Source organism: Macaca fascicularis, chromosome 13 (assembly GCF_037993035.2).
Source record: "Macaca fascicularis isolate 582-1 chromosome 13, T2T-MFA8v1.1".
In the NCBI taxonomy this organism is placed as follows: domain Eukaryota; kingdom Metazoa; phylum Chordata; class Mammalia; order Primates; family Cercopithecidae; genus Macaca; species Macaca fascicularis.
In genome coordinates this window covers 78,421,338-78,998,053 of record NC_088387.1, presented here as the reverse complement: position 1 = coordinate 78,998,053, position 576,716 = coordinate 78,421,338, and the positions used below count along the sequence as shown (strand labels likewise).

The window sequence follows — 576,716 nt, the reverse complement described above, 5'->3', positions numbered from 1 at the left end:
CTTCCCACACACTCAACATGGCCTGAATACCTCCAGAAATGGGATTCCTGAGACTCCACCAGGGATCATGTGGCCAGGTGGTGCTGTGGCAAGCCTGCTTCACACATCTCCTCTCCCAGGTGAACTCCTGCCTCTCTCTCCTGCAATCAGCCCCCTCCTGCTTCCTGAGCAGCCCCCGTGTGCCCAGATCCTCTCAATCCTCCCTGCTTTCGGTCTCCTGTGAGGGGATGGAGGGAGGGATACGGTTCCAAATTCTATTCCTGCAAGTCAACAGCATCAGCGTGGCTTTCCCAGCATGAAGTGGTTCATTCTTCCAGGCCCACTGGGGGAATTGGAAGCAGCAGGGCAGGCTCAGGGAATCACTGGAGATGGTGTGGTGATCTTTAAGTAGCGCTGCAGGACCAGCAAGCTCCGGAACTCAGGCTGTCCTCACAGATGCCCCCCCAGGTCACCGTTCTCTGCTCCTCGTGGCTCCCCCTTTCAAAGATCCCTCTGCCCCAGGGGACTTTCAATCCCTTCCTCAGTGTCCACCTTGGTTTGAAAAGCTCTAATGAGGAGGCCGCTGTGTTCCTGCTGCAACAGAGAACCCCTGGAGCTAGTGAAATCTGAGTCCTGGGCACAGCCTGGATGCAAAGCATTTCTGAGTTCTCACAACCTGCACGAATACATATGTGGGAAAGTGCCTTAGAGCACGTTCATTTTTCTCTGGCAAAGCCTAATTAAGACACAACCCTAGCTTCCTTGGGAATCTGCCATGTGCCATCATGCAATTCCTAAGAAAGGTTTAGTGAAAATTCTCTGGCTTTCCACGGCAGGCCTTGCTCATATTGTGCGTGTGTTTCTCACCAGCCCCCCCACAACACACCCATCAGTGCACCACCCTCTATGGTGGGGGTCTCTACCTCCACCTCACCACTCTCTCTTTTTCTCCAACAGCCCAGCCAAAAGGAAGTCAGAATTACAGCAGTGCAGGGAGGGACCAGGGGGCAGAGCCAGAAGTGTCATGGGAATGAGTAAGGCTGGCCTCATGGGCAGAGCCTGGCACCAGCAGGAAGAGTGATAATCCGAGGAGGTAGAGGCTGGTGGCACCTGGGAAGTCTGGGGCCTCAAGTGGCCAGGTAGGGATCATCTCAAATGACGGAGGCCCCAGTGAGTCAGCACCCCAGAACACAGGAGGACTGGGGCCTTGGCTTGGCAGAATAATTGTGCACATATCAGGTGCTTTTCTATGTGCTTTGTGTTGCTTAGTTCATTTAATCTTCCCAAAAATTCTATACTATCTACTCTCACCCCCATTTTACAGACACGGTAACTGAGGCACAGAGAGACTACGTTGCTTGCTTAGAGTCATACAACTGATATGTGAGAGTCAGGATTTGAGCCCAGGTAGTGTGGCTTGGTGCCCACCTACTAAACCACCACACCACAACCCACATCACAACTCAAGCACATGGCGGAGAGGAAGAGGAGGAGGAGGAGGTGGAGGAATAGTAACAGTCCCAGACCCAGTTAGCAGATGTTCAGGTTACTACGGCTTCGTAACTCCAAAACTTAATGGCTTAAAATATCATCAATGATTAATTTCGCTCATGAATCTACAGTTTGGGCAGGGCATGGTGGGAAGGTTCATTTCTTCTCTGCAAGGCAGTAGTGGGGCAGCTCATCTGGGGACTCGAGGGCCCACTTGTAAGATGATTCAGGCAGTCAGCGAGAACTGGCTGCTCTCTGGGAGCTCAGCCAGGGCTAAGAGCTGGGGCCTCCGTTCCTCTCCACATGGGCCTTTCCACAGGCTGCTCAGCCTCCCTCTCAGTACTGCGGCTGGATTCCAAGAGTGAAAACCCCAAGAGACAGGAAGTAGAAGATGACAGTTTCTGAAAGCCTAGGCCCAGAGCTGGCAGCAGCATCACTTTTGCCATATTCTATTATGTGAAGCAGTTACATATTCCAGATTCAACAGGAGGGGATATAAAGTTGACCTCTAGGTCGGATGCGGTGGCTCATGCCTGTAATCCCAGCACTCTGGAAGGCTGAGTCGGGCGGATCACCCGAGGTTGGGAGTTCAAGACCAGCCTGACCAACATGGAGAAACCCCATCTCACTAAAAACACAAAAATTAGCCTGGTGTGGTGGTGCATGCCTGTAATCCCCGCTATTTGGGAGGCTGAGGCCGGAGAATCACTTGAACCCGGGAAGTGGAGGTTGCGGTGAGCAGAGATCACGCCATTGCACTCTGGCCTGGGCAACAAGAGCGAAATTCCGTCTCAGAAAAGCTGACCTCTAGATGCAAAGAGTGTTGGAACTTGGGGGCCAGGTTTTAAAACTGCCACATTGGGTCTGGGATCCAGAGGAAGGGCTGGATTCCAGGTATGAGGGCGAAGTGGCTGACTGTTTGATCTTGCTCAAACGTAGACTAAAGGGAAGATAAATTGACTGCAACACTCACCAAGTCCCCAGTGTGTATCAGGTGTTGGCCATCATGGGCATTATTTCAACTTACCTTTGCAACAACCCTCTGACACAGATTTTTCATCACTTTTTGTAGATGAGTATTCTGAGGCTGAGAGAGGGTGTGAGCCTTATCCAAGGTCACACACTGGTGACTGGCCAGCTTTTCCAATTCCAGAGTTGACCCTTTAACTCCTCTGATGGGTTGCCTCCAGATGAGGAGCAGGGCTGGCCCCAGAGGTGTGGCAGGGTGGGCCAGGATAAGGTAGGAGAGCAAAGAGCCAGGCCGTCACTCCCCACTCACTCACCTCCTCCTCCAGAAGCCCTCCCAGGTCAGGGAAGGGTCCCAAGACACCCTGTCCCAAGGATCCTTTCCCTGTGACACCTCCTCAGTCTGAGACATGCACCGAGCTTCCCCACAGCCCTGTCTCCCAAGCTGTATTTCTTACCCCTAAGCAATTCCCCAAATCTTCCCTTGCACTTCCTTGAAACCTTCCCAGGGCATTCTCCTAATTCCACCTGTCTTAGCCATAAGTTGTGAATAATTACCAATGTAAGGCTTTCCATTTTTGATATAAAATTTTATTTTAGAAAAGTTTTAGATTTAAAGAAAAATGGCAAAGATAATATAGAGTGTTCCCATATTCTCCACACCCAATTTCCCCATTATCATCATCTTACATTAGTATGGTACATTTACCACAATTAATAAACCACTATTGATATCAGCCCTACAAGATTAACATTATTATTAAAGTATAAGTTCATATTTTATTCAGATTTCCTTCTTTTTTTTTTTTTTAACCTAATATCCTTTTTCTGTTCTAGGATGCAGCATTACATCTGGCCATCATGTCTTCTCAGGCCTCCCTTGGCTGTGACAGTTTCTCAGACTTTTCTTGTTTTTGATGATCTTGACGATTTTGAGGAGTATTGGTCAGGTATTTTGTAGAATGTTCCTCAGCTGGGATTTGTCTGATGTTTTAGGTTAGGGGTTTGAGGGAGGAAAACCTCAGAGGTCAAGTGCAACTTTCATTACATCCTATAAAGGGTCTACACCACCACCATGACCTGTCACTGTCGATGTTAACTGTGTTCACAGTTAACAGAAGTAGTGTTTGTCAAGTTTCTCCACTATGAAGTTATTCTTTCTTCCCCTTCCCATGTATACTGTTTGAACTCATGGATATTTCTCTTTTTTTTTCCTTTTTTTTTTTTTGAGACAGAATCTTGCTCTATCACCCAGGCTGGAGCATGGTGACATGATCTTGGCTCATTACAAACTCTGCCTCCTGGGTTCAAGGGATTACCCTGCCTCAGCCTCCTGAGTAGCTGAGACTATGGGCACCCGCCACCACACCTGGCTAATTTTTTGTATTTTTAGTAGAGATCGGTTTCACCATGTTAGCCAGGACGGTCTTGATCTCCTGACCTTGTGATCTGCCCACGTTGGCCTCCCAAAGTGCTGGGATTACAGGTGAGAGCCAGGATATTTCTCCTATACTTTGAGTAATAATCCAATACTACTGTATTTATTTTATTGCTCAATTTGTTCCAGCTTTAGCCACTGGAGCTCTACCAGTTGTCTCCTGTGTCCCTTTGACATACTCCCATTATTTCTTCCTTGGATCTTCCTTACCTTCTGGCACTACAAGATGTTCCACGTTCATCTTGTACATTTCCTGTTCCAATCCTAGAATCAGCCATTTCTACAAGAAGCCCTGGTTTTTGTGGGTTTTTTTTTTTTCTAATTGGAGAATGATTTTAGAAACCGAAAACTGAGCACTAAGTGTGCTCATTGCAACTGGGCTGTCATTGCTTCTAGGCCCTCTTAGCTGACAGAGCATAGAAATACATGTGTGTCTACTAACCTGTATGTATATCACAAAAGATATACACAAACATATAAATATTTCTATATGTCACTATCCGTATCTATATTAAACTTGATTTCATACTAATATTACAACTCTAATAAATTATCACAAGGGTCATTCTAGCCTTCTCCCCTTGCCTGTCTGTAACCTTCCACTCCCACAGTGAGACACCTGTCTGTTACTATCCACTCTCCATTGACTTATTCAATTCCAATACACATGTATAGTGGTAATGCAATTGTTAAACACACTCCATGAGAAGCAACTTTATCAACTAGAGTACAGTGCTTAGGCACAATTTCTTTAGCCTTTAGCCTTATAGACTCCACTCATTTCCAAAGTTACTTAGATCAGAAACTCCTACCCCTCCCCGACTTCAGTGAAGTTGTTTTACATGTTTTTAATCCAGTTAAATAGTTTTGTCACATTTTGCATTCCATCTTAGGATCCTCTGATCTCCTAAATGATTATTTTATTTTGTGTAAAAATGTACTCTTAGTGCTATACATTTCTACAGGTCTTGACAAGTGCATAGTGTCAGTTATCCACCTGCAATATCATACAGAATAATTTCACCCACCTAAGAAAACCCCTATGCTTCACCTATTCAACCATACCCCAACTCTCAAGAACCCTTCCATTTTAAGCATATTTAAAAGGTTTTTCAAAACCTATTTGATGCACATTATCTCATTTAATTTACAAAGCAACCCTGTGTGTTACGAAGAGCAGAAAACATCATTCCCACTCTATAGAGAAGGAGACTGAGGCTTAGAAGTATTAACAGGCCTGCCTTTGGCCACGTGGTTAGTATGTACGGACTTTAGACTGGTCCTGCTGCTTTATTCCTGCTCTGCTCAGGCCAGGAGTGGTTCCCAAACCCAAGAGGTAAAGAGAAGGAGGGACTGGGTTTGCAATCAGGCAGATAACAAGGCCATAATGAAAACAAGCCTTGGGCTGACAGAGGGACATCTGAACTCTAGTTCTGGTTCTGCCACCCATTCATTGAATAAATCACTTTCCTTGGCTGGGCCTCAGTTTTCTCCTATATAAAGTGAGAGATGAGGTGACCCTTGAGGTCCCATCCAAGTCTGGCAGGCCATGTCTGGTCTTTGGCATGAAGCTGACTACAGTCAACAGGGAGGCTTGGCAGGCAGGCAGGGGAGATGGCTGGAGCAGTAAGGTTCAAGTCCACCACAGAGAAGCAGGCCCACATAAGGCCAGTGATGAGGGTCACTGGGGTCACTGTTGGTGTGCCTAGGGTGGCAGCTCCCAAGGCTACTCCAGGCAGCACTTCCAGCAAGCTCTCTAGGTGGTAAAACCATAAATGCTTTTATATCCCATTCCACAGTTTATGACAGTGTTTTTCAAACTGTAGTTCAAGACCAATGCATTATGATCTGTGATTTTTTTTTAATAGAAAGAAACAGAACAGGATAGACAAGATCAGTGCATTCAACAGAATATGACAGACGAGTATAAACTTTTGTTTCGATTATATGTGTGACTAATAGGTCAAAATTTTACATGTATTGGTCAAACAAGATGAGGTCACTGGCGGACAGAATGCCTTTTCCATCCCAGTCTCATTTATTCTTACTGTAACCCTGTGAAGAGGGATGATTATTAGTATCATTCCTTTTCTCCAAGTGCAGAAAGTGGGGCCCAGAGAGGGCGAATGGTGCACTTATGGCCCCCAGTTAGTGAGTGTCAGGACCGTGAAGGAACACACTGGCTTCCAGATCCAGCTGGGGATTCCTTCATTTAGCCCCACACAGAATTGTGGCACTTGTCTGCCTCTCAAAGTCCCAAGTAGGTCCAGGTTTGAAGGTGTCTGGGCCCCTAAACCTGACCAGCCCCACCTTGGCTTGGCAGGATGAGGGCTCACATAGGCTCAGTGGTAGTTCAGCCACTACCAGGCTCTGCCAGGTGGGGCAATGAGGGCAGGGGAGCGAGCTAGCGGGAGAGGTTGAGGAAGGTCACATGGGTCTACTCCATCCTCCCATATGCCACACACAAACCACATGTAGCCAACACACTCACGACAGCACCCCCTGGCTGGCTGTCAAACTCCCTCAGTGCCCTAAATCTCAGCCCCAGCACCTGTGGGTCCTACAGTGTTTCCATTAGTCCTGCCTTGGCTATGCCCCAGGTCCTCTTGCTTTGTCCGAGGCCAACATGACCCCAACAGAGTGTTTTTGTTTGTTTGTTTGTTTGTTTGTTTTTTGCCCTTTTCTGTCTTTCTCGCCCCCCCAATTTGGACACCCACAACACCACTGGGCTGTTTTGTGATTTATGAGCTCACAAAACTCACTAATCCTTCTCCCTCGGTTACCTTGATGTAAAGAAGTCCTCGCTTTCTCTGTAGACAGGAGGGCTCTACTTCTCCCTGGGACATAGACCACCAGGCCCTGGTCAGGACCCCTCCCATGAGGCTGTGGGGTTTATTTGTGGCCCATTCATTCAAAGGTTATCATTGTCAGAACCCCCCTGACAGTGATGAGGAAAAGGCAAAAGCAAAATGAGGGACAGGAGGAGTTTTCCTGCAGCACAAGTCTTTCAGCCAACCTCTTCCCGGCCATTGCTCCTCGGTGAGCTGGGGGCCACCACCGGGCCTCAGTGGGTCTTGGCGTCTCCCAGCAACTGGGACCTGAGGGCAGCTTTGGTGGGAACTTGCCTGCAAGCCCAGCCACTGCCCTGGAGGGAGGACACCCTGACATTACTTCAGGTCTTGCTTCAGTGTCACTGACCCAGATAGGCCACCTCTCACCCCCTTCCTCCTAGCTCCTGACACCTCCTTTTTATTTATTTATTTCTTTATTTCTTTCCCTTTTTTTTTTTGAGATAGAGTCTTGCTCTGTTGCCCAGGCTGGAGTGTGGTGGCACAATCTTGGCTCACTGCAAACTCTGCCTCCCGAGTTCAAGTCATCCTCCTGCCTCAGCCTCCCAAGTAGCTGGGATTACAAGCGTGCAACACCATGCCCAGCTAATTTTTGTATTTTTAGTAGAGATGGGGTTTCACCATGTTGGCCAGGCCAGTCTCAAACTCCTGACCTCAGGTGATCCACCAGTCTCGGCCTCCCAAAGTGCTGGAGTTACAGGTGTGAGCCACCACGACGACCAGCATCCTCTCGGTTTTGCATTTTTCCTTAGCCCTTCCCACCATCTGTCAATCTGCTTCTCCTACCTTTCACCCATGTGCCTTCTCTGCTAGAATGTAGCACAGGGATCTTAATTTTGTTCATGGTTTTCTCCTTGCTGCTTAGAACAATCTCTGGCACATAGTAAACATTCTACAAATACTTGCTGAGTGAATGAATGAATGAATGAATGTATTTCTTAGGCCCTAAAATGAATGAATGAATGAATTTCTTCTGCCAAAAAGACCCGTTCTGTGGCCTGTCCAGCACCCTTTAGACACATACTCACAGTGAATTCTGGAAAAGCAGTTGTCTGGACTCTATGGTGGCTGGTCTGGAACTAGTCAAGCACAAACCAGACTCTCTCCTTGGCTGTCCCCAAGGCTGAGATTACTTCAGAGTGGCACCCCTTTCTGACCTGGCCACAGCACACCAGCAGGAGCTGCTGCAGGAGCCCTCCCCGCCCCCTCCCCCAACAACTGGGCCAGCACTGGACATCTTGAGGCACTTCTCTGTTTTGGAGCTTCCCCCAAAACTGTTTAGGAGGCATGCCGGCCCCAGAGCTTCCTTGGTTTCCTTAGACGGGGCCAGGACCCTGGGGTCACCAGGAGGGAGAGAACAGAGACCCGCGGCTACTGGGCTAGGGAAGCTGATGCTTAGCTTAAGCTGGGACCCCACGTGGAGCCAGTGAGGGGCAGGCTGAACCCCGGCCATGGGAGAGGCCCAGGGGACAGAGAGACAGAGGCAGAAGGCCTCGGAGCAGAGGGGCAGAGAGAATGGGACAGACAGAGAACAGAACGCCTGGGAGAGACAAAGATAAAAACACAGAGGGAGAAAGATGGGGAGACACAGAGAGGGAGACCAAAAGAGAAACAGCCGGTGGGTGGAAGGCCCGGAGACAGACAGACAGAGGCAGAGGACAAGGGAACGGCAGAAGCTGCAGTGAAGGGTGGCCGCGGCGGCAGCAGGCCACAGGGCGCAGCTGAATCGCCGCTCTGTTCCCGGGGCGCACTGAGGGGCTTTCTTCGCGGCCGTGGGAAAGTGGTGGGCGAGCGCGCGCCCCGGCCGCCGTGTGGACGGTAATTAGCCGGATTAGGGCGGGAGCCGCGCGGGCCTGGCGGGCCCGGCCAGGGAACAAAAGGCCCCTCTTTGCCCGCGCAAACGGCGGGGTCGCGAGGTCACCGGGCAGGGTCCCCCCCGGAGCGAGTGAGGGGACGCACCCCCGGAGAATGGGGTCTCTGTGCACCTGGAGGGGGCTGGCGGGGGCCGCCTGCGGGCCTGGGACCCCAGGGAGGCCGCAGCCCGGCTTCAGGGTGCAGACTTGGGGGCGCTTGCGGAGAGCAGGGAGGAAGAAGAGGCACAGAAGCCGAGAATGGAGGCCAGAGACGGGGAGACACCAAGGGGGCAGGAAGCTGGCCCGTTCTTACTAGTAATAGTATCTGTGACATGGGCAACATTTATTGAGTGCTTGCTGTGTACCGGCTCCACGCCCAGCCTGGGAGACATATATCATCTCATGTAATCCTCATAACAACCTCCTAAATCAGATACTGTCATATCCAAGTTTTACAGATAAGAGAGGTAAGGCGCAAGGATTGTGGTTTGCCTGAGGTCACACAGTCAGAAGGGGTGCCTCACATCTTAGATGACACACAGTAAGCACCTAACAATTGTGTGATGAATGAATGACAAGGTTGGCAGTGTCTGGAAAAGGCAGAGACACAAAGAGCCCCTGGCCTCACCCCCTGGCCACCCACAGCCTGGAGATGTTTGGGAAGTGGGAGCTCCTGGCCTTCAGGGAAGCTGCCTGGGAGATCTGCAGAGGCGGGTGTCAGCGCTGACAGCTCACCCACTTGGGGCAGTGTGGGGGATGCCAGTCACCAGGGTCACGGGCTGAAGGGATGGGACATGTTTCTTTCCAGCAGCCCCAGCAGAACTGTAGCTCCCTCAGGGCTCTCTGCCCTGCAGCCCCAGGTGCCTCCAAAGCCCAGGGCAATGTGAAGGGCTGATGGTGTCCCATGGGAGTGGGAACAGGAGGCTCTGGGGCCTTCCCCCGCCACCAAGCTCTCACCAGCCATGCCTGAGGGTCAGAAAGGCTCTGACTTTCAAAGAGCATTCTCTGGGCTGTGGGTGTCATGCCCCAGCTGACCAAACATCTCTCCTCACGGGAGATGACATCAGAGACCACACACTCCAGCCCACAACCGCCAGCAGGTGATGGGAGTGGGAGAAGTGCACAGGGGGGCCTCGCGTGGGGCATTAGGGGCCGTGGGGCCTATGGTAAAGCCTGCTGTCGACAGGACAGTCACTGCATACTGTGGCTCATGAGTGCCATATGAGCCGAGCTGGTCAGGCCTGAATTTTTAAAGAGAAATACCAATTCCAGACCAGGCACGGTGGATCACCCTTCTAACCCCAGCACTTTGGGAGGCCGAAGTGGGCAGATCACTTGAGGTCAGGAGTACAATACCAACCTGGCCAACATGGCAAAACCCCGTCTCTACTAAAAATACAAAAATTAGCTGGGCATGGTGGTACATGCCTGTAATCCCAGCTACTCAGGAGGCTGAGGCAGGAGAGTTGCTTGAACCTCGGAGGTGGAGGTTGCTGTGAGCCAAGATTGCACCACTGCACGCCAGCCTGGGGGTTAGAGTCAGACTCCGTCAAAAATAAAGAAAAGAAATCCACCCTTTTGGGTGGGATTTCCATGTTGCAAAGTCTGATGTGGGCCAGGCTAACCTCATTACGGGCCAGGTTCAGCAGCAGGTTGGCAGCTCACAACCTTCTTCCGGATGCTCTGAGCCTCCAGAAGAAGGAATGCCCTGTTCCCTCCCCTCAAACCCTCTTCCCCCAGCTTCTCCAGGGCCAGTGAATGAAAGGAGCAGGTAGGATGGGTGCTTGGGGGTGCCCAGTCCCTGCCCACATACCTGTGCCCTGCCTCAGGGCTGTCCCCTGATAGAGATGCTGTACCTGCCCTGAGAGCCTCAGTCCGAAGAGGCTCAGGCAGGAAGTCTCCAGGCCACTGGGATCTGGGTGACTGGGCACATGGCCAAGAGCTGGAGATCATCACACCCCGCTCAGCTGGGGGAAGCCCAGTGACCCATTCAATGAAGGTTTCTTCTGGGGACACAGCACTGGGGTTTGCAAGCTGCAGGCCCAGGAGCAGGAAAGGCCTGCTTCCGCCTGGCTCCGTCCCACCCCACCTCCACCCAGCCCCACCAGCCTCTCCTCATGTGTGGAGTTAACACTGTTCCACTTCTCAGCTGAAGAAACTGAGGCACAGAGGGTTGCCGTATTTGAAGGGAGTGGAGAGTGAGCATCTGAGGGAGTAGCTTCAAGGGGCTCCAACAGTGAGATTTGTTGGAAAAGTGGTGCTTTCTTAAAAATTGACATGTGTTTTGCATTCTCCTTCATAATATACACATGGCTACTTCAGTATGAAAATGACAGTGGTTTTCTTCCTGTAGTCTGGTAAACTTGGTGCCCTCGAGGATGAGCCAAGCTTGTCCTACAGCATCTGGAACCCCTGGCACCACCCTGTGCACCCACACAGTCCACATCCACAAGAGAGAGAAGCCCAGGTGGGAGCCTGTCCCCCAGAGTCAGCTCGTGACAAAGTGGACCTGAACCCAGGTCCCCCACTTTCTTGGGGTGCATGATATGTATGAAGGGGGGTCTGCTACTGAGCATGCCTCTCCTTAGGTGCCCCATTTCTACCTCATGGAAAACCAGGCGTTGGGGGAGGCCGCTCCTCCTTCCCTTCCCCAAGGCAGACACAGCTGTGACTCAAAGCTGAACCCCTGAGGGGCGATTGTCTGGCTGCAGATCTGGACATGGGCAAAGATGGACACAGGCTTTGTTTTCTCCTCCTTCTGCAATCTTCATGTTCTCTCCTTTTTCCGATGGAAACTTCTATCATAGCAGCAGCTTCTTCCAGCTCCTGAGAGGGGCAGATGTGGGCGGCAAAGGGCTCCCAGCCCCAGGCATGGCCTGGGGTGTGAGGAGGGCCTCAGGCGCCAGGCTAATGACTAAGAGGTGGCAGTGAAAATCCAGGGGTCAGGCCTCTCTCTCCCATGGCGCCTGAAAGAGCAGGAGTCAGGGAGCAGAGGCCAAAGGGGTGGACAGCCAGGGGAGGGGCGAGCTGCGGGACAGCTGCCCTCGGAGGGCAGGAGGCAGTTCCACTCAGCTTGAACTCAGAGGAGGAGCTTTAGAACCAGGGCAGAGAGAGGAACATAAATCTCTGGACCTCAGCAGCCCAGCAGAGCGAGCTGGGGATGCTGGGTGGTTCTTGCACCTCTTCTGCAAAGCCTCCTCACTTTTCCCTTCTAGTGGCTGATGGTAATTTCAGAGACAAACAGCCCAGGATTGCTGAGGGTGTGGCAATGCTTGCTTCCCGCCCCAACTCCCACCCTGTCAGGGTGGGGGACAGATTTAGGGAGAAGTGTAATTCAAAAGAAAACCCATGTTCTGGTGAGAACGCCTCAATTTCCAAGAAATGTGGGAAACATTTGGAGTTATTTCAGTCCCCGATCAAATTTCTGAGCCCAGCATTCCCAGCCAGGCCCAGAACATTTTGGTTAGAGTCCCCTCTTCCCCTCTTTCCCCACTTTGCACACAATCAGCTGCAGGGCTCAAGTTCCAGCCTGGGATGTGCAAGGCAGCGGCTCAGCCCTTTCTGCCATTGGGAAAGGAGGAGTTTCATTCTAAGGCTTACAGCCAATTACATTGACCACTTATTCAAAACTCCAGCCTCAAGGAAAACCAGATTCCCACAAGTGTCTCACCTCTCCCCAACTCTCCACTCCTTGCCTACCTCCACCCTATCTTCTGGGTCACAAGTATATACATACATAGGTCTCCTGGCCTAGAGATTGCCAAACTGCAGTATAGTCACCAAGGAGGCCTGAGTCTCAGGAAGGGGTGTGGAGAGAAACCTGCTCTACCCATCTGTGAACTTGATATCACAGTTCTGGACATGCACTGAGAAAGGATGGGTTTGTCCATCCAAAATGCAGTAAGCCATGAAGGAGTTCAGCATCTGATCCAGGTAGCCTCCGTGTCCTGCTGATGGGCTGAGGGAGGACACTAGAATGGCCAGGCCCCTGTGGCTGGATTCCAGCAAGCCTTTCATAGCGTCCTCTGCCATGGAGGCCTGGAGGGTGGAGCAGTTCAGGTTGAAGGCTTTGTGACTCCTCAGGGGCTAGGCCTCGAGGCCTGCCTGTGGTGGTGTGGCGAGAGCTTCTTCAATAGCTTTGGTCCTGGCCCCTTCAACATGTTTATCAGGAACTTGAGTGGATATGTGGTTGGTAGAATTTGCAGACCATCCAAGCTGAGAAGAGTGAGAAATGTGCTGAATAATAAAATTGAGATCCAAAAAGGTTTGGTCAGGCTGGGTGGATAGGCCACATTTAAAGAGATGAGTCTGAAAGGGGTTCAGAGTAAGGATCTGCTTGTGGAATACAAGAAATCCACAGTGTCAGCACAGGTTAAAAGAAAAAAAAAAAAGACTGAAAGATTGTCGGTATTCAGATGAGTGCCAATCAACTGTGAGATGAATCTGCACAAGATACTGGTGTGACCTTCAGGTGCATTAATGGAAGTCTTGTTTCGTGTCAATTTCTTGTGAGTCCTCTGACAACCCACATCAACAGCCTTTGGGGCTTGTTAAAAATTCAGACTTCTGTACCCATCCCAGATTATTTAACTGAACTCTATAGGGAAGGGGCCCCAGAATATGCATTTACAGCAACCTCCCAGGTGATTTTTGAGAACAGTTGCAGCTCTTTCTGTCATGCTGGGCCCTCTTGCCAGGATTGTCCTCCCTCTTGGCAAAGTAAGAGGGTGCCTGCCCAAAAAAGCTTCCCTGTCTGCTAGAAATTCCACTGATGAACCTTTGCTCCTTGGGTTGGGAGCTTGCCCCTACAAATGGTCTTGTTAGCAAAGATGTTAGAGGATAAAGACAGCTGGCTGGTGGCCAAATTGTGGTTGGGGCCCCTGGGTGGAGACACAGGCTGAACTTCCCAGACAAGAAAAAGGCTTCATCATATTGCCCAAGGGCCATGATCTAGCTCAGCCTGAAGCCAGGGAGAGGCTGAGAAATAAGCCATTTGTTCTTCACTGGCGTGGGAAGAGCTCAGGCTTTGGAGAAGCAGCCTGGACATTGGACTGTGACCCTGAACATTGCCTTCAACTTCTCTGAGGCTCACTCTCCTCCTCTGAGATACGTTCCTCACACAGCTGTTGTGAGTAAATGAAATAATGTATGGAAAGCTCCACGGGGCTTTGGCATACAGTAGATGCTCAATGTTGCTTGTTGAATGCGTGAACAGGTAAGTACATAGTGAAATGGACAGATGGAAGAATGGACAGATGGATGGATAGACAACTTCTGTGGATTCCTCTTTCTTACTTGCAGACAATCAGCCTTTGCCTCTGACTCGATTATCCCCACAGTCCTCCACCCCAGCCCCCAGTGTAGTACCCTGACATCTCACAGATGTCTCGCTTTGAAGTCCAAGTCATACCTCCTAAGAAAAGCCCCTCTCCTTTCCCAATCCCTCTCTCCTTAGTGCCCTTTTCCAAGCCCCTACCCAAATCCAGGGCACTCCTGTCTGGCATTAGGTCTCAAATTCAGAGCAGGGGCATATCTCAAGTCACAACCTTGACTGGTTCCCCCCAGGTCCACCCACAGTTGCTACTCATTCCAGCTCCGTTCACCTTTCTGCCAGCTTGCAGGCGCAGCCCCATTTCCAGTCTGGCTAGGACTTGTGGAGGAAAATCAGCTGAGGGAGGCACAGATCCTGCCCTCTTGGAACTTGGAGTCCAGGAGGAAAAGAAAGACACTGTTACAAGGCGGTCACCACTGAATATGAGAAAGCATTCCTAGCTGGCAGAATTAGGGAAGACTGCGTGAAGGGGGTGACTTTGGATCTTCAAGACCTGATCCATTTGGGCATGCAGAGTTGGGGAAAAGCATTCCAAGAAGGAACAACCTAAGCAAAGGCAGAGAGGGCCAAGTAGAAGATGGTTGTGTCTGGCAGGAGCGTAGGCGAGAGGAGGTAGACCAGGAGAGCCCAGATCCGTTTGGGAAAGCCATTGTGCAAGACCATGAATGCCAAACTGAGGCATTAACTTAACTCCTTGAACATCGAGGAGACAGCAGGGGCTGTAGTCTGCCTGTGGCCTCTATCCCTCTCCCCTAGGGGATCTAGTCACAACCTCTCTCTGTACCCTGCTACTGTTCTCCCAGCAGGCACCCTGAGCTCTGGCCTGGGTGCCCAGGGAAAGGATCATTCACTGAACCTTCTGTGATTCATAGCAGCTCAGTGGGTCATCTCTTCTGGGGCCATCTGCATTCACAAAGCAGCACAGACTCTGTCCATCACTGGTTCCAACAGCCTTACACAGGCTGTTGGGGGTATAAGGCCTGAACTTACAGCTGAGTGTTGTCTGCTGATACCTGTGTAAGGGTGAAGGGCTACTCAGCTCCAGACACATGCTGCCATTCTTTTGGTTGTAGGCCACCCTCTCTTCCTCCACTCCCTACAGTCTGCAAGTGGCAGGTCTGGCCTCTGCACTTTCCCCAGCTAATCCAAGCCACACAGAGTGCAGCCAGCCCGCCAGCAAGTCTTGTTTCACTGGAATGTTGGCATCAAACTTGAGATCGGAAATGAACTCATTATCTGATTATTTTTATTTATGAAAATATAACTGCTCTGGGAGAGGCCTTTCTAAGTGGATGAGTAATTCTCTCCCCTTCACACACACATGCTCAGACTCATATGTTTAGACACACACATACTCAGAAACTCAGATATTCAGCCCTCTCTTCAGATGCACACACACACACACAGGCAGCCACATGTTCCTTTAGGTACACACGTACCACATGAAGATGTGTGCTCTGGGTCTAATAATACCTTCGAGGATAGGGACATTGTCTCTTTTATTTACTGTGGAATCTCCAGTGGCACATAATAGGCAACAGTAAATATTTGCAGAATGAATGAACGAATGAATGGCTAAGTCATAGATGCATGCACCCTCACACACATTATTACTCAGACATACACACTTACATGCATACATATATATCTGGGCTCTCTCCCCCTCCGGAACAAAGTCAGTGAATCCCTAATTCTGCAGCCTAAAGTCTTCACACCATGAACTTCATCATGAAGGTACCATCCAGGACCTTCCAGTGGAGATGCCTGTTGGCAGTTCCTAGGAGGCCAAAACAGCATTCCCCCTGACCCACTAAGCCCTCACCAGATGCTCACAGCCATCCCAGGCCTTGCCAACCTGAGACCAAATGTGTTGGTATGGCCAAGAAAGCCCGAGAGGGTTACTAAGGGCAAATTGTTTCCCAGGAATGTTCTCTGCGTGCTGCCCCCACTCATCCATGGCTGGCTCACTGGCAGCTCCTGGCATGGGGTCTTGGTTAATACCAGCCCCCAGGCTCTGTCTCTCTCTCCTCCAGCTCACAGCCATGATTCAGGCTATTCAAGGCCTGCAAATATCTCCCTGGGAGGGGACTAGGCCAGCGGCATGGCTAGTGGCCAGGCAGGGGTGAAGATCCCAAGAAAGAACTGCCTGAAGGATGATCGCAGGGCAGAGCACCCAGTGGGTCCATAATGCTGAGCCCTGACTATCTCTTCATTCCTCCCCACAGAGAGGGCAGTCTTTGTGTGGTCAGAAGAGCTCTGGGCTAGAGGAAGACTCACCTGAGTTGACATCCCTGCTGGCCACATAGTGATCATGTGGCTTTGGACAGGTCACTAACCTAGAGCTTCAGTTGCCTCCAGCACCTTGTGCAATTACATACTTCCTGCCTTGCTGCCCCAGGCCCCAGGCTCTCCTGACCTTCCTACCAGGCCTTGAAGAAGAGCTGCGACTCCCTCCATAGCATTTCAGGCCTCTTCAAGTGGCTCTTTATGTTTCTTTGTTTGTTTGTCTGTTTTGAGACAGGGTCTCACTCTGTCACTCAGGCTTGAGTGCAACGGTGTGAACATGGCTTACTGCAGCCTCCACCTCTGGGCTTAAGTGATCCTCCCACCTCAGCCTCCTGAGTAGCTAGGACTACAGGCACATGCCACTACACCCTGATAATTTTTGTATTTTTTGTAGAGATGGGATTTCACCATGTTGCCCAAGCTGGTCTTGAACTCTTGGACTCAAGCAATCTGCCTGCCTTGGCCTCTCAAAGTGCTGGGATTATAGGCGTGAGCCACCATGCTCGGTCTCAAGTGGCTCTTTAAAGGCATGAGCCCTCTAGGATGGGTCTTCCATTCCTCATAGCCAATAGTATGAAAGAGCGCCTGACCTTCCCAAGAAGCTGCACCTGGAACGGGGAGGGCACTGGGAGGTGGGGACAACTACTTCATTAACACTATTGTGTCCCAAAGCCTAGCCAGTGAGAAGGAAGGACTTGACCTCTTAAAACTCCAAGTCTCCTGGCCAGGCATGGTGGCTCACACCTGTAATCCCAGCACTTTGGGAGGCCGAGGTGAGTGGATCACCTGAGGTCAGGAGTTTGAGACCAGCCTGGCCAACATGGTGAAACTCCATCTCTACTAAAAATAGGAAAATTAGCCAGGTGTGGTGCTGTATGCCTGTAGTCCCAGCTACTTGGGAGGCTGAGCCAAGAGAAAGGCTTGAACCCTGGAGGCAGAGGTTGCAGTGAGCTGAGATCATGCCATTGCACTCCAGCCAGGGAGACAGAGAGAGATTCCGTCTCAAAAACAATTTTTTTAAGTTAAAAAAAAAAACTCAAGTCTCCCAGGAATTCCACTCCCAGTTGTCCACCCAAGAGAAACAAATGCACGTGTCAATGACTAGGTATGCACCTGAGTCCTTTATTCATAGTACCTCAAACTAGAACACCCAAATATCCATCAACAGGGGCGCTAAACAAATCATGGCATACTCATATAATGGAACACTACACAGTGATTAGAACACAACAACACAAAGCATCTGCTACACACAACTGCACGGGTGAATCTGCCATGCATTATATTGAGTACAATAAGCTGGACATAAAGAGAATGTTTGATACCATTTTTATGAAAGTCAAGAACAGGTGAAATGAATCTAGGCTGACAGAAATCAGACAAGCAGTCACCCCTAGGGATGGTATTGATTGGGAAAGGGCACAAGGGAACCAATTTTGGAGCTGGAAATGTTTCAAATATTTATCTGGTGGTTCCATAAGTCTAGACACACATGTGGCCATCCGTCAAGCTGTACACTTATGCTCTGTTAATGCTACTGTATGTAAGTTACAATGGGGAGGGACCAAGTCACAAAGGATCTAATCCATGCAGAAAGGCAGAAAGGAAGCTGTCTAAAGGGCAGTTGCAGGGTTTGGAGCAGAAGGGCCAGGGAACAAGAATAGAGTGGAGCTAATAGTGGAAGAGAAAGCTTAGAGCATTCTCCCCAGAGAGGCTGAGCACCCACCTAAGGAGGGGCTGTGGGGAAGGACGGGGCAGGGACTGGACCTCCAGCAGACTCCACACATGCCAGATCAGGTCAAGCTGCCTTCAGTGGGTTTCCTACACAGAACTGGTGCCTCGAGACTGGAACCCAAGATGGAAGCAGATCTCAGTTGTGTACTATCTGCCCCTCATACCTTCTTCCCTGCCCACAGCCGTAGGACCAAGAAGAGGCTGAGCCCCAAGTCCCTTTTAGCTCTAGTTAATAGGCAAACTCAGTCTGCCCAAATGTGCTTAAATAAAAAGTGTAAAGGAGAGGGCCTTGCTTTATCCTCAACTAGACTCCTGGATAGAGACTCTCATAAGAGAATATTCTAGAAACCTGCAGGCTGGCTCACTACTCTCTTGTTGATGGTCTGTGGGCCCATGAGTGCGAGAATGCATGTCCAGGTGTGTGTCTGCCTGTGAGTATAATGTTTCCCTATAATGGGGTCCTTAGAGTTACAGTCACATCCCCCAGCCCCTCCTCACTCTGCTATCTTACCTCTGTTTAGCATCCCCTGCCCCTCCTCCCTGGATACCCCTGGTCTTCCTGCTGCCCCTGACCCTCCTGCCTTGACAGTGGAGTCTGATGACCTTTTCCCAATGATGTGCAGAGGCCAAGCCCCCACCCATCTCAGCCTTTTTTAAAGGAACCCAGGGAAGGCAAAATTTAACCTTTAGTCTTGCTTTCAAGTGCCATATCGACAACTCAGAATTTCACCATGCCGTGGGTCTTGAAGGCTGACTGTGAACAACTGGTGGCATTCTGAGGGCAATCTTAAGGGCACAGCACCCACCCCCAGCCCTGAAGCTCCTAAGGATGGGCAGTCACAGCATCTCTATGAGGGACCAGATGAGGCCAGTGAGGAGAAGCTGCCAAGCCACAGACAGCTCTGGCCACATCGACCACATCTGCCTCTCTGGAATGATGGAAGGCACTGGGGCTCCCTTCCCCAGGCCCAGCCTTGTCCTGCTCTCCTCCCCTGGGTGGCCTCTGCTCCAGCCAGGCCAATTTCCTTACATGCCCTAAACGAGCCATTGTCAGACCTTCCCCATCGGTCCCCACCCAGCAGCAGACATGTATTGCACATTCACCACAGTGCCAAGTGAATCACGTTCCCATGAATAGGTGCCCTCGCTGCACTCACTCCACAGGTGAGGAAACCTTGGTGGAGAAATCAAGCAGCTTCCCTGAAGTCACACCACTGACAATCAGTGGAACCAGGATTTGAAAGACTCAGCTGATCAAACAGGATGCAATCAAGAAGCCAGCCAAAACCTGGCAGTGGGACTCCAGAGCCGGCCCCACCAACCCCTGATGGTCTGTTAACTCCTGCCCAGCATGTCCTTTGGTGGAAAACTATGGAGTATGGTGGCCTAAGGCACCGGCCAAAGAGCCTGGGTTCCTCTTCCGGTTCCTCTTCCAGTTCCTCTTCCTGTGTGGATGCTTGAGTGCATTACCCAGCCCTCTGTGCCTCGGTTCCCTCCTCTGTATCACTTGAAGGTGCATAGATGGGAGTAGGTGGGACAGGCACTCCCACCCACTCAGAGCTCCCAAGTCCGACTACCTCACCAAAGGCCGCCTTTGTCCTTGGCCCACACTGGGTCCAGTCTGTTGCGGTGGAGTGCAGGCCTGTGGTACAATGCAAGGCGACCACGTGTAGTTCCTGCACCAGAGAGAGCCATGGGACAGGGGTTTAGTTAAAAACTCACAGACTCCTCATCAACGCAGTGGCCAGCACATGTGCAGCCCTGTGCCAGGGACCCTGGAGCTTACCACCCATGCTCCTCCAGCCCATCTGGAGCTCCTGCCCCCAACCCCAGCATCCTATTCATCTATAACTACTGCATCCTGGAATGCACCCTAATTCTTTTTCCTGGATCTCATCTGTGAATTTCCCCAGTTAGGCTGTGAGTACCCTAAAAGCAAGGACTCTAGTTTCCTCATCCTCCGTCTCTGATAAAGGCTGGTCCAGACATCAGGCCCTCAAAACACACTTGAAATGGATGGAATTGGGTTTGGGGGCTTAGTTACTTTAACTTTGGAATGGCACGTTAAATATTCATTCTTACTAAAGGTGGAAAAAGGAACAGTATGGAGGGAGTGGATGTGGACTTGGATGCAAATGTATGCAAACCACTGTGCAATGATATGCAGATGTGTATCCTGGATCTGTGGGAAGGAGTCCTGTGACTTCAGAATCCTGGTTCTGGCGGGCTTTGCTCTCTGAGGGGCTCTGCCCCTGCTGGGGATCTTGCCATCTCTCATGGCAATGCTAAGAGCTGGCTGCTATGCAGCATTCTGGCGCCAGTGGAAACCATTTGGGGATCCATGTCATCTTCTGATCCTCTGTGAAGCTGTTCCCACCCACCAGGGCAGATGAGCCAACAGGAGGCTGTAAAGACAGAGGCCTGCATGAGGAAAGGCTGGTGTGTAGCCAGAGCTGGAGGCTCCTGGGTTCCAGGGACACAGCTCTGGGGGACCACGGAGCGTGGGACCAGGGAGGAAAGACCACACTTGGTCTCATTTCCAGCTCTCTGCTGTGGCCACCACTGGGGAGCCCATGGCTGCCTGCCACTCCCCACCACCACTCCCAGCCCTAGGCTGTGCTGCCCACCAGCCCTTAGTCAGTGCCCTGCATGGTAGGCAGGCCATGGTACCTGGGAGATCTAAGGGCTTCCCAGCACTGTAGCCACCATGTATGGAGCACCCTCTCTGGCCAGGCACCATGACCAAGCACTTTACCCATATTATATCACTTAATCTTTGACAGCCCCACCAGGTAGGCTGTACTGTTATGATCCTCATTTTATAGATGAAGAAACAGAGGCCAAGGTCATCCAACCTGCAAATGGTCGAGCTGGGATTCAAACCCAAAATTGTTACACTCCAAAAGTGACCCTCTTAACTGCCACTGCCTGCCTCCTCTCCCACACCACAATGGCCACTGTGTACCCAGTTCCCATAAGGGACATTTCGGGAGGGGGACAAGTCCAGGGTTGAGAGGGGGAAAGTTCCAGTGTAGCGGTTGGGGTTCCCCGCCCCATGCAAGGTAAGGTAAGCTGGCAGCCACCTAATTGAAACACACACTCCCTCCACACCCCCTGCCTCACCTAGAATGTCCCCCTCTCAACTACAGCAGCCCCTGGAGTCCCACCGGTAAAACCTCATGCTTTTTTTAGAGAATGCTTTTTCTGTGGGACAAGCGCTGCTTTCTTTAGTCTCCTATTTTAAAAGACAAATCCTCTTGGAAGGCAGGAGAGGCCGAGGCCGAGGTCAGCAGGGAGGTCCTAGAGAAATGTATACAAAAGCCAGGAGGGCCCAGAAGGCAAATTCTGTGGTCAAATTCAGGGATGTTATGGCCCTGGGATGAGGATAACAGTAAGGGTGACCCTGGGCACCCTACCTGGGGCACCTGGTACTCTTTCCCACCAGTTGCACATCATATTCCACACCCAGCAGACCCTCAATCAATGGCATTCTAGCTAGTCATAACAGGAGGGTAACCCTAAGAGATGTAGCAGAACTGCAATTTTCACCTCACTTTAGAGTCCGAGAAACTGAGGCCTAGAGAGGCTGTGAGTAGCTCCAACTTGACAGAGGGGTCAGAGCAGACCCAGATCAGTACTTAGGAGTCCAGAGTTGGTTGCGGGGTGCAATGAGAGGCTGGTGGGTGGGGTCACCCATGGCAGTGCAGCCCTGGAGGCCCCATCTCTTTCAGATAAGTCAAGGTGGTGAGGTCAAGGGGAAGGGGAGGGAGGACAAGAGCAGAGAGGTGATGTAAGGGGAGCAGCAGGGGCTGGCAGGGGCCGAGAACCCCAGTGCCTGGGAATCTTCAGGGGCTCTGCGAGGCAGCCCAAGGCCGGGGTTCCCACAGCGGCAGGTGGTCACCAAGCGGGCCAGGCCGGACAGGGCTGGCACCGACTCTAGCGGGGTGGAGGTGCCAGCTCTCACCCGCCAGCCGGCCTGCCAGCTGGGGAAGCTTAATTAGAATTCCTCAGCCCTCCAACCCATTTCCTTCCTGGTGAACAGGACAACTAATGGCCCCTGTCGCCTGCTGCCAGGGTGAGGTGGGTCGGGCTGGCAGCTTCAGGCCGGGCTGGGGGTAGGGGTGACCTCTAACAACCCAGGAAGCAGGCCTCTCCCCTGCCCTGGGGGAGGGAGCAGCCCACAATGTGACCCGAAATTTCCCCAAGTTAAAGACCATCTGCTTGTCTGTCTATCCATTCCCCCAGGGCCCAGGGGGCTGGTGAGTGTGGACAGACAGACACAGGCTGTGGGAAGCTGCAGTGATTAATGAGTGATGAAAACCAGACTCCGTCAGGATGGGGGTGGGGACGGAGAAGCAGAGAGAGGCTGTCTGTTTTATGCTTGGCTCAGCTCTAAGCCCACAGCTCAGGGGAGGAGGGTGGAGGCAGCTGAGGGCAGTACTGGGCCCTGGCCTCAAAATCCCAGTCCGAGCATAGGGCCCCAGTGCATGGACACCCCCCTCATATCCCAGTACCTCCTTCAGCCTCTGCCCTGGAAGGTTTCCCCAAGAGGCACTAGCTTTACTCCCAAATCCCTGGGACTTACACTGGCCCTCAAATACCATCCGTCCCAGAACACCCCAGAAGCCACGGGGAACAGCAGAGAAAACAGCCTCACCAACCCTCCAATCTTCTTGTCATGGGGCCAACTATTCTGAGGCCCAGACCCTGAAGCTCCTCTCACCCCTCACCCCGACAAACACATGACCACTCCCACATTCCCAAACTCTGCCCCCAGGACCTGCTCAGCCCAGGCTTCACCGTGGAAACTCTGAAAAGCTGAAGTCAAGCAGATTTTTCTCGTCTGTCAAAGACAGCAAAAGCCGCATCTAAGAGGATTCAGCTCAAACCTCCAAATCTGCAAATACACAGTCAGGAGAAACCCAAGCAGGAGAGAGGCTTGCACAACCACTGCTTTTGGTCTCCACCCGACAGACACCTGGAGGGACCTTGGCAATATCCTCGTCCCCTGCCCGAAAATATTCCCACACTGGCACATCTGCCCCAGGGCCTGGGATTCCACCATTCAACCCTGCCCTCCCTCTGCAACACTGAACTGAAAGAGTCTTGCCGAGGTTTCCAGTGCGTCCCCCCTCCCAGGGCCTAGGATCTGAGCAGGGAGGGCTGGAAAGAAGGAAATGCTACACAGACAGAGGAAGTAGCTTCGGGAAGGTGGAGCACAAAGGCAAACTTCGCTGACAGAAGATTCTTGCTGCTGGCCGACCAGGCCTGCCTGTCGTGAGAATCAAAATTGTTTTCTTTTGTCGGAAAAATATGTCCAAGGTAGTTCTTGTGTTGTGGTCAGGGACGCGGGTAAGGAAGCAATAGTGAGTGCCTCCTTTTTGCCTGCCAGGTACCTTGTGCATATCTGTTGGCTTATTGCATCTTAGAAACTCCTGAAGAAACTGAGGCTTGGGGAGGTTGCCTGCCCCCACGCACCCCTCAGGGACTAAGTGACAGAGCTGAGATCCCCAGTCGGCCAGACACAAAGCCCTCCTACTTTCTGAGGCCCCACCCTGCTGGGGAGGGAGAACTGGACACCATCTGGGAAGAATTAAGGAGGTTTTTAGAAAAGGCCTCTGCAGGAATGAGAAAACCTTTATTAGGGCTTTTTAATCAATAAAGCAGGAACAAAACCTCCCTCCCTGCAAACATTTCTGGACTCCCAGGAGATGCCCGACTGTGCCCAACAAATGATTCAGAAAGCAAGTATAAAATTTAAAAAATCCCCATCCCAACAAGTCAGAGAATGCTTTTTACTGGATGTGGAGGAGGGGAAGCTGAACCTCATGGCTCCTTGGATCTCAGTTCCTGTCTCTTGCCTTAACAGAGCCCAGACTTGTCATCTGAGAGGAAGGGGGAGGCTGAGGTCACTGCCCTTCTCTGGTTTCTGCCAAGAGCTCTGCTCTTCTCCAAGGAGGTGGCGGGGCTGGGATGGCTTTGCACCCCGCAGGCTCCAGCAGGATCACATCTGCTAGGGTGCGTCTTAGAAAGGGGAGTGTGAGAAGCGGGTCCCCCAACTCTGGTACTCCTGGCCAAGGCTGAGTGCCTGTGGTTCCTTTGTGGCCGTTCAGGTGGGAAAAGTGTTTGTGATGCCAAAAAATCAGCTAGGCTCAGCCCTGAGCCCCAGCCGGGTACCTGTAAACTGAGGGCCTTACTTAGCCTGTCCCATCTGCAAAGGGAGAGTCATCAGATGCTTCCCAAAGACCTTCTTAGGGTGAAATGAGAAAGTGGAGTATATTCATTTTCTATTGCTGAATCACAAATTATTACAAAGTTAGCAGCTTAAACACTACCCATTTCTTATTTCACACTTCAGGTCAGAAGTCCAGGTGGGCTCAGCTGTAGTCTCTGCTCAGGGTCTCACAAGCTAAAAATCAAAGTGTGAGCTGGCTGGCTCCTATTAGAAGCTCTTTTCCAGAAGCTCTGGGAGAGCATCTCCTTGCAAGCTCATTCGGGTTGTGATGGAATTCCACTCCTGCAGTTGCAGGACTGAGGTGGCAGTCAGCCAGGGATCCCTATCAGCTCCTCGAAGCTGCTCTCTCTCGGGTCCTTTCCACATGGTCCCCACCTTCTCAAGTCATCAAAGATGCATCGAACCCTCCCTCACACTTCACATCTGTGACCTCCTCTCCTGCCCCCAGCCAGAGAAAACCCTCTGCTTCTAAAGGGCTCGTGTGATTAGATTAGGCCCCTACCAGCTCATCTTTCTTTTCTTGGACTTAGAGTCAACTGATTTCTATCCTTAATGATGTTTTTGAAATCCCTTTGCCATATAATTTCACAGGATTGGGGGCTTGATGTCTCATCACGTTCAGGGGTTTGGATGGAAATCTTGGGGGCCATATTTAGAATTCTGCCTACATGGGAAGCAAAAGTGCTTTGTCACCTCTAAAGTGCCAGACGTAGGCTCTCATTAGAGTCTAATGAGGGTATAACCCTTAGGGAGGGTTCCCTTCCCTCTGCCCCAGGATTGCAAAGGAAAGGGTGGCACTGGATTAAGGATGGCTGCCTGTGGCCCCTGCCCCTTCTCCTCCTCCTCTTGAGCCTACCTCTGGGCTTTTCATGACTTAGAGAGGGAGCCCTGTCTCAGGACCCCAAGACTTAATCCTGTCCATCGCCTTCACCTTCCAGATCTTCAGCCATTCCACACCTGCTGCAAGTTCATTCCTGGGCTCTGCCCTTCCTTCACACTCTCTGGGTACCACCCCTTACCGGGATCTACGATAGCCGTCTACACTCACCTGCTCCCATCTCTGTCCACTGGAGCCTGGCCCCTACCAACCCCCACTGCCTTAATCTGTTCTCCCTCCCTTATCTCAGTGGACACCTTCCAGGCCATCTCTGCCAGGCTTTTCTGTGATGGCAGCCATGGAGTCTGTCTTGTACCTGTGGTATTATTCCCAACACCCAGCCTGGTGCTAGGAGCATAGCAGACACTCTAGCAAATGTTCGTCATTGTTTGTCTGGATCCATGTATCTATGTGGTCCATGTGCTAATGTACTCCCCTGCCTGCCCCAAACCTGAGCATACGTCACCCACTGTCCCCTCAGCAAGTGACACCTGTGTCACTCTCTCCCTCAGCCCAAGAGCAGTGACCACAGACAGAAGCTGCATGAGTGTGTCCATCAGGATAAAAGGCCAGCACTGACGCTGTTCTGTCTCACGCCCCCCTGCCCCCACCACACACACATACGTGCATGCACACACGAGAGGCTCTGCGTTCTCCTTGGCCTAAGGCTGGGGAGGGCAAGAGCCACCACCCACCACCTTTCTACCCCTCACCATACCTGGGCCTCAACTCAGCTGAACCCTCTAGGAGTTACTTGTGCTGGCCTTAATCTTTTTTTCTTTTTCTTTTTCTTTTTGAAATGGAGTCTTGCTCTGTCTGGAATACAGTGGTGCAATCTCAGTTCACTGCAACCTCCTCCTCCCAGGTTCAAGCGATTCTCCTGCCTCCGCCTCTCAAGCAGCTGGGATTACAGGTGCCCACTACCACATCTAGCTAATTTTTGTATTTTTAGTAGAGACAGGGTTTCACCATGTTGGCCAGTCTGATCTCGAACTCCTGACCTCAGGTGATCCGCCCACCTCAGTCTCCCAAAGTGCTGGGATTACAGGCGTGAGCCACCGCGCCTGGCCAATCTTTTTTTATTCCATCCCTGAATTTAGGCCTATGTTCTCTTTCCCCAGAGCCCCACCCACTTCCTCTTGGGAGTCCAGCCGAGGACAGTGTGGTTTGAAGAACATTCTAATCCCAGCCCGAGAGCTCTGAGAGAAAAAATGACTACAAACCCTGGAATGTAAAACCTGCTGCTTCCTGCAAAGCATTTTGAATGAAACACGTAACCAACAGCTGCAGCACAGAGAATGGAAACTCTGAGGGACGTCATGGCTCCAGGTTCCAAATAGCAGGGTTGTGAGCAGGACAAGCTCTTCATTTCAGCCCAGCCTGGACACCCTCAGCAGCACCCCTCCCTGCTCGCCTTCCAGGAACCAGGCCCGTCATGCCAAGGATGTGCCGCTGTTGTTTGCTTATTCCAAACACCCCTGGCCTCCAACACAGCCAGACACCCTGTGTATAGAGGTGAGACCTCCTTCCCACTCATCAGCCCCCAGAGGCATCGAGGACCCCCAGCCCAGCTACTCTGCCCTCTCAGGAGCAGCTTAATGCATCCCTCAACATGATCCCCAGGCCAGGCTGGGCAGGGCCAGCCAATTCATGCAATGTAGGAAGATATCACTGCCGAAGCTGCTCTAGGGCAGACTTGTGGTGAGGGGGCAGGACAGGCAGCCCACGAGGGGCAAGAGGCCCTAGAATTGGAGAATTCCTGAAGATCACTCCTGCATGAAGGGAAGACAGCAAACATTTTTCCAACTTCTTTTTTTTTTTTTTGAGGCGGAGTCTTCACTCTGTCGCCCAGGCTGGAGTGCAGTGGCACCATCTCGGCTCACTGCAAGCTCCGCCTCCCAGGTTCGCGCCATTCTCCTGCCTCAGCCTCCCGAGTAGCTGGGACTACAGGCGCCCGCCACCGCGCCCAGCTAATTTTTTGTATTTTAGTAGAGACGGGGTTTCACCGTGTTAGCCAGGATGGTCTCGATCTCCTGACCTCGTGATCCGCCCGCCTCGGCCTCCCAAAGTGCAGGGATTACAGGCGTGAGCCACCGCGCCCGGCCACATTTTTCCAACTTCTTTAGGGAGATATAACACACTCAATAAAACACACTCGTCTTAATGGTGTGACCTGATGAACTTTCATATATGCACACACCTGGATGAAATGTAGAACATTGCAAATACCCCAGAACATTCCCTGGATCCCCTTCCCAGTCAATATTCATCCCCCTCAGAGGTGACCATGATTTTGAACTTCTCTCACCATCAATTAATTTTGCCTCTTTTTGAACCTCATTGAAATGGAATCACCAACAGTATGTGCTTTCACAACCAGCTTACCTAGTTCATCCTGTCTATGAGATTCATCCACGTTGCAGACACACTAATGGCCCCATGGCACCTCCCACACTCCAGGTGCTGTACCAAGGACATCATGGTTACTTTTTTACACTAAGGCCTTGATATTGAACCCATTTTCCAGATAAGGAAGTTGGTTGAATCAGCAGTTCATTGCCACACAGTCAGGACTTGGAGAGGCTGGAATTCAAACCCCAGAGAGAGCCAGAACAGATTCTCTCTTCTCTTTTCTCTTAACAAACTTAAAGGGACCTGCCTCCATTATACCTAGAGATCTACAGCCTGGAATTTCCTCACAAGGGAGACCTGTTTCAGGGTTTTGTGCACTTGGGAGCCCAACAGGAGCACCCATTTTACTTTAGTCCCCTATTCCATGGGGAACATGGGCAAGGCAGAAGAGGAGGGGTGAGCAGCAGGTAAGGAGGGCGTCTCAGGAGGCCCAGACCTAGGCAGAAAAGGTTTGACAGCAAGAGAACGAAGAGGTTCATTCATTTAGTCAGTCAATATTTATTGAATGCCTGCTGTATGGCAGGCACTGTCCTAGGCACTTACTTTTTGGTTATCTACCTGTATGTATCAAACCACTCTAAAATGCAGTGGCTTAAAATGGACAACAAACATTTATTATCTCTCACAACTTTATAAGTTGGCTGGGCAGTTCTTCCACTGATCTCACTGAGGGACTTTTATGCTGCTGCAGCCAGATGGCAGCTGGAACTGAAGTCATCTGGGAGCTAGACTGGACTGGCTGAGTCAAGATGGTGGCCTTATATGTCGGGCACCCTGGAAAGGACCCGGAGGGCTGGGCTCGGCTGGGACTAGTGCATTGCTGGGATTCCTTCTCTCTTTCTGTCCTCTATGGGCCCCTCCTTCTCCATGTGGCTTTTCCACATCTCCTCTCCATGTGGATTTCTCCAAGAGGGTATCCAGACTTCTTACATCACAGCTCCTAGAAGTAATAAAGTGGAAGTCACCAAGTCTTATTAAAGCTTAGGCCTGGCAATGGCATGGCACCACTTTGGCCATATCTTCCTGCTTAAGGTGAGTTACAAGCCTGGACCAGATTCAGCATGGGAGCGAACCCTACAAGGGAATGAATATCCTCCAGGGCCATCTTTGGAGAGTAGCTACCACCCCGCAAAACAGAAAATCATTTTCTTTTTTCATTTATTCAACAGACACTCACTGTCAGGCACATAGTCGCTTCTTAAATAGAGTATAGTTAAAGTAAACACCACTTTTGTTTGACTCACTATCATTCAGGATACCAGCCACTGAGAAGCTCTGTAAAGGGTAAATAACATTCATTGAGAGTTTACTGCATACCAGACCCTGAGCTCAGTGCTTTATGACGTCTAACTCATTTACTCCTTATTCATTTTCCCTCCTTTGAAGTAGGTGTTATTGTTTGTCCTATTTTCTAGATCACTTAGAAAATAGGTTATCTATTGCTGAATAACAAACCACCCCCAAACTTAGTGGTTTAAAACAACAATAATCATTTATTATCATTCGTGGTTTATTTGGATCAGCTGGGAAGTTCTGGCTTGGGGTCTCATGATGTTGTAGTCAGACTGTGACTGAGGATAGGGTCACTTTCTTTTTTTTTTTTTTTTGAGACAGAGTTTCGCTCTTTTTGCCCAGGCTGGAGTGCAATGGCGCGATCTCGGCTCACCGCAACCTCCGCCTCCCGGGTTCAAGCGATTCTCCTGCCTCAGCCTCCCGAGTAGCTGGGATTACAGGCATGTGCCACCACCCCGGCTAATTTTGTATTTTTAGTAGAGACGGGGTTTCTCCATGTTGGTCAGGCTGGTCTTGAACTCCCGACCTCAGGTGATCCACCTGCCTCGGCCTCCCAAAGTGCTGGGATTACAAGCGTGAGCCACCGCGCCCGGCATGGATGGGGTCACTTTCAAGGCTTCTTCACTCACAGGTCTGGCGCCTGGGCTGGGAGGACACAAACAAGTGGAGGCTGCGAAAGCCAGGGTCTTTCAGGCATCTCTCTATCTATGTGGCTCTCCACATGAGCTCTCCAACATGGTAGCCCCAAGATAGCCGGACTTTTTTTTTTGAAACGGAGTTTCGCTCTTGTTGCCCAGGCTGGAGTGCAATGACGCAATCTCGGCTCACTGCAACCTCTGCCTCCTGGGTTCAAGCAATTCTCCTGCCTCAACCTTCTGAGTAGCTGGGATTACAGGCACCCACCACCACGCCTTTTTTTGTATTTTTAGTAGAGATAGGGTTTCTCCATGTTGGCCAGGCTGGTCTCGAACTCCTGACCTCAGGTGATCCACCCGCCTTGGCCTCCCAAAGTGCTGAAATTACAGGCGTAAGCCACCTTGCCCGGCTATTGCTGGAGTTTTTTACATGGTCACTTAGTGATCCAAAGGCACATATCCAGAGAGACAGAAACTGAGTCACTTTTCCTAACCCAGAACTTGGAAGCCATGCAGTGTCATTTATACCTCATTCTATTTGTTAAGGCAGTTAAAAAGGCCTGCCCAACACTATTCACAATAGCAAAGACTTGGAACCAACCCAAATGTCCATCAGTGATAGAGTGGATTAAGAAAATGTGGCACATATACACCATGGAATACTATGCAGCCATAAAAAAGGATGAGTTCATGTCCTTTGTAGGGACATGGATGAAGCTGGAAATCATCATTCTGAGCAAACTATCACAAGGACAGAAAACCAGACACTGCATGTTCTCACTCATAGGTGGGAACTGAACAATGAGAACACTCGGACACCGGGTGGGGAACATCACATACCAGGGCCTGTTGTGGGGTGGGGGGATAGAGGAGGGATAGCAGTAGGAGATATACCTAATGGACGAGTTAATGGGTGCATCACACCAACACGGCACATGTATACATATGTAACAAACCTGCACGTTGTGCACATGTACCCTAGAACTTAAAGTATTAAAAAAAAAAAACAAAAAAACAAAGACTCAGTGCAACAACAACAACAACAAAAAGACCTGCCCAGGTACAGCAGGAGGGAGAAACAGTTCCATTTCTTGATAGGAAATGTGTCAACAATCTGAGCCATATTTAAAACCACCATAGTCTATCACCTGGACATAAGTTATTTACATTCCTTTCACATACAAAATATACTCATTCTTTTCCAAAGATCCCCCAAACTCTCATCTATTATGGCATCAGATTTAGGCTAGAAAGGTCTAGGGTCCCATTATATAAACCATCCAGGTATGGAGGGAGTTCCTCAGATGCAATTTCTCAGGCACATTTCCTTAAGTACTATTCCTCTTTATTCAGAGACTTGTGAACTAAAGAGACAAGTTGTCTGCTACTGGACCAGGTGCAGTGACTCACATCTGTAATCCCAGCACTTTGGAAGGCCAAGGCAGTTGGATCACCTGAGGTCAGGAGTTCAAGACCAGCCTAAACAACATGGTTAAACTCTGTCTCTACTAAAAATATAAAAATTAGCTGGGCATGGTGGCAGGCACCTGTAATCCCAGCTACTCAGCAGGAGAAGAATCGCTTGAACCCAAGAGGCGGAGGTTGCAGTGAGCCAAGATCACACCATTGCACTCCAGCCTGGGCAAAAAGAGTGAAACGCTGTGTCAAAAAAAAAAAAGTTATCTGCTATTTACACACTGAACATCCAATGATGAGATAGGCATAGCGTAGCCACTATAAACACTCTTATTCAAGAGAGGGGAAAGGAGGCACACAGCCATGACTGGTCCATAGCAATTCTGAAATCCATTCAGGCTCATATTGTATTGCCAATTTCTTGATTAGGGTTCAGTCCTACTGCCTGGGAATGATTCTTTGTGGTTTTTGGCTCTGTTCTCTAGATTCTTGGTTCCACCTTCTGAATCATCCTTCTTTCTCTATAAAAAATGGCTGGTGATATGGTTTGGTTGTGTCCCCACCCAAATCTCATCTTAAATTCCCACATGTTGTGGGAGGGACCTGGTGGGAGGTAACTGAATCTTGGGGGCAAGTCTTTCCCATGCTGTTCTTGTGATAGTGAATAAGACTCACGAGATCTGATGGTTTTAAAAAGAGAAGTTTCCCTGCACAAGCTCATCATCTCTTTGCCTGCCACCATCCATGTAAGATGTGACTTGCTCCTCATTGCCTTCTGCCATGATTGGGAGGCTTCCCCAGCCATGTGGAACTGTAAGTCCAATTAAACCTCTTTCTTATGTAAATTGCCCAGTCTCAGGTATGTCTTTATCAGCAGTGTGAAAACAGACTAATACATCTGGTGTTTCCAACTGAGTAGTTTTCAGCCTGTTTCCTTCCTATAGAATTTTGGGGGTCCAAAAGCCTTTTTTCATTTCATACTATTCTGACCCTTTTTGCCCAAGCTGGTGGTGCTTCTGACAAAATAATTATATTAAAAACTGTGTGGGTTTCCCATGAATCTTACTGGGGCTCACCCTATTAGTCAAAAGCTATAACCACACATTTCATCAAGAAAACATTCTCTACATTCTTCTTGTGAGGCTGATGTAAAACAATTTACTTAGGATACTTAGAAGCCCTGTTGTTTAATGAAGAGGATCTGTGAGGCACACTCTTTTTTATTTTATTTTTAATTTGTTTTTATTTTAATAGGAAATGCTTCATGAATTTGCATGTCATCCTTGCACAGGGGCCATGCTAACCTTTTCTGTATTGTTCCAATTTTAGTATATGTGCTGCTGAAGCGAGCACTGAGGCACACTCTTGAAATACTTAGAGGGCCTTTGTGTATTCAAAATATTTTATGAAGCCTTAGATATTTCTGAGATTTTAACAAAGGTTCTTGTAGTCCCACTCTGGATTTTATCTTTGTCCTGAAGCCCTTTCATACTTTGAGAATATTTTGCCATCTGGGAGGCTGAGAATGAGAACCAGATTTATTTTCAAACCCAGCAAGCCCCTGACTCCTTTATATATTTTATAAATTTTGCTTGAAAGTTAAAGCTTCCTTTTAACTCATCTTTCTCTGTCTTTATCATATACAGCTAAAATAATCCAACTAGCATTGTCTTTTCTTCTTTTTTTTTGGAATGAAGTTTCACTCTTATTGCCCAGGCTGGAGCGCAATGGCATGATCTCGGCTCACTGCAACCTCTGCCTCCCGGGTTCAAGTGATTCTCCTGACTCAGCCTCCTGAGTAGCTGGGATTATAGGTGCCCGCCACCACGCCCAGCTAATTTTTGTATATTTAGTAGAGACGAGGTCTCACCATATTGACCAGGCTGGTCTTGAACTTCTGACCTCAGGTGATCTACGTGCCTCGGCCTCCCAAAGTGCTAGGATTACAGGTGTGAGCCACCACGCCCAGCCCAACTAGCATTTGCTAATCCAACTAGCATTTTCAACAGTCTGCTTAAAAATTGTTTTAGCCCAAACCATTAGTTCATTAGGCATATTTTCTTCTTCTTTTTTCTTTTTTTTTGAGACAGAGTCTCACTCTGTCACCCAGGCTGGAGGACAGTGGCACAGTCTCAGCCCACTGCAACCTCTGCCCCCTGGGCTCAAGCAATTCTGCAGCCTTAGCCTTCCAAGTAGTTGGGATTACAGGCATGAGCCACCAAGCCCAGCTAATTTTTGTATTTTTAGTAAAGAAGGCATTTCACCGTGTTGGCCAGGCTGGTCTCAAACTACTGACCTCATGTGATCTGCCCATCTCAGCCTCCCAAAGTGCTGGGATTACAGGTGTGAGCCACCATGTCTGGCCTTCATTAGGCACATTTTCTATTGCTCACATAGCTTCAAGTGACAATGTTGCTAACTTTCTTCCACTACATAATAAGGGTTTGTCCCCTTTCCTTCTGCTTCCAATAACATTTTCTTACTTTCCTTTAAGCCCTCATCAGCTACTTCCTTGAGAACTATCAGACTTCCATCGACAATATCCTCAAAGTCCTTACAATCTCTGCCCATCTCCCAGTCCTAAAGCCACATGACTTAGGTTCTGTGATGGCAGCATTCCATCTCCAGGTTGTAGAAAAGTCTGCATCAACTATCTATTGCATGATAAGAAACCATCCCCAAACAGTGGTCTTAAGACAACAACAATCATTTATTTTGTTCATGAAATGTGAGGGTTGACGGGGACTAAGCTAGGCACTTCTCACTCAGGGTGTCTCATGAGTTTGCAGTCAATTGGTGGCTGGGGCTGAGGTCAGCTCAAATGCTGGGGTCTAGACTAGAAGGTTCACACTGCTTGGGGCTGGATGACTGGGGCTTCTCAGGAATCTCTCACTTTAAATGCAGTCCCTCTACAAGGCAGCCTCAGGGTAGCTGAGTTTCTTTCACAGCAGCTGAAGCCTCCCCACACAAGTGTCCCTAAAGGAATCATCAGAAGCTGCAGGGTCTTTTCTAACCTAACCTTGGAAATTACACAGTGCCACTTTTGCCACATTCTATTTGTCTAGGCACTGCCACATTTCCACCCAGTTGCAAAGGGAGGGGACATAGGCTCCACTTCTTGATGGGAAGACAGTCAAAGGATTGTGTACATGTTTTAAAACACACAAGAGTTTAAGTAATATGTCCAAGGCCAAATAGCTGGAAAGTGATGGAGTTGAGGTTTGAACCCAGGCCTTCTGATTCTAGACTCACATTCTCAACTGCTAGTCTACACTGCCTCCTGTAAGTTGTGGACACAAATGGTCTACATGATGCAGAAGTTGGGGAGACAGGGGTTCCCTGACTTGGGAAAGTTACCATCTTGCTTTTCTTACCCAGCTTCCTTTCAGAAAGGTAGTAGGACTCATATTACTTTCTTTGGGGGTGGAGTGGCTTCCTGACTGTAAAATGAATGAACAAATCCGAGCTGGAGCAGCCTCCTCTCAAGGAATTATCTCTTCCTTGAGATCATTTTTTTCCCATGGCCATCAGTGCCTTGGCTGGTTTCCATGTCACTCTCACTGTGGCCTTCAGACACCTCCTTGTTATCTGTTCCTGTGCTCTTGGTCTTACGTTCTCACTACTAGTTTTTTTCACAGGGGGATGGAGGAGTATCCTTTGGCATTTCTTTCTTTCTTTCCTTCTTTCTTTCTTTTTTTTTTTGAAATGGAGTCTCACTCTGTCACCCAGGCTGGAATGCAGTGGTGCAATCTCGGCTCACAGCAACCTCCGCCTCCTGGGCTCAAGTGATTCTTTTGCCTCAGCCTCCCGAGTAGCTGGGACTATAGGCATGCACCATCATGCCCGGCTAATTTTTTGTATTTTAGCAGAGATGGGGTTCCACCACATCGTCCAGGCTGGTCTTGAGCTACTGAGCTCAGGCAATCAGCCCACCTTGGCCTCCCAAAGTGCTAGGATTACAGGTGTGAGCCACCACCCCTGGCCTATCCTTTGACATTTCAAGAATGTCTGCCAGCCTGTTTGGAGGAAGGCATCCTTTCAAGCCTGAAGATCATTCGTCAGAAGATGAGGCTTCTGTGGACTTTATCAGGCCAGAGAGTTTTCCTACATTTCCTTTAAGTCTTGACTTCGAGCAGGTTTGACTTTGAACATCTTTGTCATGAGCCTTAAAGTCCAGAATGGGACTTGCATGATAGACCATGTCCCGTGAATCTTGTCTGGAATATCCCTTCATATTCTGAATGACGCTTAGCTGCAGAAGATAGATCATCCTGAAAGCACATGGTGGACAGGTGTAAGACCGCCATAAATGGAGACGTCATCTGTGTGTTGCACAAAAGGGCTGGGCCAAGGAAGTGAGCAGAGTGTGGCCTGAAACCCAGCCTGCACTCCACCAGCCACACCTTCCACCCTGGTGAGGGACTGTGTCTGCCTGGAGGAAAGAAAAACTTTTTCTTGCTTGTCCACCCAGAGCCAGGCATCTTTTTCTAACTCAATAAAGATACCATATGTATTAACAGCAGCACCAGGGGAAGGTGAGAAGACAAAAATATAGTAACCTACTCCATAGGACAAGTCATAGAAATCAGCCCTGACAAATCACAATAATGGATTTATTACATTTCAAGAAAAGGTCGAACAATTGAGCCTCAGGAAAGGATGTAAGCATCTGGAGTCAATGCATCTCCTCACCAGAACATTCCCATTAAAGCAACCGCGTTCTCACAGCTCCCCATCTCCGCCCCAGTTCAGAATTCCAGAATCTCGAGAGAGATAATCTGACTGGCCCAGCTTTGACCCTCTATACCAATCAGCCATGGCCAGGGCCAGGAGGAGTCACAGAATGTAGCATCTATGCCATCGACAACTGCTCAGCCCCCTTGCCATGGGTGTCAGGTTGGTGCCCAGAGAAAAGGCCCTAATTGTGAGCCTTCCAGCCCTCCAAGAATTCCTACAGCAGTGCAGTACGATTGTCTAGCATTTGTGAGCTTCCCACAAAGTCCTGGGAAGTTGATCTGACCCAACCAGTGGGAACAAAATGTTCCTATAGCTGTTTAGCCATTTGATTTCACCCTACAAACAGCAGGCAGTGACATTTTCCATTTTCCACATTTTTTCAAAGCTCTTGTTTATTAATGCTTTTAGCATCAATAAAAAGTCAAATTCTTCATATTCTTCTCCTTATTAAGACTGTGTCATGGGGTGTGGTGGCTCATGCCTGTAATCCCAAGCACTTTGGGAGACTGAGGTGAGTGGATGACTTGAGGTCAGGAGTTCGAGACCAGCTTGGCCACATGATGAAACCCCATCTCTACTAAAACTACAAAAATTAGCCTGGCATGGTGGCACAGGCCTGTAGTCTCAGCTACTCGGGAGGCTGAGGCAGGAGAATTGCTTAAACCCAGGAGCTGGAGGTTGCAGTGAGTGGAGACTGCACCACTATACTCCAGCCTGGGTAAGAGAGCGAGGCTCTGTCTCAAAAAAAAAAAAAGAAAGAAAAGAAAAAAGACCGTGTCACAGAAGACTAGAGCATTCAGCTCTGTAAAACTGTTCAGAGGCCAACCTAACATCAGAAATGAATTCTACTTTGGGAGGCCAAGGCAGGAGGATTACATGAGGCCAGGAGTTCAAGATAGCCTGGGCAACATAGCAAAACCCTGTCACTACAAAAATAATAAAAAATTAAGCCAGGGCCAGGCACGGTGGCTCACGTCTGTAATCCCACTTTGGGAGGCCAAGGCGAGAGGATTATTTGAGTCCAGAAGTTTGAGACGAGCCTGGGCAACATAGCAAGACCCCATCTCTAGTCGATAATTAAAAAAAAAAAAAATTAGCTGAGCGTGGTGGCATGCATGACTATAGTCCCACCAACTTGGGAGGCTGAGGCAGAAGGATTGCTTGAATGATCCCTGTCTCAAAAAAAAAGAAAGAAGGAAATGAATTTTGGCCAAAGCCACAAAATTAGTTTGTAGTGTCTTGATTGGCAATCTCTTAAAATATTTTTTTTTAATTATGATATACAGTCATGAACCACATAATGATGTTTCAGTCAACAAAGCATCGCATATACAATAGTAGTCTCATAAGACTATGATACCACATTTCTACTGTACCTTTTCTATGTTTAGATACACAACTACTTGCCATTGTGTTACACTTGCCTTCATTATTCAGTACAGTAACATACAGTAAGGGTTTGCAGCCTTCGAGCAATAGGCTAGGCCATATAGTCTAAGTGTGTAGTCAGCTATTCCATTCTAAGTTTGTGTAAGTTCACTCGATAATGTTCACACAATAACAAAATTGCTTAACAATGTATCTGTAAGAACTTATTCCTCATAATTAACCCATGCATGACTATATTTAAAATGTACACAAAATGGTTTAACAGAAATCCTCATAGCCTCTCCCCAGATTCAACAGATATTAACATTTTGCTTCAGATTACCTTATATTTTTCAAAGGAATAAAACATTACAGCTACAGTCAAATCCCTGCCCCATATCCCTTCTCTCTCCCACTCACACAGATATGAGTGCCATCCTAAAGTTGGTGGCATCATTTCCAAGAGTGATTTTGGTTTTGACATTTTGTTTGGCCCTCAGGTGCAAAAGCTTGAGTTCATCATTCTCCTCGATGGCACGCTGTCATCACCGTTCTGTACAGAGACCCTCTCTTGTTTTATTTATTTATTTCTTTAATCCTCATTCACCAGCCCAGTCCCCCATCTATGAATGAGGCAACCACATTAGTGTGTTTGACATCACATCTTTGTCTGTGTCTCTATAAAACATATGTTGCCGACTGGGTGCAGTGGCTCATGCCTGTAATCTCAGCACTTTGGGAGGCCGAGGCAGGTGGATCACCTGAGGTCAGGAGTTCAAGACCAGCCTGGGCAACATAGTGAAACTCTGTCTCTACTAAAAATACAAAAACTAGCTGGCCATGGTGGCGGGCTCCTGTAATCCCAGCTACTCTAGAGACTGAGGCAGGACAATCGCTTGAACCCAGGAGGTGGACGTTGCAGTGAGCCGAGATCGTGCCATTGCACTCTAGACTGAACGACAAGTCGAAACTTTGTCTCAAAATAAAAAAAAAAGTTGCCTTTCTGTGCACATGTATTTTTAGTTTATATGAATGATGTGCTGCAGATTTCATTCTATTTCTTGCCTTCTTCAGGCAGCACTGTTTTAAGGTCCATCCACATTTTTGGGTGTACATCTAGTTGGTTCTGCATTCGCCCCATTGTATTATACTTATCCCATTCTTATTCCATTCCCCAGGTGAAGTGGGAGAGAGAGAGGCAAACTGAGGAGATGACGGGCCTGTCCTTGAGACTCCATCCTAGGAGAGGGATACTAATGTCCCCTTTCCAACCACATGTGTACATGTGTGCATGCATATGTGCACACACACACACACACACACACACCCCTTCAGCTGGGAACGTGGGAAGGTTGGGGTGTGGGAAAGAAATGGGGAGTTCAATCAGAGGAGGATCTATCCTGGAGCTCTGGTACTATGAAATCCAAGTCGTTGCCTCCTCCAGGAAGCCTGCCTTGACCACCCTGTTCCATGCAGATCTCTCCCTCTTCTGGGGATGGCAAATCTCATTTAATCATACACTAGTCTAATCTAGTCTTTCTGTTACTATCTCCCTGATCAGACTGAAATCCCATTAAAGGGAAAGACCATCTCTTGTTCTTTCTGTCTCTCTTGCTCAAGGCCTGTCCCAGAGGAAGTGAGAGCAGGGAGTGGGAAGTTGGATTTTGCTTTATTCAGGTTCCACTTCCTCTGTTTTAGGAACATGCCATCTTTCAGCAAACAATTATGTGCCAGGTTCGTAGAAGTCTGGAGAGGAAACGTGCACTGTGCCAGCTCTCAGGGGGCCTTTTTCATGGGGAATGTGAACATCCAAACACAAAGCTGGAGGACAAGGTGGAGGGTACACAGATCTGAGCATGTACCTGGGGCACAGAGGAGGAACCGCCAGCTCAGTGCACAGGGGGGCCAGGGAGGGCTTCCAGCAGAGGTCACAACCAAGCTGAACCTAAAAGAGAAGAGTTAAGCTTAGAGCTGGGCTTGGAACAAGGGGAATATGAATTAACATGGGGAGGAAGCAAGAAATCTTGTGTGTGTTCCAGTCATTATGGCTGTGTAACAAATTATCATAATATTGGCATAAAACAACCCTTAATTATGTTTGGTATCAAGTCAGGGTCAGGAATCCAGACAGGGCACAGCAGGAGGAGCTTGTCTCTGCTCTCTGTTGACTGGGGCCTCCACTGGAAGCACTGAAGGCTGGGGTTTGGAATCATCTAAAAGCTCATTCACTCACAAATCTAGTGGTTGAACCTGGTTGCAGGTTGGAGGCCTCAGATCTCCTCCACATGGGTCTCTCCATGTGGGCCAGTTTGGGCATTTCCATAGCACAGTGTTTAGATTCCTACAGCACACATCCCAAAGAAGAGAGAGAGAGCTAGGTGGCAGTTTTAGCTTTTATATGACTTAGCATCAAAAATCATCCCTTTTGCCATAGTCTGTTGGTTAGAGCGGTCTCAAGCCCCTATCCCAATTTGATTAAGGAAACAGAGACCCCCTTCCTCTCAGTGGGAGGAGTGTCAGTCACATTGCAAGAGCATGTGGGTTGTAAGATATATTGTGGTGCGGTCATCTTTGGAAAACACAATCCCCACCACCTGTGTTGATGGGGATGGGAGGGGGTGGGGGAACAACAATAGACCAGTGTCCACTATTACTGGAGCAGCACGTGTGAGGTGAAGGCAGGAAAAAACAAGGCAACAAGGATAGGGCAGGCCAGGTTCTGGAGGGTCTTAAAAAGCACACGTAGAGGTTAGGTGCGGTGACTCAGGCCTGTAATCCCAGCACTTTGGGAGGCTGAGGCGGGCTGATTGCGAGGTCAGGAGTTCCAGACCAGCCTGGCCAACATGGTGAAACCCCGTTTCTATTAAAAACACAAAAAATTAGCTGGGCATGGTGGTGTGTGCCTATAATCCCAGCTACTCGGGAGGCTGAGGTAGGAGAATTGCTTAAACCCAGGAGGCGGAAGTTGCAGTGAGCTGAGATCGCGCCATTGCACTCCAGCCTGGGTGACAGGGTGAGACTCCATCTCAAAAAAAAAAAAAAAAAAAAAAAAAAAAAGCACACATAGGACAATGTTTACCGATAAAGGAAGACTTTGGAAGCCCCAGGACTCCTGCTCTCTTTTTCCCATCCACCAAGCATCTTCTCTGTGTTTGATCAGAAAATATGCAAAGCCCCCCATGAGTACCTGAAGCAGAGGAACTCTCAGGGTTTAGGCTTTCACGTAAGTTGGCTCTTCAAATGTATGGCAAGGTGGTGGACAGCAGTAAAGCCAGGTCTGTGTCCTGGGAGTTAGAGTCAAGGGTAGCTAGCCAGCAGCTTCCTACCCCTGTTCCTACGTTCACGTGCACACCACATGTACCTGGCCAAGCCCAGTCTCTCAACCTGAGTCCCATGGATGCTGCTGCTTGGGTGGCAGGTGGAGACTCTTCAGAAGTGTCCTGCCAGGTCCACTTTGAATGGCCCTAGGCAGAGTACCATTCATGCTTCATACACACAAGCTCAGGAGGTATAGGCCAAAGGGGTAGCATGATACCAAGAAGAGAGCTTTAGCTTGGGACGGGAGTCCTGTGTCCTTATCCTGCCTCTGCTCAACCAGCTGTGGGCCTTGGAGAGGACATTACCTCTGCTGGATCTTGCAGGCAAATGCAAGGATTGGACTAGACAGGAGTTTTCTCCAAGTGTAATCCTTGGAGCTCATGCATTAAAATCACCCACCCAAAAAACTACAGTGAGATACCACCTCACACTCACTAGAATGTTAAAATCACAAAGACTGACAATATCAAGTGCTAATGAAAAGGTAGAACAACTGGAACCCTCATATATTGCTGGTGTGGATGCAAAATCATACAGCCACTTTAGAATCTACTAAAGCTAAATACCTTCCCTATGACCCAGCAATTTCACTCCTAGACATTTACCCAAAAGATAAAAACACATGTTCACATAAAAAAAGACTCATACAAAATGATCATAGCAGCTTTATTTATAACGGCCAAAAATTAGAAACAGTCCAGGTGTCTGTCCATCAATAGGTGAATGGATCAAAAAAACTGTTTAATCAAAAGAAAGAAACTAAACTATTAATACACACAACGTGAATGGATTTCAAAAACATGATTCCAAATGAGAATAGTCAGAAACAAAACAAATGTATACTGTATGGCTCCATTTATCATGAAGTCCAAAAACAGATGAAACTTTAGGAATGGTGCTAGAAATCAGAGCAGTAGTTACCTGGGAGGATGAGCAGTGGGGTCGAGAAACTGGAAAGAGGATCCATGGTACTTTCTGGAGTGATGGAATTGTTCTATATCTTGATGGGATGTGGGTGACATGGAATTGCACACTTAAAATCTGTGTATTTCATTTCCCTGTTATAGCTTATATTTTGTTACATATTATTAAAAGTAAAATATTTAGACTGGTAAAATGCAGTTTCCTGGGCGCCCCAGACTCACTGAGTCAGGGAGTCCTCTCTGGCAAGGCCCTGGAATCTGCATGCTGAACGGGCTCCAGCTTTGGAGAGAGCATTAGACTTGAGGCCCAGGTCCCCAGGGGCGATACCCACACGCCGCTCCCTGCCCCCCACCCCGGGACGCCCCCCACTGCACACGATCCCACTCGGCCCTTGGCGCTTCCCCCTCTCCCCAAGCCCCCAGCCCCTCTGCCCAGTCGCCCCTGGTAACCAAGAAAGGGCTTGAAAATCCTCAAAGTGCAGCCGCCCGGGGAGGGGCCGTCCACAGTGTCAGCAAGACAAGGGCACATACAAAATGCGGGGTAATTGCCGCTTCTCTAATTCGGGGCCCTTTGTGCGGCGGCGCGGAGCCGGCGGCCGCGCTCCCAAGCCCGGGCCTTTCAGCCGCCCAGGGGGGGCCCCGGCGGCCGCGCTCCCCGCGCTCCGCCGCGCATAATTAATCGGGCTTCACAGGGCCCGGGACAAAGGCGCCCATTCACCCCGCCGCTCCTCCCCCCGGGGATATTGTTATTTCTAAAAACTGCAGCCAGCTGGGCCGCAGAGAAACGTCAGCTCTGTGGGAGAATGAGCGCCCGGCCGGGCCGCGAGGAGACTGGGAGCTCTGTCTCTCGCGCCCCGCGCGGGATTAGAGCGGCCAGGGAGCTGGGGTGGGCAGGGGGCCCGGGGTCTTTTCTGAAGTCTGCACGACTCCTCAGAAAGCCTCGTGATTTCCATGGGGCCCTGGAGGAGGGAGCCATGGAAATGGTAATGCGGGGCATTGAAGCTGGCTCATAGGGAAGGAGGGGGGTTGCGTCCAGGCTGCCCAGGCCGTGGCACGGCTCCCGGGTGGGAGGGGCCGGTGGACGGCCCAGTGGCCAGGCCCGGGTGCCCCCACCTGTACCAGGCCCTCCCGGACACCGGGAAAAATGCATCCAGGAATAAAGGCCCGAGTCTGGGTCCGAGGAGCCTGCAGTTAATTTAGGGGCGGGGGATGTGGTGCCTCCACAGTAACCCAGCTCCGCTCCAAGGACCACCAGGAAAGCTGGTTGAAAGCATTGCCTACACACGCCTGGGCCTCACCACCGGGGATTCAGGCTCCCAACTTTCCAGGCATCTGCATTTTCCTAAGCTCTCCAAGCGCCTCTGAAGCCCGCCAACATTTGGTTACCACTCAGCACTGTCCTAGGAAGGTGGCTCCAGTGCTCCACGTCCCATTTCACAGGCGGGAAATGGGCCCAAGGAGATAAACAGACTTGTCCAAGATCACAGAACAGAGATGGAACTGGACCGTGGGCATGTTGGTTGTATACAAAAGCAGAACAGAAGAAGGGAGAGGGTGCTAGAAAGGGGGTCTCAGGCCTCACTTCCTCCCCTAAGCATTCCCTGGCAGCTCGGGGCGTCTGAGCTCTCCCTTCCCTGGCCTCTCCTTGCAGGAGACCTGTCTGCCTGGTTAAATGCCTCCAGCGTGTTCTTCTCTGCCTCGTGGATTTGCGGGGGGTTCTCCTACCTGCTCCATCAGAGGCACGGTTGAGTGCAGGCCCAGAGGCCCCACTGGTTTTATGCCAGGGTCAGTGCCCAGCAGAGCTCCAGCCAGGGCTTACTGGATGGGAGCAGCATCTCATGACTCCAGGGTCCAGGCCTTCTAGGCTGCATTCCTCTTCAAAGTCCAGTGTCCTCCCCAGGCCAAGGAGAGGCCCGGGTCCCAGGTCGGCAGTGCTGGGCTTCACCTTTGCCACTGAACCCAAGGAAACGAGCACCCGTCTATTCCTCCTCCCAAAGCTGGGAGCAGTTGTGAAGAGCCGCCATGAATTTCCAAAACCTCAGCATCCTGAACGCCTCCCAGAACAAGCAGAGGCCTTTCCAAAACCCTGCCCCTCCAAGCCCGTCTTACTGAGACATTCTGTCCCTCGGCTATACTCTGGAAAATGTTCTCTCAGCCTAAGACTGCCAGTCCCAAGCAGGGCCACAGGCCTCAGAGCCAGACCGCACCACAGGGCCTTGCTCCTCCAGGTGAGTCAGGGAAAGGAAGCTGCCTGTATTTTCAGAAGAGCCCAGGCTGTCCTCCAAGGCCCAGAGAGGGTGCCCAGCCAAGCTCATTTCTGCTGCTACCACGCCATGCAAGACACTGGAAAGCCAACATCACATGACATTCACATCTGTGGGTGGAAGAATGTGCAGAAAACTCGAGAACAAAGTAGAGGGAAGGAGAGCACAGAGTTCAGCCAAGCCTCTAAGGGGACAGACCAGCTGTCCAGTAACAAGCAGACTCAAGCACAGCCGCGGAAGTCAACAGATTTTCCCAGGGGGACCCTGTGACCTAGGCAGCCCCCAGCAGCCAGGCCACCAGCACAGCATCAAGCAGAAAACCAATCCAGCTCTGTCTCCCATTAAATCAGCTTTACTTAAGATATAGAATGACCCAATACTGTCTGAAAATGAGATGACCAAGGCTCAGCTAAGAGGAAGCCAGACTATGTAAAAGAATGTCCTTGAAATATAAACTGAAATATTTAAGGGTAAAGGGGCAATATGTCTCTAAATTTTTCTCAAATGATTTCATAAATGTAAATAATTGGTGAATCTGGGGAAAGGGTATATAGGAATTCCTTATATAGTCTTATAACCTTTCTGAAGTTTGAAATTTAAAAACCAAAACAGTAGGCAGCAGACACACCGAAACATCATGGCACCGATATTATAAATCCCATACCCAGGGAAGGGACTCAGCTCTCCGGTTACCTTCCCCCTGCAACACACAGTCACACTCACACTCAAAATGCTTGGAAATGCACACCTAAGATCTGTGAATTTCATATTATTAAAAACAAAATATTTGAACTGGTAAAATGCAGTCCAAAGATGCATGCCTCTTTCACTGTCTTCTGTCATAGCAATTTGTGAACCCAAGTCAGGCTCAGCGTCCTTAAGGGGAAGGCCAGTGTTGTTTACCTCTGAATCCTACTGCAGCTAGCAATGCACTTTGTAAATGGTAGGCATCTAATCAAACCTAGAATCCAATCATTTGCCATGTAAGGTTTCTAGCTCTAAGTGAGGTGGAAGGAGGAAGAGAAGGGGGTAGGTAGCCACATGGAAGAAGAAACCAAGAAAGATGGCAGAGTCCACATGGATTTTCCAGTCCAATACACTTATGTCAGAACTAATTTTTTTGTTTTGTTTGGGTTTTTTTTTTTTTTTTTTTTTTTCCAGACAGAGTCTCACTCTGTCACCCAGGCTGGAGTGCAGTGGCACAATCTTGGCTCACTGCAACCTCTGCATCCTGGGTTCAAGCTATTCTCCTGCCTCAGCCTCTCAAGTAACTGGGATTACAGGTGCACACCACCACACCTGGCTAATTTTTTGTATTTTTAGTAGAGACGTGGTTTCACCATGTTGGGCAGGCTGCTCTTGAACTCCTGACCTCAAGCGATCTGCCTGCCTTGGCCTCCCAAAATGCTGGGATTACAAGGGTGAGCAGCCGCGCCCAGCCAAAAGTTTTTTTTTCAAGGTTAGTTAGTGGTTAAGCACAGCTGGTGGTTACCGGAGTCAACAATGGACTTACTAAACATTGCCTTATTCTCTGAGTGTTTTGTGTATTTGAATATTGTCCCTCCACTGAGACCACAGGGGTAACGGCCTTTCCTCTCCCTACCCTCCCTTGGCCATCCTATAAGCTTAATAGAGACACAGACCTGTGATGTGCCCTTAAGTGTCTCTATCAGACTCGAAGCTCCATGAGGGCAGGGCTGTGTCTTATTTGCTCTCTTCAGCATCCCCAGCACTTAGCACAGTGGTTGACACATTGTTGGTGACTAGTACATACTAGTTAAATCATAGAGTGAATGAATGGGAGTTTTGTTGAGTTTAATTGAGTTTAGTTGAGTTGGGTTGAGTGGGGTTGAGTTGGGTTGGGTGGAGTTGAATTGGGTTCAGTTGGATTGGGTTGAGTTGAGTTGCCTTCTTCCCCAGGGTACATTGAGCAGGTTCTTTGGGAGTCATGCTTCTGACATCAGATGCTCAACCACAGACTCAGAATTAATGCAAGCCTCCCCTCTCTGCTTTAACTCCCACTCTTAGAGCAGATCTCTCTGGCTGCTGATTCTATCACCAAAGATGGTGGAGCTCTCTATGGCCAGTGTAATATGATCAAAGTTACGATAAGGTCCTCTTCTCATGGTCCTTTTGGGTGGGGCTACTTCGGGAAGAGGAGCTTTGGTAAAGCACCTTTCTGGTGAAGGCAGGATCTTCTGTAGGAAAGCTCTGGATTGAAGTTATGGTACCATCACCCCCGACCTCCACCACCCCATCACTCTATCCCCACATACACAATAGGAACAAGGCTAGGGCATGGGGGGCAGCAGAGAGCAGCACCCTGCAGGTGCCAGTGACTGAGGGAGAGCAGTAGGCCTGAGGGAAGCAGGGGGAGTGTGGCCCACGACCAGTAGGAGCTCCATGTTTCTCCCTGATGCTTGGGGCAGGGCACTTGTGATAGGGCAGGGGAGGTGCATCTCCCTGTCACTAACAGGAACAGGAACCTGAGGCCTGGGGATCTTCAATCAGGCCCTCTGAGGTCTTCCAGCCTCCAACCCCTGGGCTAGGAGCCTTGTGTAGCAATCTTCCTGTTGCTATCATGGAGACCTGAGCCCCAGCTCAGCCCTGGGAAGGGTTGGATGCATTCCTGGCCATATGGATGGTACGTTTCATTCAGGCTGTCCAGATGTTTATGTCCCCCCAAATTCATATGTTGAAATCCTCACCCCCAAAGTGATGGAGGTAGGAGGTGATTAGGTCCTGGGGGTGGAGCCCTCATGAAAAGGATTAGTGCCCTTATATTATGCCCTGAGACAGACCCCTCACCCCTTCTGCCACGTGAGGTTATGAGGAGATCGCCCTCACCAGACGCTGAATCTGCCAGCACCCTGATCTTGGACTTCCAGCCTCCAGAACTGTGAGAAACACATGTCTGCTGTTTACAAGCCATCCAGTCTATGATATTAAATGTCTGCTGTTTATAAGCCATCCAGTCCATGATATTTTGTTATCATGGCCTGAATGGACTCAGATATCAGAGATATTTCTGTATAGCCTGGGGGAAGGAAGAGTTCCTCCTCTCACATCGCCTACTGTGGGCTGGACTATGGTGAGAAAACCTCCCCTTTCCAGCACCTCTCACCATCTCCCTGCTCCCCTTTACAGGAAACCCCTTCCTGGGCCTTTGGGGCATGGGCATGGCTGGGCATGCTCCCAGCACACTTCATGTTTGCTTCCAACCTAAGAAAAGCCAGGCTTCGCAGCAGGGAGCTCTTTCTCCCTCCCGACCTCCCCCTTTCTTCTCTGTCTGCCTCCCCTTCACTCTCCCCTATCTCCATCCCCTCAAACCCAAGAGTTTCCAAAGTGACAACATGTGGGCCCCAAATCAAACCCCTGTCCACAGGTCCTGCCTGCGTCCCTCTTCCTCCCCAAGCTCCCCAGCCTGGCCACCCTTGTCAGCCCCACCCCCACTCCCACCCCCACCATTCCTCCTTGTGGACAACTTTCTAAATGCAGCCACACTTCCCCTTTTGAGCCACAGGGCCTATAAAACAGCTGCAGACAGTCAGCGGCACTGCGAAAGTCCCCTTGCCAAGTTTGGCTGAGACCAACACCCTCTAACTCTAGCCATTGCTCCCCCACTCCCAGGCACTGAGAGAACAGGCTCCTTTTCGAGTAAACAGTGGGGAGACATCATGTTCCCAACATTCTAATCTAAAGAGGACTCACTGAGGGGCCCAGCCAGGGGGAGGCGGCAGCCCAAAGCCTAGCCTGGCTTCCCACATCCCCAACCCTGCCAGTGCCCTGTGAGACCCTGGCTACTCCACCCCCTCCAGACACAGTCTTCTGTTTTGCAGGATAAGGGGATAGCTTGGTTGGTTTCCTGGTCCTTTCTGAGTCTAAAACTCCATAAATCGGTCATTTCTCCTTAAGGTGTGCCTGCGCAGTGCCTGGAGAGGGAAGGGGCTTTTCTGAGAGACATGCTGCCACCTGAGGGTTGTCCAGACGCGAACTCAGTCCCCCACCTGCCCTTCTGTGCTCTTTCTGCAACACTTTGGAGTAGCTCTCAGTCCTGGCCACATAGCAGAATCACTCAGGGAGATTTTACAACATCTCAATCCCCAGACACACTCCAGACCCATGAAATCTGAATCTCAGGTTGGGGCCTGGAAATCAGCCTGTTTGGAAAGTTACCCAGGTGATTCTGCTGAGCGTTCAGGGTTGAGAACCACGGTGGAAAAATCTTCCAGGAAGTAAAGATGAAGCTATAAGCCAGAGGTGATACATTTCCGTTCCACATTCTCTGCTGAGAACGATCTAGAGGCTGGTAGGAAGAGATCTGGGATGAACTAGGCATGTCTGTAAGGGATGGGTAGGGAGTGGCTGTGGCCTGAACTAGGTATTTGTTATCGGTTTTGGTGGTTCAGAGGCCCTGCCCTGAGGATGCAGGAGAGGACCAGCCTCCAGGCACTGCCTCACTGGCTGGCTTGCTTCCTCCCAAACCTCCCACCTCCCAAGTCTCACTATGGCCCTCGAAGGCAGACAGCCCCAGGGCTACAGTCCAGGAACTGGAAACCAACCTCAGCCAGAGCCAAGAGGCCCCAGGTCAGCCCCAGCCCTCCAAGGGCTTTGTGCAGATTGAAAAAAGGAAAATAGAGAAGGGAAACCAAAGCAGGGCAGAATGCAGTGAAGGAGAAAAAGACAAGAGAAAGGGGAAGGACCCTGAGGTCAGCAAGTCATGTGAATGCCATTTAGGGAACAAAACCTGGCTCCCTGCCAACCATCATCCCCTGGGCCTGGAGAGAAGCATCTTCTGCCAGGGTCCAGGGCACAGAGATCCAGGCCAGAAAATCCAAATCCAGAAATCTGCCCAACCATGAGTCTGTGAGCACCATGCAGAGCCAACAAAGGGGCCTCTCGCACAGACACCCTCAGATCCCCACCTCTTCTTCTCACCAGAGCCACAGCCTCCGGTTGGACATTTAAGCGAAATCACTTGGTCATTCCTCAACCAAAAAAAAAAAAAAAAAAAAAAAAAAAGTTGAATCCAATTCCCAAGACACTTGGCATCACATCAGGGTGGCCTGGGCGATGCTGCTGTCAAGCTGCATGACCTGGAGTGAGTCACCTCCCTTCCCTACCCAGGCCTCAGGGCCTGACCTTGCCTGCCTGCCTTCGAAGTCATATTTGAATGGAAGGGACACTGCTGTAGCCCAGGGGTCAAGAGCCTGGGCTCTGGAGACAGAGGCCTGGACCTGGCTCACCACTTACTAGCAGTGTGAGCATTGGCAGCTATGGCTGTGCACTTCTGCTTCCTCATCTGTAAGGCAAGGGTTAGCAGACTGATGACAGAAAAGGAGAAGAAAACACAGACCACACCAACATGGGACTCATATTTAGAAAACACAAGGACTGGCCAGGCATGGTGGCTGACGCCCTTGTAATCCAAGCACTTTGGGAGGCCGAGGCAGGTGGATCACCAGAAGTCAAGAGTTTGAGACCAGACTGACTAACATGGAGGAACCCCATCTCTACTGAAAATATAAAAATTAGCCAGGTGCGGTGGTGGGAGCCTGTAATCCCAGCTACTCGGGAGGCTGAGGCATGAGAATCACTTGAACCCAGCGGGTGGAGGTTGCAGTGAGCCGAGATCATACCACTGCACTCCAGCCTGGGTGACAGAGTGAAACTCCATCTCAAAAAAAAAAAAGAAAACAGAAAACACAAGGACTGCCCTTTGCAGATCCAAAGAAGATGGCAACTCCAATAGAAAGGTGGACAAAGGACACGAACAGGGCAGCGAACAGAGCTGCACGGATGTGTGCAAACAAGACGACACACAGCAGATGCATCAGAGAGGCTTCTATCAGGAGGGGAGGGGAGTGAGGAAGGGGACAAGGGGATGGTGGTTCTCAGCCTGAGATGATTCTGCTCCCTTTCCCCAGGGGTCACTTGGCAATGTCTAGAGACATTTTTGGCTGTCACAGTGGAGGTGTGGGGGTGGGTAATAGTGGCATGCAGTAGAGGCCAAGGATGCTGCCAAACATCCTACAATGTACAGGACAGCCTGCATAAAAGGAATGATCTGACCTGACATGTCAAAAGTGTGGCCAATGAGAAACTCTGGACAAGGTAGATGGACAAACAGACAAATGGGCCAGACGTGGTGGCTCATGCCTGTCATCCCAGCACTTTGGGAGACTGAGGAAGGAGGACTGCTGGAGCTCAGGAGTTAGAGACCAGCCTGGGTAACATAGTGAGACCCCATCTCTCTTTTTTTTTTTTCAGATGGAGTCTCGCTCTGTCGCCCAGTCTAGAGGACAATGGCGCAATCTCAGCTCACCACAATCTCCACCTCCCGGGTTCAAGTGACTCCTCTGCCTCAGCCTCCTGAGCAGCTGGGACCACAGGCACGAGCCACCATGCCTGGCTAATTTTTGTATTTTTAGTAGAGACAGGGTTTCACCATATTGGCCAGGCTGGAGTGAGACCCCATCTCTACAAAAATATTTAAAATTTAGCCAGGCATGGTGGCATGCTCCTGTGGTCCCAGCTACTTGGGAGTCTGAGGTAGGAGGATCGCTTGAGCCCAGGAGTTCAAGGCTGCAGTGAGCCATGTTCACACCACTACACTCCAGCCTGGGTGATAGAGCAGGACCCTGTCTCAAACAAACAAACAAATAGATGCAGGGGCCTTGCACAAACAAATAATGAACATGTACCATAGCTAAGGCATAGGGCAAACCTAAATAAGTAAAATTAAATGGCAATAATAATGGTTCCTAAGTGGCACACAGTTGAGTTTTCAAGTAGTATTTGCTGCTCTACTGCTACTGTTTTGTTGAGGATCTGAACTGCTTGACCCTCTTCTGTTTGTTCCAGCAGCAAATTGTGGGCCTTGGGCCAGAGGGACACCTGTCTTGCCCAGAGATGGAGGAGCAGTCACAGTGGGCAGCCCAGCTCACGCCCCTGCACCAGTGGCCACATGAAGGGAAGGAACAAAACATGATTTAAAAAAAAAAAAATGGGTAGGAGTGACTGGGTTGGGAGAGAAGAGGAAGAGAAAGGAGACACTGCAAGTTTCTATGTTTCACAACATTACAAAAATACCCGCCAAAGCCTGGGGGCCATGGGGAGAAGTGCAAATTGAGCAATGACTGCGGTTCTCTTTTCAAATTCATGGAAAATCCTCTTTTCACAACCCCTGGGTCAGTGAAGCCAGACCCTTCAGCATCACCACAGTGGCCTAGAAAGGACATTTGTCCTGTCACTACCGGCCCCGCACCATCTCTCCCCCTGGCTGCCTCCTCCTTCTCTCACTCACCCAGGCCAATTCTCCATTCCTCTTTTGTTTTCAGGGTGAGGATTATTTTATTTACTTACTCCCACTCTGGTCCCACTAAAGCCCTGAAGCAATTGACAAGATACATACAAAATAATAATTATAATCCCGTCTATTAGAAACCAGCACCTGGAAAGTAATCATCTCCTTTAAAAACAGCCCAAGAGAGCCTCTAAGATTCTTAAGGATGAGTGCCAAATTTGGCTCTGAGCTTCCCAGCAACCCAAGTAAAGTGGGAACTGGGATTAGTTTCATGAGTCACATTGCCCATAAGTCAGAAGCCCCCTAATTCCTCTGAGGATGCAGAATTTTGCTGGAAACTGGAGCCTAAAATATATTCATTCCACTCATAGGACTTACAGAGAATACTAGCTGAAGCAGTAACATCCCAAAATAAACATAATGGCCAGACTCCTTCAACCATTTTCCTTAAAGTCTCCATCATAAGGGAGGGATGCAGTAAAGATTCTGTGGAGACTAAATACTTTGCTCCAAGAATGACTCAGCTTCGTGAGAGTCCGACTTGGTTCAGGGATAAGTCCCATCTGGAAGAATGGATGGAATGCATGACCTTTAAATAACCCTCATGAACTTTATTTCTCTCAACTGAGCTTTTGATAAAACTCGGGCAGCAGGAGGCAGTTGGAAGTTGTAACCGCTGACAAGGGTCTGGCAGGCAGCACTCGCACTGGGTGAGGGTGGAGCCGTGGGTCCCTGGCACCTGCAGAGGCATCATTCATGGATTCAGCTATTCACAGACTCCCCCGAAGACCTAGAACAAGCAAGGCTTTCGTATTTTGCCCTGGCCTGAAGTGGACTGGGCTGAGAGGCTGGTGGAAGTAGGAACAAGCCTCAGAGCTGACTGGGGACATTGGCCTGCGCCCAACACTGAAAGTCCCCACAAGCAGTTTTGGGTTTTCTTTTTCTTTTTTTTGGGGGGGGGGTTCTTTTTTTTCTTTCTTCCTTTTTTTTTTTTTTTTTTTTTTTTTGAGACAGGGTCTCACTCTGTCACCCAGGCTGGAGTAGAGTGGGGCAATCTCCATTCACTGCAACCTCTGCCTCCTAGGCTTAAGCAATCCTCCCACCTCAGCCTCCCAAGTAGCTGGGACTACAAGTGTATACTACCACACCCAGCTAATTTTTGTATTTTTTTGTAGAGATAGAGTTTCACCATGTTGCCCAGGCTGGTCTCGAACTCCTGGGCTCAAGTCATCTGCCCTCCTCTGCCTCCCAAAGTGCTGGGATTATAGGCATGAGCCCCTGCACCTGGCGGGGTTTTCATTAAGGTTAATAATAGTTCTTATTTATTGGGGGTCCAGACATTATGTTACTACCTCAATGAAGCTTCACAACCAAGTACTAGGTAGACACTGCAATTGTCTTTGTTTTACAGATGAGTAAACTGAGACTCAGAGGACTTTGCCAGACACAACACAGACAGTAAGAGCAGAAGCTGCAATGCCCACTCAAATCTGTCCAATTCCAAAGTTCACACACTTCTTTTTCTTCTTGGGATGGAGTCTTGCTGTGTCACCCAGGCTGGAGTGCAGTGGCGCAATCTCAGCTCACTGCAACTCCACTTCCTGGGTTCAAGGAATTCTCCTTCCTCAGCCTCCCAAGTAGCTGAGATTACAGGTGCTCACCACCACACCTGGCTAATTTTTGTACTTTTAGTAGAGATGGGGTTTCGCCATGTTGGCCAGGCTGGTCTCGAACTCCTGACCTCTGGAGAGCTGCCCACCATGGCCTCTCAAAGTGCTGAGATTACACGCCTGGCCAGTTCACACACTTTTAACAACTACACTGTGAGATCCTGCCACACAGAAAGAGAGATAAAACCTGTGGGAAAAGTGAAAAGGCAGTTAATTTGTGGCATGAGAGCACAGGAAACATATAATTCTCAAGAAAACACCATTCGCAAGAAAGCCGGAAGCCCATACCAATATTTTGCATTCAAGACTGTGGGGCTTTTGGAAGGCCTGTGGACAGAGCCCTCCCAAACATCGAGAGCCTGCTGGATTGTAAATATCAGTTGCACCCAAGTTTCTGCAAAAGTCAGAGAGCAAGAGGTGTTGCAGGGAAGGGCCCAGGTTAAACAAAGGCTGCAGGTTGTGGGTGATGGACACTCCACAGCCAAGCTCAAGACGCTTCTCAGAAGCTCCTGTGGGTCGCTCCTGACATCGATGAGGGAGCAATGCAGAGCCCAGCACTCCCTGCCTGAGCATGGGCCAAGCTGATTTGGGCCAGGGATACCTGCTGGACGCAGCCGTATGTGCCCCCGTCACTTCCCCAGGAAACCAGCAAGCAGGCGTTATCAGGGACAAAACAGAACCCAGGAACTTGTCTACTGTTGAGCTCCTGAGCACTTCACAGCGGGGCCGGGAAGAAGGGATGGACTGTGACTCTCTGGTACTTAAGACACTGAAGCCTGGCCAGGCACAGTGGCTCATGCCTGTAATCCCAGCACTTTGGGAGACTGAGGTGGGTGGATCACTTGGGGTGAGGAGTTCGAGATCAGCCTGGCCAATATGGTGAAACCCTGTCTCTACTAAAAATACACAAATTAGCCGGATGTGGTGGTGTGTGCCTGTAATCCCAGCTACTTGGGAGGCTGAGGCAGGGGAATTGCTTGAACCCAGGAGGCAGAGGTTGCAGTGAGCCAAGATCACACCACTGCACTCTAGCCTGGGTGACAGAGAGAGAGAGAGAAAAAAAAAAGAAAGACATCTAAAAAAAAAAAAAAAACACTGAAGCTCCATCTCCTTTGATTGGGTACGCAGGACAGTTCCTTTAGAAGAGGGACAGGAGTGTCCAAGCCACAGGAAAGCTTTTCTCATCATAAGCAATATACCCAGGCTCAGCCCCGGGAAATCTGATGACTCAGGACACAGACATGTTTAACCAGGTGCTAGGGATAAGCTGTGCCTGAGCCCGCTGTAAGGGAAAGGCTCATTCCCTGTCCTCATGGGGCTTACAGTCTATAAAAGGGCACAGAGGTAGAAACACCTTCGTGTGTCTTCACAAGTCACCCCTAGAAAATCAAGAAAGGAAGAGGAGGAAGGAGGGAGGTACCTACCAAATAGACACAGAATCTAACCACTTCTCCTTCTCTCTTACCCACTGTTACCACCATCATCTCTGGCCTGGATGAAGGCAAGGGGTCCAGAACACAGCACCCCTGCTCCTACTACAAGGCTTTGGCACTTGTCGTTCCCTCTGCCCTGCCTGAAGTATCCTCATGTTTCAGCATCTTCATGTCTTTGCTCAAATATCCCTTCTCAATGAGGCCACCCAAGTAAAGTTCACAACAATGCCCCTCTCTCTGGCAGTCCACAAACATTTAATTATGTGCAATACAAGAGGCTTTGCTCACTGGCTCCGCACAGCCCACTCTCTTCAGAAACTTGGGACAAATTCCCCATTGGCCTTGGCCAGAGGCTATTTCTGCGGCACACAAAAGTGTACCCAGAAGCAGCCTTCCTGCCACCCATTCAGCCAGTGCATGGGATCGAGCCTGGTTCCTTCGGCTTGCTCACCCCAAGGCTGGTCCTCTCCCCTCCTGGAGAAATCCCAGGAGAGCCTGGACAGTCTTTCTGTCCCCTCTCCTCCACCTTGACCAAGAGGCTTATCCCCAGATGGACCCTGGGATCCTGGCCTGGAGCAGTTCAGGTTCCTGTCCAGTAAGATAGGTCTCTCTTTACCAGGCTCCAGAGTATAATATTTAGGATGTAGAAACAAGCTCTGACCTGTTACAGCAGGACTGAGAAGCTTATCACCAAAACTCCCTTTCCCTTCCCCCTAGGTGCCCATCTGGACTACAGTTCCAGCTCCCTTGCCATCCAGGGTGGCCAGTGGAGTGTGAGCAAAAGCAATGTGTCTCGTTTCTGGGCTGAAGATGTTAGGTAGATGTGCCTCATCCACCTCTCTTTCTCCTACTGCCTGACCTCATGGCCTAGAGACAGCAGAGCCATAAGATGGAAGGAGCCTGGGTGCCTGAATCTCCACTCAGAGGAAGGCTGGCAGCCAGTCACAGCATCTGAGCCTTTATGTGAGTGAAAAAAGAAACTTTGTGAGCAGCCCACATTTGGGAAATTGGCTACGATATGAATTTGGTGCTTAAAATTAAATTTCACCCTGCTCACTCCAACTCTGCTCTGTCCCCTCCCCTAATTTCATTTCTCACCTGAACTATGTTCCCTCCTCCTCACCCATACCAGACCTCCAGTGAAGGCTGAGTAACTTATGGATGAATAATTTCTGCTCTTAGGCTTTGTGAGCTGATGTTGAAAGCAGACCGGCAGGGAGGGTAGGCTCCTCCCACCACCTGCCTGTAAGCCTGGTTTCAAAGTATGCAAATTTGGGCAAGACTCCAGTCTTGCAGACTCAGCTTCCTCATCCTTGGAAATGGAACAATAGCAACTGCCCAGGCTACTTCACAGAGGAAAAGATCAGAAAGCTTGATATGCAGGAGCAGCTGCTCCCAGCAGATCCTCTACAAATATCATCTCACATCACTCATTTCAGATGGGGAAACTGAAGCATACAGGGGCTTAAAAGTAACCTGTCCAAGTTCATGCAGTTGGTAAGTAGCTGCCCCCAGCCCTAACTTGGTCTTCCCTATCTTCTCTCTCTAATCAGATGGCACCACCACCCACCTGGGTACTCAACCCAGAAACCTCAGATCATCCCTGCTCCTCTCTTGTCCTCACCTCCTATAGACAATTGGGCACCAAAGTCCTGTTTTTTTGCCTTAATAAATCATTCTCCAATCTTGCCCTTTCCTCCATCTCTGTTGCCACCACCCTGGTCCAAGGCCCCCACATGCCTCCCCTGACTCCTGCAGGAGCATCCTTGTCAGTCCCCACACAAGTCTTCTTCCACTCCACCATGCTCACCCCCAAGGCAGCCTCTAGCGCCTTTTTGGAAATGCAAATCTAGCCATGCCAACTCCCAGGTTAAGCCAGCTCAATGGCTTCCCACTGCTCTTATGACAAAGACATGCTGGGCATGGTCTGCCTGGCCTGTGCGATCCAGCCTCTTCTCGAGCCCTCCCCACTCTGCTCCCCCTCTCTCCATTTCAGTCATGGCAGCCTTCTTCCAGTCCCCTGAACACCCACCAGCCTCCTCCTCGGTAGAATCATTCTTTGCACATGCTGTTTCTTTTGCACGGAAAACCCTTCCTCCCTGTCTTCACCTGGCTGACTCCTAATCACCCTTTTTGTATCTCAGGTCTGGTGTCACTTCTTCAAAAACTTCCCTGACCTCCTTGACTAGGCGACATCCTCCTACAGCACTCATTGCTGTTATTATTTTATGCCTCTTTGAGTAATTATTTGATGAATATGTCTCCCTCACATGATTTTAAGCTCCTTGAGGACGAGAACCATGTCCGTTTTGCTCACTATTGAAACCCAGTGGGTGTAGAAATCAGTAGACAGTGTCCAGCACATAGCAGAACTTGAATATTGGCTGAATGAATGAATCAATGAAAGCTAGAATTCAGATCTAAATCTTCATGACTCCTCTGCAAATTGCTGTGGGGAGTTGTATTTGTCTGCTTGGGCTGCCATAACAAAATACCACAGATTGTGTGGCTTAAACAAGAATGTACTTTCTCACACTTCTGGAGACTGGAAGTCCAAGACCAAAATGCCAGCATGGGGCTGCATATGGTGGCTTATGCCTATAATCACAGCACTTTGGGAGACTGAGGCAGGTGGATCACTTGAGGTCAGGAGTTTAAGACCAGCCTGGGCAACAGGTGAAACCCCCATCTCTACCAAAAAACATGAAAAAAATTAGCCAGGTGTGGTGGGCGCCTATAATTCTAGCAACTCGGGAGGCTGACGAAGGAGAATCACTTGAACCCAGGAGGCAGAGTTTGCAGTGAGCCGAGTTCACGCCACTGAACTCCAAACCCAGCAACAGAGTGAGACTCTGTCAAAAAAAAAAGAAGGAAAGGAAGAAAGAAGGAAAGAAAGAAAGAAAGAGAGAGAGAGAGAAGGAGGGAGGGAGGGAGGGAGGGAAGGAGGAAAGAAGGAAGGAAGGAAGGAAGGAAGGAAGGAAGGAAGGAAGGAAGGAAGGAAGGAAGGAAGGAAGGAAGGAAGGAAGAAGAGAGAGAGAGAGAGGGAGGGGAGGGGAGGGGAAGGGAGGGGAAGGGAGGCGAGGGAGGGGAGGGGAAGGGAGGGGAGGGGAGGGGAGAGGAGGGGAGGGAAGGGAAGGGAAGGGAAGGGAAGGGAAGGGAAGGGAAGGGAAGGGAAGGGAAGGAAAGAAAGAAAGAAAAAGAAAAATGCCAGCAGGGTTGGTTTCTGATAAGGCCTCTCTCCTTGAATTGCTCCTTCTCACTGTGCCCTCTCACAGTCTCTTCTCTCGGTGCATGCATGCAGAGAGGAGAGCTGTGGCGCTTCCCCCTCTTCTATAAGGACACCAATTTATCAGATTAGGACCCCACACTTAGAACCTCATTTAACCGTTTTTGTTTGTTTGTTTTGTTTGTTTTTGAGATGAAGTCTCACTCTGTTACCCAGGCTGGAGTGCAGTGGCGCCATCTCAGCTCACTGCAAACTTTGCCTCCCAGGCTCAAGAGATTCTCCTAACTCAGCCTCTTGAGTAGCTGGGACCATGGGCAAGCCCCACCACACCTGGCTAACTTTTGTATTTTTAGTAGAGACAGGGTTTTGCCATGTTGGCCAGGCTGGTCTCGAACCCTTGACTTCAAATGATCTGCCCACTTCCTCCCAAAGTGCTGGGATTACAGGCGTGAGCCACCATGCTCAGCCTCATTGAACCTTAATTACTTCCTCAAAGATCTTATCACCAAATCGGGTCACATTGGGAGTCAGAGCTTTCACATGTGATCTGGTGGAGAGATACAATTCACTCCAAAACATTCCATTCTCTGGCCCCCTAAAATTCATATTCTTCCCTCATGCAAAATCCATTCACCCCATCCCAGCACCCCCAAACGTTTTAACCCATTCCAACATCAATTCCAAGTCCAAAGTCTCACTGAATATCTAAACCAGGTATGGATGAGACTTGAGGTATGATTCATCTTAAGGCAAAATTCTCTCCAGCTGTGAACCTATGAAACCAGACAAGCTTATGTGCTTCCAAAATGCAATGGTGGGACAGGCATAGAATACGCATCCCTATTCCAAAAGGGAGAAATTGGAAAGAAAGGGGCATTGGATCCCAAACAAATCCAAAACCTAGCAAGGAAAATTCCATTAGATCTGCAGTCCATTAGGCTGTAGTCCCAGCACTTTGGGAGGCCAAAGCAGAAGGATTACTTGAGCTCAGGAGTCCAAGACCATCCTGGGCAACATGGTGAAACTCTGTCTCTATAAAAAATACAAAAATTAGCCAGGCGTGGTGGTGCACACCTGTAGTCCCAGCTACTCAGGGGTAGGGGTGCTAAGGCAGGAGGATCGTTTGAGCCCAGAAGGTCAAGGTTGCCGTTAGCCATGATCACACCACTGCACCCTAGCCTGGGTGACAGAAGGAGACCCTGTCTCAAAAAAACAAAAAAGAATGAATAATCCTCTTTGGATCACCCCCACCACCCTAGGTGGTAGACCCCGTTCTGCAGCTCTGCTAGTCATCTTGCCCCTGAGGCACTGGGCAACATTTTGGCCCACTGAAACCAAGAAGGTGGCCATGCTCTCTAAAAATAGGAAAAAACAACCATGTCCCTGGGCCTGGGGTGTGAGTGGCAGCCCTGATAATCTCCAAATTGTCTTCAGGGGTCATTCTTCCCCTTTCTTGAAGGATAACACATGTTCAAAGCTGGATAACTCTATTGTCCTGTCCTGTAGAATCCCAGAAGTCCAACAGCCTTCTTTCATTCTGTTCTATTTTCTCTGTTTTCTTTAGTCCCAGCTGGAAGTGTTTCTGCTAGTATAATCCCATCTTTATTCCCGGCTTCAGTTGAGCTGGTTGAAGCTGAGATGGTTAAGTTCGTGGGAATCTTTTCATGGAGTGATTGTCCAGACAGGCCTTTGGTGTTCGTACCAAGCAGAGAAATGTGTTTTCTCTTTTTTTGAAATATGGACAGGCTGAGCATTTTCAAATCTTTAAATTCTGGTTCCTTTTTGCACAACAATGCCTTCAACTTATCTCTTTCCTCTTGCATTTTACTATGAGCAGTAAGGAGAAACCAGGCTACACTTTCACCACTCTGCTTAGAAATCTCCTGTGCTAAATATCCAAGGTCATCACTCCCAAGTTTTACCTTGGCTGAACACAATTCAGCCAAGTTCTTTACTAGTTTATAACAAGGATTGCCTTTTCACCAGTCTCCAACATTATGCTCCTCATTTCTGAGACCTTACCATAAGCACATTTAATGTTCATATTTCTACCAACGTTCTGTTTATGATGATGATATGTATTCTCTTAGATGATAGAAACTTTCTTTACAACTCTTTTCTTTCTGAGCCTTCACCAGAATTGCCTTTAATGTTTGTATTTCCACCAACAGTCTCTTCAAGGCAATCTAGGCTTTTTCTAACATGCACCTCAAAACTCTTCAGTCTTTGCCCATTATCTAATTCCAAAGCCACTTCCACATTTTTAGGTATTTGTTATAGTAGCATCCACTCTTGGTAGCAAAATCTATATTAGTCAGGGTTCTCTAGAGAAACAGAACCTATAGGAGATATGTATACATATGTCTCCTATGTATACATAGATGGTCCCCAACTTATGATGGTTCAGAATTATGATGTTTTTCACTTTATGATGGTGCAAAAGCAATATACATTCAGTAGAAACCATATTTCAAATTTTCAATTTGGATCTTTTCCTGGCTAGCAATATGCGGTATGATACTCTTTCATGATGCTGGGCAGCAGCAGTGAGCTGCAGCTCCCAATCAGTCATACAATTATGAGGGCAAACAACTTATATTCCACAGTTTACTATATTGCCAGATGATTTTTGCCCAACTGTAGGCTAATGTAAGTGTTCCGAGCACATTTAAATTAGCCCAGGCCAAGCTGTGCTGTTTGGTAGGTTAGGTGTATTCAGGGCATTTTTGACTTATGATATTTTCAACTTATGATGGGTTTACTGAGATATATCTCCATCATAAGTCAAGGAACGTGTGTGTGTGTGTGTGTGTGTGTGTGTGTGTGTGTGTGTGTGTGTGTGTGTGTGAGAGAGAGAGAGAGAGAGAGAGAATCAGGTATTGGTTCAAGCAATTATGGAGGGTGGCAAGTTCAAAATTGGCAGAGCCAATGTCTCAGTTTCCATCTGAAGGCCAGCAGACTACTGCAGAATCAGGAAGAGCCAATGTTCCAATTTTAGGTTTATCAGGCAGAATTCTCTTTTATTCAGGGCAGGGTCAACCTTTTGTTCTACTTAAACTTTCAACTGATTAGATGAGGCCCACCTGCGTTATGGAGGGCAATCTGCTTTACTTAGTCTACAGATTTAATTGTTAATCCCATTCAAAAACACCCTCATAAAACACCCAGAATAATGTTGGACCAAATATCTGGACACTTTGTGAACCAGTCAAGTTGACACATAAGATTAACCATCAGAGGAATCATACCAGAAAATAGATGTGATCAAGGCTTAATGAGTATCCAAGACCAATGTAAGAGATTAGCACCAGGGCTAGAATTGTGATTTGCCATTCAGTCATTTCATACACATTTATTACACACCTATTACAAGTATCTCAGTTATCTGTTGCTGTAAAACAAATCACTCCAAAATTTTGTGGCTTAAAACAGCAATATTTCTCATGATTTTGTGGGTCAGGAATTCGAGTAGGGCTCAGCTGGTTGGTTCTTCTGCTCCAGCTGGCATCTTAGTGCCACTCATTCAACTGAGTTAGCCTAGAAAGTCCAAAATGGCTGCACTAAAATATCTGGTGCCTTGGCTCCTCCACATGGCCTCTCTCTCTCCATGTGCTGTCTCATCATTCATGAATCTACCCAGGTGGGTAGCTAGGTGGCTAGATTCCTCAAGAGCGTTCCAGTAGGACAAGCTGCAAGATGTGAAGCAAGTGCTTATTAGATCTATACTTGCATCATGCTTATCAATGTTACATTGTCCAAAGCAAGTTACATGTTCAAGCCCACGAGGGGAAGACAATGATACAAGGGCATGAATGTCAAAAGGTATTATTCACTGGGGGCTACCAATATAACAGTTCACCCCAAGATATGAGGGGACACTAGTCCTGACTCTTGTCCTCAAGTATCTCACAGACCAGTATAGCACTTCTGAAATGTATTAGAGATCACAGAATTCTCAACATCATTCATGCATTGAGCAAGCCTTAATATGAATTCCTGACATCTGATAGTGTCCCATTTTGTAAAGGCAGATGATCATATGATGATAAGTGTAGTCACATATTTATAATTTTCATACATATATTAATGCATTTTTCAACATAAAATTTTTTTTTGAAACGGAGTCTCACTCTGTTGCCCAGGCTGGAGTGCAGTGGCATGATCTCAAGCTCACTGCAAGCTCTGCCTCCCAGGTTCACGCCATTCTCCTGCCTCAGCCTCCGGAGTAGCTGGGACTACAGGCAACCACCACCATGCTCGGCTAATTTTTTTGTATTTTTACAAATACAAAAAAGAGACAGGGTTTCACCATGTTAGCCAGGATGGTCTTGATCTCCTGACCTTGTGATCCACCCACCTCAGCCTCCCAAAGTGCTGGGATTACAGGTGTGAGCCCCTGCGCCCAGCCTCAACATAAATTTTAAACTAAAAATGTTACCAGTTTTGGCCAAGCACAGCGACTCACACCTGTAATCTCAGCACTTTGGGAGGCCAAGACAGTAGGATCACTTTTAGCTCAGGAGTTAGAGACCAGCCTGGGCAACATAACGAGACCCTGTCTCTACAAAAAAATATAAAAGTTAGCCAGGCATGGTGGCATGCACCTGTAGTCCTAACTACTCAGGAGGATGAGGTGGGAGGATCACTTGAGCCTGGGAGGTCAAGGTTGCAGTAAACCATGATTGGGCCACTACACTCCAGCCTGGGAGACAGAGCAAGACCCTGTCTCAAAAAGAAAAAAAAAATTACTAGTTTTGTGTGTTTGTGGGAGGAGACTTCTTACATTCCATGGTTTAGTAATGTTGCTCAAAAAGTTCTGGAAATACTGGCCTGGTAGGAATTTAAAGCTTAAAGAGAAGGGCTTTGGGTGTCTAGGACCATAAATGCAGGCTGCCCACAGTGGATCACAGTTTGTTCCAGAGGAATGGAAAGCCCTCCTTTCTGTGGGACTGCCTGTGTCCCTTGTGTCCTTTGTGTCCCTTGGCCTTGAGTGATGGGAAGTCAGGAGCATCATTGCCACACCACCTGAGAAGTGTCTCAGACAACCCCTGTCAGGCGACTCCAACACATTCTACTGTATCAGCGCTGACCCTCTGTCACCTGGCACCAAAGAATCCCACATCTCACACACTGGGCAACACCCACCCTACTCTACCCCACCCCATCTCACTGCACTTCAGAATGATTGTGGCTATCAACAGACAGTTTTCAAGAGCTTAAAAGTTCTGTCCTGAAGCCCCCTCTCTGACACACTGCATAAAGAAAGGCCCCCAACACAGACCACCTCCAGGAGCTCACTGAGCAAGCAGCCAGCCAGGGACAAGGCCTGCCCGGGGTGGACTTCACGCACCAGCTGCAGCAGAATCCCCAAAAGCTGCTAGGAGATTCCAATTCATTCGGTTGGAAGGGACCTGGGAATCTTCATGCTTAGCCTCTGCCGTGAGGATTATCACAGGTCACAGGGTGCTAGGCCCTTTCCAAATTTAGGGTTTCTAGGTGGTAATTTCTGAAAGGTCCCCATGGACTGGGACCACTTTAGGACAGGAAGGGGCAGGGGAGGGAAACTAACCCTGAGATGTGGCCCTAGCTGATGTCCAGGCAGGACACAGGTGACCAGCAGCCAGGGATTCAAGTCACTTCACGTGCCAAATGAGCTTTTTATTTTTCAGAGCTTTTTATTTTTATCTTACAACCTCAGCAACAACTTGCTTCCACAGGTCCTCACAGAACAATCCTCTGAGATTAAATCTGTTTTGAGTTGTATTTTGAAAAAAGAGGAAATTGGATCCTGATTCCAGGTGGGAGGAGGGGAGAGAGAGAGGAAGTTCAGGAAGGAGGCAAAAGGCATAGATTTCCAGAATCTTCCTCATGGTTTCCTCTCATGTGCATCTCATCCTGGGCACTCCTACCCGTGAAGACAAAACCCAGCTCTGGCTTGAATATGCCCCCCACCCTTCCTGCCTCCCTCCCCCTCATTCCAAAGCTGCCCACAGCACCTCTCCGAACCAGGGTCTCTGGTCTCACCTGGTCAGCAGCTCTGCCTGAGTCCTTCCCTCCAGGACCTTCTCCCCAGAACAGCCCAGATCCCCCAGTGTCAACCCGTGGCTGGTTGCTCAGGAAGGACAGGGTCTGCCCACACAGCAAGGACCTTGGAGAGCAATGCTTAACCCAAGGTCTGCAGCACTGGGTCAGGCAGTGCAGGTAGGAGCATACTTTGTGTCTTTCCTGGGTCCTGTGGGCAGCCACGGAGCCCCCTACACACTGGCCCATGTGTAGATTGCCTATCATGTTCCTGTCTGATTTCACCCCACTTCTGCACATGAGCGACTCTTGCCTGAACTCTTTTCTAATCCTCTTGTGGGTTTTCCTTGAGAGCACATGCTGTTAACCTGGGGTTTACAGATGCCCCTTCTCACCCAGAGGTCTGGGAATAGAATTCAGGGGTCCATGAATGTGGGGGTTGTTTTATTCCTTTTTTCTCTTTTCTACCTTTCCTATGATGCTGCCATTCATGAGTTCAGATGGTAAAAAAATGTATCTTTGTTTTCACTAGGCTCCAGCTGAAAGGTAGCCTTTCCTTTCAATATGGATGTAGGAAAAATCTCCAGTTGTATTTGCAGAACCTGAAGCTTTGTCACCAGTCCAGTCGAAATCACAGACATTTTTAAATCACATCAGAGTTGTTGCAGGTCTTTTCAAATATCATTTATATTCATTGCCACTTTAAAATGATCACCATTAAGGTGTCAATAAAGAAGCATGCATATTACTATATCAGAGCTGTTTTCTTAATGCTTTGGTAAGAGTATTTTAGTAGCATTGGTTTCTTCTGCAGCCCTGTGAATTTCATTTTACACATCTGAAAACATTATTCCAAGAAGGGGTCCATCCATAGGCTTCACCACATGCCCATGGGGTTTATGGTACATGAAAGGTCAAGTCCTAGAATTCTCACACTCTTCAGTAGAAAATCACACCCCTAAATGTGTCCCTCTCCACTAGTAATTATGCTTTTGGTATTCTCCGGATTGAGAAAAAGGTTCTTGTTTTTGTTTGTTTGTTTGTTTGTTTGAGATGGAGTCTCACTCCGTCTCCCAGGCTGGAGTGCAGTGGCTTGATCTCGGCTCACTGCAAGCTCCACCTCCTGGGTTCATGCCATTCTCCAGCCTCAGCCTCCCAAGTAGCTGGGACTACAGGCGCCCGCCACCGGGCCCGGCTAATTTTTTGTATTTTTAGTAGAGACGGGGTTTCACCGTGTTAGCCAGGATGGTCTCAATCTCCTGAACTCGTGATCTGCCCACCTCAGCCTCCCAAAATGCTGGGATTACAGGCATGAGCCACCACGCCCCGCCAAGAAAAAGTTTTAATAGCAACAGCCCTTATGCAATGCTTGCCTTGGAACAAATGTGCATTTTATTCATTACAATAGCATCTCCTAACATTTGAAACACAGCAGCCACATCGGTAGGAAAGCTATCCTAAGCCAGTCTGGTTCCCTGGCCCCACCATTTAGGTCCACTGAATTAGACCATGTGGATCTAGTAGGCAGAGGCATTGGGCCTCAGACTGAGTAAGCCCCATGCTCCCAGCACAAGGCTGAGCCCCAGGAATCACTCAACAGGCATGAGCTGATTGGAGCTGCCCTGAATTTGCTGGCCAGAGTGGAACATGGCTGGCTGGGTCTCCCTACTTCTCCCCCAGCCTCTTAGCCCATTTAGCGCTAAGTTGCCAGACTTTGCAAATAAAAATAAGAATGCCAGGTTAAATTTGAATTTCAAACAAATAATGAATAATTTTTAGTATAAATATGTTCCATGCAATATTTACAACATACTATACTAAAAAGTTATTCATTGTTTATCAGGAATGCTACGCTCTAGGAGCCCGTTCCCAGAGAAGTCCCTGCCATGCCCAGAACAATCTGTGCCAGATTCTCTGGTGAGAGAGAACCCAGATTCTCTGCTGAGACTTCTACCTCTGCACAGCGTCTGGCCCTGGAGGGACACTATTCAGGGTAGGGAGTAGGGCCAGCGAGGTTCCCAACAGCAGCCCATTCCCCCCATGCCCCATCCTGGCTAGGTCTCAGATCCCCAGCCATAAAATGAGAGAACTAGTCCAGGGTGGAACTCTAAACTCCATCGTGGCTCGGAATTAGTAACCCGAGAGTCTTTACTCCAGGAAAGAAGAATCTTTAACTTCTACTGGCATGAGAAGGATGTTTCCAGACCCAGAAGGCCTCCACATTCAGTCCTCCTGAAGCAGCAGGCCTGTGCGGCCTCCATTCACCTCAGCCCTGGAGCCCTCTCATGCAGCAGAAGCTCCCACAAATCAGCCCACCAGGGGCACTGTTAGAAAGGACCCAAGGGCCAGGTACCCACACACAGCAGCAGAAGCACAGATGCACTCAGTTGGGGAGCAGTGAGGCAGAGAAACCCAGAGGGGATCAATGCAGAGAAGCCCTGACACACACGGACTGAGAAGCATTCCTACATGGTGCACACCCAGCACACATGCCCCTCACCCAGAGCATGCATGCATGCCCCACACAGACACACACACAGACAGGGTGCAGACCACACTCATGCACCCTCACACACTCACCACACATGCTCTCACACACACTCCCCGAAGGCGACAGGAACACAGCCAATCTCAGTTCCATCCCCAGCCACCCCACATCTGTGGTCCTCATCCCATACCCCAAATGTCCAAGGTGTTCCTGGGCTAAAGCCTCTCCCACCTGCCTCTGCAAGCTGCTTGGAAGGCACTGGGGTGGTGGGGAAAGCGAGACAGTGCTTTGTTTTTCACATCGGGCTAAAGCAATAGATCACCTAAAAGTTGGATTCTGGAAATCAAGATGTTCATTCGAATGGTGGTGATGATGATGATGACAGCAGCAGCAAAAGCCCCTGCCAGCACTCACTGAGCACAATCTATGCCCCAGTGACCACACTAAATGCTTAACATACGTTCCCTCATTTGACCCTCACAACCATCTATAAGGTAGGAACTATTACTGTGCCCATACATAGACGAGAAAGCTGAGGCTCGGAGGAGTTCAATGTCTCTGTGGAGATTCCAGCACCTGGCCCAGGGCCAACTCCAAAATACAGCCTTACGTGCAGAGCCGCATGATAGGACCCAGGGACGTTCCAGCCCAGCCGCGGTGCAGCCTGTGTGCACAGGCACATGCCCATACACACACCCCACTTGCAGAAGGGGCTGCTTAGGCAACAATTTCCTTGTGGAAAGTGCTAAAAAGGCCTTGACTGGCAGAGAGGCTCCTGCTTATTCTCCTCCAAGGCCAATCACTTCCTGGTCAGGTGTGGACCCCGGATAGAGCTCGCCCCCATAAGGCAGGTCTGTGAGATCCGGACAGGGAGGTGCTCAGGTCCCCTCGATAACCAGAGACCAGGTTATCTCTGAGAGGCCTCAGAGGGGCTCTGTGGGCTCACTTTCCCCTGCCCTCTGTGTGGACCCCTGCCCCAGGGAGCCAGAGCTAGGCCCCTTGTGGCACAAGAGGTTTTCATACCAGGAGAGTGCCACCTCTGCTCTGCAGCCAAGCACCCTGCATCACCCGAGCCTACCCCAGGAGGGCACAGAGACGGCCCCTGAAGAGCCCTCAGAGAGGCCTGTCTCAGGGTGACTAGTCTCTGGGACATTCTTAACCCCAACTACAGTGGGGCCACCCGGCGAAGCCTCCACCTCTGCATAGGGCCTGGCCAACAGCTGCTCCCAGCTGGAAGCTCTTCATGCGCCCCCACCCCGTCAGTCCCCAGGAGACGTGAAGGAAGCTTTGATGGGACCTATCAAAGCATTCTTGTTCTCACAGCTGTTTCCCAAAGGGCAATTATAGCCACAATAACCCCACACATCTGGTGAAGGGGTCCAGAGACTGTACTCTACCCTCAGCTCTGCTGGAGGGGTCCTGCCCATCAGCAGAGGGAAAAATGAATTGTGCACATCTGAGACTCAGTTTAGAACCCTAAACCATTAGAACTGGAAGGGACCACCTATTCCCATTTTACAGATGACTAAACTGAGGCCAAGCCTGTTCCCAAAGACCTGCTCACACAGAGCCCACTTCCCCTACAGACTCTCTAGACAGACCCTGGCTCCTCCTCCTCTAGCTCAGGTGAGCCTCCACTTAGACACTACCAGCCCAGGAAAGGGCGTGGGAGGGGCCTGGGACTGTGATGGTCACATGGAGGGGAGGCTCCTTCTCTGTCTCCTTCAGAGGGATGATTTGCTCCTGCCTGAGCCATTGCCTCTTCTTGGACGCTATATTTATACCTCAATCCATGAATTTATTTCCATCAGGATTTCTAACCTGGGCACTGCTGACATATTGGGCTAGGCAGTTCTTTGTTGGGGTGGGGGCTTGCCTGTGCGTTGTGGGGTGTTACAGCATCCCTGACCTCCACCCATTGGATGCCAGTAGCACCGCCCCCTCCCCAAGTTGTGACAATCAAAATTATCTCTAGACATTGAGAAATGTCCCCTGGGGACAAAACTGTGCCCAGTTGAAAACCACTGATTTAAATGGGCTTAAGTGAGCATGTAGAGACTGTCTCCTGGGTCTTCCCAGGGGTGCCATAGATCTTCCTTCCTGAGGCGTGGAGCATCTACTATGGGCAGATAGGATAAAGCAGTGTGTGCCAAAAGATCCTGAAAAAGTCTAAAGCTGGGAAAAACCACAGAGGCTGAGATCCAGCCAGGGAGGCTTCCTGGAGGAGGTGAAATTCCACTGGGGACTTATGTAGGCAGTTGGGGGAGAAGAGATTTTGAGGGGAAAGTCTCAAAGACAGTAAGCAAAAGCCCAGGATGTGGGATGACTGGGAGAGCATCCTGGAAGGATGGCCACCGCTGGCTGGATTTTAATCTAGGGGGTGTCTGTTTGCCCCAGCTGCCTTCCTCCCAGAGCAGGTCCTGGAGCCCAGGGAGCAGGGAAGACACTGAAGAGGAAGGAGGGAAGGGGGATGGTAGGGTAGGGGATAAGGGCATGTCTGAGATCCCAGAGGGCCAGTTAGGGGCTTCTCCTCCCAGAATCCCCAGCACCCAGCACAGAACCAGGCTAAGGAAAAGCTGAGATGATGAAGCCACTGAGTTGGAGGAAAGGTCCGACAGGGGAGGAAGGCGCCTGGGCTCCGGAGGGCTGGGAGCGCCGCCACTGATGCCAACGGGGGCCCAGCCTGAGGGCGAGCCAGGGACCTGACCAGCCCCAGCCTGACTTGTCAGGGTCTGTCCTTGCCCGATGTCCCCCCTTCACAGTACATGTGGGATGGGAGCGGGTTGGGGGGCAGCCCTAATCAAGGCGTGGCTGCTGGACTTGGAGCTGACCACTGGCTCCCTGGCGGGCAGTAGACCTTCCGCAGAAGGATTTCAGCAGGTTCCTCAGAGCAGAATGGTACGCTCCTTGGCCTCGGGAGCTCCCTTCTCAGACAAAAGCCCTGGCTCCCCACGCCCCGTCTGGGCTCCCTGAGGTCTGGGTGCACGTCCTTCCTCCAATGGGGCTCCCTGAGGGCAGGGGCCGCTCCTTCCCCGTGGTCCCTGCGGGGAAACGCCGTGTGGGACTGGTGCTGCCCACAGGGAGCTTCTGGGCCGACTAGCCAGCAGGGGGCGCTGTGGACTCAGACACGCGGCCCTGGCCAACGATGGAAGGTGGCTGGATGGGTGGTGAGGTCTCCTTGCAGTTCCTCCTGTCATATCCCCCGCCCCAGCCAGGCTCGCCTGCCTTGCACACAGGGAGGTCTTCACTTTCTCACAACTTCCCAGCCCAGCCCCATTGTTCTCCCTGTCCTCTGGCTGAGGAAGCAAGAGAAGCAATTATTATGCCCATTTTGCAGATAAGGAGACTAAGGTCATTCAGATGCCAAAAGAAAGGCAGAAGGGGCAGCAGCAGGGCAGAGTGCATAGCATCTGGACTTTGGAGCTAGCAGCCACTGGCGTACTGTGTGTCACCTCAGTGGCTCAGTCCCTGTTTGGTTGCAGCAACCCTTGGGGCCTTATTGAGCAAAGCACTGCAGTTGCAGCCAGGGAGAGGAGTGTGGCAGCCCACACCGTCCCCGGCTGAGGAGAACGAGTCTGACACTGGACCCTGCCGCCGGTGTGGACAGCACTGGGTCCTGGGGAGGAAGTGCTGCAGAGGGGAAGAGGTGGCCTCGCCCAAGTCCTCTTCTGGGTGGAGAGAGCAGACAGCCAGAAAGGGGAAGAACAGGAGGACTGTGCTGGGGAGCCCTGGTCCCTCTGCACTTTCTCCCAGGTCCTAGCAATTCATCACAACAGCGGGTGCCGCATGGACCCCCTGTGCTGCCCCTCACAGTGTGCCAGGCCCAACCACCCATCCTGGGACACAGGTTATGTTATCCTCCCATTTGACAGATGAGGAAAGGAAGACCTAGAGAGAGAAAGTCACTTGTCTGAGGTCCCCAGTGGGAAGTGGGTAAAACGGGATACCCACTCCAGGTCTGCCTGGCACATAGCCACCACATAGGGTTGGTGGGGCTGCAGTCTAGGTAGAGAGAAGGCGGCCCTGTCTGCGGCCAGGGTAGGGACTGAGTCTGTAACTGGGAAGGCACCCGAGGGAGGAGCATGCTCAGCAGGAAGTGGACAGGGTAGGGGCACGGAGGAAGGAGCACTAGCCATGTGTCTTCAGTCAGGGAAGCCTCCTGGAGGAGGCAGCGGAGGGGGACAGGGAGGAGGGGAGGGCCTTGCCAGCAGCCTGAGCATAGCTAATGAAGCAGTTAGGCCCAGCTGTTTCCAGATGCACATGGTCTGCGCCCGGCAGGGTCAGAGCATGAAGCTAGAGGGGCAGGCAGGGAGCCACCAAGAGAGGAGGGCACCATGGCATCAGAAAAAAGCCCCTGGCAGCTGTGTGAGGATGGCCTCGGAGTTCTGATTGGTTCCACTGGTTGTTCTTAAGGAAAGAGATGAGGATCTAAATTACTATAGAAACTGAGAGGTGGAGAGGAATGAGGAAGAGGGGATGAAGCCTTAAGACACCAAAGCGTTAGAACCCACCAGATGAGAGAGCCAATAAGACGCACTGGACAGAAGGTGGTGGTCAAGGGTGGCTCAGCCTCTGGTGTGGATGATGGGGAGTGTGACTGTGAGCTAAGATGCAGCATTCAAGTGGAGGAATGCACTGGTAAGAGAAAGACAACTTTGGTTTCGGACAAATGAGTGTAAGGCATGTATGGGGCTCTGGAAGTGGACGGGAGCTTTGAGCTCAGAGTTAAAGAGGGATAAGCGGTCAGGACAGGAGTGGTAGTTCTTTGTGAGGCCGAGGCAGGAGGATCACCTGAGGGCTGGAGTTCAAGACTAGCCTGGCCAATATAGTGAAATCCCATCTCTACTAAAAATACAAAATTAGCCAGGCACATTGGTGCACACCTGTAATCCCAGTTACTCAGGAGGCTGAGGCAGGAGAATCGCTTGAACCCGGGAGGCGGAGGTTGCAGTGAGCTGAGATCATGCCACTGCACTCAAGCCTGGATGACAGAGTGAGACTCCATCTCAAAAAAAGAAAAAAAGAAAAAAAGAGAGGAATAAGGGCTCAAACTAGAGCTAAAGTCAGGCTGTACTCTTCAACTGAGGGAAGCAATCAGGATGGACTAGAATTTGAGCTTAGTCTGCAATCAACGAGGGAAGTACAACAGTAAGAACACCCATTAAATCTGGTTAGGTTGTGTTCTAGAACTTGGAGAAGGAGCCAAGGGTCTGAGCAGACCACAAGCCAAGTTCAGCAATGGTACCAATCACTCTCGAGGTGTGCACTTCACTAGAAGCATTCATAAGAACTCAGCTCAGGACTTAAAGGGAGCCTATCAGATTTGAGGCCAGATGTCATCAACTGACCTTAGATCATTGAGGTGGGATCTCTTCTCTGAAATGTTCCCTCTCCCCCTTCCCCTCTCTTCAGGGCCAGCCTCTTGGCTGGCCAGTGAACGCTTCCAAGTACCTTCACACTTAATACCTCAATCGCTCCTCCACTCAACAGGTGAGGAAACAGCAGTATAGTGAGAATGGCATGTGTCGGGAGGAGCCCAGGCTTGCTTTGACCTCTCTCTGGGCCCCCCCACTCCAGAAGGTTGGAACAGCATTCTGCAGCCTTCCAGGATGTGGAGGGGGCAGCAGTGTTTGTGTGCAGTGGCGAGGCCGACCTCCGATGCCCATGGGAAGGGTGCGGTGGCGGGTGCTCACCCTGCCCAGGGATGCTGTCTGCTCCCGGACTTGTTTATCAGCCTACGGGGTGATCAGCATGACCTCAATGGTGAGGTTTTTGGGGTTTTGTGGTTTTGTTTTTTTCTTTTTCCTTCTAAGGAACAATTCGTTTTGGTCAAACTAGAGCAAAAGTGACTGGTGTTCAGACACCTCTTTCCCCAGCCTCTGGCAGTGCCATTGGAGGAACTGTCCCCTGAGGGTCATAGAGGAAGCTGGCAGCTCAGAGGGTTGCCTCTTGTCCCTGCCCAGCCCCACCCGCTTCCCCTGACTGCCTCCCTCGCATGCCAGGCTTGGGCAGCTTCCCATCACAGACTGCGGTCTGGCTGGGGAGGCCTGCACTCAGCCCCTCCCTGGGGCCTCTCAGCCTCCCCCCTCTGCTGTCCAGCTCAAATGGTGGGGAGGACGTAGAGTAGGACAATTCAGGGAGAGGAACTAATCCCCTCCCTCATCCCACTGGGATGCAGGGGAGGAGGCCAGGCTGAAAGGGAACCACACACATCTCCGGTCACTTCTGTCACTGCTATACTGACCCTCCGGCACTTCCCATGTGCCACTGGGCCTGCAGGTCGGTATTGGGAATGGTGAAGGTGAGGGGATGCAGAAGGGAATGCTAGGCTGTGGCAGGGAAGGGCTGGCCTGGGCTCCCAGGAGGTGAGGGGCTAAGTCCCAGGGCATGGTGGCCGGACACAGAGGTGGATAGAAGGCCAGCAGGCTGCCCCATCTGAGCCTGGGAGAGCCTGGGAACCCAAAGGCCCATCACAGAGGCTAGGAGGCAGCTGTGTCCACGTGAGACAGAACTCAGGCTGGACTTGGGGGTGCAACCCCAGGATAAACTGGACACATTGAAGGGCGAGCAGCTTGGCCTCTGTCCAACAGGAAACTCCCTCTCCGCAAGGAGAGAGGGCATGAGCACAGAGTAGGGGCGCCATGCATTTCCCAGGGCTTCACTGCAGACAGCATCTCCTGGGAGGTAAACTGAGGCCCCTGTGTGCACAGCAAGAAACTAGGGCAAGCCTCTTGGGGCTAAAGGTCAAGGAACGGAAGGTTCCAATGTACCTGCCCTGGTAGTTTCTGGCAAGAGACCTCCACCGCCTTCCCTTCCAGGATATGCCAGGCTGCAGGCTACAGTGCCGAGAAGGAGAAGACGGAGGCGGTGGTGATGTCACCCGAGGAATTAAGTAAGCAGGGGAGCTGATAACATCGTCCAGCCAGGCTCGCTGTGGGCAGGGTGACTCACTGAAGACGGCCCGCGATTGCTGGGTGATTGTTGCTGTGCCCGGCCTGTGGGGCTGGGGAGGAGGAAGGGGGCCGGGCCCACAGAGCTGTGACAAGTTCCTCGCTGAGGCCCCTGCTCAGGGGAGAGACCTCAGTACACAGTGTCCTCCACCTCTGAGCCCAGGACTGGCTCAGGAAACAGCCCCCCTCTGCCTGTTGCGATTATCTTTGTCCACAGTGTTTGGTGTGTGTTTGTGGGGTGTGTCGGGTGATTTTCCTGCCCGCAGCCCGCTGGGTGCTCCAGGTACTAGCGATTGCTCACAGCAAAGCACTCGCCCCCTCCCTGGTTGGACAACTGTCTGTGGAGACAACACCGGATGGCAAACTGCTAACCGCAACCACGTGGCGTCCTTACAGAGGGAACAGCCTGTTCCTCCCGCTACAGGCACCTGCAGACCTGCCCCATTCCTGGCTCCCTTCTCCCTCATTCCCTGCTGAGGGGATGGTCCTTTCCCACCCGTAGGGGCACCATGGACTGTTGTCCAAGTTGAGAACTGTCCAACTGCAGGGGGCACCATTCACTTCGTAGTCTTCGTGCCAGAAGCTACGGCTGTCCACAGTGGCCCTGCCCCTTCCCTTTTGTAAATTACTTCTCAGTTCCCTCCTCCACCAGAATGATCACACCAAACTTTCCCCCATGCATGCTTGCTTCTTTATCGCCTGGCACTCTCATTCATTCATTCCACAAAAAATTGTTGAGTTTGTGCAAGGTACTATTCTAGGCAAGGGAACATGACAGATCCTCCTGGAGCTCATGGAGTTCACATTCTAGCATGGGGGAGAAACAATAAATAAATAATTGAATACATAACACTGCAAGTGACAATAAGTGCCACCAAGAAAACTGAAGCCAGCCCAGGGGGAGAGGGTAACAGTGCCCTACTTCAGTTAGGACTGCCAGAAAGGCTTCTCTCTGGGGAGGTGGCCTCTGAGTGGAGACCTGCAGGCAGCAAAGGAGGAAGCCTTCCCGGCAGAGCCCCTCCCATTGGCACCCAGTGCCAAAAGAAGTTTCTATAACCCATCCTGGTTCTGCCAGGAGCCTGCGGCATGGCCTGGGGCACTCAATTCCCAGTGCGGGCTGTCTATTTCCTCCCTGACAAACAAGTGGCCTAGTCGCACAGTCTCTTCCAGCACAAATTCACCCACCTGTCGGCTTGAGGAACATGACAGGAATCTGGGTTGGAAGGCCAACTCAGCCACCCACAAGCTGTGTCATCTTGAGCAGGTGACTCAGCCTCTCTGAGCCAGTTTTCTTTCCTATAAAATGTCAAGGAATTGTGGAGGATTAAATGAGGTTGTGGAACTGAAACCACCTGGCACACAGTGAGTGCTTCATGGATATTTTCTAGGGCTGCGCCTGGGCGAGGTGGGGCGAGGTGGGGCCTGGGTGTGCAGTGAGAAGGTGCCGGTAAACGGCTTCCACTGAAGGAGCCTGGAGAAGGCAATGCTGACCCCAAGACACAAAGCTCGGGTGGCTGTCCAGGTCTGCAGTGGCAGGGCCCAGGCAGCTGGCCCAGGCTGGGACCCTACCTCTACCCACCCCGGGCCGGTGCACTCCCCACTGACAGCAGCTGGTGGGGCAGGCAGGGAGCTGCAGTGGGGCCCCCAAGAACTGTCACTCCGCGGCCTAGCTTTCAACTTCCTTTGGGGCCCAAGCCACTCAGTTCAACACCTCTTCCTTCCTCCTTCACTCAGGCTGTTTGTAGTGAGGGCCAGCCACCCTCAGACTCCAGCCATGGTGCTCCCTCTCAGCTCCAAGAGCCCAAGGCAAGGAGGTGGAAGGTTAATCAGAGTCCACCCTGGTCAACACGTCTTTCCCAACGCCTGATGTGAGTTTAGGCACTTAGACCCTGCCAGGCACCCAGAGGAACATGCAGGTGCTCAGCAGGTGCAGGGTGCGGGCAATAATACCAACAGCAGTAATAATAACTAGCCTTGCTGCCACGGGCCAGGCACTTTCCATCTAAGACCTCGCTTGATGTTAATCCTGAGATGTGGGCGTTTTTTATCCCCTTTCATACTTGAGGAAACCGAGGCTCCAGGAAGTATGGGTTGTGGGGTGTTGGCGGCAGGGTTCCTGAGCCTACTTCCTGCAGGAAAGGAGCCTTGCAAGGCACAAGGGATCTGGAGAAGCAGAAGTGGAAAGACTTGGGTGGACGGACCAGTCTGAGACTGGGGAAGGGCCTTGCAGGGAATTCCTGTCCCACAGATGCCTGCAGGCCCCAGTGTGGGGCCCCTAGCCCCACCACCCCAGCCCAGCCCGCAGCTGCTGTGTCACAACCCCTAGAGTGGCTTGGGACTCTGAGTCTCCAACAAGCTCCCAGGTGACCTGGAAGCAGCTGGCTCAGTCTGGGAGGCCAGAGCTGGGCTGCAAAACCCTGACAAGGCCATTTCTCGGCCCTCCTGACTTTGAGGCAGGAAATGATCATCATGGCAGCTAATATTAATGGACAGCTTTCCTGCACAGTAGATGTTGTGCTAAGCACTTTGCATGTATGAACCTACTTAACTCTCACAACAGTTCTGCAAGGGAGAGAACCTGGGCACAGAGGCTAAGTGACTTGCCAGTCCTACAGAGCTGGCATTGAACCTGGACATCTGGCTCAAGGCCACACTCATCTCCTCACAAAGCAGGATGCCTGGGGTGGAGAAGGCCGCAGGGCAGGGTCTCGAGCACTGGGTCCGAGTGCGGGGCTGGAGCTGGCAGCAGCAGGTTTCTGAGCAGGGAACCAGCATGCTCCCCAGGACTGGCCACATGGTGTGTGCATGAGGGAGCCCTGGGCAGACAAGCTCGACACCACTAAGGGCTGAATGTGGAACCCGTCCCACAGGGATGTGGTTTTGACATGAGAAGGCAAAAGAAATAACGCTTCCCTCAAAGGAAAGAACTGACAAAGCTGGGCGCCCATGCGTCGGGCACAAATACTAAAGGTGGAAGTTCAGACACTAGGAAGGGTGCCTGCAGCCACTTCCTCTGCCCCCACCCCCACCCCGTTCCCCTGCAGCAAGGCCTAGTACAGATAGGTGCACAGCTCCTGGGCCTGAGGTCTAAGGACAGCCAGCCTGGGGGACCACCTGTCTGTTCACATGTGTGTGCAAGACGCTCAGGGAGGAAAGGCCTCTGTGTGCTTGCTTGCAGGGGGTGCCTGTCCCCACCCCAGCCTGCTGCTGCAGCCGAAGAGGACAGACACCCTGACGCTAATCTGTACCTCTGGGGCCTCAAAACCACAGCCACGTCAGCTGCGCGTGCAGATGGACTAGGTGGGAGGTGGGGCCACGTATGCAGCGAACGCAGGTGTGCGCCAACATGCGTGTGCAGGGCGGACATGCCCCCACGCCCCCGGGAGGAGGACAAGTGGGGTGGGTGGTCTAGAGATCCAGTGGCCGCCTGGACCCTCTCCTTCCCCTGCCCCCACCTCCCCTCTGAGGAGCAGCCATGGCTTTGAGGACCCCCCTTCTTCCCTCAAGCTTCTCTCTGCTGTCAGCTCCAGTGCCAGCGACAACCTAAGTAAATGTCTATAGAGCACCTAAAATGGCCTGGCAAGTTCTGGGCAGTGGGGAGACATCAGTGAGAAAAGTAAAGATTCCTGCCTTCCGCTGGGCGCGGTGGTTCATGCCTGTAATCCCAGAACTTTGGGAGACCGAGGCAGGCAGATTACCTGAGGTCAGGAGTTCGAGACCAGCCTGGCCAACATGGTGAAACTCCATCCCTACTAAAAATACAAAAATTAGCTGGGCGTCATGGCATCCGCCTGTAATCCCAGCTACTCAGGACGCTGCGGCAGAAGAATCCTTTGAACCTGGGAGGCGGAGCTTGCGGGGAGCCGAGATCGTGCCACTGCACTCCAGCCTGGGCGACAGAGCGAGACTCCGTCTCAAAAAAAAAAAAAAAAAGATTCCTGCCCTTGTGGGGTCCACATTTTGTTGGGGAGGCATAATAGACAGAATAAATACATTCCATTCTCTCTTTTTTTTTTTTTTTTTTTTTTTGAGATAGGGTATCCCTCTGTGACCCAGGCTAGAGTGCAGTGGCGGGATCACAGCTCACTGCAGCCTCAAACTCTTGGGCTCAAGTGAACCCCCTACCTCAACCTCCTGAGTAGCTGGGACTACAGGTGTGTGCCACCAAGCCTGGCTAATTTTCTATTTCTTTTTTGTAAGGACAGGTCTCGCTATGTTGCCCAGGCTGGCCTCAAGGGATCCTCCTGCCTCATCTTCCCAAAGTGCTGGGATTACAGGTGTGAGCCACTGCGCCCAGCCTCACATTCTATAATCCTTATGTAGGCAGTGGGTTCTATGGAAAGAAAGAGGGGAAGCAGACAGGGCTGGGAGATGAGGAGTGCCGGTGGGTGCAGGGGTGTGCCCTCACTCAGGTCACCATAGTAAGCTGGGTGCTCCAACGAGGCCCCATGAAGAGGCCAATATTTCAACAGGAGCTTGGAGAAGGAAGAGCCAAGCAGAGTCTGAGGGAGAACATTTCAGACAGAGGAAAGAGCTAGAACAAAAGCCCTGAGGCAGGAGCCTGGCCAGGACTGAGGGAAGGGCAGGCGGTGGGGTGGCAGACTAAACTGGCCATGTGCCTCCAGGATTTCCAGTGTGGTCCATGTGAGGATGACTTGGCTCATGGCTGAAATGATTCTCTAGTCTGTCAGGAAACTCAGGCTAACGGCAAAGGCCTGATTTCCAGTCGATTAAAGAGAAAGGACCCAGTAGTACCTGCAGGAGAGGCCACAGGGTTCACAGAGGAATTGGTGCTCTGGGAGGAAGAAGGGGAAAGAGAAGGAGAGGGGTTTACATCAGAAGGAGCCCTGCTTTGGGGCCCAGGCTGGGGGCCCCTAGAGGGTGCAGGGGAGGGAGCAAAGGATGGGACCAGCTACCCTGAGGCCCAAGGGTCTCTCTAGGGGGCCAAGTCTCTGTGTTCCCAGGACCCCCACGAGCCCACCCTGGGAGCTCAGTGTAGAGTTCCATCCTGCTGCCTGGAGACTCAGCTGCTCCCCGCAGGGAGGAAGGGAGCCCAGGACGCAGCCACCTCTGCGCACCTGCCTCTGCCTGCTGGAGGCCGCCAGTCCTGCTTACTAGACCCTACTGAGGCTGCTGCCCCTCCTTCTCCAAAGCACCATTAAACAACCCACGTGGGGGGCTGGGGGAGGTGACCCCAGGAGGTCTAGCCTGATGGTTGAACAGGGGCAGGGATGTGCGCCTGCATGCCCACCTTGCCCTGCCACATGTGGACAGCTGGCATTCTAGGAGGCAGATCCGCTGGAAAACAGTCAAAGCCGTGGAGTATGTGATTCTGATGGAGGGGGTGGTGGGATTCAGCAGGGGGAGCTTCTTATGGCCTAGAAAAGTGAGGGGGCTTCTTGGAGAAGTGGGCTTGACCTGGGCGTTTCAGAATGGGAGTAAATTTGAAGGAGTAGAGAGGAGAGAGGATACCTCCATGTGCTCACACATTTACACACACATTTACACTCATGCACACACCCAGTCCCTTAAGCCCCCCCATCCATAGGTGCTCACAGCCAGCAGTATGCACATACACCTCACACACAGCAAAGTAATGCGCACACTCAGAAACACACGCGCCGGGGCATTCACGCTCTTATGAGGCATGCCGATGCTACAAGGGTCGCCCACATACACTCTGGGCACCAGAAACATACAGGCCCCTTAGAAATGGGCTTGGGAGAAGACGAAGATGTGTCTGCAACGTGTAAGAAGAGCAGAAGCTGACAGGTGGCAGTGGGGGGTGGAGATGGGGCGACAACAGATATAGAGACCTAGAGAAAGGCAAGACCTACAAACACACCCACATGCAGACCACACATCCGTTACTGTCAGCTTCAGACAGACCCCGCAACCTTCCTGCCTTCGGAAAGACACCGCTTAGTAACTACGTGACACGATGCGCGTCATCTAGCCTCACCAAGGTTTGATGCTGTCTTCTATAACATGAGGATTTGATAACACCTGCTCGTCATGCCAAATTGATTTCCTGTGATTTGACAGGAAAGTCCTGTCTAACTCCAAAGCACTGTTCAGAATTCAGCCACTTCTCCCACCTCCAGAGGGATACCTCTGGCCAGGCCACCCTCCCACCAGTCTCCCTGCCTCTTCTTGCTCCCACTATAGTCTTTGGCCTACCCTGCAGCCACTGCTCTCCTCCTCCACGCCAGCCTCTGTGATTTCATCTTATTCATAGTAAAAGACAAAGTCCTTTGCCAGGGGTGGGGTGGGGTGCTTCCTGATCTGCCCTCCCTAGTTCCCTTATCTCTCCCCTTCTTCCCTCCTCCAGCCACCTGGGACCCCTCACTGCCCCTCACTCACCTCAGACATGCTCCCCTCTCGGCGCCCTTGCACTGGCCGTTTCTCTGCCTGGAACATCCCCAGGGCTCCTCCTTTAGGATTTACTCAGATGACTTCCTCTCAGGGAGACCTTCCCAGGTCACCCTAGCGAACACTGGGCCCTCACCACAGAACTCTCTAGCCCCTTACCATTTTTTTTTCCTTCTCCTTGGCCTCTTTACTTCCCAACACAATACATATTTTATTTGTTTGCCTCATTTATTGTCTGTCTCTCTTGTCAAAATGAACTCCATAGGGGCAAGGACTTTTGTCTATTCTATTCTCAGCTGTGATCTCCCGGCTCCCAGAACAGTGCCTGACTCATAGGACTCAATAAAGATTAAGTGAATGAATGACTGAAATGAGACAGCAAATCAGTAAGCATTTATAAAGCACGATTAAGAAATAGAAGCGGGGCTGGGCACAGTGGCTCATGCCTGTAATCCCTGCACTTTGGGAGGCCGAGGTGGGTGGATCACCTGAGATCAGGAGTTTGAGACCAGCCTGGCCAACATGGTGAAACCTTGTCTCTACTAAAAATACAAAATTAGTAGGGCATGGTGGCGCACGCCTGTAGTCCCAGCTACTCGGGAGGCTGAGGCAGGAGAATCGTTTGAACCCGGGGGGCAGAGGTTGCAGTGAGACCAGATCGTGCCACTGCACTCCGGCCTGGGCAACAGAGCGAGGCTCCATTCCCCACCCTCCCAAAAAAATAGAAGGGGAGGGACCAACCCTGAGTGAGGCATCACCATGTTCCAGGAATTGCAAACACAATATTCCCTTATTCTCCATCAACCCTGGGGAATCATTCCGATTTTATAGATGAGAAGATGAGATCAGAAAGAGGATGGCCCATGGATGGTCACCAACAATTCCTCTCCTCTCTGTATTAGAATGCTGTTCTTCCCTTCATAAGGTGGAGCCAGTTCCCCACCACACACACACACCTGCATACCCCTACCTCTGCCTTGGCTCTGGGCTGCCCTTGTGACTTGCTCTGACCAACAGAATGTGGCAAAAGTGATGCTGTGTCGGTTCTGGCATAGGCTTTAAGAGGCCTGGCCTCTGGGCCAGTTATACAATTTCTGGAATCCAAAGCAAAATGAAAAAGTGGAGCCCCTTATGCAAAAAGCAAGAAAAACATTGTTAGAGGCACTAAAATATAAAGCTTTCTCTTGCCTTTGATAGTATCTCTCCCTTAACTCACCACAGTGTTTTTAACTTGCTATTTAATGCTACCCTAATTAAAAAGTTAAAATTTGTAAATGGTAGTGTGAATTTTGCTATTCAACTTTATATGGGGCAAAGCCAGTTTTAAATGCAAATAAGAGCATTTAACTCATATGTACAATCATCAGAATTATGCAATTCATATTTCATAGGTCATATATGCATATATATTTCATTCCTACCAGAAGAGTGGGAACACCACACAAAACTAACAACTTTTATTTTTTTATTTTTTATTTTTTATTTTTTATTTTTTAGACAGAGGTTCATTCTTGTCACCCAGGCTGGAGTGCAGTGGCACAATCTCGGCTCACTGCAACCTCCACTTCCCGGGTTCAAACAATTCTCCTGCCTCAGCCTCCTGAGTAGCTGGGATTACAGGTGCGTGCCACCACACCTTACTAATCTTTTGTATTTTTAGTAGAGACAGGGTTTCACCATGTTGGCCAGGCTGGTGTCAAAATCCTGACCTCAGGTGATCCACCTACCTCGGCCCCCAAAGTGCTGGGATTACAGGCATGAGCCACCATGCCTGGTCAAAACTAACATCTTTTAATTTCTCTTCTTGCTGTGCATGTATTCTACCAACACTCTTTTCCTGTGGTTTACTGATGAGTAAGGACAGATGAAAGGAAAAGTAACGATCTATACAGAGATGGGAGGCAAGGAACAGGGCAGACATGCATTTTGCATGGCCCTCCTCTGCTCGTGCACACGCACCATTGTCTTAACTTACAAAACACAACACCATGGGCAGGGCACTATGGCTTGTGCCTGGAATCCCAGCACTTTGAGAGGCTGAAGAGGGAGGATTGTTTGAGCCCAGGAGTTCAAGACCAGCTTGGGCAGCATAGCAAGACCCTGACTCTACAGAAAATTTAAAAATTAGCCAGGCATGGTTATGTGTACCCATAGTCCTAACTACTTGGCAGACTGAGGCAGGAGGATCCCTTGAGCCCAAGAGCTTGAGGCTGCCATGAGTTATGATCACACTACTGCACTCCAGCCTGTGTGACAAAGTGAGACCGTGTCTCAAAACACACACACACACACACACACAATTCCCTGCAACACTATGTAGAGAAAAAGTGAGCTGTCCTGCCAAGCCCTGCCCAAATTTAAGAACCGTGAGAAATAAACAGTTGTTATTTTGAGCCACTAGGTTTTGTGGTGGCTTGTTACACAGAAGTTAATGACTGATGTAATGGTTGAGATCACAAAGCTAGTAAAAGACCAGGTTGTGGTTGAACCTACATTGGTCTGAATCTCAAGTTCACACTCCTCCCTACCCTACGAAGGTTTCCTTACAAAGCTTTCGTAGTGTTACTCCTTCTCTACTCCATGGTGAGTTGATAAGTTTAGGATTGAGCTAGCGGGTGAAGGTTGCTTTGCTGCAACAAATCAAAATTATTATTAGAACTTGGAAGAAGCCACATCTGGACTTGATGTGGGGGACAGGAGGTTGGTGGATGGGTCAGGGCTGAGAACAGGCCCAGCCTCTGTCCAGGGTGAATCTGGGACCAGCGGGGTACTGGGACATCTGTTTTCCATCCTGATTCAGAAAATAAAGCTGCTTTCCTCTGCCTACCCCATCCTCCACCTCTGCTGACCCTACAGGAAATGGGAGTTGGAAATCTGGCTGGCCGGGAGCGGCGCCTCCTCTGATGGGAGCTCTCTCTGCCTGCCACAAGATTCAGAGTGCAAGGGCCTCGGGCCGCCTGCACTTGTGCATACTCTCTCCCTCTTCCCCACTGAACCCGCAGGGAAAGGAATTCTCAGGCCCCTGCTTTGTCAAAAAATCAGGTTTTCCCCCTTTAACTGATGGCTGTTGTTCCTGCTGCAGCTATTAGCATACCAAATTAGTAAGGATGTTTTAGCGACAAGAAACAGAACTTCTATTCAATTGACTTAGACAAGAAGAAAAGTGTGTTATCTCAGTGATAAAATTTCTTTTTGAGATGGAGTCTCACTCTGTCTCCTAGGCTGGAGTGCAGTGGCAGGATCTCGGCTCACTGCAAACCTCCGCCTCCTGGCTTCACGCCATTCTCCTGCCTCAACCTCCCAAATAGCTGGGACTACAGGCACCCGCTACCACGCCCAGCTAATTTGTGTATTTTTAGTACTGATGGGATTTCACCATGTTGGCCAGGCTGGTCTTGAACTCCTGACCTCAGGTGATCCACCCGCCTCAGCATCCCAAAGTGTTGGGATTACAGGTATGAGCCACCACATCCAGCCCTTCCTCTATATTTTTTATCATCTTTAGATTACTTTAAATACCTAATATAATGGAAATAGTATGTACATAGGTGTTACAGTATATAAGTGTACATACTATATTGTTCAGGGAATAATGACAAGAAAAAAGTCTATGTATTCAGTACAGACACAACTTTTTTTCAAAAACTTTTTTTTTTTTTGAGACAGGGTCTCCTTCTGTCTCCCAGGGTGGAGTACAGTGGCGTGATCTTGGCTCACTGCAGCCTCTGCCTCCCTGACTCAAGTAATCCTTCCATCTCAGCCTACTACAGGTATGTGCCACCACACCCAGCTAATTTATTTTTGTATTTTTAGTAGAGATGGGGTTTCACCATGTTGCCCAGGCTGATCTTGAACTCCTGGGCTCGAGCGATCTGCCTGCCTCGGCCTCCTCATATTTTTTCAATTTTTTTTTTTTTTTTTTTTTTAGACAGTCTCACTCTGTCGCCCAGGCTGGAGTGCAGTGGCGCAATGTCAGCTCACTGCAACCTCTGCCTCCTGGGTTCAAGCGATTCTCCTGCCTCAGCCTCCCAAGTAGCTGGAATTACAGGCGAGCACCATCACATCCAGATAATTTTTGTAGTTTTAGTAGAGATGAGGTTTCACCATGTTGATCAGGCTGGTCTTGAACTCCTGGCCCCAAGCAATCTGCCTGCCTCAGCTTCCCAAAGTGCTGGGATTACAGGCATGAGCCACCACGCCCGGCCCTCAAATGTTTTTGATAGCAGTTGGTTGAATCCACAGATGAGGAACCCACAGACATTGAGGACCAATTATATAAAAACTCAGAGACTGAGGCAGAGATTTTGCTTCCTAATCTGAGCACCTGTTGAGGTTGTTAAGGTCATCAGTGTCAGGGTTAGGCAGACTCAGGTGTGAATTCTGACCCTGTCCCTTTCTGGTTTTCTGATCTTATTCAGGTTGTTTAATTCTTCTGTAACAATTTCTTTGTAGGCAAAATGAGGATAATACCCATCCCTGGACTGTTTTGTTAACCAATACATTGCCTGGCATATAGAAAAGGGTGAAAAAGGCCAGGCGCGGTGGCTTACACATGTAATCCCAGCACTTCGGGAGGCCAAGGCGGGTGGATCACCTGAGGTCAGGAGTTCAAGACCAGCCTGGCCAACATGATGAAATCCCATCTCTACTAAAAATACAAAAAAATTAGCTAGGTGTGGTGGTGCATGCTTGTAATCCCAGCTACTCAGGAGGCTGAGGCAGGAGAATCATTTGAACCTGGGAGGCAGAGGTTGCAGTGAGCCAAGATGGTGCAACTGCACTCTAGCCTGGTAACAGAGCAAGGCTCCCTCTCAAAAAAAAAAAAATTTTTAATTTAAAAAAAGAGAGAAAAGAAAAGGGTGAAAAAATATTTTAAGCATGTGGAACCATGTGACCCAACTTGGCTATCTCCTCCTGCAATGCCACCCTCCTCTTCTTCCTGAGTCCATCTCTCTCCTCCCAGTTCAATCCTCAGTCCCCAGCTCTAGGCTCTCCCCTCTTAGATCCCTCCTACCCCTTACCCACAGCACTCCTTGTCTGGGCTTCCCCACCTAGCAGCTAGACAGGGTGTCCCTTCCACATTTCAGACAAGGCAACGAGATTCCTCCATGGCTTCCCATGCCTCAGAATCACTGCTCATCAAGTCCAGATGTGTCCACACTCCAGGCCCCACTTCCTTGCCATCCCCATGAATACTGACTTCTTTGTACTTACTGGTCAGGGTTCTTGGTTGCAAGCAACAGAGAACTAACTCACGGACTTCTCGGGCGGGCTGGAGAGCCAGGCTCACAGCAACCAGGGAGGGCTGGATGGCAGCCAGAACCCCAGTCCAAATCACACCTTGAAGCCAGACCAGGGAGGACAACTGAGTAACCAACCTGAGGACTGGCCCTGTGGCCCCACTGCGCCTGACACCTCCCTCCTGCTGCCGCTGCTGCCTCCACTTGTGGCAAATGCACTCCATCTCCACTTGTTGGTATCCTCTGCTTAAGAGTCAGGGTTGCCAAATGTGTGTGTCTGATTGGCTGAGCCAGGTCACAAGCCTGCAGCAGCTGCAAGGGAGGCTGGGAAAGTGAGGCCTGGTGCCTAGAGTCTGCCTCCTAGGGAGACTTACAAGGCCAGGAAGGTTCCAGACAGAGGCCAGAGAGTCTGGAAAACATAAAGGTGGGCCAGGCACTCCCAGCACTTTGGGAGGCTGAGGCGAGAGTATCACCTGAGGTCAGGAGTTCGAGATCAGCCTGGCCAACATGGTGAAAACTGTCTCTACTAAAAATACAAAAAATAGCTGGGCGTGGTGGCGCACACCTGTAGTCCCAGCTACTCGGGAGGCTGAGGCAGGAGAATGACTTGAACCCAGGAGATGGAAGTTGCAGTGGGCCAAGGTCGTGCCACTACACTCCAGCCTGGGCCAAAGAGTGAGACGCCCTCCAAAAAAAAAAAGATAAAGGTACCCTCTGCTAGGTGAGAAACCATTTGTTCCTGGGGCAAGGCCTGTGTCTGCCTCTCCCAGCCCCCACCCCAGCGTTAGGAGTGGCTGCGCTCTCAACAGGGCACAGGAAACCCTCCTGAGGTGAGGGGTCCCACCCAGAATTAGAGACCACGGGAGCTGGAGGGGCCACGTCGGGGCATCTCCACACAGTTTTTATTTTGTCAAGTAAGAATATCAGAGAAATAATAAACCATTTTTTTTTTCTTTTTTGAGACAGGATCTCACTCCATTACCCGGGCTGGAGTGCAGTGGTGCAATCTCAGCTCACTGCAACCTCCGCCTCTTAAGGCTCAAGCAATCTTCCCACCTCAGCCTCCCAAGTAGCTGGGACTACAGGTGCACGACACCATGGCTGGCTAATTTATTTATTTATTTATTTTGTTGCCCAGGCTAGTCTCGAATTCCTGGCCTCAAGTGATCCTCCTCCCTCAGCCTGCCAAAGTGCTGGGACTGCAGGCATGAGCCTAGGCTAATAAATCACTTTCTCCTGGCACCATCATTTCATCAAAAAAGAGACAAGAGACATCGTAAACACCAATAAAAATAAAAGGAGAGGACAGCAGGTTTTAGAATAAAGCATCATCCTTTAAGCTAGATACATGTTAGCTTTAAGAAAAAACTCATTATATTGCTCTGAATTTCCAGGACTTTTCAGGACTTTCACTGGAAACCTGTGAAAAGATCATGACACAGCTGAACTTGCATATGGGCTGTGGATTAGATAATAGTATTGTATCAATGCTGAGTTTCCCGGTGTCTACCGTGCAGGAGTTATGTAAGTCTTGCACTGTAAAAGAGCATCCTTGTTCTTAGGAAATACACCCTGAAGTATTTAGAGGTAAAAGGGCACGATGTCTGCAACTTACTCTTAATTGGGAAATTTCGGGAAAAAATTACACATTCACACATACACATTCACACACATAAACATATGTAAAGAAAAATAAAGTAAAAGGGGTAAAATGAAAACAATTAGATATCTGCAAAAAAGTTATAGTAGAGTCTTTGTAGTATTGTTGCAAATTTTTGGTAAATTTGAAATTATGTCAGAATTAAGTTACCCAAAAAAAGTTAGCAGCGAGTTAACGATGAGTCTCAGGGTTGGTTTTCCCTTGGTACATTACCTATTTTGGAAGTGTTTGAATTTTTATGAGCATGTATGAGGTATGATGTTTGTAGTCACAAAGAAAGACAAAAATTACAAAAATTAAAGTGAAAAAGAAAAGGCCATGAAAGACTCAGTCTAGCTTTTTTTTTTTTTTTTTTTTTGAGAAGTAGTCTCACTCTGTTGCCCAGGCTGGAGTGCAATGGCATGGTCTCGGCTCACTGCAACCTCTGCCACCCAGGTTCAAGTGATTCTCCTGCTTCAAAGGCACCTGCCACCACACCTGGCTAATTTTTGTATTTTTAGTAGAGATGGGGTTTCACTATGTTGGCCAGGCTGGTCTCAAACTCCTGACCTCAGGTGATCCACCCGCCTCGGCCTCCTAAAGTTGTGGGATTACAGGCGTGAGCCCCCGCGCCCGGACCAGTCTAGCATTCGACCCTTGCTGATCTGGCCTAAGTTCCCATTCTACAGAAAATGAAACTGAGGCCCAGGCAGGGCTTGCGGCTTCCTCAATGGCACACAGTGAGTGTCGTCAGTGAGGAGTCGGCCAGGGCTGCTCCCAGCACAATTCCTTCCATGCTAGGATGCTGCCCATGAAGCAGAGTGTGGGTCTCAAGGGTAAGGAGGGCCAGGCAGGACTGGACAGGACGTTGAGACTTGTCCCCTCGAGAATGCCAGGTCCCATAGGGATGCATTTCTTTGACATTTTACCCCAACACATTCCCTTCAAGCCAAGGAGGATGATCAAGAATTGCTCCATACACGTTTACCTATTTCTCATATGGGGAAACTGAGGCCCTGAGAGGTTATGGGACTTTCCTGAGATCGTACTGTAAGCCAATTCCAGGCTGTAAAGTCGAGGGATAGCGTAATTGGCCAGATCTGGCTAAGTTGCCTCAAGTCCAAGTTAGAAAGGAACAAAGGAAAGGGCCGTAAGAACAGGAGGGAAAAGGGAGGGGAAAACCTACAGGGTCAGAGTTGGGAGATCCCGGTTCCCTGAGCCCTTTCACTCTTCATGTGGATTAAGTTCACTTAGTTTAGAAGAGGAAGAAACAGTGTTTTGCAGATGCATCATGTCCCACAGCTTCAGGAGGAATCGCTCCCATGACAGTCTAGGAAAATAGTGCCTCCTGGAGTTGTGCAGTGGACAGTCTGTACAGCTATCCATGGCAGCTCTGAGAAAGTCATCTGTTGTTGTTTCTGGGGGGATGTTCAGGTAGGAAAGGGGAGTAATTAATTCACTGTCGCCTAAATTAACCAGTGACTGATTCCATCAGTTCGATCAATCACTATTTATTGCCATAGATAGTATGCCAGGTACCACTCTAGGGACTGAGACTCCTCAGGCTTGACATACACTGAAGGGAAGAGCTGCAGATAGGGGCAGGGTAGAAAGGAAGGCCTCCCAGAACAAAAACCCACAAACCACCCCCTACCATTCCTCCTTCCCCTTGGCTCAGCCTTCTCCATTCTTCAGGCCTCCTAGGAAAAGCCCTCCCGACTCCTCCGGGCCCCTCCTCCCACAGTTGCATAGAACATCAGGTTCTCTGCCCTTTCTGTGTCTCCTCCACCAGGTGGTGGGAGCTTCTTGGGCTCCAGGATGCAGTGCAGTTCTTCTTCTTATTATTATTTTATTTGTATTATCATTATTATCATTATTTGAGACAAAGTCTCGCTCTGTCTCCCAGGCTGGAGTACAGTGCCTCCTGGGTTCAAGCAATTCTCCTGCCTCAGCCTCACAAGTAGCTGGGATTACAGGTGCCCACCACCACACCTGGCTAATTTTTGTACTTTTAGTAGAGATGGGGTTTTGCCCTATTGGCCAGGTTGGCCTTGAACTCCTGATCTTAGGTGATCTGCCCACCTTGGCCTCCCAAAGTGCTGGGATTACAGGCGTGAGCCACTGCACCCGGCCTTATTTTTTTTTTTAAGGACAGGGTCAAGGTCTGTCACCCATGCTGGAGTATAATGGCGTAATCATGGTTCACTGCAGCCTCAAACTTCTAGGCTTAAGCAATCCTCCTGTCAGCCTCCTGAGTAGCTGGGACTACAGGTATGTGACACCATACCTGACTAATTTTTTTATTTTTTGTAGAGATGGGGGTCTTGCTGCGTTGCCCAGGCTGGTCTCGAACTTCTGGCCTTGAGCGATCCTCCTGCCTCAGCTTCCCAAATTACTGGGATTGCAGGCATGAGCCACCACACCTGGCCTGCAGTGGAGTTCCTTCCCCAACCAAGCACCTAAAATTCATTCATTCATTCATTTAGTCATTCATTCATTCATCGTTTGTTTTACTTCTTTTATTCCACAGGCATTTGTCTATTTGTTTGCTAACTAGATTTTTTTAAATAAAAAAGAGATATGCACTTATAATTAAAAATAAAATTAGGCTGGGCGCAGTGGCTCACGCCTGTAATCCCAGCACTTTGGGAGGTGGAGGCTGGCAGATTTCCTGAGGGCAGGAGTTCAATACCAGCCTGGCCAATGTGGTGAAATCCCGTCTCTACTAAAAATACAAAAACTAGCTGGGCATGGTGGCGCACATCTATAATCCCAGCTACTCAGGAGGCTGAGGCAGGACAATCGCTTGAACCCAGGAGGCAGAGGTTACGGTGAGCCGAGATCACGCCACTGTACTCCAGACTGGGTGACAGAGCAAGACTCCATCTAAAAAAAATTTAAAAATTTAAAAATTAAATTAAACAGAGCAAGTAAACAGTTTCCCTCTCAGAAACAACTATTCTTCTCAATTTCCGAGTCTCCTTCCAAATATTTTGAGGCAGTTCCTAGTATATAACTATAAAGAAACATAAACATATGTGTGTGGTGTGTATTGTTTTCCTTTTTTCACAAAAGAAAGCATACATTACACATAGTTCTGCACCTTGAATTGTTTTCACTTAATTCTGTATTGAGGTATTTGTTCCGTATCAATACGTGCACACCTTCTTTCACGGTTGTGGACTCTTCCAGAGCGTGATGTCTTGCCATCTGTGTCAGTCGTCTGTCAGTTAATATCTAGTCTGTTTCCAGGTTTTCACAGCAATGAAAATCTTTCTATGTGCATCTTTGTACATCTGTGAATGTATCTGGAGCCCAGCTTCCTTGAAGTGTAATTGACGGTGCAAAGGAATGAGCAATTTGCATTTTGATAGATATCATCCAATAGTCCTCCAAAAAGTTGCACTCAATTGTACAAAAAATCACTATTTGATCTCTACCAATCTGAGATATGAAAAAAACAGTATCTCATTTTAATTTGCATTATTTATGATGAGCGATGTCAGGTTTTTTTTTTTTTCATGTTTCCAAATCATTTGTATTTCTCTCTCCCTCTCTTACTTCTCTTCAACAATATTCAAGGAGCCACTCTGGGCCAGGCTGTTCATTCTTTAAGTTGCATAGGCAGTGTCTGGGGCCTATGGAAATTTTATGGTCCTGCAAAAAGGTTTGAGATTTGAAGGGTGGGAGAGGATGCATTGGCTTTGATTTTTTTTTTTTTTTTTTTTTTTTTTTTTTTTTTTTTGAGACAGAGTCTCACTCTGTTGTCCAGGCTGGAGTTCAGTGGCGTTATCTCTGCTCACTGCAAACTCCACCTCCCAGGTTCAAGTGATTCTCCTGCCTCAGCCTCCTGAGTAGCTGGGATGACAGGTGCGCACCACCACGCCTGGCTAATTTTTGTATTTTTAGTAGAGACAGGTTTTCATGTTGGCCAGGCTGGTCTCGAACTCCTGACCTCAAGAGATCCACTCACCTCAGCCTCCTAAAATGCTGAGATTACAGACGTGACCACCGCACCTGGCCCAAAATATTTTTTATAAACCAGAAAATGAAAATGAAAATTATGTCATTTAATGTCTATAAACCATAATCATGTGATAACTTCATTAATTGGAAAGCCTAGAAATCATGAACATTTCATTACATTTTAAAGCTGTTGGTTGGTTTAGATGTTCTCATTTCAAAGAAGTCTCAAGTATGCATGATGCTTTTTAAGAAATTAGAATCAATCTTTTTTTTTTTTGGATGGAGTTTTGCTCTTGTTGCCCAGGCTGGAGTGCAATGGCACAATCTCAGCTCACTGCAACCTCCGCCTCCCGGGTTCGAGTGATTCTCCTGCCTCAGCCTCCCAAGTAGCTGGAATTACAGGTGTGTGCCACCATGCCCAGCTAATTTTTTGTGTTGTTAGTAGAGACGGGGTTTTTCCATGTTGGTCAGGCTGGTCTCGAACTCCTGACCTCAGGTGATCAGCCTGCCTTGGCCTCCCAAAGTGCTGGGATTACAGGTGTGAGCCACTATGCCTGGTCCAGAGAGCTTTCTGTCCACAAACAAGCCAACCTTTCAACAAAAGTAGGAGACAGTGAAGGAGATCAGCTCTAAGTCTCGTGCTAGCCAAGGACCCCTGACTTCCCTCCCAACCCCCAAGTGTCACAGAGAAGAAACCCTCTTGCGCGTCACCTCCCAGCCCCAGCCTAGTGGCTCAGCACTGGACATCGGCATTTGGGGAAAGCTGGTGCAGGGAAGGATGGGTGCACATGATGCTCTCTGTGGTCTTAGGACCAGTCTGGGTTGAAGGTGAGGGAGGAGGCAGATAGAGATAGGGAGGAAAAGGAACAAATTGCCCCCAAATGACAACTTGAAACTGCAGAACAAAACGTTTTTCTCTTTCATACCCTCTCCGTCTTTTAAAGGGAAGTAGAGCTCATTTCTTGAAAGGGACCATCTGGGGGTCTAAGTCACAAGTGTGAAGGTTTTAAGACTGGGAGGTGACTAATTCAGCACCTACCACCTCCTCCCTGTCTGCTTTCCCTCCCATCTGAAACTCAGAAGGGAAAGGGCAGAGAGGACCAAAGGTTATCCCACCACCTGCCAGCGGGAAATGGTATCAGAACCACGCGCGTGTGTGTGTATGTGTGTGTTTCCGTGTGTCTGTGTGTGTGTGTCTGTGCATGTGTGTCGGTGTGTGTGTATGTCTATATGTGTGTATCTGTGTGTGTGTGTGTGTGTCTGTGTATGTGTGTTGGTGTGTGTCTGTGTGTGTCTGTATGTGTGTATCTGTGTGTCTATGTGTGTATGTATGTGTGTCTGTGTGTCTGAGTGTGTCTGTGTCTGTCTGTGTGTGCATCTGTGTGTGTGTCTGTGTGTGTCCGTGTGTGTGTCTGTGTGTGTGTCTGTGTGTGTATGTGTATATGTGGGGGGACACGTGTGCACATGCATGCGTGTGCATATGCGTTATCCCTCTCCCCTAATAGTCTGTATCCCCAATCCTTAGCACAGGGCTTGGTACTGGGTTACATTCAGAAAAGATCTATGAAATGTGGCTGAACTGCATGCCACACTGCAGTCAGGTGAGCCTGCTTTGGAATCCCACTTGTGCTCTTTACTAGCTGTGTGACCTGGGGCAAGTTGCTGCCCTCTTCTGAGCTCAGTTTCTTTGTTTCTAAAAAACAAACAAACAAAAATGCATACGAAAACCTAGCCTGTGGGGACATTCTGCAGATTGAATGAAATGAAGTGGGTAAGGTGCCTCAACTTGGGGCAGTAGGGCAGTGAGAGTAGAGGCCACGGGCCACGGGCAGAGCAGGAGTAGTGTCTGCCTGAGTGAGAGGGTGCTTGTGGGGAGGAGGAGAGGGAGGCAGTGCAGGCAAGGCTGCCTGCTGGACAGAGGACTTGGAGCTGCCCTGGGAAGCGTCTGTAGGAAGCTGTTGTAGGATCTATAGCAGGGGAGGGACCAGAGGATGGGAGGTGGCTGGGATCCCCTGGTTGCCACCATCTTCCATGGCTACAGCCTGGACCCCACATGTACTTATTGCTCCCTCCTCCCTCTGTGCGCCCACACCTCAGTCCAGGGAGTGCACAGAAGGAAGAGGAACCAATAAAACACATTTTAAAAAATAAGTCACTATTATTACTTTAATTTGGCTTCTAGGTACCATCTTATTCAAGACACAGTTGTGGCTGGGCTCAGTGGCTCACACCTGTAATCCCAGCACTTTGGGAGGCTGAGGCAGGTGGATCACTTGAGGTCAGGAGTTTGAGACCAGCCTGGCCAACTTGGCGAAACCTTGTCTCTACTAAAAATACAAAAATTAGCTGGGTGTGGTGGCGTGGCCTATAGTCCTAGCTACTCCGGAGGCTGAGGCAGAAGAATCATTGGAACCCAGGAAGCGGAGGTTGCAGTGAGCTGAGATTGCACCACTGCTCTCCAACCTGGGCGACACAGCAAGACGGTCTTAAAAAAAAAAAAAAAAAAAAAAAGACAATTGCATTTCACAGTGAAAACCACAAAACCTCTCCAATGTATTCACACACATTTAGAGCAGAATTTGATTCCAACACTCTAATCAATGAACATCTAGCAAAGTGTGGCGAATATTACTGATGCATTCCCATTACTATGGGAAAATGCTAAAGTAACAGTCTGAATAGTTTCGTGTGTCCTAAGTTTTCTGAACCAATACTTTATTTAATTAAAAGCAAAACTTACATTTTCTTTTCCTTTTTTTTTTTGATACAGAGTCTCACTCTGTCATCCAGGCTAGGTGCAGTGGCAAGATCTTGGCTCACTGCAACCTCTGCCTCCTGGGTTCAAGCAATTCTCCTGCCACAGCCTCCCTAGTAGCTGGGATTACAGGCGCCTGCCATCATGCCCTGCTGATTTTTGTAGTTTTAGTAGAGACGGGGTTTCACCATGTTGGTCAGGCTGATCTCAAACTCCTGACCTCAGTTGACCCTCCCCGGCCTCCCAAAGTGCTGGAATTACAGGTGTGTGGCACCTCGCCCAGCCAAAACTTACATTTTCAAAAGAAGTTTGCCTCTCCAAAAAAAACAGATTGGATAGCTTCTAAACTATATTAAATAAGACCAAATAAAGATTTTAATTATTATAAAACAAAAGTCAGTAATCCAGGGAAACATCACCTCCACGAATGTCGAGCCCATTCAGGTGTTGCTGGTAGAATCCTAAAGAGTGAGGTCTCTGGTTCCTGTGAACAATGTTCACAGTCCACAACCTTCAAGGACACAGCTCAGCTCCCACCAAGGGACCACGGCTGGGAGGAGAGCAGCAGAGCATGATCCCAAGGCCGCAGGACAGCTAAGTGCTCTCCAGAACCTGGACAGGAAGCCGTGCTCTCTGCCCTCCTCACTGGGCGATGTGGATGCCTCTGAGCTGTGGCTTTCTCCCTTCTAGTGGAATAACAATTGCTGACCTCACAGGGTCGTTGTGAGGATTAAAGGAGAGCGTACACGCAAATCACTTAGCATCATGCCTGCTAACAGATCAACGCATGACTGTTATTAACTCGGAGTAGTGATGAGGGCGAGAGAAGATAAGGTAAATGGGACACACAGTAGAGAGAGTAAGGGAGTGTCAGAGGCGGTGGGGGTGACACCCAGGCAGCCCCAGCTTCTACCTACCCAGACTATCCACTTGCAGCCAGGGAAGAAGACCCCATGGAAGGAGGGGGTGATGGAGGGGCTCAGATGTTTGATAAGATGGGAGGTCATCCTTGATCTACTTCCCTCCTCCCCTCTCACCTCCAGCCCTGCCTGGCCCACTTCCCAGGGTGATCAGGTGGGGCACCGTGGGCCAGCAGAGCCCTGGAGGGTTCCAGAGCTGTGCCTCACACACAGGAGCTATGCTGGGAGGCAGGAGGTAGGGCTGCAGGTGTGAGGCAAGGGAGCTGGGATTCCTGATCGATCAGCAGGGCCCCAGGCACACCCCACCCTCGTTACCTGGGGGCCAGAGGCTGCTCCATTTGAAGTGTGGGCTCTCTCTGCAGATAGGCCAGCCGGGCCCTCCCCAGAGGCTAGGCACCTGAGCAGGTGTGGGGTAGGGATGGTGGGGGGCGGGGATTTGCAGGTTGTCACTTCTTAAAATAGAGCCCCGCAGCCTGGGAGTCAGCCAGGTGTGATTGCCACGCAGCCTCCCAAACTGACTGATAGGCACATTTCAACTCTGGGCCTGCACAGACACATAAACTCCTTGGCACAGACCCCAGGGGACACTCTTATCCACCAAAGACAGACACTTGAGTCTGTACACCCATGTCCTGACTTAGACCCGGCCCTATTCATGTACGGGCCCCTTCTCCACAGGGTCTCACCCCCCTCACACTCACTCACACTCCCTGACACTCACAGGCCCTGCAGCCTCCTAGGTCTCCCTGGCTGGGACATCTGCCTCCTGCGGGCGGAGGCCATTGGTTTTTTCACTGCTATCTCTCCAGTGCCTGTAACGGTGTCTGGCACATGCCAGTGCTCAGGAAATGTTTGTTCTGTAAATGAATACCACACACACTTGCACACACACACGGAGACACACATGCCATGATTAATTACACCACCCTCACCCCTCCCCACCCTGGTGCTCTGAGTTCTCTGAGGCCCTGGAGGGAGCGGCACCTGGTGGTCTGTCCCTCTCTGACCAGGTCAGCCCCTTGCACCCATTGTCCAGCCAAGGGAGGGTAGGAGGTGGCCCAGGGAAGCAGAGCTTTGGGAAGCAGCAGCTTTGAACCCATGTTTGGAAGGTGAGTGGGGATCCTGGTTTTCTACAGGAAGGACCTCCCGCGGGGGCCACAGCAACATGCTGGAACTCTGAGTGGGAAAATGTCTAGCTGGGTCCATGTCATGGGTAATCTCTTTTGGGAGAAAGGCCGGGTTTCCCACAGGCTGAACCCGGCTGTGACAGATTGAGACATATGAATAGAGCATGCGGTGGCCGCAGAGCCCATGGATGGGTGGTCAGGCAGTCCTCCCTGGAGGAGAGGAACCTTGTCCAGGTGAGAGACAAGAGGACCATCTGGGAACAGAGCTGGAAGGGGAAACTGAAGCTGTTGGTGTGATTATTCCAGGACTGGCAAGGCCGCGTCGGATCTGTTTTAGGAGTTCATGACACCCTCTGGAGTGAGGCGGAGGCTCGCCGGGCAGGCTCACTCACTAGGGATTGGGCAGGCCCAAGCTGCAGCCACAGGGGCTATTGAGGGGCCAGAGTGAAGCCCCTGATCATAGCCTGCATTGGACGACTCGAGAATGAGGTGCCTGCGGGAACAGGCAGGTGACAGAGAGGACCAGAGACAGACAGGTGGCCAATGGGAGACCAAATGGATAGACTAACATATGGACTGAAAGATGGAGGAGGATGGATGGACAAACAGATAGACTAACAGATGGACAGAAAGGCAGAGGAGGACAGACAGACAAATGGATAGACGGACAGACAAATGGACAGACTAACAGATGGACTGAAAGATGGATGAGGACAGATGGACAAATGAATAGACTAACAGACCGAAAGGCAGAGGAGGACTGATGGACAAACGAATAGACTAACAGACAGACCGAAAGGCGGAGGAGGACAGACGGACAAATGGATAGACTAACAGACAGGCTGAAAGGCAGAGGAGGACAGACGGACAAATGGATAGACTAACACATGGGCTGAAAGGCAGAGGAGGACGGACAGACAAATGGAAAGGCAGAAATGGGTGGATGAAGGAATGGACATTTGGAGTGGGGGTGGATGGGGGCTGGAGAGGCAGGGAAAGAGGGCTACTGGACCTCTATCCCCACAGTCACCCTCAGGAGCCTTAAGAACCAACTACTCCCACTCCAGACCTCCCACCCCTGCACATCCCCAGGCCAGGCTCCAGGGAAGCCAACGCCTGCTTGACCTGGTGCCCAGAGACGCACCTTCCAGCCAGGTATGATCCTGCTGCTGTTACTACTGCAAGCCCAGATGTGGAATCACCTCCAAGTGTTCTCACCAGAGCAGCTGTGCCTAGGATGGGATTGGGGCAGGCTGTATCTATGGACTAGCACTCGTCAGCCCTCCAGCACCTGGGGAGTGCCCCAATCACGGCAGACACTGCACCATGCACACACACACACACACACACACACAGTGGCTGAACCACAGCCCACAGACACTCGCTGACACACACAAATGGGCACGGTCACAAATGCCCAGATACCAGGCCCCAGATGCCACAGAGATGCAATGCTGCACAACTCCACAATGACCCAATCACGTGGTCTGCACTGTATAGGGTAACCTGGACCCTCAGACCCACCCAGCACTCATGCTGCCATTAACTAGCCAAGGTTCACTGAACAGCTCCTGGACCAGGCCTTGTGGGATGGCAGGAAAGCCACCTTCAATCTCTGGATATTTGAAGTTGCACTTTCAAGGGCTCCTTCCAGAAGATGCTGGACCCCTGAGCCTGCCTCGCAGGGCCCTTCCTCATCTCAGCCCCAGCCCTGACTCCTGCCCTGCCCTCCTCCCATCTGCCCTCCCTTCGGCCACATTTCCCACCTTGGGCAGGCTTTCCCTTTCCACTGTGCCTTGGCGCACACAATGCCTGTAGCCAGGAACCCCTTTCTCAGTGCAATGATCCAATCCTTCAAGACAGAGATCTCTGTGTACCTCCACTTTAATGGTGTGACATGCAATAGGGCCTCCAAAAATGTATGTTGACTGACTGACTGACTTTCTGGATGAAATCATTAGAAGTATAAGTTAGCTCAGAATTAGTGCCAGACGGACTGGCCTGGACTTGCTGCTATGGGTTCTAGTCAGAGCAGGAAAGTGCCCGTGGGCTGGAATATTTTGAGCCCCCATAAGCACACATATGTGACTATAGCCCCCCTGGAGTAAGTCCTGCACCCTCATACCCTCCATATGCCATGGAAAACACGTGCCACTGCCCCGTGCCAGGCCTGGCCACACAGCGAGGGCTGTGGGAGGGTCTCAACCACGGTTAGGGGCTCCCAATCTCCTGTTCCCTCTACCCACTGACACCTAAGGAAGCCCCAGTCTCCTTTCTAGGATGTTCTTTGGGGCTGGGGAGTGTCAGGGCAGGCCCTCTGCCAACTCAGCAGGCCGGGGGACTTTGGATGTGCTGACACTGGCTGCCCTGCCACACCCTGTGTGGGCCCAATAGGCCAGAGCTCTGACCAGCCTGGGCCTGGGCCTGGCAATAACCGATTGACTGACACGGAATTTCATTCCTTCAGCAAGGACCAATCATACCTGCATAGAGTTGACATGGAGTAAGGCCCATTTCTAAACACTTCATTCATATTTGCTCATTTCATTCTTGTAATGACCCTGTGACGTAGATACAGTACTGATGCCCATTTCACAGTTGTGGAAACTGAGGCACAGAGACAGATAAACTGACTTCCCACCATCAAAGCAGTTAGGAGTAGACAGTTATGGTCCACACCCAGGTTATTGGGCTCTGGAGTCTGCACTTACTTTCCTTTTTTTTTTTTTCCCTGAAATGGAGTCTCACTCTGTCACCCAGGCTGGGGTGCAATAGTGTGATCTTGGCTAACTGCAACCTCCGCCTCCCGGGTTCAAGTGATTCTTGGGCCTCAGCCTCCTGAGTAGCTGGGATTACAGGCACCCGCCATCATGCCTGGCTAATGTTTGTATTTTTCTAGAGACAGAGTTTCACTATGTTGGCCAGGCTAGTCTTGAACTCCTGACTTCAGGTGATCTGCCTGCCTCAGCCTCCCAAAGTGCTGGGATTACAGGTGTGAGCCACCACCCAGCCTGGAGTCTGCACTTTCAACCACTACACTCTACCATGTCTCTTCTTTAACATTTTTTTTACAAATAACAACAAAAAAAGTGAGGCTGGGCATGGTGGTTCTTGTTTATAATCCCAGCACTTTGGGAGGCCAAGGTGGGAGCATCATTTGAGGTGAAGAATTTGAGACCAGCCTGGGCAACATGGCGAGATTCCCGTCTCTACAGAAAATTCACAACTGTGATCCCAGCTGAGGTGGGAGAATCACTTGAGCCCAGGAGGTTGAGGCTGCAGTGAGCTGCATTCACGCCCCTGCACTCCAGCCTGGGTGACAGAGTGAGACCCTGTCTCAAAAAAGAAAAAGATCCTGGCTAACACGGTGAAACCCCGTATCTACTAAAAAATACAAAAACTAGCCAGGCGAGGTGGCAGACGCCTGTAGTCCCAGCTACTCGGGAGGCTGAGGCAGGAGAATGGCGTGAACCCGGGAGGCGGAGCTTGCAGTGAGCTGAGATCCGGCCACTGCACTCCAGTCTGGGCGACAAAGCGAGACTCTGTCTCAACAAAAAAAAAGAAAAAAGAAAAAAGAAAAAGAAAAAGTAATATTACTTGCACCAAGCAACCTTTGGCATTGGGGGCATGGACATGTGACATTCCAGGTCCCTTCCAGCCCTGTGTCTCACTTGCACACACACGCTACCTGCCTCATCCTGATGTTGCCAGGTGCACCCCTGTGACCTCCCGGTTCCTCCACAGCCAGGCATTGGCTCGTGGGAACTCGGTGCTCTCGGGTTTGGGTCCCAGTGGATTCTGGAACATCCCACCCCACGCCTGTCCTTCCCTGCCACCCCTGCTCCGCCCCAGGCCAGCATTCCTGGAAAGCTGAAAGGCACTTTGTTCAGGGCAGATGTTTCCACACTGCTTCTATAGCTGGAACTGGGCTAGGCAGAGAGGGGGTCCACCCACAGCCCCATGGGGACTGCATCTTGAGAACAGAAAACTTGGAGTGGCCCTGGGGGATCAGTGCTGTTCCCATTCTCTGTGGCAGGGGCCTTAGCAGGTGCAAGACCCAGAGTGTCCCCCCACAACCTGAGAGGGCTGCTTCTGGACACAGAGAGCTCAGGCCTCAAGTGCATCTTTTCATCGGCCTTCCGGTGTTCACTACGCTCCTAGTGACGGAGTTCACTACGCTCCTAGGCATGTGCTGGGTGCGGGGCGAGCCCCAGATGGCTCCCCGACAAGAGGTGCAGGCACAGCCTCTCCATGAGCCATCAGGGACTCGGGATTGCATCAAATCCCCAAAGACTTTCTTGGGCCCACACTGGCCATCAACCTGGGATTCACCTCCCAGGCCTCCACCAGCTGCTGAGCAGAGCGGAGGTGGGGAGGCAAGAGCATGTCCTATCCTGCCTCCTGGCCCCCAGCCCCAGTAACACAGACCTGGGGTGCCTATTGTCTCAATAGCAGAAATCGCCCTCCCCTCCAACCCCGGGCCCCCTGCAGCCCTGCTCCCCACCGCCGGGCTTAATGCATGACCCGCCACTCAGCAGGTGATGACCTGCTCCTCCTTGGCTGGCCCTTCCAGCTCCTCCTCCTCACCCATCCTGACTCAGAGGCCTATCAGCTGCCACTGCCCCTTGGGTGGGAAGGAGCTATCAGGATGCCAGGGCCTGAGGGGCTGGCCATGCCCTCACTCCTTACTGACCTGACCTTTAGCAGGTCCTCTGTGCATTCTCTGATCCAGAAACGCCACATGTACCCGCATGCATGTGCACACACACACAAACACCCACACACTCACACCCAGCTGCTCTATGACCTGATGAAACAGTCTGGGTGCAGGGTTAAGGCAGGCCAGGGAGGAGAATTAGACTGAGCAAAAACAGGGCATGTGCTGGGCAGCCTCCTGCTCTCCCACAGAGGCCCCTGTACCTCCTAGTACTGGAGGGCAATGCAGCCCGGCCTGGGAAATAGACCTGCACTGCTTGCTCCCTCCCCAGAACGGGCATGAATTCTGGCTGCCCCTTGGTACTGGCCTCCGACCTTCTAGTTCTCTCCCTTTCTTTCTCTCTCTCTCTCTTACACACACCCCTCTAGATTCCTCTCCTGCAACTCCTCAAAATTTCTCACCCACCCTCACCCCACAGAAGGAGCATCAAAGCCCCACACAGCCTCGGGCTCTCTCAACACCTAGGAGTTGAGATCAGGCCCTTGTGGCCCAGTCCTGGGGACTTCTCCCTACCAGGGTTGTCCCTGTTGGGTCCACGCCCCTTTGGCTAGACTTCTGATCACTCTGGCGTCCACCCCGCAGCTTCACCACGCCTGCTCTTGCCTGCAACACACAGAGGTTGGCAGTGGCTCTGCACTGCTCCCAGCACCCTGGATGGCTCAGGGCTGTGGCATTTCGTTTTCTTTCATTTTTCGCCTTCATGTCTGTGCTGTTCACTGTGCCTGAAATGCCTTCCCCACTAACCCTCCTGCCCATTGCATCAGTGGCCCACATGTCAGCACCTAGCACTTAGCACCAGTGAGGCTGTGTCCTATCCTCCTGATGAGGCCGATGAAAAAAGTCCCATTAATTATACCCACTGTTGGCCGGGCGCGATGGCTCTTACCTGTAATCCCAGCACTTTGGGAGGCCGAGGCAGGAGGATCGCTTGAGTTCAGGAGTTCAAGACCAGCCTGGGCAACATGGCGAATTCCATCTCTACAAACAATGCAAAAATTAGCTGGGTGTGGTGGTGTGCACCTGTAGTCCCAGCTACTTGGGGGGCTGAGGTGGGAGAACCGCTGGAGCCCTGAAGGTGGAGATTGCTGTGAGCTGAGATCATGCCCCTGCACTCCAGCCTGGGCAACTGAGGGACCCTGTCTCAAAAAAAAAAAAAGAAAAAAAGAAATGATACCATTGTTCAGAGGAGGAAGCTGAGCTGACAGAGGTCAAGGAAGATGCATTTCTACCCACCTTTCAAGATTCACTTCGGGCACCACCTTCCTCAGACTCTTCCCTCTTCCTCTTCACCACCCTACTATGCCTGCCCCCTGTCCCAGGCAGGAGAAACTGCTCCCAGCTTAGAGCCACTGCCCCTTGTAGTGACTTCTGTTTGAGGCTGAGACCTCAGCCCCCAGGTCCTGATTTGTGCCCTCCTCCCTCGGTCTCGGGGCCTGTGACAGCGGGCCCTGGGGCTGAGTCACTGCCTGGCCTTGCCTGCCCAGCCCTAAACCAGGCAAGCTTCGGTGCAGGTGACCCTGCTGCCCAGAGAAGTGGGTGGCAGGAAGGATGGTCAGGCCCTCCTCCCTTTTCTCCTCCCTCCTACTCACCCATCTCCTGGCCACTTTCCTCCCTGTCTTGTCTTTTCTTTTTTTTTTTTTTTTTTTTGAGATGGAGTCTCACTCTGTCACCCAGGCTGGAGTGCAGTGGCACAATCTCAGCTCACTGTAAGCTCTGCCTCCCGGGTTCAAAAGATTCTCCTGCCTCAGCCTCCCGAGTAGCTGGGACTGCAGGCATGTGCCACCATGCCCAGGTAATTTTTGTATTTTTAGTAGAGAAGGGGTTTCACCATATTAGCCAGGATGGTCTCGATCTCCTGACCTCGTGATCCACCTGCCTCAGCCTCCCAAAGTGCTGGGATTACATGGTTGAGTCACCGCGCCCGGCCCCTCCTTGTCTTTTCACGTCTACTTCTCTCTCTGCCCAACCCCGTCTACACCCTTCCTGCCAGTTCTCAGGAAAAGTGGCTTGGACTTTGCTGATGGGAAGCAGAATCTGGGCTAAAACCAGGACAGGAGCGGGACTGATGCCTCCAGCAACTCCCCCAGCTCGAAGGAGGCCCAGCCTGGACCACATCGCCAGGAGCCCTGGCTCAGCACTGGGGGTTACCTATGGGCGGCCATTTCAACGTGTGTGTGTGTGTGTGTGTGTGTGTGTGTGTGGTGGGCAGGACGGGGGAGGTGTATATTGATGAGGGAGGGGAAATGGACCACTGAGCCCCAGCCCCAACACCGCATTTATTTACTGGTCACCGAGTGAAAAATAGACCCTGAGTGCCCCTAGAGAGGTGCAGAAAGGGAGAGGGATTCCAGGACCCCTGGGAGCTAGCGGTGCCTCAGGGCCTCCACATGACCTCCCTCTCCCTGCGGGGTGGGCCTGTGATTCTGTCGAGTGTCACACACACCCCTGTGTTGCTGGGCGGCACCAGGGCAATGTTTTGTGCACTTCACAGATTGCAGTGTTGTGTCGCAGAAGAGCATGGACTTTAAACCTAGATGGGAATCCCAGCAAGGGATGACTGCACACCTGCCCCACTCTGGCCTCCATTTTACAGAGAGGGATACTGTGGCTCAGGGACAAATGACCAGCTCAAGGGCATGCAGAACCAGGCTGGACTCAGGTCCCTTGGCTCCCGACTCTTTTTTTTTTTTTTGAGATAGAGTCTTGCTCTGTCGCCCAGGCTGGAGTGCAATGGCCCAATGTTGGCTCACTGCAACCTCCGCCTTCCGGGTTCAAGCGATTCTCCTGCCTCAGCCTCCCGAGTAGCTGGGACTACAGGTTCCCACCACCACACCTGGCTAATTTTTGTATTTTTAGTAGAGACACGGTTTCTCCGTGTTAGTCAGGCTGGTCTCAAACTCCTGACCTCGGGAGATCCACCCGCCTTGACCTCCCAAAGTGTTGGGATTACAGGCATAAGCCACCACACCTGGCCCCAAGTCAGGATTCTTTCCACTGCATTATATGGCGCCCATCACATTGGATTCTGTTTTATTCCATCTTGTTTCATGTTATGTTATATAATGCAGGCAGAGGGGTGGGAGGTAGTGGTTGGAGGTGGAAAAGTGGCCAGAAGATGAAAAAACAAAAAAGCAGTAGGCTAAGGTCCAGGCAATGAGCCCACATCCTCCCCTACCTGAGAGTTCTCCCCCATCAGGTGTAGGGGGCGGGGCTCGCCCGGCACCCAGTGCCCTAATTAGCTCCTGTTGACAGTTTCTGGTTGATGTGTTATCACCTTGGGCCTGCTTATCTTTATCAGAGCCAAAGGTTGATTGGGGCATTCTGGCCAGAGCTCAAAGCAACTCCACTCCAATTTCACAGGGCATTTACGACTACTGTGAATAATAACCCTCTTTCCTCAAGATAGCAGCCTGATCCATTCAAGACCTTCCCCGCAGAGTCCTTGGTGTGATCCTCACCACACTCACCAGGAAGACAGCACAGAGTCCTTCTCCCACTGGCCGGGGAGAAGAGCGATGCCCAGCCCCAGGGTGAGCTGGCCCGGGACCCAGGTCTCCTGAGCCCTGTCCTCAGCACCCAGCCGCAATGCCCCAAGCTCTGGAACCTGACAAAGTGAGACTTCCCTACCAGGGCCATGGTCCCTGCTTCTCCAGCCTTGCTCGCTGGGACCAAGGTTCCCAGGCCTTATCAACCAAGGAGGTAGAATATTAATCTGGCCATCTATGCCCCAGCCCTGACCCGCATAGCCCAGCCGCCATCACCCAGGTGGTGGGAATATCTGTGCATCGGGACAGAATGAGGTGGGGCTATGTAAGGGGCCCCTGTGAGGGCAGGGCCCTGCACGTAGCCTTTGTGGCCGCTGGAGGGGCTCACCCTAGGTCTTTTCCCGACATCAGCCTCGGAGCCAGGTCTTTAGGTTCTCACCAGCTCCCCTCTGAGCCCCAGGGGAGATACCTTGTCTGAGAAGTGACACAAACCCTTCCTGACCCTGATATTCCTACCTGGACCCCCTTGGGGGCAGTGGCCAGAGGATTTGTCACTGTCCAAGCGGACCTGGGTCCTACTCCCAGCTCGGCCATCATCTCCATCCTTGGTACTCCAGGCAAGCCACTGCATGCACAGACCTCAACTGCATCTTCTGTAAAATGGGAGTAGACTTTGATCTGTCCCAGAATACCCTCCTTCCCTGGAGATGTGGCACCTGAGTCTGGGTGGCGACCCCTTCCCATCTGCATAGATACACCTCGAATAGGATCCAGGCCCCTGGATGTCACTCATTTGTGTTTTACACTTCACTGACCTCACTTATGGCCACCTAAACCCCTTAGCTCCTGGGCCAAGTCTTCAGGAACTCCAAGGGAGATGGAGATGCCTTGCAAGGATGTCTTCGGAGACCTCAATCGGGACAGTCCCTGCCTGGCAGTTGTGTGTGTGTGTGTGTGTGTGTGTGTGTGTATACGCCCACCCTCCCGAGGCATTGTCTACAGGGGACATTGTCCGGAGGGCTGGGCGGTTGCCTTTATGGCCAGGCATAAAAGGTAATCATTGACCACATCAATGCCGCCCTGCACGTCAGTGCCCGCCCAGGCTCGACCCTGCCAGGCCCTAGATTACTTTACAGTCACATAAAAGGAGCCTCCAGACTGGCCCCTGGGGACTTTGGCCCTCAAGGGGGAGTGGGAGGGGAGCCGTTCCCCGGAGACAGGCTTTTCTTCTAATATTTACTTGACCAGAGAAGAGCCCCTGCCTTTTATCAAACACCACTGGGATGTCTCAGCCCAGCCTGCCTAAGTCACAGAGTCCCTGTCACCTGGTGCAGCTCCTCTTCCCCTCTCTCCTCTGCCTCTCCTGTCAGGACCCTCCAGCAGCTTGGACGCACCAAACAAGGCTCTGCCCAGGCTGGAACTCAGACACATCTGAGAGGCACCGATGTGTCTGAGTTTTATCCAAGTTTTATCTTACCGAGGCCCCATAACCTCATGAGGTAGGCACCAAGATAATTCCCATTTTACAGGCAGGAAAACTTGAGCTCAGAGAGGCTGAGTGACTTGCACAAGTCACACAGCCGGTAAACAACCAACTTCAACAACTCGTGTGATCTGCACAGCAGTGGTTTCCAGACCTGTTTGATTATGTTCTGCTATCAGGAAGAAACAACTCTTGGCACACACCTTCAGGATAATTCTGCTTCCACAAATCATATACACGTGTGGCTGAAATCTGTGTATTAAATATTAGCAAATATCTGCACTCCTATTTTCATCCCATCATTCAAACCAGGTCATTCAAACAGAGCACACTCCCCAAGTCTCCTTTCTAGCCGGTCCATCTCAACAAAGAGACAAGGGGGGAATTGCGCTGAGCTCAGGAGGAAAAGTAGGCCTCAGGCAGGCGGATATATTTAGGAAAGGGCATTCCAAACACAAGGAACAACTTGAGCAAAACTAAAAAAGCAGGAAATGGGCTGGGCTGGACATGGTGGCTCACGCCTGTACTCCTGGCACTTTAGGAGGCTGAGGCAGGAGGATCACTTGGGCCCAGGAGTTTGAGATCAGCCTGGGCAATATAGTGAGACCCCATCACTACAAAAAAAATAAAAAAATTAGCCGAGTGGGCTGGCATATGCCTGTAGTCCCGGCTACTGGGGAAGCTGAGGTGGGAGGACGACTTGAGTCCAGGAGGCTGAGGCTGTAGTGAGAAGTAATCACGTGACTGTACTCCAGCCTGGGCAAAAGAGAGAGACACTCTCTTGGGAAAAAAAGAATTTGATGCAAACAACAGCAACAACAAAAACCAGTAATACACTCATCATAGATATTGTAGATCCGACAGGAGGGGAGAATTGGAGAACGACCTGATTCAATATCCGGCACACAGCAGGGGCCCAGTACATGGCAGTTGCTCTCATTATTAGAACGATCCATTCTCCCTGCTCTGCCTGAAGAAACCGAACTCACCCTTCGATATCTAGTATCTCTAGTTCGGACTTCACTTTTGAGGACCTCAATAAACATATTATCCCCTCCCCTGGGCTTGCCTAGCTCTGGACTCATAGTGGTAATATAGCACTGAGCACATCACACGATGGTTACTTGCATACATGTCTGTCCCCCGAACCACCCACCACTGCTGTGCTCCTATACTATTATACATACTTAGTGGACCTGGAAAACTTCCTGTGACCTGGTTCAAAATGGCAGAAAAAGAGAAATAACATTAGAAAAGAAAGGGAAAAAGGAGGAAGAAGCAACAGCGTATTTCCAGGCACTTTGCTCTTCACTTGTGTTATTTAGTGAATAATCTCATCACTAGATAATCTCTTCAACCCTATAAGGTAGGTGTATCAGGCAGGAGAGGCTAGTATATGCTGCAGTAACAAACACCCCAATGTTTGGGGGGTTTGGTTTGGTTTGGTTTTAGAGACAGGGTCTCCCTTGGTCATCCAGGCTGCAGTCTGGAACTCCTGGCCTCGAACAATTCTCCTGCCTCTCGAGCAGCTGGGACTACAGGCTTGCGCCACCAAACCAGTCTAATTTTTTTTAAATTTTTTGTAGAGACAGGGTTTTCTTATGTGGCCTGGAACACACAAATCCTAGGCTGCTCTCAAACTCCTGGGCTCAAGTAATCCACCTGCCTACGCCTCCCAAAGTGCTGGGATTACAGGCATGAGCCACTGGGCCTGGCCCATCCCAATGTTTTGGTGGCTTAAAACAGCAAAGATGTATTACTGTCATGGCAAATGAGCATTGCAGATGACTTGGAGGACCCTGAGCTGTGCTGTGCTAGCCCGGAGACCCGGGCTTAAGGAAGCTTCATATCAACGGCATTGTGGATGACCATATGGTGGCAAGAAGGGGCTATGGGGATTCACACATTTGCTCTTATTGCTGCTACCTGGAGGGGAGATGTGTCCATTCTACTCACATTTCTTTGGCCAAAGCAACTCACATGGCCACAATTACTTGAAGGGGGTAGTGAAGTTACCAGGCGAGTGAAGTTACCAGGTAGTGAATTTGCCAGGCCTGCACCCCCAACTCTGTGTCATGAAGGCCACCATCCCCAGGTGTGCCAGTAGCCACTCCCAACTGTGCCACCCAAAGCCTCCTTGTGGCAAAGAGTGGACCCCACCCCTCCAAAGGCTACCCATCTCATTTCCCTGGAATACTCCCCCCATAGTATCAACACACAAGAATCTGGGTCAGTCCTTATCTTCCAGCAAAACTGAACTCATCAAGGAATCCAGCCTTGACTTTGGTTCGGCATGAAAATCACAACCATATTTCACAGACACTGTGGGTTTGGCAACCAGCAAGGGGGAGTGGAAAAAAACCAAGGACAGCTGGCTTGGGGTTGGAATGCGATTTTTTATCAAATAATTACATGCTATGTGCAGGCTGGGATCACACGCTTGAGGTTGTGCCTCGAAGAGAGTCTGCCGCCTGCATTTCCCAGCACCCTTTACCTTTTTTCCCATCATTGCTTGCAAGGGAGATTCTGTTGTCTCTGAAGCCAAGTCAGCTATGGTACGTGTGCGTGCGAGGGACAGTCAACCAGAGAGGTGCAAACCCACAAGGAGAGCCTCTGGGAACACAGCCCCTGCTGGTCCCTGGAGAGGGAAGGACAGGTTTGTGTCTAGCTTCTGAGTCCAAGGTTCAGAAAAGCCTTGCACACTTTGGGAGGCCGAGGCGGATGGATCACCTGAGGTCAGGAGTTCGAGACCAGCCTGGCCAACAATGGCGAAACCCCGTCTCTACTAAAAAAATACAAAAATTAGCTGGGTGCATGCTTGTAATCCCAGCTACTTGGGCGGCTAAGGCAGGAGAATTGCTTGAACCCAGAAAGTGGAGGTTACAGTGAGCCAAGATCATGCCACCGCAGTCCAGCCTGGACAACACAGCGAGATTCTGTCTCAAAAAGAAAAAAGGAAACAAAGAAAGAAAAGCCTTGTAGCGGCTCACACTCACATCCGTAATCTCAGTACTTTGTAGGTGGATGGATCACTTGAGCCCAGGAATTTGAGAACAGCCTGGGTTACATGGTGAAACCCTGTCTCTATTTCTTTTTTTTAAAAAAAGCCACTGCATCTGGCCTACCTGTCATTATTATTATTATTATTATTATTATTATTATTATTATTTTGAGACAGAGTCTTGCTCTGTCACCCAGGCTGGAATGCAATGGCACGGTCTCAGCTCATTGCAACTTCTGTCTCCCGGGTTCAAATGATTCTCCTGCCTCAGCCTCCCAAGTAGCTGGGATTACAGGCATGCACCACCACACCTGGCTAATTTATGTACTTTTAGTAGAGATGGGGTTTTGCCATGTTGGTCAGACTGGTCCAGAACTCCTGACCTCAAGTGATTCGCCCTCCTCGGCCTCCCAAAGTGCTGGGATTACAGGCATGAGCCACCATGCTCAGCTCCTATTATATATTTTTTTAATTATATTTTTAAATGAAAAAAAAGAAAAGGTTTCCACATCCAGGAGTGTGTGCTAAGCCTCTGAGAAACAGTGCACAGAAATGCCCGCAGCCGTGGACCTTCTTCCTTCCTCTGCTCCAGGGGCGAGTCAAAGGAGGTGCAGTTAGGCAAAGGGGTGGAGGCTCAGGAGAGCGATGGGAAGAAATGAGCAAAGTTTCAGGAGATGAAACAAAGCAAAAGTTTGAGGTCTGAGACCAGTGAGATTCAGAGGCAGGGGCTGCTGGGAGCAGGGGCAGTGGGGAATGGAGGAAAGATCGTGGATCTGGGGCTCTGCTGCTTACCAGTTAGGTGACCTGGACAATCCCCAGGCCTCTCTAAGCCTCCGTTTCCTGAGCTAGTGGATCACCCAGGCCACAGGGCTATTGTAGGGGTGGGCGCGCTCCTGAGGAAAACTAGCATGAGCTTGGCACCAGGCAGGTGAGGTCACATGCTGCTCTCTGGGCCCCCAACTGCTGTCCCCCAGACCCTGGTGTCAGACAGGGCCTGGTGAAAAATCCTTGCTGACCTAGCCTGCCTAAGCTGTGGAATGGGGAGGGGTTTGTTCAGGAGAATCAAGTCCCAAGGGAACCAGCTACCTGCCAGGCAGAGGCTGCAGAAGGGCTCACCTGGCCTTTTCAGTCCCTCTCAGTCCCTTACTGTTCTGTCTCTCAAGAACATCCTGGCACTGCCGCTCCACGGCCCTGCTGGGGTCCCGGGTAGGACTTTCTGGGGGCAGAGGAAGCAATTCCAGGGCCTGCCCTTGGCAAGCTCATCGTCTAACTGGGAAGAGAGTAGTGGCTCACTATCCAGAAAACATGGGAAAGAGACTGTGGTATGGGGAGAGCAGGAAGCGTTCAGAGGCAGGAGGCAGAGCACGGGAAGGCGCTGGAGCCTGAAGGATGGAGAGGACCAAGAGTGGAGGGGATGGAGGGCTCTGCAGGCAGGAGGCACAGCAGGAAGAAAGGCCTGGAGGGTTGAATGGGGAGCAGCTGGGTGGGGAACCCGCAGTCCTAGAGATAGGAGCAGGGGCCAGGCTGTGAGTGGTGGGGCCGCCTCAGCTGGGGAGTTATGGTAAGGATGAACAGAAAGGCTCTGGGGCCGCCCAGAGTGCATACCCCCCAGGGCGCAGACAGGGGAACAGCAATTGTCTCTGGGGGGGATCCTCACCTCCCTATCTCATTGTCCTAGGAGACAGGACCTCACTTGACTGGCCCCCAGCCAGGCCTGGCTGTGTTGACAAATGGGCCCTTCCCCCTGACCTGGGGAGCTGAGATGTGGCATTGTTAAGCTGCAAGTGAGTCACAGAACTTTTCCTTCCCTCTCTTCCTCTCTGTTCTGCTTGCCCCACACCCTGCTCATTCTCTCTCTCTCTCTCTCTCTCAACACACACACACACACACACACACACACACACACGCACGCGCGCGCACGCGCACATACATACACACTCACCTTTCAGAACCTGTGAACTATAAATAAGTGGTTTATCAACATAAATGACTTGATTCAGGCTGGGGTGGTGAGGGGCTTGGCTCAGATTCCTGGGTGTGTGGATACCTGCAGAGTGGGTGCGTGAGTGTGTGAAGGCACAAGTGTGCAGTCTCGGACAAAGTGGCGTCTCAATGTGTGACCTTGCTGAGGCCAGGGCAGTGTCTGGGAAGGGAGTGGAGCCATCTTTGTGTCCGTGTGGTTGTGGTGGGAGGGAGGTTTCGGGGGCTGTGGGGCGGGCACAGGCATGTGTGCTGTCTATGCCCCCAAGGGGACAGGGCGTGGGTGGAGCACGTATTTGTGCCCGAGGTGTGTCGGCAGGGATATCCGTGTGGTGAGTGTGGGAGCTGGGGGTGCTGGGCATGAGGAAGTGTTTCTGTCTGTCTGTGTGTGTGTTGCGGGGGCGGCGGGGGTTGGCGGAGAGGCTGTGCCTGGCCAGCCAACCTTTGCCTCTGGTTCTGCAGGATGTGAAAGGATTTGTGACTGAGGCCAGTGTCACACCCTCCAGTTGGATCAGAGGGTTGGAGATAAACCCAAGTGAGCAAGCGTTGGTGGCTGTGGTCGGGGTGGTGTCCCATTCCTGGGGAGCTCCAGGAGATAGGGAAGCTCATCTGACTTCCTGAGGGCCTGGCAGCCCCTCCTGCCCTCCTCAAGGTGGCCCACCTCCCACGCCAAGCCCAGCCAGAGAGAAGGGGCACCAGGAGCACAGGAGCACAGGGCCTGTGACCCTGCAGGCAGGGCACAGCAGGGCACCCAGGGAGGACATGCTCGGTTCCCACTCACAAGCCCCTCCCACCTGATGTCGCCACAGCTAGACTGAGAATCCCAGGAGGTAGGGCTTGACTTCTCTTTCTTCTCCCAGCCTCAGTCTCCCCAGATGTCAAAGGAGGACAATGATCTCTACAGAGAGTAGCTAACTGCACGGAGGTGAGCTTGGCGTCGTGGCTGGCAGGGAACCGAGGCTCCCTTCCTTCACCTCCCAGCCTCCAAAGAAAACGTTCAGTTGAGGCCTCCTTGGGGGTGGGTGCGGGTCCTTGGCCCATCTCTAGGGGGCGCTGACAGGCAGCCAGCATGTGCCTGCACCTGTCCCTAGATTAAATGAGCAAAAGACAGCTGAAAAAAAAAACTGGGCAGGCCTTGGGGTTGGGGAGAGGGGCTTGAGGCTAAGTGTGAATGGGGGATGGAAGTTCAGTGGGGCCTGACTGGAGGGTTTGTCTGTGGCATGTGAGACTTCTGTCACCCACTGGCCTAAGAAAGAGCACCAAAGGCTCTTCTGAGAATCAACTCTCAGGCTAACGTGGGCTGGGCTTCATGGAAGGGATGGAAGGGAAGGTAGTCCCTGGATGCTTGGTTGAGGCCCCACTCCTTCTGGGATGGTGGAAGGAGGGCAATGAGGCATCACTGGGGTCTCCTTCTTTCCCTCTCCTTTGCGAGCCTCACCAAAGCAGGCCTGCCGCCTCAGGCCCCTCAAGGAGATGAAAATCCACAGTCCCTGTGCCAGGAGGTGGCAGCAGGCAGGGTGATGGGCCCTGGAGGGAGGGCTTACTCGGGGCACTCTCGCCTTTCAAAGGTGGCTGCTTTCTCCTGGGATTATCCCCATGCTTTGGGGTCCCTGGGGGCAATGCCATGGCCTCCATGCGACCAGGCCTCCTGAGTGGCTGCATCGTTGGCAGGGAGGCAGTTCCAAGGTCAATTCTGAATTCTGTGGGGTGGTTCCAGTCCCAGGAGGACCTGCCTCCCTCCAGCACTGCCCATCCATAAAGGGCATTTGTGCCCAGGCAACACCCAGCCACCTGGGGCTGGGGGAGCCGGGGCTGCTGCGAACACAGTGCCGCAGTGAAAGTGGGACAAACGCGCCTGTGTGCACCCTGGCCGAGGTGCCGGAGGAAGTGTGGTCGGGGCAGAAGTGTTAATGGGCCTCCTTCCTGCTGTGCCCTGCCCGTGCCAGCTCCTCGGTGCTCATCCCAGCTCCCTGAAATGCTCGCTTCTGCTCAGGGCCAGCGCACTCCCTCCACATCCCTGGCCGCAGATCTGTCCTGCTTTGACAAACATCCCGCTCAGCCTTCGGGTTTATGGTTTTTCCGTGTGCCTTCCTTCATGTGGTTGGGAACCAACCTCTGGTCCCCAGAACTGTGTGGGGCTGGGCATGGAGCCTGGACCTGCAGGGCTCCCCAAGCAACAGCACAGGGGGACTAGAATCCTGCTCTCAGGGAGACAGGGCCCATCAGGGAACCATGTAGGAGGGCATAGTTTGTAGGGCCAGTGCCGTGTGCCAAAGGGGCACAGGCAAGGGAAGGGGTCTGTGGGGACAGCCTGCAGGAGCCAGGAGTGCTTCCTGAAGAAGGCTGAGCTTGAAGGATAGAGGGGTCAGAGGAGACTGTTGCAAAAGCAGACAGCACCAGCCCACAGGATGGTGAGCAGCAACTGCAAGAAGAGAAGCTTGGGCACTCGTGGGTTTGTTTTTATTTTTGCTTTTAAATGTAATATTTGGGCCAGGTGCGGTGGCTCATGCCTGTAATCCTAGCACTTTGGGAGGCCAAGGTGGGTGGATCACCTGAGGTTAGGAGTTCGAGACCACCCTGACCAACATGGAGAAACCCTGTCTCTACTTTAAAAAGTACAAAATTAGCCAGGCGTGATGGCGCATGCCTGTAATCCCAGTTACTTGGGAGGCTGAGGCAGGAGAATCACTTGAACCCAGGAGGTGGAGGTTGCAGTGAGCTGAGATTGCACCATTGCACTCTAACCTGGGCAGCAAAAGTGAAACTCTGTCTCAAAAAAAAAGAAAAATAAAAGTAATATTTGTTAAGCAATAACTGTGCCCTGTGCTAAGTAAGTCTCATGAGTTCATTATCTCATTAATTTTCATAAAAACTCACAAGTACTATCAACCCCATTTTATAGGTGACAATGCTGGGGCCCACGAGATAAAGTGGCATACCTTGGCAGGAGAGCTGGTTAGTGGCAGAGCAAGGATGGAAGCCCTGGCAGGCATCCAAGGCAGGATCCACATGTTAAAGAGAAGCCACTACACTGTACATTCTGGTCAGTCACTGTTGAACTTTGAATTTGAGTCAGGGACTACCCATTTGGTGTCCCTGAGTCCCTCGGTCTGCCCCGGGAGGGCCAAGGAGAAATCAACTAATTCCAGGGCTATCCGTCCCCTCAAAGACACAAATTCACGCACGCCGGGAGCCTCAAGCCCCTTAGGAATCTGCATCATCCACAGGCTGATGCCTCCCACATAGGGAACACATTTTCTTTTTTCTTTTTTTTTTTTTTTTGGAGTCAGAGTCTCACTCTGTTGCACCACACCTAGTCAAGGGGACACATTTTCAAATGTATTTAGGGCTGTTGAATAAAATATACACTCATCTAAAAGCATTGCAGGCCGGGTGCAGTGGCTCATGCTTGTAATCCCAGCACTTTGGGAGGCCAAGGTGGGCAGATCACCTGAGGTTAGGAGTTTGAGAACAGCCTGACCAACATGGAAAAACTACTAAAATGCAAAAAGTTAGCAGGGTGTTGTGGTGCATGCCTGTAATCCCAAATACTCGGGAGGCTGAGGCAGGAGAATTGCTTGAACCCGGGAAGTGGAGGTTGTGGGGAGCCGCGATCACGTCATTGTACTCCAGCCTGGGCAACAAGAGTGAAACTCCGTCTCAAAAATAAATAAATAAAATTTTTTAAAAATTAAAGCATTGATGAAGGTATCCTTGCAGATGACCATTTGTCTTCTTTTTAATCAAAGGATTTTTAAAGTTCAACTACTGTCACAGAGTGCAGGTCTGCAAAGTGTTTCAACTCTACAAAAGAGTGTATTTTAAAGGTTCAAGAACCATTTTATGGACTAAAACACTGAGGCCCTAGGAGATAGGGTTTCTTGGCCAAGTTGTAGAGTCAGCTGGGGCCTGGGGAGTTTAATCCAAGTGGTGTGGGTCTCCCTCTCTCTCTGTTCAGGGAAGTGCCCCCTTCATCCCCTCAGAGAAGGGGCCCTGCCCCAGGACTGCAGGGCAGGCCCTGGGGGGTGCAACCTTGGGAGGCATGAAGCTGGAGGAACTGAAGGGCTAGGAGAAATTCAAGGGCTGGCACAGTGGCTCACACCTGTAATCCCAGCAATTTGGGAGATCGAGGCAGGTGGATCACCTGAAGTCAGGAGTTCAACACCAGCCTGGCCAACATGGTGAAACCCTGTCTCTACTAAAAGTACAAAAAAATAGCTGGGCGTGGTGGCGGGTGCCTGTAATCCCAGCTACTTGGGAGGCTGAGGCAGGAGAATCGCTTGATCCTGGGAGGCGGAGGTTTCAGTGAGCTGAGATCGTGCCATTGCACTCCAGTCTGGGCAACAAGAGGGAAACTCCATCTCAAAAAAAAAAAAGAAAGAAAAAGAAATTCAAAGGAAAGTTAGACTGCCTCTTAACAGACTGGGGACAACCCCAAGAAATTAGAAGGCACCCCCAGCCTCACCTGTTATTTACTTCTCAGAGCCTTCCGTGAGCCCAGCATTTGCAGGTCCTGTCATGGAAGAAGCCGGCTCTGTGTGGACAAGCAGGAAGACAGAAGGGTGGCCCTGGGTATACCATACCACTGGGCTCATGGTATAGACCCGCCAGTGGAAGGAAGCAAAGGAAAGACATTTCTGGGGCATTTAGTATAGGCCCAGCACTGTGTTTTTACAAGCGAGTATTTTTGTTTTTAATCTCAACAACCCTATGACTTCCATTTATACAGATACACCTCAGACCAGTGAAAAGCAGTTAAAAAGCAGAGCCAGCACTTAAACTTGACCCCACAATGCGGCCTGATCTGTGTTCTGGGGGTCTCCCCAGGCCCTGAGCTGCCAGGAGAAGGGTTGCCACAGGGAAAGAGGAGGAGGTGTTGGCCCAGCCCCCACAGCCCCAGCCCAGGCGAACATGCCCCAGCCAGGCGAACATCCTCTCAGCCTGCCTTTATTGTTCACAAAACCGAAAAAGTGATGATGGTTTTCCTTCCTCTCTTTAAGAAAACAACAGAATCAAAACAAACAGAGAAGGGGAACTCCCCTCCTGTAGCTTTTGCCAGAAATAAAAGGAAGAAATAGTCCCAGTCATGACCTGGGCCACCCCACTGCTGGAACAGGGTCTGGGAGGGGAAGAGAAAGACCCTCCCCACCATAAAACCAGAGTTTTTGCTTCCTGATACTGATCCAAGCTCAACCTCACCCCCAGCAAATCCCCCACTCTCCTTCTTTGTCCATCCCCTCACACTCAAGATCTGACACACACACACACATACACACACACACACAGCTGAAGCAACTGAAACTTCCCAAAGAGATTTAGTAAATCCTAAGGAAGGGCAAGGAGGAAATAAAAACATATAAGTCCAGGAAAAAAAAACAGCCCCCAAAATACATTCCAGTATGTTTGACCTCCCATAGTCGCTTCCCACTTGAGGCTCCCAGGTCCTACCCCATTTCTCACTCCGGAACTACCTGCACTGAGGCCCCCAAAGGACTAGAATAGCCTCACAGGGTCCCTTCCAAGCTCTAGATTTGGGCTTGCCTGTATCTTAGTTGCCTCAACAGTCAAAGTCTAGAGCAGTGTTGGGTTTATGGTAATACAGGACAACAGATCCCATCCTCACAGGAGCCCTCTCATTCATAATTTAATACAACTTTTAATTCCAGATAGCTTGTGCTGATTGGCTCACTTGGAGTGACTGGCAGCCTTCAGAGATCACTCTGTCCACAGTACACAGGGTTGTGGCCTTAAAGGCTCAACAAGGTCATCATTTCTGAGCCTATAGTAACAGCCCCGTGGTCTCACAGAATGGGCCCACTTGGTCAGCCTCATTCTTTGACAGGGACTCTAGGGCCAATAGCACCTTTTGAAAACTGTCTGGATAAATTAAGGAATTTGTCTGTGGTCTGGATTCAAGGTCAGTGGGAAAATAGTTTTTCTCCATTATTACTAATTAGCCTCAGCAAATACTAAATGACTACTTAGCAATGGACTCAGTACTATACTTGGTCCTGTGGGAAATGTACAGATGAAGACAGATGAGTCTCAAAGCCTCTCAGGGACAAGAGAGGGATGGTGGCAGGGAGAGGTTTCTGCCTAAACGATCAGAAAAGAGTCCATATGAAAACACCTCTAAGAGCTGTTGGAGGGTTGGAGGGGAGAAAGCAGCATGTGTGACATTGCTAATTGTTTGCGGATTATGGACTACAACGACCTGAGCTCCCTGAGGTCAGGGAATGTCTTGCCCCTGTTGGGTCTCAGGGCTGATAGGTCCTGCACTTAGAAGGGGCTCAATTGGCATCTGTTGGGTGAATGGCCATTGTCTGGCTTCACTGGCAGCAGATGGTCAGAGGAGGTCAAGCAGTGATTATTCTCCTGAAGAAGAGACCAGTCCAGGGCTGAAGCCAGATCTTCTACCTCTCTGAGCAATCCCTTTTCCTCACACCCCCAATGCCCTACTCAGCCTTCATCCTTTCTCAACTGAACAGCAAGATAGTTACCCTCCTCTGCATTGTGCTTTTTTTTTTTTTTTGAGATGGAGTCTAGCTCTATCACCAGGCTGGAGTACAGTGCTCGATCTCAGCTCACTGCAACCTCCACCTTCTGGGTTCAAGCAATTCTCCCACCTCAGCCTCCCAAATAGCTGGGATTACATTAAGATTCTGGCTCTACTCCCTACCAGGTATAACTTAGGACAAGTTACTGATATTTTCCGAGCCTCTGTTTCCTGTTTATAAAATGGAAATAATAAGAATGTCCACCTGTGAGGATTAAATAAGGTATGTTTTTTGGTTGGTTGTTTGCTTGTTTGTTTTTTGAGACAGGGTCTTGCTCAGTCACCCAGACTAGAGTGCAGTGGCTCAATCTCAGCTCACTGTAGCCTCCCAGGCCCAGGTGATCCTCCCACCTCAGCTTCTGGAGTAGCTGGGACTACAGGCATGAACCACCACATCCAGCTAATTTTTGTATTTTTTGTAGAGACTGTTTTTGGCCATGTTGCCCAGGCTGGTCTTGCACTTCTGGGATCAAGCAATCTGACTGCCTCAGCCTCCCAAATTGCTGGGATTATAGGCATGAGCCACCACGCCTGGTAAGCTCTGCATAGAGATACAGTAGGCCCTCCCTATCCTCAGGTTCCACATCAACGGATTCAACTAACCATGAATGGAAAGTATATTAAAAACATGATAAAAATAACAACACAATAAAAAATGATACAACATTTTAAAATACAGTATAATAAATATTTACATAGCACCCAGGCTGTGGCTCAGGCCTGTAATCCCAGCACTTTGGGAGGTTGAAGCAGGAGGACTGCTTAAGCCCAGAAGTTCAAGACCAGCCTGGGCAACATAGAGAGATCCCAGCTCTATAAAACTGTTTTTAAATTATCTGGGCATGGTGGTGTGTCCCTGTAGTCTCAGCTAAGCCAGAGGCTGAGGTAGGAGGATCATTTAAATCTGGGAGGTCAAGGCTGTAGTGAGCCATGATCGAGCCACTGCACTCCAGCCAGGGGCCACAAAGGAAGACCCTGTTTCTACAGGAAAACAAAACAAAACAAAACAAAATAGCATTTACATGTATTAGATATTATAAGTAATCTAGAGATAATTTAAAGTATACGTGAGTCATTCATGCCTGCTTAGCCAAAAATAAAATATGCAAGAAACTATGCATAGGTTATACGTAAATACTATGCCATTTTATATCAGGGACTTGACCATCTGTGGATTTTGGTATCCATGGGAGTCTTGGAACCAATCCCCCCAACACAGTACCCCCTAGGATACAGAAGGAGAGATGACTGTTCACAGAGGAGCTCCCAACACTTGTTGGCTTTCCTCAACATTGCAAGGATGATAGCTTTGTCTTTCCCAATGGCCCAGGAAGCTTCTCGACAGCAGGTACCATGTGATAGTTGCCTTGTGTCCACACCCATGCCACCCTCGTTGTGGACCACTGGGCCATTGTGGGAGCTCAGTACTACTGACTGAGTGGTTCTATAGACCCAACAGCAGGCAGAGCCAAGACAGGGGGACTGGGAGATTGTGGATATCATCACCCCCTGGCCTTGCTGCACTCATACTCAGTCTTAAGACCCAGCTCTTTCTGACTCCTCCAGCAAGACTTCTCTGTCCTTCAGGCTGGGTCAGGCCCTCAGCGTCCCACTGCACACGTGGCAGATAAGTCTTGATCGATGCGCTGTGATGGAGCAGTTATCTGTGTGTGCAGCTGGCTCCCCAAGAGACGGTGCCCTCCCTTCTCACTCTTCTCTAGAGTCAGGCTCTGTAGCAGCCCAACACGGTTTTGATGAATGAATTAATAAATTTGCTCTGTGATCATGAGCAAATTCCCTCTGTCCTATTCTCAACAACGGGAAGGCACTATCTTTACTAGATAAGTGAGAGGAAGGGGCCTGGAGGTGGGGGGGGCAGGGCCAGGGGAGGAACGGAGTGGCTTGTGACACCCACTGTGGGCAGATGGGATCTGTTAGGAGTGGCTACTTTGGCTCATTGGGGAGGGCCAGGGTAGAGAACTGTCACATACCCTGGTGTGCCTCTGGCAAGGAGCTCTGGTGCCATGTGGGAATAGAAGTGCAAGGCTAACGTTTTGTTTTTAAAGGAAGTCTGTGTTTCTAGCCTCTTCCTATCTAGGGACCTGATCCCTGAGACCTGCCCACCCTCCCGGGCCATAGCACCAGCCGTGTGACCTTGAACCGGTCACCACTCATTCCTGGACCTCCAAGTTCTCATTGATGGGGCTGCAGTGCCTTCATGGGCTGGTGCCTGCCTGGGAGGGAGCCCAGGGATAGAATCCTGGTTCACTGGCCACCTCCCGCTGGGGCGTTGGCCCAGGCTGCCAGGTTTCACATTTCAGCTTTCAGAGTGTTTTCCTGTCTAGGGCACTTTCTATTTTTCAATACTTTTCCTATCACAGCCAAACAACAAGAAAGGAAATTGGTCGAGCCTTCTGAAGACCAAGGGCTAGGAGGGTGGGGGTGGGCACAACCCACCATGGGAAAAGCTGGAGTCAGGGCTGGGGGAGGAGAGGCCTCTCCACCCGATTCCCCAGCACCCCCGCTCCCCTTCCTCCGGGGCTGACTCATTGTTTTGCAACAAACAGCCGGCAGCCAGGTCCCAGCAGTTTCTCAAGCCTGGCCCCCAAGCTGGCTGGGCTCAATCCCGGCCCTCCCAACTGCCTGGCCAGGCCCTGAACGATTGGGTTATCTCCACCCACATCCCCTTTGTTTGGGGCGGCTACTTGCTCACTCGAGGTAAACAAACTCTGGGCCTGTGTGAAAAGAAAGGAACGGTTATCTCTGAGGCCCTCAGTGGCCTGGCTGGGGAGCAGGACTGTCAGAGGTCTCTGTCTCCAAAGAGAGGAGGGATTTTGGAGCATGGCCTCCAGAGGCCAGCTGCCTGGGTTCAAGCTTCACCTCTGCCACTGACTGCTGATGACCTTGGGCAAGTCCCTGACCTTCTTCTGCTTCAACTTTTTTACCTGTAAAATTTGGGCACAATAATACATATATCATAAAGTTGTTCTGAGGATTGATGAGTTCATATTTATAAAAGGCTACATAAATGATGTGAGTTGTTTTTGTTTTTGTTTGAGATCAAGTCTCGCTCTGTCACCCAGGCTGGAGTGCAGTGGAGCAATCTCGGCTCACTGCAACCTCTGCCTCCTGGGTTCAAGCGATTCTTGCCTCAGACTCCTGAGTAGCTGGGACTACAGTCACACACCTCACACACCACCACGCCCGGCTAATTTTTGTATTTTTAGTAGAGACAGGTTTCACCATGTTGGCCAGGGTGGCCGCGAACTCCTGATCTCCAGTGATCCACCCACCTCAGCCTCCCAAAGTGCTGGGATTACAGGCGTGAGCCACTGCACCCGGCCTGATGTGAGTTTTTAAAAGAGCTAGGTACACGGGATGTTAAATGGGGAAAAAGGTGGGGCGGCTACAGGTAACATTAAATAAAATAAACTCAACACCCAAGGCCAGGCTCAGAGGGATTTTCCAGTGCCCCCTCCTCCACCCCACACCTGGTCCCACCCCCGCCCCCTCCCCAGCAGGCCAGGCTCCTCCACTCTGCATCCCTGAGCCAGGGCATCGATGGGCCCAGCGGGGTGGGTACCCAGGCCCTAAGCTCCTTTTCAAATGGAAGCCGTGCAGGGGAAATCCTCCAGGGAGGTAGGCGCCAGCCTGGGAGGATCTGGCCACCTGAGGGCTTACTCAGAGAGGCTTTGGGGTTTGCATCTAGAGCTTTTGGAATTTCAAAAAGATGTCCCCACAGACCATGGGCCTGCAGGGGTGAAATGCTGGAGGGAGGATGGCCATGTCACCACCTCTCACCCACAGTGGGCTTTATCCTACCATTTTCTTGTCTGGACTAATTTTTCCCAAATAGCTGATTTCTCAGGCTCCAGCTCCAGATTCCAATCTGGTCCTGACAGTTACTAGCTGGGAGACTTTGAGCAAGCTACTTTTTTCTCTCAAGCTCCATCTCCTTGTTTGTAACAGGACATATTAATCCCTGCCTTGCAAGGTGGGCAGGGTAGTAGATGAGGCAGCACAGGCCAAGCTCTTCATGTGGGGCCTGGATGTGAGGCCAGGGTTCCCTTTGTGGTGTCCTCTCCATCTCCCCCCACCCCACCCTTGTCTCCACCCCCAGCTCCATCCCTAAGCCACACTGTGGCCTTGAATAGCTCCTGTCTCAGCTTTTGTGCTGAGTGCCTGAGAATCTCCTTACCCCTAATCTGACTCCATTTGGTCGCCCCCACCCCACTCTACCTCCAGCATCCTCTCTGGTGAGACCTGGGGCCTGGCTCCTCAGCCTCTCCCTTCCTGGTTCTCCCAAGGGTGCCAATATTGCACAAAGCTAACAGAATGTACTTGAGAGCCCAAGAGATTGGGGTGACATCTAGGCTCCTCCAATCACTGGCAGCGTGACCCTGGCACAAGCCATGAGTCCTCCCCAAGCCTCTGTCACTCACTCATTTATTCAGCACATGTTTCTGAGCATCTGCTCTGCGCCTGACACTGTGCTGGGTGCCGCAGTTAGAATGGTGAATAACACAGACCCAATCCCTGCCCTGGGAGAGTGAATCATCTAGCAAGGGAGACAAATATTCAATACACACCCAACGCCTAGTGAGTACTGCAGAGTCAAGGGTGCGATGGGATCAGATTTCCCAGCGGGCCCAAGAGAAGGCATCCATAAAGCTTACACCAACAACTGAAGGATATCCAGGAATGATAGGAACCGGGGGAGTAGAGACGGGGAGAGCACTGGACAGACAGCAGAAACAGCATGTTCAAAGGCCCTGAGGTCAGAAGAGCTGGGTACTCCTCGTACTGAAAGGAGGCCACAGTGAAGGAGCAAAACACAGACCCAAGATGAGGTTGGAAAGTAGACAGGGCTGAATCTGGTGAGAACGCACAGGCCTTGGGAAGGACTCTGGATCAGAACCAGTGAGTGGTTTTCAGTGGTGGGGGACATGATTGCAGCTCTTGCTGTACTCCAGTAGCTGAAGGGGTAATGGCTTAGAGCGGGTTTCAGGAGACCAGGGACGAGGCTATCTTCCAGGGGAAGAGTGGTTGGACTGCGGGGCATAGTGGAGCCGGAGAGAAGAGGCAGAGCCAAGATGTGCACAGGGAGTGGGTACAATAGGACCCGGTGATAGGGCAGTTATGGAGGTCAAAGGAAAAGATGTCAAATATACCGCTCACGTTTCCCACTGGGGAACCTGGGTGGGGCCAGTTACTGAGGTGGGAAACCCCAGAGGAGGGGAAGATTTGTTGGGAGAAGGGAGAGCAGGAGTTTAGTTTTGGAGATCTATTTTCGAGATATCTCTAGCAAATAAGCAGCTGGATATATCAGTCTTTTTTTAAAAAAGAAGAAGAAGAAGAAGAAGAAGAAGAAGAAGAAGAAGAAGAAGAAGAAGAAGAAGAAGAAGAAGAAGAAGAAGAAGAAGAAGAAGAGGAAGAAAGAAAGAAGAAAGAAGAAAGAAGAAGAAGAAGAAGAAGAAGAAGAAGAAGAAGAAGAAGAAGAAGAAGGAAGAAGGAAGAAGGAAGAAGGAAGAAGGAAGAAGGAAGAAGGAAGAAGGAAGAAGGAAGAAGGAAGAAGGAAGAAGGAAGAAAGAAGAAAGAAGAAAGAAGAAGAAGAAGAAGGAGGATTCTCACCATGTTGGCCAGACTGGTCTTGAACTCCTGGCCTCAAGCAATCTACCCACCTTGGCCTTGAAAAGTGCTGGGATTACAGTCTTGATTTTAAAAGAAAGAGGCTGGGCACTGTGGCGCACACCTGTAATCCGAGCATTTTGGGAGGCTGAGGCAGGTGGATCACTTGAAGTCAGGAGTTTGAGATCAGCCTGGCCGACATGGCGAAACCCTGCTTCTACTAAAAATAGAAAAATTAGTCAGCATGGTGGCACACACCTGTAATCCCAGCTACTTGGGAGGCTGAGGCACGAGAATCACTTGAACCCAGGAGGTTGCAGTGAGCCAAGTTCAGGCCACTGCACTCCAGTCTGGGCAACAGAGCGAGACTCCATCTCAAAAAAAAAGTCTCGAAAAAAAAAAAAAATGCTGGTGTGGTGGCTCATGCCTATAATCCCAGCACTTTGGGAGGCTGAGGTGGGGGGATCACCTGAGGTCAGGAGTTTGAGACCAGCCTGGCCAACATGGTGAAACCCCATCTCTACTAAAAACACAAAATTAGCTGGGGGTGGTGGCGCATGCCTGTAATCCCAGCTACTCAGGAGGCTAAGGCAGGAGAATCACTTGAACCCGGGAGGTAGATGTTGCAGTGAGCCGAGATTGCGCCATTGCACTCCAACCTGGGCAACAGGAGTGAAACAGTGCCTCAAAATTAATTAATTAATTAAAAATAAAAGAAACATCAGCTGGGTGCAGTGGCTCACACCTGTAATCCCAACACTTTGGGAGGCCGAGGAGGGCAGATCACTTGAACCCAGGAGTTTGAGACCAGCCTAGGCAACATGGCGAAACCTCATCTTTACAAAAAATTATAAACAATTAGTCAAGCATGGTGGTGCAGGCCTGTAGTGCCAGGTACTCGGGAGCTTCAGAGGCTAAGGTGGGAGGATCACCTGAGTCTGGGAGGCGGAGGTTGCAGTAAGCAGAGATTGTGCCACTGCACTCAAGCCTGGGCGACAGAGTGAAACCCCATCTCAAATAAATAAAAGAAAGAAAATTTCTAGATTGAAAATTGGAAATCATAGAGGTGGAATTAAAAAGACGGGAATGGGAAGATTGTCTGGGAGAGAGGAATCATGGCTCTCAAGTAATCAGCCAAAGAGAACTCAGCCCAGGGCCTTCAGACCACCCCACTTAAGTGTCCGGTGAAGTCGGAGCCTCAGTTTAATTAAATGTAAAATGCAGGTAGGAGCACCCGCAGCTCACAGCATGACTGAGGATTCTATTAAGTAATGGACGTAAGGCACTTATCAGGTGCCTGGTACACAGCAAATGAGCAATAAATGATGGGGAGGGATGCTGTGATGATGCATTTGGTCAGGAACTTTCTTTAATTGCAAGTGATAGAAACACAAACTCGCTTTAGAAAAAGAGGCATCTGCCAGGTGCAGTGGCTCACAACTGTAATTCCCGCACTTTGGGAGGCTGAGGCAGGCAGATCACCTGAGGTCAGGAGTTTAAGACCAGCCTGACCAACATAGTGAAACCCCATCTCTACTAAAAATACAAAATTAGCCAGGTGTGGTGGCGCACGCCTGTAATCCCAGCTACTTGGGAAGCTGAGGCAGGAGAATTGCTTGAACCCGGGAGGCAGAGGTTGCGGTGAGCCGAGATCGCACCATTACACTCCAGCCTGGGCAACAAGGGCAAAACTCCGTCTAAAAAAAAAAAAAAAAAAAAGGCCAGGCGCGGTGGCTCACGCCTGTAATCTCAGCACTTTGGGAGGCTGAGGCGGGCGGATCACGAGGTCAGGAGACCGAAACCATGCTGGTTAACACGGTGAAACCCCATCTCTTCTAAAAAATACAAAAAATCAGCCGGGGGCGTGGTGGTGGGCGCCTGTAGTCCCAGCTACAGGCGCCCGGGAGGGCGTGAACCCGGGAGGCGGAGCTTGCAGTGAGCCGAGATCACGCCACTGAACTCCAGCCTGGGCGACAGAGCGAGACTCGGTCTCAAAAAAAAGGGTGGGGGGGGGGACGTTTATTCAAAGAATTTGGGTAGCTCCTACATCAGAGGAAGAACTGTCGCCAAGCCACACACCGTGGAAGGGCAGGAACGCAGGCCTCTCCTGACTCTCACTGAATCCCTTCCTGGTGGGATCAACCTCATTCTCTTCTGAATTTTTGGACTTCCCTGTGGTAGGGAACACAGCTGCTGGCCGGACCTGAGGTTCACATCCTGATGTTCCTGCTCACAGAGAGGGACTGTTACTCTCTCTAATCCCACGTGAACAAGACTCTTAGGGAAGGACCCCGAGTGGCTGGGCTTTGCTCAGATGCTACTCCTGCACCAGTCAGTGTGGAGGAGCAAAGGGACTGCCGTGGACCGTGACATGACGGTACCATGGAGGGTAGGAGGAGGGAAAGGACAGCTACTTCGTCAGCAAAACAATAGGCAGCCCCTTCACGTTAATGGGGAAATGTGCTTGCAGTAAAACTGCATTTAGTGCCTGCAGGCACATTCCCTGGGGCTGTTTCTAGCTACAGATCCTGGCACTCCCGGTAACCCCCACCCCACCACCCCAAGTCCCAATCACAGGGGTTCACCAGCAACCTCCTCACATATCTCTAGTCTGTGGTGTCTTCCCCTACCATCCCCCCACCACAGTTCCCCAGCCCCCAGGCAGCATCTGTAGATGAACCTCCCCATGGCCCTACTTTGAAGGGGGCCCCTTCTCAGAGCCTTCAATGTCCAGACCCCAGGATTGAGTTTTCTTGGCCTGACCTCTCCAAAGTTTCTCTCTCCTTCCATCACTGCTGGTCTCATATCAGTCCAGCTCACCCCCAACTTCCTCCAGGAAAGGACCCCTGACCTCATTAGGTTCGCGCCCCCTCTCGCTGACCTCCGAATGGGCTGCTACAAGTTCATGGTTCACCCACAGAGAGTGACTGTGCACACCAGTCACTGAGGTAAGTGCTTTATGTGCTTCATCTCTGTCAATCCCGGAACAACAGACACCACCATCCCCAGGTGACAGAGAAGAAACAGAGGTTCAGAGAGGATCAGTAACGTGCCATGACTCACACCAATGGTTGATTAAATAACGAGGACTTGAATCCAAGGTTGACTTGTTGACGGACCTGTAAAACTTAGCTCTGTCTCATGGGTCGGCAAACTATGGTTTGAGCTCCCCAGTAGCTAAGGCTACAGTTGGCCTGTGGGTCCAGTTTTACCCACTGTCTACTTTCGTGCAGCCTGAGAGCTAGAATGATTTTTTACACGGTTGCAGGGAGAAAATCAAAAGCATCATAACCCTCTGGCACATGTGAAAATCATATGAAATTAAAATGTCAGTGCCCATTAGAAAATGTTATTGAAGCACAGTTGTGTCCAGTCAGGTAGGGTAGTTGTGACAGTCAGGTTGGGTAGTTGTGACAGAGACAAAAGACCCCAAAGCCTTATTATTTTTACATCTGGCCCTTTACAGAAAGCATTTGCTGGGCCCTGTGCTAAAGGGTTCTCCCACAGCCCCAGGGGCCCTAAACACACTGTCTGCATCTAGGGGTTGCTGGAAGACGCTGGAGGGAAGGTAAGGTGGATTTCAGCCCTTTGTACACTCAAGATTTGCTAAACACTCGAGACTTGAAAACATCCAGGAAATGCTTCTAAACCAACCCCTGCTGGTGTTCGCCACCGAGCCAGACTATCTGTCCCAGGGTCTGTGGTGGGAGACCTTGGTCCCTACAGGATCTGACTCATCTGGTGGAGTGCTCTTTGGGTCTTGTTTGGTTTTCAAAGAACCAACTTCCAGGAAAACAGCAGAAGGAAGAAGCCTTCATGGGAAGAATGAGTCAGAGAGTTGTTATGGGGACTACATGGGGCCCAGAAAGAAAATACTAAAGCCTGAAAGGATAGCAAGTGACAGGTGCTGATGACCTGCAACTCTTAGTGGGAGGAGGAGGGAAATAGGGAATTCTGGAAACCTGTGTGGGGACTTTTGTGTAAATTAGAAAAAGGTGGCCGGGGCCAGGCGTGGTGGCTCATGCCTATAATTCCAACACTTTGGGAGGCCAAGGCAGGTGGATCACCTGAGGTCAGGAGTTCAAGACCAGCCTGATCAACATGGTGAAACCCCGTCTCTACTAAAGGTACAAAAACTTAGCCAGGTGTGGTGGCAGGCACCTGTAATTCCAGTAACTGGGGAAGCTGAGGCAGGAGAATCACTTGAACCCAGGAGGCAGAGGTTGCAGTGAGCCGAGATTGCACCATTGCACTCCAGCCTGGGCGACAAGAGCAAAACTCCATCTCAAAAAAAAAAAAAAAAAAAGAAAGAAAGAAAGAAAAAAAGAAAAAGGGCGGCTGAGTGTGGTGGCTCACGCCTGTAATCCCAGCAGTTTGGGAGGCCGAGGAGGGTGGATCATGAGGTCAGGAATTCAAGACCAGCTGGCCGAGATGGTGAAACCCCGCCTCTACTAAAAATACAAAAAAATTAGTCGGGTGTGGTGGCGGTGTTATGCCCAGACTGTTTGTTCCCCAAAGAAGACCACCAGAGTCCAGAGTCAAAGCCAAGCGGCAAGGATCTTTACTACAAGTTCGAACTTGGTCCCTCCTTTACACAGTATACAAGAGGGCCCCGAACAATGCGAGCGTTTGCTTTTTATAGCCCGAAAGTTGTAGGGGAACAAAGAAATTCTTTTGGCTCCTGCGCTTTCAGTAACCTTGAACGGCTGTCTCCTTATCGGAGACTTTCCAGGTGGTGTTTGTACTGAGCTCAGGGAGTTTGAGAGATATATGGTGGTGGGATGGGAGGATGGGATGTGTTTGTGCTAGGCTCAGGGAGTTTTGAGCCCGGGGCTGAGGAATGTGCCCAGCTCCTTTCATTCCCCCCTTCTTTTCAGGTATCTTTAGAGCCAATCTTGGGTCTTATAAGTCTGATTCTGTTTTAGCGTCTACAGGTTGGTATTGGGCTCTGAGGACCATGAGTTGTACGGTGTCAAATCTCTCCTTAACAAATTGTAAAATTCTGTTAACAGCACAAGGTTCTACGGTAAGCAGAAATAGTAGACTTAGCAGGGGTCCAAGGAAGGGGGCTAACAGAGAAAACATAGAGGAATTTCACCATTGGTCTGCAGCTGAAGCAAACTGCCGTGTTTTTACTTCAGTGCTTAACTTGCGTAACTGTTGGACCCGGTCCTCTACAAGTCCTGATTCATTTATGTAGAAACAACAGTCTTCTTTTAGAAATATACATGTACCACCTTTTTCTGCAGTGAGTAGGTCTAGGGCCCTCCGGTTTTGCAAGGTTACCTGAGCTAGGGACGTAAGCTGCCGCTGAAGGGAGGCAAGGGACTCAGCCGACTCCTCCATAGCAACGGCAAATTGTTGGTATAACTTGTTACTTTCTATGAGGGTGTGACCTAGGGCTCCCCCCGCCAGTCCGGCCGCAATGAAGGATGCGGTGAGGGAGATTCCTGCAATGAGGGGGAGAAATATGGCTCGTGCAGGTCTTGGTCTAGGGTCTGGGTGAATAACAGCACTAGTCCAGTTACCGGTATACCCTAGGAACTCGCCAGCAGTTAGTAGAGTCAACCGGGGAATTAATGTGACAGGGAGACATAGTAGGTTATTAACAGAAGGACTAGGTAGGTTCTTAGATAAGGTTCCATTACACCAGAAGAATATGCCTGATGGAGCCTTTAAGGTGATATTAGGGGGCGTTGCAGTGATGCTGCAAAGGCTGGAATTGGTTCCTGAGAAACAGTAGGGAAACTTCTCCTGACTGGGGTTTAGGTATAGGGGCACGCTCAGGATAGGAGCATACGAGAGGTTTCGGAGGTTGTTAGCTTGGGCAAAGGTAGAGGATCCCCATGGCAGAGGGACAGCTGTTAGCGGTGGACGCCCTAGAGTGGCGCACAGGAAGCAGCCAGACAGGCTGTGAAGTTCTGTAAGGTTAGCAAGTTCTAGTCCTTCTTGTAATAACTTTAACCAGGAGAAAGGACGTAAGTCTTGTGTTAGTCTGTTTTCCTGTCGTTGGATATTCCCGTGGACCAGGGGCAGTACTTGCACTAGGCCTCGCCACAGATAGAGGTGACTGCTAGGCCATGTGGAGGAGGGGGAGTAGTATACAGCCCCATGTTGAGGTGTGGTCCAGCGGGAGTTCCAGGGGTCTCTAACTATTCATGTATATGGAAAGTCTTTATCCCGTCTACGATAGAAGGGCCATTTAGGGTCTAACTGTTTTCTCTTTCCCCAATAACGGGGTCTGTGGATGTTACAATAGTTATAAGGACAGCCAGCATTTTGGTGCCACCAATAGTGTTTACAATTGTATTTAGTCTGATCAAACTCAAAGCATATTATTGGTGTCATAGGTTTGGCTATTTGAAAACCAGTAAAATTTAGTAGAATTGGGCTGTTGCACCCTGAGGAAGGGCAATCAGCACTGGCCAATAATTTTCCGGGCTTATGAGGTTGCCCAGGGTGGGTTCGGTTTTCATAAAGCCAGAATCTCCAGACAAAGGGATTATGAGCTGGTTTTGTGATTTCTCCAGCGGCCACTAGGGCGATTAACGTTAGGGTTAGACTACCTAACTGCATGTTTGCAGTGAGCTATGCTGCCGGCGCAGGGTGAGTTTTAAGGGGTTGTTCCTAGCTCTGTCCACAGTCCACGTGTCCGGTGCTTCAGCCGCCGCCGTGATTGGTCCCAGAAGATCAGAGGTTGGGTTCACTGGCTTGACGTGGGTGTAGGTGTAGTGGATCCACGATGCGATGCCTTTTACCTTTAGGGCGGTGGGTGTGGTTAGGAGTACCTGGAGTGGTCCTTTCCACCTGGGTTCTAGGGTCTCTTGTCGGTGTCGCTTGACCAGGACCCAGTCTCCCGGCTGGTACGGATGGGGTTTCGGCGGGGGACCGGTCTTATATAGTTCCTTCAGCTTGGGCCAGATTTCTTGATGAATTTTCTGCAAGGCTTGTAGGGAAAACAAGAGTTCAGAGACATTTTCTGTTTCGGACTTGAGCAGATCATCTTTTAGGCCGGGAACTAAGGGTGGGGGTCTGCCATGCATAATTTCATAAGGAGTAAGTCCCAGTCTGTAAGGGGTGTTACGGGCCCGGAACAGAGCGTAGGGGAGAAGGACCACCTAATTAGCGCCAGTCTCCATAGTCAATTTAGTTAAGGTCTCTTTTAAGGTCCGATTCATTTTCTCTACCTGTCCTGAACTCTGGGGCCTGTAAGCGCAATGTAGTTTCCAATTTGCCCCAAGGATGGAAGCCAAATCCTGACTTACCTTAGCGACGAAGGCCAGCCCATTATCTGACCCTATCTGGACGGGGAAGCCATACCTGGGGAGGATATCTTCCAGGATTTTCTTTGCTACAACCTGAGCAGTTTCTTTCTTGGTGGGGAATGCTTCAGTCCACCCTGAAAAAGTATCTACAAAGACAAGTAAGTACCGATACCCGTATTTTCCTGGCTTTATCTCAGTAAAATCTACTTCCCAGTAGATACCGGGCCTGGTTCCCCTGAGCCTTGTTCCCGTTGCAGCCTGGGATTGGGGGTAGGCGTTGTTAAGCTGGCAGACTTTGCAACTTGTCACGATGTTGCTGGCCATCTCGGCTGTATGTCTGAATTTGAGCTTAGAGCATCTGATCAGGTCTATCATCCACCGAGCACCCAGGTGGGTGGTTCGGTGGATGTGTTCTAACATTTGTTGTCCTAATTTTTCTGGTAGGATGGTTTGGTCATTAGTATCAGTCCACCACCCATTCTGGATCTGTTTCAGGGGAAGCTTGTCAATCCACTGGAGATCTTGTTCTGAATAATCAGGGAAATATGGCAAGTCCCGGGGGCCCGGGTCAGGGAGCTGGAGTGCAAGGAGTTGGCTGGGAGCCTTCGCCACCTTTTTTGCAGTTTGGTCCGCCAGAAAGTTGCCTTGAGCAGTTGGAGTAGTTAGTTTCTGATGCCCTGGGCAATGCACAATGGCTAACTTTTCTGGCCTCCATAGGGCTGTTAGCAGGGCTAGGATTTCTTGCTTGTTTTTTATTTCTTTTCCTTCAGCCGTCAGTAACCCCCGCTCCCTGTAAATGGCCCCATGTATATGTGCTGTTGCAAAAGCATATCGGCTGTCTGTATATACCGTCAGCTTTTTCCCCGCCCCTAAGGTAAGAGCTTGGGTGAGCGCTATTAATTCGGCCTTCTGGGCCGATGTCCCCGAGGGCAGGGGTTCCGCCCAGATTACCTTAGTCTCTGAAGTCACTGCCGCTCCAGCGTACCTCTGGCCCTGATGCATGAAGCTGCTCCCATCAGTGAACCAGACGAGGTCGGCGTCAGGAAGTGGGCGATCCTGCAGGTCTTCTCGAACTTCGTGCACCTGAGCTAGTATCTCGGTGCAGTCATGGAGTGGGGCGTCCAGGTCCGGGTTGGGCAGTAGCGAGGCAGTCTCTTACCCAGTGGCCAGCCTCCTTGCAGTAGGCACATTGGTCTTTTTTTTTTTCAGATTATCATGCCTGGGGGGGGGCCGCCTAGGTTGGGTGTACTCTGGCTGTAGATGTTCTTTCTGTACTACTGCTGCCAGGACCTTGGTCATTTTTTTAGTGGCCTTAAATTGCCTTTTTTCTGGAGTATCTCTGTTATTATAAACCTGCTGGGCTATCTGAAGGAGGTTTTGAATCCGCTTTTCTTCCAAGTCTTTTAGTTTTTGGAGTTTTTTAATATCTGGGGCTGCCTGATTTATGAAAGACATTACAACAGCTGTCTGACTTTCTGGAGCCTCTGGATCTATGGGGGTGTACTGTCTAAAAGTTTCTATTAATTTTTTTAAGTAGGTGGCTGGGCTCTCTGTCTTTTCTTGCCGAATAGAATATATTTTAGCCAAATTAGTGGGCTTGCAAGCAGCTGCCCGGAGACCTGCCATTAGAGTCTGGCGATAAAGGTGTAGCCGTCCCCTACCTTCTGCCGTGTTGTAGTCCTACGCCGGCCTGGTCAGAGGAAAGGTCGCGTTTATGAGGTCAGGGTTAGCAGTCGGTTGACTGTCGTCCCCCGGGACCAGCTTTCCAGCTTTTACCTGTATTCCCTCTCGCTCCTCCGTGGTAAACAAGATTCGGAGGAGCTGCTGACAATCATCTCAAATGGGCTGGTGGGTGAACATGACACTATCCAGTAAAGCCAGTAAATCTTTGGGGTTGTCTGAAAACCGAGCACTCTGAGCCTTTTAGTTATACAGATCACTGGTGGAGAATGGCCAGTACTGGAGCTTGGGGATTTCTGTGTCATCTGGGGGTTTTATTTCCCGAAGGGGTAAAGTCACCGTGGTGTCAGGCGGCTGGGGGGGGGGCCTAGTCCGCGAAGTGCGCCCTCGCGTCCGCCCCCCCAGCCTTTTAAAGTTACTTTCCCTTTCAGCGAGCCCGCCTCCCCTCCGCCTGCTCCGTCCCTCTATCTCTCTCTCTAATTTTTCCGTTTCTGTCTAAATCTTTGATTGACATACTTACAGGGTCTTTTCTTTAAGTTTCTATCTCATTTGCGCGCGCTTTCTCTCTCTGTCTCTCTGTCATCCCGTGTCCTTTCTCCTTTATACTCAGTCTCTTTCTCTGACTCTCCACATCTGCCGTTTTCTCCCCTTTCTCTTTCCGATTTCCCTTCTCACTTTCTCCCTTTCCCATCTCTATGGTCTCTCTCTCACTTATTTTCTCTTCTCTCCAGTCTCACTTTCTGTGTCTCTTTTTGTAAAGGAATGTGGGTTAGAATTAGGTTGTGGGTTGGAATCCCTGTAAAGGAAATCCGCGCTGGAAGCCGGGAGCCCGGGGACCGGGGCCGCGAGCGCGCGCCGGAAGCCGGGAGCCCGGGGACCGGGGCAATTCAGACAGCAGGCGCGCACCCGGGGACCGGGGCAATTCAGACAGCAGGCGCGCACCCGGGGACCGGGGCAATTCAGACAGCAGGCGCGCACCCGGGGACCGGGGCAATTCAGACAGCAGGCGCGCACCCGGGGACCGGGGTCAGATTCAGACTGTTGCCCGGATCGCGAACCCGCTCCGGCAACTCAGATCGCAATTTAAATCAGAAGAGAGCCAGGGGACGTCTCCCACCGGTCTCCACTGGCTGTCCTATAGCGCGTCCGCCAGGACTGTGCCAGCCTCAGTTTCAGACCTCGCGAGTCAGAGATTCAGATTCAGAACAGACACACAGACACAGACAGACAAACGGAGACGAGCCAGCTCACCTATCAGTAGATCGATCCTAGCAGATCCGTTGACCAGGGGTCTGGTGGGCTTGGGGAATCCCGGACGGGCCCCCAGATGTTATGCCCAGACTGTTTGTTCCCCAAAGAAGACCACCAGAGTCCAGAGTCAAAGCCAAGCGGCAAGGATCTTTACTACAAGTTCGAACTTGGTCCCTCCTTTACACAGTATACAAGAGGGCCCCGAACAATGCGAGCGTTTGCTTTTTATAGCCCGAAAGTTGTAGGGGAACAAAGAAATTCTTTTGGCTCCTGCGCTTTCAGTAACCTTGAACGGCTGTCTCCTTATCGGAGACTTTCCAGGTGGTGTTTGTACTGAGCTCAGGGAGTTTGAGAGATATATGGTGGTGGGATGGGAGGATGGGATGTGTTTGTGCTAGGCTCAGGGAGTTTTGAGCCCGGGGCTGAGGAATGTGCCCAGCTCCTTTCAGCGGGTGCCTGTAATCCCAGCTACTCGGGAGGCTGAAGCAGAGAATTGCTTGAACCCAGGAGGCGGAGGTTGCAGTGAGCGGAGATCGCGTCACTGCACTCCAGCTTGGGCGACAGAGCGAGACTACATCTCAAAAAAAAAAAAAAAAAAGAAAGAAAAAGGCTCCCCTTCCTCCAGCAAATGTGGCCCTGCCCAACAAGGACACCGTTGGTGAGTGGAGAGGGAGCTGTAGTTCAGTCCCACCCCGCGCCCAACCCCCAGGCCAGACACCCTTGTGTAGCGCTCCCACTTCACAGCTGTCTGTGGCACCCTGGCTTGACCTGAGAGTAGGTAGGTCCTGAACCGGGTTGGGTTTCCTGAGTTTCCCTCTAACTCTGCTCCTCACTCAAGCCAGTCCACCAGCCTTCCTGGGCTTGTTTCTTCTTCTGTATAATGGGAAGGCCTGTTCTGTGTCCCTCCGGCAGTTCTGGGTATGCAATGATGGAGCAAATGTGGACACCAGGGTGGAGGGTTTTGATGTCAACCACATGACCAAATGGAAGCCTTCCATTTGGGGTCCTCCAGAAGCTGCTATTTACAGAAAGGGCTTTGTTGTCATTTTTAAAAAGAGATATGGTGAAGAAAATGTGGAAAACAGAGGGGTATGTTGCTCACAATCTACCATGGCTACCATCATTCCTACACTCTATCTTGCTTTGGGGACCAGGGTGGGAAGACACTTGAGCATTACTTCTCAAATGTCTCAAGTTTCCCCCGGGGAAATTGTTAAAAAGCAGGTTCTGGTTCAGAAAGTCTGGAGTGGGGCCTGAGAGCCCTGGCTTCTAACAGAGTCCCAGGTGGTGCCCATCTGACACTGGAGTCTCATGGGAGCGAGAAGACCTTAGCGCAGGCTGAAGAGCTGAGGCCAGGGTGTCCTTGCCCTGAGGGGCAGTGGGAGCCCTGGAAGCTCCTACCCTCTGGCAGGCCTGCGTCTTGAGTAAGGCGCAGGGGCAGCCTCCCAGGACCCCAGGGATCTGCCGACAGGCTCCACACTGGAAACTGTGGGAGTGAAGACCTCAAGGGCTCAAGCCCTTGGGCGGGGGTGGGAGGAGGTCTTGAGCTGAGGAGGCTGGGAAGGGCTGGGTTTCCCCAGATCAAAGCAGCTTCCCCAGCCTTTGATTCCCCAACAAGCAGCCTCTTTGGACTCGGACTGGAGTTTGGGGCCCGCTGGTCTTAGGGCCTGGGGAAAGCGGTAAGAGGCCCTGGCCCACTCTCTTTTTGCATAACAGCTTGGCTGCCTAACAAAAGGGCGGTCCTTAAAAGGCCTTATGGGGCTGTTAAAAGCTTCCGGCGATGGTTTAATTGGGGGCGATTAAAGTGTCCTCCCCAGGAAGGCCTGCCCTTCAAAGGCCAGCCAGGCCTGGCTCCCCTGCCCTCAGCACCTCTCCCCGAAGCCTCTCCCGGAGTGGTGGCCTGGCCCTCAGCCTCTCCTCTCCCCAGCCTCAGCCACGCCTAGGAGGTCTAGGGCCGGACCCTTTGGCCAGCCTGTCTGTGGGGATTCTGTCTCAGCCTGGACGGCAGCACCATCTGCTCACACAGTTTGTTCTCTTGGCTGAGTCTGGTGCAAGAGGGCGGGAAGGCTGGATTAGAGACACAAACAGCCTCAGAAACTGGGGACCCCTTGCAGCACTCTCTCCCCACAGGATACCTCGACTGGCCTTTGGGCCCCTCCTTGAGCTCTGGGTCACCAGCCCTTCCCCAGGACCCCCGCCTGTCTGGACCTTCTTGGTCAGTGCTGGGGGCCCCATCTCCCACCACACATGACTCTTCAGGTGTGTGTGGTGGCAGATGCCTGGAAATGTGCAATCTTCTGAGCACACTACCTGGAAGGTGCTGGAGATTCAGAGGTGACCAGACAGGCACACCTCCAGGGAGGAGGGGATAGTGGAGGCGTAAGTAGGTGAAAGCGATGGGGTGTGATTTGAGGTGGAAGGAGCCATGGTGGGGGTGGGTCACAGAGGGCCAGGAAGGACTTTCTGGAAGCAACAGCGCCTACAGTTAGAATGTTACCAGCTTAATTAGGCCCATTTGCCAACCCTGATGTTAACAACAGGACCACATCCAGCTTTACTAACAGACTGTCCACACCACCAACTCCAGGCTCCTGGGAGCGAGGTGGGGTAGACGGCCCATCCAGTCTAGAATAGCCACTCTGGGGGCATCTAATTCTTCTTTTTTTCCTTGAGGCAGGGTCTTGCTCTGTCACCCAGGCTGAAGTGCAGTGCTGCAAACATGGCTCATTGCAGCCTCCACTTCCTGGGCTCAAGCCATTAGTCTTCCTCAGCCTCCTGAGTAGCTGGGACTACAAGCAAGTGCCACACCTGGCTAATTTTTGTTTTTTTGTGGGTGTGTGTAGTGACAGGGTTTCACCATGTTGCCCAGGCTGGTCTCAAACTCCTGGGCTCAAGCGATCCACCCAAAGGACCGGGATTGCAGGTGTTAGCCACTGCGCCCAGCTAGCATCTGATTCATACATTTCCCCAGAGCCCACCACGTCTCTGAGATGTTAATATATTCTTTTGGCTGGACCTATAGGGAAGTGTCTTAGGGGCTGCTTTGGATGCAACTTGCCTGTCCCATTCCCTCAGGCCCATCACACAAGCAAAATCCAGAGCCTTCTCCCCTGGGGTGCTCTGTTCCCTGCACGAATCTTGCTCTCATCTCCTCGTCCATGCCCAACCTAGATGGGGTGCCAGGGCCTAGGGTCTTTGGGATTTTCACCTCCTGTGTCAGCACCAAGGTAAGGAAAGCCCTTTTGTTTTGTTTTGGTGTTTTTTTGTTTTTTTTTTTTTTTTTTTGAGACGGAGTCTCGCTCTGCCGCGCAGGCTGGAGTGCAGTGGCCGGATCTCAGCTCACTGCAAGCTCCGCCTTCCGGGTTCACGCCATTCTCCTGCCTCAGCCTCCCGAGTACCTGGGACTACAGGCGCCCGCCACTGCGCCCGGCTAGTTTTTTGTATTTTTTTAGTAGAGACGGGGTTTCACCGTGTTATCCAGGATGGTCTCGATCTCCTGACCTCGTGATCCGCCCGTCTCGGCCTCCCAAAGTGCTGGGATTACAGGCTTGAGCCACCGCGCCCGGCCTGTTTTGGTGTTTTTGAGATGGACTCTTGCTCTTGTTGCCCAGGCTGGAGTGCAATGGCACAATCTTGGCTCACTGTAACCTCCCGCCTCCCGGGTTCAAGCGATTCTCCTGCCTCAGCCTCCCGAGTAGCTGGGATTGCAGGCATGCGCCACCACGCCTGGATAATTTTTGTATTTTTAGTAGAGACAGGGTTTCACCACGTTGACCAGGCTGGTCTTGAGCTCCTGACCTTGTGAACCGCCTGCCTCGGCCTCCCAGAGTTCTGCGATTACAGGCGTGAGCTGTTGTGCCGGGCCAAGGCCATGATTTTACACGGTGAGTGTGGGAGGAAAGCAAGCCCAAGGCAGGGGGCAGGGAGGCTTAGGCCAGAAGAATAGGCCGCAGAGAGTCTCCCTTCTGAGTGCCCTGTGGGGCGGTGTCCCCAGGTATCCCTCTGCCCTCCTGACAGCTTTCCTGTCTGGTCCCAGCAGCCTGTTCTGAACCTGTCATCAAGCACTGAGCCCCCAGCTGCGGTGACTCCCTCACGCAAGGCTCCTGTCTCCTGACAGCCTTCTGCTTGGGCTTCTCCCTCCAACAGGGCCTGCTCTTTGCTGCCAAGCTCAGCCTGAGCAATGCTGGGGCTCCCCTCACGATCCTCCAAGCACTACCTGCTCACTCCAGGGCAGCTGGACATTGCAAACCCTCCCTGACCACTCCCACCCCAATCAGCACCCTCACTTCCATCCTCCAAGCAGGGGCTATGGCCTCACAGGCTCCTGGTGACCCCAGCCATGCCGTTTTCCTTCCTGCCCACACTTGCCCTGGCCGCTCTGCAGGGAAGTGGTACCTTCCCTCCCTCTGGATCTCTGAGGACCCTGCTGGTCCTTCAGGGCTCTGTTTATATGTCTCCTCCTCCAGGAAGCTTCCCTAAACATGCCAGTCAAAACACATTCTCAGCTGGGTGCGGTGGCTCACACCTGTAATCACAACACTTTGGGAGGCCAATGTAGGTGGATCATCTGAGGTCAGGAGTTCGAGACCAGCCTGGCCAACATGGTGAAACTGTCTCTCTACTAAAAATACAAAAATTAGCTGGATGTGGTGGTGGGCATCTATAATTCCAGCTACTTAGGAGGCTGAGGCAGGAGAATTGCTTGAACCCAGGAGGCGGAGGTTGCAGTGAGCCGGTATCTCGCCATTGCACTCCAGCCTGTGACAGACAGACTCCATCTCAAAAAAAAAAAAAAAAAAAAGAGGCAGATGTAGTGGCGCTCACCTGTAGTCCTAGCTACTTGGGAGGCTGAGGCAGGAGAATCACTGGAACCCAGGAGGCGGAGGTTGCAGTGAGCTGAGATCTCGCCACTGCACTCCATCCTGGGTGACAGGGCAAGACTCCATCTCAAAAAAAAAAAAAAAAAAAAAAAAAAATTAAAAAAAATTTAAAAACAAACAAAAAACTATGGTTATCTTTCAAATGGTTGTAGCACTTGCTATGTGCTAGGCACCGTGCTGAGTCCTGGGTCTCATCTAACCCTCACAGCAACGACAAGCAGCAAGTTTACTCTACTATCACCTACTTGTTGTAGTTAAGAAACAGAGGCAACCAGGTGCGGTGGCTCACGCCTGTGGGAGCACTTTGAGAGGCCGAGGTGGGTGCATCACTTGAGGTCAGGAGTTCGAGACCAGCCTGGCCAACATAGTGAAACCCCGTCTTTACTAAAAATATAAAACTTAGCCGGGCTTGGAGGCAGGTACCTGTAATACGAGCTACTGGGGAGGCTGAGGCAGGAGAATCGTTTGAACCTGGGAGGTGGAGGTTGCAGGGAGGTGGAGGTTGCAGTGAGCTGAGATCGTGCCACTGCACTCCAGCCTGGGTGCAAGACTGTCTCAAGAAAAAAACAAAAAACAAACAAGCAAAAACTGAATGGCTGGCCCCAGCAAACCTTTCTGATTAGCTCAGGACTGAGGGGTTTCCCAGGACAGGCTTTCTACTCCGAAACTGGGAAAGCCCCAGGAAAGCCAGGGCAAGTTGGTCACCCTTCTGTTACCCCAGAGACTGGCCTCTGCCCCCATCAGTTCCCTGAAACAGTGTCCAAAGGCCACCACCAACCTTCAGAGGCCTCTCCCTCCTCCTGCCCATGGGGTGGCATAAGGCTGGGCAGTACCCAGCTGCCCTTCAGGGATGCAGTGGGGCTGGATGAGGGGCAGGGCAGTGCCAGCCTGGAGCAATGCCACCCCCTAGCCCAGCCTCACTGGTCGCACCTCTCCCTAAGCCGGCTGCTGGGCCTGAGCCCTTTATCATCCCCTCACACTATCAGGCCGCAAAGGAGTATCTCCTCCACGCCCACCCCAGCTCTGCCCTGACCCAGATAAGCTGAGGGGCCAGCCCAGGAGGAGACGGGCAAAGCTGTGGCCTGGCTCTTTCCCAGCCCTGAACCTCCCTGCCTGGCCCTTGGCTGGAAAGCATCAGAGCCTCCTCTTGAGACTTCTGCATCCCAAGATCAGACAGCCTCTCCAACCCCATGGGCAAGGACGGTGGGCGGGAATTCCTGTGCCCACTTGGCAGATGAAAAAATGGAGGCTTGGGGAAGTGACCTGCCCAAGGTCAGCGGGCCAGGCCCATAGGAAGTCGGGGCTGGATGGGGCCTCAGCATGTCCCAGGGCTCTCTGATGGGGCTTCATGGAGGATGTTTTTTTGAGTGAGTCCAGCTGGAGAGGACAGCCTGCAGATGAGGCCTATGCACTGCCCCTTCCACAGTCTCTGGCCGGCCTCCCAGCACCACCTGAGCCCAGAGCCCTCGTGCCTCCCTCGTGCAGGGCTCCTGTCTCCCGACAGCCTTCTACCTGGGTTTCTCCCTCCAAGAGGACCTGCTCTTTGCTGCCAAGCTCAGCCTGAGCAATGCTGGGGCTCCCCTCACAAGCCTCCAAGCGTTCCCCTCTCCAGGGCAGCTGGACATTGCAAACCCTCCCTGACCATTCCCCACCCCAATCATCACCTTCACTTCCATCCTCCAAGCAGGGGCGGTGACCTCACAGGCTCCTGGTGACCCCAGCCATGCCATGTTCTTTCCTGCCCACGCTCACCCTGGCCCCTCTGTAGGGAAGTGGTACCTTCTCTCCCCCTGGATCTCTGAGGACCTTGCTGGTCCTTCAGGGCTCTGCTTATATGTCTCCTCCTCCAGGAAGCTTCCCTAAACATGCCAGTCAAAACACATTCTCCTTCAAATGGCTGTAGCACTCACTATATGCCAGGTACTGTGCTGAGCCCTGGGTCTCATCTAACCCTCACAGCAACCACAAGCAGCAAATTCACTCCACTATTGTCACCTCCATGTTCTAGATAAAAAACAGAGGCACAGAGAGGTCAGGTAACAAACCCAAGGTCACACAGATCAAGGCAGGATTCACGTTCTGGCAGTTTGGATCCATGGCATCCACTGGACTAGCAACTCCTTGGGGCAGGGACCATGGGTCAGGGACCATGGGTCAGGATGGGCTTCCTGTAGGAGGAGTCTTAGCATTTGCTTAGAGAGCTCAGAGCTGGACCCCTCCCCGAGACCTCCAGTCCTCAGAGCCCCCTGTAGGAGGCAGCACAGGGAAGGACAGAATTTTGTTTTTATTACCACTCAGCCCAGTTTCTCAAAAGTCACTTCCTGGGCCTAGCAAGGTGGCTCACGCCTGTAATCCCAGCACTTTTGGAGGCTGAGGCGGGTGGATCATAAGGTCAGAAGTTCGAGACCAGCCTGGCCAATATGGTGAAACCCCCATCTCTACTGAAAGTACAAAAATTAGCTGGATGTGGTGGCAGGCACCTGTAGTCCCAGCTACTCCTACTCGGGAGGCTAAGGCAGGAGAATCGCTTGAACCCGAGAGGCAGAGGTTGCAGTAACCTGAGACCGAGCCACTGCACTCCAGCCTGGGCAACAGAGTGAGACTCTGTCTCAAAAAAAAAAAAAAAAAGTCACTGCCTGGCTTCTTTTTGGTTCTGGTAGCCTGGGCCCAGCCTAAGTGTGGGATGTGAGTGGACCACCCAGAGGAGGGCTGGGGGCTTGGTTCCTGGGGGCTCCAATAGCTCCCTGCAACCTTTCTCTGCCCCTCAAATCCCTCCATTCTAAAGGCCAACTCCATGCCCACCTCCTCCAAGAAGCCCCAGCTGCTGCCCCCAGGCCAGCCTCCACCTGCTCCCACCGCCCCGTCCTGCCTGTCTCCTGTCCCAGGCAGAGATGTGTCCTGGGCTCAATACCAGCTCCAAGCTCAGGATCCTCTCCCCACCCTGCCTCAGCCTTAAGGCCTGCTCTGACCCTCCAGCCCATCCCACTGACCTGCTGACCTTCATCCCAGACACTGCCGGGTTCAGCCCTGGAACCTGGTCACCCTTGCCCCCTGAGGGTGAGGTTGACTCCTTTTTAAATTACCCCTAAAGCCCCGCTTAGGGAGACACAGCCTTATCAATCAACACTCGTTGAATGAATTAAACTCCAAGGAAAGGAACTGCATTTGGGTGGATGGAAACAAGAGCTCGCAAGCCGTTTTCTTTCCTCTTTACCCTTCGCTCTCGGTCTCTTCCCATCTGTACTTTCTCTAACTTGTTTGCTAACTTAATCGTCCGCTTAGAAAGTACTTCCTTGTATACCCTCCTCTCTTGAATGAGAGATTTGAATATCTCATGACAATCCTCCAAGACACGAATAATTATCCTCATCGCACAGATGAGGAAACTGAGGTTCAGGGAGGCTATGTGAGTTGCCCAAGGTCACACGCCCTGGAAGGAGGGGGCAGGGACTAGAACCCTCACGCCTGAATGGACGCCACCTCCCACCACTCCCCACCAGTAAATAGAGGGTAGAGGGTAGAGGGTAGAGGGTAGAGGGCGATCCAGGGGCTTGGAGAGGATTGGCCTCTCCAAGTCCTCTCCTCTCCATGGCCCAAGGTCACTGTGGGAGGGATGATGCACCAGGGCCCTCAGGGCCAGGGGTTACCCCACCCGGCCAGCAATGGGAGAGGCCGTGAGATCTGTGGACATTGTTCTTGGGCCTGTGGTTACTGATTTGACAACAGCCCTGTTCCTCCCCAGTCAGCTAGGGAGTTAATGATTAAGGAGGGGATTAAATATTAACCACCTGTCGGGCCATGGCGTAAAGTCTCCATCTGCACCTGAGCCTACCTAAAAATCCCTCCCACCTGCCAAGGGCCAGTCCCACGCAGGGCCTCTAAGCCCCTTGCTTAGAGATACCACTTCCCCATACCCCCATCCTGCCCTGGCCCACGTCCACCCCATCTCACTCTCTCATACCCGCAGCACAGGCCCCAGGACTCTTCCTGTCGCTCGGAAGCTGCAAGCCATACCACTGGAGGAACTGCTGGTGGGCTTTCTGGAGAAGAGGGTCTGCCTGAACCCAGCTGCTCCTGGGGCTTGGCGAGTCTGCAGGTTACATTCCTACCTGTGACCTCATTTATCAGTGCTCTTATCTCCCAAGTCGTTCCTCCTAAAGACCCCTCTGAATCTACACCTCCCAGGCCCCAACACCCTGGGCTACAGCGACTCCCCAACACGCCATTCTTTTCTTTCTTCTAGCAGTTAGAATCTGGGTGTGTTCTGCCTGCAGGAAGCCTCTCATATTAACCTGCCCTAAGCTCTCTGTGGGCGTCTGCTCCCCAGCTTCCCTTAGGCCAGGGTGATTCAGGCTGGCATTGGCTGCTGCGAGGCTGCAGGAAACCAGCTGCATCTGTTGGAAGGCGCTTTGAAGTTTAAATGCACAGCCTCCGAGGGCTGGGGCGGGGACTGCTCTATCGCACCTAAGCCTGGGGCCTGCCCCTGGGTGAGAAGGCCGTGGTCAGCCTCCCCACAGCAGGAACCACTGACAGTATGCCACAGGGTTCACCTGTGTCTTTTTCTATAAATACAGAAAAATGGAATTATTTATTCAAGTAACACCTAGATTGATATGCTCTCATTCCTGCTCATGGGGAAGCCCCAGGTGACTGTGCGGGTAGGCTACTATGGTGGGTAAGCCCCACCGTAGCCTGGGCCTGCACTGCTCTCTCTGCATATCTCAGTGAACTGCACTGACACTGCAGGCCTAGTGATAGGCATTGTCATCCCCATTTTACAGATGGGGAAACTGAGGCTGGGTGAAATTAAAGGACTTGGCCATGCTCAAACAGACAGGAAGTGGCAGAAGCTGGCCTGCCCGATGCAAAAGCCATACAAAACTGAAAAGGACCTAACACCGTTCTTGCCACAGCTGTCTAGGCCCCAAGCTCAGCTTCTTTCCAGCCACAGTTCCCAACCGTGTGTTTCTTTCTTTCTTTTGTGTGTGTGTGTGTGTGTGTGTGTGTGTGTGTGTGTGTGTGTGTGTGTGTGTGGTTTTTTTTTTTTTTCCAGACAGAGTCTCGCTCTGTCGCCCTCTGCCTCTCAGGTTCATTCTCTTCCTGAGTTCAAGCCATTCTCCTGCCTCAGCCTCCCATGTAGCTGGGATTACAGGCACACACCACCACTCCCAGCTAATTTTTATATTTTTAGTAGAGATGGGGTTTCACCATGTTGGCCAGGCTGGTCTCAAACTCCTGACCTCACTCAAGTGATTCACCCTCCTCAGCCTTCCAAAGTGCTGGGATTATAGGTGTGAGCCACCACGCCCAGCCTTTTTGTTTGTTTGTTTTTTGAGACATGGTTTTGCTCTGTCACCCAGGTTGGAGTGCAGTGGTGTGATCATAGCTCACTGCGGCCTTGACCTCCCGGGCTCAAGTGGTCTTCCCGCCTCAGCCTCCCAAATAGCTGGGACCACAGGTGTGCGCCACCATGCCTGACTAATTAAAAAAAAAAAAAAATTTAATCCTAGCACTTTGGGAGGCCGAGGTGGGCGGATCACGAGGTCAGGAGATCGAGACCATCCTGGCTAACACGGTGTCTCTACTAGAAATACAAAAAATTAGCCGGGCGTGGTGGTGGGCGCCTGTAGTCCCAGCTACTCAGGAGGCTGAGGCAGGAGAATGGCGGGAACCCGGGAGGCGGAGCTTGCAGTGAGCCGAGGTCGCGCCATTGCACTCCAGCCTGAGCGACAGAGCGAGACTCCATCTCAAAAAAAAAAATTTTTTTTGTAGAGATGGGGGTCTCATTATATTGACCAGGCTGGTCTCAAACTCTTGGGCTCAAGCAATCCTCCCTCCTCAGCCTCCCAAAGTGCTGGGATTACAGGCAAGTGCCACTGCGCCTGGCCCCTTTCTCCCTTCGACTTTCTTTCACCTGTATTGATACCTGAACACTTAACCCCTTATGGCCTCCATTACGTGGGAGAGATGACTTTAGCTCTTCCAAGTAAAGGTGCCCCTGATCTCCTCAGAACTGAGGATGTGACCCAAGGAGGCTCCATATGGAGACCCACTGGCTCTGGATGGGGATTTCTCTGGGCCTCCTAAAATGGGGCTCATTCCTTTAAGATGGTTTACTAAGTTTTTTGCAGAGACGTCTAGAAGGACCTGCTATTTTCATTCTTCCTGCATGTTACAAATCATCTTACCAGGGCAGGATGGCGTAGAATCAGCATTGCACTGCGGTTTCCTCACACCAGCGCTTGTGTTAACAGATGAGGAAAGCAAGGCCCCTGAAGGTCAAGAGCCTCGCTGGCCCGGTGGCTCCCACACGAGTTCCTCAGGGCAGTAGCAACACTAAAGAAGCGGATAGCCTCTGACTGGCACCGATGGGGCTTCCAGGCCCATTCCTCAGGGGCTCAGAGGTATCCTCTGGGGCCCCAGCCCCTTGTCTCAGACTCAGAGCTGAACCCCCAGTACATCCTTGACAGCCTCAACCTGCTCCCCTTTGCCCCTCACCCCTTCCTGGACCACTGCTCCCCACAGTCCAGCTCCCCCATCCTTGACAGTGAGCCCAGCGTTTGTCAGAGGGTACTGGGGAGCCTGGGAAACATACACGTGCTTCTCAGCCATAAGCAGTGTTCCCATATCCCAGCACAGCTCACACACTTTGAGCCAGGTTTCCCGCCCTGCCACGCTGTCTTTCGCCCTATGTTTTTTTCTCTCACACACACACTCACTCATTCACACAAACTCACAAATCTTGATGAATCAGGCAAAGCAGAGACGAGGGAAGCAACACTTAAAGCCCATACTGGCTTTAAATGGGGATGCTCACATTTCTATTTGCATCTCTTTTGCATGTATTTGCATGGGCTGTTTTGGACCATTCCCCATGTTCCAAAGGGCACAAAGAAGTAACGGATTTGTGGTCCTCAGGGGGCCCCAAGGCCTCCGTGAGGCCTCCAGATGCGTTAGGTGGGCCCTGGAATGCAGGGAGAATAGGGAAGAGACAGGACATCTGGTTAAATTGTGGGGGCAGGCTAGAGGAAATAGGGGAGCTGGGGCCTGGAGGAACCTCCTGGGCCTTGGCTGCCTTCTTTTTTTTTTTTTGAGATGGAGTTTCATTCTTGTTGCCCAGGCTGGAGTGCAATGGCATGATCTCAGCTCACTGAAACCTCCACCTCCCGGGTTCAAGTGATTCTCCTGCTTCAGCCTCCCGAGTAGCTGGGATTACAGGTGCCCGCCACCACACCCAGCTAATTCTTTGTATTTTTAGTAGAGACAGGGTTTCATTATGTTGGTCAGTCTGGTCTTAAACTCCTGACCTCAGGTGATCCACCCGCCTCAGCATCCCAAAGTGCTGGAATTACAAACAGGAGCCACCACGTCCGGCCCTTGGCTGCCTTCTTGTCACATGGTCACAGCGTCCCCCACTCAGTGCCCCTGAAGGCCAGGCTGGCGGTTGGGTAGGGGGTGGGGCAGGAATTTTCCAAAAATCCAGATGCCTGGTGAGTCTCCGCTCCTGGGCCAGGTACGGAAGGCAGCAGAGAAGCAAGAGGTTGGATCCCAAGTGAGGGGGACACAGGAGACCCTGAGACAGGGCCAGAGGAGAAGAGCACCCAGGAGAGGAAGGTCCCGGCTCAGAGGTGCTGGGAGGGCGGGTCCTACTCCTTAGGTGAACACAGACACCAGAGGCCCGCACCAGCCGCCCTCCTACCCTGCACATCAGCTCTCAACTTAATTTGCCGCACAACCTGAGACAGATTCTAGGCAGCCAGGGCTGTGGCCCGGCTCTGCACCCTTTGCTGGGACCTTGGGTGGGTTTTGGTCCCTCTCTGGGCCTCGGTCCCTCTCTGGGCCTCAGTCTCCTCTTCAGGAAAGGGCAAGCAGCTGAGTTTCAAGGGTCTTCCCAGGTCTCATGTCTCTGCTGCCCTGACCCAGCCTCCTTGGCCCACTTCCCTGTGGCTCAGGAATCTTCAGTGTCTACCTCTAGGATCAGGGTCAAGTTTGAGTGTTCAGGACCCTCTGCATCTGGTGCCATCCAGCCTCATCAGCCTCACTTCCCTTGTTTCCTGGGAGTCCAGCAGGGACAGTTCCTCCCTGTCTCGTGGGTCCTTGCTCCAACCTCCTTTTGTTTCCCCACCAAGGGTCCTGCTTCTAGAACACCTACCCCCTCCTGCAGGGCTGGCTTCATGAACAGTGACCTATGCAGCCCCATGGTTAGTTTAACGCTCTGTTAATGTCATCCTGGAATGTAAAAATTTTGAACAAGGGACCCGGACTTTCTTTTTTTCTTTTTTTGTTTTTTATTTTTATTTATTTATTTTTTTGAGATGGAGTCTCGCTCTGCCGCCTGCTACCACGCCCGGCTAATTTTTTGTATTTTTGTATTTGTAAAAAAAATTTTTTTTTTATTTGTAGAGACAGGGTTTCACCGTGTTAACCAGGATGGTCTCCATCTCCTGACATCGTGATCCGCCTGCCTTGGCCTCCCAAAGTGCTGGGATTACAGGCGTGAGTCACTACGCCAGGCCTTTTTTTGTTTTTTGTTTTTTTGGAGACAGAGTCTCAATCTGTTGCCCAGGCTGGAGTACAGTGGTGCGATCTCGGCTCACTGCAACCTCAACCTCCCGGGTTCAAGCAATTCTCGTGCCCCAGCCTCCCAAGTAGCTGAGACTATAGGTGTATGCCACCACACCTGGTTAATTTTTGTATTTTGGGTAGAGATGGGTTTTCACCATGTTGGCCAGGCTGGTCTCGAACTCCTGACCTCAAGTGATCTGCCTGCTTTGGCCTCCCAAAGTGCTGGGATTATAGGCGTGAGCCACCACGGAGCCCTGACTTTCCATTTTAGACTGGGTGCCACAAATTATGCATCAGCCCTGCCTTCTTCTCCTCCCATCAACCCCTCCTCAGCCCTACCTCCCCTCCAAACCTTCATGGACCAGGGAGAAGGTCTGGCGTGCGATGGCCAGCCCTACAGTCCAAGGGGAGGAAGCAGAGACCCTCTGACATCACAGACCCAGGCCATATGTCACCAGAGAAAATGGGCACAGAACTGCCAGGGGACATGCAGAACAGAAAGAAGGAGGGCCCCCGGTTCTGTCTTGGAAGGAGACTCAGCTTCCACCCCCAGGAGGCCCCATTCTAAAGGGGGAGGCCAAGCAGCTGGCCCCGGAAGGCCCTCATCTCCTAAGGGAGGCAGTTCTCTGTGGGATCAGGGGCCAGCTCACACTTTGGGCTCACACTCTCCTTTCCTGGGACCCTTGCTGGGACCAGCGGCAGGAGGATGTGGCTGTGCTGGGGCTGGAGAAGCAGGAGCTGGGTACCCCTCTACTCCTAACCCCAACCCTGCAGAGCTCCGACTCCCAAACATCCCTTTGTGCACCCACAAAGAGAAGCTTCTCTGCGACACACTCCACTGAAGGAAGGCATTGCCTTTCCTGTTTGTAAATAGCCTTGCTGAGGTGGGGCCCACAGGGGCATGCCCCTTCTGGCAGCAGCCCCTGCAGTGCCGTCCTCCCTCCCTGGCTCCCGGGTGTGTGGTGTGGCCTCCCCGGGGGCAGGGCCGTCCTTTCCCAGCCGCAGCTGGAGGGCTGTGTCCCGTGGGCCCTGTGAGTCAGGCCCCACCCCATCCCTGTAGCCAGCAAGCACTACAGTGACCTCAGCCTGTGCTCACCTGGTGAGCCTGCTTCTCTGTGGGGGCAGACAGAGCCAGACCTGCAGGGACTATGATCCTGCTGACACCTTAGGGTACCTGAGGCCTTTGGTCAGTCTTGGACCCCAGGGAGTAGAGTAGAGGTGGCAGGATGAGTGGGAGCCTGTCCACATCAGGTACCCGCCTTGCCTCTGGGTATCTGCTAATGGGATCCCTTTTCCCAGCTTTCTTTTTTTCTTTATTTTGAGATGGAGTCTCGCCCTGTCACCCAGGCTGGAGTGCAGTGGCATAGTCTCGGCTCACTGCAACCTCTGTCTCCCAGGTTCAAGTGACTCTCCTGCCTCAGCCTCCGGAATAGCTGGGATTACAGACGCTCGCCACCACGCCCAGCTAATTTTTCTATTTTAATAGAGACGGGGTTTTGTCATGTTGGCCAGGCTGGTCTTGAACTCCTGACCTCAGGTAATCCACCTGCCTCGGCCTCCCAAAGTGCTGGGATTACAGGCATGAGCCACCGCGCCCGGCCCCCTTGCCCAGCTTTCTGTGCCAGGCTATCTCCACTCACTCTGAAACAACTGACTTGAGACTCTCTTCTTCTTCCTTTTCTTCCTTTTTTCTTTTCTTTTCTTTTTTCTTTTTTTTTTTTTTAGGCAAGGTCTCCTCTGTTGCCCAGGCTGGAGTGCAGCGGTGCCATCATGGCTCCCTCAGCCTCCTGTTGGGCTCAGGTGATCCTCTCACCTCTCCCACCTCAGCTTCTCCAGCGGCTGGGACTACAGGTGCACATCACCTGGCTAATTTTCAAACATTTTTGTACAGACAGGACCTCACTATGTTGCCCAGGCTGGTCTCAAACTCCTGGGCTCAAGTGATCCTCCCACCTTGGCCTCCCAAAGTGTTGGAATTACCGGCGTGAGCCACCATGCCTGGCTGAAACTCTCTTTCCCTGAAACTCAGCCTTCCCATGCTGCTACCTTGAGTGAGTACTTAGCAAAGTGTGTCTGTCTCTAGCCTGAACCACTCTGGGTTTTCTGAGGGTGGGCCTGTCATCTACTCCCCAAGACCCCTGGCAGGTCTGGAGCTAGCATCAAGTTTGCGGTGTGAGGGGCCACAAGGGGCAGAGGGTGAGGGGCAGGTAGGAAGGAGTAGGGGACAGGCTGGGTTTCCCTGTCTTCTGACATGTCCAAAGTATGGGCTCCATCTACCATAAGAGTAAGTGCTGATTACCAGCCTGTGTGCCTATGGAGTGGGAATTCACGGATGGTGAACCTGGGGCTCGGCTGGACAAAGTGGCCTGCTCAATCATACCAGTAAGACGGTGCCTGCATGGCTGTAGCAGGCTAAGGTGATGTCCATGGCTCAGCAGCCCAACCCCAATATATACTGCATACAGGTAGGGGCTGAACTAACTGAGATCTCAAAGGCTCCAGGCCTGAGGATTTGAGCCTCCAAATGACTTTAGTTGAGGCTCCAACTGACCCCCAGCTGCTGCCCCCCGGGCTGGCAGCCCCTCAACCCACTCCTCAGCAAGTATCCTCCCTCCCACCAGTTCAACCGGCTCCCAGTTCAGCTGCAGAAACGGCCAAACGTCTCTCTGGAACCCAAACAGGAAGCCGGGGAGAAGGGAGCCAACGGCCGAGGATCTTTGAGGCTCCTCCAGGAAGTGTGAGGGGAGACGAGAGGGGTGAAGATGGGCCTGCTGTCTTGCAGCCCCCAGCAGTGGGAGCCCACCAAAGCCTGTCTCACTTCCTCATGCTGGGAAGGAGCTGCATATCCCTCAACCCACCTCCCCACTGGCAGGGACCAGAAGGGGCCTTGGGGAGAGTGTCAAGAGGGGCTCTTTGGCCGGGCGCGGTGGCTCAAGCCTGTAATCCCAGCACTTTGGGAGGCCGAGACGGGCGGATCACGAGGTCAGGAGATCGAAACCATCCTGGCTAACACGGTGAAACCCCGTCTCTATTAAGAAATACAAAAAACTAGCCGGGCGAGGTGGCGGGCGCCTATAGTCCCAGCTACTCGGGAGGCTGAGGCCGGAGAATGGCGTGAACCCGGGAGGCGGAGCTTGCAGTGAGCTGAGATCCGGCCACTGCACTCCAGCCTGGGCGACAGAGCGAGACTCCGTCTCAAAAAAAAAAAAAAAAAAAAAAAAAAAGAGGGGCTCTTTGGAACCCTTGGTCCTGGGTCACTTTTTAAAAAATAGACTTTCTGCCGGGTGTGGTAGCTCATGTCTGTACTCTCAGCAATTTGGGACCCCAAGGTGGATAGATCACTTGATCCCAGGAGTTCGAGACCAGCCTGGGAAACCTCATCTCTACAAAATATACAAAAATTAGCCCAGTGTGGTGGTGCATACTTGTAGTCCCAGCTACTTGGGAGGCTGAGGTGGGAGGATCACGGGAGTCTGACAGGTTGAGGCTGCAGTGAGCCGTGATCATGCCATTGCACTCCAGCCTGGGTGACAGAGCAAGACCCTATCTCAAAAAAAAAGGCTTTCTTTTTTTAGAGTTTGGAGTTCTCAGCAAAATTGAGCAGAAACTATAGAATGCTCATATACCTCCTTCCTCCCCCATTATCCATATCTCCCACCAGAGTGGTTCATTTGCTGTAATCAATGAACCTACACTGACACATAGCATCACCCAAAGTCCATAGTTTACATTCGGGCTCACTCTTGGTCTTGTATATTCTATGGGTTTGGACAAATGTATAATGACATCATACACTGTTGTTTCACTGCTCTAAAATCCTCTGTGCTCCATCCACCCATTTCTCCCTCTTCCCAACCCCAGATGACCACCTTCTTACTGATCATCTGTTTACTGTCTCCATAGTTTTAACTTTTCCCAAATGTCGTATAGTTGAAATCATACAGCATGCATAACTTTTCAGATTGCCTTTTTTCACTTTGTGATATGCACTGAAGTTTTTCCTGCATGTCTTTCCATGACTTGATAGCTCATTTCTTTTTCTTTTTTTTTTTTTTGAGATGGGAGTCTCACTCTGTTGCCCAGGCTGGAGTGCAGTGGCGCAATCTCAGCTCACTGCAACCTCTGCCTCCTGGGTTCAAATGATTCTCCTGCCTCAGCCTCCCTAGTAGTTGGAATTACAGGCGCCCACCACCACACTCGGCTAAATTTTGTATTTTTATTAGAGGGGGTTTTGCCAGGAGTTTGGCCAGGCTGGTCACGAACTCCTGACCTCAGGTGATCCTCCTGCCTTGGCCTCCCAAAGTGCTGGGATTACAGGCGTGAGCCACCATGCCAGGTCAATAGCTCATTTCTTTTTAGCACTTAATAATATTTCATTGTCCGGATGTCCTACAATTTATTTCTCCATTACCTACTGAAGGACATCTTGATTGTGTTCATGTTTTGGCAATTATGAATAAAGCTACTGTAAGTATCTGTGTGCAGTTTTTTGTGCAGCAGACATCAGTTTTCTTTCCCTTTCTTTCTTTCTCTCTTTCTCCTTCCTTCCTTCCTTCCTTCCCTCCCTCCTTTCCCTCCCTTTCTTCCTCCCTCCTTCCTTCTTTTTCTTTCTTCCTTCCTTCCTTCCTTCCTTCCTTCCTTCCTTCCTTCCTTCCTTCCTTCCTTCCTCCCTCCCTCCCTCCCTCTCTCTCTCTCTCTCTCTCCTTCCTTCCTTCCTTCCTTCCTTCCTTCCTTCCTTCCTTCCTTCCTTCCTTCCTTCTCTCTTTCTCTCTTCTTTTCCTTCCTTCTTTCTTCTTTTTTTTTTGAGACAGGGTTTTACTCTGTCTCCCTAGCTGGAGTGCAGTGGCACAATCTTGGCTCACTGCAGCTTCTACCTCCTGGGCTGAAGTGATCCTCCCACCTCAATCTCCTGAGTAGCTGGGGCTACAGGCGCGTGCCACTACACCTGGCTAATTTTTGTATATTTTTTTGTGGAGACAGGGTTTCACCATGGTATTCAGGTTAGTTTCAAACTCCTGAGTTCAAGCAATCTGCCCATCTCGGCCTCCCCAAGTGCTGGGATTACAGGCGTGAGCCACCGCTCCTGGCTGTGGGTCACTTTTAGGGCAGGCTTTTCCTCACATAATCCTGAGATCCTATTAACTTCATTTCTTATCAGCCCGCCCTTGAGGGGCAAGCACCGGGATGGAGAGACACCTGGCTCTCAGGTTCTGTGCTGTCACCAGCTCACCATGTCCTCGGCAAGTCACTTTACCAACCTGGCCCTCAGTTTCTCAGCCTGTGAAATGGAGCTCACAGCACTTTTTCCACCTGAGGGATGTGTGGGGAGGTCTCTGTCCACTAGGGATGAGGGGCATGGCTTGGCGTAGTGGTCAGTGTAGGGATGATTGACACCAGAAACTACAGCTTGCCCCATCTGGGGCTGGGCCAGCAGCGATGGCAACCTAGGGAGCCCATCTGGCCAGACCACGGGGAGAAGTAGGGTGTCATTTTTGCAACCCCTGCAGTCCCAGCTATCCCCAGGCCCTCCAGGAATAGCCAGCAAGGTGTGGCTCCTGCCTGGTCATCTGCCACAGGGATGGAGGGAGGCAGCTGTGAGCAGACACGGCAGGACTCATCAGAGAGCTCCTGGCCCGAGATCTCCTTCGCCTCTGCCTTCCATCTGCCACAGGCCACAGCCAGAGGCTCAGGAAGAGGACAGGCAGTGAGGGGACATGCAAACTGGGGCAAACCTCAGGCACACAGACAGAGGTCTTGCTTCGTGTCCCCTAAGTAAAGGAGCTGGTGCTTTGGGAGGCTTAGCTCAACGGGGAGAGAGCGCTCCAAAGCCTGAGGCCCTACCCAGGCGCCTCAGAGGCCGCCCAGCCAGGAGGCGGATGGGCAGGACCCCCATGCAGTGACTCCTCCATCCCCTTCCGGGGTCCTTGGGCCTTTCAGCCTCTTGTTCCCAGCCAGGCTCTGCCCCCAACAGCAAGACCCAACAAACCCATAGGTGTTTCCTGCCAACTTCCATTACCGTTAATTCTTTTTTTTTTTTTTGATACGGAGTCTCGCTCTGTCGCCCGGGCTGGAGTGCAGTGGCCGGATCTCAGCTCACTGCAAGCTCTGCCTCCCGGATTCACGCCATTCTCCTGCCTCAGCCTCCCGAGTAGCTGGGACTACAGGCGCCCGCCACCTCGCCCGGCTAGTTTTTTGTATTTTTTAGTAGAGACGGGGTTTCACCGTGTTAGCCAGGATGGTCTCGATCTCCTGACCTCGTGATCCGCCCGTCTCGGCCTCCCAAAGTGCTGGGATTACAGGCGTGAGCCACCGCGCCCGGCCTCCATTACCGTTTTCTTCTTTGACACCACAGAAAAAGAACAGAAAGGCCCCTCATCCCAAGTACTCAGATAACATCTGTTGGACATTTAAAAAAATAATAAAAGGCCGGGCCGGTGGCTCACGCCTGTAATCCCAGCACTTTGGGAGGCCGAGGCGGGCGGATCACGAGGTCAGGAGTTTGAGACCAGCCTGACCAACATGACAAAAACCTGTCTCTACAAAAATACAAAAAATTAGCCGGGCATAGTGGCGCGTGCCTGTAATCCCAGCTACCCAGAGGCATGAGAATTGCCTGAATCTGGGAGGCAGAGGTTGCAGTGAGCCGAGATTGCGCCACTGCACTCTAGCATGGGTGACTCCGTCCCAAAAATAAAATCTAATAAAAAATAGTAACAATATATGCACATGGTAGGAAAGTCAAACGAAAAGTATAAAATGAAGATAAAACTCTCCCCTCTTTTCCCAACCTTTCATTGAAGGTGCCTGCTTAATAGTTTCTCATGTAGCCTGCCAGAAAAAAATGTCATGCCCACACTAGTGTATATGTATCCATGTGTGTCTGTTAAAGAGAATGTTCAGCCAAAGAGGAGGTGCTGTAACACATGGTTCTTTCCTTGCTCTTTTTTTTTTTGGGACAGGGTCTTGTTCTGTCATCCAGGCTAGAGTGCAGTGGTGTGATCAAGGTTTACTGTAGCCTCCACCTCCCAGGCACAAGTGATCCTCCCACCTTAGCCTCCTGAGTAGCTGGGACTACAGGCATGGAGATGGGGTCCCACTATGTTGCCCAGGCTGAACTCCTGGGCTCAAGTGATCTTGCTGCCTTGGCCTCCCAAAGTGCTAGGATTACAGGCGTGAGCCACTGCACCTGGCCTTTTTTTTTTTTTTTTTGGACAGGGTCTCGTTCTGTCCCCCAGGCTGGAGTGCAGTGGTACAATCTCTGCTCACTGCAACCTCCGCCTCCTGGGTTCAAGCAATTCGACCACTTCAGCCTCCCAAGTAGCTGGGACTACAGGTGTGTGCCACCATGCTTGGCTACTTCTTGTATTTTTGGTAGAGATGGGTTTCCATCTCTATAGAACTCCGTCTCTACCAAAGTTCTTTGGCCAGACTGGTCTTGAACTCTTGGCCTCAAGTGACCCACCCGACTCAGCCTCCCACAGTGCTGGGATTACAGGCGTGAGCCACCACTGCGCCTGGCCTTTTTGGTTTTTTTTTTTGAGACTGGGTCTTGCCTATGTTTCTCAGGCTGGTCTCGAACTCCTGGCCTCAACAATCCTCCTGCCTCAGCCTCCCAAAATGCTGGGATTACAGGCATGAGCTACCTTGCCCAGTCTTTCATGCTCTTTTAACTTTACCTGACAGCTTAAACATCCTTCTGACCACACAGAATCTATCATTTCATAGACATGCTGTCATGGGGCTGGTCTCCTGCAAACAGGCCACCTGCGAGCAGGCTCTTGTTAGGGAATTTTATTTTATTTATGTTATTTATTTTATTTTATTTTAGACAGAGTTTCACTGTGTGGCTCAGGCTGGATTGAAGTGGTGTGGTGCAGTCTCAGCTCACTGCAACTTCCACGTCCCAGACTCAGATGATCCTCCCATCTCAGCCTCCCAAGTAGCTGGGACTACAGGCACGCACCACCATGCCCAGCTAATTTTTCTATTTTTTGTAGAGATGGGGTTTCTCCATGTTGCCCAGGCTGGTCTCAAACTCCTAGGCTCAAGTGATTCTCCCACCTCAGACTCTGAAAGTGCTGGGATTGTAGGCGTGAGCCACTGTACCCGGCTGGAGGTAGAAATTTTAAAAAGACAGTGTGGCCTAATACAGGGCTTCTTATACCCCTCTGGAACTCAGTGACTATTTGATGAGCACATTTCCCCTCTTGTATCTCCAGGGAAGAGTAAAGGTAAGGGAATAAGAGATGAGGAAACAAGGTAGTGATTGAGGACCTGGCCCAAGAACACACCAAGCAGGACCTCCAGGATGGAAGGGAGCAGCCCAGAGACTGTGCTCTGGGACATGGTGGGGGACACGATTGCTGTGGGAGGGCAGGAGCCTGAAGGAGTTTCCAGGGACAGGAGGGTTGGGCTGGAGGAGGCTGGCTGAGAAGGAGCTCGGGGTGAATAGGGGCCTAGGGAAGTGAAGGGACCTCCCAAACTGGGTAAGGTACAGGTGCAAGAGCTCACCCACCCCTCCTGGGCAGTGCGAGGGTTCTCAAGCCCTCTGCATCCCTCTTCCTCCATGGAGCCCCATGCAGAGAGGCTCTCTGTGGACTCCGGCTTCACTAGAAGAAGTGACCATGGGAAAATCTCCAGGGATGGTGCCCACCAGGGGTGTGGGGCAAGGCCCTGACATGACTTAGTGCCACTGTGTGCCAGGCAAGGTGTATTTTATGTATTGTATGCCATTTAATCCTTGCACAAGAGACTATTTTACTGCTGAGGGAGGCTGGCCGTTCCAGTTCATGGGACTCATTCCAGTTCCCATTCCCCAGGATGCATGAAGGTGGGGACTGCATGGGCCCAGTGAAGGGGAGCCAGAGGGAAGAAGACGCCACCATCCTAGGCCCTGAAAGACCTCTGAGGCCGGCGGCCCCGGCTTGCTCTGAGGAGGACGTTCTCCACCCAAGGGCCTGTGGCCCCAGATCCAGCCTCAGGCCACCTCTCCCCTGGACTCCCAGCTCCCCTGCTGCCCTGTGCTTGGGCCAGGACCAAGTAACTCCTGAGTCATCTCACCTTCTATCTCTCTGGTTTTCACTCACCTGCCTCCCTGGCTTGGGTTTCTTTGAGAAGATAATTTTCTACCTCCCTCCCATCTGTGCGCTCCCCGGCAAGCACAGCCTGCCTGGTGACAGCTTCTCTCAAGAATGCTCAGGGATGGCCAGGCGTGGTGGCTCACGCCTGTAATTCCAACACTTTGGGAGACCGAGGCAGAAGGATCACTTGAGGCCAGGAGTTCGAGACCAGCCTGGCCAACATGGTGAAACCCCATCTCTACTAAAAACACACAAAAAATTAGCCGGGCATAGTGGTGTGTGCCTGTAATCCCAGCTACTTGGGAGGCCGAGGCAGGAGGATGGCTTGAGCCCGGGAGGTGGAGGTTGCAGTGAGCCAAGATCGTGACAGTGCACACCAGCCTGGACAAGAGAGCAAGACTGTTTTGTGTGTGCTCAGGGAAGGATTCCAAGGTCAAGGGGGTCCTGAACCTCCAGTTCATGAGAAGCCACCAAGGCAGAGCCTTGGCTGCAGGGTCTCTGGGTCAGAGCCTGGCCTTCCTAGAGCTGAGCAGCCCACCTGGGTTACAAGACACCTCCTACTTCAATTGTGGGCTCCCCTGCCACAGGTTTAGCTGAAGTTGAACTTGGAGTGAAAGGCTTTTAGGGTCAAAACAGGAGAAAGTATAGGACTCATCTCCCACCATTGGACAAAGTTGGTGGGTTACAGGAGCCCTGGCCTCCCAAGCCTGGGACTATGCACACGTGGTCCCTGCACTGTCCCAGGCAGCTGACCTGCCCTGTCCACCTTCTTCCTCTGAAATCCACCTGAGCTTGGGGAAGGAGAGAACAACCCTCTGCACTGTAATGAGGTCAGAGAGGGGAGGCTGGGCTGTGGGCAGGTATAATCCCGGAAGCCTTTCTGCAAGAGGTAGCATGATTCAGCCAAAGGCATCGGGAGGACACTGGGGCAAGGGCATAACAGCGTCACGGTAAAGGTGCCTGGCATGAGTGTGCGATGGCAGGAGGCTGGAGATCATGCAGTCATCCCTTCAAGTATTTGTTGAGCACAGTGAAAAAAGACCCCTCCTCTCCCCCTCCCCAAATTCCTGTAGCTGACATTTTAGCGGGAGACAGACAATGAAGACAAATCTGTAAACTCTATAGTGTGCTGACTGGTGAGGAGGCTGTGGAGAAACAGCAAAAGAGGGGAGGAGTGGAGGGCGGGGGAGCTGCTGCAATGTTAGCTACGGGTCAGCAGGGGCTGCAGGAGTGCAGGGCCAGGTGCAGGGGCCTAGACTGGGATGCCAGGTGCAGAAGCTAGGACTTGACCATAAGGGCAGACAGGAGTGAGATGACAGAAGTGGGCTTTGGGGGCCAGGCACGGTGGATCATGCCTGTAATCCCAGCAGTTTGGGAGGCCAAGGAAGGTGGATCGCCTGAGGTCGGGAGTTTGAGACCGGCCTGGCCAGCATGGTGAAACCCCGTCTCTACTGAAAATACAAATATTAGCCGGGCACAGTGGCAGGCACCTGTAATTCCCAACTACTCGGGAAGCTGAGGCAGGAGAATCACTTGAACCCAGGAGGTGGAGGTTGCAGTGAGCCAAGATCACACCACTGCACTCCAGCCTGGGAGACAGAGCAAGACTTTCTCAAAAAAAAAAAAAAAAAAAAAAAAAAAAAGAAGTGGACTTTGGGGGAGATTCTCCCAAAGCCCTACATTGGAAAGGGATGGGGGAAAACAGGGGGATAGAGGTACAGTGCTCAGGTACAGCCTGTGGACCCCAGGCCAGGCCAGGCTGGAGGTCCTCCAGGATTGGAGGGCTGATAGGGCAGGTCACCCTGAAGAGACAGGCTCAGCCTCCCTTGAAGGGCCTGGAGCCTGTCTGAGACAGGGCAGGAGGGCCCATCCCTGTGGCTCCATGTCTGATGCCTGAAGGAAACCCAGCATGGAGGGAGCATAGATGCCCAGGCCAAATTCACCTCCAAGCATTTGGAGCCTGTGCCACAGTGTCTTCCTCCTTTAAGGAGACAGGGTTGATGCTCACCTCTTCCTGGAAGCCCTCCTTGATTAATCCCTCCTTCACAGGGGTAGAAAAATGAGAGTATTATCTTTCCAAGAGGACACTGCCCTCTTGCTGATCAGAAACGTTTGTAAGGTCTAGAAAAATATTTTCCTCCACTGACTCCACTGCCTCTGTCCACACTGACCTGGATAAAAAATGCTGGCCTGTTGTTAATGGTTCCAGGCTGGGAATCAGCAATTTGCAGGTGCAGTCCAAGTCCTGCAGGAATTTGGAAAAAGGGTTTCTCTGGGCCTCAGTTTTCCTCACCGTTAATATCGGGGGAAATACTTGCCCCAGCTCTACCCCGAAAATAGAGCAGCAGCAGTTGACATTTGTGACTGCAAAATGTGTGCCAGGCACGGAGCCAAGCCCATCACACCCAGCGTCGCAGGAATTCGCTCAGTAACCTTGTGTGGAAGACACAATGGCGATTCCCATCTTGCAGATGAGGAAACTGAGGCTCAGCGGGGTCTGTCAGTTCCCTAAAGTCATGCAGCTGAGTGACTCCAGAGCTCCTTCTCTCAACATTTCACTCTATTGTTCCAAGTAAAAGATTGCGTTCAATCCTGTTCAGTTACTCAATCAACTAGCATTTAGATGGCACCAACTGCATGCAGTCACTGAGTAAGCCACAGCCTTGATTTGAGTATCTTGTGGCCACCCAGCTGGCACCATGTTGGGGAAGGTGGGGGGCGGGAGGCAGGAGAGTTGCTGCTTCCCAAGAGCCTAGAGGTGTGGGGAAATGGGGCTCAGCCACAGGAGACTGTGAATACAGGTTCTGCCACCAGCCACTTCTAGGTGTGGCTGCATAACTGTGGATGATTCACTTAACCTCTCTCTGCTGGGGTTCTGGCTCCCATAATGGTTAGAACGCCGCCTTCTAGGATTGTTTCAAGGATGGCATGGCATAATAAGAACACCTTGAGGGAGGGGATTTCACAGAGTATACTCCATAAATTATGGCCACTATTATTATTATTCTTGTTATTATTATTATTGAGATGGAATCTTGGTCTGTCACCCAGGCTGGAGTGCAGTGGCACAATCTCAGCTCACTGCAACCTCTGGCTCCCAGGTTCAAGTGATTTTCCTGTCTCAGCCTCCCAAAGTGCTGGGATTACAGGTGTGAGCCACTGCACCTGGCCATGTCCATTATTATTAAAATGAGCAACTGGAGAACAGGGGGTATTGAGCTTGGCCAGATGTCCAGTTATGTGTCCACAGGAGCCTCAGGAGTTTTCAGAGTGGGGAGCAAGGTCCCTGGCCTGGAGCAGACAGGGCTGCGTCCTAGAAGAGGGAGCCTCAGGTGCCAGGCTGAAAGGCTGGAAACTGGGAGCTGGTGGGAAGGAAGGTGTCTGGACCAGGATGTGGAGCGGGGCAGGGAGGAGGTGCACCTTTGAGTGTGCGTGAGGGACAGAGACAGCTGGCCCTGAGGCCACCGTACAGGTGTGAACAGGTGAGCCGTGAGCCCCAAGCTGGTTCATTGCAGGGCAAGGGGCTCCTATGCCAGGCAGAGGCCTCTGGGACACAGGAGACCCTGGAGGCTTTAAAGAGAGGAGTGCTGTGGGGTGGGGAAGGCTGCACACCTCACTCGTAGGGAATGCATGACCTGCAACTGACTAGGAGAAGCCCAGTTAGGCCCTGGCTGGGCTCTCCTTTGGTGCTATCCCTTAGGCCAGGATCAAGAGCTGCAGATGTGCACACCTATGGAGCTCTTGGGACCCTCGGCCTCAGCCCGCACACCCCCAACATCACCCTCCAGCCAGCCCATGGGGCCTCAGGTGGTGGGAAGGCAGGACCGCAAGGGCCTGTGGCAGGGCAGGGAAAGGCACAGAATGGTGTTTACATTTTCCCTTCTTCCCTGCTGGCCTGGCGGTTACACCACTGCGGTTTGTTGGCCCCAGGGAGCGCCTCCCTTACATAACGCCTGACACAACCGCCCCAAAACTCACGCAGAGCGTCTCCCACGCACCACCGCACATGCTGTCATGCCGGCTCACCCCCACTCACAGAGCCACACGGAAGCCTCACGCACTCTGTCACACACATCCCTTCCCACACATGCTCTCATCCCAACGCTGTCGTTACAGAAAGGATTTCTTTTGCTCCCACCACCCATCACACAGGCGGGGCCTCCCTGCCGTGGCTTCAGTGCCTCTGGTTCCTCAGGCCCCAGGAGCTCTGAGCCCACTGGGACTGCTCCAGGCCTCTCCTGGGTCTCCCAGGTGACAGCCTCAGACCGTGGTGCCAGCCTAGGCAGTGGATGACAACAGGGGGACTTGAGAACAGGGTAGGGACTTGCAGAAAGACCAGAGTCCAGGCTGGAGCCCCTGAGACGTGGACTCTAGAAACTCAGAACAGGCAGCGGGGAGGGACAGACAGGGAGGGACGCAGCCTCCGAGGCATTATATTTAGTGCAACATGTTACTATGAGGGCAGGCTTCAAGCATTTAATTGCATGATGGGCCAGGCACGGTGGCTCATGCCTATAATCCCAGCACTTTGGCAGGCTGGAGGATGGCTTGAGCTCAGGAGTTCAACACCAGCCTGGGCAACATAGCGAGACCCCCTGTCTACAAAAAATAAAATAATAATATAAATGAGGAAAAATGCATGCGACCCTCCCAAGAAACACGTGAGCCACACTGTGACCCATGCATACTACTTCTCAGGATTCATCTGATGGAGATATTCACCCAAGGCCCTGAGTAAAAAAAAGTTCATGCTGCAATGTTGGTAAAAGCAAAATAATGCAGAGCCTCCCTGTCCATCCCCTGGACCCTCAAAAACGGAGCCACATGCAATCGTGTTCCAGTGCCCTAAATGATAGGCCAGGGGAGAGAATGACCCCATTTTGTGACTGAAACCATATATGAATGTGTGTGTATAAATATTTGTAGATAGCTGCCTCACCAGATCTCTGGAATGCCTCACACAAAGTGGCTACCAAGTGGTCACCTTTGCTGAGTGGGCCTGAGGAGAAAGGTTAAGGGGGACTTTTCCACTTGCACGTATTGGGATTCACTGCAGCTGCTAGAATATTAATAGCAAGCAGGCATGAGTTCCGAATAAGAGGAAAAAAATCGTCCAGGAGTGATGGCTCACACCTGTAATCCCAGCACTTTGGGAGGCCAAGGCAGGCGGATTACCTGAGGTCAAAAGTTCAAGACCAGCCTGGCCAACATGGTGAAACCCCGTCTCTACAAAAATACAAACAATTAGCTGGGCATGATGGTAGGTACCTGTAATCCCAGCTACTCGGGAGGCTAAGGCAGGAGAATTGCTTGAACCCAGGAGGCGGAGGTTGCAGTGAGCTGAGATAGCGCCATTGCACTCCAGCCTGGCAACACAGTGAGACTCTGTCTCAAAAAAAAAAAAAAAAAAAGATAAAAAAGAGGAAAAAATCAATACGAGCTTCCTTGTACCAAGGAATAATGCATTTTCCCTCTTCTGAATGGCTGGGACACTCCGCCCTCTCTATGGGGGCCTGAGGCGGCATCCTGGTGCTGCCACTTATGCACTGGGAGACCTCGGGCAAGCATCTTTCATTCTGTGAGCTCCACTTTCCTCATCTATCCAACGGGAGTGAACAGGGCCAGTCTCACAGGGCAGGTTGGTTTCGTTGTACAAACAGTTATTGAAGCCCTTCGAGGAGCCAGGCTTGGGGGCTGCAGGGAGGAACACAATGTTCTTGCTTTGAAGGAACTGACAGGGTAGAGAGGAAGACAGACATAACCAGCCGTTGTGGGATGCTGTGATATGTGCTCTGATAAAGGCCTGGATGGGGCCCCGGGTGGGCCAGGGTGGCGTGGAGAGGCTAGATCTGAGGTTGAGATTCAGCCTGGGCTGACTGCTGAGGGAAGAGGCGAGGAAGCAGGGGGTCACAAGGGGATGTCCCAGGCAGGGGTGGAAGGGAAGTTAAGGGCCAGAGTGTGAACAGCATCTTTAGGAATCCTTGGCGCTCCCAAGCAGCTGAGAAGCAAGGAGCATAGGCAGAGGGGGAGGTTTTTCTGGATCCCAGAGCCCCTTGGACTTGAACAGTGGGTGGTGGGACCCTGTGTAGCGTCCTGGGGCAGAGAGAGGTATGATCACCCAAGTGCTTTAGAAGCTTGCTCTAGACGAGTGGTGGCCTGGAGGAGGATGAGCCAGGGCTCCTGGTTGATCAGGTGTCCGGGCGAGCGTGGGGGAGGCCTGAGTTGCAGAGGAGCTAGAGACAAAGGGGGCAAAGTCAAGGCCTGGTTAGAAAGCAGAGTCATGATGTTTGGGCAACCTATGAGGGAAGGGGTAGAGGGAAGTGAGAGAAAAGACTGGGGAAGCATGCCAGGTTCTGGCATGGGTTCCTTGAGAGATGTGGTGTCACTTGCTTGGGGACAGGGGCAACTGGAAGGGTTGGTATGAGGTGCATCTGGGAGGAGGCGGGTCTCAGACTGCTGGGTGGGGCTGAGAGGTGCTACCTGTGTGGACAGTTAGACAGAGCTCAGTCCCTTCCCTTCTCCAGTGGCACTTTCAGTCTGCCAGGTAGAGCAGTAGTTTGGGAATATTCTGGAGTCTCTTGGCTTTTGGAAGGAAGGAGAACCAGCAAGGGCATCATGGGGGCATCCTAGGACCTGCTGCTGGAAGCGTCTTTCCTTCAGCTATTGGCATTTTAATAGAACATTCTAGACTCACAGTGCTGTCCAACAGAACTTTTGTGATGACAGAAATGTTCTGTGCTGTTTAATGCAGTAGCCCCTAGCTCTATGTGGCAATTGAATACTCTAAATGTAGCTAGCTAGTGTGGCTGAGGAGCTGAGCTTTATATTTTGCTTAATTTTAATTAATTTAAATCTGAATGGCCACATGCACAACTACAAACCCTGGGAGTTTGGTGGGGGCAAACCATGGGGCCTTCCTGATGCCCCTCATATTGAATGCCTCCTGATTAGAAGTGGAAAATGCCCCAAAATGGTAATAACAAACAAACCATAAACACTGCACTTTTTTGTTTTTGAGACGGAGTTTCACTCTTGTCACCCAGGCTGGAGTGCAATGGTGCGATCTCGGCTCACTGCAACCTCCACCTCTCGAATTCAAGCGATTATCCTGCCTCAGCCCCCGAGTAGCTGGGATGACAGGCATGCGCCACCACGCCCAGCTATTTTTGTATATTTAGTAGAGATGGAGTTTCTCTGTGTTGGTCAGGCTGGTCTTTTTTTTTTTTCTTGAGACAGGTTCTAGCCAACATGGTGAAACCCCGTCTCTACTAAAATACAAAAAATTAGCCGGGCATGGTGGCACGCGCCTCTAATCCCAGCTACTCTTGGGGCTGAGGCAGGATAATCACTTGAACCTGGGAGATGGAGATTGCAGTGAGTTGAGATCGCGCCACTGCACTCCAGCCTGGGTGACAGAGCAAGACTCTGTCTCAAAAAAAAAAAAAAGGAAAAAGAAAAAAGAAAACTGAAGTTCAGATTTGCTCGAGGTCATGCAGGTAGGAGGCAGCACTGGGCTGAGATTTGAATGCAGGCCTATGGGAGCCCCTGCTTGTAAACCCTCATGGCCAGGCCCTTCCACAGCCATGGAGGTGATGCCTGCCCAAGCCCCCTCCGGTCCCAGCCCCTGCAGCAGCTCTGGACCCACAGGGCTATTGTTGGCAAGCTCCTGCCCGTCAGCACCAGAGACTCTCTGGGCCCTCTCTGAGAAGCCTGCTGGATGGAACATCCAGGGACCAGCCACGCTGAGCCTCTCGGCCAAGAAGGATTTGGGTTTGCTTTGGTGAGAATTGATACCAACAGCCCTACTGGCACAGCACATGCTCAGAGAGGTGTCCTGGGTTCTTTCTTTTCCAAGTGCTAGGTAGAGACCCAGAAACTGGCAAGTCTCCAGAGGGGTACGGCTACCCCTTCTCAACCTTAGTTTTCTCATCTATGGAATGAGAGGGCTACACGAAGTCAATGTTTATTTTTTTTTGAAATGGAGTCTCGCTCTGTCGCTCAGTCTGGAGTGCAGTGGTATGATCTCAGCTCACTGCAACCTCCGCTTCCGTGTTCAAGCGATTCTTGTGCCTCAGCCTCCCAAGTAGCTGAGATTACAGGTGTTCACCACCACGCACGCCTGGCTAATTTCTATATTTTTAGTAGAGACGGGGTTTTGCCATGATGGCCAGGCTGGTCTCAAACTCCTGACCTCAGGTGATCCATTGTCTTGGCCTCCCAAAGTGCTGGGATCACAGGTGTGAACCACCATGCTCAGCCTTCAACTTTTTTGGAAAAAAGGAAAGAAAAGCAAAAGACCTGAGAAAGAACCCTGATTGGATCCACTTGAATCATGTGCCCAGTTCTGGGCAATTGCAGTGGTCAGAGGTCATTTTCCCAGATTGAGTCCCTTGCCTGCACCCAGCTGTGTTTTAAAAAACACAGATGAGGCCGGGTGTGGTGGCTCCTGCCTATAATCTCAGCACTTTGGGAGGCTGAGGCGGGTGGATCACTCCAGGAGTTTGAGACCAGACTGGGCAACATGGCGAAACCCTGTCTCTATTAAAACAAAACAAAACAAAACAAGAAAACACACAGATGAGGCAGGACACAGTCTACCCTGGAACGAAATCCTGGAGGGTTTCTTAAAGGATCAGGGCTTTATAGACAGGTGGGAGTAAAGCAGGAAGAAAGGGGTCAGGAAAACAGCCTGTGGTATTTGAAAGAGCAAAAGTTTAAATTCCTTTAGATTCTGCCTTGACATTTCCTAGTCCATGGCCGCAGGCATGTAACAACTCCTCTGAGCTCAATTTCCTCATCTTTGAAATGGGAATAGCAATAGGACTTCGGTGTTGGGTTGTTATAAGGACTTCATTAACATATGTAAAGCTTTAGTATGTAATAGGAACTCCATAAATAGTAGCTATTAGAATTGTTAAGGCATTCTGACCTGGAGAACTGTGAGCTTGGGCTAGGGGAGGAAGGGCAGCAGAAGGGGATGAGGCCTTCTACTACTAATAATAGCAGCCAGCCCTTGCTCCTCAACACACCACCTCCAGGCCCTGGGCAAGGCACTTTACATGTATTATCTCACTTAATCTTTATAACAGCAACTATGGATTAACCCATTTTTCAAATGAAGAAACTGAGTCTCAAAGAGGCTGTGAACTGTGCTCAAGGTCACCCAGCGAGTAATTCGCAGCACTGAGGATCCATTGCCCCCATCTGACTCCAGAGTCCCAGCTCTTTCCACGTGTGATAACCTTCTGCGCTCTGGGGTGAAAAAAAAACACACACACAACTTTTTTTTTTTTTTGACACAGAGTCTTGCTCTGTTCCCCAGACTGGAGTGCAGTGGTGCACTATCACTTCCAGCTAATTTGTAAAGAGCCAGGCATGGTGGCTCATGCCTGCAATCCCAGCACACTGGGAGGCCAAGGTGGATGGATCACGAGGTCAGGAGTTCAAGACAAACTTGGCCAACATAGTAAAACCCTGTCTCTACTAAAAACACAGAAATTAGCCGGATGTGGTGGCACGCACCTGGAGTACCCAGCTACTTGGGAGGCTAAGGCAGGAGAATCGTGAACCCGGGAGGCGGAGGTTGCAGTGAGCCAAGACTGCGCTATTGCACTCCAGCCTGGATAACAGAGCAAGACTCTGTCTCAAAAAAAAATAATATTTTGTAGAGAAGGGGTTTCACCATGTCCCCCAGGCTGGTCTCCACCTTCTGGGCTCAGGTGATCCTCCTGCCTGGGCCTCCCAAAGTGCTGTGATTACAGGTGTGAGCCCCCATGTGTGGCCCTTTCTTGCTTCTTCAGGCGCTTTCTGGACCCTACGTGTGGTCAATTTCCCTGACAGATGTTCCCTTAGTACCTTGTTCTTCCCCTTTATGGCCTGGACTTCAGCTTGTGATTGTACTTTTTGGAAAAACTAAGATGGGCCAGGAGCGGTGGTTCATGCCTATAATCCCAGCACTTTGGGAGGCCAAGGTGGGTGGATCACCTGAGGTCAGGAGTTCGAGACCAGCCTGGCCAACATGGAGAAACCCTGTCTCTACTAAAAATACAAAAATTAGTCGGGCGTGGTGGCGCTATAATCCCAGCTACTCGGGAGGCTGAAGCAGGAGAATCTTGTTCAGTTTGGACAAGTGTGGTAACACCACACTTGAACTTGGGAGGTGGAGTTTGCAGTGAGCCGAGATTGTACCACTGCACTCCAGCCTGGGTGACAGAGTGAGATTCCATCTCCAAAAAAAAAAAAAAAAAAAGTTTATGTTCACACATGGACTTGTATACTTGTGCATAGCAGGATTATTCAACATTCAACAGTAGCTAAAAGGTGGAACAACTCAAAGTCCCATCCACTGGAATATTATTCAGTCATAAAAAAGGAATGAAGTTGATTTCTGCTACAACATGAATGAACCTTGAAATCATTATGCAGACTCCCTGAAGGCAGGAATAACACCTGTCAGCTCCCCTCTCCTAGCCCAGTGCAGGCATTTACTAGACAATGGAGAACTTTCTGTGGGTTGAATGAAAGGGCAGGGCTGGGCCAACAGACCAAGCGTCCTGCCCCACTGCTGTGTGGGCTGAATGCGGGGGGACCATGGAGGGGGATCCGCCTGCAAGTCTGAATCCCACTGGCTCTGGCCCTCAGCAAAATCTGCCTCCACCCTGCAGCCTCACCGACTTCCATCTGCAAAACATGTGGCCCTGGATGTCAGTCAAGTCCCACTCAACTCCGGGACTAGATGTCGGTCTGGGATTCTTATAGGTGCTCAATAAAGTCCTGGCACATTGACCTGGTGGGAACTGAAGCCTCCACAGCTGCCAGGCCAGGGAGAAACCACCAGGTAGCAGAAGATCACGTGGCCACATGCCTCAGCCAAGTTCCTTTCCCCTGACGTGCACCCCCTACCCCCCGCCCCACTCAGGTTATTAGTGGTGCAGGGGAAACAAACAGCAGGTTTCCAATTACCCCGCAGCCCCTTCTCAAGTGGTGCAGGACTCGGAGACTGTCCGCCTGCAAGCAGTCACCACGCCAGCAAGCACTCACCACGGGGGCGGAGGTGGGATTTAGTAAGACAAGGCCCTGGGTCTGCATTTCAAAGGCCCGGGTTCCCTCTCCCCATAAAACCAACACTGAGCCCAGTGGAGGGGACACAGGCGGCCCCACAGCCGGGCCTGGCCCCCTGCAGAGGGGTCACCGGGAATTCTGTGTTTCATCAAATATTGCTGGGCTATGGAGTTTTATTTGAAAATAATTTTAATTAGCCGGAAACTAGGAGTTTAATAAATGGAAAACAGAGAACTTTCCAAGGCCACAGCTGGGAAACACTTGGTTTTTTAAAAATTCCGCCTGGCGTCCCAAACCAGCTAAGCACCCTGACACGAGGGCCAGAGGAATCCACAAGAAAAACAAAGCTTATTTTTAGAGAAACATTTTAAACTTGGTTTCAGCGAGCTCAGGAGTTTTCTTGTCTGTCTCGAGTCCTTAATATCTTTCTTTCTATTTCAGAACTGCCTCTCGCCCCAGAGGGCACAAGAGCTGCTATCTGACAGGAGCTATTTCTGCCCAGATGAAAATAAAAGGGCCCCTCCCCCTTCCCCCAGAGTGAGTTCTTTCTAAAAATGTCCCTGCAGACAGCCAGGGGCACCGAGGCCTGTCCTTGGCAGGTGTGCCCAGCTATGGAGGTGAGTCTGGGGTCCCTGCAAGGCGGGGGCCCATTGGCCACCCTCCCACCCAGCCCTGTCCGGCCTGCTGCCCTGCAGGAAGCGGATGCCAGCCTGGCGGTCATTTCCGGGTTTTGAAAGCAGTTTTTAAACTTGAAAGAGCCATGCTAAAAAGGTCTGCTTTTCCTCCGTAGGTGTTGGTAACACCCACACCCACATACAGACACACCCACATGCACACCGCAGCAGACACATCCAGACCCAAATACACAGCAACACCTACAGCTGCTCACCCCCCACAGAGCCACACACCTACCCACACACAGCGGCAGCTACACAGAGGCACACCCAAACCCCACTCCCATAGATCACACACACACCCACCCCCAGACCCAGACATACCCCAAAGACCCACATACCTACCCACACGGCAACAGACATACCCAAACCCACACCAGCACTCACCCAAACCCACACCAGCACTCACACACATCCACACACACTTACACAGACACACCCACGTACACCAACACACACCCCTGCATACACACCAACCCCATCACAACAGACACATCAACACACAGGCACACCCCAAAGACCCACATACCTACATAGCAACAGATACACCCAAACCCACACCAGCACTCACATACATCCACACACACACTTACACACAGGCCCACACACATCCAAACACAGCCATACCCACAGACCCTCCCCCCACATAACCTCCACATGCAGAAGCACACAGATCCACACACCAGTACTCCCCTAGGGCGACCCCTGAACACCTGCACACGGAGCAACACCCACACACCTCTGCACACCCATAGACAGAAAAGGACACAGAAACACGTACTAATACACTTCCCATGCAGGCACACCCCTCAGACCTCCACACACGTGCACGGCATGCATGCGCGCGCGCGCGCACACACACACACACACACACACACACACACACACACACTTTCAAGGTCTAGTAAAGTCCATCAGGAGAGGCTGGGCCCTGGAGGCGCTGTGGCTTCCTGCTGCCCTGCTCCCTCCCGCCTCCTCCCTGCAGGGCTCGGCCTGGGGAGGCCTGTCCAACCGCCAGGCCCCGCCCCGCCCCAGCCCCCGCTCTCCTCCTCCCTCCCTCAGCCGTGCCAGCAGCAGCACAGAACTGGAACTGCCCTACGCGGCCACAGCGTTGCACATCCTCCAGGAGTGTGGACAAGAAAAAATAAACACAATTAGAATTCACGACAATGGGTCCCTGATGGAAGGTAAGCCCGGCTAGCCTCTAAGGGCTGTGCCGGCTCCTACGAACTTCCAGGGCCGAGGACGGTGCCGAGACCCAACTTCCGGTCTCAAGAAAACTTGGTGAGAGTCACATCCGCCCTCACTTGTCACCACAAGCAAGACTGAAGGAGAGCGGGTGTCTGGGGACGCTTCCCTTCCGAGGCTCAATGCTCTCTAGCGGGCTTCCTCCCTGCACGTGGCCACCCTGGGGTTTTTCGGAGACCCCCCAGGCAGGTTTTAGCACCGAGCATTCTAGTGCGGAGCCAGGCTGGCGGCCAAGAGCTAGGCCTGCTTGTTTATCCTGCGTCAGGCCCACCAGGCCTTGCTCTGTCATCCGGGGTCCTGAGCCACTGCAGGGCTCACAATCCTCCATCTATTCCCTGGGGCTGGTGCAGAGCTTTGGCCTTCTGAATAGTTTGTGTGTGTGTGTGTGTGTGTGTGTTTTTTTTTTTTTTTTTTTTTTTTTTTTTTTTTTTTTTTTTTACACACCCAGCAGTAGATTCAGACAGCTTGAGGGGTGGAAAATGTGTACGTGCACACATCCTTTCTCTGAAATAGAATCAGAAGGTGGCACACACTAATTGAGCTACTTAAAAAATACCTTAGTCTTCAGACATCCAGTGGAAACGCCACGATGAAGACATTCTAAACACCATCACATTCTGGGCTCATTTTCACAACTGACTACGGAGGAATTTTCTCCCACAGTTTCTAAGTGTAACTCAGAGTGACCAGTCCGGGATGGGAATTTTGGTTTGTCATTACTTGCAATCTTCTAATTCCTTAATTTACAAGAAAACTTTTCTTTCTTTTTTTTTTTTTTTTTTTTTTTTGAGACGGAGTCTCGCTCTGCCGCCCAGGCTGGAGTACAGTGACTGGATCTCAGCTCACTGCAAGCTCCGCCTCCCGGGTTCACGCCATTCTCCTGCCTCAGCCTCCCGAGTAGCTGGGACTACAGGCGCCCGCCACCTCGCCCGGCTAGTTTTTCGTATTTTTCAGTAGAGACGGGGTTTCACCGTGTTAGCCAGGATGGTCTTGATCTCCTGACCTCGTGATCCGCCCGTCTCGGCCTCCCAAAGTGCTGGGATTACAGGCTTGAGCCACCGCGCCCGGCCACAAGAAAACTTTTCTAAGGGTGATCAAGCAACGGTAGAGGTTTTTTTTTTTTTTTTTTCCTGTTAATTTCCAGGTCCTGCAGGAAGACAGTGACCTAAGTACCCTCCATTGATCTGCGGCAAGAGGAAATTTCTGAATGATCCCCCCTAGCTTTCCACGCTCCACTGGGTCTGGGATACAAAACTTCAGATCCTAACAGTTGGGCTTTTGAAACAAACCAGTTTTTAAAAATGAATGTGGCATACCCCAACATTCCAGCTGATCAAAAGTACTTGTTTAGAAAAATAAGTTTAGGAATGAAGTGGAAACAAGGCCTTTGAAATGCAGCTTAACCTAAATAGCACCACATTTTAGACTTTTCCTCCCCACTGCACATTCTTTATGGTGCAGGGGCTGGGGAGCCTGCAGAGTCTTCGCCCCTCCTGAGTCCTCCTTGGCCTCGGGCTTCCCCTCCCCCGCTGCTGAGGCCTTCAGTCAGGGGCTGGCATCTGGGAGAACCTTGAAACTTGTTTCCCATCCCCTTTGGCAGCACGCAACAAGCACCAAAACGCTCCAGTTAACACCAGTGCAATCATCGTTAACGTGAAACAGCTGCCCGAGGCCTGGTGTATCCATCAGACCGCCCCCTCCCCTCCATGCTCAGCTGTGAGTCACCAGAGACCCTGACTAAGGCAGGGCCCCGGAGGGAGCGGGGATGCGAGGATTGTTGATGGAGCCCAGCTGTTGTATATGAGAAAGCAAACTATTGCTAAATCTCTTACCTACTTTGGAAAAAGTGTCTGAACTGTGTGTATGAGGGGCAGCGGTGGAGGAGAAAAAACCTGAATTGATTTATGAACCCGATTTAAGTTCCTAAAATGATTGTTTTAAAGTTAGAAACAGCCAGAGTCACTATAGTAAGATTTTGTTCAACTGTTTGCGAAATCAGCAGACAAATCAATGTCTTTTTTTCTCTTTCTAGAGACCTGGGTTGAATTTGCTTTCTGGTCACTTACAGTCCTCTAAAGCACAGACATGAAATATTTTTGCATAAATAACTTGAATGTGTTCATTCCCAGAGGAAGTTGTTCACATAAGCAAACATCACTCAGATATAAGTTTAACCTGTTTTATCGTTCCCTCCACCCTGAACAAGGACATACCAGGCTTTTCAAAATCCAGGCAAAACTCCAGTTCTCCCATCCAGAAAAAGCCTGGCCTCACTCTCCACCTCCAGCTCAGCACTCAGGCCTGGCAGGCCACCGGCTGCAGAAAGATCCTCCTCCCCTTCCCCACCCAAGCAGTTCTGTTTCCCAGCAAAAAATCAGACCCTCAGCTGCTACCGCAGCCACATGATCCACCCGGTGACTCACAGGCAGGCCACACCCCTTCAGGCCTCCCGGCCAGGCCCTGCCACCAGCCAGCCAGCCAGCCAACTCTGGGATGCATCTTATTACCAAAGGGAACAGCTAACTAATGCCCTTGACAGTCCAAATAATTACTTTCTTTCAGCTAGAAGAACTTGCTTATAAAATATATACGGGCTGAGAGGACGCAGGTTCTTCTGAACTCTTGGCTCTGCCAGCTCCAAGTCCTTCCCGACCGTGCCAAGACCTGGGGAATGGCAGACATGGTTAGCTGGGAAGCTAGAAAGCTAGACATTCCTGTTTAAAAATAAAGCTCTTACATGGTAATACCTTTTTTTCCCAAAAATTTTATTGGGGGAAAACTACAAAACATTTACAGTACAATGTTTACAGTCACAATTTGTAGTGAACTGATTCCCCAAAATATATTACAACTCAAGTTGACTTATCTTGTTACATTCAAAAACCTACTTCTGTCAAAGTAGTCCAGAGAGTACATATAGTGCTCCAACTGTACCTACGTACAAACTAAAGCTACCGCTCATTCATCTGCTGTCCAGGAAAGCTTAGGAAACATTCCTGCCTTTCTACACGGAAAAAAAAAAAAAAAATAGTACAAGTTTTGGAATTTTCTGTAATTAAACAAGGCATATTTGTGTACTACATATTTCAGCACTAAGAGGCGGTCGCTTCACTTTATATCTATATAAAAAAAGTGGTAAAAGTCTTTTCCTTTTGTGCAGTTGAACCCATCCTACATTCAGATTCTCTCAAGCACTAATAAAATACTTATTTGGTTGAGGAAGATTTAAGGCAAGTTCGGGCCCTTCCAAAGGCACTGTGAGACTCCCCCCCCACTCCCCATTATTGCTACATGTCTTAAGATACTCCAGTATGTCACAGCAGAACTGGTGGAATAAGCAAACACTTTTTTGCTAGTTTATAAAGTTGGAATTAGAAAAGCATGCCACATTTCAACCTGATTGCAAAGTATGTGGTCATTTTTTTCTTTAAAGTTGGATGGGCTACAACCTTTATACATTCTAAGAAAACTCATAGGATGTTCCTCAAACTACTTCCACAGCATCAAAATAGATTTCTGTCAAGAAATCATGCAATCTTTCAAAATTTACGTAAACAAGGAAAGAAATTAATGAAATAAATATTACATACAATCTCTTAAATTAAGAATTTTGTACTCATTTACAATAAAATAACCAAGTGAAGTTACAAAAGGCATATATTACTGTGAAAAGAACATACACTCCACATTTTGCCGATTAATAATGGCAATCATAATTTAACATAATAAAAGAATATATATCTATTGCTTTTCATCATACTTGATAAATACAGTATGAACAAAATTTTCATTGTATACTTTTCACAAGATAATAAATAAGTTAAATAGTTTTTTTCATATTGAGTTGTGGTGCAGTGGTGCGAATCAACTCAAAACAGCTAAAAATTCAGCAGTTATTCTCCAACAGTTACAAAGTAAGCTCTGCCCAAGGCTTCCAGAGGGAGCAGACAAAATGGTTCTAAACTAAACATCCACTAAGTGGTGGCGATGAAACCAGTAACCAGTATGGACCTTTGGAATGCAAGGGTTTGTTTTTCACCCCCAGACATATATAATTGTTAAAAAACAAAAAACACCTATGGGCTGAGGGCTAACTATCAAGGCATATTCTTGGCAGAATATTGGATTCTAAAAAGCTTATAGGTTTAGCAAGGTGGTGGCTGGCTGGTATAACACCGATCTGAGACAAACAATTAGGAACTTCTTAAGGGTTCCCACATCTGGACTTAACTAATGCTGTTCAAGTGAAGAGATGGAATGGTGGTTGATAGCTGCTGGTGCTGGGTTGATTTTTCCTGAAGTCCCAAACTCACTGGAGTCCTAAAAAAGTTTAAGTGTTTGTTTTTTGTTCTATTGGTATCACAACTGCCCTGTTGTGAATATTTTGTTCAATAGAAAAAGTTCCTCGACTTTTTTGCTCAAAAAGAATGAAACTTCGTAATAAAAAAAAAAAAAAAAAAAAAAAAAGAGGAAACCGAAAAGGAGAGGTGGGGGCCCCTCCAGGCACAGAGTTCGAGTCCAAGGGCTCGGTCGGGCTTGCAGTCTGCCTGGGGCCCATGTCACCCCCCGACTCCCGGGCCCCCCGCAGGGGCGAGATGGCGAGGGGTGTCCTCCAACATCTCTGAACCGCCTTCCCTTCCTCCTCACTGGCGCCCTCTTGCCTCAGTCGTCGGAGATGGAGAGGCGGCTGAAGATTGGCAGGCGGCGGCCGGGGTCGAGGCTGGGGGACTCGGAGCCGCTGAGGCTTCCAGAGCTCAAGGAGCCGCTCAGGTAACTGTCGCGGTCCGACAGCGAGTCCGGGGGGCTGGGGGGCGCGTCGAACACGGGCGAGTCGGACAGGCGGCGCGGCAGCTGGAAGCTGAAGGGCGGCGAGGGAGGCGCGGCGGCCCCGGCGGGGAGGGGTGCGCTGGGCGGTGCCGGGGGCTGCGCAGGGGCCGCCAGGCCCTGCTGCTGCTGCTGCTGACTGCGGTAGTAGGCGGCGGCGGCCACGGCGGCAAAGTTGTGGGTCTGGATGGCGAGCGGCGTGATGAGGCTGCTGAGCTCCGGACCGAAGGCGAAAGCGTTGTTGGCGCACGAGGCTGACGAGCAGGCCGCGCACGGGGCCCCAGGTGCCAGCAGGTCCTCGGCTCCCCCGCTGCCGTAGAGCAGAGCGGCCGCAGCCGCGGCCGCCGCAGAGGCGCAGCATGCCGGGGCCGAGGGCGTGGAGGCCGCGGAGGCCGAGGAACAGGAGGAGGCGGAGGAGGAGCAGGACGAGGCCGAGGAGCAGGAGGGCGGCGGCGGCGTGCGCGACGTGGGGCTGTCGAGCAGCAGCGGCGACTCGAGGCCGCCCGGGGGCTGATGGTGGCCCGACGGGAAGCCCGAGAAGCTGAGGCTGTGGTGCAGTTTGGGCCGCGGCTCCCGCGGGAAGCCCAGGTGCAGCGCGTCGCGCGTGCCAAAGGCACGCAGGTCCCCGGAGGCGCCCCCCGACGGCGCGGGCCGCCGCTCGTCCGCGTTGTGGATGAAGTGGCAGCGCGGCCCGTAGGGACAGAAGCCGATGGTGTGGAAGGTGCGGCACAGCTCGGTCTTGTACTTCGGGTGGCGAGTCAGGCTGCGCAGCTCGTGGAAGCCATGCGCGAACTGGCACTTCTCGCCGTACTTGCACGTGCCGCTCTCCTCGAAGGGCCGGCACAGCTCGGTCTTGTAGCGCGTGGAGTTGATCTGGGAGCCGCCGCCCCCCTTCTGCTGCTGCTGCAGGTGCAGGAGGTGCTGGCTGCGGTCGCCGTTCTCGCTGAACGAGCGGTCCCGGAATTTGTTCTCCTTGTTGAGCAGGGCTGTGCCGCCGCCCCCCGACGGCTCCTTAAGGGTGCCGTAGGAGGTCGGGCCGCCGGCCGCCGCGCTGCCACAGCTGCTGCCGTTAGCGGCGCCCGGGAACTTGGGCGAGCAGCTGCCGGGGCTGGGCGCGGGGTGGGCGAGTGCGTGCAGGTTGCTGGCCGAGTGCCGTCGGAGGAAGCCTGGCGCGAAGCCGGAGCTGGGGGCGGCGGCCACGGGCGTCCCCACCGCCTTCTTGTCCAGCATGTTGTTCAAGTTGAGGTTGGCCAGGGATTTCTCCGTCTGCCAAAGGAAGGGGAGCGTGGAAGGGATGAAAAACGGAAGGGGAAGGCAGACTCGGGTCGAGCCACAGAGAAACTCCCAGCCTGATTCTTTTCCTCTTTTTCCCCCACTCTTGGCGGATCCCGACTCGGCCTCCACCCTCCACCCATACACACGCAAAAGCAGCAAGATCTTGCTGGAGGGAGCGGGAGAGGGGAGGACGCCCACCGCGGGCCGCGCTGGGTTTCGACACGTGATCCTCCGCCCCGGCCGCCGAGGTGGGCGGCGCGAATCCCGTCCGGGAAGCCCCGGGCAGCGTGGCCGCGGTCGGCAGCGGAGAAACTCAACCGCGACACCAGCGCCCTCCCTGCCGCCCCCTCCTCCTCCAGGGCGCTCGCACACACTTTTGCAAACCCCGGGACTTTCCCGACCCGAAAGGCAGGGCGGGAGGGGCGTCCCCCAGGGCCAGGGGACAGAGGCAAAGTCCAAGAACTGGAACGGCTGCTGCCGGCCCGGCCCGCTCCCCGGCGTACCTTGCACAAGAAGTCGACATCGTAGAACGCGGACAAAAGTGTGGTCGACATGTTTCTGGATCCCGCAGTGGCCGGAGCGGCAGGCCGGGAGGTCGGGAGGAGCCCTCGGGGTGGCGTGGCCGGGCTTGAGCCACGACGAATAACGGGCGAGGGGCGGGGAGGGGCCGAAAGTTTGCCGGGGGGCGAGAGGAGAGGGCGAGGGCAGCGGCGCGGGCCGGCGGGAGGGTCCGGCGGAGTGCGGCAGGGGGGAAGGAGAGAAGCGAGGAGCGCTCCTCCGCGCCCCGGGGTGCCCGGCCCGCCCCCCCCGCGGAGCCGACGGCAGCTCGCGGACTGCTGGAACTCTGCAGCCCGCGAGCGCGCGCCCTATATAGAGCCCGGGAGTGCGGCTGCGGCGGGGCGGGCGCGCCGGGGGAGGGGACAGAACTGGGCCCCCGCCGGAGTCTCCAGGCAACGCCGCCCGCCAGCTCGCGAACGTCAGGCGCCTTCTCGGCCTCCCATTGGCCGCCGCCAATTTTTTTTCTCTGGGGAAGGGGGCGGGAGGCCTCGGGGCGGGGCCAGCGACCCGGGCGCCCGGTGCGGCGTGTAGCTTTCGGCCCCGGTGGGTGCCGCCGGGTGGCGGCGGGAAGGCACGGCTTTCCTTTTCTGGCACTGCGCGGTCGGAGAGCCCCGGTACATTTAGCGTGGCCGGGATTCTGCAGTCCTGGACGTGTCTTTCCCTGCCCTGTTCGCCGAGGCGGACCTGTGGAGCTTTTAGTTCCCACCTTTGGTTTTGTGCTGGGCGCGGGAATTGCAAAATGCCAGAATATCGCAACCATCCGCGCGGCCCGGCGGGTTTGCAAAGGGTGCTTCGGCCAGGAGGCGGGGGCTCGGAGACTGCGTCCTGTCGGTGGCAGCTCCAGCCCGACTGCACGTGGAGTCGCGGTGGGGGTGGGGGTGGTGGTGGCCACGCGGGCGGCCGCCGCGGCAGTCTTGCCGGTGGAGCCCGGGCTCGTTTCTCCGCCCCCTCCCCGCCCAGGCTCAGTAAACAGGGCTTGAGCGCCGGGGCCTGCCGGGCAGGGCTGAGTGTCTGAGGACAAGGCGCTGGCTTTGCTAATCACATCACAAGACCTTGAGCCAGGGCCAAAGGCGCGGAGTGGCGCGGGACGTCCCGGGCGGGGGAGCTGACTCTGAGGACAGGAGGAAAGGCCGGGAGAGCCGTGCGGGCTTGAAGGCGACTTAGCGCCACCCTTTCCGTCTGCTGGTCGGCCCGGCCTCCCCCAGCCCTCGGGCTGGGGGCGCAGCTGCCCGCCGAGGCTCCCCGCCCGGCACAGCCTGGGCCTGTTGCGTCCTCTCGGCTCTTCTCTCCCCGGCCGTAGGGGCGCCGCGCCCAGCCTTAGCTCGATGAGGGCGGCAGGATCCGGCTGAGACCAACCCGCGGCCCAGGTGGGGCTGCACAGACGCTGTTGGTGGGCGCGCCCCCCTCTGTTTTCCCTCTCCCGCCAGCCCCACACCCCAACAGCTTGCGCTGGAAAATGCGCTTTGCCAGCGGGCGCCCCGCCTTCGTCCGGGTACGGAGCAGACACCCCCACCTAGCGCCCAGTGAGGCTAAAGCCGCTGACAGCCCCACTAGGAACGATCTGGAGTCTGGTCTAGGGCACTTCTCGCTCCGCGCTCATACAGGTTGCCAAAAAGCTTGGACCTGAAGCTGGAAGGTCCAGGACCCGCTGGGGAAAGAACTAGGCCTGCCACTCAGGGATTCGAGTTCCTGGAGTGTAGCCTGCATTTCCCACTACTGTACTCCCCTCACAGCCCAGGGAGCCAGAGTCCAGGGTAAGGATCAGGAATGCTGGGCTGGAGTTCAGGCCCTGCCCCATAGAAATCATGTGGTCTTAGGCAAATCACATCATCTCTTTGGTACTTGGGTTTCCTTGTAAAACGAAGGTAATATTCCTGCTTTATTCATCTCTCACCTTTGTCAAGGTGCAAATGGTATCTGTGAAGGTGTTTAAAAGAAACAAGAACTAAACCATCTTTATGTATTAAACCAAATTGACAAAGCATAAGGGTGGAGAAAGCCAGGCTTCTGAACTATGGCCAGATGGACAGAGAGCCACAGACTCATGAGTGCAGAGCTGTGGGGGTACCCAAGTCCTGGACCCTAGGACTCAGAGCCAAGAGTAGGTGACCTCAGAGGGACCAGTTTCACTTTTAGCACCTACCCTACACTGATCCCTTGATATACCTGGGCAACTGTGGTCTGGTTTGTTCTTTGGTGAGATGACCCCAAACATCTCACCAAACAGTGTGAAACAGCCACTTCCCTAGGCACTTTTATTAGGTTAGTAACAAGATTTCAGATACAGAACCAATGGAAACATCTGTTTGAATCAACGTCCAAATCTGGGGTGAGTCCCAGTCAAGAGCTGTGAGAACACCCACTTTGCAGATTAGGATTCTGGAGATAACATGTGGACATATTATGGGACATGCTGTGTACAGAGTACCTGCTAGTATAAAATGTATAATGTAGCTGCTTTTATTTCATTTTAAATGGAGGAAAAAAGAAGTGCTGGCCATTTCCATTGAGCTGGGCTTTGTTGGGCCAGTTTCATAATTCTTCTTCTGTGGTTATCACCACATTTATGTTACCAAGTCCCTCACGTCTCACCAGCTAGGTCTTAGAACAAAAAGTGTTAGGTTGGCAACTTTCCCTCAGGTGTGGGCTACACAGCTGCCTAACTAGGTAATTAATTCAGGATCACAGAAACCACATTTGGGGCCGAGTGGTTGCAAAACCACCCAGGGAATTTCCTGTTCTCTTTAGGACAAAACTTTGGACACTGAGCTAACTTCTTTCCTGCCTCTTACAAAGCCCCTTTCCTATACTTCCAGTATGGCTGCTTTTTTGTTCTTAAATTCCTTTCTTTTAGTGATGGGGTCTTGCTGTGTTACTCAGGCTGGAGTGCAGTGGTCTTTCACAGGCATGAACTCCTGGGCGATCCTCCCACCTCAGCCTCCTGAGTAGCTGGGATTACAAGTGTGCACCACCATGCCTGGCTTACAGCTCCATTTTTAGTGTTAAATGTATCTCTCAAAGAGAGATGAACTACATTTGAAATATGAGCTTTTCTGCAGTAGAAAATGATTGTAAACTCACTCTTTTCTAACCCGCCCCTTCAGACTCTGAAACATCAATAAATTACTCTAAGTGATCATTCACCTGAGTATTTAGGTTTTTTTTTTTTTTTTTTTTTACAGACCCTAAAATCTGGAGCAACTTTATATACTATGATTGAAATGTTTTTTCAGATCAGTAGGATGAAAAATGGATGCGGATGAGGCTACGACCCATCCAAAGCTATGATTCTCAAGATAACTGTTAGTGGGTAACACTTACTCTGAAATTATAAATAAAAAATGGTGAGCCAATGAAAAACTGGACCAGAAGCAAAACGTATGCAAGAGCGCCACCTGCCGGGTGTGTGAGGAAGAGGGCAGGGCTGGGCTTGAAAAGGCAGAAAATCATTAAGGTTTCTAGATTAAAATCACTGCAAAGGGGGTGTGTGTGTCAGAGTCTCGCTCTGTCACGCAGGCTGGAGTGTGTGTGTGTGTGACGGAGTCTCACTCTGTCGCCCAGGCTGGAGTGCAGTATGTGTGTGTGTGTGTGACGGAGTCTCGCTCTGTCGTGCAGGTTGGAGTGCAGTGGTGTGATCTCGGCTCACTGCAACCTCCACCTCCTGGGTTCAAGCGTTTCTCCTGCCTCAGCCTTCTGAGTGGCTGGGATTACAGGTGCGCACCACCACTCCTGGCTAATTTTTGTATTTTTGGTAGAGATGGGGTTTCACTATGTTGGTCAGGCTGGTCTTGAACACCAGACCTCATGATCTGCCTGCCTCAGCCTCACAAAGCGCTGGGATTACAGGCGTGAGCCACCGTGCCCGGCTGATAAATGTGTTTAATGGCATCTTAAGTGAGAATCTTGTTACTGCCACCAAGCAAGTGATAGGTAAACAATGTAGGCATAGAATAAGTCATTTTCTCTGCCTCTCCTTTCCCCAGGTTCCTCCTCACAGCTAAGAGCATGGATATACTTTCACTGGGTGGCAAAATCAGGTTTCCTAGCATAAGCATACTTTTTTGGGGGTGGGGGAATGCTCAATGGCTCTTTGAATAATTAAGATGGAATGTGTAGGTCACTGCAGGACTTACACATGCAGACAATAAAAATAAATTATTTGTGCAAGGTTGATCCTGAATTCTCCTAGGATCCAACATTTGGAACATATTTCTGCTTTGCTAAAATGGAACAAAATTTATGAATCAGACCAAATGGGCTGTTTGCCAACTCATCCAGCCCCTACATAAAGCCAGAACAGGGGAGGGGGAGGGGTCATGTGTGTGTGCTAAAATCCAACTCTGTGTAGTCCCTTCACAGAGAATGTAGGGAGGCTATGGCAGGGCATTAGAGGCCCTGGGGGATGAAAAAGGCTCATTCAGGCCTGCAGGTGGCCTGCACCTGGGGACAGAGGAAATCTGCAGCAGAGTCGCCTCACTTCCTACAGTAGCAGCAATAAAGTAGGCTGCCCTGAATGAGTGAACTGAAGAACAGTTTCTCTGTGAGGAGTGACAGACGACCAGACTCACAGAACTAGGGGAGGCATGAATGGGATAACATTTTTGAATTTATGTTCAACATGTTTCCTGCAGATTTGTGAGGAAAAATCCACACATACCCCCATCCCAATCCCCCAAATTTTCTTCAACATGCTGCTCTGTTCTTGGAAGAGTTAACTGCCTCGCTTCTGCAGAAGAGTCCCAAACACTGAGAACTAGGGTGTCTTCCCCTTCCTTTCCTTCCAAAAAGGCCAGCAGCTTCAAGCAAGCCAAAGTCCTTTCCTCTTGAATGCGTAGTCTTGTGAACTCCACCGTCTTCACAAATTCTGCAGCTGGTGGAAGCTCTCTGAAGAGCTGAGACAGGAGGCGGCACTGCTCTGACACCATCCTTTGAAGGTGACAGAGCATCTCAGGGCTTGGAAGACGCCAGCCAGACTTGGAGAGGAGACAGAAGAGGTGCTTGCAGAGGTATTTCACAAAGATCAGGGTCTCGGCCCAAAAGTTGACTTCTGCTTTTTCAAACAGGTAGTCTTCTTCCACCTAAATCAGATGAAAAAGCCAAAAGTCAGTCTTACAGGGAATGGTGACAAGCCCCAGTCCAGATCAAGCAGTACCCTGCCAGGTACAAGAAGGGTGTCATGTCCCCTCCCCCACCGGACAGAGGGCGCACTCTCGCCTGTCAACACCCATGGACACACACCACTTGCAGCCTTGAAGGTCACCTTCTATTTTTACTCACTGTATTTCTCCAGCAGAGAGGAATTTTTTCCCCAGACTTAACATGACCTTGATAAAGATGTGTTTGTGGTGCAAAGTCAAGATACTCTAGGGGATGGATGCTGAAAAGGGGACTTCAACAAGGGAGCTTAAGGTGCAGCTGGAAATTGGAGAGGAGGGAGGAAAGGTCATCTCTGCAGCAGGCCAGAGAAGGAATCTCCAAACAGAGGACACTAGGCTGCGTCCTGTTTCTATACCACCATGATTCTCAAGGTCATTTTATCAGACACTTACCATGTCTCCAAATTTCTCATAAACAGGGACAATGCTTTTTGAACCCTTGGCCTGCTAGGGATGCCATTCTTAGAAGGTCAGCTAAGTCAGATACTGGTGGCGATCAATTTCAGTTCTCAGGAGGCTTTTGCTGCTTGTCTTTGTCCTCAGTTTCCCTATCTGTGACTGCACCCACTCTGGAGGGGGCTAGTAATAGTTTTTTTCAAGCAGGAAGTTCCCAGCAAAGATCCTAATTCTCTGAAAATGCTTCACCCTCAGACCTAACTTTGGGAAGCTCCAGGCTAACTCCAATACCGACTAACAAGCAGTCTCCATAATTAAACTCTCCGCATGCAGGGGCTTCTTTGCGAGTTCTCTCCCCTGGCTAATCTGGAGGCTGAGCATCAGCAGCCCAGAAGTCAGCCTGAGAGTGTCCCTGTGCCCTCGGCAGCACCCGGTGGGTGGCTTTCCTAGTGGTTACTGCTCTGTGTGTCAGCACGAACAAGCCCAGCTGAGGCTGTAGGTGCTGCATCCAGTGGGTTTAGGACACTCCAACCCTGCTTCCCACTCCCCTGACACCCCGGGATCACCTGATGCATGCTCTCCACACAGACCACGAGGTCATCACCATCTCCCAACAGCCATCCCAGCAGGATGGGCAGTCCAGGGGCCAGCTGGTTCCACTGCTGGAGCAGATCACACAGGACGGCCAGGGCCAGGGCCAGAGCGATGGAGGCATCCACCTGGCAGAAGGCAAACTCTGCAGAGACAGGAGAAAGGTAAGCAATGAATATACTGCTCAGGGCCGGCCCAGGGCAGCCTGCAGGACCCTGGGAACATGAAAGGCCTCAGGTAAAATCGCTGCCACCAGCCTGGCAGGGAAGCTGGTATGGTGGGCTCACTGGAGACTATTAATCACCTTCTGAATCCTGCTATCTGTACTGTTAGAATAAGTCATAGGCCTGAACCCACTGTTTCCATGCCCCCTAACTCAGTGTGGACAGAAGCAGTCCCATCTGTAGGATTAGAGAGTTATCTCCCCTCAGCTCCTCCAGTGTCACCGGAAGGATCAGGAAGGCTTCCCCGTCCGGTGTCTCCTCTGCACATCTGCCTGGATTTGACTGGTTTGCCCTTTCCTTGGAAAGCAGATCTCCTGGGTGCAAGACACATCCTAGAATAGGGCATTGTCAAGCTTTTCCTTAAAGGGCCAGAGAGTCAATATTTTAGACTTTGCAGGCCTATACCTCCTCAACTCAGCTGAAAGCAGCCATAGACAATTTGTAAACAAATGGTTGTGGCTGTGTTCCAATAAAACTTTATGGACACTGAAATTTGAATTTCATGTGTCACAAAATATTATTTTTTTCAACCAATTAAAAATGTAAAAACCACTGATAGCTCACGGGCTGTAAAAAGTAGGTGGTGGGCTGCATTTGGCTCCTATTTTGCTGCCCTTTGTCTTGGAGTTTTTTTGTTTTTGGACCCTTGTTTTCCCGGGTGCTTGGAGGAAGGGCACTGAAAGAGCAGAAGGGTGCAGAAAGAGGAAGCAGGGGGCCCTGGGGAAACCAATGGCCTTATTTCACCATTTGGCCTTAGACAATCCTAAATATGGGTTTGGAGGGAGGTTCAGGGGTGTTGTCCCTTCCCCTAACAACTCTGCCCCTCCCATCCCAAACCTGGAGGACGTCTGAAACATGGGACTGAAAGCCCACTGCACAGACAATGGACCTCTGTAGGCCCATCCTGCACCAACGCCTGTCTTTCAATGATGCATTTCTGTGGAGCCCTGATCACTCCCAAATCCACATCTCCAACTTCAGCACACAGACTTACCCTGACCATTTGGCCCCTGAAGAGACTTCTCGGCACACAGACAGACGGTTGATAATCTGCAACAGCAGGCTTAGTTCCCCTGGGTGTTGAACCAGGCTTACCGGGATGGCCCCACTGAGGGCCTAGTGAGTGCCAGGCCCTGATCAAGTGCTTTCTCCCCAGTCCTTCTTGCATCCTATGGGTTGGGTATTACATAACCCACTTGCACACATCAAGAAATTATAGTTGGCAACAAGTTTCATGGTACATGGAAAGCACAGATTTGGAGAACTAGCATCAACATTCCAGAGGTTTTGATGGTGGGGTCAGCAGGGTGTACACCTGGGGCCCTCCTGCAGTAGGGGCAGGACTATCCAGAGGTCACACAGCAGCACCTAGTTGCATGTAAGCAGACAAAAGGACTGATCTTACCATCTTGACAGCTCCAGATAAGTCCCCCAGGACACTTGCCCTTTAGTGTCCCCGTTCCCCATGCTGCTTGCTCTGCAGCCTGGAACCCAGATTTACACCAGGAAACAGAAAAGGAGAGGGGGCGAAGGTGCACTTTGGCTGTGGGTCTGAGCCATGTGTTGGCTGGACCTCTACCTATAATACAATCTCTATTTTTACCTCTACCTAACTCCTTTGTGCAGTTCTCAATTGCCTGAGAATCTGTATAGAGAGGGGATAATTAAATGGCCTTTTTCTTTCTTTTTTCCCTTCAACTTTTATTGATTGATTAAGACAGAGTCTGTCGCCCAGACTGGAGTAGAGTGGCGTGATATTGGCTCACTGTAACCTCCACCTCCCGGGTTCAAGCAATTCTTGAACCTGCCTCAGCCCCCAAGCAGCTGGGACTACAGGTGCGTGCCACCACACCCAGCTAATTTTTTCTGTTTTTGCCCAGCTAATTTTTGTATTTTTTGTAGAGACAGGATTTCACCATGTTGGCCCGGCTGGTCTAAACTCCTGACCTCAAGTGATCTACCCACCTCAGCCTTCCAAAGTGCTCGGATTACAGGTGTGAGCCACCGCACCTGGCCCCTTCAACTTTTAGAGTTCTGGGATACATGTGTAGGACATGCAGGTTTGTTACATAGATAAACATGTACCATGGTGGTTTGCTGCACAGATCAACCCATCACCTAGTTATTAAGCCCAGCATCCATTAGCTGCTCTTCCTGATGCTCCCCTGCACCCCACACAGGTGGCCTTTTTCAAACCCCCCAAACAAAAACACACATGAGGACCAGCATAGGATTCAATACAGAGCAGATGCTCAGCACATACTTGTTTATGGCTGGAGATCATGAGATCTCCTCCTTTATTCCATCTGACCTAATCTGAACACTAACATAGAGAATGGCACAAAGAAAACATTCAGTAAATGGTAACTAGTGTTACCAATGATAATGAACATTTTGCTCCTACTGAATTCTTAATTGCTCCTGCCATTCTGCCATCCTATAAGGGAAGTATCCCTATTTAGCCAACAAGGAGACTGCGTTCATGAAGGTTAGATAACTGGTCCAAGTTTGCAGGTAGCTGTGGTGCTGGGCTAAGTATCTCCAGTGCACAGACTGCCCCCTACCCTGCAGGAAGGCAATGGAGATGAAGAAGTCAGACTTGGTTTTATCATTTTTTTTTTTTTTGAGACAGGGTCTCACTCTGTCACCCAGGCTGGAGTACAGTGGCACAATCACAGCTTATTGCAGCCTTGACCTTCCTGGGCTCAGGTGATCCTCCCACCTCAGCCTCCCGAGTATCTGTGACTATAAGCATGTGCCACTATACCAGGCTAATTTTTGTGTTTTTTTTTTTTGTAGAGACAGGGTTTTACCACGTTGTCCAGGCTGGTCTTGAACTCCTGGAGATCAAGTGATCTAACCACCTCAGCCTACCAAAGTGCTGAGATTACACGCATGAGTTACTGCACCCAGTGGGTTTATCACTCTTTTTTTTTTGAGACTGAGTCTTGCTCTACTGCCCAGGCTACAGTGCAGTGGCATGATCTCAGCTCACTGCAACCTCTGCCTCCCGAGTTCAAGCGATTCTCCTGCCTCAACCTCATGAGTAGCTGGGATTACAGGTGCCTGCCACCACGGCCGGCTAATTTTATATTTTTACTAGAGACGGGGTTTCTCCATGTTGGTCAGGCTGGTCTCGAATTCCTGACCTCAAGTGATCTGCCCCCCTCGGCCTCCCAAAGTGCTGGGATTACACGCGTGAGCCACTGCACCTGGCCTCCCACCACTTCTTTTATGGTCTCCTTAAGGCAAGGACTGAAAGCCCAACAGGGAAGAAAAAAATTTCATAATCCATCAGCAAAATCAGTACCTGCAGCTCACGTGACATTCCTGTTGAGTCCATAAAGAACCTATGGGGGTGACCAAAGATGCCACCAAGGAAGGCCAGGCTGCTGCACTAGCCCCACCTGACAGGACAGATAGCTTCTATCCTGCAGGATTTTGCCATGAATCATGGTTAGGAAGGGGCAGGAGAGTGGTGGGATGACAGGCACATGGGAAGAGCTGGTGTGATGTGGCCAGAAGTGAGTCTAGATAGAGCTCTAACTACCCAGGCTCCAAGCCTGCAAGGCAAGGACAGAAGAGGAAGGAATGCTGAGATGTTTTGGGGAGGGTGGGGGAAGGATGAGTTGGATTTAGATCTCCTGCTTGGGGAGCCAGCTGCAACCTGCCAAATTCTCTTTTAGTACCTTGCCCTGGACTAAGGCAGCTCAGCCAGAACTGCCTAGATCTCTACTGGCCAAATGCCTTATGAAAGGAGGCTGCAGTAGGGAGAGGAATTTGTCACTTAAGCGTGCAGGCCAGCTAGGCTCTCACAGTCTGGCCAGTCCATCAAGGAAACAAGAAAACAAGCAGCCAATCAACAAGTGTATTTTAAGAATCTGCTGAGAGGCTGGGCTCAGTGGCTCACACCTGTAATCCCCAAATTTTGGGAGGCTGAGGTGGAAGGATCACTTGAGACAAGACCCTGTTGCTACCAAAAAAAAAAAAAAAAAAAAAAAGAATCTGCTGTGTATCCAAAACAATCTTGAAAAAGAAAACAAAATTGGAGGACTCACACTTCCTGATTTCAAAACTTACTACAAAGCTATAGGAATAAAGACAGTGCGCTACTGGCATAAGAATAGACATATAGATCAACAGAATAGCAAGGGCAGATTACACAAATCAACAGACTGAGAATCCACAAACACACCCTCACATTTATGGTCAAATGATTTTTGACAAGGGTACCAAAATAACGGGGAAAAAAAGTCTTTCAACCAGTAATCCTGGGACAACTGGATATACACCTGCGAAAGAATGAAGTTGGACCCGTACCTCACACAACATATAAAAATTAAAATGTACCAAAGATCTAAATGTAAGAGCTAAAACTAGAAAACTCATTTCATTTTTTTTTTTTTTTTTTTTGAGACCGAGTCTGTCTGTCACCCAGGCTGGAGTGCAGATCTCAGCTCACTGCAACCTCTGCTGCCCAGGTTCAAGCAATTTTCCTGCCTCAGCCTCCCCGAGTAGCTGGGATTACAGGTGCCTGCAACTGTGCCTGGCTACATTTTTTATATTTTTAGTAGAGACAGGGTTTCACCATCTTGGCCAGGCTGGTCTTGAACTCCTGACCTCATAATCCACCTGTCTTGGCCTCCCAAAGTGCTGGGATTACAGGTGTGAGCCACCACGCTTGGCCTTGAGCTACTGCGCCCGGCCTTAGAAAACTCATAGAAGACAGAAGTAAATCTGTATGACCTTGAATTAGGCAACTATTTCTTAGATATGACATCAAAAACACAAGCAACATTAGAAAAACTGGGCTTTGTCAGACTGGGCACTGTGGCTTATGCCTGTAATCCCAGCACTTTGGGAGGCTGAGGTGGGTGGATCACCTGAGGTCAGGAGTTCAAGACCAGCCTGACCAAATAGGGTGAAACCCCGTCTCTACTAAAAATACAAAAATTAGCTAGGCGTGGTGGTGGACACCTGTAGTCCCAGCTACTCGGGAGGCTGAGGCAGGAGAGTTGCTTGAACCCGGGAGGTGGAGGTTGCAGTGAGCCGAGATCACGCCACTGCACTCCAGCCTGGGTGACAAAGCAAGATTCCATCTCAAAAAAAAAAAAAAAAAAAAAAGGAGGGAGGGAGGGAAGGAAGACTGGGCTTTGTCAAAATGAAAAACTTTTGTGCTTCAAAGTAACACCAAAAAGAAAGTGAAAGGATAATTCACAGAAAGGGAGAAAATATGAACAAATCCTATCTCTGATAAGGGACTATATCTAAACTACATAAAGAACTCTTAACACTCAGTAATAATAAACACATGAAAAGATGCTTAGCATCATTAACCATCAGGAAAATGCAAATCAAAACCCCAGTCATATTCCACTTCACACCCACTGGCATGACTATAATAAAAAAGAAAAAAGTTAAGTTTTGGCAAAGATGTGGAGAAACTGGAACCCTCATACATTTTTTGTGGGAGTGTAAAATGGCGTAGCCACTTTGGAAAACAGTCTTGCAGTTCTCCTCAAAAGATGAACCCTATGACCCAACAACTGCACTCCTAGGAATGTATCTAAGAGAGAGAAAAAGACACATCCACACAAAAACTTGTACATAAACGTTCATAGCAGCCTTGTTCATAAGAGCCAAGATGTGGAAGTAACCCAAATGTCCATCAGCTAATAAATGGATAAATAAAATGTGGTTATAAATTCATACAGTGGAACAGTAATCAGCTACAAAAGGGAACGAAGAAGCAGGAGGTCTAGGTGGGAAGGTAGACAAACACCCAGGCAATAGCAGGGACATCAGGTGCTCAGTGGAGTGGTCCACATGCCAAGAGCTGTGGGAGCTGGGAGTTGGTGGGAGGAAGATGTCAATGTGGGGAATAAATAATCTCCGAGGCTCTTCCTCCCACCAGCTACACTGCTAGGGCAAGATGAAATATGCCCTAGAATCTTCCTGGAATGCTTCATATGGGTGAGGTTTGCTGGTACACATTCATGTCTGTGGTAGGCCTACACAAGTGGGATTAACATGCGGTCATTGGGAATCATGTTGGAAATGCAATGGATCAGCACTTAGAATTGGTTAATCTGGTGCCTTCCATCCCTGTGAAGGGATAACTCACTGGGATTGCAGAGGAAGCAAACCAGAGGCTTCAGGGCTGCTGCAGTATAGCCTTCATCTTGCTACTGCCCCAGCCTCATCAGGGCTCCCCATCCGAGGCAGATGCCTAGCTATCAGAAACCCTGTTATGTGCCGATACTCCCTGGTGCTGCTTCTCTGCCTCCATGAAGAGCGCCGCCCCTGCATCCCCCACCGTCCAGCAGGGTTAGAGGTGAAGACTCAGGCGTCGCACAGTGTGCTGGCTCCACCACAAATCTCAGCCTCTGATTCCCCCCACTATGTGAAGTGATTGAAGTGATTATTAATTTCTAGGCAGGTAGACTCATAAGTCACAGGCTTTGAAGTTGCTTTCAACTACTGATTGAAAGAAAGATGTCAAAGTGGATGTTTTCCAGGTGCCAACCCTGAAAACTATTTCAGACCACGGATTAAAAAGCCCATGGTCTGATTTTAAAGTATTATGGGGGAGATGCCTTCCAGAGTAAGGCCATTGGTCAAGTCTGCCTTCTAGTCCTTCTCAAGAGAGGGCAATCAGCACAATAAGTGCTGTGCAAATGGCGACGGGTTGAATTCTCCCTGCCCCTAGCTCTGGAAAATCCTCCTTCAGGCATCTGAAAAATCCCTCAGCTTTAGGGGACTGGCCAAGGTGTTGGGTGGCCCTGCCATCCAACCAATTCACCATCCATCCACCCACTCACCCATTCACCCGTCAATCTGGTATTTTATCTATCCACAAGTATTTATTGATCACCTGTGTGTGGAGAACACTGTGTGAAACATGAAGAAAACCACCCAGTCCCTTCTCTTAGAGAGTGAAGAGTTGTCAGAGGCAAGCTGACCCACACGACGTGTGAGGAAACAGTTGAAGACGGTGTGTGACACAGACCAATTATATCATGAGTGGGGGTAACCAAAGGACAGAAAGGAAAAACAAATGTGGAAGGGGGTGGAGGCTTCACAGAGGGGCCAAGCAGGGTGGGTGAGAGGACACACATAACCGGGAGGGAGGGAGGAGCCTGAGCTTGGGCTGCAGGGAGACAAGCTGCGTACTGAAGGGAGGACTGAAGGTGAGGCCAGACAGGCTGGGGTGGCCTGGGCAGCAAAGGCAGTGTCTGACGGAGTGAGTGTTACTGCACTTTCTTTTTTCTGAGCAAAAATACGTTCAGGTTTCATGAGGCTGTTCCCAGATAACCTCATTATTTCTAGTCTTCTCCATGGTCTTCTTCACTTCCACGTAGCAGGGGAAAAGCCTGAACTTTAATTAGTCATGAAAAACAAGCTCGGTTCGGCTGACTCTGCCACTCAACATTTCCTAGGGCTGCCAGAAGCCTCTCTGTCCCCTGCCTCCCCTTACCCTCTACTCCGAGACTAGCCAGGGCTCTCCACCCACCAGGGCCATCAGAGCCCAGGCTCAGAGCTAGGATTCCAGGCAGGGCACTCTGTGAGTACATTCAGGGCCATGCTATCAAATGCCATCATTTCAACCTTTACCACCAATCAAGAGCTCCCAGCTGACCCCTGCTGGAGACAAATGGCCCAGAGGAAGGTCAGTGTTCTAGGAAATGGAGGGGGGTCGTCACCCCAGCTTCAAAGAACCCAGTAGGAAGTCTGGGTTGGAGAACATGGGTGTTTATGGTTAATAGTCTCTGTTCTTTATCTGAAAATTTAAAAAATTTCATCAAAGAAGAACCAAATGTGCTCGCCAGAGCTCTCAAGGGCAGCCCTAGTCCCAGCATGCACTGGGCCAAGTGCCAGGGCTGTGTGCAACCCCAGGACTATGGCCCACCCTCTCTCTGCCCTGTCTGTGCCCTTGTCCACAGCCGTCCCTTCCCCCAACACCCTACCTGACCATGGTATTAAGTCTGGGGGGAACTCAGACTTCACTGGGTCCAAGTGGACCCCTCTTCCTCCTCCTCCTTTTTTTTATGTTTATTTTTTTGAGACAGGGTCTCACTCTGTCACCCAGGCTAGGGCACAGTGGCCCCATCACAGCTCACTGCAGCAACCTCCCAGGCTCAAGTGGTCCTCCCACCTCAGCCTCCCAGGTGGCTGAGACTACAGGCACAAACTACCATGTCCCGCTACTTTTTGTATTTTTTGTAGAGACGGGGTTTTGCCATGTGGCCCAGGTTGGTCTTGAACTCCTGGGCTCAAGTGATCCACCCACCTAGGCCTCCCAAGGTGCTAGGATTACTGGTGTGAGCTACTTTGCCTGGCATCCTATTTGTTTTAAGTCTTAGCGCCTACTGTTTAAAGTATATATGCAGAGGCAGAATCCAAACACACACAACTCGGGTTCTAAGCTGAGTTGTCTCAGCTAAACTGTACTCAACAATCCCTTTGCACCCATCTGGACCCATTAGCAGTGTCTGGACAGGGGTGCAAAGGGACCGTTTAGTACAGCTCACATGGATTTAAAAAACATCAGGACAATTCTCAAAAAGATCCAAATTTCTATTATCTTTTGAAAATTCGGAAAATCAGACTCTGCTGTCTCTAGGCCTGCATTAGAAAATGGCAGCGGCTGCTGGAGCAGAGCGGTGGCTACGCCTACATAAGGCGGCTGCTTCCAGCCTGGGACTGCCCTACTGCCTCCCATCGCGCCCCTTTCACACGTGTGCTCACTTGCGTGGTCTCTGTGGACAGGTGAGTTGGTGAGCCCTATGTAATGGTACTGAAGAAGGCAGCTGGCCCCAGGCCCTCCCCTTACTTTTACAGAAGAGAACACTGAGTCTCTCAACCAAACCTCTTCTCAGTGGTCTCCCCACACTGCTATCTCCCCACACTGCTATCTCCCCACACTGCTATCTCCCCACACTGCTGTCTCCCCACACTGCTGTCTCCCCACACTGCTATCTCCCCACACTGCTGTCTCCCCACACTGCTGTCTCCCCACACTGCTATCTCCCCACACTGCTATCTCCCCACACTGCTATCTCCCCACACTGCTATCTCCCCACACTGCTATCTCCCCACACTGCTATCTCCCCACACTGCTATCTGGGCCTTCCCCTCCCTCTCACTCTCTCGGCTTTGATTCACTCAGCATTCCCTGCTCTGGGATCCCTTCTTCCTCCTTTTCACTTAGCCTGCCGGCCTGTCCCTCAGGACACAACGCAGATCCTGAGGTGTTGCTCAGCCCACTGGAGCCTCTTTCTCTGCTGTATCTGCACAGTGCTCAAGGTGTTCACAGATGCTGAGGGGGGCACTCCATGCTGAACCCCGTGTCTTTCCTTTCCTAGGATTGTCTATAAAAACAACACTGGGTACTGCCCAGATACCACCCGCTTACACTTGATTGTGGTCTTATACTATGCAATTTTCTTGTGACTTGCATTTTCCCATTGGGGAAAAATCCAAGATTGCAAGAATAAGGTCTAGGTAGATAGAATTATTGTTGCCATTTTATACTCAAGGTGACTGAGATTTAGATAAACGACTTGTTCAAGATCATATAGGATACAGGTAGCAAGTGGTAGGGCCAGATACAAATCCAGGCTTATCTGACTCCAGCACTCCAGCACCTATATTCTTTTTTCTTTGTTTTTTCCTTTGGAGACAGGGTCTGGCTCTGCCACCCAGGCTGGAGTGCAGTGGTGTGGTCTCAGTTCACTACAACCTCTGTCTCCCAGGTCAAGCCATCTTCCCATCTTAGCCTCCCAAGTAGCTAGGACTATAGGCACACCATCATGCTTGGCTAATTTTTGTATTTTTGGTAGAGACGGGGTTTCACTGTATTGCCTAGGCTGGTCTTGGACTCGTGAGGTCAAGTGATCCACCTACCTTGGCCTCCCAAAGTACTGGGACTACAGGTGTGAGCCACTGTGCCCAGCCCAGCACCTACATTCTTGACCACTTTGCTACGCTGCTCATAAGTACTGAATAAATGGATGGATGGATGAACAGACTGATTATTTTCCATTTTACATTCCCTGCCCTTCTCCTCCACCCTGCTCAGTGCCCCAGGATGCTGATCTCCATAGACTGCCTTACCCAGGTGTCCTTGCCACTGGGCTTCTAGCTGGCTTCTCCTAATGTGAAGGGAGCACTGGTATACTGGAGGGTAGAATAGAGAAGAGTGGGTGGTATTTCTTTCTTGGACCCTCCCCAGAAAGTTGTGAAGATTCTAGCAGTAGCTGCATCCCCCATGGCTAGGGCACCTGCCAGGCAGCCCCTCCTCCCTGACTTCCGCTATCCCTGGGGTCTCCCTTTCAGTCAGAGGGGTGGGGAGGGCTTCCTACTGCTCTTGTCTGTAGGTGCCTCAACATCATGACTGCCTCCCTTCACCCATGGTTCTCAGCCAGAGGGCACATTGCTCCCAGGGTACATCTGCCAGTGTCTGGATACATTTTTGGTTGTGACAGTCAGAGTTGGTGGTGCTACTGACATGTAGTAGGTAGGGGCTAGAGATGCTACTCAACATCCTACAGTGTTCATGACAGCCCTACCACCCCAATCAATGTCCGCAGTGCCAAGGATGAGAAGCCCTGCTGTAGGCCTGCCTCCAATCTTACACAACTGCAGTCCCTCTGAACGTCTCTGCAAGTGCTCAGTCTAGTACGCCGGTCTCTATTTGGGGCAGATGCGGAGGGCCTCATCTCCTCACATCCTTTTTTCTGAAAGGCATCCCCTAGTTCACCCCTCCTCACCAGCTCCTGGGCAGAGAGGGGGCCACAAGTGAGAGGCAGCTCCTTCCCAGGCATAGCTTGCCGCAGAGCCCTTTCTGTCCTGAGGGGAAAATGTGATTCCAGGTCTGAAGGGAAGGGATAAAACACCATCATTTGAAAATTTAAAACTACTTGACAGAAAACCCTTTACAATTTTAAGAATTTGCCTTTTCTTCATGTTTTAGCTATTTTCAAATGGAACAAATGGCCTGGGTTCCCCAGAATACCTGCAGGTCCAGCTCCCAAAGAATACAAACTCCACAGAAGTGTTATATGCTTAAAACCTGTGACTCCCTGATGTAAACATGTTTCCTGGTGACCTTTTATGAAACCAGAAATACCCTAGCAAATCCTTTGTTTTCATTTTAAAGAAAAGATAATTTCAAAATCTTTATTATTATTTTTAATCAACAATACATTCCAAAAAATCTTTATTTTTAAAGTTAAAATAACTATGATTTTAAAAATGTGGGCCGACCTCAAATCACTGGGTAAATAAAAATTTTCCCCTAATTTAAAAAATGGATACAGCCAATATGAATGAAAATAAGCATTTCAGTAAGTTAAAAGTGTGCACTTCTTATTCAGTAGGGACACACTTCACCAAAAAGGGACTGATAAATTATAGCCAGTTAACAGTACACTCAGCTTGAACCCTAGAAAAATACTTGCATTTGTTCACTTCAAACCACACCAACAAATAAGGAATGGATTCAAACAAATATTGCTCTGAGAAAATACCATCTGTGAAAAAGACCTGGTTCTCCAGGGGGCTTACAGCCTGGAGCTGTCCCACCAGCTTCCAGCCCTCCAGGGTGCTTCCATTATACCCAGTTTTGTGTGCACGCCACTCCTGTTTCCTGTGGCTATCTCCGGAGCTCAGCAGGAAAGGGTACGGCACCCACGGGCTGTGCATGTGGCCTTCGTGGCTGTTCTGAAGCAGGTAATAAAGGCCAGTCCTTGGGGCCCTGGTGTGTGAAGGGACAGCAGAGCAAGCAATGGGCCCTGTCCAGCCATTTTGGCCTGCATTTGGCATTCTTGCATTTGGTGACGATTCCTTTGGGGCCTGAACTGTGTCAGCCCCTTCCTGTGAAAAGTGTAAAGCCAGTCCCTCCACAGCAGTGAGTCCCTCCCTCTGCCTGCTCCTTGATGCTTTCACTCTTCAGAGCCTCCCAGAGGGTTCGATTGCCTCCAACTCTGCCCAGGTGGTAAGTGCCTTGCACTTCATTCCTATCTGTGTGGCCACTCACCCCAGAGCACTCCTCCTAGACATGGCAGCACCCAGCCCTCTTCTTTCCTCCCTACCCCTGCTCTTCTTTCCTAACCCTGTGTCATGAGCCAATGAGGGAGGCTTCCACAGACTGGTAAGTGCTGGGCAATTTTAGGTCTGCCTTCCATCAGTCTCCTCTTCCTCTGCCTGGGCAGAGTTCACCAGCTCTGAGGACACATTCCACATTCCTCACTGATCAGCCTGGATCTTGAAACTTCTCTTTTTCTTTTCCTTGAAGTCACTTCAGTTTTCTTTAGCTTATTTCACTACTGGAACTTCTTTCTTTCTTCTTTATTTTTTTTTTTTTGAGATGGAGTCTCACTCTGTTGCCCAGGCTGGAGTGCAGTGGTATGATCTTGGCTCACTGCAACCTCCGCCTCCAGCGATTCTCCTGCCTCCGCCTCCCTAATAGCTGGGACTACAGGCACATGCCACCATCTCCGGCTAATTTTTGTAATTTTAGTAGAGACAGGGCTTCACCATATTGGTCAGGCTGGTCTTGAACTCCTGACCTCAGGTGATCTACCCGTCTCAGCCTCTCAAAGTGCTGGGATTACAGGCGTGAGCCACCACACCCGGGAACTTCTTTCTTTTCTAAGAAATTTCTTCTCAGCCTGAGCTCCTAAGACTGACTGGCTCCTTCTGAGTTCTTCAACAGAGCTGTCATGAGGAAAAGGCACTGTACTAGCCTTGAAAACATGCCCAGTTGAGGTGCTGTAAACACCGCACAGAGCTCAAGACGGGGGACTGCCTGGCTCCCAAAACACATTGGTGGGATATGAGTGGTAGTGGTGCAGATGGTCCTGAGGTGTAACTGAAGACTAGAATTTGAAAATCAGAAAAACTCAAGAAGATAATGTTTCTTTCCTGAGGACTTTAATACTACTGCCTCCCAGCTTTATGCAGAATCCAGAAAGTTCCCTTACTAGGCGCCCGCCTCCCAGCCTTATCTAGAATCCAGAAAGTTCCCTTACTAGGCGCCCGCCTCCCAGCCTTACCCAGAATCCAGAAAGTTCCCTTACTAGGCGCCCGCCTCCCAGCCTTACCCAGAATCCAGAAAGTTCCCTTACTAGGCGCCCGCCTCCCAGCCTTATCCAGAATCCAGAAAGTTCCCTTACTAGGCGCCCGCCTCCCAGCCTTATCCAGAATCCAGAAAGTTCCCTTACTAGGCGCCCGCCTCCCAGCCTTACCCAGAATCCAGAAAGTTCCCTTACTAGGCGCCCGCCTCCCAGCCTTACCCAGAATCCAGAAAGTTCCCTTACTAGGCGCCCGCCTCCCAGCCTTATCCAGAATCCAGAAAGTTCCCTTACTAGGCGCCCGCCTCCCAGCCTTACCCAGAATCCAGAAAGTTCCCTTACTAGGCGCCCGCCTCCCAGCCTTACCCAGAATCCAGAAAGTTCCCTTACTAGGCGCCCGCCTCCCAGCCTTACCCAGAATCCAGAAAGTTCCCTTACTAGGCGCCCGCCTCCCAGCCTTACCCAGAATCCAGAAAGTTCCCTTACTAGGCGCCCGCCTCCCAGCCTTACCCAGAATCCAGAAAGTTCCCTTACTAGGCGCCCGCCTCCCAGCCTTATCCAGAATCCAGAAAGTTCCCTTACTAGGCGCCCGCCTCCCAGCCTTATCTACAATTCAGAAAGTTCCCTTACTAGGCGCCCGCCTCCCAGTCTTATCCAGAATTCAGAAAGTTCCCTTACTAGGCGCCCGCCTCCCAGCCTTATCTACAATTCAGAAAGTTCCCTTACTAGGCGCCCGCCTCCCAGTCTTATCCAGAATTCAGAAAGTTCCCTTACTAGGCACCCGCCTCCCAGTCTTATATGGAATCCAGAGGCTGGACGCGGTGGCTCACGCCTGTAATCCCAGTACTTTGGGAGGCTGAGGCAGGCGGATCACTTGAGGTCAGGATTTCGAGACCAGCTGGCCAACATGGTGAAACCCTGTTTCTACTAAAAATATAAAAATTAGCCAGGCACGGCGATGGGTGCCTGTAGTCCCAGCTACTCAGGAGGCTGAGGCGGGAGAACTGCTTGAACCTGAGAGGTGGAGGTTGCAGTGAACTGAGATTGCGCCACTGCACTCCAGCCTGGGTGACAAAGTGAGACTCCGTTTCAAAAAAACAAAAACAAAACAAAACAAAAAACCCAGAATCCAGAAAGTTCCCTTACTAGGCAGCCTACCTCACTCCCTAGGCTTTTACGGCTCTAAATAGAACACACACAGTTTATGGTAATGCAATGACCAAATCAAGGTATAAATGACTTTTAAACTCACAACATGATTTTAAGATTTATAAACAGTGTTCAAAATGAAAATGCCTGCGGTTTCAAAGTTTCTGGGAATTTTATATCTTGAAATGGAGTTTACTCCCAGCCCTCTCAAGGTCTTTCCTATCTGTCCCCTGTGGCCAACACTCCCCAGCAGTCTTCTGGAGTGATGACACTTCCCAAAGGCATGGGAAACCACCACTGACATGGCCTTAGGCTGACGCTGAGTGTGGAGAAGCCTGGAGGGCAGGCAAGAGAAGGGAGAGGTCCACAGAAAACCTTTCAGTAACAGGCCAAGGAAGAGAGAATAATTCAGAGCTTAGAGGGCAGCGAGACTCTGGGTTTTGGGCCAACTAAAAAGGAGGAAAGCTCAAACTGTTGCAGGATGGATTTAAATTACCTGCTAAGAGGAGCATCTGAGTCTTAAGGGTTTCAAGACTCCAGGGGTCTACTGCCCAGAAAACTTCCCTTCCTTTAAGCACCAGGCCTTCGGTGGAGAAGTTGGGAGGAGGGACTCTGGGAAGAGGCAGGCTGTTTTCTACTTTGCAGTTAATGTTACTAGTGAAGATAATCGGACTACACTGAAAATGGCAGCACATGAAAAAAATTCACAATAACCGACCCCCAGGAGTCATTTTGCTAGTAATGCTGAAAACCGCAAATAACAAGACAATGACTGGGGGAAATTGTGACTTGGTAGAAACAAACACAAAAAATAAAACAAGTTCTAAAACTGGGCATGAAACGTCCTACTGACTAAAATTGCTGAATAAAAATAAAATCACTATTAAAGGCTGAGCATGGCCAGGTGCAGTGGCTCACCTCCTGTAATCCCAGGACTTTGGGAGGCAGAGATTGGGAGATTACCTGAGGTCAGGAGTTGCCAACATGGTGAAACCCCCTCTCTACTAAAAATGTAAAAATTAGTTGGGAGTGGTGGCGGGTGCCTGTAATCCCAGCTACTCGGGAGGCTGAGGCACAAGAATCACTTGAACCCAGGAGGCGGAGGTTGCAGTGAGCCGAGATCACACCACTGCACTCTAGCCTGGGTGACAGACCAAGACTGTCTCAAAAAAAAAAAAAACAAGGCCGGGTGCGGCGGCTCAAGCCTGTAATCCCAGCACTTTGGGAGGCCGAGACGGGCGGATCACGAGGTCAGGAGATCGAGACCATCCTGGCTAACACAGTGAAACACCGTCTCTACTAAAAAAATACAAAAAAACTAGCCGGGCGAGGTGGCGGGCGCCTGTAGTCCTAGCTACTCAGGAAGCTGAGGCAGGAGAATGGCGTAAACCCGAGAGGCGGAGCTTGCAGTGAGCAGAGATCGAGCCACTGCACTCCAGCCTGGGCGACAAGAGGGAGACTACGTCTCAAAAAACAAAACAAAACAAAACAAACAACAACAAAAAAACAAAAACAAACAAACAAAAGGCTGGGCATAGTGGCTCATGCCTGTAATCCCAACATTTTGGGGAAGCTGGTATAGGAGGATCACTTGAGCCCAGGAGTTCAAGACCAGCCTGGGCAACGTAATGAGAACCTGTGTCTACAAAAAATTTAAAAATTAGCTGAATGTGGTGGTACATGCCTGTGGTCCCTGCCACTTGGGAAGCTGAGGCGGAAGGATCACTGGAGCCTCAGAGTTCAAGGCTGCAGTAAGCTGTGACCATACTGCTGTACTCCAGTCTGGGCGTCAGAGCAAAACCCTATCTTAAAACAAAAAAGGAGTTGATATTTAAGAAAATAAAGGAGAACTTTAGGAAATGCCTTCACTGCTCTGTACAGAAATATATATATTTTGAGACGGGGTCTCGCTCTGTCACCCAGGCTGGAGTGCAGAGGTGCGATCTTGGTTCAGTGCGGGTCAAGTGATTCTCCCACTTCAGCCTCCTGAGTAGCTGGGATTACAGGCGTGCACCACCGTGCATGGCTAATTTTTTTGTATTTTTAGTACAGATGGGGTTTTGCCATGTTGGCCAGGCTGGTCTTGAACTCCTGACCTCAGGTGATCAGCCCGCCTTAGCCTCCCAAAGTGCTGGGATTACAGGCGTGAGTCACCACACTTGCTCAGTATAGAAAATTGATTAAAAGGAATTAAACTGGGCTATAGGAGTTACAATGGAACATGATTTCTTGATGAAATGAATTAATGTTCATATAATTCGGATTAGAAATTTGCATTTACATAGAGTCACAGTGTCCTCCAGGTAAAAATGCTGAAATCAAAACACACGGAATCTGTTTTGAAAGTTTTGTATCTGAAGGAAGAAAAAGGAGGCAAGTCTCCTCCATACTTAGCCCTCACTCATAAGGAGAGGCCTGGGCCACCTCCACAGCCTCCCTGTCGCCACACTCGGCCTCACTCCCAGTATGACTGGGCTCTCTCGGCAGTGTGTGCAGTGCTCTGGAGCTCTCTGGAGCTGAGGCTTCCTCCTCTGCTGCTTCCTGGTTTACCCTTTCTTTTTTGTAGCATCTCATGCTCCGCCTTCACCTCTGTATCCACAGCTACCCGCCCTGACAACTGTGCCCCCTTTTAAACACCTCTCAAACTTGTCTCCTCCCCATCCCCACTGCCACTTCCTTGGTCTATCCTCACCACCCTTCCTCTCAGAACAACGGCAGCCTTTTTTTTTTTTTTTTTTGAGATGGGGTCTAACTATGTTGCCCAGGCTGGGCAGAGTGCAGTGGTGCAATCATGGCTCACTGCAGCCTCAACCTCCTGGGCTCAAGTGATCCTCCTACCTCAGCCTCTTGAGTAACTGAGACTGCAGGCACACGCCACTACACCCAGCTAATTTTGCATTTTTTGTAGAGACAGGGTTTTTGCCATGTTGTCCAGGCTGGTCTTGAACTCCTGGGCTCAAGCATTCCTCCCACCTTGGCCTCCCGAAATGTCGGGTTATAGGTGTGAATCATTGTGGCCGGCCAATGACGGTAGCCTTCTAAGCAGGTTCCTTGCTTCCAGTCTTGTCTTGACTCCAAGCTTTCCCCTTCCCTGTGGTCAGGGTGACCTGTCTAAGACAACTCTGACCTGATTATGTCTCAGTTTAAAAGCCTTCAGTGCTCCCACAAGGCCCAAATGTCCTACATCCTTAACATTAAAGACTCTTTCTACATGGCTTCCCTGCCCCTTGTTGCAGGAAAAAATAAGTTTACAGCTCTCTTATATCCCTCCCTCATCACTAGTGGATTGGCTGTACCAGCCATGGGTATTTTAGGCTTGAAATTTCCTTCATTCTGGGTGGCTGAGTCCCTTTTTCTTAAGTTCTTCCTGGGCCTTAGTCAAATCTTTTCAAGTGACCCTAAATCTTCTCAGTATCCCATCCCCTTCCCACCCCCATCCAAGCTGTCTGTCTTCTGATTACCAGCATCCCTGTGGTGACCATACTCTTTTTTCTTAAGTTTATTTCCAGATCTAACAGAATGATGACATTGTGCCAATTCTCACTGTCTCGGGAGGTGGGGATAGGTTGGAACATGCCTGCTATTCCTTGTCAGAGCCGACCTGGTAAGGATGTCCATCACGAAAGGACCTCCAGTTCCTCAATAAGTCAAAGAATTACCATGTGACCCACAATTCCACTCCTAGGTACATACCCAAGAGAACTGAAAGCAGGTACCCAAACAAAAGCTTATACATCAATGTTCATAGCAGCACTATTGACAATAGCCAAGAGGTGGAAACAACACAAATGTCCATCCATTAATGGATGAATGGATAAATAAAATGTGGTAGATCCATACAATGGAATATTACTCAGCCATAAGAATTAAAAGTGCTGATTCATGCTACAGCATGGATGAACCTTGTAAACATTATGTCTAATGAAAAAAAGCCAAGCACAAACGGTCATGTATAAATCCATTTATATGAAACAATGATAATAGGAAAAGTCAGAGATAGAAAGCAGACTGGTAGTTGCCAGGAGCCAGGGCTGGGGGTACTACTTAATGGGTACAGGGTTTTTAGGGGAGTGATGAAACTGTTCTGGAACTAGATAGTGGTAATGACTGCACACTATTGTAAAAGTACTAAACGTTACTGCAACTGTATACTTTAAAATGGTTAATTTTATTTTAGGTTTATTTCATCTCAATAAAATATAAACATGAAAAAAGAAAGGGGCTGGGCATGGTGGCTCACACCTGTAATCCCAGCACTTTGGGAGGCCAAGGTCAGAGGATCCTTAAGCCCAGGAGTTAGAGACCAGCCTGGGCAACAGATAAAATAAAATAAAATAAAAGGACCTTCATGGGGATGGAGCGGGAGAGTGTGTCAAGAACAGAGGACAATGGGTAATTCAATTCTGTGCGCCTGAGGCGTTAAAGCAAATGGAATGGGCAGGAAAATGGGCCCATTTGCTTTAAAGGGATTGGGCCTCTTCAATGAATATTTCTCCCCAGGATGCATTCTCCAAAGACTAATCCTAAGAAGGGAGGTGAGGGGTAGACAGATGAAGGTGAACAGAGGGGTTAAAACGAGAGTAAAAAGGGGTCAGGCCTCCTTCCCTGTTTGCTGGGGCCTGGGCTCACACAAGGACAAGAAGACTAGAAAGGTTGCAGCCTGAGAGGGGTGGTCTGCACAGCCACTGAGAAGGGAACCCTTGCTTTCTGGTAATAAAGCAAGGCATTTCACATCCGAAATCACCTGCATGGTAAGACTCAAATGTAAGTGGATCCTGTGAAACAGTTTTATGCAGAGAGCAGAGATCAGATCAGATCACAAAGCTGCAAAGAGAAATCTCTTTACCCAAATTACACAGACCCACTCGTCTGGTTTCCATTTCACTGCCTGAGTGTGTTTTATAGTTGTGCTTTTTCATGAAGGCTTTTAAGGGAGGCTATACCCTGACATCATGTGGAAAAAATGTCCAAATACAATTACATTACAGAGCAGCACTCTTGGAAGAGAAGGCAGCCTCGAAGCGTGCTGGTGTCCTGTTTCCTCTCCTTTAAACCCATTTGTTGCTCTCTGCTCTCTAAAAGCAGAAGCCCCCAATCCCAGCTCACCTGGTCTGGTTCCTCTCTCTGTCAGCGTGTGGAGCACCCGTCTGGGAAATACAGCAATCTAAGGTACTGTGGGACTGTGTACTCCCGAGTGGGAGATGTGGCAGGGCCACAGGGAGCTGTGTCCAGCTGGGGCATGCCTAGCACCAGCCCACAGGCCTGAGCCGGCTTGTCTCATGTCACATACCTTACAATCATGGTGAGGAAACAGGCTTTCTCAGAAATCTACTCCAAAACGTCCTTTCTACCTCCTTCCCCATCCTCATGCCTTTTTTAGATGTGTCCTCAGGTTCAGGGAATAGTTTTTCTCAAAAGTTCTTATGAAAAAATAGTTACCCTCAATTAAGATTTGTTGTATTGTGAGCAAATTCTCCATACATGTTATCTTTTCCGTGTTTCTTCCTCCTCCTGGCAGAAGCTACCATTCTCCTGACTTTCCAGTCAGGGCTGTTCCTTCTGTCCCTGAGTCTCTGACTTAGACAGAACAGCACACTCCTTCTGCCACTCCTAGATAGTCCCCCTGCTACCCCCACAATCTCTTTTTTGAAGTCCATACTAACCACCTCCCCATTCTTGTTGGCTAGAGACCTGGTCTTCTTCAGTGACTGCGTCATGGCCACCCCATCTGGGACTTCCACATCCATAAAGATGCCCCTCCCAGTATTTGCTTTCACCATTCTTCAACCTCTTCAATTCAAATACTCCCCATCTCTGATTTTACTCTACTCCCAATTAATTAACTCCCAATTAACCAATTACTCTACTCCCAATGACATCTGAGAACTTGTCATTATTTAGAACTGTTTCAACTCAAGATCTCCAATTCTAAGTTTTATCATCACTTTGAAATGAACATCAGTATCATTGCGAACGTTTAGTGGGTACTTATGTACAAGGCACTATCATACATACTTCATATATATTAATTATAATGACGTTTTAAAGTAGGTTTCATGAGCCCCATTTTATAATGGGGTATAACAGAGAGACACAGTTTAGGATTTGGGATTAAGCCACATAGTCTATACACTATGGCTCCCACATCATATGGCCTCTTTAATATTCCTAACATGACTGTTTAACCTGCTACCTTTTCCACTGAAACTACCCACGCCCCCCAATCCTGACCAAATCCTTGACCTTGCCCTCTCTCCCAGGCTATTGTTCTACATTATACAGGACTCCCCACGCCTGTGATCATCTTCCTAGTCCCCAATGCCCTTGTCAATCTGATCTGACACGAGGCTCAACAATGCTCCCTAGCCACCTCTCCCCAAATGCAATCTACTGTTCTACTTTGAGCCACCAATTCCAGCTGAGTAGCAGCAGTCTGCTGATGAAGCTGTCTATAAATTCACACTGTTTAATCTCAGCTGGACTCTCCATGTCCCCTGGTAATTCTTTCCTTCCTATTCTGGTGACTCCTAACTGATCCTCTATATAAACTGTTCCAATCTTTTCCCTGTCCCTACATCTTACTCCCTAACCACTCATTCTTGACTTCTTGACTTGACATTCTTGATAATCTTGACTTCTACAAGGACATTCAGCATAAACTCAAACTTCCGTCCCCCTCAAAGTCAAAGCTTCTCTAATGACTCTTTTGAAACATTGCCTTGAAGACAGATCAGGGTCTAGGAGATGTGGTTTTAGGGCAGGGGAGTGATGTAAATATTTGTATGAGAAGGAGCCACTGGAGGTAGAGAAGGAGAGCCTGAAGACGCCTGGGAGGAAAGGGAATCGTGGCTGGATAGAGGTGATGGGGGAGGCATAAGGTGGTGTGTAAAGGATGTGTGCAGGGGAAGGAGCACCTTTTTTGCTGAGTTTGAATTGGGGAGGATGAGAAGACAGATGATGTAGCAGAGTGGTCAACACTTGGGCCCTTTGCCTACCTCCTACTTACTTCTAAATTCCTTAAAGGTGGCTCTAACCTCCCACTATTGAACCTTCTCTCTCAACTCTCACTCATGACATTTTCTCAATCCTCATCGTCCTTAACTTGACCTTTCAACAGTGTTTGGCATGGGTGACCAAACCTGCCCTCTTGATAGTTTTTCCTTATGTGGGTTTCATGACAATGGAACCTCTTGGTTTTCTTGATGGGTCTTTGTTATTCCCTTTGCTAGCTCCCCTTCCAAACTGCTACGATGGCCTAAAAATGCTGCCCACCTTTAATTTCTCTCCCCTCTTCCAAGCTACCCATCTATCTCTCTTTTTGCATTCACTCATTCAATATGTAATTATATTAAGTACCTACCATGTGCCAAGCACATGGCAGCTATTAAATTGTAGCTGAATTAATGTTAATGTGTAGCTCTGATCACGTTGCTTATTTGTTCAAAAATCTTTACTGGTTCTCTGAGGTAAATGATATCCAGATTCTCTGGCCTGGCATTCCAGGTTTTAGCAGACATCTGTTGTTTTTGCTGCCCACCTTCCATTCACCCTTCTTTGGATAGCTGTCCCCAGACTCCCTCCGGAGACCCAGCCCACACCTCAACTCCAGGCATGGGTACCTGCTCCAGATAGGTTCCAGGCCTATCCCTGAACTAATCTCAGAGGCCAGGAATATGATGCCATCATTGATATCTGGCCCCTGAGATTAGATCAGGGATAGGCTTGGACCCCAACTAGAGCCAATAAAATGCAGTGGGGTTGTACTGATATAGGACTTGAATAAATGAAGATGTAAAGGCTAGAGCTGCTGTAGCCATCTTAAACCCCAAGAAAAGTGTGAGCTGATCGAAAACAGAACCAACCTAGGAGAAGAAGGGAGAAATGGCAAGAAACCAGGTCCTTGGGACACTGTTTGAGTCCTTGAATTATGTCATGTCTTAAGCCAGTCTTAGCCTTGGAATTCTCAGTTACATGATCCAATATGCCTCCCCTATGCTGAAGTGGGCTGCATCAGACATTCTGTTACTTGCATCTGAAAGAATCTATTTGATCCAAAGGTCTTTTGTGTCATCCTGCTTCATCTCACCCCACCCTACTCACGCACTTGACGCTTGTACCACACTAACATTCCTTTCTTGAACAGGCCTCACACTCTGTCACCCATGTCTTTCTGGAATGTTCTCCATCTTTCTCATCTTTTCCTCTTGAAATTCTGCCCATCCTTTAAGGTTTGGCTGTAATGAACTTTCCTCCAAGCAGCCATTCTTCTCTAATTTCCCCCAATGACAAATGTTTGTTGGATAAAGTCTAACTGAACACACACTGACATCCTGGATCCAAGGTTCCTCAAACCTGATGCAGAGACCTGGGCCTCTGGCAAACTCATTCGTCTCCCCTCAGGGCTTGGGACTTGCTTCTTGGTCCTCCCACTGGTCCACCTCCTTGTTTCCTGCACTCTTTGGTCATCACTTCCCAAAAAGTTTTTCTGGGGACACTGGCTTTTTGGAACGTTAGCAGATATTTAAAACAACACAAAACACTCCAAACTTCAAAACCAACCAAAGAAGCTTTACCCCAGCTGGAAACTGAAGAGTGTAACTATCTAGTAAGTTTGGGAAATTCTGGGTTAAACAAATATTTCTATTTTAAAAACCTGGGGAGGTGGGGATGGGGGCAGAGTATGTAGCTTTTCTCCAACTTACTCATTACTCATAAAGCAGGTACCAGAGCAGAGGGACGTGCCACATTCTTCTCTGAAAACATATTTAGGTTTAAGGTAGGTGCAGGTTATTTTATATACACATATAAATATCCTACCCTTTGTTCAAGGTGCCTATTTGCTCTGCACAGTGACTATTATGAACACAGAAAACTGTTCATTGTTAAATATGGCATGCTAAGTGGTTTTGCTTTCTGGCAAATCTCCAAACCATAATTATTAAGGGACTGGAGCTGCTGAGGAATTCTTGGGTTACAAGAGGCTTTGATCCTGTTCCCTGCCTTCTTTCCCCGACATGAATTTCCACGGGTGTGGCTGACTTTCATTGTTTTTCACTGCTGTGGTGCTGCTGTGAAGGTGAAGGATTAAACAGGACTTCAAGGGGACAAGGGATTGGGCCCCCCAGAACGGCTGAGAGGAGGCTCTGGCTAAACCTCTCTGCCTTTTGGAGCCCCAAATGGCTGTAACCAAGGGAATGCACAAGCTTCATCCAAGTATTGGAGTCGGGGAATGCTGTGGCCTCCAATATTTGGTTTCCCACACACTCTGGGAAGCTCAGATTCTTCGGCCTCACTCATTATCGAGTTTCCAGCTGGGGTGAAGCCTCTGTCTGTACTAAATGGCTGACAGGACTTTGCTTAGCAAAAGGCAACAGGCCCCGGGTGGGTGAGCCTTTGTAATTTCATTCCCATCAAAGGTGAGAGATCTGATCCAAAATTCCTTGGGCACCTACAGCCATTCGACACGTGTAGCCCTCAAACTCATGTAGCTGCCTCCTTTACAGGGTCAAGAAGAAACCTCAGCTCAGTCAAAGATAATTCGGTGAACTTTTGAGAGAGCCAATCTGCTTCCTACTGAAACATTTGCTGAAATGTCAAGGGGCACATAACCATTCTTTCAGGCTCTTTTAAATTCTCCCCTGCTTGTAAGAAGAGCTAAGAAAGCACACCCAGATGTTCATGAATCCAAGATAGAAGGAATAAAAACACTCCTCCCAAAATGAAGTGGTAAGGTCCTCTTAACTTGGTGAATGAAAAGGCTTCTTTAACAAACAGCAAGTTTCTGGTTTTCCAGCATTTAAAAAAACCCCGCTTATGTCTGGGTGCGGTGGCTCATGCCTGTGATCCCAGCACTTTGGGAGGCCAAGGTGGGAGTTATCACTTGAGCACAGGAGTTTGAGACCTGTGATCAGATCAGCCTGAGCAGCACAGCGAGATCTTGTCTCTCTTCTACTTTTTTTTTTTTTCTTAAACCAGTTAGCATTTGGATCGGGGATAGAACCTTGCTCACTTTTTGACATTGTATTTATTTATTTTTTTGAGTCTGTCTTCCAGGCTGAAGTACAGGAGCATGATCATGGCTCACTGCAGCTTCAACCTCCTAGTGGGCTCAAGTGATCCTCTTACCTCAGCCTCCGAAGCAGCTGGAACCACAGGCGCACGCTACCATTCCTGGCTAATTAAAAAAAAAAAAAAAAATTATTTCCCCCCACCCCCCGCAAAGACAGAGTATGTCATGTTGCCCAGACTAGTCTCAACCTCCTGGGCTCAAGTGATCCTCCTCCCTCAGCCTCTCGAGTAGCTGGAACCACAGGTATGTACCATCAAGCCCAGCTAATTTTCTTATTTTTTGTACAGATTAAATCTCACTACATTGCCTAGGCTGGTCGTGACCTCCTGGGCTCAAGTGATCCTTCTACCTCAGCCTCCCAAACTGCTGGGATTATAGGTGCGAGCCACCACACCTGGCCAACATTTGTTTTTATTCATATTTTAATACAGACAAAATCACCTTCATTTGATAGAGAAACTGAAGGCAAATAGTTCAAGAGAGGACTCCCTGATTCCCAGATCAGTATTCTCTCTCCAAGACGGCAGCTGTCCTTCAGTTTTCTTCCCAGATGAGAAAATGCCTCCCTGGTTATGGGTAGAGGTCCCTCTGCTGATGGGTGGAGAGGGGGGATGGAAAAACAAAGGCAGACAGAGAGAATGGGAAAGAAAATAGACATCACAGTCCTTGAAGGCAGCAACTAGAAACCAGAAGCTTCTAACACAGGGGACGTCAGAAAGTTGTCCAGACTACCTGTTTTGGGAGGGGCCAGAGTGGAGTTTCCTTCAAGTGTCTGCTCCCACTGGGAGAGGTGGAGAGGGAAGGCACGAGGCCCTCGGGGCGCTTGTCTCTAACCCCAAACCCTGCGCATCCCTATGAAAGGCTGCTTCTCACTGGAAAGGAGCAGGCGATCAATCATAAAGGCAAGAGAGGGGGCTTCTCCAGGGCCAGCGGGGCTCAATTCCAAAAGGCTGGGCTTCGGGGTAGCACAGGAGGCTTCTGAGTCTCCTTCTCTCTTGACGGGGTCAACCTAGTGACATCTCCCTTCACTCCACCACCTCAATCTATCCCACTCCCCACCTCCTCCATTGGCATCTGTTCTAGGAAGATGTGCATAAGTTCATTCCAGATATGGAAGGCCTTTCTCCCGGCTCAAGGTGAAGGTCAGTGACTCACATGGCTAAAAATGAACTTAAGGCCACCTATCAATAAAAGCAAAATGAAACGCACACAAAAAGTTAAATTCCCCTGCTATTTAAATTACAGCAAGGAACATAAAACCTTATTTAGTAATTACAACCAACACTCAAATATGTAAACTTTAATTACATGTTATGGATCAGTGAGAGCAAAATGAGGAGAAAAGAGGAGAGGTGAGGGTGGGGGAAAGCCACAGACTGAAAGAGAGAAAGTCCAGAGGCAGGCAGCTCAGCAGCAGAGAAGCCAGTGGGAGGAGGGGCAGGTACAGAAAAGCAGGAGTTGGGGGTTTAGCAGGCTCTGGGGCTGAGGTGACGTGTCATGCCTTGGACAGTGCTTATTAGGGGTTATTACTGACACCTCCTACTGCTCTTGATCCTCACACTTTTAGGTGCCTCCCTTAGAAAGGGAGAGCCCCGGTGGCCCATGGAGCAGGCTTGCAGGATTAAATACGAGACACTGAGTAGGTCTGAATTTCAGGTAAACAATAAATAACCTTTTAGTATACGTATTCCCAAATATTGCAATGGGGCATATTTATACTAAAAAAAATATTATTTGTTGGCTGGGTGCGGTGGCTCACGCCTGTAATCCCAGCACTTTGGGAGGCTGAGGTGGGCGGATCACCAGAGGTTGGGAGTTCGAGACCAGCCTGACCAACATAGAGAAACCCCAACTCTACTAAAAATACAAAATTAGCCAGGTGTGGTGGCGGGCCCCTGTAATCCCAGCTACTCGGGAGGCTGAGGTGGGAGAAACACTTGAGCCTGGGAGGAGGAGGTTGTGGTGAGCTGAGATCGTGCCATTGCACTGTAGCCTGGGCAACAAGAGTGAAACTCCGTCTTGAAAATAAATAAATAAATAAAAATTTTGTTATTTATCTGAAATTTATATAACTGGGTGTCCTGTATTTTTATTTGCTAAATCTGGCAACCCTACACAGGAGACCAAATCATTCTTTGGACGACCTCAATGACCAGGCCAATATTTACACCGAGGGCCGGGGGAAATCAAGTTGAAGGTCACTTTCAGAAATGAAGAGTGAAACAGCACAGAGACTTTGCTAAGCAGGATAGAACTTGGCAACTGGAGGATATCGACCCTCAAGTTTTCTCATCCATTGGCTGTTTATTTCCAGCTGTTCTCCTCCAGTACAGCTGAGGCTGTTTTTGCCCCCTCTCCGCCAAAAAGGTTAGGACTAAAAAGAGTAACTACACAGGGCTCACATTGGGACTATGGGTAACCTGGCCTGTGTGAGGCCTCCTGAAGAGTTTGGAGGTTCGGTGGTGGACAGTGAACCTCCTGGAGCACTAAGGAACCAGCAAAGCCAAAATGAAACACAGTCCGTAAGTTCTATGGCGTTAAAAAAAATCTTAATGTCAACTGCTGTCAGTTTCAGGGTGACATAGAGCCCATTTCACCATGTCAAGGGGAGAGGGGCAGTGAAGCTGCCATCAACTAAAAGCTCCAGGTTCACCCAGCACTTGCTGAAGAGGGCCCAAAGTGATGATGATAGGGGTCACTACTACTGCCCTTGCTAGGGGGCCAGGAAAGGCTGTCTTGGGGCTGAAACAAAGAGCTACTGCTCCTGAGTCCTGGTCCATGAATGCTGGCCAGGGAAACCTGGCAAGGTCAGGAATCACAACCATTGGCTACAACTGAGACAGTACATGATTGTCTGCTCCCTGCCAGTCCCTCCTACTCTGACTGCACGTCCTGCCAGTTCATGCATTTATGCTCCCTGCCAGGCCCCTGTAGGCAGCAGAGGCCCTATAGGCAGTAATTCATAATATGGAGCTTTCTAGACTTAAAACAATTACAGAGTTATAGAGAATAATAACTTCTTATAGCTGACAGTGGAATCATTCCAGATGTTCTGTTCTGACTTGCTTTTTTCAGTTAACAATATATCATGGATGCCTTTGCACGTGGGTTCATACCGATTTACTCCATTTTTAACTGCTGCATAGTATGTGGAGGTATTAACGTTTACTTAACTAATCCTCTGATGAATATTTAGGTTATTCCTTTTCCTGTTATAAACATCACTGAAAGGAATACCTTATACATATATCTTTGTGCCCTTGTGCACATATTCCTATAGGATAAATTTCCTAAAAGGGAATTGCTGGCCCAATTGGCATAAACATTTAAATTTCTATAGATACCATTAAACTCTCTCTAAAAATATACCAATTTATAGTTCCACCTGGTAATATCATGCCTGTTTCTTCACAGCTCTCACCCTAGTGACAGCAATTATTATTATTATTATTTTTTGAGATGGAGTCTCGCTCTGTCGTCCAGGCTGGAGTACAGTGGAATGATCTCAGCTTATTGCAGCCTACGCCTCCCTGGTTCAAGCAATTCTCCTGCCTCAGTCTCCCAAGTAGCTGGGATTACAAGTACCTACCACCATGCCCAGCTGGTCTCAAACTCCTGAACTCAAGTGATCCTCTAGCCTCGGCCTCTCAAAGTGTGGGATGACAAGTGTGAGCCACCACACCTGGCCAAGAGTAATCTTTTTATTCTGTGCCCATAAGATACAGGGAAATGACAGGGTGCCGATGTTCTAATTGGTATTTCTTTTTTATTAGTGAGGATGAGCATTTTTTTCATGCGTGTACTGTTCACATCTTTTTTCTTCTACAGAGTGCTTGGTTTTTATGTTTTGCCTCTTTTTCTATTATCTTCATTTACTGACTTTAAAGACTTCCTCGTACACTATTCATAAAAATTTAATTGCCTAATATATTGCCTGAAGTCCCAGCTACTTGGGAGGCTGAGGTAGGAGGATCACTTGAGCCCAGGAGGTACAATGCAAGTACTTCCTCTGAGGAGAGTCTCATCTACTGAAATCTTGATTGTGTTTTCCTCTGTATGGGCCTATAAGGAGTCTTTAATTTTTTGTGTTGTCATTGGCATAACGGATTTAGAAGAGTGTGCTTAAATATCTAAGTGGCATTTTGTTGTTATATTTTTATTTTACATTTCTAGTGTGCTTGCAATTTGGTCAGAATGTGGCCTAGGAAGATTTCTTTATGAAATGGAAATTTTTTTGGTGACATGAAATATGATCAGTTTTTGTAAATGTTATGTAGCTGTTTGAAATGGATGTTTATCTTCTGTCAGAGTACAAGGTTTATACCTATACAAACTTTTAAGTCTGGTATTTAAATCCTTTAAGGCCTCATTCATCTTTGGTTGGCTTGACCTTTTACATTCTGAGAAAGGAAAGGTATCCTACTATGGCTGTATTTTAATAACTTTTGCCTAATATTTTGTAGAGCGTCTTTTGGTAAATCTGGATGCTATTTTGCCCGATACGTAAAGGTGCATGCCTGTTATTTTGTGGATAACTTTTATCATTATCCAGTGTTTCTCTTCCTGTCCATCTTCATACTTTTTGTCTTAAATTTGTTTGCCTAATATTATTGCCACCCGTGCTTTCTTTCTGTTACCATTTGCCTGAAACAAATTTGTGCATTTCTTTTTTCTTCTCTCTTTTTTTTTTTTTTTTTTTTGAGAAGGGGTCTTGCTGTGTCACCCAGGCTGGAGTGCAGTGGTCCAATCTTGGCTCACTGCAACCTCCACCTCCTGGGCTCAAGCAATTCTCCTACCTCAGCCTCCTCAGTAGCTGGGACTACAGGCATGCACCATCATGCCCAGTTAATTTTTGTATTTTTGGTAGAGATAGGGTTTCGCCATGTTGCCTGGTTTGTGCTTTTTTTTTTTTTTTTTTTTTTTTGAGACGGAGTCTCGCTCTGTTGCCCAGGCTGGAGTGCAGTGGCTGGATCTCAGCTCACTGCAAGCTCCGCCTCCCGGGTTCACGCCATTCTCCTGCCTCAGCCTCCCGAGTAGCTGGGACTACAGGCGCCCACCACCTCGCCCGGCTAGTTTTTTGTATTTTTTTAGTAGAGACGGGGTTTCACCGTGTTAGCCAGGATGGTCTCGATCTCCCGACCTCGTGATCCGCCCGTCTCGGCCTCCCAAAGTGCTGGGATTACAGGCTTGAGCCACCATGCCCGGCCTGTGCTTTTTTTTTGAGACAGAGTTTTGCTCTGTCGCCCAGGCTGGACTGCAATGGCACGATCTTGGCTCACTGCAACCTCTGCCTCCCTGGTTCAAGCAATTCTCCTGCCTCAGCCTCCCAAGTAGCTGGGATTATAGGTGTGTGCCACTAATGCCTGGCTATTTTTTTTTTTTTTTTTTTTGAGATGGAGTTTTGCTCTTTTTTCCCAGGCTAGAGTGAAATGGCATCATCTCGGCTCACTGCAACCTCCACTCACCCAGGTTCAAGCAATTCTCCTGCCTCAGCCTCCCGAGTAGCTGGGATTACAGGCGCATGCCACTACACCTGGCTAATTTTTGTATTTTTAGTAGAGACAGGGTTTCATCATGTTGGCCAGGCTGGTCCCGAACTGTTGACTTCAGATGATCCACCCGCCTCAGCCTCCCAAAGTGTTAGGATTACTGGCGTGAGCCACTGCACCTGGCAATTTTTTGTATTTTTAGTAGAGACGGGGCTTTGCCATGTTGGCAAGGCTGGTCTCGAACTCCTGACCTCAGGTGGTCCACCCGCCTCGGCCTCTCAAAGTGCTGGGTGTGTATTTCTTCATTTTCAACCATTCCTTGTAAATTCAGGCTTATCTCTTTATCAAAGTGAAATATAGCTGGATGTGTTTCCTTCTTCCTTAGTAAAAGAACTCTAGTAATGTGCTTAGCCCAAAAGATCATGTTTCTTTGCACATCTTGCAGCAAAATATGGACATATTACTAGGTTACAGCCAATGAGAGGTAAAGGGAAGTGTTTTATGGGACTTTGGGGGTACTCTTTGAAAGGAGAGGATGTACACTCTTTATTGTTCTTTCTTCTTTTCATCTGTTATGAGGATGAGCTAGCTAATGCTTTTGGCAACCATCACGGATAAAGAGGTGTCCTTGAGGATTGAAGCCACATGCTAGGAGAGAGAAGCAGAAAGACAGAAGAAGCATGGGGCCTGGGGCCTGCCAATTAGCCTGGACTCCCTCATATGGAATGGACTACAGTCACTTGAGAGAGAGAAAAACTTCCATTGTGTTTAAACCTCTGTTTGGCTTTTCTGTTACGTGTAGACATCAGGATTACCAAAAGACACGCCAGATTTTGCCTTTCTTTAAAAAGAACACTCAATCTAAGTTTGTCTTTTTTTCCCTTAGTGATTTGAGAGCGTTAATTTCTATTTCATTTATATTAGTAGTTACTATAAAATGCCTAACAAACATATTTGCACATTTATTTTCGAAGAGCATTAGGACCTTGCTACTCCAAGTATGATCCCTTGATCAGCTATGTCAGCATCACTGGGGAGTTTTTAAGAAATGTAGAATCTCACGCCTTACCTAGGCCCACAGAAACAGAATCTCATTTTGACAAGATCCTCAGGTGACCTGTGTACATATTGCAGTGTGAAAACCACTACTCTTGAGACTGGCGTCCCCTCCCCATTTCTGTATAATGTGCAATCATCTCCCACTTTCCTTCTTATGCCTGTGATGGCTTCCACAGAGAGCCAAGTCAGCAGCAAGGCATCCCTGGCCTTTGAAAATCTGGTCCCCATCTACCTCTAGCTTTAGTGTTTGTCCTTCTCCCACCCTACCCCAACTCTCCACTCCTCATGCTGGACTAAATGTGTCAGTTCCCTAAATGTGTCACGGCACTTTCTGGGTATACACTAATCCCTCCCCAATATCCCACCCAACAGCTATCCTACTTCTTCCTTGCTAATTAATAGAAGGTCGATTTTGTTCTGGGAGATGATGGTTCCAGTTCCAAGTGATATGCCTAGACGCGTCTCATTCTCCATTGCATGATACTTTCCCCTTCAGCCTACCCTCGTATCTGGGATGGCCATGTACCTGACCTGGCCAAGGATGCATACAGAAATACATGCTGGGGCGAGGGGGGCATTTAAAATACCTGGATAAAAAGAACCCTGTGAGAAGAAAAATGTATGTTCTTAACCCTTCTTTCCTACCTAAAATGTTGGGGTGTATCTGAGGTACACAAGCTATCCTGTAACCATGAGGACAAGCATGGGGTCAAAGAGCCAACATGCTAAGGATGAGAAGCAGAAAGACCAAGCCAGGTCCTCAAGTGACAGTCTGTTTCTCTCTCCCCCATTCCTTTCTCTTTAATTTGCTCCAAATTCACCCTCCTTTCATCTCTCCTTTAGTTGATGTAACATGGAACTGAGGTATGTTCTAGCCTGTTAGCTATATTACACTATAATATTTATTTATTTATTTATTTTTAAGTTCCAGGGTACAAGTGCAGGATGCGCAGGTTTCTAACAAAGGTAAATGTGTGCCATGGTGGTGTGCCGCACCTATCAACCCATTATCTAGATATTAAGCCCAGCATGCATTAGCTATTTTCCTCATGCTCTCCCTCCCCGCACCCCACCCCTCAACAATACAGCTAAGCTTTTCATTATAAATATCACCCTGTCTCCCTAAATCTCCCCACCCACCAAATCCACCACTCTAAAATAAGAACAGTGGGTTTTTAGTTCCCTGAGACTGAAATTATTTTCCCCCATGGGCTGAGCCAGCTAGCCCCCATCTAGGCAAACCTACCCTTCCTCTCACCTTCTTCCCTGGTTCCAGTTGGCTACGTCACGGGGCACCTTGCCTATTGGGGACTGATCTTTTTTTTAAAGTCTGTGATTTCAAGGGAGTGGATGTTGTGAAATAGAGTGAAAAGAAACTGAAGTCTGAATGTAGTGAACTTTTCCCTGCCCCTACATGTGAATAATGACTTGCTGATAGAAGTAGCTTTTTCTTTTTCTTTTTTTTTTTTTGAGATGGAGTTTCGCTCTTGTTGCCCGGGCTGAAGGGCAATGGTGTGATGTTGGTTTACCAAAATCTTCACCTCCCGGGTTCAAGTGATTCTCCTGCCTCAGCCTCCCGAGTAGCTGGGATTACAGGCATGAGCCACCACACCTGGCTAATTTTGTATTTTTAGTAGAGATGAGGTTTCTCCATGTTGGTCAGGCTTGTCTGGAACTCCCGACCTCAAGTGATCCGCCCACCTCGGCCTCCCAAAGTGTTGGGATTATAGGTGTGAGCCATCGCGCTGGGCCAGAAGTAACTTTTTCAAAGATGAAAAACAATCTAAGATTTATGGACAAGGCTGTTCAAAGAGACTCAGTGCTGTTTGTAGCCAAGGTGGAAATTTCAGATTCCTAGATCTATTGTGGATAGGGAGAAAGGAAGGAAGGGAGGAGCTGAGGGTGGGGTGGGGGAGGCGGGGGAAGAGAGCAAGAGGATAGAGGGTGGAGTTAGAACTGGCTGGAGAAGAACACAGGAAGGTCAGCGCTTTGGAAGATTTCTTGTGCCCATCTCTGAGTTCTAAAGTAGCGTGAACATGACAACCATTTCCAACAAATGGCGGTGACAGAAACAAATGAACCCACTTTGCTGGCACTGTTTTTCCCTAAGTGCCATGCTGCACACACTTTCAGCATGGATGGAAGGGCGATGGGGACCAGCACTGCACATTGGAGATGAATGAACATTTTATCTGAAACTGGGAATTCTGCCTCTACAGGTTCTGACCCACCCCTCACTGTGTGCTTGGGAAGCCACCAGAACAAGATTCCTGCTAGTTTCTCAGAGTCGAATCTGAAATATTTGGCCAGAAGCTAGATTGTGGTTGGACCAATCTCTTACAGCAACTCCTGCCCATTTCATCCGTCCCCAAAGGCCAGCGGTGGCGGCGGGGGCACTGAAAGGTTGCTGGGAGCAGTGCCGGACCCCGTGCATCTGGACAACCTCCTGGGCCTCGCGGGTGCTGAGCCAACATTTTTGAGTGTATATTTTAAAACCACAGCTTCAAAAGTATAAAAATAGTGTGAAAAATAAAAACAGGACTCACAATCAGAGCCTCAATCACTCTGCTAGTTAGAGAAGTTAGAGAAATAATAAAATTAGAGGAACCAAACTGAAAGCTTTAAGAGCGTTCCCTTGCTTGGCAAGGAGAATCCTGGGGCCAGACTCGTGCAGGGCCCTTCCCTAAGTGCTTAAAGCAGCTCGGCTTCCACTTAAAACGTCTGTTATCACTCCTGTCTCCTCCGAGGAGTTATTTATGAAGAAGGTTTCCCAGCTAGCCTGCCAAGCAAGGCATCTCTAACAGGGGCTGGGCAGGCAGGAGGAGCTGAATGAGAAGCCCACAGAGGCTGTGCTGTACGATCCCACTTCTTCCAACACTCCCAGGCTGTAACTCAAAACTTGAAAACAACCCGAATCCTTTTCCAAACACAAACCCAATGTCTTCTGTCAGGTTCCATATATTTTCCTAACTCCATTCCCCACCCCGACCCACTCCACAGCAGAAACCAATTTTCTTAACAGAGCGGGTTCTTGGGAGTTTTCTAAGTGTTCTCATTTGGAACAGATTAAGGGGGCGAGGAGGATAACCTGATTTTTTTTTTTTTTTACTTTTGAAAACACACACACACACACACACACACACACACACACACACACACACACACACACACACACACACACACACACACACACACACACACACACACTTGAGGGTCTGAAGCAGAACCACTACTATGTTCTATGAGTGGCTTTTAAAAGAGGGGGAATTTCATTTTCTGGTGTGATGGGACTGGGTTGCTTGGGGAGCCCTTATCAACTTGTCCCAGTGTAACCTGACCCCACAGGCTCATTGTTGGGGCCCTTGGGCTTGCCAGGAGGCTGAGCAGGGCACTGACTGAAGGGAAGCTGCCCATCTCAAACCCCATGTCTACATTCAACTCCAAAACCAGGCTGTGCTACAGAAACAATAGGTCTCCCTGTCGTGAGCCACTCTAGAATGTAACATGCTCCACTCTGCTGTGATGGAGGCCTCAGCCCTTAAAAAGCTTAGTGTGGGTGAGAGGAGGAGACTCATAAAGAAGGAGCAATGTACGAGCTAAACTGTGTGGCTGTGACTTAAGTAGAGACACAAAGACTGGAAAGGCTTTGTGGGAAAGGAGGGCATAGGGCTGGGTAGAATCGCGACACTTAACCAGGTTGACCGGCTCAGGGAGGACCTGCCATGCGTAAGCACAGTGGCGGAACAGGCACTGGGTGCCGAACTGCGGCCTCCCCTCTCCACTTCCCCATTCCTGCTCCCTTCTGAGTGTGGCTCCCTCCCTCCTGCCATTGCTCCATTTTTTTGGTCTCTACTAAGTGTATTCTTCCTCCCCAGTCCCCCTCAATTAAAAAGTTATCTTTCTAGTAAATTCTTGCTACCGGTAATGCAACTGCAAAGCTTGTGGGCTTGTTTCCTAAGGAAGTGTCTGCATTTTGGGTGATGTGTGTGGTCCTAAGAGATGGAACAGGGATCAGCAACCAAACTTACCAAGTTGGTGAGAACGTTTTGAACAAAATTCTTATTATTAATGGTTACTTCCTTATAAAATTAGCCATGTAAATTGCTAACAGAAAACATGATTTGGATATATGTAAAGGAAGGTCTGTTGATTTTAGGTGGCATACCACCTGAGAGGGTGGACTCCCAACAGTTTAGGAGCAGACGCTCTATCTAATTCATCCCTGTATCCCCAGCTGTTAGTGCCCATGCAGCTGGCACTTTCCAGAACCTCAGTGATTAGGACCTGGTAAAAATAAGATAGCAGATTGCGAGAAATGAAGTTCCTGTCTCCCAAAACCCAGTCCTCCCCACTTACATAGAAATGGGCTTTTTAGCTGAGCGTGCGTCCATTTAGCTCAACACATGATTTCTGAGCCTCTTCGGCTGAGACCTGTGGCAGATGACGAGGGCCTGGCCGATGAGATCCACGGAAGTGGTGCATGTGACTTCCAGGTTGGCCCCTCCCTCCTGCCTTCCTGCTCACCAGATTGTGGACATGGAAGTGGGAGCTGGCACTGCCATCTGGGGCCATGTGAGGGATGGTGTGTCTTGAAAATGTCAGAGCACTAAGAAAGAAGGTGTGGGCCCCTTACCATATGGACCATCACGCCAGTCTACTGAGTGCTCTATGTGAGGAAGAAATAAGCTACTGACTTGTTGAAGCCACTACTAACTTCTCTCACAGATGCCAAATCTATACCCTGACTAAAACATCAGCTGTTTCATGCTTGAAACCCCAGAAAATACTTCAGAAAGTCCATTTCAAGATACGCCCCAAGCTGACAGCCCTGGTTGTACTCCAGTAACTTCAGTACTTCAGCTGGAGGTGGGGAGGCAGGAGAGGGGAAAGGAGGGAGGGGAGAGGAGGGAGAGAGGGAGAAGACAAGCTGCTGTCAAGGCCAATTCTTTGTGTTTGATTCCCACCTGCTGTTCTCTGCCTCTGCTCCTGTAGATCAGCCTCACAAGAAATTCACTTCTGACAAACGCAGTGACTGAAGTACAGCAAGGATTTCCTGGCCATTTTGACATTGAGGGAGGGATTTCTTACTTTTAGCTCATCACGATGCATCAGTGAACAGGTCAGAGCACATCTCTCAAATACCATTCTCCTCCTGATGCTCATACACACATTAACATCCAAACTGGGGCTGTATACTCCTTACAAACAGACACTCTGAAAGGTGCACAGATTCCCAACACACCTTTCTATCTCAAAGTACACACCCTGCCCCATGTGTGCAGAGAACCACCCTCCCTGTACTGACCCACCATCACCAGAGCCACTCTCCATTCTGCTCTTCTGCCCATGAGAGGTCTTGCATGGGGACTCCTGTAGTCAAAAAGAGAGCAGCAAAAACAAGGAAGCCCAGGCTTTCACAATCCACCAAGCATCTTCTGGGAGATCTGAGAACAGAACTGGAGAGTTTGGTGGGTTGGATGAGGGCTTCCCAGGTCTCTGGTGTCACCCTTTATGCCTCCTTGGATAACCGTAGGATGGTGAGGAAGGAGGGGCCACCAGCTTGGCCAGTGAGGAGGCCTCTCCTGGGCCCCACCCTTGCCCTGCAGAACTTCTCGGGCAGCACTGTCATGACAGCCTGGGTCTGACCTTCATCTGGCTGTTGGGATGGAAGAAGTCTGTAGCTGAGTGAACTCAGGAGGGCAAAGGGCAGGTGCCAGTGCTGGCTGGGATGCTCAGGAGGGGTGCTCCCGATAGAGTCAGGCCTGAAGCTGGGGCTGGAGGAGTCATCCTCCTTGAACCAGGGATGAATGAGAAAGCAGTGGGGGGGCCCATCTTGCCACCCCTGACAGAGCAGTGACCCTAACACCTGAAACTGGCTTAGGTTCAAAAAGGAAGCCTGCTCGCCACGGTGAAAAGAGAAATCCTGCATTGTGATATGGCCTTGCTGAGGAAAGCGGAGTTCCTGAGGAAAAGGAAAGCAGAGGAGAGCTGAGGCCATGAGCTGGAGAAGGAAGATCACCAGGCACCAGGCTTGCCCTAACAGGGAAGACAACAGCCTGCAGCGGCGTCAGCACCAGATGGCCTAAGCCTCAGACCGAGGGCTTATCATCACCCACAGGGGTCAGTCGCCGTGGCCAGAGAGCTCGGCTTTCAGAAGCAGCAAGAGTCGGGGCAAAATGATGCAAAAATGACCCTCATTTCCTCGAAAGGAGCCTGTTGTTGTCTCTCTGGGGATTAGTCACTGGGAGGCCATGGTAACAATCCCATCACCCCAGCAACCAGGCCCAGCCAGGGTACTCACTGGCACTCGTAACTGGCCAGCAGATCGAAGACGTTTGCACCTGCTTTTGCACATCATGGGAGCCGCTGCCAGTGACGCACTCGCTGAGACGCAGGTGAACGTCAGGGGGCCCAGGCTCTCTGGAACAGCAACTGACAGCACATGCAACTTGGAATGCGGCAACTGGAGCTCCGCTGTGCCCACCCACTGCAGCTGGCAGGAATGGGGGTGGAGGTGCGGATGATGGCCTACCTTGGTCAAATCTCTTTCTTTTGAAGAAATAAATGAGAAAACAGATAACTGGCTCCCACATAACTATCTTCCTTCAAAAGCCATTTCCTCTCACCCTCCACTGGTTCACAGCGGGGTAGGACCGCAATTCCTAGCCTCTTCTGTTTCCTCCCCTGCAGCCCCACTGACAATAAGAGGAAGACCCAGTCAGCCATGGAGAGAGGCCCAGAGAGACCAAGGCAGTGGAATCCTGGGCTGACTCAGGGTGTGGTTTGATTGCTGACTGCTGAGAGATGGCTGGTTTCACAGAACACTTAGTTCTTCCCACCCCAGTGTTGCTGGAGTTCCTCCAAGCCCTCTTCTCAAGGCAGTGTTCCATCTTCTCTGCCCTTACCCTACACCACCCCATCTCACCCTGCCACCTCCTCTCTACCCTCTGAGTCTGGATTATTCTCAGGTGGGTATCCCTACATTTCTGTCACTTCCTCTGTAAAAATCAAGGCTTGGGGGACAGTAGAGGTATTGTCCTGGGCCTCAGGAGACAGTGTCATAGACCTCGTTTTTCTACTCATTATGTGACACTGTGGAAATCATTTACCTTTCCTGGGCTTCAATTTCCACATCTCTAAGTTAGAGGCTCTAAAACCCTCAAGTCATGGGATTCCCTCCCTCCAGGAGGGGCACTGGAGAACAGGAACAGCAGCAGCCTTAACAGAGGACCACCTGCCACCTCTTGCTGCATCTGCCCTCTATTCCCTTTCCCCAGGGCACACTCTGGTATCTCAGCTCTGGTCCCCAACCCATTTTCTTACGCTATGACTCCAGTGTCTTCTTTCAAACATAACAGTGAGTTTAGAAGACCTTCAGTGCATCCCTTTCTCTTAACTCCTGGGTTCTAAACTAGATGCCAGGTTTGGACTCCTTTCCCTGACTCAGAGAGGCTCGGAGAGTGCAAGGCCTCTATCACCAGAGCTCCAACTCTGGCTCTGACACTTATCTGCTTTGGGACTTTGGGCCCATTCCTTCAACTCTCTGAACTTCTGCATATTCACATCTAAAATGGAGGAAGTATAGTAGGTCCCTATAATCCCAGCTACTCAGGATGCTGAGGTGGGAGGATCCCTTGAGCCCAGGAGTTCAAGACTGCAGTGAGCTACAAGCGTGCCTGTGAACAGCCACCAGTATTCCAGCCAGAGTGATGCAGTGAGAACCCACCTTTAAAAACATAAAAATATAAATAAAATGGAGGAGATAATAAAGTATCTCACAGTGTTGTGAGGATCAAAGGGGATAAAAAGAAACAGGAGCATCAAGAGGGAGGTGATGAGGTTCTCCTTCCCCTGTCCCCCCACTGGCCTGCTCAGAGTGGGAAAGAGCAGACAGGGCTCTGGGAGGAAGGGGCCACCTCCCCTAGGCCTTCCAGATCGATTCATGCAGCCTTGGCTCTTGTCCCTCACCTGGGACCTGATGAGCAACTGGCAAGTATCCCCCTGCTGGGCACTTCCCAGGGCCGGCCCTGTGCTAGGCATGTGGGCCCCTATGGATGAAACTCTTGCTCAAGAAATTTCATCCTGCATGATCCAGTATGCAATGACAAGGGAGAGAAGGAGTTAGTCCAGGATTTTCTACAGTGCCCAGTCTTAGTAGATGCTCCATCAGTTCCTCATCAGCTGTTGAATTCATGTCTCTAGGAAGAGGTGAGGACTAAGGCAGGCGATTTAATCTGCCATAACAAGAAAATGCTGTGACCTCAGGGCAATTTCACAACACAGAATCCAAACAGTTTCCCCCACCAGATAGATCTGAAAAACACTAAGGTTCTTACTGGGTTTAACTACTTTGACAGATGCATTTCTCAATTCATTCATTCAGTTGATCATCAAACAGTGATTCTTATTGAACATCTATTATGTGCCAGGTTCTGAGAATATAGCGGCAAACAAACAAGACAAAAATCCTACTTTCTTGGAACTTTTTTTTTTTAAGACGGAGTTTCATTCTTTCACCCAGGCTGGAGTGAAGTGGTGCAATCTCAGCTCACTGAAACCTCTGCCCCCTGGGTTCAAGCGATTCTTCTGCCTCAGCCTCCTGAGTAGCTGGGATTACAGGTATGCACCACCACGCCCAGCTAATTTTTGTATTTTTAGTAGAGAGGGGGTTTCACCATGTTGGTCAGGCTGGTCTCGAACTCCTGACCTTAGGTGATCCACTCGCCACGGCCTCCCAGAGTGCTAGGATTACAGGCGTGAGCTACCGCGCCCGGCCTCTTGGAACTTTTATTCCGGTGGAGAGAAACAAATAACAAATAAATAAAATTATGCAGAGAATTAAACCAGTGGGATGAATGACAGCAAATAACTGGGTGGTTACTGTAGTCTGAGAGGTCAAGGCAGTACCCCTGTGCAGATGACACTGAAGCTGAGATTGGAATTATATGAAGGAGTCAGCCATGCGGGACGAGGGAAGAATATTCCAAGCAGAGGGAACAGCTATTGCAGAGGCCCTGAGGTTGGAATGGGCTTCGGAGTGGGAAAACCCGAAAGAAGGCTGGAGTGGCTAGGGGAGCAGTGGCAGGGGCTGGACTGGTTAGGATTTTGTATGTTACCTTAGGAATTTAGGTTTTACCCAGATTAAGATGGGAAGCCAAGACAAGAGTTCTGAGCAGGACAGCAGTACCATCTGTTTTACTCCTGAAGAAGCGAGCCTGAATTTCAGCAAATAAAAATAGAGGCAGGAAGACCAGGCTGCAGAAGTCTGGGGAGAGATGGTGGTGGCTTGGACTAGCACATGAAACAAGCCTGGTGGACAGGCACTGTGTAAGTATTTGTTGAATGAATGAACAAATGAATGACTGAATACCCTTATCTGACCACTTCTCATCTCATACTTAAATAGTAAGAAAAATCTCTAGACTATCTTAAGTAGGAGTAAGAGAAGGGGTCAGAAAACAGTTTAGAGTTTTGGCTTTGTTTTGTTTTTTTGAGACAGGGTCTCACTCTGTTGACCTGGCTGGAGTGCAGTGGCATGATCATGGCTCATTGTAGCCTCGACCTTCTGGGCTCAAGTGATCCTCCCACCTCAGCCTCCTCAGTAGCTGGAACCACAGGCATGCACCACTACACTTGGCTAATTAAAAAAATTTTTTTTAGAGATAGGATCTCCCCATGTTGCCCAGGCTGGTTTTGAACTCCTGGGCTCAAGTGATCTGGCTGCCCCGGCCTCCGAAAGTGCTGGGATTACAGGTATGTGCCACTGTGCCTAGCCCCAACTTAGAATTTTAAAGTAGACACATATAAATGATGAATGGCCAGGCACGGTGGCTCACGCCTGTAATCCCAGCATTTTGGGAGGCCAAGGCAGGCAGATCACTTGAGGTCAGGAATTCAAGACCAGCCTGGGCAACATGTAGTAGCCCCATCTCTATTAAAATACCAAAATTAGCCAGCCATGGTGGTGTGTGCCTGTAATCCCAGCTACTCGGGAGGCTGAGGCAGGAGAATTGCTTGAACACAGGAGGCGGAGGTTGCAGTGAGCCAAGATTGCACCACTGCACTCTCGCCTGGGCGCCAAGAGTAAAACTCCGTCTCAAAAAAAAAAAATAAAATAAAAAATAAAAATAAAAGGAAATGATGGAGGCAAATAAGTGTAACTCATCTGAAGAGGAATTTAGGCCAGGCTTGGAGATAGGCAGGAGGATATATTCTAGTATAAAGTGATTCTTAACTTTTTTGGGTCATTCTTCTTTAGAAAAAGGTACTTGGTACATCTATAATATTGAGTCTGGGGCAAGGCTCTGGCACCACAGAGCAGAAAAGGCACTTTGAAGACGATATACCTGAGGTGATTAGGAAAGAGCCTATGGAAGGCAGGAGAAGGAGGGAGGCAGTCAGTACTTGCGGAGCCCTTCTAGTGCCTGACCCTGTGATCTGGCAGGAACTGAAAAAAGCACAGGGCCTGCTGCAGGTCTGAGACTGGTGGGCAGACTTAGAGGTTCCAGGGGTGGAAGCATCTGTGACTCAGTGTGAAGTCCCACAGGCCTGGGGCTTTGTTGACTGAGCTGTCTCACTCCATGGGGCCACTGGAAAATGTCACAGTGACCCAGGCCTCCCTATCTCTCTCCTCCCAGGCTTCCCTCCCTGTTTGCTCAAGGGTCAGGGCATATGAGAAGTGTTCATCCTTTCATGCTGGCTCACGGGTTCTGTGTGGGTGACGATGATGCCACATGTATATATGTGTGCAGATGTTGGTTTTTTCCTTCTTTGCCTTGCCCTGGCTACATGGCTGCTTGGACTCAACCTTACAATGCCACTTGCCTACTGCTCCATTCTCTAACCTCTGAGTCTCATTTTTCTGCATCTCACTCCTACTTCCCTTCTTCCACCTCCCTGCTAAACACCATTGTTATTCCAGTCTCTACAGGTCACCATGCCAAGCACAGGACGCTCCTTTGGTGTCTCCCAGGTAACCCAGGGCCATGGTCCCTGCAGCCCCAGGCTGGCTCTCTGGTCCTGTAATCCAAGACCCAGACTTCAGAGGTAGGAGTGAGGAGGGACCCAACACTACAGGCTGCAAACTCAGCCTACCAGACCCGGACAGTGCGCGAGTCAGCAAGACTGCCACCCTAGTTGGTATGAATCAGTGAAAAACGCTGCCCCTTGAGCTGGTTCCAGCAGAGAGGGTCTGCCTGCTTGTTCCGGAGTTTCCTTATTTCAAAGCGTACTCTCATGCTTCTTTTGCCACCTGACTGTGGTGAAAAGTCAATCCATTAACACAAATTGAGCACCCACTGTGTACCTAATAGAAAACAGTCTCTAAGTTCATGAGAGCTAGTTGGGAAGAGAGAACTAAAGCACAGGAAAGGGAAAATGATAAAAGTGTAAAACAGCAAAGGCTCTGTGATGATACAATAACCAAATGCTGCAGCGGTTCAGGGAATGGGGAGATCCCGGAGGGCAGGGGTGCTGTCGAGAAGATGGGATTTAATGCATTCCCACTAAATGTCCATATTTGGCAGGACAAGCAGAAGTTTTACATGACTTTTTGTGGGCAAGGGGCCTGCTAGGAAAGAGGGACCAGAATTACTTGGAGACAGTATTCTAACAAAAAGAGCTACAGCTGATCTGCCTGCTTGCCTACCCACTACCCCCTTTAAAGGTCTTACATATACATTTTTCCATAATAAAGTTTCTACCAAGAAGTCATCCTTCTTGAACCAGAACACTAACAACAGGCATGAAATCTGGCACCCCTTGCTCAGTGCCTTCGCTTATCCTGTATCAACTCAAGCAGAAACTGTTTTCCCTTTTTTTTTTTTTTTTTGAGATGGAGTCTCGCTCTGTTGCCCAGGCTGGAATGCAGTAGTATGATCTCAGCTCACTGCATCACTGCGAAAACTCCACCTCCGGGGTTCAAGCAATTCTCCTGCCTCAGTCTCCTGAGTAACTGGGACTACAGATGCACACCACCATGCCCAGCTAATTTTTATATTTTTATTAGAGATGGGTTTTCACCATGTTGGCCAGGCTGGTCTTGAACTCCTGGCCTCAGGTGATCTGCCCACTTCAGCTTCCCAAAGTGCTGGGATTACACGTATGAGCCACCACACCTGGCCGGAAACTGTTTTCTGAGCCTTACAAAAGGAGACGGGAACGGGAGCAGGCCATCTAAATTAGGTGGCCAACAGTGGCTGAAGCTGAAAGAGCAAGAGAGGGAGATCCAGTGCCAGGAAAAGCAAGAAGCCTGAGGGAAGTCCAGAAAGCCATCCCCCTGCCTGCCCTGTCCCCATGGCCCATCCAGCTCCCAGAAGCACCCTGCCTCCGCTAAGTGGAACATATGGGGTTCTGCCTGGCGACCTCCTGATCTAGCCGTCCTTAAGTCCATCCTGGAGTCCTTCGGTCTAACTCTCTGCAGTATTTCCAGCTAAGCCACACCAGATAACTTGCATCGGAGTGAAAGAGCTCTACAAAAAGAAAAGGCTCAGGTCCCCCTGGCTTGTAGGAAAGGCTATGGAAGAACCCCAATCACTGGATTCTTTCTTTTAGCCCTTCTAACCTTCTAAGATACCTTTCTTATCTTCTCTTCCTCTGAAGGCAGCTTCACAAATTTGTACCTGCATGGGTTCCTCCCCTGCTGCTCTCACCCAGAACTCTGCCTAACTTAAGAATCGTACAAATGCCGGGATTTAAAGTTAAATATTGTCCAGGTTGTTTTTCCCACACAGAGGCCTTTGTTCAAATGAAATCTGACATTAAATCCCCGATGTGGTATATAAAACAGATCCAAGTGGCCGCTTGGTGGAAGAGGGTGGGGAGCTGCAGAGACAGCCTTGAGCATCTCCTGCTCTTTCATTAGAGCTCTTTCCTCAGCATTTCAAGGCCTGAAGTCAGAGCAGGGAAAGGAGGAAGGCGGAGCCTTGCCTGGAGTCTGGCCCACACATTTTTTTTTTCTCCTAGCTGCGAATTTCAATCCTTTACTCTTAAGTCCTGGAAATGTCATTTCTTCCATTCCCTTCTGCAGGCTCCATGATTGGTACAGAGTGGGGAGGGAGGGGCAGAGAGGGTCCTGCAGCTGGGGCTCCCTGATGTCCATACTTCTAAGGGCTGAGGGTGCTTCAGACATTGCAGGGAGAGAGTTGTTGACAGGCTGTGAGTTTCATGCTTCCCTATGCGGGGTGAAGCATGTGCAGGAGATTCCAGCAGGCAAAAAAGGTGAGTAAGAAATCCATTCTCAGGAGGGCCGGCTAATCATGGCATTATTTTCCCCAGGCCTTCTAGAATCATTAACTAATTCAAATTTAGACCTAAAGCCAATTATTCAAAACGATATCTCAGGGTGAGGAAGTCTGAATGACTGCATTTAACGCTTGCCTCTTCTACAGGTTCCAGAAAGTGCAAGCATTTAACGCTTGCCTCTTCTACAGAAAGAAAGATCTGTTAAGGAGCACTGGAGATCCCAGGATAGCTGTGCTGCGTTCTGAGGAAGGCAGGACAGAGCCCAGTCTATTCTGTTCCCACAGGAGATGAAGGTCTCCCTTTGCCCTCTCCATTTCTATTGTCGAGCTCTCCAAGACCTAAGGAATACTTTGTCCTGGATCTCAGTGACTTGTGGCCTCTGACTGCCTTTCCCGATTTCCTGGTAGTTTCACTTCCTGGAATGCCACGATCTGACTTCTACATCAGTGCCAGAGGCATGCCTCGGTATTTTTCCCTGGACACCTCATAGGTTTGAAACTCTGAAGTCACCTCATGCTTTCCCTTCTCTCCCACCTCCCACAGCAGTACTCCCCATGTGGAGATTACCCAAACCCCAACCAGTACTCTCACACATCAGTCCTCTCCTCTCCACCCCATCCCTACTGAGAGCAGCTGGAGAGGACTGTCGCTGCCAGCCCCCAGCTGATTTCCCTGCTTAATAAATCCCCTTACTCATCCCCAGCCCTGGCCCATCTCACACACTGCGCGGAGATCCCACAAGTATGTTTCCTGTAACACCAGTCTCCTCTGAGTACCTTCCCACCTCATTCCTGCTTTAAACCCTCTCCAGCTTCCCATTACCTGCAGAAGGAGATCGGGGCTTGGTACTGAGCCATCCCACAAGCGGGTGCCCCTGCCTTGCTCAGTTCATTTCCTGCTCCTCTTCCTTTCCTGGCCTAAGCCTGTGTTCTGACCACAGAAGTCCACTCACTGCTGCCCAATCAGCTCCCAGGTTCTCCCCAACTCCAGGCTTTGGCTCCAACTTCTCTTTCTGCATTGACTGTTCTGCTCTCACTTGTGTCACATCTCTCCCTTCCTTTGGGCCCACTCCACTCTCCAGACCCTTTCCAGAGAGACCCCACAGAATGCACCTCCTAATTCCTCAAGCTCCTCCAGCAGGCTGCTAGAAGACAGTCTGAGAGCAGAGCTCCGTCTGCATCCATCCCTCACTGACAGTGGGAGATCTCAGAGGTGTGGAGCTCTTGCGTTGTATTTCTTTCTTGGAGGAAAACTGAGAACTAACTTTAATTTTTTCATTGTAATTTTAACTTCTCAAAGAAGACGTTAAATATTAACACAACTTAATAATGTTATTTTACTGTGGCATTTAGCCAACCACTGATTTGGGGACAAAAGAAACAACATGTACTTTTAAGGTAGTTAAGACTCAATGATAATTAACGTGGAACACCAAAGAGGAAAACATCAGCAGTGATTCTACAAAATCCTTGTATGTTGAATGAATGTGAAGTTACCACCAGCACTTGATATCCTTGAGAGATGGTAAAACAAGACAATATTGTTCTTTTTTTTTTTTCTGAGACGAAGTCTTGCTCTGTCACCCAGGCTGGAGTACAGTGGCACTATCTCAGCTCACTGCAACCTATGCATCCCGGGTTCAAGAGATTCTTCTGCCTCAGCCTCCCGAGCAGCTGGGATTACAGGTGCCCACCACCACGCCAGCTAATTTTTGTATATTTAGTAGAGATGGGGTTTCACCATATTGGCCAGGCTGGTCTTGAACTCCTGACCGCAAGTGATCCACACGTCTCAGCCTCCCAAAGTGCTGGGATTACAGGCGTGAGCCACTGCGCCTGGCCTAAAACAAGACAATATTGTTCTGATGAATCAGTTGCCTAACTTCTGATTAAAGAAAAAAATCAGGGTCCTGAAAAAATTCTCAGTCCTCAGCTACTTTTCAGTCTAAAGAAAAAGATCTATATTTTATGCTTAAGAAAATCAAGCTGGGCTGGGTACGGAATCTACTGTGTATTATATTCCAACAAATGTTTACTGAGCACTCACTGGGCTTTCTGTGTGTCCTTCTAAGCAAATGCTGCAATTGGAAAAATGAATCAATTACCAATGGCAGAATTTTAGCTATTGGGGAAGTCTGGCAGGTTGGGGGCTGAGGCGAGCCTGCTTGCATATCACTTGTGGCTCCGTTCCAAATGCTATCCTCCTGAGAGGAAAAGCTGATCTAGGCGAAACCTGCCCTGGTGCAGTATCACTGAGAGATTATTCCAAAACTAGCTTCTTCCACATAGGCAGAGAAGCATGCACAGACCATTTAGACTGCGGATTCAGATCCTGGAAGGTTCACACATCTCGGGAGGCTTCCAGGGAACACAGTCCTGTGTTCTGCCTTGGCAAGCAGCCCCAGCCAGAGTAACTGATGTGGGGCCTTGCATCAATTACAAAGGCTATCTGGCTTCCTCTTCTCTCATTCTGTTGTCTATTAAGGTGAACTTCTTTGCTCAGCTTTGATCCCTTGCCTCAAAACAGTGTTCTTGCTTCTCATTGGGACGGCTGATCCAGAGACCTTTCCTGACACCCAGCCCCAAGAGAATCCAACTCCACTAAAGCAGGCATCCTCCTAGATGGCCGCTTGTCCAGAGGTGTGATCTTACGTCTACTCCATCTGCCCCCTGTCTCTTCCATCCAGCAGCCCATTTTCTACCCACAGCCTGAGTTCCTTTTTGCTTTTGTAGCATTTGCCATTACATGCACATGACCCCGGGCCCGGGGCTGTAACCGCTTATACTATGGCTGTGACCTCAGGACTACCCAGCTAGGGTGCTCTTCTTTCCACTCCCCTCTTCCCTCCTGGGTTCATGTCATTATCAAATGAGCAGCTAGGACACAAAGTAGAGAAACTTAATGTACACATAATCATTTGTCGCTTTCTGTCACACACAAAAACTCACACAGGAACAAAATGATGGTTTTGTGATTCCTGAGTTATGGAACCACACAGATAATAGAGACTTGGCCTTATTTAAAACCGATGACAATGTAACTAGCAAAAGACCTAACAGTTTATTAAATTTCTACCTTTAAAAATAATTTTTCTCTAGGATGTCCTAGAGCAGGGGTCAGCAAACTATGGCTAGTAGATCAAATCTGAGAAGCTGCCTATTTTTGTAAGTACAATTTTATTGGAACACAGTCATGCCCATTTGTTTACCTACTGTTTGTGGCTTTCCCACTAAAATGGCAGAGTTAAGACAGAGACCAAATGACCAACAACGCCTAAGATACTATCTGGCTCATTATAGAAAAGTGTGCCAACCCCTATCCTACAGCAATAAGGCAATGCGAAAGGATAAGAACGAGGTACCTGTTGACTGGCAGGTATTTTCTTGTGACATGGCAGTTGTCACAGTTTCCGTGGCTGCATCTCTAACAGCTTGCTCCTCACTCTGCAGAAGGGTAAGGACACACTTCCAGAGAGCAAGTGTATCCTGCAACTCTAAGAAGACCAAAAGGAATCTGAATTACCTAGAATGCAATGAACAGGCAGGTGCAAACACTGCTTCAAATCCCTGGTGGAAGAGAGGAGCACTGAATGAGTTGCAGCTATTCCTTTTTTTCTGGGTATTGTTAAGATAGAAAGAGTGTTAGACAAATATTGGCAAAGAGAGACTCCTAAGGGAGCAGATTTGGAAATGTCTTTTTTGGGGGTGAGGAGGTAGGCTTTCTGGAGGCAACCAGCCCTAGGCAAGGCCTCCAGAAGATGCTGCCCAGCTGACAAAGACCTGGTGCCCTACTCTTCTAGTTGAGTCCTGATTCTCTAGAAGAAAATTTTATGCATAAGACTGCTTTGGAGAAACTGGCCCAGTGTTGATTCAAGTGTCTGAGCCTATAAATTCTGAAAGTGAAGCATCAATAAAAATTATGCTGTGGGGGCATGAATAAGAAGAGGCTGGGTACGGTGGCTCACACCTGTAATCCCAGCACTCTGGGAGGCTAAAGTGAGTGGATCACAAGGTCAAGAGATTGAGACCATCCTGGCCAATATAGTGAAACCCCATCTCTACTAAAAATACAAAAATTAGCTGGGCGTCATGGCAGGCGCCTGTAGTCCCAGCTCCTTGGGAGGCTGAGATGGGAGAATCGTTTGAACCTGGGAGGCAGAGGTTGCAGTGAACTGAGATCGTGCCACTGCACTCCAGCCTGGTGACAGAGCGAGACTCCATCCTCGCCCCCAACCAAAAAAAAAAAAAAAAAAAGAGAAAGACCCATGATAAAGGCAGCAACTTGTGTCCCACGTATGTAGGGGGTCCACTATATGAATGCCATTATTACTCCTGGACACTGATCTGTCTATTCAGCCTGTGCTAGGTGCTGCTGTGGACAATGAACAATAAAAGATAGTATCTTGTCCTGAGCAATCAAAAGGAATATAAAGTCAAAAATACAAAGCAATGAGTTGTCAAGAACAAAATTGCGTGGCTGTGACTCATAAGAGGAAAAATGAAAGTGGACTGCTGTAACTGACATAGAATTCAAGATGAAAGTGAGAGGTGAGCATGGCCTCCCAGAAAGGGTACCTCCGGTCCAGGTGGGGTGGGCCTGGGCTTGTGGAGGGTTATCACTGGAGAGCCATGGAAGACCACCACGCAGCATCGCCATCCTTTCAATGGAGAAACTACCCTGCCCTAAGAACTCCCCTTTGTCTATTCTCTCCCTCATCTGTACATGGAGAACCTGGTTTCAGAGTCACTGATGCTTTAGTCATACTAATAAAACAGTGGCTCCATTTGGGATTTCATTCTCTTCTTTTCATTACAGGTCTGATTTTAAATTTTACTCAGCCTTTCAGTCTCCAACCTTTCTAGCTGTTCTGTAAGGGTTCAATACCTTCCTTTCTTAATATTTTCCTCTTTTAACATGGTCATCATTTATATCCTTCAAATCCTTCCCTCTTCAGTCCATTTCAATTTTTCTTTTTCCTTAAATGACTTTGCTGTGCCCTTGACTTTTCTCATGTACTTCTTTTTTTTTTTTTGAGATGAAGTTTCACTCTTGTTGCCCAGATAATAGAGACTTGGCCTTATTTAAAACCGATGACAATGTAACTAGCAAAAGACCTAACAGTTTATTAAATTTCTACCTTTAACAATAATTTAAAAGGCTGGAGTGCAATGGTGCAATCCCGGCTCACTGCAACCTCCACCTCCCAGGTTCAAGTGATTCTCCTGCCTGAGCCTCCCGAGTAGCTGGGATTACAGGTATGCACCACCACACCCGGCTAATTTTGTATTTTTAGTAGAGACAGGGTTTCACACCATGTTGGTCAGGCTCAAACTCCTGACCTCAGGTAGACCCAGCCTCCTCAGCTTCCCAAAGTGCTGGGATTACAGGCATGAGCCCCTGTGCCTGGCCTCTCATGTACTTTTACGTCCTTTGCTTCTACCTATTCAGTACCTTTTTTCATTGTGATGGGGTCTCACTATGTTGCCCAGGCTAGAGTGCAGTGGCACAAGGGCTCACACTACAGACTCGACCTCCTGGGGTTCAAGGAATTCTCTTGCCTTAGCCTCCTGAGTAGCTGGAACTATAGGTGCACGCCACCACATCTGGCTAATTTTTAAATTATTTGTAGAGAGAGGATCTTGCTATGTTGCCCAAGCTGGTCTCGAATTCCTGGGTTCAAGTGATCTTCCTGCCTCATCCTCCCAAAGTGCTAGGTTTACAGGCATGAGTCACTGCGCCTATTTTTCATGTTCTTATAGGCACAGGACCCAGTTTCACAAAGGAATTCCAGGTTATTCCCATACATATTTTACCTGTTATGAGCTAGGGTTTGAGTAGTTAAAGTCACCCAGAAAATGTGCTGCAAAATGGTATTAACTTTACTGGAGAAGCTTTACTAAGGTTTGTCATCCTTTGCTCTTATTCCTCCGGGTCTAATGATTAAATCACAATCACAGAAGGTCCCTTCTCAATATATATCTCTGGCTGTAAGAAAAATGCCTGAAGTCACTAAGAAGAAAAAAGTTAAAACCATATTGAAGAAAACATTGTATCCTAGAGAGATACAGGGACATGAGACCCTTTATTGGTCCGAACTCCTACAACATTTAAAATTTGAATCTCACTATCTAAAAAACAATTCCCTCCTTTATTCTGTAAATCCTTTCTCCACAACTATACTGAAAGCTTCTTGGAGGCAGTGACCATGTCTGATTCTTGAGGGCTGAGCATGGAAGAGGTACACAAAAATATAACTCTACTAATAGATGAGAAGAGAATCAGAGCATGTTAATATGGGATTAAACGTGGCAGGAGAGGGCAGGGCTGGGGTTGAAGATGGCTTTAGAACCTGGGTTTTCCTTTTATTAAACCCTATGCTTAAAAGCAAAACAAAAAAACAAAATAACACCATTTAAAAATTTTTTAAAAAAGAATTATGCTTTTCAATTCCTTAGGGTTTTCTCAAGCTTGGTTCTTACACATCATTGACATGCTGCCCTTTCCTATTACTCCTGACACACAGAGTAGCAGTCAGGAGAGACATGGAGGTGTACAACATGCTGGAAACCAGCTAAGATCTGTACATCCATTTAATTTCAAAATATCTCCACCTTTACGTCCCAAAGATCCTAACATGGTTTGGATTCACAAATCTCATGTCGAATTGGAGTGGATGGTGGGAGGTGAATGAATCATGAAGGCAGATTTCCCCCTTGCTGTTCCCATGATAGTGAGTGAATTCTCACAAGATCTGATGGTTTAAAAGTGTGTGGCACTTCTCTCTGCTCTCTGACTCTCCTGCTCTGCCATGGGAAGCTGTGCCTTGCTTCCCCTTTGCCTTCTGCCATGATTGTAAGTTTCCTGAGGCCTACCAGCCATGCTTCCTGTTAAGCCCATGGAACTGTGAGCCAATTAAACCTCTTTTCTTGATGAACTGCCCTGTCTCAGGTAGTTCTATATAGGAGTGTGAGAATGCACTAATACAGAAAATTGGTACTGGAAATGGAGCACTGCTATAAAGACATTTCCACCTGAAAATGTGGAAGCAACTTTGGAACTGGGTAACAGGCAGAGGTTGAAACAGGGCTCAGAAAAAGACAGGAAGATGTGGGAAAGTCTGGAACTTCCTAGAGACTTGTTGAATGGTTTTGACCAAAATGCTGACAGTGATATGTGCAGTGAAGTCCAGGCTAAGGTGCTCTCAGATGGAGATGAGAAACTTATTGGGGACCGAAGTAAAGGTCACTATTGCTATGCTTTAGCAAAGAGACTGGTGGTATTTTGCCCCTGCCCTAGAGATCTGTGGAACTTTGAACTTGAGAGAGATCATTGAGGGTATCTGACAGAAAAAAACTGTAAGCAGCAAAGCATTCAAGATGTGACCTGGCTGTTTCTAAAAGTATATACTCATATGCATGAACAAAGAGATTATCTGAAACTGGAACTTACATTTAAAAGGGAATCAGAACATAAAAGTCTGAAAAATTTGCAGCCTGGCCACGTGGTACAAAAGAAAAATCCATTTTCTGTGAAGAAATTCAAGCCTGCTGCAGAAATTTGCATAAGTAAAAAGGAGCCAAGGCCGGGTGCAGTGGCTCATGCCTATAATCCCAGCACCTTGGGAGGCCGAAATGGGTGGATTGCCTGAGGTCAGGAGCTCAACACCAGCCTGGCCAACATGATGAAACCTTGTTTCTACTAAAAATACAAAAATTAGCCAGGCATGGTGGTGGGCACCTGTAATCCCAGCTACTGAGGAGGCTGAGGCAGGAGAATCGCTCAAACCCAGGAAGTGGAGGTTACAGTGAGCCAAGATCGTGCCACTGCACTGCAGCCTGGGCAACAAGAGTGAAACTCCATCTCAAAAGGAAAAAAAAAAAAAAGGAGGAGCCAAATGTTAACAGCCAGGATGACAGGGAAAATATCTCCAGGGCATTTCAGAGACCTTCATAGCAGCCCCTCCCATCAAAGGCCAGGAGGCCTAGGAGGAAAAAATGGTTTCTTAGGTCAGGCCCAGGGCCCAGCTGCTCTGTGCAGCCTCGGGACACGGCACCCTGAGTCCCAGCAGCTCTAGCTCCAGCTGTGGTTAAAAGGAGCCAAGGTACAGCTTGGGCCATTGCTTTAGAGGGTGCAAATCCCAAGCCTTGGTGGCTTCCATGTGGTGTTGGGCCTGTGGGTGTGCAAAAGGCAAGAGTTGACGTTTGGGAACCTCTGCCTAAACTTCAGAGGGATGATGAAAACACTTGGATTTCCAGGCAGAAGTCTGCTGCAGGAGCAGAGCCCTCATGGAGAACCTCTATTAGGGCAATATAGAAGGGGAAATGTGGAGTTAGAGGCCCCACACAGAGTCCCCACTGGGGCACCACCTAGTGGAGCTGTGAGAAGAGGACCACCGTCCTCCAGACCCCAGAATGGTAGGTCCACTGACAGCTTGCACTGTGTGCCTAGAAAAGCTGCAGGCACTTAACACCATCCTGTGAAAGCAGATGCAGGGGCTGTACCCCTTAGAGCCACACGGGCAGAGCTGCACATGGCCTTTGGGAGCCCACCCCTTGCATCAGCATGCCCTGGATGTAAGACATGGAGTCAAAGGAATTTATCTTAAAGCTTTAAGATTTAATGACTGCCCTGCTGGGTTTTGAACTTGCATGGGGCATGCAGCCCCTGTGTTTTGGCCAATCTCTCCCATTTGGAATGGGAGCACTTACCCACCACCTGTACCCCCATTGTATCCTGGAAGTAACTAACTTGCTTTTGATTTTACAGGCTCATGGGTGGAAGGGACTTACCCTGTCTCAGATGAGTCTTTAGACTGTGTACTTTTGAGTTGATGCTGAAATGAGTTGAGACTGGAGGACTGTTGAAAAGGGATAATTGTATTTTGCAATGTGAGAAGGACAAGAGATTCAGGAGGGGCCTGGGGTGAAATGATATGGTCTGGATTGCCCAAATCTCATATCGAATTGGAGGCGGGGCCTGGTGGGACGTGATTGGATCACGTAGGCAGATTTCCCCCTTGCTGTTCTCATGACAGTGAGTTCTTATGAGATCTGATGGTTTTAAAGTGTGTGGCACTTATTCCTGCTCTCTCTCTCTTTCTCCTGCTACCATGTGAAGAAGGTGTTTGCTTCCCTTTTACCTTCTGCCATAACTGTAAGTTTCCTGAGGCCTCGCAGCCATGCTTCCTGTTAAGACTATGGAACTGTGAGTCAATTAAACCTCTTTTCTTCATAAATTACCCAGTCTCAGGTAGTTTTTTTTGTTTTTTTTTTTTTTTGAGATGGAGTTTTGCTCGTTGTCCGGACTGGAGTGCAATGGCACCGTCCTGGCTCACCGCAACCTCTGCCTCCCAGGTTCAAGCGATTCTCCTGCCTCAGTCTCCCGAGTAGCTGGGATTACAGGCACATGCCACCATGCCCGGCTAATTTTTGTATTTTTAGTAGAGATGGGGTTTCTCCATGTCGGTCAGGCTGTTCTCAAACTCCCGACCTCAGGTGATCCACCCGCCTCAGCCTCCCAATGTGTTGGGATTACAGGTGTTAGCCACTGTGCCTGGCTCAGGTAGTTCTTTATAGCAGTGTGAGAACAGACTAATACAGATACCTTCAACTTAAAACAAAAATCACTGAATGCAACCAGCAGCCTATCCAGTTACTTTAGCCAGATGCCTAGAAGTCATTCTTAAATTTCCCTTTTATATCAACCTCAATACCACCAAGTCCTGTTGATTCTACTTCCTAAATCTTTTGAGCCTGTTCTCTCTTCCTTGCTGTCAAAGCTTCACACTCACCCATTCATTTCTCACCTAGATTATTGCAATAGGCCTCCCGGAAGAAAGGACAGTTAGGCTGAGTCTTGAAAGACAAACAGAAGTCAGTCAAGCAGTGGTTTGTTTAATTTAGAGAACTGTTCCCTACTGATGACACATAGGGCCTGTGTTAGGGAGTGGTGGATAAGGCAGGAGGAGTGGGTTGGGGACAGAACAGGAAGGGCCTTGTGAGCCGTGCTAAAGGGTGTTTAGGCTTTATACTGAAAGCAGTGGGAATCCACTCAAAGGTTTTAAACAGTAGACTGAAATTATCAGACTTGCATTTCAGAAAGATCTTTGTAGAAAAAAGTTTAGGGTAAGGCTGAAAAACAAGAGGCTGGTTTTTGTGTGTTGGTGGTCTGGGAGCAGTGGCCCATGCCTATAATCCCAGCACTCTGGGACGCTGAGGCGGGTGGATCATCTGAGGTCAGGAGTTCGAGACCAGCCTGGCCAACATGGTGAAAACCCGTCTCTACTAAAAACGCAAAAATTAGCTGGACATGGTGACGGACGCCTGTAATCCCAGCTACTCGGAAGACCGAAGCAGGAGAATTGCTTGAACCCAGGAGGTGTAGACTGCAGTGAGCCAAGATCATACCATTGCACTCCAGCCCGGGTGACAAGAGTGAAACTCCGTCTCAAAAAAAAAGTGTGTGTTCGTGAAAATGATAAGAGCATGAACTAAGATGGCAGGAATATATCTGAAAGACATAAAGGTAGGTTTCATGTTGCCATCTTTCACCTTCCCTTTTTTTAGGCAAGAGTATCTATTCATATTTTAAGTGAACAGACTTCCATCTCAGCACACTTACCAAGAATAGGATGGGGGTTGGTGAGGAAAAGTGGTGCAGTACTGGTGAGGACTTCAACGACGGCCAGCCTCGACTCTGTAGGAAGATGGTCTTCACAGGACAAGATGACCAGCTGAACCCACTGCTTCAGCTCAGCAGCTATTAATTCCCTGTTCTAAAAGCACAAAATATACCTATCAGTTCAGAAGATGCAACAAGGGCTGACATGGAATCAGGGGTGACCTACACCAGACTGGGCCTGCAGATTAGCTCTTAGCTCAGTGGGAAGAAAGTTGTTTTTTAGTTGCTTTTCTATTCCAACTAGAGAGAAATATGCCCAAGGAAGAAAACCTGACTTGTCTTTTGGTAAGATGGAGTCACTATGACTAGACAGCAAGTTGTTTTAGTCTTTTTTTTTTTTTTTTTTGAGACAAGATCTTGCTCTGTTGCCCAGGCTGGAGTACAGTGGTACAATCTTGGTTCACTGCAACCTCCACCTCCTGGGTTAAAGTGATTCTCCTGTCTCAGCCTTCTAAGTAGCTGAGAGTACAGGTATGCGCCACCACACCTGGCTAATTTTTGTTAGACAGGGTTAAAATGAGACAGGGTTTCACCATGTTGGTCAGGCTGGTCTCAAACTCCTGGCCTCAAGTGATCCGCTCACTTTGGCCTCCCAAAGTGCTGGGATTACAGGCATGAGCCACTGCTCCCAGCCTTCCTTTAGTCTTTCTGGATGCAAATCAGGTTATGAGAACACTGGCATACATTTGGTCTCGTAAAGACCAAATTTGTGGGGAAAGACTGTCCAGCAAATAATAACGTGTTGTCACCAATAACCAGATGCCCCTCCTATAGTAACGGAACCCCAGATTTTTGGCTGGGCCCACGGGCATCCAGCTAGAAACTACATGTCCCAGTCTCTCTTGCATTTGGGAGTAACAGGTGATTAAGTTCTGAAGACTGGGATGACACTAGAAGTAGTATCTGTGCACTTTCAAGTCATACCTTAATAAATATCCATGATCTTTAGTTCCTGGGTTTCCCCTTCCTGCTAGCTAAACAAGGACAAGATGGTGGAAGCTGGAGCAACCAGGTGGGGCCCTAAGATAGAAACTATGTGTTTAGGACAGAACAAAGTATGAGAACCTGGTGACTCAACACTGTCAAGCTACATTTGCTTTGGACTGCTTCTATCTGATTTAAGCCACAGTATTTATGAGTTTCTGTTAAAACATTTAAAGCAGAATCACAGGCCAGGCACAGTGGCTCACGGCTGTAATCCCAGCCGAGGCAGGTGGATCACCTGAGGTCAGGCGTTCAGGACCAGCCAGGCCAACATGGTGAAATCCTGTCTCCACTAATATACAAAAATTAGCTGGACACGGTGGCGCACGCCTGTAATCCCAGCTACTCAGGAGGCTGAGGCAGGGGAATTGCTTAAAGCCAGGAGGCAGAGGTTGCAGTGAGCCAAGATCACGCCACTGCACTCCAGCCTGGGAGACAGAATGAGACTCTATCTCTAAATAAATAACTAAAGCAGCATCTAACACTATTGTTTAAACAAAGCAGTGTTGTTTTTATTTTTTAGAAAACTAGATTATCAGTTTATTACAAAGGCTAAAAGATACAAATGAACAGCCAGATTAAGAGAAAGATACACAGGGAGAGGTCCGGAAGGATCCCAAGCACAGGACCTCCTTTCCCTATGGAGCTTTGGGGTGTGCCACCCTCCTGGCACTTGGGTGCATCCTGTTCACCACCCAGAAGCTCTATGAACTTTTCATTCTTCAGGGCTTTTAAGGAAGCTTCATTGCAACAGCATGATTGATTAAATCATTGGCCATTGGTGATCAACTCAACCTTCAGCTCCTTGTTGTTTTTAATAGTAACAGTTTTACTGAGATACAGTTTACATACTGTAGAATTCAATCATTTAAAGTGGCCAATGCAGTGAACTCTGGTGTATTTACAGACATGTGCAATCACCACCACAGTCAATTTCAGAACATTTTCATCACCACAAAGAGAAACTCTGCACCCTTTAGCTATCACTTCCCTATACTCTCATCTCCCCAACCCTGAGTAAGTACTGATCTACTTTCTGTCTCTATCAATTTGCCAATTCAGGACATTTCCTATAAATGGAAATTTCCTATAAATGGAAATTTCCTATAAATGGAATCAGATAATATGGCCAAATAATATTCCACTGTATGGATATACTACATTTTGCTTACTCATTCATCAGTTGATAAACATCTGGATTGTTTTCATCATTTAAACTCTGTTCTTTCATTTTCTAACAGGGACTGTTGTTCCACATGTACTTTACTTCTCCTATCAACTGAACCTCTTTAAACGTTCAAAATGTAACTAATGATTCCTTTGATCATCTATGGGCATCTATGCAACTAACATGATGCGTATTTTAGACCTTGAGGAAGATGCTAATTCCCAATGCACCAAGAAACTCATATTTCCCCAGGAGCTTCTTTTATCTATTTCTCTACAGTTCTGTTCATTTTTTTCTCCCTGGAAAATTCCCAATTTTCATTAAATATCACTTTATTCATGTACTGGACATAACTGGTTAAAAACAGCTTTGGATAAGAATAATGCCTTGGCAGTCTTGCTAGGCTGCCTGGTGACTTCTGTCTTAGAACTTGGTGTTTTTTATTTCTTTTTTTTGAGACGGAGTCTTGCTCTGTTGCCCACGCTGGAGTGCAGTGAGATGATCTTGGCTAACTGTAACCTCCACCTCCTGAGTTCAAGCGATCCTCCTGCCTCAGCTTCCTGAGCAGCTGGGATTACAGGCGCATGCCACTACACCTGGCCAATTTTTGTAATTTTTGGTAGAGATGGGGTTTTGCCATGTTGGCCAGGCTGGTCTCAAACTACTGACCTCAAGGTGATCTGCCCACCTCAGCCTCCCAAAATGCTGGGATTACAGGTATGAGCCACCGTGCCCGGATCTGGTGTTTTTTGTTTGTTTTGTTTATTTTTGAGACAGGGTCTTACTCTGTTGCTCAGGCTGGAGTGCAGTGGCATGATCTCAGATCACTGCAATCTCCGCCTCCCAGGTTCAAGCAATTCTGCCCCAGCCTCCCAAGTAGCCGGGATTACAGGCGCCTACAACCACGCCCATCTAATTTTTGTATTTCTTGGTAGAGATGGAGTTTCACTGTTGGTCAGGCTAGTCTCGAATTCCTGACCTTAGGTGATCTGCCTGTCTCGGCCTCCCAAAGTGCTAGGATTACAGGTGTGAGTCACCATGTCTGGCCATTTTTTTTTTCCCCCCCTGGGCTATAGTTTTTAGCAAATCATCTCCATTCCTATACTCCCTCCACCCCACCTGACTTTTTTGGGGGCTTTTTTTTTAAATCTCCATGGCTTGTGCTTGTTAATTCTTACCCTCAGTTTTATCTCTGCCCAGCCCCATGCTCTCTGAACTTCATGATCTCCTCTATGAAGTCTTCTTCAGCCTCTGAACTCTCGCTCCTTCCTCTGGGTTCCCATGGCCCTGGCACACCTTCCTACTAGAGCATGTAATGTAATTATCTAATGTTCTCTTTCTCTCATTAGACTATACCTCCAGTCTCTGTTCATCTTTGTATCTGCCGTACCTACACATCAGTGCTAGGTTTATTGTAAGGGCTCAGGGTACACAATGTTATGCCACCACCATCAGTGTGGCTGTGTGGAATCCGGATCTTCAGGTAATTTTCCTGTGGTATTGGTTGCCTTCTACTTGTGATTCTGTGATGGTGCTATGTTTCTTGTATGCACCTAAATGGCATGTATTTGTCTTAAGACATCTTCCCAGGAAGCTGTTTTTCTTACTTTAGTTCTACTTCACTACCAAAGGACATGTAAAACAGGTGGGGCGTATCTGGGCCTCTATCCAGAGCCAGCCGGGTCATGTTCTGGGGGGAATATTTAAGCCTGAGCAATGTATTTTCATACTTAGTTCATTAGGTTGCAATCCTAAATATTTTTGGAATTGACATGCTTATGCATCTTTAAATAAAGAGTCCAGCTAGAGAAATGGGGGAAATCATAAGGGGTTTGGGCATATGTGTTTTGGGGGGAAGGTTCTGTTACCCCCATGAACTCTAATTTTAAAAATGCCTAAAACAGGCTGGACGCAGTGGCCCACATCTGTAATCCCAGCACTCTGGGAGGCTGAGGCAGGTGGATCACCTGAGGTCAGGAGTTCGAGACCAGCCTGGCCAACATGGTGAAACCCTGCCTCCACTAAAAATACAAAAAATTATCCGGGCGTGCCAGCACACGCCTGTAATCCCAGCTACTCAGAAGGCTGAGGCAGGAGAAGAATCGCTTGAACCCAGGAGGCAAAGGTCGCAGTGAGCTGAGACTGTGCCACTGCACTCCAGCCTGGGCAACAAGAGCAAAACTCCATCACCAAAAAAAAAAAAAAAAAAACCAAGAGAAAAGAAAGGTGGCATCCAAAGAAGTCTTCTCAAGTTAAACTCAAACTGAAAAACCAGCATGAACAATATTTTTGTAGATGTTACATATACATGTCACAGGGGTTCTGCCTGCTGAGACTGTTCACTTTTACTGATACCTTCTGAGTAAATGACAACACAAAACCCTAGGTCCCAGAACAAGATCAGAACTAGCCTTACCTCCACACATGTCTGCATGAGGTGAGAAATGACTTTGGAAGCAAGTCTCAGAGCTACACTCTGAATTTCAGATCTAGAAAAATAAACAAACAAAAAAACACAAAATTACAATCAGACGTATTTCATACACTGGCTTTCACAGATAGTCTGTAATCCATGCAGAGGTGAACACTGAAAATCTCTACTTCCTGGTTACAAAAATGCCTCCGGAAGCTATCACCTTGTTGTTATTAATGCGAATCGCTGACATCATTCTATTGCTTGAGTTTAGAACTCTTAGGCTGAGGCTTAGAATGAAACACAGGACCTGAGACCTGAGGCCAGGACTGTGTGCAAGTTCATTACATAATGACTGATGGGACCATACATCTTACCAAGGTTGTACAGGAGGTAGTGGGGGCAAACCTTTCATTGGAAGCAACATCCATCGTCCAGATCAAGAACTCCTTTGGGGTCAGATGGACACAGTGCTCCGTCTGGGGAAGCCACTCACCAGGGTCCATACAGTGGAGAATTTTCAGTATCTGTGTAAGCCAAATCCACACACAAAAAAGAGAAATACATACTCAGGGAAACGTCTCTAGAGGTTACATAATAATCAATTGTATCAACAAGAGGTCTACCTTTCAAAAGGCTCCCGCTGACTTCTTATTTCCCCCATAACACATTTGGGAGACTGAGGCAGGGTGATGCAATGACTAACCAGACGGCCTCTAGTGACTTGGGATGGGAGCCAGATGCCTTGATTTCTAGGCCAGTGTCCTTTCCTTTTGATTATGCTTCCCAGGTGGCCATCTGCCCTCAAATAGCCATGTCAGCAAAGACTACCTCTGACACACTCTACAGTGAATTTTTAATAACCTGTTTCCTAAACATCCCAAAGTGGTTTGCTCTGTCTTTGGTTAATCTCTGCTATCAATACCCCTATCATCAAAAGCTTTTCTTGGTGCCCTTCTAGGTATGACGCCATGCCAACCACCATATAAAGAGAGTCCTTATCCACTGGATGCTGGATCTACTTCCTATTGCCCCTGTAGAGCCCAAACTCAATCTTGCCTTCATGATCCTACCATTCCAGTGGCTCACACAAGAATGTGGGGAATGGAAAGGGCCAGTCAGTACATTGGAGACTTTACCTTGCAGAAGCATTCTGGGTGATTTTCCTTCATGGCCAACAATAAGAACTTCTCTCCCATGTTGCACAGCAAGGGTGGCAGACCCTTCTCTCCAAGTCCAGAGGCTGCTGACAAGAACTTTTCCAAGAGGGCTTCCAGTGTCAGTGAGCGCACTTCAGGGAAGGCAGATTCTAACAGCTGAGAGAAAGAGATGGGGACATCCCTCTCCCGCTCTCCACTCTTGGCTGCTGCAGCCCACACTGCAGCAATGGTTAGTCTAGTGAGGCTCTCGAGGTACTGGGGCAGGCCCGGCGCCTTGAAGGCACAAGGGAATCCTGTTATCAGCTCTGATCCTGAGATAATCCCTCTGACTTCCTCCCAGAAGCCAAGACTCTCCAGAACTAAGAAGCAAAAAAAGCAAAGGGAAAGAGATAATCACTTTAATTTTCCACAAAAGGACATGACAGAATGAAGACTGAATCCACTGCGTGAGGCCATCAGATATCTCCCATAAGCAGATTTCAAACACTGTCATAAGTGAGTGGCCCTCGAAGGTTCAGACTTCTAGTCCACAACAATTTCCATTTAGGTAATGTATAATTTTTCCAATAGGGGTACAAAGGAATTACCATTAGAAGATGCATTCCTGGCACCCCTCCTCAACATTCAATAAATATGAACTCAGTGACCTCTTATCACTAAGCCTCAAAGCTGACCAAGAGTATAAACTTCCTTCAGGGGCTAAGCTTCCCTCTGTAACACCCCTTCCCAGAAGCTCTTGGTTGAATCCTACGGTACCCTGGAGCTCATGAGACAGCTTATTCCATTGTCAGTAGATCTAATTGTCAAAAAGTTCTTTTTGTGTTTTTACTCATTAGCCTAATGCTATATTTTGAGGCTCCCAATGACAGCTCTTTAGGCATTTGATTACAATTCTTGTGTCCCCTCTGTCTTCTCCAGATGAAACATTCCTAATTCCTTCCCCAAATGATGGGGTCACTGTCTCTCATTATTCTAGCTGCTTTCCTGTGGACATGCCTCACCCTCTCTTAAAGGATGGCCCATAGGCTGGATCACAAATCTCCTGCATGGTTTGACCCACAGGACTATTACTTTCCCTGTTCTGAACTGGAGTTGCATCACACTGTTGACTCATATGGAGCACAAAGTCAACTGAAACCACAGCCCTTCTTTTTTGACATGGTCTACTGATGGTGGTGAGTCATCTTTCTCCCACTTTGTACTCAGTACTTAGGCCAAGATGTGTTTTCTTTGTTTGTTTATTTTAAGCCCAAGTATATCCCTGTTAAATTTTAGCTTCCTGTTAAGTTTTATGGTCTGCCTTTCATTTGCCGAGATCTTTTCATATTCTCAGTTCTGATTAAAAAAATAAAAAAACCCAAAAACTTATTGCCTGCTTACTATGTGGTAGGAGCTAAATAAGATCACTGCCCTTAAGGAGTTTATAGTCAGTCTAGTTTGAGAAAGAGAAATGCATGAACACGTAATTCCAATATAGTGGTATAAATGATAACCCAAGTCTCAAAGAGGAAGAGAGGTGACAATGTGTTAGGACCACCAAAGGCAGGGGAACCAGCTGAGCAAAGGCTCAATGAAGGCGTGAAACAGAATGGACCATGTGAGGAACTACAGGCCATCCCATAACACTGGAGCATAAAATTAGAGGTGGGAAAGGGCAGGAGATGAGGCTAGGGAAGAAATGTGGCTAGAGTACAGAAAGCCTCCTAGACAATGTGAAGCAGCTAGTTCTGTATGCAAGGGAAAGCCACTGAGGGGTTAGTTTAAGCAATAAGGTCAGGAGCCCATTTTCACTGAAGTGCTCTTATTGTTGAGGGGGCAATATTAGAGGCAGGGAGACCAGTTACAACACTACTGCACTGTAGTCCAGGAGAGAAATAAATGACGAGGGCCTAAAGTTCAGAAGGAATCAGCAGAAGGTGGGTTTAAGAAACACTGAAGGTCTGAAGCCAAGGTGATCATTTAAAAAGGCAGAAAAGAAAGAAAAAAAAACTATGGAAGGGATAAAACTGGCAGGACTAGGGAATGAGGGTGCGGACTAGGGGAGGAGTCTTGGGTACCTCCCAGCACCCAGTTCTTCACACATGTTCATCATCTAATAGAAGTTGGGTAAACCAGCTGGGCCTGGTGGCTCATGCCTGTAATCCCAACGTTTTGGGAGTCCAAGGTGGGAGGATTGCTTGAGCCCAGGAGTTTGAGACCAGGCTGGACAACATTGTGAGAATCTATTTCTAAAAAAAATAAAAAGTCAGCTGGGTGGGAGATCACTTGAGCCCAGGAGGTCGAGGATGCAGTGAGCCATGATGCTGACACTGCACTCCAGCCTGGGCGACAAAGTGAGACCCTGTCTCAAAAACGCATACAAATACACAGGAATGCCTAAATGCCCACAATCAAATAATTACTAAAATTTATGTGGGTAAGGTGGAGGGCAGAGGCCTTCGGTGAGCAGGTTCCCTGCTGGCCCTTGCTTCAAACGCTCTTCGAGGCTCTCACCAATTCATTAACTAGCCCTCTTTGGTTTGAGTCATACCTCAGTTATGAATCCTCTTAATTGTACCATTCTGTCCATGAAGTTTTATCTACAAGAACTCAGGACAGATTTCACCAAATGCCTTGCCAAAATTTAGATATAATATTCACAGCATTCTCTGATAAACCCTGACAACTGTACCCAAGATGTTAACAAGTTTATCCTGGATTGGCTTACCAGACAGCATTTAAGTGATACGCATTTACAGCTAATAAAACACTGTTTATATTTATCATCTCATTATAACTCAGAGAATTCTGCCAACTTCTAGAAAACTAACATAAACATAATGCAAATGTAAAACATTAAGGTAACAGAAAAATTTATTTGAAACTGAAAATTTGCATAGACTTGCAATAATTTGAGATTTAAAAATATACAATATTTATGTAACACATCAAATTGTTTCAAAGTCTGCCACAAGGGGCAAAACGGGGACTGGACTTGGGCTCCAATATGATGGGATCCCAGGGAGGCCATCATCTGGGGTTGCAGACAAACCTCTTTTTTTTTTTTTTGAGACAGAGTCTCACTCTGTCGTCCAGGCAGGAGTACAGTGGTGCAATCTCGGCTCACTGCAACCTCCACCTCCAGGGTTCAAGCGATTCTCCTGCCTCAGCTTCCTGAGTAGCTGGGATTACAGGTGCGTGCTACCACGCCTGGCTAATTTTTGTATTTTTAGTAGAGACAGGGTTTTGCCATGCTGGACAGGCTGGTCTCGAACTCCTGACCTCGTGATCCGTTCGCCTCAGCCTCCCAAAATGCTGGGATTACAGGCGTGAGCCACCATGACTGGCCACACCTCTACTCTTAACTCAGACATTGCAGAATTCCCAGCTCACAAGGAGGCACCTTTTTATTTTTAAATTTTTTTTGAGACAGAATCTCCCTCTGTCACCCAGGCTGGAGCACCGTGGCACAATCTTGGCTCACTGCAACCTTGGCCTCCCCGGTTCAAGTGATTCTCCTGCCTCAGCCTCCAGAGTAGCTGGAAATACAGGCATGCGCCACCACACCCGGCTAATTTTTGTATTTTTAGTAGAGACAGGGTTTAACCATGTTGCCCAGGCTGGTCTCAAACTCCTGACCTCAAATAATCCACCCACCTTGGCCTCCCAAAGTGCTGGGATTACAGGTGTGAGCCACTGAGCCCAGCCAGGCAGGAATCTTTATAAAGCAGTGAGGGAAACCCTGGGCAGTTGGGATCTTCAACCTCTGTGTCATCTCTGTTTCAGTGTCTAAAAACCGAATCTCATAATAATTTAATAATAAGAAGAGCACAGTACTATCGTCTCCAGGTACCATTTCCCTATCCTTCCTACCCACTGCTGCTAGAGGACAACATTATATTCAAAAGGAATTTCATTTGTTTGGCACAGTCAGAAATACGGCTCAGAAATCTGCTCTTAAAATTATAATTAACAACAGGAAGAACTATCTGGGTTGTTCTAGATATAGTCCAGGCTGAGTGTAAGTGTAGTCTGCTGGACTTGAGAGGTGGACACCCAAACCCACTTGCCTGGTCTGGGGCCTTAAGAAGGGATGATATCACCAGGAAGCCAGGGAATGAAGGCACTACCCAAAAGAAGGAGGAGATGGGGAGCAAGCACGCTGATGAGGTAAATGAATGGAGACATTCCTTAGGGACTTCTTGACCTACACTGCCTGTGACTTCAGTATTAACTTTGTAAGTATTTCCTAAGCATATACAGGTTGAGCATCTCTAATCTGAAAATCTGAAATCTAAAATGCTCTAAGATCAGAAACTTTTTATGTGTTGACATGGTGCCACAAGTGGAAAATTCCGCATCTGACCTAATACAGTCAACACACAGATGCAGTTTATTCAGTGTCCCCAAGGGAAAAATAAAATCACCTTCCAGTTATATGTATAAGGTATGTATGAAACATAAGTGAATTTTGTGTTTAGATTTGGGTTCCATCCCCAAGGTATCTCATTATATATGCAAATATTTTAAAAAAAAAACCCAAACCTGAAATCTGAAACATGTCGGGTCCCAAGCATTTTGTGCAAAGGATGCTTAACTGTATTAGGTACTTGGGAGATGCAGAGATGCAGAGCTGAGAAAGAAAAAGATCTGCTTCAAAGAGCTTTAAGACCAATGGAAGGACAAAGAACAAGTACACAATAATAACTATAAAAATCCGGCTGGGCGCAGTGCCTCACACCTGTAATCCCAGCACTTTGGGAGCCTGAGGTGGGCAGATCACCTGAGGTCAGGAGTTTGAGACCAATCTGACCAACATGGTAAAACCCCATCTCTACTAAAAAAATACAAAAATTAGCTGGGCGTGATGGCAGGCGCCTATAATCCCAGTTACTCAGGAGGCTGAGGCAGGAGAATCGCTTGAACCCAAAAGGTGGAGTTTGCAGTGAGCCAAGATATGGCCACTGCACTCCAGCCTGAGCAATAGAAGAGACTCTGTCTCAAAAACACCACCACCAACAAAAACCTATAAAAATCACAAAATGTTTAGTGTCCTAAAATTGTTATTAATAAAAACTGAAATTTGGGCTGGGCGCGGTGGCTCACGCCTACAATCCTAGCACTTTGGGAGGCCAAGGTGGGCAGATCACCCAAGGTCAGGAGCTTGAGACCAGCCTGACCAACATGGCGAAACCCCATCTCTACTAAAAATACAACAATTAGCCAGGTATGGTGGTGCATGCCTGTAATCCCAGCTACTCGGGAGGCTGAGGCAGGAGAATTGCTTGAACCTGTGAGGCGGAGGTAGCAGTGAGCCGAGATTGTGCCACTGTACTACAGCCTATACAACAAGAGCAAAACTGTCTCAAGAAAAAAAAAATGCTGACATTTGTTGAGTATTTACGTGTCATGTACTGTTATGTAATTATAACATATTACATACCCATGATTTAATGCTATGAATAAAAATTACTTCTATTTTATTTATTTTTTTGAGACAGAGTCTCTGTCACCCAGGCTGGAGTGCAGTGGCACCATCTCGGCTCACTGCAGCCTCTGCCTCCCAGGTTCAAGCAATTCTCCTGCCTCAGCCTCCCAAAGTGTTGGGATTACAGGCGTGAGCCACTGTGCCCGGCCAAAAATTACTTTTAGAATTTATACTTGTTGATATTATTCGGAGCACCTAGACAAGTATTAACTCATTAATGAGGTAGGCTCTATTATTATTATTATCATTCCCATTTTACAGATGAGGAAACAGAGAGGTTACTTGCTCAAGGTCACTAAGGAAAAGGTAGGTAAAGAGAAAACACACTAAAGCCATACGAAAGACCAAAATGAATGTGATGGCACTGATATTCTACTGGAAGAAATGGAAAATGGGCTTTCAAGAGGGAACACAATTTAAGGTGGGCCCTGAGGTTGCACAGGTGCCTCACTGGGAGAGGAGAGGAAAGGGCAAAAGTGCCAGGGAGAGTTAGGAGAGAACAGGCACAAAGAGACCTTTAAATAAGTTTGCTGAATTAATGTGTCAACAGAGGAGCACCAGGAGAGGCTAGATCTAGAGCCCAAAGGGAGACAATTATCAAGTGATATTCATTTAGGCACCTTCTCCAAACTGCTGCTTGGAAAAAATATTCTGTTTGTGCAGCAACTCTGACTCAAGGAGATGCCCTGAAGGGCTTGTGAAACCACGAACTGCTACCTCGACCTCACCCCAGAGTTTCTGATTCTGGAGGTCCTGGGATGGGGCTGATGATTTGCATTTTCAACAAGCTCACAGGTGAAGCTGCTGCTGCTGATCCAGGTATTTGAAACACCACTGCCCTCAAGTGAAGGTAATGACTAAGGATATTAAAACCACACATGCCTGAATCCCACTCTTGTAGATTCTGATTCAGTTGGTTTCAAATTGGGCGCAGACAGCTGTAATCTTAAGAACTGGCAGGTAATTCTGCTCTGCACCCCAGCTGAGAACCACACTCCTCAGGGCCAACTTTCACGCGGGCTGGCAGGGTTTATGGGTGGGTAGGGCGCTGGAGTTCCAAGCAGAGCATGGCTGATTCCAGCGCAGGACTTCACAGTAGTGAAGAACTAGAAAATTCACCATGCCCCAATTTCTCTTTCAAATAAAAACACCAAAGGAGAGAAAATAACCAAGAATTCAAAAGAATGAATCCGCACTATAAATGTTCCTGGCAGGCAGGCCGGCCACCTGGCCAGACCTTCAGCAATGTAAACACTGGCTCGCTATGTGCAGGTTCTGGTCTAGGTCTAGATGTAGAAGTGAATTAGACCCAGCTTTGCTCTCATGGAGCTCCAACTGGGTGGGGACCACAGGAACCACATTCCCCTATTCCATCTCAGTACCCAGAGTGAGAGGGTCTCTAGGTGGAACAGAAGGTTGGAGGCAGGAATGTCCAATACTTCAGCATAAGCTACTGCAGCAACTAACAAAGAAATGCTGCTTTTCTCTTACACAGTGGTTCTCAGCCCAGGAAGCCACTACATTCATCTGAGAGCTTTAGAAAAATACTTATGTCAGGGGACACTTGACCACATCTCTGGGGTGAGATCTGGCAGTCTAATTTTAAAGTGACCTAGGTACAGCAGGGACTGACGGCTACTGTTTCAGTGGTAAAGTCTGTTTCCCACTGCAGGGAGAGTTCATCAAAGGGTTTTCACAACCAAGACTTTTCCCTGGTGCAACAACATTTGTGTCCTGCCATAAAGAGTCTAGATGAACATGTGGTACTTATTTTCATTTCTATGAGTGCCCTTCGTTGTAGGACACAAATAACTGAAGTTAGATCCAGTCTGAAGTTTAGCAGCCTTCTTCTTTAGCAGACTGTAATTTTTCAACCTTCTTTGCCTTTTTATTAAAAAAAAAAAAAAAAAAGAAAAGAGACGGTTTATTACAAGCTGGTCTCGAACTCCTCGGCTCAAGTGATCCTCCCACATCTGTCTCCTGAGTACCTGGGACTACAGGTGCATGCCACCACACCCATCTGAAATCTTACCTTTTCTACTTGCAACCTCAACTTTGATTGATTTGGGTTTCTTCTTTGTTGGAAAGTCCAAATGTTTGAGTGAAAGAATGAAGTTTCTGTTTTAATGGCCCCATCATATTTTTCCTAAGTTAGAGTGATTTTTTTCTAACTCTTCCTGGCTGGAGCTTTTTTCAGCCCTCCTTATTTGGAAAGTCTTTGCACTTTCCCACCAGTGCAGTCATCTCAGTCACTCAAGTATGTGTGACTGATTCTTGCATCCAATTTGATTTCATTTTTGGAATTAACGTTTTTTTTTTTCACTCTTCGGAGCAAGTATATTTCTGGCCTTCAAGGGAATGGCTGAATGGCTGGATTCACATGGAAGGACAATACCTCCTACTGTGCCATGTCCTGGTTCCCTGGAGAAGTAATTCCTAAAGAAATGTCACAATGTGGCAGACTGGTGTAAATTGCCAGCTTATATTTTGCAAAGGATGTTAAAAACCTACTATTATCATTTCATGAAACAAAGTCTCTTATGCTCCAAAAGGGAAAAAACCATAGTGTCATCATAAAAGATAATTGAAAGAAATTTGTTTTTAAGAAAAAGATGTAGCCAGGCATCGTGGCATGCACCTGTAGTTCCAGTAGCTGGGAGGCTGAGGGAGGAGGACTGCTTGAGCCCAGGAGTTTGAAGCTACAATGTGCTATCAGCACACCTGTGAATAGCCATTGCACTTCAGCCTGGGTAACGCAGTGAGACCCCATCTCTAAAAACTAAAAACTAAGGAAAAAAAAAAAAGACAAATTTGCTATAGTATCATTTTGCTATAGTTTCCTTGTGCCATGGGCTGGTGAAATCACCAGGAAGCAGCACTAGTGAATTACAGCTTTGAAGAAGTTGATAAAAGCTTCTTGAGGCTAGTCTGTTTGGATGGCATAACTATTAGGAACCTCTGTTCTCAGGAACAAACTGAAGGAACTTTGCAGAGTCCTTCGTGGCACTAAGGAATGTCTTGCATGAAGGAGTATGGTGGCCCACTCACACAATTCCTTTGGTAATATCACATGTGTTATCTTAGTAGTTTTTGGTTCTTTGTTAGGTTGGAGATTCCAGTGTAATGTCTGCAACCTAACAGTCACTGTGAAAGTTAACTTTAGATATCAAAACTGCCACTCCCTAACTAACCAAGGGAGAGTGCTAATTCAACAGGCTGCTGAAAGAGGATTTAACAGTAGCACAGACCTTGAGCAGGGATGGCATCATACTTAGCATGTTCTGTTCTATTATTTAGGGCAGTCTGTCTCCTCCCAAGAGGAGAAGCATAACCCCAAAGGGAAGGCCTGTGGGCCATTCACCTTTGCTCTTCTGAGCTATTCATATAGGTTTGTTAAATTTTAAAAAAATCAATATAATTTTTCAAAGGTGCACGTTAATCTAAATAGCTTTAGCAAGGGCATTCTGAAAAAAAAAAGTAAATAATATTACCACATAATTATGGATACAGTGAAGTTACACCATAACAGCATTTAATTTAGGTGAATTTAACTTTAGGTGTGGCCAGGGGTGGGGGAGGAATAATAATTAGAGAGGGCAGTTTCCCCTGGCATTCCAATCAGTGATCAATGTCCCATGTAGGGTTGCTGTACTGTTACCTCAGACCAGCGGTTCTCAAACTTTAGCTGCTCACCCCGAGTTTCTAATTCAGTAAGTCTGGGGCAGGGTTACCCAAAAGTTACATTTCCTAATTAAATTTCCAGATAATGCTGATGCTGCTGGTGCAGGGACTGCACTTTCTTTTTTTTTTTTTTGAGACGGAGTCTTGTTCTGTCGCCCAGGCTGGAGTGCAGTGGCGCGATCTCAGCTCACTGCAATCTCCGCCTCCCAGGTTCACGCCACTCTCCTGGCTCAGCCTCCGGAGTAGCTGGGACTACAGGCACCCGCCACCACGCTCGGCTAATTTTTTGTATTTTTTTTAATAGAGACGGGGTTTCACCGTGTTAGCCAGGATGGTCTCGATCTCCTGACCTCGTGATCCGCCCGTCTCGGCCTCCCAAAGTGCTGGGATTACAGGCTTGAGCCACCGCGCCCGGCCAGGGACTGCACTTTCAGGGCCTCCACCTCAGACCATCTGAGATCATCCATGCTTTCCATAGTGCAAACATCTTGCTATGCATTGAATGTGTGTAATTCAAGTGTTTAATGGTATTTGTTTTTGTACACCATGGCCCTTCATCATAAGTCAACCCCTTCATCTAGTATTCAACCAAAGAGCTCCTGCATATTATACAGTTCCTGGCCTTCTGATTGTCTTGTGCCAAAATAAAAACGGCAAGAAAGAAAAAATGTAAGGCCCAGAATGACAACATTTTCTTGGTCCCAGCAAAGACGGCTATGGGGGAGGCAAAGTCCCAGTAATCAGACACAACTTGTTCTATTTAGAAGCAGCAGTCAGTATCCGTGAAGGCAGAAAGATCCTCCTCAGGACTGAAAAGACCAACCCAACAACAAAAAAATGGTTTCACTACTACAAAGTGTCACTTATAAGGATACTGTGCAAATGGCAGTGATACTGGTTGTGCCACCATGGAAGGTCACCTGCCACTAAGTCTCAGAAGAAGATTCCTCATTCTGTCTGAACTTGCACATGTTGCTCCCTCTGCCTCAAAGGAATGAATGAATGAACAAACGAGTGAATTTCTCCTTTGCAGACATAATTGTTCTAAAGTTTTCTCTGTCTTCTCCTTTCTCTCCCAGTATCTCCAACCTCCTTTAAAAAATAGCAGATGAAAAAATACAGAGCAGGCTTCATTTTTTTTTTTTTGAGATGGAGTCTCACTCTGTTGCTCAGGCTGGAGTGCAGTGGCACAATCTTGGCTCACTGCAACCTCTGCCTTTCGGGTTCAAGTGAGTCTCCTGCCTCAGCCTCCCGAGTAGTCGGGATTACAGGCGCCAGCCATCAAGCCGGGCTAATTATTGTATTTTTAGTAGAGACAGGGTTTCGCCATGTTGGCCAGGCTGGTCTCGAACTCCTGACCTCAAGTGATCCGCCCACCTCAGACTCCCAAAGTGCTGGGATTACAGGCATTAGCCACTGTGCCTGGCCCAGACTTCACTTTCAATGCATAGGGAGACAGCCTGCTTTTTCTATTTCAAAGAATTGTAGCATTGGTCAGAGCTCTGTAATCAGATACAACGAAAGTTTTTATCTGAAATGGTGGATAAACTGGTTCTAAAAATAATCACACATGATAATTTGTACACTCTTAATGTCGATGTCCTGTTATGCAATTTCTCAGTTAAAAAAATTATATTTTTAGAGAAAAGGAAACCATAGGAACAACAACAACAAAATAAAATGACTTAATAAATCTTGGCTTCTCCTTATCAAAGGGAAATTCCATTTTTTCCATTTAATCCTTGACCCGCCCAGTAAACTGTAATCCTGACCTCAGGGGCTCTTCCAGTTACAAACATGTTGAATGACCTGGTGGAGGGATTTGGAAACTAACTTTGTCTCACCCTGAACTAGTACTGGTTGTTTATTTCTTGCCCAGGTTTGTTTCTGGTTCTCTGAACCCCATCATTTCTGCTTACACAGGTGCGGCCCCCATCACACACACTCCTTGGAAAACATCCCTACTTTCCCTTGTCCCGGCATATTCTCAAAGGCATGTATTTTTCAAGTGTAGGATTCCCAATCAGCTGCTGAGGAAGGAGGATGTGCTTCCGACGATACTCTGAAGACTATCCTGGTAGCCCACAAAATCAAAACACATCCTCTCTGGCTTGGGAGACAGCAGAGCCAGAAGAGCTCAAAGGATCTGGGTAGGCTAAAGATGAGCTCACCAGGCCCTGGGTGGGACCCACAGCTTTTACTATTGCCTCCACCTACCATCCCATCTCAGCCTTTGCCCAACACAGAGAGGAAGTCCAGAACTACTGTGGATAAACACATGACAACTCAAAGACACAAACATAGTTAATTCTAAGCATACACTACTTCTGGTTTCCTTTCCTCTTTTCTTTCTCCTTTCTCCTTTTCCCTTTCCTTTCCTTTCCCGTCCCTCCTTCCCTTCTCTCTCTCTCTGTCTCTCTCTCTCAATCTTTCTCTTTTTGAGACAGGGTCTTACTCTTGTTACCAGGCTGGAGTGCAGTGGTATGACTGCAGCTCACTGCAGCCTTCCCGGGCTCAGGAAGTAATGGAAATGAGCCTGGGAGGTGATTCTCCCAACTCAGCCTCAGTCCCAGGGAACTGGGACTACAGGCACAAGCCCCCATGCCTGGCTAATTTTTTGTATTTTCTGTAGAGATGAGGTTTTGCCATGTTGCCCAGGCTGGTCTTGAACTCCTGGGCTCAAGCAATTCACCTGCCTTGGCCTCCCAAAGTGCTGGTACTACAGGTGTGAGGCATTGCGCCCAGCCTCCTTCTGGTTCTTTCGGTGAATTGGTCCTAAGAACAGGATTGGGAATCAGAAATTCGTCCACCATGACCCTGTTTAATTTAAACTCTAACTCACAAAGGACCTGGGGCTTCTCTTCCACACTTAGTCCATGGGATACTGCAAAACCAACTTGGGAGTCAATTGCTAACTGGGAAGATTCCTTTACATAATGGGCTTACTTCTGTTGCCTCACCTGTAATAAGAGACACTAGGATCACCCATCTCAGTCCCTTGCTAGTGCTACAATTTAGTTCTGGGAATGCCCCTGGGGTTGAGGGTCTGTAGAATCTAAGACTGAAGAGGTTCCTGGCACCAGTGAATTGTAGACCAAATCATCAGTGATGTTGCAAGGTGTAGCATACAGCTGCTAGCAAAATCCAACAAAATCTGGTTGTACTAGGAGTGTTCCTATTTTAATGTGAAGTCCAGCCCCAATATGGAGAGAGGACTCAGGTTAATTCTGCCAGGTAATCAATGGAAATGAACCTGGGAGTCAGGATCCAGCTGCTTCCACCCGGGATATGATGGCCATTCATTTCTTTGTTCTTGCTATCAGTTTTATCTCTTGATAAGCTGCTGTTCTCCCAATGTTGGCTTTTTCTTGTAATGTGACTTTTCACAATTTTTATGACATTTTCCCCAATCCTCTGAGTGTATGATGCTCACTTTACAGTTGAAGAACCAAAAGGCTTCAAGACAAGGTGATAGAAGTGATTTTTGCTTCTGCCTATGAAAGATTAACCATTACAGGAATTGTCCTTCTACTATAAACAATTAGAAAACTGAACAAAATGTATGAAATTATTGTTTTTAATCATTGGATATGAGCAATGCAAGACTCAACAAGAAGACAACAATAAGGCAAGCTTTACAATTGCCTAAGCTTACTGCCAAGAGGGAATTTCTAAGCCCCAGTACAGAGAGGAGAACTCAGAGCCCAGAGGTCTTGCTCAGTTGAAAAGATGAGAGATCAGAGTTTGGGAAGACTCAGGCAGCTGGAATTTGTGGGGTACAATACCGGAGATAACAAATCTGTATAGTGAGAGAGCTCTGGAGATCTGTAATCCAACCAATCCTAAGTAACTCAACTGTGTGCTAAAACAAAGTCCAACACTTTAAAGAATAAAACAAAAATCCAACACCCAACGACATAAAATTAACATTGTCTGGTATCTAATAAAAAATTTTAAGCGTGCAAAGAAGTGGGAAAGTATAATCCATAACCAGGAAAAAATTAATTTAAAAATATCCTAAAATGACAGCAATAATGAAATTAGAAATAAGAACATGAAAACAGTTATGTACGCCTGCTACATATGGTCAAGAATCTAGAGGAAGACTGAACATGATAAAGGGAGATATAGAAGATATAAAAAGGACACAAATGAAACTTCTAGAGATGAACAATACAATATCTAAAATTAAAAAAAATTCACTAGATGAAAATAGCAGTAGAGGCTGGGGATGGTGGCTCACATCTGTAATTCTAGCACTTTGGGAGGCCAAGGGAGGAGGACTGCTTAAGCCTAGGAGTTCAAGACCATTTGGGCAACATAGTGAGACCCTACATCATTTTTCTTAAAAGAAAATAGTAGCAGGTTATACATTGCAAAAGAAAAAGGTTGTGAATTTAGAGTCACAAAAGTTGAAGCTATCAAAAGTAAAACAGATTAAAAAAAAAGAATGAGCATCAGCGATGTATGGGACAACTTTAAGTGACTTAATTTACATTTGAATGGAATCACAGAAAGAAAGGAAAAACGAGAAAAGATGGAGGAAATATTTAAAGCAATAATGGTGTTGGGGGCTGGGCACGGTGGCTCACGTCTGTAATCCCAAACTTTGGGAGGCCAAGGTAGGAGGAGTGCTTGAACCCTGGAGTTCAAAACCAACCTGGGCAACACAGCAAGACCCTGTCTTTACAAGAAATTTAAAAATTAGGGCTGGTGGCATGTGCCCGTAGTCCCACTTACTCGGGAGGTTGGGGTTGGAGGATTTCCTAAGCCCAGGAGTTTGAGGCTGCACTGAACCATGATCGTGCCACCGCACTCCAGCATGGGAGACAGTGCAAGATCCTGTCTCTAGAAACGAACAAACAAACAAAAAATGATGCTGAAAAACTGGATATCCATAAGAAAAAAATAAAAAAAGAATGCCAACCATATCTCATGATACACATGAAAATTAACTTGAGATAGATTACAGATCTAAATGTTAAATGCAGAACTACAAAACTTTAGAAGAAAAAGGAGGGAACATCTTTGTGACCTTGGAATAGGCAAGGACTTCTTAACTAGGGCATAAAAAGTATAAAACACACAAAAAAATGGATAAAGTTGACCTTATCAAAATTAAAAATGTCTGCTCTTCAAAAGACACTGTTAAGAAAATGAAAAGGCAAGTCACAGATTCACAGCCACAAATTCAAAGGAGTCCACAATAGAGCCTATTAGAGCTAATAAGTAAGTTCAGTAATGTTGCAGGATAAAAGATCAACATACAAATTATCAATTGTACTTCTATACAGTAACAATGAACAATCCAAAAATGAAATTAGGAAAATAATTCTAACAGCATCAAAATAGGAACAAATTATTTAATGAAAGATGTGCATGACATATATGTGCCATGAAAACTATAAAACACCCACTGAAATAAATTAAAGAGACCTAAATAAATGGAAAGACATTCAGTGTTCGTGGATTTAAAGACATCATATTGTTATGATGGCAGTACTCTTCAAATTCATCTACAGATTTAATCCCTATCAAGATTCTAGGCCGGGCGCGGTGGCTCAAGCCTGTAATCCCAGCACTTTGGGAGGCCGAGACGGGTGGATCACGAGGTCAGGAGATCAAGACCATCCTGGCTAACACGGTGAAACCCCATCTCTACTAAAAAATACAAAAAAAAACTAGCCGGGCGAGGTGGCGGGCGCCTGTAGTCCCAGCTACTCAGGAGGCTGAGGCAGGAGAATGGCGTAAACCCGGGAGGCGGAGCTTGCAGTGAGCTGAGATCCGGCCACTGCACTCCAGCCTGGGTGACAGAGCCAGACTCCCTCTCAAAAAAAAAAAAAAAAAAAAAAAAAAGATTCTAGCTGGCTTTTTCTTTCCTCCCTCCCTCCTTCCCTTTTTTTTTTTTTTTTTTTTCAAAATAAGCTGATCCTAAAATTCATATGAAAATGCAAGGAACTCAGAATAGGCAAAGCAGTGTTGAAAAATGAAGAAAGAGGACTCACACATCCTGATTTCAAGTTACTATGAAGTAATGGTAATCAAGACAGTGTGCTCCTAGCATAAGGACAGATATATAGATCAATGGAATATAATTAAGAATCCAGAAACAAACCCCTAATTTACGGTCAACTGACTTTTTGACAAGGGTGTCAAGACAATTCAATGGAGAAAGGATAGTCTTTTTGAAATACAGTGCTGGGACAAATGGATAGTCACATATGCCAAAGGAATGAGGTTGAATCTGTACCTCATACCAGATATAAAGATTAAGTCAATATGGATCATAAACTTATGAACTAAAACTATAAAACTTCTAGAGGAAAACATGGGTGTAAATCTTTGTGACTTTGATTTTAGACATGAAATCAAACGCACAAGCAACAAAAGAAAAAATAGATACAATGGACTTCAAAACTAAAAACTTTTGTCCATCAAAGGACATTATCAAGAAAGTAAAAATCCACAGGAAGGGAGAAAACATTTGCAAACTGTGTATCTTATAAGGGATTATCTTGAACATAAAAAGAACCCTTACAACTTGAGAATAAAAAGACAAATAACTCGGCCGGGCGTGGTGGCTCATGCCTGTAATCCCAGCACTTTGAGAGGCTGAGGCGGGCAGATCACCTGAGGTAGGGAGTTCGAGACCAGCCTGGTCAACGTGGTGAAACCCTGTCTCTACTAAAAATACAAAATTAGCCGGGCGTGGTGATGCATGCCTGTAATCCCAGCTACTTGGGAGGTTGAGGCAGGAGAATCGCTTGAACCCGGGAGGCAGAGGTTGCAGTGAGCCGAGATCATGCCATTGCACTCCAGCCTGGGCAACAAGAGCGAAATTCTGTTTTAAAAAAAAAAAAAGATAAATAACTCACTTAAAAATGCGCAAAGGATCTGAAGAGACCTTTCTTTGAAGATATACAAATGGCCAACTAGCATTAGAAAAGATGCTCAAGCTCATTAGTCATCAGGGAAATGCAAATCAAAAGCACAAAGAGATCCCAGCACTAGGATGGCTATTAATAAAACAGATGGACAATAAGAGTTGGTAAGGATATGGAGAAACTGGAAACTTCATACACTGCTGGTAAAAATGTAAGATGGTTGCAGACTCTTTGGAAACAATTTAGCAATTCTTCAAAAAGTTAAACTTAGAGTTGGCATATGGCCCAGACATTCCACTTCTAGGTAAATACCCAAGAGAATTGAAAACACAGGTCCCAGCAAAAACTTGCCCATGAACACTCATAGCAGCATTATTCATAACAACTCCAAAGTGAAAACAACCCAAATGTCATCAAACTGATGAATGGATAAACAAAATGTGGTATCTTATACTGGAATATTATTCAGCCATAAAAAAGAATACAATGAACAACATGGATGAACCTTGAAAACATGTTAAGTGAAAGAATCTACACATGAAAGGCCACAAAGGTATGATTCCGTTTACATGAAATATCTTAAGTAAGCTTTCAAAAACTACTTGCATAAAAATTTAACTGACACGGGCAACTACTTTCAGATTATCTGTGATGAGCGGCTAGAGTTGGGAAAGGCAGGAACAGAGAATACTGAAAACACAGATGTGGCTGGACATGGTGGCTCATGCCTGTAATCCCAGCATTTTGGGAGGCCAAGGCGGGAGGGGTGCTTAAGCCCAGGAGTTTGAGGCCAGCCTAGGCAACAAAGGGAGATCTCTCTCTACAAAATCAAAAATCAAAAACAAAAACAAAAAAACCACTAGGTGGGCATGGTGGCATGTGCCTTGTGGTCCTAGCTACTCAGAAGGCTGAGGCAGGAGGATCGCTTGGGCCCATGAGGTTGAGGCGGCAGTAAGCCATGACTGTGCCACTGCGCTCCAACCTTGGGTGACAAAGCTGCAAAAAAACAAACAAAAATGAAATAAAAAATAAGAAATCACAGATGTTCTGAGACCCTAGTTGTTGACTAGAACAGTATTTCACTCTTGGGATGAAAATGTGGGTAGAAGGTTTCATGACACGGTTCTGCCACAGATACAACTCTCACATTATATGAGGGCTTTAACTTTGGTCACAGAAATGGACAGTGAATAGGGAGTCAGGAAAGCTCAACCTTTTCACTAACCAGCTGTGTAATCTTGGGTAAGTCACTTAAATTGCTATGATCTCTAAACTAAATTTCTAAAGAATTGTGGGTCTCTGTACCCAGCATGAGGTTTGGAATTAACAGAGTAAATACCACGTTAACCTAGCAATCTAATAACACACCCTATATTATTCTGACTTCTGAAAGACAGTTAGGAATCATCTGCTTATTTTAGAAGCTCACTGTTCCCTGGGAAAGATAATTTTGGCACAAGCAGCAGGTCAGATGACAGTTCCAGTGTTTTGGAGAAAACCAACTAATTTATTGACAACAAAGCCTTTTTTTTTTTCTCCTTAAAATTTCATAGCTATAGGCCCAGAAATACAAAGTCCCCAGAAGACTCTCAAAATATGTTCTCAATTCCTTTTTATTTCCCACCCAGAGCTGAGAGAATAGCGCCAACTATGTCATATTAAACACATCTGCATCCAACACTGATAAAGTGCATGACCGAGGAACAGATAAGAATTGTTTTCAATTTGTTCAAATGGAAATAGTTAAATTTAACCTAATTAGACCAAATAATCAAAGCAGGTGTTTTTAAGATGCCAGTTTGTTTTCATTCTCTGTAATTGTTCAGCTATATTTCCCAGGAACTTAGGTAAAGGAAATTAATATGTCATAAAAATCACTGACCTATTTATTCATGTCACACATGTATTATTCATGTTTTAGGCAGTACAAATACAGGACATTGCTGAACATTTCTCACAGATTTTACCATTTAAGCATCATCAACATCTAAGCTGGCCTGCAGGGGGGCTTATGTTACCTAACTTCCATTATAGAAACACAAGCAGTAATAAATGAGAGCCTGTCTTCTAATCGTACACTGATCTACAGAGCACACTGACTTGGCATTTAGACTATTTAGGGTTTCTGACTCCACTTGCACAAGTTGGTCACTTTTAAGACATTTAAAAGAAAAATAATAACAATAAAAGTTATATTCCAGTTAAAACAAAAGTTTATTGCACTTGGCAGAATGATGAGATCTGAGCTATAAATTCCAACTAACAAACCACAAAATGTAGTCACCAGCAGCCTGGTATTAGGAAGTGTTTTGTGCAATGGCCATAGGTCCACTTTCCAAGGGAAAAAGGGCAGGTGGCTGCCCGGGAGCAGTCAAGCGTGCTCTTTCTAATACCACGCTCCAGTCCTGGGTAGGCTCTCGTATCATTCCACACACCCTCAGGATGGGAAACAGAAACACAAGCAAGAAAGGCCCCATAAAAGCCTGTGATGTGGAAGCTCCTGAAAAGGGGATCCCTCTCTGAGGCCTCAGGGTTCTGCAGCAGGGACAGAAGCCTGGGAAGCTGAGTCCACAAAGAGGGTTCTCAGACTCCCTTCCCTAAGTGAGTGACTAGTGTTTCCTGACTGTGGCCCTGGTTGTGCTGGGGGCCACAGTGCGGGCAGCTGGAGAGCTCAGGATCCGCCGCCTTAGCACACATGGAACACTGGGCACATCTTGCTATGCCTCAGTTTCTGTGTGTCTATGATGAAGGAACATTAGTACTTTCTTCATTAATGCACATAAAATGCTTGGCAGTGGTTGGCATAGAGACAGATGCTCAATAAATGTTGGCCATTATTATTATAACCCCCTACAAGGAGGATGAGATTAAAAACAATGTTTCCTAAAAATGAGAGTATAATGGGCATTCTATCCACATTTCAGGGGTAGGAAAACTACCTTCTGAGGTCACTTACATGAAGTGTATGGATGGACAAATCCTTATCAACCCAAAACATTTCTATCTATGATTGCTAATGTCATTTCTTTTAGGATTAATTAATCCTCACGAGTCATATTTCAATATATTATACATACACATAATTATAAAAGAACCAAGTTGCATAAAATTTATAAAATGGAGACTAGGAAAGGAAACACCCACTCATAAACCCACCAAGAGAGATTAAAATGAAAGTCTGAAAGTGCAGGTAGGTATTTATTTAAATACTTGGTAAAAGAAAATGTTCAATTCAACAGTTGTGACAGACACAATTTCAAGGAGTGTGGGCATAAGAGAAACAGAAAGTCCATCTCAGAGTAAAAGGGGTAAATATTTAGTCAAGTCTTAGATGGTATTTCTGTAAACAGAAATTTCAATGGAAACTTTCCAACCTGAGAGCAAATAATTTAAGATGGGTTTAAAATAAGAATTAAAGCTCTTGTCTCCATGTCGTTGCCCAGCCTGAAACCCAGCCCTCTGAGTCCTTGTGGCAGTTCGGCTTTTTCTTCCTTGTTCCCTCAACTACAACTGGACACTATAATTTTCTTTCCATTCCAGCAGGAAACTGATATATACTAATGATGACAGCTGGATTCAGAAGAGGAAAAAGAATACAGGGGACAGAAAGTCCTTGTGGGTTTAAAACTCAAAACAAAACCCCCAGATTTGAAAATTTTAAAACCTAGTTAATGGCTGAGGAAACCTCAAATGATTGGGAAGCACTAAGATTAAAGTTTGAATTACACAAAACACACCATTATCTTAAGCTTTTCTAATCATCTTCTCTGCCATTCTCCTTCACTGTTTTTCTCCTTGTTTATGCCCCTAGCCCTTCAATGTGGTTCTAAGATACGTTAGAGGTAGGAAAAGCCTTCCAAGGTCATTTACAGAATAGGATTGGAGAGGGGATGAGCAGATGCTCCTCCATCCAAAAAAGTTTCCCTGAAATTGTTATTACTACATTTCCTTTGGAATAATCAATCCCTTTCAAGATTCACATTTAAATATATTTAATTTAAACATATGTATATACACATATATGAACGAAACAGAATTATGTTTCATAAAATTAGTAAAATAGAAAATAAGAGAAGGAATCTCCCCTGTAATCCCACCATTGTAAAATAATTACTTTTACCATAGCGCTGCCTTTAATTCTAGTCTGGTCCTGGTCCTCCATTCCCCACTCCCTACCTCGCAAACCTCTAATACTGATTATCAAAATGGCTGGGCAAAGGCAAAGTGAATGAATTTCTAGTTACATTCTTTTTTTTTTAGAGACAGGATCTTGCTTTGTCACCCAGGTTGGAGAGCAATGGTGTGATCACAGCTCAATGCAGCCTTGAACTCTTGGGTTGAAGGGCTCCTCCTACCTCAGCATCCTGAGTAGCTGGGATTCTACAGGCACATAATACCATGTCCAGCTAATTAAAAAAAAAATTCTGTAGAGATGGAGTCTTGCTATGTTGCTCAGGCTTATCTTGAACTCCTGGCGTCAAGCAATCCTCCTGCTTTGGCCTCCCAAAGTGCTGGGATTACAGGCGAGACATTGCATCCAGCCAGTTACATTATTTTGGAGTGACACTAGGAACTTGGTTCCATAAGGGTCCTAAAAATCTGGTAAGGATGAGGACAGAGAAAGAAATGTCACATTGTCTTTAAAACCACACAGTCCTACTCTCTGTCTTATATTGTCCAATGAACTCCTTTGTCTATGGGGTCAAATTCAGGCTCCTTGGACTTTGGCCTATGAATGAGGCCTTCCATGACTGAGTTTCTGCCTCCCTAGCCTCACCAGTCACACCTGCCTGGCCTTGAACCCAACCCTCCAGTCGCCATGTCCCTAGTGCTTTGAAGGCTGTGCTGATTTGTACCCTTACAGCTTTGGCCATACTTCTACCTCTCTCTGTAATACCCACCTCCACCTTGCCCATCCTGGTGAATCTCTACCCACTGTCAAAACTCTGTTCAACCATCTCCTCTTCAAGGAAGTCTTTCCTGTCCTCTCAAGTAGAAATGATCTAACTTTCTTTAGTGCCTCAAATGTGTCCCATACATACTTCCTTTAATATAGCATCTGAAAAATCCTTCATTGCACCTACTTATAAGCCCAAGGCATATTCATCTCTATCTCCAGATATAAGTGTGCAATGTATCCCTGAGGCTAGCAGGTCTGATGAATGAAAAAATAAATAAAAAAGAAAAAAAAAATGATCTTTTTCTGGATCAGAGGGACAGGGGCAACCCTAATTGAGTGGACTCCTGACATTCTAAGTCAGGTATTTCCCAGTGCTTTCCTAGGAAAGCAGGCATTTCTTCTTTCCTGAAGATGTTTAAAAATATGAGAACAGTGAAGGTGAGCAGGTGAATACAATGCTGCCTGGCTACAGGAGACTGGATTAGATGCATAGCTTCCAGTGAATAATAATGACAATAGGCCGGGCGTGGTGGCTCACACCTGTAATCCCAGCACTTTGGGAGGCCGAGGCGGGTGGATCACCTGAGGTTGGGAGTTCGAGGCCAGCCTGACCAACAAGGAGAAACCCCATCTCCACTAAAAATACAAAATTAGCTGGGCGTGGTGGTGCATGCCTGTAATCCCAGCTACTTGGGAGGCTGAGACAGGAGAATTGCTTGAACCCAGGAGGCGGAGGTTGTGGTGGGCCGAGATTGTGCCGTTGCACTCCAGCCTGGGCAACAGGAGTAAAACTCCATCTTAAAAAAAAAAAAAAAAAAAAAAAAAGACGATCATATTAATAAGTTAATATTTACTGAGCATTTATTCTGTGCCATGCAAAGCACATTCTTCACATAGAGCTTTACATGTATAAGCTGACAACCACTCTAAGATATAGATCTTACTGTCCCCTTTTACAATGGAAACAATGTGTCTTAAAGCAGCTAAATAACTTGCCTAAGGTCACAAACTTAGTAAATGGCAGATCTAGGATTCAAACCCAGAGGTTTGGCTTCAGTCTATGTGGTATACTTCCTACTGTGGGCTTTGTGAGCTAATAATGGAGGCAGATATATATTTACATACACACATAAACATCTTGCTTGAATTCAGAAAATGAATTCACATCTATTTGATACATGAGTTTAAATAAAATCTATATTTTCATAACACCTGTTACTATTTTAAAAACTGAGGAAAACTGAATTTCAATCAAACAGTTAATAAATTCATTTAATGAGGGCCTACTATGTGCTTAGACGACAAATAATCTAAGACATGGTCCATTCTTTCAAGGAGCTTATATGCTAAAACTATAATATCATCACATTATTTTGAAAGCATACTGAAATCTACACATCCAAATAAGTGATCAACTTATTTGGTGATATATTTATCTATTGCTCAACCTGTTTTGGGGAACAATTTATAAAACACACAAGAATACATTTCACTATATTAAACACAGTTTATTTTTATCCCAAACGGTGCTTTCCATCTCAATTGCCATTTTATTTGGTATTTGGTTATTTCCAAAAATCCATTCCATCCTCAAAGAAAGAAAATACGCTCCCACTGTTTGTGTGGATGTATTATATGAACATGCACATTCATACATATACATAAATACACACATATACAGTGATTTTATGAGGGCAATTCCCTGAGGACTGAATATAATTTGTGCTGTCTGATAAAAATGAGTCATATATACGTAATTTAAAATGTAAATGGCCACATTTTCCATCATTAATAATGTTACTTAATGTACCTTTTGAGTTCTTATGATGTCATTTACAATTCTTCCTATCTCTCCATTTGACAAAGTTAAATACATATATTTCAATGACAGTTTTATTTTTTCTTTGTTATTTTTCCCATTCTAGTTGCCAAATTTTATTTTTCCTTCTTCTTCTTCTTCTTCTTTTTTTTTTTTTGAGACAGGGTATCGCTCTGTCGCCTAGGCTGGAATGCAATGGCATGATCATAGTTCACTGCAGCCTTGAACTCCTGGGTTGAAGTGATCCTCCAGCCTCAACCTCCCAAGTACCTAGGCCTACAGATGAATGCTACCACATGTGGCTAATTAAAATTTTTTTTTTTTCGAGATGAGGCCTCACTATGCTGCCAGGCTAGTCTCAAACTTGTGGCCTCAAGCAATCCTCCTGCCTCAACCTCCCAAAGTGCTGGAATTATAGGCTTGAGCACCACATCTGACCTTAGTTGCCGCATTTTAAAAAGTAAAAGAAACAGGTAAAATTAATTTTGATAGTACATTTTAAATTTAATCCAATATGTCAAAAGCATTATCATTCCAACACATACATAATACAAAATTATTGAGAAATTTTATTTTTAACTCACACTAAGTCTTTGAAATCTAGTATGTATTTTACACTAACACAACATCTCATTTTGGACCAACCACATCTTCAGTGCTCAAGATCCACATGTGGCTAGTGGCTGTAGTACTGGATAGTGCAGGACAAAATATTTAGAGCTATGGTTGTCATACTAGAATAAAAACATCCTGTCCTTACATCTTACTCTGCAGAGTAACATCTTTAAGAGTAATATACAGATGCAAGTGAAATACTGTTATTAAACACAGCTTGTGAAAACAAGCTGTGATCTGTTTAATTAGGGTATAAACTCTAAATAATGTTAACAGCTTGGAGAAATGGATGGTTCAAAAAAGTTAAAGTCATCTTCAAGGAACTCAGCTCATCAGTAAAGGATGGGTAGTTGGGGAAGAAAGAAGGTATTTTACAACATATAAGGATTAACCATTCTAGGCAAAGAATAATGACACTAAATGAGCCAAGAAAAACTCAGTTCAAATAAACTAATGATTACAGTCAACCATAAACTGTCAGAATCCCAGTGAGTAGATTTGTAAGCAATGAATATATCTGTTATGGCCAAAGCCCTTTAGATACATGGCAAGGAGGTATTATAAAGCTATATGGAATTTGGAACTGAAAAACAGAAATGGTGGAAATCTAAAGCAATTTACTTGGTAACATTGAATTCATAGTCTCTTTACAAACTTTGGACTCCAGTTAAATCAAGGGTTAGCTAAAGTAGATGCAACTCTGGGGTCCCTTACAGCCAGGGCGACCAGTAATTTATTATGCAAACCTGACCACTTTCAAGAGTAAAAGGGGGCACTATTAATAATTATGCTGGCATAAGAGGCATAAACTGGGATTCCTTTATAGCTATAAAGCCATATGATTTTACACTACAAAGAGGATACAACAGCTACCCCTATCCAGGGATGTGGAGTTGATGAGAGTCTAGCATGTTCTTATTACCTCTGCATGGCCACAGGGGTTTTGTGGGCTAATATACATTGATCCGGATGAGACGGTTTTGCATGCTCCCACCTCCCCCACCTCCCTCCTGCAAAGCATTTTAAATTGGTTTGAATTTGGGAACAGGGTTCCATATGAACAGAGCTGGACATTGACAGCCTGAATGTATTTACTGAAGACAACAAATCATTGACAGACTAAATGTAACAGAGGAAAGGTCTGGTCTGCTTGCACTCAGAATCTGACTTTGTAATTGTAGCCTCCTTTAGACAGGCCTAATCAATTAGAAGAGGCTGATTTTAACCAGTTGCAGGCTCATTACCCTGCATTCCAGTTTGTGTTGATGAAAATCAGTTTCAGTCCGTGGCCTGGAATTCATGTACAGCACTTCCTGCAGCCTCTTATATAAACACATCAAAAAAATTTTATTTAGAGTTGCCGTTTTCCCTTAAAAAAGAAAAACCACTTTGCAAATCATGATTAAAATAGAACAACTGTATGTGGATCTGGGGTCCATCCCCAGAAACATACATGACCAAGAAACATGTGGAAAGTCAGACCCTAAGGCAGCAACTCATAAGTGCATTGGTGTAGGGGTCGATTTGAGAAGAGAGTCTCAAATACCCAGCATCAAATGAGCCCAGCTCAGTTATCTCCACAGAATGGAACAGAATGAACTCGCAGCTATTCAAAATAATGACATTTCAAAGAAAATACGTAAAATAGAAAAAAGCCAGGGTTAGAGAAGCACAGAGAGTATCTGAGTAGAGTTCACTCTTCCCTGAATGACCAACTAGAAAATAAACGGCAAACTTCCAAATAAACAAGAACAAGTTTTCCCAAGAAACTTCCATGAGGGAACTATATAACACTGTTTAATTTTGATGTGTGGTTAGTCTTACAAAAGTAGAAGGTGGAGCAGTGTGTGGCAAAGCCACTCAAAACCCCATCTACATTTCAAAGATGTGTAACCATTCCAAAATATAGTATAACTATGAATCATACCTGGCTGGTTGTCCTTTACAGATTTGTTGAGGCAGCAAGTCAACAGGAAAAGAATATCAATATATACAGCTCTGGTCACCAAACATGGATTTTGCCTAGAAAGGTAAAGAACAGAATATAAATTGAGATTTTCTCTCCCTTAGGTCTGGGTGTCAGGAAGGAGAACATGGGTATTTTCTATGGTATAGGATGGGGCTTAAGCAGCTATGGCAAATGGTAAGAAACGATGTACAATCATTGATGGCAAGAAAATAAGCAACTAATGTGAGAAAATGAAATCCTCGACCACATGATGGAGGCCAAGGCTATGTGTAGACAAAATAGATAAAAACTCCATGCTCTGGCTTCAAATAAAATAAAATGAAAACAAACACCAAGATCCTATCCTAGTTAGTTGAAGATGGGACAGAAGGGGTGGGGAGATGGTATTCTATTATTCTACACTCTTAAGTGTAGAAATTTGGGGAAAAAAAAAAATCAGTCATGAAAATCAGATTTAGTATTTTGGAGAAGGAAAATTACACTCACATATTAAAAACTGTATCTGTGGACTTGAAATAACGAGCTGAACAACAGACAAATGGCAAGATTAACAAACACTGGAGATGACATTTTCCCCAATAAATGGATTTTTTTCTTCATTCAATATATGGAGCAGCTCTTTGAACCACATAGTAGAAATAGTAAGTGGGCTCAGATTTGGGGATCTGTATACAAAAGGAAGAAGAAAGACTTTGTTTTTAAGAACAGCACTGAAGGGCCTTGACTCTCGAGTGTCTTTGTCCATGAAAAGGCCGAAACATCTTTGGTGTACTAATAATACACTGTGAGTAGTAGAGACAGTAGGGACAGACCTACATTTGAGTCCTGGCTTTCCCACTTAGAATCTCTGTGACCTGAATCAGATTCCAGACCTGTAAAATGGGAACTATATTCTCATGTCTGCTATGGTCTGACTGCCCCTGCTAAAATTCATGTTCTAATGTAACGCTATTCCAACACTGTTACTAGGTAGAGCCTTTAAGAGGTGGTTGGGTCATGAGGGTGCTGTCCTCATGAATGAATTCATGCTGTTATCTTGGGATTGGGCTAGTCATTTGGAGACTGCGTTTGCTATAAGGACAAGTTTGGCCTGATTTCCTCTCTGTCTTGCGTGCTCTCTTCTGCCTTCACCCTTCAACCATGGGATGACCCTCATCAGATGCCAGAGCCATGCTCTTGGACTTCCCTGGCTCCAGAACCATGAGCTGAATAGACTTCTTAATAAATTATTTAGTCTGTGGTATTGTTATAGCAACAGAAAATGGACTAAGACAGCCTTACTGTGAGTCACTGTGAGTGTTCAATGTGGCACAGTAAACTTAAAATGCCCACCTCAGTGCCTGGCCATGGTAGATGTTCCAGAACAGTTCATTCCCTGCCCTTCTCTACTTCCAACACAGGATTAGGGGATGGCATTCAAATTGGCACAAGTGTTCTGGCTAGTGAGTTTCCATGTGTCTTAAACCTGAAATCCATCCTTCTCATTTCCTATAAATTAACAGTTTAAAAATTTCCCTAAAGTTTATTCACACCTCTATCCTGAATTGTCTATATCTGGAGCTGGTGTATGTCTAACATGAAAAATAGGTATCAGATACTTTTTTTTTTTTTTTTTTTGAGACAGAGTCTCACTCTGTCACCTAGGCTGGAGTGCAGTGGCATGATCTCAGCTTACTGCAACCTCCGCCTCCTGGGTTCAAGTGATTATCCTGCCTCAACCTCCCAAGTAGCTGGGATTACAAGGGGTAAGACTGAAAAACAGAGGCTGGTTAAGAGTATGCTGGTGGTCCAGGCGTGGTGGCTCACGCTTGTAATCCCAGTACTTTGGGAGGCCAAGGCGGGTGGATCACTTGAGATCAGGAGTTTGAGACCAGCCTGGCCAACATGGTGAAACCCGTCTCTACTAAAAATACAAAAATTAGCTGGGCATGGTGGCGGGCACCTGTAGTTCCAGCTACTCGGGAAGCTGAGGCAGGAGAATCACTTGAACCTGTGAGGCAGAGGTTGCAGTGAGCTGAGATCACGCCACCATGCTCCAGCCTGGGCAACAGAGCAAGACTCTGTCTCAAAAATAAATAAATAAATAAATAAATAAATAAATAGGTAACACATGCAAAAATAATTGAAAAAGTACAAAAGGACATGCAATGAAAATGAAGCCCCTTTTCCACAACCCTATCCCCTGCCCATATACTGTTCCCCTGAGGCAACCGCTACTACTACTTTCTAGCATATCCTTCCAAGCACATTCTATTCTTTTATAAGCATCTATCTGCTACCCACCTTTTTATATAAATGGTGGCTTACTATATACTAGGTTCTGATCATCACTCCTTTTCACTAATATATTTCGGGATACCATTCTATTAAGAACATAGAGATTTGCTTAATTTTCTTTTCTTTTTCTTTTCTTTTTTGTTTTGTTTTGAGATAGGGTCTTGCTCTGTTGCCCAGGCTGAAGTGCAGTGGCATGATCATGGCTCACTGTAGCCTGAACCTCCTGGGCTCAAGTAATCCTCCCACCTCAGCCTCCCAAATACTTGGGACTACAGGTGCATGCCACCATATCCAGCTAATTTTTAAAATTATTTTTGTAGAGATAGGGTCTTGCTATATTGTCCAGCCTGGGGTTCTTTTTAACCCTGCCCCTACCTTTTGTCTCTAGTTTACCCTGGAACTCTCAATCTTAACTTCTTGCTGTTACTCTTCCATCCACTATGGAAAGCCCACAGTCTATGAAAACTTCAGTGATCTCATTCCCAATGGTAAGATTTCTACTGTTTAACAGTGGGGACTGCCCCCTGCTAAAGCGAGAGCCACTCAGGGAGGAAAGTCAGTGGCCTGAGAAAGCAGACAGGATGTCTCCTGTGCATCCAGCCTTGAGCTAGGTGCAGGGAAGACATGCACAGGAGATGGCTTCTGACCTGAGAATTTGTCTCATTTTGGAGACAAAAACAAAGACAAACTTTAGAACAGGATGTAAGGAGTTAAGCCAACAAACAAACAAACAAACAAACCCACCAGGGTGGATTGGGGAAATGAAATTATACTTCCAACTGGGCCATGTAAGATGGGAAGAATTTAGAGACAAAGTTGATAAAGAAGGGCATTTGGAAAGAGGGTAAGAGATGTGACAGGGAATTCATTTGGCTTCTCCAGTCCCGAGGAGAGGCAGCTTGGGAAGATTAGAGAATGCGTTGAGAAGGTTGAAACGAGGGGAAGGCAGGTCAGGCTTTTAATTGATGGGATACTTCATGCTAACTGGGTGTTCCTTAGTGTAATAATGGACTGCCTGCTCCCATGTGGCCTCACAGAGTCATAGCTTTTTGCCCCAAATGCTTTTCTGGTTTTCTGTGGAGCCATACAGAGCCATAAAGAGAAGTTGTTGAGAAACCGGTTTGACTTTCAAGTCTCATGAGGAGCCTGGTTTCCATGAAATTTTCAGTTAAGTTAGCATATGTTTAAAAATTTCTAAATGAACAGAGGAAAGGTTGACGATCTTTAGAGCCTTCTGCCAGGCTGAAGTGTTCTGCATCTTCCCTAGACCTGGTACAGGCTGGTGACCTTACTGGCCTCCTGGGACACTTCAGGAATCACTGACTGCTCCCACAACTGTGAGGCTTGGGGCCAAGTATGATGTAGTCAACGAGATCATGGGAGGATCCCTCAAATGCTGCTGCTTTGGATTCCAGGAAACAGAAGATTTGGGGCCACAAAGGAGTCCATCCATGGCTTCTCCTTTGAGATGACTCTCAGAGAAATTCCGGCCTGGAGCCCACTGTTCGTGACTCCACCCTTGAGGACAGCCAAGGCCTCATAACATCCCTGTCTGGAGTCACAGAGTTGGGCTTCACTCTGAACTGGCTTCTAAGTCAGGAAAATAATTTTTTTCATTCTTTTTCTCTTGCTATTACTTGGTGTTTGTTCTGACTTGGAAATGGTGCACTGTAAGTTCAGGGTGAGCCAGAGGTTTGTTCTCAGTCTGTCAAACCACTTTGATGATGGGAACAAAATCCCGAAGAGCAGCACGCCAGCTGGACAGGAAACTAAGCCACAGGGTTTTGGTGGGCTTGGGGATTTTTTCTACCCCCAAATGGAAAAATCCTGGCTTGGACACAGCATAACGAAGATTTATAGTGCTTGAAAAAAATCAGAAGTGATCAGCGTCTAGCAGATGCACTGAAAAGCAGCATTAATAGTGGCTTTCGAAGGAGGAGAAGCACTATGCGGACAAAGTTGACATATAGAAGACGAAATGAAGGCCCAGTTAAGAATCTTGTTTTCTTCCACTCTTTTTTACATTTGTCCTTTATGAATATCCACTTTAGAACCTGATTAATATGTTTTTGCCTTGGGAAATCTCTGAACTTCTTTAAATCTCCTGCCTCTCTCCTGGAAGTTGGGAAGCAGCAGAAGGCAGGCAGAGAGCCGGGCTTCTCAGACACATCCACAAAGGCCCCAGTGTCTAGAGGACAGCAGGAATCTTGGGAAGTCTGTGATAAATTATTCACTTTTCCTGTCCCTTCCGGAATCCCAGTGGCTGTAGGTTTTTTTTTTTTTTTAAACTGAGGTCTATTCATTCAGAAAACATTTGTTAAGAGGCTCTTGAGAGCCAGGAATAGTGGTGGGTTTGGAAATAAGAAGATGAGTGATTCAGTGACAAAGTCACTGCCCTCAAGGAACTTAGAGTCCTGAATAGTGTTTTCCAAAATGCAGGTTATGATTCATTTAGTTGGTTATAAAGTCAACTGGTGGGTGGTGACCAGCAATAAGGAAGGAAAGAAAGAAGGAAGGAAGGAAGGAAGGAAGGGAAGGAGGGAGGAAGGGAAGAGGAGAGACATGGGGGCAGAGGAGGAAGGGAGAGAAGGAGCTAGGAGGAAGACAGAGGGGGAAAGGAAGAAAATATAATCAGAGTGTATCAAAGTAGTATAGTAAGGAGAGAGGGCAGGAAATTTAAAGTTCAGAGATTTCCTAATGCATTGTTTCATTAAGGTTTTTGTTATACATCAGCTTTCCATTAAGTCCTTGCTAAGAATGATTTTTAAAATAAGTTATCTTTAAGATGTAAATGACCATTAAAATGCAACAAGTTTAAGTAAAATAACTGATTGGCCTAGCTTTTTTTTCTTTTTCTTTTCCAGGCAATAAGCTACCCTACATTATACTGAATGGCATCAATAGGGTTATGCTTTGTATCCAAAATGATACTGGATATGTTGAAAGCAAACATTCCTGAAATTAAATATGCTCTATCCTGAGCAAATTCCCTCTCTGTTCCATTTTTGGCAGACAATTTATATCTTACACAGTTATTAAAATTTCAGACTGTGCATGATTTAATGTGTGTTTGCACAGTATATACACACAAAGATACGCATTAGGTCATATGTAAAAGTTATTTCTTGTTGTCAATGTCAAAAAAACAAACAAACAAACAAACAAAAACAAAACACTTGAAAACCACTAGTGTAGTTGGGAAAACACACAACCAGTCACACTAGAGTATGATGGGTGCCCCAAAAAGAGAGATTAACAGAGTAACTGTTTGTCTGGGTGAGTCAGGAAGGGCCTTGGCAGAGAGCTGGAGAATGGGGAGGAGGTAGACCATGGGCAAAGTGATCCCAACAGAGGAAGTAGCATGTCCAAAGACTTGGGGACATGACATGTTTAGAGAACAACAAGTGCTAAAGGGACAATGGTATGGGGGGGCGGGGATCGGAATGGCAGAAGTGGGTTCTTTTTATTTAATTTATACTGCCACATTTACATGGCTTAATGTGGCCTCCATCAAAGAAGTACCTCCTAACTCCTATCCACAGGATATAACCAAACATAAGGAGAGGAGTGTCTGGTCCATGGACAGCTGTCACAATGATGTGAACTGCCAAGACTACAAAGATGGCCAGTGGGATTAGCAGGAAATGATATGGGATGAGTCAACAGGGGCCCAAAACAGAAGTAGTCTTTCAGAGCTCTAAAAGTTCCAAAGAGTGATGACCGCAGAGGGACCCCATCAGCTCAAGTCACAATGGACAGCTGGGGTTCCCACTTAACATTGTGAAGCCTTGGTGGGCTCCCTAGAAGAGAGAGGGAATTCACTTTGGACTTACCAAGCTCTACCAGAATTCACTGCCATCTTCAGAGGGCTGGAAACTGCTGTTCTGGCTTTAGGTTGCTAGTGTCTGTTAAGGTCTCTAAGACACATGGCTTAACTTTATTAATACAGAAACATTTACTGAGCAGTATGGGGGATATCCTACATGGGGTGGGAAGGGGAGGGAGAGGAAAAGGTTTTGGCTTTGCAGAGCTTATGATCTTGTTTGGGGAGGGATATATGCAGAGAAAAAAATACACATAAAAACAATCACAGGATTGATTGTCATGATTGTCATAGAGGAAGGCTCTAGAGGCACTGGAGGGGTTTGAGCCGGTGAAAGAGAAGGAATTCCAAACAATCAAACAGGTGCAGCTGGCAGGCTCATCCCAGCCCATCTGGGGTAGTTCTCTTATCTTAGCCCCTATATAAGCAGCTCAGATCACTTCTGTTCTCAACCACAATAAACAAGAAGTACTAGAAGCTTCTTGCTATGGAGCCAGCACTGGAGTTAATGAAGCAATATCCTAGGGACCACCAGCAGGCCCATAACCGGCTGGAAAGAAGGAAACCAGGTTGACAGGAAAAGCAGGTAAGGGGCAAAGGGAGAGAAGGCAGGTGAGAAAGGGAGTAGGGGGAGAAGGAAAGAGGGAGGGAGGTTAGAAGAATGGGAGAGGGAAAATGGTAGAAGAGGGAAAGGGGAAATGAGTCTACAACATGTTTCCACATCCCGTTATGATCCCTCCACTTGACACATGTCCACCCACCTCATGCCCTTTATTTAAAATTCACTTCAAGCTGGGTACAGGTGGCACAGGCGCCTATAATCCCAGCTGCTCTGGTGGCTGACATGGAAGGATTGCTTGAGATCAGGAGTTCAAGACCAGCCTGAGCAACATAGTAAGATCCTATCTCAAACAGCAATAACAACAGCAAACCCCCTAAAACCCAACTTACTTCAAAGTCCCTCCTCTTTCTAGAGGATTACCTTCCTAATTATCCAGAAAACTACCTCTAAGGATATGCTGAATGACTGTCTCGACCCAGGATATTTCGTGGAGCTTCCCCTTCTCCCAGAGATCCCACTGGTCATCTCCGTAGTCTTGAGCACTTTACATCATTGTAACAGATGTCCATGGACCAGACACTGCCTCTCCTTATATTTGGTTATATCCTGTGGATAGGAGTTAGGAGGTACTTCTTTGATGGAGGCCACATTAAACCATGTACATGTGGAAGTATAAATTAAATAAAAAGAACCCATCTCTGCCATTCTGATTTCCATTTTTTACCATGGTCCCCAGCCAAGTAACCATCATATGGCACTCTTAGAGAAACAATAGGGGATTTGTTTAAACCAAAATGCAAAATGGTGATGAACTACAGAATATATATATTTAAACAAGTTATTTCCCCTACTGTAACATGGAGACTTTAGCTGTGCATGCAGGGCCAGCTGGCAGCAGCTTGCAGGGCCTGGCTGGCTACCAGGACTGCTCGTTTACCTTGCCCTCCCTGGGGGAGGTGTGACGGCAGAGCTGCATTTTTATGGTATGCCCCAACATCCATCCTGCCTTTCTTGGTCTGGAGGTTTGAGAGTGTTTATACTCACAGCCATATGTAGACGCTGCCCCACAGCCCTCCTACTTGGATTTTCCTTTTAAAGTGAAGCCATCCTCCATGCCCTGCTCTGGTGGTGGACCAACTTATAGGGAATTCTTACTGAGCCACCATGCACAAAGTGAGAGACCGTGAGCTGTGAGTCTGTCCAGAAAGTGACTGAAGGTCCAGCTATGCATTGCGAGCATAGTGCGCGTTCTCTGGAAGAGCAGGTTTTGATCCTGGGGAATGTAATCTGTGAAAGCAGAGGGCCTTACCCACTCCACCAGGGTTCTGGGTAGGCATTCAGCAAGGCTCCAGCAGTCTGCAGAAGGTACTGGGGTCCCCTTTTTAGATTAGGGCTAAAGCCACAGCCTCCTCTGTTTCCCTTAGGAGTGCTACTGCTCGAGGAAGTCCACAGCTTCAATGCCATGGCTTTGCGTTTCCCTCCTAATATTAATCACCTGCCTTTTCAGAGAGCCCCCAGGGAGCCTCCAGAATCCTCATATTTTTCCATCTTTGTATTAGGCATCTTGTTCTCATTACTGTACTAACGCTCAAGCTATGTGCCGAGAATGATGAAAAAGAGACCTTGGTGTGGGGCTTGGGATTTGTTCAAAGCCTGGGGAAACTGTTTTAGAGGGTGTATGTTTTTTATTCCTTTTATGAGAGATGCGTGTTTCCCTCCCTCTGTGACTTGTTTAAAAGTAAAGTTTAATATGCTGCCAGAGTAATTGCTGGTTAATAACTTAATAAGCTATGTGCTAGGAATTATGGGAGAAAAGTAGTATCCAAGAAAACTTTTATTGTACAGTTTGGGGCTTGGAAGATATATAGCTTCAATTCTTATACAGAATGTTAATGGAAGTTCCCTTTCTTTTCAAACCTTACTTTCTCCCTAAAAGCATAAAAAAGGATAAATAGGTGAGGTGGATGAAATCTTCTGGATGCTGCCTGAGCTATGTAAATCACAAGGTGAGAATTTCTAACAGCACTGTCAACAGGACTGTGGTCATGTGAATTTGACAAGGCACACCCTTGGAAATTAGCCCTGGCAAAAATAGCAGTAATGATAATAACAATATCAATATCTTATTACATTAAAAGTTTTCTCTTTAAAAAGTATTCTTATTTTATCTTTATAAAATTCTTAAGGAAGAAAAATAGAAATTATTATTCCCATTTTTACAAATCAACAAAGTAGCTGAAGTGACCTAGCTAAGATAAGGGCAGAAACCAAGAGTAGAATCAAGGTTTTCTAGACAACAAATTATATCTATGTGTCCCAAACACACAATCAAGTGAAAAGTGAGACACTGGGCCAAGCAATGAGAAACCAGTAGACTGGTGTTACATCCTGGCAGCCAGTCTGGTGAAAAGCAAGGCTCCAAGTGCAGCTATTTCTGTGAGGACCAGCATAAAGGCACATTTTCAACGTGGCGGCTATGTTGACAGAGACTTCCTTACTTGACAATAGATAGTACCTGTATCTTCTTAGCACTTTTATGTTTACACTTCCATTACTCATTATGCCCTCCCCTGCTCTCTTCTATTTCACACCTTCATTTTAGAGATTCCCAATTCACAGATAAAAACTCAGGCCTAAGGAAATTACAGGCCACACCTTGCTAGCCAGTAGTCCAGCAGGGGCCAGACCCTTGGCCTCCTAACCTTGAGTATTCTCTGCCTCTCCTCAACAGCAGCACACTGTGTTTTCTGGCTGGAGGCTTTCCATTCACCAGGTGCCTCTAGACGTGACTCTCCTTATGGTTACCCAGGAATGCAGAGCCTGCGGACTGGTGAGGGCCCCTCTGACTTAGGGAGTTCTAGAGGGGGAGCCCCTGAACTTGCATGGGAAGGTGTTATTCTCAGAGGCCCCGGGGCTAGTCTAATTGCTGAGGAAGCCTGGTCATCACTGGCAGCTGAGGGGAAGCAAAGGATAGCGAGACTTTGGAGGGCCTCTCTCCAAGATGCTCCCTTGGCCCATTCATGTAAGACCAGCTCATGTTGCCCACAGCCCTCCTGGAGGTGGCCGAAAGCCTGGCCACACGGGACAAACATATCAGGGCTGAGCAGCTTAATATGAGGGCAGATGTGCTCCCACCAGGCCAGAGCACTGCCGTCAAGCCTGCGTCAGTTACTGACTTCAGTTAGAGGTGCTGTCTCTACCAGGTCACTATTAGAAAACAGCTGTGTGACCCAGGAGAACAAACTTATTTACGTATTAAAAGTTAGGGCCAGCCAGCCAGCTGAGAGTGGATTTCTGAGGAAAAGGGATATAGAATAGTTAAGTTTTGATGGCAAGAAGGTCTGCAGCATGAAGCCCCATCCAGGGAAGGCAGCTCCTAAGAGAGGGCCCTGGCAGCCCAAGGACATGGAGTTGCAGAATTTTCCACAAGGATGATCAGGCCCCAGGAGAGGAAGAAAGCAGGTCAAGAGGCAAAAAACAAACTTGCTATTTACATCCCTAACTTGAGCCATCTTGAGACAGCCACATCTTTCAAGTAAGAAGAAGTCGCCTGCCCCCGTGTCTATTACCTCTTCTACAAATATTGGCTTAGATTAGATCACTGTTTTGAAATAGGGAGTCAGGGTGCTTCTCTTAGTCCCTTCTGGGGCTACCAATAGGAGGGAAGCCATGCAGGTGGGTCTCCGGGCCCCCACCCCAGTTTAGACCATATTGAAACCATCTCTACTATCTTCAATATCTTGAATTTCCACATAAGCTTATTTGAAGAAAGAATTCCATTGGATTAGACAATCTCTAAATTCTCTTTACTGTTATAAATTCTGTGGTTCGATGGTAGTCTTAACAATGTTGGAAAGACAAAAGCCATGTGGTCTCAAGTGCATACAAATATCTTTATTCCCATTACTAGTTGCCCAGGCAGGCAACAGAGGCTTCCAGGTGACAAGGACTGCTACTAGAGAGATTTCTGTTAATCCTTAAGAGAGACTAGAAACTCTGATGACCACTGAGAGAGGCTGGAAAGATGTAAAGCATTTAGGGTATTTCATGTGCATATCGATAGCAGCCTACTTACCAGTGTCAGCCAGAGCTCACTAACTTCCTCTTAACTCCGGATCAAGTCCATATTCCTCTGGCTGACTGAGGGCTTCCACAACTGGTCTCTTATCAAATCTTGCACTGCTCTCTAAAGCACAGCACTTCTCCTTCAGCCCCATCTCCTCACTGGCCCATGCTATATCACATGCACTCCTTCCAGTATCCCACTGCACATTTTGTCCACCATCTTGACATGCTCTTTTCCTATCACTTTTTGGTGTTTCCAAATCACACCCTACTCTACCACCTCTCTCAAATATCTAACTCCTCTGAGAAGGCCCTCCTTGACTATCTCAGTCCACATTCTTTTCTGAACTCTTGTACTTACTGTATGTACTTCTATGCACTTCACTGTCTAAATTTTCATTTAGATTCAACCATAACTAAACTCTGACAACAGTGACTCCATATATATCTAATACACACACACATACATACACACACACACACACACACACACACACAGTTCCCATAATGCTGGGTGCTATACTAAGATTCCTTTTGTGTGCTTGGGCTATGAGACCTTCACAATTTACTTGGCAACAAAGGTACTATACAAGCACAACTTTACTAAGTCTCCAATCTGAGACAATTAATCTTATCTTTTTTTTTTTTTTTTGAGACAGAATCTTGCTCTGTCACCCAGTTCAAACAATTCTTGTGCCTCAGCCTCCCAAGAAGCTGGTATTACAGGCCCATGCCACCACGCTAAAAAATAAACCTTATCTAATAATTAAACTCACCTATCCTTTAAAGACTTCTCCCTCCTCCTGAAGACTTTCTTGACACCCCTACCCTGACAAGCTGGCATTTATTTCTCCCTTCTCTGCTTCTGCAACACATTTTGACTCATTCTAGCATTGACACAATCTTGTTTATGGTTATTTAAATCCATACTTGTCTTACTTGTGGGGTTTCTGAAACAGAGACAATTATCATTCATTCATATATTTCCCACTGTGCCTACTACTATTGTCTTGTAATATTTGTGACTCTGAATTGGCTTTAATTCACTGGGAATGGCTCAATGAAAGTAACAAAGGTGTTAATTTATCCAAAAGATAGAAGATGTTACATGCTCAAGGAAAAAAAACCAACCCACTACATTAGGGCTTTACGTAATATTATGAGAATGTGCTGAAGACACTTAAAGCCTGCACTCCCTTGCAAGCTGAGCAATGACAACATTGCCCAAGTCTTCCAACAGCAACACCCCAATACGCCAATAGCTACAAGTGGAACAAGACAGAGATTTCTGAGCCCTCTATTGAACTAACTGCCATCTCCAGGTTAGGTTTGCAGATTTCTATATTTAAAAAGTAGAAAGCATCAGCAGTTGGGGGTTGAATTCTTGATGTGTGTGCAGTTGCGTAAAAGGACTATTTTTATTTCTCGCTGCAGTATGAAGAAGCTTTGATCTTGGGCGACTTGCTCAAAGGCCCGTGTAATATATTGATCACTTCTGACTGCTTTTACCCAGACTAGTTTCCATAAGCTCAGTCTGTCAACAAGAACTACTTCATATATTTTCAAACTTCACTTTTCCTCAAACAGCTTATTCCTTTAAAACTTGAGGCTGTATTTATAAAAGGGATATTTAATGAAGAAAATGTTTTGCACCTTGTCCCATTGGCTTGGGTTGAAATGTGATAATGTTTCCTTTTGTATTTAAAAAACACAAACAGGATCTCATCCAAGAGATATCATGACCTTAGACATTCCTGAGACGTCTGAAAGGGAGGCGAACATATGTCAGCATGCTTGGGTTTAAAATATACCAGCTTCATTTATCTCGTCATTCAAATCTGCATGAGGCTCAGGTGACTTCGCACAGGCTGTGCTGGAGGATTAAAGAGGGGTCCTAATAAGAAGCTGTCTCTTCCAATAAAATCTAGGAATTGAAAAGCAGTTACTACCTCTTCCATTTTTTTCCTTAAAAACAGACTTTTTCTAAAATTAAAAAAAAGGAGGATACTTTTTTTGTGAAAGAGAAAAAGGAAACAAAGAAAGAAGAAAAAATGAGAGAAAGAAACAAACCAAAAGGCAAAACATAACCCCTAGCAATGCCTGGAAACTTGCTGTGTGGCTAGCGATCCCTGTTAAGACTTGCTTCCCTTAAAGTTTTGGCATGGACCACAAATGATAGCCTTAAAATGCCACATGATCATCTGAATATTTTAATCATCATCCTGGACTGGATTCATTTCAACAACATGGAAGTGAAACAGCAACTTGCAGCTGTGGCAAAGGGCTGTGGCCTCTTTTTATTGCAAGTCATTGTGAAAGCAGGATCTCTTTCTTCGGGAGAGGACCAACCCATGAGGGATTTGGGAAGGAGCTAAAGGACAGTGGGAAAATGGAAGCAGACCTAAAACCCAGTATTTCTGCCTGGGAAGTATAGTCTCTTGTGTGAATAAATTTGGTGGTTAGAAAATAAATGCTGTTTTCAGCTGTTGTAAAGCAAAACAGAATCCTAAACCAGAACTTCTGCAGCTGGCCACAGACCCCCTAGGGAAGAACTGGGATTGCCACACAAAAGCCTCAGCTTTGTCTCTATAAGCATATTTTCCTTACACATTTAAATCCACAGGCCCTCCAGGAGCACATCACTCAGCTCAGTGGGGTCCAGTAAGTAAGAGAAAAAAGAGAATAGATGGGAGTATGGATAGGGGATGACAGGGGAGGAGACAGGAAAGTGACTGGAGTATGGATGAGGGGGATGGAGAAGCAGACGAGGCGCACATGAAAGGGCACATGGAGGACTGCATGGGTGTGTGAGGCGCACTTACAGGGAAGCTGGACAGGGAAGTGGATGGATTACTAGAATTAACTTGGGGTAGCAAGTCATTAGGTCTGGTACACTGAGAAGGCTTTCAACAAACATTAGCTCCCTCTACCATCTCTTCCCCTCATCAGCACTGTTTTATGCAAAAAATTTATTCCCAAGGTTGCTTTCCTTGTAACCTTGGAACCTGGTCTTGTATTTCTGAGAGCCTGTTTTTCTCACCAGAATATCAGACTGTTATTTTTCAAAATGATAAACACACTGCATGTCAACAAAGCACTGGTCCCACACAGGGCACTGAGGCCACTGGGATGGCTGCCCAGACAATGGAGTATGCACTTCCCATAGAGAGCCCTGGGGCCATGAAGCCCCTCAGCACAGGTCATCCCAACTGGGTACGGAGAGAATCTTGGGCTGATCCCTTCAGTAGCCTCAGCCCTCTCCTGTTGCTCCAAGCTCAGTCGCAAGCCCTTGAGAAAGGGAATGGGGATGGGAGTATTTCTTTTTTTTTGAGATGGAGTCTTGCTCTGTCACCCAGGCTGGAGTGCAGTGGTGCGATCTCGGCTCACTGCAAGCTCCGCCTCCCGGGTTCACGCCATTCTCCTGCCTCAGCCTCCCATAGCTGGGACTACAGGGCGCCTGCCACTATGCCCAGTTAATGTTTTGTATTTTTAGTAAGACAGGGTTTCACCGCGTTGGCCAGGATGGTCTCGATCTCCTGATGTCGTGATCTGCCCGCCTCGGCCTCCCAAAGTGCTGGGATTACAGGAGTGAGCCACTGCGCCTGGCCGGGGATGGGAGTATTTTGAACGGGGGAGTTGGATGATCACAGAACCTGGCACTCTGACCCTGGCTCTTCAAGGTATGTACTCTGTCCCCTGGGAGCTGGTCAAAATGGAGGATCTCAGGCTCCACCCAGACCTAGTGAATGAGAGTTTTCATTTTAATAAGATTCCCAGGTGATTCACGTACACATTTTCTTTCTGAGAATCACTGTTCTAGAGAAGGCTTAAATTACTGCCATTCAAAACCCTCACATAAAAACACTGTCTGGACAGATGGAGGCAGTGTGGTCAAGTACAAAGAGCCCAATAAGGTGCCAGGAGCTAAGCCCTCAACAAATGTTAGTAGTTGTCAGGTAGGATGTTAATTCTGGTGAACTGTGAGAAAACGGATAAATCGTCCAACCTCCTACAATCCTCTGTGGGCTGTAGTACTCCACGTGCACAGGGGTGAGAGTAGACTCTTAATACAATAAACTTCATGATTCCTTCCAGTTCTAAAATTCTAGGTCAATGATTCTATTTGAGAAGACTCTGTTCTGTTGCTCTCTTTATACTGAAGTAGTGGTTTTAATATACAGTTGTAGTATTTGATATGGCCTGGCATACAGCAGGGCTCAATAGGTATTTGTTGAATGAAGTAATACAGGGATAGTTATTCTATTTAAGCTTCAACTTAATAAAACTGGGCTGAGTGTGGCAGCTCATGTCTGTAATGCCAGCACTTTGGGAGGCCAAGGCAGGAGGATCACTTAAGGCCAGGGGTTCTAAACCAGCCTGGACAACAAAGCAAGCCCCGTCTCTACTTTTTTTTTAAAAAAGGGCCAGGTGCGGTGGCTCATGCCTGTCATCCCAGCACTTTGGGAGGCCGAGGCGGGCGGATCACGAGGTCAGATCGAGACCATCCTGGCTAACGCAGTGAAACCCCGTCTTACTAAAAATACAAAACATTAGCTGGGCATGGTGGCAGGCATCTGTAGTCTCCGCTACTTGGGAAGCTGAGGCAGGAGAATGGCAAGAACACGGGAGGCAGAGCTTGTAGTGAGCCGAGATCGCATCACTGTACTCCAGCCTGGGCGACAGAGTGAGACTCCATCTCAAAAAAAAAAGGAAAAAAAAAAAGTTAGCCAGGTGCAGTGGCACATGCCTATAGTCTCAGCTACTTGGGAGCTGAGGTGAGAGGATCACTTGAGCCCAGGAGGTCAAGGCTGCAGTGAGCCATGACCATGCCACTGCATTCCAGGCTGGGTGATAGAATGAAACCCTGTCTCTCAAAAAAACAGTTTTTTTTTTTTTTTGAGACAGAGTCTCACTCTGCTGTTCAGGCTGGAGCACAGTGGTGTGATCTTGGCTCACTGCAACCTCTGCTTCCCGGGTTCAAGCGATTCTCCTGCCTCAGCCTCCCGAGTAGCTGGGACTACAGGTGCATGCCACCATGCCTAGCTAATTTTTGTGTTTTTAGTAGAGATGGGGTTTCACCATGTTGGCCAGGCTGGTCTCGAACTCCTGACCTCAGGTGATCCACCCGCCTCAGCCTCCCAAGTGCTGGGGTAACAAGCGTGAGCCACCGCGCCCGGCCTCCAATTTTATTTTTTTATGGAGGTCATAAGCCTCCACAGCAATCAACCATTAACCACATCACAGTATCAGGTTTAAATGGTACTTCAGAGGGCCAGTGAGATAACTCAAAAAATCTCTCCAGATGATTCTAAAAACGCAGCCACGAACATTAAGAACTAGCATCAGCCAATCTGCTACTTAATAAATGCCAATAGCAAGGGACACAAACTCCTGTTTCCATGGGAGTGCAGGTAACCTATGAGAGACGCGGCCAGGCGTGGGCCGTGGAGAAGCACAGAGTATACCCATCAAGGGAAGATGGCTGGGACTTAGCTCTGGCCCATTGTGGCCACATGGGAATTTGAGCCTGGTGGTGCCAGATCTTCCAGTTTTTCAAAAGAAGCTGTAGATCTTGATTTACTATGAAATTTCCTCAGTTTAAAATGCCAGCAAATTATTTTAAAAAAGAAATGTAAATCCTGCACAAGTCAAACAAAACACAACTATGGCCAATCCGACCTGAATGCACTGTCAGTTTGAGCCCTCTAGCTGAGAGTGCACAGCAGGCCTGGGCCTAAGCAGCACCCCAGGGAGGGCCCAGGGGAAGACTCCTTCTAAAGAAGATAAAACAAAATGCTAAAGCAGGGCCATTTCTGTGTGGTAATATAGAAAGTAAAAACCGAAGAATGACCTATACCTGTTTGACTTATCTGTTAACTCATCATGCCAAGCTGAAATATTAACTAAAATGGCTGTCAGACATGTGGTGTGTCTCCCCAGTTGTTTTCACTGTAGAAAAGATTTTTTTAATATTAAGGCAGTTTTGAGAAGAGTTAATGAAATAATATTTACAAATCTCCTCATACAAAGCTTGGCACAGACAGTAAGCATTCAAAATGTAAAAGTTTCCTCAAATGGATTTTTTATATCTTAGTTAAAATTTTGGTGGAGGTCTCTCACGCACTGCTGGTAGGCAGATGGACTTTTGTAGAAAACAATCTGGCAGTGTATACCAAGACTTTTTCCATTTCTCCTCGACCAGTTTATTCCACTTCTGGAAATCAAACCTAAGGCAATAACCCACAATCACATACACTCATACACACACACACAAACACACACACACACACAAACACACACACTCATGCACAAAGATTTTTCTGAAACAACATCTATGACACTAAAAAAATGGGAAACAAACTGAATGCCAGCAATGGTTAGATAAACTTAATGACTAATTATTCAGATGACAAAAATATGCTACCTTCAAAAATGATGTTTTCAAAGTTTTTTTTTTTTCTTAATTCAAAAAGAGGCAAAAATATTTTATTTTTAGAGATGCACAGGTGGTAATACTAGGAAGAAAAGCAAAGAAATAATTATCATAAAAAGTCAAGACAATGATAACCTCAGATGAGTGATGGGGTATATATTTTCTTTTAAATATTTTCCATTACAATGTTTTAAACTGTGGTGAAATATACATAATGTAAGCCCTTTACCATCTTAACATTTTTGAGTGTACAGTTCAGTAGTGTTAAGCACATCCATACTGTTGCATAACCAATCACCAGAACTTTTCTTTTTTTTTTTTTTTTTGACACAGAGTCTCCTTCTGTTGCCCAGGCTGGAGTGCAGTGGCATGATCTAGGCTCACTGCAATTTCCGTCTCACGGGTTCAAGCGATTCTCCTGCTTCAGCCTCCCAAGTAGCTGGGACTACAGGTGTGCGCAACCACACCTGGCTAATTTTTTGTATTTTTAGTAGAGACGGGTTTCACCATGTTGGCCAGTCTGGTCTTGAACTCCTGGCCTCAAGTGATCTGCCCACCTCGGCCTTCCAAAGTGCTGCGATTACAGCTCTAAGCTACTGTACCCAGCCTCCAGAACCCTTTTCATCCTGTAAAATTAAAACACTTTACCCATTAAACAATGCCCCATTCCCTCCTCTCCGTAGCCCCTGACAACCACTATTCTACTTTTTATCTCTAGGTCTTGACTACTCTATGTACTCTGTATTAGCAGAATCATATAATATTTATCTTTTTGCTATTGGCTTATTTCGCTTGGCATAATTTCTCCAAGGTTCATCTATGTTGTGGCATATGTTGGAATTTCCTTCCTTTTTCAGGCTAGGTAATATTCTGGTGTACGTACACACCGCATTTTGTTCATCCATTCATCATTCATCAATGGACACCTGAGCTGTTTCCATGTTTTAGCTATTGTGCATAATGCTGCTATGGATACCTCTTTGAGACTCCGCTCTCAAGTCTGTTGGGTATATACTCAGACTTGAGTATTGTTGGATTACACAGTAATTCTATTTTCAATTTTTTGAGGAAATATCATAGTGTTTTCCACAGCAGCTGTGTCATAAAGAGTTTGAAATAATAACAAATGCTCTCATGATACTGTCGACTGAAAAAAGGAAGCTATAACGTAATTACATGTACAGTATAACCTTGACAAGGTTTAAAAAAGCATAGGAAAAAAGACGAAGGAATTACATACAACTCTTTTTTTTTTTTTTTTTTTTTGAGACGGAGTCTCGCTCTGTCGCCCAGGCTGGAGTGCAGTGGCCTGATCTCAGCTCACTGCAAGCTCCGCCTCCCGGGTTCACGCCATTCTCCTGCCTCAGCCTCCCGAGTAGCTGGGACTACAGGCGCCCGCCACCTCGCCCGGCTAGTTTTTTGTAGTTTTAGTAGAGACGGGGTTTCACTGTGTTCACCAGGATGGTCTCGATCTCCTGACCTCGTGATCCACCCGTCTCGGCCTCCCAAAGTGCTGGGATTACAGGCTTGAGCCACCGCGCCCGGCCGGTTACATACAACTCTTAACCAATAATAGTGATTTATGGATTGTGGTAAGAATAGACTTTTACTCTCTTCCAAATTTTGTACTTGACTAATTTTCTATGATAAGCATATAGCACACAACAATGAAGAGAAAAACAGTGAAAAAATTTTAGTAGGGCACATATTTATTTCTGGTTATCACATCCACTACATGCATGCATTCATTCATTCATTTTCTTGAGACAGAGTCTTTTTCTGTCGTGCAGGCTGGAATGCAGTGGTGTGATCTCAGTTCACTGAAACCTCCGCCTCCCAGGTTCAAGCAATTCTCATGCCTCAGCCTCCCGAGTAGTTGGGACTACAGGCATGTGCCACCACTCAGCTAATTTTTTGTATTTTTAGTAGAGACTGGGTTTCACCATGTTGGGCCAGGCTGGTCTCAAACTTCTGGCCTCATGTGATCCACCCACCTTGGCCTCCCAAAGTGCTGGCATTACAGGCATGAGCCACCGCACCCAGCCCTGACTAGTCCATTTAGTTCACTAAGTTTACTAAAAGAAACACTCATACAATATACAAACATACACATATACACTTATTTTTTTTTTTCCTTTTATAACCAAAGAAGGAGAAACTAGATAACCAAATTCACTTCTGAAAAATTTAAGCCTAATATAATACTAATTACAACTCTCAGCCAAAGTAAATAAGTGATCTAGCTGGGACAGCTGAGCTGGAATCTGCAAATAGCAAGGGTGGCAGGGCATGGGGCTCATGTCTATAATCCCAGCTTACTTGTAAGACTCTGGTGGGAGGACTGCTTGAGCCCAGGAGTTCAAGTCCAGCACAGGCAACACAGCGAGACCTCATCACTAGAAAAAAAGAAATAAAGAAAAAAAAAACTAAAAAAAAAAAAAAGCTTTTATAATTAGCATGAGTGTCAGACTGGGTGATTCCTCTCTCATGATGCCCACTGCCATCCTTTCCAGGCCAGCAGCAGACCCCTACTAGATGGCTATTCTCATTTCGTTTCTGGTCTAGGTCAGTTTACTTTTCTTTCAGTAGTTAGGAAACTGCCTTAGACCCATGAGAGAGACAGTAAACTGGATCAAGAAGGGAGGGGTGGAGGAAAAGGGGAAGGAAAGGACTTGAAGGATTAATGAGCTGATTTTCATTAAGGCTTTGACATCTTGGAATGAAAAGCAGCCTGTAAGAGCAGAAGCCCAGTCCTTTCCTGAAGCCATGTTGCCAGCTGACCATTCATCACCAAAAATTCCCCAACAACTCCATGGCTATTGCTTAATCACCTCATATAAATCCCCATTAATCTTGCAAAGTCAAAACACAAATATATGACAAAAGTCTTCATTTTATGTCCCTCAATTTCAGAGTCAAAATTTAAAAACTGAATTGGTTATCCAATAGCACCAATGAATTTTTTAAAAACCTTCTTTGAGAACAAAAGGACAAATACATATCCACTAGCATTTTTGTACTTATGGGACTGAACAAACTCAGACTAATGATCAAATAAATTATGGAAGGAAAAGGGTGTCAGTGTTAAAATTTCAGCCAACATTTTTTTCTTTGCAAAAACATTAATTTTTCATAGCTTACATTCAAAAGATACAGAAAATCCTTAGTAGGCTCAAAGGAACATTTATTCTTCTTTCATGTGTAAATTACCAGGGACATAAAAAAGCCTCTTCAGTAGCTGAATTTGGACTACTCTGCACTGTAATATCTTCATGTAAAAGGCAGGTGAGAAAGTAAAGACAGGAGTCTGTTCTGAGAAGGGATCGCTAGGACCAGAGGGGGTTCTTCTGAGCATGGAGTTAACTAGTATAGACAGACAACTCTCGGAACAAGAGGACCTCAGGGACAAAATGAGGCTTCATCACTTATACCCAGTTCTATAATTTGCTATTTAGGAACCTCAGAGTTATCCTGTCAATGACGTGGATAATATAGAAAAACTGATACATTGCTTTGGAATGCATTGTGCTGTCTGGCAGTATGTTTTCCTTCCAAACTCTATTCCGGGCTCTGAACACATCCTGATTAACACTTGTAAAAGTGTGCTGGGGAGCAAAAGGAAGCCTGGTGTTAGGAACCATTTACAGACCACCCACAAAGCGGAAAGTTCACACTTGGATAATAGAGAGTTGACTGTACTGGAAACAGAAAAGTGGCTTTCCTAGATTCTGGGCAAGGAAGGTGGAAACCCAGTAAATTGCAGTGATTCATGCCTTTGTCTTCTAGAGCTGGAAAGTCATGGAGAAAAATCAGAAGTAGGGTGGGGAGTGGAGGGAAGGAGAATGGAAAGCCCAATTAGAAAATAGCAATAGGGACCATAGGACAGGTTTAAAAAGGCCTGGAGGACTTCTCTTTCTCTTAGCTGCAGAGGAAGCTGATGGCTTGTCAGCCATCTTCAGGCACCGCACAACATGAAGGTCCACTCAATGGCTGGCTTGCCGCTCCATCTCCTCTATCCCATTCAACAAGAGGTAATGGACTCAGGAAGCCAGTGGATAATGACTTTCTATGAGATGCATGAAGGAGTAGCAAGATAAGGGGGCAGAAATTTCTTCCTCAAAGCACTTTAAGAACTGGAGTGTTAGGATACTTGGGACAGTCCTGGCTAGAAGCAGGGTTTCAGAGGATAATTTCTGGACAGCCCTGACTTCTTGATCTCCAGAAATAACAGGTAGGAAGAAGTGGCCTATTATCTGGCAAACAGCTGAAGAGTACTGATGTGATATGTATCTTCGGGATGCTAAGAGCCACACAGAAGGCAAATGGTACTAGGCTTGGGTAAACACTTTATGGGTAAGCGACTCCTACTCTTTAAATAAAATGGAGAAAACAGGTTGGGTGCAGTGGCTCACATGCCTGTAATCCCAACACTTTGGGAGGGCGAGGCAGGTGGATCACCTGAGCCCAGGAGTTCGAGACCAGCCTGGGTAACCTGTTGAAACTCCTTCTCCACGAAAAAACCCCACAAAAATTAGCTGGGCATAGTGGCATGTGCCTGTAGTCCCAGCTGCTCAGGGGACTGAGGCGGAAGGATCACCTGAGCCCCCAGGAGGTCAAGGCCACAGTGAGCCGTGGTAGCGCCATTACACTCCAACCTGGGTGACAGAGCATGACCCTGTCTAAAAAAAGGGAGAAAAAACAGACTAATAGACTACAAATGAGAGGCTCCCAATAACTTTACTGGCATTTCAGACACGAGATAATTTCTCCATCAATATCCCTGTCCAAAGCTATTAATGTTGAGACAATAATTGAGACACACACATCCACACATGGGGAAATCCACCACTGGCTCCTTCACCAAAAGGTTTCTTTCAGAAGCTTTCACTGTGTGGCCTGGGCATATTTCCTCAGCCCCATTCTCTGTCACTTGTGCCTTACACTTTAGGTTCCAGAGGGCGAACTTCCTTATGGTTCTGCAAGCCTACAGTGCCATTTCATATTGCTGTGTCTCTGCCTATGCTATTACCTAAGCCTGGAATTCCCCTACCTGTGTGGATCAGTTGGCAAAATTCTGGCTCACTCTTGATGGCCAGTTTGATGTCAGCCCTCCCTCACCCCTCTTCTGGGGTACTGCTGTACCTATTACAGACATTTGTTATAACACTTAATATACCAGAGGAAAATTATGTATTTACACATCTTTCCCACTTCCTGGAAGTCCCTGAAGCCAGGAATAGTTCTTTTATATTTTTGTATCCCTACATCTCCTAACACAAAGGCTGGCAGGTAGCCTGTGCTCAACAATGCTTTGTCGAATTAAACTGATTTGAGAGCCTCACACAGCCAATTACTTGACTTGCCATAGAAGGTAGAGAGCCCAACAAAAGTGACCAGAAGCATACTTTCTGAAAAATAAAAAAGAGAGGCTTCTACCTTAGACAGCCTATACATATATATATATATATACACACACACACACACATATACACACACACACACATATTTTTAACTTGTTTGTTTCTCAAACTCTAAGCATCAGAAATTTATTTATTTTTGAAACAAGGTCTCGCTCTGTCACCCAGGCTCGAGTGCAGTGGTGCAATCATAGCTCACTAGAGCCTTAAACTCCTGGGCCCAAACCATCCTCCTGCCTTAGCCTTCCAAGTAGCTGGGACTACAGGCATGTACCACCATAACTGGCTAATTTTTGTTGTTGTTGTTTTGTAGAGATGGGGTCTTGTTATGTTATCCAGGCTGTTCTTGAATTCCTGGGCTCAAGCAATCCTCCTGCCTCAGCCTCCCAAAGCGCTGGGATTACAGACACGAACCACTACACCTGGCCAATATACTGACTCTTAATCAAATGCGTGCACTATGGCAGGAAAGGTGGTAACACTAACACATGCGCCTCTTCTGGAGCTACTCTGGTGGAACTTAGAGAGGACCTACAGGGGCCTTTGCAGCTAACACTATCCTGTCACCACCAGAGTCCTGCAACACAGATTTTGAACACGGCGCTACAGAGAGTACTCCCTGTATATTAAATGAGAAATTCTTTTTACTCCTTTATCTTTTACACAATAAATGTTCTAAGTTCCAGGATAAACTAACAATGGCAAGGATGAAAAATATGTTTCTACTCTTTTTTGCCTTGCTTATTCAAGCTACCCTACTTCCCACCTAAGAATGGCAACTTCCATCCCCTCTTGCTATTCACACCCTATCTGTCTCTCAGTGCCTGCTCAAGTCTACAGCAATCTCTAATCTCTGAGTTGCCATGGCACCTAAGAGTTTGTACCACATGGTTTAGTCAATCACTGCCTTTCATTGTTATAATATCTAACACAGGACTGGGCACATAGCAGGTTTCAATAAAAACAAGCTGATTGGTGGGCAGATAAAAAGCCATGTTACATGCCCCTTAGTCACTTAGCAGTTTTAGAAAAATTGTCAAGAAAATATTTTTCTTTCTTTACCACAACCCGAAGTTCTAAAAGGATAAATACTCCAATAAGTTTAGAAAACTCATGCCAATGACTTTTAAAACTCCCCACAACTAGAAACAGCAATTCTCAAATGTATTCCTAACCCCTGATAACTCCTTGCTCATGTGGGATTTTAACATACCTCTTGGCCAGCCAGAGTTTGGCTTTGGTACAAACAGTGATGTCAGTCAGCTCGTGCTGGAAGTCTGAATTCGTTCTGTGTTTGGAGTCTGAGTAGGCTTGCAACAAATGAAAAACCTAAACCAAAAAAGAAAAAAAAATTCCTGCTATGAAAATATATTTTTCCTAAATGCTCAGTTCCTCCCTTTTAAGTTTCCTTAAAATATTCCCCTCAAAGAAAACAGACACCTGCAGAATGCAGCTCTGGTCTCTTTGCAGAAAAGCATGTTGGTTTTGGAGGATGTAGCAGTGGTGAGAAACCCAAGTCCTTTTTTTTTTTTTTTTTTTTTTTTTTTTTGAGACGGAGTCTTGCTCTGTGCCCAGGCTGGAGTGCAGTAGCGCGATCTCGGCTCACTGCAAGCTCCGCCCCCCTGGGTTCCCGCCATTCTCCTGCCTCAGCCTCCCGAGTAGCTGGGACTACAGGCGCCCGCCACCTCGCCCGGCTAATTTTCTTGTATTTTTAGTAGAGATGGGGTTTCACCGTGTTAGCCAGGATGGCCTCGATCTCCTGACCTCGTGATCCGCCCGTCTCGGCCTCCCAAAGTGCTGGGATTACAGGCTTGAGCCACCGCGCCCGGCCAGAAACCCAAGTTCTTAATCCATACCTGTGCTATGGGTTTCTCACACAATCCCCAAAACCGGTGACTGTGGCCCCACAATCATCAGCGACAAGAGCTGATTAGTTACAAACCACCTACACATTGATTTCAGCAGAGAAATGCAAACATCTCTATGTTAGCTGTCTCACAGGAAAACAAAATGTGCCTTTTAAAGTCAAAGTCTTAAATTTAAAGAAAGATAAATTGTTTGAGAGTCTAAACTGGTTTACATGTCTGGGTTCATTAGAACAGTCTTGGCTAAAGAAGTAGGCCAAACTAATTCTTGCCTTAGCAAATACTGGGCAGTGATGTTTGTAACTATTAAGGTTGTTTTTTTTTTTAGCAGATCTTCCCTTCGATGTCAGGAGTGAATGCAGCAATGCAGACGTGCCCCAATTATACAAGGATACTCGTGTGTATGCACGTATGCATGTATGCATGTACTGGATTCAGCAATGACATCCGCAAGGCCTCTGTGAGGAGTCCAAATCTATAGCAGACAAAGAATAAGGACAAGGGCATACATGAGATCTTTTGACCTTGGCTAGTGCCAAGGAGAAAAATGCATGTCAAGAGAAATCCTTCAGTCTCCAGCCTCCTTATCTAAATCAAGAGGAAGAGGTGGGTAAAGCAAAGTAAGCACAGATAAACACACTAAGAACTCTGAAAGTCTACTTTAATAACATCTGTTTTCTTTCCCTATTATATCCTTCTCTAGAGCTGTGAATGATTCTTTCTGTGTAACCAGATTCAACGTTTTCCTCTCGTTCTCTCCTATCAACAAGGGGCTAACAATAGTGAAACAACTGAGAGTTAGATATGGAAGGGGGTAATGAGAAACAGAAAAGGCCAGATAAAATCAATCCAGAGTCATCAGACCCTAAATGGGTAAGCTGGCAGGTTTTACTGGGTCAGACGTCTGCAATCACCAACAACAAATACATGCCAAGTACCTTCTGTTTAGAGAATCAAAATAAATTTCTTCTGAACAGAAGTAACTGTACAGGAGAGAGAACACAAGTCCCAATGTGGAGACTGAAAATGCTTTCTCTAATAATGGATCTGTTATTTCAGAAGCAACAGATCATATGTCGTGCCTTCACCACACCCCCGCAGGGACCCAAACCGCCCGTCGTGGAGTCTGGAGCAATGGGTCTGGCTGGAGCTTCTGTTCTTATGTGGTGACTGCCAGAGGGAAAAAATACCTCCCTCAGCCTGAATCCCCACTGTCCTGAAAGAGCTGGCAAAGTCACTGGGCTTTGCTTTACTTTTCTCTACAGCTGCACAAAACCAACCACCAGGGCTTTTCATGGTGTCACAGGATTGCAATTAATCAGCAGACACCAGCAAAATACATGACTTCGGAATTTACTTGTAAAGAAACCTGTGAGATTTTCAAATGCTTCTCATTTAGAAGCAATCACTTCAAAAATAACTCCTGGTGGATGTTTAAACTTAGTCCTGTATTTGCTCACCTTACTTGGCAAAAACAGTAACTGTTTTTGAAACGCTTGGTAGCTCTGGTTTATGAAAATCAGCCTACAATTCTGTCACATTGGATACAAACCAGACAATTGTGATCCTGGTTATTCACCAGGAATGGAGAGCAATCTATTTACACAGGACAAATGGAAAGACAGGTATGCTGAAAAGAACCGTGGTGGAAATAAGCATGTGGAAGGGCCAGGGTCAGAGCAGTCAAGGAAAAAATGGGGCAGGGAAGGAGACAGAGAAGAGAAGACAGGGGAAGGAGAAAGGAAAGAAAGTTTTATAAGCAAATGTATGAAACAGGTTAATGTTTTTGAGATATTTTTCTTTATGAAAATTAATTTAAAAATTTGAATACACAACTACCCTCATAAGACAGTTAGTGTGTTGGGTTCAAGAAAAATGAGACCATCCTTTGGCATGAGGTCCAGGTACAAGGCCAGGCCCTCTGAAACTAGGATTTGATCAAGGTCAGACTCAGGAGCTCCAGGCAGCTCCCAAGACGGGCAGTTTGTCCATCAGCTCTTCAAGGATGGCAAGAGCAAGGCAACTCTTTCTTCCCCACTTTCCTAAAGTTCTGGAGGCTAAGAATTCTGAGGCTAAGAAAGTAGTCAGGCCCAGGCCTGTACTGAACCAAGCACAGAGAAACCAAAGCTACCAGATCCAAGGAGGATGATTAACTGAACACACATGAGAACTCAGAAGTTCAGTGTCATTTTAGGTGTCCCAAATTGGCAATTGAATCCAAACATTGTCAACAAGTATTTATTAAACAACTCTTATTACCAGACACTGTCCTAGGGGCTGCAGCAGAGACCTGATAGTTCCTTGCTTTCCTGTAGCTTACATTCTAGTCATGGAGACATGAAAAATCATTAGCTTTCCTGACTCTGCCTGGTCATGATTTACAACCTGCATGGCAGCATCGTCATCACTTTCCTTTTTATGCTTGACCTCCCCCTCCAATAAGTCTGGATGCACTGTAGGAATTCAATAAGCATTTGCCAAATAAAAACAATGTCGGTATTTGGTGCTTCTTCCTATATTCACTCCTTTAGGACACATTCCCTTGGGTCTGGTGAGCTATCGTAGGTGCTGACTTCTGTGTCTGGAGTGGAAGAGAGAGCTGAATCATGCTGTGCTCCTCATCCCAGTGGATGCCTCATCTGATAGTGGAGGCAAGAAGGCCAGATTAGCGCTAAGAATCTGGCCTCATAGAAAAGTCGAAGAGCACGGATTCTGGAGCCGAGCAGAGACAGGTGTAAACCAATTATCAGTTTTGGAGCTTTGGGCAACTTAACCTCTGTTCCTCCATAGTAAATGGCCTACAATAATATCTAACTTGTAGGACTGTAGAGAGATTTAGAAGAGAATATATACTACTAGGATGCACTAGGGATGTGATAACAACGTTGATTCTTTTCCGTGTTCTGTCTGCTCCCTCCCTTGCAGCCCCATTCCAAAAATAAACAGTCAGAGAAGACTTTGCAGAAAGAGTGATATGCATATGTGGCCTTGAAAACAGTCTTGCCAGAATCGAGGGAAGGGTATGCAAGCAGTGAAAACAATTAAAACACACTTTAAGGGTATTAAAATATTGGTAATGCCAACAAAAGAGTGAACCTTAAACTATGGACTTTAGTTAATAATAATGTGTAAATACTGCTTCATTAATTGTAACAAATGTACCACACAAATACAAGATATTCATAGTAGGAGAAAATTGGGGGAAGCAGGTAGGGAGGAGAAACTTTCTGTATTACCAGTTCAATTTTTCCGTAAATTTAATGGTTCTAAAAAATAGTCAATTAATTTTTTAAAATATTGGTACTATTCAGGGGAGAGCAAGTGGTCCTGTGTGAGCAGAGCACAGCCAGGGTGTGCACAGGGTGGTGGGAGACACAGCTGGAGAAAGGAGTCGGGTCTGGTCAGAGAAAGACCTTAAGGCAACATTAAGGAATGTGTACTTTATTCTGCGGATGGCAAAGATTTCTTCAAAGAATGCTCTTGGGTGATGAGATCTATAATTTGGAGAGGAAAGCCAGGGGCAGTGTGGAGGTCACAGCAGAAGGTGTGGAATGCCCAAGACTACTGCAGTAGTCTAGACACGAGGAGGTGAGGGTTGAAACCAGCAGCTCAAAACCAATAGCCTGTGGGCCAAAAGTGGCTGCAGATGTTTTGTTTAGCCCACGCAGTACTTTTAAATCAACCCTTACGAATTGGGAGATTTCACATTAAAGTCATCCTGATTTCCATTTTGAAAAATCAGATCTGGCTATAGCGGCTCACTTTCCTGCAGGGCTAACGGTCACCTGGCTGGAGCTGAGCAGTAGGACCTGGCCTCGGAGACGAGACCTGCACTCTCTAGTCTACTACTGTCACCACTATTACTACTGCCTGCTACTCTAGTCACTAAGATGGAGGGTCAATGACATTTATCAAAGCTCTTAGGCTTTTTTTTTGTTTTAAACTTTTGGAGAATCAAGAAAAAATAAGATACTTACTGAACCCAAATCTCTATTAAAAGTTTGAAAAGAAAGAATGGGCAGAGAGCCCCTGTGTTTATACTCATCCCCCTCTGGTTCACTTACCCACCTGGCACAGGTAGGATTCTGATTTTATGACATCTCCACCCCACCCCAATCTAAACCACAGCAGCAATGGAAGGAGAGGAAAGGATACATTTTAGAGAGCTTCTGCGGGCTGCAGAGGCAGGGCTTGGCAACTGCTTTAGACATAGAGTTAAGCCGCAGGAAAGAGCCTCTTAACTTGGGCAGCTGGTGAACAAGGGGCATCTTTCAAGATGGAGATCATAAGAGAGTCTACAGCAGACTTGGGAATGAGGGAGCGGAATTAATGAGTTTGGTTGGGAATATCCGTGTGATGACTGCTTTAACTTAGGGTAATTTATCTCGCAAAAAAGAATTCTTCAGGGACAAAAGGGAGCTCTATTAATAATCACACTGGGAAGAACAGAGGACAGATGCTTACCCCCTAGCTGTAATAGGTCCCTTGGAGAAGGGTTAGAGGTGGACACAGAGGTCACCAGCAAAAGAAACGGGAGAAAGCTTTGTTGCCTTAAGATAGTTACGACCCAATCAGAAAAAGACTGAAAGCACATTATGAAACAAACAAGTAAAAGCCAACAGCATCACCCATGACTATCACAGGCATGGATTTGCCAAGAGATGGGACTGTCAGCCCTGCCCTGAGGAGGGGGTGGTCACGGAAGCAGCTGGGAGAAGCAGGGAACACATTGCAGGAGGGTGTCAGTGAGTAGGCTGATTTCTTGCCCCTGAGATGCAAGCCTTAATGAAAGTTTGAGGGGAACTGAGAAGTCTGGAGAACCTGGAAGCAGTTACCCTCTGTCCCCCACCCCTCCACTCTAAACACAGAGAGACTCAGGGGAACCCCAGGCATCTGTGCAAAGCATGGGGTCCATTTTGGCAGCTTTGAAATGCTCTTTGAATAAATGCCATGGGCCTAAAAAGAGTCATGAGGCAGTTTCCTGAAAAAACTTGCACTGCACCAGTAAAATATGTCTAGTTTATGCTGCTGGACTAAAATAGCAACTTGTGTTAGACAAGATCAAGATGATATATGGTTGTTTGGGAATGCAACGCTGAGATGGGTTTTCCTCTTCACCAAGCATGGCTTCCAGGCAATTTTCCCCCTTATAAAATCAACAGCAGCTGAGCTCCAGAAACCAGCAGAATCCAGCAATAACAGGACAAGGTTAGACAGGCTATGAAAAAAGACAACTCCAATAAGAAAAGAGATGCTCATTTCAAAGGTCAGATATAAATGGGGTAAACATATCATAATCATTAAAAACCTCAAATTCTGAAGATCAAAAAACCTGTCTACTTTTGCAACTGTGGTTTCTTTTTTTTTTTTTTTTTTTTTTGAGACGGAGTCTCGCTCTGTCGCCCAGGCTGGAGTGCAGTGGCCGGATCTCAGCTCACTGCAAGCTCCGCCTCCCGGGTTTACGCCATTCTCCTGCCTCAGCCTCCCGAGTAGCTGGGACTACAGGCGCCCGCCACCTCGCCCGGCTAGTTTTTTGTATTTTTTTAGTAGAGACGAGGTTTCACCATGTTAACCAGGATGGTCTCGATCTTCTGACCTCGTGATCCGCCCGTCTCGGCCTCCCAAAGTGCTGGGATTACAGGCTTGAGCCACCGCGCCCGGCGCAACTGTGGTTTCTTTAAAGCAAATTGTTTTTCCCTCGCTGCATGCAGACTACAGGTGAATATTTTTGACCCTATCACCTTCAGCCAAGTATAAAATTTCTGTATCTGCCGTTTTGCCTAGTTTTCTCCCTGCATTGCTCCAACCCCCAAAGCTAAGCCAGTGCCACATTTTTCCAAGCTTACTGTTTACCCAGGATTTTATTTCGACTGGTAAAACATCTGTATTTTTTCAGGGACTTAAATAAATGATCTATGCCGGGAATGTACAGTATAGGGTGATGTCAGGCCCCCTTTTTTTCTCGACTCACTGGGCAGAACAGGCAAACATTGTTTCAGCCTGTAGTTGGGAATGTGAATATTTATCCTGTCGACTTAATTCATACAAACAGAACTGCAGGCAGGCAGGCAGAAGTATTTTATGGCCGTAAGTCAGACTGAAAGGGGGGTAAAAGGGTAAAAGAGAGATGACTGAGGGAGGAATCGAAACTTTCTAATTCACAGAAACAAGCCCAATCGCATCATTGCTGGGAAACATATACAGCAAAAATTATTCAAAATGCAGATTGTGTTTGTATGTTAAGTGGAGGACAGGGTGGGAAGGCAAGAGAAAGATCTCTAACAATACAGTATGTCATTTGCAGTCATTCCAATGTGGCCTAGGATTTGTTTTCCATTTCAGGCATATTAACTGGAACCCCAACTAGGCCGTAGGCTTCTCAGGAGCACCCCTCTTGCCTCTGACTTCCACAATGCAGGGTGCCATGTTTATTGGGTATAAGTACCTAATCATCTGTACAGAGCTCAACATGTTTTTTATTCACAGCCCAACTGGGCTAGAGCCAGAACCTTGGGATACCTGAACTCCTCGACCTGGTCATTCCCCAGAAGAAAGGCTTGGTGGGCACGTGCTGTCCACATTAACCCATCAATCTGCTAGAGGGCCAGTCAGGAAGCATTTCATGTGGTTGCTCGCCTAAACTTCAACCTGTTTACTGGGTAAGAACACATCCTTAGGATGGTCTTGCTAAGTTCCCAAAACATGACACCTTACTGTGTTGTATGTTGCTGCCAGGAAAAGGATGCTAATTACAAAGTGTAATTACTTCCTAGTTGATTCTGGTTTGGGAAGAGAATCATAGGAAACAGGCCGTGAACATCTTTAAGGACTACAATGTACAAAAACACAAAGCCTGTTGGGGACTGGAAATTCACTTTGGGCCTCAAATCCATCCCCTCCTTTCTATTAACACTCCCACTATTCTAGTTCAGGAGCAAGAAGACCCTGCACCTAGACGATAAAAACAACTTAACTGCCTAGTCTCTGCCTCCAGCACTTATTTTACACATGGCCAGCAAAGAAATATTCCTAAAGCCAAGCTCTGAGGACATCACTCTCAAGTTCAAAATCCGTCAATGGCTTTCAGCTTCCTAAAGAAAGTGCTGGGCACTAAAGGCTCAATCTACCTTTCTAGATTTAATTCCTATTTCTTCCACTTTATGAACCTATTCTGTGGCCACAAAGAACAATTTCCCATTCCTAACAACTTACAAATGCTTTCCTGGCCAGGATGTTCCATCATTTGTCTCCCCACCTTCTCCAACTCCACCTACTGAAAATCCATAAAGTAATGCCCAGCTTAAACGTCACCTTCCCCATAAAACCCTTCACAGCTTTCCTCAACTACCCCCACTCCCACCCTAAGACTCACGTTTTTCTCTTCAGTGCCCCAACATCTCCTTTAATTTGATGATTTTAAAAAACGGTTTAATCCCGTCGTCATGGTTATCAATCTATACTACCCTTTTCTAGAGTATAGAGCTCTTTATCTGGCAGGCAGAGGGGCTCAAAACAGAGGATTCATTGATTCGGAATTCTACCATGGTCTTGCTAGGGGTGGCAGAACAGAAGCTGCATTTGCAGCAGCAGCTGGCGTGCTAAAAGCCACCTCTGTAAACTCTGGTCACACCAAGATGTTGGGGGAAATAGTACTGACAAGAGAGAAAGTATACATTTGTCTTGGATCATCTCTCACCTGTTGTTCTAAATTCTACAAAGTAACTACGAGCTCCTTCACAGGGGAGACTCGTCAAGGGTCCCCAACAAGGGCCCCCAAGCTGTTGGTTAAGGGCAAGGTTTGGACAGTGACATCAGATAGTCAACCTTAACCCAACATACAAATGAAGGCCTGCACATGAAGAATTTAAAATTAACTAAACACTAACATAGTATCTGCTCTAACTAAAAAGTTCCTAATTTTAGAACACAGATACATTTCTGAAAATCTAGCTATAAAATTATTTGTAAAATAAATCTGTTTAAATCCTTTTAGGAAGAGCTGTATTATATTTGATAATTTATCTTGCTTATATATTTGGATCTTCAACTACTGAGTTTTCTGAGAAAGTATCGAGATCAATAAGAAATTCTTAATGTTGTAAAACTTACTAATGAAAAATAATACATGGCACAGTGGCTCATGCCTGTAATCCCAGCACTTTGGGAGGCCGAGGCAGGCGGATCACCTGAGGTCAGGAGTTTGAGACCAGCCTGGCCAACATGGCGAAACCCCATCTCTACTAAAAATACAAAATTAGCCAGGCGTGGTGGCTTGTGCCTCTAATCCCAGCTACTTGGGAGACTGAGGCAGGAGAATCACTTGAATCTGGGAGGTGGAGGTTGTGGTGAGCAGTGATCGCGCCACTGCACTCCAACCTGGGCGACAGAGTAAGACTGTCTCAAAAAAAAAAAAATAAATAAAATAATAATACAGATAATTTGTTCAGTCAAGACAAAGTTACTTTTTTAAAATAAATTTTATTGTGTATATTTAAGGTATAGAACATGTTATGAGAAGGGAGGGAGAGGGAGGGAGGGAGGGGGAGGGAGACAGAGGGAGGGGAGAGAGAGAGAGAGAGAGAGAGAGAGAGAGAGAGAGAGAGAGAAGGAGAGAGACACAGACTGACTATAATGAAACAAATTAGCATACTCATCATTTCACACAGTAACCAGCATCCCTACCACCACCTTCCAGGGCAAGAGTGTGTTATTAACTACAGTCCTAATACTGTAGTTAGATCTTTCAACTTGTTCATCCTACGTAATTGCTACTTTGTATCCTTTGACCTACATCTGACCTACTCCAACCCTGGTAACCACTAACCATTAGTTTATTCTCCAGTTCTATATATTTGACTTTTATTATTTTGTTAAAGATTCCACATATAATTAAGATCATGCAATACTTTTCTGTGTCTGGCTTCTCTCAGCAAAGTGTCTTCCTGGCCCATTCATGGTGTAGCAAATGGCAAGATCTCCTCCTTTTTAAAGGCTGAATAATATTCCACTGCACATAATCTATCTCTCTCAGTTTCCTTATTCATTCATCCATTTGTGGATACCCAGGTTATTTCACTTCCTCTGGATACATACCCAGAAGAAGGATTGCTGGGTCTTATGGTAGTTCTATTTGTAATTTCTTTAGGAATCTTCATACTGTTTTCCATTATGGAGGCATCAATCTGCATGCCCACCAACAGGGTACAACAGTTCCCTTTTCTGCACACCCTTACCAACACTTATCTCTTGCTTTTTGATAACAGCTATCCTAAGAGGAGTGAGGTGGCATCACATAATGGTTTTGATTTCACTTGAATGCAAATCAAATGATTGGTGATGTTGAGCACTATTTTATATACCTGTTGGCCATTTTCATGTCATCTTTTTTGAGATATAAAAGAGATGGGCATTCAAGTTCGTTGCCCGTTTTTAAATTGGGTTATATATTTTCTTGCAAATGAGTTTATGAATTACTCATAAATCTTAGATAATAACCCCTTATCTGATATATGGCTTGCAAATACTTTTCCCCAATCTGTAGGTTGCCTTTTTTCACATTTTATTTATTTGTTTATTTATTTACTGAGATGGAGTCTTGCTCTGTCGCCCATGCTGGAGTGTGGTGGCACAATCTTGGCTCACTGTAACCTCTGCCTCCCAGGTTCAAGCGATTCTCCTGCCTCAGCCTCCCAAGTAGCTGGGACTACAAGCATGGGCCACCAAGCCTGGCTAATTTTTTTTTTTGAGACAGAGTCTTGCTCTGTCGCCCAGGCTGGAGTGCAGTGGTGCATTCTCGGCTGACTGCAAGCTCCGCCTCCCGGGTTCACGCCATTCTGCCTCAGCCTCCTGTGTAGTTGGGACTACAGGCGCCTGCCACCATGCTCAGCTAATTTTTTGTATTTTTAGTAGAGATGGGGTTTCACCGTTATTAGCCAGGCTGGTCTCAATCTCCTGACCTCGTGATCTGCCCACCTCGGCCTCCCAAAGTGCTGGGATTACAGGCGTGAGGGAGCCACTGCGCCCGGCCAATTTTTACATTTTTAGTAGAGATAGGGTTTTGCCATGTTGACCAGGCTGGTCTTGAACTCCTGACCTCAAGTGATCCATCAGCCTCGGCCTCTTAAAGTGCTGGGATTACAGGCATGAGCCACCACGCCTGGCCACATTTTATTTTTTAATTTCTTATGGGTATATGGTAGGTGTATATATTTATAGGGTACATAAGATACTTTGATAGAGGCATATGATGTGTACTAACCATTTATCATTTCTTTGTGTTATGAACATTCCAATTATATTCTTTTATTTTTAAATGTACAATAAATTATTGTTGACTGTAGTTACCCTATTGTGTTATCAAATACTAGATATTATTCATTCTATCTAACTGTATTTTTGTACCCATTAACTATCCCCCATTCCTTTCCTCCCCAGCCTCTGATAAACATTTTACTCTCTCTCTCCAGGAGTTCAATTGTTTTAATTTTTGGCTCCTACAAATGAGTGAAAACGTGAAATTTGTCTTTCTGTGCCTGATTTATTTCACTTAGCATGGAACCTCCAGTTCTACCTATATTTTTGCAAATGACAGGCTCTCATTCTTTTTTATGGCTGAACAGTACTGCACTGTGTATACGGACTATGTTTTCTTTACCATTTGATATGGTTTGGTTGTGTCCCTACCCAAATCTCAACTTGTAGTTCCCATAAACCTATGTATTGAGGGAGGGACCCAGAAGGAGGTAATTGGATCATGGGGGTGGTTATCCTCATGCTGTTCTCATGATAGAGAATGAGTTCTCACGAGATCTGATGGCTTTACAAGGGTTTTTCCCCCCCTTTGCTCGGCACTTCTCCTTGCTGCCACTGTGGGTAAAGAATGACGTGTTTGCTTCCTTTTCCGCCATGACTGTTAAGTTTCCTGAGGTCTCCTCAGCCATGCTGAACTGTGAGTCAATTAAACCTCTTTCCTTTAAAATTACCCAGTCATGGGTATGTCTTTATTAGCAGCGTGAGAACAAACTAATACACCATTCATCTGCTGATGGACACTTAGGCCTTGGGTTGATTCTAAATCTTGGCTATTATGAACAGTGCTGTAATAAACAAGAGAGTGCAGACATCTCTTTGATATATTGATTTCCTTTCTTTTGAGTATATACCTAATAGTGGGATTGCTGGATCATATGGTATTCTAGTTTTGCTTTTTGAGGAACCTCCAAACTGTTCTCCACAGTGATTGTACTAATTTACATTCCCACCAACAGTGTACAAAGGTTCCCCTTTCTCCATATCTTTGCCAGCATTCATTATTGCCTGTCTCTTGGTTAAAAATCATTTTAACTGAGGTAAGATAATTATAGGCTGCCTTTTCATCTTGTTTATTGTTTCCTTTGCTTGCAGAAGCTTTTTAATTTGATATCGTCCTTTTATCCATATTTGCTTTTGTAGCCCGACCTTCTGGTGTGACAGTCAAGAAATCATTGCCAAGGCCGATGTCAAGGTTTCCCCTGTGTTTTCTTCTTAGAGTTTTATGTCTTAGGTCTTACGTTTATATCTTTTATCTATTTTGAGTTGACTTTTGTGTACAGTATAAGGGTCCAATGTCATTCTTTTGCATGTGGAAATCCAGTTTTCCCAGCACCATTTACTGAAAAAACTATCCCTTCCCCATTGTAGACACAGTTAATTTTAAGGCAATACAGGAGAAGAGGAACTGATAGTGGCATAAATGAAACAAAATTAGTCATTGATTGATAACTGTTTGAAGCTGAGTGATGGATACATGGGGATCCATTATATTATTTGTGTATATCTAAAAATTTCTATAATATAAAAATGTGAAAAATATTTAGTGAGGGAGGGTAGAAGGGAAAGATAAAATAGCTTAGTGTATAGGACACAAAAATAACCAATATAGGAAGAGCTTATGATGTAGTGCAGAAAGTTAGATGTACATACTGAAATTTAAGGTAGAAAACAGTTAAGTGCTATAAGAGAAATACAGAACAGAAGGCCTAGAAACAAACTCATTAGAAATTCTGCACATGGAAAGTAAGTGGATTATAAAAGTACATTTAAGCAGTAGTGAAAAGATTAATTCATTCAATAAATAGTATTAAGACAATCAACCAGTCCTTTAGGAAATGATATAGTTGGATTCCTATCTAAAGCCTTAAACTAAGATAAATTCCAGATGTAGAAAATAATCAAATGTAAAAAAGAAACTATAAAAATGCTAGAAGGGAATGAAATATGTTCTGTATCATGTTTTATAATCATCAGGTAAAAATGTTTTTTAAAATAATAAAAAGCCATGAATAGGGGAAAATAAGATGTATAAATATGTCAACATAAAAACTGAAAACTTTCATATAGCAAAAACTAATATGAAGATTCAAAAGTAAAGGGAAACCAGGGGTAAAATATCTGCTAATTCCCCTAAGGAACAAAACTTGCAAATCAATAACAAAAACGAAAGTAACTGAATGAAATATGGCAGGGATTCTCAAACTTTCTCAATTCAAAGCACCTTTAGTACCTCACTAATTTTTTCAGGGTACCCTAAGGCCAAAAGAAATAGCTAAGAGTTCCATTTATTAAGTAGTTAGGTCCAAACAATCCAATAAGTATTTATGCCTTAATAACTTCGTGGCTGTGTGAAAAAATAAACAGAAGTTGAAAGAAAAAATATTTTCCTTTCATACTTAAAAAGCCACAATTACTCACTAATGGGATGCATGTGCCTATTGGATACTGTATGGCTTCCCCGACTTGGACTCCACCACTCATTCCTGTTCCACATAGATTTTCTCAGAGCACTTGCTTTTTTATCACAGCAACTACCAAATGCTCAACTTTGCAAAGATACAGCATCATCAAAAGGAATGTAGTATGAGCTAATGTTAAAAACTATAAATTACTTTGTGCTAGTAATTCCACATAATGTCTGACAGATGGCAAGTGTCACTGTGCTTCTCCCTAAAATTGAAGATATCCCATGCCTTGCCACATACTTTGGGAACTGCAAATATTTAGCAAAGAACATAAACAATTCACAGATGAAATACAAATAGCCAATAAATGTATCAGAAAATGTTTAATTTCATTAGTGTTTAAAGAAGTGTAATAAAACAATGAGGGTTTTTTTTTAACCTATGTATTTGGCACACAATTTTTTTTTTTTTTTAAAGTAAGACGCAATTGATAGATGGACAAGAAAATAAGACACTCTCAGTCATCACTGGTGGAAGTATAAATTGTCACAACCTTTTTGGAGGGTAACCAGCAGAGTCATGTTGTATACATAACATATTCTATGCAAATGGTACCCAATGGAGTTGGGCAAAGCCACAACTTGAAAGTCCAGCATTTGCTATCAAAATGGAAGACATGTGCTTTCTTTAATTTTGCAATGCCCACTTCTAGGAGTTTATTTTACAGACAAACAGATATGGGCAAAGGTATAGATGTTCAAGGATCATCTTCAGCAGCACTGGTTGTATGGAATAGGAAAATTTAGAAACAACCAATACAGGACCAGTTGAAAAGAGTAAGGGATAGTCCTACATATATCCTGTCATGTATAGCCAAACTGTACAGCCATTATAAAGAAGTTGTAGGTTTATATAGACGCAACTGGAAATTTCTCCAAGTCATACTGTAAAGTGAAAAAGGAAGCTACAAAAATACTATGATCCCATTTTTATTAATGCCAGGTTGTTAACAATGGGGGAATGAGGTTTTTACATTCAATGTTGTATACTTCTGTAATTTAGAAAGCTTTACAGTAGAAATGCATTACTTTTCAATTTTTTTCAAGTTTTGAAATTGTAGACTCATAGCAAATTGCAAAGCCAGCAGAGTCAGTGTACCTTTCACTCAGCTTCCCCTAATGGTGATACCTTATATAACTATAGTTCTAGATCAGAATCAGAAAACAGACATAGGTACATTATTATTAACCAGACTGCATACCTGATTCAGCTGTCACCATTTTCTACATGCATCCATTTGGTGGGGGAGGAGGGTGCCATTTTATCCCATATATGAATTTGTACAACCACTACCAAAATCAAGATACATGACTGTCCTATCACCACAAAGCATATTACTTTTAGAGTCAGAAACAATAAAAGCTAAAATATATTCTTTTTTTGGTCATATATTCTCTAACTCCCTACTCAATATGAAAAGTCACATACTAATTATTGGGACAGGTGGCTGTGTGGTATTTTCACTGAGAGAGAAATCAAAGAAAAGAAACTTTGGCATTCCCAAGGCTCCTCCTCTCTGGTCTCTTCCTTTGACTTTTCAGTTCTGTGCCCAGTGTGGCTGGAAAAGCAGGTCACAGGAGAAACTCACTGAGGGCAGAGAAGGCTGTTCATGGGGGAGATAGTTGGCAGCCTTCTTAAGAGCCCCAATTGTATCTCCAATGTTGCCTCTTCAGCAAACGAGGCCAAAGGAAATGTAAAGTTATATTAATTTGCATTTTCCAGATTTTAGAGTGGCTATAAAATTTGCCTTGTAAAAAGAGATTGGCTTACAAAAACTGCTTGGCATCCAGCATCTGGTAATGCACGTTACTCTGAGCTGCCCAGTGAAGGGGCTTGAGGCAACTGGACTTAACTGTACCTAAAGGCCCCACAAACCTGAGCCTGGGCTGAAGCCAGCCTCAGGAGTTTGCTGGCTTCCAATGCAATGTGGGAACAGACAGACTCCTCTTTTAGAAAAATAAAGATGGAATTTTTTTTCCCTCTTTTGGTTGCAGCTTATTTCAAAGGTCATCAAAGTAAACAAAAGGAAGACTGTGAATCTTTAAAAGTCAAAAAGTGACAACTGTTTACAAAGTGGCTGTTTATATTTTCACATGGAGGAAGGGAAAAAATGATTCCTCTAAGCCCCTAGGAATGGAGATTTGGGTGGCTGCCCTTCCCCCTCCATCTAGTTTGTTTGTTCATTTGCCACTCAAAACCTCCAGCAGTGAGGTCCAGGAACATCTGTTGCATCCATTTTATGCATAATTATTAAAGTCTACTAGACAGCTGGGGTTTGTGGAATAAACCAGGCAGTGTCTTAAGCAAAAGCCTCTGTAGCCCTTATTGATAACTATGCCTCCCACACTCCTGCAATTATGTGTAATATCCAAAATCATAGAGAAAGGATTCAGTAAGGCCTCTCCAAATCTTGAGCCCTGTTTCCTAAGATGGCACCTTTGTTCAGAGAATGGTGATTCTGTGAGATCTAACTGAGCCAAGGGGCCCGTGATATCAGTCCTTATGATCCTCCTTGGATCCCTGAGAGTCATCAAAAAACGTTTTTATGGCTTGGTGCAGTGGCTCACACCTGTAATGTCAGGACTCTGGGAGGCTAAGGTGGGCGGATCACTTGAGGTCAGGAGTTCGAGACCAGCCTGGTCAACATGGCGAAATCTCGTCTCTACTAAAAATACAAAAATTAGCCAGGCGTGGTGGCGGGCGCCTGTAATCCCAGCTATTTGAGAGGCTGAGGAAGAAGAATTGCTTGAACCTGGGAGGTGGAGGTTGCAGTAAGCCGAGATTACGACACTGCAGTCCAGCCTAGGTGACAGAGCGAGTCTCAAACAACAAAAAAACAACAAACAAACAAACAACCCCTTTACTCTTAGGCATTTTCTTGGTTGATCTGACAATAAACTCTGGACAATCGTCATGGATAAGCTGCTAACTGGATTTTTTTTTTTTTCTTTTTAAGAAATGGCATCTCCCTTTGTTGCCCAGGCCGGACTCAAACTCCTAGGCTCAAGGGATCCTCCTTCCTCAGCTTCCCAAGTAGTTGGGACTACAGGCATGTGCTACTGTCCCCAGCTCTAACAGGCATTTTTTTTTCTATTATTAGATATACTTCAAGATAATGAGATGTAGGTGGTATTAAAATAACCAACCTAAAAGGTACCTTCTAACATGGTGTGCTGGGCAAATTAATCAAAGTTCAATTCTCAGTCTATTACAAAGATTTCATATTATTGCTACACATCCATTTAGGCTCAGCTCACCAATTCCCTTTGCAAAGTTCTCCCTGACAATTCCAGGTCACGGCAATCGTTCCATCCTCTCATGCCATAGCACTTATCTGAACCACTCATTTGGCACCTAGGATATGTTATCTTAATTGCTATTTATCTTTTTATGTAAACCATGTCGTTTTATCTCTTACAGAGCCTTGCTGGAGTGCAAACGTTTGTTGATTTGATTTTAAATTTAAGGCAATTACCATATGGGTTGAGATAAACAGTACTTGTAAGGCAATAGTTAACTCAACAGTGAAAGTAAACAGCAAGACTGCTTGCAAATAGTTTGGCATGCAAAGTAAGATGACCAATGACTGTAAGTCCTCAAGACTGGAATATGTTTGTGTCATGGGCCACCAGCCTTTTAAGTCCTAGCCTACTGACATGTCAGGTTATTTACATGAATTAATCTTTCCCCAAGCTCACCTTGAGGAAACTAATAATCTTCCTTCTAAACCTACTTCAGCTCAAACACTGATGCCACTATGAAACCATTCCCAGGAACTGTTAAGTTTATTTGTTGAGTCAATAGCTGAATGAAACAATGACTCTCTCTAAGCAACCAGTCACCCACTCATCTGTCCATAAACCATTTTGGCCGTTCCCTTTCACTATATTGCTGGAAGGCTATGAGGATTGTTTGGGAAAGTTCAAAGAGAAGTTGTTACGGATTTTCCATATAAACAAGCCCTTTCAGTCAATTATTGGGACTGAGGACAATGGGACAATAGGATATTTCTCTTGGTGCCCACTAGACTCATATTGATACTAGACTGATACTTTAGTCCTCAGGTTAGGAGTTCTATATGTGGAATGAGTTCATCCCCAGGAGACACCTGACAGTATCTAGAACATTTTTAGTTGTCACAACTGAAAGGGGGTACTACCAGCATCTACCACAACTGAAAGGGAGTGTTACCAGTAGACAGAGGCCAGGGATGCTGCTAAACATCCTACACGGCACAGGACTACTTCTTAAAACCAAGAATCCAGCCCAAAATGTCAGTTGTGCTGAGGCTGAGAAACCCTGGCCTACTATAATATTACAGGCTTTGTAGTCAAGACGTAGCTGGTAGCCTTAGAAAATTATTTAATCTTTTTGAGCCCTAAGTTCCTCATCTATAAAACAAAGCTAATAATACAACTCCTCTCACATCTCATGAGGCTGCCATGAAGTCTAAAAGATAACTGATACACAAAGTGCTTTGTAATTTCTCTTTAAAAAATTAGTCACTCTTAGACCACTGGACTTCTGCCTTTGGCAGTGTTGTTTCATAGCAGCATTTTTCTTAGTGGTCTGTGATGATTGTCCCAGAATCTGTGCTTTCTGATGAATCATCTTACTACAGCTCATCACAATGACAAATATATGGCAAGGATAAATAATGATTATCCCTCAGGTGCTTTAAGAAATACAGTATTTGGCCGGGCGCGGTGGCTCAAGCCTGTAATCCCAGCACTTTGGGAGGCCGAGACGGGCGGATCACGAGGTCAGGAGTTCGAGACCATCCTGGCTAACACGGTGAAACCCCGTCTCTACTAAAAAATACAAAAAACTAGCCGGGCGAGGTGGCGGGCGCCTGTAGTCCCGGCTACTCGGGAGGCTGAGGCAGGAGAATGGCGTAAAAACCCGGGAGGCAGAGCTTGCAGTGAGCTGAGATCTGGCCACTGCACTCCAGCCTGGGTGACACAGCGAGACTCCGTCTCAAAAAAAAAAAAAAAAAAAAAAAAAAGAAATACAGTATTTGTTATCAAGGTTGCCATTTTTATCATACGTTAAATTTTCTGCATTTGTGATGTACATCTAAGAATAAGTTGTACCACTCAGTGTCTTAGAAAAAAATAATGTGCTGACCCTTGAAGGTATTAACTCTATTAGTTATGACCCTCAAGAGGTTTATTCTTGATATTCTTTCCAACTGAGACTGTTCCATAAATTCACATATCCAGAGGTATAATTTCTAGCCCCTTTGGACTGCTCTGAGAGAGGAAAACTCTTTAAAATACGCTAAGAAAGCACATTCTTATTTTCTTTAGTATTTCCCAAATGACCCAAATCAGGTAACACTTGAACAAATACTTTAGCTCCCAACGTAGGTCATTTCCTGGGTGAATCTGGCCAGTTTGCTTTTACCTTATTCAAAGGAAGCAAAGTGTTTTTCCTGTGTGTATTAGTCTCACAAAATAGATACCTGGATGTTTATATAATGAAGCATTGTGATCTTACATTTGCAGTCCTGCTTCAAAGGGTATGAATTATGTGTGCATGTGTTTAAAATTCCCTAATTTTTTATTTACAAGAAAAGGCAATATAACACAGTCACATATTATTTAATGACGGGCATACATTCTGAGAAATGTGTTGTGAGGTGCTTTCATCACATTACTGTACTGAATACTGTAGACAACTGTAACACAATGGTAAGTATTTGTATATCTAAACAGAGAAAAGGTATGGTAAAAATATGCTATTAATATAAAATATTTCAAATGGTGCACCTGTTTGGAGCACTCATCATGAGTGGAGCTTTCAGGACTAGAAGTTGCTCTGGGTGAGTCAGTGAGTGAGTGAGTGTTGAGTAAATGTGAAGGCCTAGGACATCATTGTACACCACCGTAGACTTTACAAATACTGTACACGTAGGCTGCCCTAAATGGATTTTAAAAATTTTCTTCAATAATACATTAACCTTAGTTTGCTGTTAACATTTTTACTTTATCAACTTTAAATTTTTAAAAACTGTTTGTTTTGTAGTAACAGCTTAAAACGCAAATACTTGCATAGCTATAAAAAATAATTTCTTTATATCCTTATTTTATAAGCTTTTTCCTATTTTTTCTATTTTAAATTTTATGTTTTTACTTTTTTTAACTTTTTTGCTAAAAACTAAGACACAAACACACACATTAGCCCAGGCCTACACAGGGTCAGGATCATCAAAATCACCATCTTCCACTTCCACATCTTGGTTCACTGGAAAGTCTTCAGAGGCAGTAACACACATGGAGCAGTCACCGTATATAGCCACAATCCCTGAGACTGTTTTACAGTTAACAATTTTTAGGTAGTCACCTCCTATGATAATAATGCCTAAAGCAGGAATATACTCTAAAGTAACAATAAAAAGCACAGTAAATACATAAACCAGTAACATAGTCATTCATTGCCATTATTGAGTATTATGTGTTATATATAATTATATGTGCTATACTTTTATTTGACTGGCAGCGGAGCAGGTTGTTTACACCAGCATCACCACAAACACATGAGTAATGCATTGTGCTACAGGCAATAAAAATTTTTTAACTCCATTATAATCTTATGGGACCACTGTCACATGTGCAGTCTGTGGTTGACTGAAACACTGTTATGTGATGCATGACTGTAGTTTATCCCAATCTTCTTGAAATTAATGGTGAACTCTATATAGAATGAATCATATCTCCATAACAGGCGGTTTCCTGGCTATCATGAAAACTGTTTTTTTTTTTTTTTTTGAGACAGAGTCTCGCTCTGTCGCCCAGGCTGGAGTGCAGTGGCCGGATCTCAGCTCACTGCAAGCTCCGCCTCCCAGGTTCACGCCATTCTCCTGCCTCAGCCTCCCAAGTAGCTGGGACTACAGGCGCCCGCCACCTCGCCCAGCTAGTTTTTCGTGTTTTTTTTTAGTAGAGATGGGGTTTCACCGTGTTAGCCAGGATGGTCTCGATCTCCTGACCTCATGATCCGCCCGTCTCGGCCTCCCAAAGTGCTGGGATTACAGGCTTGAGCCACCGCACCCGGCCTATGAAAACTGTTTATTCAAAAGCCTTTGAAGTGGCAGAAGAGAAAGAGGGAGATTTCTCATCTGATCCAGAGGGATGTCTTCAACTTTGGTTATCACTGGTCATTTTTATTATTGGAAAAACAAATGGAAAGACTGAGTTCAGCTTAGCATTATGAGGAAGTGAGCAGGATACCCACCAATAGGAGAAGTTTAGTTCATAAGTCTGTGGAGCAGGGGCATTCACCCTTATGGAAATAACATACAGTTCCTGAGGATGAGAAAGTAGTCTCCAAACACAAGGATTCATTCTAGTATTTAAATAAGCCAGCCACTCAGGAGGCTGAGGTGGGAGGATCGCTTGTGCCCAGGAGTTCAAAGCTGTAGTGAGCCATGATGGCACCACTGCACTCCAGCCTGGTAGACGGAGCAAGATCTTCTCCCTGTAAAAATAAAAAAATTAGGCCAGGTGTGGTGGCTCACACCTGTAATTCCAGGACTTTGAGAGGCCAAGGAGGGCAGATTGCTTGAGCTCACAAGTTCGAGACCAGCCTGGGCAACATGGTGAAACCCTGTTATCTACCAAAATTACAAAAAATTATATGGGTGTGATGGTGTGCACCTGTAGTTCCAGGTGCTAGGGAGGCTGAGGAGGGAGGATGGCTTGAGCTGGGGAGGCAAAGGATGCAGTGAGCCAAGATCTGCTACTGCACTCCAGCCTGGGCAACAGGACCAGACCTTGTCTCAAAAATAAAAGAAAATAAAATAGAAAATAAAAAAATTTAAAAAGCTGTTTATGTAATATGATAGACCTGAAGGGCCAGCAGTGCTATTAAAATTGACTTCTCCTAACTCAAATGTATTACTCTAAAACGATTTTTCAACCCCAGCACTACTAACATTCCCCAAATGTTATTTCTTTGTTGTCAGATAATTCTTTGTTGTGGGGGCTGTCCTGCATGCTACAGGATGTTTCCTAGCCCTTAGCCGCTATCCATCTTATGCTAACAGCACACCACCAATAGTGACAACCAACAGTATTTTCAGACACTGCCAATGCCCTCGTGGGGAAAAATGACTCACAATGGAGAATGATTGCACTAGGCGTTCTATTATATACACTGACATCATGTACTCTATTTACTTCTGGGAGATGACAGTACAGTCTACGTGCTTATGACGCGCCTGACTTGTTTATTCATTCAGCAAATACTTGTTGACATCTGCTTATGTGCCTTCCAAGCAAAATGAACAGCACATATCAAGGCCCTGGGGCAGGACAAGGTCTGGTTATTAGAGGAAGGTCCATGGAGTTAGGGATGAATGAAAGGAGGAAAGCAGTATGAGATGAGGTTGGAGAGGTAGGCTGGGTCAGGTCATTTTGGTGCTTATAAGCAACTGTTAGAGATTTAGATTATTTTAATTATGATGGTAAATGACTAATGGGTTTTAAGTAGGGAATTAAGTGAATCTCATCTTTTTTTTTTTTTTTGAGATGGAGTTTCACTCTTGTTGCCCAGGCTGGAGTGCAGTGGCGCGATCCTGGCTTACTGTAACCTCCGCCTCCTGAGTAGCCAGGATTATAGGCATGCACCACCGTGCCTGGCTAATTTTGTATTTTTAGTAGAGACGGGGTTTCACCATGTTGGCCAAGCTGGTTTTGAACTCCTGACCTCAGGTGATCCACCTGCCTCGGCCTCCCACAGTGTTGGGATTACAGGCGTGAGCCACTGCGCCTGGCCTCATCTGTTTTTTTAAAAGGTCCTTCTCCCTATATAGAGTATAAATTGAAGGGAGCAAGAATATATGTAGACTTGGTGGCTCACACCTATAATCCCTGCACTTTGGGAGGCTGAGGCAGGCAGATCACTTGAGGCCAGGAGTTTGAGACCAGCGTGGACAACACAGTGAAACCCCGTCTCTACTAAAACTGCAAAAATCAGTAAGGCGTGGTGGCAGGAGCCTTTAGTCCCTGCTACTTGGGAGACTGAGGTGGGAGAACTGCTTGAACCTGGGAGGTGGAGGCTGCAGCGAGCTGAGATCGCGCCACTGCACTCCAGCCCAGGCGACAGAGCAAGACCCTCACACACACACACACACACACACACACACACACACACACACACACGCACAAACAACATATGCAGACAGGCCAGATATGAGGCAAATGCAGTTGTCCAAGCAAAAGATGAGGCTGGCTTGCACAAGTATAGCAGTGTAGAGAATAAGGGTACAGAAGTTGATGATATCAGTAGATTAGAAAGCAAGTTTAAAAAAAAAGGTGGGTTCCTTGATCCCGAGGTTCCTCTTGAGAAACTGGGTGAATGGTAGTCTCATTTGCTGAAGATGGAAAGGCCAGGACTGTGCATAGGCCAGGGGGTAAAATTAAGAGTTTACAATTGCTCAGATGGGAAGACACTGTCTCCTAAACTAATGAGGGGTGCAAGGGAGACAATCTCGACTTCCTAGAAGCTTATGATTTGAGGCAATAACATATAATATGTGGGAGCAGGGTCTAAAGCAAGTGACTAAGGTGAATATTGTGTAAAGTAAAAAATGACCCTTGAATTATGTTCAGCACAGAGATACTAAAGAGACAGTACCTTTGTGTCCCCACTAAACAGTGGGACACCATTTCACTGTTCACTGCAGGGCACGTCCTTATTGAGAAAAAGTCAACATTTGAATTGCTAATAGTTTCTCTCTCTTTCATTTCTTAACTTGGCACATATTTAGCAAGTTAAATGGGTTCTATGTGCAATGAAATGAAATTAATTTCACTTAAAAAGTAAAATACTGACCAATAAAAATTACTGTCTAATAAACTGTTACACAGATGCATAGGGATTCAGTCAATGAAAGATCTAAGTAAGGTGGAGTGAAGAAGAAAAAGCTGTCTGAAGAATGTGGAGTTTTCACAGGAAGAGGTCACAGATTAAGAGGTCAGAGTGATCTGTGATCACCTGGATCTCCAATCTCCAATTTCTCAGATCTTAAAAACAATTCAGTGAAAAAAGTAGATTTAACTCCTTCAAAAGGATCGACATATGAAGATGAGGAAGAGAGGAGTAGGTAGCCAAAACACAGTGGAGGAATATAAATAGGAAAGCAAAAGTTTATGTATAATATTTCTTAATATCGGAGGAAACTGAGGCCAAGAAGCCAACCAGCAAGGTTCCCAATGAAGTTGCCATCTAAGTGAAACAAGAAATCAAGATTCCCTATATTTTTATGGAAAATAGTATGGTAGCTCCTCAAAGCATTAAAAATAGATTACCAAGTAACCCTGCAATACTACATATAGGGATATATCCCAAAGAATTGAAAGTAGGGTTTCAAAGAGATATTTGTACAGCCATGTTCACAGCAGCATTATTCACAATAGCCAAAGGTGGAAGTAAACCAAAAGTTCATTGACAGATGAATAAACAAAATGTGGTATATCATGCAAAGGAATATTATTCAGCATTAAAAATTCTGACATATGCCACAACACAGATGAACCTTGAAACATAATGCAAAGTGAAGCCAGTCACAAAAAGATAAATACTATATGATTTTCCTTACATGAGGTATCAAAAGTAGTCAAACTTATAGACACAAGGAATAGAATGGTAGTTGCTAGGGGCTGAGGGAAAGGAGAAATAGGGCAGTGTTGTTTAATGGGTATAGAGTTTCAGTTCTGCAAGATGAAAAAGTTCTGGAGACTGGCTGCACAACAATGTGACCACACAACATTACTAAACTGTGCACTTAAAAATGGTTAAGATAGTAAATTTTATGATATGTGTCTTTTATCACAATTAAAAAAATTTTAATTAAAAATTCCCTGCATTCAAGTCAGTATTATTCAATATTGTATACTGTATTCAATAAGATTTTGGGGGCATGTTTTGAATTTTCTGACTACAGGATTCTTCCTGTAGTTAAAAAGCCTTGTGGGTGAACTACACATTTACCTAACATTACCAACTGGTGTTGTGAGTCTGCATTAATTAAATGTTCTGAAAAATCCATTTTGACTTCTTTTAATCCTTTACCAAAACAAAAAACAAAAATCTAGCAACAGGTGCTGGTTTGAAATAGCAAAGTCTATCATTAGAGGCAAGCTACAAGACTGTAGTAACTGTGGGGAGAGGAACAATTATCAAGTGACGTTGCAACACTGGGATGGTAAAGACCTACTTTCCCGCTTTTCTAAAGTTCACTTCTTTTCCAGTCTCTCTACTATTATGTTGAAAAGAAAAAAGCCTATAGACCAAAATCCTAGGCAAAGTTTAATTTTTTAAAAACCTTCTCCATTGCAGACTCTTTAAAAAGTAGGCTTATCATTAAAGATATGGTTAGGATGTAGATAATAATTATCAGTGTGTCATCTATCAGTCATCTTAAGGAGGTACAAAAGTTCATATAAAATATCATATACTTGTGCTGAACCATCAACTTTACTTGCCATACAAATCTAGTTTATCCTTGCTCAAAGCTAAAAGCCCTCTCAACCTCTTTAGCCCCTTATCTTCATCAGCTCCACTCCATACCACTTTTTGTTTTTGAAAGAGGGTCTTGCTCTGTTGCCGAGGCTGGAGTGCAGTGGTGTGATCACAGCTCACTGCAGCCTTGATCTTCTGGATTCAAGTGATCCTCCCACCTCAGCCTCCCCAGTAGCTGGAACTGCAGGTGTGTGCCACCATGCCTGGCTAATTTTTTTTTTTTTTTTTTTGTAGAGACAGGGTCTATGTTTCCCAGGTTGGTCTGGAACTCCTGGCCTCAAGTGATCCTCTTGTCTCAGGCTCCCAAAGTGCTGCCAGGGTTAAAGGCATGAGTCACTGTGCTCGGCCCACACCATTTTTTAAATCTGTTGATAACTTCCTTTTAATTTACCTATACTGAAACCCACTTAAAATTTAACAATTAGACTCACCACCTCAACTCAACATAGTTCTTTTTTTCTCTTCTCCAGTCCCCCAACATCTATCCAACCTAACATCACAAGTCAGAAAACCTATTGGCTCAAATTCTCTGACTTTTTTCTCTAGTTCACTGTCTATAGCAATGACACCTCTCTTAACAGTAGCTTTCCAGCTGTGAAACTGAAGTAGTACCACCACCCTGCCCCTATCTTTTAGGATGAGAATGTCATGAGGCCCAAGAGTTTACACGTACTGATGACCTACTTGATCTTCATAAGATATATCATGTGCAATTACAATTATTATTGTTATCTCTGCCCCCGTTTCCCACAACTCTTACTTCATGCCCCTTGATCTTGACCACAAAACATTGTGTTACTAAATTGCTCAGTCTCCTGCTTCCTTCACTCCTGCCTTTGAGCAGTCTCGCCAGCTGCCCTTTAAACTTGGAAGAGTCTCCTGTTGTGTCTGCCAAGCTAATACCACGAGCTATTTCAAACGTGTCCTCCTTACTCATGTCTCCCTGCCCACTTCTCCACATGAATGACCAGGAGCACCCTTCCTAGAGTAGAACAAGTGATAAAATGAAATCCAGAACACTTTTTGTCCATTAAATATTTGAGCTTAGAAATTTCAGGGTCTTCTTAGGGCTCGTCATGGTCCTTTAATCTCAAAAGCAGATTACTTTGTGACATACAGTATCTATCACTTGGGGGATACACCTTTTTATCCTTTAGATCTGAAAACAATAACTTATCTCTCATATTAACTAGGTTTTGTACATTATGTCCCTCTCTTGCACACTTAAACCAGTATTGTTCAAATTTGTCTGATCACAAGAATCAGCTAGGTTGCTCATTAAGAAGGCAGATTCTGGGGTCCTACCTCAGGCCTTCATGACCAAAACCTCCAGGACAGGCACTTGGGAATCCATATCCTCATCAGTGCCCCAAGTAACTCTCCTGTCAGGTAAGGCTGGGAAACACTGACAGCCTATAAAATCTTCCTGTTTTTGTCAGTGCCCTAACAACCAGAGATCTGAAGACATAAAGGCAAATGATGTAACTCTTCAGAATTCAGTCATGAAATTTCTATATCCTCCAGTCATGCTGTGAGTATGGACTGAAAATTAATTTGGACTTAAAATTAACACTATGTGATTTTTGTACTCCAACGTTTCTATTTCAGGTTTGTTGGTTGTGTCTCCCCAGCCATGCTGTAAGATCCCAGTGAAGAATTTATAGTGCTTTATATCTATTCAGTGCTTAATTAGCAAAGTATTGAGCATTTAATTGAAACTCAATTAAAACCTTACTGATTAATCAGTAAAGCCACCACCCAGTTAAAAAAAACTCCATGTCTTAAAGCCTACCTGAATAGCACTGAATCCTTCCCATATCATCAGTTAATGAGGAGAATCAGAATGCAAACTTAGGGTTTGCCTCTTGGCCTGAAAGAGGAAAGTAATTATTTGGCGATTTGGCCAGATTTCTAAAAACTTTTGTTATACCTTGTCTGACTGCCTGGATTTCTCATAATAGAGTCAACTTCCTTTCATCCCTCATGTATTACTGCTTTGACCCTGTGTTCTTTCCACCATCACGCTGGAGAGATCTCAGAGTTAATGATTTGCATCTGACAGTGCACCATAAAAATTCAAGTGGCAGGCCGCTTTTGGGAAAGGACATACAGCAACACCCTTCTCACAGACAAACAGAAGTTTCATGTTGAACACTGCAAATGTTCAAGGATGCTTATCTGAAAACATTCAAAACATGAAGATCATTCTAGATTAAAATATATCAAACAAAATGGAATAGAGGCCCCTTTTTAAAACAGTGAAAGATCATCACTTATATAATATCCAAAAAAATAAAGTTAAGCAAACAATAGGAAGCTAATTTACTCAAGAAGTTAATACTGAACACAAAAGTTTCAATAAGGGTGTATCACAGCTATGTTCAACATTACATTTTTCTAAAGGATGAAACTACTCTCTGTGAAATAAAAAGCGTCAAATGTAAGTAATGAATGGTCTGAATAATGAGATTCATCCCTGAAACTCAGTAGATTTCAAAATCAATGCACAGGGGCAAGGCTATTTATAAACTCTACTTCCCATCAACCTCAGCAAGATGTCAACTAACAATAACAAGTTAATGTTTTCCAGTAATCTTCGCTGTGCTATTTAATTGCCAGCACTCAGGCCAAGGTAAACTCCGCAGTAACAAAAGAGCTAACATCACAATCAAAGAACAAGATTAATGAATATTACATTTCTGCTTTGAAGTGAACACTGAAAAACATGCCCACAACATTTTCTTTTTCAGCCTCTGGAGTTTGAATTGTGCCAAATAATTAACATAGTAACTTGAAGGTAGATTTTTATAATATTTATTCTATTTTTAATTAACCATAAAGCTTCAGTCCTTGGGGAACCTTTTTAGATAAAGAATATCCTCTTCATAATACAATAAAGCATATAATTCCTTAAATTATCAAATATAATTTTTAAACGCTGACCACCACTCCTAATGCAATTTTTTAAAAGTAGCAATACAACTTGAAGTTCCAAATCTGAAATGTATAGCTTGATGAGTTTTTACATATGTCTAATTATATATTATAACATTCTTTTGCAGTGGTGGTTAAATGGTAGAATTCCCACACTGATTAGAATGTTAATAGTAGATACTGATTTTTCATAATATAAGAAAGAGCAATGCTCACTTTTTGTTGAGAGGGGAATGAACTTTCACAAGTAAATTGTCTCTTTATGTTAAACAATATTCAGTAAGAAAGTGCTCTTATAAAAATAAAGACAAAGAAAAAAACAAAACATGCATTCTTTTCTTTGTCACAGAGAGATCACTGACTTGATTTTCAAACTCTTTGATTCTTTTGTGAACTCACCCCTGAATGCATCAACTCCTTGGCAAATAAAATAAATTAAACCTTCACAGTTTCTTCAACTAAAAACTATTTTGCTGTCCATGGACTGAATTACTTTGGTCTGTTTGTCAAACCTCCACAAGCAATTTGGCCATTTTATTGCTAAGAGGGTCCACTATTTCCCTTTTCTGGTGCACTAAAAAAAATCACTTGCCATTTTAGCAGCTAGGTTCATGTGCTAACTTTCCCCACTGTTTAAATATCTACTCCCCAAGTTAGTGATGGATTATAAAACCCAGGCCCCACGATATTCACCTCATGCTGGATTTCTGATGGTTGGGATAACTCGTTCCTGGGCGCTGAGTTTTTGTCATCATTCATCCAAATGTATTCTCCCATCTTTGGGCTGCCTGTTGTCACCCTCTCACAATATAAACTTCTTTCTTAGTAGTCTCCAAAGACTATGTGGTCAGCTAAACAATTTTTAAACATCAGTGGCAAATGTCTAAGAATGTGCATACAACAAACTAACTGGGAAAAGACTAATCTGAATGCATGAGAAATCTATTTAAACAAAAAAAATAAGTTTTAAAGAGCTGCTACTTTTATTACTTAAATACGATGAGTAATGTGAACTAAAACACACAACTGTCAAGTACTGTTTCTGTTCTGAACCTGATACATTCAGAAGATTCATTAATAATAAACATCATGGAGGAAGGTACATTTTTGTAGTCCATGTGTCAGAATTACACAAATAAAACAAAACCCTAAAATAGTAAAATTCAAATTAATGAGATTTCTTCTTTATTCTAGAAAAATCTCACTCTTTTTAATGATGAAGTGATAGGTGAAGTGGTCATTAAACTTGGAGTTCTAGGGTCAGGAGTTTCTAACTCCTCCGGGAACTTTGTATTGTAGGGTGTGAAGGTCCTCAAATCCCCACCCACTCAACATAGCCAACAGAAGAGGGTTTCTGCAACATGAGTTTTCTTGTTCTGCTATGCAGCATTCCTGTTCATGTCACCAAAAAGGAAACAGGCCATACAAACTGCATTTCAAAGTGGCTTGACCTCCAACGTGACAAATATAGAGTATTAGTCTAATAAGTATTTATTATTATTTTTGAGACAGATTCTCACTGTCGCCTAGGCTACAGTGCAATGGCGCAATCTCAATCTCCTCCACAGTAGCTGGGGTTACAGGTGTGCGCCACCACACCTTCGCTAATTTTTTGTATCTTTAGTACAGACGGGGTTTTACTATGTTAGCCAGGCTGCTCTTGGACTCCTGGCCTCAAGTGGTCTGCCCAACCACTATGCCCAGCCAAGTCTAGTAAGTATTTAAACTTTCCGTTGGAATACCCACCCAAAAAACTTACTTCTAATGCTGCCAATAGGAAAAGAAAGAGGAAAAAAAGAAAAGAAAACACTATCCCTATCACACCCTTTGAATTACTCAAAAACAACATTAATTCATTCATTTAACAAACATGTATTGGGTGTTTAAGGTTAAATGTTATGGGAGTGTACAAAATAACAACAAGTTTACATGGTTATTTAAAGTACAATATATAACACACAGTTTAAATAATAAATGATGTTCAAGAATTAAAAACAAAAAGCCCAACATTTTCACTATCCCTGTGAAAACTCAACTTTAAAAGATTACTAGAACTGTTTATTCTCTTGATGCAAGTTATTATTGGCATCCAATTATTTCTATTTTCTCTCTAAAATAATTTGTGTTAGTAACATGACCAGGTTCTCTTAAGGAAAAAAATTAACAGCTTGTAATAAATCTCAGTTGTTAACTTTTATTTATTTATTTATTTATTTATTCAGACAGGGTCTCACTCTGTCTCCCAGGCTCGGAGTACAGTGGCACAGTTTTGGCTCACTGCAACCCCCACCTCCAACCCCCTCACTGCAACCCAACCTACCGATTCTCCTATCTCAGCCACCCAAGTAGCTGGGATTACAGGTGCACACCATCAGGCCCGGCTAATTTTTGTATTTTTAGTAGAGACAGGGTTTCACCATGTTGGCCAGGCTGGTCTCGAACTCCTTGGCCTCATGTGATCTGTCCACCTCAGCCTCCCAAAGTGCTGGGATTACAGGCATGAGCCACTGAGCGTGGCCAAGTCTAGTAAGTATTTAAACTCTCCATTGGAATACACCAGGAAAGCTTATTTCTAATATTACCAACAGATTTCTTTGTATTGATCATAACATCTTTCTAGTTCCCTTATTAATGAGTTAAATAAAATCTTATATGCATGTTTATTTTATATTTGCCTGAGAGTGATTTTACCTTTATGAAATTATACTTTAACAATGTCAGTTTTCCCCAAATTGCTCTACAGATGCAACACAATCTCAATCAAAAAAATTTCATCTATCCTTACTATTTATTGCTGCACATCAATTTTCGAATTTTGGAATTACACTATCAAGTGAAAGTTTAAAAAGTTAAAATTTTTGTTGGACATGCATTAAAGCCTATGTTTAGAGAAAACTGACATCTTTATAATACTTAGTCTGATCAAAAACATGTAATATTCTTGAGGAAAGCCCAAGAGAATCAATGGAAAACACATTAGTGCACAAAAGATCTTTACAAATGATATTGCAAATGAGAGTTAGGTGACAAGGTACAGTATGGTACTGAAGTTAGGAATATAGGCTCTGAACTTTGGATCTGCCACTTTCTAGCTATACGAGCCTCATTTTCCTCACTGTAAAACAGTATTCACTTTCTAGAACCGTTATGAGAATTCAATTAGCAAATATATGTAGGTGCATCTAAGTGTTTGACCCAGAGTTAGTGCAATAAAAGTGATGACTAATAGTATTATTACAAAGCAAATATACAGAAGTCAATAATTTTCAAAAGTAAAACAGCACAATCAAAAGATACAACCAATAAAAGTACCCACTGATAACAGCAATAAGAAATATTTTAAAAATGCATTCTATATGAAGGAACCTTTAAAATGTAATGCTGTTGACATATAAGGATACAAAAAAATGGAAAGGCATAAACCATTAAATAACACAAAATTAAACATGTTATATACAGTTAGTAAGTTAACAGTGAATGTGATCCTAATTTTAAAAATGACAATAAAAGGTAGGGGACTATACAAATTGATTTAAAGTTCATAAAATATTGAAAAAGTAATACTGAAGGGGAATTAGTCTCCACCAAATTGTAAAACACATATTATAAAGCTACTGTGAGCAACTGGTGTGTGAATAAATTGTTCAAAGGAAAAGACTAAAAAATCTGGAAAATAATAGCAACTACATACTGAAACTCAGTATATGACAAAGACAGCTTTCAGTCTGGGGAGGTAAGATTTATTTTCTAATAAATGGTCGTGGACCAAAAAGAAAAAAAAAAAAAACAGAAAAACCATGTAAATGATAGTTACCATTTATTAAGAAACTATACCATGCCAGCCACTATACTGCGAATTTGTACATGTAACATCTCTATTCCTTACAGCATCCTTGCCAAGTATGTGTTATTATTTCGCAGAGGGGTAAGCTTCAGTTCAGAGTTTAAGTGACTTGCCCTAGACCAAGTATCTAGAAAATGGGGAAAGAGAATATCAAGTTCAGGTCTGCCTGGATCCAAAACTTCTTTACATTGTATCATCCTCTAGCCACCACATAATCCAGTTTGTCAATGAAACTATCAATGGAGCAATAAACACTGCAAGATTACAAACTGTGTATACCAAGTAGGAATGAAGTAAGTATAATAAAACACAGTATTTTATCTCTATTCTTCTTAATTTTAAAATGATAAGTACACTTGGGGTCCCTGTGTGATTTATACTTTATCATTGTAGCTTCTTAGCTTTTCAATTACTGGATGACATCTAAGATGAATGCACCTTACACAAAATTCTTTCCAAAAGAGGAGCATTAAAGTGAAGCTAGCATGCACTTCAAAATAATTTTACACAGAGGAAAATTTCGTAACTGTTTTCTTTTTCTAAACACAAGGTCACAATTTTAGGAAACTGAAAAATCTGTAGGCCAAAAGAATACAATGCTGGTTATTCTGACTTTCCTCTGCTGGGCAGTAAACCTCTTGCACTTCTATTTTTGAAAACTGAGGTATCCCTTTAATCTTGTTACAGAACTGCTGACAGTGTTAAGACAGCAAAGGAAAATTGGCCCGGGGCCTGTACTAGGAAGGTCTCCAAGAAAAGGAATAAAACAAAGCACAAACATGCAAAAGCATTTTGCAAGATAATTTTGTGAAATCAGTGTCAGTGTTCACAACCCAACACAAGAAAAACCACCCAACTGCAAGCCATTTCAGACTAAAAGGGGCCCCTGAAGCCAGATCAACATTGTGAAACCCTCAGAGCCAATATTTACAACACGGTTAAAGTTGTACCTGTAGAAAACAGAACATCCCTCCTCTCTGGCCTCTCCAAGGATTCTACACATAACTAGTAACACTCTCTTCTATTTTATTCAGTGTATATAAAGATACAGTTCAGAATGCACACGGCTTCCCTTGTTTTACTACATTCAGATGGTCAAGACACAAGGACACCCTGCTGTATGCACTCCTGAAATAATACCCTCATTATGATGATTTGTTTTCTACAAACACCTGAGACAATTGAGCCAACATTTTTAAAACAGAGAACCATCTGCTCTTCAAAAATGGCTTCCATTTGGCTCAAGTCATTTTCAAAATTTTCTTTAATTCTATAGCTGAAAATACACAGAAGCAATGTCTCTTTCCCAAACTACATGTGGTGTTAGAGATTTACTAGGATGCCCTCAGACAATGATAAAGATCCATATTCTAAACATTCCGTCTCGGTTACTGAAGGCCACATGTTAAATGAATGAAGTCTATTTCTGTCTCACTTAGAAGCAAAACACTTAACACCTGCTTGGAATCAACAGCGAAGACTCTTACTAGGTTTCTGAGCCCCAAATACCACACTTGAATTAAGTCAAATGTCAGTTATGACTGACATTCAGAAGGGCTTCGCAGAGGCTCTGGCAACCTAGATACATGCAGCTCACTTATCTCTATCCATCACTACTCTGAGGCAAACAAAATCTGTTTTTTTATGTGAGATGACTAGAAAGGAGGGTGGCCTAGAATGAGTTTGTCCAGGGAATTAAGATTCATGGGATCTGGCTCCTAAATGACTGTGTGACTTCACATGCAGCCAACATTTCAGGAGCCCCTACTATGTGCCAGAGTCAGTGCCAGACACTGGGAGTTTAAGTAGTGAGTGAGGCACGGTCCTCAGTCTCAAAAAAAATCAGGTCACCTCCTCAGGTCTGTTTTCCCATTCATGGAGTACACAGCTCAAAGGCCACCTACAGGTTTAAAATTCTATGACTCAACACAACCTATTCTTGGGCAGAACATAGCCCTGGGAGTGGCACAATATCGCGGAAAGAGAAGGCGGCAGTGGGGAGTTGGGATAAACAATAGCATCTCCTCTGAGCTACCTGTGGAAGAGTCTGCAAATGCCTTTGGCAAAATTATAAATTGTTTAGAATTGTTTAGAGTTTAGATAATGGTCCTTTCCTACTTGAATATTTAATATGCTCCTATATGTGCCATTACCACAGGCCTGGAAGAGGGATCAACCTGATAACTCATTCACAACAAGGGATTTGAAAATTCAGTCAATGCTTGACTGAGGTGACACATGACGTTTCCCCCCTCCTCTTTAGACATAGATTTTGTTTTTTTTAAAGGAAAAAATGTGTTAAATATACAAAGCTCAATGGCAAGAAAGGGAATCTCCAAATGCCAGATATGAAGAAGGAACTTAGAGCCATGGTGACCGATGAGGTGCAGTGACCCACAGGGGAATTAGATGCTGAGCTGAGAGCACTGCACAGAGCTTACAGCGATGAAAAACTGTTTCACTCACTAGAAAGCTCCATCATCTGATTGGGGATATGGCAAAGAATCTGTTACCTTGGGGCCAGAGGTGAAAAATTTGTTCCTTATAAGGAATCAGAATTTCAGGTTTGAGAGAGGCATATGGAGTACAGGAACAAGAAATTTACAAAATGCTGGGTCTTGACCTATGATATCTATAGGAAGGACCCTAAAAGGTTAAACGCAAAACTACCAGAGACAACTGCCTCTACCATCCAGTGCACAGGTGACTGCCAGGAAAAACGGTTCCTGAAGACGAGCTAAAAAACAATTACAACCCTTGGGAAAGGCACCAGACACAGCAAAAGGCAGAATTCACATTCCAGGAACTACAGAAAACCAGTAACTTGAAAAAGACTAAGGTAAACAGATACCTTGTAGAATGTCCCTCAATTTGGGTTTGTATAGTATTTTCACACAATTAGATAGAGGTCATAGGTTTTGGAGAAAATATTGCAGAGGTGATGTTGGGCATTTAAGAAGAAATGAATAGAAAACAGTCAAAGAGATAATGAAAAGACTAAAAGAAATAAACAGAATTACCATGAGAAAATAAGAGGCAGATCTCAGGGTGGGATGGGGAACAGACACCTTCACTGAAGTAGAAAATTTCATGACAGAATGAAATACTTATTTCACCTGCGTCACTATAGGCAACTGAAAATGGAATCAGTAAACTAGAAAATATATCTGAAGAACTAATCAAGAATAAAGTCGAGAGATAAAAATTGGAGAGAACTGTGAAATGACAATATTCAAAGAGACGGAGATAAAGAATATTCTGGAATTTAACAAAGATATTAGTTCATATCAAGGGACTTCACCAAGTCTTGAGTATAATAAATACAACCAATGATCACCTAGGAACATCATAATAAAACTGTAAGCCATCAATAACAGAAAAATCTTAAATGCCACAAAAAGTAGATAATCTACAAAGGAATGACAATCAAACTGATGATAGCTGTCTCATTATAATAACAGATGTCACAGACAATACAATGGTATCTTCTTTTTTCTTTTTGAGATGGAGTCTCGCTTTGTTGCCCAGGCTGGAGCACCGTGGCATGATCTGGGCTCACTGCAACCTCCGCTTCCAGGGTTCCAGTGATTCTTTTGCCTCAGCCTCCTGAATAGCTGGGATTACAGGCACCCACCACCAGGCCTGGCTAATTTTTGTATTTTTATTAGAGATGGGGTTTCTGCATGTTGGCCAGGCTGGTCTCAAACTCCTGACCTCAGGTGATCCGCCTGCTTTGGCCTCCCAAAGTGCTGGGATTACAGACGTGAGCCATCGCACCAGCCTAATAATATCTTCAAAGTGTTGAAGGAAATAAGTGTCAACCTGGACAACCTCAACTACAGGATAAGACAGAAACTGAGTAAGACAGAAACAGAAATCAGAAGAAAGGAGTGGAACGCAAGAAAAAATAATGAACAGAGAAATTGGTTAAATATGTTAGCAAGCATAAATACTGAGTGTAAAATAATAAAAATAATGACTGATTAAAACCAAGGTAGGCCCAGCAGACAATAATAATGTAGAAGACAGGAAAAGCAAATTCAGTTACAGTATTCTAATGTCCATATCTTCTGGAGAGGAGAAAATAAAGATAATATCTTTAAGATTTTATGGACAACCTCTTAAAAAGATAGAGATGGAGTCTATAACTTCCAAAAGAATAAGGAAAAAAATGAAGAGAGAGTTAAAAAAACACACAACTATTTAATACAATTGTAAAAGGAAAGAAAACAAGCAGCAAAGAAAAATGTGTTAAAGAGAAAATGTGAAATAATAGAACCAAAAAAGTTCAATATCAAGAATCATAATTAATGTAAATGGATTAAAATAGCCTACTAAAAGACAAGAACGATAAAAACCACAATGAGCTATTATAATTCTACACACTTACTAGAACAGCTAAAACCCAACAAGCTGGTGACACCAAGTGCTGACAAGGACTGAGAGCAACAGGAACTCTCATTCACTGCTAGTGGGAATGCAAAATGGTACAGTCATTTTGGAAGATAGCCAGATTCTTATAAAGTTAAACACAGACTCACCACATGACCCAGCAATCTGCTAGGTACTTACCCAACTGATTTAAAAACTTATGTTCACATAAAAACCAACTTACAAATATGTATAGTACCTTTCTTCATAACCGCACCAAAGTGGGAGCAACCAAGATGTCCCTCAATAGGTGAACAGGGTAAACAAACTTGGTATATCCATAAAATGAAACAGTATTCAGCAATACAAAGAAGCTGTGGCTTCAATATGGATGAATATTAAATGTATTTTGCTAACTGAAAGAAGCCAGAATGAAAAGGTTATACATATTTTATGATTCCACTCACATGACATTCTAGAAAGGGCAAAACCACTGGATGGAAAAATCAGTGGTTGCCAGAGGTTTGTGGAAATAGGAATGCTTAGGCGAACTACAGGAAATTTTTTAGGGTGTGGAACTAACCTATATGATATTGTAGTGGTGGGTACAGGATCCTATATACTGGTTAAAATGCACAGAACTTTATAGTACAAAGATAAAGTTTAATGTATGCAAATTTAAAAAAAATCAACCAGGAGATCAGTACAAAAGAACCCAATTGTGGTGAAAGAATCTAACTGTGCTCTATAAATAACTTTGAAAAATGATGTTCTAACTAGAAGCTGTAAGACTAAAGACAAAAGAAATGTATATACAGTATTCTAGTAGGTAAGGTTTTTTTCTCCCATTAGTATGGGTTAAAAATTCTGAAACATCTGTGCAACTATACTAGGACTCGAGGAAATAAATGAGTAGTAGATGACAGGAGCTAGGTTTCTCACTGTTGGACAAAGGTTACAGATAATGCAAGTCAGAAAGCTAAAATGAACCACGTAGTACTGGAGTAGAGTCAAAGACATCAGTATGAACTCTTGTTTAGTTTAAATACAGTTGCAGAAGGACAGAAACAGAAATAGACATGTGTGCATAAATGGGTTAGTATACATATATGGATTTCCTAGCTCTGTCCACTGAGAGGGCCTAGAAGAGATAACACCCCAGTAGCCATGAGCATACTCAGTGCCGCAATCTTGGTTTCGAATATCATTCTCCAATAAAAGAAACCAGGTATTGACTATTTCTGTATGTAGAAAAGGGAATATACAAGGTGAGACTAGAACATCTTGTGCCAGAAAGGAAGAAAAATGGCTGGGTGTAGTGGCTCACGCCTGTAATCCCAGCACTTTGGGAGACTGAGGCTGGTGGATCACCTGAGGTCAGGAGCTCTAGACCAGCCTGGCCAACATGACGAAACCCTGTCTCTATGAAAAATACAAAATTAGCTGGGTATGGTGGTGCACGCCTCTAGTCCCAGCGACTTGGGAGGTTGAGACAGGAGAATCACTTGAACCTGGGAGGCAGAGACTGCAGTGAGCTGAGATCGCGCCACTGCACTCCAGGCTGGGCGAGACAGAGTGAGACTTTGTCAAAAAAAAAAAAAAAAAAAAGGAAGAAAAACAAACTGAAAGGATGAAAGCATGACAAAGGCACCCAGGAGCCAACCTGAAAGAGCTCCCAATAGCTAAAACTGAAGCTGAAATAACTGGAGCAACAAAATAAATAATGTAATACTGGATTACAACCCAAAATACAAAATAAATATCTGTGAGTCCATACTGATTGAAATAAATGATTGAACAAATAAATAAATGGGAGAGAAGAGATAAATTTTCCACAGAGAAGAATTCAAAATAAGTAATGTCAATACGCCCCCCACTCAGCTTCAGGAGGTGAAGCTCAACTTCCTTCTCCCAACCCCCTGAGTGTGGGCTGCACTTAGTGATTTGATTCCAAAGAGTAGAGTATGGAAAAGACAGGAGAGGAAAGTAGCTCCACAGTGGAGAAATCTGGCAAACACAACTTCCCAGCCATGTGATTAATGTTAACATCAACAGTGATAAGTCTTTTTTTTTTGGATGGAGTCTTATTCTGTCCCGCAGGCTGGTGTGCAGTGGCATGATCTTGGCCATCAGTGGCATGAACCTCCACCTCCTGGATTCAAGTGATTCTTCTGTCTCAGCCTCCTGAGTGGCTAAGATTACAGGTGTGTGCCACCACGCTCGGCTAATTTTTGTATTTTTAGTGAAGATAGGGTTTGACCATGTTGGCTATGCTGGTCTCAAACTCCTGATCTCAAGTGCTCTGCCCGCGTTGGCCTCCCAAAGTGCTGGGATTATGACGTGAGCCACTGTGCCTAGCCCGTGATAAGTCATATTGATAGCATGTACCCTGGATATGACATGAAGATAATGGCAAACCACCTCAGTGATCTTTCTCCCAAAAACCCATACTCCTAGTCTAACCATTAAAAAAACAGATAAGCCCAAATTGAGGAACTTCCTACAAAGTATCTGACCAGTAGTCCTCAAAACTGTTAACACCATCAAAAACATGAAAAAAGCATGAGAAACTGTCACAGACCAGAAGAGTCTAAGGAGATATGACATCTAAATGTAATGTGGTAACCTGGATGGGATCCTGGAACAGAAAAATGACAGCAGGTGAAAACTCGTGAAATCTGAATAAAGCGTGTGGTGTTAATAGTAATGTACCAATTACTTCCTTAGCCATGACAAATGTTGCATACTAACGTAAGACAGTAACAACGGGAGAAACTAGGTGAGGGGGGCACAGAAACTTTCTGTATTATCTTAGTAACTTTTCAGTATATATAAAACTATTCTTAAGAAGTTTATTTAAAATGAGACAGTGACTATCAGATTGCATACTGAAACAAAATCAGATATATGTTCTTTACGAGAGACAACTAAAACTTAGAGAGACAGAAAGAATGAACATAAAAGATAAAAAAGATATTCAAGAAATACCAAGCAAATCACCATACCAGTACCAGACAAAACTAGAATTTAAGCCAAAAGGCATTAACAGTTATAAAAGAGGAAAATACTTAATGATAAAAGGAACAATTCTCCTTAAAAAGCATTACAATCATAAAGATTCTAGCCACTTCACGGATACTGCTTCTAACTGCTGCACCAAAATGTATAGAATTAAAAAAGAAATAAGACAAATTCATGTATAGGAGCTTTTGACACACTGCTTATAAAATGACAGATTAAGCAGGTTTTAAAAATCAGTAAGAGTATAGAAGATATAAGTAACACAACAGTCTTCCAAGCACACAATTCACAAACTACCACACTACCATACCACAAAAATGGCTTCAAAAAATTCTCAAAGAAGGAATATAATTGTAGATTATGTTCTCTGGCCACAAAATAACATTATAACAAAATTTAACAATAAGACCTCAACATCAATGTTTAAATTTCAAAAAATAATCAATGGGTTAAAAATAAAATATGAAAATTCTCAACTATTTAAAAGTGGACAACAATGAAAGCACCATGTATGAACTTTAATGGGATGGGACTAAAACGGCATTAAATGAACATTTATGGCTCTAAATATACATATTGAAAGAGAAGAAATAATAAAAGATGCATCTAACCACACAGAGATGACTGACAATATCAAAATTGTTCTTGGAAAAGCGAATCAAACCAATCAACCTGGGGCTCACTATATGCTTAGTAATAGGTGTTTTGGAGACAGCGTAAGTAAGACACAATCCCCGCTCTCCATGAGTTCACCATCTTCTTGGTGAAACAAAGAATTAGGTGATAGCTAGAACACAAAGCTATATATCACTTACAGTATTAAGGGTTATCATCAGCATTTTAAGCTAACATACCAGATAATTAGCATCACACCAATCTCCCTGTTGGTCATAGAAACAAAGGCATAACCAATCACTGAATGTTAGGTTCAGTTGGTCCAACCAACTAGCTACTAGCTGGGAGCCCCAGTACAGCATCCTGAAAAAGGCTCATCTGAATTAGTACTTAAACATTAATGAACACAGGAGTTTAACTGGGGATCTTGTGAAAATGCAGATTCTAATTCAAGAGAGTTGAGGTGGCCTAAGATTCTGCATTTCTAACCAGTTCTAAGCAATGCCGATTCTGTGGTCCAGCACCACACTTTGAGTGACAAGGTTCTCTAAACTGTGCCTGACCTCGGGAAATGAGTGCTTACTAACACTCCACAACAACCTATTGCACCTGTGAAAGGTCGATCATTTTTTTTTTTAAAAAGTGAAAGATGTTGTCAATTCTTAAATATATACAAAAATACCAAAAATATTCACTTGAACACAAATTCTTTGGCGGACTTTTTGGAGTTATTTTGCTTCTTTTTTTAACTGAAATTTTAGATGTTTTTAGGCCTCTACCATCACTCCTGGTCTAACTTCTAACACACACACACAGGTTACCCCCCATCTCAGTTTCTCTATATGATTTTTAAAATGACCAAACTTACTCTGATCAATGCAGTGATAGTAAGAGTTAACTTCTGAAATGGATAGACAACTGAAAATTATGCATCTCTACTCATGCTCTCATTCGGGAGGGAGAAGTAAAAATTTAGAGAAACAACAAAGGAGGAAAAGCTAGGACAAGGGGAGAGTAACAAAGTAAATCATACATTTTTCCAGAATAGATGAAATGATGATCTTCAAGACACGTTTACTGAACAATATAGTCCTTCTTCTCTAATGAGGCCGTTGAGCTCTTGGGGAGGGGCAAGGGCATGAGTAAGAGCCTACCACAGCTTAGGGATTACAGGCCAGGGGACACTGTTACTGATTTTCTTCAGAAAGCTACCCAACTCAGTACCCCTTTGAGTTGGTGGGTGTGGATTGTAACTACATTTCTAATTTACTCTAAGAGTTTCCTTTGAAGAACATCAACTCAAATTTCTAGCATCTTTTTCCTAAATGTACATATTGAACACACTATCTGTATGTTCAATCATGAATTTTAATAAATTACTGCCTTGTATCTCTGTTCTCTATATGCACATCTAAGAAACAGACCTGATGACTATTTCAATTTTCTCTCAAACTGATCAATGCATACTTCTTTTCAGTATAAGAAAAATTTGCGGCTGGATGCAGTGGAACATGTCTCTAATCCCAGCACTTTGGGAAGCTGAGGCGGGAAAATTGCTTCAGCCCAAGAGTTCAAGACCAGCCTAGGCAACACAGTTGTGACTCCATCTCTATGAAAAATTAAATTAAAATAAATAAATAAACAAAATTAAAAAACAGTTTGGAGGCCAGGTGCAGTGGCTCACGCCTGTAATTCCAGCACTTTGGGAGGCCCAAGACAGGCAGATCACCTGAGGTCAGGAGTTCTAGATAAGCCTGGCTAACATGGTGAAATGCCATCTCTACTAAGAATACAAAAATCAGCCACGTGTGGTAGTGCACGCCTGTAGTCCCTGCTATTTGGGAGGCAGAGTTTGCAGTGAGCCAACATCTCACTACTGCTCTCCAGCCTGGGTGACAAAGTGAGACTCTGTCTCAAAAAACACGAAAAACAAAACCAAAAAACCCCACACAAAAAAAAAACCCAAAAAACAATTTGGTAATTGGACAAGTAAATGTCTCACATATTTGAAAAAATCAATTATAAAGCAGGAAACTGAAACTGCATTTCAGAAACATGTTAGATATAAAAATGACTATATATCCTGTAATCTAAGAAGAAAGGGCAAGCATAAAGTCTAAAAGTCTATCTGCTATAGATGGACTAAAATTTATATGTAAAACTCATCTTACTATCTAAAATTTTTTTTTAAAGGCTTAAGAAGTGAATAAGAAGAAAAAAGTGTCAAACAGCACATGTAAAATGTTAATTATACTGATCTCTTTGAAGATTAACAAAGGTGATGGAATTTTCTGGCACTTGTAAACTCTTCAAAGTCACAACTTTAAAAAAACCTCTTAAATCCATTTGATATTAAAAAAAAAAAAAAAAACTCCAAACAAACAATCTTAGACTCCTTTTTAGAAATATAATTCTCAGGAAGGTAATGAAAAATGTCCCCCTCACCAGAAATTTTACTTTGTAAAGATTAAAAAGGCATCCCAAATAGAAAAATGAGCAAGATTCTAAACACTTATTCCATATGAACATGGGTCCATCAGTAAAACATGTGATATCTGATGCCTATACGCACCTCAACAACTGCTTCAGAGAGCTACCAGTTCAAGACTATAACACACAACCCACTAACTAATAAGGATAAAAAAGTGGAGGACGAAGCAGGAAGGCAACATTTGGCAACAAAGGTGAACATCTGCAAGTACAAATTCATACCTCAATAATCCCATTCACTTGATGTAGAGAAGGCACAAAATACGCATGCTATTGACAGTAACAAGAGAAATTCAAGTAAGATTTAACTTATGTTTTTTTCAAACATATGCCTTTGTCCAAAACAGAAAGAAATACAATTATATTTAATATAATAGATGTAGTTTTCCTTTGTTTCCCCAGACAAAGAAAAACACGTGTAAGAATGATTTGAAAATTTCTAAAAGCAATAATAAGGATATGTTTGTAAAAGTCTTATTTGTATGCGTCATACTACTTTCAGAGTCAAGCGCCAGATTTACTACTGACTTTGACATTTACATATATGACATCTATATAATATTTAAGGTCCTTTCAAAAATCTTAACATAATTACGGGCTGGGTGCGGTGGCTCACGCCTATAATCCTAGCACTTTAGGAGGCTGAGGCGGATGGACTACCTGAGGATGGGAGTTCAAGACCAGCCTGGCCAACATGGTGAAACCCCATCTCTACTAAAAAATGCAAAAAATTAGCCAGATGCAGTGGCACACACCTGTAATTCCAGCTACTCAGGAGGCTGAGGCGGAGGCTGCAGTGAGCCGAGATCACGCCACTGCACTCCAGCTTGGGAGACACAGCGAGACTCCGTCTCAAAAAAAAAAAAAAAAAAAAAAAAAGCAAAAAAAAGCATAATTACTATCTCCACCATGTATTTTCAGTACCCATTAGATTTATCCACCAGTTTCCTTTCTGAGGTCTGAATCTGGGAATATGGACAAAGTTTTATGCTTAACTCAAAGAAAAAATTTTTATGTTCTGGGTTAAGTTTTCAGCAGAACCTCTCGTTCTTAGAGAAGATTCATTCACACAGCCTCTTGTCCCCAACCCAAGAGAGGATCAGTGAAATAGATAGCAACTGTACCTGGCAATTCATCAGTGCTTCAAGTAAAGAAGTGATACAATTTTAATTATGTGTTATTTTCCGAAGCTTCCTTAGGTAAACAGAAACTAGAATTTTATTATGCTTTCTGACTCTGGGGAGGGCAGAATTCAGTTTCAGCTATATATCATGAAAGTGGATCAGAAACAGGTTGGAACAAGGACATGAAGCACGCTATAAGAAGCTACGATTTTAAAAGTGAGCTGGCTTATACGTTCACAACACTTTTCCAGTAGAAAGAAAGAGAGAGGAAGGAAAGCGCCTCCTTAGTGATTCCAGTCTGAGTTTTGTATCCCCCCACCTTTTCATTTATGCCTATGCATGGCTCACTGTAGAATGCTGAGCTACAACTTCTGCCTGGGTCAGGAACGGTTTCTTTTGTGGTTGCTGGTATTTAAAAGAGCTGTATCATGCCTTATCCCACGGGATGATGGGGAAAATCCATAGGTACCATGGAACAAAGGTTCTCAACAAGCTGCCCCCGCCTCCACCCCCTGCCTCCCCAGAGGACATACGGAAATGTCTAGAGACATTTTTGGTGGTGGTTGTTGTCACAAATGAAGGAGGGGTGTTACCAAACACACCACATTGCACAAGGCAGCCACCCACAACAAAGAATGTCAAGAGTGCTGAGGCTGAGAAACCCTGCCACAGAAGCAAAGGGTGAAGTGGGTAGCAATACAGAGAAATGCAAGAATGTCATGAACAATAATATGGTCTAAAATAGGAAAAGACTTGTATTACTTATTTAAACTTTCCTTTAGGCCTGTGTGTTGATTTTACTTCAGGCCTCAGGTGGCTGCCAAATTGGCTATACTCAACCACAGTGCTTTTAAATGGTCAGCTGTGTCCTTAGTAACTCAAATATGTTGGGTGCCATAAATATATCTAAGAACTATAGCACAAGTATATAAACCGTGCAATCTCAAGTATCCTACCCTAATAAAAACAAAGGTATTACTTTTTGCCTATTCCATCTGCATATACTAAAAACACGTAACAACAAATAATACTATTTTTATTGGATGAGAACCACCAAACAAATCCCTTCACATTATGGGACCACATACCATCAGATATTTTACAGGGATTCTAGGAAATGACAAAAGTCTGACAGTGTGCCCACTGTGAGATGTTTCGTTATGTTGCATAATTTTTAAAGTATACTCAGAATTATCTTCAGTCATATGAAGTCTCAGACAATAAGAGTGGAATGGCTTGGAGGGGATGGAAAGCATGACTTCCAAGATGGAAAAAAAAACTTGGAATGTGCTAGATTAACCTATCTAGGAGGATCCTGTATCTCCTTTCACTTTATGAACTTCAAATTTCTCCCTTCCCATGATAAAAAGAGTCCTTTGTCTCAGACAGCATGAGACACTGATTTCTCAAGTTTCCGTTGGGGTCTGAGGGAGAGGATGTAATTCAAAACAAAACAGGTGCAAGGAATAACAACCTGATAGGCAGGAACTCTGCTCTTAAAAATCTGAGCTAACCTCAGCTCTTATAATCTTTAACATGATCTACAGGAAGGCAGAGAACACAGTGACTGACTGGAGGAACCTCTCTGTGAAATATGATAACAACGTAAAGTCAAAATTGCTGAAAATGGACTTATTTCTCTTATGCACTCACTTATCAATAGGAATCCTCACGTTTTACAGTATTATTTCAATTACAACATTAATTTTTTTAAACACAGTTTTCTTTAGCTCAAGGTCTTTTACTCACCATCTACATCAGAGATTCTTACATTTTTTTTTTTTTTTTTTTTTTTTTGAGACGGAGTCTGGCTCTGTCGCCCGGGCTGGAGTGCAGTGGCCGGATCTCAGCTCACTGCAAGCTCCGCCCCCCGGGTTTACGCCATTCTCCTGCCTCAGCCTCCCGAGTAGCTGGGACTACAGGCGCCCGCCGCCTCGCCCGGCTAGTTTTTTGTATTTTTTAGTAGAGACTGGGTTTCACCGTGTTCGCCAGGATGGTCTCGATCTCCTGACCTAGTGATCCGCCCGTCTCGGCCTCCCAAAGTGCTGGGATTACAGGCTTGAGCCACCGCGCCCGGCCGATTCTTACATTTTTAATCATAACTCCCTCCACCCCCCACCCATAGCAGTGGTGGTGGCAGCAGCAGCAAGTATTAATAATAGCAACTAACACTTACTGAGCATTTACTATATAACAGAGACCTTGCTACCCACTTTCCACATATTAACTCACTTAATCTTCACAGCCACCCTATGAGGTCATTTTATTTTCCCATTTACAGAAGAAGTGGAGGCACAGAAATTAAGTAACTCACCCAAAATAGCACAGAAAGTAAGCAACAGAGCTAGGATCTAGAGGGAGACAAGCTGGCTCCAGAGCCCGCTCTTACCTACTACCTGAAAGGACCTCTCTGAGCACATGCTTCCAGCTTTTGTGTACTTACTAACTTAGAAATTATATACTATTCTATGAATACATTATGTACATTACATATCAAATGTAAAATAATAGCTAAAAGCCAGGTACACCTGTAGTCTCAGCTACTCTGGAGGCTGAGGCAGGGGGACCACTGAGCCTGGGAGTTCAAGGCCAGCCTATGCACCACAGCGATACCCTAGTCTCTAACAATAACCATAATAATAATAAAAAAGGATGCGATAAAATAAATAACACACTAACGTATTCTTCCACATATGTTATTGTCTTGCAAACCCCACTTTGAAAGCTACAGGCCTACAGAGCCCAAACTGCTTGGCCCAGCATTTGTGGTCTCTCACATGTTGACCTGTACCCACCCTGCCATTCACACATCCTCTCTCCTTGACACAACAGGCTGGTTTCCTCATTGCCTCCTGCAAACACTTTCTGATGCCCTCCTCCATGCCTGGGCTCATACCATGTCCCTTGCCTCAAAAACAGAAAGCTAGTTTCAAGGTTTATCCCAAGGCCCAATGTTCCCCTGAAACCTCTGATCTCTCCAGTCCATCCTGGTCTTGCCTCTCAGATGTGTGATCTCGGCCACATGCTTGGTGCACGTAACATGTAGCCATGTATTTCTGGGTAACTGTCTGCAGTGTCAATGGTTTATTTTCCAGGTAGCTCATAAGCTTCTTGAGAGCAGGGAATATGCTATAAATTTTCTTTGTATCCTCCATAGTACCTGAAATAGTATGTAGTATGATGTACTTAACTTCTCAATAAATATTTGCTAAACAGAAGAATAAACATTCTCCACATTTACTCTACATCTCTAAGGCCCAGGTCCAGAGGGTTAAGGTAAATGTCATACTAGAAAGCAGAGAAAGTAACATGACGGATACTTTGCTCTTTGCCTAAGCTCATTAGAACCATGACAGATTGACCTTATTCACTATGATTCCAGATGAAAAGGACCTCAGAGTCCCCAGCAATTCTGGCATCTATAGTGTGATGAGCTCACTTTAGGGAGCTCTTAAGTTTCTAAAGTAATGGCATCCTTCCTGGCCTTGTTTATCCACTATTGCCCACTCTATTGGCACTTTCCTATGGGTAAAGATAGTCTCAAACATGCACTTGGTATACCTGCTTACAGATGTCTGCAGCCAGCAGTTTCAGACGAAAAGACGTCCACCCTTTACCTTTATTCAAAAAACAAGAAAGTTTTCCCATGTCCTGTGATGTGATATAATTTGCTCAAACGTTGTTTCCAATGATGACTATTCTGACATGCCAACTGCCCTCCTCTCCTATCTATTCCTGATTCCCCTTAGCCTACTTGTTCTTTTGTCTGCAGCAACAATTACTTTCTAACAAACTATCTAACTTACTTATTATATTTACTATAATAAGTTCTGATATGTTTTACTCTTGCTGCTGGAATATAAGTGCACTGAGAGCAGTAATCTTGGAGGGCAAGGATGTGTCTCTTCTGTTCTCTGATGTAGCCTAAGCACCCAAAACAGTGCTTGGCACGTGCTCAATTAGCAGTTGTCAAATGAATGAATAAACAGATGGATATCAAGTCCCATTTTGCCCACAATCCCGAAGGCCCCAGAGAGAATCCTTCTCGCCTGACAATATTCCTTGTCTTCACCCAGAGAAGCAGTGTACAGAGAAGCAGTATACAGAGTTTCTTATACAGAGAAGCAGTATAGTACAGTGGTTAACTACACAAGCTCCAAAGCTTCAAACAACCCTGAGCTTGAATCCCAGTTTTAATCTTGCATAAATTTAGTGAAATCTCACAACCCCTCCTGTTCTCAGTTTTCTCACCAGCAGGATGGGAATAACACCTATCCTCCAGAAGAGGCTCTGGAGGAACTCAGTGACTGGTACATCACACACACGCTCTCGCACTAAATATATATATATATATATATATATATATATTTTTTTTTTTTTCCTCTTTTTGCTAGTAATTCCCCTACTCTAATCAACTGACAAATCTCTAAGTTCCACATGCCCCTGACTGATACTCTGAGTTCTGAGCACTTCAAAACAGCAGTACATTGCCTGGGGAATAATGACAGTGCAGTACAGTCAATGCTCCAGAACCTGGCAGCTAAGAGCTGTCTCCAACACCCAGCAAAAGCTCCCTAAGTAACAGACACTAAATAAAAGCTTTTGGATGTTTATAAGGAAGGGATTAATTCATCTTCAAAAGTAGCATTTTAATTAAAAATGACTTTTCTGGGCTTATATCCAGAAAGGAATATATTGCCAAAAGGTAAGATTTAACAAGGTTTAGTTCTTTCTTTAGGTTTGTTTTTTTTTAAGAGTCCAGTGCTTCCCAATCCTTTTCACATCAAGGCACACATAGAAAGTAATCTTTCTTTGGCACTCTGGGATAAAACCGACGATGCTGCTCCCAGCTGCAGGTGACTGCCTAGAGGCCCCAGCCCTGCCAGGCCACACTCAGACTCCCTGAGAGCTGAAGGAATCGATAAATACCTTGGCACATCCATAGCCACACCACTGGAGAAACTCTGCCTTAACACTTTTTGGACTGGGGACCTTTCTAGCAACTTAGATTTTTCTCCTTTCACACTAACACAAGTTCTCAAAAAGAAAGAATAAATCTGGCCACCTGACAAGAGTGAGCATTTTCTTCAAATGATGACTCATTCCAGAAAAAAAGCACACAGACCAGAAATCCACCTATAACTTATAACATCAGCATAGTTTCACGCTTTTCTTTTTGATTTTCCATTCTGAAACAATATTTTCGAGGCATAAAACAAACAACAATGGAGATGGTCAACATCTTAGGTCGCCAAATGGAATCTATCAAGAAATGTTCCATTTCTGGACAGCTGGACCATTTTTATGTTTCACAATTTTGTACTTTTAAGAAATACAAATGATATTAAAATTCTTAAAGCACTAAGACATTGTCTCATGTGATTACATTTTTAAAAGATGGAAATGATAGTTCTTTTATATTTAATCACAAATTTTGATGTAACAGCAATATTAATAGAAATATATATACATATCTTTTCTATAAATGTTCATTTGCTTCCCTATTTAAGAAACTCCAGTAGAGTTGACACTTAAGGCTACCTCTGTCACTGATTTTCTACTTGCTTCCACTGCTCCCGTCTGTAGCATAGACTGAAGGGCGGTTGGTACCATCCCTGCTTCTTGCACAGTGATTCCTTCATACAACTAGCTGGCCGAAATAGCCTACCTTTACTTCTTTCTTTGTTTTCTGGTTTTCTTCCCATAAAGGTAATGCCAAGGTCTAGTCCAATTTCGGTCTTCATGTGTCCCATCCAGCCCAACACTACTGTTCCCATCATGTAAAGATTCTGACCCTATAGCAAACACAGAGTATATTGGGATGTTCCAGACTCAAGCAGAAATGGCCTCAGTTTCAGTCTCCTTTTATGCCTGATGCCCTGTCTGGCATTGTATCTTCTGTCTCCTCTTCATTTCTGTTACTCATATGATCCCTGGTCCCTGAGGGCTCACTTGGCTTCTAATCCACAGCTCTCTTTAAGTTTGCCTCAAAGGCAAACTCCTTATGTTTTCACCAGTGCCTAGAACAGGGTAAGCAAGCTACAGTGTCTGCTGAATTAAATTTAGTCCTGACCAACTTCTCATGGTCCTATCAGTTCCTAGATCTAGGATCTGTAACTCCTATGGTTACCCAAGTTTGAGAGGTTTTGTCAGACCCTTAAGGATGATAGAAGGTATGGCAACTATGGACTTGGCTATAGGCTAGGTCCCAAGGGAGGATCTGTATTTCCAGATACAGATTTAGTAGCATTAAATGGAAGACCAAAGAGAAATGATGACAGAGAGATGAGTGGAGAGGGAAGGGTACAATATACCTTTTACGGGTCACAGCTTCCCTGGGTTTCACTGACTTCTTCTGTCTCAATAACACAAATAGATTTACTTTGTTTCCACTGTATGATAACATACTAAATTAGATTTAAGGGGAGCAACTGAGTGATAAAGTTTATCTTTAGATGGATTCTTGGTTTCTTCTCCTTAGCCATAAAAAGTTGTTATTCGCATCAGAGGCAGCACATTCTAAAGAAAATAGGAACACAGGCTTTGGAGTTTAATATGTTATCTCAGCCGGGCGCGGTGGCTCATGCCTGTAATCCCAACACTTTGGGAGGCTGAGGTAGGGGGATCACTTGAGGTCAGGAGTTCCATACCAGCCTGGCCAACATGGTGAAACCCAGTCTCTACTAAAAACACAAAAATTGGCCAGGCGTGGTGGCGGGCGCTTGTAATCCAAGCTACTTGGGAGGCTAAGGCAGGAGAATTGCTTAAACCCAGGACGCAGAGGTTGCAGTGAGCTGAGATGGCGCCACTGCACTCCAGCCTGGGCGACAGAGTGAGACTCTGTCTCAAAAGGAAAAAAAAAAAAGAGCTAAATTAAAGAGCAATAGATCACCTTTTATTTGTATATAACAACAACAACAACAACAACAAAAACCCAAAATAGACAAGAAATGAAAAAGCTGAAAATTCAAACTCTTATTTCAAATGGTATACATTTTCTTATGAATTACCCAAAATGTGAGTTAAGTACCCAAGAATCAGAATAAACCCTTCCTCATGATTGTTGGCCTCTTATATTGAGCTCCTCCTCAATATAAGAATTTTCTGAACTCCAATATGATCTCTTGAGAGTGATAAGCAACCTAGTAATAATGTTAAGTCCCCAACATGAAGAGTTTCGGCAACAAAAACAGAAGGTTAATTCTACTTAAGAGACACAGCAGCCCTGCTAGTGATGTTCCCAAATGAGGTAATGTCCATGGCTCTTATCTAGCCTTTATTGAGATTTAATGTCATTTACCCCTGGCTCTCATGAATCTGCTGCATAACCTCACCTTTTCTAATGTGTGTTACTTCTAACCATCTCAACACAGCAATTATGAACCTCTGGTTTTTAAAATGATTAAGAAATGAATCCCACATGTTCTTTTTTTTTGCAAGTGTTATAATTTGAGTCTTTCTTCCATAGTCCCAGAAAATTCAGAGATCAGCATATTTCTTGTTTTGAAGGTATACTATAGAAATACTCTGAGATTTGATATATTTATGTAAACATTTTCAAAGCGGTCAAAATGTATAATTCAAGAAAACGTTCTGTGAAAGAATTTGTTTTCTGACTACAAAATGATTTCCTGCTTTTGAAAAAAATAACAACTTTATATTTACTTAGCTGGCTCTGGAGATCCCATGGAGATGATCATTCCTTTCAATCTCTAACACCTCTTTTCCAGGTGCAGGCTTTTTAATGATTTCAAAGGTAGCTTTATGTGGAGAGGAATCTATAAGATGTAGAAAGGAAAAAGAAAAAGAGCCCTTCCCAACTTAACCCTTTATGCTTTCCCCAGAAAGAACCACAGGATGGACAGAACTAGGACAACACAGGTGTGACACTCAAATGGACACGCCAGAAAGACTTTCCACATCCCTTTGACTTCTTTTTCTGAACCAGGGTAAACCAACCTTGATAAAGGTAGGAATCTGCCTGACAAACATGAATACGATACCCAAAACCCACATTTGCTGGCTTTTATTCAACAAGCCCTTCATCTCACCAACACTTAGGAACAAGAGCAACAGCCACAACAAACCCAGAGTGCTAGGGTTTTACCCTTTCCACAGGATTTCACATTTTATCTAGCAGAAGAAGTAAACTTGAGACTATCAAAAGCAGCCCAGAGGCAGAGCAACAGACCATGTTTTGTTGCTGGGCAGACTGGTGAAACTCAGCCAGAACTGTCAGTAGTGTGTATGGGAAACAAGGCTGGGAGGCTCATTTGCACAACTGATGAGAGAGCCCAAGAAGCAACTCCAACCAAACTATTTGGACAAAGTTCAGCCAAGAGTGGATCTTCAGTAAAGAAAATCTGATGGCTTATCCACTTGACAAGCTAGGCCTTCCTTCTAACTCAGATACACTTTGGAAAGGTTGTTCTGTATTCCTCATCATTCCAGCCCTGCTCTTTCGAAGAATCAGCAGAGTCTGACACAATCAAGAGATATAAATTTTGAGGCAGAGCAAAGAATTTTTGGGTCACAATGGTCCATCTTTAAGACCAAGACAATAACCCCTGCCCCTCTCTTCATCACAGGGATGTAGTGAGAACTCAAGGGAGATGAGTGCTCAAGAGCTGATAGTAAAGAAAAGACCTAAGACCCATAATGTATGTAACATAGACTAGATGATCTCAAACTGCAGTCTGGGGCAGTGCAATCTTTTCAAGAGGTCCCCAAGACAAATTATTTTCAAGTGATGCCAAGAAAATAGTTTCCTCTTTTACTCTCATTCTCTCATGAGTGTACAGTGGAGTTTGCCAGAGGCTACAAGGTGTGTGAGGATGTCATTATTTTGATGACTAATGCAATATGTACTTGTGAGTCCTCGTGTTTTAATATTTTCTCAAGTTTACTTTTTTTTTTGAGACAGAGTCTCACTCTGCCGCCCAGGCTGGAGGGCAGTGGCATGATCTCGGCACACTGCAACCTCTGCCTCTGGGGTTCAAGCAATTTTCGTGCCTCATCCTTCCAAGCTGAGTAGCTGGGACTAAAGGCATGTACCACCACACAGTTAATTTATGTATTTTTAGTGGAGATGGGGTTTCGCCATGTTGGCCAGGCTCGTCCTGAATTCCTGGCCTCAAGTGATCTGTTCAGCTCAGCCTCCCAAAGTGCTGGGATTATAGGCATGAGCCATCACACCGGCCTGTCTCAAGTTTACTTTCTAATTGAATATTGATAGAGAAAACTCTCTGGGAGCCGTAATAGCTTTTAAGAGTCTAAAGAGGTCCTGAGACAAATTTGAAAACTGCCAACCTAGAACTTCAGTCCCACCCAAACCAGTAGGTTCCCACTCAGGGGCTACCTTCTCACCCACTGGGAGCCTTTATGCTGCTCTCTTTGCATGGGAGACTCCTTCCCTTTCTTTACTTGGCTAACTTCTTCAGTCTCTGCTTAGATGTTGCTTCCTCTGGGACATTTTCCTCGATTTCCCAGAGGAGCCTGGTGGCCCTGCTATGTGTTCACCCAGCACTTAGCGCACTACATTGTGATTGCCTATTTTCTGGTACTTTTTTGTCCTTGGCTCCTTCAAGGCAAAAACTGACTTACTTGCTATTATGACTCTGACACAGTGGTATGTAGTAGGCATTCAGTAAATATTTGTTGAATATAGAAAACAATCAAGGAACGGCCAGGCACAGTGGCTCATGTCCATAATCCCGGCACTTTGGGAGGCCAAGGTGGGTGGATCATTTGAGGTCAGGAGTTCGAGACCAGCCTGGTCAACATGGTGAAACCCAATCTCTACTAAAAATACAAAAATTGGCGACTGTGGGAACAGTGGGGGTGCAGAAAGCTCGTAATTCCAACTTCTCAGAAGGTTGAGGCACAAGAATGGCTTGAACCCAGGAGGCAGAGTTTGCACTGAACCGAGACTACACCACTGCACCCCTGCCTGGGCAACAGAGTAAGACCCTGTCTCAAAAAAAAAAAAAAAAAAAAGAAAAAGACAAAGATAGTTCTACCTTGCATTCTTATTACCTAGGGAGAATGAGTTATGAAATAACTAGTTTTCATTATAGTACAGGTTTATTAAAATTAATAATAATAGACTATCTATATATCTTGTGGTGTACCAGGCACTATTCTAAGCATGTTGTATGTATTAACTCCCTTAGTGTTCACAGAGTTCCTATGAGGTATATGCTACTATTATCCTTATCTCAAAAATGAAGACATGGATGTATAAGTAATGAGGGGTAGATCTGAGATTCACACCCAGGCTGTCTGGCTCCAAAGTTTCATCTTGTTAATCACTCCAGCCACTGCCTGCCACATCAGCAGTGTCGATCTCAGGCTTATAACATGTATTGAGATCTCAAGGCCATCTCTCAACTCTGTTCATAAACCGGGAACATGACCTGACATTTATATTCCACCCCTAACCCTATGCCCATGTGAGCAACTATAGCAGCCATTTGAACACAAGACCTCACCAATACTACCTGTCCTCAAGTTAGGGTTGAAATAGGGCAGTTTCAGCAAAAAGTCTCTTTCTCGTTTATTTTTTGTATGTTACTTTTTTCTAGAAGAAGTGTTAGGTTAAAAACAAAAAACTTGTACATTTGTTCAAAATAATAAGGTTTTTTGGTAGCACAGAGAAAACAGGAAAGGTTCAATACTTCCATGTACTAAGGTGCTGTGCCACAGGGCAAACTCTCCCTGATGTGTATAACTCTTCCTGTGCCTCTTAGGTTAACCTCTCTCAAGGTAGCTTCCAGTTTTACTCTGAATAAGTAGTAGCCCAGAATGTTTTGCAGGCATACGTGATGGAAAAGACAAAGTTTTATCTGGCTCACAGAGGTAAGGCCAAGTGGGAGAAAGTATACTGTAGAAAACACGGGATTTATTGCAAAAGATAATCTGAGAGAATCACAATGTAACACTGTAGTGATATTTGGGATGAAAAAAGCATAACTAGGAGATACCTGATCTTTCAGAAGTAGAAAAAAAGTTCTACAAAGTTAAGAGGCTGTGTATCAAATCTTCACCAGCTAACAGTACATGAGAAACCAGAGTTCATCTTATGGTGTTTGACAGAAGTCACACAAAGCAACTTTACTTACCTGGAGAAGTGTCCCATGAATATGGTTTTGCCGGAAACACTGGTCAGTGCAGCTGGGGAGTGTGGCCAACAGAGTTCGAATGGTATTAGGAATGTGATCTATCATAACAAATGGGACCAAGGCACGAGCTGCCATTTCACGGGAGTGATAGACAGGTGAGTGACCACACCTGGGGAGAAATAAAAACACAAGACCATTCAACAGTCATCTCTACATCTGTCTTTGTATATACTTACATTCTATCTAGCATGGGCTGGAACATTCAGGGGTTACGGGGAGACAGGAGTTGCTCCTTATTCCAAATGATGTTTTGTATCTGCATTAGTTCTACAGGTGACTTTGCTTTGGTTAAAAACATCGTTAGCACCTATAATTCTTTATCACGGAGATTAAACATAGACAGGCTTGGGAATAACACAATAAACAGGTAGTATCAAAAAACAACTTACTCGTTAACTATTTATTGGGTATTTATGATAAGCAAAAGCACCATGATAAGTGCCATAAAAAATAAGACAGTCACCATTGTCTTTGAAGAGCCCATACTTTGGTTGGCCAGAGGAAAAGTATATTTGAAAAAATGACCAAAAGTATGAGACAGTATACGAAAAGTGAGAAGCAAGTGATCTTGACATTATGACTATAGAAAATCAGAAGAAGGATGGAACTCAGGAAAGCAAGCATGATTCAAGTAGGCCAAGAAAGATCTGAAGTCATTTCAACCAAGGGCAAAGTGGTATAAAGCAAGACTAGAAATACTCAAGGTGTAGGTAGATGTGTTTGAATAATGCAGAGGTTCATGAATAACAGTAAAAGTTAAGGCTGAGAAGTGGGATAGGCCATACTGGGGAGTGCCACAAAGAGCATAGTCCATGGTCTGAACTAATTGTTAAGAGAACAAGAGATGGACCTTCAAATCACCAAATCCTTGCCTCTGGGCTGACTCATACCCAAAGAGCTGGAATAAAAGCCAGTTCTTAAATAGTGAAAGTCGTGGACAAGGGTTATTTTGAGATTCTAGAAAGGTCATTGTAAAGGCAGGTCATCTACAAGTCATCTTCATAAACACTCAGAACCTGAAAGGCCATAACCATTTTGTTGAAACTGTGCACTTTAAAGCCTCCACAGATATGAGATTGATTGATTGAGAGTAAAGTAAAAGTCTTCACAGATATGAGATTGAGAGGAAAGTCCAATATGCTAAGTACCAGCTTAAATAAGTTCTTGACTAGAACACTCAAGACTTCATGATTTTTCATGCAATTAAAAAGTAACTCAACTTACAGAAATGTCTTAGATGACAAGAATAGGGAAGGTCAGAAGATGGTAGACTCTGCAGGGGAAAAGAGATGGCCTCTTGACTTTCTTCAAAATTAATCTGTGTTCATGAAGGAATTACTTGGTAAGAATCAGGCCATTAGGTCTACATGGCCATGTTGGCTCAGGAGTAGAGGGACAGGGCCCTACAATAGCAATGTTTCTAATACCTTAGAGGTTATCGCCAACGTTTATTCTAATATGCCAAAAGAAATACAGATACAATTTCTGTACAACTAGAATAGTCGGAGCAGAATTTCATCATGGTGTTGGGGGAGGTAGGGGAAGAGGAGAAAGAAGTATGGGGTGAGTTTAAAAAATATATATGCTATTTTCCCCCTAAGACAGTTCTGTCTGTCAGGTAGGTCCTGCAGCACAGTTTCAGGACGGAGAAGAGGTCACCCCACATTATCTGTGGGAAAACAGAGAGCTATGGTTACAGTAGTTGTGACAGTTCCCACAACTCATTCATTTTCTCACTTATTCTTTTTAAATGATTAAATGTTTAATCTGTAACTGGCAAATGCAGAAAAATGTTTGCTTTGGTCTATAGGAAATGATGAGGGAGGGGTCAGGGAGAAACTTCACTTGATTAAAAAAAAAAAAAACTCTGAAAATGTTTTGAGATTTAATTAGCAAATCACCTCACTTAGTATGGCACAGTCATTTGTCGGAAGCTTCCCTTTCTGTCTGTCACCCACCTCTCCAATGCACACACTTTGTGTTACAGTGTGTTTTATGTTACCGAAAGGGCTCTTGTATATAAATGTTTCTTTTCAAATACAAATAACTCTGACATGGTTACAGATGTTTAGTTTCCAATTAGCAGTGACTGTACACTAAAGAGTGCCCCTCCTTTTGCTCCTGACTTTTGTAAATGATGATTTCCCAAAGGATTCTGGCATCCATACAAGAGGAAGAATGGAAAGTGGGAAAAGTGCCAGTATTTTCTGCTTTTGGATACCCTGTGTTAGGGTAGTTTCCAAATGCACACAACAAGGTTAAAAAGCAAAACAAAACTTCTCCTCAAAAAAGTAACACAATTACCAAAAAAGAAGCCAATTCTTGAAGTAATATTTAATTAAGTAACATTCATTATAAAGCAATGGTTAAATATTCCATCACAAATTCTTTAGATGGAAAGATTAGGTCATAGACAAATTTATACATATATATGTAAACACTAAGAAAAAAATTTCTAGGTTACTGTTTTGTCACCTACTGGGGGCAGGGAGGGGGTCTGAGGAGCACATTTAGAATCTAGTAGCTATAAGAATAGAAAATTAGAACACCTGGATTTTCATTCTGCTTTGGACACTGAGTTCTGTGACTTGCAAAAGTCACAGAAACCTCTCTGAGTATCAGTACAGTTGAGAATGGTGGCAATGCTTTCTACCCAGTGGTCTGACGTGATGTCTAAGAGAACACTCCAAGTAGGAAGGACTTCAGAAATTCCAAGTTTTTACAGTGCACTGTGCCTGTGTCTAGTAATAGCATCAGTATATTCAAGAATTGCAGGCCTATAAGTGGCCCCAGGAAGAGAATTAAGAACATGTGGTGAATTCTATGCTGCTTTAAAAAGTTAAGACAACATGTTGATAATATGAAGGCAAAGAAGGTCTTTTTTTGGCCACCATTAAAAGCGGTGAGGAAGAGTCTCAAGCCCTTCTGAAATAAGTGGGATAGCCCCTGTCTCTCTAAGTTTCTTCCATAAAAGAAAAAAATACACTTAAGGTCTCAAAGGTCATTTCTACTTTTAACATTCCTTGAAAATCAGTCCCTCTAATAGCCCTAAGCTGTGTTCTAGGCCTGAATACTAGGTCCTCCACAGAATCTACAAGGTACAGACACCAGTGTCTTAAAACTTCTAGCCCTCTCACGTCAATAAACCCTTTCTATGTTCATTTTAATCACATATTTATTGACTGCCTACCATGTCCTCAACACTGTGTAACATAACACATGACACTTTTATTTTTTTTTTTTTTGAGACACAGTCTCACTCTGTCACCCAGGCTGGAGTGCAGTGGCGCAATCTTGGCTCACTGCAAGCTCCTCCTCCCGGGTTCATGCCATTCTCCTGCCTCAGCCTTCCGAGTAGCTGGGACTACAGGCACCCGCCACCTTGCCCGGCTAGTTTTTCATATTTTTAGTAGAGACGGGTGGTCTCGATCTCCCGACCTCGTGATCTGCTCACCTCGGCCTCCCAAAGTGCTGAGATTACAGGTGTGAGCGACCGCGTGCCTGACCGAGACATGATACATTTTTAATAAGAATACTTGCATCCCACAATTGTACAGCACTTGACAGTTGATAAAATACCTGCACACTTGTGATCTCTTTACTATGCAACTTCCCTGTAGGACAAAAGGGCATTATGAACCTAAATTAACAGATGAAAAATAAAATGAAGCTCAGAAGGGCTCAGTGAAAACTCCGAGGGCTAAGTCCAGGATGTGTAAGTAGCGCTCAGGCCAGACTGTGACCCAGAGCTCTCTGGCTACTCAACCTGTAGCTCACACCTGGAAATCAAGGGAGCATAAAAATATCTCCTAGCTAACAAAAACACAAACTGTAATTTATACATATGTGGAAAATTTCTAAATGAGTGTTTTGTTTTTTTTTAAACATTTTAAGGATAACGAAAATATTTCAGAAACTAATGTAAACTATGAACTCTCTCACAAGAGGAATATATTTATGAACATATACACACAATTTCCCATACAGTTTCAGGTTCGTGACACACATCCAAAACCCTTGAGGAGGGAGTTTCCCAGACCCAGGTGGGGAACCTCCTGCTGCTCTGTCGCATACATCAATGACAACACAATGTGGCTGTCAGGTGTGTGCTCTGCTGCATGTGACATAGCAGTGGAGAACACTGCTCACAGGGAACCACCAGCTTAGAGGTGACATACAGTCTGCTCATCACAAATCAGTGTACCCATGCAGACATACACAGCTGTAGAGTGGCACAGAAAAGTCAAGTGGGAGGCAGAGCTGAAACAACTTTCTGGAACAGATAAAGGACCTTCAAATGAGGGTGAAATACACACTTGAGCTTAACACTTGAGGAACCCAGAGGAGTTCAGAATGCAGTACTCTCAGCAAAAAAAAGGACCATTGAGCTGAGATCATGCTGACTTCACCACCTTTCACAGAGTGAGGGCTAAGCTTTTTCTACGTGTTCTTGTTTCATATCTACCATCACAATGTGTTCTTTTTTTCTGAAAGATTTCAAAGGAAAGCGGCTATACATCACCAAAACTGCCTCTGCCCACCCACATCTGTAGGGACGTCTACTGAGTACCTAGCACAAGCACACACTTGGTCAGGTACCAGAGAATCGGAGAGAAAACCACTGCCTAGGCCACAAGGAACTTAACAGTCTAGTGTGGAACACAGAAGAACCAGCCAATGATTCTCAGGCCATGAGAAGTAAACACAAGCTGCTGCTGCTGTGTAAGTGCGACACCTGTGTGTGCGAGTACTAGTCTAGGTGATCATGCCCAGCTCTGCCTAAGTGGGGAGAGGTGGGGAGAGGCAGAGAGCGCTTGGGTTTGGCAAGAAAGAAGTCCTTCCCCAGACCTGTGCCTTTCCCTATGTGAACCCAAACTGTCCCTCAGGGCATCCAGACAAAAGGAAAGGAACTGAGATTAAGTTACTAGTATGTGCCGGGACTGGCTAGGTGCTTTAGATACACTATTTTAATTATTTCATTAATCTGCATCCCAAGGTCAGTGTCATTATCCCTATTTTAAGATGAACAGAGTGAGGTTTCCCAGCATACTTTGGGTCATAAAGTTAGCATAAAGTCCGCATTTTAATTAGGGTCTGTCTACCTACAAAATTCAGTCTTTGTAAGACTTTAGAATGCAGTTGCCTCAAAATCCCCAGAGCCTTGGAAAAGCCAAATGTTTCCAAACATTCAACCTAATCACACTAAGGTATGAACGACTTAGAGAACCAACCAGTCTCTAATTTGTAGACCGCGAAGCAGAACAACAAAGATGATGCTGATAATAGCTAACATTTCCTGAGCATTTATTAAAGACCAGGCTCTGTAGGTGGTACCTCATTTAAATCTGACAAGCCAGAGTGGCTGAGAGAAACTTTGTAGGCAACATGGGGGAGGTGTTTTTGAACTGAGGGAACTTTAAGTCTCAGTAGCATTGGGTGAGTCCCCGTATGTCACAGGAACCAGAGGCTTCAAAGTCTCCAAATGGCTTCAGGATCCAGCCAATATCCCCTTCCATCCTACCTCATTAACATAATTAACATTCCCCCAGTTCCTCCCCATTTCCTGACCCACCTCCAGTCCTGATTCTTATTTTTCAGGTGAGGCTATATCATGTACAAAACAGAGGCCCCCAAACTTCTGTCAGTGATGAAAAGGGCCATCCACTTGCTCTAGATGGCCCTACTTAACCAAGCAGTTAGCATCTTCCAAGGTGGGGTGAGTTCAAAAAAGCTATGTCTGACCCTGATCCCACCCTGCCAACACACCCCCTAAAACCTCTCACTAAAGTTACTCAAGAATGCCAGCCATACCACTATGGTCTGTTTGTCCTACAGCACAGCTGTCAGCTCTTGGGAAATGGTCATCTACTGACAAGCCAAAGTTGAGACAACCCTATTTAACAGGCCATCTCTAAAGGCTGGGTGAGACACAGCAGGCTGAGGCTCTGGATTATACTACTTTCAAAAAATCTTTCTTTCTATATATGTTTTGGCAAGCCAACTAGCGTTTGCACATTCCAGTTCATTCTCACTAGAGTAATGTCCTTTTACTCTTGTGCTTTTACTCCTGTACTGAAGAGGGAATTCCTCTTCATCTTCTAACTATGCTAAGGTATTACATTTTTGTTTAGAGACAGGGTCTCACTCTGTCACTCAGGCTGGAGTTCAGTGGCGAGATCATAGCTCACTGCAGCCTTGAATTCCTGGGTTCCAGTGATCCTCCCACCTCAGCCTCCTGAGTAGCTGGGATGATAGTCATATGCCACCAGGCCTAGCTGATTTTCTTTTTCTTTTTTTTTAAGTAGAGACAGGGTCTCATACACCTGGCCTCAAGTGCTCCTCCCACTCTGGCCTCCCAGAGTGCTGGGATTATAAGCATGAGCCACCATGCCTGGCCTCTGCTAAGGTATTACCTTTTTTGTGAAACTTTACTGTACCTCCTGTGATCAGAATCAATCACTTCCTTCCCTCTGCCTACTGCAATTGCATATTTAGCTCTGCCATAGCAGCCAGTGCATCTCACTTACCTTCCCAACAGTAGCTCTCAGGCATCATCATGTCTGCTAGACTGAAATGACTTTGAGAACAGAAACAGGGTCTTCATAGTTCTTTATCACGGAGCACATAGGACAGGGACTTAAGAACATGCTCTGGAATCCAGCAGACCTAAGTTTACATCTGACTTCTGACACTTACCAGTGTGTGACTTTAGATAAGTCAGTAAACCTAAGTTTGTACCTTCTATAAATGGGGAAAAGGAAGAATGCTCATTTCATAGGGCTGTTGTGAAGTTTAAATGAAATAATGCATGAAAATAAAATGTCTAGAAGACAGGCAGGTGGAATAATTTGAAAATAAAACCTTTATACACTTTACAAATTGTTTTTCTCTAGTGCTCTTTGTCTCAACAACTGGCTGAGGAAACAGGGCCTGGCCTGTACCAAACAGGCTCCAAGTGCTCACAAAGGCCTGCCCTCCTCCTTCCCCTCTAAATGAGCTGGAAAGGAGAGGAGGCTTGAGTTTCTCTAGGGCCTATTCACTTGTTTATGTGAAGCCCATTAGCTTTATTCTCCAGGTCCAGGGCCCAAGTCTATTTTCTGTCTACTCTACTGCTATTATACCAAGATTTCTTTTTCCTTTTTGTTGTGTGTGGTTCATAGTTTTAAATCTCGCCTTCAGGAAAACATGTATGTGTGGGTATGTGTGCGTGCATAAAAGAGAGAAACCACACACACACACACAAAGTTTGTATCCAGTGAATTGGAAAAAGCAGATATTTCTGCATGTCCTGTAACTATTAAATATGTTTTTGTTATAAATGTGGCATTGCTGAAGCCCTTTTCCACACTCTCAGGTGAGTTCAGTGATGGCCAAGGTTGCCAGATTCTCTAGTTGTTCTTCCTATGCCAATATTTCACTCATCAGAACTAACTGCTCATCAGAACTAGCTGTTCCTCCACCACCACCCGAACTAGCTGCTCCTTTTCTTACAACTCAAATCACTAGCACATAAAAATTGCATTGACTATAATCTTGCCCTCTGCATAGCTCAGGGATTTCTTTATTCAAATATATTTCCTGGAAGAGTAATGAGTTCGGGGCTTTTAAAGTTTGATTTTTTAAAAATCCTTGGTTTGGGTAGTAAGGAGAAAACAAGAGCCGTGGACAGTAGCTAAGCTAAATACTGCACATTTCCAGACACACAAAGTAACTTCAAGTAGAATGTTTAAATACGTTATCTATCGGGCAGCTCAAAGCTCTTTTTGCAAATTAATTCTAAGCAACACATTAAACCCTTAAAAAAAATTATGAAGAAATGCCAACAATAAGCCACAACAGAACATCTAAAAACTGTACTGTGTGACCACTTGAGACAAGCCCAACCACAGAATCTAAGCCTCAGAGAAGCATGCTTTTGAGGTCACCTTCACACTGCCTCCCAGTGACCCAGGCTGACAGGCCACAGGCTAATAACTCCAGACTGAAATGTCAGCTGCTGGGAGCTAGAAATCAGCCTCCATCATCTGGACATCCCTCCACTTGCCCCTGCAAGAAACAGGCACAGCACTCAGCAACCTAACGTGGCAGAAATACAGGCCTGGCAGGTGCAATGGCTATGGCTACTTGATTCATACCATCCCTTTCAGTGCTAGGAAATAAGGCAAGGAAATTTTCCAGCACGGAGGGGTGAAGGTATACAATTTGGTTGTTACTTTAAAAGCTCTCTAAACAATGTGCTTTAATTGTTCACAATTATAAATATTCTTAAATAAACGAAAAGATGCATGATTTCTGAATGCTAATTTCTGGTTACTTGCTGATCAAAATGTAGAGATAAAGTATGAAAATTACATTTCATCTGAAATTTCATTTAAATGTTTCGTCATTTTTTGAGACGACAACAAATACAATTTGAAACTAAATTTTTCAGATCCCAACCAAATGTTTTAGACAGCTGGGAAGGAGATTCTTCTCAGGGGCACTAAAATGTGCTATACCTTAGCAATAACTCTTTCCCGACTCTGGGAAAAACATGGAAAAGACTTTATAGCAAAGTACATACAAAGACATTGGGAGCCCTAGAAAATAAAAAGGAATCATCTTTCCTAAGCAAATAAAAATAACTGCTAGACTTAGTTTGAAAATTTGGCATAATCTTCCCTCCCAGTCTATCTGAGGGGTTTCTCTCTAACCCTGTACCAATGAGCCACACTCTGGTCTACTGTTCTCCTCATGCAACAGCTGCAACAGCATTCCGGATCTACCCTCGCGTTTCTTGGGCTGGGATGAGCTGCATGTAAGGGCTGCTGCATATGCAGACTGAATGAAAGAGCTGCACATTCCTCCCAATCGTGAAACCCTTCACAATGTTTCTGCTTAGCCTCCACAAACAACCAAGAAATGAGCACATTCAGGCAGCCACTGACTCTTTAAAGGGGGCTGAACACAATAACACTTGACCTCTCAGCATGTCTCCTCCTTTCCTTGCAGGCAGTGGATGGGTCTGAGAAATCAATAACAGGCTGGCTTTCTTTTGGTGTCGACTGCTCAAAGGCCAAGTTCTCAAAGTGATTTAATACAGTTGAAACTCACACCATTATCCTTTAGCGCAAGAGATTCCATATTTACAGTGATTGATTTTTCAGTTCACAAACACAGGAATGGGTAGTCATTTTAAGATACTATACAAAGGAATAGAGAGAATTTACCATCTTATTTTTTAAACCCTATTATATATAACCCTACTATATATAGATAGAAGGTTTAGAAAGGAATGTTTTTATTGCCATTAAAAAACTTTTTTTTTAGCTTTCAAATTTTCTAGAACCTATGATAGCTCTCTATAGTCACATTAAATACATATTTTTATTCTGGTATTCAAAGTACTCTAATTCTAGTCCAAGACTGACTGGACAAATCATAGGTGCTGAGTAAATTTTTCTTTGACCAATTTAACTTTTCAGGTGATTATCTCTGAAATGTTATTAAAATCTTAGACAATCTAAATATCCTGTGAGTCAAGGGAATGCTCAACATAGACCAATTCTATTAACTTCCCTTTTTGACAATAATCTGTTACATTTCTAAAAGATTCTGATATCCATACTAAAAGGAAGGAAGGAAAAAAGGAAGTGAAGGCAGGAATATTTACTGAGTGCCTGCAAGACGCCAGGCAATGTGCTAGGTACTTGAAAACATTTTCTCTCATTTTTAGTACTCAGATAAACCCTTTAAAATAAAGTACATAATATTATATAAATGTATGTGGGTTTTCACTCTAGATAGTCTAGTGGGAACATAAAAAGAAAGATGAATTCCCAAATACAATGTAACCACAACCAACTAAAATGCCTTGTACCAATTCTTTTGGTTGTGATAATGAATGAGGAAACCTTTAGAGGCAATTTATCCCATGAATTTTAATGGCTGGAATGCATATTTGCAGGTCTCATACATAAGGAACTATCTAAATATGTTTCCTACTGCTCTAACTAGTGTTAAACAAAATAAAGCCTAAAGCTTTATTCAATATTAACTTTAACGAAGGCAAATTAGTCACCAGGACTTTGAAGTAAGTCATCCACCAAGTTGCAGCCATCAACCAACAGTTTATGAAGAACCCCACGTCAGACTGCGACAGGTTCCACAAATGCTGTGGCAGTGTCCCCTGATGTCCTCTCTCAGTACTGATCACCTCAGGTCAAATAACTTACAGTCATTCAAAGTATAGTATTAATTTTGTGCTTGCCTCGGCAGCACATACACTAAAATTGGAACGATACCGAGAAGATTAGGTTGGCCCCTGAGCAAAGTATGGTATTTATTTAAAGACAAGTTTGAATTGCCCAAGAATAAAAATCTTGAACCATAGTAACGACAAGAAAAGACACATACATGTCAGCACATTGGCAGAATCTTCTTGGGCTTAGAAGAAATACACAGTCATCAGCTTTAAGCGACTTTTTTGGTGAAGTGAAACCTGCTGTGAAGCAGAAGCACTTACACGGTTTCCTTTGTGTCTCTTACGCAAGGCTACTTTTAAGACATCCTCAGATTAAAATATGAGTATCTAACAATGTGGCCACAGCAAGTTACGTAATGTCCTTTCACATCCTCATCTGTAAACGCATATTAGAATAAATGATCTCCGAAGTCCCCTTCAATAACAAAATTCAATCATGGACATTTAAACATTCCAGGCAGATAGCTATCTTTTTTATTTTACAATATCATTATGACCTCTCTTGCTCCATTGCTTAATCTCATAATATTGATGATAATAATAAAAGTTTTCTATCTAACACTAACCATACTCAATCTTTCTATAGTTGGAGCCAATTTTCTCTAGTTTGAGCCTCTGTGGAGTTGGAGAACAAATGACCAGTGTTTTCTACACACAGGAAAACCCTTCATTAACTCTATTGGAATCCCGTCATGAAAGCACCCTTTACTCTTCTGAGGGCTACAATCACTCCAACCCCTTTCATCATGTAGAACCTCTTCTCTAGAATCTCATTAATTATTTTGCATCTACAGAGGGTTAAATGAATCTTCCCAATGCCATCAGCTAAAACGATTGGTGCTACTACTATATGAGAGAAATTTGAGTATTTCTTTTAATTTGATTGCTTTGCAGAGACTGCAATTTGTTTTTGCTAAAGCTAATTAATGCCCCTGAATGACCCTCCTCATGTTTCACAGAAACACTTCAAGCTAAAACCAGAAAGAATGAATTTTTAAAAATAATAAAGGAAAGTTTTCAAAAATTCCAAAAAACTGCTTTTTTTTTGGCCTGGAAAAATGACACAAAAGAGCACAGATATTGGGATACTAGCAATAGATTCATTCAAGGTACCTTTTCTCAAATGAAAATTGCAATTAGGTAAGTTGAGTCATATTTCAGCATGCCTACAGTATCCCAATAGACTATTGCCAGTCAGTTTTTAAATACCCCCTGAGAAAGTCTGACATCCTCCTTTGGTTATCCCTGTGCCCATGTTTACACTGCCAGTCAAAAAAATACTTCCTTATACAGTATAATTATACTTGCTGCAATTTAATTTTGTTTTTCTGGTTCTACATGCCAGGGAAAAGAGAGAAATCTATGCCTAAATGACTTGCATCCAAAATATATTCAGAATAGTAAGAAAACAAAACCAGGCATGATGGCTCACACTTGTAATCCCAGCACTTTGAGAGACTGAGGCAGCAGGATTGCTTGGGGCCAGGAGTTCGAGACCAGCCTGGGCAAAACGAGACCCCGTCTCTACAAAAAATAAAAAAAATAGCCAGGCATGGTGGCATGTGCTTGTAGTCGTAGCTACTCAGGAGGCTGAGGTAGGAGGATTGCTTGAGCCTGGGAGGTTGAAGCTAAAGTGAGCTGTGACTGTACCACTGCACTCCAGCTAGGTTGTCAGATCAAGATCTCATTTCTCTCTCTCTTTTTTTTTTTTCCAAGATCTCATCTCTTAAAAAAAAAAAAAAAAGAGAGAGAGAGAGGAGAAAAGAAAGCAAACAACCTAACAGAAAAACTGCGTCAAAGTTTCAAACAGACACTTCAGCAAAGAAGATATATGAATGCCAAATACATGTAAAGATGCCCAACATCCTTAGACATTAGTGAAGTTTAAATTAAAACCCCAGTGACATACTACTACATACTCACTAGAAAGGCTAAAGTTAAAAAGACTGAGCATACCAAGTGTTGGCTAGGATATGCAACAATTAGAATTCTCATACTCTTCTAGTGCGAATGTATAATCACTTTGGAAAACAATTTGGCAGTTTCTTAACAAGTTAAATATACACTCACCATTTAGCTCACCTGTTCAATTCCTGTGTATCTACACTAGTGAAATGAAAGCCTAAGTCCACAAAGAGACTCGTGCATGATTGTTCCTAGCAAGTTATTTGTTACTAGTTGATGGATACAACACAAATGTCGTTCAACAGCTGAGTACACAAATTGCAGTATATCCATATAATCGAATACCGTTTGGCAATAAAAAGAAACAAGCTACGGATACACCTAACAACATGGCTGAATCTCAAAATAATTATACTGAGTGAAAAAGCCAGACAAAATAGAATGCATCCTGTATGATTCCATTTACTTAAAATTCTAGGAAATGCAAATTAATCTATAGTGACAGAACATAAAACAATCATTGCCAGGGAGGTGGGGAAGGGGAGGTTGAGTAAGGATTACAAAGGGCGATGGCTATGTTTCTTACCATGACAGTGATGATGGTTTTATGGGTATATAAAAATATCAAATTGTATACTTTAAACATGTGCAGTTTATTTTACATCAAATTATACCCCCAATAAAGTTGTTTTTAAAAGAATAACCTTTCATATACATTAGATAAGTTAACTTACACATCCTGTTGTGCTTTCGTAGCCTCCAGCTCCATCTCCAAAACATCTCAAGTCTTCTCTTCCTCAAATTAAACAAGCCCAGCTATTTCCTTTAAACTTTTACAATCAGAATTAATGTTTCCTTGTGCTCTTTTAAAAAATCAAATCAATAAACATTTAAATCCTAACAATCACACAAGAATTAAAAAAAATATATATATTTTTTAGGACAATGTTCTGAATCTTTCACATGTTCTAGACAGGCTCAGAGAAGTTAACTGACTTGCCCAAGCTCACAAAGGGAATGAATGTGTAAGCTGGAATTCAAAGTCAAGTCTGTCTCACTGCAGAGCCTGTGCTAGTTGCAAAAATGAGTGTTCCCCATCTCTGATATTTTTACCACCATAGAAGTGAAGAACAATAGCACATATTAAAAGAAATGCGATTTTATTAATTTTAAGGACAATTGACAGCTCCAATTACTCAACCAAGTGATGCCAAATTTGTTGGGCCAGCTTTAATAAACTCACCTGCTGTATTGAGCGGTATGATTTTGTAGTGGTTATTAAGGTAAAAGATTCCCCTCCCACATTCTTGATTAGATTAAACCTGCTTTCTTTTTTTTTTTTTTTTTTTTTTTTTTTTTTTTTTTTTGAGGCGGAGTCTCGCTCTGCCGCCCAGGTTGGAGTGCAGTGCCCGGATCTCAGCTCACTGCAAGCTCCGCCTCCCGGGTTCACGCCATTCTCCGGCCTCAGCCTCCCGAGTAGCTGGGACTACAGGCGCCCGCCACCTCGCCCGGCTAGTTTTTTGTATTTTTAGGAGAGACGGGGTTTCACCATGTTAGCCAGGATGGTCTCGATCTCCTGACCTCGTGATCCGCCCGTCTCGGCCTCCCAAAGTGCTGGGATTACAGGCTTGAGCCACCGCGCCCGGCAAACCTGCTTTCTAATATTTTGAACAGCCTTTTAGTTTGCTTATTCCATCGTGTAAAGGTAATTTTCAACTCATACCAGTTTTAGTCACCCTAAATTCTGACAAACACAAGCTAAATCAGTGGATTATTCTTCAATATATTCCAAATGAATGCACAATGGAGACTGCTGTGCAAAGTTAGAAGATGAAACAAAACTGATTACACACACCTATACCCTGCCACTAATTAAAAATATACTAGTGTTACAAGTATACAATTTCCATGGTGGTGGTATCTTTGTTCAGAAGCATGGTACCTTACCATATAGCTGAAGCCCTCTAGCATTTAATTAGGTTACTAATTATGAGAAGAGTCACATTACCTTCAAGTCTTTCCCTGGATTGTGACCAAGACTTAGTATATTAATTTCATGGTGATTGTGTTTTAAGATGGAAAACATGTCAATAAAGAATACTGATCACATCTTTCAAAGTGTCCAGGTGATGAGATTTTAGCTGTGGCAGAGTTTGAAACATTAACTAGAAGAAAATACTGCTAATTCCCACTGCCAATTTTGATGATCAGATGGTATTTTATGTTGGATTTTAAACATGAGTAGCATTCAAAGTCTTCACAGGGGATATACACATGAATATAAAAAGAAGAAAATTAAGTGACATTCATGACTTCTGAGTTCGATCAATTAACAAATTTAGCCTCAAGTCGGTATCATCTTACTCCCCGGCTTTCCTCCTTGCCTATCAAAATACTACTACTACTAATAAAGTCGGTGCAAAATGTATGAGTCACTCTTCAGTCATGCCAAGTGCATAACCTTCAACCTACGATTAAAAATAAAGTGCTATGTGTGAAATTCAATACTGTTTAACTTTTGGGTGCTAAAATCTAATAAATATAACATTTCAAAAGAAATTAAACAATCTGGATCACTTCTGTCCATTTTCATGATTTCATCAGGAGATTTCTATGTCTTTGACTACATTTGCTAGTGTTCAGATCCTGGGTAAACTGGTGGAATTTGGCGTCACTTAGTTTATAATCTGTATCACCAGTTCGTACAAGTCACAGAAAAGTTCTCCATTCCCCTATATACTTCAAAGCATTTCATTTATTATTCAAATGATTCTTCTGACAAAACTATTAGTCAAGAAGAAAATAAATCTTATTTTTTAAAAGACACACATTCCACACCAGACTGCTTTAACTAACCATGCTATTCTTGGCAAAGTCTTTATTTCCTAAAGAATACATTTACTTTCAACTTTTCTTACCTCTGAGAAGGTCAGGGCTTGTTTTTACTCGTTTTCACTCAAAGTGAGCTTTATATATTTTAAGTTTACCTTAACTTCTTCCTAAGTCCCTATATTTTCTAGCCTTTTCTAAAGAAAACACTAAATTTAAGTATGTGAAAGGTATTGAAGTCGTAATGAATGGCTCATAACTACCTTCACATGACGCTAGGAATGAGTGCACGAGTTTAATACACACTTACAGGGAACCTTCAAATGACGCTAGGAATGAGTGCACGAGTTTAATACACACTTACAGGGAACCTTCAAATGACGCTAGGAATGAGTGCGTGAGTTTAATACACACTTACAGGGAACCTTCAAATGGCGCTAGGAATGAGTGCACGAGTTTAATACACACTTACAGGGAACCTTCAAATGGCGCTAGGAATGAGTGCACGAGTTTAATACACACTTACAGGGAACCTTCAAATGGCGCTAGGAATGAGTGCACGAGTTTAATACACACTTACAGGGAACCTTCAAATGGCGCTAGGAATGAGTGCACGAGTTTAATACACACTTACAGGGAACCTTCAAATGGCGCTAGGAATGAGTGCACGAGTTTAATACACACTTACAGGGAACCTTCAAATGGCGCTAGGAATGAGTGCACGAGTTTAATACACACTTACAGGGAACCTTCAAATGGCGCTAGGAATGAGTGCACGAGTTTAATACACACTTACAGGGAACCTTCAAATGGCGCTAGGAATGAGTGCACGAGTTTAATACACACTTACAGGGAACCTTCAAATGGCGCTAGGAATGAGTGCACGAGTTTAATACACACTTACAGGGAACCTTCAAATGGCGCTAGGAATGAGTGCACGAGTTTAATACACACTTACAGGGAACCTTCAAATGGCGCTAGGAATGAGTGCACGAGTTTAATACACACTTACAGGGAACCTTCAAATGGCGCTAGGAATGAGTGCACGAGTTTAATACACACTTACAGGGAACCTTCAAATGGCGCTAGGAATGAGTGCACGAGTTTAATACACACTTACAGGGAACCTTCAAATGGCGCTAGGAATGAGTGCACGAGTTTAATACACACTTACAGGGAACCTTCAAATGGCGCTAGGAATGAGTGCACGAGTTTAATACACACTTACAGGGAACCTTCAAATGGCGCTAGGAATGAGTGCACGAGTTTAATACACACTTACAGGGAACCTTCAAATGGCGCTAGGAATGAGCGCACGAGTTTAATACACACTTACAGGGAACCTTCAAATGGCGCTAGGAATGAGCGCACGAGTTTAATACACACTTACAGGGAACCTTCAAATGGCGCTAGGAATGAGTGCACGAGTTTAATACACACTTACAGGGAACCTTCAAATGGCGCTAGGAATGAGTGCACGAGTTTAATACACACTTACAGGGAACCTTCAAATGGCGCTAGGAATGAGTGCACGAGTTTAATACACACTTACAGGGAACCTTCAAATGGCGCTAGGAATGAGCGCACGAGTTTAATACACACTTACAGGGAACCTTCAAATGGCGCTAGGAATGAGTGCACGAGTTTAATACACACTTACAGGGAACCTTCAAATGGCGCTAGGAATGAGCGCACGAGTTTAATACACACTTACAGGGAACCTTCAAATGGCGCTAGGAATGAGTGCACGAGTTTAATACACACTTACAGGGAACCTTCAAATGGCGCTAGGAATGAGCGCACGAGTTTAATACACACTTACAGGGAACCTTCAAATGGCGCTAGGAATGAGCGCACGAGTTTAATACACACTTACAGGGAACCTTCAAATGGCGCTAGGAATGAGTGCACGAGTTTAATACACACTTACAGGGAACCTTCAAATGGCGCTAGGAATGAGTGCACGAGTTTAATACACACTTACAGGGAACCTTCAAATGGCGCTAGGAATGAGCGCACGAGTTTAATACACACTTACAGGGAACCTTCAAATGGCGCTAGGAATGAGCGCACGAGTTTAATACACACTTACAGGGAACCTTCAAATGGCGCTAGGAATGAGTGCACGAGTTTAATACACACTTACAGGGAACCTTCAAATGGCGCTAGGAATGAGTGCACGAGTTTAATACACACTTACAGGGAACCTTCAAATGGCGCTAGGAATGAGTGCACGAGTTTAATACACACTTACAGGGAACCTTCAAATGGCGCTAGGAATGAGTGCACGAGTTTAATACACACTTACAGGGAACCTTCAAATGGCGCTAGGAATGAGTGCACGAGTTTAATACACACTTACAGGGAACCTTCAAATGGCGCTAGGAATGAGTGCACGAGTTTAATACACACTTACAGGGAAAAAAGAGACATCTTTAGTCAGAGTTCGGAGTTAAGGGCATTTGGGGTTAACGATAAAAAAAGCTTCATGATTTGAAATAAGGTTATTTTCTTTATTTCCCTCTCTCCCCTCTTCTCTTCTATCCTAAAAATTCATACTGTAGCTATGTCATAGGGTTATTTTCTTTATTTTCTCTCTCCTCCCTCCCTTATTTCTTTCTATCCTAAAATTCATACCGTAGCTATGTTACCAGGTAACATGTTTGCAGGGTCTGAGAAGTTTCTTGGCTTGATGAGAAAAATACAACAGTCTAGTCCAAAAACCCCACCACCACCCCACCCCATTACCAGAGAGGCTGAGAGGGCTGGCTGAATCATAAGTCAGCAGTCTTATTAGTAAAGATGGGTTGGGTTTTGGACAGAATCTAATACAGCAGCGTAAGGTGAGATACAAATTTAATATGGTCAAGAAATATATGCTTGGCTACTTAATGGCTGCCAGATACCACAGATGTACTACATCTCTATTCGTGGAACATTTCAATACCACTATTTGATAATCGAAGCCTTAGGCACTACTATTTCAGGCATCAAGAGACCCATGGCCACTTCTTTCAGTTCATTTGTAGAAAGAGGCAGCTATCACGGTTCAGAGTCAATCATTTTTAAGACAGAAAGGGCTCTTTTCCAATCCCAAACTTCCTAGTATGTTCATATGATGGTGACAAAATGGTCTTTTCATCTTTTTCTGTTCATTAAGGTATTCGGTACTCACAGTCCCACGGTTCTTAAATGGATACATAATGCTTCATATGCAACAGCCATCCCATTCAAAATAATGCAGGCCATGCAGCCCACCCATGTTGTACAGCTGGCCCTCAGAATCCTCAGAGGATTGGTTCTAGGATCCGTGAGATGCTCAAGTCCCTTATGTAAAGTATTTACAGTATTTGCATATAACCTATGTATATCCTCTGGTACACCTTAAATAATCTCTAGAATACTTATAATACCTAATACAATGTAAATGTTACGTAAGTTGTTATGTTATATTGTTTTTACATTTGCATTATGTTTTATTGCTGTGTTTACTTTTTCTCCAAATGTTTTTGATCTACAGTTGGTTGAATCCATAAATGACTGGATGAGGTCCAACTGTATTTCCAACTGTGACTGAAGTACTGGAGCTGTCAGGAAGCAAGTAATATTTATTTTTGTTGTGGTAAAACCTACATAACCTAAAATTTACCATTTTAACCATTTTTAAGTGTACAGTTCAGTGGCATCAAGTACATTTACCAAGAAGTTTTATTTTAGATTCAACTGGACTCTGGCCTTGATGCGTGGATATCTAGTCATTCATTGGTTGATACTCACGGCTTCACAGAGATACATGTCATTCTATTTCCAGGTAACCTCTTGGCTAGGTATTCGAAGTCAGATTTCATCTAACGTACTATGGTTTGTATGCTTGAGGTGAGGAATGAACCACCAAAATGAAGCATTTGTCTATTTCCTTCCAGATGAAAGATAGAAACTTTGATCTTCTCTTCCTTGCCATTAAACCTTTCAGAAAATAAGGAACCCACTATTCCTTGACCTTTGGGATTTTTACAAACTTCAGACTGCAGTTCAGAACATAGACTAGAAACCATCCAAGGAAAACATGCCCCAAATGAACAGGATATAAACAAAACTGTAACTAGGTAATTAATGGTAGGGATTTGACTCCCCTCACTGCTTCTCTGATAACAATCTGGCATTTTATCAGCAGGGTCTTTTATCTGGAAGGATTCACTGTGTTCTGCTGCTTGGAACTATTCCGGGAGGGGACAAAGACAAGCTTTCATCTTAGAAAGGAAATGGAACTACATCTAGAAGGGGTAAGAAAGAGTCAAACCCGTAAAAAGAACTCCAAATCTTTCCCTGCCAGAAAGTAGAGGTAAATGGAAAACACGATGCCCTGTTTCACTAAAAACACGAGAGCAAATTCTAATGGGAAAGAAATCATTGCAGTCTTCCAAAGGTGGCAGCTTGCTTTCTCCCTTTGTTTTGAGTTCTACATCTTCTCCCCAACGTATTCTATTTATCTTCCTGTCAAAACCAAAGAAAAATAAACTAATTCATACTATGGCATAAATGACTACTAATAACTTTAAGTAATTTGTGTCCCACTGAGATGTTCATTTTAGAAGGGATCAAAACCATATACTAAAAGAACGAAAATCTCCAAGGTTTAGCTCACAATGGAGGAGGCATCTGAGAAAATTAAGTGGATAGAGGGCACTGCTTATGACCTGTCAAATCATTTAATATAGGTTTCAATTACCCTAGGGGTAAAGCTGGTCTGGGTCAGTGGCTACGGTGGAGTCAGATCTGGCCCTTCCAGTGGCATCATTCTTAGGGAAAAAGGGACTGTTAACGGGAGTATGTATTCATTAGTAGCAGCAGAATGTGCTCCCTTTATTCCCTCTCCAAACATGGGCACTCCACTCAGATCTCATAACAATGTCATGGATTGGTTATGGAAGAACTTAGGAAAAAACAGGGATTTAAATTCCTCATCCTACTTAGAACTCAGAAATATTTATCCTAGGTTGGGCCAGGGTGGGTGGCCAATTACAAAATCTACAGCCTGGGGCTTCTGTGCCAGATCATGGATTGCCCAGTGATACTAGTTCTCTTCTGTCAGGCTGTGGAGCCCCCGAGGTTCACATCTAGGGCCCTCGTGACACTTCACGGTGGGTCAGGCAAAGAGGAGGACACAAGGAAGCTGCTCTGCTGGCTAGCTTTCAACGGGGAATTCTATCAGGACATGGCATTCTAAAGCTGCTACTTTAGAGACATGTTCAACCATGCAGCAGAATGCAAATCTCTCTCTAGTCTTCTCAAGTTTTTCCTAAGTCCAGTTTTCATTCTGGCTACAAATTAAATTCTGATGTCTTAAATCATGCAGAAAAAAAGGGTGGGGGGGATAATAAATGATTGAATTATAATAATTATATGACCCTGAAGCTTAACTAGAAAAAATAATTATATTTCTTAAGTTTATCTTCAGTAGACTCATGCAGGTTATAACTAGTATTAAGTCAATTTTACTTTTCATTTTATCCAAACCAGAAAGAAGTTGAGCAAAAGGGATTCTCCTGGGAAAAAAAAAAATGAATAAACATTTAAGCAAGAAACAAACCAATGCTACTCTCACATCACCCAAAAAGACAGATTAGTGTCTGAAAATATTTTCTGCCCACTGCTTTGTAAATTCTTTTCTTGTCTGTGGTGACACATCCTTCAGTAACAATTTAACTTTTCCTGGGCTACCTAGATATATTTTTCCACAGTTTCTGCTAAAACAGATGCTTCTTTCCTGTATGGTTATAATAACCAAAAGGCAGCAGGCTTATTTATACAGCAGCCTGTAGATTTCATACACATATATATTTTGTGAATGCTCTGGATACTATAGAGACTGAACAGAAAAATCTCATTAATGTGGGCACACCTAATTTTGGTTTTGTGATTATTCAGACTGAGATCTACTACAGCCTACTGTAGGACTGAGAGTTTCCATCTAAAGTAGACAGAAATGTGGCATCTCTTGGGGGCTGGTGGTCAGGGCACAAATGTCCCAGATCAGGAATTTTCCCTAATGCAAAAAACCCCAAGGGACACATCTCATCCTCCATGTACCATCCACACAGGTTTTGGCTGGTAACCTTTGGATAATAATGAAAAGTGAGAAATAGGGCTATGTACACAAAAGATATAAAACTGGCAAACAAAGGTGGGTGTGAACCCACTTCAGAAGCCTTGAAGTACAGAAAATCAACTAACACCTTAACCAGATACTATTGTTATTTACCCATTAAAGCAGTTTCCTAAAGTTATTATATGCAATCTGAAGTAACAAAACCTTCCTTTCATACTATTCAGTAATGTAAACACTTCACAGATTTATATTTCCTTTTTTTCCAAATCAGTTTACAATTACTATGTAAGAAAACACTGGCAATTTAAAAAATTTTCAACACGAATTGATATCCTCATGACTGTTTTGTTTATAAGATAGTAAAAAGAGAAACCATCAAGTTACTATATGTGAAAGTACACTCTAAACTTAAATTCTTATGTAAACATTTGCTATTATTGTTTTTTTTTCTAGCAACCCTAAAGATTTTCAAAATTATGTAAAGCAGTGGAAACTAAGATGACATACTAAAGACAGATAGAAAACATATTTTCTAAGAGTTTAAAAATTATGCATAAATAGCAGCCCACAAATAATCTCATTAAGATTTTATGCTTCTTAGCCTCAAGCCACATTCCCTCTTTACTAAGACACTTATAACTGTGCAATGACCCATGATTTTCTACAATAAGGAAAATTTCTTTTGTAAGAAATTCTCAGTGTTTCTCAAGAATCTCAAAACTTCAGTTGAGCCAGTTTTATTTAGCAACCTGTCACAACCACTTAAGCTTTATTGCAAGTTTTTCTTCCTTTTCTCCTGATTTCAGATTAGAAAATGAGACTACTGCCAACGAAATGCCCAAGGGGGGAAATATCTCAAGAAAGCAAAGTCAGTCCAAATGTTTGTTAGGTAAAGCTGCAGGTTAATTTTGGCATGCTGAGAACTACTACAGTTGAGAACTCTACAACTAGGTTCTAGAGCCAGATTGTTTGGGTTCAAATCCACGACTTGTCACTAACTAGCAGTATGAGCTAGGTAGGACACATTTCAAAAGTTCTTACTGCCCAACATTCCCCCACTCTGTGGAATGGGATAATAAGGACAATGACCTGATAGTGTTGTCATCATGATTAAATGAGTTAATATGTGTAAAGTCCTAAAATATTGCCTGGCTCATAGTAAACATTTGCTAATGATTACCATTTATCATTAATCAGATGGAAAAAAATAGGAGCAAAAAAGATAGAGATAAGAAGCATCATCAAAAAGGATACCTCATTATGCCAAAAACCGTATCTGTCTGATTCACCACCGTATTTCTAGTGCCTGAAACATATTGTTTTCAATAAATATCTGTTGAGTGAACGAATAAATGAATTTGCGCTGACTCCTTAGGGAGTCACTTTTTGACTGTGGGCATATTATGTCTATTCTTTCTGGGCCTTGGCTTTTCGCCTCCAAAGAAAGGTACCAGCACCTGCTACTTGCTACCTCAAACAGATGATAATCAATGTAAGAAGCAAAGCAAATAATTTCAAACTTACTGGAGGGCTTTTGGAAGTCACGGATTTTTTAAACCAATGCTCCTTTGTTACTGGGCATGCATGAACACAGTCACTGACAATGGGAGGAGCCTCTGTGTCACCCTGAGTCCTGATTCTGATATGCTTCCCTTAAAGAAGTCCCCTGACTGCAGCTAGCCAGGTAGAGCAAGATATCAGACATTGTACTAGGCCCTAAAAGAAGGCTGCTCAAACGTCAGTGTGCAGAGATAACTGAAATTCTCAACTTTCGGATGTGTGTGGGACGCGCAGAAGGAGCTGTCCAATCGAAAGTTGAACTCGTGATTCTACATGAGTTCTAGATCTAGGACTAGGTAAGTGTAAGTGAGTAGTAACCCCAGAAAGAGCATGCAAAGTGAAAAAGAAAAGGTTTGAGGACAGGACAAACAGGTAGTAACCCCAGAAAGAGCATGCAAAGTGAGAAAGGAAAGGTTTGAGGGCAGGACAAATAGGTAGCAACCCCAGAAACAGCATGCAAAGTGAAAAAGAAAAGGTTTGAGGGCAGGACAAACAGGTGCATCAATGTTTGAGAGGCAGCAGGAGGAAGGGAGCCCTCCGAGGAGAGAAAGAAATAACGGCCAGAGAAGTCACAGAAGAAAGAACTCAAGGAGAAGGGAGTTTGCAATAGCATCAAACTCCACAGAAAAAGCAGAAATGAGAAGGAATGAAAAGCACCCAGTGGCTTTTTTAACAAGAAGGTCACTCCTAGTTTACCTTTGTTTGTGCAGTTTAGTGAGGCGGTGGAAGAAGCGGCCAGGCTGCAGTGGGTTAAAGGAGGGGAAAAGTGGAGAATAAACCCAGACCCCCTTTTCCAAGATCCTGGCTATAAAACAAAGGAGAGAGCTGTGCATGGGCAGAGTGGGTATCTCCATGGAGAGAGCTCACACCTGATGGCCTCCACATCTTCTCTTGCAAATGAGAGGTGATGAGAGTAGGGGTGTTGGATTGAGCAAGGGCACAAAGTAGGCCCTCAGTAAATACACTTAATGGAAGGATGAACTGGTGATGAAGAGTGATCACAATATAAAGTGACAGAGAAGAATAAATGGTGAAGAAGAGAATGTCTGTAACTGGTTGGAAGGGAGGCAAGACGAACAGTCAGAAGTCACAATGTTCAAAGTGAGTGAGGAAGGAAAAAGTAAAAGGACGTGAGGGTGAAGGTATCCTGAGCAGCTGATGTAACGTATGTAGCTTGTTTTTACTAGAAGACTAGAAAGAAACAGAAGGGTGAGGACCAAGGCCCAGAGGGAAAGGGAAAACCTATTCCAGCCAGAGAAAGCTAACCGAAACATGCTATGTCATTATTTTTCCTTGTCCTCATTTGAAGCCTTCTATAATTTATCTTTACCTTCTTATTCTATTTCCCAATTCATATTTTCTTGTGGAAGAAAAAAAATACATTTTTGATCTAAAATGCTCCCTGCTGTGTAGGATGACTGCCTATTAGTCAGCATTTGGGGCTTGGTAATGTGAAATCCTTTAATTCAGCATTAAAAATGCCTGCGGAACATCTTTGCTACAATTTTTGAGAAACAGTTTAAGAACAAGGTAATAAAAGTTCTGTATGGAAAAACACTGTTAAGATACTTTAAAATGTAAAGTATTACTAAATGTAAATTTTTTTCCCACTACAATTCATTACTTTCACAAGACTTAAATGCAACACTCAGAACAAATGCTGTTTTTTATTAAAGTTACCAAAGATGCACCATCAATGGTTTCTCCTGTTAAACAGCAAACCATTTATTTTGTGAATTTCCTGGGTCGCCCTTGGTTCAAGTGGAAGCAGAGCTCTTTACGATGCCTTCCAAGTTATGAATCATAAAACTCTCCATCACAATCTTCCCCTTGTTGGATTCCCCCTGACTTTTCACTCCTCTCACATGACTTGTTAATCACCAAGGGTGATTTCTAAAAGTCCCTGAGATGGCCGACTGAACTCCCACATTTCTTCCTGCCTTGCTATTTGGGAAAGCCTCCTGGACTTCTCCAACCCACTGATGCTCTTGCCCTTCTTTGCAGGCCTCAGTCCTTAGTGTACATGTCATATAATTAAGTGGTTAATATACACGACATCAGGTTCACAAGCATGTATTTTACCTTATTAGCTAGACGGTAAGTTCTTTAAGGATAAAGACCTTTTTCTTTACTTTGCATCTTACCCAAGACCTAACACTAGCTAGGTATACAATGAACGTTTAACAAACACTTGGTTAATCAATTAACTGATGAGCTTCTAACTTCTAGTATGAATGGCAGCAATAGGCCACAGATTATCATCATTGTCAGAAATTTCATCTAAGAATGGGGCTGTGTGCTGATCAAATCACTTGTTCTAACATGACCTGAACTGGCCTACTGGCATAACAGATAACACTGAAGAAAAGCTGGTCCCTACAAGTTCTGTTTTTCTAGTTTGCTTTGTCAATGCATTCCATAGGAGGTGAACTCCTCATTCCTTCTGCTCAAAAACGTATTTAGAAAATGGTCTTAAAGAGATCTGGCACCAGAAATGAAGTTGGCCAGGTCCCTATCTGGGAACTCACAGATAAAAACTGGTGACAGATGACGCGGTATCTTTTTATGCCAGAACTATCTGCAAAAAAGACACATAATACAAAACATAATTTCATGCTACACGCTAAACCTCAGCTACCCTGGGTAGAATTCAGAAATTCAGAGGGCCCTGAGTACAGCCCTCCAAATAAAGTGCTAGGCACAGTAAAAAGGAGGCAGAGTACGTAGCTGCCCAAACAATGTGATTTCCCCAGCATTAAGGAACAACTTTCCAATCTCTGCTTCTAGATCCTCCCTATATAAGGCCTAAAATGCCACCATTAGAGTTTTACTGCTTTATTTCAAAATGTATGTATTTGTAATATACAAATACCCTGTGGAAGATAACACTGGGGGCATTTACATGTTTTACAATTTTGGCCTATAAACCAAGAAGAAAACTGAGCAGCACTGAATACCTGTGCCTCAACAATCTGGTCCCAAGCCTGACCTGGTATCAGACGTCACACTAGTGAAACCAAGGGGCCAGGGTTTCCACAGATTGATGGGGTAGCAGATCCCTTTTTTCACCCAACAACTGTTAGCAGATTAGGATGGCTGGGCAGTGGGGGAAGGGTGGGGGCATACTCCTTTCCTATAATTCCCTTCTCTGAACCTCATGGAATTCAGCAGTAACCACAGACCAGGTGGAGTGCTGGCCAGGGGAGGAAGTTCTATGTTAACAGTACTGGCAAAGCCCTATTTCTCAGGGTGTTTCTACTTGTAATGAGCAAGGCTTGGAGACTCCTGTACTCTCTCTCCAGGCAACTCTGTTCAAGATACTTTGGGAAATTGGGACAATAAAAAGTTATCTATTATAACCATTCTTTAGGAAAGCATCTCTGTTTATTTTCTGACATGTTTAGGGAATCCTTATTAGTGCACAGTGAATAAAGTGCAAAGAACTCCCAAGTGATATATTTTAATAATTCAGTAAAAAGCAGTCAGTATCAACACAACTCTCTGGTCACTAATAAAATATGCCTTTATCCCTCTCTTCTGAAAAATCCTTCTGTAGGCTCCTGGCACAACATTCCCAACCCTCCTTTCCCAAAAATTACTGACATGGTACTGGGCTCACTTGCCTCCAAGGCTGTCATTCATCTGGGTGCAGGGATGTGTCCTCCCTCACAGGACACAATGCTCTTTTTCTATTGCCTCAACTACATCTGACTTCAGGGTCTTTCCTCTGGCTTACTGACAGAGACAAAGCATGGCTTGAAAAAGTTTCTCTCTCTATCACCATTATACTGCCTATCAACCCCTTCCTCTTGCTAGCATTTTTCTTAAAAAGCAAACCAGGAAGCTTTTATTTTCTATTTTGTAAGCAGAATTATCCCCATTATATAGATCTATGGCCTGAAACACACAGAGGCTGCTCTCCTACATGGCTCCTCCATTCACCCTACGTTAACCTGGGAGGCTTTCCCCAACATGTTTTGGCTTGTCTGTAATTCCATAACCTTGAACAGAAAAATGGCACCTCCCCTCTACTTGTATTCTTATCAATCCAGGGTCCTCTCATTTGGTTCTAAAGCCCGCAACAGGGTAGTTGTAAGGTGGGCCTCTATAGTGGCTCACTGGAAGGCAGTCAGAGGAGGCAAGTTCACAGTGCAGGAAGGCAGCCAGAGGTTCCTGAGGCCAGAGAGAATCCAGGTAACATCCAGTTCAATACCTTAATGCGATAGAAAAGGAAATGGAGGGTCAGAGAGGTGAAGTCACAATAAAAGCAAATGTCAGAGCTCTTATTCGAACCCAAGACTCCTCAAAGTCCAGGTAAAACACAGAACCCAGCACAGCCTCTTTTCTATAAAAATAGGAACTGGTGGGATACAAAATGTGGCTCCAATATTGTAAGACAAGAGGTCCCTTGAGTACTTCATAGATACATAGACTTATCCAACACAAAAAGTCTCTTTCAAATTAATTTCATTTTTCTGTTACTCAATTTAACTCTGTGCCCAAACTGGGGCAAGGCAGAGGAAGGTAACAAAAAATAAACAAATGAAAGAACCCCACAGCTGCTTCTGCATGGAAGGAAAGTAAGATTTATTTTGCAAGAATAAGCATTGAGTATTACAGAATGGCATAGTAATGGTGAATGGCAAGATAAGGAGATTAAGTAACAAACGTTACAGACATTCAAAGGGAGAGGTGATTAGGAGCTGAAGTAGAGAGAAAGTGATGAGGGCATTACTTCTCAGCAGTTATTTTAATCACTGTTTGCCCCATTTATCTCTCTATGAAGCAAACTTGTTCTCTATTCATCACAAGGATTCTGGGAAAACAGAGCAGATAGAAACGTAATGTGAAGCCTTGAAGAACAGTTTCCAGTATTATAATCACAAATGAAAGTAGAAGGCAACTATTGTCTACTGCAAAAACCCCAACTCTATGCCATGGAAAATAAGGTCTTTCAACTTCATAATTTCAGTAAGGAGCAAAGTGATAATCTCTCAATTTTTGTAACTTTCAAGGAAAAGGAAAGGAGTCAATGTCATTTCCCAATGCCATAGGCTTAAAAGGATCAACAAACTCTTAAGTTTTTGCACCCCCAACTCCCTCTTTTTTAAGGCTGGTAAAAATCAAAAGATTCCATTAAATATTTTAAAAATACATAAAACATATTTTCCAATGCTGTGATTACTGGCTAGAGTTCCATATTTCAACCAAAACAGTTTCCATTGAATAGGTTCCTCTGGATGATTTCTACTGCCACATGTTTAGTTAAGATTGTATTGCTGGCCAGGTGTGGTGGCTCACACCTGTAATCCCAGCACTTTGGGAGGCCGAGGCAGGTGGATCACCTGAGGTCAGGAGTTCGAGACCAGCCTGACCAATATGGTGAAACCCCATCTCTACTTAAAAAAATACAAAAATTAGCCGGGTGTGGTGGTGGATGCCTGTAGTCCCAGCTACTCAGGAGGCTGAGACAGGAGAATTGCTAGAACCCGGGAGGCAGAGGTTGCAGTGAGCCGAGATCATGCCACTGCATTCCAGCCTGGGCGACAGAGCAAGGTTCTGTATATAAAAAAAAAAAAAATTGTATTGCTATTTGTATTTCAACATCGGTGGCTCATGCCTGCAAGTAAGTCTAGCACTTTGAAAGGCTGAGGTGGGCTCAAGGCTGGGAGTTTCAGGCTAGCCTGACCAATATGATGAAACCCCATCTCTAGTAAAAATACAAAACTTATTTAGGTTGACACAAAAGGAATTGTGGTTTCTGCCATTAACTGGGCATGGTGGCATGCACCTGTGGTGGCATGTACCTGTGGTCCCAGCTACTCAGGAGGCTGACGCACGAGAATCACTTGAACCCAGGAGGCGGAGGTTGCAGTGAGCCAAGATCGCGCCACTACACTCCAGCCTGGGCAACAGAGTGAGACTCCATCTCAAAAAAAAAAAAAAAAAAAAAAAAAAAACTCAGAGAAAAGAAAAGCAAGCCAGGCACAGTAGTGTGCACCTGTAGTCCCAGCTACTCGGGAGGCTGAAGCAGGAGAATCACTTGAGCTCAGGAATTCAAGGTCCATCTGGGCAACATAGTGGGATCCTAGCTCTCTAAAAAAGCAAGAAAGGAAAGGAGAAGGGAAAAGGAAAGGAGATTTCACTGAAAACTTGTCTAAAGAGAACAACGACTAAATGGATTGGGGTAAAAAAAATGTACTAAAGTCATCTGCAGTGAAAATAAACAAACAAAAAAGGTGGGCAGGGACAGGGAAAGGGGGCTACAAGTAGGAGAGATCCTTTAAAAAGTGCCTCAAAGGGGGCAGTGAAGGGATTTCTCCTACAAGTATTAATCAGATCTCAGTTATCTGCAATAGAAGGCACTTTCCGTCTTAACTGAAACTCTCATACATACAAGTAACCACACTGGTGTAGAGAGGGTAAAGAGCCTTGTCCAAGTGTCACAGTTAGTGACTAGAAAGTATTTTCAGAGGCCAAAAAGTCCCTGGGCATGCATCTCTGAGTTCCCTTTCATAAGCAAGTTTCAAGTTCCAATCGAAGAGCTCTAGGTAACCACATATGCCTCAAACCTAGGGCGATAGAGTCCTGAACAAGGGCTCAGGACTCAGAGACCTGATTCGTCTAAGTTCTCCTGGGTCTTTGTTCAGGACTCAATGGTCCTAGGTTTGAGGCATATGTGGTTACTTAGAGCTCTTCGGTTGGAACTTGAAACTTGCTTGTGAAAGGGAACTCAGAAATGCATGCCCAGGGACTTTTTGGCCTCTGAAAAGACTTTCTAGACTCTAGAAAGCCCAGAGAAGCAGGCCTTGGTGAGCTGCATTCAGAGAGCCAGTCAAGGTTCTTTGTAAAGCATGAATCACTCTGCTTTGTGGTATCTGAACTGAAGAATGAATTAATGGTCTTAAATTGAAGGCATTACATTCACATGGTAAAGGGCTGTGTATCTGGATGCAGCACAACATCAGAACATAAAATACACTGGACTTTTAAAAAGTTGTATACAAGATGTTGGGATTGACATTATAAATTCTGACCCAAGAGGATGCAACATCATAATGCCATACATGTATAACTTTGGAAAATCCAAATCAGTAACTTCTAAGACTTAAATCAATGAAGAAAATCAACAGAGAAATAAGCTTAGACATACTCTTAAACATGGGATAAAGGAGTAAAACTACATATAATACTTTCAAATACCTTACAGAGAGGAAGGAAATAGCAGGTAAGTAGACAAAGATCAAAGGGAAACAAAAAGCTGTCGTTGGCGCTTTTAATCTTCTTCTCATTGTGCAATTCACTTTTAGCAGTCAGAGCAACCTTTGCACTACTCCCACAAACTGAAACTTTTTTCTTTAGCCAAACTCATAGTATCCATGAGCCCGATGAGAACTCTTCGAAGTACACAAATTACCCTTAACAATGGTACAAAAATAAAACACTGTTGATCCACTGTACATACACCCATCCATCTTTTTAGCTATTACCCCAAGTCAAAACAGCCCACCCTTCATCACAATCAGGATCACAAACACTGCCTGGAAGGATAGGTTTTATGATCAGCCTTTCACTTTCTTCATGAATAATTTTCTCAGAGGTCATCTAAATCAAATGCATACAGTTTTATCACATTCACTCTTTTTAAAAAATCTATTTATAGTTCACCTCACCAGTGAACATTTTGGGGTAGCAGGAGTTGTCCCTGTGGTAGGTTGATGAAACCCCAAACTAACTAAATCTAGGGCCTTCCACTTTACCATAGAAGGTGGCCAAGAAAGAAGAGTCAGGCTTCCTCTGTATCTGGCCACAAACCAATCCTATAGCCACAGGCGATTGTCACCATGTGCCACATGTGGTTAACCAATCCAATCAGCCACTTTTCCTACAGGAAAAGCAAAATAAGGAACAGATCCCACCACTGGTAGAGACATTACATCTATATCCAGAAGACAGCCTGTATTCAGATGCACCAACTGTGGATATAGGCTCCTCATCTCTCCCAGTTGCATCCATTTCAGACCCTATAGGTCATTCAGTGTAGCTAAGTTGCTGGCTATTCAAAAGGCAACCAAAATACAAGGTTATTTTGGTGTAACAGAAAGAGTACATCTAAAACCCTTGACAAGTTCTGCACTCTTGGGTTCAAATTCTAGCTCTGTAACTGCCTTGCTCTGTGAACCTCAATTTCCTCAACGGGCAAATGAAGGTGATAACACCTCAGAGTCACTGTAAGCATAATGCCCAGTTCACTACTTGGCAGAAAGATGGGGCTCAACAAAGGTTGGTCTACTTCCTACTGACTTCTCTACTCAGAACACTTTGTTTTCTGCATTCCTGGGTCAAAATCTACTTCTTAATAAACCCCTTAAATTGCCTAACCAATTTTAATAAGCTACTGCTGTCTAGCTTGTTGAAACTGTATGTGTGCATGTGTGTGTGATGGTATTAAATTTAATATCCCAAGTTTAATTTTGCTATTCAAAATGTGATCTACAGACCAGCAGCACTGGCATTACCTGGAAGACCATTTGAAAGTTGGACTCTCAGGCCTCACCACAGATTTACTGAAATCAGAATTTATATGATCGCCAAGTGGTATGTTTACATCTTGAAGTTTTAGAAACACGGTTCTATAACACACATGGACACTCAATAAGTCAGAGCCTAGACTCTGTACTTAAGGAATCAATGGTGGTACTTCTGCTTACAGGGCATTTTGGTTACAGTGACTCTGAGAAGAGGTGTTACCACCCTCATTTGCCCATTGCGGAAATTGAGGTTCAGAGAGCAAGGCAGTTACAGAGCTAGAATTTGAACCCAAGAGTGCAGGGCTTGTCAGGAGTGCTAGATGTGCTCTTTCTGTTACACAAAAATAGCCTTGTATTTTGGTTGGTGGCACTTCTGCTGTTGGTGATGTTCTATGAATCTACTTCATAGAGCACCTTACTTACTGGAAGAAAGCAACTACAAACCGCAGCATTTTCACTGGAAGAATAGACTGATTGCAAACTTCTTACTTTGTATTTTTAGAGGTTAACAAATGATGCCCTATGTACACTGGCTTCAAAGCAATATTTAAATCTTCTATATTAATGCAATCTTTGTTTTATATAACAGATACTTTGGGCCGGGCGCGGTGGCTCAAGCCTGTAATCCCAGCACTTTGGGAGGCCGAGACGGGCGGATCACGAGGTCAGGAGATCGAGACCATCCTGGCTAACACAGTGAAACCCCGTCTCTACTAAAAAATACAAAAAACTAGCCGGGCGAGGTGGCGGGCGCCTGTAGTCCCAGCTACTCGGGAGGCTGAGGCAGGAGAATGGCGTAGACCCGGGAGGCGGAGCTTACAGTGAGCTGAGATCCGGCCACTGCACTCCAGCCTGGGCGACAGAGCGAGACTCCGTCTCCAAAAAAAAAAAAAAAAAAAAAAAAAAAAAAAAAAAAAAATAACAGATACTTTGAACATAATGAGTAGTATCAGCATTCTGGTTATATGTAAACTAAGCAACATTTTGGAAAGGTACTTTCGATGTAGTAATATATTATTTCTAGGATGCAATGAACAACAGATTGAGTAGTAAAAAGCTTCTACAAATTCAACATTCTTAAGACAGAGGACAGGTTCTAAAGCAAATCTCTGTTTCTAATGTAAACTGCAATGCTGTGCACATGCCTTTCCTCCTTGCATCAACTTTCTGAAAACATTTCTTAGTTCTTTCCAGTTATTCATGAAAGAACAATTTTTAAGGCCCCTGAAAGTAAAATTTACCACCCAAATTCCCAAAATGAATCACCAAATGCTAGATGAAGGAGATTGGTAACTTTGTATATCAGGAAACAAAAACCAGTCTGCATGAGTCATCTCTGTGATCAAAGATAACACAGCCACAGCCAGGGCTTGGGGCAAACAAATAGCTCCAGCAAGCACATGCCAGAATCTCATGTTTAATGGTTTTCTCACATTAAAATGCATAAGTCAGCTCTGTGAAACAAGGAAGTGGAACCCAGGACACCACATACATAAGAAACACTCTCTTGAGTTTAGTTTCTTACGCTTCTGCCCCAAAGCCATTTCAATTTTTGGTAGAAACACAAAAATGAAGGTACTGTTTTGTCAAGAGGTAAGCAGAAAGGTAAGAGCTAACTAATATGACAGGTTTCTGAAAGGTTTCATGAGAAAATTTTAATACTTCTTGGAGGCCTACATATTTAGGCCTTTGATCCAAAATGAACAAAGTAATCAGAAGATGGCAAATGCCTGAAAAGATGTAACACAAGAAGTGGTAAAAGGCTCTAAAAGAAGAGAACTCTGTTATATTATTCCATGAATACTCTATATTCATGGCTTTTTTCAGGTACTACAAGCTTGAAAGAGAAGATGAGTTGGAATTCATGCTACATGGCATTACCATTTACATGCCACCCATTGCACCGCCTCGCAGACTCCTCCAGAGTGAAGAGTCAGATGTCCTGATGTCCTCTTGAACCCATGGACAGAAGATATATACCAGAACCAAGCCTGCCCCGTGCTGGCCAGGCTCAACACAGGAATAACGCAAACACGGGGCCATGTTTTTCAAAAAGAGTATCTTCTATCAACACCATCCACCCACCTGCCTTGGAGCAGACAGGGCTCAAGGAAAACATTACTTACACAGGTTCTAATGAGATCCTGTACCCATGATATAAGCACCGTCCTCTGAAATACTGGGGGCAATGACAAGAAAACCCAAGCCTCTGCTTTCACAAGACCCCGCTCAAAGTATTGTGTGTGTGTGTGTGTGTGTGCGCGCGCGCGTGTGTGTATAAAATAGTTTTTTATATATATGTATATATAAAAAATACTTAAATACAAAAGTTTTATATATAATATATAATAGTTTTATATATAATATATACAATAGGTTTATATATACATTAATAAATATATATATAATATGCCCGGGCGTGGTGGCTCATGCCTGTAATTCCAGCACTTTGGGAGGCCGAGGTGGGCGGATCACAAGGTCAGGAGATTGACACCATCCTGGCTAACACGGTGAAACCCCGTCTCTACTAAAAATACAAAAAATTAGCTAGGAATGGTGGCAGGTGCCTGTAGCCCCGGCTACTTGGGAGGTTGAGGCAGGAGAATGGTGTGAACCCAGGAGGCGGAGCTTGCAGTGAGCTGAGATCGCACCACTGCACTCCAGCCTGGGTGACAGAGCGAGACTCCATCTCAAAAAATATATATATATATAAAAAATATATATATATGACAGTTATATATACATACATATATATATATATAAAAAATAGCTTCTGAAATAAGAACAAGATAAAATATTCCCATAAAACTTCCACGTCCACCTTGACCATTTCCACACAGCATGACACTACCTCATAATGAAGGGAACAAAAGGTCCCATGCTGAGAGCAGAAGAAGTACCATCCATCGGAGAAGGGTAGAGTCTCTCCAACACCAAAAGTAAGAGAAACATGCTTGGATGACGATTTGGTTCTCCCATATCACTGAAAAAACAATTATTACACATAAAAGATTTCACATTTAGGTAGTGAAGCACTCCTCCTTCAAACATGTCTCTCATGAAATAATTATGTATACGGCCAGGTACGGTGGCTTCTGCCTGTAATCCCAGCACTTTGGGAGGCCAAGGCAGGTGGATCACCTGAGGTCAGAAGTTCAAGACCAGCCTGGCCAATATGGTAAAACGTCATCTCTACTAATACAAAAAATTAGCTGGGTGTGGCGGCGCACACCTGTAATTCCAGCTACTCAGGAGGCTGAGGTGGGAGAATCACTTGAACCCAGAAGGCGGAGGCTGCAGTAAGCCAAGATCGTGCCACTGCACTCCAGCCTGGGTGACAGAGTGAGACTCCATCTCAAAAAAAAAAATATGTATATAAAGTGAGACTCCACAATCAAGGGGATAGTTTTCCCTTTTTCTTTTCTTTTTTTTTTCTATGTTCACTTCTTATCTCCCAAATGTACATAATAAGAAAAAACTGCTAGCAAAACAGGGAATTGGGCTTTTGTACAGGATCCTCTTCTCAAAGCTAATCATTTGCATAATTAGAGTACGCTACTTTAATTAGAATTGTTCCTATAGTAGAGAGGTGCCTGTTCCAGGGTATGAAATGTGAAACTTTCAACATCCAAATGTATTTAAGAAAGCATGAACAGTCACTAAATGTCAGAAAAGCATATTTGCATAAACTACTAATGTGAGCAAATACATCATAAACAGAAGTAAAATTCATTACTTTTGTTTTCTAATTATAGACAATTAGTGTACATTCATACCAAGTGCAAAATTATAGGAAAAATACAAAACACATGCTTTATGAAGTACATACTAAAAATTCCACTACCAGCTTTAGAATGTGTGTGTGTGTGTGTTTTTGTTTGTTTTTTTGAGATGAAGCCTTTTTCTGTCGCCCAGACTGGAGTACAGTGGCAAGATCTCAGCTCACGCCAACCTCTGCCTCCTGCGTTCAAGTGATTCTCCTGCCTCAGCCTCCCAAGTAGCTGGGATTACAGGTATGCACCACCACGCCTGGCTAATATTTGTATTTTTAATAAAGATGGGGTTTTGCCATGTTGGCCAAGCTGGTCTCGAACTCCTGACCTTAGGTGATCCACCTGCCTCGGCCTCCCAAAGTGCTGGGATTATAGGCGTGAACCACTGCGCCAGCTAGAATGTGATTTTTAAGACAATGGTGAACTATAAGACTGGAAGCCCTCGTAATGGCCTTGCTCTGTGTTTCCAAGGACACTGGCCAGTTTCGCTCAGGTAGACCAGAACCATTTCTGAATACAAGTGATCATATTAGTCAGCTAATTGCTATAGTTTCACAATGGTAAGTTGCAACAAGCCAGTAATATAAAATGACAGGTATGCATAAAGCAAACTCAATATGTAAACACAGATTTTTTTAAAAATTGGAAGAAAATAATTCATAATAGAAGAAATCACCATGTGATTTCTAGTTTCTATACCACTGAAAATGGAATTAAGTTTGATAAAATTTAACATAAAATAGGATTTTTAAAATATAAAGACAGGATTTTACACAACTTTTCAGGTACAAATTTACTATAGAGAATCAAGCAATATGATATAATTATAAAAAAGTACTTTAATAAAAAGTCAATTTTATTACAAGGAAGCAGTCTGACCATGCACAGTGGCTCAAGCCTGTAATCCCCACACTTTGAGAGGCCCAGGTGGGCAGACTGCTTGAGCTCAGGAGTTTGAGACCAGCCTGGAAACATGGTGAAACCCTATCTCTACAAAAAATACAAAAATGGGCAGGGAGTGGTGGCCACCACTGTACCCCAGCTTGGGTGACAGGGAAAGACCCTGTCTCAAGGAAAACATTTAAACAAATTTTTAAAAAGGGAAGAACTGTATTAAAAGACAGGGAAAGACCCTGTCTCAAGGAAAACATTTAAACAAATTTTAAAAAGGGAAGAACTGTATTAAAAACAGTTGCCTAAAGGGAAAATCTCAATTACTAAGGTAATTCACATCCTTGAGTTCATTTTGCCCCACCCAATTCTCTTCTTACCTGTCTACTGCATTGGCTACAGTTTCCAACTGTTTGAGAAGAAAAGGATAGAGTTCTGGGAAACGAGAGAAAAACTCTCTCCCTGTCATTCTGGGAAAGAAGGAGGAAAAAAGTTATTACCATTTATTCCCTTTGATCTGATAATAAAGCCTTTTTTAAAAAAAGGAAGATAAGTACAGTTATTTGTTTAACAATCAACATAAATGATAATTTTGATTTCTGAAGTGCTCTCAATCCATGAACTTTTATCTCAAAATTTATGCATGTTTACAAATATTTGATACGAAATTCTATCAGGGAAGAAATATGTAATCTGTGCAAACGCCAAGTTTCCACAATTGATTTGAACCATAAATAGAGTCAACACCTGATTGACTGACACTGACTCAGCTTCAGTTATAAGGGCAGGTCTAGAACAAACTTTCCCAACCCTGGCACCAATGACAGTTTGGACCAAATAACTCTTTGTTTCAGGGGGCCGTCCTACGCATTGTGGGATGTTTAGCAGCCTCCATGGCTTCTACTCACTAGATGCTAGCAGCACAACACCCCTCCCCAACAATCATGACAATGAAAATGTCTTTAGACATTGCCAAACATACCCTGTGGGACAAAATGGCCCCTGATTGAGAACCACTGGTTTGGAGTACGGTTGTGAGAAGCACAGTCTTGGCATGTGAAGTTCTGGAAATCCAATGCTTGCTGAACTTGTAAGAATTATCTTTTTCAACTTTATAAAAACTTCTCTTGAACTATGAAAGTAAAATAGCTCCTCAGACTGCACCACTGACCAAAAAGCTCAAGCTAAATATGGCATTTAGGAACATACGGTCTCCGTAACTATTAAAGAATTACTCTGAAGGGGTGGCATAAATATTCCCTAACCTACCCATTTTTATCAACTCTACATGTTATGTTCCTATTAACTGAAATCCAGAGTATTGCATTTTTAAAAAATTGAAACGTTTTTACACACAACAAAATGCTCTGATCAAGTGTACCATTCGACCCACAAACACATACACTCGTACTCCACACCCCTATGAAGACTCAGAAAATTTCCATCATCCCACAAAGATCCTCCATGCCCCTTCCCAGCAAACTCCTGCCCCACAAAGGAACCTCTGATTTGCTTTCTATCATCACAGTTTGGTTTTGTCTATTCTAGCATTTCGTATAAATATAATAATACATTTTTTTGTCTCGCTTTTTTCACTCAGCACAGAGTTTATGAAATTTATCCATGTTATTTAACATATCAATCTGGTTCTTTTTCTGTTGAGTAGTATTCCACTACATGAATCTGTATGTTTACTGATTTCCTCTTGACAGGCATGGGTTCTTTACCTTTTTTTTTTCCTTTTTTCTTTACTATTATGAATAAAGCTGCTATAAAATTCTTATATAAGACATTTTAAGAACATGTTTTCATTTCTCCTGAATTAATATCTGAGAGTAAAACTGTAATACATGTCTAATCATTTAGGAAACTGACAGTTTCCCAAAATAATTATACCATTTTACACTCCCAAAAATAAGGTAGATTTCTGATGGAGATTTCTACATTCCTTTCAACATTTGCTGTTGTTTTGTTTTTCCTTCCTTTGTAGCCATCCTTGTGGGTATACGCAATGGTGTATCTCCCATTAATTTGATTTGCATTTCCTTGACGACGAATGATGTTGAACACTTTTCATGTGCTTTGGTCATTGGTATGACCCTTTGTGAAGTATCTGTTCAAGATTTTTGCTCATTTTTAATAGGTTGCTTTTCCTTGCTCATACACATGCATGGCATACACATTCTTCTAGTCTGTGGCTTGCCAACTTATTTAATAATGTCTTTTGATGAGCAGAATTTTAAAATTTTTGACAAAGTCCACTATTTAATCAATTTTTTTCTTTTATGATTCATGCTTTCTATGGCCTAAGAAATCTCTACCTAAGAAACATATCGTATGTCTTCTTCTAGAAGCTTTATGGTTTTAGCTTTTACATTGAGGTCTATGATCCATTTCAAATTAATTTTTGTGTATAATGTGAGATAGAGATCAAGGTTCTTTTTTTTCTACATTGGTATTTCATATTTTTAATAGGGAGATGTTGTTTTAAAAAAAAGATATGCCTTAAAAAGGAGATGTGGTGCTGGGTGCAGTGGCTCATACCTGTAATCCCAGCACTTTGGGAGGCTGAGCTGGGTGGATCACCTGAGGTTGGGAGTTCAAGACCAGCCTGACCAACATGGAGAAACCCTGTCTCTACTAAAAATATATAAAATTAGCCGGGTGAGGTGGTGCATGCCTGTATTCCCAGCTACTCTGGAGGCTGAGGCAGGAGAATCACTTGAACCTGGGAGGCAGAGGTTGCAGTGAGCCAAGATCGTGTCATTGCACTCCAGCCTGGGTGATAAGAGTGAGAATCTGTCTCAAACAAACAAACAAAGGAGATGTGCTATGCTCATAGATTAGAGGATTCCATATTATAAAGATGACATTCTCCCCAAACTGATTATAAATGCAACGCAATTCCAATAAAAACAGTAATTGTGTGTGGGTGTGTATGTGTTTGTGTGTCTGCAAGTGACCTGAGAAGTTGATTTTACTTCATTTTATTTATTTTTTTTTTTTGAGACAGTCTTGCTCTGTTGCCCAGGCTGGCGTGCAGTGCTGCAATTTCGGCTCACTGCAACCTCCGCCTCCTGGGTTCAAGCAATTCTCGTGCCTCAGCCTCCCGAGTAGCTGGGATTACAGGTGTACGCCACCACATCTGGCTCATTTTTCATATTTTTAGTAGAGACGGGGTTTCACAATGTTGGCCAGGCTGGTCTCCAACTCCTGACCTCAGGTGATTGGCCCACATCAGCCTCCCACAGTGCTGGGATTACAGGCAGGAGCCACTTCGCTCGGCCCTGAGAGGTAGATTTTAAAATGTATATAGACACATCAGGGACCAAGAGTAAGAGTATCAAAGATAATCTTAAAGAAGAATGAGGTTGGAGGACTCATCCAGATAGCTAAAAATACCATAAAACTCAAGGACTCTGGGTATGAATAAGCCAATAAAATAGGATAGAAAGCAAAGGAGCAGACATACATTAATACATGTATAAAATCTTGATTTGTGAAAGAGTTAATACCGCAGATCACAGAGAAACGTAGTGTGGTAACTGATTATCCACATAGACAAAATTACAATTGGATCCCAATCTCCCACCCATATGGAAAGCAGGCAGGGAAGTGCTGGGAGGAAGAGGGCAGGTTCCTGGTGAAGGCTCCACCCCTGGCCTATGCCCATGGACCTAGGTGAAGACGGGCACTCCTGCCTTCACGCCCAAATGTTGCATTTCCCAAGACCACCCTGGCCTCCCATGCCCCTATCCTGTGCCTATAAAATCCCCTGAAACCCTAGCACGCAGGCACACAAGCAGCTGGATGTCAAGAGTATACCAACAGGCACCAGCAGGCCGGCATGCCAGCAGGCCATCGCCTGGCGAAATAATGCGGAGTTTGGCCAGGGCAGTCAAAGAGACAGGCCGCCGAGTGGCCCAAATCCAGGGGAAAACCATCTCCCTTCTGGTTCCCCCATCTGCTGAGAGCTTCTTCCACTCAATAAAACCCTGCACTAATTCTCCAAGCCTACATGTGATCAAATTCTTCCAGTATACCCAGGCAAAAATCTTGGGATACAGAAAGCCCTCTGTGCTTGTGATAAGGCAAGGGGATCTAATTGAGCTGACGAACACAAGCTGCCTATGGACAGTTAAACTGAAAGAGCACCCTGTAACACAAACCCACTGGGGCTTCAGCCGTAAACATTCACCCCTAGACACTGCTGTGGAGTGGGAGCCCCACAGCCTGCCTGTCTGTATGTTCCCCTACAGGTTTGAGCACGGGGCACTAAAGAAGCGAGCTATGATCCCATCACACACCCTGTGAGGGGGGCAAGGGAACCTTTCCTGTTTCACTACTATGTATAAAAATTAAATTCCATTGACTTCAAGGCTTTAAAACAGCATAAAGAAATAGCTGGGGCCGGGTGCAGTGGCTCACACCTGTAATCCCAACACTTTGGGAGGCCGAGGCGAGCAGATCATCTGAGGTCGGGAGTTCAAGACCAGCCTGACCAACATGGAGAAACCCCATCTCTACTAAAAAAAAAAACACAAAATTAGCTGGGCCTGGTGGTGCACGCCTATAATCCCAGTTACTCAGGAAGCTGAGGAAGGAGAATCACTTGGACCTGGCAGGCAGAGGTTACAGTGAGCCAAGATCATGCCATTGTACTGCAGCCTGGGCAACAAGAGACTCCGTCTCAAAACAAAAAAAAAAAAAAAAGAGAAAAGAAATAGCCGGGCGGGGTGGCTCACGCCTGCAATCCCAGCACTTTGGGAGGCTGAGGACAGCAGATTACTTGAGTTGAGGAGTTCCAGACCAGCCTGGCCAACATGGTGAAATCCTGTCTGCACTAAAGATACAAAAATTAGCCAGTTGAGGTAGCATGTGCCTGTAATCCCAGCTACTTAGTAGGCTGATGCAAGAGAATTGCTTGAACCTGGGCCTCGGAGGTTGCAGTGAGCTGAGATCGTGCCACTGCACTCTAGCCAAGACTACAGAGCGAGACCCTGCCACCAAAAAAAAAAAAAAAAAAAAAAAAAAAAAGACAACGACGAAAAAGAAATGCATGACGGGTTTTTTTTAACCTATTTTGAAAATTTGGGATTCTGCCCTGAGCATTCCTGGCATGATGCTTCTTTCTTTCCCCTAATGACATCCAGGCAGCCTAGTTAGTACACCTTCCATGTGGAAACCTGGGCAAAAGCGCCCTAGGAAATTCTAACTTAATTCTATTTAGCCACCTGGATTCTCTTAAAAGGATTAACCTGGTCCTAAATCATAAGATAATGACTACTTGCTTGAGTACACAGCTTGCTGAGTCTTCCTAAGGTGGCCCATGAGTATATAAAGGGTCTCTGTAAGATTTACAAAAATGCCTTGTCCCTCTTGCACCTGACTATTCTAGACAAAATGTCTAGTTGCAAGTAGGGAGCAACTGGAAAAAAGACAAAGTTATAAATACTGAAATGGGACAACTGATTTTGAGGAAGTAGAGAGAATAACCTTGACTCCTGGGAAGAGACTATCTCAGACCCCGGGAGGTACAATGGAAGGAAGAACATTAATGGTGTCTGTTTTTTGAAATTGCCCCTAGAGCCTTCCTCACCAAGGAAAATGCTCTGCTCTTCCCCCAAACTGTCATGAACACATTGAATTTAACCAACTGCTGGGTCTGTGAGCCTACCTCAGATGGCTTGAAGCACAATTTGATTGCTTTCCCCTTAACCTTACTGAGAAGTCTATCAGAAACTATATGTTATGGCCTTGGCTCCAAGCACCTGACCCTTCCTTGCAAAACACCCATCAATATCTCTGAATGCCCTTCCCTTTTCTATAGCCATAGCTCAATCATTGCAAGGGACAGCTGAACGCCACTCAGCTGTTGGTGTGGGCAAAACAGGATAGGCTGGAATGACTGCACTTAAGCAGTCCCTCCAAAACCAAGGACTAGAATACATTCTTTGGACTAAACTAGAAACTTTAAGATTTACCAGCCGATTGTTAGACCACGATGAAGGCACTGTTAACATATGCTCCTCGGCTGATGTAGGGAACTCCCCAAACTGTAAACAAATGCTTTCTTTACAGGGGTACTAGGTATGTGAAAGCAGGCATTAACTCTCCCCCCAACCAAACACGGTGATTTGCACCTTAGGGGTGGTCGTAGGCAAATTTCAAATGTTTAAGGAAATACCACCAGGAGGTCATATAGCTCTCAGATGACTATGAAGATCTCTCCAAAATGGGGTTAGGCTTGGCTATTCACAGACGCTTGCCAGAGGTATAAGCAACTCATTATTTTTGCACACCCTGTGGTTGGTTAGTCCTGCTATAAGAGTCATTCAATTAAAAACATGGTACAAAATGTATCAACTGATTTTAACTAAGGTCATCACTGATAGCACTTCAGCCCATAAAGCCATTCAGATTTGCTTCAATTCACAGGGCAAGTCATAACAATATAAATGAAAAATTTTCTTAGACTTCTAATCTATAGGTTAAGATAAAGTCTGTACAATCACTAATACATTCTGCTGTACCTGGCTTAATGGCTTGGGCTAAATGGAAAGGTCAATACAAAAACTTCAAAAGACAGCCATTTGAGTTTCTACCACAGACCCTGTTGATTTGTGAGATTTGTACAAGTGATTGGATCTGAGGTGCTGGGAGGCATAGTTGATGTCAATACTGAAAGCTGAGCTCATCCTGCTGCTTGGTGTCCTATTGGTAGTAACCTTAATTAAATGTCGTATGAGAGGAACTGAATGGATTTGGTGCCAACTTATCTCTTAGATTAACTGAAGGAGCCAACAGTGTGATGTATTCATGGGAAAATTCACCCGAATTTTCACCAGAAATGGGAGACAGATGCTGTTGAGAGACAAGATGAGTTACTGCCACTGTCACTATTGCAAAGTGAAGCACTGACTGCCCTTTGTTCTGGACTTTCTGGACTCTATTCAAGTATGTTTATATAATGAACAGCACTGGAAGATATAGTGTCTCCCTCTGGATAACAAGGTTCTTAAATTTAAAATAAAAATATAGGCCACAAATGGGGAGAACATTTGTATGCATATATCTAAGAATTACATAATCAGTATCCAGAATATACAAAGAACTCAAGTGATCACTGAATAAAAGACAAATAATATAAAAATAGACACACCTATCAAAATGCAATTCACAGAAGATAAACATGAGTGGAGAAGAAACAGTAGAAAGGATGCTCAACTATACCAAGGGATGCCCAGGCATGGTGGCTCACGCCTGTAATCCCAGAACTTTGGGAGGCCGAGGCGGGCAGATCACGCGGTCAGGAGATCGAGACTGTCCTGGCTAACACGGTGAAACTCCGTCTCGGGTGGATCACGCGGTCAGGAGATCGAGACCATCCTGGCTAACACGGTGAAACCCCGTCTCTACTAAAAACACAAAAAAATTAGCCGGGCATGATGGCGGGTGCCTGTAGTCCCAGTTACTCGGGAGGCTGAGGCAGGAGAGTGGCGTGAACCCAGGAGGTGGAGCTTGCCATGAGCTGAGATCATGCCACTGCATTCCAGCCTGGGTGACAGAGCGACTTCCTCTCAAAAAAAAAAAAAAAAATACTATACCAAAGACTACTGGCAAAGCCTAATAAGTCTGGTAATACCACGTATTGAATCTTTCAGACACTGTTGATGGAAATGCAAATTACTACAATTCTGAAAAATAATTTGGGATTTTCTTGAAAGTCAGAGATGTGTTTACCCAGTGACTCAAGAATGCTACTCCAAGGTAAATGGCCTAGATAAACTCTTGAACACTGGCATCAGAAGGCTTGTACAAGCATATGCATAGCAGTCACATGTTCATCAACAAAACATGAGTAAACTGCAGTATAGCAGTCCCCATTGTGTGTGAGCTTTAAAGAATAATACAATAAACACTTTGGATCTACCACCTAGCTAGAGAAGTGGAACACTACAGTAGTCCCCCCTTCTCTGAGGGGATACATTTCCGTACCCCTAGTGGATGCCTGAAACCATGGACAGCACTGAACCGTATATATACTATGTTTTTTCCTGTACATTAGTCATTTAGTAGCCAACTCTTATCAGATCAACTGTCCTGGTGTCACAGAGCGTGTGTTCAAGGAACTTTTATTTTACTTAATAATGGCCCCAAAGCACAAGAGTAGTGATGCTGTCATATTGTTATAGTTGTTCTATTTTATTATTAGTTATTGTTGTTAATCTCTAATTGCATCTAATAGATAAACTTCATCACAGCTATGTGTGCATAGGAAAAAATATAGTGTATATATGGTTCAGCACTATCCATGGTTCGAGGCATCCACTGGGGGTCTTGAAAAGTATCCCCCACAGATAAGGGGAGACCACTGTAATGTTCTATTTCTTAAACTAGGTGTTAGATCCAAGGTGTTTATTGCATTGTTATTCTTTAAACCTTATACATTTTTTATACATATTCTGTTACCTATTTCATAAAATCAAAAGTCTTTTAAAAAAAAGAAATTCTTACTCCCTTCCAAATTACAGACCCATTAAATATTTATTGAACATTTTATCCGAAATATGTTCCTTTCCTTTTTTATTTATTAGATATTTTAATGGAAAAAGTAAAAATGCAAATGTTAAAAAACACACTAGACTCCCCACAGTGCCCTTCCTCATAGAGAACTGTGTAATAGTATTTCAGCTTTCCTATTTAAAAAAATTCAATGCATACAGGTACATACTTTAAGTTTGTAGTTTTTTTCCTTACAAATAATCATATTATATACACTTTTCTGCACCTTGAGTTTTTTTCACCTAATCTGTAAAATTATTCCATGTCACGCACACTCATCTATTCTCTTCCATTTAATGGCTACAGAGTAATCTATTGTATGATTGACTGTAATTTACTTAATCCCTAATGACAGGCCTTTCGGTTATTGCTAGTCTCCTGCAGCTACAAATGATTATATGTACATTTCCTTGTTAATAAATTACAAACTTGAGTTTTACAGGATCACTGTTTTACACAGGGAGAAAGCAAAATCACTCCGCTACAGACCATTGTTATATTCTTGACCACCTCAGAGCAAAACTGGTCAAGAACATCAATTTCCACTGTTAATGTCCTTTCCTTGGCTTTTGATTCTGTGAAGAGGAGTCACTTAAAGGTAAATCTTTGAGTTTAGTATTGGGATCCCTGAGTATATTTGCTCATTCCGAATCTCTCACTATACAAACAGAAAGGCAACAGATATGTCTTCTTGAGGAATCAGTTATTAATTTCCAGAGAAATAAGTGGCCTGCTATCTCTTAGTTGAGTAAGAAACACACGTATTCTCACTTATGCACAACACATGATTCTATCACTATGATCTAGAAACTGCCTGATAGATAACTGGCTCTGCTGACCATAATACCACTGAGAAAAGGGCAGTGGAGCTACTATTCTAGGATTAAAGTCATTATTTTAATTGAATTAAGCTAATTGTCCCAAACAGCAAGTTATGTCATGCAGTTACCTTAGCAAATATTTACCAACTAGTCTATCTTGGAAGGTATATAAAGAAGGTACTTACTGAAAATTAAATTTCAGTGAACGTTTTAACTGTTTTGTTTTTAGGAGCAAAGTAGGTTTTTGACTACATCTTTTCAAAAGTATACTGTTAAAATTATTGTGGCCATGCTTGATGGTGCAGACTTGGAAGTATCAACTACGCATCTGTCAGGGTTTAAAAACACCAAAATTATTTTCTACAGTAAATTTCAACCTTGTTCAAGCACTGAGCATACAGGAGGTATCCTTCTAACATTCTTAGGTTCCTCAACACAGAAATGTCAATCCTATTTCTGGTTTAGCTTAGCTAAAAGGCCAGAGTTCTAATTTACTACAAAGACAAAAGAGCTGACTGAGCTCCATGTACTCACCAGGGAGCATCATCTCAACTCTGCATTAGCCAAACGCTAGTAAAGACTTGGTTAAATATTTACATAGTATGTCTGAAGGATATGCAACATTAACAATTCTTGTGTATTATAAAACAGACTCTCAAGAGGTAGAGGGTAGGAGAACCAGAATTATCTAAGAGGCTTAACTTCTGATTCTCAATTACACCAAAAGGTCTACTGCAGACTCTACAGCATCTTGAATCCAGAAATTAGGTTGATATCAACACCAGCCTTCAACTAACCATGACCATATTAGTTTTCATGGTTGTACTGAGTGAAGAATCACCATTTGTAATAGTGCCTCTATATGAAAGAATTTCATAGGTTTTGGACTGCCCATGTAAGGTCTGTAATCTAGCCTTACTTTAAAAGGCCAAGAGCATAGGACCATTTTAGGTCATATTTGAATCTCCCTGCTCTGAATCCTAGAATATGTGAGTCTTCTCTCTCACTTGCTACTTAATCAAAACTGTAATGTGATCGTATTTTTTTCACAAAAGTAGCAAATATTTTTTTAAAGTACCTACATGCTTCATGTTGGGCTCAATCCCATGGGAGATACTAAGAGGTAAAAGAGAGTCAGTGCTCTTGGAGCTTAAAACCTGGTTAAGAAGACAGGTATTCACATACGATATAACTAATAGCATAAGGCAAACCATTGTAAGAGTCAAGTGAATGATGTTTACAATAAGAGTTCGGAGTTGGAAAATACATCATTTGGGTTGGAGACATTATGGATAGTTTTGTGGGGAAAATGGAAAACAAGGCAGGTTGCAGTGGCTCAAACCTGTAATCCCAGCACTTTGGGAGGCTGAGGTAGGCGGATCCCTTGAGGTCAGGAGTTTGAGACCAGCCTGGCCAACATGGTGAAACCCCGTCTCCACTAAACATACAATAAAATTAGCTGGGCATAGTGGTACGTGCCTGTAATCCCAGCTACTCCAGAAACTGAGGCAGGAGAATTGCTTTAACCCGGGAGGTGGAGGCTGCAGTGAGCCAAGATCGCATCACTGCAACCCAGCCTGGGTAAGCGACAGAGGGAGACTCGGGGTCTCAAAAACAGAAAAAAAAAAAAGGAAACCAAAATGGGTCTTGAAAAATTAGTAAGACTGGATTAAAAAGGAGATAGGACAGCATAGAAGGGAAAAGTAGTTAAGTTGACTGAAAGACAAGAGGACTTCACGACAAAAGAAGAAAGAATAATTTTTTTTTCTGGCATAATTTTATTTTAGAAATTTGAATGCCAAACTAACAGCTTTGCTGTCTTATGGGCTTTGACAGTTTCTAAACAGGAGAGATACAAGAGCAGATGGACTAGGCTAGAGAGTAGAAACATGGTGACCCCAAGCACCTTCACTAAATGTGTCCCTCATCACTTCAACTAGAGCACGGATTTCTGTAGGTTAAGGACCATGTCTTTCAGTTCCATCAACGTTCCATGCTCTCTCTACCGTCTAGATTGTGGCAAACATTGTACCTTCTTCCAGGAACACCTCCACTCTCTGTCTCTGCTGCCCACCGCACCCCTCTTATTGGACTAACTCCAAATAATCTTTCAATTTTGGGATTAGGCAGACTTCTTCCAGGACACATTCCCTGGTATCTCAAGTCTAGCTTAGGTACCTGTCCTCAGTTGTACACTACACCCTGTGCTTTCCCTAACACAGGTAGCATGTCATATATGAAACTTCCTGTTTTCTTGCTTATTTTGCCCACTAGATAATACACTCTGCACAGGAAGAAACCATAGCTAACTTCTTTTTCCCCACAATATTTAAGATACTGAGTATAATGCCTAGTTTACAGCTGGTGCCCAATAAACAGTTGCCGAGTGACTGACGTGAAACGCAAGGACAGAGTCCTTAAGACAGGCAAGGAGGAAAGGAATTATGACCAAGATAGTAACACGCTAGTAATTTCACAAAATGCATCATCAGCTATAAATGTAGTGACATTCAGAATCATCATTTGAGTTAATAAACTGAGTATCCTGCCAGAGCTTGAAATGTTCTTAAACACAAATAAATAAAGCTTATCTCACTGGTTTACAAACAGTTCAATTTTAGTTCATCCAAACAAGCAAACAGGCTAACAAGTTACCACTGCAGATATAGCGAGCCCTGGGGGTAAATTCTTCAGTGACAGGCATTTCAAACGTTTACCTATGTGATCAAAAACTAGCCTGGAAAACAATAAAAGTGATAACCAGAAAGGAAAAACTGAAGCTCTGTAAGTTCAAACTCCTAGGAAGAAAAAAGAAGACCACCAAAAATTGTGAATGGGATAAAACAGATATTAGTGAAAACAAACAAATCAGGATAAAGAATGAGAATCAAGCAGCTTTAAATTCAGAACTGTCAGACTACGCAAAAGCTGAGTTATTCCCTCTCCCACCAGGTAAGGATATGCAGGCACAACGGATGAGAGGCCCTTGGGGAAACACAGAAGCTACTTGCAGATCTCTATTTGCCTAGCACCAAGCATAAGGTGCAGAGAGCAAGAGTGGCGGTAACCTCCACCAACAAGGCAACCCTTGGCATGATCCATTCATCGCTAGACTCCACAGAGCCCAGTCAGGGCCTGGACAAAACAGGTCAGCAACGGAGGTTTACTGAATCAATCAAAATACCTGCCAGGCACCATTCTGTTTTATTTTAAAAGCTTTATAAAAATTATTCTAGCACTATATTTTTATTGAGGAAAAAATAGACAAAAAAGAATACTGCAAAGAGAAATCTAAAAATCACCACAAACTTACCAACCAAATTTAGCCACCAGTTTAATGTTTTGATGTATGTCCATTTACACCTCTCTCCTCATATATTGTTCTATAACCGGCTTATTGCACTTACTAGTATATCAAGAGTGGTTCCCTATCATTCTGAAGCCATTTTAACATAGTAGTCTCTGTGTGTTACACTCTCTGTGCCTCTCCTGTGTGTGAACACTTGTCTGGCCATACATTCCTCCGGGGCACTACCCTTGACACCAAGAACAACTTACTCCCATTTGGGTTAAGCCATATGTGGAATGCTGCTACTCCAGCTATGTCAATTTGTCTACACATTCCACATCTAACCTTGGTAATGCCAAGTGTCTAGTTCTTGAGCATCTGGACTTTGGCCATTTTGGTAGGCTTTGAATCCAACCTGACATCTAACAGCCTAGAAAAAATCTGAACCAAGCTCCAATTTCTGATAGAAACCCTGTCTTCAAGATCTGCCACACATAAGAAAAGTTGCAATGCCAGAAGCACATGCTTCTGAACAAAAAGTATACCAATGAAAACTATTGTGTAGTGAAAAAAGGCATTTGGTGAAATGCGTTAAAAAAAGGTGGGGGGGAAGGTATCCACACACACCCATTTCTCACACACACATCCCATATCATTCTCGATCATCTCAGGAATAGGGATCAACAGAGTAATGCACAGAGATATAAAAAGAAAAGCTAGCAAAGGCAAGCAAAGCCACCATGCAGGAATAAGGAACTGCATAGGAAACAGCAGTAAAGGTGTGGGTTGTGTCCAGTTTTTAAAAACAGGACTTATTCATAGGCCATGGAGCAAACACCATAAATCTGGTCACTGGATGAAAACAAATGCTGAAGGCAAAAGCCTGGGGGTTTTCAGTTGGTATTTCAATTGGGAACCCAATAAACTATTAAAACGGAGCTATTCCCTAGATTCTGGCCTATAAAACCACCCCACAGGAGAGAAATCATCTAAGGGTCTGTGTCTCCTCACCACAGTGATTGCTGATAAAAACAGCAAGCTCATCTTAAGAAAAATAATACCCCACCCCCCACCCCCGCAAAGGAAACAAACCTACAAAGAAGACAAAGCATGCATATGCGTTTCAAAGGATATGATCAAATGCAAACTAATAAAACAGAAACAACTAATAAAAAGAAATCTCAGTTTGAAATCCCATCAGGAAGTCCATCTCTGATTCTGTTCATGGAATCTTCTCCCTACCTAAGACTGGACTGACACTAGCTTTTCTCCCTAGAGTAGTTAACAAAAGAATGAGGGATTAGAAAGAGATGTCAGGAGTCCCGTGGTCAGAATCTCACACTCAGGAAGTCTGTGTAATCACAGTGATGGATCTACCAGGAAGCCCTTTCAGGCAAACCATGTTTGAAGGAAAGCATCCTCCTCAGGGCCTCTGTTTTGAGCACACTGATCAGGGCTCCTACCAGTATCCTTGTTTCCCTGCCAATCCTCTGCAGGTAGCCATGGGATTTTTGGACTTTTGTTTTTTGTTTTATTGAGACAGAGTCTTGCTCTGTCACCCAGGCTAAGAGTGCGGTAGCACAATCAGAGCTCACTGCAGCCTCAAACTCCTGGGCTCAAGTGATCCTCTTGCCTCAGCTTCCCAAGTAGCTGAGACTACAGGCGCATGCTGCCATGCCTGGCTAATGTGACTTGTTGCTTTTCTAATCCTTCCCTTTCAGAAGTTGCTTTCAAGGTGGAGAATTCCCAAATCACTAAACTGCCTATTACAATACCATCCTGAGACAGGGAAGTGAAAGGTGTTGGTTCTGCAAGAGCCCTGCCATGCCCCCTGTGAAGTCACTGGCCCAAAGGTGAGCCAGGAAACACATTTCTACTCCTTTACACAGCGAGTTGGTGAGTAAATATCAATCTCTTGAATTCCTCATGTGTGCAAGGTCCCATTTGGGCAGCTTACATGGATATTTTTTAACTAGGAATTATTTTTTAGAAAATGTTTCTAAAAATCATTTCTAAAACCTCAGAATCAAATAATCTCTTATAGTTTAATTCAATAATCATTTACTAAACACTTTGTGATTGACTTTTTCCAAAGATGGTCAACAAACTTCTAACGTTCCTGATACGTAAATGCCTCCTTCCTTTGAAGAGGTGGGTCTGCTTCCCCTTTTCTTGACTGTAGGATGCCTTTTGACTTGCTTTGATCAGCAGAAGGCAGCGGAAGTGACACTGTGCTAGCTCTGGCTTAAGCTTTACAAAGCATGGCAGCTTCTGAGTTCACCCTCTTGAAGTCCTGACTACCCTGCTGGAGAGAGGCCACTTCAGCCCCCAGTCATTTATGCTTCTACTGCCAGCCCCAGAAATGTGAGTGTGAAGCCATGTTGGTTGTATCAGCCCCAGCTGAGGTCCCAGATGAAAGCAGCCACCTGAGTGATCCCAGATGACAACACAAGGTGAAGAAGGACTACCCATCTAAACACGGCTGACACACAGAATTGTGAGAAATGATAAATTGTTATTTTAAGTCATTAAATTTTGGGGTTGCTTATTATGCAGCAATACGCAATTGAAACACAGTTACAATACTGAAGGCACTGAGACTCTGTGGAAAAGGTAATACTAAATAAAAGATGCTGATAACAAGGAGCACACAATTTACCTTCACTATATTGATTCTCTCACAGTTCTAGAGGTCAGAAGTCTGAAATCAGTATCAAGGGTATCAAAATCAAAGTGTCAGCAAGGTACCTCTAGAGACTACAGGAGAACCCATCTTGAACTCTTCCACCTGCTGGTGGCTGTCAGTATTTCTTGGCTTATAGCTGCGTATTAGTCCGTTTTCATGCTGCTATGAAGAAATATCCGAGACCGAGTAATTTGTAAAGAAAAGAGGTTTAATTGACTCACAGTTCTGCATGGCTGGGGAGGCCTCAGGAAATTTACAATCATGGTGGAAGACACCACTTCACAGGGCAGCAGGAGAGAGAATGAGAGCCAAGCAAAGGGGAAAAAGCCCCTTATAAAACCATCACCCCCATGATTCAATTACCTCCCACCAGTTCCCTTCCATGATGCATGGGGATTAAGGGAACTACAATTCAAGATGAGATTTGGATGGGGTCACAGCCAAACCATATCAAACCGTACCTATATTACTCCAATCTCTGTCACTGTGGTCATACTCTTTTCTTCTGTCTCCCAAATCTCCCTCTGCCTCCTTTGTATAGACAATTTCACTAGGGCCCACCCAGCTAAGCCAAAATAATCATCACCCCAACTCAAGATTCTTAATCACATCTACAAAGATCCCCTTTTCCTTACAAGGTAGCATTTACGGATTCCAGGAATTAGGATCTGAGATCTTTGAAGGGCCATTAATCTGCCTGTCGCAAATGCTAAAACACAAGAGTTAAGGCACTGCAAAAACTGATTATAGGAATTGGAGTTATTCTTGTCATATTCAGGTAAATCAGAGTCAAGGAACCCGGGGAAAAAGCACTCAGGACACAAAGTGCCAGCTCCAGGAACTGTCTCACAAGCCCAGCCGCTGAAATAACTTCCCATAGCCTTAAGACTAGTCTTACCTAGTAGCTGCTGAAACGACCTGTCATTTTACCTACCACCATGACTCACCAATCGGAGCTTTCTGGCACCAATAAACTTTGTTTCAAAACATTTTATGTAACATTTCCCTTTCCCAATAAAATCCCAACCTTTTCCTTTGTTCTTTGGACATACCAAAAAACCACTCTGGTCTTTGCGTATGTCCCCAATTACAATTCTGTTTTATATATATATTCCTAAATAAAACTTTCTGCTTAGATATTTGTCTCTATGTTATCTGATTTTTGATAGCACTAAGGGGGAAAGAATAAACATAACTAGTTTTTTCCAAGGCAATTGTTTTTCCAAATCTTTAAAGCAATGGATTACTTATTTCAAATATAATACCAATTTTTATTAATAAAGCATCAAAACAAAACAAAACCAGAGAAAGGATTCTGGAAAGATGACTAAGTAGGAAGCACCAGGAACCTGTGTTCTCACAAAGGCAACAACTGCACTGTCAGAATGGGTCTAATGTAACCATTTTGAAATTCTGCAGTCTGTCTGAAGGACTGGACAGTAAACTGCAGTAAATTTTGGTCAGTTTCAGCTCCTAGCACTGTAGCTAACCAATCCCTGGCCTCATGGCAACGATGCACATGCTCCAAGATCAGCTTACGCAAAGCTTGTAGGATAAGGATCCTATCCTCCAAAAATTTGGGGATCTGTGCTTTGATCAGTGGTTGTTGTTCTGATCTTGGAGATACAAACACATAGGCAGGCAGCCATTGTTGCAACCCTCTTAGCACAGTTACAAACCCCTTCCCCGAGGCGGAAGCAACTTCCAAGGAATTTAAAGGATAATTCACTTTTTTCTTTCTTTCTTTCTTTCTTTTTTTGCCTTTATTTTCTTCTTCATTTTTCTCTTTTCCCACTTCTAGAAGCCAGATATTTAAAGTCTAGGACATTCAAAAGTAACCACATATCAGGAGAATGTAGAAGGTTATCACATACACACCCAATGAAAGGTGCAGGCTCAAAAAAGACCTGAGAAAAACTTAAGCTTACACATCAGGCAGACACCTGACACAGACAGAGCCTACCACAAACAAACAACAGAAATAAAAACAGAAATCAGCAAACCCTGCGAAAGAGGGAGAATCTGATTTCCAGAGTTACTACACTATTAGATTCAAGCATCCTGTTTCCAACAACAACAAAACAAACAAACAAACAAAACCCTACTAGGCATACAAAGAAACAGGGAAAGATGGCCATTTCAAAGGTGGCGGGGTGGGGTGGGGGTGGGGTACCCACCAGGAACTGTCTCTGAGAAAGACTCGATGGTAGGCTTGCTAGACAAAGGCTTTAAAACAAGTTTCTTGAAGCTGTTCAAAAAACTAAAAGAAGACATGGAGAAAGTCAAGAAAATGATATATGAACAAAATGAAAATATTAATAAAGAGATAGAAACCTAAAAAGAAACATATATAAATACCTACAGCTAAAATGTACAAGAACTGAAGTAAAAAATTCATTACACGGATTCAAAGGCAGATTTGAGTATGTAGAGGAAATAATCAATGAACCTGAAGATAGGACAATGGAAATTATTGAGTCTGAGGAACAAAAAAGAGATTAAAGAAACATGAATAAGTCCAAGGGACCTGTGGAACACCATCAGGTGAACAAACATTATGGGAGTTCTAGAAGGAGAAGAGAAAGAGAAAGAGGTAAAGAGATTATCTGAAGAAATAACGACCAACACCTCCCAAGTTTGATGAAAGACACGAATATAAACATCCAAGAAGCTCAATAACTCCAGATAGAATGAACTGAAAAAGACCTACACACATTAAAATCAAACTGTCAAAAGACAAAGACAAAGAGATAAGCTTGAAAGCAGAAAGAGAAGCCCAGGCAACATGGAGAGACATCGTCTCTACAAAAAATTTTAAAAATTAGCTAGTTATGGTGGTGTGCTCCTGTGGTCCCAGCTACTTGGGAAGCTGAGGTGGGAGAATCACTTGAACCCAGGAGGTCAAAGCTGCAGTGAGCTGTGATTGCACCACTGCACTCCAACCTTGGTGACAGGGCAAGACCCCGTCTTAAAAAAGAAAAAGTGACTTGTTACATGCAAAGGGTCCTGAATAAGATTATCAGCCATTTTCTTACAAACTTCGGAGGCTAGAAGGCAGTGGGCTAATATATTCAAAGTGCTGAAAGAAACAAACAAAAAACCCCATTAACCAAGAATCCGATACCTGGCAAACTGTCCTTCAACTGTGAGGGACAAAATAAGACATTACCAGATAAATAAAAACTAAGTAAGTTCATTACCACTAGACCTGCCCTGCAAGAAATATAAAAAGAGTCCTGCAAGCTGAAATAAAAGGACACTGGACAAGAACTTGAAGTCATATGAAAAATAAAGATCTCAGTAAAGGTAAATACATGGGGAGTTATAACAGCTAGTATCATTGTTAACTCTGGTTCATAACTCCACTTTTTGTAATCTACAAAAACTTAAGACACTAGCATATTTTTAAAAACTATTATTAGATTAAAAGCCAGTATTATTATAACTTCATACTTTGTTTTCTACATAAATTGATTTATGCACAAAAACAAAACAACTAACAATGTTTTGGACACACCTGTATAAAGATATAAATCTGTGACATCAGTAACTGAAAGGGGGTAGAGACGCAGCCATATAGGAGCAGAGTTTTTGTATACTATTGAAGTTAAGGTTGCACAAATTCAAATCGGAATGTTACCACCTTAGAATATTACATTTAAACCCATGGTAGCCACAAAGAAAATAGCTATAGAATATACACATACACACAAAGGAAATGATGAGGAAATTAAAACATTTCACAGCAAAAAATAAACTAAACATAAAAAGAACCCAGTACTGCAGGAAACAAGGGACACACACACAAAAAAGCTGTAAGGCATATAGAAAACAAATAGCCAAATTACACAAGTAAGTCTCTCATTAGTAACCACTTTAAAAATAAAGCATTAAACTCACCAACCACAAGACAAAAGATTGGCAGAATGGATAAAAAAAAAAAACATGGCCCAACTATATGCTGTTTACAAGAGACTTGCTTTAGATCTAGGGACACAAATAGATTAAAAGTAAAATCATGGGAAAATATATTCCATATAAATAGTAACGGAAGAGAGCAGGGGTGGCTATAAATAAGCCAGTCACAAAAAGACAAACACTGTATGATTTCACTTCTATGAGGTGGCTAGAATAGTCAAATTCATAGAGACAGAAAGTAGAATGTTGGTTACTGGGGCATTGGAGGAAAAGGGGAATGAAGAGTTATTAAGGAGTATTGAGTTTCAGCTTTGCAAAATAAAAGGAATTCTGAACATAAATGGTGGTGATGGTTACACAAGAATCTAAATATAGTTAATATCATTGAACTATATACTTAAAAATGGTTAAGATGGTAAATTTTATGTTATGTGTATTTTACCACAATAAAAAATATGCTATTAAATTAAAACAAACAAAGAAACCAGAGCTGTTCTGGTTGAAGCAGGATTGAGGCAAGTGATCAACAGTTTGGCCTCCCTCTTATCCTTAGGCAAGCACAGACTCTGAACTGCCACCATGAGCTCCAGAGGCAAAGTTTAGAGTTTGATGGCTTTAGAGGCTCTAAAGTGAAACTCTGAACAGCTATCCACACTCCTGATTTCCTCATTTCCTATTATCCCTATCTTTCCAACCTACAGAAGCACATTCCATCCACCACTGTCCATTATACCCTACAATACCAATTTTACTTTTTCGTAACATTAATGGTTACTGTTGTTTTACTGAAACATGTTTAAAGTCCATCTCCTCTCACTAGGAATGTTAGCTCCCTAAGACTAAAGACTATTTAATTTCTGCTCTGATTCCAGCACCCAGAATGGTGTCTACTACATAGGAGGCATTAGTAAATATTTGCTACCTTCTTGCTAGTTTTTAGAACTTCCCACAAATCCTGCTCCTTCTTTTCAGCCACGGGGTCCCATGTTAATCAACCTGACTCTAAAGATATGTGCAAGATTACAGAAACTCTTCTTTGTTAATTCTAAAAAGCATCACATAACCTTAGTCAGGAATGTGTACTAAACATGCAAACAGTTCAAACAGTACTACATTTGTCTCATCTACTATGCTATCAAGAAATCATAGGCTGGGCACGGTGGCTCACATCTGTAATCCCAGCACTTTGGGAGGCTGAGGCAGGTCAATCACCCGAGGTCAAGGGTTCAAGACCAGCCTGGCCAACATAGTGAAACCCTGTTTCTACTAAAAATACAAAAATTAGCCGGGTGTGATGGTGCATACCTGTAGTCCCAGCTACTCGAGCGGCTGAGGCAGGAGAGCCACTCGAACCCAGGAGGCGGAGGTTGCAGTGAGCTGAGATAGTACCACTGCACTCCAGCCTTGGTGACAGAGCGAGACTCTGTCTCAAAAAGAAAGAAAGAAAAAAGAAATCGCCCAACAATTCCTCTCTTCTATTCATTAAAAATGAATAGCCTAATTTAGCATAAGGTCCAATATTCTCAAATAATTTTTTTTGTTTCTATTCTAACATTTTGTTCAGTTAACTCTTTTAACTAAGATTAATATTAATATGCCAACTCATATTGTTCAAGTGAGGGGGTGGTGCCAACAGTCCCATATTTCAAGGAACATAATAAAAGTAGAAGTATTTTCAAAGATCTACGACTCTACTCATTTTCTTTTACAGATGAGAAAACTGATACCCAAGGAAATGAAGTGAGTCTCCCAACATCAAAATACAGCTTGGAGGTAAATACACAACTAGAACCCAATTCTCTTATTTACCAATGTAGTCATTAGATAGTCCCAGGTTTCTATTTTACAGGTAATCCAACTACTTCTGTGTCAGGCATCTTCTCAACAAGCAGAGGACACACTGTGACCCAGACAGGCCAGTTTTCAAAGGAATTCATGTGTCCCCATGGTTTGGTTGTATGGCAGTCTCTCCACTGCTGTCAGTCAGCCTGGTCAGGTTAGATTAAGGGTCCTCACCTGAGCCTCTACTCCCACACACTGAGCCAGGCCCACCCACTGAATTTATGGGGGCAGATGAGCAGGCAAACTGCCAGCTAAACTAATCTTTTAAAATCTAATCATCTGCTGTTACAAAGCATTTTTGGAGATCACTGGACCACAGATAATTCCGTTTGGTCCAATAAGTTTCCTGTCTCTCCTGTATTCAAATTAAGAAACTCTTACTAATATACTAGAATATCCCTTACTACCCTCCACCCACCCCCAAAAAACATCTAACTCCCATGCAAATCAAACTAGAAAAGACTGTGTGTATTTGTTCTTATTCAGGCTAAACGCTTCACTTTTCCCCAGTGAACCCATGTTTTTTGTAAGTCTGAGAACACTCAGGCCAAGACTTATTTACAAGAAAAATAAACAAACAAAAAAAACCCAAGTAGTCACCAGGCAAATGTTACACTCCCAATTAAGACACAATGCTGTCTATAGGTATGATGTGATGTCTGGTACACATACATTTTCCCAAATTCACAATTAGAAGAAATAAGACTCAGAATACAAGGTGTGATTTTCCTCAGCTGCAGAAGTATGGAAAAGAGTCCCTTATGCAGTGGACGTCCATCTCAGACTGCAGGAATTAGTCTTCCTTCTGAAGAACTGCCTAGAAGTACTCAAAGAATAGGATAATTTGCAACAGATTGGCTGGATTTCCAGACAGAGAGGGAAAGCCAGCATTTGGCAGAGTTGTGAAAAGAACATTTTGGACATCTTAGCCATTTGTTTCTTGGAAAGCTAGAAAACTAATCTGGAATAAGTATAACTCATTATTGCTATTATTATTAGAAACTCTAACCTCTGGCTCCTGAGACTGGCAACAGTAAGTAGGTTGGTTTCTGTATACATGCAAATGAAATTTATTAAATTAGATATTCCAAGATAAGAGTCCTGTGTTTGATTTTCTCACAAATGCTGGTTTTTAAAAATACTCTGAAGTTAGTAGACTGCCACCTCCTGCAGACCCTGGAAAGGAATGTTCTTGGCCCCAAGAGCTGCCTGTACATTGAAATCACACAGAGTCAGACTTTCAACATGGCTGAGAGTCATTCCCTTACATGTGTGTTTCCCCTTAACAGCCAGACCCCAAATCGTTCAAAGATTGAAGCTGTGTTTGCTACTTCAACTATATTTCTTATAGCACCAAGCAAAGGAGAACAACATAGCATGCACTTTCTACATTTTGTTTTTAAGAGACAGTATCTTGCTCTGTCACCCAGGTTGGAGTGCAGTAGCGTAATCATGGCTCACTGGGCTCAAGTGATCCTTCTGCCTCAACCTTCCAAGTAGCCAGGACTACAGGCATGCACTACCATGCCTGGTAAATTCTTTATTATACAGACAGGGTCTCACTATATTGCCCAGACTGGTCTCAAACTCCTGGCCTCAAACAATCCTCCTGCCTTGGTGTGCCAACTTTTTCCTTTTAAATAAATGAAGAAATAAATTAGGTCTATATTCTTCCTTTCTCTTTAGCTATATTCTATTAATTGCAATTAATATGCACTCATTTAAAAAAAAACAAAAAACAAAAAACAGGCAATATACAAATAAGTAAGTAGAAAGAGAAACTCCACTTTGCCCATTCTAGACCTTTTATATGCACATATAAAAACATTAAATTAGCCAGGTTCAGTGGCTCATGCCTGTAATCCCAACACTTTGGGAGGCCGAGGCGGAAGAATTGCTTGAGTCCAGGAGTTTAAGACCAGCCTGGGCAACATGGTGAAAACCCATCTCTACAAAAAATATAAAAATCAGCCAGGTGTGGTGACGTGAGCCTGTTGTCCCAGCTACTTGGGCGGCTGAGGCGGGAACATCTTTTGAGCCCAAGAGGCTGAGGCTGCAGTGAGCCAAGATCGCACCACTGCACTCCAGCTTGAGTGACAGGAGATCCTGTCTAAACATACACACACTCACACACACAAAATCACACATACATAGTTATGTTAAACAATATTGTTTGGCAACTAACTTTTAAAAAATACTTAGGTGCTGTATTAATGTATGTCTGGGAAAGATGCTGTATTTATGTATGTCCAGGAAAGAAAGAGAAAGACGTTTTCCTTGTCTTTAATTTAAAAGAAAACTTTTAAAATAAATAAAAGTACATTCTATTTTAGCTCCAAGTGTTATTAACAGTTTAGTTAAAAACAGAATAAGAAGCAAATCATATGCCCTCAGAATTTTGAAGGCAATGCTCCATTAACTTCTAACTTCTAAGTCCATTGTCCTTTTGATTCTTAATTCTCTGTAAGTGAGCTGTTTTTGTTTTTGTTTTTGTTTTCTTTTTCTCTTACTTCACAAAATTTTGGAAATGATGAGTCTTGGTGTGAATCATTTTTCACTCACTGTACTAGGACTCATGTTCTTTAGTTCTACATTTTCTTATTTTCTTATGCTGCTTGATAACTTACTGCCCTCACTTTTCTCTGCTCTCCTTTCTGAACTTCTGTAAGTTGAATGTTGAACTGCCTGATAATCTTCTAATCTTATTTTTTCTTTTCCATGTTCCATCTCCCTCTCTCTAGGTCAATCTCTGGCAGTGTCCTTTTACTGTCTTCCCTACCACGTACTGAAATTTTTACTTGGGCTATCGTATTTTTTAATTTTCTAAAGCTCCTTCTTATTCACAGATTGCTCTTAATTTCATCTCACCTCCCTGAGAGTGTCACTTACTTTTTTTCCATGTGTTCCTTATATTACAGTATACCTGCTTCTACGGAATTCCCTTTTTTAAAAAAACCTCTATTTTTCTTTCTACTGTTGATTATAAATTTTAGGAGGCAGCTGCTTCCTTGGTATGCTTGCAGTACTTCTCTCCATCATACACACTTTCTCTCTTGCATGCGCACACGCTCTCGTTCTTTCTCCCTCACACACACACTACAATGCAAAGAGTAATTCTGTCAGTTGAAAACAAGAACATATTAAATGCTATAATGTGTGAAACAAGAGTGAGAAAGCAGGCTAACAAGAAGAAGAAACAAAAGAAGCCTATCCTGAATAAGCAGTATTGCAGAAAGGCATTTATGCAAAGGATAGGTTAGATTCTGGCTTATACTCATCCAAACACACTTTGCACTATGTAAATCTGAAAAACATCAATTCTAAATGCAGAATTAAAAGATGTTTCTCTTTTTCCCAATGCAGCTATGACTAAGGAGACAGAGACACAATAGTTACTAAGGAGGCAGGAAATCCTTCCAGCTAACCAACTTTTACATTCTGTTCCTTATGGTCAAAACGCTGACCACACTGCGGTAGCTCTTTTTGACTTTATGACCTTATTACTAAGACCATCAATTATATTCACTGTTATTTGTGCAGAGGAACTGCTCGATTGCCAGAAGACTACTCTACAGTGCTATTTAACCTTTCCCAACAGAGACTCATTGAAACTCATTTGGTAAACTGTTTTACCTAACCTTGCAAAGATACTTCCTAGTAAATATTTGAAGTATATAAATACCTCCAAGTAGTCTTAAAAATCTGCAAAACTCATCATTGTTAAGGCAAATACCCATCTAGATTATATAATCACATTAAAAGTTTAAAAAATCTCATGCATTCAGACAAAGGTAATATTCCACATACACTAAAGCAGTTCAAATACTATTTATCTGCCTACATTCAGCCTGTTTCCAATGGCAATTAAAAAATAATAATATGCACAGCATTTCATTTTAGAAAAGGCTGCTACTACATCATGGAATAGAATGTGAAACCATGTTCCATAGATTATTTATTCTGTGGTGGTGTGAGAATGAGGAAATGCAAAGTAGAGAAAGAGCAAAGGTCTAGAACCAGCCTGATCAGAGGAATACCACACAGTGGCAGTGTAACCTTGGGTGATTCGTTCAACCCTGCTAAATAATTTTACATTTTTGTTTCTATAAAATGGGAATAATAATGCCTACTTAATGGAATTACTGTGAGAAATGAGATAATGCATCAACAAATCACAAATCTAACTTTGTACCTTCTGAACAAATTACACACACATTGTTCTTTTGTCTTGGTTCTTGCCACCCAGTCCTCTTCCTTTCCCTCAGCACTTTAAAGATGAGATGAAAGGAATACAGAGGAAATTAGTATAAACTACTATTAAGTTCAACACACTCGAGATACTAAGAGTACACCAGACAACATAACTCACTTTCAAACTTACAATGCAAATAGCTTTTAAAAATACACAAAGTACAGGCATTGAAAACATGATTAAAATTTAGATCTGGCATAAAAAATTTTACACAGTATTCTGAATACGTTAACACCTATACTTTGAAGGAATCAAACACTAAATTTTATATACATGTGTGTGCGCGCACACGTGCCAAAGGCCAGGAAGACAGCTAGGAAGTGGGATAGAATGTTCCACATCAGTAAAACAAACATATTTAGGATATCTACACACCCCCTCCCACACACACGCATGCACGCACGCACGCCCACAGTGAGTGAGGTGATTAAAGGAGATGAAAATGGCGGTATACACAATGCTACTCTCACTCTCCTACTCACACATAATAAGAGAACAATATTTGGTTTTGATGTGCCCATTCTAGTAGTAAAAGTAGACCCTTCTGTGAACATATACACAAAGAGGTGCAGATGCTTCAATAACAAGTTTATTTGCTTCTTGGAAAAGGAAACCATATTTCTCATAATTATTTGTAATTACAACAGACTTGCTAGTAGTTGAGTCTCTACTAAAATAATTTAAAGTCACTCTTAACAGTTTTCCAAAAAATCTTCAAATTTGCCAGGAAACTAGGAGCCTACAAAAATGACTGATACAAAGACTAAGTAACAACAACGAATTGAAGGAACAGTTACTGATAGTTTTCGTATGTAAATTCTGGCATTCCATCTTATTTTTAATTAATTCCATTACACTGGTGTTTCATAGGTCAAAGGATTTTATGACTATACACCAAAAATATTGTTTAAAAGTCAATTACAAGGAACCGCCCACAAATATTTTCTAACACTTTTTTTCTTTTGTCCAATTCAAATTGTTTTTGCTTCACTTTTTTCTCCTTTAAGTCCAATTTCATTCTTTTTATTCACTTCCACTTCCTGTCTTTGCCCTTCAACAAGGAATACTCCATTATAAAGTCTATTCCATTCTTTCTGGAATCTACATAGCACCAAATTAATCTGCATGTACACCAAGGAAGAGAAAGGAAAAAAAAATCCCAGGTGACGGGATATCCTTACGTACACACACAGTCTCACTGTCCTCCACCTCTTGACAAAAACAAAACAAAACAAAACAAAACAAAAAAACCATAAATAGAGTGGCCAAGGCTTATTTATAGAAAGGAAAAAGGGTAGCACACAATAACATGAAAATACAGCCAAAGAAGCCTTAATCTCCTCTGGCCTAATTTAAATAGGGTTACTCAAGTTCATGGATTGGTAATGGATGATGTTGCAAGACAAGATGAATCAAAGAGTCATCACTAAAATATTATTTTATTCTAAGGGCAGACTACATTGTATGTTTTGACCTAAAAAATATGACTCACAGGGAGCCCAGGATTCCTTTTCCTGTCTTCCCTGAAATGTGAGCAAAAGCAAAAAGGGGTGAAGGTGCCACATACCAAGAGTCCAACGCCGCCTGCATGATGGTTTCAATTGCGCTATTCATCAGATATGTAACTTGGGTAAGTCACCTACCTTCTGAGCTTCAGTTTCCTCATCTATTAAATGCAGACAACTATACCTAACCAAATTAACTTCCTCACATGGTTACCATTAGGATCAAATGAGATAAGAGATCTGCAAGTACTTTGAAATCACCAAGTTCTGCTGATTTGACCACCTATCTCTCAATTCTATTCACTTTTTTCAATCCCTACTGTCACTATCCTAATTCTGACCACCAACATTTTCATCCTAGCCTACATCTCTGGTTTACAAATATCAGATCACACACCAGTGTCCATTCATGAAGAAAATGAAAACAACAACAACAACAAAAAACCCCACAGTGCAACATAGTAAATTCTGCATAAAGCTAAAGGTATTCTATTTAAATATCTAATATTAATTTGAGATTCCTAAGGGGGGATGTATATATGTGGTTATGTATGTGAAAATGTCCTTTAATTTATGAAATGATTCTGACATGTAATATGCTCTTTAATGTACTTATTTAACAAAATTAAAGGGTTGATAACTGTATTTTGTTGATCCTCAAAATAAAAAAAAAATGTTGCTGGTTCACAAAATAGAAAAGTCTAGGTATCACTTGTCTACATTATTCTAGCAAACAAATTATTCAAACAAACTGATCTCCCAGTCTTGAGCACTACTTTTCAATCCAGACACATCAAGGCAAAATGATTATACTAAAGCAAATCCTGTTATACTTGTGTTTAAGATACTTTCTTTGCTCCCATGTCCTTGAGTTGGCTGACAAGGTCCCCAACTCACTTCAGGCTGTTCTCTCTATATCCTGTGCATTTTCATCCGGACTTCTGCATGGGAGCAGTCACCCTCACCTCCACTCCTTTTTCCCAACTAAATATTACATATCCTTCCTCTCACCCATTATCTTTCTTGCTCTGGGTGTTTTCCTTGACTCCCTCAATCCCATTTTATACGCATTTCCCATGTGCTTTTGTAAGTGTTTACATCCCTTGTTATAGACCTTCTTTCATACATTTGACTAATACTGACTGAGCTTCTGCTATGTGTCAGGCACCTCTCTAGGTGTTGAAGATACAACACGGAATGAGGCAAATACCCACCCTCCAAAGAGCTGATATTATAGTAAGAGAAAACAGACTAGAAACTAAAAGTCAAAATAATAATAAGGCAGTAAAATATCCAGTGATTACTCATCACTGTATCTCATGAACCTAGTACAATGCCTGGGTCCTAGGTGGTTCTCAAAAAATATTTGTTGAATGAATAAATACACACGTGTCATACACTGTGTGAATGTGAGGGACTCACTACTGTGGACATAAGTTCATATTGGCTATCAAAATCTCTCCAAGGCCAGGCGCGGTGGCTCAAGCCTGTAATCCCAGCACTTTGGGAGGCCGAGACGGGCGGATCACGAGGTCAGGAGATCGAGACCATCCTGGCTAATATGGTGAAACCCCGTCTCTACTAAAAATACAAAAAACTAGCCGGGCGAGGTGGTGGGCGCCTGTAGTCCCAGCTACTCGGGAGGCTGAGGCAGGAGAATGGCGTAAACCCGGGAGGCGGAGCTTGCAGTGAGCTGAGATCCGGCCACTGCACTCCAGCCTGGGCGACAAAGCGAGACTCCGTCTCAAAAAAAAAAAAAAATCTCTCCGAGTCTGGCCCAAGCTTCCAGAAGTCAAAGCATGCTGTGTCAGTTTGACAGGGCATTCACTACTGTAGACTTGGTTTTTAAAAAACCAAGTTTGCCTACTTTAAAAAAAAAAAAAAGTTTGCAAAAGTAGAAATTTTATCAGTAGTTTTCAGACCAAATGAGTTCAGCACTGAAGTCTCAAAAGCCACAACTTGGTAAAATATGCATCTTCCTCAAACTCAAAACACATAAAATCAAAAGAAAGTCAGTTCCTTATATAGTTCAGACACAAGGACGCTGGTTTCATGCTATACCTAGAAGGTTAATACTGGAAAAGTCAGTAACTACCCTGAACAAGGACCTTGTCAGATCACTGTCAAGGCATAATCCCACCTGAGTTATCATCTGCTGAAGTGAATTAAAGTCAAGAAAGTAAACATTTAATGAACATTCACTTGCCTTTGCTCCAAAAAGGATCTCAGAAATAAGTTTTCTCTTAATTAAAAAAAAAAAAAAAAAAGTAAGCCAGAAAGTTGAAATGAGATCCGAGGAACACTTCAGCATGGGTCAGCCAGTCAGCATAAGAAAGAGTTGGCAGTACCCAGGTGAAACTGCTCCAGATTGTGACTGTAACACCATTCTATTCATGCAAAGATTTGGAAAATACATTTTCTGGACAGAACTGGGCCTAACATCTCCACTACCAAGTTGAAAAGCCAAAAAATGAACCTGGTACAAAGGTACTCAGTGGTTCTGAAAACAGCTTGCTGTCTTTAGAGACTGCAAAGACATCAAGCCCTGGGCCTGAGACAAGCACCAATCAATCAAACAACTGACAGATATATATTAAGCATTATGCTAAGTGCTCTGGAGGACACTCGTACATAAAAGATACAATTCTAAGCCTCAAGGAACTTTATCAAGTTTACAAAACAAGACAGAAATGAATGGGAAAACGAAAACACAAAAACCAACCACAAATGAAGGGTTGGTGTGGTAAGAGTCAGAGACGTGGTATAACATTGCTCTGGAGGTCAAACTGGTTGGGGAGAGCCCGCAGAGGAATGCCCCAGGAAAGCCAGTTTCACAAGAGGTGGGATTAACCAGGAAGTTGACAGATTTGGAAAAGCAGAGGTCCTAAAGTATTCTAGGTGAAGCTTGGCCTTGCAGAACAGTTAGGATTCACCTGTCTCAGCAGTGTGGGGAGGCTGTAGGAGGAGGAGAAAAGTGGGTGGAGAAGGAGATGGCACAAGGACACTGCTGAGGCAGAGGTATGTAAGGCTTGCTGGGGACAACAGCGAAGGCTAGAGCAAAAACTCTAGTAGAAAGTAGGCTGGACTGTGGAAGGCCTCAAATGCCAAGCTAATGAATTTGAACCTTATTTCTCAAATACTGGAAAGCTACTTGAAGTTTTGGCATAGGAGTAACATAATGAACTGTGTCTGGGTCTGTGCTGAAAAGTTCCACCTAAGTCTACACTGCCCACACAAAATATTAAAGACAGAATTTTTAAACAATGTGCCAAAAGTTTAAAAACCAACACATTTTCATAGATATCTAAATTAAAATCACTGTGACTAAGTTTTAGATCATTCAGTAAATCACATATACTTGAGTAAGTGCAGGAACCACTGAAAGGTCCATTTTAAGCACTAAAAAATGATTTCTGAAAGGTAAACCCAGTTCTAACTACATCCACTCCCTGACTTCGCCCTCCCCCAAACCTGACTAGGGTCTTTATTTTGCTTTAAGCATTACAGATTTCCTTATGTACCTGGAAGGAAGAGCTGTTAGTCATCAATCTGGATGGTGTGGGTTAACAGAGTCTTTGTTCAGAAAATTTAATTATAGGTTTGAACCTTGGATGAATGCAAAATGAAAATACTGGAGGGGACTCGGCTAATCTGCCAACTCAGCAGTCCTATGGAACTTCAGAGTTGTCCCTTGCGCATCGTTTGGAGAAGCAGTTTCTCCCCCACTATCTGTGGCATGGCCGATCCTAGTTTACTCCTTCTTGCTTCTCTGGCTTGATTTTTGGCTATCCTGCACTACTGCATTCAGCAAAGGTTCTGCAATCAAGGGCCTGAAAATGCTCAAATGTAATTTTGGCCGTTTCACTTCCCTCAGAGGTTTCTGCCTTCACACAGGCAACACAACCGTGTTAGTTTGCGCTGGCTCCAGGCAATACCACAGCTTTACCACCTCTGACCCCCAAAAGGTGCCCAGAGAGAACAGAGTTCAAACCCAAGCTTTAATCTACCTTAACATTTACCAAATGATTTCACTCTGGCAAGTGGGTATCTGAGGAAGGCTGTTGAATCAAGGGGATTTCGGGCTGCATTTTACACTCTGTTGATTATTATAGAGATGTCAGAATTTAAAAACCATAAATAAGGAACCAAATAACATTTTAAGATACTAGATGTTGAAAATTTTCTGAGCAACAAAAGAGAAAACTCTGGTTAATAAAACACCTGCTTTCCAAACCATGGGCAACGTTCTGGCGTCTTTACACAGAAACTCTCAGATTCCTGCCAATGTCACAAAAGGGGAAGGCGCTGACCAAAAAATGTCCATAAAAGCCGTTTGAAAAGTATAAAGAGAATTTCCCAAAATAGTAAGGTGAACTTCAAGTGCCTGAAAATCTCTAAATCAGGCTCTCCTAAAACACTGCAAAGTCAAGGTAAACATTTCCAGTTTAAAAAAGATAGGGGAGGCTACATTTTGGTTTGATGTTTTCATTTCAAACTAAAATAGAAGGTAACAACCTCTAATATGTTCAAACATTCAGATTCCTAGAGAAAAGTGACATTTAAATGTAATACATGGAAATGATTAGGGCAACATTTAATTGAAAAGTGAAAGAAACTAAACTCAGAATAGGCCATTTTGGAAGGAAGACCAAAGAATTTTGGTTTCTCTTCATTTCTATCCTTCTCTCATACACTGAGCCCCATGGCTGGCATTTGAGGGGATACAAAGATGAATTTGGCTTTCAGCTCTTCCTCAGTGTTGAAGGGGAACCCCAAATCAAAATCACAAAACAAAAAGCCATCTTTTCTGGAAAACTGTCTTAAATACTAAAAGGCATTTCCAGTTCAAAATATAAAGGTAAACACTCTCACAGAGACTCAATTATTTGGGTAGAGACATGTGGTTAACATTTCCTAGGGAAGAAGCAAATGAGAAAAGGTCAAAGGCAAAAGTCAACTGAGAAAAGCTGCAACATCTCAGCAATTTACAAATTTAAAGGAGAGCAACAGTTTGAGGGTGAGGGATACACATACCACCTCCATTCGTTATAAGCTGATTTAAGGGAAAATCTCTTGCTTCTCTAGGGTGAATACCACAATGTCTGTTCTCTGGTCATAATAGCAACTAAGTTGATTTAAAAAAAAAATTCTCTCCCTCTTTTTTAGAGCAGTTCATTCATAATTACATGATTTCTCTTGAGTCTTAGTTTCCTTAAGATGTGTTTATTCTGCACATCTGCTGTCCCCATACCTGATTACACAAAGGTATCAGAAAGAGCAAACCAACAGGTATAGAGAGACCAGCCCTCAAAACAGATCAAAGCAAACAGCCCGTGGAGTCCTTTGGAAATCTTGCCTGGCAGCTCTTGTAAATAAAAGTGCTTCTAAAGCAGAAAGCATTCAACTACCGTATTTATATAGGGCGTGATTGACAGGTCAGTTATTAACTTCATAAAAACACAGGCAATGTTAACTAGCAAGAATGTTTGTTCTAGCTGTTCTATCTGAAGGAAAATGAAATCCAAGATAGAATGGCTTGCTCTCTGTTTCTTTTAAGTATTTATTTTAGAACCATGCAGTATAAAAGAATGTTTTTTCAAGTCAGTGAACTTAAGCTATTTTGCTTACTGTTCTGGAATTTAAGTATGTTGTTATAATTCTTTAGAAAACAAATGTTACATTTACTAAAGGCAAATTCCAATGGTGCACCATGATCTTTTCAAGCCCTCAAAAAATTTTTATTCTTTTGAATTACTAAAAGTAAAGAAATTTTACATTAATTCATCTTTTTCCCAGTAACTAAAGTATATGAAATTAGGGAAGGAAAGAACAGGATGGTTTCCTCTCAGTGCTCCAGACACAGGCATGTGCTCCTTGAATTGCTTATAGTAGCAAGTCTAAAATTTGCCAGAAGAAGCTAAGAATAAACTGATGTCTATTTTATTAGTTATTTTGAGAGTTTTTCTTTATTACTAATATATTCTACTATGTAAGATCATTTACAACAATATTATACGGTAATAAAATTTATTTTTAAAGTTATCTCAGAAAATCTCAGTTATATATTGATAGAAAATTCGGCAGAAGAACTAAAATCCACTTTTGCATGCAATAGTTTTCATCCCTGAGGCTTAATATGGTTAGCACCCACTCCCATCCCAGTGGGTAAAAACAAAAATGTCAGTCTGTGTTTCTCCAACTTGAAGAGCAACTTCTATAATAGCTTTGAGCAACTATATAACAAAGGAATCTAAAACTTTTGCTTCTATCCATCAATACTCTTACTCATTTATAAAACGAGTAACTTAAAAAAAAAAGTAACAAAAAAGAAGTAGAAGAAAAACAAGTTTTACTTTTTTGAATCAATCAATGAATACTTTCAAGACTGGAATTGTAAAATGTTGGCATTCCTAGCCAAATAAATGCTTATGAAGTTGACTGGCATTTATGTGCATCTTTGTTTATGTGTGTTTAGTATCCTCGGGCCTCGGTTTTTTTCCATGTAAACTAATAAGTTTTGTTAAATGCCTCTTGAATTAAGTTAAGAAGGCTATTTGTTAGCAAAATGTATCACTCTCAGCAAAGGCTGTCATCACATGAGCTACATAACAAGCACAAGAACAAACCAAAATTCCCCAGAAAAATCTTGTTCATCAGTACATTTAATGTACCACAATCCCGCTTCCTCCAGCATTCCTACAAACAACAGTCTTTCAGAACACAGAATTCTTATGAAATAAATACTCAGCCTTAGAACATGCCCTGGCCTCCTCCACTATCCACTCCTCCCGCTTCCCCCGCAGGACTATATTTTCAAACTAGAATATTTGTTTTGACAGACTTCTGCTTGCTTAATTCTCTGGCAAAAGATTTCTGTGCACCCCTAGTCAGTAATGAATATTTTGCCAGAAATATGCAACTGTTGGCATGACAAGAATAAGGGGAAAAAACCCTGCTGGCAAAGACTTCCAGAATTGAAGATAAAAGCAGGTATATTTGGATGAAAAGAATCTTTTCCCTTAACATATTATAATTTCCTCTTGTTTTCCCTGCTTCTCACTATCACGAAGAAAACCTTGATTTGGCAGTTTCACATACCTTCTCTACACTATGTAAAGCAATAGGAACTATTCTCTAAATCTTGGTTTCTAATTAAAGAACTATTTATCCAAATGAAAAATGTAGGTTAGCTAATCCTACTCAAAGAGTAAATCTCCAAAACAATTTCTTAATAATAGTTTATCAGGAAAATTAAAATCCATTGAACTTGTTTAATCCAGTGGAATACTTCCCTTTCATTATTTCTCAAGTTACATTTAAGGACTTAACACTCCAAAACTTAACAATGCAAGATGGCTCCACCTTCTCTGACTGAGTTCAGAAGGGCTGGGCGGGGTCTCACACAGCTCTCCTTGGAGAGCTCAGGGTGTGGGTGAAGTGCCTCCTTCTACAACTACCCAGATTCTTGGGAGGAAGAGCCCACAAAGTAGATTTTCTGCATGGGTGGATTCAGACACTTTCCAGAAAAACACAACACAACAAAATACTCACAGATCTTGAAAAGAACAAGCCTGTCCCAAAGAATATCAGATTACTAAAATACTCAACGTCTGCTGAGGGATCTTCTTCCTTCATACATCACTTAAATACTGATGCTTCCCCAAGTCTACCCTAACCCCTCTGGGTGATCTCATTCACTTTCCTGCCATAAAATACCACCTACGGATGACTCCTTCATCTGGCCTATACCTCACTCCTATGCTCCAGACCCTACGTATCTAACTGCCAAATAGATGTCATTTTAGATCCGCCATTGGATGTCCCCCAAGCATCTGAAAACACAGGGGCAAAACTGAACTTGGTATCTTCCCCCACCAGTCTGTTCCTCCTCCTAAATTCTCGCTGCTGTAAATGGCACCATTAGCCCCAGAATCTGTCTAAGCCACAAATCTGCTGCCATGCCACTATGTTTCCTCTTCCCTGGCCCCTTTGTTTTTCATCAAGTCCTATCAAATCTACTGTCTTAGTATCTCTAATCAGTATCTGTCTCTCCATCCTCCTTGTCTGCCTCATTTCCAACCTGAACTCATGCTCCTCTCTTCTCACCACTTGGTCCATCCAGAATTTCCCAAAGTGTGTCCTATAAAACACAGCTCTTCAATGGATATTCTATTAAAAGGATTCCATGACTCAATATTTTAAATGAGTAGTCAATGCTATGACTGGAGAGTCATAATGCATAGCAGTGTATTAACGTCTTCAAGAAATTCTGAATTGAAAAAACATGTTCACACCAATCTTTCACTACCATCATCTGTCCTCCTGGTTCCCTTTGCCCCTACAGTTTTCTTCACTTGGTTAACTTCTACTCATCCTTCAAGCTCAGGCCCTGACTCTTACAGGAAGTTTTCCCTAACAGTCCCTACTCATCCCTACTCTGTGTGTCCACACCTCCTTGCACACCTCTGTATGAGAATATTCATGCTGCTAGCACACAGTTTGGGGTATGTCTACTTTACTTGATGCTGAGACCTTTGTGGGCAAAGACTTTGACTTATTTATCTCCTAATGTCCAGCGCACTACCTGGCACATAGCAGGTCAATATACCCTACTGAGTAAATGAATGCTTACAAGAGCTAATTGTATTGTGCATTTACTCTGTGCCAAGTACTCTCCTAATCTCCAGGCATGTATGAACTCACTCAATTGCACAAAAACCCTAAGAGATATTTTCCCCATTTGAGACATGAGGCAACTGAGGCAGAAAGGATAAATATGTTTCATTATTCCTCCAATATGACCTTATTTTCTTATCTTCAGCAGGGTAAATGTGAGTAATTTTATTCTACTTCTAAGGAAAGTGGATGTGATTAAACACCACGGGAATGCTGCTTGGCAGAACTTTGTTACTTTAAGAAATACTGTATATTATTTAACAAGAAAAAACTTTCATGTAGTGCAAAAATAACTGAGCTAGAAGTTATATCTGAATTTGAACACCAGCTCTGCTTCACACGAGATAGGAGACCATGTAGCAAAAAAATAATCCAAATTCCAAGTGTGCCATTTAGAAAAGGGACAATAATACTTACTGAGTATTCCTACCAGGAATAGAGGACACAGTGTGTAAAAGCTCTTTGTAGCACTTAAGGTTGGTATGCTGATGCTATTACCATCATGAACAGTACAATGGAATAGTGTTTACCTACCCACAGAGCAAATATTTAGGACTGATTACTAGGTATTTCTATTTTTATTTCCCTGTGGGTAAACTGTTCCAAATAATTGGAAAAGTTTTCAAATCTGCAGAGATTTCTCCTGAAAGTTGAGAAAATTTCTACTAAATTGAACCAATCAAACTACATCTGTTTTGAGGCTCACAGTATAAACTGGGAAATAAGAAAAATCATTGACTATTATTTTAAAAAGCTTGACAACAGTCTTAAAAATTTCAACAAAATTATGACTACCACAACTGACTAAACTATCTACACTGTAGAGACTGTCTACACTCTTCTGTCACTAATGGAATCTTATATAATATAGCCAGTGCTCTCAGCCCTACAAACTATGAACAGCTCAGTAGATAAATCTCAATAAGCCTCCACATCAAACAGACTGGAAGAAATCAAAAGACCGCTGAGCTAAGCCAGACCAGGCTGATATTTTGGTTTATTGGTTAACTGTTATGCTTGGAAAGGCATAAAGCTTAATTGCAAGGCTTGAGGTGTATGTAAAAAATGCCTGACTTAAGTAAAAATACTGATCATAGCATCTGTCACTAGTTAAAATATGTGGAGATCTTTATCCAGGATATTTTTTGTTGTTTATATTTTAAATAAATGAAAATAGCCAGTCACACGGTGACTAAACATGAATCATTGTTTCAGCTTTTCGAGAATGCTTGGTGTAAATTAGGGAGTAACGCTGTTGTTAATCCAAGTCATGTGAAAGTTAAAAAGGGGAAAAATCTGGTTTGGTTTATGACTTCTTGTGGTATTAACCATAGGTTTTTGCACAAATATTAATGAATACAACACTTTGAAACACTATATGGAAAAGTGAAATCCGGTGGAGTTATTTGGATCTTTTTACCATTTTCTACTGAATAACTAACTCCATTTGGCTGAATAAGCAACAAAATTAAATATTTTTTAAAGGCCCTAAGAGAAAGTTCTCCAATAAAGGGTCAGTAAAGCTTTTGGTGAAAGACTGAAAATGAGGTCCTCCTCACTGCATTGCCCTTGTTTTCACTGCTACCAAAGCTACTCAATTATACTCAATCAGTATTTACACAGCGCTTTAGGATGGGCAAAAAATTTAAAATACAATCCCCCACCACCTTAAGAACTTGGTATCTGAGAGCATACAACAATTCACAAGAAGCAATATCAACGCAAGAAAGAGATGGCATACAGAATCTGGGGCACACCAGGAAGAGTCCTAAGGAAAGGAAGACCAAGTGCTGGGACGACCATTACCGCGTTTATTGCTCAAAACTCTAGAAGCAGGTACTATTATCATCCCCATTTTATGACTGACCCTGAGATGAAGAAACTGGGGCCTGGAGGACTAAAATAATTTGCCCAAAGTCAGAGCCAAAAGTTAAGTCTAGGTCTGCCTATCTCAACATGCATTTTTAAAGCTACATCATCGTTGCCTACCTACTACATTAGGCAGATCCTAAATAAGGCACTGGGATACAAGGGAGCATGAGCCCCAGACCCTGCCCTCAAGCAAGCCAGTCAGGTCAGGGAAGATTTCCAAGAGGAAAAGAGCTTTGGGTTGAACCCAAAGGATGGGGGAAATCAGCATACTGTAAGCAAAAGAGGAGGGATAGGCATTGTAGGAGTAGAAAAAGCATGAACAAAAGCATCAAAAGGAAAAAAGCCTGACAAGTTCAAGGGAACAATAGGGAGACTGGCTTGATTAGAGTGTGTTTATTTGTGGGGGTGGGAGAAGTTAGCCAGCAGGGGCTTAATAAATATTTGTGCATTTGAATAATAGCAGATAAGGTGAAAAGGGCAGGTCCAACTAACAGAGGGCCTTGAAAGCTAAGCCGAAGAAAACACAATTAACCAACAAATAACGTGGACAAATCTGCAATCTCACTAGTAATAAAAACAATATAAATTGAAAAAACATGGAAATTTCCCCCTCACATTCCCTTAAATGTGCATTAAAAAAAAATAATTATTCTCACTACTAGGAAGACTATACATAACTGGTAAATTTGTAAACTGATATAATCTTATTTTTTTAAAAAAGCTTGGTTATTAGTTTCATTGAATGTTTATATTCTTTAATCCAGCATTTTCGTTGCTGATAACTTATGCTCCCCAAAAATCCAAAAAAGCATGCCTCTCTCTGCATAAGAGAATATTCCCTGCATCACTTTTTATAATGTGGAAAATTAGATGGAATGTAATGCTCAATGATAAGCAGGTGGTTAAAACAAAAAAAGTTTCTTAGAAAGTGTTTTAAAAATGAAAAGGACCAATTAGATGGGTACGACTTTAGACTGCAGGCAACACAAAGCTAACAAAAATTCCTGATTAGGAAAGTGACATGAGGAAAAGTGCTTTTCAAGAAATCTGACAATGGCCGGGTACGGATCACGCCTGTAAACTTAGCACTATGGGATGCCGAGGCAGGCAGGTCACTTGAGCTTAGGAGCTCGAGGCCAGCGTGGGCAACATGGCGAAACCCCATCTCTAAAAATAACACAAAAATTAGTCAGGCAGGGTGGCACGCCTGTAGTCCCAGCAACTTGGGGGCTGAGGCAAGAGGATTGCTTGAACCCAGGTCGAGGCAGCAGTGACCTGAGATCGCCCCACTGCACTCCATTCTGGGTGACACGGTGAGACCTTGTCTCAAAAAAAAGAAAGAAATCTGACAATATGTAAATAGAGTCTGAGGCCAGTTATACCCTTTGACACATAAATTACACCTAGGATAATCTACCTGTAGGAAATAACCCTACACATTAAAACATTTTATACGTAAAGATGCTCACCATATCATTACTAATAATATTAAAGCTGGGGGGAAATTAAATATTTAATAGTAGTAGAATTATCAAGTAAACTATGATTTGTCCATTATAAGGAATGTTACTTAAGCACCTCTCAGAAGATAAATGATTATATAACTACATGAAAAATGCCTCCTACAAGCGAAAAAGGGAGCTTACAAAACTATGTGTATATAATAGTTAATAATATACCTTATAAAACCTGAACACTCACGAATGGGAAAATGGCAGGAAAATACATCAAAATGCTAACAAAAATTATATTTGGGTGACAAGAATAAGACTCTAACTTTTTCATATTCTCCATTATTTAAAATAAGCATATATTACTTTTCAACATAAAAGGAGGGAACAAAAGTGAAATGGATAGAGACAAGACCTAGCCTAGACCACAGCATAATCCATTCATCCACCTGGGTGTGGAAGACTCTGCAGTTTCACTAGACTTAGCTAACCTAAAAAATCAGCAGTGAACTGGTAGCAAGGAAAAGATCATCTCAGTTGAAGAATATTCATTTTGAATATAAGGAAACAGAGCTCATCTATGGGATGGGTACTGTTTATGGGGAGGACCTGAGGGACAAAAGACTGATCGTAGTAAGAAAAAATAAATGTAGGAAAAGAGTTGGAGTCTATAGGCTTACTGAAAACATACAGGTGTTTTTCTTCAATTCACATTTGGACTCAGGTCTCTAAATGTCTATGGTTCTCCTAAGTAAATATATCAAAAATTACAAATTTCAGGGGAATAGAGAATATTGCTCAATACTCATTTACCATCACCCCTCAAAATAAAAATATTGACAATTATATCACAGAATATCTCTGATTATACAGAATACACATCTGGCTGGGCATGGTGGCTCACACCTATAATCCCAGCACTTTGGGAAACTGAGGCAGGAGGATCACTTGAGCCCAGGACTTTGAGACCAGCCTGGGCAACGTAGTGAGACTCTATCTCTACAAAAAACTTAAAAATTCGCTAGGCATGGTGGTGTACATCTGTAGTCCCAATTACCCAGGGGCGGGGCTGAGGCGGGAGGATCACTTGAGCCTGGGAGGTCAAGATAGCAGTGAGCTGTGATTGTGCTACTGCACTCTAGCCTAGGCAACAAAACAAGAACCTGTCCCAAAAAGCAAAATAAATATAAAGAGTACACATCAAAAATTGGTAAGTTTCTCTGAGAAGTAGGGAAATCTCTTGTAAATAGCAAACACAACTCCAAGCAATTCCTAACACATAGGCTACGGTGTATACATCATAGACAGAATATATAATGATAATCAAACACTTACTTCTTGGGTTATACTAGAATAATACTAAAACATTTGGATCCTAATTAGTGATCATTCCCGCTTCTTCATTCTTATCACTATTGTTACTTCACAATAAGACTTACCTGTTCTGTAATGATTTTGTGCCTGTTGGTTTTTGTTTTGTTTCATTTCCAGCACACTGTATGCTCCCTAAAGTAAGTTGCTCTCGTGCCTTCCTAATGCCTGCACTAAGTCTGGCATACAGTTGATCCTTAATACATAATGAAGATATTAGATCATGCACACAAACCCACTCAAGACTAAGATAAATGAACCAATAAACATGTTTCCGCTTTTCCCAGGCGGCTGCCGAAGATGGCGGAGGTGCAGGTCCTGGTGCTCGATGGTCGAGGCCATCTCCTGGGCCGCCTGGCGGCCATCGTGGCTAAACAGGTACTGCTGGGCCGGAAGGTGGTGGTCGTACGCTGCGAAGGCATCAACATTTCTGGCAATTTCTACAGAAACAAGTTGAAGTACCTGGCTTTCCTCCGCAAGCGGATGAACACCAACCCTTCCAGAGGCCCCTACCACTTCCGGGCCCCCAGCCGCATCTTCTGGCGGACCGTGCGAGGCATGCTGCCTCACAAGACCAAGCGAGGCCAGGCTGCCCTGGACCGCCTCAAGGTGTTTGACGGCATCCCACCGCCCTACGACAAGAAAAAGCGGATGGTGGTTCCTGCTGCCCTCAAGGTCGTGCGTCTGAAGCCTACGAGAAAGTTTGCCTATCTGGGGCGCCTGGCTCACGAGGTTGGCTGGAAGTACCAGGCAGTGACAGCCACCTTGGAGGAGAAGAGGAAGGAGAAAGCCAAGATCCACTACAGGAAGAAGAAGCAGCTCATGAGGTTACGGAAACAGGCCGAGAAGAACGTGGAGAAGAAAATTGACAAATACACACAGGTCCTCAAGACCCACGGACTCCTGGTCTGAGCCCAATAAAGACTGTTAATTCCTAAAAAAAAAAAAAAAAAAAAAAAAAAAAAAACAACATGTTTCCTTTTGCTATTTTGATTAAAGAAATTCTACAAAGTGTGATATTATACACAAGGCCCTGAAAAATCATTAAACTTCGATTTAACAGGGATTGGGGGAAGAAAAGTTTCCAGAGAAAGAAACCTCCACAGAAAATGCCATGGATCTCACGGAATTCGATTTTCATGGGAAAGCCAACCCGTTTGGCAGTGCATGACGGCACAATTTTGAAGGTAGCCAGGGCTGAAAACAGAAATGATAAAAACAGGCAAGTATTTAAGAATGATATGTCCAGGTATGAAAGGCCGCGACTTATAGTCATATGGCAATTGAAATACATTTTTCCAAAGACATAAATGCTATAAATGGTGGCAATGCAGAGAGCCCAATGGGAAGAAATTACTTACTTCACCATTGAAACACTATAATTTTACAACAAGGAAAAATTGAAACCTATGCTACTATAATATTGATAACTAATCAAGACAATCATTGAAAGAACCTCTTTTATTTCCTTGAAATGTTTGCTGAAGCTAAACGAAAAGTTGGCTTAATTAAAGCATAAAAGAGATGGAGATGATGACCTGGTGCTAGGTTTCTGGGGAAAGCTGGGCACTTGCCACTCTTAAAGGTCAGTGACAATGTGCTTTCAGTACATGTAACTTTATTTCCAAATACAGCCACCTGTCACTTAACAACAGGGATATGTTCTCAGAAATGCGTCATTAGACAATTGCATTGTAGTGTGAACATCACAGAGTATACTTATACAACCCTACATGGTATAACCCATTACATACCTAGGCTATATGGTATAGCCTATTAGCCCTATGCTACAAACCTGTACAACATGTTATTATACTAAATACTGTAGGCAACGCTAACACAGTAAGTATATGTGTATCTAAACACACTAAGCACAGAAAAAGAATAAAATATGCTATAAAAGATTTTAAAAAGGCACACCTGTCTAGGGCAGTTACCACGAATGGAGCCTGCAGGACTGGAAGTTGTTCTGGGGTGAGTCAGTGAGTGGTGAGTCAACATGAAGGCCCAGAACACTACTGTACACTACTGGAGACTTTATAAACACCATATCCTAAGGCTACACTAAATTTATTTAAAAATTTTTTCCTTCTTCAATAGTAAATTAATCTTAGCTTACTGTAACTTTTACTTTTTATAAACTTAAAAATTTTAACTTTTGATCTTTTGTAATAACAAAGGTTAAAACACAACACATTATTCAGCTGTACAAAAGTATTTACTTTCTTTATACACTTATTCTATAAGCTTTTCCTATTTTTAAAATTATTTTACTTTTTAAACTTGTTTGTTAAAAAGAAAACATGAACATTAGGCTAGGCCTACACAGGTCAAGATCATCAATATCCCACCTCTACATTCTGTTGCACTGAAAGGTCATCAGGAGCAATAACAAGCATGGAGCTTTTGTCTCCTATGAGAATGACGCCTTCTTCTGGTACCCCCGAAGGACTCGCCTGAGCCTGTTTTACGGTTAACTTTTTTTTTTTAATAAGTAGGAGTACACTCTAAAATACCCATAAAAGATATATTATAGTAAATACATAAACCAGTAACATCATTGTTTTTTATCAAGTATCACATTATGGTACATAATTGTACATGTTAGGCTTTTTTTTTTTTTTTTTTTTTTTTTGAGACGGAGTCTCACTCTCACCCAGGCTGGAGTACAGTGGCGCGATCTTGGCTCACCGTAACCTCTGCCTCCCGGGCTCAAGCGATTCTCCTGCCTCAGCCTCCCGAGTAGCTGGGATTACAGGCGCCTGCCACCACACCCAGCTAATTTTTGTATTTTTAGTAGAGACAAGGTTTCACCATGTTGGCCAGGATGGTCTCAGACTCCTGACCTCAGGTGATCCACCCACCTCGGCCTCCCAGAGTGCTGGGATTACAGGCGTGGGCCACCACGCCTGGCCCATGCTTGACTTTTATACAACTGACAGCACAGCAGAGGTAGGTTTGTTTATACCAGCATCACCACAAACATGTGACTAACATGTTGTGCTGAGACATCATAGAGGATAGGAACTTTTCAGCCCCAATATAATCTTATGGAACCATCGTCATATATGTGATCTGCCATTGACAGAAATGTTATGTGGAGCATGACTGTACAGGTAGGAGAGGCATATCATCAATACTGCTCTGTGGTTGTCAACCATGACCTGAATCACTTACTGTCATATGGATAGAGCAAAAGAAGGAAGAAAGATACAGAAATAGGTGACATTTTGTCACCTTAATGGAAGAAGCATTAAAGAGATGGGAATGAGTAAGGGGTTTAAAGAGGATGTGTGTTTTAGGAGTGTGAGAAAGAGCTGTGTTCCAGGTACAATTACACAGTGGAGCTGAAGCGAGGAAATGGGAGGAGTGGAACATGCAGGCTCTTCCCCTGAGAGAGAGGAAAGGAGTTCAGAGTACTGACAGCTTTCCACTTTGTTTTACAGTTATGTTTACAGTTGAGTTCCAGTGTTATCTCTCCTCCTCCACTGTTCTCCAAAGATTTCGACCATATTTTATAAACGTCTGTACTCCCCTCAGTGCTCAGATCCTTGAACCTAGCAAACGTCTATGCTGAATGAATGATGAAGAAAAAAAGTGTTGAATCACCTAAGCAGGACACTAATCATAGAAAATGGAACCAGTGGCATAGGAAGGCTTTGCTTACAGGGGGCAAAAAACGGAATCAAGTGAATTAAAGGAGGGAAGTATGCAATTGACCATTTATATGTATCTAAATCAACTTTAGGTATTCAGATTTGAGTGATTACATAGAGATAAATAAAAGAAAGATGAAGATGTCTGAAAAGCATTAGATGCCTCTAGAATTGTACTTATAGAGTGGAAAATTCTAACCCTCCAAGATTTAGTAACCTGTTTCTTTCTCAAGTTAGTTTGACCCCATCTTCTATTGAGCCTGAGTGATCGGACCTGACCCAGACCGCCTCATGGACCACGTCTATGGAGGCAGTATGTGCTGAAAAAAAAACATTTAGAGTTTAGAGGACAGAAAAGAAAGAAACCTAGCAGACAGAGAAAGAAAGAATGTTCAGGACAACCGGTCTAAGTTGAGTTCAGAGACCAAAAAGTTACATCAAAATACTTTGGTTCATAAATAAAAATAATTAAGTAATAATTCCAACAAATTTAGAAGACAGCTGGGCATGGTGGCTCACACATGTAAATCCATCACTTTGAGAGGCTGAGGCGGGTGGATCACTTGAGCTCAGGAATTTGAGATCAGCCTGGGCAAATGGCGAAACCCTGTCTCTACAAAAAATACAAAAATTAGCCAGGCACGGTGGCACGCACGTGTAGCCCCAGCTACTTGGGAGGCTGAGGTGGCGGGAGGATGGCTTGAGCCCAGGAGGCAGAAGTTGCAGTGAGCCAAGGCTGTGCCACTGCACTCCAGCCTGGGCAACAGAGCCAGGCCCTGTCTCCAAAAAAAAAAAAAAAAAAAAAAAAAAAAAAAAACAACCCAAAAAATAAAAAAACCTAGAAAGACTATTCGACTTCACATTATTTGGCCTCACAAGAAGAAAATCAATGTTACAATACAGAGGTGAAATTTCAAAGTGAATTAGAGTTTGTATTAAAAAACAATGTTAACATTCTGTTAGCTTGTTAGAAATTAGCTCTGAACCAGGGACACATTTCATATTGTAGAACAGCATTTTCTTGGTTAGGAACTGATTACATTCTATTCCGAATCTCTATTTTAACATTCTATAAAACTTTGTAAAGTCATGTGTAAAGACACAGACTTTGTTCCTGGGTGAAATTTTTATAATGCAAGCTGTTTACAGGAATGAATTTTATGGAACCATATATCCAGACACTTGTACTACTTCACATCTTTTAATAATTACATAAAGGAAAAATATATTTTCCTATTAAGCTAAAATACTACACATATAGTCTTCTTATTTAAGTCACTGTCCTTAACACAAACATTTTCAAAGCTTTTCAGATAGCCTAGAAGAATGCAGCAGCACACATCATTAGTTGCCTAATTAATATTTATTCCTCTATCTCATCCTTCCTTTTAACAGAATTGATTTTGGTTGGGTATTCACCCTTCTGAATAGTCACGTGCTTTGGGGAGGACCAGCACCAACTCCAGACCTAACTGATGAATCCCGATTAGTCTAATCATAGTGGATCTATTTCCCTCACCAGGGATAAGCTGGGGCATGCTAAATGTTAACTCTGGCCAAAAAGATACGAAGAAAAGCGTGTAGAGTGTGTGGAGGTGGGAACATGGGAACATAAAGAAGAGGAAATGTTGTTGCTCTTAAAAAGAAACAGAAATGCACAAGGCCACTGGGTATTGTGCCTAGACAGTGCAGTGTCTGGATATGATGGCTGGAACTGATGCCATCTTGCAACCATGAAGGAAGTCTGCCTGGGGCTCATGGCATCACATCAAGGATGGCACAGCAGAAACATGAGGGGAAATCCGAGTCTCTGACGATGTTTTCAATTTCAAAAGAATCAATCCTCTTTAAAACTTCCTGGTTATACATGGGATAGTAAGTTGTCTATATTTAAATTTTGATTTGGGTTTACTGTTACTTGCAGCCAAAAGCATTCTAGCTGCATAAGTCTGAATTATTTCAAGCCTCTGGGTAAATGTTAACAGATGGTGCTATTACTGTGGGGATTAGGAATGACAACAACAGAGTACGCTACTTAATTTACTAGCAAGACTGTATTTCAAAGCTGGTTACTATGTTATGTCCTTCTCCCTGTCCACACTCTTCACCCACCCCACAAATAGATACACATATCACAGTACTACAAGTTAGGTACTAATCTTGCTGATCAGTTCATCAACTGTATTATAGGCACTATCTTCCCCATACTAATGGTCAAGTTGTTGGGAAAATGGAAATTTCTTCTGACAAAATGGTAGAAGATTCTAACACAAAATATAAAGTTCATTATCTCAAAGAGGTATTTTAGTTATTACAGAATTTTTAAAGGTCTATAATTAGGAAATTTTCCTAGATTCAAATGTATTGACTCCTACTATACGTAGGACACTATTTTACATTTTTATCTGACAACTTGGGATAATTTACAGTATATTTAGCTGTAACTAAAACTAAGCCTTTCTGTTGCTGCCAAGATATATCTCAAATATGTATCTCTCTCAAAGTAGATATATCTACTGCTCCTAATAATCAGAAACATGCCTTTAACCTGCCTTAATCAGTATCCCTACAGCAGTATTCCCCAAACTATTGGATGGAAAACAAAATGGCAATATATGTTCTTCGAGAGAGAGAAGAGAAGAGAGAGAATCTCCATGGTCAAATAATTTAGGGAAATGTTCATACTGCATGCTATATCCCACTCTTGAAGATTCTCAAAACACATTATATAGCACATTAAATGGTCTGAGAAACCTGTCATTATTTAATTCAGCATTTCTAGTCAGTGAATAACAGAAAAATCTATTTTTCACTAAGTATCTCTTAATTTCTTGAAAAAACTAGTATTCCTTAAAACATAGGACATATATTCCCCACTAACATAACTGCTACTCAATTTAGAAGTGGCACACAAAAACTAAACGCAGAAATAATCACACCAAGCTGTAACCATGTTTTAAAATCTACACAGAGAGCTACTTATTCATGAGCAACTCCCTTCCAAGGCCTTGCAACACATTCTCCATGCCCACCAGCCAGTGGTACAGAATGCAATCACCTTTCAAATAAATCAAAGCAATGATTTTATCACAGAATACTCTGATACAAAGACTTCTAAAGGAATCCTAATGTTCTGTAAAAGTCAAACTTGTCTCCCGACATGTCTGTTTTCCTCACTCACTGATGGTCTCAGAACCTAGTACAGTGCCTATGCAGACTAAGTGACCATGAATCCTTGCTCTAGGAATGAATGACTGAATGAACACTTCCATCATGTCCTCTCTTTCCTCATCTGATTCATCTTTTAATTCTTAGTCATGTACAGTGTGTGTTCCACCTTCTACATCTCTGTTTATGTTACATGATCCCATATGCAACACCCTCTTCTCTACCTATTCAAATCCTGACCATCCTTTCAAGTCCAGATTCAACCCAGACTGCTACATGGAGACTGGCCTCATCCTCCGCCGACCTCTTTTCCCCTGACAGTCAGTACCAGAGAGTTTGATACTCACATTTCCTAAACTAGTTTCCATGTTGGTCTTACGTCTCAGTAAATGGTAAACTCCTTGAAATCTCAGACATGTTATAAACTACTTTTGTACACACTAGGATGCCAAGGTACATAAGGAATATTCAATGGAAACATTAAGAGTATATTTTATTTAAAAGTTCAATGTATAACAACAATAGCTGGAAATTCCTGAAATTTCCAAACTGTACGTTACTAAAATCAATAGTTACAAGGACCAAGTTCTGAATAAAGAAATATTATCCAGGTTCTAAAGAAACTATTCCCTCTGGCTTTAACCTCTTTGACTCCATTTTCTCATTTGGAAAATAGCTCTGTGGTGTTTCTCTACAGGTACTGAATGAGCAAGAAATACTGTTTGAAAACCCCCTGATAAATGAAGACTTTATCTCATAGTCCTGGAAGCAATCCTGACGTCTTAAATTATGTAATCCTGGTATTACATTATATTAGTCTGGCTCATATAAAATGTAAGCTACAAAAATACCAAAGCTAAGAAAAAATATTTACTCATGCTTCTACTAAGATGCAGAAAGAGGATGCATGCATTGCCAAAATTCCATAGAACATGCTCAAACTAAAGCAACAATGTCTTAGTTATAAAAGAAGGCAATGGCCTGAAGCAGTACTTAGAAATAAAGATTACTTGGTCCACGTAAGAGTCAATATTTAAGAACACAATGACTAATTCCCACTTCAAGTTCATGAAAACATTTCTTTTTAAGAACTTCTTTTCAGTTAAAAACTTTATTTGTGGTTTTCCTACCTGTAATCTATAAACCTAAGAATGAACAAAAACTTGAAACATGAAACTCTCTAGTAGGCCAAAGTGTCAGTATAGACTTAATTCTGACTTTAGGAACATCTCAACCAGGGTTACACAAAACTTGTACTTTATCTCTCAGTCTCCAAAAATACTCATTTATCTACTCTGCCTAAAGAGTAGATAAATGATTGAATGTTCATTCTACAAACAACTCTGGAAAATGCATGAATGACACTCCAGACTATATCAAAACACTGGAGCTCTTTACTTTCAAATCATTCATATTTATAATCCTACAATAATTAAAGTACCTCTTTAAGAAAATCAACTTCATATTTTAAACTAGAATCATCTGAATCCAAACTAGTATTATTGTTGCTAACAGAAACTTCATTTCTAAATAATTGGCTGATTTTTTAAAATGTTCTAGTTGAGCTTATTGTGAACGAAAAATAACCATTAAATTCTATCACCAGCACTAGCTCTGTGGCCTTGCACAAAATGCTTAACTTTTCTGCACCTCAATTTTCAGATCTGCAAAATGAGAATGAGACTGGATGACTTCCTAGGTCCTCTCAAAGATAAAAACAAATAATAATAATGGTTATTAGTATCATTTTAATTGAAGATATCAACGAAAGATATAAGCACAGACTCTAAACAAGTTTAGGTTAAGTCTAGAGAAATCACATCATAAGCAAGAATTGTCATAAACCTCAAAATCCTCTATCAATAGCACCAAACTATTATCAAATATAAGAGTTTTATAGAGACAAATGTTAAAAAAAAAAAAAAGTTAACTTCTTGCTAGCAACATTGATATCCTTACTGGGGTAATTTCATTCATTCTCTACTTTCTAACCAGAAAACTAGGAGTTCTACCTTCGTAGTTTTACGACATTCCTGGTTAACATTAGAAACCTGAGCCTTGCTCCTCCCTCACCTCTGTCTACATGAGAACAGCGAGGGGCTCATTGAGGTAAATAACATTCATGCACCAGAAAGTACACAATCCTTATTGTCTTTCATCATCCAGATAAAGAATCTTAAAGTCAACTCAAAACAAAATTCCCCTCTGGTCCGCTCCTACCTTTCCTGCTAAAATCAACCTACCGTGTGGGAGATTTGAGATTATTGGGCAACATTCAGACTTTGGGTGAAGTGGCTAATTTCCCAGAGTCTGACAAAATAAAATCTAAAGCCAACTCCAAAAAGGTGACACCCTGCCCATGTGGGAATCCGTTGTTTGGTGTGTAACAGGATGTGCTTTGCAGATGAACTCACTTTGTGTTCTAGTTCTGCCACTTTCTGGCTGTATGGCCACAGGCAAGTAGCTAAACCTCATAAGCCTTAGGTTCCTCTTCTGTGAAACGAGAATGACACCACCTACCTCGCAGAGCTGCAATCCCGGCTAAGTTAGACATGTATAAAGGGACTGGCATGGCCCATGCACTAAAGAAATGTTAACTTCCTTCACAACTTCTCCTGTCCTTCTATACAACTGAACAGAGACTCCACGACCACAGATAACTGCCATATTCTTCATCAGACTTGGAGTCCCCTAGGGCAGAGAGTATTTCTGATTTATCTTTGGATCCCAGTAACTAGCAGAGGGCCTGGCCCAGAGTAAAAACACAATAAATGCTTGTTCAGTGGAGAAAATTAGAACTGTTTGGGTTTGAGGATGTTAATATTACCTTGGCTGCACACGCCTGTAATCCCAGCACTTTGGGAGGCCAAGGCAGGCGGATGAAAAGGTCAGGAGTTCAAGACTAGTCTGGCCAACATAGTGAAAACCCCATCTCTACTAAAAAAAAAAAAATTGCAAAAAATTAGCCAGGTGTGGTAGAGTGCGCCTGTAATCCCAGCTACTCAGGAGGCTGAGGTAGGAGAATCACGTGAACCCGGGAGGTGGAGGTTGCAGTGAGTTGAGATCCTGCCACTGCACTCCAGCCCGGGCAACAGTGCGAGACTCCACCTCGGGATTAAAAAAAAAAAAAAAAAATTACCCTGGCCACAGTCAACAGAAAATTCTGTTTTTCAATTTGGCCAAATAGGGCTTGCTACAAGCTACTATGTAGTTCAAAGCAAATAAGCTATTCTGAATTCTAATAATTACATTCTCTAAAATATGAAAACCCAATTGCCCTGCAGCTTTCAATTTTAGTTTTGAGAATTCAATTCTTTCCCAAACAATAGAGTGGGTAACCACAGAAACTTGTGGAATCTCTTTTCCTAGAAAACATGAAGAACAGGAGAGAAGCCAGTCTGTCTGGAAACTGCTTCAAAATCTCTCTATAAGCAGGATGCTGGACTGGATTAGATGCCCCTTGAAGGATCCTTCCAGACCTACACACCACTAAAATGTTAAGAAAAATATCTAAAATAATTCTCTATCACTTATACCCTGGAAAATAAAACAAATACAATTTAACATCTCCCAACATAGTCACTAGAAATAATTTTACTTGGATCTTCCCATGATTTTAGAAGCACATTTTCTTCTTAAATTGTACTAAATTACTCTAAGCTATTAATTTGAATATGAGCTCTCTTTAATAAAATAGAACAGAGATTGTACTTAACAAAGGAAACAAGACTACTATTTTGTTCCTCTTTCAATCTGCCTGTTTCCATGTACCCCAAATCTACTCATTTCCCAAAGCCTTGTAAAAAATACTACTTCCCCCCAACATATACTCCACTCAATTCTCCTGTTTATAAATTTCTAATGTGTTCATTACTCATATTACATCGTACAGGTGATTTTTATATGGTGTCTCTTATTTGTATCTGACTCACATGTAACAATTTTTGTCTTCCTAACGGAACTGTAAACTCCTTGACTAAGATTCAAGTTTTATATTCCTCATGTACTCCCCTATTATGTTAATATTGAGTTCATAAGTGCTTTCAAGTTCTCATTGGCTCACTGATTTAAGGTGGAGAGAGTGTGCAAAAGCTAGATGACGCTGTACATTAAGTACCTGTATGAAGCTTTGGCAAAGCAGGCACTCCAAGAAGTCAAAAATAAACCTTTTCTGATTGCTACATATTGACATGTGTCATTTAGCTAGGACTCACAGGTGACAGTTAATACACACAGATGCTAAAGGGAAGGACCTAGAGCTAAGCGCCATATTAGTTTAGCTCCTGTCCTATAAGAAATGAGGAGCTATGAAGGTGAGCCCACTCACATGGAGATGGAGACTAAGAAAGCATGCATATTGCACAGGTTGCAGAGCTTTGCTGGTTCTGATTTTACATAGAATCAGTTCTTCATTCTGTCAAGACAAGGCAGGCAGCAATAAACAGAAAGGAAAAGAGCTTTACAAATTAAAATGTAATAACGTTATTTTAAAAGCACAAGTGAAACTTGTGTTTTCTCATTCTTTAAAACGCAAAAAACACATCTAAAATAAGATTAATGGGTGTAAAAATTCAGTCATTACAAGTACACTCCACACACTTAAAAAGGATCCTCTGCTCCTCTGCTTCTTATCTCTACTATGCAGCAGGGACTGTTCTATGGCACTGGGAATACATCATTTTACCAAACTTACAATGCCAGAAACATTATGTAAAGCTTTACTTTAGTATTTTAAAGACAGAAAAGACCTCAGGGATATTCCAAACCTTATTTTACAGAGAAGAAAACCAAAGCCCAGAGAGGTTGGCTATCTTGTCTCAGTTGATTATAGTGGTTATATTGTAACAAACGTAGGAGTAGAAACCAGACTTATTTCTCCTCTAGTAACAAAATTTACTTACTCATTAGGCAATTATTCCTATATGCCTTCTATATGCCAGATACTATGCTAGGCTCTGAGAACCCAAGAATGGTTAAGACACTGACCTTCTCCTCAAAAAGCATAGTCTCAAGAGCAAGACAATCAGATGAGTACAATCATAGAAGTGGTAACAGAAAGAAAAACCAAACTATATCTCTAATCCCCTAGGACTTCCAATATTTTAAAGAAAATGAACTTCTAATAGTTTGTTTTATCCTCACAATAGCCCTAGCAGTACACAGCACACATCTTATTATTCCTGGTATACAGATGGAGAAACTGAAGTGCAAAGCGGATAAGGGGGCCTATTAAGTTCATCTCCAGTGGCAGCAAAATGCCTAGAAACCAGGTTTGTTTACTCCAAGTTAGACCTTTATTTCCCATTAGATGGAAAAAGCAGATGTTCTTTTTATGTTCAGTTCCCTCTGACCAAGAACACACATTTCCAAATTGCGAGCAGGACAATCTGTGGTTGTGAAAGGAAACAACTGACTTGTGAGGTGTGTCACCAGCTGAGGTTAGTTATCCAATCGGTAAGTAACCAACCAAGACATCATCATTACTAGCCTTTTAAAAGTGCCCATTACGTATACAGAACAGATGAAAAAGGTCCTTCCATCAGGAAGTTAATATTGTAAGGAACAGGCATATAAACATTTCAACAAAAAGTGACATAATTAAACAAACTACAACTAAAAGAACCATCACAAGCAACTGCAAATTTAAGACACTAAAGGTTTTGCAAAGCAAACCTAATGGAAGCTGCCAAGAAGTATATCTTCATGGGTTAAACAGGGAACAGAAGCCTTGTACGCATAATGGTCCATACCGATCTTCAGATTACTAAAATTAAAAGCTCTCACGAAAAACATTCTTCACATTTAAAAACTTAACTGTCTCATTCCTATTTCCTTTTTTCTAGAAACCTTATATATTTTGTAACCTTTCCTATCCAAGAGGAATAAATTTATAATGGAGGTTTCCATCAGTGTGACTTTTTTAAGTATAAAATTAAAAATTTTTTAATTTTAAAAAATTAAAATTGTATGGTGTTACTGCCATATTCTTCCACTCTCAGTACAACCTAAATGAGGTTTTCTCATTTTCTGATCATTTTCTCCTACACATAGTAAAATTTATATGTATTTATACATACATTCAATAATCACTTCATAAAAAACAAAAAAAAAAATTCTTCAAGTTCAGTTTTAAACATTAATTTTACTTGTTTGATGACTTCCTATCATATTTTATTTATACCGTGTTTATCAAGGCCTTATAACATGACCCAACTGTTTTAAACTATGGCACACTGGAGAATTACTAACAAAATAGACAAAGCTAAGGAGAAACAACTATTAGTGATTTCAAGTTAATGACAGAAAGAATATCTTTAAGAACAGGCTCAAAAATAAAAATTATAATCATCCTTCCAAAAGTGTAATGTTTTATTTATTTAAAAAATATTACTTAGTTAAAAAAAAAATTAAAAAGCTCTCTGGTGTCGCCTGAACATGCTCAAGGGATTTATACTTACAGCCAGTTACCTTCCTTTTAAATATCTGGTGAATGTTACAGGGTGACAAGAAGCAATTTAAATGATAATTCGGAAATACCATAGTAGGTTTCATTAGAATTATCACTAGTACATCACAAAATGATTTCCTATTTTTTTAATTCCTAAGATTTAGTTCCATCACACAAAAATGCATTTCAATAAACATTAGCTTAAAACTTAAATATGAAGCATAATGACTTTTTTAGTTAAGAAGGGAATAAGGCTTTGAATATAACTCTAGATCCTCAAGAGAAAGACCACTGGGCCAAACTGGATCCTAAATAAAATTAAGGAAGTAATTAAACGTGCAGCAACAGTGACATCTAGTGTTAGCAACTGCAAGCCAATTAGATTACTATTAAATCCTCTTAAGTGCTAAAGAACAACTATTCAAAGCTTTTCTTCTTTAAAAACAGATCTTGTGCATTTTTATCTAAAAACTACCCAAAATCAAAATGGTTCCACAGGTTTCTTTCCAGGCATAACAAAAAAGCTGTTTTTTTAAGACAAAAACAAATTAGAGGGTAAACATAAAACTAAAGACCAAAAGTAAAAAGCACTGTTTATTACTTGTGGTTAACACCTATAGGTGTTCCTCTTAGTACCAGAGTTTAATGCAAAGGTAATCTGAGAGATGTTCTAATGAGAGGATCATAAACATTTAAACTTCCACCTATAAAATTAAAGATATTATACAAGCTAGGATAATACATACAAGTAAAGTTAGGACATTTCAGGAATACTTAAAGAAGATGCAATTAAAAAAAAACAAACAAACAAACTAGCTTTTGCACAGAGAAACAGGCTCTACATGTCACCCCTTGCTACCCTGCTCAATTTTTGTTGCTTTGAAAGGTCCACTTACTGATATTTTTGCCCAAGGGTTTATAACTTGGCAGCATAGGCTAATTCATTATAGTATTTTTATAGTCTTATGATCTAGATGAATCTGCAGTAGGCACAATTTCAAAAATTGTTTTTGGCCAGGACAATATTGTATTTTTTAAAAAAGTAAAGTCAGCCTTAAATGGAGCTTACCTATTTGTTTTGGAAAGTTCATCCTTTGCCCTTTTAACTCCAAAAATTCTTGTGATCAAGGCACTAAAGAGAAGTGTGGATGAATTTCGCACCTAATGTACAAATGAAAACACAATAAGGGTTAAACATTCTTGGCATGAAACCAACATTTACAATATTCAAACTAGATGATTCAAAATCATTACCTAACTGGCTAGTATGAGGCTAAAAAGATATGTCTGTGTTCATAAAATAATTTTTAAAAAACTTAATGTAATCTATTCAATGACTTAAATTGAGCTCTACAACCCAATCACATGCACAAACACAGCCTTTCCCCATATTTCTAATATTATCATCAACAGTTTTCATTATATCTCTGCACTTAGAGCATCAAATAACACTTCTTTTTTAAAAATTCATTTTTCCATATTCTTCCTGACAATGAATATCCCAGTAAAATCTCAGCTCTTTCCACTTATTTTCTGAAATCCTTTTACCTATGAGAAAATACTTATAAAACCTAACTTCAAAGAACCAGGCACAGTGACTTACACCTATAATCCCAGCTACTCGGGAGGCTAAAGTGGAAGGAGTGCTTGAGGCCAGGAGTCTGAGACCTTTGGGCAATATAGTGAGACCCCCATCTCAAAATATATATTTTTTTTTTTTGAGTTTTTTTTTTTTTTTTTTTTAGAGCCATGGCACATGCCTGTAGTCCCATGTAGTCAGGAGGCTGAGGCAGGAGGATTGCTTAAGCCTAGGAGTTTAAGGCTGCAGAAAGCTATGACTGTGCCACTGTGCTCCAGCCTGGGCAAAAGAGTGAGAACCTGTCTTTAAAAAAACAAAAACAAAATCCAAAAATCCTAACTTCAAAGAATCCAGGTAATTAATATGGCCAAGAAAATAGTTAACATCCAAAATGTTGCTTATCAGCTTCACAATACAAGTAACTTATCAAGTAATTTCAATACTGAAATTATCTGATAACTTAGTAAAGATAAGAGGCAGGAATTATCCTGAATAAACACAAATTATTTCTCCAAGATGATAATAATCTTTTCCCTATCTTTTCCCAACCAATGTGTCAAGATGCTTTGGAAGATCATAAAAGGGTCTTGACTGTTGCAGCACTACAGGCTTCCTCAATTACTCTGTTAAATCAGTGTAGAGATGTATATGTACTCACTTTGCTACAGTGTGTAAGGCCCTATACCAGCACCATGGATAAGATCCAGAAACAGAAAACACATACTTACTGATATTACAGACCTTATACTCTAAGTAAGTGACACAACCATATGGTGTGTTAAATAGCAATATAAGTAGAAAGATCACTAAAAGTAACAATGTTAAGATTTAGAAAACAGCTTCCTGAAAGCGCTGCCCTTAGAGTCACAAGCTCAAACGCCCACAGGAACAGTGAGCGACAGAGGCAGCAATGTACTTTGTCTAATGCAGTCAGTGTCAGCTGAGTTGCTGCCATGAGGAAATATAAGTTCAGTTTTGCCAGATCTTCTGCTTTTTCAAGAGAAGCCAGAAACCCTGGTTTTTATGTGAAATCTATTTTGAAATGCTGGCAGGAAATTAAAGGAAAAAAAAAACCGCAAAACTCACCATGAAAGCCAAATAAAACAGTGGTGGGCTAGTTTGTCCTACTGGCCACCAGTCTGTAACCTCTCCTCTAGAAGCCCAGAACTGACTCAAGTCATGCATGGTAACCATAGAAGTAAATTTTACAGATATACTGGCACAATTCATACCAAAGCTTCAATAAAACCCTAAATCTGAAAAGATCCACTTATGTTCATTCAAGAGTCATCAAACATCCATGGAGGCCCTACTATGTGCCCTGCCTAATTTAATCCCCAAACAACAAATCAATCCATGCTGTTACTTTATCAATATAATCTCTGCCCTCGTTCAGGTCTGGATCATCTTCTACCTGATCTAGTGAGGTAGTTTCCAAAGACTTTTAGGTCTAAGATGACTTGGTAAAGACATCTGGGACCTTCTCTCCTCTTAGAAATCACACAAAAACACAAAAAGAAAAGGAAAACAGAAACACACACTCCATCTTGCCCTAAGCCATACTTTCTGACAAAGGCGCCAGATGCAGTAAAATTAAAACAGGAGTGCCTGGAGATGTTGAGAAAAGCACACCTTAAACAAAACTGTAGAGGACCATTTTACAAAGTGAATGGGCACCACCCTCAGAAACAAAACTCCTCTGATTCAATAGACTGATGGCAGGAGACACATAATGTCTTTTTAGTAATATTAAGATGGACCAGATGGTTCCAATCCTATCTGCCTGACCCATCCTGATATGGTCTGAATGTTTGTGTTCCCCCAAAATTCCTATGTTGAAATTCTAACCTCCAAGGCGTTAGGTGGTGGAGGCCTTTGGGAAATAATTACGTCATTGGGGTAGAGCTCTCATGAATGGGATTAGTGCCCTTATAAAAGAGACCCCAGTGAGCTGCCTCACTTCTTCCACCATGTGAGGACACGGCTAAAAGGTGCCATCTATGATCAGAAAGTAGGCCTTCACCAGACACCAAATCTGCCAGCATCCTGATCTTGGACTTCCCAGCTTCCAAACTGTGAGACATAAATTTGTGGTATTTTGTTATAACAGCCCGAAGGGACTAAGATATCCCTTATAAAGTGTCCTCATTAGCAATCAGTGATGATCATTATCTTTTCCACTAGGTGTAGCAAAATCACGATAGGCCTTCTGCATTAATCATTTACATCCTCAGAAAAACTTTTTTTTTAAAAGCTTTTCCTCATCTGCTATTTGGTTACCCTGTTCATCAGTTAGTAAATAATTATTTCCATACATTGACCATTTTAAGAATAATTAGTTCATGCCATACAACCTCCAAACGTGACTGAATGATTTTGTTTTAAAATCATTTTTAAATTACTTTTTAAAATTGAGGTATAATTCACGCATCATAAAATTTACTATTTTAAAGGATGCTATTCAGTAGTTTTTTACTATATTCATAAAACGTGAAGCTATCACAACTAAATTCCACGATATTTTTCAATACCTCAAAATGAAACTTGGGAGCCGTTAAGTCGTCACTCCCTATTCTCCTGCAGTAGGAAAGCACAATCTACTCTCTGCCTCTATAAACTTGCCTTTTCTGGATACTTCATATACATGGGATCACATGATATGTGGCCTTTTATGTTTGGCTTCTTTCACTTAGCATAATTTTCTCAAGGTTCCCCCATGCTGTAGCATGTATCAGTATGTTATTCCTTTTTTACGGCTGAATAACATCCCGCTGTATACATATACCATATTTTAAAAATCTGTTCTTCATTTGATGGACATTTGGGCTATTTCCAATTTGGAATATTATGAATAATTTTGCTAAGAATATTCATGTACAAGTTTTTGTGTGAACATGTTTTCATTTCTCATGGCTATATACCTAGAAGTGGTATAGATTGGTCATATAGTAACTCTATGTTTAACCTTCAAAAGAACTGCCAAAGTGGTTGCACCATTTCATAGTCTCACTAGCAATGTATAAGAGTTCCGATTTCACCAGTTCTCCAATTTCTCCACATCCTCCCCAATACTAGTTATTTTCCATGAATTTTATTTTAGTGGGCATGGAATGGTAACTCACTGTAGCATTTCCCTAATGACTAATGATGTTAAGCATCTTCTTGTGTGCTTACTGGCCATCTGCCTAACTTTTCTGGAGATATACATTATTTGTCCATTTTAAAATTGGGTCGTCGTTTATTATTGAGTTCTAGACACTCCGCTCTTATCAGATATATAATTTGCAAATATTTTCTCCCATTCTGTGGGTTGTCTTTATACTTTCTTGATTGTGTCCTTTGAAAAATATTTTTTTTTCTTGATGCTGGTTAAGTTTTATTTTTAAAAAAAATTTTTTTTTTTTTAAACTTTTCTAGCGACAGCTTTGTGCTCTGTCACCCAAGATGGAGTACAGTGGTGTAATCATAGCTCACTGCAGCCTTGAATTCCTGGGGTCAAACAATCCTCCAGCCTCAGCCTTCTGAGTAGCTGGGACTACAGCTGCATGCCACTATGCCCAGCCATCTGATTTTGTTCAAGTCCAATTTATCAATTTTTTTCGTTGCTTGTACCTTAGGTGTCATATCTAACTAAATGTTACCTAATCCAAGGCACAAAAATTTACACAGGTCCTCTTGTAAAAGTTTTATAGTTTTAGCTTTTACATTTAGGTTTTTAATACATTTCAAGTCATCTGAATATGGTATGAGATGGGGATCACATTCATTCTTTTGCATGTGGATATCCAGTTGCCCAGAACCATTTGTTGAAGGTTATTCTTTCTCCACTGAATTGTCTTGGCACCTTTGTTTATTAAATGTGGAGATTTATTTCTGTACAATCAATCCTAATCTGCTGATTTATACGCCTATCCTTATGTCAATGTCACAATCTCTTATTTACTGTTGCTTTGCATTAAGTTTTGAAATTGGGACCTGTGGGGCCTCCAACTTTGTTCTTTTTCAATAGTGTTTTGGCTATTATGGGTTCCTCACATTTCCAAACGTACTTTAGGATCTGCAAAAAAAAAAAAAAAAAAAAAAGCCAGAAAGGATTTAACAGGGGTTGTGCTGAATCTATATATTAATTTGGGGAATATGTCATGTTAACAAGAGTAAGTCTTCCAGTGATGAACACAGGAGATCTTTCCATTTATTTAGGCCTATAATTTCTTCAAAAAATGTTTGATAATTTTCAGTGAACAACTCTTGCAGTTCCTTTGCTAAATTTATTCCTAAGTATTTTATTCTTTTTGATGCTATTATAAATGAAACTGTCTTTTTAATTTTTTAGATTTTTCATTGCTAGTGTACAATTTCTGTATGATGACCTTGTGCCCTGAAACCTTGCTAATAGACAAGCTTTAATTTGCGTGTGTGTGGATTCCTTAGGATTTTCTATATTTAAGATCCTGTTATCAGAAAATAGGGATAGTTTTGCATCTTCCTTTACAAACTGGGTAACTTTTATTTTTTATTCTTCTCTAGTTGGTCTACTAGAACCTCCAGTACAGTGTTGAATATGAGTGACGAGAGTAGATTTCCTTGTCTTGTTCCTGATTTTAGAGAGAAAGTTTTCACTCTTTTACCATCAAGTATACTGTTGGCTATGGATTTTCCATTGAGGTTGAGAAATTTCCCTTCCATTCTTAGTTTCTTTTCACATAAAACAGCACTGGATTTTGTCAACTGTCTCTTCTGTATCTGCTTAATCATGTGGTTTTTGTTCTTTAGTCTATTCACACGGTATATTACATTACAATGGTCCTTCTCGTCTGCAGTTTTGCCTTCTGTGGTTTCAGTTACCTGTGGTATAGTACACTAAGGTATTTTGAGAGAGATCACATTCACTTAACTTTTATTATGGTCTATTGTTATAATTGTTATCTCTTATGATATCTAATTTATAAATTAAACTTTATCACAGGTATGTATGTATAGGAAAAAGCATATCTATAGGGTTTAGCACTAACCACGGTTTCAGGCATCCACTGGGGGTCTTGGAATACATCCTCCTCAAATTTGAGGAGGGGACTACTGTAACTGATTTTTTTTTTTTTTTCAGTTTTACTATTTTTTTTAAAATTTATTTATTATTATTATACTTTAAGTTGTAGGGTACATGTGCATAACGTGCAGGTTTGTTACATATGTATACTTGTGCCATGTTGGTGTGCTGCACCCATCAACTTGTCATTTACATCAGGTATAACTCCCAATGCAATCCCTCCCCCCTCCCCCCTCCCCATGACAGGCCCCTGTGTGTGATGTTCCCCTTCCTGAGTCCAAGTGATCTCATTGTTCAGTTCCCACCTATGAGTGAGAACATGTGGTGGTTGGTTTTCTGTTCTTGTGATAGATTGCTAAGAATGATGGTTTCCAGCTGCATCCATGTCCCTACAAAGCACACAAACTCATCCTTTTTGATGGCTGCATAGTATTCCATGGTGTATATGTGCCACATTTTCATAATCCAATCTGTCACTGATGGACATTTGGGTTGATTCCAAGTCTTTGCTATTGTGAATAGTGCTGCAGTAAACATACGAGTGCATGTGTCTTTATAGCAGCATAATTTATAATCCTTTGGGTATATACCCAGTAATGGGATGGCTGGGTCATATGGTACATCTAGTTCTAGATCCTTGAGGAATCGCCATACTGTTTTCCATAATGGTTGAACTAGTTTACAATCCCACCAACAGTGTAAAAGTGTTCCTATTTCTCCACATCCTCTCCAGCACCTGTTGTTTCCTGACTTTTTAATGATCGCCATTCTAACTGGTGTGAGATGGTATCTCATTGTGGTTTTGATTTGCATTTCTCTGATGGCCAGTGATGATGAGCATTTTTTCATGTGTCTGTTGGCTGTATGAATGTCTTCTTTTGAGAAATGTCTGTTCATATCCTTTGCCCACTTTTTGATGGGGTTGTTTGTTTTTTTCTTGTAAATTTGTTTGAGTTCTTTGTAGGTTCTGGATATTAGCCCTTTGTCAGATGAGTAGATTGCAAAAATTTTCTCCCATTCTGTAGGTTGCCTGTTCACTCTGATGGTAGTTTCTTTTGCTGTGCAGAAGCTCTTTAGTTTAATGAGATCCCATTTGTCAATTTTGGCTTTTGCTGCCGTTGCTTTTGGTGTTTTAGACATGAAGTCTTTGCCCATGCCTATGTCCTGAATGGTACTACCTAGGTTTTCCTCTAGGGTTTTTATGGTATTAGGTCTAACATTTAAGTCTCTAATCCATCTTGAATTAATTTTCGTATAAGGAGTAAGGAAAGGATCCAGTTTCAGCTTTCTACTTATGGCTAGCCAATTTTCCCAGCACCATTTATTAAATAGGGAATCCTTTCCCCATTTCTTGTTTCTCTCAGGTTTGTCAAAGATCAGATGGCTGTAGATGTGTGGTATTATTTCTGAGGACTCTGTTCTGTTCCATTGGTCTATATCTCTGTTTTGGTACCAGTACCATGCTGTTTTGGTTACTGTAGCCTTGTAGTATAGTTTGAAGTCAGGTAGCGTGATGCCTCCAGCTTTGTTCTTTTGACTTAGAATTGTCTTGGAGATGCGGGCTCTTTTTTGGTTCCATAGGAACTTTAAAGCAGTTTTTTCCAATTCTGTGAAGAAACTCATTGGTAGCTTGATGGGGATGGCATTGAATCTATAAATTACCTTGGGCAGTAGGTTGAAAAATACATACTCTGTTTTAGAACTGTGTAAGTCATATAGAAGAACATTTAAAAGACTTATTGTAAATATAGAGCAAAATAACTAGCATGAAAGCCTACTTCCTACTTAAGACAGAAGAGTGTCCCTTAGATTTCTGTGTGATAGTATGAATGGTTCAAGGATATCTGTTTCAGGTATTGCTTTTTATGTTTTAGTATTTCATCCATATTTTCTGTTCCATCCACTATAAATAAAGTTAACGAGGAGACTGAAGTAGACAAAGAAATGAGAAAGAGGTTGTGATTAACAAACTGCATTATCGACTCCTAATTCACTGACAATAAATGCTAATATGAATCATTGATAGCAATCTTAATATGAGTAATACAAAAGGTCATTAACGGGGCTAATGTATTTTGAAAAATTCATAGTAGTAATGGCAATAAAAACATGTCCCTTTTTGGAAGGATGGATGGAAAACATTAGGTTGGTGCAAAACTAACCGCAGTTATTGCCATTAATAAGTAAAAAGGAGAGCAAAGACAGAAAAGGGTAAGTAGTAGTAAAGTTAAAAATGGAGAAATGATAATAGCTGTAATGAACCACGAAATGATGCTGTGGTCAACAATGGACCACATATTTAATGATAGTCTCATACGATTATAATACCGTATTTTTACTGTACTTTTTCTGTGTTTAGCTATCCAAATAATTATTACTGTGTTACAACTGCCCACATACTCAGCATGGTAGCATACTCAGTATAGGAGCATGCTGTACAGTTTGTAGCCTAGGAATAATAGGCTCTATCATACAGCCTAGGGGTGGAGTAGGCTATACATCTAGGTCTGCACATGTATATGATATGATGTTCACACGACAATGAAATCCCCAAACAACAGATTTCTCAGAATGAATTCCTGTCATTAAGTAATGCATGATTTTAATCCCAGCTAAAATCCATCCTTCTCACAAGGGAAACACTTCCTGCTCCTGACCTCCTTCTCCATCAAGCCCTGAATATATGGTTGATAAGAACCTGGAATTTGACTGCAAACAACTGTTACCAAAATTTTTCTCTTCTATTCACAGAGTGTATAACTTTTTCTTTCCTTTCTTGCATGAAAAAGCTTTCATGTAGACTTGTTTAAGATACAGAAGAGGCTGGGTGCAGTGGCTCACACCTGTAATCCCAGTACTTTGGAAGGCCGAGGCAGATGGATCACTTGAGGTCAGGAGTTCAAGACCAGACTGGCCAACAGGGTGAAACCCCATCTCTACTAAAAATACATCTGTAAAATGAGGATTATAACAGAACCTACCTGATAACAGAACCTACTAAGATAATCAATGCAATGTAAATTATGCCAGGTACATGAGAAATACTCAATAAGACAGCCATTATTATGATTATGTATAATCTATCCTTGTATTTCTAGTGCTTAATATAACATCTACGATATATTAAGTAGATATGTCTAATGCTGAAAATATTTACATAATACCTTTCTCTGTATTTTAAAAATGCTTATTAGGTAGCAAAGTTTGAGAGATCTGTATGGTTTCAATACAAAAGACTAAGGAATCTGTAAAAACAAATTAAATATATACATGAATGCTTTCTGAAAACTATTTCTTTACTGCAAGTTAAAATTAAGTTCATTTTACATGTGTATTTTCCCTAACTTATCAGGAAAAACAATTAAGTCAAAAGTACAGATGTAGCCAGCTTTAAGCACAGTTATATTCCTAAGAGGATGTGTACAAATCAAAGTTCTGCAAATCAAACCATATTTCGCATGCACTAAGGAAAATTTACACTTAAAATCACTTCAACAGAGAATGCTTTCGTAAATCGCTTTTGTAAGTGAATACTTCTTTACATCCATTAAGTAGGTTGACTTATAAATTTTATCTTAGATTAGACTTTTATACAGCAGAAAATATAACCATTTATAATATTAAGTAACAGTGTTGATCATTATAGCTATGATATTTATTTCCTCTAGCAAAGCAAACTAAATAGAAATGTTTCCTTCATAAAGTGTTAAAAAGGAAGATTCCAAGAAATGAAATTATTAGTATTATGAAATTAGAAAGAAAATAAAAGCACTTATATATATTTATGTAGCCTTTTGTGGATATGTATGCATACATGTACTACGCATATGTAAAGCCCACACATAAAAAAAGAGAAAGAAAATGAATCAGAATGCTCATATCTGTACGGTAATTTAACAGGTGACTTTTACCGTTTTTATTATGCTTTTCTTTATTTTCAAAATTTCTGCAGTGCACATGTATTACTGTTTAGGGTCTCAAAAATAGTCTTTTCAAAACAAAATGAATCACTCATTTCTGATAGTTTCAATTTTACTAAAAAGTTGGACGAATCACCAGGCTTCACTCTCTGAAAGTCCTTTCATGGAAAATATTTCTTGGTTCATCTGGAACTAATGGCTTGAAGAAAGCAATATTGGTAATTCTGACAATCACTTTTATGATCTCCAGTATTCCTGATGGTCAAGCCACATTCCTACCTCTCTGACTCTACTGACAGCATAAAGGCATTGCTCTACTTCCTGTAAGTGTAAAAGGTAAACTCTGTGACCTCAAGAGTAGTTATGCAATGCTCTTAGACAGAACTCCAGAAGTGTGTATCTCTTACAGGAAGATGCACAATTTTCTAGGCAAGAGTTGGCAACCTCAAAGGATTCCTCTTCACAATGGGAGTCTATGCCTTTGGCTTCCACTGCAAAATACTTACTCTCAATTAGAGGCTTATCATACAGGTAAGAAATGGTTTGTGCAGCTTACTAACTGGAAAGCCTGACTTTCTAGTTAATACTCCACTCTGCAGGCAATGTATTAAGATCTAGCTTCTTTTCTCCTCTCCCTTTGCCAGACTTTTTACTTTAAGCCATATTTCAAGCATCTATAAACCAGAGGTTATTCTCCTTATTCTAGAAGACACAATGATATAGGAAAACAAACTATAACGTTTCTCCCAGAAATCATAAGAAAACACATGAAACAATTGTACTGGGTATTGTCCACTATCTTTAAGATTTTGAATCAAGATGCTTCTGGACAGTGACCATATTACAAAAGAAAATGCGACTCACTATTTAACCTCTTCCATTTCAATGTTTTGTGAGTGTCTGTTTTTTCAACTTTTGATGGAGTTTATTTGTAGCACTAACTCAACACACTAATACTAGAGTCCACAGCATCCAAAATACAGACACATTTAAATACTCAGAGTTGTTTTGTTTCCAGATCAACATAATTAATCATTAGGGAAATGCAAATCAAAATCAGAATGAGATGCCACTTCACATCCATTAGGATGGCTATTATCAAAAAAAAAAAAAAAAAGATAACAAGTATTAGTAAAGATGTAAAGAAACTGGAACTTGTGCATGGCTGATGGGAGTATAAAATGGTGCTGCTGCTGGGGAAGAAGTTTGTTCATTCCTCAAAAAGTTAAACATGGAATTACCATATGATATACCCAAAAGAACTAAAATGACTCAGATAATTTGTACATTAATATTCACTGCAGCATTATTCATCATAGCCAAAAAGTGGAAACAACCTAAATGTCCACCAACAGATGAACTGGGATAAAGAAAATGTGGTAGCTCAACATCACTGATGATAGAGAAATGCAAATCAAAACCACAATGAGATACCATCTCACACCAGTCAGAATGGCGATTACTAAAAAGTCAAGAAACAATAGATGCTGGTAAGGCTGTGGAGAAATAAGAGTACTTTTACACTGTTGGTGGGAATGTAAACTAGTTCAACCATTGTGGAAGACAGCGTGGTGATTCCTCAAGGATCCAGAACCAGAAATACCATTTGACCCAACAATGCCATTACTGGATATATACCCAAAGGAATAAAAATCATTCGACTATAAAGATACATGCAATGTATGTTTATTGCAGCACTATTTACAATAGCAAAGACATGGACCCAAACCAAATGCCCATCAATGATAGACTGGATAAAGAAAATGTAGTACATATACACCATGGAATACTATGCAGCCATAAAAACGAATGAGATCATGTCCTTTGCAGGAACATGGAAGAGGCTGGAAGCCATCATCCTCAGCAAACTAATACAGGAACAGAAAACCAAACACTGCGTGTTCTCACTCATAATTGGGAATTGAACAGTGAGAACACATAGACACAGGAAGGGGAACAACACACACCAGGGCCTGTTGGAGGCAGGAAGGGAGGGAGAACATCAGAACAAAGAGCTAATGCGTGTGGGGCTTAAAACCTAGATGACAGGCTAAGCATGATGGCTCACGCCTGTAATTCCAACACTTTGGGAGGCCAAGGCGTGCAGATCACGAGGTCAGGAGTTCCAGACCAGCCTACCTAACATAGTGAAACCCTCTCTCTACCAAAAATACAATAATTAGCTGGGCGTGGTGGCACGTGCCTATAGTCCCAGCTACTTAGGGGGCTGAGGCAGGAGAATCACTTGAACCCGGGGAGCAGAGGTTGCAGTGAGCTGAGATCATACCACTGTACTCCAGCCTGGGTGACAGAGTGAGACTCCATCTCAATTAAAAACAAACAAACAAAAAACCTAGATGACAGGTTGGTAGGTGCAGCAAACCACCATGGCACGCTTATATCTATGTAACAAACCTGCACATTCTACACATGTATCCTGGAGCTTAAAGTAAAATAAAAATTAAAAAAAGAAAATGTGGGATGTGTGTATACCGTGTATACTGATAAACCAACACACACACACACCCTACCCCCACCGCACAGTATGGATCAACCTTTCATATACTACATGAAAGAAGCCAATAACATAAGGACAAACATTGTACAATTCCATTTACATGAGGTATGAGAACAGGCAAATCCATAGAGACAGAAAGAACAGAGGTTACTAGGGGTGAAGGAGATGAGAGATGGGAGTTAGTGTTTAATGAATACAGAGCTTCTGCTCGGGATGATGAAAATGTTCCAGAAAAGCACAGTGCTGATAAACGCTGTTGTGAATGCACATAATGCCACTGCATTATGTATACTTAAAAACAGCTAAAGTGGTAAATTAAAAAGAAATATAACTGGCTGTTTAAAGAAAAATAACAACAATGTAGTGTGAGTTTACAACACACATGAAAGTAAAATGTGTAACAGTAACAGCACATAGACTGGGAGGAGAGAAACAGAAGTGCACTATTATTAAGTTCTTATACTTTAAGTGACATGGTGTAATATCACTTGAGGGTAGACTGTGATAAGCTAAAGATACATATTGTAAACCCTAAAGCTATCACCAAAGTAAAAAAAATTTTAAAAAAACAAAGAAAGACGGTTAATCAGCCAACAAATGAGTGAAAATGGAACCATCAACAATCAAAAATGTAGCTTGATCCAAAGATTTCTAAGAAACTTCACGGTAAAGGGCAGGAAATATTTTTTATCATCCAGTGGAAGATTAGTTTATTAAAATCTACTCAGAAGCATAATTAAATCAATGAAAATGAATAGTAACAGCACTTACTGCCCAGACCGGTGATGTAAAACCCAGAATTGCAGCCTTAGCTCCATCAGCAACATAAGGAATAATATTTTCTCCCAGGCGTGTATCTCTGAACAACGCTCTAAGGATATTTAAAGCATGAACCTAAAACAAGAAGTTCAAAATCAGTTGTAGGTTGAAAACCGTGGCAATTCTAAATCTACACATATACAATAGCACAGCCTCAAAACAAAGAATTTACAGAATTACAAGCAATGGATAATTCACAAATGAAACAGCAGATTTAATAAAACACATCCAGTAACTGATAAACCATTTTACAAAAAATTAGTAAGATCCAAACAATGCTATAAAAAAGCTTGATCCAATGCACATATGTAGAAGCCTGCACCTAAATACAGAGAACAACACGTTATTTTCACGCACACATGAAACATTTATTTTCTAAAATCCCTCAAACTTAGCCACAAATAAAGTCTCAACAAATACCAAGTAACTAATAACTTATAGATTATGCTCTGATCAGCATGGAATTAAGAAACTTAAAAAAAAAATTTATTTTTTATTTTATTTTATTTTTTTAGATGGAGTTTCACTCTTGTTGCCCAGGCTGGAGTACAATGATATGGTCTCGGCTCACTGCTACCTCCACCTCCCAGGTTCAAGTGATTCTCCTGCCTCAGCCTCCTGAGTAACTGGGATTACAGGTGTGTGCCACCATGCCCGGCTAATTTTTCTATAATTAGTAGAGACAGAGTTTCAACATGTTGGCCAGGCTGGTCTTGAACTCCTAACCTTAGGTGATCCACCTGCGTTGGCCTCCCAAAGTGCTGGGATTACAGTCGTGAGCCACCACACCCGGCCTAAAAAATGCTTTTAAAATTGGCACGTTTTCAAACACATTAAACGCTGGTCAAAATTTTTTTTAATATTTTGAAGATGCTACCTATATACCAATACTTGTAGGATGCAGTTTAAGTGAAATTAAAAAAAAAATGTATATCTCAAATGCTTCTATTTTTTTAAATGACTAGAATGATTGTGGTAAGTGACCGATTAAGTCAACAGAAAGAGAACAATAAACTTGAAACACAGAAGGAAAATAAAAATTTAGAGCAGAAACTTTTAAAATAGCAAAGGCACAACTAAGAGCATTAACAAACCCAAGAGGTGATGCTCTGAAACAGAAATAAACCTCTGACAAGACTAACCAAGAACAGAGGAAAGAAGGCACAAATAAATAAAAAATATTATGAAGGAGTTTGAAGCTACAGTGAGCTATGGTAGCACCACTCCACTCCAGCCTGACTGACAGAACAAGATCCTGTCTCTAAAATAAAAAAATAATAATAATGTATGGTCTCATTTATGTAAAACTCAAAAAACAGATAAAACTAAAACTAGAGTGTTGGAAGTTAGGCTAGTGGCTACTCCTGGAGAGAAGGGTGTGAACTGGAAGAGAGCAAGAGGGGGCTTTCAGTTGCTAGAAATGTTCTGTTCCTTGATGACTGCACAAATGTGTTCACTTTGTGAAACCGTACTGAGGTACACATATGATTTGTACATTTGTCTGTATATGTACTATAATTCCATCAAAAGATGCATATTTAAAAAAAGGACAGAAACAGTATGAAAAGGAAAACCACAGGCCAGTCTCACTCACAAAACCAGTGAGAGATGCAAGAATGCAAAGATAATATTAAATTGAAAAAATCAATACAATTCATGACATCTGCAAATTCTAGAAGAAAACATATTTATCTCAAAAGATGCAAAAAATATTGAATAAAATTCAATTTCCTTAATAAGATAATGGGTAGCTTAAAAATTGCAGCAAATTGATCAGAAATAACCTAAGGATGCCTGTTATCTCTCTTTCTATACCAAACTGTACTACAGGTTCCAGCAACAAAGTGCAACAAAAACTGTTTTTAAAAAACTAAAAATTAGAAAGTTAAAACAAACTTAGCATTATTTGTCAAAGATATGATTATCCATAAAACAAATCCAAAAGAATTTATAGATAAGTCATTTGCTGTATTACAGCAATTCTGATAGGCTGCTGAATACAAGCACGATAATAATCCAAAAATTAACTGCAATCTTCTCAAACAGCAACAGATAATATAAACTTTTAAAAATACCATTCATAATTGCAAAAAAAATAAGACATTGGAAATAAATCTCAAAAATAATCTGTAATACTTTTATGGGCTGGGCACGGTGGCTCACGCCTGTGATCCCCGCGCTCTGGGAAGCCGAAGCAGGTGGATCACCTAAGGTCAGGAGTTCAAAACCAGCCTGGCCAACATGACAAAACCCTGTCTCCACTAAAAATAAAAAAATTAGCCAGGCGTGGTGGTGCACGCCTGTAATCCCAGCTACTCGGGAGGCTGAGGCAAGAGGGTTGCTTGAACCCAGGAGGCGGAGGTTGCAGTGAGCCGAGATCACGCCATTGCACTCTAGCCTAGGCAACAAGAGCAAAACTCCCAAATAAATCAATACGTTTAAATTCTAACCAAAATTCCAAAAGGGCTTTTTACTGAGTTTAACAAGCTAATTCTAAATTTTTTATAGAAGAGCAATAGGCCAAACATAGCCAAGGTCATTCTGAAGAGAAAACAAAAAAAGATTCAACTTGCCAGATATTATAACTTTTTATAAAGACACAATAATTAAAATAGTGGTTTTAGGCTAGGTGTGGTGGCTCACGCCTGTAATCCCAGCACTTTGGGAGGCCCAGGCGGGCAGATCACTTAAGGTCAGGAGTTCAAGACCAGCGTGACCAACATGGTGAAACCCCATCTCTACTAACAATACAAAAATTAGCCGGTCGTGGTGGCACAGGCCTGTAATCCCAGCTACTTAGGAGGCTGAGGGGGGAGAACAGCTTGAACCCAGGAGGTGAAGGTTGCAGTGAGCTGAGATCACACCACTGCACTCCAGCCTGGGTGATAGAGCAAGACTCCATCTCAAAAAAATAAAAACAAAAATAAAATAGTGGTTTTGCTCCAGGGATAGATTAATAGACCAATGAAAGGCAGCACAGAAACAGAACCACCTATCTATGAAAACACATAATAGAGGCAGTACAAATCAAGAAGAAAAGGATGTATTATATCAGAAATGTCTCTGTATCAGTCATCCAAATGGCAAACATTAAATTATTTTATTTTACACTAACAAAGACAAATTACAGGTAACATAAAGACTTGCATGCACTCCAGCCTGGGTGACAGAGCAATATCCTATCTGTAAAAAAATAATAATATGGTTTCCTTTACATAAAATTATGACAAGTGTGACAAGTAAAACTTCAAAACTTTTAAAAGCAAATATAAAATATCTTTCTCAGTCAGGCGCGGTGGCTAACGCCTGTAATCCCAGCACTTTGGGAGGCCGAGGTGGGAGAACCACCTGAGGTCAGGAGTTCAAGACTAGCCTGGCCAACAAGGCAAAACCCCGTCTCTACTAAAAATATGAAAATTAGCAGGGCATGATGGCGGAAGTCTGTAATTCCAGTTACTCAGGAGGCTGAGGCAGGAGAATCGCTTGAACCTGGGAGGCGGAGGTTGCAGTGAGCCGAGATCTTATCACTGCCTTCCAGCCTAGGCCACAGAGTAAGACCTCGTCTTGGGAAAAAAAAAAAAGAAAAAAGAAAATATAAAATATCTTTCTGATCTTGGGGTGAATTTCTGAAATAAGATCCAAATGTACAACCCATAAAGGAGAAAGCTAACCTATTGTATTTTATTAAAATTAAAAATTATCTATATAATAATAGAGACCACAAAGTAAAAAGAGAAACCATAGGTTGGGAGAATATATATGTAATTCAAATAATCAAAAAGAAATCAATATCAAGAAAATATTTCTGAAACAACAACAAAAATCCAGCTCCTACAAAACAAAAATGAAGGGACAAATAACCAATATCAAAGTAAGCAAAGTCTTTCAACAGACAACTCTCAGAAGTAAACCAAAAGGCTAATAAACATATGAAAAGATGTTAAAGCTGACTAGTAATAAGAGAAATGCAAAATAAAACTAGAAAACAGCATTTCACACTAAGCAGAAAGTCAAAAACTGTAAAAGTCTGATAATACAACGGTGTTGATAAGCAATGGAAAGTCTTATACTCCGCTGGCAGGAATATTAGTTCAACCACTTTGGAGACAACACAACAGTATCGAATTGAATACGTGTGTACCCTACAACACTGCAATTCCTCTAGGTATATAACCTGGAGAAACACTCACATGTGTAAGGAGACACACAAGAATGTTTGTTTCGGCATTGTTTCTAATACAAGAAAACTGGAAACAAAGCAAATGTCCATTCACAGAAGAAGGGATGAAATGAAATAGAATAAAATACTGTTCAGAAATGAAAGTGAACAGGGGCTGAACAGGAGCTTACTAACCTTAAAGTATAATGTTGATTGACAAAACCAAAGTATAAAAAGTGTGAATAACAACATTCATGTAAAAGGAGATAAAAGTATGATGAAAATGCTTGGGAATGATAGTCACTAATTTGGGTTAGTGGTTATAGCTGAGGAGGAATAAAGGGGAATGAGATGTGGAAGAATCCACAGCATAACTAACAATCTCTGTAATGTTTAATTTCTTAAACTGGAATTGGTTTCAAATATGTTCATTATTCACTATATATTTCTGTATGCTGAAATATTTCAAAAGATACATAATAAAAATAATAAAGAAATGAACCATGGGAGGGGAGAAGGAAAGCAAATTATCAACTAAAAAAGCTTAGAAGACTGGTCACAGACAAAATTTTTAAATCTCACCAATTTCATAAAAATGATCACTAAAATGCCATCACCTTGAAGTACAGTAGGGCAATAATTATCCAGCACTCGTTAAAATCAACCCCCATTATTTTTAGATGTTCTTATAAAAATAGCACAGGTTCAGCATCCCAAATCCAAAAATCTGAAATCAAAAAAGCTCCAAAATCCAAAACTTTTTGAGCACCGACATGACATTCTAAGGAAATGCTCATTGGAGCACTTTACATTTTCAGATTAGAGATGTTGACCCGTTCAGTATAATGCAAAAATGCCAAAAAAAAAGAAGAAAAAAAAATCTGAAATCCGAAACACTTCTGGTTCCCAGCATTTCAGATAATAGATACACAGCATCTGCTTTTTTAAAGTGATAGTTTAGGAAAATAGAACCAATTATATCTTTTTCACATTTCACTGAAAAATGCCTTGAAATTATCATTTTTGAACAGTGATTAACAACATTTTAGTCAATTTTTTAAAGAAATGAAGACATTTCATACCTATGGGCACTGGCCACTATATGCCATATGACTATGTTCCATATGATTGTGGAAAGAATCCCCATTCTTTTCCACAGTCCACATTCTGGCCCGTGGGCTCCCTTTAACACCTCCCACAGGCTCTAAAATAAAATCCTATGTACTTATTGTACTTGATTGTAAACTTCAGCTCTCAATCTGTTCCCTGACCTAGCATGGCCCTTTATAGTTGGGTAGGAGTGTCCTACTATAGGCTGGGCACAGTGGCTCACACCTGTAATCCTAGCACTTTGGAAGGCCAAGGCAGGCAGATCCCTGAGGTCGGGAGTTCAAGACCAACCTGGCCAACAGGTGATTGGGCCCAGTCTTGAACTCCCAACCTCAGGTGATGTGACAGGTGTGGTGGCCCACACCTGTAATCCCAGATACTGGGGAGGCTGAGGCATGGGAACTGCTTGAACACAGGAGGCAGAGGTTGCAGTGAGCCAAGATCGCACCACTGCACTCCAGCCTGGAAAACAGAGTGAGACTGTCTCAAAACACAAACAAAAAAAGGAGTGTCCTACTATGAAGCATTAACTGAGGAAGCCCAGACTATAATGTACAAGCAGTACTTGACGGGTATTAATACTGACTCCCTAGTGGTGAAGTGAAGCTATGAGGAGTGCTTTAACTTCATACATATAGGTAGTGACTACAAGGAACTAAATGTGAACATCCCAAAAGTCAGATACCATATTTAAAGGAAATTTTCAACGGCTGAGTTACAAAATGTACATCAACTCAAAGAAGCACACATGAAATTCTCAAGTGCTAGCATATACACTTTCAAATTTGTGGATGCAATAGTATTATAAAATAGCTTATATAAGCTGGATGTTTTCGCCAGAGTTTAAAAATTGTTTGTTTTGATTAATATATTCAACTAAAGCAATGGTTTATTTTGTGGATGGTAAAGACAAAAAAAAAATAAAAACTATTCAAACAAGCTTCAAATGTCTGTCCAACGTTCAAGAGTTCTTTATCTCCAGCAAATAATTATTGTTAAAAAATAAAGCAAAGATTTAAAACCACTGCAGGAGGCTGAGACAGGATAACTGCTTGAACCCAGAAGGCAGAGGTTGCAGTGAGCTGACATCACGCCACTGCACTCCAGCCTGGGTAACAAGAGCGAAACTCCATCTCGAAAAACAAGAAAAACAAAACGAAAAAAACAACACTGGAGGGTTTGTGTATTTCCATGATTACCTGGGGGACTGTGCTCTGTAAGTCATCTGTAGGCCCAGCCAAAGAGATTAACTCTTTCATTGTTATTTTCAACAAATCCATTTTGCCTTTCTTTGGTTCAGATGCCAACAGTGCCTATGAAAAAGAATGCAAAAATTAACAGGGTTCTTAGTTTACATACACTTTTTTGCTGCTTTCCTGGATCAATCCCAAAATGCAAAATCCCCTTAATAAAAATATGTGGTTATCAAAGAAAGTTAATTAAGCCATGTGGCCCTGGACAGGTGGTTTAGCCTCACAGTTTAACCTACAGATTCTTCATCTCTAAATTTAGGTGAAGGTGAAATCATGTCATCTCTAAGGTCACTTCCAGTTTGCTCATTAAATTTTACAATTCTAAAAGGCTAAAACTTATTGACAACTCCTTAAGAACCCTAAGTAGGTGGCAGTTCTCAGACACAATGAACACATCAGTTTTAGTAACAAATTTATCTAACAAGAAAATTCTCTTCACTTAAAAAACAAAAAATCTCTGGATTAAATTTCTTGTAAGAATGTTAAGGCTCCCTGGAGATGAAGCAGTCAGTTAATTCTTCACAAAAGAATCATTACTTGGAGGACTAATCAAAGTATTTGAAACTTCATGGAACAAAAAGAAATACTGCAAACACCAAAGAGGTCCTATATTTAAAATTTTCAGTAGCTTACTTACTTACTTCGTATCTAACACTGCCGATGTCCAATAAACATAAAAATAGGGTAAAAATAGGGTATTAAGTCACGTGAGGCAATAAAAAGGAACGAGGTACTAACATATATTACAACATGGATGAACTCTGAAAACATTATGCTAAGTGAAAGAAGCCACATACAAAAGATCATACACTGTATGATTCCATATGTATGAAATGTCCAGGATGGGCAAATGTATAGAGCTGGAAGGTAGATTAGTGATTGCCTAGGGCTGAGTGGCAGGGGTAGAGAGAAATGGGAAGTAACTGCTAATGAGTATGGGAAGTTTCATGGGTTGATGTTCTAAAACTCAATAATGGTTGTACAGCTCTGTGAATATACTGAAAACCACTGAATGGTACACTTTAAAAGGGTGAATATATAGTATGTGAATTACAACTCAATAAAGCTGTTTAAAAAAATCACTTTAGTCACATTCTCAGATTCCCTTCCTCCATGTCTACTTTTCATGTTTGTAGCTACTGGCTCTCAAAAGTGAAAGTTTCAAGTTAGTCAGCTTCTTCTGAAGCATTTCAAATTTACAGAAGAGGAAAATAAAGACATACAAAAAAAAGTTTGGTTTAGAAGACATTTCTCATAGTTTATTTATGCTCAGATAACATATATTTTTTAAATGACTATTCAAAAAAACGTTGTCTATATTGAAAACAATTTTTAATCTGTCTACGCAAAAGGCAAACTCACAAACTAAGTAGGCAGTTATTTTCCATTGCTAACACTATGCAGACTTCCACCAAAACAGGAATATAACTTTATTAGTAAGTCATGTTAAGAGAAATGAAGACTTAAGCAGATTTTTTTTTTTTTAATTTAGACTTTATTCAACTAAAATAAAGTGAAAAGCTACATTCAATTACTAAAATGTCTTCAGGGAACCATGGCTTTTTTCTCCCAAAGAGCTGGGTAAAGTTTTGGCATTCTTGCCAAGGCTAGGGTAAGAAAGTACACCTTCTGATTACTCATTATGACTATAAGTTAGTACAAGTTGGGCACCAGAGCTGAAAGAAGCACACTGTACAAATATGCAGTGAGACCTTGATCCTGTCTTAACATTGGACCTCAGACAGACAAATGACATGTAAAAACACAAGGTCAGAGTGAATTATAGGCAGGAGAATGAAACACACTGATCCAGAATGGGTCAGATCAAAGAAAAGTTGATTTCTGAAGGTCACCAAAATCCGTACAGAACTACTTCAATGATCTCTGTCAACAACCTCTGCAACTGATGCCCACTGTCACCAAAAAAATCATAAAGGGATTTTAGGAATTTGAGGGAGGAGTAAGAAAGAGAAGGAAAAAATGTAGGGGCACGAAAAAAAAGACAGACTTCATTCCATTTATTTTCAGTGCTTTTATTATACCACCACATTCCTGGATTTAATCTTACTATGCATTAAACAAAGGCCTTTCAGGATGGAGTCTGATTTAGTATTGTGAAGACACTGGTTTTTATTCTTTGGGTTCATGAAGGTAACAGTCTTAATTTCTAAATAAAATATTTTCCCATCAATAGCCGTATCTAAATGTGCTGATATGAAGCAATCTTTAAGGTATAATACTAGTGAAATCAAAGAGGAAGCAGTGTATACGTTTTCGTATGTGTTTAAAGGGAAAACGGACTCGCACACACATATTCTCATATGCAGAGAGGTTCAGGAGTCAGGCTGCCTGGGCTCAAGTCTTAACTCAGTTCTTACTGTCTCTGTGGCCTTTGGCAAGTCACTTAACATACCTAAATCCCAGTTTCTTCATCTAGAATATATGGATGATAATAGGGTACAGGGAAGGAGTTAATGAGGTAATGTATACGAAATAACCACTGATAAATGTCAGCTACTATTATGATTATGATTATTTTACGGATGGATGTTTTATAGGAGAATTGAAAAGAAAATATTAACACTGGTTGCCTACAGAGAGTACTGAAGGTCTTGAGATGAAGGGAAGACTTTTTTTTTTTTTTTTTAATACAGTGGGGTGGTGGGGCAACATGTACACTTCCCGGAAGTGAGCAATGACTGTGCCACAGTGATGTCTGCCTGCTTAATACACAGACAGAAATGTATACCACCCTCTGTTGATACCACAAGATTGACCTTTTAGAGGGTTTGTTCCAAGAACAGATCTTGTCACAGGAACACACCATCCCCACATTAAAACAAAGCCACAAATGCTATGGTGCTGAAAAGACAGAAATGTTCTTTATGTAATATGCTCACTCACATGTCAAACAGGTTAGGATACACTATCATCAAAGACAAATATAAACAAACAACTAGAGTCCTACAGACAAGTACCTGTATGTAGAACGGAATTCCAGCACTGCGCCTTGTAGCACAGAGTTTAGATGAAGGATCACTGCATTTAATTTCCTCTAAAACACTCCATAGCCACTGCTCCGGCAGCTTTTGCAGACTCACATTTGGGCACCTAAAAGGCATACATAATCAAACATTCAGAATTAAGTATCAAAGTTCAAAGTACAAACTATTGATGTACATTTACACTGTTAAGAAAATAATAAACATCCTTATATTGAGAGGGGATGAAACAAAAAATATCTCATACTTTTCACCTACTTTCCTCTTCATTATGGGTCTTAAGATCTAAAGATTTCATTTCTAACAACTGCAGTGTTTAAAGCATGTGTCTTGTCCGTAAAATAAATTGTAATATGTGGGCTTGCATCCACACTCAAAATATTCAGGAAAAGGTTGATCATGGTCTCACAGATATTTCATACTATACAACTCAAGATTTCCAACAAAGAGAATATAAGTTTATCATTTACTATAATTTATGTTCTGTTTATAGGGATTACACATATTCAAAGAAAACACATTTTAAACTGTATTTTAGCAATCATTTTCATCGCTCTCAAAATGAGGCCTACCACAAATAAAAGTTTTAACCAGATCCTCTAGAGAATTAAAGCAATGTATCTGGGAAGAGGCATAAACATTTTGAGGCGATTTGAACACTACATCAGTGAGCTTCTGCATTATCACATTAAGCGTTATCTTAGAGTGCTCAAGAACACTTAATTTTTATAAAATTTTTCAATGTATGCCCTACTAGACTAGACTGTATAACACTGCCCCAGGAATACCATACTCAGTGGTAGGTAGACAAAATTATCTTAGCAAGACAGTACCTGGTTTTAACTGAAATTAATATATGAAAATTTGCAGATAAAGTCCAAAGGAAAAACACATTTTTAAGTTGAGAAAGAAAAGTTGCAGAAAGATAACTGATTTCTAATTGATAGTGAATCTCTTAGGAACACATTTGGGATTTTTTTTTTTTCTTTATTCTAGTTTGGCGTAAAATAGATAATTTCAGTTACTGACTAAACATTCTAAATAGCAACTCAGATTCAGCTGTACGTTTCACATAGAACAAAATATATAAATATTACTACTTTAAAGGAGGCATTTTTTAAAGTTTGACATGGACCTAAAAAATATTATTTCAGCCATAAATGTTACAATTACATCTCCCTACTCCTAGCAGGCTCTGTGATTCTAAAGATTTCCTTTTAGCATATCTTAAAATCCATCACCTCACCCTTGCTTCTTCACAACACTCCTGCCCTTGGCCACCAAAACCAGCTATCAAAACTCCCAACCACTAGATTAAAGAGATTCAGAGACATAACAACAAAATGCAGTGTGTGAACCTTGTTTAGATCCTGATTTGAGCAAATGAAATGTAAAACAGACACTGTCAGGTAACAGAGGAAATTTATATACATACTAGATATTAGATAACACCAAGAAATTCTTTATAAAATGTGCCATTGAACTGTGAACATGGAACAAAGGGTTCATATTTTTAGAGATGCGTACTGAGTACATAGGAATAAAAATCACAAATCGGGGATGTGTTAGAATACTTCAGCAAACAATAATAAAAAGGAATAGATGCAGCAGTTGTGACTCAGCTTTGATCACTATTGAAATTGGATGATGGGTAAAGGTGGTTTATTATTCTTTCTACTTTTAAATATATGTGATATACATACACACAAATACACACATTTGGAATTTTTCATAATAAAAATAATTGCCCCACACTTTTGTATTTTTAAGGATTGAGGTTACTTCCCAATCACTGGATTTTATATCTTTTTAAATTAAGATAAATGTCTTGTGTTTTGTGAAATAATTTACCTACTTTATTAGTAATATTGCCAGCTTGATATAATCCTCATACAGTTGCCCAATCAAAAACTGAAATCCAAATTTCTAAGAATAATTACTTAAGTGCTAATGATATAGATTACTGCCTGCTTTTGTTCCTTCTTCACTGTAAAAAAAAAAGAAAAAAATGGGCCAGGTGAGCATGGTGGCTCACACCTGTAATCCCAGTACTTTGGGAGGCTGAGGCAGGAGGATCACCTGAGGTCAGGAGTTCAAGACCACCTTGGCCAACATGACGAAACTCCATATCTACTAAAAATACAAAAATTAGCCACGCATGGTGCCAGGCGCCTGTAATCCCAGCTACTCAGGAGGCTGAGGCAGGAGAATCGCTTGAACTCGGAAGCCGGAGACTGCAGGGAGCCAAGATGGTGCCACTGCACTCTAGCCTGGGTGACAGAGCAAGACTCCATCTCAAAAAAAAAAAAAAAAAAAAAAAAAAATTAAAGCAAAAACCTTTTTTTGTAGTGATTTAGCTACCCAAGAAGCAGCTGGAATTATAGAGGTGAATAAGGTAAAGAGTACTTGATCTAATATCTGTGGGTTTAATTTATACTTGTATTTTCTTCCTAGAACCATGGGCAAGTTAAAACCAGCTTATAGATAATGCTACAGCCTAAGGTCAAGTCTCCTGTAGGGGATTCGATACCTAGGAAAAACTAAGGGGAAGAAGGAACTGCAGGACATGAGAGGTACTTTCCTATTTCCTTAATTTCCTAAGTGTGTTGAAATATAAATACACTAAATACTAGTTCAATAATGCTCCTCAACTGTCAGTGGGCCTCCCCTGGGCCTCCCTGCATGAGCCCACAGAGTCTCTGGCAAAACCAACCACTCCAAGAAGGCAGGCAGGTCTGGAATGAGAGTGGAACATCTCACTATGCATCACCCTTCCTTGCATGAACTTTCAATGGCTCTTGACTATTAACCAAATCATTTAACTCCTCTTCTAACTTGATCAAACTCTCCCAGCTTGAAAGGTTGCCTATGACCTGGACCCAACCCTCCTACTTAAATCTAACCTAACTTTTCCAAGATCCTACACAAACTCCTCTGGTCTAGTAAGATTGTTTTTTGCTGGTTCTCATACTAACATACAACACACACACACCACAAACACACACACCTCATACTCCCAACTAAGCATTTGTTTATGGTCTCCACACATATCCCTATTCATCCAAATGATGAAACTTCCTCCAAATACTGCATCTCACGAGGACTTTTCCTTTCTCTAAACTTTTAATTAACTTGAAGCAACTACTAGGTATATAGGCATACATGGGATCAGTAGTGTCATGGAAGGGCTGGAATCTGAACTAGACTTTGAAAGACGTGTAGGTCGAATGGTGGAAGGCCCATATATGAGAGCTGAGGAAGTAAAAGATGAGATGACTGGGGAAAGAGCTAGGTCAAGGCCCCAGAGGCAATTCCCTAATTTAGATACTTGGCTAGTATAACTGTAAACAGTTAACTGAGCCTATTTATTCCCTTGAGTATTACATACTAAGAACCAAATGCTCCTTGTTAATTTGCGGAATTTGAAAACAGAGGCCAGAAAAATGCTCTACAAGGTCAAGGCTGGCAGACTGCCATCGATAGAGCCCTCTCTGCCCATTGCACCATGAACCCAGGAACCTCAGGAGCTCTGGGAAACGCTCAAGGCACCAGCTCCTACCATCTAGTCCGAACCTTCTTATTCTGCTCTGGAATTCCCCAGCATCAAACCAGCTTTTCTGCAGAATTCTTTACTTGTCTGGTTTCCAATGTGAACTCTGCCACTGGATCCTATTCCTCTGATTCCCTTGCTTCTTAGCTCTGCACCTCTCCCAGGCAAGTACTGCCTTCAAAGCCATACAAGGGAATTTGGTCCAATAATGGAACTCCCACCCTCCCTTTTTACTAAAATGAAACATACTACATTTTAGACAAAATCTACTTACAAGTTTTTTGTTTGTTTTTGTTTTGTTTTGTTTTTGAGACAAAGTTTCACTCTTCTTGCCCAGGCTGGAGTGCAATGGTGCGATCTTGCCTCACCGCAACCTCCACCTCCTGAGTTCAAGTGATTCTCTTGCCTCAGCCTCCCGGGTAGCAGGAGTTACAGGCATGTGCCACCACGCCCAGCTAATTTTGTATTTTTAGTAGAGATGGGGTTTCTCCATGTTGGTCAGGCTGATCTCGAACTCCCGACCTCAGGTGATCCGCCCACCTTGGCCTCCCGAAGTGCTGGGATTACAGGTGTGAGCCACCACACCCGGCCACAAGTTTTATTTAAACTATCATATTGGAAATATATTTGCCTGCCACAAAGGAAAGAAAAACAAATATTTGTTGAATGTCTATTACATGTCTGGCACAGCATCAGGCTTTTCGCAGCTGCTCTTACTTCATTCTTAGAACAAACTATAAGAAAGTTATTTTTCCCAACTAATAGATGAGAGGGAATATATCACAGTGGTTAGGAACACAGATTATGGATCCATGTTATCTGGTTTAGAATCCTTTCTCTGCTACCTAGTAACTGTACAATCCAAGGCAATTTACTAAATTTCTCCATTTTCTCACTTTGCTGTTTTATAAAATGAAGGTTTTTGGGGGAGGATTGAGTTTGTTCTTATGTCTAATAAGTTATTAATGGCCATTTTCTAAAATCATCTGTTATTATGAGAAAAGCAAGCATTAAAAGAGTTTCAATTGAAATAATAGAGATGAAATAGCTGAGTTTCCATTTTGACAGGACATCCCCCTACAATGCAAGTTAATATTAACAATATGCAAAATATACAAATAGAAACCCCAAAACAAGCTGAGTCCAAAAACAAGATAATCATCCTGGGTAAAAAATGAAGAGAAATGCAAAGCAGTGAGTGTGCCAATACCAGAGACCCACAGGGTTACAGATTTAGAAGCAGTAGTGGCAGCCAAAGAATTTCAGCAGCCTCATCTCTTTTGAAAAGAATCTGAAAAAGCAACTGCCGGAGCTGCCTGAGGCTGTAGCAGTAGGAAAAGCCATGGGCACAGGGAGCCTCTGAATCAGGCTGACTACTAACTCAGTGACTAGATCTACAATATCCCCAATTTCACTGTGAGGTGGGAGACCCAAAATGCCACTACCTAATCTAGTTCCTCTGATAAGAGAGGAAAGAGCCTAGAAAGAGATCAATAAAGAATACAAAAGGCTCCCATCATAGCCAGCAAGCCAAAATTCAAAATATGGAAATAAATTTTATATTAAGAAAGACAATCTAAAAAAAAAATCAGTAATAAGAACACAGTTTCACTCCATATGAAACTAATTTTATGGAGCAGTCTGACAAAGACCTTAAAATAACTATATTTAGGATACTGAAGTGATAAATAAGAGAATAATTTCTATTTAAGAAGAGTGAACTGGGCATGGTGGCTCACATCTGTAGTCTCAGCAACTCAGGAGGCTGAGGCGGGAAGATCACTTGAGCCCAGGAATTCAAGGCTACAGTGAGTTATGATGGCACCACTAGACTCCAGTGTGGATGACACAGTGAGACTCTGTTCCTTAAAAAAAAAAAAATAAAGAGCATGAAATCATGAAAAACAAGCCGAACTGAAATAAGAACAGGCATGTATAAAAATAAAAAAGATTAGAAATATCAGAAATAAAAGTATACTTTCAGCCAAGCATGGTGGCTCACACCTGTAATCCCAGCACTTTGGAAGGATGAGGCAGGCAGATCACTTGAGCTCAGGAGTTTGAGACCAGCCTGGGAAACATGGTGAAACCCTGTCTCTACAAAAAAAGACAAAAATTAGCTGGGCATGGTGGCACTTGCTTGTAGTCCCAGCTACTTGGGAGGCTGAGGTGGGAGGATGGCTTGAGCCCAAGAGGCAGAGGTTACAGTGAGCTGAGATCATGCCAAGGCACTCCAGCCTAGGTGACAGAGTGAGACCCTGTCTTAAAAACATATATCTATTTTTTAATATACATATACACACACACACACACACACACACACACACATATAAAACAGATGAGATGAATTCTAAAGAATTAGTGACTTAGAAGACAGTTTTCTGGGAAATTTACCCAAAACAGTATACAGAATGAAAAAACCACAAAGCATGTGTGTGTGTATACATATGATACCTCCACACCTGGACACAGCATAGCAAAATCGTGATTAATAAAAAAATGTAAAAGCCACAGGAGATTTAAAGAAAAAAAAAATTGGAGATCTACAAAGGAACATCAATTATACCAAACACAAATTTCTCACTGGCAATAACAAAAGCACTGAAGGAAAATAACTGTCCACCAGAATTGTACACCCCATTAAAGTATATTCAAAAGCATAGGTAAGAAAAAGACAGTCTGAAATACACAAAGAGTAAGTCTGCCTTCCGGAGACTCTCACTAAAAGAAATTCTAAAGGATGTACTTCAACAAAGTACACCCACAGTAGTTTCAATGGGGTGTCTACTAGATTTGCCAAACTTGCCCCAAACAAAACTCCTGATCTTCCTCCAAAAACCTACTCTACCCATAGTCTTGCCCAACCTAATAACAAATCGATCTCTTCAGGGGCTCAAGCCAAAAACTTTGTAGTTATGCTCTCTCTCTCAAATAGCAAATCTAATCTGTCAACAGACCTTGCCTGCTCTATCTTCACGTTATATCCAGATTCAGATCACATTTTACTTCCTCCACCACTTTCCAAGTCATCACTATCTCTTTTCTGTAGTATAGCAATATTGTAACTAATCGGTCTTTCTGTTTTCACTATTATAGTCTATTATCAACACAGCAGTAAGTGTAATCCTTTTAAAAGACCAGATCATGTCACTCCTCTGTTCACAAACACGCCAATGGCTCCCCCTTTTACTCAGAGTAAAAGCCAAAAGTTCTTACATAATGTCTTAGGCTGTCTAGTCCTTGTAACTTCTCTGATCTCATCTACAACTCTTTCCCATGCTTACACTACTCCAGTCATAAATGGTTTACCTGATGTTCTTTAAATACCTACCCCAAGCCCAAGCCTCTCAGGACTTTTTCACCTGACATTCTCTCTGCCGTGAATGCTCTTCCTCCAGGTATTTACATTCTGGTTGTACAACTGCTAATTTTCGTATTCACTATACCTTCCAGTACATGCAAATATCTCACACTAATGTTTAAAAATTGGGTAAAATAAGGGGTAGATGAGAGGGAAGCTAAATAATTTGCTCAAGGTTACATAGCATTTACGTGGCAAAGAGAGAATTAAAATGTATATTGACACCAAAGCCCTTGCCTAATAAAAAGGCATTATTTCAATGTGCCTGCCCTAAATGCTCAGATCTGGCTCATGATGAAGATGCTATCAACTCTCTATTATTTGTTTTAGTAAATTTCACTATTTTATATTTTAAAGAGATCTATCAGGTACCTAGTGGTTGCTTTGCACTCTGCTATGTCCTAAAAACAGAACCGTAGAATAGAAATTCCAAAGGGCACATAATTGACAAAATGTTTTCATGTGGCTTTGGAATGTATTACCAGAGAATACTATTTTTAAGATATTATCTTCCTGATCATGTTTTATTCAGGTTACTTTTATTTCATTCCCTGAACATCTACCATTGGGGTGGGGGTTAAAGTATTAATAGTTCTAAATGAACTGGGTGACATGAATGGAGAGCTAGCTAGAAAATTAAAATACTCTACAGAAAAGTCACTCAGTGGATAACCTCTTTGGGACTGACTTGAATTGAATTGTGTCTCACTTGTTTTCGAGGAACCCCCACTCCCTTAGGGAACTGAGGAAGTTTATTACTATTAATAAACTGTTTTCTTATATTAACTGAATGATTCATGGTAACCTAAAGAAATGACTTCACCTGCAAACACAAAGCAATTCATTTCACATTCAAATATGAAGTACATTTAAAGCCAACATATTGAAGCAAAATTCCCAGAAAAGACTCAAACTGCCAGGAAGGTAGTTATGTATAATCTCCACTGAGTAAGGTAAGCCTCTGCCAATATCTTTATTTACCAAACAATACTTTACCTACCAAGCATAAGAAGGAAGAAAAGCCTTTCCCTTTCCCATAAACATAGGCTTCCACTTTGTTAGGTTTAAGAACAAGTGGCAGCTTAGAAAGGAATCATACACTTTCTGGGAACAGAAACTTTATGTCCATTTATTTTACACATCCATGAAGTTCCTCTTTTTTTCATCCAGTCCCCTCCCCAGTTCCATGCAACTCTATCACACACGTGTACTTCATTTATTCATCATCTTAAAGTTACCTACTAGGGTCCATAAATATTAATGTATGTACAATTTCCAAGATACCTTCTGTTTTTATATCCATGTGGTTGGAGACTCTCAGAAAACACAAAGATTTCCCAGGGAGCACAAAATCCAAACTCCTCATCCTGGCTCACAAAGCCCTACGTATCTGGACAATCTCATTAAACTTCATCTTATACCATTCTGTTCTTTAATACACCATGGACTCTGGCACTAGTGGATCTCATTGCTTGGAAAGCTCTTCTCCAGAAAAGGTGCTGCTTCTTGCCATTCAGGCCTTGGCTGAAATATTACTTTAGTCGGAAAGAGCCTTCCTTACCACCAAACTTTATCACATCAAAATACACACTGCTGGCAGATAGTTTATTATTTTCTACATCTCCATGTATCAAGGACACATTCCTTCCTGTTATTTCTCTATTCCCAGCACCTATAGCAGGGCCTGGCACCCTATAGGGAGCTCAATAAATATTTGTGGAATAAATGAATGACATATAATTTGCTAACTCCATTGAGTATGGTAGTCTAACAAATCAGGCCGACAAAGAAAGAGGGTACAAAAACTGGAAAAGAAAGTATAAACAAAAATGTTTTCCAATGAGAAGTGCCACTGTTAGAGCCAGCAATTGATGCGGCTGCTTAGCTTCCTGTAACAGGTACAAACACATTCAGCAAATCTCCACATATCAGGGTTATAGTATTCATACAGGAATGTTTCCTACTGAAATCCCCAAACAGCCTACCAAAATCAACTCTATTAATCTAACTGCTACCCCAGGAGATCATTTTTTCTCCAAGACCCAAGAACAAAACCAAGTATCGGGTTCAAAAGCAAGTATAGTTCAGGTTCACGTAAGAGTGTTATTTAACCGAGGTTTGTACACTTGTGAACACAGAGTAGAAACTATATTTCATATGAGCAATGTCTCTGAGTTTTAACAATAGTTATAAAACTTAATTCAAGATGATAACTTTTTCCTTTCTTTCTTAGGCTCTTTAGGAGATCTCCTCTAGGCCCATAGCTTCATCTATTTCCTCTGTTTGGCTGACTTTCAAATATATACCTCCAGCTGGAGTGAACAACTGTCCCTATTTGCCTGGGACTAAGGGATTTCCCAGAATGCTGGACATTCACTGCTAAAATACTGGGGGAGTCCCAGGTCACGCTATCTCCAACATGAACCCCTGTGTCAATCTCCTGACCTGTATTTCCAACTGTCTGCTATCCCACTAGGCAGCCTCCCAACACCACCTTTAACTCAGCATGTTTAAAGCATTGTTCTCCCTCCCATCGTGCCCTTCTTCTTGCCTTGCTTTTTTTTCCATTATTGGCATTAAGTATTATTCCCATCACCTAGGATAGACAGTTCAGGGAGTGGATCTTTGTCTTGGTCTTTAATGTCTGTCTTGTAAATTATGTGACTTACTTATCTAATCCCAAAGATTAAAATGCTAGGTTGAAAGTTCCTCTAAGAACAAGGCCCATGTTTTACCAATATTTTTATCCTACCTATCACAATTCCTTATAGAAAGCAATATCAATAAACTTGTTAAACTGCTAACCTCTGAAACACTATGAAATTCCAGAAAAACATTTACATTCTAGTGCTGGCTCAATCACCAACTACATGTGTAGTTATAGATAAATCACTTGATTTATCAGTGCTTTCGAATGTAAATAAAATAAAAATGCTTTGAAAATTCAATGAACATTCTCTGGGCTATATAGAGAAGACAATGACTCTAAAATACATAAGCACCAAAGTTCCTGATGAGAATGTCCCCAAAACTCCTCATCATGGTCCCATACAATCCTTAGTCCCTTGTTCAAGTCCTCACACCCCCCTCTTAGTTCCACAGAGTTGTATGTTTCCTCTTTAGACTCTGGTAATTATTTCTAGGTTCACAGTAACTGTGGCCTACCATATCATATTCTCAATGGTCAAAAAGAGCTCAATCAAACACAGCATCTGGCACACAGTAGATGTTTAAGAAATCTTTTCTTGAATAATTAAATAAGGAGCAACTAGTGCTGGTGCCAGCTGGCGCACATTAGCTGTGCCTGCAGGTAGGTATAAAATTGACAAACCAGGTATAAAAAGCAGGGAGCTGGAACTCTAAGTCTTCTCAATGGTGAGGTCACTGTGCCTATAAAAAGCAGAATAGAGTTCTGACTATTCAATGAACCTTCTGTCTGCTCCCTAGCAAGGAAAGATTTCTTTATAAGGAAGTGATCTCAAAACTTCAGTGTTGCTGGTGTTTATGATAATGAAGGAATTGAGAGGTAAAAATGAAACCATGCAAGGTTCCCAAGAACAATACAGCAAACCCTAGTTGTTTGTTTTGGTTCTTCATCACACAATCCAGGGCCTAGCAAGGATATAAAAAGAAAGGTTCTTGAGTGAAACAGTCTTTGGTTCTTTGAGCCAACTCTGCGTAGGCACGAACCACAGCCATGGGGAATTCCAAAATCCTGCTTTTGTTAGTGAATGCCTTTCCACTAAATAAGCAGACAGCCTCTTGTCTGAAGGCATTTTGTTTTTATTTGGTTATCTTGTCAAACTAATACAAAATAATCAGTGTCTTTAGCCTCTGAGTACATTGTAAAATTGCAACCTTCTTAAAAGGGGTTCAAGGTTCATCATAAACAACTCAGTAACACAAAATGTTATTAATCTACAAAATATGGCCAGGCGCAGTGGCTCATGCTTGTAATCCCAACACTTTGGGAAGCCAAGGCAGGAGGATCTCTTGATCTCAGGAGTTGGAGACCAGCCTGGGCAACACGGCACAAGCCCATCTCTATAAAAAATACAAAACAATTAGCCAGGTGTGGTGGTGCACACCTGTAGTCCCAGCTACTCAGGAAGCTGAGGTGAGAGGACTGCTTGAGCCCAGGAGGTTGAGGCTGCAATGAGCCAATATCACACCACTGTGCTCCAGCCTGGGCAAAAGAGCAAGACCCTATCTCAAATATTTATACACACATATACATGCATATATCAGCAACAACAACAACAAATGGTTTACCAGTTCTCAAGGAAGCTTACTAAAAATGTATCCAGCTTCTCTCGGTCTTTTATATCTGAAATCCTGACTTTCCCAATCAGAAACTAGAAAGCGGCACTGTATGAAGAGTAGAAATTCTTAAAGAGGGAGGGAGGGAGGGAAGAAAAAGGAAAGCAAAGGAGGGAGGGAGGGAGGGAGGGAGGAAGGAAGGAAGGAAGGAAAGGGAGGGGAGGGGATGGCAGGGGAGCTGGGAGGGGAGAAGGAAGGAAAGAGGGAAGGAAAGAGGGCAAGAGGGCAGGCAGGTAGGCAGGCAAGAAGGCAGGCAAGAAGGCAGGCAGGAAGGCAGGCAGGCAGATGCACAAAAAAGAGGTAGGGAGGGCCAGGCGTGGTGGCTCACTCCTGTAATCCCAGCACTTTGGGAGGCCAAGGCCGGTGGATCACCTGAGGTCAGGAGTTCAAGACCCACCCGGCCAACATGGTGAAACTCAGTCTCTACAAAACACAAAAAAATTAGCTGCGCATATTGGTGCACTCTTGTAATCCTAGCTACTCAGGAGGCTAAGGTGGGAGATTCACTTGAACCCAGGAGACAGAGGATGCAGTGAGCCGAGATTGCACCACTGCACTCCAGCCTGGGAGACAGAGCTAGACTCCATTTGCAAAAAAAAAAAGGTAGGGTGTTTGTTGTTGTTGTTTTCCTATGCTAACTGCTATGGCCTAAGCCCCTGCTAAAAGTAACAGAAATGAACAGGCCAGGCTATAGCTGGTATTCAGGCCTTTGTATTATCTTGAGTAGATAACTGAAGCAAATTATTGTTCCATAAACAGATTACTCCAACTTCTATCCACAGAGCTACCTCACTCCCACTGGATAAGTATTCTAAGATAAGAATAAAACCCGCAGACTAAAATCAAATTACATATGCTGTATACCCAACTAATTGGTCATTAGACAATGATTTTGTACCAATAAATCCGATTCCCTGACTATAAAGTGGCTTTTCAATGGCTTCATCCATCCAACTACATGTAGTAGCAAGGAGCTATTTTTAACTTATATTACTATTGCTAACTGAGAAATGTCACCTTCATTTCCTCAAACTCTTTCAGTAAGATTTTTTTTTTCTAACTTAGAAATTTTCCCAATCTCTAATAATTTCATAAGCTAAATTCCCCCACTCCAATCTTTGGTCAAGTATTATATTCATTATTTCAAGGTTCATGTTTATTATTTCAATGAAACTAAATACTAACGTACGTGTGCAAGAAGGTTGTGTGCATGTACGTTTTAAAAAGGGAACATAACCCTGAAGCACCAGGAAACTTTAAGCCTGAAAAATGATTTGCCCAAATGAAATCCTGTTAGAAAGCTACATATCAAGAGAAGCCATCTTAACCTCCCTCACCACTATCATCCATTATTGAGGCTTACTGCAGGCTAAAACATTAGGGGGCTATTTTGAAGACTTAGCTGCAGGCACAGGCAATAATACAATGACCAAATCTAAATTGAATTACCAATCAGAGGGCCATGGGGAGAAGGGCAAGATACAGTGGATTAAAAGAAGTGGTTGGAAGATGTACCAGATAGTTGGTTCTCTCAATGATTTAATATAATCATTCCCTAAGATCTAAGAGAAAAAATTAATATTAAAAAAAATTCTAAAACTTTACTTAAAAAGCTGGCATAGAGGTTACTCACTGAGAACAAGGTCCCTCTGCTATTGTATCTAAATGACAAGTATTATTATGAAAACTTTTTAAATGAGTGTTCAAATATTGAGGAAAAAACAGTAATATCTGACTCAACTATTATAGTAGGCTTAAAACTGAAAATAAAAATGCAGGAGTCACTAACAAAGACTTAGAATTTATACATCAAGACATTCGAGTTTTCTCCAGAGTCTTTTAATCCACAATAGAAATGGGAAATTAAAAGGATTTTTCTCTATATAAAGAATATGGCTCCCCAGGGTGGCTCATCTCTTATTCTTTATTTAAGTATTCATATTTCAAATAAATTTAATAGGACACTCAGTGAGAAATAAGTGTCTTATTTAGATACATTTGCCAAATGAAATGTAAATAAAAGTTTAGGCTGGGCGCGGTGGCTCATGGCTGTAATCCCAGCACTTTGGGAGGCTGAGATGGGGATACTGCTTGAGCCCAGGAGTTTGAGACCAGCCTGAGCAACATGGCGAAACCCCGTCTCTACAAAAAATCAAAAATTAGCCGGGCATGGTGGCAGGCAGCTGTAAGTCCTAGCTACTTGGGAGGCTGAGACAGAAAGATCACTTGAGCCAGGAGGCAGAAGTTGCAATGAGCCAAGATCATGCCACTGCACTCCTGCCTCAGCAACAGAGAGACTCTGTCTCAAATAAATAAATTAAATTAAAAATAAAGTTTATACAAGATTGTATATTCTTTCATTCAGAGTTGAATGACTTTTCCCCAAAATCTTATACATTACATTTTGCTTTTATTTCTTTCTCAACTGCATATTCTTTAGAGACTTGGTATTTCATTCTCCAGAAAGGTAGAAGAAATTATTTTTTCACTATTATATTTAAATTGCTCATTAAAAGTTTTCTGTTTAATTTGAATCATTGCAGTTATAATTAACTGATGAAAGTTTAAATACATATTTAAATGATTTCTGTCCACAGAATTGTTGATGTCCATGAATAAGTACTAGTATTTTATGACAAAAACTGCTAAATGTCACAATTTAATTTTTTCAGGCCAATAATGCGAAAATGATTATAATTACTGCAATAAACATCTGAAGATTAAGCTACATTTCAACAAGTAAAGCAATTCAAATATTTGAAGAGTAAGACAACACCAAGCACTAACAAATCTCCCTTCTAGATTCAGAATTATAACCAATGATTCTGTCCCCTTATAGTTAAGTTTGTATCTTATGGTTGGAAAGTAAGATTCCCAACTTAACATCCTAGAAGTCTGTTCATTTTCATCAGAAGAACGATTTCAAATAATAAAATCATAGAAAGTAAACAAGCAAATGTGAATGTCATCAAAAAGTTGAATTTAGAGTTTTATGACATTAACAAACTTAAGCACTCCAATCAAATGCTTAGACAAGTAATTACGCACAGGTAGGCAATTACGTTTTTCAAGGACAATAGGAATATTTCACTGACTTCTAAATAGAAAGCACTACATGAGAAAATCAGATTACAGAAAATTAACTCAACACACTATTGGTGTGTTATGTGTGTTCCAAGTGTTGCTTTCAAAATATTCCCAGAAAAAATAACAATGTCTCCATCCCTATTTATTCTTAGATGATTGTTTAATAGTGAAGTCAGTTTACATTTGAAGACATTTTGCATAATCCTATTAAAAACCAATTCAAACAATGTGGGTCATGTTTAACTCTTCAGTTATTTATCCATTAATCTCTTTAAGTGCTTCCTTCCTTAACACAGCTGTAGCTCAAGAGGTGGACAGCAGTTGGCCTCCATTTCTGTGGATTTTCATGAATGCCCAGATTTCTCTTTGCAAACTTTTAAAATGTTGTATACCTAAACAACTTTTTCATAACTTAAGAGCTTATAAAACGCTTTCAAAAGGACTCCAAAAGAAACATTTTCTTTTAAAAATAAAAACCAAACAAAAGGAAGCCACACACACTGTAAAGATGTTCTCTGCAAAACATTCTGTTCAGCAGACTTGAAATGTCTCTCAAGAGATCAAGAACTACTTGGTTTGAAAGCAACAATTGAGAACTCCTAACAGGTTGGCTAAAAGCCAACAGTAACAGCCATGAGAACATATTTAAAGTAGATGAGGAGTGGCTAAGATACCAGGCATTGGGCCTTCCCTAGTCTCCCCACTCCATTTATTTGGAATGCCTTCAACTGTACCATTCAACCACAGTTATTCAAAAGCCTCTGTCCTTAGTCCTCTGTTCTTTCTCCTTTCATGCTCTCCATCAAAGACTGCAATCTTACTATGATATTTTTGGAGAAAACTCACAAATCTACATCTCTGTTATATCACCCAAACTAATCCTCTATCTCTAACAGCTGACTTAAATATTTCCATCAGGGTATGCCGTCATTATCTCATACTTAACACATAAAAAATAAAAAAAACTTACTCATCTTTATCAAACCATTCCCTCTTTCAACTTCCTTGGTTTTGTTAACATCAACCCCATTTGTCTGGTGACCAAGACTTAGAATCACAGAAGGAACCATGAACTCCCTGGTAACCTCCACTACTCACATTCAGTTGGTTCATGTGGCAGATGGCATTTTTCAAAGATGGCTACCACAACATCTCCTATCTACATATACTTCTACAACATGATCTTGCCACTTTGCCGTCAAAAGGTGGATTGAATCCAGGCTGACCCTAAGATGCACTTAAAATCAAAGGAATGTGACTAAAGCAATGCAATGAGACTTCCAAGGCTAGGTCAGAAAAGATCATACAGCTTCTGGCTGATTCTCTTGGAATATTCTCTCTGGGGGAAGCATGCTGCCATATAAGAATTTCAACCCCAAGACTGCCATGCTGGGGTGAGAGGCCACATGTAGTCCCAATTAGGCCCAGTCTTCTAGCTAGTCCCACCAAGGTGCCATAAATGTGAGTGAAGCTGTCTTAGGTCCCTTGTGACCAGTTTGTCTGCCAGCTGAATGCCACCAATTGAACTCAGTAAATACCCTAAGGAAGAATCACCCAGTTGAGCCCTGCCCGAATTCTTGAGATACAAAATCATGAATGTAATAAAATGTGTCCACAGCTTTCCTTCTAAGCACTCAATACATCATGTGAGGAGTTGTTACTATCTATGTGTGGCCAAAAGTTAACTAAAACCCCACGTTTGTCTCTACTCCCAGAGCCATCACCCAAGAGGAAGCCCTCATCACCTCAGATCTACTTTGTTATAACTGATTCCAGGCTCTCCTTACTATAATCTGTCATTACAATCTATCTAACCTAACATTTCCAACCAGAAAACTACTTTTGCATGCCAACCCCACAACCAACATCAATCTCATGTTTTACATTTGTAGGAAATTCTATAATGCAAATGGGTCTTCACAAATATCTATTTTATTTGATTCATACAACAAAAGCCAGAGAGATCTGTCAATAGGGCAAATACCCTTTTCCTTAAAGATGAAGAGATCAAAGGTTAGGGAGGTTAATTTTTGTACAATCTCACTGCCAGTAAATGGAATGAATATATACAGAATTAAGAGCCTGAGTCACAGATTTACTGCTATTCCTCCATTCTATAATGCCTCCTATGATCTATTTCAGAGCAAAAATGTTTGATGCTTCTCTCCATCCCTGCTACAGTAAATCTATTTCCAAGACACTCTATAATTTGGCCTCAATCTATCAACTTGCCTGGTTATTTCCTACTAACTCCACCTCTACAGGAAGGTTGGCTTATTTATTCACCTTGCCAATTCTAGGCTCTGAACATTTACTCACAATGTTTCCTTCTTTCAACTTGTGCATTAGCACAAATTCCACCTCCTCCATGAAGCCCTACCAGCCTATCCCCATTGCTTTCTCTCTCTGCTATATGATTTATATATAAATATGATTTATAAATTTCACCAAAAATTGCGCAGCGTTATCTTTTTCAAGTGTGTTGGTCTTACTTCCAGGCTGGTATTCAATCCATACACATCCATACATAGAGAGATGCTGGGTGCTGCATATACCCAGTGTTGGTTCTGACCAGTCAGTGCTCACAACATACCTTTTGTTAAATATTTCGAATTTCATCTCTACTTATTTCTCAAACTAAACCATAAGCTCTTTAATAACAGGAACTTCATCTTATAAAAAACCATAATATCATCCAAACCAAGCACAGTACTAAGCACACTGCTGGTATTCATACATTCTTGTTAACTGATTTGATGGGAGTGGAGTGTGTTTTGAGGAAAAAAAAAAAATGTTCATAAGTCATGTCTACACTGGAAACAAAAAGTTGAAAAGATAAAATATTTTCAAGATCAGCAGTTTAATGTCAGGGACTTTTTAAAAAGTATCATTTAAAGACATTCTGTGCAGCTCATAACTGCCAAAATGTTTCATAAATGTTTTTACCAGGCATGTGAAAAAAAAAGTTTCAAAAATATTCAAGGAATAGATGTCTTAACAGTCCAAAATAAAATGTTTGCTGAGGCTACAAGGCTGGCAGAACTCTGCTTCATTTCAAAAAGTTTCCAGGCAATGGAAATGTTTTCCTGGAAAATACTACCTTTTATTTAGAGAACACTTGCCATGAACACTTAGTCATTAAGTAATTTAAGGTTTCCTCACAAGCTCTTTGGAGGAAATATATTACATGAATGAATGAAATTATCTGTAACTATAATGTCAAGAAATACATTTGGTTAAATATATGAAATCTATCTAAATATTAGCTTTCCAGGTAAAAGGAAAAAAAATCTTTTCTACTTTTCAGTCTACTTACTGTTCTTTTAAACTTTTCTATAAGATAAATTTATGAAGGAAAAAAAAACAAAATCTTTAAGTGTTTCTCTAATACAAACCCCAAAAATTGCAAGGTCTATTTTATTCCAAACACCAAGTAATTTTCAAACAGACAAAACATTTATTTCGTTCAAAGAAAAAAAAAAAAACAAAACAGTAATTTCAAAGCTATTTTTAGCAAAATCTTTTGAGTTTGCTTCAAATCACCTTTCAATGAGAGAATAATAACTCAGTTTGGACATTTCAATCAATCATCTGCAGTAAATCATACAACGAAACCTAAGAAAACAATTTCTTCCAAGAGTTTTGTAGTCAACCAGGTCTTATTCTTTTAGACATCAAAAGACACAACTAAATTCTACTCCAAGCACATGCTTTGTATATTTAGTCTTTTTAAAACGTACACAAAAGGATATTTGTTTTACCTGTTTAGTACTTCAGTTAGTTTCACAAAACCAGTATAAGCCAGTTCAAATGCTCCTCTGTGCCTGGACTGCAAAAGGTGTTGTTTAAAGTAATCTCCTATTTCTTTTACCTTTAAAAAAAAAGCAAAAACAAATGTCCAATTTATGTTTATATTTGCAAGTGTATTTATATCAGTAACACTGTCTAGAACCCAGGTCTAGGGGTCCATTCATTTAGCACTCACCATGTGACAGAATGTTTTAAGCATTTTTTTTTTTTTTCGAGATGGATTTTTGCTCTGTTGTACAGGCTGGAGTGCGGTGGCGCAGTCTCAGCTCACTGCAACCTCCACCTCCTGGGTTCAAGCAATTCTCCTGTCTCAGCCTCCCAAGTAGCTGGAATTACAGGCACCTGCCACCACGTCCGGCTACTTTTTGTATTTTTAGTAGAGATGGGTTTCACCATGTTGACCAGGCTGGTTTCTAACTCCTGACCTCAGGTGATCCACCCCTCAGTCTCCCAAAGTACTGGGATCACATGCGTGAGCCACTGTTCCCGGCCGCCACTTTAAGCATTTTTTTTTTTTTTTTTAGTAATAGCTCATCTAATTCTCACAATAATTCCATGAAATAAGTACTATCATTATCTCTACTTCACAGCTGAAAAACTGAGGCCCAGAAAGGCTAAGAAACTTATCCAATGTCATACAGCAAGAAAGCAGTGGAACCAGAACATGAAGCCAGGCAGTCTGGCTCCAGAGGTGACCATCTTTAACTATTACACTAGAACTGCCTTCCTATGTCATCTTCACAAACCTCAGTGTGTTTTGTTATAGCTCACACCATTCAACTCCAATAGAAAAAAATCACACAAAACGACAACACTCACACACACAGGTCTAGGTGAAATAATTACCTTTTTTCCTTCTTTTAAACATTTTTTTCTTTTATATTGTGATAAAATATATATGATAATTATCATTATAACCCTTTTTTAAGTGTACAATTAAGTGGCATAAGTACATTCACACTTTTGTATGACCATCACCATCATGCATTTACAGAACTCTTCATCTCCCCAAATGGAAACTCCATACCCATTAAAAAATAACCCGTATTACCTTTTAGAGACATAAAATTGTTAATGACAATGCAAGATGTGGTGTAAATGACCTCCTGAAAAATTACTAGGCTTCACTTCAAAACAGAACCATGGAATTTGCCAGAATGTCACCCAGTGGCTTTCCTACATGATGTCTTTCTCCACACAAGATTAGACCAATAATAAATATGACTTTTAATTTTTTTTGAGACAGGGTCTGGTATTGCTTTATCACCCAGGCTGGAGTGCAGTGGCGCAATCATAGCTCACTGTAACCTCACACTCCTAGGCTCAAGGAGTTTGAGGTTACAGTGATCCTCCCACCTCAGCCTCCCGAGCAGCTAGGACTGTTAAAGTGTTATGTCACCACACCTACCTAATTTTTTCATTTTTTGTACAGACAGGGTCTTACTATGTTGCCTAGGCTTAAGTACAGTGGCTATTCACAGGTGTGATCATTGTGCACTACAGTCTCCAACTCTTGGGCTCAAGGAGTCCTTCTACATCAGCTTCCCGAGTAGCTGTAACTACAGGCATGCACCACTGTGGCCGGCCAGACTATTTATTTTAAAGAGAACAAAACTGACAATTTGTTGTTGACTAAGGTTTTGAAAAGAATTAACTTTTAAGCCAATTAGGCTTTCATACCATTAGATTTGGTGACTATTGTCGTTTAAAAATTAAGATTTTGTATAAAACTTAGGACCAAAGCTGTAATCAGCTATCTCTTGATCCAGGTCTCCCCAGTAGATCACAGGATGGTAAAAGACAAGTTGTCCCAAGATAGCTCAGATATGCTTACCTAGAAACACCTCCTACCTCAGCATAGGGACTAAATTAGTATTCTGCACACATTAGAGACAATAAACAGTAGAATAAGTAGTTAAACATGTCATCATGGGCAAGTACCTCAGTTTCCTCATCCATAAACTAGGGATAATACCAGCATTTAGGACATAGGTTGTTGTATTAAAATAAGTAATAAATTGAAAAGCTCAGAACAGGTCTATAACCTATAATCCAATTCAGTTCAATATGAGTTCTGACTAGGGTTCTAAATAGAGGAAAACCAAAGACATAATCCACATCAAAGTACATCTGATTACAAAGACATAATAAGTGATGCACATGGAGAAACAAGAATCAGAAGACTAACAAAGAACCATTATATATAAATAAAGCAGCATATAATACATTTTTTTAAAAAAAATCTAACTCTTTAGTAGCCCAAAGAGTGACAGGTCATGTTCTCCAGTTAGTTTTCCTAAAGATCTGATGATACTCTTCATAGTATCTTTTAAAGACCACATACTACTAGTTGTCAAGAGCCACAGTCAGGTAAGCCTTATTTTATCTTCAATATGGTAATTTCAGAGCATAGTTTGAACAGAATTATCAAAGCTTAAATCCGAATTAAATCCCTAATATAGGACTGAAGCCCAATAATCCTATAAAATGAGTAGCTCATGATAGCCAGCTTAAAAAAATAATACTAATACAAAAAAAGGACTAGAAGAAATACCAGTTAGCTTATTTGTAATGACCATCATTTCAATTACTAGAGAAACAAGAGATTTCTAAGAAGGTACTTAAAGACATAGAAAATAAAAACAGAAAGTCAATGAGATGAGGTTTCTCAAACTTCCTTAATTTTTTTCCCAAAATGCTGCAGATATTAAAACATACTTCAGGAAAACATAAACTTCGTCATTACTGACAAAGTGCTTCTCTGTGGATTTACAACAGTTCATAATCTACTCCTTAGGCAAAGATCAGATTTTCATTGCTTCCTTTATTCAAACTCCCTTCGAAGGGGTCTAAAATGAAAAGCATATAATAAAAATCAAAGACCTCAGAAGTATGACCAGTGGGTGGGCTTCTCAAGGATGGACCTAAACCCTAGGTATTCCTGGCACAGAAAACATAATGACGTTCTAAGGACAAAACTGAGATGTAGGCAGTATTTCCTCGTTTCATTTGGCACTTAATAATTTCTGAATAAACCCACATAGCTAATACCTAGGCTTATTATCTTTTTTCCTTTTGAAGACAATATAAAATTCCTGTTAGACAACAGTCTTTCTTTAGCCCCATGTAAAATGCCTCACAGCTTAACACTGTGGTAGACAGAAAAGATGAAAACAAGATGCCTGTCCTCAGCAGGCTTTTAGTTCACTTTCGCAAAGAAAACCAACATGCTGTCTGGTGCCCAGTATGAGTATAAGTTCCAAAAAATGAAAGATCCTTCTCACTGGAATAATGAGAAAAGACTTCACATCCAGAACTTGAACAGGCTATTACAGTACTCAGGTGGACCAAAATGAAAGAGGGTAATTAACATGAGAAGACGCTGGGAGACTAGAATGAATACACCAACATTAAATAAGTGCATGCTAGCTATCTGCCAGATACTTCGCTAGGTCTTTTTATATCAATGAATGAGCACACACAGACAAGGGTAAGTAAACCTGGCTGAATGACCTAGAAGTTTCATGCTAGAAAACAGTAAGGACAAGCCTACAAGGAAGAGATGAACCCAATTACAAATGACTAGTGGGCTTGGCAGTATGGTCTATGAGCTGCTGAACAGAGAAGAAAGGCCAGGCTGACAGCCTCCCAGTGGATAATCAGACTACATGAAACAGGTTTAACTCAAACCACTTACAAAGTTAATAACAATAAAATCAGAAACAATTTCAAAATTTGATTTTTAAAATGAAAATCTCTGAATTTTCATTTTAAAATGAAAACCTCTGAAAACTCCAACTCACTTACCTATTAGATAACACTGAGTTTCTATTTAAAGTTCACAAAATGGATAATGTATGTACAAAATAATTTTTTAGAGGTAACTATTTTTATTGCATTTCTTTCTAGTCTTTTTCTTTTTTTCGACTCACAATTTAAAAAAAAAAAAATTTCTTAGCAAACTTGGAAGAGACAAAAACTTCCTTAACATTTCATAAAGAATACCTACAAAAACCCAACAGGCAAACATCACAGGCAATAGTACAGGTTTTTTTGTTTTTTTAATCCTCTTTAAAATCAGGACAAGATAAGGATTCCTACTGTCACGACGTCTACTGAATTCTGTTCTGGAGCCCCTAGCCAGCACACTAAAAGAAGAAGAAAAGTGTAAAAAATATGAAAGAGGCTGGGTGCGGTGGCTCACACCTATAATCCCTGCACTTTGGGAGGCTGAGGCTGGCGGACTGCCTGAGTTCAGGAGTTTGAGACCAGCCTGGGCAACACAGTAAAACCCCCGTCTCTACTAAAATACAAAATACTAGCCAGGAGTGGCAGCGTGCGCCTGTAGTCCCAGCTACTCGGGAGGCTGAGGCAGGAGAACTGCTTGAATCCGGGAGGCAGAGGTTGCAGTGAGCCAAGATTGTGCTACTGCACTCCAGCCTGGGCAAAAGAGCGAGACTCCACCTCAAAAAAAAAAAAAAAAAGCTGGTTCCACATACACAAATCAATAAACATAATCCATCACATAAACAGAACTAATGACAAAAACCCCATGATTATCTCAATAGATGTAGAAAAGGCCTTCGATAAAATTCAACACCCTTCATGCTAAAAACTCTCAATAAACTAGGTATTGATGGAACATATCTCAAAATAATAAGAGCTATTTATGACAAACCCACAGCCAATATCATACTGAATGGGCAAAAGCTGAAAGCATTCCCTTTGAAAACCGGCACAAGACAAGTATGCCCTCTCTCACCACTCCTATTTAACATAGTATTGGAAGTTCTGGCCAGAGCAATCAGACAAGAGAAAGAAATAAAACCATAAAAACCCTAGACGAAAACCTAGGCAATACCATTCAGGACATAGGCATGGGCAAAGACTTCATGACTAAAACACCAAAAGCAATTGCAACAAAAGCCAAAATTGACAAATAGGATCTAATTAAAGAGCTTCTGCTCAGCAAAAGACACTATCATCAGAGTGAACAGGCAACCTACGAAAGGGGAGAAAATTTTTCCAATCTATCCATCTGACAAAGGTCTAATATCCAGAATCTACAAGGAACTTAAAAAAATTTACAAAAACAAACCACCCGATCAAAAAGTGGGCAAAGGATATAAACAGACACTTCTCAAAAGAAGATATTTATGCAGCCAACAAATATATGAAAAAAAGCTCATCATTACCAGTCATTAGAGAAATGTGAATCAAAACCACAATGAGATACCATCTCACGCCAGTTAGAATGGTAATCATTAAAAAGTCTGGAAACGACAGATGCTGGAGAGGATGTGGAGACATAGAAACGCTTTTACACTGTTGGTGGGAGTGTAAATCAGTTCAACAATTGTGGCAGACAGTGTGGCGATTCCTCCAGGATCTAGAACCAGAAATAGTATTTGACCCAGCAATCCCACTACTGGGTATATACCCAAAGGATTATAAATCATTCTACTATAAAGACACATGCACACATATGTTTACTGCAGCACTATTTACAATAGCAAAGACTTGGAACCAACCCAAATACCCATCAATGATAGACTGGATAAAGAAAATGTGGCATATATACACCATGGAATACTATGCAGCCATAAAAAAAGAATGAGTTCATGTCCTTTGCAGGGACTTGGATGAAGCTGGAAGCCATCATCCTCAGCAAACTAACACAGGAACAGAAAATCAAACACTGCGTGTTCTCACTCGTAAGTGGGAGCTGAACAATGAGAACACACGGAGACAGGGAGGGGAACATCACACACCAGGGCCTGTCGGGGGGTGGAGGGCAAGGGGAGGGAGAGCATTTGGACAAATATCTAATGCATGTGGGGCTTAAAACCTAGATGACAGGTTGATAGGTAGAGCAAACCACTATGGCACATGTATACCTATGTAACAAACCTGCAAGTTCAGCACGTGTATCCCAGAACTTAAAGTAAAATAAAAATTTAAAACAAAAAACTCTCATTGTTTGAAGGTGACATTATGGACATATAATCTACAAATAATTCACAAATGATTAAAATAATGGAGTTTAATAATACGGATGAATATAAGACAAATATTTTAAAAGCAGTTGTATTTTTATAGCCCAGCAAGTTAAAGTTCAAAAATGTAATTTTTATAAAGATGCATTTACAGTAACATCAAAAATTAAAATGTACCTTGAAATAATTTAACAAAAACATGTAAACCCTTTTATGGAGAGAGATTTTTTTTACGCATTTTTAAAAATTCTTTTTCACTGACAAATAATTATCCATATTTATGGGGTACACAGTAACGTTTCAATACATATAATAAACAGTGATCAGAGTAATTGGCTTATCCATCATTTCAAACATTTATCATTTCTTTGTGTTAGGAACATTCAACATCCTGCTTCTAGCTATTTGGAATTATTAATATATACGTTATTGCTAACTATAGTCATCCTACTGTGGTGAAGAACGCTAGAGCTTATTGTCCTATCTAGCTGTAATTTTGTATCTTTTCACAACTCTACCTATCTCCACCCTCTCAACTACTCTTCCCAGACTCTAGTATCTTCTGTTCTACCTTTTATTTCTTTGAGATCGACTTCTTTAACTTCCACATGTGTGAGAACATGCAGTGGTTAATTTTCTGTTTCTGGCTTATTTCACTTAACATGATGTCCTCCACTTCCATCCATGCAGCTGCGAATGACAGTTATTTCATTCTTTATTATGGCTGAATAGTATTCCACTTTGTATATATACCACATTTCTTTATCCATTCATCTGTTGTTGGACACCCAGGTTGATTAGGTACCTTGTCTATTTTGAATAGCGCTGCAATAAACATGGGATTGGAACACTATTCAATCATGGGGTTGCAGCACTCTCTTCAATATACTGATTTCCTTTTCTTTGGATAAATGCCCAGTAGTGGGATTGCTGGATCATATGGTATTTCTATGTGTAGTTTTTAGAGGAACCTCCATACTGTTCTCCATAGTAGCTATACTAGTTTACATTCCATGCAATAGTGTGTAAGAGTTCCCTTTTCTACACATTCTTGCCATCATTTGTTGTCTTTTTGGTAACAGCCATCCTAACTGGAATGAAATTATATCTCACTGTGGTTTTGATTTGCATTTCCCTGATTTGTGATGTTGAACATTTTTTCATATATTTGTTCATCATTTCTATGTTTCTGAGAAATGTCTGTTCGATCATTTGTCCTTTTTTTTTTTTTTTTTTTTTGCTGTTGAGATGTTTGAGGTCCCTATACATTTTGGACATTAATCCTGTCAGATAAATAGTGTACAAATTTTTTCTCCCGTTCTGGAGTTTGTCTTTGGCTCTGCTGTTTCCTTTGCTGTGCAGAAGGGTTTTAGTTTGATATAATTCCATTTATTTTTTCTTGTCTATGCTTTTAAGGTCTTATTTATAAAAATGTTTTCCCAGGCCAGGCGGTGGCTCACACCTCCAATCCCAGCATTTTGAGAGTCCACGGCAAGCAGATCACCTGAGGTCAGGAGTTTGAGAACAGCCTGGCCAACATGGTGAAACTCCATCTCTACTAAAAAAATACAAAAATTAGCCAGCCATGGCAACAAAAATTAGCCATTGGCACATACTTGTTTGTAATCCCAGCTACTCAGGAGGCTGAGGCAGGAGAATCGTTTGAAGCCGGGAGGCAGAGGTTCATTTGAACCCGAGACAGCGACACTGCACTCCAGCCTGGGTGACAAAGCGAGACTCAAAAAAACAAAAAAAGAAAAGAAAAGAATCTTTTCCCAGATCAAAGTCCTGAATAAATACTACTATTCAAGTAGTTTTATAGTAGTCTTTACCATTTATTGTTTTGAGTCTTACATTTAGGTCTTTTATCCATTTTGAGTTGATTTCTGCTTTTTTTGGGGGGCGTTTTTTGTTTTTTGTTTTTTTTTTTGAGACCAAGTCTCGGTCTGCCACCAGGCTGGAGTGCAGTGGCGCAATCTCAGCTCACTGCAACCTCTGCCTCCTGGGTTCAAGCGATTCTCCTGCCTCAGCCTCCCGAGTGGCTGGGACTACAGGTGCACACCACATGCCCACCTAATTTCTGTATTGTTAATAGAGACGGGGTTTCACCATGTTGGCTAGGATGGCCTCGGTCTCTTGACCTCGTGATCCGCCCGCCTCAGCCTCCCAAAGTTCTGGGATTACAGGCATGACCCACCACGCCCATTATAAGTTGATTTTTACATAGAGAGAGAGGTGGGTCTAGTTTCACCCTTCTGCACATAAAGAAAGCATACTCAGTTTTCCCAGCACCATTTATTGAAGAGACAGTCCTTTACCCAACGAGTGTTCTTGGAGTCTTTATCGAAAATCAGTTGGCTGTAGATACATTAATTTCTGGGTTCTCTATTCTGTTCCACTGGTCTATGTGTCTGTTTTTATGCCAGTACCACACTTTTTTTGTTGCTACAGGTTTGTAGTATATTTTTAAGTCTGGTAGTGTGTTACCTCCAACAAAATAATTTTTAATAACATACATCTCAGGATTTTTATAAAGGAAATTAAGATCAAAATGCAAGAACAATACAGTGATTTCTGTTCTTAAAATTTAAAGAACAGAAATTTAAATTCTAATCACTTATCTTTTTAAAATTAGCATATCCTGCTCCTAACTTTTCATAAAAAGTGTATCTATAGGGAAAATTAACATGTTTTATGGACTTACAGGGTATAAATTTCCACAGGGGAAGAAGCTACATGCCATGTTTCCAGGCACCTATAATTCACCAACAGACTAATTAGGGGATCTAAATGCTCATCTAAAGCATAAAACCCATAAAAAACAAATATAAATATATTTTAAATCTACCCTTTATCTAGAGAAGGCAAATTTTGAAATGTACTACGAATTAAAAGTAATTAAATACAGTTCTCTTACTTATGAAAGGGAGCTAACACTAGAACCTACTTCACAGGATTATTGCGAGTAATAAGTAAGATTATGCATTTAAGTGTTTTTCAGAGTACCTGGCAAAGAGTAGCAAACAATAAATGTCCACTTTATTTTTATTTTATACTATAAAGTAGTGAGACTTAATCCCTAAGCCTTAATTTGAATTCTGACTCTAAGACACAGCCACTTCTAATTTCACTTTGGTTAAATGGGATGTTTTACAAAAGTTTACACTCCAGTAAAACAGTTAATGTTTTAAACTGTACCTTCTCTCCTACAACGATTTCTTACTAACTTTTGGGATTTCTTCAAAGCTCAAATACTGTTCTCCTACATAACAACAGAGGTAATAATTTTCTACCACTCAGATATCATCTTACCAGAATGTTTATTCTTTGCTTTCTAGCAAATTCTTAACCATGAGCTATGTTAACTGTTGCCCTGTAGTCTGACTTTTTAAAATGAATTTCTGTCTGGTATCCCCATTGTATTTCTAAGTCCTTTGAGGTCACAGAACCACATATTATGTACATCTTTATTTTCCCACGATATCCTCATAGTAAGGCAGTCAATAAATAGGATGTGGTTACATGCACAACTTCATCTCAAAGCTTAAAAATGGGGAAGGTGCATTGAGTGCAATTCAATGAAATTATAATTTCTAAAACATAAACTTTGGCAAAAGAAAATACAAAAGGCAATTTCTTTAAGACTTGTGAATAAACATATATCCCATTTGTAGTTCACTGCAGAATATCTAAAATAATAACAGAAGACACTACTGAGGGAATATATCAATGTAGTTAGCTCTGGGCATCATAAAAGTTACAACAGAATCTAACATAGAATTTTTAGGCCGGGCATGGTAGCTCATGCCTGTAATCTTAGCCCTTTGGGAGGCTAAGGTGGGAGGATCGCTTTAGTTCAGGAATTCAAAACCAGCCTGGCAACATGGTGAGATCCCGTCTCTACAAAAAATATAAAAATTAGCCAGAAGTGGTAGCACATACCTATAGTCCCAAATATTTGGGAGGCTTAAGCCCAGGACGTTGAGGTTGCAGTGAGTCGAAATGGAACCACTGCACTCCAGCCTGGGCGCAGAATGGGACCCTGCTTCAAAAATAAATAAATAAATAAAATAAAAGAGAATGTTTTAAAATAGCAATTTCTATAATTAGCAATTTCTAATAGCAATCTTACTCGTGATTTCTGTGGCGATAATTACTGAAGGGGAAAAGCATGAATGAAAAATCTACCTGGTAGTTTCTTTTTAGGCATATTAGGGAAATACATATAAACTTAAGTTCATATAGTACTCCAGGTGGAGGAAGCTGTTTTAAAAAATCAGTAGGCACTGGGTATCAGATAGCCCATGAAAAGAGAACCAACAAAACGTAACAAGCAAAAGCTCTACATCAGCAAAACATCAAGTTTGAAAACTCCACACACATCAACCAGTCAGGAAGTTGTGAGATAAGGTTGTGTGTACTGCTTACTCTTGAAGGGTCTCCACTTACATCCCTCAAAGTTGGTTTTATCTCTGCCTCTTGTACAGGGACACTATGAAAGAACCTTTCATTATGTGATCAGAGCGAAGGAGGAAAGTCAGACATGCCTCTGAGTGAACACATTTTCCTCCTGGAGAAACTGGTGAGAGCACACTGCTTCACATGAAGTGCTCTAGGGAATCAACTATTTGAGAAAAAGTTCAGTAGCAAATCATCTTACTGTCCTGAGGCTTATGAAAATTTACCTGGATATGGGAAATACAGAAAATTAAATTTAAAGAAAAATTAAATGAGCAGCTCAAAACAAAGGCAGCAGTGTGCCATGTCAGAACACAGGCTGGCAAGGAGAAGAACCGGGTTCCTGTCCCAGAGCTGCCACAAACTAGCTTTGGAATCTTGGTCAAACCAGGTGACATCCAGGGTTCAGCTTCCTCTTGTCCAAGAAAGCTTGATAATATCATCTCTATGATCTTTCTAGCTCTAATGCTTTGTGAATACAACACTGAAAACTCAGAATTATAAACAAGCCCCATTTCTTCTCCCCACACAGCAACAAAAAACCCCAAACTGTAATCTCCCTACCTGTTATAAACTATATTCCTATATGGGGGATTTAAGAGGCCACCCGTTTAAACAAGGAGCTGTAAAAAGAGGATGATCTTAAAGGGACTGTCATCTACATTCAAGTCATCAAATTTCAAAATAGAATAGAATTGTATTTTAGACTGTACGGAATGGCTTTCTTCATCCATTGAGAGAAAAGTAGATCACAGTTATTACTTTGAAGAATAAGAAATGTAAGTTCCACATTCTCCCCTGTAGCTAGGGTTGCATTCTCCCTGCAAGTCACTTCACTGCCTCCGTGTATTCAGGTCTGTGGCAGTCACATTCACCTAAGATCCGACTCTTAAACTCATAGTTTTGCCACTAGGCACAGCATATCTAGCTTTGCCAGGGCAACTATGCCCTTGGAAGGGTATACTTCAGGTGTGGCGCAGCCATTCCAATGTAAATGACGTTCTTCTCTGTCATTTGTATTTTTAACTCTTAAAGGTTTTAAACACATGTGAGTATATTTAATTATTATTAATTTAAAGGAAGTTCATGGGGCAAAATGTTATGTTTAAAAGCAGAAATCCTCCAGTAATGTAAATAACACTAATTTCTTGATGACTTTGGATTTTTATTGACTCCTAAACTGAGACATTTCTTTAGTTAAAGTCAGCAATATGAAGAATCAAGTTTTTCACAGAGGGTGGGGTTTCACTGTTAGAATACTGCTATTACATATAAATTTCATCGCTCATTCAGTCATCAGTTTCTTCTCACACCTATGTATGTGAAGTTACCATGTGAATGGCAACATGGAAAAATGACTGGACCTCATTAGAATGGAAACTAATGTTTTACAGAAAAACAGTCAGGACCTTATTTTGTATTCAAGCAGTCACTGGAAGAATTCTTTGGTTTATAAGAACCTGTCTTTTTGTGATAATTATTGTTTTGGTTTGTTTTTCTTTTACAAACATCTCTTTTATTTTACATTAATTCCCAATTTTATCACGGTTGTCACACATAAATTAAATACGTAAGATTTGGGTGCTATGTAAAAGGTGTCAAGGCAAAACAACGTTCATAGGAAGCTTTCAGGTCTTTCTCAGTTACAGTAAAAGCAAAATACATTTCCCTTAATTTGTTTTTTAAACACTACCCAACAAACTCAAAAAACTAAATGTTTTAACTTGTCCTTGGAAAGAGAAGTTGGGAAATCAAAGGCCTCTAGCACATGTTTACTTCTTAGCAAGACAGTGAACATCAGTGAAGTAATCATTAATCATAGCTGGATTCCTCAGCAAAGATGTTGGCATTGGCACTATAGCCAGTCACCAGCAATGACTGCAAGTAACTCTAGGACACTAACGCCTATTTGATTTGGAAAAGAATAAGGAACATAATGATGCCTGAAGTGTCTTGTGAGCTTTTGCCTTTCTTCATCTCAGGGCCTTGCAACATCACAAGCCCAGCTGTTAACCAGATGCATGCAACATAAGCCACAGAGTGTGAGAAAAAAAAGCGTTAGCATTATTTCCATGGAACTAGTCCTGTGGTTATTATAGAAATAATCAGCATTAGCATACTACAATATTTGTTTTGTTCTTGAATTGTAACACCCTAGGGACAAAGTTGTCTTTATTTTTAAAAAGTTAAAAATGAAAGTACATGTTATATATCTTTGCTGAAAAATGGTGGGAAATGGATTTGTCAAAACCATATGGAAAGGAAGAGGGAATCAATTAAAAACAGAAATCTAATAAATCTAAAATATTTCCAAATGAAATGCTTGTGGTAAGCTAATTTCTTGTAAACACAGAACTCAAGTCACTTGAACAGTCCCAGATGGTGAACTAACTTTGTGGTCTTAAAACAAAAGTCAGCCAAAAAAACCAAGACTACAACTTTACTATCAATGCAGTGGGAAACATGAGATCCATAATCAACCAACATGTTACTTTTTTTTCTTTCCAAAATTTAAAGATATTTGCAGAGTTTTACTAAACACACAATTTTAAGCTAAAGTTTAAGTCTGTGTATGTAAAATGGAGAAATAAAAATTAGAGATAATACTACAGTTAAAAGTGAGGTAAAATCTACAGTTATTTATACACCTTAGAAAAATATTTCCAAAAATGCCACAGTTTTGAAATGTATTATAAAGTCTAACATTCTAAATTACCATGAACTTTCTTCAGTTGACATCTGTATGATTTTATTCAAGAAAAATTTTAAACCTTTTTTAAAGTTGGGTTATAAAATAAAGTTTGTGATTTATGGGTTGACCAGAAATTATACGTGGTGGAATAAACATCTGCCTTACCTGCTCCACTGTCAATAATCCATCAGAAGATTCTGGCACAGGCTGCATGGGCAGAAGCTGGCACAACGTGCCTAAAAGTAAAGCAACTTCCTTCATACTTCTCCAACAACATACCAGCACCATCTGCGCGGTTACATCACATGTTTTTACTTCTTTACCTTAAACAAAAAAAAACACAACTATCGCAACCTTGATTACTCACATCCCAGGTTTCTAAAAACAAGCTTATTCATAATTTCCCCACGAATAATCTGGTTGAACAAACCCAATTTGTCATGCTATATTTATTCAGAAGGAAAAAAGCTAACATTTGTCAAGCATGTGTTATGAGAAGAAATCATGCTAAGTTTTTTTTTTTTTCTTTTTTGGAGACAGGATCTCGCTCTGTCACCCAGGCTGGGGTGCAGTAGCATGCTCACGGCTCACTGCAGCCATGACCTCCCAGGCTCAAGCAATCCTTCCACTTCAGCCTCCTGCATACAGGTATGTGCCACCACACCCAGTTAATTTTAGCATTTTTTTGTAAAGACAGGGTTTCACCACATCACCTCCTGGACTAAAGCGATTCTCTCGCCTGGGCCTCCCAAAGTGCTGGGATTATAGACATGAGCCACTATGCCAGGTCCAGTATTTTAATTTATTATTTTCAAATTAAATTTTAAAATAAAACACAATATTGTTCCAAAACTTAAGTTTAATCTTTAATTTCCAAAGATTAAACAAACTCTGCCTCTCTGTCATAAAGTATGATATGGATGTCTATAATAAATATACTCCTTATTTATTTTGGTGAGGATGTCTGTTGCATTAGTAAAGGAGCAGAGTATAACTTTTAAAATCAAAGGAAAATACAAATTATCTTTCAAAATATATTTAATTCCCGTGGCCAATAAGCTATAATTACCCTTACTTACTCTCTTATTCTAGTTTTAGGAGTATTTTGGTACTGACATTTTTTTAAAATCCAAGATGAACTATTATATTAAGTAAAAGAGCACACTAACAAAAAGGTACTTACAGGGTAATCTCATTTGTGTTTTTATTTAAAAAGCCCAATGCATTAAATGGGTAAGTGTACATACACATAAATATATAGAATAAGCATAAAATGATATATTGCACTAAAGAGGGAAGACATGGAATTGGAGAGGAAACCTAGGAGGAATTTAATTTGTTTTTAATTAATATTTACCTCTGTTGTTTGAAACTATTACAATAGGCTATAATTACATTTATATTTTATTTTGTGTAATTTAAAAATTTAAGTGTGGAAATAATTTTTTGCAAGACAATATCCCCACCTAGTGGAGAACGTAGAATATGTAATACATCACTAAGAAATTGCTGCTTCTGATGACGTTTTACAGCACTACAGAAAATTTAGTAACAACTAATGATCAAACAAGATGTAAGAACTCGAATTCTGGAGGCTTGATACAACAAAGCAGCTCCCATTTTACTAATAAGGTTTGTTTCCTTTAAAAGCCTGCTTGACTTGAAGAACTCCCACAGCAGACAATGAACCACATTGCTGGGAGAAGTTGACTGCTACCCAAACCCAGGTACATCATAGCACTGCTCTTACATCACCTGGGCTGTCAAGGCAGGTTTCACCACTCCAAGGCTTTTTGTTCTAACAGCTTGTACACTGCACAACAGCACCTAAGTCTGGTAAAAGTCTTATAAATGCACTCCTAAACCCAAATCTTTCCCAAAACCAAATTTTTAGAAAACTTTATTTTCTAGAAATGTTCTGCACAGATTTGCAACCTCTAATTTACTATATAAAAAGGGCATTCTGTACATTTTACTTGTTAAACACGAATTACAGTATCCATTTCATACAAGTTACCTTTGATTTCTGTAGAAATATCAATATTCACCACACTGGCATTCAAGTCCTTCATATCAAAGCTATCATGTTCTTTCAATATTTTGGCTTGGTTAAAATAATCATTAGTATCTCGAGGCTGAATCTCATTCAGAATCATCTGTAAGCGGCTTGCTGACTCTGAGGGAAAGAAATTAGTGTACATGAAACCCCAGTAACACATCACATGTCAGATTTCTCTTGGGGATACTTAACCTCAAAAAATCTGTAATTTTCAATACTTAATAATCAGCTCTATTAGAAGGGACTCACAGGGTAGATAATATGAAAATTATTTATAGAGTTTTCATGATGCTTGAGTGTACTTTTAAAATATGGCAATTTAGACTGAAATGTAACAACAAAAAAACCTAACTGAAACTGTCCACAGGACAAAGGCTGCCATGTCATCTACACTGCTTTTCTTAGTGTTGTCTAAATATCTCAAATATGGTGCTAATCATGTCAAAGAAGTGCAATAAACTTCAATAAATTTAGTTTTAAGATGCTATTTCTCTATGAAGGAAAAATGAAGCAGGCAACAGAAAAGTAGAACAAAATCAGTATTTGATTTAAAATATAAATAAATAACAAAAAATAGGAGAGGTTATCTCCCTATCTATAATATAAGGTATCAAAGTTTAAAGATAGAAAGGTAAAAAGACATTTTTAAAAACCCATCAACAACAAAAACAATCTTTTATAGGACAAGAATATCATAAAGACTCCACAACTTTGAAACACATTATGTAATATGATTTAATTATGATTTACAGTCTTCATATTACATTAAGTTTCATTTTTATTCCCTAAGCACTCACTGGATTAGGAAATGTAAGCTCCATGAATGCAACACTTTGTTCATTACTGAGTGACCAGTGCCTATAACAGAAACTGGCTCATGGCAGAGGTTCAGAAACATGAGTTGAAGGAATGAATGGACGGCTAGGTAGTAAGGAGTTAGGCTCAGATTTTCAAAACTAGCCATGGGAAATCATCTGAAATCAATTAACAAATCAAAGAACCGGTATTTATTGTACATCTATTATATTTACATTATTTAGGTACTATGGGAAATACAAACACTCAACTTACTATCATGATGATTCAATCAACATCTTATGTTCCTTCCTGGAACAGCCATGAAAAACTAACAACGACCCCCAAAGAAACTCCCCACAGACCAAGAAAAGATGAGAATAAATTTGTAAGAATCCCATCCATTCAATTTTACAGCTTTCAGGGGAGACTTTTCTCAAGAAATTCAGAATGTATGGCAAATAACACAGGGAAGAAGAAGCAAAAATGAAGACAACCAGAGGTAAAAAGGCAGGGAGAATGAAGGAAAAGTCTGTGGGGCAAAGACAATTTTTGAGACCAACTGATACCTTAAAACTCTTCACTAATAAAGATAATGTTAGCATTCTCTGTAGGATCTACCCACAGTAGGTAACAGAAATATTCAAGATTTCTCATCCAGAATATATGATGGGTACTTTGCTGACCCAAATATTAGCTATAAGACTCCATGTTCCTTATTCTTATGCACTGCTCAAGTAGAAAATCTAAAGCGTCAAAATTTGGTATTTAAGGCCGGCACAGTGGCTCAGTCCTGTAATCCCAATGCTTTGAGAGGCCAAGGCAGAAGGATTGCTTGAGGTCAGGAGTTCAAGAGCAGCCTGCACAACAAAGGAAGATCCCATCTCTACCAAAAAAATAATAATAATAATAAAATAATGTGGTATTTAGACTAACATCAGGCTAAATAAATGTGTCTTACTATCATGAACCATCACCAATCTTCTAACTCATTTTTAGGAAAGAACAAAGCCTAATATTCTCTATGCAAAACACGTAACTCCACATTACCTCAATTATCAGCCCAAGGTATTTCAGTGTATGATACAGTGCGTGTTTATGACACACTCAGGTTTTCTAATACAAGCCTCTCATTTCCACTCTAAAATACATTTACAAACTTTATTTCAACACAAAATATAAATATATTTCATGATTTTTCTGTGTATTAAAAGGAATACTCCATTTTAGTATAGGTTAAGTATCCCTTATCTGAAATGCTTAGGACCAAAAACGTCCCGAATTTATTTTTTTGAATATTGGAATATATGCATTGTACTTAATGGCTGAGCAGCCCTAATCTGAAAATCCAAAATCCAGATGCTCCAATAAGCATTTCTTTTGAGCATCCTATTGGTGTTCAAAAAGTTTCAAATTCTGGAGCATTTCATATCTTCAATTTTCAGATTTGGGATGCTCAAATTATATAGTATTATATAACTCAATTACCCTGGGGTAGGAGGTACCTTGCTCATCCCCTGGTTTGGGATTTTTTTTTTTTTTTTTTTTTGCTACTTTTTAATAGTTAAAACTATTGCTAAAAGGCAGAAATGCCACAAATAACAATAATTCTTTTCTCCTCAATTTAGCTTTATATCTCCCCAAAGAAATACTTAGGAAAAAAGAGGTAAAGACATAATAATCAAACCACAGCACTCTAGCCTGCCTTCTTCTTTTGCTAACCTGAATCAGTGTCCATTGGTATGAGGCCTTCAGGGGATGAGCTCTGAATGACTGGAGATACCACAGTGGAAAGCCTGTAGGACATCAAAAGGAGCTTCTCTACCACAGGTCTCCACTCGCTCACCAACTGCAGGCTGCTGCAACAAGAACATTAGGGAAATTTATACTAAAAGCAAAAATCACATTTTAAAAATGAAAATTAGATAAAAGGAGTTGAATTCGTGTTTCAAAACTGTTCAATATATAAAATATGTGAGACATAAAAATATACGCAGATATGTATGTTTTTAAATCTGATTTTCAATTATATTCAAAGCAATAGACTGCATGCCTTTCCCAGGATACATTCCAACAAGAGGTTAAAGCTCAGAAATGAATGGATTTCTGAGACAGGAAGGTAGCTATGGAAATCCTTACTTTAGAGATAACTTCTGCAAAGCTCCTGTTATACAGTGGACACGCCCATACATTGGAAATGATGCTGCTGCCTGAAGCAGAGAATTTTCAGCCTGATACACTTCCTCCTCAAGATTTTCCATCAAGCATTTGATAACTAGAAAAAGCAAACAAAATCAAAGTAATGTCAATTTTAAAACATTTGTAAATGTACGAACAGCAGAACAGTTCCCATTAATATGCCCAACTCAAATGAACTTTACACTAGAGTTTTTTTAATCAAAAAGAGATCTTTCAAGGTTATCCAACAGGGTTGCTCATTTCTAGTTAAGGCAGAACTCAGTGTCTTTCCCTAAACTGCCTGTATCCATTACAGCATCCACTCTCAGTCCTTCCTCCTAAACATCCTCTCACTAGGATATCAAACCCGAGGCTGATGTGGCATCTGCTCACTGGACAGCAGATGGCTTTCAAATTAAAAAAGAAAAAAAAAGAACAGTTTTTTTGAAAAGTAATTCATATACCACAAAATTCATACATTTGAAGTATACAATAGTTTTTACTAGTCACATATGTACAACCATCACCATAATTAATTTTAGAACATTTTCACTGCCCTCCTGCCACCAAACCAAAAAAAAAAAGAAACTTATCTGTTAGCAGTCACTGCTCTCCTTGCACCTCTACCCTTCTCCAGCCCTAGAGGATCACATATTGCATGATTCCATTTATATGATCCGTCCAGAGCAGGCAAATCTATAGACAGAAAATAAACTAGTGGTTGCCTAGTTTATTTTCTGTCTATAGATTTGCCTGCTCTGGACGGATCATATAAATGGAATCACACAATATGTCATCTTTTGGAACTGGCTTCTTTCACTTAGCAAAATGTTTGCAAAGTTCATCCATGCTGCAGCATGTATCAATACTTCATTCCCTCCTATAGATGAGTAATAGTTCACCGTATAGCCATACCACATGGACATACCACATTTTATTTATCCAATTATCTGTTGATATACATGGATTGTTCCCACTTTTTGGCTACTATGAATAATGCTGCTATAAACATTCTTGTACAAGTTTTTGTTTAGATGTATGTTTTCATTTCTCTTAGGTATATGCTTGTCGTGGACTACATGTTTGTGCTCCCTCCCCCACCCCAATATTGGTATGCTGAAGCCCTAATCCCCAACGTGATAATCGAAGACAGAGACCTTGGAAGGTAATTAGGTTTAGATTAAGTCATGAGATTAGGACCCTCCTAATGGGATTAGTGTCCTTATAAGAACAAAGACCAGAGCTTGCTCTCTCTTCCTGCCATGTGAGCACACAGCAACATGGCCATCTGAGAGTCAAAAAGAGGCCCCTTATCAGGTACTGGAAACTTGATCTTGGAATTCTCTGCCTCTAAAATTATGAGAATAATGGTCTCTGTTTAAGCCACTTAGTCTATGGTATTTTGTTATAGCAGCTCGAGCTAAGAGTAGAACTGCAGGGTCACATGGTAACTCTATGTTTAGCCTTTTGAGGAACTGTCAGACTATTTTCCAAAGCAGATACAGCATTTTAAAATCCCACCAACAGTCTATGCGGGTTCCACTTTCTCCACATCCTCATCAACACTTGTCATCATCTATTTTTTAAATTATAGTCATCCTATGGGCTGTGAAGTGCTTCCTCACTGTGATTTTGACTTGCATTTCTACAAAGGCTTTTGATGCTGAGCACTTTTTCATGTGCTTACTGTTCATGTGTATACCTTCTTTGGAAAAATATCTATTCAGATTCTTTGCCCATTTTTAAAATGTGGTTATGTCCTTTCACTAGTGAGTTGTAAAAGTTCTTTATATATACTAGACAAAAGTCCCTTATCAGACGTAGGATTTGCAAATATCCCATTTTTCAGGCTTTTTCAATGTCTTAATGGCATCCTTTCACATACAAGTTTTAAATTTTGATGAAGTCCAATTTATTTTTTGTTTCCTTTTGTGGCTTATACTTTGGAAGTCATGACTAACCACTGGCTAATTCAAGATCACAATGATTGACATCCATGTGTTCTTCTAAGAGTTTCATAGTTTTAGCTCTTATATTAGGTCTTTGATTTCTTGTGAGCTACTTTTTGTATATGGCGTAAGGTAGTGAATCTAATTTCATTCTCTTGCATGTACATGTCCAGTTATACCAGTATAACAGACGTCTCCCCTCATGCCTTGGAAGGAGAAGGTTATATTCCAAATATTAGATTTGTGTAAAAACAGCAAATCATTATCAGTCAGAATGTATTAAAAACTCCTAAAAATCAATAAGAAAAAGACAACCCTACAGAAAAACTGGACAAAGGACATCAAAAAGGCATTGCATTGAGGGGGAAAAGTAAATGGCTTATAAACATGGGAAAAAGTAATTATATTAGTAATCAGAAAAATGTAAGATGAAACCACAATTAAATAGTATTTTATATTACACAAAATTTTAAAATCTGACAACAGCAAATTATGGTGATGATGTGATGCAATACAAGTCTCAGAATTTGCTGGTGAAAGTGTAATTTAAAAGCCTACTTGGCATCATCTCATAAAGCTCAAGATGCACATACTTTGTGACCAAATTATTCCATTTGTTTACCACAAACTCTTAGATAAGTGCATTAGAAGATATATTAATATATAGGCTGAGTACCCCTTATCTGAAATGTTTGGGACAAGAAGAGTTCAGATTTTATATTTTTTCAGATTTTGGAATATCTGCACCATACTTTGAACACCCCAAATGTGAAAATCTGAAATTCAAAATGCTCCAATGTGCATTTCCTTTGAGTGTCATGTTGGTACTCAAAAAACTTTGGATTTTGGACTATTTCAGATGTTGGATTAGGGATGCTCAACCTATATGTAAAAGATCTATATGAGAATGTTTACATTGGCATTATTTATTTAGGAAAAAAAATCCATCAACAGGAGAACAGATTCATAAATTGTGGTAAATCTGTTTAATATATACAGTAAGTACTACTGAGAAAATTCAGTGTCATGTAAAACTGAATAATATATAATACATATGCCAGAGGCAATATTATAAACAAAAACAAAAACAAAAACAAAAACAAAAAAAGATAAAAATATAAAATACAGCTAGGATAAAGGAAAGGCTTCAAAGATATGGGTGTTATTGTATGACTACGGTAAGTGTGATCACCTAGCTTGTGAACAAAACTTGTGAACTTTTTACATATTATTTATATATATTACATGTATATATACTTAAGTCTTCTATATTTAAATATTCTTTGTATGTTTGAAATATCTCATAAAGTCCTAAAATGTCTTGAATTGAAAGTCTTTATGTGAGGCATGTACTCCCTATTCACCTCAATTGCAGTCCTCTTCCCACTGTCTCAATAGGGTCTCCTTTTAAATCCAGCCATGAAGCAATTCAAGTAGGCAAGTATCATCCTCCATGGTACTGTCATCTCTCTATCTCCAGATATCTGGCAACAATCCCATCAGAACTAACCATGGCCTCCTCTTTTCCTCCCATTACTAGTTCTCTTTTTTGTGGCTGTTTCTACCATCTTGGAAATAATAATTTTTAACTCTCTATATCTGATCTCCCTTTTCCTATTTAAAAAAAAAAATCCTTATCTGTCCTTATTTCTAGTACAATTCCAAAATGAAGACTGACTAGCATAAAATTAAGTACATGAATCCCCAATAAATATTTGTGGAAAATCACTAGATCTGAACAATCTCAGACCATAGGTTTTGGAACTGGCTATCTGGGAAGAGAGAAAGACAGGGGTATGACAGTCAATTAAAACATAAACCCTGACAGACAAAGGAACTCTGCCTATATAGAAACAATAAAGATGGTCTGTCTCTAGTCACAGTATAATTTATGCAGGAAAAAAAGCAAACTTTTGGTGGAGAAAGAGGTCATTCTCATTTAAAAAGAACTTTATTAATAAATATTTGTATATGTGCTTATTCAACATAAATCTTCTGTTTAGAAAAAAGTATTATAGCTGAGTAAACTGTTCATTTGCATAATAAGAACCCACAGTGCTCTTATATGCTGATAAACTTTTAAATAAAAAGTCACGGAGTATATGTTTAACCATTAAATATTCTAGCCAAATGAATACTGACAGAGTAAGATACCAGTTTTGATAAGAGCAAACATCAATACAAACCCATTAATGTGTTCCTTTCCACCACAGTAGCTGGTCTATCTCCATCACCACATGCAACTTGCTGAGTTAAGTAGGCAGACAAGGATGACGGTAGAGCATCCTGCCAGATTAAGAAGTTCAGCAGGTAGGAAGCTGTCACACAGTCGTATGGTTTGGTGCTTGTGCTGAGCGCCAATGCTGCCTGAAATAAGCCTTGCAGTTTCTCTGAATCCTAGAATAAAGCACAGACTCAGTAACTGTCAAATTAAAGATTTCTTTAAATTAAAAAAATAGTAAATTATTTAAAACACAGCCTGGTGCTGGGTACAGTGGCTCAAGCCTGCAGTCCCAGCTACTCAAGAGGCTGATGGAGGAGGATTACTTGAGGCCAGGAGCTCAAGATCAGCCAAGACAACATAGTGAGACCCCATCTCAAAAAAACAAAACAACACAGGCTGGGTGCAGTGGCTCATATCTGTGACCCCATCACTTTGGAAGGCCAAGATGCGAGGATCGCTTGAGGTTAGGAGTCTTGAGACCAGCCTGGGTAGCACAGTGAGACAAAAAACTTACTCTACAAAAATTCTACAAAAAAACTTAAAAATTAACTGCGTGTAGTGGTGCACACCTGTAGTCCCAGCAAGTCAAGAGGTTGAGAGGGGAAGATCACTTGAGCTCAGGAGTTCATGGCTACAATGAGCTATGACTGCACCACTGCACTCCAGCCTAGGCAATAGAGCGAGACTCTGTCTCTATGAAAAAAAAAAAAAACAGCCTGGCATACAACTGTAACTCAATATAAGTATTAATTTCCTTTCTCCCTGAATATAGGTAAGTTTTTTATTACAGTAATTAATGATTATTAATCGGTTGGAAATAATTTCAATTGGGAAATTCAACACTGATAAAACCTTTTTTTAAAACTGCTTCTTTCTTCAGCAAAAGTGTACTTTGTCCTTTAGAATTTTGCTATGATTACAGCCAGACTATCTTCACTATTTCTAGACAGGGCAGTTCATAGTCTCTCTGGGCTGATGTTTCACCTGGGCATCATATGGCTGCCCTTCTCCCTTCCTCCTTCCTATACAGTTAGTTCACTGGAGAAAACTGCAAATCCCCTGGGAAGCTGTACCTGGCAAAACTTCGTGTGTGCAGAAAACAAAGTGATCAATTCAGCCTCAGAAATTATACATCAGTGCTCCCACACCTATATCTCATAGAAACATCCACTCACATCGCCTGTCCTAAAGAAGACAGAACAAAGGACAGTGTGCTGTTGTAGTCACGGAAAGGCACTGGGTTGACAACAGAAGACATGAGTCCTAGTCCCAACTTCAACAACTGGCAAGCTGTGTGTTCACCAGTCTGGAAGTCAGGGTTTGGCTGCTCAATAATATTCTGATTCTACTAGGATTATGCCCTATCTTATGTCAGTAGAAAATAATTATACACTCAATTTTGAAGTAGATTACAGGTCTACAAATATTTGATGATGTTTTATAATTTCACAACAGTAGATATCAAATGTGCTGATTTAAATATGTTTATTCCAATTTAAATTCTTTACCATTTGATATGTTTATTTTCTATGACCTAAATAAAAAACTTAAAAGTAGTGGCCAAAGTTCAAGTATTAGAACCAACTAAGCATCTACGCCATTTTTTAACTGACAATTAAGTCCCAGAACTGTTTTATTAACCACTAGTAAGAAAAATAATAGCCTTTAAAGTCTAAAATGTCTTTGTTCCATCATCTTAGGTAAATCAAAGTATAATATGACAAAAGATCTAGGATATGCAGCTCCACAGAAAGAAGGGGAGTAAACTAGGTGAACAGGGTAGTCAAGCTACTTATGAGAAAAATATGCCGTCAACAATACGTACGTACGCGTCCTTAGAGAAATCAGGTTAGCATTCAAAAACTGCTGTAAACTTAACTATATTAAAAAATTAATTATATATAAGGCACACCCAAAGAAAGACTTTGGAAATATAATATTGTGATGGTTAATACTGAGTGTCAACTTGATTGCATTGAAGGATGCAAAGTATTGTTCCTGGGTTATGTCTGTGAGGGTGCCAAAGGAGATTAATATTTGAATCAGTGGACTGGGAAAGGCATCCTCTATCTGGGTAAACACAATCTACTCAGGTGCCAGCGCAGTTGGAATAAAAGCAGGAAGAAGAACATGGAAAGATTAGACTGGTTTAGTCTTCTGGCCTACTTCTCCCATGCTGGATGCTTCCTGCCCTGGAACATCAGACTCTCCCAAGTTCTTCAGCTTTGGCTTCCTTGCTCCTCAGCTTGCAGAGGGCTACTGTGGGACCTCACCTTGTGATCGTGTGAGTCAATGCTCCTTAATAAACTCTCCTTTAGATATACATCTATCCTATTAGTTCTGTCCCTCTAGAAAACCCTGATACAAATATATAATTAATATTTTTAAGTCTTGAATGCCTATTCCTTTAACTATTTTACTAATCTGCAAGCCAGACAGAGAGTATAAGCAAAATCCTATAGCAAACCACATGTGGTACTAAATTTCTTGAATTCTATGGCTAGTGTCACTATACCAAGCACAGGTTTATCAAATTTAGAGATGCAGAGGTCCCCTAAGCCCCTTAGTGATGCAAGGGCCAAGTCTTTCACATTTATGCCATAATATGCCTTCTCCATCCAGGTACTCTCAAAATATTTGCCAAGAATGAGGCATCACTATTGACAAAATATGAGGTGACGTGATGAAGGATAAGGTGAGGAGGGGCAGACAGAGGAAGAGAAAATCTCCTCTTTAAAACCTGTGTATGGTAACGAAAGTTAGCAGCCTGAGCACCAGGGAACTTTCTGCTCACAAGGGCACCTGAAAAATCATAGGCATCGGTAGATGCTGTACAGCAACTTCCAATATGGACCCAAGTCAAAAAAGATAGCTGTTCTGATAGATAGATAGATAGATGTTCTACATAGCCATCTAGAAGCCACAGAAACAGATACTACCCTCTCTGGCATGTGATCCTACAGAATCTCACTGCATCTACAAGCTACCATGCCCTAAACACAGCTGAACAACCACAGCCTAGACCATGGCTCAGCTGCAGCAGGCACCCTCAGCCTTTATAGAGCTCTAATAGAAAGCCATAGCTAAGCTCCAGAACCAGTATTCTGCTGGTGACCCAACAGCCCCAGGAGAAGCCTCAAGGGCAGAGAGCCTGGGTCTGGAAGTCCCCTGCAGACTCATCCCCATGCAATGTGTTCACTTCTAACCCCATCTTTAATTCCTACCCCAAAGTGGGAAGAGCAATGTGTCAGGAAGAATGGAGGGGCTGGGGATGAGGTAGAGCACCCAGGGACTGTTGTTAACCTCAAGTACTTGGTAAGTTTCAGTCTCAGTTTAGCTATTGCTGGTTGAAAAACCAGAAACATCCTCTCTACCTCATTTACACTCAGTTTCTCAAGTGTATGAAAAAGGGAGATTATCTCAAAAAATGCAAGTTACTGTAAGCGATGTGTTCTAATCGAATATTACATGTCCAAGGAAACAGGGGAAACCACAGTTAACTAAAATCTACCAATAATCTGGTAAACAATAAAACCTACCACCTCCTACACCTCCCTTTTTATGAAAGCAATAAAAACAGCAAAGCTCACTGATTTGGGCCTTATTTACTTTTTGATATTTCCTCCTTTCCCACCAACCCCAAAATAGTAGGGAGGTGTTAATGATAATTGAAAGAAACAGTCCAAAAACATGAGAAGGCAGACGCAAAGTGCATGAAAAATCCTCAGATTGCTTTATCTGCTGATAGAAAGTTTCCATGCATATACCACATTTATACTAGAAAAGTCCTGATACCTGAAAATGTACAGCTGTTTTTGATAACTTCATCAGAAGATCAAATGCTAACATTTTCACATCTTCAAAAGTGCTGGTAAAACATTCCATTAGTGCTTGGAAACGACCAACATCAATATCATGATTCAGCTGATATACTGTATAAATTCTACCTAAAAATATTTTTAAAACAAAAAGATTTAAAAGTGAACAAAAGAAAATCAATCTTCTGAAGTTATTTGACCAAATTTATAGAAAATTAGTACCAAAAAACCACACTTCATACTTTACCCATGATAGCACAAAAGAGTAACTTTTCCATCAATTTATTTCTTAAAATGACAAAATAAGTACCACAGTTCTCCAAATTAAAAAAGATTTTAAACCATTCCATTATCTTTCGAAAGATATTATATAAAAGATTCCTAAGTTATTGTTAAAAATAAACAAAAACAAGTAAATTTAGAAACACATCTTTTTAAAAATCTTAATAAAACTTCTTGACCTAGAATACAAAGTCCTGGCCAGGCTCAGTGGCTCACGCCTGGAATCCCAGCGCTTTGGGAGGCCGAGGCTGGTGGATCACCTGAGGTCAAGAGTTTGAGACCAGCCTGGTCAACAGAGTAAAACCCCATCTCTACTAAAAATACAAAAATTAGCCAGGCGTCGTGGCACATGGCTGTAATCTCAGCTACTTGGGAGGCTGACGCAGCAGAATCACTTGAGGCCGGGAGGTGGAGGTTGCAGTGAGCTGAGATCACATCAGTACATTCCAGCCTGGGCAACAGAGACTTGGTCTCAAAAAAAAAAAAAAAAAAAAGCAAAGTCCTACTGTATCTTAGAATGAACTAACACAGAATGATCAGTATAATGACATATCCTGACAGACTTACTGGGAGTCAAGGATAAAGAAGGAATCTACTGGCCATTCAGGGAAGAGCTCAATTCATCTACAAAATGGAAAAAATTAGACTGGCTGCATTCATCCCTATAACAACACGTAGTGCTAAAAGATAATGAAGCAATGCTTACAAAATCCTCAGGGAATGAAGGTGTGAAGAACTTTGCCTATCAAACTCTTATTCAAGTACAAGAACAATGGAAACATGTTATAATATGCAAGAAATTAAGAACTACTTATCTCCAGAAACTTTTGGTGAAAAAGAAATTTCAGCCAACCAACGGATGAAAAGAAAAATTATCCTAAAGAATGATGGCGGCCGGGCGCGGTGGCTCAAGCCTGTAATCCCAGCACTTTGGGAGGCCGAGGTGGGCGGATCACAAGGTCAGGAGATCGAGACCACAGTGAAACCCCGTCTCTACTAAAAATACAAAAAATTAGCCGGGCGCGGTGGCGGGCGCCTGTAAGTCCCAGCTACTCAGGAGGCTGAGGCAGGAGAATGGCGGGAACCTGGGAGGCGGAGCTTGCAGTGAGCCGAGATCGCACCACTGCACTCCAGCCTGGGCAACAGCGTGAGACTCCGTCTCAAAAAAAAAATAAATAAATAAAAATAAAAATAAAAAAAAAAAAAAGAATGATGGCAATCACTGACTCCACTTAACTCTAGGATGAAGACTCAAGAACTGTGGAAAAATAGGGTTTCACAGCAAAATGTGAAGAACACTTAAAAACATTTCACAAGTGAACTCCTAAGGAAAACGGAAACATTCTTATGCTTACATAATTTGAGGAATATAAATTGGGATACAAATTTCTCATTTAATCTTAATTTACAAGTTAGCACAACCCTATGAAATTCCTAGAGCCGACACCTGAGGTTTTTGTTACTTCCTTAACAACTCGGTTCAGATTTGCTTCTTGTTTTCCAATCTGACTGCTTTTTATTTTTTTCTTGTATAATTGCTCTGGCTAGAACTTTCAGTACAACAGTGAATAGCAGTGGTGACGGTGGGCATCTGTGTCTTCTTCCTGATCTTAGGGCAAAAGCTTTCAGTTGCTCACCACTGAGTGTGATGTTACCTGTGGTTGTGTTACAAATGTCCTTCATCATCTTGTCCTTCCTATTCCTAGTTTTGCTGTGTTCATTTTTTTTAATCATAAAAGAGTACTGAATTTTGTCAAATGCTTTTTCTGCATAAATTAAGATGATCACATGGTATTTCCACCTTCATTTTAATGTGATGACATTGACTATTATTCTTAAGTTGACCCACCCTTACATTCCTGGGATAAACTCCACTTACTCATGGTATATAATACTTTTAATATGCTGTTGGATTTGGTTTGCTAGTATTCTATTGAGGGTTTTTGCCTTCAATAAGGCAATAAGGGATATTGGTCTTTCATCTTCTTTTTCTTTTCTTTTCTTTTTTTTTTTTTTTGAAATGAAGTCTCGCTCTTGTCACACAGGCTGGAGTGCAATGGCACGATCTCGGCTCACTGCAACCTCAGACTCCCGGGTTCAGGCGATTCCCCTGCCTCAGCCTCCTGAGTAGCTGGGATTACAGGTACCCGCCACGACGTCCAGCTAATTTTTTGTATTTTTAGTAGAGATGGGGTTTCACCATGTTGGCCAGTCTGGTCTTAAACTCCTGACCTCAGGTGATCCACCAGACTCGGTCTCCCAAAGTGGTGGGATTACAGGCATGAGCCACCACACCCAGCCGGTTTTCTTTTAAGTGTCTTTGGTTTTGGTATCAGGGTAATGATGGCCTTATAAAATGAGGTAGGAGGTGTTCCCTTCTCTCTAATTTTTTGAAAGAGTCTGAGAAGGACTGGTGTAATTCTTCTTTCAATGTTTTGTAGATTTCACCGGAGAAGTCACTCACCCTAAACCTTCTCTTCTCTCCTTCTGTGAACCTTCTGAATACTGATTCAATCTCTTCTTAAAGGTCTGCTCACATTTTCTATTTCTTCTCAAGTCAGTAATTGTCATGTTTCTAGAAGCTTGTCCATTTCATGTAGATTATCTAACTTGGTGTTACAACTGTTCACTGTATTGTCTTATAATCATTTTTATTTCTGCAAACTTAATAGAAATGTTCCTACTTTCATTTCTGATTTTAGTTGTTTGTACTGTCTTTCTTTTATCTTAGTCAGTTTAGCAAACTTTGTCTATTTTGTTGATCTTTAAAAACACAACTTCTGGTTTCGTTATTTGTGTTGTTTTTCTATTCTCTATTTCGTTTATCTTTGTTCTAATCTTTTTGTTTCCTTCCTTTTAAGTTCATTCTTCTCTTCTAATTGCTTGAGGTAGAAAGTTAACTTGGTTATTAATTCAAGATCTTTTAACGTAGGCATTTACAGCTATAACTTTCCCTATAGGCACTGCTTTTGCAGCATTGTGTAAGTTTTGGTATGTTGTATTTTTGCTTTCACTCATCTCAAAATATTTTCTAACTTCCTTCATTATTTATTCTTTCATCCATCAGTTGTTTAAGAGCTTTTTTCAAATTTGAAGCCCTTTATGACACCACTGTATGAAGCCACTAACACTCTCCAGCCTCCTAGGTCTTCTATATATCCCCCTTATCTTCTTGAAATACTTTTCATAGAACTTATCTACATCTTGTACATACATAATCTACATAATCTTGCATCTACATAATGTAATAATGTATACAAATTCTATGTATTACTTGTTCATTCCTGTCTCCCTTCACTGAAACATAAGCTCCAAAGGAAGAAGCACCTTGCTTGGGACAGTGAATATCCTTGGTTGCTTGACATATAATAAGCACTAAATTAATATTTGCTGAACAAATCCTTTTAATCTAATTGTAGAATTTTATTACCATCAATATTGTGGCATTTGAGTCCACATAAGAAAGATGCATGCAACTTATTCTTCTTGGTCTAGGAAAGGCAGAAACCATTTGACTAATCTCAAATCAGAGTCCTATCACTGAAGTTCTTGAGATGATAATGAAGGATGAATTTACATCTCCTATCCTGTACTTCACAGTCAAGGTTCTTAAGTCTCCTTTAAAAGCAATGGCTACAGTATGGCTTGCTCCATTTGCATTACCTCCCAGTTGTCTAACATAATTACAATGGCATAAGTCACTGCCCAATTACATGAAACTCATACATTAGGAAGATGACTCAGGGTTTTCATTTTTAAAGTACATTTAAATGTTTTAAATTACTCTCTTGACTGAAAAATTATAGGTACGCTTCAGCCTAGTTTTAATTCCCATACACTTAGGTGCAGCTACAACTACATCAAATGCGCAGGAAACGTTTTGTTATATAATTGAAGTAATCAATCACTCTGAGGTAAAAACTTATTTTCTAAATTAAGTTGAAATACTACTGAAATTTTATGAACTGACGGGAGACTCCTGCATTCACTGAATGCTGTAACAAATTACCACATACTTGGTGGCTTAAAACCACAGAAATCTATTCTCTCACAGTTCTGGAAGCCAGAAGTTCAAAATCAAGGTGTCAGTAGGGCCATGCACTCCAGAGCCTCTAAAATCTGTTCCTTGCCTCTTCCAGCTTCCAGCAGCTGCAGGCATTACATGGCCTGGAGCCATATCACGCCAATCTCTACCTACGCCGTCACACTACCTCCTCTTTCGTTTGTCAAATCTCTCTCTGCCTCTGTCTTGTAAGGATACTTGTGATGACATTTTTGGTCCATCAAGATAATCTAGATATCTCACCTCAAGATCCTAAACTTAAGAACATCTGCAAGGACCCTTTTTCCACGTAAAGTCTGCATTCACAGCTTCTTAAGGATTTGATGTGGATGTGTTTTGGAGACCATTTTTCAGCCTGCCATCCCCACTTGAGTAAGGTGATCATATTTCTTACATAAATACTGTAACAAGCCAATATCATCAATACTCTAATAGGATGCCCTGTGAAGAACACCATATCACCCATACAACATTGCTGCAAAAATGTACAGCATGAATCCAGTCATCAGCAAACAATGAGACAAACCCCAATTGAGACATATTCTTCCAAAACGTTAATATCATAAAACAAGAAACTTTCCAGATTAAAGGAAGCTAAAAAGAGGCATAACAACAAAACGCAATGCATGATCTAGGGTTGCTTCCCAGATTGTGGGAAGTTAGTTTTTTGTTCTATAATATAAAAGGCCATTTGTTGGGACAATTGGCAAAATTTAAATATGGACTGCATATTCGATTAAAGCATTGTATCAACATTCAATTTCCTGAATTTGATCATTGTGTTATGGTTATAAAATTAATAAAAGACACAGATATAGCAAATATTGCAAAATATTAATAACTGATGAATCGGCCGGGTGCGGTGGCTCATGCCTGTAATCCCAGCACTTTGGGAGACTGAGGAGGGTGGAAAACCTGAGGTCAGGAGTTCGAGACCAGCCTGACCAATATGGTGAAACCCTATCTCTACTAAAAATACAAAAATTAGCCAGGCATGGTGGCGGGTACCTGTAATCCCAGCTACTCAGGAGGCTGAGGCAGAAGAACTGCTTGAACCTGGGAGGCAGAGACTGCAGTGATCACGCCACTGCACTCCAGCCTGGGCAACAGAGAGAGACTCCGTCTCAAAAAAAAACAAAAACAAAAAAAAAACGATGAATCTAGGTAGAGCGTACATGGCTATTCATTGAACTAGTCTTGAAACTTTGCTGTTGATTTAAATTTTTTCAAAATAAAAACTTTTAAAAACTGATTTTCCCCAAATGAAGCAAGTCTCTATTACATTAGCTAACTGTCCTGTCAAAAAATTACACTTTGCCCAATACTTTAAAATAAAAAAGAATCCAATGATAGCGTAAAGCTCCTCGTACTTCGGCCATTCCCTGTGAAAGAGCAGCTGAGCAGGATATTTTCCTGTTTGACCACAGTCAAGGAAGACTGAGCACAAGCAAGAAATCCCGCATTATAACACATATACACACATGTACACGGAAAAAAGAATCATTTTGGCAGGGCACGGTGGCTCACGTCTGTAATCTTAGCACTTTCGGGGACCGAGGCAGGCAGATCACGAGGTCAGGAGATCAAGACCATCCTGGCTAACACGGTGAAACCCCATCTCTACTAAAAACACAAAAAATTAGCCAGGCGTGGTGGCACGTGCCTGAAGTCCCAGCTACTTGGGAGGCTGAGGCAGGAGAATCACTTGAACCCAGGAGGTGGAGGTTGCAGTGAGCCGAGACCATGCCACCACACTCCAGCCTGGGTGACAGAGCTAGACTCTGTCTCAAAAGAAAAAAAAAGGAGTAATTTCTTGTCAAAAAAGGAGAAAAAAAAAAAAAAAGATTTGAAGAGGGAACTGAAATTTCACCCTCTTGAGAACCACACAGAAGGAAAAACAAAGGGTATCATTAAACCAGAACACTTGGAAACTACAGCCTCATGTTGTCTTTCCGAAACCAGATTGAGGCATATGAAACAGATAGTATGTAAGGGAAACCACATTTTAACCACAGAGCTCACTGAGAAATATTAAATATAATAGAAGCTATTATTATTTCAAATTTTAAAACTTAAAGAACAGATTGGATACTATCTTAAAACAGCAACAAACAAATTAGGGAGGTAAGAGCTGGAACTGTTTCCATAATAAGCATAATCCATGAAAATTACACTTTGGGGTTGGCAAATAATGATCAATGAAAAGGGAGATAGTTTCTCTTCTGTCCTTTACTGGCAAATTTCATTATGTACAAGCAAGAATTATATGGTAAGAATAAAACCTCAAAGAAAGGCAACAAAACTGAAACTTCAAATAAAGCAAAATGTAGAATAAGTATGTTTTGAAAGAAAAAAAATTATTTCCCATAACACTATTAAACACTTACCTTCTGGGACATGAAAAACTTCAGCTATTGAGCCTAAAATGGTTAAAGCTGAAAATCTAGTTGAGTAGGAAGATCCAGGAAACAATGCTTCAAAAAGACTGTTACAAATGGATGACATGAAATTCTTAAAAAAAAAAAAAATTACAGTAAGTATAATTACGTCACAATAGGTTATATTCATAGTATTAAACACCCTTTTAGAGTGGGTGTTTTTGTTTTTAATGTAAAAATAAAAAATTTCAAAAACGATACTGGTTGTTCACTTTGCTTAATAATTCAGGTTAGTACCCTTGACCATAAGCTATATCATGACTTTAATAAACCCTATATTTGCAGAGTCAACAAGAAGTACAATTTCTATTGTAGCCCAGACAGATACGTACACTTTTTTTTTTTTAAGACACAGTCTCACTGGGTTCAACAGCCCTAGTCTTCACTGCCTCTACCGAAGATCCCCGCATTCATTTCCAGGGTGAAGAACATGCAACCTTGGGGATTTATCCTTTAGGTCCCCACAAGCCCTAAGAGTTTATTAGGTTATTAATTCTATTAGGTTTCAAAGGAATAGGGCCATTACTGAAAAATATCCTAGTTAAACTACTTTTAATTATAAGTGAAACAGGATTCACATTAAAACACAACAAGGGCCAGGCGTAGTGGCTTATGCCTATAATCCCAGCAATTTGGGAGGCTGAGGCGGGCGGATCACCTGAGGTCAGGAGTTCGAGACCGGCCTGGCCAACATGATGAAACCCCGTCTCTACTAAAAATACAAAAATTAGCCCGGTGTGGTGGCGGGCACCTGTAGTCCCAGCTACTCAAGAGGTTGAGGCAGGAGAATTGCTTGAACCCAGGAGGTGGAGGTTGCAGTGAGCCAAGATCACGCCACTGCAGTCCAGCCTGGGTGAAAGAGCAAAACTCCATCTAAAAAACACAAGATCATCCACTAGGAGGTATCATTCAAACTGTATTGTCATTTATATGCTTAAATATAGTTGTTCTTTCCTGCAATCAGACTGTAGCCATGATGAAGGTAGGGACCACATTTTTATGTTTGCATCCCTAGTGCTGAGCACACTATCCTACATACATATTAACGCTCAGTATATGCTCTAATCACTTTTAATGGTTCTCAGTGAAGCTTCCAAATCTTCCTTGGCCTATCACTGAAAGCTATCCATTTTCAACTTGATTCTTTGGATTCACTTCCCATTACTCAAGTCCTCCATTCCCTAAGGTATTTTACGTCATTCACACCACTGAATTCACCATTCCCCGAGTTCTCCCTGTACTTTCTTATCTCCAAGCCTTCATTAAGCTAGTACTGGGGGTTGCAGGGAGAATATACTGAGATTTTGGAGTCAAGAGCAGGTCTGGACTGGAGTTCTGACTCTACCACTTACTAGCTGAGGAACCTTACACAGGTTATTGCACTTCACTGAGCTTCAGCTTTCTCACTTGTTAAGTGGGGATAAGAATGTTATCTCACAGCCTTTTTATTAAAGGTTAAATGAGAACATGGACATCTAACATTTTATAAATGTAGAAGGACTCTAGTTACTATCAGTTATTTAGGTATAAAATAATCTCCACTAGACTAGAAGATGTCTTTTTCAACTAATAGCCTCCTCTTCTCCCCCAGCACTTAAAGTCTATCGATTGGCACTGAGCACACCACACACTGTGCCCGGCACCCACTGTTCTGACGATGTGACAGTCATGACAATATAGTGCCAAGGTCACAACCTCCAAAAGCCACAGGTGTGCCAGTAAGGGAAAAGTACCACAACCACGAGACTGACTCAGATTAAGACTCTAAGCACTAATTTTCAAAACATGCATACTTATAAGCACAGACCAAGAAACCATGCATACACAAAAATTCAGAATCTCAATCCAAAAAACAGCTTTTGTATTTCCAAGTACTTAACTGAGTTTTCACAAATCGTCATTTTACCCCTTACAAAAAGAAAGTAAACGAGAAATGCATTGTTAAATCTACCAATGATCTAAGAGAAACTACAAAATAACTAGGCTGGGCATAATATCCAAAATAATCCATAATAATGTTGAGAGTAGGTAGTATGTCATGCCTGTAATCCCACCACTTTGGGAGGTGGAGGCGGGGGAATCACTTGAGGTCAGGATTTCGAAACCAGCCTGGGTAACACAGCAAGAACCCACATCTACAAAAAATTAATTAATTTAAAAGAAATTTTTTTAACTGTCCCACACGCACACTGGGGGCTTCAGTATATATTCTAGTCACTTTTTAAATTTTTATTTATTAATTTTTTGAAGCAGGGTCTCACTGCTCTGTTGCCCAGGATGGAGTGCAGTGGTACAATTAAGGTTCACCGCAGCCCTGACCTCCTGTACTCCAGCAACCTTCAAGCCTCAGCCTTCTGAGTATCCGGGACCACAGGTGCACACCACCATGCCCGTCTCAAGGTTTTTTTTTTTTTTAATAGAGATGGGGTCTTGCTATGTTGCCCAGGCTAGTCTTGAAGTCCTAGGCTCAAGTGATCCTCCTGCCTCAATCTCCCAAAGTGCTGAGATTACAGGCATGAGCCAGCGCCAGTCGCTTTTAATGACTCCCAGCAAGGCTTTGTAGAGAGATACATAGTTACATCACTTCTTGGCCTTTTGGCTAAGATCAAGTGGAGAAATACATAGTCTACAAAGAGCTTTTTCATTTAATCCTCAAATCAATCTTTTGAGAAAGGTTACTAATTCTGCTTATAGTTGATGAGACTCAAGTCAGCCAACTAATAAGTGGCAGAATCAGGAGTAAACCTATGTCTTTAAAATTCAGGTTGTGACTTCCCAATCTTAGTCATTGAGATTTTAAGAAGTCAAGCTGATTTTAGCCTTTGAATAGAAATATTCTTTGTTTGATGGCTTTTTATCTTTTAAATACAAAACTTAAAACCAAGGGCATCCATAATAATGTTTAGCGTAAGTAGTGAGCATGTCATAGTTCAAATGTATCATCAATCTATTTATCTACCTCTTTCTCAAAATAAATAGGTAAGTTCTGTCTTCTATCTGGGCCTGAGGAGAAAAAAAGGGTCTGCTTCTCAAAGGCTAGATTTGGGGGAAGAACAGTGAAAAGCTCAATCTGTTCTGCTGAAAAGAAATTCAAGATTGTCAAGCTAAGCCCTGGCCCAGACTGGAGCTGCTGTACCTGGGTTTCCATCCATTTCATTAACACAATGCCCTAAAATCCAGCCCTACTCTTCAAGCTCACTCCAATGTGAGACAGACAGCAAGCTCCCTCCACAGCTGGACCATGGGCCAAGAGTCATGAATACCAAGCCTCTGTAAGTCATCTCAATCTAACGAGAAAACAGCCCAGCAACAGCAGTCTTCTGCCCTGGAGAAGGACGGAGTTCAGTACTATCAATTACCCTTCTGTTAAAGTACTAAATTCATCTGGCCCACATGAGCTGAAAGTGACTGGGGTTAGCCCACTAACGTCATTCTGTAACAGTCCTCCAGTACAACACTGGTTCCATAACCCAGGCTACATCAAGTAGAGCACCAAAGCAGCAGAAGAAATAGGTAATACTCAGCCTGAAGGAAAAAAAGCACAGAAACACAATTTACCGAAAGACTTCCATTTATTTCCCTTTAATGCTTATTCATTATACTTTTTAATTTTTAAAAAAAGTCTATGTTTAGAAATATATCACCTACCTTATACTGCTGTAAAGAAACAGAAGGGTGCTGTTTGGTTAACTCCTTCTCTGGTTCATGTTTGGATTTATTCTGCTCCAATTTATAAAGTACCTGAGAACTTTCCTGTATTCTACAAAACAACTTTTGAGACAAAGGAAATGAAGCAAAGGTGAGCCACACATTAAATTTAAATGTCAGCCTGAGAGGCAAATTCTTTAGAATAAAACGTCAGGCAAGGAGAGCACTGATTTTTAATCTCTTAATATTTTATAATGTTTCTTTTTGATGGAAAATAATTTTTATACCAAAAACAAAGTTGTTATTGCAAAGCAGAATACTATTATTAAACCACAGTTCTATTTCCTTTAAGTTGGCACAAACCTGAAGATGATATAGTCATTTCCCTACTTTACCAATTCTTCACCCCATAAATGTGTTACGCAATTAATTCAACTTGGATTATTTGATAATGATCACTTTATGAGGTGCTTAAAACTATAAAAATGCAAGGGCATTCTTTCTCCTGTTACCAATTTTTCTTAAAACTACCTTAACTCCAGCATTAGATTTTTTCTTTACAAAAAAGAACCCAAGGTTGATTTACTACACCAAAATGAAAGGCCTTTTGGCCATGTGTGGTGGCTCATGCGTGTAACCGCAACACTTTGGGAGGCTGAGGTGGGAGGACCACTAGAGCCCAGGAGTTTAAGACCAGCCCGGGCAACAGAGCGAGACCCTATCTCTAAAAAAAAAAAAAAAAAAAAATTAAACATTAGACAGGCATGGTGGTATGCCCCTGTCGTCCTAGCTACTTCAGAGGCTGGGAAGGAAGAATTGCTTGAGCCCGGGAGGTGGAGGGTACAGTGAGCTATGATCACACTACTGCACTCCAACCTGGGTGACAGAGCAAGACCCTTTTTTTTTCTTTTTTTTTTTCTTTTTGGAGACTGAGTCCCACTCTGTCGCCCAGGCTGGAGTGGTACAATCTCGGCTCACTGCAACCTCCGCTCCTAGGTTCAAGCAATTCTCCTGCCTCAGCCTCCCAAGTAGCTAGGACTACAGATGCACACTGCCACGTCCGGCTAATTTTTTTGTATTTTAGTAGTGATGGGGTTTCACTGTGTTGCCCAGGCTGATCCTGAACTCCTGAAAAAAAATGGTGGGGGGAGGGGTGTGTGCTTTCCACTCTGGATTTTAATCCCAAATGTAAGCTTTATGGAATCAGAGAAAAGGTCATAGAAGGGCCATCATGAACAGATGCGGTAGCCCAATTCCATGACCATTCCCACATGCTCCCAAAATCTGGGCTCTTTTTAAAAACCATTTCCCAAACAAAGTTCACCACTTCCCTATGCCTTCTGATGGGAAATTCTACCTTTTTAAGAAGTGAACAGATCTGTTGCCGCACTCCTGGAGACTGGCTGTTAAGATTGTATGTAATAAAGAACTGAATCCACTGCATTTCTTCCATGGAAACAATTTCTGTGCTTCGATTACTTTCACAAAGCAAGCCTAATGTATCTATCCTTACCTAAAAAACATCAAGCAATAAAACATTAATTTTCCAAGAAAAAAGCAAAACCTAAATCACTTGAATTGTTTAATTACTTACATAGGCTACAAAAGGAAAAAAATAAACTTCAGTTCACCAATAGGTACCTCAGAAAGGTTTCTTAATCTCAAAGATCCTAGTGTTATTTCCTATACAATTTTTTTATTAAACGTGTAAATTGGGGATTTATAAAATGCAACAATCAAAGATTTTTATTCCATGGTAATGCTCAGCTTCATTCCTTTTTCTCTTTTTTTCCAGTGACCCCCTTTACCCCATCACCTCACTCTTAAATTACTGCCAGGCACTTCTAACTGGTTTCCTGGTTTCTTTCTGCTCCCACTCTGGAAATTCATGTTTCCACTAATGTAATTCCTTGCTGAAAACAGAGTGGCTTTGGTTTAGCTTCATAAAACCAGCTGGTGCCTGGGAACCAATGAAGTCTTTAGCCTAACATTAGACCTTTCCAAAAAATGTCCAAAACACTCCACCCCGATAAGCAATGTTCTTAATCATCCTCCAGACCTTGCTCATTTGGGTCCCTCCATTTTGTATGCTGCTCCAAGGCTTCCTCTTTTCTAATCGTATCTATCACTTTCCTAATCAAGCACCACCTGCTCTGATCAGTCTCTTCTGAGCCTCCCAAGCAAGTCCTTATGTATTTAAGGGCACATGATGGCACGCTTGTGTCTGTACTGTCAGTTCTAAGAGTTTCCAGTTGTTTTATGCAAGTTTTCTTACATCCTCAACGAAACCTGCAGTAGCTTGAAGAAAGGGTCTACTGAAAGTTTAGTTGGGAGACTAGGGTTTCTACTCATTCTCTTTATGAACTCCCTAAAACAGTGTAGGACATAATGTAGGGGCCTCTACATTGAACTGCTACATGAAAGGGATCTACTGCACCTACAAATCCAGGTAATTTTCTTTACTTACTTGACAATGCTGATGAATTAAGCCTTGCTTTATTCTTGCACCAGACACGAGGTTCTCCCAGGTATCAGTAGCAGACTGAAGATGTCCATGAGCTCTAGCTATTCGCAGACATGCCATCAAAGCTCCCAGAGCCCCCCTGCTATTACAAGACCCTAAGGATGGGAAAGATTGCTCTTGTCCTGAAAGCACAGTAACAAAGACCATTACCATATTATGCAATGACTACTATAATTATCAGCTGCTAATTTTCGTGTTTCCAATTAACATTTTATTTCAATAAATGAAAATGACATTTTAAACTCATTTCTAACATAAATTAAAGTTCCTATTCTAAAATAAATCATTATTTAAAATGATTTATCCTTTTGTCAATCGTTTCAGGTAAGCATAATTCTCTTATTGTTAACATAAACAAATCATTATTTACCTGCTAACATTTTTACTTTTTCCCTAACACTTAGAAAATGAATCAGGAAGTAAATCAGGAAAAAAAATCAGGTGGAGAAATAAACACATCAGTGGCTACAGACTTATTATTGCTCTAAAAGTAAACACTGAACCTCTCTGCACATTTTAGAGTGACTGTTTTTCACTAGTAAAGAAGATTTAAAAAGGAACACAAACAGTCTGATGGTTTGAGAGGCTAGCACATCAGCCATTACCAGGAAGACAGGGCAGCTTGATATAAAAATAAAGACAACCTTACTTCAGAACAGATTCTTGAATCCTGAATTTCAGATGGCTTTTCAAAAAGTCAAGAACAACTGTTGTCAAAAATTACAAAAAATGGCTTATTTTCACATACAGGAATCAAATTTTCCTGCTACCTCATGGCTACTCTTTGAAGTACTGAAAGTTTTTAACAATTTTAGTTGAAAATATTTCTTAAAATCACACTGTACAATACATTTTTGCTTTGTTAAACAATATAATAATTTTAAGATTTATACAATGTGTCATGATCATCACTTTACACATCCTGAATTATGCTTGAATTTGCAGTGATTCCTGTAGGGTTTGTGAGTTTCAATGGGATGTCTACCCCTATTGTAAATAACTATAGATGGCTATTTCTTGAGATCATGCCTCTGAATTTTGTCACTTCCCCAGAGAAAAGAACTTGCTACTGCCAAGTTACCTGTCTTTAACCTTGCCTAACACAGTTTTTAATTATTGTCTCAATCACTTGAATAAGCACATTATATAAGACAAACTTTTATTCCAGTAATACAACAAAATAAATTCAGAACTTGAAAAAATGAATTAAAACCTTGTAATAAAGGAAAGTTTATCATTGTAAGTGGAATTATTCTTTAGCTTGTAGAAATGACTTCAGCCAAAAAACTCCATTCAGCTTTATACAGGAACATTCGTTTCAAACTGAAACATCTATCATTAATCTCCTCCTTTACTATTTATAGAAGTGGTATTTAAATTTAAATATGATTAGCATCTGCATAGCTACCTACATTTAAGTATTATAATTAGAAATTACTAAAACAAAAATGCATTTTTCTTACCAGTTTTAGCATCAATAGAAGTCTGAAGAATCTTTACCATGTACTGTAAGCTTTCAGGGCTGTAACTTAGTAATTTTGGCAAGTAATAATCAATCACGTAAGATTTTTGATCCAAGTTTCCTTCACACAGTATAAAAAGGAGAGGAGAAACCCAAGTCTCATGCCACTGGTCAATCCAAGAACTCTCAGCAGTCTGGGATTTCAAATGACTCTTATGATTTTTAAACATGGTTTCCAAGAGGTCACTTGCATAAGGTACCAATGACTGGTCCCCCATCACCTCTAAGATTTGAGATGGAATAGTTTTATCTATAGCCAGAATATGTTCAATTCCTATGCACTCTACCAAACAACCAAGGCACATGTACTTTCCTTTAATATGCCATTCCAATCGCAGAAGACTCTCAGTCAGTTTCACAAAGAAAGGATCAGGGACCAAAACTGCACCTTCCACAGTGAGCCGGTGCATTTGGAGAAGGTTTTTGAACATGATTTTGGTTTGGTGTCTTAGAGCATCCAATGGATGTTCCCAATGGGTATAGACATATTCCAAAAGTCTCCCAACTATACTTGAATTCCCATTCAGGCTGTCCCTTAGGCTGGGGGAACTTGATTCAAGGACTTGTATGGCTGAATTAGTCCAGGATGCCATGATTCTAGACAGAAACATTTCCAGCGTTGGCTCTTTAATCCTGAAGAAAAACAAGCCATGATCCATTATTGTAAACCGATTAGTAAAATAAATTTCATTTTAGAACAATTTAGACTTTAAAAATATTAAATACAAAGAATGAGCACAAATTTCAATTATTAAATTTACAAGAACAAAAAACTACAAGTAAAGACAAAACCGATCTCAAATTTGTGTATGAATCTTTTTACCTTGTAAAAAGTAATCCAGAAAGGAGTTCAAGACCAGCCTAAGCAATATAGTGAAACCCCATCTCTATAAAAATTTTAAAAATTAGCTGGGTGTGGTGACACACACCTGCAATCCCAGCTACTTGGGAGGCTGAGGTGGGAGGATTGCTTGAGCTCACAAGTGAGACTGCAGTGAGCTGTGCTCACACCACTACACTCCAGCCTGGGTAACAGACTTTGTCTCAAAAATAATGATAATAGTCCAGGAAAGGACATAGGGAAATTTGGGGGATGATGGAAATATTCACTCTCTTGATTGTGATGATGATTACATGTGTAATTTATTTATTTATTTATTTATTTATTTATTTTTGAGACGGGGTCTTGCTCTGTCACCCTGGCTGGAGCACAGGGGCACAATCTCGGCTCACTGCAACTCCTGCCTCCCAGGTTCAAGCGATTCTCCTGCCTCAGCCTCCCCAGTAGCTGGGATGACAGGCACATGCCACCACACCTGGCTAATTTTTTGCATTTTTAGCAGAGACGGGGTTTCACCATGTTGACCAGGTTGGTGTTGAACTCCTGACCTCAAGTGATCCACCTGCCTGAGATTTGCACACCTGGGATTACAGGCGTGAGCCACCATGCCTGGCCTATACATGTAATTTAAAACATAAGGAAAGCCAAGGGTTGGAGATGGTTGGGGGAATGGGGCTTCTCTGTGATAAAAATATTGTGAAGTTGTTTGAATTAACTTTTATGTTCAAGAAATTTTAGAAATGTTGACAGTTTATCAGACTTGTGAGGATCACTTTAGATTACCTATGTTAATGTTCTTCATAAATTCTAAAGCACTACACATGTAGAAATTTTTATAGTTTTAAAAAACGATGGTAAAAACAAATTTGAAGAAAAAAATGTTTTAAAGAAAAAAGATAGCATGAAGAATATTAAAAATTAATTTTTGAAATGCTGGTGGTTGTACAACTCTGTGAATAAACTAATAAAGTGAATTGTACACTTTAAATTTATGAATTGCATAATATATTAATTATAGCTCCAGTATGTAAAAAATTATTTTAATTTTCCTCCTTTATTCATATGTTTATTATTATCAAGCTGTATATATGTTTTGACATTTCATATATGTGATCACTTTCAGCTATTATGGCAAAAACACCACAAAAATACAAAATACAGCCCCATGAAGTCAGAAGACCTTCTAATATTGCTGTCTCAGGTTCTTATTAGCAATATGCTCTTAGGTAAGCATTTACTTTTCTAAGTCTCCCTTTGCCCATTCAACAAATTAGATTTCTTATCCTACATAGTAGACATATGAGGATCACATTAGATTACCTATGTTGAAGTTCTTTATAAATTCTAAAGTACTATACATATAAAACTTTTATAGTTTTAAAAAATGATAACATTGAAAATGTTAAAAATTAATTTTAGAAATGTTCCTCACTGGCTAACCTACAGCAATAATTTCATTTATTTATTTTTTTGAGATAGGATCTCACTCTGTCACCCAGGCTTGAGTGCAGTGGCACAATCATACCTCACTGCATCCTTGGCCTCCTGGGCTCAGGCAATCTTCCCACCTCAGCCTCCCAAGTAGCTGAGACTACAGGTGCATGCCACCACACCCAGCTAAGTTTTAAAAGTTCTGTACAGAGAGGGTCTCACTATGTCACCCAGGCTGGTTTTGAACTCCTGGCCTCAAGTGATCCTCTTGCCTCAGCCTACCGGGACAGTAGCTGGGATTACAGGCACAAGCCACTCTAGCTTTTGGACTACATCTTTTAAATGTCTTACAAGTGAAACAAAATATGAGACAATAGCATCAAAACTCACTGTGAACTCAAGGTGAACAAAACATGTGCGGTATCCAAGAGAAGGGCCTCCCCACTCCGACCCATGCTCCCATTCTGCCAGTCCAACATGGCAAGTGTCCCCTGACATAGGAATAAGACAGCTGACCCAGAGACGTTACCACAACAGAGGCTTCTGCAACTGCTCATAAACCACTCGGGGACGCTGGTGCAGTCCACTGAATGAAGAAGCACACTGCTAATCTGGAAAAATATAGCAGAGCTAATACACATAAAGCTTTTAAAACTTTTCAGAGATATTTCAAAATACAAACCCAAACATCTCTTTCCCCTGAAAAATCCTAGGAAAAATGACTAAACCCAAAGATAAAATACCCACAAATGTCATTATTATTATATTAGTATTAAAGGAATAAAATTACATCAAGTACGTGAATGATTTTGCTGGTTGGAATGTACTGGCAGAGCACAACACATCGCCACCTGCAGGTGGATAAGCTTAACAACTCTTTTTTTGGGGGGTTTTTTTTTTTTAAACAAATGCTTTTAGAGGTGATTTGAGAAATAAACATCTTCAACTTATTCAAAGATAATTACTTTGTGTGATCTCATAAAATAATGCACATATATTTTTCTAAGGTAAGGTAAAAAGATAAAATAAGTTTCCATATAATATAGCAAGCAAAAAAAGAAACCTACTAGTAAAAAATACAAGGATTGTGGCCTAAATTATCAAATTATACTTTCTATAAGAAGCAAATTTACTGAAAAATTGGCTCTATCTAGCATGCTTCCTGTCTAAAGTACATGATTTGGGTTATTCTTAATAAAAAACACATTTATCAGAAAAGTTATTACTGTGTATGTATCTATACATTAATATGCATAATTTTAACATTAAAAATATCTTTTAACATATTAATGAGAGATGACACTGAACAAACAGCACTAGAAAAAACTAAAAGAATATACATCAAAAATGTTTATAGTGATTATCTTTGTGAGATGGACTTACAGGTGACTGTTATTGTCTTCTTGTTATTGTTGCTTTATCTGAAATTTTGGAATTGTCTCTTATAAGAGAAAAGGGTCATCAGAAGGAACCAGACAATGCAAAAAAAATTCTTTTAATTCCCTTCTTTAAAAATATTTTTAATTTTTTTTTTAAGTCTCACTCTGCTGCCCAGGCTGGTGCAATCTTATCTCACTGCAGCCTTAAACTCCTGGGCTCAAGCGATCCTCCCACCTCAACCTCTCAAGAGCTGGGACTACAGGTGTGCACCACCATATCCAGCTAATTTTTTTATTTTTTGTAGAGACAAGGTGTAGCTAAACTCCCCAGGCTAATCTCAAACTCCTGGCCTCAAGTGACCCGCCTGCCTTGGCCACCCAAAGTGTTGGGATTATAAGTGTGAGCCACTGCACCAAGCCAAAAATATTTTTTAAACATACTCTAACTCTCAATAAAGTACAATTCTAAAAAGGAGATGCACTTACCAAATGAGGAATCTTTTCAGATGGGTGAAACATAGTCTTAATAAAAAGAATAATAGCTAATCCAGATGTGCTCTGTACAGTCTGTAATAGATCATCTATTTGGCAAAAAAGAAGACAGCTTATGTTAAATAATGAATATTCTGTTACAGTGGAAAGAGCAGATGCTGAGCAGCCAGATAGGCCTGGCTACAATTTCTAGTCTGACCACTTCCTGGGTGAATAGGTCTTACATAAATTATTTTAAATCCCACAAACTCTGTTTTCTCTTCTGTAAAATGGGATAACTCTTAACTGACACAGTGTCAGGTTTAGATGAACAATGAATATAAAGGCTTTTTAGAAGCAGTCTCACTCTGTTGCCAGGTCGGAGTGCAGTGGCATGATCTTGGCTCACGGCAACCTCTACCTCCCGGGTTCAAGCGATTCTCCTGCCTCAGCCTCCCGAATAGGTAGAATTACAGGCGCGTGCCACCACACCCAGCTAATTTTTGCATTTTTAGTAGAGATAGGGTTTCACCATGTTGGCCATGATGGTCTCAATCTCTTGACCTTGTGATCCGCCCGCCTCGGCCTCCCAAAGTGTTGGGATTACAGGCGTGAGCCACCACGCCTGGCCGAATATAAGGGCTTTTAAGCCCAGCATATAGATACTCAATAAATGTGATTCCTTCCTCTCTCCTCTAACATACACTTTCTTCCTCTCCAACTACTGCTTCCCAGAACACCTAACAGCAACACCACCTGTCCCTTCCTCTCCACCAATGCCTCTGTATCCCAATCACCACAGACATAGACTTTTTCAAAAAGAGATTTCAGGGCTTGTGTAAAGAATGTACATAAGTGCTAACTACAAACTTTGCTAGCACTGACACTGTACCCATAGCAACCAGTTTTGACTTGGTATCTTCTTTTTGTTTTATCTCTATTAGCCTCTAATACCATGGTGAATTGTTCAACCTGGGGAAAGAAGTATGACATCATAAACTACGTACTAAATATCCATTCTGCCCTTCATCCCTGATAACAAAACTGTGACTTTGATTGGGGAAGCCACATGCCCAGCCAAAAGCTGGATACCTGCTTCTTCAATCTTCTTTGCAACTAAAGGTAGGTATATAAGAGGGTTCAGGCCAATTGGATGTAAGCCAGTCACTTGAATATCCTGATTAAAAGTAAAGACGCAACTGGCCTTCCTTCTTCCTGCCTTGAATACACATCTGGAGCTACAGCAGTCATATGGCAATCACAAGGCAATAAACGTGGGAGAAAGCCAACCTGCTGAAGATGGCACAGCAGAAAAGCAGAAAATGTGTGGGTCATACACTGCCTATACCAGTTCAGGATCAACTGCCTCTGAACTTCTTACGTGGGAAAGGAGGTTTGGTTTTCAGTTACTTGCAGCTAAACACTTTACTGATCATGAACTTCAAAATGCTAGAAAAGAATAGTACTGATTAGGTGCCATCAACTTTTCAGAAAAGAAGCTATTTCTTTTTTTTTTTTTTTTTGAGACAGAGTCTTGCTCTGTCACCAGGCTGCAGTGCAGTGGCATGATCTTGGCTCACAGCAACCTCCGCCTCCTGGGTTCAAGTGATCCCCCTGCCTCAGCCTCCCGAGTAGCTGGGACTACAGGTGCATGCTGCCACATCCGGCTATTTTTTTTTTTTTTTTCGTATTTTAGTGGAGACGGGATTTCACCACGTTGGCCAAAATGGTCTCAATCTCCTGACCTTGTGATCAGCCCGCCTTGGCCTCCCAAAGTGCTGGGATTACAGGCATGAGCCACCACACAAGGCTGAAGCATATTAAAATCATGTATTCTCTACATTTCATTAGTTAGAGAATCTTTTTTAGACTAACACAGTCCTCTTTTAAAAAGTAAATAACCTCTGAAAAGTTTTCTGTAAGTTAGGTCTTAATAAAAGTAACTTCAACTACTTTCCTTTCAATACCTGAGAACTCAGGCAAAAAGAAAAATGGAAATACTAATTGGACAAAATATAGCTAAGACTTTCGTTACCAGGGTTAAAAACACAAAGAGGCTGGGCGCGGTGGCTCACACCTGTAATCCCAGCACTTTGGGAGGCCAAGGCAGGCAGATTACCTGAGGTCAGGAGTTCTAGACCAGCCTGGCCAACATGGTGAAACCCCATCTGTACTGAAAATACGAAAAAAAAAAAAAAAAAAAAAAAATTAGCCAGGCATGGTGGTGCACACCTGTAATCCCAGCTACTCGGGAGGCTGAGGCAGGAGAATCACTTGAATCTGGGAGGCAGAGGTTGCAGTGAGCCAAGATCGCGCCACTGCACTCCAGTGTGGGCAACAGAGACAGAATCCATCACAGACAAAAAAAAAAACACAAACAATGAGATGCTATTGTTTTCCAATCAGCCTAGCAAAACCAGAGTCAGTTATTGTTTTTCACTAACAAGAGCTCTAAAGAGATCCATTAGCATGTTTTTAATTAAGTTACATTCATACATATATTACCATATAGAATGGGAGGTGAAAAGAGGATAATTCAACTTTTTATATAAATACTTGTGTTAGGTATCACTTTTTCTTAATCTTATAATAATAAACCACAGATTCAAAAAAAAGTGACAGAAAACAAATTTATAGCTTAATAAATTATTTAAAAGTGATCACCCTTGAACCTATCTTCCAAGGCAAGAAATAGAACTCAGCTACTCAGGCTGGGCACAGTGGCTCACACATATAATCCCAGCACTTTGGGAGGCCAAGGTGAGCAGATCACTTGAGACAAGGAGTTTGAGAACAGCCTGGCCAACATGACGAAACCCTGTCTCTACTAAAAATACAAAAAATTTGTCAGGTGTGGCGGCACCCTCCTGTAATCCCAGCTACTCAGAAGCTGAGGCACGAGAATCGCTTGAACCTGGGAGGTGAAACCCAAGATGTGGAGGTTGCAGTGAACCAACATCACGCCACTACACTCTAGTCTGGGCAGCAGAGTGAGATTCGGTCTCAAAAAAAATAAAATAAAATAAAATAAAACCATGTAATGCAGGGCCTCCCTCCATTTTGGGAGGCTGAGTAAGGATACATTCCACACCTTAGTTAAGTATCACTTTTCATACTGTTAGTAGGAAAAGCTGATTGGCACTCAATTTTAACTGTCAATTATATATCATTTGTATATAATTTGTTACACTTACCATCGCTTAAAAACTTGGTAAAAATACTCAGCAATCCACACATATTTTGCCACATTGGAGAATTGGAAGCCTTCCAAAGATTTCCCTGGAAATCTTGTACTTTCTGTACTAACATCATTGAAACTCTAATGCCTACCAATAAGTCATTCATCAACTGTGTTTGAATAATATGATTTCCAGCACATTTTCTATAAAGAAGAAAAGACATTATTACAAAAGGAAATTCAAACAAAAATGTGAACATTTCTAATTCCCAGCAAAATAAATACATTCCTCAAAGGCCCGAAATCAATTTTAAATTATGATAATTTATTCCTCTCTCTTCCATTCCTACAAACATTCCAATTATGTGGATACTAACTGCAAACTTTCAACACCCTTTACTTACCAACATGTCCCTCTTTCTCAGCCAACAACTAACTTTACTTCTTCTAGGGCAAAGGTAAGAAATCAAGAATGAATGACAGAACTTGGGCTGGGCGAAGTGGCTCACACCTGTAATCCCAGCACTTTGGGAGGCCGAGGCAGGCAGATCATTTGAGGTCTGCAGTTTGGGACCAGCTTGGCCAACATGGCGAAACCGTGTCTCTACTAAAAATACAAAAATTAGCCAGGTGTGGTGGCACATGCCTGTAATCCCAGCTACTCAGGGGGCTGAGGCAGGAGAATCACTTGAACCCCAGAGGCAGAGGGTGCAGTGAGCCAAGATGGCACCATTGCACTCCAGCTGGGCGACAAAGCAAGACATCATATTTAAAAAAAAAAAAAAAAAAAAAGAATGACATAACTTACAAACTTGAACACTCTCTCAACGTTGATATATTTTCCCTCCCTGGCTTTTTTTTTTCTTTTTTGAGATAGAGTCTCGCTCTGTCGCCCAGGCTGGAGTGCAGTGGTGCAATCTGGGCTCACTGCAACCTCCACTTCCCAGGTTCAAGCAATTCTACTGCCTCATCCTCCCAAGTAGCTGGGATTACAAGCAAGCCATCATGCCCGGCTAATTTTTATATTTTTAGTAGAGACAGGGGTTTTGCCATGTTGGCCAGGCTGGTCTCGAACTCCTGAACTCAAGTGATCCGCCTGCCTCGGCCTTCCAAAGTGCTGAGATTACAGGTGTGAGAAACCATGTCCGGCCCCTCCCTGACTTCTAAAATGTCAGGCTCTTTCGCAGATTTTCCCCTACTTCACCAGCACTCCTTCTCAGATACCTTCACTAATTCATCCTCTTCTCCCTAATCTTTTTACGTTAGGAAAGTCCAGGACTCAGTCTTTATTCCTCTTCTTTTCTCCATCTAATTCTCTCCCTTGCTGATCTCTTTAGTTCATCAGCTTTAAATTATAATCTACGTGCTGATAATTCCCAAATTTTTATCTCCAACCCAGACCTCTGTCTAATTCCTTTCTGGTATATCTAACTTCCCGATATTTTTACTTGGATGTCTAACACACATCTCTAAATAAGTGAACTTATCTTCAACTCTAAATCTGCTGTACCTGCTGCATCTTTATCCTACAAAAACACTGTAATCATCCTTGCCGGCCCTCCTCTCCATTTCATCTATAGGAAAATCCTGTTGGTTCTACCTTCAAAATACATCTAGAATCAGACCAACTCCATTGCTGTATCTTGGCCTGAGCCACTCTCATCTCTCCCTTGGGTTACTGCCATAGCCTCCTAACTGGTCTCTTGCAGCTTCTGTCCTTCCCTCTCAGTCAGTTCTCAACACAGCAAAACACAGAATAATCCTATTAAGGCAAAAGTTAGGAAAAACAACTTGGTAGTTTCTCAAAAACTTAAACATAGAATTATCTTATGAGTCCACTCTTATGTATATACCCAAAAGAGCTAAAAGCAGAGACTCAAAGATATACTTGTATATCAATGTTTATAGCAAAATTATTCACAATAGCCTAAAGGTAGAAACAGACCAAATGTCCATCGACAGACGGATTAACATGTGGTCTACACATACAATGGGATATTATTCGGCCACAAAAAGGAATGAAATTCTGATATATGCTGCAAACGTGGATGACCCTTGAAAACACACCTGTAATCCCAGAACTTTGTGGGGCTGGGGCAGGGGCACTGCTTGAGCTTAGGAGTTTGAAACCAGCCAGGGCAACATGGTGAAACCCTATTTCTACCAAAAATATAAAAACAGGGCATAGTGGTGGACGTCTGTGGTCCCAGCTACTCCAGAGGCTGAGGTGGAAGGATCGCTTGAGCTTGGGGGGCAGAAGTTGCAGTTAGCCACGATCCTGCACTCCAGCTTGGGTGACAGAGCCAGAACTTGTCTCAATAAAAAAAAAAAAAAAAAAAAAGGAAACATAAATGAAATCAGCCTGACACAAAAGGACAAATATTATATGATTCATAAGAATCACCTAGAATACGCAAATTCAAAAAGACAGAAAGTAGAATAGAGATTACTTGGGGCTACAGGAAATGACTTTTTTTAAAAAAATAAAATTTCCTTTCTTTTGGACACACTGAACTTGAGGTACCTGTAGAACATCCAAGCTGAGATGTCCACAAGTCAACTGTCAACTGATCTCCATCAGTCTACCACTCAGGAAAGAGATCTAACTTGGAGTAATAAATTTGGGAATCCTGAGTATATAGGTGGTGGCTGACACCAAAGTGGACGTTATTAAGCAGTTCAAACAAACAAAATGAAAAGGACAGAACCCACCTTTACACGATGACCATAAAAAGAAGAGCCAAAAAGGAGAAGAAGAGACAAAGAGCTCCTGCTATGGCAAAAGGCTACCATGAGTGAAAGACGATGATGTACAGGTATTATTTCTGCTCTCTCCCAGAACCTCCTCAAACCAACAGCCATGGGATTTAAAATGTAAAAAGATAAATTCTAAAGGCAACCAATATGCAACAAGACAATAATAATAATATTTCAGAAGCTGCAAAGCAGATGATGAGTGATAACTGACAGCAGAATCAAGAAAAGTGGACGCTCAGCCAGGGAACAAGCCCAGAAGCCATTTGATCTGTAGTACCAAATGGCTCAGAAACCGTTGGCACTAGGTACTCCTTGATGTGGAGGTAAACATAGGATTGAAAACAGGAAGATTAAATACCTCTGAGCCAGAAAACAACTTATCTTTAGAAAAGGTAAAACAGGTGTCTGGCAAGGAAGATAGCACACACAGATAAGGCAACAACATATTACAAAAAGGAGAATTAGGTAAATATATGCACAATGCAGGCCAAATACTGAGACCTCAGCCTTCTTCCCTCACTCAGCAACCAGACTATTAAGACAATGGTTTAGAAGATTCTTCCATGGCAAATCCAGTATCTAAGCAAAAAGATTTAAACATACTGACATCTTTAGGTTTCCTCAAGGAAGAGTTCCCCCAAGAAACAGCCCAGCTAGACTAGCCTACAATAAAATCTGCAGTCAACTCCACCCATAGGCACAGGCATTCAAATCAATCCTCAGTGTCCCATTATTAAATATGACTACCCGAGCTGGGCACGGTGGCTCACGCCTATAATCCTAGCACTTTGGGAGCCAAGGAGGGAGGATCACTTGAGCCAATGAGTTCGAGACTAGCCTGGGCATTATAGTGAGACCTCATTCCTACAAAAAATTAAAAATAAAAAAAAATTAGCCAAGCATTGTGGCAGACACCTGTAGTCTCAGCTACTCGGGAGACTGAAGTGGGAGTATAACTTGAACCCGGGGAGGCAAGAGGTGCAGTGAGCCAAGATCGTGCCACTGCACTCAAGCCTGGGCAACAGAACAAGACCCTGTCACCAAAAAAAAAAAAATTTATATATAGAGAGATAGACAGATAGATAGAAAGAAATACGTAATTGCCCAGCCAAGGATCACCAGACTTCTAAGGAAAGCTTCTAATAAGAAATATACTGAACAAAACCAGCAAACAGAAACAAGCAACTTGGAAGAAACAGAGACTATGTAAAGATGATAAAAAACAAAAAACTATCATGAATATATCCTCAGAGAAATAACAGAGGATATTTCACTCACGAAATAAAAACAGGATGCTATGAAAAAGGAACACACTCAGGTGAGGAAAAGAGTTCTTTCACTTACTCTCATAACAATTTATTAAATTTTTAATTTTTAATTTAAATATTTTAATATAGTTTAAATATTAAAATTCTGTATTTATTAAAATTAAGTATCAAACCTCTAAAAAATAGATTTAAATAATTGGGTCTAATATTAATGGAGAAAGGGGCTGGGCATAGTGGCTAACGCCTGTAATCTCAACACTTTGGGAGGTCAAAGCAGGTAGGTTACTTCAGTCCAGTAGTTTAAGATGAGCCTGGGCAACATAGTGAGACTCTGTCTCCAAAAAAATACAAAAATTAGCTGGGTGTGGTGATGCATGCCTGTAGTCTCAGCTACATGGGAGGCTGAGGTGATAGAAACACTTGAGCCCAGGAGGTTGAGGCTGCAGTGAGCTATGATCACACCACTGCACTCCAGCCTGGGTGACACAGCAAGACCCTGCCTCAAAAAAATGTAATAGTAATAATATTAATGAAGAGGGATGAAAAGATCACATTCTGAGACTTTCAAATTTTTCTTTGTACAAAGACAATGTACAACTGCAAGTATGCACACACAAATGCCAACATATAGCACTTGCCTATTTTCTTCCACGATTTCAATTAAACTCTTCTGCAGAAAATGAAGCACTGAAACAAAAGAATATGACAAACCAGAATTTAAAACTGTGAACTTCAACTTCGATAAAATATTTTATATCACTGTTACATAAAATGATACCATGATATAGAAACAAAAATTTAAAAGGAAGGTGCATGATGTACCTGAGTTATCTACAATGCTCTACCTATTGCCAAGAAACTTAAAAGAGCCAGTTCCAAAATGACTCATAGAAGCCATCAACTCATGGAACAAAATAAAATAATAGGACTTACCATTTTTAAGCAGATTATTAACACCTGCTCTACCTGTAGAGGAAAAATTGAACGCTGGTAAGGAGTTTCATGACCAAAATTAGTATCATTTAAAACCTATGATGTGACGAGAGGCGTTAGCCAGAAAAAGGACTAGAAAAGTACTGCCTTACCCAAGTTAAAGTTCTCCATACAGGAAGATATATTGTCAATTACTTTCCTATAAGAGTATAAGTCAGTAGTATTCAATTCTTCCTGAAGACGAGAAGTAAAACGGTGTACAGCTTCAGGTAGAAAAAATTCAGGTAGGCTATTTAGTGAGCTAGAAAAAGAAACAAATATTAAAAATCTGACAATCTAATAGCCCCAGAATATGTGGGGAGGGAAGAGAATCATACAAATGTGGGAATACTGAACTAAACCTTCAAAATACAGCCAGAAAATTACAACTCCACACTACCATCACTGTAATTCCCTGACCTATCAGCTCATCTGGTCTCCCTGCTTCCATCTTGCTTCTCTCCCATCTCCCAGATTATTCTCAACAAAGTAGGCAGAGTGACGCTGTTAAAACACCATGTCAATTCTCTTACCAAAGCCTCCAACAATATCCTTCTCGGTTAAAGTACTAGACGAAGTGTTTGCAGTGACCTACAAGGTCCTCCCTACACAATCTGGCACTACCGTAAGCTCCTGACCTCATCTTTTTTTTTTTCTTTTCTTTTCTTGATTTTTAAACGACATCCATCGCAATCCTGACCTCATCTTGATCCTTGTTCACTTAGCTCTAGCTAGATGGCCTTGCTCTGTTCTGACATACCAGTCTTTGCTCCTGCTGTTTCTTCTATCAAAAAGACTGTTCTTTCAAATATACTCAACAATTATTGCCTCATCCCTTTCAGGTCAATCTCAATTATCTTATCATGTCTGAGCAAAGCTATATGAAGTGACCATAGTATTTTAAATTGTAACCCTCACCCTATCCTTTATGTCCCCTTTCCTCCCTCCCCGCTTTTAGACAGCACTCATGCCATCTAATAGCCTATAAATGTTACTTATTTACTTTGTCTATTTTCTATCTTCCCCTTAGAATGTAATCTCCATTCTGGACTGTTTCATTCATTCTACCCCCAATTCCTAGAGGAGTGCTGAAACACAGTAGGCAGCCAATAAAAATTTATCAAATGAATAAATTAAACATATCAATTTTGCCTCAATTAATATAAATCAAAACTTATAGGCTTTGTTCTAAATATAACTGGACAGTTCAAAGTTTTTCTGGAAGAAAAGAATTCAAAAATGGGAATATTCAGAGTAAGAAAAGTCACTAAAGGGATGACTTAACACTGATACATAATTAAAACACATTATCAAACTATAGTAAATAAAAGTGTGGTATTGGTGTATGAACAAATGGACCCAAATCAGAAATTAAACCCATGTATATACGTGAACATATAACACAATATGGTGGTGTTCCAAATATGCGGGCAAAAATGGACTATTCAACAGTTTGGATAAGTGGTTCCCCATATAAAAAAGAAAACTAAATTGAATCCCTACCTCATACTACATTCAAACCTTAATTCCAGATGGACGTAAGGGTTGAGCAAAAAAAAACCTACATAAGGCCTGCAAATAATATTGTAAATAATCTTGTATTACAGAAAGCATATATAGTAAGGTATAAAACTCAGAAATCTACACACACAAAAATTAGCTGAGTTGATAACCAAAATAAAATTTTAATTTTTGTAAAGACAAGATACCATGAGAGAGTTTAAAGACAAGTAACAAAGGAATGTATTTAGCATATCATCTATACAGAAGTCTTATAAATCAAGAAAACATTCTAACAAGAAAATGTACAAAGGATATGAAATAAAAAAAAAAATAGTCACTCAAACTCCACACATTGAAAAATGTTCAATCACACTAGTAATCTGGGATACATAAATTATAATGATAGCATCTTCACTCATTAGATTTTAAAAGATTTAAAGATTCATATTATTCAATGTTGGAAATATATGAAGAAGAAATAAGCATTCTAACTCAATTGGTAGTGTGGGGGAGTACAATTTAACAAGAATTTCAATAGGCCTAATTTTTGGTCCAGAAATTCTACTTCTTGGAATTTATCTCAGAGAAATACACATATATAATTATATACATAAGAATATCACTGCAATGGGGAAGTGATTACTTTAAAACATATAATATAAATCATGCAATATGTACCATACATAGATACATATATGTCATATATACAGTACATTTAAATTTTGGTATATTCATATTACAGATTATTTATAGCTGAAAAAGTAAGGACTGTTGGCGGGAATGTAAAATGCTGCATATTGAAAACAGTATGACAGTTGCTCAAAAAATTAAAAATAGTATGACCATATGGTCCAGCAAACCCACTTCTGGGTATATATCCAAAGAACTGAAAGCAGGATCTCAAAGAAATATTTGCACACCCATGTTCACAGCAGCATTATTCACAACAGCTAAGAAGTGGAAGCAACCCGAAGGTCCACTGAAAGATGAATGGATGAACAAAACACAGTATATACATACAACAGAACATTAAGCCTTTTAAGAGAAGAAAATCCTGTCATATGCTATAGCAGGGATGAACCTTAAGGACATTACGTTAAGTGAAATAAGTCAGTCACAAAAATACAAATACAAATATTACACTAATATGAGGTATCTAAAGTAATCAAATTCCTGAATGGGAAGTGACTGCCAAAGCCTGGGCAGGAAATGGGGAGTTGTTACTTAATGAGTACAGAGTTTCAGAGCTTTGCAGATGACAAGGTTCTAGAGATCATTGCACTGCAATGTGAATATACTTAATAGTGAACTATATATAATTAAAAATCATTAAGACTCAAACATCGTATGTTCTCACTCATAAGTGGGAGCTAATCTATGAGGATGCAAAGCCATAAGAATGATACAACGGACTCTGGGGATTCAGGGGAAAGGGTGGGAAGAAGGTGAGAAATAAAAAGACTACAAATTGCTGGGTACAGTATACACCGCTCAGGTGATGTGTGCACCAAAATCTCAGAAATCACCACTTATTCACGTAACCAAATACCACCTGTTCCCCAAAAACCTATGGAAATAAAAATTAAAATTTTTAAAAAAGAATTCATGTAAAAAAAAAAAAAAAAAGGTTAAGACTGAGGTTTTACGTTACGTGTCTTTTACTACAATTTTTTTTAAAAGGATTATATGACATGGAAATATCTCTAAGACATTCTTTAGTGAAAAAACAAGCTACAGAACATTATGTAGAATACAATCTCGTTTACAGATACATTAAAAAAAGTAGAATGTAACACACATATGCCGACCTCAAAGAAAAGGTCTACAAAGATAAATACCAAAATGGTAAGTGACAATCTTTATTAAGAAAAGATAAGTCCTAAACAATGAAATGGAAGCCTTACCTTTTGTTTTGTATACTTCTATATAGTTTGAAATTTTTACACCAAGCCTATATTCCTGTGTTATCTGTGTAAATATATATTTAAACCAAGAACAGATAGGATAAAAAGACGAAAAAACAGCAAGATGACATTTAAACATAATCAATAAATGTAAAGGATTGAGGGAGGAGTTAGAAAACTACAGCCCACAGCCTGTTTATTAGTCCGTGACCTAAGAAGGCTTTTTATATTTTTAAAAAGTTGTAATTGATCAGTGAAAACAGAGAAGAAACCGTATGAATGAACTTTTTGTGATCTATATCAGTTCAGTTTTATCAAACCAAGGAAGGACTTTTAGTTACTTTTCAGTCAAATTCAACACTTTTTAACACCCGATTTCCCTTCCTTTTTTTCTTACCTTGCCAATACTTTCTTCAAGGGATTCTTTAGACTCAAAGAAAGATAAATGCCTGCTAAAATATCCAAACAACTTTGAATAGTGGGATCACACATGCCATTTTCATCTACTTTCTCCAGCAGAGGCACAATCTATAATACAAAACATTGAAGTAATTTTTCTCATATCAAGTATAGCAAAGTAACATGGTTCTAGATACTCTTTAAAGTCTCAATTGCTGGGCACAGTGGCTCACCCCTGTAATCCCAACACTTTCAGAGGCTGAGGCGGGCAGATCACTTGAGCCCAGGAGAGTTCAAGACCAGCTTGGGCAACACTGAGAAATCTTGTCTCTAAAAAAAAAAATACAAAAATTGGCCAGGCATGGCGGTGCATGCCTGTAGTCCCAGCTACTCAGCTACTCAGGGGGCTGAGGCAGGAGGATCGCTTGAGCCCAGGAGGTTGAGGCTGTGGTTGAGCTAAGATTGCACCAGTGCACTCCAGCCTGGGTAAGAGAGCGAGACTCTGTCTCAAAAAAATAAATAAAACAGTGTCAATTATAAGGTGAAATATTTTCCATACTCCACTGTCAAGGATACCGATTTAAACACCTATTTCACTATTTATTAACTTTTTAAACTCATGTCCCCAGCTCTCTCTTTACCCTCCAGACCCACCTCCACAGAGAATCACAGACCTGTTAACGGCTTATGGTAAAGAACAGCTGTAGCACAATTTAAAAACCAGTAACAAACTTACTTGCTTTCCAAAAAAAAAACTATGTGTGCTCAAATGGTAAATCCTAATACCGAAATACTAATTAAGTATAATATTTATATTTTAAATTAACTTTTAAATGTGCCTGCTAAAAAGTTTTGAAGATTCATATATTTTAAAATTTATCTTCACAAAAGAGGTATGTACAATTATCTTCTACCTTATCTATTTACAGCTCAATTATGATAGAAGCCTGAATGTGGCTTCTATTGCTGTTTTGAATACGAGGATATTATACAATAAACAGAAAAGAAAAAAAAATACCTATTTGTTAATGATAAACTGATATGCAATAATTAGGGGCCAAAAACTGTCAGTGATTTTTTAAAATCCTTAATAGCATGATACTCTTAAAAATGTATTCATGAATATCAATTCAGACTTACTTGTTTAACATAATGGATTTGTGACACTCCATCCGTGAGTTGTACACAACGTAACAGCAAAGAAGCTAGATTTTTCCCTTCCACATCAGCAAAAGCTACATAACATATACAAAAAAAATTTTTTCAATGATTTAACAGTAAGTTAAATATAACTTTGCCTTTGTTGTCCATTCTACAAAATTTTTTAATTATAAACCAAAGCAATAGGTGGAACCTAGTCTGAAGACAGAATTTTAAGAAAATTTTTACATCCAAAACATAAGGAAAAACATAAAGAATTTGAATATTATATGCTAGGGGTCCCAGTGATTAAAATACTCTGCTTGCAAACTAGAAAAAAATATATTATATAAGGGAAACCAGAAGTCACCTACATTTCAAAGTTTCAAGGTCCTGATGGCAAATGGTCAACACAGCAACTTGCATTTCTTTCTTCTTCTTTACACCCATTTTAAATAGAATTAACAGTAGTCACTGCAAGAAAGAAGACTTTAAGGCATTAATGTAATGTTTCTCAACCTCAGCACTATCAATTTTTGGCTGGGTTCATTCTTTGTGAACAGTATCATCCTATGCATTATGTTTCATGCATCCCCATCTTTACCCGTTAGATGCCAGTGGCACCCTCCTCCCTCCCAAGTTGTGATAACCAAAATACGTCTCCAAACATTGCCAAGTGTCCCCTGGGGGGCAAAAGTGCCCCAGAATAGGAATCACTGTCTAAGAATTTCTGATGTGAAGAAGAAAAATGTTTTAAGCTCAAGTTTATTACTGACTGAAGTTATTTTACCTACTATGACTCAGTCTTTGTATTTTAAAATATAGCAAACTTTCCTTTTAGTGAATACACACACCAAAAAAACCTAGCATGGTTTTTCCAAAAATAAAGTACTTCAAACTAACCTCAGTGACTTGTTAGACTAACAGGAGGTACCACCATGTACTGATTTCTGCAAAAATGAAAAAAAAAAAAATTTTTTTTAATATTATTCTCTTGAGTTTGCTTTTATTGATACTTAACAAATCAACTGAAAGACTACACGACTACACACTAATAGTACCACGCCATCTGGAAAGAAGTTGGTAGCGAAATGTCATAGGGCTCTTTTCTTGATGCAGTTAGCATTTTTAGCAGTATTTATGATGAAAATATTAGAGGATATAATGTAGTACATGTATAAAACTAATCTGAAAGGACATGTTGAATGATGCAATCAGGAATAAAAACAGGTCAATAAACTGAAATAATGAGCAATACGAAATTTACCAAGATGAAATAGAAATAAATGTAAAGGGCTGCATTTAGTTTAGGGGAAAAAACTCAGAAATAGAGGCTGGGGAGGCAAAACGTAGTTTGAAACAGCTCAACAGCACAAGATGACAGCCAAAAACCACAGAAGTCAGCCATATCAGAGCGCATGATTTTATCCAAACAGGTCAGGTGACATGTATAGCGCATTAGGTGCACCGCTGGTGGCCATACTTTAAGGAGCCGTAACAAACAATGTAGCTGATTTCTGAAGGACCTAGAGAGCACCTCCTTCAGAGAACAGCTCAGTTAACCAAAGGTGTTTGGCCTGGAGAAAAGTCAACAGGACAAGAGCCTTAAAACAGCTACTAGACTGTTTTGGAGAAAAAGGGAGTAGATTTATTTGTCTACTATAGACTTATTGTCTTGCTATTAGTAAAAGTTAGTACAAGCTACAGGGAGACAGACTCCAGATCAATACAAAGGAAAAGCTCTATGTTCCCACTAAGGACTGGGCTACCTTTTAAACAAAGAATTTCCCAACACCAGGAATATTCGAAGAGAAGATGACTGAATATTTTGTCTTGGGACTCCTGAAATAGCCCCCTAACTGGTCTCCTAACTTCTGCACTTACCTCCAAAGAGCCCATTCTGTTTACAGTCATCAGAGCAATCTCTTTAAAAAAAAAAGCTCTCATCAAATTGAATTACTTACTCTCTTCCTTAAAACTTTCCAAGGGTTTCTAAATACACTTAGAATAAAATTCAAACTTGAGGCTGGGCATGGGGGCTCGTGCCTGTAATCCCAGCACTTTGGGAGGCCGAGGCGGGTGGATCTCCTGAAGTCAGGAGTTCAAGACCAGCCTGGCCAACATGGTGAAACCCCGTCTGCACCAAAAAAAAAAAAATACAAAAATTAGCCGGGTGTGGTGGTGGGCGCCTATAACCCCAGCTACTCCGGAGGCTGAGGCAAGAGAATCGCTTGAACCCCGGAGGCAAAAGTTGCAGTGAGCCGAGATAGTGCCACTGCACTCCAGCCTGGTGACAAGAGCGAAACTCCGTCTCAAAAAATAAATAAATAAATAAATAAATAATAAAAACTTGAGATTTTGCCCTTCCAGGCCCTAAATAATCTGGCCCTGCCTTCCTCCACTCTTCATCTCAAACCAATCTCCTCTTCACCATCTCAAGAGCTTTGCACTTCCTCATGCTCTTATTCCCACCTAAGAAGCTTTACACTTCCCAGTATCTCTGCCCCTTAATGTTCTTGCAAGACTGACTCCTTCTCACCATTCATGTTTCTGCTGCAATATTACCTTCTAAAAGCCTTCCATGACCACTCTATCTAAAATCTCACCAATCCAACACACGTAGACACCATTTCCGTTAATTTTCTTCATAGCACTTACTAGTACCAGAAATTACGTGTACATTTGTGTATTGTCTGTCTCCCCTAGTAGCAAACTGAATGAAGGCAGCAACTTTAATCTGTTTTGTTCATGTTTCAGGCCTCAATTCCTAAACCAGTGCCTGGCACATAGGTGTTTAACAAACACTTGACGAAGAAACAAATTAACAAACATTTGTCAGAGATGTTCTAGAAGAGATATATGTCTTTAAGGACAGGAAGGTGGACTACCTGGTTTCTAAAATCCATTCTACACCTAAGTGACATTCTACATCTTAAGAACCTATGGTCTGTTTGGGAAGTAAGAAATCAATACAGTAATGGCAGGTGAGCAACCACTTAACCAAAAATGGACGCAGCTAGGAAAGTGTCGACAACAGAGTAATTTGTAAAGGGACAGTCAGATCTAGCGGAATTGAGGCACGCTTCCTAAGAAAGCAACCACTGTACAAATCCAGAAGAGATTGGGAAACGTAACTAGGGAGACTATTCTCTGGTGAAAGGTAAGCAAGTTTGCAGGAGGATTTGCTCTTGCAATTCTGAGGGCTCTACAAAAGCAGACTCGGTAATTATGCCTGCTCAAACGTGTGTCTTGAAGAACCGGGGTCCCCCAGGGGGTAAATCCCCTGTCTACCGCAAGGCCAGAAGGTGCCCAGTAAATTACACTCCTCCTAAGTCCCACTTACTGCTTCCCTTTAGAACGCTGCTTCACTCTACACCTTCCTGGCTGACTCCCACAAACATTCTCTGGGCGATTTCTGAACCACGTGGAGTTGAGGAATGACAGTGGGAGAAAGGGGTTAAAGTGCTGTCTCCATGGAGACCTTAGCGACCGGAAATCAGTTTCACAGCCGCCGAATCCTAGCGATACCAAAAATTGGGAATTAGTGTGGCTCGCCAGACGGCCCTAGCAAAACTGGCCGAGCCGAGCGCAAAGTCACGCGCTACCGCGGGTCTGGCAGGCAAGACACCTGGGAGCCAAACCTCGTGCCCGTCGGCGTCTGAGAAGAGTCGGAGGCGCCTGGTCAAGTCTCGGAAGCAGGTCTTCTTCTACGGCGTCTCCGAGACTCGCAACGCGAACCGCGGTAGACTACCGGGTCAGGGCGAAGAGAGGGAGGGAGGGGTAACCTGGGGGAGTCATCGCGAGAATTGACCAAACGCAGCTCCTCCAATCAGGAGTTCGACGGTGTCGTGACGTCACTGGGGTGGGCGGTAGCTATCGGGTCGGCGCCGCGCGTTCCTCGTGGTGTTGGGGCTGACCGGCCGTCTTGCGCACACGTGATTCTCTTCACATGCTTGGACGCCTGGGAAGCGCTTTTGTACTAGTCCAGACCTTCCACCTTTCTCCCACTCTGTTGGTCCAGTGCAGAGTCTAGGAGAAATCTACGTGAAGTTTAGAGCCTGCGAGATGGAGCAGAGGGTTGGGCGGCGACTGAACGGAAGCCATGAGAAGAATTCGGACTAAAATGAGAAGTGCTGTACCAACGTGTGCCAAAGCGCATTTGTTCATTCAATGGATAGCGAGCTTTACTGTCAGAGCGTCTCCAGGCGCTAGCCTTGGAAGTTATCCCCTACTGAGGATACATATATTACGCAGCACATACAAATTGTCAGATGGTTCAGTCCTTGAAAAATACAACAACTTGATGTCACTGGGAGTTGCGAAAGGGGCCAAGATCAGGAAATAGACCTGATACTATCATCAGGAGGATTAATTTGGAAAATAGAAACATGTCAGTTCCCTAAACGTTAATGACAAGTTTTTAATAATTATTTTCCGAATTTTTTATTATTACCTTGCCTTGGTTTTCTTTGTAGCTTTACCACGTATGTATGTATCACTATCTTGTTTTGTTCAATTTTGAACTTTTTGGAATTGTGTATTTTTTCTGCAGCAATTTGCTTCTTTCAGCATTGCTTTTCGTATTCACCTACATAAAAGCAGGCGGCTGTGGTGCTCTTCGCCCAGGCTGGAGTGCAGTGGTGCTATCTCGGCTCACTGCAACCTCCGCCTCCCAGGTTCAAGCGATTGTCCTGCTTCAGCCTCCTGAGTAGCTGGGATTACAGGCGCACGCCACCACGCTTGGCTAATTTTTGTACTTTTTTAGTAGAGACAGGGTTTCACCATGTTGCTCATGCTGGTCTTGAACTCCTGACCTCGTGATCTGCCCGCCTCAGCCTCCCAAAGTGCTGGGGTTACAGACGTGAGCCACGGCGCCCGGCCCGTAATTTTGCATTGTTTAATATACTTCATTATGTATCCATCCTGCTGCCTCTTATCGTGGATTATTTGCAGTTTTTGCTCTAACATTGCTGCTGTGAACTATGTTGTGCATGTCAACTGGTGAGTGTGAGCAGACGGTAAATATGTTGTACATACCAGCTGGTGAGTGTGTGCAGACGGTTCTCTACCATAATTTTTTGTCATATTTTTGACCCGGACTGATAGTAAGAAATACATTGTAGACTTTGAAACTGTGGACATATAAGTATTCACACATAACTGAAGTAAACATTTCTTGAAATGCTACTTTACAGGAGCTGTGAGATTTTATTTCCTTTTTTTTGTAAATTATGGTAAAATACACAACAAAATTTATCTTTTTAACTATTTTTAAGTTTTATGCTTTTTAAAATATGTATATTGTTTCAGACCTACTAATTATATAACTCAGTGGGTCCGAACCCTTTTTTTGTTCTGAACAAACCATTTTAAAGGGGCAGACACTGCAACTCTTCACCCTACACAGTGAGAGGTGGGCTAGGAGGCAAACATAATAAACATATGTTGAAAGGTGAAATTACTGTTAAAACTTAAGACAAATTAACAGGGTTTAACTGAGCAAGGGGAAAAATGATTCTCAAATCGGGCAGCCTCCAGAATCATAGCAGATTCAGAGAGACTCAGAGAGACTCCAGGGATGCCTCGTGATCAGAGCACGTTTATAGACAAAGAAAGGAAAGTAATGTACAAAAAACAAGTGAGGTACGGAAGCAGCTGGATGTGTTACATACAGCTTGGCGTTTGCCTTACCTGAGCACAGTTTGAACAGTCAGCATTGTATGAATAGTTGAAGTATGGCTGCTGGGATTGGCTGAGACTCAGCTATTGTTACAGAAGTACACTCCTAAATTAGGCTTTCAGCCTTGTCTACCTACTAAGTTAAGTTATGGTTCATCCATAAGGACTCAAATATGGAAGTACAGAGGCTTTCTCAGGCCATATTTAGTTCAATTTAACACCGCCATGGAAAAAAATAGGGGAATGGAAAGTGAGAGTATAGGGGAGATACGTTGCAACATTAAATGGGATAGTCAGAGTAGGCCTAATTGAGTCAAGATTTGCAAGAGACATAGACACTTGGGGAAGGGGAAACCTTCCATACAGAGGGAACAGCCAGTACAAAGTTTCCAGGGCAGGACTTGCCTGTTCGGAGAATAGCAAGGAGGTAAGAGTGGCCGGAGCCAAGCAAGGTTAGTAAGGAGTGGGACAAGGGGCTTTGGATTATGTAAGGCTTTCACGTTATTTTATGGATTCTTTCACTCATCAGTGAAATGAGGAGTGATTTTGAGCAAAAGAATAATAAGATTTAATGTACATTTCAAAATAATCACTGGAGCTACTTTGTTAAGAAGAGACTGTAGGTCGGACGTGGTGGCTCACGCCTGTAATCCCAGCACTTTGAGAGGCTGAGGAGGGCGGATCACCTGAGCTCAGAAGTTCAAGACCACCCCGGGCAACATGGTGAAACCTTGTCTCTACAAAAATACGAAAAAATTAGCTGGGCATGGTGGTGTGTGCCTGTAGTCCCAGCTACTCAGGAGGCTGAGGCATGAGAATTGCTTGAGCCCCGGGGGCAGAGGTTGCAGTGAGCTGAGATTGTGCCACTGCACTCCAGCTTTAGCTGCAGAGTGAGACTCCATCTCAAAACAGAAAACAATAAGAGACTGTAGAGCCTGCAGGAAGCCCAGTGAGGCTGTTGTGGTAAACTAGGCAGGCAGGATGCTGGTGGCACTGGCCAGGGTGGTAGCAGTGGAGAATGGGAAGTGGACAGATATTGGATGTAATCTGAAAGTAGAGCTAACGGGATTTTTTCTGAAGGATAGAATATGGGTATGAAGAAATGAAGAGTCAAAGATGAGTCCAAAGTTTCTGGCCTGAGCACCTGGAAGGATGAAGTTGCCAAAGTTTACTTGGAGCAGATTTGAATGGGTTTAAAAGAGACTGGGAAGAGAGGAATCGGCAAGATCAAGCAAAGGCAACTCCTTCTAGTCCTTCTAATACACAAGGGGTAGATAAATGGAAGGTAACACCTGGAGGAAGTATACTGCAAAAGCAATCTACAAACCCAATGCAATCTCCATTGAAATACCACCATTATTCCTCACAGAATTAGAGAAAACAATTCTAAAATTCATATGGAACCAAAAAAGAGCCCGCATAGCCAAAGCAAGACTAAGCAAAAGTAACAAATCTGGAGGCATCATACTACCTGATTTCAAACTATACTACAAGGCCATAGTCACCAAAACAGCGTAGTACATAGGCACATAGACCAGTAGAACAGAATAGAGAACCCAGAAATAAACCCAAATACGTGTGACCAACTGAACTTCGACAAAGCAAACAAAAACATAAAGTTGGGAAAGGACACCCTTTTCAACAAAAGATGCTGGGATAATTGGGTAGTCACATGTAGGAGAATGAAACTGAATCCTCATCTCTCGCCTTATACAAAAATCAACTCAAGATGGATTAAGAATTTAAATCTAAGACCTGACACTCTAAAAACTCTAGAAGATAACTTTGGAAAAACTCTTCCTGACATTGGCTTAGGCAAGGATTTCATGACCAAGAACCCCAAAACAAATACACTAAAAGCAAAGATAAATAGTTGGGACTTAATTAAACTAAAGAGCTTTTGCACGGCAAAGAACAGTCAGCAGAGTAAACAAACAACCCAGAGAGTGGGAGAATGTCTTCACAATCTATACATCTGACAAAGGACTAATATCCAGAATCTACAACAAACTCAAACAAATCAGTAAGAAAAAAACAAACAATTCCATCAAAAAGTGAGCTAAAGATATGAATAGCTAATTCCCAAAAGAAGGGCCAGGCGCAGTGGCTCACACTTGTAATCCCAGCACTTTGGGAGGCTGACGCAGGCAGTTCACCTGAAGTCAGGAGTTCGAGACCAGCCTGACCAACATGGAGAAACCCTGTCTCTACTAAAAAATACAAAATTAGCCAGGCATGGTGGCGCATGTCTGTAATCCCAGCTACTCAGGAGGCTGAGACAGGAGAATCACTTGAACCCGGGAGGTGGAGGTTGCAGTGAGCCGAGATCTCCTCATTACGCTCCAGCTTGGGCAACAAGAGCGAAACTCCGTCAAAAGAAATTAAAAAGTAAAAAAATAAATAAGAAGAAGATACACAAATGGCCAACAAACATATGAAAAAATGCTCAACATCACTAATGATCAGGAAAATGCAAATCAAAACCACAATGCAATACCACCTTACTCCTGCAAGAACAGCCATAATCAAAAAAATCAAAGAACAGTAGATGTTGGCATGAATGTGGTGATCAGGGAACACTTCTACACTGCTGGTGGGAATGTGAACTAGTACAGCCACTAGGGAAAACAGTGTAGAGATTACTTAAAAAACTGAAAATAGAACTACCATTTGATCCAGCAATCCCACTACTGGGTATCTACCCAGAGGAAAAGTTATTATACGAAAACGACACTTGCACACGCATGTTTATAGCAGCACAATTCACAGTTGCAAAATCTTGGAACCAATCCAAATGCCCATCAATCAACGAGTGAGTAAATAAACTGTGGTATATATACAATGGAATACTGCTTGGCCATAAAAAGGAATGAGTTAACAGCATTTGCAGTGACCTGGATGAGTTTGGAGACTATTATTCTAAGTGAAGTAACTCAGGAATTGAAAATCAAACATCATATGTTCTCACTGATAATTGGGAGCTAAGCTATGAGGACAGAAAGGCATAGGAATCATACAATAGACTTTGGGGACTTGCGGGGAAGAGTGGGAGGGGAGCGAGGGATAAAAGATGACAAATAGGGTGCAGTGTATGCTGCTCGGGTGATGGGTGCACCAAAATCTCACATCGCACAGACCACCACTAAAGAACTTACTCATGCAACCAAATACCACCTGTACCCCGATAACTTATGGGAAAAAATAATAAAGTAAGTCAATCAATAAATAAAATCCCCCCCCCCGCCACCACACACACACACACACACACACACACACACAAAACCACCACCACCAACAACAAAAAAAACCCTACGTTCTCATAGAAAATCATCTGTTACTTTCCAGACAGACAAACCCCAATTATTTCCAGGTAACAGAGGTTTGGTTTTAAAGGTTGAAATAGCGACATCTTTGAAGAAGATATCCTCTTTTTTGCTAGACATCTGGTGGCATTACCAACTTGAGACCACTTTAAATTCTCTGCTTGAAGTTTTTCAGGACACAATAGCATTAATTTGAACTACAAACTTTCATAAAGTATGTATTTTATTTGTGAAAATGTGTTCCAAGGAAATTTTTAAAGGATCCTTAGTATATAAAAGTGTAAATGAAAACACTTGACAAGGCCTGGTGCGGCGGCTCATGCCTGATAATCCCAACACTTTGGGAGGCCAAGGCAGGTGAATCATTTGAGGTCAGGAGTTTGAGGCCAGTCTGGCCAATATGGTAAAACCCTGTCTCTACTGAAAATACAAAAATTAGCTGGGCATGGTGGCGGGCACCTGTCATCCCAACTATTCAGGAGGCTGAGGCAAGAGAATCGCTTGAACCCCAGGAGGTGGAGGTTGCAGTGAGCCAGATCACACCACTACACTCCAGCCTGGGTGACAAAGGGAGATTTCATCTCAAAAAAAAAAGAAAAAGGAAAAGAAAATACTTGGCATACTAACAGTGGACTAGATAAAATCATAAAAAGTAATCCTTGTGTCAACATTTTCTTCAATGTAGTTTAGCATTGCAAATATGTACCTGTAAAAATAATATTTTCCACTCAATTAGAAAAGGGAACTAAAAATAATTATTTAGAGCTGGGCACAGTGACTTCTGACTGTAATCCCAGCTACTTGGGAGGCTGAGGCAAGAGGATTGTTTGAGCCCAGGAGTTCAAGGCTGCAGCATGCTATGATCACAGCTAGCCACTGCACTCGAGTCTGGGCAACAGAGAGAGACCCTGTCTCTACAAAAAAATTATTATTATTTAATGACATGATTTTATATGTAATTATTAAGATTCTTTTACATTTGAATGGACATTTGAGTAAGTAAAAATTGACCTTTTAAGGCCACAAAGAAAAGGCTTTAATTGCCTACATAATTACTACCTGTTCATTAAGGTCTGCAGCAGCCAAAACCTCAGAAGCAATGTGACTGACCAGTCAAAAGTAAGGTTCTCTCGCAAGTATTATTTTCCATACGGAAAAACGTGGTAGTGTCTCACAGTTTCATAGTCATTTTTATATCTCCCAAAATTATCACGTATGGTACTCTGCAAACAATGCATGGTGCCATGTACAATTCAGCAAGCCCCCATTAAAAAGCCTTATTGGTTTTTTTTTTTTTTTTTTTTCTTAGACGGAGTTTCGTTCTTGTTGCCCAGGCTGGAGTGCAGTGGTACGATCTCAGCTGACTGCAACCTCTGCCTCCCGGGTTCAAGCGATTCTCCTGCCTCAGTCTCCTGAGTAGCTGGGATTACAGGCATGTGCCACTACGCTCGGCTAATTTTGTATTTTTAGTAGAGACGGGGTTTCTTCATGTTGTTCAGGCTGGTCTTGAACTCCCAACCTTAGGGGATATACCCACCTCAGCCTCCAAAAATGCTGGGATTACAGGCGTGAGCCACCGTGCCCGACCTGAATAGTTTTATATCTAAAATGAAGCCCAAAAGTATATACTAGACCTATGAATATGAATATTTTGTATTTAATATGTTTGGCCCCAAGTCAGTGAAAGAAAGCAAAGTACTGTACTATTACTTATATATCTACTTATCTGTCTTAAAACAATAAACATGTATTATCTCTTAGTTTATGTGGGTTAGAAATTCAATTTGGCTGAATGCGTCTGACTAGGAGTCTCTCATGAGTTTTCAGTGGAGATGTTGGCTGGGGCTATGGTCACGTGATGGCTTGGCTGAGGCTGGAGAATCAGCTCCCAAGATGATTGACTGACTTCTTGGTGCTGGTTGCTGACACAAGCCTCCAGCTCCTCTCTACATGGACCTTTTCCCAGCTGCTTGGGCCATCTTACAACATGGCTGCTGACCTTCCCAAAAATAAGCAAGAGAGTACAAGGTGGAAGATTCAGTGACTTTAATGGCCGAGCCACAAAGCAACACAGCATCATTTTGACAGTATCCTAACGGTTACAAAGGTCAGCTCTATTCAGTGAGGGAGGCTCTACACAAAAGTGTGCATACCAGGAAGCCAGTATCACTGGAGGGCCATTTTAGAGGCTGCCAACCATAGTGTATTAGGCCATTCTTGCATTGCTATAAAGAAATACCTGAGGCCGGGCACGGTGGCTCACGCCTGTAATCCCAGCACTTTGGGAGGCCGAGGCAGGTGGATCACCTGAGGTCAGGAGTTCGAGACCAGCCTGGACAAGATGGTGAAACCCCATCTCTACTACAAATACAAAAATTAGCTGAGCGTGGTGGCATGTGCCTGTAGTCCCAGCTACTCAGGAGGCTGAGGCAGGAGAATCACTTGAACCCAGGAGACAGAGGTTACAGTGAGCCAAAATTGCACCATTGGGCTCCAGACTGGGCGACAAGAGCAAGACTCTATCTAAAAAACAAACAAACAAACAAACAAAAAAACCAGAGCCGACTGTGGTGGCTCATGCCTGTAATCCCAACACTTTGGGAGGCTGAGGCGGGCAGATCATGAGGTCAGGAGATCAAGACCATCCTGGCTAACATGGTGAAACCCTGTCTCTACTAAAAATACAAAAAATTAACCGGGTGTGGTGGCGGGTGCCTGTAGTCCCAGCTACTTGGGAGGCTGAGGCAGGAGAATGACGTGAACCTGGGAGGTGGAGCTTGCAGTGAGCCGAGATTGCGCCACTGCACTCCAACCTGGGTGACAGAGCGAGACTCCGTCTCAAAACAAACAAACAAACAAACAAAATAAATACCTGAGGCTGGACAATTTAGAAAAAAAAAAAAAAAGGCTGGGCAATTTAGGAAAAAAAAAGTTTAATTGGCTCATAGTTCTGTAGGCTGTCCAGAAAGCACTGCACAGCATCTGCTTGTAGGGAGACCTCAGCAAGCTTACAATCATGACAGAAGGCAGAGGGAACAACCACATCACGTGGTGAAAGCAGGAGCAAGAGGGAGAGTGGAGTGGGGAGGTAGGTGCCCCACACTTTTGCAAAACCAGATCTTATGAGAATTGACTCACTTATCACCAAAGGGATGGGCTAAGCCATTCATGAGGGATATGCCCCCATGATCCAAACACCTACCAGGCCCCACCTCTAACATAGGGGATTACATTTCAACATAAGACTTGGTGGTGACACTGATCCAAACCATTTCACATAGTAACGATAACACCTTTGCAGATTTCCTTTGCTGCCTAAAATGCACTAAGGGATCATAACTAAGGAATGACTTATTTATTATTTAATTAAATATAATTTCCATAGAGTATCTTAAGGAAATGGTAATTTTCATGTTTCCTTACAAAGTTACTTACCTTTAATGACATACATTTTCATGTAAGTCAGCACAGAATTTAAACATAAAACTAGGTTAATTTTAAGAAACATTTTAGATGTTCTTCAAACTTTCTCTTCCTAAACAATCCCTTCCTGAGGGGCTGGGCGCTGTGGCTCACGCTTGTAATCCCAACACTTTGGGAGGCCAAGGAGGGCAGATTACTTGAGGTCAGGAGTTAGAGACCAGCCTGGCCAACATGGTGAAACCCCATCTGTACTAAAAATACAAAAATTAGCCTGGCGTGGTGGCAGGAGCCTGTAATCCCAGCTACTCAGGAGGCTGAGGCAGGGGAATTGTTTGAACCTAGGAGGCAGAGGTTGCAGTGAGCTGAGATTGTGCCACCACACTCCAGCCTGGATGACAGAGCTAGACTCCATCTCAAAAAAACAAACAAAACAAAAAACAAAAACAAAAACACAACTCCTTCCCATATAAGAATATGTTGTGGCTGTTGTCTGTGTGACACCACTCTCTTCCTTCCCCATACACAGAGTTTCCACTTGAGTGACCTCAGTATTCCCTGAAAGCATTGTCCTTTCATCAACCATGCTCTCTGCTGGGAAGTCCTTCTTACTCCCACCTGAGAAACTTCCTCACACTTGAGGCTCCATCTCAAATTTTACCTCCTCAATGAAATCTGACAAGAAATTCCTATTCTCCATCGTACTTAGATTTCTGTCTCAGTGATAGCATTATCAGTTTGTTAGTCCATGGTAATTATTCTTATGCTTGTCGGTCTTCCTACTGATTTATAAACTTTTCCACATTGGGCACCATCTATAGATTCCTAGTGCCCAGCACAGTGCCCGGCATGAATAGCTCTGCAAATTGTTGAGTTAGGATAACCAGGCCAGCAAGTCCTCCGCAGTGGCAGTGTGCAGTGGTGCTTACTTTACCACTGTGTGGCAGCAAACTACAGAAGTATTTCCACCTTTTTATAAGGAGTAGAGCTGAGAAGAGTATTCATAAACTATAGACAATGTTTCTTCTGGGAGTGGAATTACAGGGGACCCTCGTTGTCCATGCTGTTTATTTCTGGATTGTTTTAATAATAGCATATTTTTAATGTGAAATACGGCATTGATACAGAAAAGTACACAGAACAAATATTTACACAGAGATGCAAAAGTATGTTAGAATAATTTGCCAGCTCAGTTGAAATAATGTGCTGAATTTATTATGAAATACAACTATCAAATAGAAAATTACTTTGTTCATAACATTGCACAATACTGTTTTCAAATTCATCCATATTGTTGCTTGCACTTTTTATACCAAATAAATAAATATTAAAACTTTAAAAGAAAATTTAGTAATAAGTAAAAATAGTTGTAAAATAATATGACCTAAAAATATTAGAACAGAAAATTGTATATACATTGTATTTTCAGCTTTATAAAATAATGGATACTATGAACAAGGTTTGGAAAAGAATGAGTTTGGAAAAGCAGTTTGTCAGGCCAGTAAGATTGTGAGTGAGTTTTTCTTTCTTAAATTTTCTTTACTGTTCTAACATGGGCTTAATAAACCTTTAAGGCCTGTTTTTATAGGTCATAGAGTTGCTAACTGGAACATGCCCAAATTACCACAAACCTGCCATATTTTACCATTTGGATCATATTACTGTCATTTTAAAGAAAGCTGGTGGTTGTGTTGGGCACAGATAGAAAACTGTATTGTTAAATTGAGTTTGGCCTCCCTACATATTTTAAGTTTGGCTTACTGTTTTCTCCATACTTAGTTGGTTGCAACCTAACTTGATGTTAAACAGACTGTAACCTGATCTCTCAAGTAGCAGAGTCTCAGCCAATCACAAGCAGCCAGCTGTTCAAACCAGGTTCAAATAAAGCAAATGCCCAGCTGTAACCAATCCAGTTGTTTCTGTACATCATTTTTCCAGGTCACTTTCCTTTTTCTGTCCATAAATGTTATCCAACCATGCCAAAGCCCTGGGGTCACCCTGAACCTGCCCAATTTGAGAATCGTTTTTTACTCAAACTCTGTTAAATTTAATTTGTCTAAAGTTTTTCTTTTAATCATATAAAAATTTAAAATGCATAGCACCATCTTTGTTTGATTAAAATGCTTTTGAAAAGAAAGGTTTTTTTCATTCTTGTTGCACAAAGCATTCTCGTATCCCCACATTATTCCCCCACTCAAAAACATCTGTCCGTATGGCAATCCTAATTCCTAGCCCTCTCCATAGGAGACAGGACTAGTAGCTCACTACTGTGGTTTTTGGGGGACATCTAAAGAAGGAATCCCTGGGACAGGAAGAGATGGAAAAGTTTGATGTCCACTTTTGACAGTAGGGTTCTACCAGAGTTCGGCAAAGGGAGAAGATCATGTATAAAACACAGTTCCAATCTTTTGAAAAAGGTAAATATTGTGTTGGGGTTTGTTGTTGTTGCTGTTGTTGAGACAGGAAACTCACAATCTTACTCACCTGACAAACTGCTTTTCCAAACCCAGTCACTCTGTCACTCAGGCTGGAGAGCAGTGGTTATGACCATGACTCACTGCAGCCTCGACCTTACTGAGCTCAAGTGATCCTCTCACCTCAGCCTCCCAAGTAACTGGGACTACAAGCAGGTGCCACCATACCCAGCTATATATATATTTTTTAATATGTAGAGATGGAGTTTCACCATCTTGCCCAGGCTGGTCTCAAACTCCTGAGCTCAGGTGATCCGCTGGCCTTGGCCTCCCAAAGGGCTGGGATTATAGACATGAGCCACCACACTTGGGCATTGTGTAAAGTTTTTACTATCCATATTAACTAATATTATCCTGTGTGCACACATAAGGTTTCTGGAGCAGAGCAGATTACTGTTATTTACTTATAGCAAAAAACAACCCCATGAATCCCCCATACCCAAATTCTTATCCCTTAATGATACAATGAGAGGTGGTTGAACAAAACTCTACATGTAAGTAATATGTATTGTAAGCGAGGAACCTCCCTTCCCCCAATTTAATCTAGGTGTTGATGTAGACGGGAGAGGCAGCTATACTTCTCACTTCTTCCTAGAGTTTTTTTGGAAACATAATGGGAGGATTCCTGAGTTTTTACTTTAACCCTTTGGAATATAAATAAATTTCTTCTGGGGAAAGGTAAGCCCAGTGTCACCACTTTACCACCCTGGGATGTCTCCACAATCCAGGTCTCATCCCCCGGTGTTAGTCCCTTTGTGTTGCTATAAAGGAGTACCCAGGGCTGGGCAATTTATAAAGAAGAAAGGTTTATCTGGGCTCACGGTTCTGCAGGCTGTATAAGCAGCATTGCGCTGGCATCTGCTTCTGGTGAGGCCTTGGGAAACACAATCACGGCGGGAGGTGAAGGGGGAACCAGCATGTCACATAGCAAGACAGGGATAAAGAGAGAGTGAGGTGGGAGGTGTCAGGCTTTTGCATAAACTAACTGAGCAAGAACTCATGTATTACCATGTGGAGGGCAATAAGCCATTAATGATTAATCTGTCCCCATGACCCAAATACCTCCACCAGGCCTCACCTCCAACTTTGGGATTACGTTTTAACATGAGATTTGGAAGGGACAAAACGTCCAAACCATATCACTCACGCCCCTCGAAAAGTAAACTCGTACCTCCAGGTCCAGCAGGAGGTAAATCTCTCTCCAGAAAGTAAATCTCCAGTGGAGATGTGTATGTTATAAAGGTCTCCTGTCTATGTCTAGTAAATCTCTTTTGTGCCTGTTTCAGGTTTCTCTCACTATCTGATCCATAAATTACTGTCCAGGTCCCTGGTAAAATTTGCTTAGAAAGCCCTAACTTGCAGGAACATAAAAGTATTTGCTGCCTGATTGGTTAAAACTATGCCCCCAAATTTGCATGTCCAAATTAGTGTGACCTTTCACACTTCTTTTAATTTTCTTGTAATTACTTTGAGTATATAAAACTCTTTTTTTTTTTCTTTTTTTTTTTTGGCCAGGCTCGGTGGCTCACGTCTGTAATCCCAGCACTTTGGAAGGTTGAGGCAGGCGGATCACAAGGTTAGGAGTTCAAGACCAGCCTGACCAATATGGTGAAACCCTGTCTCTACTAAAAATACAGAGAAAATTAGCCAGGCATGGTGACACATGCCTGTAATCCCAGCTACTTGGGAGGCTGAGGCAGGAGAATCGCTTGAACCCGGGAGGCAGAGGTTGCAGTGAGCCGAGATCACGCCACTGCACTCTAGCCTGGGTGACAGAGTGAGACTCCATCTTAAAAACAAACAAACAAACAAACTCTTTTTTTGGCATTGTTTTGTGTATTTTGATGACATAAGAAAATCAGCCTTACTATTTATGGCCTAGTCTTGCTTTTGTCTATTTGATGAATTGATCACCACCACCCCCTCTTAATCATACCTGCCAAGTCTTAAAATTACTGCTGGTGGTTTCTAAAAATGAAATACAGTTCCAAAGAATAAAGATGTCTATGCCATTGAGGAAGCTGAAGAAAATGTTTAAAAAGCAACATCCAAAAGGATTTCCAAAAATATCAGAAACTATACTAATTTTTGAAGAAACAAATATATGGCCCCTAAGGTGATTTTTCTAAAGGGGACTAGTGTCATTTGAATGTGTGAACTCTGGGATGTTCTGGTTTGTTAAAAAAAATCATATAGCTTTATATAAGAAACAAGTAGATGAAGATGTGCCCTAGTCCTGACCTGATGTCACTAGTACTAACACTCAATTTAGTTAGGTGACCTATAAAATTCACCCTAGTTCTACTGTGCTTCCCACCTTGCCTACAAGACAATGGAGTATTTTTTTTCTAAAATCTGCATTGCAGCATTCCAGGAGTTGCTATTCTATCTTTCCTTTACCCCAAGGTCTGAGCCTCAAGACAGCCTAGGAACCCAGGCAGGGCCCCTCCACCTACACAGACTTGATCCCGCTTCCCATACTCGGAGCTCTCCTGGACTAGGGAGAACTTCAATCAGGCCCTTTCCTCCAACCCCGGTAATTTTCATTTATTCCTCACAAAAGACCTGTGAAGCATGCAGGGCTGGAATTCTCTGTCTTTTTTTTTTTTGTTTTAACTGATGAAGAAACATGTTCAAATGGAGAAAGTGGCTGGTGTGCAGTGATTCTGATGCTCAGTCCTGGGCTCTTTCCATTATGTTCCAAACCCTCCTTTTTATATGCAGATGAGCCAATTGTGGCAGTGACACTTTCCTGCAAAATGAAACAATGCCATAATTACAAGGGCTTGGGAATTAATGGCACTAAATGGGTAATTTGGGTTTAATGTTAAATCCTGGAATAGGCAACCCAGGGCCAGAAAGAGAGGCTTTCCAAGTGTCACCTCTGCCATCTGGTGGTCAAATGACAATATAACTGCAACAATTCAGTATCGATACTGTCATCATATGAAAGTCATGCATGACCCCAGGGTCGGGTGAATTATTTGAGGCTGGGCTCTGACTTTTAGGGCCTGAGATGAGAAAATAAAATGTTGAATACACAAATAAAGGTCAGAAGTTTTCCACTAGATCTCTGCTCAGGGTGAGGAACTGCATAGTTTACAATGGAAGAGCCCATTCATCCATTTATTCAACATATTTATTAAGCACGGTCTTAGGCTGGCTTCCTAGGAAATAGATTCTAGGTAGATATTTGCTTAAGGAGGGTTACTGGGGAGCATTCTTGAGGATCACCCTTGTAAGGGTTTGAGGGAAACAGAACTGGTCAGAAAGAGTTGAACTGGAATGAATTTGCAATAGTGGCCTCAGCCGATCTGGGAGCTCTGGTGTTGGCTTGGCAAGGGGACTGAGCCTCTGTACTTCTTTATCCACCAGTTATTGGATTCCTTGTGAGCTGTAACAGAGCTGCACCTAGCGAGATGAGTGCCTTGGTCCTAAAAGGGGGGATCTGGGCAGTGCCCTACAGCCTCCACTAGAGACACCTACTGTGTTCTGGTACTGTGCCAAGGTCAGGTGATGTAATGTTGAACAAGATAACATCTCTGCCTTCAAAGGCACCCAGGGGTGCAGTGTTATAGAAAATAAATATGTGGGCAAATGAGTAAAGGAATAAATAATTAAAAGGGGGTTAAAAAAACCCGGGAAATACAAAGCAACTGTCTTAGAGCTAGACAATCTATCTCATAAGAGTAAACAACAAAGAAAATGCTCGCCAGAAATGTTGGCTCACACCCGTAATCCCAACACTTTGAGAGGGCAAGGCAGGAGGATTGCTTGAGGCCAGAAGTTCAAGACCAGCCTGGACAACAAGGGAAGACCCTGTCTCTACAAAAAAAAAAATTAGCTGGGCATGGTGGCATGCCCGCAGTCCTAGCTACTTGGGAGATGGAGGCTAGAGAATCACTTGGGCCCAGGAGTTCAAGGTTGCAGTAAGCTATGATTGCACCATTGCACTCTGGCCTGGGCGAGAGAGTTAGATCCTGTCTCTAAAACAAACAAACAAAATCTTGCCTTTTCTTTTTATGTTTGAGACAGGGTCTCACTCTGTTGCCCAGACTTGTTTCAAACTCTTGGGCTCAAGCATTCCTCCCATCTCAGCCTCCCAAAGTCCTGGGATTACACAGTGCCTGGATCCTTTCCTTTTATTATATTATTATTATTATTTGAGACCGGGTCTCACTCTATCATCCAGGCTGGAATGCAGTGGTGTGATCATGGCTCACTACAGCCTTGACCTCCCTAGGCTTAGGTGATCCTCCTACCTCAGCCTCCCAAGTAGCTGGGACTACAGGCGCACCCCACCATGCCTGGCCAATTTTTGTATTCTTTATAGAGATGAGGTTTTGCCATTCTGCTCAGGCTGATCTCACATTCCTGGGCTCAAGCAATCTGCCCACCTCAGTCTTCCGAAGTGCTAGGATTGCAGGCGTAAGCCACTGTGTCTGGCCCTTGTCTTTTATCAACGACGATAAAGAAAGCTGAAAACATTTGGTATGAAAACTGAATTTACCCTCTGCTGATATAAAAACTGAAAAAGAAGAAAAAGTCATCTAGAAACAATTCTAGAGAAACACCTATGAAACTTAACCAAAGCAGTGGGAGATTACCTTGTCATTCATCCGCAATGGAATGTGGCACCCTTCAGTGCTACCTAAGAATAGGTGTTGGGGCTTTCCCTATATCCTGGGGCCTACACCTGTTCTGAGCTATTGGGAAGGAGGGCTGCCCATAGGTAGGTGTCATTCCTGGGGAATATTCTGGCTGCTGATCTTGTATTGATATCCCCAGATACAGCACCTTGGAAAAATCAGAAAAGACAGCTCCTGGGTACCTGCTTAGGTGGAAATCAGAGAGATTTTGGTGCTGATTCTGCCTGTGGCCACATGATGCACCCCAACCCAATTCTGTTGTCCCAAACATCTCTTTCTCTACATCCTTTGTGTTTTTCTTCTTCCCATACCTGTAGAATCTTTATTTCCTCGCAGGGAAAAGGGAAAAGTACTTGGATCCTTGCCTGTTGTCCTTAGCCTGTTACTTAGAGCATTACAATAAACTCCATCCTATGAGCTCGTTAGGCTTAAATATTTGAAATGTACAAAACTATTTCTCCACCATGAGTTTCAGAAAAATCATTTGGGGACTTAAAAAACCTAAAATTGCCTTTCTTGTCTTCTGGTTTTGCTGTGGCAACCATTCTCTAAGGCAGAGGGAATAGAATTGCCCAGAGGTGTTGGGCGGGGCAGAGGCCTACGATAGAGGTACCTGTTGACAGTTCTAAACTCTCTTTAGAACTTCAGACGCTTGCCCTGAAACAAACACCTCCGTTTGATGTCCAGCCTCAAACTCCTATCTCTTTTTGCCTGCCTGCCTGCATTTCTTTTTCTTTCTTTCTTTCTTTCTTTCTTTCTTTCTTTCTTTCTTTCTTTCTTTCTTTCTTTCTTTCTTTCTTTCTTTCTTTCTTTCTTTTTCTTTCTTTCTTTCTTTCTTTCTTTCTCTTTCTTTCTTTCTTTCTTTTCTTTCTTTCTCTTCCTTCCTTCCTTCCTTCCTTCCTTCCTTCCTTCCTTCCTTCCTTCCTTCCTTCCTTCTTTCCTTCCTTTCCTTCCGGATACTCACTCTGTTGCCAAGCTGGAGTACAGTGGCATGATCTCAGCTCACTGCAACCTCCACCTCCCGGGTTCAAGCAGATTCTCCTGCCTCAGCCTCCCAAGTAGCTGGGACTACAGGCCCGCACCACCACACCCAGCTAATTTTTGTATTTTTAGTAGAAATGGGGTTTCACCATGTTGGCCAGGATGGTCTCAATCTCTTGACCTTGTGAGATCCGCCCGCCTCAGCCTCCCAAAGTGCTGGGATTATAGGCGTCAGCCACTGCGCCCAGCCTTGCCTCACTTCTTTCTGCCTCTTTCTTCCCCTTGAATTTGCTATACTAACTTATGCCCTAAACAAGCAAAAATTCTGAAAGTCTTTTTCTCTCAAATTCCACTTCCTCCTAGCTGATTAATCATTGAGTTCTAGGTAGTTCCATATTTGCTATTACTGCCCCATTTTAAGACACTGCTAACAACCTCCTTTCCTTATAGATCAGAGTTTATAAATCTCAGCACTGTTGACATTTTGGATGGCATAACTCCTTGTTGTGGGGGACTGTCCTGTGCATTGTAGGGTGTTTAGCAGCATCCCTGACCACTCCCCACAGATGCCAGAAGCACCACCAAGTTGTGATGATCACACAATGCTAAGTCACACTGGAGCCCGCGACAAAAGAAAAAAAATGTGTGCCCTATGTACACTTACCAAAATGTCACCTGGTAAGTTAATAAAAGTTCTACAACAACAATAAAAAGACTGAATTTACACTATGCTGGTATAAAATTTGAAGGGAGGAAAAAGAGATGCCCCCCCAAAAACAATTTCACAGAAACTTTGAGGGCCCAGTGCCAAACGAAATGCAGGTCCTCTTCTTCAAAACTTATTAAGAATTTCAAAACAGTGAAAGCAGAGCATTAAACCAAGCATAGAGCCCTTCTAGGTATGGAGGGTGCTGTGCTGCATGGCTCTCAGCAGCTGGCCCTGACCCATGTCACCCAATCTGTCCACTCGCCTTTGTCAATCCCCATAAATCTGCCTGATGGGGAATGTGACAGCCATGTGAACTCTGGGAACCCCAAGCTGACTGAAAACAACTGTCCCCATTGCGCAATAATGCAGGATCTAAAAACAAACAGCCTGCCTTTATTTAGAATTTTGGGTTGGGTGCAGTGGCGTCTGTAATCCCAGCACTTTGGGAGGCCAAGGTGGGAGGACTGCTTGAGGCTAGGAATTTGAGAAAAGCCTGGTCTAGGCCGGGCACGGTAGTGCATGCCAGTAATCCCAGAACTTTGGGAGGCCAAGGCGGGTGGATCACCTGAGGTCAGGAGTTCGCGAACAGCCTGACTAACATGGTGAAACTCCATCTCTACTAAATACAAAAAAAAAAAATTGCCATGCGTGGTGGCTCATGCCTGTAATCTGAGCTACTTTGGAGGCTGAAACGGGAGAATCACTCGTACCTGGGAGGTGGAGGTTGCAGTGAGCTGAGATTGCACCATTGTACTCCAGCCTGGGCAAGAACTTAATTCCATCCCAAAAAAAAGAAAAAAAAAAAAAAAAAAAAAGAGAAGGGCCTGGTCAACAGACCAAGATACCATCTCTACAAAAAGAAAAATTTTTTTAAATTAGTCAGGTGTGGTGGTGTGCACCAGTAGTCCCAGCTACTTGTGGTTACTTGGGATGCTGAGGCGGGAGGATCACTTAAGCGTGGGAGTTCAAGGCTGCAGTGAGCTATGACTGTGCTACGAAAAATAAGTTTAATTAATTACTTTTTTTTAGAGATGGAGTCTAAAAGTCTTAATTGCCTTTTTTTTAAGACATGGAGTCCCCTCCACCAAAAAAGTAATTAATTACTCTAGAATTTTGATGGTTTATCATGGATTTTTTGTATTAATTTTGATTTTAAAATATATTGTATTAAAATGCTACTTCTTCTGATTACTGAGGATTTTGGAGCTTTTTAAATTTTGCATCTTGCTGTCTTGACCCTAATCTAAGCCCTGTTCCAGACATTGTCAAGTGTTTCTTGCTGATTTAGAGTAGGGTTCCCCAAACTTTGATCAATATCAGAATCACCTGCAGGTCTTGTTAAAACACTGACAGCTGGGCCCCGCTTCCAGAGTTTCTGATTCAATAGGTCTGGGATGGGGCTCGAAAATTTGCATTTCTAACAAGTTCCAGGAGATGCTAAAGCTGCTGGTCCAGGCACATTGAGAACCACTGCTTTAGAGTCATCCTTCATGTCATGCCAGTGCAAATATTTTTCCAAAATCCAAGGGACTTCTCTGCTTAAAACTCTTCAGCGGGTCCCTATGGCCTATAGAATACAGTAGCCGCTTCTTGGTGGCATACATTACCCCCATGGGCTACCTTTCCAACCTCCCCTCGTGACCTGCACGTAATACTGTAGTAATATCAGCTGTTATTGCCTCTAGAAACCTTCCTTAACCCCTAAATTGTGCTAAGTGCCTGTTATTGTCCTCTGATAGCACACTGTATATACCTCTCTGTTAACATTTACAACTTAGTATGGAATGATTTGTTTGTATGAATGTCTACCCCATTAGATGGCAGGATCCTGGAGGGCCGGTACTATCTTTATTCCTCTAGTTCCTGTTATAATGTCTGGCTAACAAGTGCCCCAGTAGCATTTTATGAACTGACCTGAATGGGCCTGAATACAATTCTGTAGTCTCATAAAAAGGCAGAGAAAAAGAATACCAGCTTGAGTGAGAGTTAGAGATGTAAGTGCATAGGGGTAACAGATGATACAGCTGATACCTCAAGAGCCTTGAGGTTTGAGGGCCTGGCAGACTATTTTTCAATTGTCTATAAGAGTGTAATTCTTGGCCAGGCATGGTGGCTCACGACTGTAACCCTAGCACTTTGGGAGGCTGAGGTGGGTGGACCATTTGAGACCAGGAGTTTGAGACAAGCCTGGGCAACATAGGGGGACCCTATCTCTACAAAAAATAATACAAAAAATTAGCCAGGCATGGTGGTGCATGTCTGTGGTCCCAGCTACTCAGGAGGCTGAGGCAGGAGGATTGCTTGAACCCAGGAGGTCGAGGTTGCAGTGAGCCGAAATCACACCACTGCACTTCAGCCCGAGCAAGACCCTGTCTCTTAAAAAAAAAAAAAAAGTTTAATCTTTTTTATGCAGAATTAGCCCTTAGTATGTTCTATGTGACCTCTGGATCCTGTTGGTAGCAATATCCATGTAAGGTGTGAAAGAAAAGAGCTAAGAAAGAAATCTTGAAGCATTGGCTAGAGCAGATAAGAAATGCGGTCCTGAAGAAAGAGCAACAATATTAGGTTGGTGCGAAAGTAATTGTGGATTTGCCATTAATTTTAATAGCAAAGAATAGGATGATGTAGGGTGACACAGGTAAGAAAAAAGGAGACCAAGAGGAAAAAATCATTAGATGCAGAGGAAAACTGATTTTTTTCAAATAAAAGGTATTTTTTTCCCCTTAAGTAAGGAAACAAAAAAGAAAGACTTGTAAGTAAAATTCTTCAATATTATATTAAACAAATTTCAAGAAATCAGTTGGTTTTGTTGCTTTAAAATAAGTTCAAGGAGGCTGGGCGCAGTGGCTCAAGCCTATAATCCCAGCACTCTGGGAGGCTGAGGCAGGTGGATCACGAGGTCAGGAGTTCAAGACCAGCCTGACCAATATGGCGAAGCCCCGTCTCTACTAAAAATATAAAAATTAGCTGGGTGCGGTAGCAGGCACTTGTAATCCTAGCTACTCAGGAGGCTGAGGCAGGAGAATCACTTGAACCAGGGCAGCAGAGGTTGCAGTGAGCCAAGATCGTGCCACTGCACTCCAGCCTGGGTGACAGAGTAAGACTCTGTCTCAAAAAAGAAAAAAGAAAAAAAGTTCAAATATTTATTTATTTATTTAGTTTTGGAGACAGAGTCTCACTCTGTTGTCCAGGTGGCAGTGCAGTGGTGCAGTCTTGGCTCGCTGCAGCCTCAACCTCCCAGATTCAAGTGATCCTCCTGCCTCAGTCACCCAAGTCACTGGGACCACAGGTGTTGCCACCACACCTGGCTAATAGTTGTATCCTTTGTAGAGATGGGGTTTCATCATCTTGCCTAAGCTGGTCTGGAACCACTGAGCTCAAGCAATCTTCCTGCCTCAGCCTCCCAAAGTGCTGGGATAGGTGTGAGCCACCGTGCCCAGCCGAATTATTTTATAATATAAAATATTCCAAGGGTAGGGCTACCATATGAATCAGTTTAAGTATGATTTGTTTGGATAGTTGGCTCCTGGTGTCATGGAAAACGGATGGGAAAAATGAAATTCATAGGAGAGAGTGATCTGCAATCTGCCATGGAAAATGTTAGATGTTTTGTGGGATAAAGTAAACCAAAATTCTGGAATAAAAGTATTGCCCATCAATAACTTAAAGGAAGCTACATGGCAATGGCTTCAAATGCCAATAGTATCTCTGAGAAAAATGTATTTTTAGTATATTTCCAATATACTGACGTCTATCATACATCTTTGATGTTTTTCAAACCGTTTAAAATATGTACATTTTTGTTAGAGAAATTTGAACATAACCTACCTCCTTTGAAATTATGACTGTATGTTTTTGGAGTAAGGCTTCAGTAGATACAGGGATCCTACTTCAAGGAAGGGTTTGTTGCCCTGGCTGCTGGGAATGTGGTAATCAGACAGCTTCCAGCTTTCACTCCCATTAAGGTTTCCCTAAACTGTTGTCACACCCAAGCACGTGCCCTTCCTAGGAGGCCTACATTCACGTGCTGATGTACTAATGGCATCCTGGGCATGAAGGCCTGGCTATTTTAGGTCACTGTGGGACAATTCTGAATGAGATCGTATGTGCCTAGGACTCCTCAGGACATTGGCTGAGGCTTTGAGGAGTCTACATTACAGTTTTCTTAAAATCCTACATCCTCTCCTTCCCTTCACAGGAGGTAGTCACTAAGTATCTTACATGCCAAGCCAATCTCAGCTTCTGCTTCCACAGAACTAGTAGGAGACAAATATCAACACGTTTATGGAATGAAGTTCATCTGTGGTTCTTTACCTTCTTTACTAATCAGGCAAGAACTAGAATACGGATAGACATAATAGATATCACCTGTATCTATAGCTACACCCATCTTGGTTTATATCTATAATATAAATATATATTTATATCAGTAACATAGATATAAATTGAGATGTTGACTCTGCAGACATATGGCACTGTTCTTTTCTTGATGCAGAAAAGTCCTGGGATTTCTCCAGTCTTGTCCAAGTGAAGCAGAAGCAGAATTAATAATCCACTCATTCATTAAACAAATATTTAGTGAGCATCTATGCCAGCCCCTTTGGGTTCCTGGTGTCTAAAGATACAAAATACGTAAGACATATTTTCTGTTCTCTAAGGAATTTCATGTAATGTTGAAGAAAAACATTGATAAGGGATATAATGGAGGAAAACACTATAGTAAAGGGATGAGAAGGAAGTGATTATTTTGGCTTATGTGAGACAAGAAGATCCAAGTAGGGCACAGTGGCACACACCTGTAATCCACCTACTGAGGAGGCTGAGGCAGGATAATCCCTTCAGCCCAGGGGTTCAAGGCTGTGGTGAGCTATGATTGCACCACTGCACTTGAGCCTGGATGACAGGGTGAGATCATATCTATAAAAAGAGGGAGAGAAAGAGTTTGGGCATGGTGGCTCATGCCTATAATCCCAGCACTTTGGGAGGTTGAGGTGAGAGGATCGCTTGAGGCCAGGAGTTCAAGACAACCTGGCCAACATAGCAAGACCCCATTTCTGTAAAAAAATTTTTTTAAAAGAGAGAAAGAGAAAAAAAAAAGCCACATAGTAAGGGATTTTTCAGGATGTAGAGGTGATGAAGTGGTAAACAGGGTGGCAGTCCATCCATTCCCAGCAGAGGGAACAGCATATGCAAAGACTCAATACAGGAAACAAATCTCCACCTTGGAGAGTGGGGAGGGGTAAACTTTTAGGTCTAGCAACATCCCCTTACTGCTTGGCCTTTCTGCAGATTGTTCTCTTTGCATGAAACTTTTTTTTTTTTTTTTTTTTTAAGGCAGGGTCTCACTCATTGCCCAGGCTGGTCTGGAATTTCTGTCCTCAAGTGGTCCACCCACCTTGGCCTCCCAAAGTGCTGGGATTACAAGTTGAGCCACCATGCCTGGCATGAAACACTTTTGACTCTCTCCTAATTTTTCACCTGGATTAATTCCTTGTCTTTCATGCCTTTGCTAGGACATTGCTTCTTCCAGGAATTACCCTGATTCCCTCAAGACTGAGCTAGATGAGTCTGCTATACAGTCCCACAGTATCTGTCACAGCATTATCACGCCATGCTTTAAATTGCCTGTTTACTTGTCAGTGTTTCCCTCTGGCTAAACCATAACTTCCTTGAAAGCAGGCATTAGTCACTGTTGATCAGCAGATGTCAACACAAGTGATTGAAAAATAAAAGGTAGTGTTTGTTGAATGGATAAATGGATGCTGCCAAGCGCAGTGGAGTTAGGAAAGTACATTTTATTTATTTAATGAACATTTATTCCATACTATTATGTGGTAGACCTTTCTAAGTACTGCGGGTAACAGGAATGAACAGAACAAAAAGCTTCATGGAGCTTACATGCTAGTGAGGAGAGACAGAGGATAGGCAAATTGCTGTAAAGTACAAAGCAGTGTGGGAGAGAAGAAGATTATTATTTCATGTAGGGTGGTCAGGGAAGATGTCATTCATAAGGTCATATTTGAACAAAGACCTAGAGGAATTGAGAGAATGAGATATAAATATTTGGCATATAGGGGATACATTGGAAACATCAGCAATACTTCTTAAAATTGCCCCACCAATTGTGGTTCCATATTGTGGCTAATTTCTCTCTGCTATTGTAGGTAATATCATGAGGATTTTGTTAAACTCTGACTTTTATTTTGGCTATCTCTTTAGATACTACCAAAACATTTCAAGTTTCTTTAATTCCCTATCCATTTTATAAAGATTCCTGTAATGGTTAGGAAATCCTTTTGTTTCTAAAGCATTTTGAAGTCATGGACTAACCCAAATAATGCCTACAATCAGTACAAATATTTTATCTGTCTGTAGTTGGCAGGTCTGGGCAAGAGCAATAAATATGGCCATCTGGACTGATTTTTTTTTTTTTTTTTTTTTTTTTTAATGAAGTCTCACTCTGTCTCCCAGGCTGGAGTGCAGCAGTGGGATCTCGGCTCACTGCAACCTCCGCCTCTGGAGTTCAAGCGATTCTCCTGCCTCAGCCTCCCAAGTAGCTGGGATTACAGGCACACACCACCACACTGGGCTAATTTTTGTATTTTTAGTAGAGACGGGCTTTCACCATGTTGGGCAGGGTTTCATCATGTTGGGCAGGCTGGTCTCGACCTCCTGACCTCAGGTGATCCGCCCACCTCGGCCTCCCAAAGTGCTGGGATTACAGGCTTGAGCCACAGCACCCAACCCATGTGGACTGATTTAGTTTCTGTGAGAAGCTTTTATTTCAAGGGTAAATTCAAGCTTGTGATGGCCTAGCCTCCCTGACAAGTTTTAGTTTTTCTTTTTAAGTAGGAACAATCACAAAATTTAATCAGGGATGCCCAAGGGAGTCTCTAGTAGGTCCATAAAGGAATGGAGAGTTCCCTGATAGGGGTTAAGTAATCACGGAATTCTTTTTTCAGGTGAGGGAGGGGAAGGTGGTTGGTTAGTGCTGCAGTAATATGGGAAAGGCAAACAATAACATTTTATTTATTTATTTATTTATTTATTTATTTATTTATTTTTTTTTTGAGATAGGGTCTCACTCTGTTGCCCAGACTGGAGTGCAGTGGTGCGATCTTGGCTCACTGTGGCCTCAACCTCCTGGGCTCAAGCGATCCTCCCTCTTCAGCCTCCCAAGTAGCTGGGACTGCAGGCATGCGACACCACACCTCGCAAATTTTTTGTAGAGACAGGGTCTTGCTATGTTGTCCAGACTGAACTTGAATTCCTGGGCTCAAGCAATCTGCCCGCCTCAGACTCCCAAAGTGCCAACATTACAGGGAGGAGCCACTGTACCTGGCCAATGATATTTTATAAAGCTTAGCTGACTAGCTGAAAAGTGATAGAAGAGCCTATATGGTGTGGGAACCATTAAGTTTAGAGACGTTAAAACAAAACAATTGAAGGTTTTGTTTTTTTTTGAGACAGAGTCTTGCTCTGTCACCTAGGCTTGAGTGCAGTGCTGCGATCTAGGCTCCCTGCAAGCTCCGCCTCCCGAGTTCACGCCATTCTCCTGCCTCAGCCTCCCCAGCAGCTGGAACTAGAGGCGCCAGTCACCACACCCGGCTAATTTTTTTGTGTTTTTAGTAGAGACGGGGGTTTCACCGTGTTAGCCAGGATGGTCTCATCTCCTGACCTCGTGATCCGCCCTCCTCGGCTTCCCAAAGTGCTGGGAATACAGGCGTGAGCCACCGCTCCTGGCCAATAATTGAAGTTTTTACACATTTTATTGTTGCTGCCACACAGACAAGATGGCTATGTCTTACTTATTCAATGAAATTCTGAAATTCAAGCAATAGGCCTCTAAGGATTATCATCTATTTGAATTATTACCACTAACAGTTATTCAGACTTCTTATGAACAAAGAGAGAAACACAGATTGTGAATCTAGAATCCTGAAAATAGTATCTTAGTAGACAGTTAATATTACCAGTTTACACACGAGCATGCCTTTTTAAAATATCAACTTGAGAGCAAACAGTCATAGAGAGACTAGAGAGACTATTTTTTTTTTTTTTTTCCTTGAGACAGAGTCTTGCTTTGTCACCTGGGCTGGAGTGCAGTGGCACGATCTGAGCTCACTGCAACCTCCGCCTCCTGGGTTCAAGCAGATTCTCTTGCCTCAGCCTTCTGAGTAGCTGGGATTACAGATGTGTGCCACCACACCAAGCTGATTTTTGTATTTTTAGTAGACATGGGTTTTCACCATGTTGTCTAGGCTGGTCTCAAACTCCTGACCTTAGGTGATCTACCCACCTTGGCCTCCCAAAGTGTAGGGATTACAGGTGTGAGCCACCGCGCCTGGCTGGAAAGACTATTTCTTTAAGACTAGTCAAGTGCAAGAGTGAGAAGTGGAGAAAGTAAAACAAGGAGTTTCATCTGTAACTGTGAATAATCAATTGAGATAACTCATTATCTTAAGACAGGCCACAATATATTGGTATTAACATGCGTATGTAAATATAATTCGCCTAAGAAGATAAGGTCTTTTTTTAGTGTCAGGTGTTTTTTTTTGGTGTCAGGTGTTTGGCGAACAAAAGACTACTCATGCAAATATTGAATTAAAATTTGAAGAGTTTTAAACAAACCTAATTTATTTATATTTTCCCTTCTTTTATAGTGTGATGGAGCAGTCCTTTGTGTTATTTAATGGTCACTTTAAGAAACTGAACTATACTTTAGGTATAAAAAACGTTGTAACAGTTTTTTCTTCTGAATTTGAAGCTTAATTTAGGAAAGGCAACATCAGGAATGGTTAAAGAAGACAAGGGATAAGTTGCAAATATCTAAAGATGAAACTGCCACAAAACTGTAAAAACACGGGGGAATAAACAACAGTTATTAAGAGCTTTTTTTTTTCGAAAGTAAGGACTCCATCCAAATTCTAATTTTACTCTCCTTTGGCATATTATTTACATTACAATTTGCAGTTAAGAATGTATTGATATACCTTCATAGGTATGCATTTCATCATCTATATAAAGATATATCAATATACAAAGATATTAATTTAAAGGTTTTATAATTTTAAAATATAATTAACATCAGTATAGTAAATAAAACATTGTATATATCATACTAAGTTTACCATCTGACAATACTATAACTTTCCTAACAGAAAATCATACCCATTGTCTTGTATATATTTGTATCATAAAACATTACAGTATTGTATTTAGTATAATAAAATATTTATATTAAGTGTTAAATTTAACAGAAGTAACCAACTTTTCTTTTCTCCAGACAAGAAAGAAAATTAGAGAATTGAAAGCCAAAATTTACTTAGTTATTTTCTTCTCTTTGACACTTATTTAATATTATTCTAAAAAGTTTGAGGAGGCGGAAATAACTAACTAAAAATATAGATATAGATAATGTTATTCAAATATATTTTCATATTTTGTTAATCAATTGTCAATTTAAGCAATAAATATAACTTAAAATTGTATTTAGTGACCAACGTTTCATATTTGTTTCTCTTTTGTAAACTGCTTATAAATGCACATAAACGTATTTAAGTATTAATTGTTTGTCTAAGGTTTTAAAGTTGGTTAAAGATCTGGAGATTATAATTTAGCTAACACACAAGTTCTTATGATTTCGAACATTGAAGAATTTTATAAAATTAAATCCTTTGACCAGACATTCATTATCATTCCCTTTGGTTGAATATAGTTTTACACATATACCTTTTTACTTGAAGCAAGTAGTAATTGGTTTAATTTATAAAACCAGTATAGGAAATTTAAGAAGTTTGTATTATAAGAAATTTGATTCTGGTCTTGAACAAACCAAACTATTATGCAGACACTATTTTAATATGGTAAATTAATTTTTACAGACTCTCAATCATGACAAAATATCTTCTTTTATTTTAGAATTAAAACCTTTTCTTTTTATCTCCTTGCTGTTATGTAGGCTATTATGTAAATATACCTTTATTAGGGTCAAAAATAAGAAACACAATTTAATAACTTTTTATTTCTTTTAGATAGTATTGACTGCTTATCTAGACTATAATCCTAGAGTAAGTACATAACTGAATGCTTTTTAACAATTAATTAATCTTTAAAGTATCCCAAGAGAAGAGAAATGAGAGGAAAAAGAATAGGAAAAAAAGTAAGGAAGCCAGCTTCACACAAATGTGAAATTATTTTTTGTAAAAAGCTAATTATGCTCCCTCTGTAAGAAAAGGGAAGGAAGTTTTGATGTAGAAAAATAAATTCCACATATATACACACAAAAGAGAATGACATACAGTTGGTTTTGACATAACTTGAGTCCTTGATAATTTTATGGAGACATACAATTAAAATGTCAGGTCTTATTAATTCCCAAAGTACAAAAACCAATAAGGGGATGTTTCCTGGGTTAAGCAAAATCTTCTCTCTTTTAGACAAACAAGACATCGCCTTGTAAGGGTTTCTTCATTCTTTTGTCTTGAGATACTACTCAAATGAACAACCTTGTTCGTGTCATAATTTCCCCAAATTTGGTTATTGCAATTCCAAACTTTCCCTGATAAAAGTGTGCCAGTTAGAAAAGTAAGTGTACAAGTTATCCTATGAGGGGAAAAACATGAAGGAGGCAGCTGTTAGCTTGGAAGAGGTACAGTGTTATATTGAGAAAGTGCCTGAGAGCTGAGTGCTCTATAAGGATGGTGAGTGACTAACTTTGTGTCTCTGGAGCTTGGCCAGAGGCCAATTGCTGCTAATCCACAGCTGGACAAAATCTCCCGATTTAGTGCAGATGAAATTAAACAGAGAAGTTCTCAGGAAAACAAAGACAAAGCCTGAGGTTTGTAAAGGTGACCCAAGGAAAAGTTTATTGAAACTTTTCAAACTAGTCTGTGGAGACTTTCGAACACAGCCTTTGAGGCTGACTCAAAGATGAACTTCTTAGACTTGTGGCATCCTCTCCCTGCAGAATTTTCTTTTCGCAGATAACATGCAAAATGCTGGTCAACTAGCAGCAGGTGTTGTTAGAGGGATAGAAAATAATTTTGCCAAGGAACAACACAAATCTGCTTAGATTTGTTTCTTTAAACCCCAAGGGATGTTATTCCTATGAAAATAAATCCAACACTGGGCTTCAATGAAGGGTTTCAGTGAAATATTAGAGTCCAATTTAACATGTGCAAGTAAAACACAAAGGGTCTTAGATGTGCACATGACTGAGTTGAGGGTCCTGCTCCAAAGTGGTGAAGGCTTCAGCTGAATCTCATTGGAACTTCTATTTGTGTCCGTTTCCTCCAGACAAAACCACCAGACTTGTAGTTGAACTTATACATACATTGAAAGTTAACTTTAACCAGATATTGGGGGGATAAAGGGGACTTCAAGGAAGAAGTGAAGTTTTGCTCTGGATCATATGCTGTTAAGAAGTGAAGATAATAGATAATTCTATGATTGGGCATTGTAATGACTCTTTTTTTTTTTTTTTGGAGACAGAGTCTCTGTTGTCCAGGCTGGAGTGCAGCGTAGTCGCAGCTCACTGCAACCTCCACCTCCAGGGTTCAAGCGATTCTCCTGCTTCAGCCTCCTGAGTAGCTGGGATTATAGGCACCCACCATCACACCCGGCTAATTTTTTGTATTTTTAGTAGAGACAGGGCTTCACCATGTTGGTCAGGCTGGTCTCTAACTTCTGACCTCGTGATCTGCCCACCTTGGCTTCCCAAAAGTGTTGGCATTACAGGTGTGAGCCACCACACCTGGCCTGTAATGACTCTTATCTGAAAGGAGGCAAGACTACAGTGAGGCTAAAGCTATCATTCATAAAGAGGCAGTGGTCACTCATATTAGCCAGGACAGGAGTATACTTTTGGGACGTTTGCATTGTGAAACTTGCTTTTGTCTATGCTTAGTCAAAATTGTGCAGTAGTGAGGTGTTTTGTTTTGTTTTTAATCTCATCATGGTAACAGCATGACCCTATCTGATATTGATAGTCTGTGAAATTGTTAATGTCCAATAGAACACTGTGGCCTAGCTGTGACACCAAGTGCTAGCTCCTTACAACCCTGAGAATGAGCTGTAGTGCCAGGCTAGTTCTCAGATTTTAAGGGCTGCTTTTCTCTCTTTCAATTGAGAACAATCAACCATGTCAAATGCTTCTGTTCCATCAACTAAGGTTAGAAGTGAGAATTGAGCATTGGATTTTAATGGTGTGAAGTTCATATAGGATTCTTTCAGCGTGCGGTGGCTCAAGCCTGTAATCCCAGCACTTTGGGAGGCCGAGACGGGCGGATCACAAGGTCAGGAGATCGAGACAGTCCTGGCTAACACGGTGAAACCCCGTCTCTACTAAAAAATACAAAAAACTAGCCGGGCGAGGTGGCGGGCGCCTGTAGTCCCAGCTACTCGGGAGGCTGAGGCAGGAGAATGGTGTAAACCCGGGAGGCGGAGCTTGCAGTGAGCTGAGATCCGGCCACTGCACTCCAGCCTGGGGGACAGAGCGAGACTCCGTCTCAAAAACAACAAAAAAAAGATTCTTTCCTCCTAGAGTGTTAAATCCAGTTAGACTTAGAACCCAAAATGAAGGACATTCGCATAAAGGCAGTTCAGAGGTGAGAATCTCAGTGAGAAGAGCCCCAGTTGTCCAGGGAGTAATTAACGAATTACCTGTCATCAATTAGTGTGCACTTACTGACTTTCCTTCCATCCCTTTTTCACTTCCCCATTCCCTCCTGTAACCATTTCTCAGATAGACTGCTTACACACAAATCCTTGTCTCGGAGAATCTCTGGTGGGAACCTGAACTAAAAGAGATTCTTCTCAGACTGGTTATTTATCAAAGACAGTAGTTTCAACCACATTACACTTATAATTTTGGAAAGCCTGAGCAACTGTATTTTTAAATTGTTGTTTCTATAAAATGTTTTATTAATATAAATTACAAGATAAAATGTCCTATGGACTTAATACCAACATCCAAGAAGATAGAAAATAGAAAGAATAGAAAAGGGCGGCCAGGCACAGTGGCTCACGCCTGTGATCCCAGCACTTTGGGAGGCCAAGGCGGGTGGATCACGAGGTCCGGAGATCGAGACCATCCTGGCTAACTCGGTGAAACCCCGTCTCAACCGAAAAATAGAAAAAATTAACCGGGCGTGGTGGCGGGCACCTGTAGTCTCAGCTACTCGGGAGGCTGAGGCAGGAGAATGGCGTGAACCCGGGAGACGGAGCTTGCAGTGAGCTGAGATCACGCCACTGCACTCCAGCCTGGGTGACAGAGTGAGACTCCGCCCCCCCCCCCCCCAAAAAAAGGAATAGAAAAGGGAAGAGAGTATTAAATCAGACGCTTAGGTTCTAGTCTGGGGTGTGTTTTCAGTTGATGCTACGGCCTTGGGTGTAAGTATTTATCTGTAAAAGGAACCTAAAATACTTGCCTTATATCACTGACCAATTGTGAGAATTTAAGAACATCATATTTCTGAAAATTTTTGAAAGTTGTAAGGCTCATATAAATAGACATTATTGTTTTCTGCAATTAATTTTATGTATTAAAAGCCATCATTTGGAAGACTCTTTGCAATTTTCAAAGCTTACTACAAAGTTAGTTATCAAGACAATGTGATACTGACTTAAAGATAGACATAAATATCCACGGAATAGAATTGAGAGTGCAGAAATAAAACCTCATATTGACAGTTAGTTGATCTTCAACAGGATACCCAGAACTTTTAATGCAGAAAAAATAATCTTTTCAACAAATGATGCTGGAACAACTGGATATCCATATACAAAGGAATGAATTTGAACCTTTATCTCATTCCATATATAAAAAATAATGGGGAAAAGGAATCAAATACCTAAATGTAAGAGTAATAGCTCTAAAACTATTAGAAGAAAATAGGCATAAGTCTTCATGACCTTGCATTAGGCAACTGTTTCTTAGATATGACAACCTAGAGCACAAATGACAAAAGAAAAAGCTGATAAATGGGACTTTGTCAAAATTTAAAAATATTATCCTTCAAAGGACACCATCAAGAAAGTAAAGGCCAGGCGCAGTGGCTCACACCTGTAATCCCAGCGCTTTGAGCCGTTGAGGTGGGTAGATCACCTGAGCCCAGGTGTTTGAGACCAACCTGCGCAACATGACAAAATCCTGTCTCTACCAAAAATAAAAAAATTAGCCAGGCAGATCACTTGAGCTCAGAAGGCAACAGGTCAAGGCTGTAGTGAGGCAGAATTGTGCCACTGCACTCTAGCCTGGGCAACAGAACAAGACTCTGTCAAAAAAAAAAAAGAAAAGAAAGAAAAAGAAAGAAGGTAAAAAGGCAACCCACAGAATAGGAGAAAATATTTGCAAATCCTGTATCTGATAAGGGAATTGTATCTAGGATACATAAAGAGCTCTTACAACTTGATAATAAAAAACAGATAACTCCAGCCGGGTGCAGCGGCTCACGCCTGTAATCCCAACACTTTGGGAGGCCAAGGTGGGCAGATCACTTGAGGTCAGGAGTTCAAGACCAGCCTGGCCAAAATAGTGAAACCCTGTTGCTACTAAAAACATAAAAATTAGCTGGGCATGGTGGCAGGTGCCTGTAATCCCAGCTACTTGGGAGGCTGAGGCAGGAGGATCACTGGAACCCAGGAGGCAGAGGTTGCAGTGAGTTGAGATCATACCACTACACTCCAGCCTGGGGGACAAGAGTGAAAAAAAAAAAAAAAACCTCAAATGAAAAATTAGCAAATGACTTGGATAGACTTTCTCCAAAGAAGATATACAAATGGACAATAAGTACATGAAAAGGTGCTTAACATTGTTAGTCATTAGGGAAATGCAAATAAAAAAGACAATGACATACTACTTCATGACCATTAGGATGACCATAATAAAAAAGACAGATAATAACAAATATTGGTGAAGATGTGGTGAAAGTGAAATCCTCACTCACCGCTCAGGGGATTATAAAATGGTGCAGCCACTTTGAAAAACAGTCTGGAAGTTCCTCAAAAGGTTAAACATAAAGTTCATATGACCTAGGAATTCCACTCCTAGGATATACCCAAAGCAATGAAAACATATGTCCACATAAAAATTTGTACACAGATGTTTATAGCAACATTAATTATATAGCTAAAAAGTCAAAAGAACCCAAATAAGTGCCCATTAACTGCTGAATGGATAAACAAAATGTAATCTATCCATATAATGGAATATTATTTAGCCATAAAAAGGAATGTGTAACAAGTACAGAATGCTCAATGGGGAGGCAGGACTTGAGCTTGTTAATCAGAAGGATCTGGTTATTGCATTGTTAGGGTCAATTCTACAACATGGATAAACCTTAAAAACAGTATGCTAAGTGAAAAATCCAGTCACAAAAGACAACATATTATATGGTTCAATTTGTATGAAATGCCCAGAATAAGAACCGGTAACAGCAGGAAGTGGATTCGTGGTTGCCTAGGGTTGAGGGGAATGGGAGGATTGAGAGGTGATGGTTGAAGTATACAAGATTTCTTTTTAGGTTGATGAAAATGTTCTAAGATTGATTATGATAGTGGTTGCACACTTCTGTTAATATACTAAAAACTATTAAATTATACACTTTAAAGAGATGAATTGTGTAGTATGTGAGTGATATCTCATTAAAGCTACTATTAAGAAGTCTTCCAAAAGACTACTAGGAAAACATGAAAGTTTGGAAAAAGTTATGACAATTTTACACTAGTTAAAAATGTAAAATGATCTAACTGTACAATAATAAATGCTTAAATACATTAGGATAAAATCTTAGGATGGACTATTAACCAATCATGAAAAACATTTTCAAATAATACTTAATGACAAGGAAAATGCTCACAATGACATGTTAACTATAAAAGCTTGATAAAAGTAAGAATTCAGCATAATACCATATTTTAAGGGACATAAGTGTATGTATAGAAAAAAGACTGAAAGACAACAAAATGTTAAAGTGTTTATGAAGATTGCTTGTGGATAGTTTAGGTTTTCTTTGTTCTTTCTATCTTTTTATATTTTCCAGTTAAAATGAGTTTATATTGCTGTAGTATTGGGAAACAAAATATTGTGAAGTAAATATGGCTATAGGAATCTTAAGAAAAAGGTTTTTATATTGATTTGAGTATATACTAGAGTAACATAGCACTAAAGTTCAAAGTACAAGACCACCATATGAATTTGGTTAAGTAAAGGAAAAGACATTGAAAACAGGGATGCAAGTAATTACTTTTTCATTTTGATTGTTTGTTCAAAATGTTGCTGCCAAGTTATCTCACTTTATTTCAGCTAAGCTCAGAGGGAACCCAACCTCCTGAGTTCAGTATGTCCTTGACTGGTTCCTACACGTTGCCCTCTTGCATTTTTTCATTTCCCTGGCTTCAACTGCCTACTCCTCCTAACCTTAACTCTTGGGATCATCCTGCTGTATATCTGCCAGTTTTCAAATAAATGCTTTATGCAAGTTTCGAATAGCCACCAAATACACTAGTACTGTACTTCATTCAGTATAGTACAACCAAATACAAGTTGAGTATTCTTTATCTAAAGTGCTTGGGACCAGAAGTGCTGCAGGTTTGGGAATTTTTTGGATTTTGGAATATATGCATGTACATAATTAAATATCTTGGGGATGGGACCCAAGCCTAAATGTGAAATTCACTTATGTTTCACATATACCTTGTATACATAGCCTGAAGGTCAATTTTATACAATATTTTAATTAATTTTATAAGATATTTAAAATAACTTATACAATATTTCAAATTCATGAAACAAAGTTGGTTTACATTGGACTATCAAAAAGCAAAGGTTGCTCCATCTCAGTTACCTGTATGGACAATCTGTGGTTGTTTGGCATCACCATCATTCCTGACTCTGAATTTATATGCTACAGACAGGCAATCACTTTCTTATACTTATTTTCACGTACTATTTGAGAGGAAAAAAATGCCATGTCACTAATACATTGAAAAACATGATGTGTTCAGGGTAACTAAGCAATACAGTAGCCTTACCAGAATACCTGGGTCAGCTGTGAAACAACAGCAACAACAAATGATGGTGGGCTTGCAGCCTCCACCTGCTATGCTGTGTTTGATTAAAAGGTTACCGTACACTGTACTTTATTATTTTTTAGGTGAAAAGAAACATGGCTCCGTGTGAGGCATTGTAGGAAACCTGCTATTGGCATGTTCAACCTGAACATGTGCCATTTAATTACCCTTTGTGGGTATGTTTGCATGGGGGAATCTGTGTGTGCACAGGAAAGTTATATCATACCTGAAGAGGGCTGGGAGGGTCGTTTTCCCTTGGGGAGGCTAACTAAACTGTGTTGTACACCTGCATTTTGTCTGAGACTCGAAACATAAGGTCAGTTGTGGAATTTTCCACTTCTGATGTCATGCTGGCACTCAAAAAGTTTCAGATTGTGGAGCATTTAGGATTTTGAATTTTGCATTTAGAGATGCTCAACTTGTATCTCTTCAACCACTCTGCCAAGTTCTGAAATCTCCATAGTATATTCCACAGACAATGATATAATAGAAGAAACTGTTACAGTCACTTCTGATTATGTTGTTTTGGACCTGCTTCCCAATACTTCGATGTCATCTTTTAGAACCGGATTATCAGCTGATGCCAAACTTCTTTCCCTTCCAGCTGGGCAAGATGGCTCAATCTCCCTCATGGATACCACCATTAATCATTCATTCGTTCATCCATTCACTTGTGCTCACAGGCTAGTGCCTCCTGTTGTGGTCTTGGCTCAGTTGGCTTGCCTCACTCTGACCCTAACAATGCAGTAACCAGATCCTTCTGATTAACAAGTTCAAGTCCTGCCTCCCCATTGAGCATTCTGTACTTGTTACCATCCTGTTGACCACAGCTTTCTCTGGAGTCTTTTGAAGATGCAGTTTCATTTTACGATTATTACACAGCACATAATAATATTCTTATAGTGTGTCTTTTCTCTAACTGTTAGTGTCAGGGCTGCATTTTTTGTTCCCTTAATTCTGGCATAAGCTGTCTCTATGCACTATATAAAGAGCAAAGGAAGACTATTAGTTGTCAGCCGTAATAAGATTCTGTACCAGAATGGCTGCCTTTGCCTCGTAGGTACTAACCCCAAGCAAGAAAAATCATCTGTTCACATTTAACACTTTTATACTGTCTGGATCACGTTTTCTTGTGTGATTTTCTTTTTCTTTCTTTCTTTCTTTTTTTTTTTTTTTTTTTTTTTTTTTTGAGACAGAGTCTTGCTCTATCGCCCAGGCTGGAGTGCAATGGTGAGATCTCAACTCACCGCAACCTTCACCTCCCAGGTTCAAGAGATTCTCCCTGCCTCAGCCTCCTGAGTAGCTAGGATTACAAGTGCATGCCACCACGCCTGGCTAACTTTTTTTCTATTTTTAGTAGAGATAGGTTTCACCATGCTGGCCAGGCTGGTCTCGAACTCTTGACCTCGTGATCCGCTAGCCTCGGCCTCCCACAGTGCTGGGGTTACAGGTGTGAGCCACTGTGCCCAGCTTTCTTGTGTGATTTTAATGTCTAGGGCCTTTTTTTTTTTTTTTAACTTCATAGGTCCTGATCAAACTATTACTGGTTCTCCCTCAGTCAGGTTCAACAATTCTTTTCCTCTTTTCAGTTGTCTTAAAATAAGTGATGCTCAAAGTACCCACCTCAGTGCTTTTGTTACACCTCTGCACATACTTGTTTTCTTTTCGTGACCTTAGCAATGCCCATTAGTCTCTCACCTTTACCAGTTCTGGCCCTGGCCTGGCACCACCTATGCTACCCACACCAATTGGTGATAGTGGGGGCCCAGCTCACCTGGGGAGGTGAGATTGAAGCAAATCCTGCCTTCATTGCAGATCCAAAGGACTGAGCAAGCCAGTTTGCCCTGGATACTGGGGACACATCAAGCAAACTGTTTTCCTGGTCCACCCCCACTGGGAGGGCCAGGAGGCTTGTCTATCTCCTTGTTTGCAGGGCCTCCTTCAGGCCAAGGCTTTGCTGGTCTCCTGGGTCGCAGGTAAACAGCCTGGAGTGCCCAGACCTGTACCCTACTCAGCTAGAGAGAGTTGTTCCTGCTGGCTCTATTCATTTTTCCCAGTCTTCTTCCCCTTGTCTTTGATATTTTTTCCCAGGTGCTGGGGTTTATACTTTCTCCGTGCCAGAAACCACAGTCTTATTCTAGTGGAGTTAGTGTCTCCGCCCTCCTTGTTTCTTTTTGCATTTTGTGTGTGGTGGATTAAAGGATCAGACACTTATTCTCTGATATTTACGCAGCTCCATATCTCTTTTCCCTTCAACCCCTCTGTCCTTGCTCCCAATGTGCCAAGTGGCCACGTGGCCAGCAATCATTCCATGATATACAGTAATCTCCCGCTATGCAGAAGTATACCTTGAAATGTATACCCAAATTCAAACCGTTCTCCCCGACTCAGCCTGACTGATTTTCTGCTGGCTCTCTCCTGGATATTTCACTCTCCCCTCAAGTTGTTCTCAGTACCTCCAAGCCAGATCTCATTCTTCTTGTTCCCTCTCCTTGCTTCCCTGCTTTTGTAACTGGCACCATCATTTCCCAATAATGCAGACACAAAACTCTCCTTCTAATCCCCCTTCTAGTCGGTTGTTAGACCTTGTAGGTTCAATTTTTTGAAAGAAGTTGAGATGTATAAACAGTTCCTGATTTACAGTGGTTTGACTTATGATTTTTGCTAGATACTGGATATACATTAAAGAGCAAAAACAGTTTTTCTACTTCTCCGGCACTTACAGTCTTGTGGGGGTTAAGCAGACAATAAAATAATCACAAATGAACATAATATCACAACTGAGATTAATGCTTATAAAACAAAGGTACTTATTGCTACTGACATTCATGATGGCTGGTCAGATATTTTCTATCTCTGCTACCTAATATAAAAACACAAAATTCAACATGTATTTTTCTTTTTTAAAACAGCTTTATTGAGATATAATTCACATAACATACAGTTTATCCATTTAAATTGCATATGTCCATGGCTTTTTGTCTGTTCAAAGTTGTGTAATCATCACCATGAATTTTAGAATGTTTTAATTATCCCAAAAATAAACCTCACTCATCTTAGCCATCACCCTTATCCTTCCTAGCCCTAAACAACCACCAATCCACTTCTGTCCCTATGGATTTGCCTATTCTGAACATTTCATATAAATGGGATCATATATACAGTATGTGCTTTTTAAATGACTGGTTTCTTTCATTAAGCATAATGTTTTCAAGGTTTATCAATGTTGTAGCATGTATCAGTACTTTATTTCTTTTTACCACTGAATAATATTCCATTGTACCATGTGTTTTTCTCAGCACAGACAGAGATAGGATGCTGTTCCGCTGTATTCTCCACACCCAGACAAATTCAGTTTGTCATGTTTCTAGAAGAGGGTGACAGTAAGTAAATATTGGCTGAACCTTACAAGGGTGGCAGCCGTGTTTACAAAGGGGCTTTTCATGAGTGACTTTATTCACTCAGTTCTTTTAGTCTAATTAGTATTTCTGACTCGCAAACGGAAGTGATTCTATTTTGGCATTCTTTCTCTCTTTCTCCTGCTTGGTCTCTACTGACTTGCTGTGTTAAATTATGCAAGTTACTGAAACTCTGTTTGTTTAACTCCTGCATGCTCTATAAAATAAGCCCAGTTCAGTCTGCTTGTTTGCAAAAGCTGTTTGGAGACAATTTTTCATATGATATGCATCATCAGCTCCCACAGAAGGTAAAAGGAATTTGATGTGTGGGGGTAGTCTGGGATCCTGTCCAAAATTAGTGTTCATCTGGAAGAAATATGGAAGTCTGATACTTGCTTACTGACCTTTTAGTTGTATTCACTTATTGCTTTTCCTCTGAGGAACTTTGAAAATCTTTATCTCTTTTGTGGTTTTTTTCTTTTCTTTTCTTTTCTTTTTGAGACAGAGTCTTGCTCTGTCACCCAAGCTGAAGTGCAGTGGCGTGATCTCAGCTCACTACAACCTCTGCCTCCCTGGCTCAAGCAATTCTCCTGTCTTAGCCTCCTGAATAGCTGGGATTACAGATGTGTGCCACCATGTTTAGCTAATTTTTGTATTTTTAGTAGAGGCGGGGTTTCGATATGTTGGCCAGGATGGTCTCAAACTCCTGACCTCAAGTGATCTGCCTGCCTCGGTCTCCCAAAATGCTGGGATTACAGGCATGAGCCACTGTGCCCATCCTCTGTGTGTGTGTGTGTGTGTGTGTGTGTTTTATATAAGATGAGATAAAGCTTTAAAAAAAAAGATTGCAGTAGAAAAAGTTTTCTGATACCCTCTATTGGCCAACTGTGAACCAAAGAGAGTAATCTGTCTGACCTAGCTTTGTGACCTGGGGAACGATTATTCATAACATTCAGAATTCTCTTTATTTTACCCCGAGACTGACCTCTCCAGACCCTAAGCTGGGATGTAAAATTCAATTGGATTTAAACTGTCACTCATTTACTTATGCAACATGCTCTGTGCTGAGGAGAATGCAAAAAAAAAAAAAAACAAAAAAACACAGATCCTCATTTTCAAAGTGCTCACAGTCTAAAAGAGATGTGAGGAGCTGTGCATAAGGCAGAGGGAGCTAAACCTCAAGAGAGGCGAAAATCTAGATGCTCAGGGAGCAGAAACCAGAGAAGACATTCCTTCCTTCCTTCCTTCCTTCCTTCCTTCCTTCCTTCCTTCCTTCCTTCCTTCCTTCTTTCTTTCTTTCTTTCTTTCTTTCTTTCTTTCTTTCTTTCTTTCTTTCTTTCTTTCTTTCTTTCTTTCTTTCTTTCTTTTTCTTTCTTTTCTTTCTTTCTCTCTGTCTCTCTCCCTCCCTCCTTCCCTCCCTCCCTCCCTCCCTCTCTCTCTCTCTTTCTTTCTTTCCTTCTTTCCTTCTTTCCTTCCTTCTTTCTTTTTTTGTCAGAGTCTCGCTCTGTCACCAGGCTAGAGTGCAGTGGTGTTATCTCAGCTCACTGCAACCTCCCCTTCCCGGGTTCAAGCGATACTCCTGCCTCAGCCTCCCGAGTAGCTGGGACTACAGGCACCTGCTACCATGCCCAGCTAATTTTTGTATTTTTAGTAAGGACCAGGTTTCACCCTGTTGGCCAGGATGGTCTCGATCTCTTGACCTCGTGATCTGCCCTCCTCAGCCTCCTAAAGTGCTGGAATTACAGGCATGAGCCACTGTGCCCAGCCCAGAGAAGACATTTCTGCTAGATAGAGCGACAGACATAGTTACATGGAGAAAAAGAAGAAGATGATGATGATTATTATTTGAGACAGGATCTCACTCTGTGGCCCAGGCTCCAGTGCAGTGGCATGATCGCGGCTCACTGCAGCCTCGATCTCCTGTGTTTAAGCAATCCTCCAGCCTTAGCCTCCTGAGTAGCTGGGACTACAAGTGAGCGCCATC

At 43.9% G+C, this 576,716-nt stretch overlaps 3 protein-coding genes, 3 long non-coding RNA genes and 2 other non-coding genes across 28 annotated transcripts; 4 read left to right on the top strand and 4 right to left on the bottom strand.

Annotated features, from left to right (window-relative positions):
- Positions 1–27,933: 27,933 nt before the first annotated feature.
- Positions 27,934–43,487, bottom strand: LOC135966844 (uncharacterized). Of its 6 annotated transcripts, none has more exons than XR_010580479.2 (4): positions 42,868–43,190; positions 41,141–41,219; positions 38,764–38,846; positions 27,934–28,392 (listed from the first exon to the last, which is right to left on the bottom strand). It is a non-coding gene; the product is annotated as an uncharacterized lncRNA (long non-coding RNA). The 6 variants fall into 6 exon arrangements; XR_010580478.2 differs by lacking the exon at positions 27,934–28,392 and adding an exon at positions 34,460–35,228; XR_010580481.2 differs by lacking the exon at positions 27,934–28,392 and adding an exon at positions 35,398–36,705 and having other exon boundaries at positions 42,868–43,487.
- On the bottom strand, positions 32,043–32,149 carry LOC123568568 (U6 spliceosomal RNA). Its single transcript, XR_006691931.2, has one exon. It is a non-coding gene; the product is annotated as a U6 spliceosomal RNA (small nuclear RNA).
- Positions 43,488–55,109: 11,622 nt separating the features above from the next.
- LOC135966843 (uncharacterized) lies at positions 55,110–63,813 on the top strand. Its single transcript, XR_010580477.1, has 2 exons — positions 55,110–55,312; positions 63,595–63,813. It is a non-coding gene; the product is annotated as an uncharacterized lncRNA (long non-coding RNA).
- Positions 63,814–169,238: 105,425 nt separating this feature from the next.
- ZFP36L2 (ZFP36 ring finger protein like 2) lies at positions 169,239–174,015 on the bottom strand. The gene is made up of 2 exons (XM_005576010.4): positions 173,676–174,015; positions 169,239–173,163 (listed from the first exon to the last, which is right to left on the bottom strand). The coding sequence occupies exons 1-2, from the start codon at positions 173,724–173,726 to the stop codon at positions 171,736–171,738; spliced, it is 1,479 nt and encodes a 492-aa protein (XP_005576067.3). The 5' UTR covers positions 173,727–174,015; the 3' UTR covers positions 169,239–171,735.
- A 4,303-nt stretch (positions 174,016–178,318) lies between these two features.
- Positions 178,319–536,783, bottom strand: THADA (THADA armadillo repeat containing). 16 transcript variants are annotated; one of them, XM_065527132.2, is made up of 39 exons: positions 536,370–536,783; positions 533,930–533,976; positions 533,401–533,500; positions 533,027–533,121; positions 531,885–532,015; positions 528,194–528,342; positions 528,042–528,074; positions 527,747–527,795; positions 523,100–523,287; positions 519,921–520,015; positions 518,446–518,666; positions 515,725–516,416; positions 514,205–514,383; positions 513,095–513,250; positions 511,738–511,860; positions 508,039–508,162; positions 501,284–501,435; positions 497,451–497,661; positions 493,277–493,412; positions 492,860–492,996; positions 490,301–490,459; positions 488,449–488,606; positions 475,089–475,198; positions 456,986–457,118; positions 453,954–454,067; positions 447,438–447,560; positions 434,672–434,763; positions 380,463–380,552; positions 378,270–378,401; positions 344,182–344,350; positions 289,712–289,827; positions 265,880–265,974; positions 240,566–240,945; positions 239,835–239,953; positions 239,430–239,502; positions 234,802–234,955; positions 227,543–227,674; positions 179,849–180,018; positions 178,319–178,808 (listed from the first exon to the last, which is right to left on the bottom strand). In XM_065527132.2, exons 3-39 carry the CDS (start codon positions 533,474–533,476, stop codon positions 178,344–178,346), a joined length of 5,931 nt encoding a protein of 1,976 aa, XP_065383204.1. In that variant the 5' UTR covers positions 533,477–533,500; positions 533,930–533,976; positions 536,370–536,783; the 3' UTR covers positions 178,319–178,343. The 16 variants fall into 16 exon arrangements, 13 of the variants coding, with proteins under 13 accessions (XP_065383204.1, XP_065383203.1, XP_005576060.3 ...); XM_065527131.1 differs by having other exon boundaries at positions 536,655–536,783; XM_005576003.4 differs by having other exon boundaries at positions 536,668–536,783.
- Positions 179,868–217,515, top strand: LOC135966842 (uncharacterized). Its single transcript, XR_010580476.2, has 2 exons — positions 179,868–180,037; positions 213,159–217,515. It is a non-coding gene; the product is annotated as an uncharacterized lncRNA (long non-coding RNA).
- LOC123568478 (U6 spliceosomal RNA) lies at positions 354,483–354,589 on the top strand. The gene has a single exon (XR_006691853.1). It is a non-coding gene; the product is annotated as a U6 spliceosomal RNA (small nuclear RNA).
- LOC135966841 (large ribosomal subunit protein uL13) lies at positions 420,607–421,337 on the top strand. Its single transcript, XM_065527133.2, has one exon. It carries the CDS (start codon positions 420,631–420,633, stop codon positions 421,240–421,242), a length of 612 nt encoding a protein of 203 aa, XP_065383205.1. The 5' UTR covers positions 420,607–420,630; the 3' UTR covers positions 421,243–421,337.
- Positions 536,784–576,716: the final 39,933 nt, after the last annotated feature.

What these genes read in the sequence shown, in the direction of transcription:
- ZFP36L2 (XM_005576010.4), bottom strand. Translation starts at nt 173,726, where the DNA reads ATGTCGACCACACTTTTGTCCGCGTTCTACGATGTCGACTTCTTGTGC. An exon ending in ATGTCGACTTCTTGTGCAAG is followed by an intron (nt 173,164 to 173,675) that starts GTACGCCGGGGA and finishes TTCCTTTGGCAG; the next exon opens with ACGGAGAAATCCCTGGCCAA.
- LOC135966841 (XM_065527133.2), top strand. Translation starts at nt 420,631, where the DNA reads ATGGCGGAGGTGCAGGTCCTGGTGCTCGATGGTCGAGGCCATCTCCTG.
- THADA (XM_065527132.2), bottom strand. Translation starts at nt 533,476, where the DNA reads ATGGGTGTAAAGAAGAAGAAAGAAATGCAAGTTGCTGTGTTGACCATT. An exon ending in GAAATCGTGGAAGAAAATAG is followed by an intron (nt 523,288 to 527,746) that starts GCAAGTGCTATA and finishes TCTTCTTTATAG; the next exon opens with AAAATGTGCTGGAAATCATA. An exon ending in GAATTCCGTTCTACATACAG is followed by an intron (nt 454,068 to 456,985) that starts GTACTTGTCTGT and finishes TCTTTTTCATAG; the next exon opens with GCACTGTTGGCATCTGAACC.